A 576,716-nucleotide genomic window follows, 5' to 3' on the forward strand; every position below is an offset into this window, starting at 1 on the left:
GGCGTCGTTACGTTGCGTACTGCTAGCGTTGGCGCTCTGTTGATAACACATCAGCGTCATAGCGCAGCGTCAAGTTAGCGCTCTGACGCGCGCTAGACGCGTTCTGTTTGACGAAGCCCTAGGCTAGGTTAGGACCATTTAAGACGTGACATAAGTTTTGCATCGCGCTTACTCACATCGCACAGCCTCAAGAGCGACGGAGAACTTTTGTTACGTCTTTAATGCGCCCCGTACTACCCCTTCTATAGCTAGTTCACTCACACAATGTGACTTGTGCGGGCGGGCGCGCGCAGCCCAGGTCGGGCACGCCGATGTCGGCCAGCGTCACGTAGCCGGGCGCGCGCTGCAGCCGCAGCCGCCGCGACAGCCGCCGCAGCCCGCCGTGACGCGACCAGAGGGCTAGCGATTCTGGAAACGAACATAACAGATACATAGGTATGTTGACAGCGCCACAGTTATTTTACGTGTCAAAACTTTGGTGTGTACCTACATTGTTACCTACATTGTTGTTAGCACATGTCTAAGTTTTGATTTACCCCATCTAGGACAATATTATAACTAGATGATTAGGCTCTTACTTAGATTTCAACAAGTTTTTTTAAATAGCTCAAAAAAAAATAATCAAAAATCAAAACAGTTAACACCTAGTTTTTTAGCAATCTTTAGAAAAACAAAAAAAAAACAAACACTCACACCTTGTACTAATGTACTCCCTTGCGGGGTAGGCAGAGAGAAAAACATCTACACAAATCACACATCTTACCAGGATCAGTATCAGCATCAGGCGGAAACATGACATGCTTCAAGCTCGCCGCACTCCTAACCCCTATAGCCTGTATCATGACGGGCCCGCGCTGCAGCGCTGCGTTGGCAGCGGAAAGCGCTGCGGCGGCGGGCAAAGCGCTAGATGTGCCTGTAGCGGTCTCCAGGGCCACTTCCGCCCCCCACCAGATGACTAGGAGGCGGGAGAAGCCGAGTAGGATGCGCGGGACGCCTCGGAGTTGGGTGCCTGAGGAAATGTTATAGGTTAGTATAGATTTATTTGGCTTTTCTTAAAAGAAAAGAGGCGTTTCTAGGAAAAAACGTAGCATTATAGTAGACTATGAGGCTCCTCCAAGACTGCATGGTAGGTATTGCCGTACCTAACCTGAGCTATTTACTGATGATCGCAAAATACAAGCACTTAACAATAACTAAATATTCAATCTTGATTCAGTAATTTCATCATTCGTTCCTTGATCGTTGATAGCTTCCGGTAACCAACACGCAAACATGAACCCTAAATCTTCAAATCTCACCTTTACACAACAGCAGTGTGGGCGGTCCATACCCGGCCACATGGTAAAAGTAGAGCCGCATCCATGGCGAGGCGGCCTCGGCGGGCGCGGGGCCTAGATGCGGCTTGGTTTGTTAGCGAAGCTACACGGAAACATCGGCCTAAAACCTTTATCTCTTAAGCTCAACTTTACACAACAGCAGCGTGGGCGGTCCATACCCGGCCACGTGGTACAAGTAGAGCCGCATCCACGGCGAGGCGGCCTCGGCGGGCGCGGGCCCTATATGCGGCTTGGCTTATAAGCGAGGAAAAACGCAAATATCACCACTAACCCCTGCCCTAAATCTCACCTTTACACAACAGCAGCGTAGGCGGTCCATACCCAGCCACATGGTACAAGTAGAGCCGCATCCACGGCGAGGCGGCCTCGGCGGGGGCAGGCCCGAGATGCGGGAGCGAGCCGGCCGCCGAGCCCGCGCGCGCGCCGCGGCACAGTGGCGCCACTGATATCGCTAGCCTGTTGGTGGGAAAGTAGTATGGTTAGAAATCAAATTACAACAAACATTATTATAAATAGCCGACATTCTGAAAAAAATGCACTAGCTTTTTGGCTTATACATACACATCGGTGAGGCTACGTGTGCTCATTATCTGATATAACACTGTCAAATTATAACACCATATTATTCGCATGTAGGTCTGGTGTATAGTAACCGTTACGCTATCCATTAGTAAGAGGATTCCGCATTTGCAAAGTGGCCGTGGCAATAGCGTTATTCTGCGAATCCTCCCATTTCAACTCCTGAAACACCTTTCGCTCGTATCTTGCTATTATGAGTGTGTACAAATTCAGATAATAAACTGATTTTTGACAAACTAAACGGCCTACTACAACACACCTATACTTAGTAGTCAACAGCCGGGCCCTGGCGGCGGCGCCCAGCGCGTGCAGCGCCTCGCAGCGCAGCAGGTCCAGCGGGCGCAGCCGCGGCCGCAGCGCGCGCAGCGCCGAGCGGAGACACAGAGCCGCCGCCAGGGAGACACGGATAGATCTAGTTGTGACGTTGCGACTGCCATTTTGGTATCTTAAGTCAGAGTATTCTGCATTTTCCATACTAATACGCTATTTCTCGAATCGTTACGTTTCAATGGACTAGTAAGAACACCTTCGCTCCTCCATAAGTAGAATCATGAGTTTGTACCTTTTAGTCGCTCCATTTTCCATACACCTACGTTATTTCGTGATTCACTTATTTTATTGAAAGAGTAAGAATACCTTCAGTCATCCATAAGAAGAATCATGCGTGTGTATAGATTCAGCTAAATTACTACGGATTTAAAGCAAAATTTTGTGAATCCTCCCATTTTAATGGAGGAGCAGAAACAATTTCGCTCCTCCATAAGAATCATGAGTGTGTTGCACCTACAGATTCACATACAATATAGCAACAGAAACACACCTATACTTAGTAGTCAACAGCCGGGCCCTGGCGGCGGCGCCCAGCGCGTGCAGCGCCTCGCAGCGCAGCAGGTCCAGCGGGCGCAGCCGCGGCCGCAGCGCGCGCAGCGCCGAGCGGAGACACAGGGCCGCTGCTAGGTAGCGGCGCGCCTCGCCCTCGATCTCTGGGTCTTGCGCTACCTGGGAATTTAATTACATTTTATTAACCCATATATGCCCAGAGAGTCGTTAACGACCCACTTATGTTTTATGCATATTTGCACTTAGAATCTGAATCTTAAACATAACCCAAAGTAAAAAAACATGATGTTAAAACTCGTTCCGGGCATATATTATTATGGGTTAAAAGTGGTGATAGAAAAAAGCGGTTTTAAATATTTGCTCTCTTTATGATGACGATTAAATTTAAATGTGGTAATTTAGTAAAGTTATTTAAAAAAATCATCTATTAATTATAAGAGTTCATAAGGGATGCTAAATTAATTCTATGGCTATTTTATGTCTTGGAAGTCAACCTAAGAGGTATTCGCAGGAAGCTAGTCACCAATATATTATGTATAAAGGTTGAAATATACTTACTTTATCCAATTCTATAAGAAGACTGTCCAGACTTTCATCACACAATTTTCCAACTTCAAACAGAGTCACCGCGTGAATTTTGAGATCCTGAAAAGAGCAACAAACACTTTATATTATTTTAACCTAACCCCCCACCCAATATAAATTAATTTGTTTAATCAAAACACATTTTTTTTATATTTTAATACTATTTTGGGCTTGGCATCTAGAGTACCCAGAAACAAGCCATACATCATAGATTCGCAATCTCACCGGAGACAGGTTGCCCATCATCAAGTAAGCAGCCAGTGTGGAGTCGAACAGCAGTGCGACGCGCTTGGTGCCGGCAGCGCCGCCGGAACTCTCACCCAGGTCGCTTATAGTCTGTGGAGAGTACATGTTGGAAGTTAGATTTACGGCTGGGTAAAATATGATGTGTAGAACGCAAAAAAATTGATCGCACTTGTCCCTTTACGTAGTTGCTGGCCACAGTAGAGATAGATGGAAGCGCCAGTTATCAGACTCTAAATTATTGGAGAAGTAACGAGGAAGCCAAAAAATGCTACTGTAAACCATTTTTACGAAAGATGCTTCATTCGTTTCGTAGCCAAGCTCAGCAGTCGTAATACGTATATTGCAGTTAGCACACAAAATACCAACCATCATTTTCCATTTCCCAAAACCTACGCGTATAATTATGTTCGTTATAATAATTGCGATGATATAAATAAGATAATTACGGGTAAAGTACGGTAATTACGGTACTTTGTACACTTATGTTATATTTGTGCAATAAAGTATTAAATAAATAAATAAATAAATAAAGATAAAGGTAGTTAGTATAGTCATATAGCACCTGTTTAGAAGAGCTGGGCTGGTTCTGCTTGATGAGCACGGGCTCCATCTGCAGCGCGTCCTCCTCCGCGCTCGGGTCAAACGTCAGCGGGGTTATTTGACGGTAGCTGGAACAAATGAATTACTGAAATTACATACAGATACTGAAAAAACACAAAAAATACATTTAACTGCATACAGTAGGTATTCAGTCACGTCATTTTACATTGTGCAATATTTTATTCTATAATAAATAGAAAAAAATGCGTGAGCATTGCGTGGAGGAAGACTAGTCAAAATCTCATATCAAGTTGATGCACTGTAGTCTGTATGACCATTCCACGCAGGGGAGTCTCACGGTTGGTGCAGTACAGCGAGACCGCTCGCTGGAGCAACTAGCTAAAGATAGATACATAGACAGTCTCACGGTTGGTGCGTGTGCGAGGTGACGGCGTGGGTCCAGGAGGGGTGCGGCGGCGCGACGGGCGGCGGCGCCAGCGAGCGCGCGAACCCCAGCCGGCAGTACAGCGAGACCGCTCGCTGGAGCAACTAGCTATAGATAGATACATAGACAGTCTATCGGTTGGTGCGTGTGCGAGGTGACGGCGTGGGTCCAGGAGGGGTGCGGCGGCGCGACGGGCGGCGGCGCCAGCGAGCGCGCGAACCCCAGCCGGCAGTACAGCGAGACCGCTCGCTGGAGCAACTAGCTATAGATAGATACATAGACAGTCTCACGGTTGGTGCGTGTGCGAGGTGACGGCGTGGGTCCAGGAGGGGTGCGGCGGCGCGACGGGCGGCGGCGCCAGCGAGCGCGCGAACCCCAGCCGGCAGTACAGCGAGACCGCTCGCTGGAGCAACTAGCTATAGATAGATACATAGACAGTCTCACGGTTGGTGCGTGTGCGAGGTGACGGCGTGGGTCCAGGAGGGGTGCGGCGGCGCGACGGGCGGCGGCGCCAGCGAGCGCGCGAACCCCAGCCGGCAGTACAGCGAGACCGCCTGCTGGACTAGCTCGCTGTCCACCTGGGGATTGAGGATTAGAATGGGTGGTCAGGAGGACTTGATGGCAAAGATGTGGAAAGAATAGAAAAAAAATGTTACAAATGTTCTTAAAATGATAAAACTTATGCCAGGTGGCCAAGGGTGTTATGACTACTAGTGACGCTCATATAATAGCCAGCCGCTCCAGCAGTAAACTAGACGATTATTGGATGAGGATGTTGCAACTAGTGCATCTCTGGATTGTGATTTTCAAAAACATGGTTACATTTTATAGCCTGCATCCATATTGCAATCCACTTCCCCTTTCAATGGAGGAGTACCCTAACCTCCTCCACCCAACCATTACCTGCAACACAGCAGCCAGTTCAGCAACCGTCGTATGCTCGTCTATAGACACGAAGACCTTGTACAGAAGCGTCTCGAAGTAGTCGCCGGCGACGCGGTTCATCACGAACCCCTTCAGAGGTGGAACTGCTACTTTGTCCGCCGTCGTGATGGGGACGTCCAGGTAGATTAGGCCTCGTCTGGAGGATGGAGGTTAGATGTTATGAAAAGAGTACTCAGGAGGGTAACATTTAAATACAGCTGCAAGGATCTGAAATTTGGCTTTCCATAGAAACTTTGTTGTTCACCTGAATTTTTACCATAAAGAACCAAAAAATGCTAGGTAATTGTCAAAAGTCGTACAGCAAAAGACGTTTAAAATTATATTGGCTTAGTATGTTTTGCAACAAATAAAATAAAAATAAAATTAACAAAAGTTGTTGATACTTAAATATTCCGGTGTAGATATTATTTATATTCATAGCTTGCTATTTTATTCAGCTGGTGACAAAGCGGGTTAGAGTGGACCGATGCTATCATATTATATTGTATATTTTTCAAATCACCCTTATTCCCTTACCTGTAGAGGTTCTTAACGACGTTGTAGTCGACGGTGCCGGCGGTCTGCGAGCCGCGGTCGATTAGCAAGTCTATTAGCGCCTTCTCGCTCTCATACAGAGGCTGTGCGGACAAGCACACGCTTATTAGTCGGATATTTAGTATAAAACACAACACACACAGTAATTATAGTTACAGAAATGCGGGGAAGAAATCGGCACTAGTAGATAGTCATTCTACGTGATTACGCCGTATTTAGTGGAATAGTAGTGGAGAATGGTTATAGTTATAAAACTAGCAAATAAAGAAACTAAATGAAAATGGTTGCGTTACACAAAGTGGGTGTAGGCCGGCCATGGTTCTACCTTTTTTGGCATAAGATTTTTTTGCCTAATCTCGTATTGCATAGTAACGTTTGGTAAAAGTCTCGTTACGCCGAAAATCGTATGGCATAAATCTCGTTTAGTAAAAAGTTATTTCGCATAACATTGTTTAGCCTAATAATGGTATGGCCAAATCTTGAATAGCCTAATAATGCTATGGCATAGGTTTATACAAAGTAATAATATTCGTTTGGCTTTAACTTTGACGGAGCGTCTCCCTACATAGCGCAAACTGGTGCCTTGTATTGTTTCCGCTGTTTGGAAAACGCTCCGCTTTGGTTTTGAAGACATGTGCACCTAACACGCTCCTCCTCGCTTTGCTCGTCGTCGCATCTATTTTTAGGTTTCGATCTCATGGGGTTTTTAATAATTATATTGGTCGTTAACTTTCGATTTTTTGATCATACAATATCGTGATTTTCGGGATGTAGGAGAAAAATACCACAATTACAATTTTACTACATACTTAATATATTATTTATTAAGATAACATTAGGAGAAACAAGATTATACATAGGTATAGGCGAACATAAATTTGAGCAAACGAAACTTAGGTGTTTAAAGATTGTGCCTAAAGAGTTTTAGACGAAACGAGCCTTATGCCACATAAGTCTTGGCAAAGTGATGGTTCGGCCAAAAAAGTTTAGACCATACGAGTTATGCGAAATGAGTTTTGGTCAATAAAGATTATGCCAGATGAGCGGAACCCGCCGGCCATTCATAGTGTTTCTTTATATCTGCGCTTGTTATATATGGTTATGGTACATGCTGCGGGGATTTGTTATTTTTATGAGTTTTGTAGCATTTTTAGTTCTTTTGCATTGGGAGCGATGATATTTAAATTAAATCAATTGATTTATTCATCAAAGTTCTTAATTAATGTACCTACACCGTAATCCTTCTGTGATTTATTTACAGATAAGTAATTAAGTAGGTCGTTAATGTTAAAAAACGAGGCGCATAGTTATTCCAAAGATAAAATGATAAGATGCATTTATCAGAGAAAGCCATGTGTACGATAGATAAAAATAGTAGAACCTTATTGTATATCCATACGTTATCTACAAAGTAATCATTCTCACAGTATAATTTATTGTATTATCTAAGTTAATTGCACCATGTGTATGTAAATGTATTGATTTACATACTTATGTTGTAGTACCGGTTTCGCATTCACATAATCGACCATGCGTGTATGTTATTGCAAAACAAACATAATTATGAAGCATGCTTTGAAAATCAGTGAAGCAGTATAAACTCATATATGACAAAAATTTACCAGTCTTGGATGAGGCCCATGTCCTACACCTACAGTGGATTATTGTTAAGGTGTGTTTTTGGTGAAATAAAACACCTACTTTATGCAAATTGTTTCAATGCTATGCATCCAGTTGTAGATATGAATATAGTTTTATAGGATGAAATAATTCAAGTACTTTTTATTGAAATGCTATAGGTTGCCTGGAAGAGCTTTTGGCGATAAGGCCGCCTATTGTGCTTACTGTTTCTTTATTACATATTTATGTTGTGTGTTTTTCAATGTAATATTGTATTGTATTGTATGAATAAAACACATCCATAAAACCCTTACCTTTACATCTTCCTCCAGCACAAACCCCAGTTCGATCCGCCACCACGGCTGTATCGGCACATTGCAGGGCACGCGAGGCAGCAAGGACCGGATGGCCTTGGCGCGGGAGCGGCGGCCGAGAGACCTGGACTTGGCTACTAGCTCCAGGTACTCGTTGCGACCTATGCCCAAGAGTCTTAGGCCTGTAAGGAGGGATTTATAAACATGTTTATGGCAACTGAGAGTGGAGACAAGGAAAAAATACTTCTAAGAAAATGCTGTTGTAGATTTGTTTAAAACTGTAGGTTTTTTTCAATGATAATTAATAATAATAGTACCTTGATCTAGCTAGAACTAGGATGCTCTTATGATAGATTAAGGCAGGAACAACAGCATTTTTTTCTTCAGTACAGTTTTTTTAAAAGCTTTTTGTCATTGTGTATCATTGTTGTAGTATTAAGTATAAACCACATAATGTATCAAGCCATGACTGATACATAGAGGTAAAGATAAACCTTGAGAAGGAAGAACTTATTTATAAGTACATGTAATATGACACAGTAAGGAATAATGGCCTGCATTGTGTACTCAATACTACAAAATTATAATCATTAATATTCATTATGAAATATGATGAGATGTATTATAAAACAGTGAATAGTCTATAAAATCAATCAAGAATAATTATAATCCAAAGACATAGGATCTATAAAATTGCAAGCTAAATAATATTTTAATACAACTGCATAGGGTATATTTTTATAGGTACTTACAATCTGCAGCAGTGAAGTTGGGCATGGTGTCGTAGCTCTTCTCCTGTTCAATGAGCAGGGCCACCACTTCCGTGTAGTAAATAAAGGGGGTTATTCTTAGACCTGAAATTTAAAAAAATATTTAGTGAGAATAGGCATTAGGGTTGTATCAATGCGAGTATTAATGTGTTTCATTGGGCTAGAATGTTGATTGCATACTACTCAATCTGATGACATAATTTATGCTCTCAGTCACTTTATGCTCATTTTCTTTTACATGTGATTTCCATTCTCTATCTTGTTTCTTATCATCTGGTAACATTGAATCAGATTCTCTACGTTTACAGGGTATGATAGGTAGGAGATTGATTCTTTAGATTTCAATAAATTATAACAAATCCAATACCTTTTACAATCATATCGGCTAAGTGATATGGAAACAACATGAGCCTCTGTATGCTGTTGTGTATGAGGACCTCATAATACTTCTTCTCATCTTTCCGGACAGTGCGGACTGTAAAAAAGTATTTATTTAACATTGTTTTAATTTTTTTAAGAAATGTAAATAAGATAGATTGTAGAGGTATCTTTATTGGTACACAAAAATGACTCAGTTATATAAATTAAACTTTATAAAGAAAACTTCACAAACAGTAGTTATCAGTCATAGTGATCCCTTCCAGGTAACCTATGGATGGATTTAATAAAAGTTTATATTAGATTAGAGGATTACACTCACCAAGGCTTCCCCTAAACCTCAGCTGATTGCTTATACTAAACTCAACAATGTACTTCTCATATTCTTTTGGAGAATCACCTAGTAGCTGTAAGAAAATACGAGTATCATTTAGTTTGGGTTGGGTATGGTTTCAGTGGAATACGACATGGTCCAAGTATTGAAACATTCTAATACCAACCCTTTTTACTGATGCAGGGAGCTGAGGCCACTGTATCTTCTTCCTGATACAGTCTTCTACTTCGTCTTCCATTGCGAAGGTTTATCGTCGGGTTACAGTAAATAAACCATCACCTTTTACACAAATGTACAATCTTCAGTTTCCTAATATTTTGATTCTGATAAGAAAAAATGGTAAATTGACTGGAGTTGACAAAAAAAATTACAAACATTCATAATCCATTTTATGATTTTATTCCATTTTATGATTTAATCCATTTTATGATTTTATTTTTTTACCAAACTATTTTATAAATTTCAAAATATTTCAATAATTAGTTATGAAAAATTCATTGTAAAATGTGATAATGTCTTTAGTATATTTTTATGATTTATTACGGTAGCAAATAGTAACTCTGCTTTTAGTAAGGAGTTTTCGAACAGCCCCATTTATGTCAAAGAAATAGACATGTTGCCATAAAAAATAATGTTTTCCCCTACTCAACATGGGTTTCTATGTAGGATGCCATTGGTAGATTCCCCGTCTGTTAAGTAAGTTAGCCAATAGAAAGATGTATGGGCCCATTTATCCAATCAAATCGTAGCAAACAAGAAAAACGTCAACATTTTATGATCTGTCAGTGTCATAATGTCAATAACCATAAAAACCGAAGGTCGCGTAACATGATAACAAATCTGAATTAAATCCGCGCATTTAATTCATAAAATACCGTAGAAATGGCTGAACCGTACGAAACAGTGAAATTGAATTATACCATTCACAAGTTTTCAAGTTACTCGGCTGATTATATCCCAGAGTAAGTACTATATTTATAATAGCACCCTCTCCTACCCTGGCACTCCTGGGGAGGGCCGGTGTTAGTATTTGCGGTGTATGATGTTATTTTCCTTTCAAATGAGGCTTTAATCATATTTTACGCATATTCCCATCAGAAATCTAAGCTTACAGGTAGTGCAGTTAGTTAAATTGCTAAAACAAATCTATCTAAGTATTCCTATAAATGCCTGCTCCATCTGGTTGCTTAGAATTTTCAGTTGTAATTTTAATACACGATGAAGTACCTAGAGATAGACTCACTATAATATTACCTATAAAATGAAACCAAAATGAAGATCTTATGAGAAGCACACTTGGCTACATTAGAGTCAATACAAAATTTGTACTGATATCAGCATTGGACTTATTGTCCCATTGGATTCATATTTTGTTAGCATTGGTCACACACTGTAAGTCATAGAGAGCCGAGCAGAGCCGACGACCGCTGGAGTACAAAGGTTCTGGAGTGGAGACCCCGTGTCAAACGGCGTGTCGGTCGCCCCCCAACCCGTTGGTCTGATGATCTGCGGAAGGTAGCGGGAAGCCACTGGATGCAGATGGCGGGTGACCGTTTGGGGTGGCGATCATTAGGAGAGGGCTATGTCCAACAGTGGACTACAGAAGGCTGAGAGAGAGAGTCACACACAGTTGACACAGTTACATAGCATTTAAAACAATTATTAAACTATCATCCAAATTTTACAGAAATATATCAGTGAATAACCCGACGGACCAGCTGTCACGATGGTTCACAGACAGCAACACCCCCTCCCAGTACATCATGCTGAAGCTCACAAGCCCAGCCGTCGTGGAGACCATCATGTTCGGAAAGTACATGAAGGCCCATGTCAGCGACCTGAAGAGATTCAAGGTGCTTGGAGGCACTGATGACAGAAACATGTCAGAATTACTATCAGCGTGAGTAATTGTGATTCATTATGTTGCTATTGTTAGTTTAAAATGTTTGAAGTCATTACTTATTCTTATGACAAAGAATCTATAAGAAGATATAAATACAAAAGTGTGTTTGATTGGTTGTCCTTTCTTCATATCACACAAAAATACCTTGAAAGTGACTATAATCTAAGAAATTCTTAAGGGAAAACCTTTTTAAGTGTATGCTAACACACCTTTATGACTTAATTATTTAATACCTTGGCTGTAAAGTAATTAATTACCTGCAATTAAAACCAAAAGCATACACTTTGTCACATAAGTTACACAAATTACTATGTAGTATAAGTTATTTCAAATTTAATCTTTTTATAAACATATTTTTTTTAAATCAAATACTTCATCTGTACTTTTTTTGTAGTGGTTTGAAGAATGACAGTGCTCCAGAGACATTCCACCTCAGACACAGGACTCGAGAGGGTCTGTACTTGCCAGTAACATACATAAAGATACTGCCGCTGCAGTCTTGGGGACCTGCTTACAATTTCACCATATGGTATGTGGAACTGCATGGGAAGAACCATCCGGAACTGATCAAATATGCAATGGATACTATTAGTTTGGTAAGTAGAAAACAAGTCTATGAAATAACATAAAAATATTGAACTATCGTTGCCATCGACACGACAAGAAGAAGAAGAATTGAACTATGTACCTATGTACTAGAAATAATAAATATGTAAAGCACCTCAGTACTTGCTCTTCAGTATTATGTTGACTAAACACAGATTTTAAAAATACATATTTTACACTTACACAATGCAAATGCACTTTTATGTGCAATAGTGATACCTAAGATTAATATTTTGAATGCTATATAGGTTTGGGTAACCAAACCTTTATTTAAGAGTACACACTTCACATTTTTATACAATATAAATGCACATTTATGTGCTTTTTCCACAAAATTAATATTTTAAATTTATTTTAACACACACCACATAATGAGGCCTTTGTCCATCAGTGAAAAACACAAGTCCCTAGCTACCTACTTTTAAACACACATAACACAATTTCAAATTACAAAACAATATAAAACTTTCCAGCGCAAAGAAGAAGAAGCAGTAAGAATACTCCTCAAGCACCTGCGCCGGCGCCGCTACAAGGACGCGTTCGAGGCGCTGTCGCGCGAGAGCGGAGTCCGGCTCGAAGGACCAACTCAGGCCAAACTGTGGAACGCACTCGTAGAGAATGGAGACTATGAACTCACTGAGAAGATACTTGATGATGCTATAGCTGGTAAGCAATGGGCCATTGAAATGGTTACATACAGTTAATATATATATTTATAATAATTCACACTATGGCTGAAACGATTGACACTCTGTGTTTGGCATACAGTGTACCTAATTTATTCCTCCTTGCTTTGCTCGTTGTAGCACTTCTTTTAAAGGTTTTGATACAACATGTTTAAGAATTATTTATACATAAAAAAATAAAATAAAAAACGGCAACTTTCGACAAGATTATACATTATTAAATAGCCCCTTGCGGCCGAGTATAGACACTTTCTATATAAATGAATTGAGATATACTTGTAAATCCGCAGCCGGGGAGCTAGACTGGTATGTCTCCTGGCAGCCATACTCTCCTCGCTGGAAGCTTCTCTCCCCCTGTAGTGCCGCCGTGGAGGAGCGCCTGTGCTGGTCGCCGCCGCCGCAGCCGGCGAGACGAGCGCTCATGAATACTACGAATACGGACCCACGGCCGGATTGTAACGTGAGTTGTTGTTCTGAGGTTTAATGTTAGGACCATAGAGAATTTCATTAGTCGCCAGTCGAGTTGGCGAGAGGCGTGCTCATGTACACTACAAACACGGACCCACGGCCGGATTGTAACGTGAGTGCTTGTTCTGAGGTCCCTGTAGTGAGGCCGTGGAGGAGCGCCTGTGTTGGTCGCCGCCGCCGCAGCCGGCCCGCCGCGCGCTCATGAACACTACGAATACGGACCCGAGGCCGGATTGTAACGTGAGTTGTTGTTCTGAGGTCCCTGTAGTGTGGCTGTGGAGGAGCGCCTGTGCTGGTCGCCGCCGCCGCAGCCGGCCCGGCGCGCGCTCATGAACACTACGAATACGGACCCACGACCGGATTGTAATGTGAGTTATACTTATTTATTTATTTATTTATTTATTGTTCCACCAACAGAATAACACACATGCAATTTATTAAAAACTAAGACACAAAAAGGTTCTCGTGTGCATCCCTATTACAGGCGGAAGCAACATTCATTGAACTGCTAAATACTTAATAGTTGGCATGCAATATTATACAGAATTAATATTAAAAGAATTTAAAAACATTCATACATCATAAATTACATTAGCTTATAATTTTATATAAATTTCATTAAAAAATGTATTTATACTATATACTAGGCTATAGCATAAAATAAAAACAAATAATTAATTAAAACTAAAATCAATATTATTAATTCATTTTTACCAAATGGTTCAGTGCTGTACTTTTGAAAATTGCTAGAGAGTAAATGTCAATAGTTTCAGCGTTGGCATGTATCTCTTCATTCATTTGGTTATACGCGGATAGCATCCTAAATAAGGGAGAGTTATTTCCGGTGTTTGTCCTGAAGGTTGGAATATGGAAGGTGCGGGTATGAGGCAGTCTACGATTAGATCTGGGCACCGCTAGGGATATTCTGTTCAATGCTTCCGGACAAAATGAAACCCCGTGGACGAGCTTCCATAGGAAAATTAATTCCATACTTCTGAGGTTCAGTGGAAGGGCCATAGATAAATTAATTCTTGTTCTCTGCTGGCCGCCAGTCGAGTCGGAGAGAGGCGCGCCCGTGAACACTACGAACACGGACCCACGGCCGGATTGTAACGTGAGTGGTTGTTCTGAGGTCCCAGTAGTGGGGCCGTGGAGGAGCGGCTGTGCTGGTCGCCGCCGCCGCAGCCGGCCCGGCGCGCGCTCATGAACACTACGAATACGGACCCACGGCCGGATTGTAACGTGAGTTGTTGTTCTGAGGTTTAATGTTAGGACCATAGAGAATTTCATTAGTCGCCAGTCGAGTTAGCGAGAGGCGTGCTAATGAAGACTACCAACACGGACCCGAGGCCGGATTGTAATGTGAGTGCTTGTTATGAGGTTTAATGTTAGAACCATAGAGATTTTCTCTGCTGGCCGCCGGTCGAGTCGGCGAGAGACGCGTTAATGGTGTTCAATATAAACCCACGGCCGGATTGTAATGTGAGCCACATTCAAAAGGCCTAGTGGCGGCTGCAACATTCATTTGTACACTGAAAAATAAACGCAAATTTGTATAGCGCCACCTAGCGGTACATAAACGCTGTAACATTCACAAGACCCTTTGAGTTTTAGTGTAGTCGTCAATTGTTAATGACTTAAGTTGTGTCGCCGTACGCCAAAAGTTGTCTAAAAATAAAAAATCGCTTACTTATTTATTATGATTTGGTAAAAAAAGTTATTGTATTCCATTTTATTTTAGTGTATAAATAAATAAAGAAAAAATAATTTTATCTGAATACAAACATCTGTTTAACAGGGCGAGGTGACGCCATCATCCGTGGTGGATGCCTACGACGAGAGTGACCCGCTGAAGCCCGGCAGCGGCGGCGACCGGCCCGGCCCGCGCGGCGGGCACCAGCTCGTCGTCGACCCGGACACTGGTGAGATATACTCAATATGTAACTCAGTAGAACATTTCCTAGCTTCTTCTTAAGGTATCGACGCCAAACCGGCACTAACGATAGTGTACCGTTGCTAAAGATTATGAGCTTCTCCCGCATAAACGCGATCACGATGTGAGGTGCTCCATCGTTTGTGGAGTAACTCCCATTTTGTGAATCCGAGAATCCTTGCTCTTAATCTCCGTAAACGGCCCGAGGCCGCTAGAGCGGTCGATAGTTAATTATAGTGCATGGAGTGACGGATGCCTGACTCAATACACATCTTCATCATCCGTGGTGGATGTCTATGAAGAGAGTGACCCGCTGAAGCCCGGCAGCGGCGGCGACCGGCCCGGCCCGCGCGGCGGCCACCAGCTCGTCGTGGACCCGGACACTGGTGAGATATACCTATACCTGCTCAATATTAGGTAACTCCATGGAACATCTCCTATTTTTTTCTTAGGGTATCGACGACAAACCGACACTAACGATAGTGTACCGTTGCTAAAGATTATGAGCTTCTCCCGCATAAACGCGGGCACGATGTGAGGTGCTCCATCGTTTTTGGAGAACAACGCAAAAAACGCACATTTTGTTACCAAGAATCCATGCGCTGAATTTCCGTAGACGGCCAGAGGCCGCTATGGCGGTCGGTAATTAATCATATTGCATGGAGTGACGGAGGCCTGACTCAATGCATACCGGAATCGTCCGTGGTGGATGCGTATGACGAGAGCGACCCGCTGAAGCCCGGCAGCGGCGGCGACCGGCCCGGCCCGCGCGGCGGCCACCAGCTCGTCGTGGACCCGGACACTGGTGAGATATACCTATACCTACTCAATATTATATAACTCCATGGAACATTTCCTATTTTTTTCTTAGGGTATCGACGACAAACCGACACTAACGATACTGTGTCGTCGCTAAGGGTTATGAGCTCCTCCCGCATAAACGCGGGCACGATGTGAAGTGCCCCATCGTTTTTGGAGAACAACGCAGAAAACGCACATTTTGTGATTCCGAGAATCCGTGCTCTTAATTTTCGTAAACAGCCCGAGGCCGCTCGTCGTGGACCCGGACACTGGTGAGATATGACCACATAGTATCATGACGATGGCATTTTTGAAATGGACTTTCTATATCCAAATATAATCTTGAATCATGAAAATTATAAAATAATCTGAAAATATTGGTAATGTTGCTGCAAAAGACCGGCAGCGGCTGAGCGGCATAGCACCAATGATTTTGGCACATTTTAGCCACATTTAGTGTTTAGCCTTTAAAGAGACTTCAAAACTGTTTACTGCTTCTTGACCCTTTACTGTTTTCCCATATTATGACTGACACAATGACGTAGTCTCCGCTTCGTCTCCCTCAACGGAGCCTTACTTTACTAACCTTACTTTTATATTTTTCCCAGGCAACCTATACCTATTCGGCGGGTGGAACGGCACATCAGACCTGGACGACCTGTGGTGCTACGAGCCTGAGCGCGCGCAGTGGTCCCTGCGTTGTGCGCACAGCGGCGCGGTGGGCGGGCCGGCGCCTCGGTCGTGCCACAAGATGGCGCTGCACCCCAGTCGCGGGGTTTTGTACACGCTGGGGCGGTATCTGGATAATGCGATGAGGGTTCCGGAGAATATGAAGGTAAGCTATGGCAATTTATCCGTAATTTAACAAATAATTACGATAGGAGCAAGATAATTTACTAGCTAGACGATTTATGGTCATACAATTTATGCCGTCACGCTTTTTACAAACTCAATACCAAAAAGAAGATACATGCGTGTATAGATGCACAATAGCACAGCGGCGCGGTGGGCGGGCCGGCGCCGCGGTCGTGCCACAAGATGGCGCTGCATCCGAGTCGCGGGTTTTGTACACGCTAGGGCGGTATCTGGATAATGCCATGAGGGTGCCAGAGAATATGAAGGTTCGTTATCCGTAATGTAAAAACACCGATCTTCTTGTTTCTGACTCCCGTTCCCGCAAACTTCTCTCAATAGTCGATTCTGTCAATTTAAAAGTCTTGCCGTTAATAGCTACCCATCACTCTAACACCTCAGACACGTTAATCGACTTAATCCTCTCTTCCGACGACTCTCTTATTGCCACTCATGGCCAGCATCTCGCCCCCGGATTTTCTAGGCATGACCTCATTTTTTGTTCATACAAAATACGTATCCCAAAAGCGAAACCAGTGGTCTTACTCCAAAGGAGTTTTGCGAAGATGGATGTGGAGAAGCTTAGGCTCGATGCGTCGCTGGTACAATGGAGTGACATGCAAGACCTACCCAGCGTCGACGACAAGGTTGCATTCTTATGCTCTAACATACTCCATATTTTCGACAAGCACGCCCCGGTCCGACCTGTAAAATTGAAACACCGACCTACGCCTTGGCTCACCGACACTGTCCGCAAGGCTATGGCTCATCGAGACCGTCTTTTTCGTCGATTCAAAAGACATCGGACCGATGAAAATTGGTCCGTCTGTAAAGCTGCAAGGAATCGGTGTAACAAGCTATGTAGGAACGCTAAACGCCGATATATTCTTGAACAAATTGAACTTTCTTCTCCTGCAGGGATTTGGAAATTCCTCAGGACTCTTGGCGTGGGAAAACCTCCTAGTCAAGATGTTCAAATACCGTTTGATATTAATGACCTCAACCTCCACTTTACCTCAGTTCCTTCACTGGATCCTCTTACCAAGGGAGTGTCATTAAATATTATCAGGAATACTATAATTCCCACGCCAGACATCGATGCCTTTGAATTTTCACCAGCTTCGCGGGACGAGATCAAAAAGATTATTCTGTCACTGAAATCCAAAGCCGTCGGTCATGATAATATAGGGCGTATTATGGTCACAACACTTCTTGACATCCTTCTCCCTGCAATAACCCACATAGTCAACCATTCCCTTTCCACAGGACAATTTCCTAACCTTTGGCTTAAAGCTTACGTCCTTCCTCTCCCTAAAGTTCCAGCCCCCTCCGCTCCCAACGAGTATCGTCCTATTTCCATATTACCCTTCCTGTCCAAAATACTTGAATCTGTCGTACATCGCCAAATGACCACATTTCTGACCAAAAGCCGTCTCCTCAATCGTTTCCAGTCTGGGTTTCGTTCGGGACACAGTACGACCACGGCTTTGCTTAAAGTGACAGAAGATATCAGATGTGCCATGGAGGATCGGCGGGTGACAGTTCTGGTGTTGGTCGACTTCAGTAATGCGTTTAACGCAGTCGACCACGACCTGTTACTTGCCGTACTCGAATGCCACAAGATCTCCGTACCTGCTGTTAGCTGGTTCTCCTCTTATCTTCGAGGCCGCCAGCAGGCAATTCGTAACGGTCCTTCTGTTGTATCAGACTGGGCTGACTTGACTGCTGGTGTACCTCAAGGCGGCATTCTCTCCCCCTTACTTTTTTCAACTTTTATAAATTTCGTTACCTCTAACCTTCATTGCTCCTACCACTTGTATGCTGATGACTTGCAGATTTACAGCCATGTTAAAATTGACGATCTGGATGCTGGCATTGCGGCGGTGAACGGTGATCTCGCTGAGATACTAAGGTGGTCGCAGTATTTTGGCATTTCCGTCAACCCCAAAAAGTGCCAGTCAATAATTGTAGGAAGTTCAAGACTACTATCCTGTCTGAACTACACCACTGTTCCACCAGTTCAATTTGACGGTCGTGTGATACCATTTTCTCCAACTGTCAATGATCTTGGTCTGATCATTGATGAACACCTAAGTTGGGGGCCACAGCTGGACAAAGTGTCGCGCAAAGTCTACGCTTCTCTCCACTCTTTGCTTCGCCTCAAAAATTTCCTACCACAACACACCAAACTAGCCTTAGTAAACTCTCTGCTTCTACCTATCTTAGACTATGCGGATGTGTGTTACTTGGATCTGACCGAAGTGCTACTCAATAAGCTTGAACGCTTATTGAATACCTGTATCCGTTTCGTTTTTGGGCTACGTAAATATTGATCACGTTTCTCAGTACCGTTCACAGCTAAAATGGCTCCCCATTCGTGATCGTAGGAATCTTCGTATCCTATGTCTCCTTTTCTCCGTTCTCCACGAGCCAAATACTCCTCCCTACCTTAAATCCATGTTCAATTTTCTTTCTGACACTCACACACGTCATCTCCGTTCCTCCCATAATAATCTTTTAGCACTCCCCTCTTTCCATTCTGGTTTTATGTCTAACTCCTTCGCTGTCACCGCCGTTCGCCTATGGAATAATCTTCCCGAGAACATTAGAAAAGCCCCTTCTCGCAATATCTTCAAGCGATTAACCCGCGCCCATTATCTGAGCAACTTAAATAGATAGCATTTTTCGTGTACCTGTCTAGATATTATATTATTATTATGTATTAATATATATTATATTATTTTCATTCTATACCTATTATAGTTATGTATCCTTTATATAAATTTATATAAGTATTGTAATGTATTTTTATTATATATATTTAGATAATTATTAAGTGACGTTTTTAGTTCTTTCATTTTTATTTTTTTTTTTGCACATCTTTGTACCAGTTTTCCTGTACCTTCTGTAGGTTGGCTGGTAGAAAATGCTCTTAGCATTAAGCCCACCTTTTGTGCATTTATTATATATTTGTGCAATAAAGAATTAAATAAATAAATAAATAAAAAGTCACGAGAAACGCGACTATTTTTTATTGGCAGTTTGCGCAAGATGCTTGCAGAGCGGTAAAGAAGCGGTAGAAAAAAAAATGCTTTATTATTGACGCATAATGGCCCACCTAAGAGGCTAAATGCGGAAAATCAGCTGGCCATTATAGATAGATAGGTGGTTTCTAAAAATTATTGCGGTGAGATCACTCTGGGTGAGTTTAAGACACCCTGTGGTGCTACGAGCCTGACCGCGCGCAGTGGTCCCTGCGTTGTGCGCACAGCGGCGCGGTGGGCGGGCCGGCGCCTCGGGCGTGCCACAAGATGGCGCTGCATCCGAGTCGCGGGGTTCTGTACACGCTGGGGCGGTATCTGGATAATGCCATGAGAGTTCCGGAGAATATGAAGGTAAGCTAACGCAATTTATTCGTAATTTAACAAAAATTTGAGGCCATCCGAAGCGGGACTAACAAGCTATACAGTTCAAAAAGCCTGAAGGCCCGATTGACGGGAACTAATTTACATTTAAATTGAGAATAAATAGGTCGAACAATACCATCACGCTTTTAAAAGCAAACCTACAAGAAAATAGGTACATGCGTGAATAGATTCACAATATCATAGCGGCGCGGTGGGCGGGCCGGGGCGCCGCGGTCGTGCCACAAGATGGCGCTGCACCCCAGTCGGGGCACGCTGTATACCCTAGGGCGGTATCTGGATAATGCTATGAGGGTTCCGGAGAATATGAAGGTAAGCTAAGGCAATTTATCCGTAATGTAACAAAAACTTAAAACCACTCGAAGCGGGACTAACAAACTATACAGCTCAAACAGCCATTTTAGCTTGAAGGCCCGTTAGAATGGAGCTAATTTACATTTAAATCGTCAATAAATAGATCCAACAACACTAATAAAGTCACGCTTACTAAAGTCACGGCGCTGCACCCCAGTCGCGGGACTCTGTATACTCTAGGGCGGTATCTGGATAGTGCGATGAGGGTTCCAGAGAATATGAAGGTTCGTTATCGGCAATTTAACAAAAATTAAAATTCGCGTTTCTATTGTTTATTGGCAGTTTGCGCATATATGCTTGCAGAGCGCCAAAAAAGTTGTAGAAAAAAATGATCGCTTTAGCGCGAGATTTAGCAGTAGCCATTTTTAAAAACCTGGGGCGTTGATAGAAGCATAAGTCCAACAACTAATATCGTGACGCATTTTTTCAGTTTCGAAGCTAGCGCAATTAAAAAATTGCGTCTAACTCAAGCGTAGAAGTACGTTGACTAAAAATGATTTTTTTTTCTTTAATTCAATAACAACAACCTTCTCCTTACCATTGCAGAGTGACCTCTACTCGTACAGCATAGAGTCCAACACTTGGCAGCTGGTGTGTGAAGACACGGCGGCAGTAGGCGGCCCGCGCCTCGTGTTCGACCATCAGATGTGTATTGATGCGGATTCTAACACCATCTATGTGTTTGGAGGGAGAGTGCTGCCTTCTAACACGTGAGTTTATTACTAGCTTTTGACCGTGAGCTTCATCTGTCATTTAAATGTTCCCCTGGGAATTTAGCGATAAAATATATCATATTTCCTTCTCCGACATTTTGGTGAGACCTTAAGATGCTTCCAGAGGCGTTAATGGGAAGTTTTACACCGTTCCAGAATTCAAAACTAAGCCCGAATTTTTACGAGGAAAAGTGTTCATCGCTGGCCGTCTGTATTGCGTGTTTGACGCAATAGACAGGCATATATATCAGATTTGACACATATTGTAAGCCTATTTTCCACTGTGTAGTGGGTGGTGAAATTACAATGAGGTGGAAAATAAAAATATCAGAATGTTGTACAATTATTAATATTTATTATATAGAAATTATATAAGAGTGGAGAAACCAAAGTTCCACCACTGCGTTTCACGCCACAGGGGTAGAAGGATGGTATTAACCACAGAGAAACTCTTATACTACTTAAATGAGACCAGGGATTAAGTCCTTATAATTGTCTGGTTGAAGTACACAAGGTATTGCAAGGAAATTATATAAGAGTGGAGAAACCAAGGTTCCACCGCTGCGTTTCACGCCACAGGGGTAGAAGGATGGTATTAACCACAGAGGAACTTCTATATTACTTCAATGGGATAGCAGTTTAACGTTAAGGCCCCGTAACCGAAGGACGTTGATAGCCTAGCGCCTACAAAAGGTTCAAAGTGCAATTTAGATACTACTGCCCGTTCTAACGGGGCTCCCTATGAAGAAAAAATAATAAAATAAAGGTTTTAACCCGCTAGAGTCCACCCGGGTTCTGCCTTTGCAATCCTACATTCAGCAGCGGCGTTAGAAGGCTGATGCCGCTGAAGATTAATAGAAATCCTAAGGAAATTCCTCAGTATCCGCTCAACGAACATACAACGGCCAACCTGGACTGTCGGACGGGGCCAGGACAGGAGCTCCGGACGGCTTGTGGCTCGCTGACGGCTCTGGTCACCAACGACACCTTCTGGAATCGCGAGAAACAGCCTTGGGTCAAGGATGGGTCGGTAAGGACAGCGAAGGCCTAGCTAACATGTCTCAAGTGACGTGTCTTGAATGGCCCCTGGGTATTTCTAACCTAAAACCTACGGTCAATCACTAATCAAACGATTATGGGAAGGTTAGATCTCGTCTCAAAGGCGGTAGCTTTGCTGTTTAAACGTGACACTTGCAAAATAACCTAATCGACACGTGGAAGGTCATGGCGCTTACCTTGGGGTTGGGTCAGGTGACACGCGTCTGGCAATCGCACGCTTCACCGGGCAGGATTGAAATTGCTGTAAAATAAATACGCGGGGTTAGACGTTGCTACGTGTAGAAATAAAGATAAGGCAGATGGCTTTCGAAATCCAAAGTCATCGGAAATCGAATAACAACGAAATGCTAGTTTACTCACTCGGCAATTCAGGTTAGGTACACATGGTGTGATGCTGCGTGGGTGTCTGTGGCACGTATCTGGTAACTGCAAAGAAACAACTTAGTCAGAATCTATCTCGTAGACCAATCAGATAACCTGAACCCACGATCGAAATACTCACCAGGAAATATGAAGCAAGGAACTTGGTACCAATACGGCCTGCGCCACGCGGGCGGGAAGAAAAATCTAACCACACATTCACTCGAGACCTTCTGACAGAGAATGGTTTGCCTCCTTGCCAGTTCCGAAAAAAGCCGTCACCGGGGATGTCAGCTCATCGTCACAAAACTACTCTGTGGCTAGTCAGCACGATCATTGTTCTGAGCGTCATGTCGCCACTGACCACTGTCCGATGACGATCTGGCACGAGTTTTCTCAAAGGACCACAGACAACAACCGAAAATCTATCCTGTGTGTCGAATTTGACAGCTGATACTTGACAAGACTAACAAAGTAAACAAACAAAATGTAAACAATAAACGAAATGTTAAGTTACAAAAATAATGGTGTTACAGTACCCCCGTCCCCACCAGAATTTTTCGAGGGTACGAGAAAAATTCAAAGATGGCCCTCCATCTTTAAATCCTAAACACCTAAAACAATCGGAATATGTGGGTCACTCATTTAAGAGAAACCTAAATCAAAGATAATAGCTGGAAAACCCAGTGAATATCAATAAGGTTAAGATCACTCACCGACTCAGTAGAGTCCCTAAGCAATGAGATAAACCCTGAAATAAATTAAATGGAAAATCCCACAAAAAAAAACTCCACGACGCAAAGTGAATGAGTCCTTAGCATTGTTGGCCTACTCAATAGAGTAAGTCAACACACACAAAGGTGGCCTACGAAACTATTCACTGACTTTGCAACACGACGACGCATAGTAAATGAGCCCTTGGCATTGCTGGCTTACTCAATAGAGTAAGTCAACACACACAAAGGTGGCCTACGGAACATCAATTCTACAGAGAATATCCCTGGCGTGACACTCTGTCTGGTTCCCATTGCTATCTTCAAGAATGTAGACAAATCCAGACACTTGTTGAACTACTGTATACCTCTCGTAATTCGGAGTCAAACTAGCAGTCAAGTACGACTTTGAATCCATGCTTCGACGAACCCTACTGAGTTGGCAATCCTGTGAGCGACGACCACGAACTACCAAACTGGCAGTAGCGTTATCAGCCGGTACACACTTCGAAGCACTCATCTCGTTGCATGAGTTCAAATGTCTAACCTCACTTGCATACGGTTCCCTGCTTTTAGAGACTCCTCTTTTATTGAGTAGGTTCAGAACATCAGGTGCGATATTAAAAGCACGCCAGAAATCTATACCTAACAGCAATTCTGAAGAAATATCAGGAACGACATAAAATTTCACGAAAGCCGTAACATCCTCTACAGTCACCGGTAAAATCTTAAAACCAGAAACCGGAGAATGTGATCCATTAGCCGTGATAATGGATTTCTCCTCAGCTGGATACAACGTACCACAACTGGAGAGGGATTGGGCCGCCTTTCCGCCAATGACCGAAACTGTAGAACCCGAATCCAACAACCCTCTGCAACGATGGTGGTAAATCGCGACATCTAAATAAGGTCGCAAGCCACTGTCCGCGTCTCCATCACCTGCCTCTTCACAGCGGCGGCGACGGCGGTGGCGGCGACGGCGACGACGACGACTACCACTGCCGGTGGATTTGGTTCCAGGCTGCTCGTTGTTCACGCTTACCCCAGCAACGGTTGGTCCAGCAGGATCTGGCTTTTGTTGTAGTTTCGGTGGCTCAGCGACTGACGGACCACACCGTGGACACGTGTGCAAGGTGGCACCCTTTAAACCACAAGAGTAACACAATTGGGTGGGTGGTGCACTACATTGCCAAAGGCCATGTCCAAGAACCCTGCAACGAACGCAAAATAAGTCCACCTCGGTGTTTACGGCGTTAACCGAAAGTCGGTTCCTAGCCTGATAGGCTAAGTCCGGCGCTACCGAATTCGCAGAAACTCGGGGCGGCTCCGCAAAAGAGTCTGCTCTGTATTTGGCGTACTCCAGCTGCCTACAGCGTTCCTTCAGCTCGTTCCAGTTCCCGACGTTTGTGAGAGCAAGCTGACTCGTGTAAAACGGTCTAAGGTTACCTTGTACTACCTCCAGCTGCTCTGACTCCGGTAACGGCACGCTGAGCCTAGAAAAATAATTCCGCATTGTGCTTAAGTACTTTATGATGGATTCATCAGCACCTTGTGTCCGCGACCGCACCTCCTGTAATAAACGTCGATTATAATCGAATGGCAGGAACTCTTCATACAAACGAGCCTTAACCTCTTTCCAACTCGAGACTTCCTCCTTGACACCCCGAAACCAAAACAAGGCATCACCGCTAAAAATTTCTGCGACGGAATTAAATAACGTCTCCTCAGAGATACCTCGAGAATTGCAAAGCTCCTCCAGTCGCTGCACGAATGCCTGTACACTATCACTGCCGTTAAAGACAAGGTTCAGTTTTTGGATCTGTGTGTGGTCCACCTTAGGACATGGCTCTATACACCCTACGACAGGGATATCCTGTTTCTTTTCCTGCTCCTGATAAGCTTTAGAAATGTACCTCAGTTCTCTGTCCCTAGATTCGAGTTGTAAGAGCAAGTCCCCGAGCATACAAGTCTCCTCCTTACTGACGGCATTTATACGACCTAAGCGGTGATATAAATGGTTAGCCAATGATTCGCAACGCTTGATGTGTTTTAACTGCAAATTTGGTTTTGAAAGTGAGCTCTGCAAGTCTTTAATTTTGTTTTTAACTTTTTCTAACTCTGAGGTAACATCTCCCTCAAAGTAAATAACCTCGTCCGAAGGCATCCGCGCAGCTAATTCTGTTAATTGTAATCTTAATTGGTCCGCAGTGGCCTCAGGTTTGACACCTCGGACTGTGGCCTCGTATGTCAATTCATCTTTTAATAAAAGGTTGAAACATATCGGACGTTCCCCCATGATGTTACAACAATATGGATCTAATCCCTAAGGTAGCACACGTTCAAATCAATTTGTGACCCCAGGCTGTATCAACGTTCAATGTAAAGGTCGAACAATAAACACCAATATAAAAATAAATGCTTTCCCATTAAAGTGTGTTTCAGTAAGTCTAAGTACAATATTAAACTTAAGTAAAGTTAAGTTATAATTGACAGTTAAATGGTTATGTAAAACACGCAACGTTCAATGTAAAAGCAGAACAATAGATAACAATATCTTCAAAATAAATGCTTCCTCCTTAAAGTATGTTTCAGTAAGTCCAGGTACAATATTAAACTTAAGTAAAGTTAAGTTATAACTGACAGTTAAATGATGTGTAACACAATATATTAACTCATAAAAGGTTGACCTTGTAAAAAATTTGGTTATTTTTATAAAAAATTGATAAAACAAAACTGTAATTATTAAAAGTTGAGTGTTTAAGTTAAACAGACAATAACAATGTCTCAGCAAAATTGCTTAAAAACAATCACCAACTGTTCAATATTTAATTGTTCAATAATTAACTAAATAAAATTCCAGCAGAAGGTTTTCCTTTGAATAACGTTTGGAATAAGAAATTATACAAATTTAACGCAATCTCAACAAAAAATAAGGCATGTTAAGTCAATAAAATAAAATGTCTGAAATAAGAGGTTAAAAATTTTAACACAATATCCACACAAAAAAATATAGCCTTATTAAGTTAATAAATTAAAAAAAGGAAACCTTCTGCAGTGATTCTCTGTCAGCAAGTCACGATGACACACGCAAAACACACACAAGAAATTATAATACTAATTAATTTCTAATTACCCCCCCGGGTGGACTCAGGCCTGTCTAAGCGATAGATTAGACTATAAGCTAACGGATTAAACTCTGCTCGGGCGCCAAATGTAAGCCTATTTTCCACTGTGTAGTGGGTGGTGAAATTACAATGAGGTGGAAAATAAAAATATCAGAATGTTGTACAATTATTAATATTTATTATATAGAAATTATATAAGAGTGGAGAAACCAAAGTTCCACCACTGCGTTTCACGCCACAGGGGTAGAAGGATGGTATTAACCACAGAGAAACTCTTATACTACTTAAATGAGACCAGGGATTAAGTCCTTATAATTGTCTGGTTGAAGTACACAAGGTATTGCAAGGAAATTATATAAGAGTGGAGAAACCAAGGTTCCACCGCTGCGTTTCACGCCACAGGGGTAGAAGGATGGTATTAACCACAGAGGAACTTCTATATTACTTCAATGGGATAGCAGTTTAACGTTAAGGCCCCGTAACCGAAGGACGTTGATAGCCTAGCGCCTACAAAAGGTTCAAAGTGCAATTTAGATACTACTGCCCGTTCTAACGGGGCTCCCTATGAAGAAAAAATAATAAAATAAAGGTTTTAACCCGCTAGAGTCCACCCGGGTTCTGCCTTTGCAATCCTACATTCAGCAGCGGCGTTAGAAGGCTGATGCCGCTGAAGATTAATAGAAATCCTAAGGAAATTCCTCAGTATCCGCTCAACGAACATACAACGGCCAACCTGGACTGTCGGACGGGGCCAGGACAGGAGCTCCGGACGGCTTGTGGCTCGCTGACGGCTCTGGTCACCAACGACACCTTCTGGAATCGCGAGAAACAGCCTTGGGTCAAGGATGGGTCGGTAAGGACAGCGAAGGCCTAGCTAACATGTCTCAAGTGACGTGTCTTGAATGGCCCCTGGGTATTTCTAACCTAAAACCTACGGTCAATCACTAATCAAACGATTATGGGAAGGTTAGATCTCGTCTCAAAGGCGGTAGCTTTGCTGTTTAAACGTGACACTTGCAAAATAACCTAATCGACACGTGGAAGGTCATGGCGCTTACCTTGGGGTTGGGTCAGGTGACACGCGTCTGGCAATCGCACGCTTCACCGGGCAGGATTGAAATTGCTGTAAAATAAATACGCGGGGTTAGACGTTGCTACGTGTAGAAATAAAGATAAGGCAGATGGCTTTCGAAATCCAAAGTCATCGGAAATCGAATAACAACGAAATGCTAGTTTACTCACTCGGCAATTCAGGTTAGGTACACATGGTGTGATGCTGCGTGGGTGTCTGTGGCACGTATCTGGTAACTGCAAAGAAACAACTTAGTCAGAATCTATCTCGTAGACCAATCAGATAACCTGAACCCACGATCGAAATACTCACCAGGAAATATGAAGCAAGGAACTTGGTACCAATACGGCCTGCGCCACGCGGGCGGGAAGAAAAATCTAACCACACATTCACTCGAGACCTTCTGACAGAGAATGGTTTGCCTCCTTGCCAGTTCCGAAAAAAGCCGTCACCGGGGATGTCAGCTCATCGTCACAAAACTACTCTGTGGCTAGTCAGCACGATCATTGTTCTGAGCGTCATGTCGCCACTGACCACTGTCCGATGACGATCTGGCACGAGTTTTCTCAAAGGACCACAGACAACAACCGAAAATCTATCCTGTGTGTCGAATTTGACAGCTGATACTTGACAAGACTAACAAAGTAAACAAACAAAATGTAAACAATAAACGAAATGTTAAGTTACAAAAATAATGGTGTTACAATATCACCCGCGCTTCATACCTAACGTGACCATTTATTTTTTTTGTCAGAGCGGGACACTTGCGGTTGGACAACATTTAATTTTTTTTCACCCTATATTTTTTTAGCTATACGGAAAGTTTATTTATAAAAAATTAGAGGACCCGTTTTTTTATATAATTATAGTTTTATTTTTGCAGATTATTTTTAACTTTAAAATTAATTTTGTAACCGGAACAGACGTCACATATTTTTTTTATTTTTATTTTGGTACTTTGCCTTAGTTACGAAAAAAATTGTAAATGACACTGACAAGTGGCATAAACTTTGTTCATTTATCGTAAACAATGAAATCAGGCCTAGTTTGACCTGTTCAGATCATTAACACCAACACCCCTGTTACATTATAACAAGGAATTAGTACACATCTGTCAAGAATTCAATAGGTATGGAAATTTTATTTTAAACAATGTAACAGGGATGTTAATGATCTAACAGTTTATTGTGAAACTTGCCCTTAGCCAACCAACAAACAAAAACAACACTTCACGATAAAAATGAAAAAGTCAACGTCAATAAAAAAATAGAGTGAAAAATTTTAGTATTTTTTTAAACCTATAGATAGGTTTTGATCATCAAAACAAAATACATTGCATCTGATTCATGAAGTCATCAGCACTTTTTTACTATTTTATGAATTTCTCGAAAATAATACATAGGTAATTAAAACATATGTTATTGTGGCCTTTAGAGTTAAATCTCGAATTGGTTTTCGATTTATAGCAGCTTGAGTTTTTTGAAATGTTGTCCAAAACTGATTGGTATCGGCCGCATCCCGCGCACGTCTAGGTAGGAATAGCTAGATTAGCTAGCTACACTCGAAACCAAATAGTGCGATTGCCGCGCTCCTGGAAGATCCATTCCACTCTCTCTTCTGTACGCCGCGCCGTCATCGTCATCGTCACTACGCGTTGCGAGACTTGCAACTCGAGTGCAAAATGTAGGTAATTTAAATTCTCGTTTGGTCAAAGCGGGACATTTTTGCCCTCGCTGGGGACAGCGGGACGGACAGCTTGAAAGCGGGACTGTCCCGCCCAAAGCGGGACGTATGGTCACCTTATTCATACCGGCACCTACTCCTTTTGTGATTTCTGCGCATTCATCCTGTGTCATGAGATCTTCGTATAAATACAATCTTATTGTTTCCAGTGACGAAGCAGCCTGCCCCCAATACTCGGGTCTCTACGCGTACTACATAGACACAGACACGTGGGAGCTGTTGCTAGACGAGCAGGACTCGCGGGGGTCGCTGCGGCCGCGCGTGGGCCACTCCATGCTGTTCCATCCGGTGAGGGTTCCATACTGTCCTCAGTACTGGGGTCTGTACAAGTAGTACATAGACACAGACACGTGGGAGCTGTTGCTAGACGAGCAGGACTCGCGGGGGTCGCTGCGGCCGCGCGTGGGCCACTCCATGCTGTTCCATCCGGTGAGGGTTCCATACTGTCCTCAGTACTGGGGTCTGTACAAGTAGTACATAGACACAGACACGTGGGAGCTGTTGCTAGACGAGCAGGACTCGCGGGGGTCGCTGCGGCCGCGCGTGGGCCACTCCATGCTGTTCCATCCGGTGAGGGTTCCATACTGTCCTCAGTACTGGGGTCTGTACAAGTAGTACATAGACACAGACACGTGGGAGCTGTTGCTAATTTATAGTTGTATGTAAAGTCTTTGTTTGATGACGACTTTGTTGAGAGAAAAGAATAAATGGTAATGTCTAATGTCTGCTCTTATCTAGTCTGAGTTTGTTACAATTTACATCTGCCCGGGACGAAAAGGAAACTTCTGTACAATCCCACCCGTTTGCCATCACTTTAACCCGCCAGTGCTCGCGTCAAATTTTGTAACACAAACAGTCGCATGTGGGTCTTTTAGACCCGAAAGTAAATTGCTCTATTTTCTCGAAACAAAAGAAAATTTAGATATTATTGTACATTAAACGTAAGGTTAGTAATAAAACCATAATAATATCAACATTATTTATGAATTTATGCATAAAAATATATGTTTTGACAGTCTCAAAAGTAGTATGCTTCATGTTCTTATTTATCTACATAAGAACATAAATTACAGCTTATTTTTATTAATTATATATTTATCAATAAAAAAACCTTATTTTTATATAAACGAATAACCATTCTTCTAATTAACAAAAAATAAATTAACTTTTTATATAAAAAAATATTTAACAATCAGCCTACAAAGTTAACATAAATTCACATATAAAATTACTTCTTCGTTGTATTGATTAAGTATATAATTAGGTATTTTCTTCGGTATTTTCACATATTCGGATTACAATTAATGCATAAAAATGCAGTGTGATCTCTACAACGATCGTCTAAACGGTTACGTGACATTTCCGAAAAGAAAAAATAATAAATTAAAAAAAATATCAAAAAAATAATACTGACACAAACCGTCGCTCTTGGGTCGAAAAGACCCATACTCACTTTGAATGTCCGTCCTGTCCAAGTGCCGCGGGCAATCTGGCCGGGGCGGGGAGTGCGGCTAGCCTATATGGTAACTTAAAGGTACTAAGCACGCCAGTTAGTTATATCGATTATTTTAGAAGTTATCGAGGTATAAATAGAGTGCTGGGTCTTTTCGACCCACGCGCGACTATCCGCGGGTTAACCGTAACTACTCCACAGATACAAAGGCGTCTCTACATCTTCGCGGGACAACGGAACAAGGAACATCTGGTCGAGCTGTGGTGGTACGACGTCAACACAGGCATGTACAAAATATTAAACCTTTTTTCAGACCTTATCTAAAGCGGGGTTCACACTGACAGTTGAAAATTCAGAAATAAACTTCAGAAAAGTATTCTTGTCTCTTGGACTTCTACCAGTTTTATGCCCACTGAAATGTTATCGAAAACTTTCTGATTTTTTAAATTTTTGTTTGGCATATGATCTAGAACCCCTAAATGTAATTCCCCGGAACTGTATATAAAAACTACGCATCATAATAAAATTATCATTAATGTTCTACAGGTCAGACCGGCAAGCTGGGCTCGAGTGAGGCCCCCTGCCCCCCGCCCGCCGCCGGGTTCACGCAGCGAGCCACGCTCGACCCGCACTGCGACGACATGTTCGTACTCTCTGTGAGTACGTATAGTGCACGCGCATACAGAAACAGTGTCAATATGGCGACAGTGCCGCCCGCCGCCGGGTTCACGCAGCGAGCCACGCTCGACCCGCACTGCGACGACATGTTCGTACTCTCTGTGAGTACGTATAGTGCACGCGCATACAGAAACAGTGTCAATATGGCGACAGTGCCGCCCGCCGCCGGGTTCACGCAGCGAGCCACGCTCGACCCGCACTGCGACGACATGTTCGTACTCTCTGTGAGTACGTATAGTGCACGCGCATACAGAAACAGTGTCAATATGGCGACAGTGCCGCCCGCCGCCGGGTTCACGCAGCGAGCCACGCTCGACCCGCACTGCGACGACATGTTCGTACTCTCTGTGAGTACGTATAGTGCACACGCATACAGAAACAGTGTCAATATGGCGACAGTGCCGCCCGCCGCCGGGTTCACGCAGCGAGCCACGCTCGACCCGCACTGCGACGACATGTTCGTACTCTCTGTGAGTACGTATAGTGCACGCGCATACAGAAACAGTGTCAATATGGCGACAGTGCCGCCCGCCGCCGGGTTCACGCAGCGAGCCACGCTCGACCCGCACTGCGACATGTTCGTACTCTCTGTGAGTACGTATAGTGCACACGCATACAGAAACAGTGTCAATATGGCGACAGTGCCGCCCGCCGCCGGGTTCACGCAGCGAGCCACGCTCGACCCGCACTGCGACGACATGTTCGTACTCTCTGTGAGTACGTATAGTGCACGCGCATACAGAAACAGTGTCAATATGGCGACAGTGCCGCCCGCCGCCGGGTTCACGCAGCGAGCCACGCTCGACCCGCACTGCGACGACATGTTCGTACTCTCTGTGAGTACGTATAGTGCACGCGCATACAGAAACAGTGTCAATATGGCGACAGTGCCGCCCGCCGCCGGGTTCACGCAGCGAGCCACGCTCGACCCGCACTGCGACGACATGTTCGTACTCTCTGTGAGTACGTATAGTGCACGCGCATACAGAAACAGTGTCAATATGGCGACAGTGCCGCCCGCCGCCGGGTTCACGCAGCGAGCCACGCTCGACCCGCACTGTGACGACATGTTCGTACTCTCTGTGAGTACGTATAATAGCCAGCCAATAATCATCCACGGCTGGACGTAGGCCTCTTCCAAGGAGTGCCACAACACTCGGTCCTTGGCCTTCCTCATCCAGCCACTACCGGCTATCCGCCTGAGGTCGTTGATCCGGTGGATATTGTACACGCGGATAAAGAATCAGTGTAAATATGATGGCTTTTGAATGTTTGATTGTTATTGTAGATTTTGTTCTTTTTCTGTTTCTTAGCGGACTTAGCGTATACAAATAAATTGGCACGTTACTCGACTCTATTATACTCCTACTACCTACGTACTCTCAGTTAGGTGTTAGCCGCCAGTTTCATAGTTTATCCTCCCGGGTAAATTGGCTATTCTACAACATTCTACCTACACCAGCCTACTTGAAACATAAGATAAACGTACGTGATAAACCATACAGCGCGGCTTTTCAAGCCGGATTCTGCACCCTTACAGAGTAACCCACAATTATCGTTTCTATGATGATGACCACTAACTAACATTACCTCTCCCCACAGGGCATGAGCAAAGAGAAGGACAAGCGAGTACACAACGCACTATGGGTGTTCTCGCTGCGGCGGCTGACGTGGTCGTGCCTGTACCGGAGCGAGCGCGCGCGCGCCCGCGAGCCGCGGCCCCGCTTCGCGCACCAACTGGTGCTGGATGTTAACAGGAAGGTACGAGATAGTTCTTATATTTGTCGCTAGGTGGCACTACTAGTAAGAAGGTACGAGCTAGTGTACAGCCGGTTAGATAGATGGCGCCACTTGAGATTTAATTAATGCACAACGTTGGTTGCATCAGTTGCGTGCTATAAGGTAGTTAAGTGTGTTGCTACTGTATATTTAGGTCTATGCTCTCGGCGCAGTAATTTGTGCTAGACGTCAATTAGAAGATACGTGATAGCTAGATAGTTAGATAGATGGCGCCAAAAAGTAACCTAGTATCAAATACATGCAAGATGTATGCAATTTGACTAATAACACAGAGACACTACAATCCAGAAGCGTTAGTAAAGTACAAGCGCGTACACAACGCACAATGGGTGTTCTCCCTGCGGCGGCTGACGTGGTCGTGCCTGTACCGGAGCGAGCGCGCGCGCGCCCGCGAGCCGCGGCCCCGCTTCGCGCACCAACTGGTGCTGGATGTCAACAGGAAGGTACGAGATAGTTCTTATATTTGTCGCTAGGTGGCACTACTAGTAGTGCTCAGCGTCGCCATGAAGATACTAGCTAGTGCGCGGGTGGTTAGATAGATGACGCCACTGCTTCAAGCACCAACTAGTGCTCGGCGTCGACAGGAAGGCACGAGCTACTGTGCGGGTTAGATAGATGGCGCCACTGGAAGTGGCAAAGCTTGTTTGCACGCTATAAGGACAAGAAGTTTTGAAATTGCCACTACGCGTTAGCTTTTAAAAACGAATAATACATGAGTATTGAAGAATAAAATTTATTGAAAATTTACGTTTTTATTTTGTTATTTCAGGTGCATTATTTGTTTGGAGGAAATCCTGGGAACGAGGGGGCGCCGCGCTTGCGACTGGATGACCTTTGGGCATTAGGTAAGTACGTAAAATATGAATGTGACTTAATTTCTAAAAAAAAAATGTCCTAATCATCAATATTATAAAAGCTAAAGTATCTGTGTCTGTCTGTTACTCTTTCACGCCAAAGCTACTAAACGAATTTGAATGAAATTTGGTATGCAGATGGTCTAGACCCTGAGAAAGAACATAGGCTACTTTTTTATCCCGAAATTCTCACGGGAAAACTTTTTAAGGCGAAGCGAAGCTGGCTGAACAGCTAGTAATCCCAAATTCTTTCTCCACAGAGCTAGTCCGTCCCTCCCTCGCATCAATAGCGGTCGCGATGCGTGTGTCGGTGCGCGAGGCGTGCTACCGCTCGCTGTGCGCCAGCCGCGACCCGCGCCGCGCCGCCCGCGCGCTGCCCTACCTGCGCCGCCGGCTGCACAGCGTGCTCGACCATAGCGATGAGAAACAGGTGTGTTACACTAGCTAGTCCCTCCCTGCCATCAATAGCGCGCGCGATAACGCGACCACGCGCGATAGAAGTACCTACTATAAGTACTAGACTAAATTAGGTACTAGAAAAAATAAGAGAGTTACTAATAACATTTCACGACGCCCGCCACCGGCGGGTCACCGGCGAAAGTAGTCGCTTGGCGATTATTAGATTTATTAGCAATATCTGTCCCAGCTGCACGGGTCGATCTATCGACGTAGATAAATGTTACTTTAACGTGATTTGGCATCAATTTTGAGTGAGTTGAATATCAATATCTTATCCTTATGACTTGTTTATCAATATCTAATAATATCGATGCCGATAGCGGACTCGTGCTCCTGCACCTGGGCAAAATCTCACCAATCACCAAAACACCAATAACCTAACCTTATCTTCCCACAGGTGCAGCACTTCCAGAAGCTGCCAACCCTTCTATTCGCGGGCCCACAGACGTCGGAGTTCAGTGCTCGTGCACTGTCCCCGGCGGCGGCGCGGCGCCTGGCGAGGCGCAAGGCAAGGACTGCCGGGGATAATGGGCTGGAGCTGTCCAGGTCTCTTGCTGCTGTGAGTTGTGTTTTACACCGATTTTTTATTAGATTCCTTGGTGATTTGGTAGCTAAAGGTATATATATAAGCAATCCACGTGAGTTAACTTAATGTTCAGAAGGCATTTTAAGGTGCCATTAGAGGTGGGATGTTTCAAAACAGCGCGATGCTATTGGTGCGTGGTATGCCGCTATTCATTCACTGCGGTAATGATACCCTTCTCTGAATCCTTTCATCATTCCTATCATACATGCTCAGGTAGCTGCCAGTTTGCACGCTACTCACAAAAAAACCTAAATATTTTTTCTTGGCACAATAACTTAATTTAATACTTTAATATCTATGTATTTCCCAGGTGCTAGGCGCAGACGACACGGTCCCTGAGCTGCCGGAGCCGTTTGAAGAGCTAGAAGAGCCCACCCCGGACACGTGGGACGTCGGCGACACGGGCAGCGACGACAGCGACGACGACACGGCCAGCTGCGCGCGCGCCGCCCGCGTCCAACTGTATGACAAGCTCTGCCAGTACTTCCGCCCGAGCGTGGTGCCGCCACAGGCTGATATTACTGACCTGGTCACGCTGTAAGCAGTTCTTTGTTGTTGTAAATGACTTGGTAAATAGGTGGCTAGGTGAGGAAGGCAGGGGATTTATGTGGTACGATGTTTTTGTGTTTATAGAAGGGGGCAATTACGGGCTGATGATGATGAAATTATAAGATTTGGAAGGATCTGAATAGGCATAAATGAAATGTCGGTACATACTGAATAGCTTCCATTACATCTCCTTTTTTGCTGCTACTACTACTTGCTAATACAATGGTGGTAATGTTGTTTCAATAATTCCTACCAAGCACGCATGGAATCGAGGCTCAATTTTGATATTTTTAACTTTGGTGAGGTAAGGAATTTGGTTAAATTCATGTAAGACATATTACAAATAATATTCTAAAGAAATTCTCAGATGACTCGAAAGCTAGTTTAAATGCTCAGTACTCACGAATGCTACGGCTACATGTTATGTAAGTTTTGTTTATACTTAAGACAAACAGTTGAACGATATGACAGCTTCTGTTTTATGACATGTTATTGATTTTAACTCAGGATGACAGTTGTGATTATATTTATTTATTCAGTGCACCTGTATTAGATTAATTTCTTATTAAAATTATTGTTTCGATTGATCTATACCTACGGGTCGCCTGTATACCGGATGCATAGTTTATTGATCGGCATTCAAGGATTACAATGTTCAGACTATGTGCCAACGGATCTTTGTACCTACATACATATATTTTTATTTGCATTGTTGACATTTAAATCAGAGGCTTGAATTGTACGAGTTTAGATTAAGTTTCTTCTGAAGATTTATTATGTTCGATCAATAATCTTCGCACTTTAAGGCCGTTTGTTCTCTTGCACTGAAATATTTAGGTAACTATGTCCCAACCCTGATTTCAATATCGTAATGGCCACTGCTGAATAGAAAGAGGCATTGACATGTGATCACAAAAGTCGTGAAAAAAATAAATTTTCTATGATTATCATTGGGTAGGGGACAAACGCCTTTACTATTTGACACAGTCTGTGATACATGACGTAAAGTCTATAGTGTTAGAAGTGAAGCCATGGTCGGCGTCATGCAGCGATAGGGGCTGTAGGAGATTCTTATATTGATTTATTGATAATGTGCGCAACATATAAGTTTACGTAGGTACCTATCTATGCCCTGTGCAAACACTTTGATCTTATGGTAATTATATAATTTTGTTTACGATTGTAGTTAACAGAACAGGTACGCAGATTATGTTGTTATTGTTAACGATATGTATAATTTTTTTGTGGCTATTAGTATCAAAGGGTATGCGCTAGAAGTGGGAATTTTACTCTTTATTTAGTCTCTACATCATGCTTATGCTAGAAATGAAGTCGGTTAAATTTAAATACTCTTTCTCGCATTTAAAGTAAAATTGTATTTAAAATTGGTTGTTATACTCATCACAATATAAGAAGTCCGTTTGGACAGCTGTCATTGTGACGCCATTAGGGATGTGACAAAACGAATCGTTAACCTGAAAATCCGATTCTCGAATCGAAAATCTGCTATATTTTGTAATGTGCTATATTTTGCTTTAAGAGGAAAGTTTAATGAAGGTAATGAGTCTGTTACTGTTTATGTAGTAAGAGAAATGTTGATATTTATAATTATGTATTGTATACTATATACTCCATATAACATTAATTTGAGTAATTTTTGCATTTTATCATCAATTGTGATGAATTGCATTTTATTACACGTAAGTTAGGAACTATAAATTGTTATGGTCGTATGCACCGATGATGTAAGTACCATTTTTTCTGAGAAACAAACCATTTTTTACTTAATATAAGAGATATATGACATTCTAAATAAGTTATTTATTTGCTTCTTTCACTCTATACTGTAAATACGTATATTTTTCTTTTAAGTTAAATTAAGTACTGTTTTTGTTTTATCTTTGTATTATGCATAAATAAATAAATACATGTTATTCATAAAGTATGTTTTATGTTTTATTGCTGTTGTTTTTTTAGATACGGTCAGCTACATAAGTAGCTATAGAGATAACGTTTTAATGATGAAAATGCGGTTTGTAAGTTTGACAAGATCCAAAAGTGTACAGCTTCGTATAAAGTTGACTGTACCATTCACACAGTTAGGTACTGAAACTTGACCGTCCACGTGTCAATTCCCCCGAGGTTTTAGTCAATGAAAAACGCATTTTAAATATATCAATTTATTATTTTCATTCATGATTCATTTCAGTCATTCGACAACACGAGCTGCCTCACAAAATAAATCCGCTCTCACGATATGTTCCCGCCGGTTCATTACGTCTGTCGCTGAATGTAGTAGCCGCAACACTTCACTATAGCTTATACTGAGAACGAACAATTGAGAGTTGTCACGCAATATGTACGTTTAATGCAACGAGGGAGAGTCGTGGTTAACACAGAAACGATCCTAAACATCATTTTCCCAAGCTTCGGAGCGCTCGCTGCACTAACCCACGACTCTATCTAGTCGTATTAAGCGTACCGAATTGCACAACAGCTCTGTGTTCATTCGTTTTTCGCAAGCTATAGTGACTTCCCTGGCAGGTTTCCATAATTATCAAAAGACATGTAACCTGATGAGATTACAATAAATAAACAAAATAGTGGCCACATCCTTCGAATGATACCTGTAATTTTACTAGTTGAACCATCAAACTGTGCATTTTGATGTCAAACAAAAAACTACTAATTCAGCTACAGATTAAAATGAAACCGTTACAATGGGAACATTCATGCTTCGAGTTGTCCAACAATTCAATCATGATGCAAATATAATAATAATAAGTAGCTGGTATTTAAAAATAGATTAAATTAATCTGTGATAAAAAAAACTCATAATACCTCTTTAAATAGTAAATATATAATCATAAAGGAGGGAACGTATTATCTGATACACCCGTCGAAACAGAGTTCTCTAGAGCCTTGTAGACTTGTCGCATGCGATCATCATTTCGTATATAACTGACGCATCCGATAATACGTCCCCACCTTTACTATATGCCTAGGCAAAATAATATGTGATTTAAAACTGTATAAATAAAGAACATATTTGGTTAATCGCTCATAACACCACCACCAGCAGTGCCAGCAGACATCCAGCGATCGCACAAATTAAACCTAATATTTTATATTCAACGTGCTGTAAAATCGATACAAAACTAGCGTTCAGCACTTTACGTCAAAATAAAGTCTGTTGAATACTGCAAAATACAACAATAATTTAACAACTTTGTAAAGTCCAAAGCAAAATTGATATAAGTAATACTAAAATGTAAAAAAATAAAGTCAAAAATATTCGTTGATTGCACGATTTTATGATATAGAAAAAATCAATTCGTGTCAACTACCGTCAGTAGTATTACCGACACCGCTGTGTAAAGGACAACCATAATGAAATAACTTGTAAGAATATAATTATTGAGTGTTATTACAACAATACCGTCGACCCCGCGGCCTCAGTGACTAGACAATACAAATACATAAACGATGTCTGCTGCTCGGCTACAAATGAAAATAATAATACTTAGTAAACAATAATACTAACGCTAATATTGGTAAGTTCATCGTTTAAGTACAGAAAGAGTGCTCTACGATAGAAGCTAGTCAATACATTACAATGTAAAACAATAAATGCAAGGATATGGTCCTTGAGCGGCGCGCCGGTTCACACCCGGACGCGACCGCCATTTTGAGCTACGCAAATAAATTATGCTAGTTTAATAAATATTGCAAATCAATTTCACTACTAGTGTCGATAGAATTCTCAATAGATAGTTAACCTACGAAGTATACTTGAAGGTTAATGTAAATCTAACATCTAAATCTATTAGTAAAAATACCTACTCGGGACGAATGCCCCACTACATGGAACGGTCGAGCCGCGCCTCCGCGCCTACCGCATGGAAGCTGCCTTATCACATCCAACAAATCAAACAGTAACATATTTAACTTTTTAAACGTTTAATTTTGTCTTACAATAGAGCGCCGATCGACCTCGTGAGCAAAACTGATTTTGAGCAACTGTAAACTGTTTATATGAGAAGGTAAATTGAGTGTTTGTTTGAGGAGGGAGGCCGGGTGAGTGGTCGGCGGTCGATCGGCGCGGACAGTGGACAGGCGACGCGAGCGCCGCGGGACGGCAATGTGCGCTGCGCGACGATGGCTCGGAACTACTGATCGCTACGTGTTGAGCCTGCGAGTGAGCGAGACAGCACCACCCACGCGCTGTGCGAGTGAGCGGGACAACTAACTGACTCCCGCCTCAGCTTTGTAAACAAACAACACCGGAGCAGTCCGTCTAAGACAAGTCTAACGAAGAAAACACTACGAGTACAACTAGAACAAGATGGACGAAAGTATTTGGCAGAGACAGAGGGCCACAACGTAACAAACATGTCAACAGATTACATAGTCTTTATGCGCAATGGATGGACGTCAATTAATCATTTAGACATTTTTCAATTGGACGTAAACATTCGTATCGAATAAGGGGCTTCTATAATAATGTATATGGGAATCGTACGATTGTAATATAAATATATTATATATAAAATAACATTGCACGGGTCACTTATTATTCTCTTCGCGTTTGATTTTTAAACAGTAAATTCCGCCATTCTCAAAGAGATATAATGTCAAATAGCCAACTTGATAACAATATGATTGATAAATTCATTTGCGTAATAAAATACCTGTTGCTATTACAAAAATACAGTTGAACGTTCGTTTCAAGGTGTGCAATAGTTCATTGAGGAAATGCTTTATGAAAATACTTCATTACAATAAGTGTGTGGTACATAAAAATAGTTAAATGCAACGTTCAAATTTCGCACACAGATAGAACGGCAAGACGTGCCAAGACTTAAGTTTTAATAATGATTTAAAATAGGTATAGTATATAATAATATGGGCCGAGGCCCGGGATGCAATGATATCTACGCAATCAACAGTAATATAACAACGTCCCCGCCGCCCGCATTCCATTCACACACATAGTAAAATCAGTCAACTTTAAATTTAACACCAACCATTAATTTATAGAGGAGCTTCGTTGATACAAATCCTCTAATCATTTTTTACTTACTTTATTTAATAACTGGGCGTTGTCGGCCGCTGGTGCACAGTCATGCACAGTTTGATGGTTCAAGAAACAATGGTCAATGAAGAGTAAATAAACAACAAATAAGGCTGTACCACCGCGGCCGACAACACATAACACGTTTACATCAACGAAGCGCCTCCTACTTACTTTATTGGTACATTTAATTAATTTAATTAGATTAAAATTTATAAAATGTATAAATAATTTTGTTTCCTAAGAGCGACAATTAGAAAAAATGTTTAATCATTGCATCTCATAGTGGAGTGTCGACGCGGTGACGTCACTCCGCGGCCCTCGGGGCTCGCTGGACGAATTCGGACCATCCGAGATATATTTAGGCTATAAATTCGTGTCGATACGCACTACCGCCTCTAGCCAGCACACGACAGCACTGAACTGTGACAAATTGTCTTTACGAAGAACATGTTTCATACTCTACATTTTGCGTACTACTTTACTTTACTCGCTACAATTCACGCCGCACAACCGGTCCGGACGACGCTTTCAACGTAGACAACGCATCCTCACGTTCACGCGCATAATAACAACAAATGCACATCGAAACTATCGAAATTTAACACACCAAAGAGTCTGTCAGCCGGCAAGAGTTTGCCAAATACGCGCGCGATTTCACGCGTTCGAAAGTTTAAATTTAGAACAGCATTCTGCGTTTCACCAAGGAGTTTGTAGGTTCACTGTTCAATGCGAGGAGTGTCGGGCCAGCAAGGAGGCGGGTGTGCGCGGCGAGGCGGCCAGCAGCGTGCGTAGAGCGGCGGCGGCGGCCTTCAGCGCGCGCACCAGCCGCTAGAAGTCGCGCGGCCGCGAGCGCGGCGCCCCGCCTGCTTTGGGCACGCGCCGTGTACGCATCTCGCGGTCCACCTGGGGGGAGGTGGAACGTTAGTTTAACTGCATTATTTGCACTTAGATAATCATTGATCAATGAAGAAAGAAAACAATAATGCACATTTAATTTGCGTCCTTGGCGCCCACCTGCGATTACTTCAGCTCATCCTCCTACTTCTACTACCCGCCTCTAGATTCGAGTAGCTTCCAGCTCCTCGAGTCTCTGCTTCTTCTTAGCGCATCGGTGACAAAAACAATAACGTCAGGCGATGACTATCCAGGTTGAGCCAGCCGCCGCTTTAATACATCCTCACGAGTTCTCTATCCACCTCCTTCTAGAGTCTGCGTTTACCAGTTCAGTGCCCAGTGCGTTCGTCTCTACTAGTTCTCACACTTCCTCTAACCTCCATTACCCCCCACTAACCTCCAGCTCCTCGAGCCGCTGCGTCAGCGCCAGCTTCTGCTGCACGGCGAGACGCAGCAGCTGGTTGAGGGTCTTCATCTCCTCCCTCCCCCCCCACTCACCTCCCTCCCTCCACTCACCTCCAGCTCCTCGAGCCGCTGCGTCAGCGCCAGCTTCTGCTGCACGGCGAGACGCAGCAGCTGGTTGAGGGTCTTCATCTCCTCCCTCCCCCCCCACTCACCTCCCTCCCTCCACTCACCTCCAGCTCCTCGAGCCGCTGCGTCAGCGCCAGCTTCTGCTGCACGGCGAGACGCAGCAGCTGGTTGAGGGTCTTCATCTCCTCCCTCCCCCCCCCCCACTCACCTCCCTCCCTCCACTCACCTCCAGCTCCTCGAGCCGCTGCGTCAGCGCCAGCTTCTGCTGCACGGCGAGACGCAGCAGCTGGTTGAGGGTCTTCATCTCCTCCCTCCCCCCCACTCACCTCCCTCCCTCCACTCACCTCCAGCTCCTCGAGCCGCTGCGTCAGCGCCAGCTTCTGCTGCACGGCGAGACGCAGCAGCTGGTTGAGGGTCTTCTTCTCCTCCTCGGCGCCGGCGAGCGCCTGCGTGAGCTCGTCCACTTGGGTCACGTACTCCTCGCAGCGCGCCGCGAACATCGCGCGGAGACCTGGGGGGACGCGTTAGGGGTTAAGAACAGGTGATTTGGAGAGATAAATTAGATTGTAGGCGTGGCTAAATGTCATCATCATCACGACCCATAAAGATAAAGATAAAGAAACATTTATTCGACACATAGACAGCAACAACAACAAAAAGAAAAATACACACTTAAAGAAAAGAAATACATATACAAGATAACAAGGCCATCACATCTCCACTGCTGGGGCACGGGTCTCTTTCCAATGAAGGAAGGGATTTAAGGCCTAAATGTCATGTTATTTAATTTCGCGCTATTTTATTTATACAGGCGTGTTATAATAATAACGTCACGGGCACGTATCAATTTTAATTACAATATAAATGTCATAATCCAAATTATAAAAAAACACATTGTTCATAGTTTATCCTTTTTGGTCCTTCGACCCTACATTGAACGAGTGATTTGTAGAAAGAACACCAAATAACTTACTTGAGAATGTGGCAGCATCTTCCTTGAGCAGCCGCAGCTCGTTCCTCAGCTTCAACATAGTCTCTGTGACTATCGTCTTCTCGGTCTCGTACTTGGACTTGAGGTTAGCCAGAGCGACCTCTGCGGTGTTCTTGTTTGACTTGAGAACCGTGCGAAGAGTGGCTATCTGTTCGCGCTTGGTGGATAACAGAGATTTTAGCTTGATGACTTGCTCTTGTAGTTCGGCCATTTCGGCGCCGCGCTCCTCCGTTTCCATGACTGTGGGCGAGAAGTTTTGAGGTTAGAGGTTAGATTATGGACTAATAAAATACTTCACACTGTATACTGTAGTTACTTCTTTAGATATAAGGATAGACAACATTCTCACTTTGCAGTGCCCAATATGGGTAATCAAGTATTAAGCACATCCCTATATTTAAGATAATGTACACTTGATTGCAATAAATATTTTGATTTTGATTTAGTAAAAAAACATATTTTTGTCTACGAAAACGTATCTACTCTACTGTACAGCTCTAAACCAAACTACAAGTACGTTACTTACCGTAGATACTATCTAATTAACAAAAAAACGTTATAATTTCCCTTACGTAATTAATAGAAAACTTCTTAAATCATAGTATATACTGCAACATTAAAACACAAGTCATAAGCCTGGCTTTGATCGATTCTTTCAAGCTGTTAAATTTAGTCGTATTCTTGCTCTGATGTACGAGTAATCTTCGACTTGTCAGGAGTTGTCGGACCATAGCGTCCTTCCATAGTGCATGTACGTTTACATCTTGCCTGGGAGAATATTCGCCGGTTAAACTTACACTAGCTTTCCTATTCAAGGGACTATTACTTCTAAGGCTTGTGAACGTAGGGTTCAATCTTCTGCGGTCTAGACTATGCCTGGTCCATGTCAAATTGCAGTCTTCTACTGGCGTTGTAGCGGTAGATTTTTGCTCAAAGTAATGAGCTATTTCTTTAACTGATCGTCCGCTACACACTAACTCTGTCTGTTTGTCACATTTATTACCCATCTCTTGTGCATAAAGCTGCAACATTAAGTTTTGTAATTTCCTCTTAGTGTCGGCTACTCTTAACTTATTGTTGGTCAGTTCCTTTAGTTTCTTTATAGAGTATGGACCTTTCGACTTGACGGAGTAGTGGGCGTCTGAGGAAGGATGAGGACACGAGTTAAAGGGAACTGGGAAGATGGTAGGTTAGGGAGAGTGAAGGTTGGTAGGAGATTTAAGACGGAAAAATGTACGTTAAAATAGCGAATATGTTTTGAGGATTTCGAGGAAGAATATCTCTGTGTCTCTGGGTACGTACCGGGCTGGTGTCTCTGGGTACGTACCGGGCTGGTGTCTCTGGGTACGTACCGGGCTGGTGTCTCTGGGTACGTACCGGGCTGGTGTCTCTGGGTACGTACCGGGCTGGTGTCGGTGTCTCTGGGTACGTACCGGGCTGGTGTCGGTGTCGTGAGTCGAGCGCGGTGTCGAGCTGGGCGCGCAGGTGCGTGAGCTGGTCCAGCAGCGTGTCGGCGGAGCGCGCCACGGCGCCGGCGCAGCGCAGGCCCGACAGCTCGCCGGCGGCTAGGGATAGGGCCTCGTCTTCCGCTGTTCGGTCTTCTGTGCCGGATACTGGGGAAGAGGAAATCAATGTAAAGATTAAGAAGAAGTTTTGGTTGTGATAGTTAGTGACACGTGTGAAATGTTTGACAAAAACAAACGTCAGTAGAGAGATACTAATTGAAACACTGTAATCGAGCGTGCCATTGCCAATGATAGCTCAGACAAGAGTCGTCCGTCCTTATACAAACACGCACAGAAGCGGCATCACTCATCACTCACCGTCGCTCTGTCCGGCGTGTTCCAGCAACAGTCTCTGCGGCTACGTGTAATTTATAGCGCACATCTGGTGGTATATCTGAGCGAGAGTCTCCAACGTCAGCGCCGGTGGAATATAGTCCAAGAACAAGGGTAGGTATACCTTGTTTCACGGAGAAAGTCATTTGATACAAACAAAAACTACCCTTATTCGAATGTAATAAGGATTCTGTCAGATGTCTTTCCCCGTGAAACAAGGTATAGATATCTTACCGTCGCTCTGTCCGGCGTGTTCCAGCAGCAGTCTCTGCGGTTGAGTGCCGTTGATGGCGCACACGTGGTGGTAGATCTGAGCGAGGGTCTCTAACGAAAGCGTCGGTGGATTATAGTCCAAGAACAAGATAGATAGATAGATATCCATCTTCCCGTCTCCACTGTAATCCCTTTTACCATAATAACTTACAGTGTTCTGACAACATACGCATAGACGCTATAAAACTCACCATCTGTCTGTCCGGCGTGCTCCAGCAACAGTCTCTGCGGCTGGGTGCCGTTGATAGCACACACGTGGTGGTAGATCTGAGCGAGGGTCTCCGCGGCTGAAGACAGGGCGGGCGCGGCCGTGGCCAGCGCGCGACCCGCTCCTGGGAAGGTAATGAAAAGGAAATTAATTGTAGAAAGTTAGTTACAGAATTTAGGTATGCTGTAGTATCGATAGACATGGTGGCCTTGCACTTAAGTTAGAAAGTAATTTAACCATAATTGTGAGGGACAGTGTTGGTTGCTACTTTTCATCATTATTCCACTGCCTTGGAGAGAAGCGCCGCAATCCGAATAAATTGTAATATTATAAAGGCTAGCACGGGGCGCAATTAAGACGTGACAAAAGTTTTGCATCGCGCTCACTTACATCGCGCAGCCTCAATAGGGAATATGCAAGCGATTCAAATAATGGTCAAATATAATTTTTAAAAAACTTTCTTATTTCAGAATTATACCTCAATCAATATTTTTGATTATAATTATTTTTGAGCGAGTAAATAATTGTTGAAAAGTACAAAAAACTTCGGTAACTTTAAATCTTTGAAACGCTGGATTTTCTGAAAGCGGATGTGACGACATGTCGCCGCAGTCTGAATAATTTGAAAGATCAAATATAATGTAAAAGTTTTAAATCTAGCCTGCCACAGTGCCTGAAGACCAAGGTTTTCAACCAGTGTGTGCTGCCTACCCTCACTTACGGTGCCGAAACATGGACGCTCACAAAGACATGCATGCACAAAATTAAAGTAGCACAACGAGCCATGGAGCGCACCATGCTAGGCATCTCGCTCGTGGACCGTATCCCGAACGTAGAAATTAGACGCAGGACAAAGGTTGAAGACGTTGGGAGACGGATCACGAAGCTGAAGTGGAGATGGGCAGGGCATCTGGCAAGGCGGGAAGACGGCAGATGGACCAAGGCAGTGTCGGAGTGGTGGCCAAGGGAGGGACGGCGATCAGTCGGTAGACCGCCGACCCGTTGGTCCGATGACATTAGGAGAGTGACTGGACCAAACTGGATGAGTGTAGCACAGGACCGTGGGACTTGGCATAACATGGAGGAGGCCTATACCCTGCAGTGGGTTGACATAGGCTGATGATGATGATGATGATGATGATGAATGTAAAAGAACTTATCCGAAAGATATAGAACATAAACATACCTCCAGCCAGAGTAGTCAACAGCTGGTTGTCAGCCGTAAACGCGGCGCACTTCACCTCCGCCTCGGCCAGCCTATCACTGAGCTGCGCCAACTCCGCTCGAGCAATGGACGCGGCCGTGGCGTCGGGCGGCGGCATGGCGGCTTGGACCTCAGCCAATAGGGCGGCGAGTTTGCTGAGCTCCGTGCCGGACACCTGCCACCAGGTCAGCCAGCGGGCGGCTTTGGATGAGATTGTGCCGTCTTTCTGTTGCTCTTCCTGTTGGGAGGGAAATTTGGTTAGTATTTTAACGTGGCCCGTAGTCGTTGGATCGAAGGATTTCAGAAATAGATGTGAGATGTCCCCACATATTTATTTATTTATATTTAATTACTTTTTTTCTACAAGTGTTGTGGTACGAAAAAAAACCTTATTCTTGTGTACAAATAAAGAATATTCTATCTATCTATCTATCTATCTTTACAATATAAACTTTGTTGGTCACGTGACTTTTTTACTATGGAGTGAAAATATTTTTTTTGCTAATTTCAAAAACTCGTAGAACAAAAGTACTTCAGAATGACCACCTGAGTCTCCCGCTTTCGGCTTAGTATAAGGTATAGTATATAATAATCCCTTTTTGCAACGCCCAGTATAGGTTACCTCGTTCTTGGTGCTGGTCTGTATCAGCAGCAGCGCGGCGCAGCGGCTGGCGGCGCGCTGCAGGCCGGCGACTTTTGTTCTACGAGTTTTGAAAATACACGGAAAAAAACTCGGTCACGTGACTTTTTTACTACAGAGAGAAAAACTTTTTTTTAGCGAATTTCAGAAACTTGTAGAACAAACGTCGTTCAGAATGACTAGGTACCTGAGTCATCCCATTTTCGCTTAGTATACCTACCCTTTTTGCAACACCCAGTAGACACATTGGTACAAGACGGTTCACTTGACCGAATGAGTCATGCGTGCTTGATGCGCGGTTCACCAAATGAGTCGTGTGGGTGAATGTGCAACACCCTGTATAAGTTACCTCGTTCTTGGTGGCTGTCTGTATCTGCAGCAGCGCGCTGCAGCGGCTGGCGGCGCGCTGCAGGCCGGCGCGCAGCGTGGCCGCCGCCGCGCCCGCCGCCTCCGCCGCCGCCTGGCTGCCGCGCATGCTCGCTGACAGTTGTTGCTGGGGGGGTAATGGTGTTGGGGTTAGATTTTGAATAGAAAGAAAGAAAGAAAAACCATTTATTTAGAGCAACACGATTCCATGTTACTATATCAAAATACACCAGCTATTTTGATATAGTAACAAGGAATCGATCATCATCATAGATGAAGGCAATGGCTAGTGAAAGCAGGTTGCAATGGTGGGTAGGTACTGGAAGCGCATAAGAGACGAAGAAAAATCTATTTATAGCCAAAGATCTTCAACCAGTGCTTCCTGCCTTCAAGACGCTCAACTCCCTACAAAGGGTCAATATCTCGAAGGCGCGTCATTAGTTAGTGTGTGCTGTTAATTTAGTAACTGGTTTCGCGGTAATCGAACGATTGTTGACAGACGAATAGCATACGAAATGACGAGATACCTAAATTTCATCCGTCAATTTCGGTACCTTGCACAATACACATTGAATTCAAAACCCATAACGAAACTCACGTTCTCAGTATGCGCCTGCTCCAGCTGCTTCTCGAGACGCGTGATCTCGTGCAGATGCACCTCGGAGAACAGGTCCGCGTGGTGGTCCATGGCCAGCTCCGCCGAGCCGCCCGCCGAGCCCTCCTCGTCGCCGCCCTCCTCGCCCATACCTAAGGGGTATAGGGGTGGTTATTGTGTGTTGTGATGAGTGCATCAGATGAGCTAGCACTTTAAGACGTGACAAAAGTTTTGCATCGCACTCACTCACATCGCACAGCCTCAAGAGCGAGCGCGACGGACCATGCTCGCCCTTCAGGGTTATTTTGGTGTGGACGCTTGGTCTGTTTACGCCCATAGCTGGCAACTTGTTAATGTGTATGTTACGATGAGTGGAGGGTCGCTAATGGTCAATTTCGTTAACACGAGAAATATGATGGTATGGTCGTATGAGTCCGGTTGATGCCTGGATGGAATACTTCTTGGACAACTGCCGACTATTGCCTATTGAACAAGTAAAGGGATTTTATTCGTAGAGAAAGCAAAATTATGTTAGTAAAATATCATTCTGTTTCATGTAAGTGCTAAGTTCATAAGGTCACTAAATTGTTTTTTTATTAAACAATAGAGCAAGTACTAATTCAATTCAATATGAGAATGCGGGTGGCCAATCACACCCACACTATCACCGGAAGCATTTAATTCACCCCCCACTTACCTCGTATACTGTAGGCCAAGTTGGTGATATTATACGCGGCCTCTCTGCTGAGGTGTGCATCGAGCTCTTTCTTGGCTGCGAATTTAGCTTCTCTCTCCGCTTGCAGCGCTTCGAGCGCTTCAGCCAGCTGTCGTTCAGCGATTCGGCGCAGCGCTGCGGTTTCATCCGCGGCGGCTCGGGCATTCTCCGCCTCTTCACGGTATTGACGGACTTCATGCTTCAAACCCTCGAACTCGACCTGTAAAACGAACAAATCCATTTTGAATTCAGAACGTTGGCAGAAAAAGAAGTAAAACTGTTTGCGGAGCAAGCAGGCCGGCGGTTAATTTGATTTATTGTGTCCACGCTTTGGCAACAGTTGCGTGCGATCTGGTGATTAAGATAGCTAAGTTATTAGATAATTACTGGGATATTTGGACAGATGCACAAATAAATAATGAAGAAGCGTATACAGTTGAGATTTTTATCAGTCCGACGTCATAAATAAAATCATGCCCGCGTGTTTGAGCTTGTGACTCACTGAGACTATCTGCAAATTCAATAAACGCCAAATCAGATTTTTATTTTATTATATTTATATTAATATTTACGTACTAGTCTCTACTTATTCGTCCATAACTTGCGCCTTGATATAGGACAGTACATATGAAATACTAACCTAAAAAGACCTCCACGCTTCACTAGTAATCGCTGCTTCTCCACTGTCCCTAGATACCGCTAAACACCATAGACACTAACCTGCGAAGACCTCAGCGCCGACACTTGTTTCTGCAGCGATATATTCTCATCCTCCAGATCAGCAATATCCACCAGCAGCCGCTGCTCCCGCTGCCGGGCCTCCCTCAGCTCTCCTCGTAGTGCTGCTCTCTCGCTCTCTCTCGTGGCCTTGTCGGCTCCCAGTTCTGAGCTCTCGTTGAGCAGGCGGTCTCGCTCGCTCACCACGCGCTCCAGCTCGTGACGTAGCTGAAAGGGAGGATGGGTGTTAGAGAGTGGACATGGAGGGGTTGTTGTTTGAACACAAGGGTGACTTTGTGTCAGTGAGGGGAGATAAACCTATACCATATCCATTTTAAGATATCGACGAGAGATTCTTAATCAATATTAGTACAATGTTTTCATTCAAATATGATTAATAAACCCTGTCCTACCTACTAGTGTTTTTTTTATTGATTCCCTTTCATTTATCTTGCTCGTTAAAATTATATCCAAACTACTCTGAAATGTTCATTCATTCATTAGGCAGAAATAAGACCACATTGGAGTTATTCTAGACTTCCCTCAAAATAAACTTATTTTGGTAAAGATTTTCCAGTGCAAAAGTAGGTACAACTAACGTCACGTCTTCTCACCGCGTCTGATAAACTTAACGTGCACCGAATGCAGCGTCACGCACCGGCTCACGGCTATGCAAATATGATAAACCCACGAGGGTTACTCCATACTGACGAAAAATTGACGAATATAACGTGAACGTGATAGAGTCGTGGCTCACTGCAGCACTACGAAACTTAGTTTTTTGTCATAAAGAATGACCCCCAGCCACCAGCCGCTCTGCACTCTGATTATGTCACTATAATTATTATACATACTATTTACATACATTTGGGTATATAAAATCACGGTAGAAGACTTCGAGGATATAGTTAAGGAACTGTGACAGTCAAACTTATATAAATGAATTGATGAAATAATTTATGGCTGTGACATCACTAAATTAGGATTTGTGCCTTTAGAATCGACATCTAAAAAGTTAACGTACAATGTGAAAACGCCTAACTAATTATCGGAAAAGACCAATTTTACTGCACGTGTCATATATACGGTGTCTTCCACGAGTAGACCGTTTAATCATATTATTATATCACTATCATCTGCACTATAATTAGATTAGCGAGGCTGTGAAAAGAGCTGAAGGTTAATTAAACATTTATTTAACTTTCTAGGTGCTAATGTTATGCAGTCTAAGAGCATGTATGTATATAAATGATTTCTCCGGTGACTTGATCGTCTCTCCATAACTGAGAGAAGCGTGCATAGTTACGAAATCTCACAATTTAGTCCCCTAGTGGCTATATGTATAGTTACCCTGTAGAGGTTAGACTATCTAGGTAGTAATATAGTAATATATTTATTGCAACTATGTAAGTTTTACATTGGTCTTAATATTATGTACACATGGTCCTTAACATAGTGCCCTGTATCCTATTTTATGTTCACTGTTCCGCATCATTTGATAATACTCGTAAACAAACTAAGCTATTGTTAATCTTTTGTAAAGAGTATTTTAAAAAGATCCGCTTACTAGTGCCTAATCTCATTAGTAAGTATTAATCTACAGGAGGTACCTACTGGGTCCGGTTGGCGGGGCATTATTAACTACTCAGTGTTGTGGAAAGTTCAAACTAACAAGTTTCAAAGCTTCGTAATGGAAATGTTATTTATTTAACGAAATGTCTTTAGTTGTACAGTCATACTACGAGCAAACGAGTCATTATTATGAGATGGTTATACCCTAGTTTGTGATAATTCCATTGGGAGCGCGGGTTGGATAAATAAATTACTGAGAAAGACACCTGACACTTTAGAATGAAAACTGTAAAGCAATTTTCCTTTCAAATATATTTTATAACTACCCTCATAGACTACTGATATAAAATTAATTATATTTGAGCTTACAAACACCAACCGCTATCGGTTCTTCGGCATATAAATGGTCGGCCCACCGCGCACCGTCAGCTTGCAGGTCTAAGAAGATCGCTTATTCAGATAAACTAACTTCAAGCAAAATACCTACAGAAAACCCTTTAATGTCTTATCTTCAAACAATTCGATCTTTCTCAGTGCATACCCAACTCACTAATCTGGCGTGGTGTGCTTGCACAATGACTCACAGTCCAGATAATTGAGCGAGATGTCTGCACATGCGGTAAAAGATATGACCTAGCATGTACGGACGGAAGTCTTGGTCATTACCTCGCATGTTTACGTAGCCAGTTGCCAAAAAATATTCAAGCTTTTTGGAAGAAAAATATCAGTAAAGGGTTTATGGAATTTGTTATTCTGTAAAAACCATTTCAGAAAGCAATTGTTTCAATTAATCAACACATAATTTTGACCAATGGCTATGTAAATATATCAAACGACAAAAACGCATGGTCCACCTCAGCTAAGGCTATTGAAAAAATGAAATGGATATAGGTACTTAAGTAAAATTGTACTAACTAGATATAAGTAAAAATTGTAATAGATATAAGCAAAAATTTGAAAAGATGCTCGAGAAGTTTCTTTTGCCATTTCTTTCCTCCTCAATGACGGGGCCTTTGTGAAATGGTGGTAGATGACTATCGACAAATAATTGTAAAATTTTACGTCAATTAAACCATTTGACTTTGACTTTAACTTTATCTTAATTTGCAGTCCTCCCACACCCATGTCTATTCCATAAAGGTGTATTTTGGTAAATGGGAGGCATGACAGTCATGAGGTAACCGATTGTAACCAGATTATTGCATGTGTAAATCTATACATCATATCATCATTTCGGAGGTAACCTCGGCGAAAAACGGCGTTTTATGGAAACACTATACGAAGACCAAACTAGCGTAGCCGAAAGTAAACCTGTAAATGGTAGTTGGATATGTTTGTGTCGCTGGCAGCCTGCCAGACCCCGCGATAGTGTCAACACTGGCCCATTATCAATGTAAACACGCCTGGCCTGCCCAGTCTGCACTGTGCAGTACACACTATGTACAGTTTTACACAACATACACACATTACCTCCCCGTTCGCGTCGGTCATCGTACACTATCACTGTAGCATTCCACTAGCACCCGAATCGAATAATTCACACGATCACACGCCGAAAAACACAATTACTTTCAGTACTTCTAACAAAAATGTAAGAGATTTTGTAAGCGCGTGAATATATGAATCAAGGCCGCGCAAATAAAAATGTATTTCTGGATCGGTGTTGTGGGTTCCCGGCGCGGTCAGCTCTCGACATTATGTCATAGTCGGATTAGGACCACAATCGATCGCACAACTAGTCTTTATAATTTGTTATAAATCAGGATTGCTCAATGGACTCTGTTGGTTCAGTTTTCGGTGAATACTGAAGGGAAGTGCGGGACGACGGCGCGGGCGCAGCGGCCGCGGTGAATCACTCAATTGCTCCATTTCATTAAGGAGCGTAGGCATTTGTTAGTTGTCTGGGGAAGCCGACCGACGGTTCAAGCTATAAAACTGTGCTTCATGAATGGGAATTGGGACAAATTTGAGTGTGTCGTTGTGTGCTGTGACTGTAGATACATTGAAAAATTTGTAGTGTTTTATTTTCAAGCATTACTTATTTAAACTTGGTTTGTGTTCCGCTAAAACTAGTGATAACATTGGAAATGTGCTGATTTACGAATATCTGAATAGTTATGCATATTATGAAAGTAAATAAAAACATAGTTATAAAACAAATAGAAACGTTATTTAACTCGAAAGTGTAATTTGGCGCCCGACGCGGCGATTATGACCCTAATTAATTGTGCTTGAAAGTGTAAAAATTAGAAGGCTTCTTCGCAGGTGTCGGGTTTAACCCCTTTTAGGTGTCGGCTTTTTCGGCAGACATAAATTAATGTTGAATTTTGTCTTTGCACTTTGTCTTTTGAAGTTTTCGCACACCCCAGGCTCAGCAGGGTCCCTATTATCATTTATAAATTGAAATACATATGACTGATGGATAATCATACATGTATGAAATTGTAAAGAGTTTATTGGTTTGTACTTGTATAAGTGTTAGACAGTGGAATAGTCATGGTACTTATATGAAGCATGATAATAATAATGACCCACACATACCTATTAAAATACTTACTCTGAATTTAATTTAACTAATGATAATTGGGTATTAATGTAAGTGGCAACAGTTGTTAGAAACCACTTCCATAGATTGAATGCCTACAATGCCTAGAATGATGTCATCCAAATAAAAATCAATAATCACCCAACTGTCCAACTGCCAGAAACACTTTGTATAGGTATAGGTAGTGTCTTGGCATGGGTACATTTAGGTATAAGTTTAATTCCTCCTCTACATTTATAGGCAATATTTTGTGTTAATTTTTATTAGCAAAAATTTACTGGTGGACAAAATCTGTAATATTCTTAATAATTGATAAATTTAAGATTAAATTCATTTGTCTTATTTATTTATTGGTTTAGTGTGAAATTAAAAAAGTCTTTTTACCCAAAATAAATTTAAACCTGAAATTAAACAAAATTTTGAAATTTTGAAACAAATATTTAAGTGGGCCAGGGTGCTCATAGAATATAATTCTTAATAATTTAAAAAGTGCCACTAACCTGTTTGGTCTCTCCCTCAAGTTCTATGATCTGTAGTGTGAGCGAGCTTTCCATAGCAGCACTCTCGTTGAGGAGAGCATTTTCTTGGTCTATACCGCTCTGTGTCGTCACTTTCTGGTTTGAGTCTAGTTTCATAAGGGCCTGGTGGAAAAAAATATGTATTAACATTTGATGTCTCATCGCAATATTGTATGAGGCACAATCTATAGATTGTTGACTGTGTCTAATTTCAGTTGAGATACTGTTCTCTAGGTATTACTAAGTGGGTAAGGTAAAATTTAAATCAGGGAAATAATTATACCAAACTCATTAGAAATAGTAGAATATAAAATAAGAATTTGAAAGAAAATAAGCTAATAAGAACATCCATCTGCTACAATGAAGCAGGATATACACAACAAGGATGTGTTATTATTTAAACATTCAGAAGGAAACGCAGCCAACTAGTGCTAAATGATAATTAGACACTCAAAGCTGGCGTCTTAGCACGATTAAGAGGCAATTAATGCATGAAAAGTGAAAATAATACGACAGAATGTAGGCCACTAACCTCTTGTGTGATCTCGAGATCGTGTCTCGTATTCTCGTAGAGCGCCTCGAGCTCCTCGCAGCGGCGCTGCAGCTCGCCCTTCTCCTGCAGCAGCACCAGCCCCAGCTGCGCCGACTGCACCTTCTCGCTGCTGGCTTGGTCGAGCTCTCGGCTGAGCCTCTCGATCTCCACCTTTAGCTCCGCCACCGCGAGCTCGGTCTGAGCCGTGGCCGCCATCGTGCGACAGTTAAACGGCCTCCTCTTTTGTCCTCATAAACAAAGTAAATAATATTTGAAAAACAACTATAAAAACGTGTAAAATCAACTAAAATTATTTCTACATTCTCCCAAAAAGTAAAACGTCTTGACAGTTCAATGCACTACTGACATGTCTGGCTCTTGCCAACCTAATGGAGGAATGACAGGAGGAAATAATGTGTCATACGTCATCACAGAGTAAATTTTAATGTAGTCTATGGTTTATTTCAAGCTCGATTTACATGAAATTCATTGATTACAGCAAAGTATCAAACTCAGAATAATAACAGCCTCGCTAGTATACCATTATTATTCTGAATTACGTCATAACCGTGCATGTGACCGTTTTACCCTGAAGCTGCGTACGGACAATGCGTACATTGGTACGGGTAGTCGGTAACGCGTGTCCTGGAACGCCATGTCCGTACTAGAAGAGTGTGAGTTCTCCCTCTGAGTGTACACGTAGCTTCTAGTACGGACATGGCGATCCAGGACACGCGTAACCAGCTTGCAGCGTACACAGCTTGAGAGCTGCTCTTATACGGGGGTGATATGATGCTATTATTCGTGTGGCCCTTAGAACGTTTGATGAGGCGTTTACTCACGAGTCCACTCACGCGTAAAACGCGGTGTCTGACACTGCTCTATCAGTGCTACACCGAAAGTGTATACGATGTACCCGAGCTAGCTATGCAAGTCTACGACCAACGGCATACCGTTGTTGTTGCAGTCATATGGCACCCCAGAGGTGCAGAGGGTCTCCAGCGGAAGTGGCGACCGTTAGTGGAGTCTCTTCATTAACGTCCGCCACTTAGCATATCTTCGACTGTACTTTTTATCTAGTCAAGTCCAGCGACTCGTAGGTCGCTTTCAACGCTTCGGCGCCACGTTAGGAGCGGCAGCGGCACCTAGTGCGTGCGTATTATTTACTCTATGCCTTAGGGAAGGTAGTTGAAATAAATACACTCAAATTCGTTAGTACGAGAAGTTTATTTCTTGAAGGTATCAAAAGCACAAGTTCTTGAATATAAAAAATAACTTAGGTACATATTTTGTTATAAATGAAATTGACTGAGTGATTAATTCGAAATAAAATTGTCCAACCTATTTAATTTTCAGTATGTATAGTTTAAGATTATGTAGGAACAGATTAGTCAATTACACGGATAGATTAGTAAGTAAGTACAATATGAAAATTTGCATTAAATTATACTCGATCAATATTTTTTTGTACTGAACTAGAATTTAACTATATCTCAACTAATATAAAATATCATCAACGGCAACGTGTTGAAAATTGCAGGTTTTTTTATTATCCTTTCACAAGTGCAAAGATATAAAAACTGCTATTTTATAATTTATCAATACCTACTATTAATTATACTGCTAAAACGAACCTAACTTTTATATTTAGATAAATTGTTAGTTAGGTAGGTTTTTGTCAAAACTGTTATAACGGTTAGCGGTTGAGTTTCATCATAAATATCTCTTGTTTTCACACGATACCCATTTTCTTTCTTTCTTTTTCCTATCAATTTGGTTGTCTGGAAGAGATTACTTTTAGTAACAAGGCCGCCGATTGTGCTATTTATTTTCTTTTCTTTTTTGTAACTCTGTTTCTGTTTGTGTGCAATAAAGAGTATTTTATCTTTATCTTTTATCTTTATAATTTTATTATAACAGGAAAATGTAATTTAGTTTTTTTTGGAATGTCAAAATTATATCATTGAATAGAATATTAAAATTAATAAATACTTCCTTACAGGCTATAATAAAACTGAATATAATTAAAAAAACATTGATATAAATTAAATAAATATGTTTGTACTAAACAGTTAACTTCTAAAACCAATAACTTTAATATGAGAATTGGCACCGTGATGGTGGGAGAGTCTCTCTCTCTCTTCCTATCCGGAGAACTCATTATCAGAAATTGATTGAATTTATAAATTGATAGAAGTATTGTAAAAACATTCATAAGTACAGAAGATCAACCTGCTTGGTAATGCCCAAAAAATACAATATAAATTAATCTACCTACCTATTTCCTATACATATCGTTAAAAGTTCTCGAATTTTATATTGCTTTAACTTTAACCTTATTAATCCAATCATGTTTCATATTTTATACCTCGTTTCAGCTAAGATGATTCCTCTGACAGTTCACAATTTTCCGAATTACGCAGACATCGAAATCTTGCATTTCATTGGACTCTTACAATAAGTCGATCTAGACAAAATCGATAGAAACTAATTATGAATATTTCTAAAATCGTAAAACTCAAAACGACTCCTCGTCACAACGTCACAGGAATCATCAGCTGGAATATAATTTGACATGCAGGACTAGAAGAATAATGACCATAGTGAAATAGTAGCCTAATCACAAGTACAGTAAAATTTATTAAATCTATCTGGCCTGTAGAACGGAACGCAAAACGCGCACGACAAGACATAAAAAAGATTTAACTCACGATCACTCTAAGGGACGTGCAATGTAAGTGAGTGTAAAAATATCACGTCTTGCGTCCCGTGCAACGGGGAATGAATCATTTATGCCCATAACAGCACCAAATCATTACCTAACGAATATCTAACAGTAAATAATTGAATAAATTACTCTACTACTCGAGAACTAACTTACATACTACAGTCGCAGAAAACTGCCAATTTATTTACGTTCCTTATCACGTGGAAACATTTACAAATTCGTTTTTAATTGTGTTAATATCTTTAGGGGAGGATAAAACATCCTTTACATTAGCCCTTTTACATGAGTGCGCATCCCGTGGCGGTCTCGTCGTGCCGCGGCGGCGGCGGCAGCTGCGTGACTTGAACTTTATTCTCGACCGGCGCCGGCGCAGCTTTCGGCGAGTCTTTCCTAACCGACTGTTTCGATACCTCTTGAGCTTTCTGTGGGGGTGGGAGCTTCGGTTCTTGAGGAGCTTGCGGCTTGGGCTCGGGCGCAGTGAGCGAGGAGGTGCTGGAGGTTCGAACCCGGGGCTTCGCCATGGACAGGCGGCGCTCGCGCGTGTTGATGATGGAGGTGAGGAACGGGATCTGGTTGCTGATCGCCAGCATGAACGATTTGTAGCCGAGACTGGAAAGAAACGTTATGATTATTTTACAAACATAATATAACACAGAAAAACACTTACTTATAACAGTACAGTTTGTACAAATTAATTTGTGCGATAGATAATTTAACCTTCTCACCACACCCACGCAAAATTCACCCTCCTTCAGACCATTTCGCTAAAGAAAAATAACCTAATCATGACAGTAACCCCGTTAAGTCGAGTAAAAATGCGGCACGGCCGTAGCATCATCGCCTTTTCTCGAAGCAGTTCAGGCAAATTTCGGCCTCTCTATAACTTTGTTGTGGATAGAATAATACTCACCATTCGCAATCAGTCCAAGCACACACGTCCTGCAAAGCCTTGCGCAGGCGACGCACCGCCTCGGCCGTCACGTCGGCGGAGCGCGCCGCGTTGGTCGTGCGCAGCACCGCCATGGCGTCGCGTAATATGATGGCCAGGACTAGAGCCCACTCGAGGCAGGACGCTTCGGTCATCAGTTGGAGGAAGTATCTGGAGGAGAGAAGGGGGTTTTTATTGTCAGAATAAGAGAGAACGACTGTAAGAACTGCAATCTCAAATACACACACGAGTGTAAGAAGTGCAGTCACAAATCTGAGCTGCACATGTGGCTGCCGCCGTCCGTCTGGTGAGGGTGCAGTGTCTCCATGAAGTCATAGTGGTATAATAATGTAATCACAAATACACATTCACATAAGTTGAAAAATTTCCCTGTGCAAGCTGAACATTTTTATTATGTGTACACACGAGTGTAACAAGTGCGGGCGCGTACCTGAGCTGCACGTGGTGCGTGTGCGAGCCGCGGTCCGCCTGGTGCTGGTGTAGTCGCTCCATCAGGGCGGCGTATCGTCGCTCGTCGGCCTCCGCCTCGCCGGAGAGGCACCACGCCAGCCCGCCCTCCGCCACGCTGCCCTCGCTGCGGGAGAGAAACCGTTATAAGTGGTGATTTTAAGGGGATCCCTAAAGCTAAAATGCTAAAGTCGGCTTGATATACTTGATTAGATTGGAAAAACGGTGGCTTCTATCACATTGATAAAAATATATTTTGTAGCAGAGGGTATACTGAACATGTTAGTTGCTTATAAATTGGTGCAGGATTATAATAAGTATGTTAAAAAAAATTGCAAACACACCATGTCTTTTGCCATTTTTTGACTTATTATGAAAAAACCCTCGAAATCAGAGGGCCCATTTTCATGGAATCTTATATGTATGTGTAGGTAATTAAATTCTTAACAAAGTTACCTTAAAGAGTTGGATTTAATGGACCAGAAGTCAACTTTTTTTGCAAAAAACTAATAAATTCCGGTTTAAAAATGATGACACCGTGACAGATTTCAGATTTGAAAGAAAGAAAGAAAGAAGAAAGAAAAAGGCATTTATTTCGTCCAAGACACAAAACATATAAATAAAACAAAAAAAAAATAATATACTAGGTTACAAAGTGTCTCAAACAAAATGGTCACCGTCTCAACATAATGTCACAGAAGCCTGTGACGCTGATTTTCATCAGGTGGCCGCGAGTCGTGCTCGGTGCAGTGTAAAAAAATATTATAATACTTAATTTATACTTTAGAATAAACAGGATGGCTTAACACAACTAGGTAAACACACACAGTTAAGTAACATACCAAAAGAATAGTAATGCATAACAACAATATAAAAATAAATAGACATACAGTTTACAAATTATTAAACGACAGTTTTAGACGGGGTACAAGCAAATTCAAAATAATAAATATGACTTGGCATATGTTGCGGAATGTGACGTATTACAAAGTTTTTGAAGGGATAGAAGGTATTTTTTAAGAAGATATTTAAAAGAACTTTTGGTTTTAGCTCGTCTAATTGGTGGAGGTAAATTATTCCAGCATTTAGATGATAAATATCGAAAACTTCCGCGGAATGCCTGAGTTTTATGCTTGGGTACTTTTATCATATAAAGGGATCCTCGGGTAAAGTGAAGGGGTGGCTCACGAGAGCGCCCCAGTTTGTCAAAAAGGTATTTAGGGGTTTCTTGTTTAATTACTCCGAATAAAAGAACGGCAAAATGAAGCTGTCTGCGAGCCTCCATCCTAAGCATACTGGCAGCGTTCAGGAACGGAGTAATATGTTTTCTAGGTGGAATGCTGAAACAGAATCTAGCACAGGCATTCTGTACTCGTTGTAATATGCGTTTGGAACTCTCAAGCAAACAGGGTCTGAATAGTGTATCACAATAATTTAATTTCGATAAGACCAGAGACTCACACAGTTTTACGCGCCATTCTTTACTTAAGCAATCTCGTATCCCGTATAAAAGCTTTAGTTTGTATAAAGAAACCTTAGCCAGTTCGCTAACATGATGTTCAAATTTTAAACCAGCATCCATAATCACCCCGAGATTGCGTGCTTCCCAGACGCGTTCAAGCGGTTGCTGTTGTATTTCTACAATAAAGTCGTAAGATTCAACGGCGGAGATTTGTTTTCGCGATCCTAAGATTAGAAATTTTGACTTAGCAGGATTTAAGACAAGTGTATTTTTATTTGCCCAAACGTTAATATTATCCAAATCTTTGTTTAGTTTTTGAATGGCAGAGTTTGTATCTTTAGGGTCAACTTCTTCAGTCGTCGCCCTGGTGGCGGCCTGTTAGGAGCGATACCCACGCCATTTTATTTTTTATCAAATATTTCACAAAAACTGATTAAATCAACAAATTATGACTACAAGTATTATAATACATATGCATTTGCTATGGAAAGTTAATTTTCTAATCATTTTAGATGCAGAAAAGCCGAAAATTCTTAGAAAACATTTCGCCTTTTCGATTTGTTTACATTTTTTACTATAGAGTTACAGATGCATAGATAAAGTTAAACATTGCACATAATGACACTTATTAGATTCTCCGAATAAGAACTATACGGTCAATGCAGTATGCCAAAGCGCGAGCCTGTTTATATTCTGAGGGGTAATTTATTTTATTTTAACGGTTGTGTATGGTAGGTAAGCTACACAATATACAGGGTGTTGAAAAGTAAGTTCATAATTTGTTTTATTTGAAACCAAAAACCGTAGTTAATTAAAAATATATATATTTTAAGATGTGGTAGTCTGTAGTCTGTACACTACAGGTTGTTAAAAATAAGTAAGTATTTTTAAAAATTGAAGATCTAAAATTTACATAATTTTTTAAATCTATTTAACAAAAAAAAAAAAAACACGCACTCACGCCTTGTACTAATGTACTCCCTTGCGGGGTAGGCAGAGGTGCATTGCTGCACCCACTTTTCGCCAGAGTGTAATGTTAGTCCCAATGTAAAAGGGGGCGGGCCTATTGCCATTTTACGGGCACATCCAAGACCCGAGAACAAATATCTGTGTTTAAACAAATATCTGCCCCAGCCGGGAATCGAACCCGGGACCATCGGCTCAGTAGTCAGGTCACTAACCACTACGCCATTCGGTCGTCTCATCTATTTAACAAGCTTTGCAAAAAAGCGGTTAAGTGCGACTGTATCTCGCCATGAAAAAAATGAAATGTTTACTGTAGCTATGAATTTAATGCGTTACAAGTGGAATAAAATACCGCATAATATTATGTACAACTATGTAAGAGCCTAGTTTTAAAAAAAAACTCATAAGAAAATATTAAATACACAGGTTTTTTAACCCCTGAAGGAAATAGAGGGGTGTTATAAGTTTAAAGTAAGGGCTGAATTTTTTTTTTAAATTAGGGTGATAGGTAATGTATATTTTTAATGATTTTTTCTAATAGATAAATGTTATACCATTTTTAAATTGCCATAAAATTACCTATAGTTATAGTTATAGTAAAGGGCAGGGCTACCAGTGCCCATTCGCCACTGCAACCTAAAAGATCTATAAATTATGAATTATGACTCCCCATGCCGAGTCTCACTCTACAGGCCCAGGTCTTTTATAAACCTGATATTACCTATACAGGATGTTGCAAAAAGGGTATACTGTGCCGAAAGGGTTTGACTCAGGGGTTATTCTGAACAACTTTTGTTCTCCAAGTTTTGGAAATTCTCGAAAAATAAATTCGGTCTCTATAGTAAAAAGTCACGTGATCGAATAAGTTTCTATGTAAAAGGTTTTGCTACGTGAATTTTCAAAATTGTAGAAGAAAAGTGGATCAGAATGGCACCTAAATCCACTTTTGGCTAAGTTTTATACCCTTTTTTCAATACCTTGTATAAAATATCGTCAGCGTCACCTTAGATCGTAATCATCGTAACTCCTCGTGACCAAATTTTAGAGGAGACAAAAATACTGTTTTATTTGTAGTTCTAGTTGGCATACTACCCACCTAAAGTTTTTTTTAACTAGCCTAAAAATGATTTGTTTAGACAGTCTATCTTCCTGTTCAACCGCAGCCTGAGTGCCAGTGACTCAATGACTGAAAGGAGGCCATTAGTGCTCCTAAATAAATAAAGCAGGCCTGTAGATTATCTTTCAGTGTACAGACTAGTGATGGAACGAATATTCGCATTCGCATTCGCGAATATTCGCACATTTTTGGATATTCGCATTCGCATTCGCAAAATTTTGTGCGAATGTTTTGCGAATATCAGTACTTATTAAAAAAAAGTATTTTAAAATAATGGTAGGTTAACATAATCTTATCCAGTCTTACTTTATCATTTGGTATTTATTTATTTATTTTTTTGGGCAATGAAACTTTAGAAATAGTTAATAGAAGGTGGGCCAAAAGTAATCACCCTATTGGATGTTGATCTCATTTGTACAAATGGCCGACAATTTCAAATTTGTTTTGATATTGGTAAACTAGACAAATGCAGAATACAAATTCAGAAGCCATGGAGTGATATACTCCCCAACATGGCGAAATAATTGTGTATACTTATTCAGTTTTCGGGACGCCTTTTTTTCGTTTTATCTGTCATTTTTCCAAAATCGCCTTATTTTGCCGTTTGAGACGGTTTTTGAGGGGTTTTTTGAAGACCCGTGTTTATGTGAATAAGCCAGTGTCTCTGGAAGCCCTTAAGGCGAGTGCGAGAATCTCTCGCCCGAAGTTCTCGCTGGAGTGATGAGAAATGTCATAAAAGGAGCCCGTATGGCTATCAATTGTGACGGCGCCCATTTTGCCGATATCATCTTCTAGACTTTATCAATAAAATTGTAAAGGTTCAAATGAACATAATCAAAAAACAGAATCCAAGTTTTTCATTTAGAAAAAAAAATTAGAGACAAACAACATCGGATGACTTCTATTGTAGTCCACCTTGTAGTTTCATAACACCTAAACATACACTTACGTGCAAAGAAATAGTTCCACTTAAAAATACAGACACGAAATAGCCCCTATTTTGTGTTTTTCTTAATGGATCTTTTTCATTGCCCGAGAGTGTAAATAAACAAATAAAAAACGTATTTTGACACTATCATGTCAGAGCAAGACAGCCATACATTTAAATGTTTCGTGTAAATCGTCCTCAGAAACTGCACACAGTCACAATGTGTCGTAAGAGTTACGGAACTAAATAAAGTGTTTAAAAAAATGCGTCAAGTATTGTTTACTCTGATTCGGAATGCGCCTAGAACGGAACGCACCTCGTTCAGTACGAGTCTGCTACCAAACCATACAAATAACGCCAAATTTGAACACAAACTGAATATTCGCATTCGCGAATGTCGATTTCAGATATTCGCATTCGCATTCGCATTCGCGAATGTCCAAAAACACACATTCGTTACATCACTAGTACCGACACATCTGATTGCTGTAAGAGCCTGATAAGCTCTTCGAACGAGTCATACCTCTGTGGTGGTACGGTTTCGACCTTTCGGACAGTCAGTTTGGCATCCGAAATGCGGATTCGAATAGTGGGTACAATACTTTGCGTTCGTTCACTGTCGGAGCAGGATAAGGAGCAGGATAAGAAGGAGCAGAACCACGGGCGAGTTGTTGCGCTGGCTGTTTGCTTAAAAATAGTAACCGCGTTCAACTCTATCCCCTAGAGGGCGAACCTTTAGGGCGGCTCTTGTATACCATCACTTGTCTTCTCTATCTCGTCATCTGCAGAAAATTGACAGAGGTCATACGTGTCTAACAGGGGAGAGGGTTTGTTTTCACTGAAGAAGTTTAGTTGCGGAGTTCCACAGCGGTAGGTCTTGGACCCCTCTGCTGTGGAACTTGGCATACAACGCGGTCCTGCAAATCAAGCTCGCAAACGGCGTTAGCACAGTGCATTTTTCTAATGTCACACAGGTCGTGAGGTAGGCTGAGAGCATCCTTCGGGGATGACATCCCAATGATTCATTACGAAAATGTTGCTGCAGCTGTGCTCGCCATGCAGTGCATGGGCTACTTCCGAATCTGGGGGGCTGTTGCAAAGGAGTCCGTTGCCTCTATACGGTACGGGTTCCGTGCGATCTATGATCCTTCCGGGAGCACCTGTCTTGTCAAGTCGAAGAGAATGGCTCGTATTCGACGCAACCTGCAGTACTGGTGGGATTGGTTGGAGGACAGGACAGCAGGAAGCTGCAGCAGCCGTCATGCTGTGATTCGACGCATAGATGCAAAAAAAAGTTGAAAGTAACTTCATGTTAATAAAATATTAGATCTTAATTTAACAACATAACATTGCAAAAAAAAATTAACATTGTTGAGTATGTTATTGTAATTTACTAAAGTAGTAATAAAAACAAAGGCTTATTGCATAGTTTTCGTTCACGTTCGCCTACATCGCACGTTGTATATGAGAAAAAAGGGTATAATTACTAAGTTTTCTTGTTTAAAAATCACGGTTTGGGGTTTAGAGGAAAACAAATGGTAAAATGCGGAATACAGTTTTTTTTTTCGAATAAAGAGGAAAACATGTGAATTCAAAAAACGTTTCTATTGACACCAAAGAGTACTTTTCGCCGAGAAAAGTGGAGTTACAATGTTTGCGATCTAAAGTGATGATAGAACTAGAACTTATTTTTTCAGTTCACCTGCTGTTGAGTGAAATCGTAATTTAATTAGGTAAATGACTCCTTGACATGAAAATAACTTTTTTTTTATAATCGTTATAACAAAACCGTTTTTTTTAATACAGCAATATTTGTAGGTGTACTTACAGTGAGCAAAAGAGCGCAGCAAGGTGTAAATTTTTTGGTTTTTAAGAAACAAAAATAATATTTCTATCATATCCCAAATACACATAAGTTCTTAAAAAAAAATACACACTCTCGCCTTGTACTAATGTACTCCCTTGCGGGGGTATTCTATTCTATTCTATTCTCTGTAGGGGTGTAAGTACCTGCACCTGGCTCTCTCGAGTGGAACCTTTGTGCATATCCCCAAGGTCTAAACTGCCTTCCTAAGCTTGGACCATTTCCCACCACGCTGGTCCACTGCGGGTTGGTGGGTTGACATATCTAGATGTGCTAGATCTAGATATGCAGGTTTCCTCACGATGTTTTCCTTCACCGTAAGAGCGATGGTATACATTGTACTTAAGTTAAAATAACTCATTGGTACATGTCAGCGCCGGGATTCGAACCCGCATCTCTTGATTGAGAAGCGGGCGCTCACCCGACTGAGCTACCACCGCTCCTTGCGGGGGTACTTACATGTTATTATTTTTCTGGTGACCTCCCCATATCCCTTTGCCAGCTACGTAACCTTTTGTGACACCCTGTATATGCAGAGTTCTGCAAACTACTGTTCTGCTTTTGAAACACCAAAAAAAAACAGGTCGTCTAACTAAAAGGTCACGTGACCAAAAAAATTATATGAAGAAGCGTTTTTTTCATGAATATAAAAAATTACGTAGGATAAAAGTTTTTCAGAGTGACGCCTGAGTAACGCCCTTTCGGCTAACTATACTTTTTTTATTACACGGGGGCAGAGTTTAATACAACACCCTGAACTATTAAACTCTGATAATATTTTCGCGATTTTTTTACATTCTGATTTCATTTCCTGGCTTAGAAATAACATCAATAACATGCTGCACACGTAGGTTTCGGCATAGTATTAAACCCTTTTTGCAACAACCTGTATAAATATCGGCACGGGTACGACTTTATATATAATTAATTATTAAATATTAAAAATACTTTCAAATAAAAATAAATATTTTCGTATCACAAAACAATATTACTTACTTAACCTGTATAAATATCGGCACGGGTACGACTTTATATATAATTAATTATTAAATATTAAAAATACTTTCAAATAAAAATAAATATTTTCGTATCACAAAACAATATTACTTACTTAGTATATTTTTAACAAAGTGGCATGTCTTCACTTTTATGTTTTCGAGTACTATGTTAAAATTTCATGTCATTGTCCGTAGAACGCCCCGCATACCTCAACCCCCCCTCACTAGATTTGACAGATTCTGATTTTCTTCCAGCTTTAGTGACAGCCTTAAAATAAGTGCGCATTTTTTCTCGCACGCTAGGTTTCCGCAGACGGCGGGGAATGTACGCCACGTCTACGGAGTGAAAATAATAGTAGTACGAAAATTTAGATAGTCAGAGTGACATTCGTTATTTTCAACCTTTCTGACATCACATCCTGTCGTAATGGCGGATAGCGTTTTCAGCATTCATTTTTGTTTATGTATTTTTTTGGTTTTGTAATTCAATTTATGCATCCATCTTAGACATTTATTTCGTGAAATCGATATGTTTCGGTTTTGTAAGGTAAATACTACAGCAAATACTTAGTTATGGCGCCAAATTTGATGTAAGTCAAGTAGACTATTTTACAACGAAATAAAAAAGCAGAACAAGATTTTTTGAAAATGTTTGAATGCAATCAACCCTTACTAACCACAACATAAAACTAACCTGACAGGTCCGGGCGTGAGCGGCGCGCCGGCGGCGGGCGCGGCGGCTCGGAACGACAGGCTCATGTAGCCGCTGTCTCCGCATAAGCTATCCGGTTCTGACGGCGCGTAGGAGCCTGGAATATGGCAATGATGTAGAGCATTTCGAAGAAAAAGAGCTTACTTTTAGAGTTGTTAAAAATATAAATTATTTACGAGTTATGAACTAATACTTTTGAATTTCCAGTTCGAATTTTAGAAAAGCAGAGCATTAAATGTGGCTTGGAGATAACACACGAGAATACACGATATTCATCATTCATCATACATTTTTAGTAATTGACCCCCTGTACAAAAGAAAAGGGGTGTTATTTATTGCTATTAATTTAGACTACAACTTACTTACAATTACAATCTCTTTTATTTGCACCAAAAAACAGAAACGATACAAAATAAAACTTAAAAATAAGAACAGTACAAAAAGGCGGCCATATTGCTTATAGCAATTTCTACCAGACAAGCAAAAATTAACATAAGCACAGAAATAACAAGGTTTCATAAATCCCATACAGCCCAGCTAATAAAATATAAAAACCACTCACTCGCAGCAAAACTCGGGCGATGCGCCAGTTCACTCGGCCCCGTGTTCACCGGATACGGCCACGCGAAGTCTTCATGCAGCCTCTTCAGACAAAGGACGGCGCTATCCACTCTAGCAGCTCTCTCCCTCTCTCCCGCGAGCCACGCCACTAAATGAACGTCTAGAGCCGCCGCCATCTTGCCTAGTGAATGTAGTCTGGCTGTTGATAGGAGATGCCTCGCGTGACGCTGGATCATGAGATCTATGAAGCACTCTTCAGCTATTCCGCTGAAGCTGTCTCGGTTGGATAGTTGGTTCGGTTGCACGTAGTCTAGGTAGCTGGAACTGAATGAATTTTTTGTGGTTAGTTTATAGTGTGAGTCATTTCATATCATATCGTTTAAATATTCAACATCTAGATAGAATAAATGCGACGTGTGCAATAAAGAATTAAATAATAATAATATATAATGTAGATACGCTTAACAACGGGACAAGAGTTCCCGAGTTGTAACCTACTCTTGCACTGCATGCAGAATAGAATCTGCCTCAAAAATAGGACTTCACAGCCATCAAAATATAAGTGTATCAGATAATTGTACTTTACTGTACTTTACTTTAGCCTTATATGAACTGAACTTAGCCACATAAAAAGTCCTTGGAACAAAGTGATCCCATAACCCTTCCTTTTTTTACCTTTTGCGTTATAGAACCCCTAAAATAACCGCCGTTTACACAGAACCTCTTCAAAACCTTCAAAATCAACTAACTTGTCAGTCCGGGCAGGTACACTCTTCTTCCTCTTGACGGCGGCGGTGGCGCGCGCGGGGGGCGGCGCGGGCGCGGGGGGGTCCGCCTCCACGCGCGGCGACACTGTTGTGCTGAACGAGCGCCCGCGACCTCCGGCTAGCTGTTGGGATGGCGTGTATGTTAGCAGATAGAGATTTACCTACCTACATAGATAACAGCTATTGTTAGGTAAATGACTTTAACGATTCTATGCTCTCTTCTTTATGGAAGAGAGCATAGAATTCTTCACAAGCTTCGGTCCTCGATAGGTTATTAGAGTGCGTACCTTTCGTTAGCGATGCTTTGACTTAGGGTATCAGCACATAATAAGCGTTGTGATGCAAACAGGCGTTCGCGAGCTCGCGTTCTACTGGTTGACAGGTGAAAAAGAGGCGATCCCTTTACGTTACGCTTATAATTATGTGCGGTGACCTTTAAGGGAGAGTGGTTTATGTCGCTCTACTTAATAAATATGAACATACATGCAGTGAAGTTATAGTCGGTGATAAGAGGCATTAATTCATAGTGAAATACAAACATTTAATGAACATTTGAATCAGATTCGGTCCTCCACAAAACAGACAGTTTTAGTGTTAATGGTGACCTTATTCTGTAGGTACTGACCTGCATGTTGCCCAGTATGACGGACAGGTCCTCGGCGTTGGGGCTGACGGTGGGCTGCGACATCTGTCCGTACTTCGTGTGCACGTTCATAGAGTTGCGCAGGGAGTCCTGTATGCTCCCCAGTATGTACTGACCTGCATGTTCCCCAGTATGTACTGACCTGCATGTTCCCCAGTATGTACTGACCTGCATGTTGCCCAGTATGACGGACAGGTCCTCCGCGTTGGGGCTGACTGTGGGCTGCGACATCTGCCCGTACTTCGTGTGCACGTTCATTGAGTTGCGCGGGGAGTCCACGTCGTTGGGGTCTGTGGATGAATGGAGAGTAGGATAATACTTATGCACTGTTGCATAATACAGGGTAGTTCCACCGTGGTGTCACGTGGAGGGGGAGTAGTTTTAATACGGAAACTAAGGTAATATACTAAAACCTAGCATCTTGGACAAAAGGATGGCGATGAAATTTAGGCCCGTTGTTTGTCTGTTTATTATAAACATGTGTGTGTGTGTGTGTATGTATACTCACCAATTGCACTGAGAAACCTGACGAGGTCCCTTGCCAGGTCCCAGCGCTCGTGCTGAAGGGCCGTGTCCAGTAGTTGGATGGCCAGCTGACGGCTCACCGCTGACGACTCCAGGTTCTATAATGGTCAGTAGAAAACCGATATTTGTTAGGTACAGTTTGGAATTGATTGGAGTAAGATATGAAAGATCTGAAAATTGGCGCGAAGAAGTCGCATTTATAAGAGATATTATAGTAATTGAACAATTGCACTATTCAAAGTATTACCTTAAAATTCTGCAAAAATAAAGTAAAAATTATTCATTATGCAGTAAATAAGCGCGCAAAATATAATTTAAATGGATGGAATGCAATCATTCTTATGCAATAACTGGTTATAAGTACAAATAACCCTGGCTAAAAACCCTTCCCTCTCTTAATACCTTTCACAGTAACACATTTTTATAACTCCTTCAATAGTCGTCATTTGTTCAAAAATCCTTACAAACCTGCAAAATAATCAGGTAGGACGCGGCAGTGTCCAACATTTTCCTCTGAAGACATTCCTGGAACAACTCCTTGGGCTTGCCGGCCGCAGAGAACAGATACGCCCATAGCGCTATCTCTGTCTTCCTCGCGCATTGCACTACCGTCTGAAAAGAGATGGATAGTGTGAGGGCGTGGCCAATTCTGTCATGAGGAAATTTTAGGCTTTTTGATTGGACGCACAGAACATCACCGTGTAACTTTTTTTTTAGCTCTAGTCTCTCTCTTTAGAATTAAAACATCTATTATAATGGCAACAACCTGTATTAAATCTTACCTGTAAATAGACGGGGATATTAAATCTTACCTGTAAATAGACGGGGAATTCGTGCACAAACTCGATGACGCTTGGCAGCTGAGCGTCGGGGATCGGCTCCTTGCTCGTCGCTTCCTCTTCCAACACCTGCGGATTAAATGGAATTTTAAATCTTATTAATTATACATCGCAATAAACTACACAAAAAAGAGTCGTTGTGGCGCATAAGGTCCCAGCTCACATTCGTGAGGCCGTGAGTTCGAATATCGAATCCTGCTATTTACCAATGAATTCTTTATAAATAAAGAATTTAAGTACAATCATACTAAATACTTTTACGGTGAAGTAAAACATCGTGAGGAAACCTGCATATCTAGATTCTAGATGTGTACCTTAAGTGCATTTTACTAATAAAAACGGCTCGCGACCTATCACGTGAGTACAAATGTGCGTGGATACTGCAGCAGCTGCGGGCTATCTCCCACGCGTGCATACAGCCTAGGTAGCGGAGTTAGGCCGGGTGCTATGTCCCAGTGGTTACCTCGTGCAGCAGCAGCTCCAGCGAGTGCGGGAAGTAGGCCAGGCCGGCGCAGCTGCGGGCTATCTCCCACGCGTGGTAGCCGAGGTTGCGGCGTAGTAGCTGCCGTAGTATCTGTTGCAGGTACACTTGGCTCTGTGGGTGAGAGAATTGGGATTTTTAGTAGTCTTCTTCTAAGGCTAGGTATCGGTGAATAACTAAGGCTGGACTAGGGTTTGTCATCGATCGTAGTGAAATGATTTTCTAGATAGCGTCAATCGCTGAGGGCGACTGGTGAGCTTATATAGGTATAATAATGGAAATAGAGTAATGCTTTTTTCGTCCATCCTAACATTATTAGTTAGGAAAGAAAGTACTATAGTATGAAACACTCTATGGTAAAAACAAAAAATCTAGAGCGATTATTCTGCAACGGCCTTAAAGTCAATTAAATAACTTACGCAATACGCATTATAAACGCATGCAGTTTTTAAGGTACGCACTGAATAATTGTATTGTTTTATGCATTTTAATGGACGTATAATATTGATTTAAGCAGCTCATGAATAATTTAATTTATCCGCAACGCATTCCGATTACGTATGAACAGGTAATAGTTAACACATAATAAAGGATGTAGGCAAATTTTAAATTACGTTGATAGAGTAGCCAGTTTCAGAGTTCTAAATAACCGAGAAGTATAAATAACCGATAAGATAAGAATTAAGGTCATTTCTATAAAAATACTCCCTATCAAATGTCTATGTCTCAGCTGTCTCAATAACTACATTCTGCCATATACGAATAAGACAAAAGTTGAAAGTACATCAAATAATCAATAGGTACAAACATTAAATTAAAAACACAACTGTACGGACCACATAATACTTACCTATAGCAAAAGATTTATATTTGTGCTTAGTCGATATTTCCAATAGTTTCCATACTACATACCACTACACTGGAAAAGATTTTAATCGCTTTTCAGCCTCATTAGTATAATCGTTGTTTAATCATAGACGCTGCTATCATACCACTATTAGATTTAAGTATGTAGGTATTATTACTTTTTAACCGTGCGCCTTGAAATCTAATTACTGTAGAAATAGCCAAGCTTGGCCCTTAATTAAACCTAAATAATACATTATACTGATGGATTTTAATTGGTAATTGTATGCTTCTAGATTCAATGTATTGTGAAATGTGTTTCCGATTTACCTTCCGGACACAACTGAAGTCGAGGGGATGTATAAATAACATTTCAGATAAAGAAACAATCTGTATGTCGCATCTTCTTTGAGTGTCCAAAGGATTGGCCAGTCAGATTAGAGTCAGTCGCTGCCAACCTCAGGAGCACCGTAGGTATATAATATAAGGAACCGCTGATATATATCTAAAGGTAGAACTACTCCCGAAGAAGTGGAAATGGCCGCCATTTTCCTATTGTTTCTTTATCCGCAAGGTTGCAAATGTGGTAAGTATAGTAAGCCGAAAAGGAGGGTAGAGTGGACTCTGGAGGTCATTCTAAACAACCTTTGTTCCAGGAGCTTCTCCATAGAATTTCTGTTGATCACGTGACTTTTTTACTATGGGGAGCAGTTTTTTTTAAGTCACCGTCTCATACTACTTTTGCAATACTCTGTATATGTATATAGTTAGTGTACATACGGTTCTGTTGACGACACAGAAGGGCAGCGAGAACACGGAGTGCGAGTCGCTGGTGTACAGCGTCGTGTCGTTCTCCGCGCCGAGCAGGATCGCGTCGTCGAACAGGATCGCTGGTGGGGATTATATTTATTGACATATTATATCTGATATTATAGTATGATATGCCTGGGAATAGATCACGGTAAAAAGCTTGGCGAGATTTGAACGTAGAGGGGAAACATCTGACTGGGCATCATAAGCATTTCTGTCTCTGAGTACATCACTCGTAGCTCTCTCCCATGCCCATACCTTATGCCAGAGACCTTAAATTGGTTTATGTGCACATCATACTGCATACTTTGCTTGTCACGTTGATGTGTCTCGGCTGATGATGTTTCGAAAAAGTCGATATCACGATTGATATCGACTTTTTCAAGAAGGGGACATACCTCTAAAACAACAAGTTAGTTAAAACCGTTCTACTTACTGAGCGGATAGATCTCCAAATGGAACGGCAACATGATCCGTTTAGCCATGAACGTGTGCCTGGTATCTGGCTGTCGACTAGCGTCGCGTGGTAGGAGGGGCAGCCACACCCGCGCGCCCAGGGCCCCGCACCACAGCCAGAGTGCCCGCGACAGTTGCGTCGCTGTCGGGCCGCTGCCGCTGGCTGCCCAGACACTCTCCACGCAAGATGCGAGGACTGTTGCTGGTAGACAGTTGTAGGCCTGGAGGGAATGGGGTTGGTTAGATTCGGATATTTTGCAAAATGGCTTGGTCATTACTTTGGGACTAAGTTACACACGGCGAAAATTCGATGTAATCACAAATATACAGAGTTTTGCAAAAAGAGCAACAACTTTTGCTCTACGAGTTTTGAAACTCGAAATTCGTAGAACAAAAGTTCAAAATGACCGCCTGAGTCACGCCCTTTCGGCTTAGTATAAGCCTTTTGCAACACCACGTATAATATAAATAAACAAACAAAATTTTAATACCTAACTAAAATAGTAGCTACGTACAATGTAGCATTTACAAACATTCTTTATCCTTATTAGTAACCAACTCGACTTAATTGAACGGTAACATCCATAATCCTCAAAACATTTTCACAATCAATAAAAAAAGATGTAGGTACCTATTTCGAGGAAAACATGCTGAACATGGCACAATTTTTCATCGACCTTTGGTGTCTATCTAGAATAGGACATTAATTATAGGTTCTCTACCTGAGTTCCGAATTAAATGGTGAAATATAAAACTACAATACTTGCTAATCGGATAAGGATATTACAATTTTACAAGACAAACTTAACCATCCATTAAACAAAGAAAAATACGTTTAGCAAAACATTTTTGCGCACGCATAGCATAATTGCTAGGCATTTGTTAATTATGCGCACTGTATGTGTTTAACATTATTAAAATTACGAAAAGGGCATGGTAAATGAGAAGAATCAGTGTAATATAATTACACACATAATGTTAACTAAGAGAGGCTTTTAAATATTTATGTGCATAAACATTAATGTATGCTTGAGATGTTTATGGTGAAGAAAACACCCATCTAGATACACCTAGTTATCATGATTACAAGATAGTGGGCCTTGTCCCCCCGACACAGTAACCGAATGTATGTATGTTTGTAAGTTTGTGTGTCCCGCGGCAAGTGGTGCGTGTCGACACAAGTGTATTATAGTAATTATTTAGTGCGCATTGCAACGCCTGCACGCTTGAAGGGGCAAGCTCTTGTCGCGAGAGGAATAGATTGTTCTGGTGCCAGATTACCACTGGCCTTATGATATTGTATATCAAGGACTTTCTTATTCAATGGTAGTAAAAATTAAGGATCGATTTTAATATGACAATTTGGAAGACAGAGTATTGCCATGGTCATGTCTATGGAATATGTTCTTTAAAGTTTAGAATGATTTCTTTATCAAAGATAACCAGCATATCTCTGAGGTAAAGGTAGATCTAGAACAAACGTACTCGAAGCAGTACATCTCATGCTAAACGGCGGCAAACGCAACAGTTTTCACCTTGCGAAGGTTGTATGAAAACGGGGAAGCCTGATGCAACTTCAACGTCAAATTATAGCTACTTTAGAACGCGCGAAACACACCACGTCCGGTCCACGGCAGGATGTTGAGGACCAAAGAGGCTATATATTTGCAGATTATACTTTTTGCTAACTAGTTCGGTTTCGGCTCCAGTCTGACACGTCTCCGTTGAAAATGAAGTGCTTCGTTGCGGTCAGTGTGATATGATAATGCGGCTAAGTTGAGTTGATGGATTAGTGCTTGAGATGGTGTGTTAAAGTGATGATTTCTGAATATTTCAGATTTGCGTGCTGGCGTTGGCCGCGTCAGCTCAATCAAATGGTCTGGGTGATCTAGTGTACGCGCCAGGCCATGCCTCCCCTGATTACTATGTAAGTTTACTGTGAATTAGAAGAATATAATAATATAGAGTCGTTACGCTTGAGAATTTTCTCTTAACCATTACCAGTGGACGTCATAATTATCTACATCTGTACCAATTCATTTTTCTTTGTGACAGTGTCACTGTTTCCTCTGTACCTTTTGTAATCACAAACTAACCAGCCACAAATTAAATCTAAAACCTTTCACGGTGGCCAATAAAGAAACTATTGAGCTATACTTAGGTATTTAAGTTCTAAAGGATATTAGTATAATACCAAATGTTGTGTATTCGCAGACGTATCCTAAGTATGCGTTCGACTACGCAGTCAAGGACCCCCACACTGGAGACAACAAGGCGCAATGGGAGAAGAGGGACGGAGACATGGTTAAAGGTAGACTAAACTATATGACTCTTTAATCATCATTAAATATAAAAAACAAGAACTCTACATTACGTCTAGATCAGGGTCGGGATAGATATCCAAGAAGCGAAAAATTTTGATCGATTAAATGTGTACTGATATGCCTTGACATCCCTGAAGACTCATCTCCATTTTGTATTTCCAGGAGCATACTCCCTAGTGGAGCCGGACGGCAGCCTGCGCGTGGTGGAGTACTGGGCCGACGACAAGCACGGCTTCAACGCCAACGTCAAGCGCATCGGGCCCAGCATCCACCCTGAGGGCCCCAAGATAGTCCCCATATACAAGGCTCCCATCCCCACCCTGGCACACGAGTCCTACGGCCATGCCCCCTACTCCATCGGTCCCATCGCCGGTATTGAGAAGCTGGAACACGCCCCCTACATCCACGGACCCTACCACGGCGCCGTCTCCACCGCCTCCCTCGTCAAGGAAGAGATCCCCATCATCAAGCACGTCCCCATCATCAAACCCATCTACCGGGAACCCATCATCAAACCGATCTACACTGAGCCCCTCCTCAAACCGTACTACAGGGAACCCCTTATCAAGGCACCCATCTACAGAGAACCCCTTATCAAGGCACCTATCTATGAGCAATACCCCATTTACAAGGCACCCCTCCTGATCAAGCCCTGGGAGAACCTCATCAAGGCCCCCTACCAGAACATCGGCATCGCGCGCCTGCCGCTCGACATCGGCGAGCACGGCCTCAAGTACCCCTACGAAGGAGACCACGGGTACTACAACAAGTATCACTAGAGCAGTACTGCTGACCTAATAAATGATCTGTGGTATTTAGACGATAAGGCTTGTAAATAAGTGAAAAAAGTCTGCGCCCCTGAAAACGAAATTTTAACCCTCGACAGTAAATAAAAACGATGAGTACCTTAAATATGCTAATCCTGTAAGATATTTAATATTTATAACGATAAACATTAAGTTAGACACGCATTATACGAGCAAACTAATAAAGCAGAGCCACTGTGTGGTAATGAACACGTGTTTTATTCATTTATCTGTTACCCAAAAGGAATTTCTTTCATAAAAAGTCACTTGGATTTTCTGATAATCGAACGAGTCTATTAGCGTTTGGCAGGTTGCCGTACCGGTATGATTAAGGGAAAAACGTTCGTAGGAAAGTTTAATTGAATTAACCAGAACATCGGTAGGCCTGGGGGTCAGCGCGCCACGGTCCGGTGGGCGGTCAGATATGAGCAATAAGGAACTGGTTCCAACATTTTGGGCTGAGCGGTGGGAAATTCACTTTTATATAAAAGCATTGCGTACTTTTGTTGTGGCATACACATTTGAGCTGCTTACAGGACTCAGCAGTCAGGAAAATGAACCGAGTTTTCATGGTGAGTTTTCCAATTATCATGTTTTATTATTTCTACAGTTATTATTCATATTATCAATGTGACAACTTTGAACACCCTACTCTAGGATGGTTAAATATGTCCCTAATCATTTATTATATTTAATATTAATGAATTGCATCTCATATATTAATTAAACATATAAAAATGCAGATCAAACAGAGATTTCCGCAAGCCTTGTAAGATCTTTAAACTGTAGCGGTGTTTGTGTCGAATATATTAATTTCTTAACTTACATCCCATCATAAAAATACATTGATTTTGTCTCTCTGCTAATGTGTATGGTCAATGGTATTAAATTACAGATCTCGTGCCTAGTGGCCGCGGCGGCGGTGGCGGTGGCGGGTAACGCGATACCCATCGCACCCATTATCGAGCATGTGGTGAGTTACATTACAGACATTTATAGGTTATTTTAATACTTGGAAAATTTATGTCTTGGTCAAAATCAAATCTGATAAATTTGCTTCAGCAAAATACTACAAATATGCCGAATTATCTATAAAATTTCTAAGTAAATTTTTACACTATTATGATTTACTATGTCATTTTCCATCGCAGAGCCACCCCCGCTACGCGTTCAACTACGCGGTGAACGACCCTCACACGGGCGACAACAAGGCGCAGTGGGAGTCCCGCGACGGAGACCACGTCAAGGGACAGTACTCGCTGGTCGAGCCCGACGGCTCGCTGCGAGTCGTCGACTACCACGCCGACGACCTCACCGGCTTCAACGCAGTCGTCAAGAAAGTGGGCCCGTCTTTACACCCGGCACCAATCCACGGCGTGCACCACGGCATCATCCCCGTTGGACCAATCAAAGTGCCGGCGCTCAAGCCGCTATTGGCTCCGATTCATTACGGATTCGGCGCCGCGCCGCTCGCTATTGGTCTACCTAAAGCCATCCTTGGGCAGTGGAGCCTGCCGTGGGACAGTCTGACTGGCTCGTACGGAGGCTGGGTGCCGCTGCCGGGTGACCTCTACGCTCATGGCCCTCACGCTACCATCATCAGCAAGAAGTGGAAGGATGGGAAGCTACACAAGGTCGTCACCGGACCTATCTCGTTGGCCGGAAGAAAACTCGTCATCAAGACCAAAGGCTAAATTGACAATGCCTCAGTCACTATCTTGATATATCCTTAATTTTGTAAGGTTACGATAGTGATGTTAGCTATTTTTAAGATTGTACATAAGCTGTAGTATATTGTATATATGTGTACATGTGTATGATCATATTGTGTACCTGACTGAGCTGATTTACTAGTCCTGTAAACTATTGTCTAATTTACTGCCAAAGAATAAACGAAATTTCGTTGATCCTTAATGACTGTTATTATTTATTCCTTGAAAAAGTGATGATGATGTCCTCTTCGTCGTATCCGACAACAGCGACTATTGCTACACTCTGTTATGTGCTCTTATGTGGCTGGCAAGTCCGAACCGAAAAAGTAGTAAGTAGATACATAATTAAAAATATTAATCCATATTTAAAACTTCACTTAGATAAATAAATATGGCCCAAAAATTTGTTTAAGCAAAATAAAAACAGGAGAGACACAGAGAAGTACTTCCTAATAATGAGCAAAAAAAGGACCGAAATTAACTGCCTGCATTCCATACGAATACCTCCTCAATATTTATAATGTATTCGGAGCAGTAACGCTATGCTTTTCACAATGCGAGCTAGATTATAAATACTAGTACAATGCGATTGCTAATTGCCCCATAAAATTACTAGTAAGCAATTTGTAAGTTGGATATTTATTTGTAAATTAATATCATTTTATTATTTTACTAATAATAAAGTAAGCAATTGGATATTTTTGCGTACACAGGGTGGATGGAATTTTCTCAGTGGAAAGTCAGGTCATGGTATAGAACAGTATTATAACTGTAAAATTAGACAGTGGTATTTCAATGTCCGCAGCATGAAATTAATCAATAACCGTATTCTTTATAAGTCAGCTATCTAAATAGTGCGGAATTTAATACGAGTACGTGAACAATTCTAAAGCAAATAATAATTATGTGTAGTTCTAGCAAAATATTTTAATTTCATTCATTAGTGTTATATTACAAGTAATGTTTTTTTTATTGATATAGTTCATCATCATCATTATCAGCCAATAATCACCACTGCTGGACATAGGCCTTTCCCAAGGAGCGCCACAACACTCGGTCCTCGGCCTTCCTCAGCCAGTCACTACCGGCTACCCGCCTAAGGTCCTCGGTCCAGCGGGCAGGTGGCCGTAGTTACTTAAGATGACAAGCTTCGCGAAATAGGTATTAAGGAAAACATTTGCTACCGCTTGTGCTCCCATGCCCCGGACACGGGTGTGATAGAGATGCACTGCATCTCGCGACTGGCAATAGGTCAATGATTTCAAAAGGAAGGATAGGCCCTTCAGAACATTTTACTCAAACCTTCTTCATACAAGCAAAATAACTGTCATCTGTCATAATTTGTTTGAACTATGTCAGTGCCTAGCAACTATCTTGACGACGTAACCTTGTACGTGCGTTAATAATTTACCATCCCGGACATTGTTTTATTATTTGCAGGCGCCATATCAATAATTTAAGACAAATCTAACTACTACAATTAAAACTGTTTTGGGCTATAGACCTGTAGAGCGTCCCGTACAAATGGACTAAAGATCACGCACCAAAACGTAAGTGTGTGCAACAAGAAAATGTTCTCGGAGGATAGTCAACAAAAAATGACGTCCGCACAAGGTTACAGCGCGCGGCCATTGTAGACTTTGGTAGTAAAATAATTATCACTTTATAATGTGATTATTACTTAATTTAATGGTAATTACCGATGATACGATATTCGATGTTTCTTTTTGACCTTCGTATAATGGTTTTTGCAGCCTTTCACAATACAACTACATATTTATCACAAGATTCACAAGACCATCTCTCGCCCACAGACAACTGTCGACTGAGGAGCGTTGGCCCTAAAATTACGATTTAGGGCCAACGCGCGGGTGCCATTTTTTTGAGTGGGAGGCCCTGTCCTTACGCTAGTAATATATATGTCAATGCAATAGGTACTTTTCTTGATGAAATTATTATTGAGGGAGGAAGGTTTCGCTTTTAAAAAAAATACATTGTTTTTGTTCAACAACGGCTTGACTCGACACAATTTTTATCACATGATGATATGATTATGGACATGATCAAATTAAATGACCTGTAAAAGTATTGACCGTTTATTTATTTCATACTCTTTCACCCATGTTTAAAATTATGCCATGGTGGTGACTCAGGGGATTATACTGAGCAACTTTTGTTCTACGAGTTTTGGAAATTTTCGAAAAAAATATCCATCACTATGTAAAGAGTCACGTGAAGGTATTCAAAAGGTTTTTTTTTTTTGAATTTTCAAAACTCTTACCACATAATTTTGTTCATAATGACCCCCCGAGTCACCCCCTTTCGGCTTTTACCCTGCTGAAAGATTATAGCTCCGGTACAAGCCTTTCTTATAATTCTGTGGCACTAACATCTCGTTGTACAGGTACATTCACACACAGTAAAATTTGATAATAATGAAGACTCTAGTCTAGGTCTTAGGACTTATATGAACAAAGATAAAGAACAAAGAACTCTTTGGTACGCAGTCAACTCGAATATGCGTCTACTGCTTGGAGCCCCTTTTATAGTAATCAATCCCAAAGGATTGAAGGTATTCAAAGGGCGTTCACCCGGTCATTAGCGTTCTCTGCCCCAAATATATCACATAGGAGTCCGTACAATGTTCGCTTGCAGTTTTTTAAAATGTGTACCTTGCGGGATCGAAGAATAATTCAGGATGTCTGCCTATTGCACAAAATTCTTAACCATAACATAGACTCGGTCTCAAATCTTACACCCATATCGTTAAATGTACCCTCGCGTTACCCTAGGTATCCTATAAATAAAATATTGGACCTTCCTTTTTGTAAAACGAATACGGGTATGACCTCTCCTGTTTGTAGAATGTGTAGAGAGTACAACAGCTTGAATACACAAGTGAATGGTCTCGACATCTTTCACGACAGCCTTAACTGTTTCAAAACCAAACTACTACAATTCTTTTCAAAATAAAAATAAAAATAAAAGTTAAATCTTATTTATTGGGTTCATACCTACATCTCTGTTCTACGTTTTTGCTCACATTGTTATGTTAGATTAATGTATTAATGTTTTACTGTTACCTTTCACATTTTTAGGTTAATCTTTAGTTTAGGTTAGTCTTTAGTTTAGATTAAGTACTTAACTTATCGTGTTGTAGTATCGTTTAAGAATGATGTGGATACCTATAATGAGGCATACATATCAGTATTTTATAATAAGAAATACCTTTGTATTGTTCTATATGTATGCTGTTGGTGTTCCTTAATAAATAAATAAATAAAATAAATAAGATAGAATCAATTTCTAATGGATTCTGGACGGTGGTCTGTGATGGAGAGCAAATCGTCTCAGCTTACACTGACAATAGTTTTAGCAATAGACTATACTGAATGCAAACACGGAATCCGCAATCTCTTCTAATAGAAAATTTATACATAGCAGTGTGAAAAAAACGCGCTAGTACACTACAGTTACCTCAAGGATGCTTCCATTTATTTATTTATTATAATAACAATAATGCTTAACAGATACGGCCAACACGCGATTATTGCTAGGTAGTACAAAAATATATGAGTACTTACGAAAATTATATACAAAATAGAATTTAGCATTCACAACATTATGGCTGCGTATCCAGTAGGCAAACTGTTATCGCCGGCTGAGCTAGCTGCGAATGAGTTTATTATGATTTTATATGATTATATTCATAGTTTACTAGCTTCGGTCTCACTATACTCCATCAGCAGGTTTAATGGCCTACTCAACGCAGTCTAACCAACTCTCTGAATTCTAACATACAATTTAAATAGCTATGAACGGTGGCAATTGCGTCCAATACGATTGTTAAGTACCATTTTTACGATCACTTTACACAGATGACATGATAATTGTACGGCCATACGGACAGTTGCGTTATCAAACACGTAATTACGCCTAATAGCAGAGTTAGTGTTATGTATTGATTGGTAAAATTTTGCGAATAATTAAGGAAATCATCCGTGAAAATAAGAGTTTTGACAGAACCGGAGCGTCGCCGGGTCGTACGTCGTATAATTTAATACATTAAACTAGTATATAAAAGGGGGACGAAGATTTTCAATTTACAGTGCACCTCAGTTGCTCAGTGGAATACCAACTCATCAAAATGAACAAATACTTTGTGGTAAAGATATTTTTCCAATCCAGTGTTTAAATCAATAGAGTGTCATCAAATTTGATACGCAAAATCCAATGGGACTATCTATACCTACGCATTTTAAACCATTTCTTTTCACATTGGCGATAAGTTCCCTATTCCTGTAGTTTAACAATAAAACAGGCTTATAACTAGGACTAATATTCCAGGTTTCCTGCCTGTTGGCCGTAGCTGCCCACGTGACGGCTAACCCTATTGGACACTACCCCATCGCCTACGCACCTGTGGCCGCCGCCGTAGGCAGCATTGTAAGTACTTATTATACATATTTATTATATCCGAACCGCAGAATAATAACTATTACCAAAATATGTCTTGTATAAGGATCAATCTGCTACCAAATTTAAAGTTAAATCGATCTAAAAGTTATATTATAAGAAAGTGAACCAAGCGTTCCTAAAAACACAGCCCGAAATTATATTGTCTCTTTAACAATCCGATAAGTAGGTAATATTTGTATCAATGTCATAAAAATCCATTTATATTCTCATTCCAGTCGAACCCAAGCTACGGTTACAACTACGAAGTGAACGACCCTTCAACGGGAGACAACAAGGCTCAGTGGGAGACGCGCGACGGAGACGTGGTGAAGGGAGCCTACTCACTAGTCGAACCTGACGGCAGCATCCGCCTTGTGGAATACACCGCCGACCCGCTCAGAGGATTCAACGCCGTCGTCAAACGCATTGGAGCCAACATTCACTCGGTTGGGCCAGCCGTCGTCGAACATGTGGCGCCAATAGTCCAAGCTCCTATCGTCGAGCATATCGCTCCTATCCACGCCCCTATCGTCGAACATATCGCCCCTATCCACTACCCAGCCCCGATTGTCGCTGAGCCAATCATTGCGCCAGCACCGATCTTGACCCACGCTATTGAACCTCTGTGGCTGCCGTCCCCGTCTCCGTATGTCAACATCCAAGGGTCCACGTATGGAAAGCACGGAAACCTGCTGCGTCACTGGAACGCTGGCCCCATCTCCCTTGACGGCAAAACCCTCACAATCAGAACTAAACATCATTAAGGTTTAGAAATGTATAATTAGATTTATGTAGTAACTTCTATATGATATAGTAACTCTTAGTTACCCAAGACGCTGGCGTGTTCTCGCATTTTCCGTGTGAAGATGCAAAAATACGCTTAGGTCTTGATAGAAGTTAAGGTATTCCCGAGTAACGGAGTGTGCTGATCGAATATGTGAAACTGTATAGTTTTATAGCCGAATGTAAAATGTAAATAAATAATTTTACGTAAAATTCCTTTCTTTCTTATCAACCGAACCTGACGTTCCGAAATCACAATTGGCAAAAAGCGCTAGTCTGATGATGCATGAAGGTGCATAATGTATTCAGCTTACAAAATAATGGAATTATTAATTAGTAGTTATCTGTGTCACAGTATCAAGTCACGCGATGTCTATACGCAATTTTTCCAGTTCACGAAGACAAAAAGTGCGTTCTTCAGGATTTTGTAAATGCTTTTTTTATGTTACATTACAAAAATATCGGGTATATTAATGCGGGAATTTGATTGATATTGGCATTTGGCAGATACCTGGCGGGTACCAACATAGGTTGAAGAGTGCTCTGGATACAGAGGCCTATGTCCATCAGCGGACATATTGATGACGTTAGGCATTATAGTGAAGTGGTAGATAACTTACCGGATTGTTATCTTCATCGACATCATACTCTTCCCGTTGCACCATCATCAGCCTTCCGCTAGCGTTGATGACCTGATAAAAAAATTAAACATTAATAGCATTTAGCGCGTTATGATGAAGCAAAAAATCACTAAAGTTGAAATCGGATCTCAATAGACTTATTAGAGCCATAGGTTCGACCACTGATGTATAGGTACAATATGCAAAGGATAACGCAGTCAATTTCCTTCGTAGGTTAAACACAAAATGACGTGGTCTTCCTTGGATGAAGCCCTGTGTTGCAGTAGACGATGGTTATAGCTGATTTTGACTTGCAAATGTCTGTCAACTGGTGTAGTACGTATTACCTCTGTGGTCTATTGTTAGAAGCTCTGCTTCAAAATCCAGAGGACTCGATCCACGTCTGGGACCATTATCAATTTGTGCTCCTAAATTATCCAGTTGTCAGATAGGCTCCTAAGGTCTGTAAGTAAGTAAGGTATGTAGATTTGGCAGTTAGGACTCATGTTATATTTTATAAGGTATAGCGTTTTCCAGTCGTGTCTTTCATCTGTCCCATTGGAGTTATGAGCCGGCACTAGTGAGTCACTAACGCGTGTCTGTAGCGGGTGAGTTACCAGAGAGTCGGGCTGTCTCTGCGCGGGCGCGGGGGCGGGGGCGCGCGGCGCGGGCCGGCCGGGCGCGCCGTCCTGCAGGCGGCACAGTGCGCACGACACCACGCACGCCGGGTGAGATAGGGCGGAGACGTCGACCGCTTGCACGCAGCGCATCTCGATGTTGCCCGCTGAGGAGGGTAATTTTTTGTAAGTATGTGAAACGCCAGGCAAATTGGAACACCATCCAGCTAGCTGATGACGTAATGTCGGAATATTTAACACTTCGCAACTATGCTTATGACGTCACGTGGATATGATTTGGCAAGGTTCCTGCGTATAAGTGATTTACAGGGCTTATACATAGACGCTTGTAGCTAATGGGAAATGAGTATGAATGACTAAATACTCTCCAAACTCACCATTATCAATACAATTCAGCTCATAAATCGTCACCAGTGCATCCGCCCCGAACACCACAAGCTGGTCATCCAGCAGGTCTATCACGAACACCTGCGCCTGCACTCTCACTATCTTGGCGAACTTCTTAGCCTAGCTATTTATAGCTAGTTATATTGATTTGACAAGGTTCCTGCGCATTAGCAGGGCTTATAGCCGGTAGCAGCTAAATGGGAAATAAGAATGAAAGAAAGAATACACAGCTAAATTTTTCCAAACTCACCATTATCAACACAATTGAGCTCATATATCGTAACCAGTGCATCCGCCCCGAACACCACGAGCTGGTCATCCAGCAGGTCTATCACGAACACCTGCGCCTGCACTCTCACTATCTTGGCGTGCTTGTTGTCGAGCTTCGCGTCGCGCGGGTAGAAGCGGATCTCGTCGTGCCCGTCGAGGATGCTGTAGCAACCTGCGCGGAAATATATATAGATAGAAGATGTGGATTATAACGCAGAATATTATGAAAAACAACACTAGTAATAATATGGATACTACTTAGATTAAATGTTATTTGATTTTGCCATTTTCGATTAATGAAGTGTTTCAACCATAGCGTGTATTCTTTTATGTGTTTAATTTGTAAGTAGTTTTTAGTCATTTGTTAACTTTTAAAAAAAAACTTATCATGCTGTAAACACACCATTAGGGTGCATTACTAGTTTAAAGCTTGAATATATTTTTATGCATGTTGTGTTATGTACCTGTTGTGTGATGCCATTAAATAAATAAATATAAAGAGCAAGGTTTCTCTTGGGTATAAGTTCTGTACCACAGATACGGCGATAGATACATAAAACAATAGTAAATAGATTATTTACTCTACACTACAGATTACCGTTTTCATTTCCCCTTGCCCAAATTCTTATTACAAAAGTTTCGTTTTCACGCAAATGACGTGGCGCTTCTTGCGGAAACTATGTATCATATAAAACATACGACCGAAAAATAATGGAGATGACATATTTTACTTACTACATGATACATCTATAACCATACGTGACCATACTATGTAACAACAATACATACCTATAACAATATAGTCCCTCCACCACAGCATGCCTCCAGTGACTACAAAGTCCTTCTCCTGGGTCTCGTTGCCGAACAGTTTCCACTTGCGAGTCACGCAGCTGTAGTGGGCGAGTCCCGTGCGACCCGCCACGCATAGGTGGACCCCGGTGCGGTCTATGGCCGAGTACTGTTGGATTATGGAGCTTAGGTTAGTAGTAGTATGGGTTTTTCACATTATTCGATGTATTATCTTATGGAACTTTGTAATAAGGGAGAGTTTATGATATATATCTCTGATAATATTAGGTCGCCAGCTGTAGTGAGCGAGACCCGTGCGGCCCGCCACGCATAGGTGGACCCCAGTGCGGTCAATGGCTGAGTACTGTGGGATTGTGGATTTTAGGTTACATTGTAATAAGGATTAGTTTAAATGATATATTTTCTCTTTTGCATTAGCTTGTATTTTCAAGTATGGGGTTCTAATTCTGCAAGCGCAAATTTGTATAATGTAGAGCAGCGTTTGCACGTCTAGGTGGCGACACTTTCGCCCAATGCCTACTAGTTTTCCTTTACCTTTTTCTGTTCGAACTGTGTGAAATTCATGTACTAATAATGCATAACCATAACTAAAATTATGTACTAGCGTAGGTATGAAGGCGATTATCGAATACCAAAATTTATCCAATGCTGTAAAATATTGTTGCTCGAAAATCATCGAAAATGTCTTACCCTCAACGGCCAATTAGTAGCAATATACGTAGCCGGCAGCGGCAGAACGATCCACTGCTTCCTGCACTCATTGTCGTCCACAAACTCCGTGTACTTATTCGTGTTATCAAACTCGTCAGAGCCGGCGTTGTGATCGCTCAACCCGTTGTCTGACTGGTAGTCTGTAGACGAGTCTATGATGGACAGTTTGGTGCGTTTGGTCAGATTGTCTTCTAGGTTGATGTACAGTTTATCGTCCGCTTGCAGGTAGAGGTGGCTTTGGTTGCTCTGGAATAAGAGAGTTAATTACAATAATTATAGACACACACTTCGTTGGCGCAGTACTTAACCCAAAATTGGACTTATCAAGACAAAATTAATTGACAGAATAATAAATCGTATTTTTTAAGTCTGCAGAATATACGCGAAAATATCTGTAAATATGTAGCTCTTTGCGTCGTCGACGTTATGCATACGGTTCATATACCGATTCAGATAATTAATAAACGCATTCCATTGCTAGCTATCCAATCGCCATTCTATGTACTAAATATTAAATACTTACTACAGTTCAGTTTACATGTATCAATTTCAATTATCTGTCAAAACCCTCATTACATTCGAATAAGGGTAGTTTCTGTTTGTGTCAGATATCTTTCCCCGTCGTATCATAAAAAGCTATATTTGCAAAGGTACTCACCATACAAGGGTTGACACTGAGCGGGCTCTTCACAAAGTCCAGCTGTATGAGATTAGAGCTGGTATCACCCTCCACTCGTACCATCCAGAGTTGGTAGCCTTCAGTCGCCCACTCCTGAAACAATGTATGACAATGTTTATCAAATATATATTATACACACATAGGTGGATAAAAATAACGGGTGATTTTTTAAGAGCTTGAGAACATTTTTAAAAAAAAAACGCATAAAATTTGCAAAAACTCATCGGTTCTTTATTTGAAACGTTAGATTGGTCCATGACATTTACTTTGTGAAGATAATTTCATTTAAATGTTGACCGCGGCTGCGTCTTAGGTGGTCCATTCGAAAAGTCCAATTTTTGGCAACTTTTTCGAGCATTTCGGCCGGAATAGCCCGAATTTCTTCGGAAATGTTGTCTTCCAAAGCTGGAATAGTTGCTGGCTTATTTCTGTAGACTTTGCCCGCGGTTGTCCTATTTATATTATAAATTACCCATTATTTTATTTTGGGTACAATTTGGCATACCTTTACAGATATTTTTTTCAAAAATAAACTTATTATATATTAACCGTTAAAGTTTGATTTATGTTAATTAGTATTTATATTTTTCTTTACATACATTTGCAGCGATGTTTTCTTGCTGTTTCTTAAAGATATTGGCGTTTAATCGAGAAACGATGTGAAAAAAATACTACTGCGTTACTTTCATACAAAATATTTTTTTTATTGTTAAGAACATGTATTTTGTTTCGTAAACATATATCAGATAAAAAGAAAGAAAAATAAATTAATCAAAAAGTTTAAATTACAAAATATTCTCAGTCTTGTTATTCATTTTATAATAAAGTTTCCCACTGCATTACCAATCAATACATTTAAATGCAATTCTTTTCGAAAAAAGAACTAAATAATCATTATTTTTTGCTTAAATTTTTTATAATAGCTCCAAATAAGGTTAATTATTAAAATTATATTTAGTTTAAGTTTCTTTTTAATATAGAATAGCTAATATTTTTGTGAATACTCTCAGGAAACGAGGGACAAATAGAGAACGCAGTGGTTAATTGGTAACACAGCGGTATCTCAATCACAGTCTTTATATTTCTTCATTTAAAACTAATCACAATGTGAAATAAACAATCAAACAAAAATAAACAGAACTCTTAGTTAAATAACAAATATTAAAATCGCTGAAAATATAACTACTTAATACTTATAAATATTTATCTTTTTTTGCGTATAAAGCCGTTGTTTTTCAGTCGCTGTTAACGCCATTGAGTCCGAAATGTTATACTGTAACAATATAATGTGCTCAAATGTTATATTCGTACCATAAATTGAGTAACAGATATCTGAAAACTATAAGAAAAACCCCTGAGTTACTATAGCTACAACTGCGTTACTTAAAAAGTAACGAAGTGTAGCAGTAACGCAGTTGTAAAACAATAACCTATTTGAAGTTAGTACTTAAATGAATACACATTAGGGCATGCAATACCGGAACAATTTTCAATACCGGTATTGAGTTCCGGTATTACAACTCAATACCGGGATCCCGGTATTAATACCGGTATTAGACTTCCTTGTAATAAATGGCATATACTGTGTTTAAAGGTCGTATACATCAAAATAAAACAAGAAAATGCAATCATATTCTGTATTTTGTTGTAGATTTTTACGAGAAATCAGTTTTAGAGTTTAAATTTTAGAATAAACTATTTTTTTACATCCGGTGCCGGTTTACGCATGGTCAACAGTAGATTTCTAGCAGCCGAAAACTGCATTAAACGGTTGGGAACAAGTGCGCTTTCACAGTATATACACACACAAGGCTAACTAAATCTTAATCGCTTTATTTATAGCCTAAAAAAGTCCGATTCCGGTATTACTTCAATACCGGTATTAACTTTCAATACCGGTATTGAAAAAAGCGGGAATTTTGTACGGGATCCCGGTATTACGAATACCGGTATTGCGGTATTGCATGCCCTAATACACATACATAGGATATCAAAATGCCCTCATAATTGTTACTAATTATTACATATGTTGCATGAAACAAAATAATAAATATCTAGAAAACTCACCGTATGTCGCCGGTAACTCAGTGGCGTCACAATAAATACACGCGCTACTCTCCAGGACTCTCATCCGAAAGACTTGGTCATTTTATCCATCCCGCTCTCCTTCCTGCACTCTGATACAAATACACAGCCATTCAAACGATCTTAGGTGTAAGAAAGTGAAAAAAAGTTTATTTATGATTGAATTTCCTATGGTAACCTAGTGTAGGTGTATTTTTGCTTAGGCTTGGGGACTCGGCCAAGAATATTAATTGAACCATAATATGTTGTTGTAAAATCATTCTTATTACCGTGAAGTGAAGTTTAACTAATGACATATTCGTTATAATATTCAAAAACATTGCTTTCATTATAATTTTTTACACACGTTGTGCTTGTTTTAAATGACTCGCTTCGAGGGACAGACAATTTTTATATGAAAAACAATTGCGTTACCAAAAACAACAACAGAGTTACCGTAATTTGTAAATAAATAAAGTATTTTTCTTAAATTTATAATATTTTATGTGACCGGTGTCTTATTTGATTGCTACAGACGGTAGCTTTATTCCTGAACTTCATTATTTAATTTTAAAATACTTTCTTTGTAGGGGACCGATAATTGTACCCAAAATAAAATAATGGCCCAAATGCGAAAGTTTGTGAGTATGTGTGTATGTTTGTTACCTCTTCACGTCAAAACGGCTGAACCGATTTTAACGAATTCTGGTATGGAGTTAGCTGAAGCTGACACCCTGTATTAACACATAGGCTACTTTTTATCCCGGAATTCCCACGGGTAAATCTTTTTCAAGGCGAAGCGAAGCTCGCCGGTACAGCTAGTATAAAATAAAATTCACTAAAACACTCACCATGCTAGTAACAACGAGCGGGTTGTGCTTGAGCAGGTCCTGGTTGAGTCCGTAGTCCCAGGCGAGGGAGCACATGAGCAGCGCCCCGAACGTGGACCACACGGACACTCCGCCGCGCTCCCACGACACCGCCACCGCGCGCCCGTCGCCCGACCATCACTAAGGAGATCTAGTAATACTCGTCCACTATTGGACTATAGGCCTCTTTCGACGAGCGCTACGAAAATACCCTGATCCAACCAACTGTCCTACTGCCAGTTCTAATAACCTATCTATCGATAGCTGACAGTTAATGTTATACGATTTTTACACATAAAAAGTAGCATTCTGTCAAAATCAAAAGAGATTACTTTTAGTAATAAGGCCGCCGATTGAACTATTTATTTTCTTTTTTTATATTTGTGAAACTGTTTCTGTTTGTGTGCAATAAAGAGTATTTTATCTTTATCTTTAAATCGTATGAAAGTAACTGTCCAATATCAACAGATAGAATTATTGAAAATGGCAGTAAGTCAGTCTAGCGAGCAGGAGTACTAGAATTATCTGACGAATTACCCCATTTTATCCAGATGCGTTTCTCCAATATCTAGACACCCAGCGATCAATTGTGGTGTTCTGTGTCTATTTGTGTGTATGAATTAAATTATCAAAAACACTCACCATACTAGTAACAACGAGCGGGTTGTGCTTGAGCAGGTCCTGGTTGAGTCCGTAGTCCCAGGCGAGGGAGCACATGAGCAGCGCCCCGAACGTGGACCACACGGACACTCCGCCGCGCTCCCACGACACCGCCACCGCGCGCCCGTCGCCCGACCATCTGGGGAAGATAATTAGCAGATTAGTTTTTACCATATATTATGCCTTGTTTCACCGTGTTTCACGGGGAAAGAGATCTGACAGAACCCTCATTACATTCGCAAAAGGGTAGTTTGTGTTTGTATCAGATGTCTTTCCCCGTGAAATGGCATAGGTATAAATAGCGCATTTACATAGATAGCGCAAGCATCATGATTTGTTTATAGCAAATGTTTAAAATTAGGAGCGGTTTCAGTCTAGCGTATTTAGCATTTGGGAATCACACATATAATTATGTTACATCACAAGTTGTTATGTTACATCACAAGTTGTGATGTAACATAATTATATGTGTGGCCGGGAAAAGGCACGTGAAGCACATGCACTTGCGGCATCTATGTAGTTTTTACAAAATCTGTTCAAGACACCACTGATCGTTTTAAATTTTTAACTCCTTGTCTGAGTCAGGCTACAGTCCACCATGCTACACCAACTTGCTTGATAGTTTACACGAGAGTTTTTTTTTTAATAAAACACAAATATCACTCCCCCAGTCAAGGTATTTCATAATCCTGAATAGCACACTCACCTCATACACTTGACGGGTCCGGGGTCGCCGGGGAAGTCCCTGGAGCTCAGCACCATGGTGTGCGACAACTCCAGCCCACCCGTCGCCTCGTCTATCGTGAACACGTCCACTTGAGAACTGCAATTAGGGAGGAAAGATTAGATCTCCGCCATAGAGTAAATAGTAGTAGTCGGTGCCGCCGCTCCGCCCGCTGGCGTCGTGGACGCGGCCTTGTACAAGGTGTTGCAAAAGCGGTATTGTAAGCCAAAAGGGGGTGACTCAAGGGGTCAACCTGAATCACTTTTCTATAAAATATTCTGTTCCTCATAGGTAGTAGAAAGAAAATAAAATCATCAATATCATAAAATATTGCTGTGGAACCTGGAGTCACTTACTTTTTTCTCCCAATAGCGATAAGTCTATACTTGTGATTAACTCTAGCACAGGTGGCATCGTCAATGCCCTGAGCCCAAATGCCTTGGACGGCCTGAAACAGATTGAAATTGTTATTCGAAAAAAAACACAACAAATATACTGTTACATAAAAAGAATAGCCTACCCCTCCAGGCGTTGGTATTTATGTAAATACCGTAGCAATACTTGTTGTGAATAACAAGGGCATATTTATATAGGATTGGGACGGGAAGTGTTAAACTGTGATACTTATAAACATTTCAGGTGAATAGTGCTTGGGGAAAATCGAAAAACAACACGAAATATTATCATCTCTTCTTGTTTCTTACCCTCAAATCGGTATCCAAATAAATCTGACCATAACGGGGATAAAACGAAAGTATTAAAATAAAAATGGAATTGTCTATAAAATGTAAAAACAATTGTTTAAAAAATAGGACATAGGACAGTAGAAAGACAAACATATTTTATTCCTACTATATTCATTATTACACTCTATTGTCTACTTACATTAGGATCAAATTTGAGATTAGGTGCAGTGAGGTAAGCGGCTCTCCCATCGTTTAATGTGATGCCAAAGCCACACACTAGTGGAGAGTATTCTATATCGTTTACATGTGTGTTATCTTCTATTATAGGCTCAGCTGAAAGTAAAATAGTTATACATACATAATATATTAATAAGACAACATACTTATCCACAATAATCTAGTCAGGCTAAGCCTGTATTCTACATAAATAAAGCATAAATAGTTAGCTCTAAATATGAATAATTAATACATTTACATCATTTTAGTTACAAAATCTTCTATTGCATTAGTGCAGTGATGATTACTTTGTAATTCAGCTCATTGTGTTTCAGCTATCATTTTCTACTTAATGCTTGATTAATAACTGATGTACTTATATATCTAAATAATATGTACCTACACTCAACCTTGTGACTATGTAAATTTATTTTAATATTCAATTTGTATCATAAAGCTTACATCATGCAGTGCAGTAATGACAGACAAACCAATAAGCTAAAACAACTTACCTTTTGAAACTTGTTGATTGATAGAGAAGGGTATACGTCCCAGGTCAAGACAGTAATCCCGGTTCTGTGTACCGTCCCAGCGGTACCGCAAGAGGTGGGCCCGTGTTGTACACACCAGGATCTCCGTGCCTGATATACAGCACATGCGGGTGATCTGTCCGTCCCACACCAACACCTCTTTGAACTGAAATGGTAAGATTACTTAAAGGATGATTTTCTAGAGCTCTGTTGATAAGAGAAAACAGATGCTTTTAGATTTTATAGAGGAGTTTTGCTATACAGTAATAAATTAAATAAATTTATTTCTAGACCAAATGTCCAATATGCCCTTCCTCAGTGAGATTTTGATAAACAGTAGTATGATGTCACTCTGTATAGTCATAAAAAATGAACAAAGTTAGTCTAGCCATTTAGAACAGATAGGGAGCCATTTTTTGATTACAGTTGCATGTATATTTTTTCTTTTTAGCATGGCAGTAGCTGGAGCTGATATCTCACCAGGCTTATCTTCAGTGACGGGATCACTTCCTTTACAAACAATTCAGCAGAATCTCTCCGCAAGCTCGCGGCCGGCGGGTCGTACTGCTGATAAGCAGTCTGCTCGCTCAATCCCTCCACATTGTAGAGTATTAGATGCCCTTCTGATGTCTAAAACAAAGAATTTTATGGCTTACATGGTGTTTAGTAAGTTTTCATTATAATTGATAATTACATGAATCAGTTTGATATGGATCTTCAATGTGAAGGGTTAAATAATTATACAAGCTTTAACTGAGTATGATATTTAATGCAATAAAAATAATGGTGTATGTAATAATATATATTGAAAGATAGGATATGGAGTATAAGGCACTCAGTCCTTACACTCCTTATCCTATCTTTGTGCTAGTAATATTTTGAAATGTTCATACCGCAATACATATCATTGATGAATCTGGTTTCCATTCTACTCCAATATTCACACCTAAACGCTTCAGAGATTCATCACTCCTCTTGTGAAAGACTATTGGCACAGTTGGCTGAAAAATATAAAAATATGTAGTAAATAAACACATTAAGTACCAAGTTGTGTTACTATTTAATGTAGCCAAACTAAGCTGATATCTTACCTTGCAAAACCACACAGTGAGGCAGTCATCGCTCAATGATGCAAACAATATTTTGTCTCTGTTAGAAACTATTTGTTTGTTAATTTGATTATCAGAACCTAGATTTTTCAGAACTTTTGGCCACCCGATTGGAAAGTACATTCTGGATCAGCATTTGATCAAAACTTTTTAATGATTACAAGAAACATAAGATATCATAATTAGCAATTTTAAACATGCTTTTCTATTGAATTTAATTGAATAATAAATTAAAATTATCAATTTTGTGGGAATTTATAACAACAACCAATTTCGTGGATAAAAATGACAAGACAAGCAAGACAATTGTCAAAAAAAAACTTTTACTAATAGTCTGTGTTGAATTTTGAACTCTTATTCTGAGGTATACGTTAAGTCCGATTTACACTCATAAAACTGGAGAAATACCCTATAGCATGGAACATATGTACTTTTCTAATGAAGCCCCATAGCTTCTCCTTATAGAAGTATCTAAGTATGTTCCATGCAAAGAACTCAATGCATCGTGGTGTAGTGTATGTAACCAACGAAAGATATTTGGACCTGTGTTTACTAATAGACAAAAAAAATTATTAGCGTTTCCAAAGCGTTTCCAACTTTCCCAACACTATTTAAAAAACTATATTAATTTTGAATTGTCTATGGTACTACAAATGTCCGACTCTTGCGGTCCCTGTTTCTAAACAATAATACATGATAGTGATAGTAATTTTACGCATTCGTTGTTACAGTTAACATAAATAAACCTATAAACACAGCATGCCGTCGTACTGTAATAGCTTTCAGTTGAATTGTTCGAAATAGTGCATTTGTCTTGCAATGGCAGACGACAACAACAAGAACGAAGCTTCGGCAAGCAACCTCAGCGCAGAAGACGAGGCTTTTGAACAGGTTACAGCCACTAATGACGAGAATGATTTCGTTTTACTCTCCGACATCTTACCAGCTGAAGACACCCAGCATTCAGCCGACTTTCCTGATACGATAGAAGAAATACCGCTAGGAGCAGAAGAGGTAACATCTACTGAATCTTTCTTACCTGCCACAATAAATGGCAATGCTAATTCGATCTATGAGAGCTTAGGAGACTCACTCACCCCAGAATACACTAGCACTAACCAAGCATCCACTTCACACCTACAAGATACTTCGAAAACTTCGATCAATGAACCAGTTAAGAAAAGAAGAGGCCGAAAGCCTAAAAACTGGAAAAATAATCAAGATGCAACTCCTAAGAATATTGATAAAATTCCCTCAAACTCAGTCAAGAAACTTTCTGAAGAACCCAATTCATCCAGTACTCCAGTTGTACCTACTCGTGCCAGGAGGGGCAGAAAGCCAATCAATTATAAAGAATTAGATGCAGGTCAGGACTTGGATATCACCTCCACATCAGCTAGTGGTTTAGTTGAAGATGGAAATTCTCTTAGTCACACAACTATAACTGACACAGAGAATGACCTAGATAAATTGCCTAAAAAGCGAGGAAGAAAGAAGAAAACCATAAATGACAGTGAACAACCACAAAATGATTCACTAAATAATGTAGAAGATCTTCATGTAAAATCCAACAATGACATCCATATGTCTGAGACAAGTAACACCGCTGTGTTAGATACTGATCCTGAAAAAAGCAAATCACCTAAAAAGCGAGGTAGAAAGAAAAAGAAAATAGATGACAGTAATTTGTATGATGTTCAGTTATCTAAAAACCATGACCTAGATATGGATGATGATGAAGGTGACATGGTTTTGAGTAAACTGAAAACTACTTTACATGAAGATGACAATAAAGAACTTTCAAACGATCACCTAGTTGTGGATACTTTCAACAGTTTAAATGAATCAGTTGTGGATGACAGGCCAACTAAAAAGCCAATTCTTTCTGATTTTGAGTATGATGTGAATAGTGTGATTGCTGAAACACCTAATGTGGTGGTTGAAACTGTTGGGGACCTTGATCCCAATATTGTGCCAGCGACAATAATAAATAAAGTTACAAACAACACTGAAATTATTACTGAAGATCAAACATCTGCCGCAGAACAAAAAAAAGATAATACAGTTGATGACACTTTACTGGTAGAGAGTAGCAGCAAGAGACCTCAACGTAGAAAAGCCAAACGCATGAAATATGAAGTAGATTCTGATGAAGATCCATTTGCGAATGTAGAACTTTCTGATGAAGATACAGGACGAAACAGAAAGAAAAGGCCATATGGTTACTATTCAGATGATGAGTATGTCCCCAGTAAACATGAAAAGAAGGGTACACAAGAATCTTCTGATGATGATTTGAATTCATGGGAGGATATAGAATCTGAATTTGAAGACAGACGTCGTCGTAGAGGTCGCAAAAAGTCTGACTTAGGATCCCTTAATAAAAGTCCAGGAAAAAGGGGTAGGAAGAAGATAGGTGATGATCAAGGCTCATGTATTTCAGATGCAACGACAGTGAAATTAGATAACATAAGTGATAATGCTCTTGATGATAGTATGGACGCCAAAGACAAACCAAGGGCCAATTTTGCTTCTGGGAATAAAGAATTTGAAAACTTCCTTGCTCGTAGAATGCAAGAAAATACTTCATTAAAAATTAAAAAAGTTGACAAAAAAACTACTTCTGACAATGTTGTGGTGCCATTAGAAATCCCAGTTATGGAAGCTAAAGATATGAAACCTGTGGACACTAGTACACAAACGAACATTGTAGCAACTACATCTACATCAGTTCAAACAACATCTGCATATGCAATAAAACTTGCAAAGAATATTGATCTATCCTCTGAACAGTCCCAAAATGCCTGCGAATTTTTGCAATCTATTCTGAAGACCACTACAGAATTAGGAACTTTAATGACTGAGAAATCTTCTGAGTTTATTGATAAGAAAATTAATACAACATATGTAAAAGATACTACTCGAATTGATTACTGTGTTAAAAAAGCTTTCCTTTTGTTTAAATTAGCAAAAGATAACTTGACAACTATGGAAGACAATTTAGAAAAACAATATGAAGAATTTTTAAAGAGCAACCAACTGTCTGATGCTATTGAAGTAGAAAAGAAAATTATTCCAAAAGCAAAAGAACAAAATAGTGATAGTGACTGCGAAATAGTTGATGTGGTGCCTGTTCAAGATAAAGGTAAAAAAAAACCTGAAAAACCGAAATTCAATCCTAAGACAGTATTCTTAAATAAAGAACTGTCTATTAAAATTGCAAAAAAAACCCCTGAGAAAAACATATTTAATTCCTCTAAAAAGAATATAGATATCACAGGAAAAAATTCAGTGTGGCTCAATGAATCTGTAATGGTAAAAAAAGTAAAGTCGCAGTCTTTTTTAGCCCAGGACAGCCGAAATAAAAAACCACCTGATTTCGGCATTACAGAAGAGATGGTGAAGTTGTTCTTTGACAACTATTACTCTACAGAGGCATCAGTACTATGTGCTCCATACACCTCTACTGAGTGGCTACACATAAATAGACCCGTTGATGTGATATGCAATTATTTCATACTGAACAAAGATGAGCAGTCTGCTTCTACTATAAATGAAACTGTTACTAATGCTGGAAACACTGACACTGATGACAGAGAGGCAAGAGAGAAGTTACCCATTGTAGCCCAAGACCCAACTAATATGAGTCATAGCTCTCCTAAATCACTGTTCAGTCTGTGCTCTCAAGTTCTGCTGAAACACGTGCAAGGCTCCAGCAGCCACAATGTTGACACTTTATCCAATTTGTGTGTCAAAAAGGTTTGCAGTAATTTAAACACAACAGGACCAACCACAACCAATGTGTTTATTGAAAAAACCATTTCTGACACAGATGTTGAGCCATTGGAATGTGTTGGAGAACATTTAGATATAGTTTATGATGCCGTGTCGTACGTGCCGCCTTTAAAGCAGCTATCATGCGAAAAAGTTATAGAACTCTGCAATATACATGAAGAAAGCACGTCAGAAGAGAGTGAGAAAACAGAAGAGTCTTGTGATACCAATATTGAGCTGGAGGAACTGGCACGTCGCAATAATTATTTCAACAGTATTTACATGAAGACTTTGTCCAAACTTTGTGTGGAGTCAGTTCAAAAAGAGATTTTTGTAAAGAAATCGAGTAAAGACATCAATGGCGTGTGTGTTAAAGACGTTTGGTACTCACCTGATACATTACAAAAAATAGCTTTTGACTTTCTTAAGTTATTATTGTATCAGGACTCTCAATTGGACCCAGAGACTTGCCATGACATGAATGAAAATATATTGAATTCAAATGAGATTGTTTCTTGTAAAGCCAATGTGGTCAAAAGCCTGTTCAAACTAAGCTTTCAGAAGATTGCTAATTTATTCAATGCACACGATAACACCGGTGAGCTCACGGGAGACGGAACCTTCAATGAAATGACAATAGGTAATATAAACACTATTGCTGAAGAAACATTTTTCAACATGGACGAGACATCAAACGATGTATACCACGAGACAAATTTCAGTGAAGAAGATGAAACCTATTGTGACAACGATAATGAATATGAAGATGAAATAAATGAAGCTAATCATGAAGATGACCAAAAAGTTAACTGGGTTGCACAGTTAAAACTAAAAGAACTCAATGGGTATGTATCAAACATCACAAATCCACTAGAAAATGGAGATGAACAAACAAATCCTGTTGAAGATTTTTCTGCTGTGCGTATCAAACAAGAGATACCAGAAGAAATTCCAGATTATAGTCACTTAAATATAAAAAAAGAGCCAGATTTTCATCCAACTGAAATGGTTCATATACCGAATAACGTAAGAACTGAAATAGAAAATATGGCAACTAAGAGAGAACTAATTGATAATCTAGAAAATGTGCGCCACTGTTCACCTATTCAGGTTGAACGAGTAGGTAACTACGACTGTGATAGTTTCGAGACTTTTGTCAGAACAAACAAAATGATGATGAATGTTTCTGACAATGAAGATGATTCAATATTCAGTCAAAGTGGCCTGCGAGTCCGACGACAACATCAACCAGACTCGGACAATGAAAATGAACATGATATGGGACTCTTAGTTCCTACTATATCAGAACCACTTTCAATTTCTACAGTAAAAGGTTCTCTTCTACAGGAAAGTAGTGATGATGATGCTACTAAAGAAAAGACTGACAAAAAACAAGACAAACGGAAAAAGGGCAAATCCAAAGGAAAGAAACAGGTTCCTGCTAAAAATATTGCAGAGAAAGATAAACCTGGGAAAGTACAACCAATTGTTGAACAGCCAGAAAACAAAGAAAAAGCCAAGCAGACCGTTGATGAACCAGATCTGACTGATGTTTCCATTTTGACCAGAAGAATGAGGGAAAAGATTAGAAATAAAGAGAAAAAAATTGAGTCATCCGATTCTGAAACTGAAGACTCAATGTCGTTATTAGATAGAAAACGAAAAGTTACCAAAAAAGTAACTGACAAGAAAGAAATTAATAAGCTCAGCAAAGTTGACAATACCTCAATGAGTAGCACAGTTGATGATGAGATTCAATGCAATAATGTAGATTCCACTGAGCAAATTGGTGAAAATTATGATACAAGTAAAGTGGATGCTAATGAAAAAGAGGTTGACTCTTTTTCGGGCTTTAGTGCTGCTGACCAAAATGAAATCACTGAATATCAAAAGTATCTCAGTGATGTATATGACAAAATTCTTCCTGGAAATGGAGAAAGCAGTAGTAGCAAGCCCTCACAAGATGATGATACTACGCCTCGTGACGAATCTCCTGACAGGTCTAACTCTCCATTTATGAACAATGACGAGCCTGTAGAGCTGTTAGAGTGTGCACCCACAATGCCTATATTTGAGGAAACTGCTAAGAGAAAACCCAAACCTAAAAGCAAAAAACTTACCGAAGAAAAAGTAGTTGGTTACAATGAAACACCAAAAGAAGTCACTGAAAAAAAAGCTGATTCTGACGCAACTGTAGAAGTGAATGAAGAAGTAGCCTACACTGAACGCAATGGGTGGAAATGCTATCCTCTAAATGGGACAGACGCCAAACTATACCAAGTTCCTTACGTCGGCCTGGAGAAACTACCAGAAGAATTTGTCGAGACATACTTTAGATATCAAGAGATTAGCAAAATTAGCGAAGAAGACGCCGAAATTGACAGGTATTAATGATTTCAATGATAATTTATATACATTCCCTTCACAAATTAAGATGTTACTTTTGATATATATTTATATACTATTTACATACTTATACATTATATTATCTATCAATACTATCGATATACACACCTCTCAAACAAAAACTAAATAGTAAAATAGTAATAATGTAGGTACCTAATCAAACTGTAAATATCTATGTACACAATACAATCTAAATAACTTATTCTAGACTTAAGAAAAATTATGACTAAAGGTACCTAGCCTAACTATAAACAAAAAAAAGAAGAAAAAGATGTTACTTAATTTTTTATTAATTTTACAGGCTAAGCAATTTACAAAACATTAATCGCTCCGGTCTGAATGAAGGCAAAAGGCTTGGCAAAGAAAGGCATCGTGAGAAGGGTGATCGCCGGAGTTCTGATGCTGACGTCACTGGTTTAGCCAGCCCGGACGCGTCTGGGGGAGAATTCGCACCCTCCGACGACGAAGATGTCAATGTAGAAGACGAACTACCACCACCTGTAAGTACTGCCTGCACATTTAATGAATCAGTTATCTGTACAGAATAGACTTAGATGCATCGTAGGCCTGTGGGGTAAATGAGTAAAGATGAGCAAGCACATGGCTTACTTGCGAGGCCCTTCGGCTCGCTGGACCCACGATCACAAAGTGTTGTGGTTGTGACGCTCCTTAGGAGAGGTGTATTTTTAATGTATTTTTTTTATTTGCTTCATTTTAATGAGCTGATGAACGTTTTAAGTGTAATGACTATGTTTTCTGGTAGTTTATTTGGTCTATTGGAAGCTGTTATGTCCAGTAACTCTAAAAACCCTGTCTTTCTAGGCTCCAAAGCAATCGACAGACAACTCTCTAGCAAAGAACCTGCTAATGGGCGATGACAATGACAGCGACACGGAAGCCTCCAATATCAAGAAAGAACCGAACACTGACCTACTCAAAGAGAGAAAGACTAAGGAGAAAAAAGTGACAGTGTTCAAGAACCCTAAGGACTTGGTGCTGACAGCTGACAAGATGATGAAGAAAGAGCTGGAGACACTCCACGCGCCAGTGGTGCTAGATGGCGAGGCACCGGAAGTGGAAGCGAAGGAAAAGAAGTATTCGCCACCTAAAGAGGCTAAGCACAAGGAGGTAATGTTTTGTGATAGTATTTTTTGCCATGTCTTTTAAGGTTTACGTGTGTCTGTCTGTTGCATTATCCATTTCAATTGAATTCCCCCCTATTATCACATCTAAATAGTATTATGAGTCTATTTGTTCCAGAAAACATTATAAACATTATCAATAACATATTAGGATTATAATATGTTCCATAGATTCTGACGAAAGTAGCTAGTAGTCAGAGGGGTTTTACAAGTAAATTACATACCTATCAATCACAATGTAGTCCCTGAATCATAAAATTATTTCAGAAACATTCAACAAGAGTTCATACACGGCGCAGTAAATCCGACGATTCATCTTCCGAAGAAGAGAAGCACTGGATGTCGACTAAGGAGAAACTACTCAAGAGGATGGAAAAGAGAACCATAGATGGCCCTGGGTAAGTGAAGAGAAACAGAAGTCGTAGTATAAAGCTATAATGTATCCACCAAATCTGTAATCAAGGCCACTCTGTTGTGGATTCTGTCTTGTTCAGCCCCTAACCACCGAAGACCAGCACTTTTATTATTTTAGCATCATGCTAAGCTTGCAAATCATTTTGGCTACGGGAGACAGTGTATTTTCTCAAATGTACATTCTACAGTCAAGAAAGAACAACGAATTCTATACATATATTTTTCGTTCATTACATTGGTTGTGCAATTATTGATTATGTGCTAAATAAATATTTTATTTAGGTATCTCCTTCGATAAAATACATATTTCAACAATATCTCCCTCCCTCCCCAGTCCGGACGACGCGAAGCGCGCGAAGCTGGTGTCGGAGTACATGCGGCGCGTGGAGAGCGTGGCGCCGGGCCGCAAGGCGGGCGGCCGCCGCGCCCGGAACAATAGGAAGTTTCTGGAGAAACAGAAGCAGATGAGGTCAGTAGCTACTTGCAGATATCTCCCAGTACATGCGGCGCGTGGAGAGCGTGGCGCCGGGACGCAAGGCGGGCGGCCGCCGCGCCAGGAACAATAGGAAGTTTCTGGAGAAACAGAAGCAGATGAGGTCAGTAGCTACATACAGATAACTCCCAGTACATGCGGCAGATGAGGTCAGTAGCTACATGCAGATATCTGCCAGTACTTGCGGCAGATGAGGTCAGTAGCTACATACAGATATCTCCCAGTAGCTACATACAGATATCTCCCAGTACATGCGGCAGATGAGGTCAGTAGCTACATGCAGATATCTCCCAGTACATGTGGCAGATGAGGTCAGTAGCTACATACAGATATCTCCCAGTAGCTACACACAGATATCTCCCAGTAGCTACATACAGATATCTCCCAGTACATGCGGCAGATGAGGTCAGTAGCTACATACAGATATGTCCCTTACGAGTTAAATGGAAACCTGCATATCTAGCAGGGGCGGCAAGTGGCGCAAAACAAGAATTGACAAAAATCAAACGACCCGCTCGTTTTCGTGGCCGCGCGATGTGTGATGCATTGCCTTGCGACTTGCGCTATGTGATAGGTATGCTAGCTAGACCAATATAGCTTGATGCATTTTCAGTGGATTCTCGAGTTAATTCGCACAAGCTGTTTTTTATACACCAAGATCAACAACAGTTCATCATCATCAACATGATCAGTGACTACGCATTCTGCATAGACCTCTGCCATAGACCACCAAAACACTCCGCCTTTGGCCATCTTCATGTAACCACTACCATACCAACCACCTTACTGATCATTGTTTCAGAGGGGTCTAGGGCTTCCCAGGTGTTTGCCTATTTGAAGTCTCCACGTCTATAACTACTTCTACTCCTTCCTGAGGATCATGGTTCTTTAGCCCATCCACACTACTGTGTTGTAAAATAGGAAAGCTCAATTTATGTTTTTTTTCAGGGTATTGAATAATGAGCTCTTCGGTGAGCCACTGACAACGGGTAAAAGGTTCCACTCAAGCTATGCCAAAGGAAGAAGGAACATCAGAAAAGTAAGTATACTCGTAACATATTAGGGTGCAATATCGATTTGGCAAATACATCTATGTATTTACTTTTACCTTAGTTATTTCAAATAATCATTACAGAAATTTTCACAATGTTTGAATATACACACCTTATTTTCCAAATTCTATCCAACCCATGTGACAACTATACGGCGTACGCAAATATAACGAAATTAATGTCTCGATTTCTGTTTACTTAAATAAGCTAAATGTTTTATTTAGGTCCTCGATAAGAAATCCCTGCAGAGAAGCACTGTGGTTGCTAACATGGAGGAGTTTGAGAGAAAAAAACGGCTGCACATGAAGCAAAATAGACTGGTAAGGGCATACACATTATTTATTGTATATTTTCTTCCATGTTTGCAGGTTTCATGTCCATATTAATAACAACAAGTGCAACATTTAAATTTATTTATGTATTCTTCTTTTCCGATGCTATAAACCACCCGTATGGAATGATTTTGGATGTAAATACCTCATATCATCATCATCAGCCAAATAAATAAAATAAATAAAAAAGAACTACTCGCTAAATACGAATAACTATCAACTTTAGACCTCTTCCGACTCTCTCATCATCGCATTCGTCTAGACCGGTTTTTTTACTGAATGGCACAATTCATAATATCTCCTCCAATAACAAAGCATCAAACACATAATTTCACCATCTCCCCCACAGAGGGAGCTACTCGGCTACGAGGAGGGCGTGAACGTGCTGGTCATCAACGACGAGGTGTGTCTGGAGTACGACTTCGAGGAGCTGCAGCCGGTGGTCACTGTCCACCCGTTCTTCACCAAGGTCATGAAGGCGCATCAGGTAAGAGTCATTGGATGATCAGAAGGGCTAGTATGGGGCGCAATTAAGACGTGACAAAAGTTCTCTGACACGCTCGCTCTTGAGGCTGCGCGATATGAGTGAGTGCGTTGCAAAACTTTAGTCACGTCTTGAATGCGCACCGTGCTAGCACTTGTGGAGCGTTACTTTAGCTTGACAAAAATTATTAATCGATCAAACAACGAGATCGAGAGACGAGTCTTTAGCGCAGTAGCGCTACGAAATATAGTTCATTGTTAACTAGAGTGACCCAATAGACGCGTACGACATGATATTGACAAAAGGTTTACGAGCGCGACGTAACTTTATGTGTCGTGTACAGTTTGTGCCCCGTGCTGGAAGCGCTTTTACATACATTATATGACCTGATTTTCGCACTGACGTCATAACTTTCCTTTAGTTCACTAAATTTTCGTTCAAATGTATGTAATTTGCCCATCTATTATCCCAACAGTACGAAGGCGTGAAATTCATGTGGGACGCGTGCTTCGAGAGCCTGGAAGTGCTAGAAGAGGGGCAGAAGGGCGGCGGCTGCATCCTGGCGCATTGCATGGGGCTCGGCAAAACGCTGCAAGTGTTAGCTCTCTTGCACACCGTGCTAACCCACCCACGCGTCGGCATGTCGAGGGTGCTGGTGTGCTGCCCGCTGTCCACTGTGCTGAACTGGGTGGATGAGATACATAAGTGGCTTGGGCCGGTGACTAATCAGATTAAGGTGAGTTTAGTAAGTTCGGTAGATCTGAACGGCTGGTGCAGAGAGTTCAGAATGCGTGTGCGCGCTTCTGCTTCCGTATCCCCCCCAGGACGCACGTGACGCCATATCTGAACAACGCTAATCTGCTCAAAATGGCGGCACGAAGACGATTGCACCTTGCATCGTTGTTGTTTGGAGTGGTCAAGCGTGAGACCCCAAAATACTTGTATGAAAAACTGCAATGGTCGTTCAATTCATACAAGTATAAGGTTCGTGCCACGGCATCGATCAGCCGCCTTTCGAGGCAGTTTCAGATATGCGGCGTCCAAGTGCTGGAATGACCTCCCCCCTCCTTTAAAAAGGCTACATGGTAGGTACATAAATACCTTTAAGTGCCAACTTAAAGGTTACCTGCTGGATATGCAAAATTCTTTTTAAAATTTCAGCACTTGAATATGACCTATATTGCAGGGTGTCCACTATCTGGAAAGTCAGGGAAAGTCAGGGAAAAGTCAGGGAAGCTCTAGGTGGTCAGGGAAAGTCAGTGAAATTGATTGGCCACCTGGAAAGTCAGGGAAAAATGACCTTTTTCTAGCATATTTTTTTGTACTTTCTTTACTAGTAATACTTGTTTTTTACGTGAAATACATAAGTCATAAAATAAAATGTCGTTTAGTTAATATTTTTGACTGATCCTTACTATTACATAATAATGATACGATTAAGTTTTTTAACTCTACGGACAAAAAAATATAGTAGGATCTAAAAGATTAGCTGAATCCCAGACTCAGCTGGTAAAATTATGTCCCGTATATACAGGATGATGCAAAAAAGGGTGACTCATCTGACCATTCATAACAAATTTATTTTCGTGATAAAAAATTACGTGTTTTTGTTGGTGCGGGTTGTGGCTTTGAAAAAAGGAGGAGGTTCTCAATTTGCTAATTATTTTATACGTCAGCGAGACCGCGTACGCTGCCTTCGCGCTGCATCTATTAATCAATAACTTATTTTTTACTAATTTAGCAGAGCAAAACAAACTTTATTCTATTTTGTACTGCATGTTTAATCAATTTTCAAAAAAAAATACACAACTAACAACTTTGGCTGGTAGGAGAGTAGTGCCATACAAAAAAAAATGGTTCTGTTTCACTTTCTATTTCGGTTTCACTTTCTAATTAGATGGTTATCAGCCTTATTTTGGTCCGACTATTTAAACTAGAGGGAACTAGGCTTAAGAGGGAATCTCGAGAAATAGGTATTTAGGAAAACATTTGTTATCGCTTGTGCACTCATGCCCCGGGCTCGGGTGCTATAGAGATAAATGCAGCTCATGACTGACATAGGTACTTTTCTTGATTAAATTTCGGGAGAAATCGTTATTCACCAAGTTTGATATTTATCAACAAATATTTTTGATTTTGATGTCAATCACTTCAGCATAGAGAAAATACAAACTGCTGCTGGCCAGATGGGCTTGCGAATCAACCGACAAAAAACTGTGGACATGCGCGTAAACCCGACCGAGACCGATCCACTTGTACTGGATAACGAGAGCCTGCAGTCTGTTCCTCGCTTTGTGTACCTTGACAGCACGATCACAAGCCAGGGTGGGGCAGACGAAGATGTCGCAGCTAGAATAAATAAGGCAAAAGCTGCCTTCGCACAATTAAGATCGGTGTGGGACTCCAACGTACTCAAGCGTCGCGTGAAAATCTCCCTCTTCAACTCCGTGGTGAAGTCGGTTCTGCTGTTCGGTTGTGAAACGTGGAGAGTGACTAAGGGATTGATGAACCAAATACAAGTGTTCGTCAACAAATCCCTGAGGTCGATCCTCCGCATCTTCTGGCCGAACACAATCCGGAACGCTGACCTGTGGAAAGTGTGCAAACAGTCGCCCATAGAGCAAGAAATCGCATTGCGAAAATGGAGATGGATCGGTCACACTATAAGAAGGGGAGCCGATAACATGGCAAGCATCGCTTTCGAGTGGAAACCGCTAGGAGGCCATCGGAGACGCGGTCGCCCTGTGCACACATGGCGGCGCACAGTGGACGGCGAGCTGCGAGCGCAAGGCCTGAGCTGGACGGAGGCCAGAGCGGTTGCTGCGGACAGGACGGCGTGGTGCACTCTCGTGAAGGCCCTCTGTACCACTGGGGTACCTTAGGACGACAACAACAACTTCAGCATGTACTCTAGGATTGTAGGTTTCGCTTGAAAAAAAAATACATGGTTTTGAAAAAATACATGTACGCAGGTAGCCGGTAGTTGTTGGATAAGGAAGGCCGAGGACCGAGTGTGGTGACACTCCTTGGAAGAGGCCTATGTCCAGTAGTGGATGATTATTGGCTGACGATGATGATGACATTGTTTTTGTTCAACAACGGCGTGATTCGGCACAGTATTTATCACGAAAATTGCGTTACTTGAGGTGCCTATATAAGTTTGAATCTATAGCAAATTTAGAGAAAAGAAAAAAAAACTATAAAAATAGTAATTTATTGTGTTGTTAATATCCTAAAATATCATGGAGATTGGATGGTTGGACCTATACCATTATTGCGAACCCTCTATAAATATTTTACGCAGTCAAGTTTTAATAAGTGTCAAACAAATGAACGCAAAACTATGAAAGCTAAAACTAGCTTTTGTCTTCAAATTACTAAAATTGGGTTTATATTGTAATCTTTGGTCAGGGAAATTTTCTGACGCGGTCAGGGAAAGTCAGGGAATTTTTTGGAGCATTCTGAGTGGACACCCTGTATTGTATTTATTGTATTATGTATTATTATACTTGTATTGTATTATGTTATTTGTCTATGTAGGTATGTATAGTATTCGTTACTTAATGACTGTTTCTTATTTATTTATTTATTTATTACATGTATTATATATTAGGTTAAAGTCTCGATTGTAGTTTCCGTGAGCCACATATAAGGGTCCCTGCTGAAAATCAGCGCTTCGGGTACATTTTGTACTTGCAGCAATTGCTGAGCTCGGGGCCTTTTTGGCGCTGCGCTGATGCACCATCTACACAGGCTGGCCAATATTTAAGTTATGTTTTATTTTTATTTTTTAGGAATTTAGTTTAGTTTTTATTTTTATGTCATTTTTTTTTGTGTTATTAATTTTATATTTAAACTAACTGTTCCCGCGAGCTTCGCTTCGCCTTAAAAAGGTTTCCCGTGGGAATTCCGGGATAAAAAGTAGCCTATGTTCTTTCTCAGGGTCTAGACCATATGTATACCAAATTTCATTCAAATCCGTTCTGTAGTTTTGGCGTGAAAGAGTAACAGACAGACAGACAGACACAGTTACTTTCACATTTATAATATTAGTAAGGATTGTATTGTTTTTTTGTATTTCGGTGTATTTGTGCAGCACTAAATAAAATCCTTTTCTTTCTTTCTTTCTTTTTCTAAGTTTGTTTTGGTGTTGATTGGTGGGTTGGGTTGTGATTGTGGAGTGGTGTAAGTTTTTAATGAATGTATGTTGTGTTTCAAGTCTCGCAAACTGAAAAGGAAACTCCAGGTAATCTTGCAGTAAATTATTTTATTTATAAACAAATAGACATATGGATATACCTACGAGGGCGATACCGAAATGATCGGCAATAGAAAAAAGTACAAAGATATCATAATATTATTTACTTTTATTGTTTTTCAAAGTAGTCTCCGTGACATTCAATGCACTTTTTCATTCGATTTAACCAATAATTGAAACAGTAATTCCAGTCTGAAGTGGATACTGTCAAAACAGCTGATTTGTAAGCTTCGACCGCCTCTTCTGGGCCGCTAAACCGTTGACCACGTAGCATATCTTTAATTCTTGGGAATGTAAAATAATCATTGGGGCTCAGATCAGGGCTATACGGAGGATGGTCCATCAACTCCACGTTTTCCATATTTAAAAACGTTCTTGTTTTGCGAGCGGTATGAGAGCTTGCATTATCGTGGTGAAGGATTATACGACGATTCGGGTTAGTTTTACGAAGTTCTCTTACGACTTCCGGCAAACAAACTGTTGTGTACCAATCAGCAGTAACCGTCCTTTGTTCTTGTAATGGAATCGTAGCCACATGGCCAGTTTTCGATACAAACGAAGCGACCATTTTTTTCGACACGCTGCGTGAGCGAATAACTTTTGTTGGCTTGACCTCACCTTCGAAGACCCAAACTGCCGATTGATGTTTTCTTTCGGGCTCATATGAATAAATCCACGATTCATCACCAGAGACGATATTGTAGACAGCATCTGAACTGCCTCCATTGAACCGTTGCAGAGCAGATCGACACCAATTAACACGAGCCGACTTTTGTTCCTCGGTCAAACGGTGGGGCACCCAGCGCGAAACTAACTTCTTGACACCCAGTTCTTCATGTAAAATGGTTTGAATGGCTGTCATACCAATGCTGAGAGAAGCCCGAATCTGCTCGTATGTCACATGTCTATCTTCTTTTATTAACTGGCGTACAGCATCGATGTTATCTTGTGTTACCGCTGTTTTTGGCCGACCAGTAGAAGGGACTGTGGTAAGAGAGGAACGTCCACGGCGAAACTCAGAATACCAACGATATATAGTCGTTTTACTTGGTGCTTCAAGTTTATAAATAGAAACAAGCTCGGCGAGACATTGTTCTTGAGATAAACCTCAACGAAAGTTGTGAAAAATTATTGCACGGAAATGTTCCCGCGTAAGCTCCATTTTTTATACCGACTTGTCAAATTCAAATGGTCAATACTCTTTTATTTTTTACTTTTTTTAAAATTCGAAAATGGAATTATGTTTGAAAAAACACTACATTTGATACACCAAAAAGGTTTCACTCTAATTTATTCCTAAGTATTCTATTCCCGATCTTTTCGGTGTAGCCCTCGTACTTATTACCGATTGGGGAAAAGATATGCGAATTCTAGTTTTTGCTAATCAACTTAATTGAAATAATCACTATTTCTCTAGGTATTCGAGCTATCGAAACTGAAGAAGACCTACGAACGCGCCTACCAGCTCGAAGACTGGTACACCAACGGAGGAATCTTCATAATCGGCTACGAACTATTCCGAAGTCTCTCCACCATCGACGCAGAGTTAGACGAAGTCAGGCCCACGATTGTGAACAAGATACGAACAGCATTACTAGACCCCGGACCAGATATCATAGTCTGCGATGAAGGACATCTGCTGAAGAATGATAGCTCTGTGCTGGCCATAGCCATGAGTCGGGTGGTCACCAAGAGAAGGATAGTGCTGACTGGGACGCCTATGCAGAATAATCTGAGGGAGTACTACTGTATGGTCAACTTTGTCAAGCCGAACTTGCTAGGGACGTATTCGGAGTATTCTAACAGGTTAGTGATGTTTAGATTGATAATATTATGTAAGAGACTCCTGTTTTATTACAACCTTTTAGCGCCAATGTGAGCAAAATTTGCGTCTTGCTTCCGAAAGCATTAGGTGTTTTATGTATATTGATTTGAAACTTTGTACCTAAATAGGTACATAAATACATAAACATAACTTATTTTACTCGTAACTTAAGGTACTTCAGACATTTTCCAACCAAGTATCGTTTTTACCAATATACCTACCTTTTATTCCAGATTCGAAAACCCCATAATGAACGGCCAGCACCGCGACTCGCAAGAAGACGATATCAAATTAATGAAGGCACGAACCCACATTTTGCACAAAGTGCTCGAGGGCTGCCTCCAACGACAGGAAGCCTCCGTCTTGTACCCATACTTGCCAAAGAAACACGAGTACACGGTGTTCATAACCCTGACTAAATGCCAGTCGGATATGTACAAGCATTACCTGGCGCAGTGCTCGGAAAATACAAACAAACAGAGTATACTGAGGGACTACAATGTGCTGCAGAAAGTGTGGTCGCATCCGCGAGTGCTGCACAACTTTCAAATGAAGAAGAGGGATGAAAATCTTTTGAAAAGTAAGTGCTTTTGATTTGGTTACATTGTATCCGACTTTAGGTCCTGAAATAAGTTTCATAGGCCCCGAAGAGTAGATCTGCCTCTTATTGTTCCTTAGTTGTTAGTTGACGCAGAAATACTGCATTTGACTGTAAATCTTAGAATTGAGGATGTCAAGCACTGAATAAATGTGTAAAATTTTCCACTACATTCAGTGGTGTCCCAATTGAAATTACATTTCCTAATCGATTTTATTAATCTTCTACTTTCTGGCAGCCAAGATCGTTATAATTATGGCGCTATAACATAACTGAAAAACCAGTCATCTCCAAAACTGTAACAATACTTACCCCAATTTGTTCCCCCATCTCTAAAACTGTAACACCTGTTAACCCCCCTGTTATTTGCTCCCCCCAGTGGAGCGTCTAGAAGACGACCTAGCCCGCGAGGACCTGACCGCCACGGAGGACCTCAAGCCCGGCGAGACAGACGTGTGGTGGCTGGAACACCTGGACGGGGGCAACATGCTCGATGTACTAGAGTCGTCCAACAAGTTTGTGACCGTGTTCAACATACTGCAGGAGTGCGTCGCATTGGATGATAAGCTGTGAGTGTTTATGGATTTGTTTGGTAGTTGTGAGTTGTAGGTACTCGTTTGTTGCGTAAATTATCTGTTACTGATCAAATTGAACAACTTTTCGTAAGAAACATATTGTCATAAAGGTTTTTGATGCCTTGACTGATGCCCTGTTTATACTTTTACAGTAGGTAGGTGTAAAATTTTGTATAGCAAGAAAAATACAAGATTATGTGTTCAGTTTAATGTGAGCAGAATACGTCGTTTCACTTGTCGGGAGGATAACTTTTACATCATGTAAAATACATCAGATTTCTAACTTGTCGGGTTGAACTTTGATGCTACTTACCTAAATGTGAATACCGGGGGTCAAAAGGTAATCTAACCACGCAATCCCCCCACCAACAGGCTAATATTCTCCACATCGCTCTTCACCATGGATGCTCTGGAATACTTCCTGAAGAAGATCACTAGATGGAGCCTCGGGCAGGAGTACTACCGGCTGGACGGGTCCGTGCCGCCCGAGGTGCGCCAGAAGTGGTGCCGCGAGTTTAACGCGGAGCACAACCATAAGACCAAGTTAGTAGCTTTCAACGGCTTTTTGTCTTCAAAATCTGATGTTAGTTACGATCGTTGTACATAGTGGTTTCACTACTCAAACACAGCCTCTCATGAGCAATGAACAAATTGAGATATATGCCTTGTTATTTTTCTTGACCTCTTTCTTTCCTTCTATTTTGTTTGTGTGAAAGTTATTTGAATTTGTATCCTGTGCGACATTTTAAGATAACACAAATACAGGTACAAGTTACATTCAATTTGATTTAAATAACCAGTAAATAATAAATTATAAGATTACATTCAATGGTGCTGCCGTCTCCAAACAGCTTTCACCACCACCCCTTACCCCCGTCCATTCCCCCGCAGACTGTTCCTGATCTCCACGCGTGCTGGTTCCCTTGGGCTCAACATGACGGCGGCGAACCGCGTCATCATCCTGGACACGTCGTGGAACCCGGCGCACGACATACAGAGCATCTTCCGAGTGTACCGCTTCGGGCAGAAGAAGGACTGCTATATTTATAGGCTGGTCGCTTTGGTACGTTTGTTAATGAGCTTTTCACTCTTAGCACTCAGTGGAATTAATGAAATGGCACAGATTTTGATATTCCATAACATACGTTAGGTTAGGTTAGATTACTGAGTTCTCGAAAGGCGACCATGATACAGGCAGTAGGTGCGCCGATAGTGGGTGGATGAGAAAAGCCAATGGCCGAGTGTTATGGTGCTCTTCAGGATAATATGTCCAGTAGTGGACGTTCAAAAGCGTGAACAATGAAGCGAGCCGCTATCCCTATGATGTATCCATTCACTTGTCCATGAGGCTGCCTGACCACCAGAGCGGATAAGGCTAATAAAGCGGTGTGCAAGGTAAAAATCGACCAATGAAAAATTTCATAAAAACTCCGCTCGTGCTATTTCATTGTTCGATTTTTACCTCGCACACCGTTCTACTAGCATTCTCCGCTCTGGTGGACAGGCAGCCCTACCTGCAAAAGTACTTAATACAGTTCTAATAACTCCCTTCTCCTACAGGGCACGATGGAACAGAAGATCTACGAGCGCGCGGTGACGAAGCAGGCCGTGTCGTGCCGCGTGGTCGACGAGCAGCAGATCGACCGCCACTACAACATGGCCGAGCTCACTGAGTTATACAGGTAATAAATACATACAAAAGAATATGAAAAATATTTCAGAACTTTATGTCCCATAGTTTGTATTTTTTATACAACCGTCTACAGACGTGTGTTGGACCGTCCAGGGCCCATACACTAAGGTGAATCAGTGGGTTAATTACCTACCCTACTTACCTACATTTTGTAATGAAACGTTTTGAAGCAGCAAGATGCCTGCGCCGCGCTTTCGCCTTATGCCTTTTCTGTGTTATTCGTGGCTAAGCTGGCAACAGGTGTAACTTCACTCTCTCGGCTATGGAACACCTGCGTGTAGGAGAGTAGAGTTTTCCCGATACCTTGTCGTATCGCAGTTTTAGAATCCAACAACTTGCATCCACTGTAACTAACAGCCCCCCTCCCCCTCAGCTTCGACGAGCGCGGCTCGGGCGTGGCGTCGGGCGTGGCGTGCGGCGTGCGCGACGTGGCCCTGCTCCGAGTAGCACGGGGCGCCCAAATACACGCCGTCCACGAGCACGACTCGCTACTGCGGGACACTCGCGAGCAGGAGCTGACCGAGACCGAGCGCCTCGCCGCCTGGACGCAGTTCCAGGAGGAGCACACGCACAAACGTAAGGACTATAGTGCGTTTCATCGATTATTATATATGCCGTTATGTTGGCAGCAATGGTTTTTAGTGTTGCCACAAAATAAAAAATAAGCCTCCCTAAAAATTTTGTGATTTTACGTTTATTAAATTTATTTATGTAAAGAAAAATATATTTCTTTACTCAAGCCTTTTCTACCGACTGTCTGAATATTATGAGCAGGATAGTTGGATATTTGATATATTCCTTTAAATAAAAAAATGTAGTTGCCTGACATTGAAAAATAGTTAGATTTAACTATAAAGTAGTTAAGTTGGCAACATTACCGGCTAGACACACAAGAGAGCCATATACAACGGCATAAATAATAGTCTATGAAACACATTACACACTCTACTAGGAACTACTGTGACGTCACCAGCACGTGAAATATTTCTCATTACCAGGCCTGTGTCACTCCGCGCGTGGGCGGCGCAGGCGCCGGCCTGGCGCCTGCCGCCTCAGGGGGGCGAATCTAGTCGGCTGCCGCAAGCGAAAGACGACACACGCGCGCGCGCTATTTAATTTTATTCGACTACGTTTAACTTTATAAAAAAAAGAATTAAATTTACAGACACAAGACTTCCCTCAAAATGTATTAATGAATCGATTATAAAATGTGAGCTGAGTGGGATTCGTGCTCAACTAAACTAAAACAAAAAATCATGATCAATTTCATCTCAATATTATCACACATTATGAAGAAAAAAATCATTTTTTGACTGAAGTAAATGTTTTAGGTAGATATAGGTACCTATCTACCTCTTTCTTTTACTTTTACTTCAAATAATAGATCTATGAATAGGTCTTTAACTATGAAATTGTCGTAGCTTCAACTAATCATTTCCAATAGAAAATAAGTTTGGAATAGCTTTGTATTCTAAATTCAAATTATTTTGTTTTAATATCATGACATTCTTTTTACAAACTCAGTCCGTTGCTTAGTAAACGTTGTAGTCTGTGGTGCTGAGGCAACCCTAAGGTGGCTTCTTTTTCAATGCGTATAACCACGTATAACTTATTATGCACCGTAGTCCAGTGAAATAAGGCGCATATTCCCTCAAAAATAAATTGGTAGGTAAGTAAATAAAAACGTGTGCGGCTGGAGCGCGATCTAAATTAGATCTTATTGCTTATGGGATGGAGTCATATTTCTTTGATAGCCATTGCGAAGATGGACTTCTGTACCTGGTACTAGTTATTATTCTGTGTCATTACTAAGGGCTGATTTTTCAATAACCAGATAAAAGTTATCTGGGGAATAATTCTGATACTGTCGCGTCTGAATGTTTGTATTAGACAGTGACAGCAACAATTTTATTCGACATATAACATTTATCTGACTATTGAAAAATCAGCACTAAACAATGAGAATTAATTAATTCAATGAGAATTAAACAAACATACGTTTTGTTCACAGAAATGCAAAACCAACTGTTGCCAAAAAGTATAATCCGTAAGAAGCTGGAAGGCGATCAATACTCCACGCTGGCCATCCATGCGGAGCTGACCGCGCCCCCCGCGCCCACCGCCCCCGCCGTCAAGATAGAGGCCCCCGACCAACCACCCGTCCCTACATACGGCAAAGTGCTCGCAGGACCCAAGTCCAAGAAGGGACGCAAGTCATCCACCGTCACCTGCGACATTCCCATACAGAAACCAGACATGACGCCCGAACCGACCCCCGCCAGCCAACCAGTCACCATCGTGCCCGACCAGAACATGATGGACCCGCAAGCCAACGACATGGTCAACAAAATCAGGGAAGCTCTCAGCAAACATACGTTCAACGGAGCAGTCAACCCCACAGATCTTGCTAAGCTGGTGTCGAATATCATTTCCAATGTGTCAATAACCGCGCCGTCGACCGGTAATAATCCGAATTTCTCAGGCGAAGGGCAAAGCGCAGAGCCGGAACCGGAACAAATAATACCGGATCAGGACTATGAGCTTCAACCGCAGCAGCGAGCGGCCCGGCCCCCGCCCGAGCCAGCCCTGCCGCCGGTCGAGGCCGAGCAGAGGAAACGGGGACGACCCAAGAAATACATAGAACCAGAAAAAGAAAAACAAACGACAGGCAACGCTCCAACAGAAAACACGCCGGAAAAAGAAGACCCTTTCAATTTGCTGACTGAGAGACCGACCAATTACGAACGATTACCAAAACGAGGGCGGCCGCGGAAATATCCTATCAGCGAGACGGATATCACTACTGCGATTAAAATAGACAACAGTCTAGCGCAGCCCACGCCGCGGCAGCGCGGGCGACCGAGGAAGTCTCTAGAGACTACCCCCACCAAGCCCGACCCGCCTCCCGTCGTTCTAGAAGATTCCCCGGACAGCGGCGGCAAACGACGCGCAGCGCTTGCCGCCAACAAAAACCTACAGAACGAAGACTCTATCATAGACATCGACGACGACGATGACGTCAGAGACTACGACGACGCAGACTACGTACCCGATGATGACGACAACTCACAAGACGACTACCAGCCCGCCAGCACAGAACCGGCAAAGGGGACTAAGCCACCGGCCGTCAAAACTAAAACTGAACCAGTAGCTACGCCTTCGGGAACTAACGACAGTATACTATTGAGCGACGACGAAGGCGACGCTACAGCGAGCGCTATTCCTCTCCATCCGTCGTTGCTGAGTAACAAGAACTTTATCAAGATAGTGGCTCACACGTACTTGAAAGGGAACCCGATGATGGACGAGGACGCGGCGACGCTGGCCGCCGAGTATAGCACGAGCAAGGCGCTTAAGGAGTACAATGAGACGAAGAAGAGTATCACCAGCGGGCCCATTTATGACATAGCTATGCAGGTACTTATACTGTTTTCTGCAAAAAAGTTTCAGATATAATAATTTATTGTTGAGTGTAGCGTTTATGTAAGCTTGGCGTCTAAGGCAAATTATATAAACTTGTAATATAATTAGAACCTTATATATCGTCAAAATTTCACAGGTCTTAGGCGTAGACGTGCTGAAGAAACTCCAAGGCGCAGAACCGGCAAAAAAGCCGACTTATCCGAAACCAAAGCAAGATATCAAACAAGAACCAGTTTCGAAACCTGGGCCAAAAACTTTCAAAGAGAAGGCCAAACTAGCTGCGACGAAAGCGCCTACGATCAGTGTTAAGTCTGAGGCGTCCTTGCGCCAACCAGTAAATGTTAAAAGCGAGCCCGAAAAGGTTACAAAACAGAATATAATAAAATTATCTGCTATATCAAGGAAAAGAAAGCAGGATTTGCGACTGGATCCTGATATCTTGAATGCTGCGTTTACTTCCGCCAGCGGGCCTGGCGTCGTGCCGGTGGGACTGTGAGTATTCACCATTATATTTTGTGAGAATATCATCTCCAAGCGTGCAGTGCATGCTTATGTTGGATATACCGTCTCCCATCTTTGCATTGTAATTTTTTTCTAAAATATCTAGAAATGAAAAGTGTCTGTTTTTGTTCATTACAGCATAAACAGATCCCAGAACATGGCATATGAGCCGTTGCCGTCGGCGCCGTTCCCGGAGCAGTCCGGGGACGAGTGCATCCTGCCCGACGACGACGACGTGCCCCCCGCGCCCCCCGCCGCCCCCGCCCCCGTCTACCGCACCCCCGGCGGACAGACCGCCATCATCCTCAACTCCCAGGCGCCGGGGAGGAAAGACGAAATACCAATGACTGTAACCTCGGGACCATCCAAAAGGCAGCCCGTCGTCAAAAAATTGGACCGCACCTTGACAGAGATGCTCATCAACTCTCAAAACCGCAAAAACGAAGGCGAGCCTTCCCCTCTTATACCGATATCACTGTCGGACCTGCCCAAGAACGCCAGGATAGTGCGGGTGCAGAAGATCAGCCGGCTGACCCCGTCGCAGCCGCTGCTGCAGGCGCTGCCCCCGCCCCCGCCGCCCCCGCCCGCGCCCGCGCCCGCCCCGCCGCCGGACAGCATCTGTCTGGACAGCGACGACGACGACATACAGATGAGCGAGCCCATGCCGGCGTACGTGGGCGACACGGTGAGCGTGACGACCGCGCCCGTGCCCGTGTCGCTGCACCGCGCGGGCGCCGCGCCGCCGCCGCCGCCGCCGCAGATCATCGTGCCCAACGTCGTGCGCCAGACCAGGACCGTCGTCCGGAGGCCGCCGTCCATGCAGCCCGTCCCCCCCGCGCCCCCCGCCGGCGTGCAGGGGCTGGAGGTGCAGCCGGGCGGCGTCATCGCCGTCGACGGCATGTACCTGTCCACCGTGGCGCCCTCCAGCGTGGTGGTGATCCCCGCCCCCGCCCCCGCCGCCGCAGCCGCCGCGCAGCCCTACCTCGTGCCCACCATACAGCACACGCCCACCGGGACTAGGATAGTCATGACCCAGCCAACCACTAACGTCATCGATCTGGAAAATGTTACGCGCCAAGAGACGGTCGACGGGCGCCAGGAGCCGAGCCAGCCGGCCGCTAATACCTCCGGTCGCGCGAAAGCTGGCGATAAGGTTTTGATACCTGGAGCACCGCCCGCTCAACAAACGAGGACTCCGGCCGTGCTTAAGAAAGCTAAAGCTTTGGCTCAAAAAGTTCAGGCAGAGACCAAACAAGATCAGCCGGTGGCTAAGCCAGCTCAGCCTGTAGCTAAGCCGGCTCAGCCTGTAGCTAACCCAGCTGAGGCTGTAGCTAAACCAGCTCTGCCTGCGGTGACGCCGCTGGCCGCCAAGCCCGGCCCCGCCAGCAGGAAGCCGCCCCCCCCGCGCGGCCGCCGCGTGTCCCTGTCCAGCTCCAGCAGCAGCTCGCGCTCGCCCTCCCCGTCGCCCTCGCCCGCCCCGCATGACCCTCTCTCTATATTCAAGAACGTCGTCCACATACAAGCACCCGGCGACGAGCCGCCCTTGAAGACCATCACGCCCACAGTAGACAAGAAGAAAGCCCCCGCCAAAAACCCGCCAGCTCAGACGACAACCAAGCAGAAAACCCCTACCCAACTTCGACTGCTGGGCACATACGACCTGACCGACGCGCCGGCCTCTACTTCGCAGAAAACTGTCCCCACTAAACTCGGCAACACGACTATAAAGCCGACTACTAGCAAACCCGCTGCGGCCAAAGTTGCTGCATCCAAGCCTGCGCCCACGGCCGTCTCCAAATCACCTTTGACGCCGAAACACGCTTTGAAGAGCCTGTTCAGTAAAAACATATCCATGATACCGTCATCGTCAAGCGATTTCTTTAAGAAGGGTAAAAAGTCCGTAGACCTGCCAAAGACGCCACCGTCGACGAGTAAAGACACGGCGAAGACTTCAGGTTCTAAAAAGCAGGAGCAGATGAGTAAATTGCGTGGTAAAGCGGAGGTGACGGCCAAGCCCAGCGCGACCGTGAGCGGCACCTCCAAGAGCATCATCATCGGCGGCGCCAACAAGACGCTTGCCAAGACCTCCGCCACCGCCGACGGAAGCTCACCGTGAGTATATATTTATTCTAAATGGACCTATTTCAGTCATCAGGTAGAGGACAACAGTTTTTTGCCTTATGTTGATCTTTATCTACCTAAATGTGTAATTTTTCCTGAAGATACACTGGTGCTTTTTCCTTCTGTAGATTATTTGCACAAAAATTACTCGCCATCTTTAGAATACTTACATAAACTTAATTTTCATAGTCCATCAGTCCATACTGCAACAAACATAGGTGGTGCTCTTACTTGACAAAATACAAAGTATTGGGGATCTGACATCAATATAAACAGGGATGTAGAGATAGCATCATAGTTAGAGCCTTCCATATTTGTATACAAATGAACAGCAAATATTCCCGTTTCCAGTTCGTCGTCGGGCCGCGTCGTGCACATCACCAACATGCAGACGATCCCGGCCAAGAGCGACGCGAAGCGGAAGGCGCCGCCCACGCCCGCCCCCGAGCCTAAGAAGAAGAAGCCACGTAAGTGTCGCACTAATTACCTCAACCCAACCTGTAGGTACCTACATAACTATGTATGAAGAACCAACTATCACTGAACCACTTGGTGAAGCCAAACGAGCGTAATTTTGTGAGTCGCATATTTTTCGGTCGTAGGTCGTAATTTCCTCGCTCCTCTCGTCCCCGCGCACAGACACACTCATACGTGCTCACATTCGGCGGCTTACAGTCAGTTTGGTTTGAACACGGCCTAAGAGGCTTACAATGCGTCATCGTGTTCCACGAATTTTAACTGTCTGACACGAATAATCGAACCTCGTGTTTTACTTTGTAAGATGAACCAAACTGTATTTTTAACATACATGCCCGACCGATTTATTTGCCTGTTTGAAAATTAGGTATATAGAGTTATCGCTCTATTTATAAATATAACACTTTATTACTCACTACAGAAAGTTTTGATTAGCAGTCGCCGTCGTTGTGGCCGAAATACGTTTATAACGTTTTGTTTCCCTTTTGCAGAACCCACGAGACTAGAAGATTTCTCCCTGGATGACATTGAAGATATAATTGAACTAGAATAGATGGTATAAATGTTTAATAACTTTCACTTGAATTAAGACATATTTTAAATTACTAAAGTAGGTATGGTTTCAATAAGGTTATTTTATTGCCTCTAGAGCAATGGTAGCAAATTATGTAATAAGTATAGCCATCATATTATATGATTTCAAAATATGTGTCCTATCCATTGTACATAATCTAAGATTATTTAGTCATACGATTAAGGCTTTCAGAATGTGATTCCTAATTTTATTTGTCGACTAGCCTCGTCCTCGTTACTTTTATTTTACTAGTTGATAAGTTTTTATGGTATTTCATGGTATTCTTGGATAGAGCATACATTAATAAGATGTTGATTTTGCGTGTAATCAATGATAAGATGAAGCAGATTGAAATATCAAAGAAAGGAATATTCAAAGTTTTTTTTATTTCTCACATTACTATAAAAGATATTTACGTTGATAAGATACATATAATAGATGTAAGTTGAATTCTTGAATAAATATTTAGTAAAGTAATTTTAATTTTATTGCGTTTTCATTCAACGTGCAATCAGTCGTAAGTTTAACCAATAAGCAGTTATGTTCTGTGTGATGTGTTGGTTGGCGTTACAGGCACCCCATACCATGGTTGGGTTGCCTGCGTATTCTAGTGGTTCTAAACGGTCCTGTAAGATGTGTTGTCGATTCAGCATCACATAATGATTGGAATATTATATTACTGGTAAGTTCAGTAACCAGTTTATCTATGTAGGTTCCTGAAAAATGTTTCCATCAAAAACATGAGTATAAATGATAATATATTTATCTTTTTTACAACAGAAATATATTAACCCTTAATCAAATGGATGATTTTTTTTGATAAAAATGTAAACCATGTATGGTTTTTAGGTAAGTTGGGTCCGTAGATTACGAAAAAAATGTTTTAAATTTTTTTCAGTGGGGGGAAAGGGGGGTTTTGCTATGGGAAATAATTTCCCACTATTCGTGATTGCTAAGCAAAATAATATCAAGTGGGAAACTATTTCCCACTATCCGGTACAGATCACAAATTTTAATTAATATTTACTACAATTTCTATACAAGCTAGTTGCCGCTACTTTGCTTGTTTTTTTATAAATATTTTATGTTTTAGAAAAAAATATATAAAATGATACAATAGTATTAAGAACAATATTTTAATAAGGAAATATGCAGTCGTTAAGTTGTTTGAGGTAACTATCGGAAGGAGAATTAATACTGTTGACATAGCATGAGTCGTCTTCCGAATCTGTGTCTGATAAATCAGAAATTTCAGCTATGTTTTCGACAGTCTCTTCTAAATTCTTCTTTGCAATATTACGTTTCTTTTTAATAATTGTTTCAAAATGCTGCAAATAAATAAGAAGAATCTGGAGTAATAAACCGCTTATACTTATCAAAAACCATACATATTAGTTCGTCCAATAAAGTAACATTATATTTTATGTATAGATAAATCTTCGACCATTTACAACCCTAGACGGACTCATCTCATACATCGCCTACATTGTAAACAGGCCAATATTTTATTACTTTTTTGCGTGACTGTACTGTCATTCCCTCCTGTCATGTCATCGAGTGCATGAAAAAATGTGGCAACGTAAGTAAATTGTTACTAAGTTGGTAGAAAATGGAAACACTATAATAATGTGGTACTTATTTGTTGTACTTATGTGTTATGTTTATGTGGAACAAATAAATGATTTATCTATCTATCTAATGTGGTGATATTTTTTAAGGAAATTTCAATTAGTTAAAATACGTTTCCAGTAGTCCTCTCCGCAACTTTTTGTAATTATTTCTATCCATTTGCTTCGTATAATAGGATCATTCGGTATCCTGATAATACATGTATATTAGAATTTAAGCTGTTAGTGATAAAATTACCTTTTGTACCTATAATAAATTATGTTAGATTTAGTTGTGTAAATGTTTACGTTTTCTCGAATACAATTTCGCCTCATCGGAAACTATCACGAATATTTTAACAGATGATCTAGGTACTTATACAGTTGACGAAAGAATACCGAAACTTTTTCGTTTTCGTAAATTGCAAAACCAACCACTATAGAAACGCAGAAAAAAGAATATTTTAATAAATGCGTAGGATTTGCAAATTCCATTCATTATTGAAGGCGATATAGAATAGAATAAATAATTAAATATGTGGGGACATCTCACACACGGCCATCCGACCCCAAGCTAGGCAGAACCTGTGTTATGGGTGTCGAACAGCTGATATATCTTACACAAATACATAGATAGATACATACTAAATATAAATATCAACACCCAAGACCCGAGCACAAATATATTTTGCCATTAATAAATATCTGCCCCAGCCGGGAATCCAACCCGGGACCTTGGCCATAGCAGTCAGGGTCACTAACCACTACACTACACCAGTCGCCGAATAGAATAGAATACTATTTATTTTGCACCATTAAAGAAAATTTATATAAAATGAATTCAAGGTAAGTACCTAATTCCAATTTTAAGAATCCAATCACGAAACAATTTATGGTACACTTTTCATGTCGACCGGGTGTCGAGTTGTCGACAGGACATTCAAGCGGTTCATATAAATTATCATCACTTTTTGGTATTTATTGTCAAGAAAAAACTGGCAACACCGACGAAAATTATATCAATATTTACTTTATTAAATTATTTATATTAATACATTATTTACAGATGGTAGGTGATCTTGTATGGCGTTTTTAGTCGACCTTTGTAGTTTCTGCATACTTTTAAAGCACATACAAGCATTTTAAAAGGACAAAACTGAAATTAATGCTAACTGTCAAATATGTGTAGCACCGGCGATGACACAATAGACACTGCTAGAGCGAAATTTGTACCGGGGCAGTAGTGCCCCAGTTTATGTATGGCAGCAATTGCTTCTTCTATGGGGAATCTAGGGTTGTATATAATCAAAGTTCGCAACCTATCACGTGAGTACAAATGTGCTGCGAAAAGTGGGTGGCTCGTTTGTGAGCCACCTCTGATTACCTCTTCGGGGATTACAGTCGTGAGTGCATATGTGTAATGTATGTATGTACTCATACTATCTAACTTCCAGAAAATAGACGACCTTTGATGGTCGTAAAATACGGTAAGTAGTATCTAAATTATTCCCCTTTCTACTTTTAAAAAGTTCTTTATAATTATTAGAAAATATGCATCTGTCGCTATACAATAGAGAGACTAACACCCATATTCTTAGTCACTTCCTTTCCTTATAATTTCCTTGACTTAAGGTTTCTTCCTTAATTCGGTAGCTATAGTCGTAAAAAGTCTCCTTCGCTTAAGCATTTTCTTACTGAAGGTTTTGGAATGAACTGTCAAAGTGAAGGTACCTCTTGAGCTTCGACCATTTACAACCCTAGACGGGCTCATCTCATACATCGCCTACATTGTAAACAGGCCAATATTTTATTACTTTTTTGCGTGACTGTACTGTCATTCCCTCCTGTCATGTCATCGAGTGCATGAAAAAATGTGGCAACGTAAGTAAATTGTTACTAAGTTGGTAGAAAATGGAAACACTATAATAATGTGGTACTTATTTGTTGTACTTATGTGTTATGTTTATGTGGAACAAATAAATGATTTATCTATCTATCTAATGTGGTGATATTTTTTAAGGAAATTTCAATTAGTTAAAATACGTTTCCAGTAGTCCTCTCCGCAACTTTTTGTAATTATTTCTATCCATTTGCTTCGTATAATAGGATCATTCGGTATCCTGATAATACATGTATATTAGAATTTAAGCTGTTAGTGATAAAATTACCTTTTGTACCTATAATAAATTATGTTAGATTTAGTTGTGTAAATGTTTACGTTTTCTCGAATACAATTTCGCCTCATCGGAAACTATCACGAATATTTTAACAGATGATCTAGGTACTTATACAGTTGACGAAAGAATACCGAAACTTTTTCGTTTTCGTAAATTGCAAAACCAACCACTATAGAAACGCAGAAAAAAGAATATTTTAATAAATGCGTAGGATTTGCAAATTCCATTCATTATTGAAGGCGATATAGAATAGAATAAATAATTAAATATGTGGGGACATCTCACACACGGCCATCCGACCCCAAGCTAGGCAGAACCTGTGTTATGGGTGTCGAACAGCTGATATATCTTACACAAATACATAGATAGATACATACTAAATATAAATATCAACACCCAAGACCCGAGCACAAATATATTTTGCCATTAATAAATATCTGCCCCAGCCGGGAATCCAACCCGGGACCTTGGCCATAGCAGTCAGGGTCACTAACCACTACACTACACCAGTCGCCGAATAGAATAGAATACTATTTATTTTGCACCATTAAAGAAAATTTATATAAAATGAATTCAAGGTAAGTACCTAATTCCAATTTTAAGAATCCAATCACGAAACAATTTATGGTACACTTTTCATGTCGACCGGGTGTCGAGTTGTCGACAGGACATTCAAGCGGTTCATATAAATTATCATCACTTTTTGGTATTTATTGTCAAGAAAAAACTGGCAACACCGACGAAAATTATATCAATATTTACTTTATTAAATTATTTATATTAATACATTATTTACAGATGGTAGGTGATCTTGTATGGCGTTTTTAGTCGACCTTTGTAGTTTCTGCATACTTTTAAAGCACATACAAGCATTTTAAAAGGACAAAACTGAAATTAATGCTAACTGTCAAATATGTGTAGCACCGGCGATGACACAATAGACACTGCTAGAGCGAAATTTGTACCGGGGCAGTAGTGCCCCAGTTTATGTATGGCAGCAATTGCTTCTTCTATGGGGAATCTAGGGTTGTATATAATCAAAGAGATAAATTTAGTATATTTTTACTGCAGGAACAAACAGTGGGAAATAATTTCCCACTTATTTGAACCTACGAAAAAGCAAGAAACACCAGTTTTACCGTGCCAATCAACATAAAATCCATTTGTAAAACAAGTTAAGTTTACAATAGTATTGTGGTTAGGTACTTAGCAGATTTTTTTCTCCAAAAATTTTGAAATATCGTCACGAGAACCGGTTTTTGACACAGAAAAATTGAAATCGTGATTTTGACATTGACGTACGATGACAGCTTGCGGTTTTTTTTAAAGTTTTGGCATTAATAAAATTTAAAACTTAATCAAGATTATTTTGTTTCTAATGTTGATATGAGGCGTTTGTTAAAAAAAAAAAAAAGTTCATTTTTGGAGAAATAGATGGCGTTGTCTGGGGTTGTACCAACTTTCAAACCCTCAGAACACACTCAGATCACAATATGTTATTATGTGAGGCTAACGAAATGTGAAAGTGACGTAGGTAGGTAGAATTGTAGTATTATTTTCTCTATGATGTCGATGTCACTGTTGCTTCAGCGTTCAGTGCGATTGTGCGTACAGCCGTTCTTTTCAAGTTTTCTCAGTTTCCTTGTGTTTCTCCTGTATTAATTGAGTTGTAGTTGAGCTATCTGCTCCTCCTCCCTTGATACTGTAGAGTTAGTGCACTTGAGATAGTGACTCTTTTGAGATAGTGATAGCGCGGGTAGAACTATTCACAGAATACTTAGCACTATCCCAAGCCACATGCAGTCTGAGCCTCGGAAGGATGGCTCGCGCTACCACCCGACATTTAATCACAACTAGTGAGTTCTTATTCTGAGTTTAGTACTCTTTGCTCTCTATGTAATTTTTGACAGTTGGTACACTGCGTTTTCACGCCATCTATCGGCTTACCCAAAAGCTCAACTGACAGCTGTCAAGGAAAACGGCTCATTGATCAGAGTAACCAGTAAAAAAATAAAAATATTTTTTTCGATTCAGACCAAGTGGGAAATAATTTCCCTATATTTGATTAAGGGTTAAATATTCTTTACACTGGCTAGGTAGGATCCTAGCTACTTTAAAGCTTACAAAATTTTAAAATACTTCATTATAGAGCTAATAGTAAAACCATAGCAGTAAGAATCTAATTATAATTACTGACCAGCCTTAAAACGTAAATTAAAATGTTACCAATAAAATTTTAATTTGGATAATCACTTACGTAATTATGAAGGTTAAACTTAAATATTATTCAAAATAAATGTTACTGTTACATATCTATTACACTATCTGCGCCTACGCCATACAGCAATACTAGCACTTCACTGTACAATAGTAGTGATAAATAATATACAAAATGAATCCTGAGCTTTACCACTGATACTAGTATGTTACCTGTACCTATATTTACATGATTTCAGTGTTATGATTTATCACCTCAAATATCCCCGATAGGAATCATATAAACACTTCTACACCTTGTCGAAAATTATCTGAATGTATGCTTTGAAAAGGGTCAGAATTATGTCCGTATTTATGGCGATGACTGTACGGGGTGGAATTCTTTCAGTTATAGTGCCACAATCTTATCTGTTCCGGTGGCGACATCGCTGTGATCGAATCCAGTGTTGCTTTCGAATAAATTTTGCCTATTTCTGGTTTAAACGACAATGCATTTCTGCTATTACCTATTGTAATAATTAGGTACATTCATAAGTATAGTACTATAGATAAATCAAAATATAGGGTCGATAGTAAATGAAAGTGGATATAATATATCAAACGACATTTGATTCAGTGTAGTTCTGATTATGTTCTGCTTCTGATATAGGAGATTAAATCTAGATTACAATGGTATAGGTAATATATGTGGGTCGAGATAGATAGACTTAAAAAAAACAATTAATTAAGTATTATTATTATTTTTGAACACTTTATTTTACATTTTCTAAAGTAACAAGAAACAATAGCATACAATTAAAACAAATTCAGACAGTGTGCAAAGGCTAATACATCATCATCATCATCATCATCTTGACCCATCACGTCCCCACTGCTGGGGCACGGGTCTCCTTCCAAAGGCTAATTGCCAAAAAGCAATTTCTTTCAGCCAACTCTTGATTGGTTGGGAAAACAATGACATGTCATAAATCATCATTATTTCGTCTAAAATCGCTGTAGGTGCGCGAAATTCTTCTTGGTATACTGCCTAAGATTTAAAGTGTCATGTCATGTCCTCACACCTGTAATCAAAGAAAAATAAAGATTATATACTTTTCATCACGAGTATCATCACGACTCATCCCGTCCCCACTGCTGGGGCACGGGCCTCTCTGGAAAATATTACTTACATAAAATTACATGGAGTATATGGGTAAAATTATTCGTCATATTTGGCAACACTAACCTGTAGCCGCTGCAACTCGTTCTTCCAATTTTTCAAACGGAATTAAAGGCGCCTGAATACGTTATTCGTCCTGCATAAAAGCCAATATATATAGTACTACTTTTCTTGCCTTACATTACAGCGCTTTTGGCAGTATTTCACCCAGAAAATCACAAAACAAATTAAATAACAACAATTGAAATTGACAACTCAAATAACGCACAGAGTATGAAATGACGTTTGACAATGACTTTTCGTTAGTTGCACATTTTGACCACCGGAACAGATAAGATTGTGGCACTATAACTTCCCCTAAATAAAATGCTAAGCAACTTATAAAACACGGATGACAGCGTGTGACAATCTCAAGGTGTTATTTAGAATCTCAGATATTTAATTTCTTCTATTTGTGATGTCCTGTATATACAATGTGTTTGTCTGTTTGTTCCAGGTATTAACCCTGTAAATATATCTGAATTACCGTAAAGACAGTTATAATATACATGTGTGTTCCTTATTACAATTGAATTTGGCGGAATTTGCTGTGTCAGTCACACACGGCATAGTGCCACAACCAAAGATTGATTGATTGATATTTAATTTCTTACCCATAAAACTCATTAACTGTTACCTATCGAGAAAATTCTTTGAAAAACGGAATATACGTATTGCATAATACGTTTTATATTATACTACTCTATAGCTTTTTACACTAATCATAGGAAACATAATATTCATGTTTAGTACAGATCAAAATAAAGTATTTATTACTACCCAATTTATTACTTACACTGAATAAATGGCTGTTTAAATAAAAGCAAATACGATGCCAGTCATTATACAACCTATAGCTATTTATAATACATGTATATTTGATGTGACCCATAATATCTGAAGAATATTTGTTCGATAGTACTAATTCCCTTCGTAATTTATCACAAATAACTGGATTACATAATTGCAAAGCTATTCCATGTCTTTATTTCCACCTTAATCCGTTGTTTCTCCTACGCCGTTTCAAGTGTTAATGTTGCTTTTGCAAAAAACATGGAATAGCTACAACAACCTTCAACCATTTTTAATTTTAATTATAAATATGGTTTTATTGTAAATTATCCCGAGTTAATCCTCGACAACCGCGTCTTGTCGAAACTACAGATGGCACTGAGCAGGGCGGAGCGGCCGTTGGTCGCTGGAGCCTCATTGGTCACTTTGGTCTGTTGGGTCCCGCCAGCGGCCACGGGACTGGCCAGAGGAGCTGACGACGCGGACGTCGATGAGCTGCCATTGGTGCACGCAGGCGCATCAGAAGCTGTAAACAGTTTTTTTTTCTTAGCGTGTCGCTAACTACAGCTACTTGTTACAGTTGGAATAATATAATAAGCGGCCTTATCTTCCAGGCAACGCAAAAAAGCGGAGAAAACCATACTATAGTGTTATCGGAGGGGCATTCTCAAATAAGTTAGGCTATAATAACCACCAGAGAACGCAGGAAAGAAGCTCGCAGTTACATTGACCGAACTAGGTCAGCAGAGAACATATATGTTCATCACTTACGATGATGCGGCGGTGTGGGCGAGGAGGCGGTGCTCACACTCTGCGAGCGCACCGTCTCCGCTAGTGACGATGTCGACTTCCAGACGCTCTCGCGCTTCTTCTGCAATGTACCATACACACGTATTATCATCATCATCATCATCACAAACCATCACGTCCCCACTGAACGAAGACTTGGTAGCCCGTAATGGCTGGATGAGGAAGGCCGAGTACATAGTGTAGTACATAGAGCCCTATACTTAGAAATAATATGTAAAGGTACAGCCGATAATTTTAACCGCACCGCAAAAGCCTACATTTCTAGGTGGGATAAAAATTATAGCGTACCGTGGGACACTTCCTGCCACTGATATTAGTAGGTATATTTCTAATGAAAACAATGTAGGTACTTTTCTATTTAAGACAAATGTAATGATTTAATTACCGCTCTCCGTTTCTGCTTTCTCATTTCTTCTTCGGATCCCAGTATTTCTTGTATTCTAACTTCTCTTTTAGCACCGCGTACCTGTAAAAACAAAACACGAGCATTATTTGCCAATCATCCTTACAGAAAAGATACAACCTTACCAAACTAAATCATTCCGAGGTCACATTATACAGAATATTCTACGGCATCGCCTCATGAAGGGGAATAGAGGCCTTGAAATTTTCACTTCAAGCGGTATCGCAGTGCGACACCTTTTGTTCGCAACTGCACGCAGCATACACGATGCTCACATATACTCTGAGATGCTCACCAATTTCTGCTCAGCCTTTAGTCTAGTCTCCATCACAGCGACGGCCATCTTGATTTCCTCCTTCAGTTGCGACGGCACACGGAGGCTGGTCGCGCCGTCGGAGTGCACCCCGTTGCCCATCACCAGCGGGCGCGAGAACAACGGATGTCGGAGTAGGGACTCTATGGTGGGCATCCCGTGCTTGCACGACGAACTGGACAGGCAGAGCCGGAGCACCGACACTGAAGAAGAAAGGAGACTAAGTGCGTTTAAGACCAGAAAACGGTAAGGAAATTTTTCCAGCGCCCTAGATAGACCGTGCTAGAGACTGTATGTGATTGGATGAGGAAGGTCAAACTATTACTTTATTTTAAACTATTATTATTAAATTCTATGGGTCAAACATAAACAATGTGACACACTTTTTAAGAGGACTCCATGGAAGATTATTGGCTGACGATGAAATTGATAATTGCAAACATAACATTCATAAGGACAAAAACTTCTTAGTTACCCAAATCATTAGACATGTTGCACGGAAAGATATCACAGTAGGGCTCGTCCAAGGTCTCGGCAAGTGCCATCTCGTACAGAGTTCTGCCGAAGCTGTACACGTCGATGGCCTCCGCCGAGCTGGTCTTGCGATGCTCACGGATGTACGGGCGGTGCACATTGGCTACCCCAAGGAGGGTGTTCTCTATGTCCAGGAGTAAAACTTTCTGGTTCTCTATCGCTATGTTACCGGGGTGGATGTGCCCTAGAGTGAAAGTAAAATAAATGAATTAAACAGTAATTAAAACATGATAAGTAAGCTGGTGAAAACATAATTCAAATCATCATCAATCATAAGCAGTATACTAAGTATGTGGTAACTACATAATATTATGTGATTTAGCAATATTATTGGCAATGAAAAATGATACAGTAGCACTATAAATAAAACAGGAAACTGATAAGTAGGGTACAGATATAATAATTACACATACCGTGCGGTAATCCCTTATCATGTAAAAACTTTAAAGCTTGTAGTAACTGTAGCCCGTAGTGCGCTATTTGTCCATCAGTCAATGGTTTCCTTGTCTTAGGGTTTCCATATTTACTTAAATAGCTCTTGCTGTATTCAGTCCCATATATCATATCTCTTAATGTTCCCGTCTCGTGGACCTTCCTAACTACATATGCACCTGTTTCTAAATTATGAATTGCTAAAATTTGGTCTATGTGTGGATGCTAGAAAGGATAGAAAAATAAAATTGATAGGTACATTTCTATTAGTAAAGACTTCAAAATATTTCATGAAGGGGGACAAAGGTCGCTCTGCGCGGTATTTAAATGGGCAGTAATAGACCTTGGGTTATTATTAAGAATTATTTCCTCAGAGAATTTTAAATATGCAAGAACAGTAGCTAAGTACTTACAGATAAATTTTGTAGGCATTTGAAAGCAGTCTGCAAGTCTTTATCACACAAATGCCGGTCAGGTCCATAGCTCTGCCAGCAGAGCAGGCAGTTGGCGTGACTCTCCGTGTCAGTCACCTGAAATTACCGTTATCTTTGTGACGCATGCCGTGTCTGATACAAGTAAATAATGTAACAAAGAAATCTGGGTTACTTTTGATAGGGGGAGTTTATCAATAGCAAATTTTGCAAAGTAAGTAATCTTTTTTTTTTCACTTAGATTGTGCCTGTTGATGATGAATTGATGAGTATTAAGAGGTATGGAGAAAATAAAATAAGTACCTGTTACTATATTAAATATGTACTTTGTAAAGTACTGAAATAAACTGTGTGAATATGTTATCATTCCCTTATTTACTTTGGTTATTCTATTTCTAGGGGATTTACCTTGCATGTATTACTATAATGTATGTATGAAGTGATTCAGTAAAGATAAGATAATGTATTAGTTTTTTATGTCCCACTTAGTAAATACTTGTAACTAACATTACATCAATGAAGTTGTACCTACCATAAAGTAATGTTTCCTGATCCTCCATCCAATGTCTGGCAGGGGGCCCTTCAGCTCATACCTGCCCTCGCCTCTCAGGGCTATTGACACTGTCTGTAAAGCTTGTTCTGTAAAATATGATTATTACATTATTCATTTTGACATTTATTACACTCATGGAAGTAAGTAAATATTTAAATTGCATAGTGAAAATGTATAATAATGAAAGTACCTGCTAAATTGTCTGGGTAATTACTGGGGTCCAGAAAACATCTTACATTGAGACTGAGTGCCAAAATTGTATGCTTCAGCACTTCATTTATGTAATTCTGAAACAAAGATAATTTAAAATTATCATATTGCTCATGTTTTCAGAAAATTTAAATGTTTATACTAATAATCTCATGAAAAATGCAACAAAATATGCAAGCCTTTGCAAGTTTGCATGCAGATAGTGAGATCTTTCCAATGCTATTTGTCTTTCTGACATCATAACAAAGGTAAGTAAAATATGTATATGTAGCTCCAAATGTAATTGACAATGAATAGCTAGGGTATTTCCCTAAATGTTTTTTTTTCCTCAAATATAAATACAATGACTTCATTGGATACATGATATGAAGTTACCTGTAAAGCGATTTGTCTCTCCGCAATGAAGGAGGGGTGCATGTTGCCGAGCAGCTTCTTGGGCGGCAGCGGCAGGTCGCGCCGCGCCGCCTGCAGCGCGCCGTGCAGCGCCGCGAAGTCGCGGTACCTGTGCGACACATTCCACTTGTCCTCCTTGCTCACCCCCCGGTGCACCCTCAAAATGTACTCCTGGAAATTACAAACTCCTAGGTGATCTACAAATATCAATCACCCCGGCTTACCACGACCTACATAACCACTAGACCAACAAGTTTACAAGAAAACAGACTTACAGTGTGTTTGTTAATGTTTTGTGCATTTGCTATGGTGCAAACAAGCTTCTCGGTGTCATCTAGAATGGCTTTGGTTTGTGGAGTCTTCTCAAATATGGCCATTACAGCTATGAAAATGTGAATTCATTGGATCTGATTTCTGTACACAGCAAACTCAAAATTTATTACAAAAATAAACGAGAATTATCACTTGACTCGTAACAACAACGAACTGTCAAATGTCAAACAGCAGCTGACTGACTGACTTAGTGACATGACATTACTTATGGCATTTATAAAGTCTTATGCCATGCCAGCCACTGACAAAAGTTCTAAATGAATAATGTTATTCATTGTAAACGTGTTAGCCTGTATGAGTCTATTAAGATAGTTAATAATGTTTTAATTATTATGTTATGAATGATTTACACCAAAGTTAAGTATAGAAAATATTTCCATTTCTTTAGCCACCTTTCTAAAAATATATTTGTCTATTGTTTATATCCGCTAGCATTCGAAACACACCATAATGTTTAGATTTAAGGTCATTTATTATTTTCAATAATCAATTTGTTAACTTTAACTATACTTTATGCATATTTTACAGTATATTTATAATATTTTTTTATATAAAAATGGACTTTCGATCATTTTTTATAGACAAACATCATAACAAAATGAGATATAACTATTTTCAGAACGTACCGCAGCCATCAGCCAACCATAGACAACGATCGATCTTATGTCATTTCCGGTTCTACCGCAACGAAGAACGAGCGGAGAACCACACGATCTTTCCGACGGCCACTTTGATAAAATTTGTGAAAAATGTCGCTGATCTCCGCTCGTTTGGCCTCTTCGGTGGCCAGGCGTATCCCTAATGCTGCTACCCAGGTACGCAGTTCTACCAGCTTATTTAAAAGTGTTTGTGCTACTAGAATTTGTAATTTGCTCACCGGTGGGCATGCCCTACCTGTGACTTTTGACAAATCAATTTTTCCGCTAAAATAACCTTAGAAATCAGTGAAAACCCATAAACCTATCTGAAATCGTCAATAAAAGTGATCCTAAATGTAATTCCCATAACAAAGTTATGAAATATCGGCATTCCAAAGTGCGTTATGTAATAGAGGGCGATAATTCGGGACGTCAGTTTTCCGTACTTTACTAAAGTGTCAGCTATAGTAAAGTGGTTATGTCTTCACTGAAGAGTCTACTTGGTGGTATCCAATTAAGATGTGCAGGTAAGTATGTAAACAGTGTAAATGAAGTGCTACGTGATGTCTAATGTTGGTTATGTGGTGGTCAGGTGTCCAAGGTGGCCGTGCCGGCGGTGTCGGTGGCGGCGCGCAAGCTGCACGTCGCTTCCACGCAGCGAGCCGCCGAGATCTCCACCATCCTCGAGGAGAGGATCCTGGGCGCCGCACCCAAGGTAAACACACTGACAGGTTACATAAACCCCCTCTCAGATTGTATGCAGCTTCCTATAAGTGGCACAGATGTAGTTCAGTGCAATGATTACTTTGATTATGAATGCATTTTTGTTAATCCTTATGAATTTCCAGCTAGTTTGTTTTTCCAGAAAGTTATGACCTTCACTTAAATTTTAAAGTTATTTTAAGTAGCAGCCTAAATTCAAAGCATACTTATGATTATCGCAGTCAATGTTCCTGATATATTGAAAATTTATGCAGACCTGAATTGACAGTCAATGTACCCAGCATTTTGAACAACTTTTACTATGGAGACCAGGCTGAAATCTTGTAAAGAATTGCTGCTGTTTTTAACATGTCTACATACACTTATAAAGCAAGAAACAAAAGTTACTAAATTAAATTAACCTATTTTTCCATACAGTCTGACTTGGAAGAGACTGGTCGCGTATTGAGCATCGGAGACGGTATTGCTCGTGTGTACGGTCTGAAGAACATCCAGGCTGAGGAGATGGTGGAATTCTCCTCCGGTCTTAAGGTTTGTAATCACACCATTCAAAATTATAATTAAGTACTTACATTATAAACTTTCATGCAACTAAATTGTTGAAGCCTCATATCACAAAATCTGGAGTTACAACTCATTATCAAAATACTAGCTTTTTTAATTTACCATCTACTACTAGCTACAACTAAAAAGCTGAATTCGTATATGTAAAGTTATTCTAACCAAAATAAAATAAAATTTTGTCTTCCTGGTGACTCACTTAAACTTAACCATCCAATTTCATGAAGACAAAAAATATAATTGAAATGATCAAGAAACTCATCACCATTCCAATTCCTAAACACAACAGGGAATGGCCCTTAACTTGGAGCCCGACAACGTTGGTGTGGTGGTGTTCGGTAACGACAAGCTGATCAAGGAGGGAGACATTGTCAAGCGTACCGGAGCCATCGTGGACGTGCCCGTCGGTGAACAGCTGCTGGGTCGCGTGGTGGACGCCCTGGGTAACGCCATCGACGGCAAGGGCCCCCTTGGAACCGACACCCGCATGCGAGTGGGTATCAAGGCCCCCGGTATCATCCCCCGTGTGTCTGTGCGCGAGCCCATGCAGACTGGTTAGTATTGTGTTTTGTTTTGTGTTTCTTTTATTAGATTAATGTAGTTGTGTGGATGTAGGTCATTGGCAGTTCACACTCTGCTCTAGTGCTACAAGTATTTCATTCACTATTGATTTAAATTCTGGATGTAGTTTACAGCAACTCAGCTTTTTTTAACTGAAAATTATATGGCACATCACTGCAGAGAACCTTAAACCACTTTTATCAGTTGATGATAAGATAATAAGATCAAATCACAGTCAACTCTATCATTATTTTGTGGAACATTAATATTCACAATGAGTTTAACTATGTGATTAAATGTTTATGCAAACTACCTACCTATTCCTTTTTATGGTCCATATAAATATCTCTTGTATCTATCTACCTTCCTATCTATCTATCTACCTTCTTATTATCGCTCTCTCGTTGCAGGTATCAAGGCCGTGGACTCCCTGGTGCCCATCGGCCGTGGCCAGCGAGAGCTGATCATCGGCGACCGTCAGACCGGCAAGACCGCCCTGGCCATCGACACCATCATCAACCAGCAGCGCTTCAACAAGGGAGACGACGAGAAGAAGAAGCTCTACTGCATCTATGTCGCCATCGGACAGAAGCGTTCCACCGTCGCGCAGATCCTCAAGAGGCTGACTGACGCTGGTGAGTCGAGATTGCTTTGCTAAAAGACGGTTTTATTAGTGACTCTTGCACTCGATCAACAACTTAATTAGCTCATTGAACATAAACAACACATAGGCCCAATTTATTACTTCAGCTAACATACCTAAACATGAACTTAAGCTCTAACTAATCAACAAATATTTAGCACTACTAGCAAATTCTAACTTAACTTGACATATCTGATGGTGTAAACCCAACAGTAAATCCACTAACTTTTCAATCTACATAACTTCTGCAAATGCTATAAAAACATACACAACTAAACCAACCAACCCCCCCCCAGGCGCCATCAACTACACAATCATCGTGTCGGCCACGGCCTCCGACGCCGCTCCTCTGCAGTACCTGGCGCCCTACTCCGGCTGCGCCATGGGAGAGTTCTTCCGCGACAACGGCAAGCACGCGCTGATCATCTACGACGATCTGTCCAAGCAGGCCGTCGCCTACCGACAGGTAACACGTTGTTTAGTTCGAACATTTCTTCTAACAAACCGAATAGCAAATAAGAACCAAAAGCGGTCAGAGGACAGAGATTGAACAGACATTACCCATTATGAATTCTTATTTCCATGCTAAAATTCCGTGTCTAAATGTGGCGTCGAAACGTTGAAAGCTATGTGCCGCTGGACTTAGTTGGGGCGAGGCCAAAAGAACAGCACCTTTGGGTTGCCATAGAACTACAACAACATACTAAAATTCAGGTTCAGGCAATGGATTAGATAGAATTGGGAAAATTTTGAAGACACACTCACTTGACTTTTTATCGTCTCCATTTTCTTAACTAATGCTTGGTTCTCCTCACAGATGTCTCTGCTGCTGCGTCGTCCCCCGGGTCGTGAGGCCTACCCCGGAGACGTGTTCTACCTCCACTCGCGTCTGCTCGAGCGTGCGGCCAAGATGTAAGTACCTACATACTACCTGAGATACCTTCATCTGTTATTCAACGAGTTCCATTAGAGCATATCGAAACACCACTTAAATCGTTGTCAATCATCCATCACCATAAAACGATTGTTTGCTGCTGTATATAAGCCTAAATATACAGTCTTCTTGGCAGAATTAATTACAAGAAAGATAATATAAGACAGAATACTAATTACGTAACACCATAATCATTACGTAAGAAGTGCCATTTTATTTCTTGATAATAAACACCCACCATTCTCTCTTTTTCAACACCTTATCTACTAGCAAACAAACAAACTAACCCTACCCCCTACCCTCAGGTCCGACAAGATGGGCGGTGGCTCCCTGACCGCTCTGCCCGTGATCGAGACCCAGGCCGGAGACGTGTCCGCCTACATCCCCACCAACGTGATCTCCATCACTGACGGACAGATCTTCTTGGAGACTGAGCTGTTCTACAAGGGTATCCGGCCCGCCATCAACGTCGGTCTGTCCGTGTCCCGTGTGGGTTCCGCTGCCCAGACCAAGGCCATGAAGCAGGTAAATGTGGCGGCGATATGCTTTTAATTTTGCATAAATTACATAACAGCATAACAACTAATAAAAGACTATGGCACAGTTGTTAAATTATTTTCAAAATATATTTAGAATTTATACAAAAAAAAGATTTAATTCATTTGATGTAAGCGCATTTTCATTGCAGTATTCAGTATTGTATTAAACTTGTTTGCATAATAGACAGAGGAACATTTCCACACCTACCCTACACCTAAACCTCTAACTTCAACCTCTCCCTCTCAGGTGGCCGGTTCCATGAAGCTGGAGTTGGCCCAGTACCGTGAGGTGGCCGCCTTCGCGCAGTTCGGTTCCGACCTGGACGCCGCCACGCAGCAGCTGCTGAACCGTGGCATGCGGCTCACCGAGCTGCTCAAGCAGGGCCAGTACGTGCCCATGGCTATTGAGGAGCAGGTCAGTACTGGGTTCTGCTACTAGTGTTAATAGCACCGGGAAAATTTACACAGTGACACGAAAAATGCACTTTATGATTTTGGCTATCAATAAAAACTAAATGTTTATCTCTAGGTTGCCATCATCTACTGCGGTGTCCGCGGTCACCTGGACAAGCTGGACCCGGCGAAGATCACCGCCTTCGAGAAGGAGTTCTCGCAGCACATCAAGACCTCGCACTCTGGCCTGCTGTCCACCATCGCCAAGGACGGACAGATCACCAAGGAGTCCGACGAACAACTCAAGAAGATCGTCACCGACTTCATCGCCACCTTCACCCAGGCGTAAATAGAATAATCAACGGTTGACATAACATTGCACCTCACACCATCAGGAAAAATCGTCAAAAACGAAGGTCCAATGTTATGCCGACACAACTGGTACTAAGTAAAATGGCGGCGAGCGGCGGAAGTGCTTCCGTTGAACGGAGCCACTTCGGCCGCTAGTCTGTATGTAGCTGTTAACATTCGTATGTCTGTATTGATTGCGGATACAATCATGGAATGTATTTATCTCTGCGTCAGGAGTTACGGTTATATGTATTGTAATAATTGAATATACATCTTAAAAAATTACGTATTTTTTATTATTTCCTAACAATCAAATAAATATTCCACCAACCCGCACTAGGCCAGCGTGGTGGACTAGGCTTAAACCCTTCATTGGAAGGAGACCCGTTCCCCAGCAGTGGGGATGTGATGGGTCATGCTGATGTAGAAATAAATATTCTTGAATACAGCAGCTGGATACAAATAGGGGGCGGCGCAACGGAGTCATTGTAAAAAAAACACGCTCACTGCCTGCTTGAGTCGTTGAAAGGACGTGCGAAATCGTATCGGGTAAGTGTTACCACACTACATCGTAGGCGCAGCCTAAAGCATATCGAGGACAAACTACGAAGTTCGCTAAATAACACGGTTTCGACTTTGATTATTGTAAATGGTCGAAGGGTCTCGAATGCCGATCTTCTTACTCGCCTACAACTTTCTACAACACCTGTTTTACATATCAGGTATGTACTACTGTAATATCCCTAATTTGAATTTAGAATAGATTTAGAGTCTCTAAAGACAAGTTACTAACAGTCTAAAATATATGGAGAATAGGTGGCCTTATTGCTCAAAGTGATGTAGAGTTATCGTAGCGTATTTTGAACTGGACACATCACTGACCATAAATTTTGTTCCGAGATCTTGCCTCGATTGTAAAATAATCTGTGAACGTGTTTGACATTATAAATGTCATTCTCATGTCGATCGATCGATGTTATTTATGAGAGGTTATGTTCAACTAAAGTTTAAATATTAATTAATTGTTAAGTTTAAATTATCCTGAATTAATAGAATAGGTTAAGTTATACAAAGCTTCAAATATAACTTAGCCATGGAGACATTTGAAAAGGCGCATGTTTTAAAAAAAGATAAGAAGAGCGAAGAAAGCATGAAAAAGCAACTCCGGCAAATGCTGTACGGCTACAAACACAACGACAACCAGGCGATCAAGGACGCTGCTGCTAAGCGCGAATACTTCGAGGACACACTGTCAGTAAGTGGGTTCTCTGAGTTGGACCTCAGCAGTCGTGATGATGCCAAAGAGGACATATCGGACCCTGACGATGTCAGTATCTCAAATGCTGATGAACTGGATACAAGCATGGATTCGGAATTAAGTAAAGAATTAGATATTAATCAAAGTAATTCAAACACTGTGGATTCTATGTCTGACGATGAAGACAAAAGCCATGAACTATTAGATGATATTATTCAAGACAGTGACAGCAGTTTTTGTTTTGACCAAACAACTTCCACAGAAATAGCATCAGAAAACGAAGTATTTGATGCCGATGGAGCTCTAGCATCCAAAATATTAAAAAACCTAGAAAGTAAAAATAAAGGTGTTCTGTCAGAGTCTGTAGAGAGTTCAGATTCAATGGACAGCTCTGATATCCAAGAAATTGAGAACCTAAATAAAACTGAAAAGGTTTATAAAAAAATGCCTGAGGCAACTGTAACAAAAAGTGAAAAACAAAAGAAAAATAACAATAAGCGTAAACTTACTTCTGCAGACCAGCCCTTTGCTAGTTTGACAATGGACAGAGATGATGTGGACAGTGTTTCTGAACAACAGAATAGACCACAGAAAAACAAATCCAAGAAAGCTAATGCAGACAAAAATAATAAGAAAGATAACTTGGACAATATTTCTGAACAACCGAATAGAACTCAGAAAAACAAAACCAAGAAAGCTAATGCAGACAAAATTCATAAGAGTGCAGATATAGTAGCTGCATCAGATTCAGAGTCATGCCAGTCCGTGGCTGCCTCCTCGGACCAAGCCTCGTTGCCCAGCAGCCTCCACAGCCCCTCCCCACCCTTTGTCCTGTGTGATGCTGAAAACACCATATATTATAAGGAATTCAATGATTTGCTCAGTGCCTACAGGAATCCCACTATGAAAAATCTACCATCAGAAGTACCAGTGTTTAGTTCCAAGAGTTCAGCAATGTTCAGTTCCACCTACAACATTCCTCCCACAGAAGACAGATCAGCAGATGAGGATGTCAGTTCACTCGGGGACCTTGAGTCAGTTTCATCAGAAATGGTCAATGAAATAGAATTAAGCCCAGAATTTAACAGTACAGCTGAACTGCCGGAGCTACCTGTACAGGACTTGTCACTGCAATCAGAAGATGTATCTGAAGCAGAAAGCTCAGTAGATTTTACAGAAGAACCTGTAAATACAAATCAAGTTGAGGCATATTGTAGTAAGAATTGCTGTATATTTGTTCTAAGACATCCCGCTGAGCTGTACATGCATGGGAAAGTAGTGGCTACCGCTTTGGCCGGGACCACTGAGGCAGTGGGACACATACTGAAGGACAGTTGTAAGATCTATGCACCATACATCAACTATGCCCAATGTTTGAAGACTGTAGAGTGTGAGAATTCATATTATGGTTTGTTTAGTAAACTAACAGCAGCCGGCTTGTCAGTGGCTGAGGCAGAAGACATTGTGACTTCACTTGGAGAGTATGACTCAGTTATACAGTTGAAGCCCTTAAACAGCCGCAAGCTGGACTTTGTTGAGAACAACTTCAATGTGACAGACTTGTTCAACAAGCCCATCAGAACTGTGGAGAGCAGTCTGAGGCAAGCCTCCGAGAAACTGGGATGCTCCTTCTATCTGCAAAGGCCATGGAAATACTTTGACGAAAAAGATGTCTGGCGTAAAGTTATACAAACAGGATTCAGTAAGTTAAGCTTTAATTTTTTTAATATTTAGTTTGCCAACACATGGATGGAAAGAAAGAAAGAAAGAAAGAAAGAAACATTTATTTGACACACTGAACAATAAAAAACAGAAACAAAAAGAAAAAGAATACTACAAATAATTTATATGAAGAGAAAAAAACAGAAAATAATACAAACAAAGACGGTTGCTGTCCAGAGCGTCAAAAAGGCACCAGCTCAGCGTGTGCTGTGCCCAGGAGGCCACAGCGCTGGTTTTCAGCTGGCCCTTAGAGTTGTGTCCTCAGTCATGATGGTCTATCTATTTTAACCATAAGCAGTTCTCTTAAGTGTGCCTATGTTATCCACCAAGTTATACCTTTAACTTTAAAGCATTTGATTGCAATATTTGCAATCATTGATTTTTACTGTACCAATGCTGTTATATGTAGAAAGAAAATTGAAACCTTAATTCTTGCAGAACCCCACAGCCGAGGCCTCGTGTGCGGCGGCAAGGGCACGGGCAAGTCGACGTTCCTGCGGTACTACGTGAACCGGCTGGCGGCGCGCGGGCCCGTGCTGGTGCTGGACCTGGACCCCGGCCAGTGCGAGTTCACCGTGGCTGGCTGCGTGTCCGCTACAGTCGTCACGGAGCCGCTGCTCGGACCCAACTTCACGCATCTGAAGACACCGGAAAGGTCAGTCAGCAGCATGCTGCACCAGCTCTATCACTCTCACAGCAATTACTACTTACTTATAGTCCTGATACTCCCCTGTGGAGATTAGGGCTACACATTCTTCGCCACGCTTCCCTATCTTGAGCCGCCTCCTTCACTCTCACAGCAATAATTGAGGTTAATTATAAGATTGAGATTGGCTGATATATACCTACCTAAAGTAATGGGCAAGTAGGTACTTTGCAGCTAGTACACTATGTTGATGGTTTTATCAGATTGAACTCTGTTGAATCTATGATTCGATACACTACATAGTTGTAGTGTAGAGGTAGACACAGGATGGGTGAGGATGACTACCACGAATAGGCAAGCTAGTGTGGACTGACGACTTTACTTACACAGGTCGCCGATAGTGGCTGGATGAGGAAGGCCGAGGACATAGTGTTGTGGCGCTGCTTGGAAGAGGCCTATGTCCAGCAGTGGGAGACTACGGGTTGATGATGATGACAATAACAAAACCAAAACATTTTCGTTCCACGTCTCCATTATGTATGACAATTTATGTGATGTGCTATGCAACACCCTGTACCATATTATGTACCTAACCTAGGTATCCTACGACACGACCTTTAGTTTTGCAACTGAATGTATGTAAAAACAAGTTTCTATAGGACCGTTACTGCTTTACCTGTTTATGAATCACTGCAACATAGAGATAATGATGACTCATGTTTCATTATTTATTTGTCGTTTGTGGACTATTACTTACCGTTCAACTCATGACGATACTTACGTTGATGAAGTCACCTCCATGTGAGGTAACACTCTTCAAACTATGTTTTTTCTTTCAGGATGTTGAATATCGGAATGATAAACGTAATGGACAACTTGAGACGGTACACAAACGCTGTCGCGTCTCTGATCAGCTACTGCAGCAGCCGGGAGCAGTACCGGCGCATGCCGTGGATCGTCAACACAATGGGGATGTGCACTCCGGTCGGCCTCAAGTTGTTAACGCTCATATTACTGCACCTGAAACCTACTTTTGTTGTGCAAATGGACTCCACTAATGCGAAGAAGCGATTTGAATGCAACTTGGACGCGCAGACCGTTATGGCGAAGTGTTCCAATGAATTCCGCTATGAAAGGCTGCTAAAGGACGTGAGATGTCCAGGGAACCTAGACTATGAGTATTTCCTGTCTGAGCAGTACACAGAGGGCGTTGGTCGTGGGAACAACTACTGCCTGGCGCCTCGGGACGAACGCTACTTGAACTATTTAGCCTATTTCGGAGAACTGATGGACTTGCACAAAGATACAGAGTTTCTAGGAATTGTCCCTTACGAGTGAGTGTTTTAATTATTTATGTACTCTCAATGAAAGTACCTATCAAGGTTCAGCTGAGTGCTGACCACTTGTATTCCGTGGTGCTGACCTAGTGGTTTCAAATTTCCACAAGACGGCGTAATATGAGAAACTTTATAATAAAATCAATCATTTTCTACCGTAATCGAAATTTAACGAATGAAGGGTACAGTGCAACTAACTAGCTCAGCCGTTTGACTAATTGACCATGGTAACGCAAGATAACATTAATTATTTTATGAATATCTTCCAGAGTCCCTCTCGCGGCTCTGAGGGTAGGAGCGAACGTGAGGCTGGAGGCGGCGGCGGCGGGCCGCGTCATCAACGGCAAGGTGGTCGCGCTGTGTCAACACGGGCCGGCTGATAGCACTAGCAAAATATTTACACTCGATGATAAACCTATCTTGTGCCATGGATATGGTAAGCATTTTTATATAAAAATATTTTTTTTTAAGCTAATAAGGTACTTCAGTTTCTTTAGAGGGCTTTAAAATGTTAGTTACCTACTTAAACGTATAATGACATAGGAGTAATGAAAATTTGTATCAACGTGCCTCCTCACATTTCAAGTCTTTGTTTACTCACTTAGAGACAGCAGTTATGAGTCTTTCAATTAATGAATTACAGACAATTTAACCCTGAGTGCCAGATAGCAATTACACTCATACAGTGAGAAGTTTACATGTATAAGCAATAGACTTCTGTTATCAATAATATTGCTGTAATAAAAGATGATTACAACTGATAAGGTTTAAATTCTGAGGCACTAGATGTAATGAGCAATAATTTAATGTTTTCAGGTTTGGTCCGCGGGGTGGACTACGAGTCGGGGCTGGTGTACGTGGTGACGCCGGCGGCGCGGCTCGGCGCGGTGGACACGCTGGTGTACGCGGACTGGGCGCCCGAGCTGCGCGGGCCGGAGCGCCGCCTGCCCGCCGGCGCGCCCGTGCCCTACCGCACCGCCACGCTCCACAACCAGAAACAACTCCTCTTCACACCCAAGAGAAGATTCAACCCTCTACAGTTCCTAAAAATGTCAAGGAGCGCCTAAATTGAAATCTCCAGTTTATACTTAAAAATTGTAATTGGAATAGAAATCCAAAATCTTAAAAATTATAAAAGGAAATCTATTTTATGTTAATTCATGTATATTTGAAAGATAATTTTGTACTTACAATACTAATAAAACATAACATAGATGATGATTTTAACTTAAATATTCCCATCCTAAACACCTTGAATCATAAATGCGGTATTAATTTTTTTATTAAAGTCAAAAAGTCTAGAAAAGTAATTGTTAAAACATGGGGTTTTATTACTAATAAATTATATTAGCATGCAATGTATTTCATATGGAAGTTAAAATTTCACACAAATAAAAGATTATAATATAACTGCCCTACACATGGACGTCTCACAGACGCGTCTGGCTGAGCTGACGGCACTTGGCTGAGTCAGAGAGGTCAAATAAACATCCTACACAATTATACATCACTATTTAATTGAAAAAATATTAAAATACGAAACTAAACAATCGAGTCGCGGTGAGGGTACACCGGTCGAGGAATATTCTATATGTTGAAGAAATGCTACTTGATTATATAACATGATAGTATAGCACGAAAAATCTCAGTGGACCCGCGGAGACGGGAGTCCACACTCGCCCCAGACTACATTTGATAAGGCATTTACGCTTATTCTTTATAGATAATCTATAAAATATACAAGTACCAATTGTGAAAGTGTAGCCACACGAATACTGAGTGGGTGTGCGTGCAGCGCCGCGACAGTCAGCTGTCAGTATCGGAAGGAAGCACTGTGTGGCGGACGTCGCGACTCATGCAGAGCCCGAGTCGTTTCAAACGTAAGTGTTCAGGCAGTATGCGAACCATTCATAAATCAGAGTCCTCCCGAAAACAGCACAATTACAGCAGAGAACACCTAGTCTTCTTCTTCTTCTTAACCTGTAACGCAGCACGGGTCGCCGTCTCAAACACCTCACGCACACCCTCCTTGCTCTTGGCGGAGCACTCCAAGTATGCAAATGCGTTGATCTTCTCCGCCATGGCGCGGCCCTCCTGCGGCTTCACGGGCTCCTGCTTCATCTTGCGCAGCTCGTTGATGGTGGCGGGGTCGTTGCGCAGGTCCTTCTTGTTGCCCACCAGGATGATGGGCACGCTGGGACAGAAGTGCTTCACCTCGGGCGTCCACTTCTCCGGGATGTTCTCGAGCGAATCGGGCGAGTCCACGGAGAAGCACATGAGGATGACGTCCGTGTCGGGGTAGGACAGCGGCCGAAGCCGGTCGTAGTCCTCCTGCCCCGCCGTGTCCCACAGCGCCAGCTCCACCTGCTTGCCGTCCACTTCGATGTCGGCGACGTAATTCTCAAAGACTGTCGGCACGTACACTTCCGGGAACTGGTCCTTGCTGAACACGATTAGGAGACATGTCTTTCCGCACGCTCCGTCACCGACGATCACTAACTTTTTGCGTATCGCAGCCATCGGTTCTGGAAAAGAAATTAACGCAAATTGTTACATTACAGGTGAGCGTCAACGCCTTTCATGACTTATAAATATGGCCGCCGTATAGGATTTTAGGTAGGGGAGTAGTCTAGACAAGCCCTCAATTGTGAATAAGCACCTGAACTAGCGGAAGAAGAACAGCACCACCACATTATACCCTCACATGCGAGGGTGGTTATTTATTATATTTGTAGATACCTGAAGATTCTGGCTAATTTCTGTAGATTTTAGTTTTATCGACACTATTCAATAGTCTTTGCTCATCACAAGCACTTTTTTTTTAATAAATAGGGTTGCAATATCAAATAAATATGTTCTATCACAGATTAATAATCAAAGGTTCTCTATGGTTTTTTTTCATTTCCTACATCGGAATATTCTCTATAAAAAGTCCTCGCGGAATGTGATTGTGAAGTTAAACGTTTTCTTGTGAAAGAGTAACCGACACCCATCCACATCCACAATCAATCCATCTATATTACCGTTATTTAAGCGTAAGCCCCAGTTTCATCTTACTCGGTTAGATCATAACAAGGGATTAGTTCATCAATAATACCGTATAATTTATAGGTCATCTTCATATTAAATTCTGGTCCTGGCGGCCCGGATGTGTCAAAAGTTAACCACTAATCCCTGGTTATGATCTACCCGAGTATGATGAAACTAAATTTAATTTTGAACATGTAGTTATTTAGCTTAAAATAATGAACATAGTTATCTAACGAGACCGAGGCTGTTAATATTCTGAGATTTTACCAATTCTCATCTGTGAACATTTGAACTTGACCATAGACTTGACATAGTTTAAAATGTCAAATTTGACATCAAACGTCCACCAAGGTTTAGAGGTTAGGTTTTTTTCCGAAAACCAAAACACTTTCCTAGTTCGTGGAAATTATGAATACTTTCATTACTTATGCGATGGGTTTGATGATAGAGTAAGTTTCTTTACATATGGTAATTCTAATAGCGTGCATGTCTTTTCCTTACACTACATTACATTGTTACTTTACTTACTTTCAGGGTTGGGGTTGCGGTTACAGAACGTTACAAACAATTTGCTCCTGGATAAAGAATAACAACGACCGCTATGAGAATGTTCCTTCTATCCGAGATATTCAAGAGACACTTGTTCTCATGGAAGATAAACCAACGTCCTTTACTGGTTCCAAGCAATGGATCGGGAGTTTTGAAGTAAGTCAATCACCAACACCTAAGATACATCAATATTTAACACATATGGAAATTTTAGTGTAGATACGTCGTTAGTCAGTCAAGAAGATACCATTAACTGTATAGGTAGTTATACCAATATTTAAGACACCTGTTACACAGAAACCTCAACAAGTGTTTTTCTATACAGTTAAATCGAAAATGACACTGCAATGTTTAATAAATAAATAAATGTGCACATTACAGGTGTGCCTCATTCTTGACCAGCTGTATGGGATCCCCAGCAAGATCTGCCACGTGAACAGAGGCAGTGAGCTAACAACCATTGTGGACACATTGAAGAACCACTTCCTCAAGTTTGGCAGTCCCATCATGATGGGAGGGGATGTGGATTGCTCCTCTAAGGGCATCATGGGCGTCCACATTGGAGACAGTGATGCATATCTGTTGATTGTTGTAAGTTTAAAACTCCTACATTTATTTCAAATCAAAAATTACATAATGGTATAAAATTTACTCAGAAACTATGAGTAAACTTGGGATCAAAATAAGAATACCTGTTTAAAAAATATACTAGTAGGTAGTTGTTGATGAATAATCTAATTAATTTGAAGAAATATCCTATTTCCATGTGTTATAATTTATTTCAGGATCCACATTATGTGGGAAAGGAGCAAACAAAGGAGTTTTTACAAAACAAAGGCTGGGTGAAGTGGCAGCCACTGAAGGAATTCCTAGACAGTTCCTTTTACAATCTATGTCTTCCCCAAGTTAAGTGTAAGGATTTGTAAGTAAAAATTATAAATTAATACAAATCTAATCAGTCTTTTATTAAGTAATTGAGAGTATATCAATCTTAACATTTAAAGCTATCTGTTGCAATGACTAGCAGTACATAATTATGTTATAAACTTAATTAAATTAAAATCTAAATTAAATATCACACTATCTCTTTGTGTTACTGTAACTTAACAACAAATTAAAATCATGGCAAATGAAATAACAACTATTCTACATAAACATAACATTAAGCTGTTTCACATTAGCACATATTACTCCACAATGTATTCTACATCTCAGGCCACAAGTGTATAGTTAGTCATCGGTGTTCATGATGAGGCAGACGGCCTGCAGCACCCAGTGGCTGTAGTGCTCGGTGGTGGCGAGGTCCGCCTCGAACACCAGCCCCTGCCCCATGGCGTTGCGCCGTGAGGATGTCACATACACCGGTGTGTGGAGGGTGTTCTGAAAGGGGTGGACAGAAAATCTTAAAATAGTACAAGGAAAGGGGTGGACAGAAAATCTTAAAATAGTACAAGGAAAGGGGTGGACAGAAAATCTTAAAAATAGTACAAGAGGAGTAAAGTCAGTCAGCGGTTGGACTTTGTTTCAAGATCTCTGAAAAATCTGAACCTAAATTCGGAAATTTTTCTATGTGAATGCAATGAGTTAAATGTTATTATTACAAATGATTTTTATCATGTTTTCACCAAAACCTAATAAAGTAGGTATATGTAAAGGATGTATCATACGGTTGATTAAATTCTAATGTAATGTGATCTAATTGCTAGGGTAAACTAACCGTAATTATTGCCATACACTACATAGATTTATCATAAAAGACTGGTCTTAAAGCCAGATTGCATACATACATACCCTATCTAGCGTCTTTAAAAACAATGCAAATAGATTGCCCTACCACTTCGTCAAAGATATTTATTCATTGTATAAATATAAAATTTTCTGATGAATGTAAATTTTTACAAACTACTCTCCATTCGGATAAGGGGACCTTTCTGTCAGAAGAAGAATTGAGGCATGAAACTGCTGAGCCATCTTTAAAAAAAAACTCCTCACCTGCAACTTGAGCTTGTGCGCCTCGACGGGCAGCACATGCATGATGGGCAGCTCGGTGACCAGCACCTTGGGGTGCGAGGGGCGCAGGCAGCGCGCCGCCGCGTCCCAGCGCGCGCCCTCGAGGTGCAGCCCGCGTACGTAGCAACCCTGCCGAGGGGGGAAGAGGTTATTATAACTGTGGCAACCCTACCGAGAGGTGGGAGTGAGGGTGAAAAGCCGTAGCAACCCTGCCGAGAGGTGGGTGTGGTGTGGGGGTTATTATAAACTAGCTGTTCCCGCGAGCTTCCCTGCGCCTTAAAAGTTTTCCCGTGGGAATTCCGCGATAAAAAGTAGCCTATGTATTCACCAGGGTGTCAGCTAACTCCATACCTAATTTCATTAAAATCGGTTCAGCCGTTTTGACGTGAAGAGGTAACAAACATACACACACACAAATACTCAACAAGCTATCGCCTTTTTAATATTAGTAGGATAACCGTGAGAGGTATTGTATGAAGGGACCTATACTAATTTAGTTGAAGGTTTTTTTCTGTAGTGCGGCTACATCTGCGATATTATGTGTGCTGACAGAGTCAGACGATTGAGGCAGAGGACTAAGCCCCTTCTCCCACTACGTGACTCTCAAGCGGCGCGACTGGAACGCGTAGTGGGGGAAGGGACTAATGTGCGGGGCCCTTAAACTCACAGTAGCGACCCTCTCCTCAATATCATCGGCGTGCCTCGCGTCAGTAATGGAGGTGCTGTGCGCGGCGCGGTCCAGCGGCCAGGCGTGCGCGCGGCTCGCGGCCTGGGCTCGTGCGGAGAGGTACGAGCCCGGCACGTGCAGCCCGGCCAGCCACATCACCATGGGCTCTTCCATTTCTGACTGGAATTGAATTAGGGGGTGATTGAATGTTATGATAGGATAATACCAAGGATTGATAAAGGCTCCCCGTCTACACGTCTGCAGATGCATCCGAAGGTTGAAAAGAAAGCACATGTGGGACGGTCTAGTCTTGCACGTTACAGTGACTACAAAAAAAAAAATATTTCGGACAAAAATATCCAAAAGTAATATCCCATCATGTACTTATGATATTTAATCAACCTGTCTTTGCTACAATCATAGGCATTGGATAAAGTAAACGTTCTAATACTCGTAGGAAGCAGGTAGAGTTTCAGATAAACAATACTTTTATAACAACTTGCAATACAAACCCAGTCAGTATACTGCTTGGTCCGCTCACTGAAGTGGTCCATCCACGAGCCCAGTCCCTTGCATGTCTCGGGGGCGAGCGCGCGCCAACTCGCCGGCAGCTGTCCGTTGTACAGACTGCTCGCCACGTCGTCTAGAGCAGAGTCCATGCCGATCTCTCCCGCCAAGGCTTTGCGTAGCAGGGTCAGGGTTGAGTGCATCTTGGCGATTAGGCGGTTGAATCTGTGGGGGGTGGTGGTTGTTAGTGGCAACGGAATGATGAAACTAAATGGGTTTTGTGAAGATGACACACTGAATTTCCAATTATGGTTCTTTACAAACCATTCTATTAAAACAGTATTGTAGGTACTAGTCACTAGACACCTATTGCAGCCGCCATCTCTAAGACGTCTCTTCAGTCGCTGCCTACAGATGGCAGCACAAGTCCGGAAGTTTTCTATGAATGATATATGATTATAAGAGTATGAACTTTGGCGACATAGTACCTACTCTCCTGCGCAACAGATTTCAATACGATTGATGAAATTCCGACCACAAAGCCACCATCTTCGTATATATACCTCTCAAGCTCCTGCAGTAGCACGACTAGCGTGGGCGTGACGTGCATCTCGTGGGTCCTGCGCACGCGCCGCACGTCCGTGGGCGGCGGCAGGCGGTCCAGGATGTCGCCGGCTATGGCGTCGATCATTGACTCGCGCGATATCGCGCCGGGGGCTTCGCCTGCGGGGTTAACGGGTGTTTGTCAATGGTTAAATATCAAATAGGCACGAATAAATATTTTTTCATGTCTCATTTTAAGCCTCACGGCAGTTTTAACGTTGGCAGAATGAAGATGGTAAGGTAGATCAATAAGTGATGACGATACTAAGTAAATTTATGTAAGTACTCACTGTTGTAGATGTCAGATACACGAACTAGATAGGTACGCAGCGTGAAAAACAATAGGTACATAATGATTATAAAATATCAAAGGAGTTAGGTAAGTACCTACTCAAGGTGTGATGTGACTTGAAGTCACAATAATGAATCATGTATAAATATCTACTCAGTAGTCTGTGCTCTATGTACTCACTAGTCTGCGCGCGCGCGGCGCCGCTGGAGTAGCCCACCTCTCTGTACTCACTAGTCTCTGTACTCACTAGTCTCTGTACTCACTAGTGACGGGCTGCAGCAGCACGAGGCGCGCCCACAGCGCGCGCGCGGCGCCGCTGGAGTAGCCCACCTCTCTGTACTCATTAGTCTCTGTACTCACTAGTCTCTGTACTCACTAGTCTCTGTACTCACTAGTCTCTGTACTCACTAGTGACGGGCTGCAGCAGCACGAGGCGCGCCCACAGCGCGCGCGCGGCGCCGCTGGAGTAGCCCACCTCTCTGTACTCACTAGTCTCTGTACTCACTAGTCTCTGTACTCACTAGTGACGGGCTGCAGCAGCACGAGGCGCGCCCACAGCGCCCGCGCGGCGCCGCTGGAGTAGCCCACCTCTCTGTACTCACTAGTCTCTGTACTCACTAGTCTCTGTACTCACTAGTGACGGGCTGCAGCAGCACGAGGCGCGCCCACAGCGCGCGCGCGGCGCCGCTGGAGTAGCCCACCTCCGCGTTGGCGTGCAGCCCGAACACGCGCGGGCTGTTCGCCAGCGGCAGCTGCTCTATGTACTCTGGAATGGAAGGTCAAGAAGGTTAGTAGGTTTGCTAAAAAAAAAGATAAAAGTGTGAAATATGTCAAGGAAAGAATCCTCTAATAAGATTATCTACATATTATGTCATAGGTATCCGCTTTCTCCAGTAAGTACGAGCCCCTGTCTAAGGTCGCTTCGCTAGGTTTTCTCTTTCGCGTTCGCTATTTAATTTTTATAAGTCGCCTTACAGTTATGGTCCCTTCAAGAGATAAAACAAGCCATTATGTTTCACTGTTATATTATCCTATAAGGAAATTCAAGTATTAATTTGATTTATGACTTATTGGTATTGGTATCGGCGCGGCGTCCAATAAGAATCATAGGCCACAGTCCAATAAGAAGTCATTTTAGGAAGGAATCCGTCTAGTAGGAAATCTACGACATACTCCTCCATGTAGGTGCGAGTGAGACAGCTATACAGTACCGATATATTCGTCCCTCTCCGCGTCGGGCGGTATGACGTAGCGTGTCGCCTGGTCGTGGTAGAAGCTGAACGGCTGGAAGCGGTCCAGTAGGAAGTCTCCGAGATACTCTTCCATGTAGGTGCGGACCACACGCCGGTCGAAGTCGTCGATCACCCGCCCGCCGTACATCACCTGCGGTCGTTTCAATGTTTAGTTTATCATCATCACGACCCATCACGTCCCCACTGCTGTGGCACCGTTTAGTTCGTTCACTTGAAAGTGTGTTTGTTTATTGTTCGCCCACTTTGCAATGCTTTGCAGAATTTTTGTTAGCTGAGCAATGAAATAGTCTAATTTTATCCGACAATGCATACGAGAAACCATTTACTGAAAAGACGCTATCTGAGAAAAGGTAGTAGAAATTCAAGGCGATAAGTATGTTTGTTGCAAAATAATACCGCTAGAGGCGCCACTGTCCTAATAATTGTCCAACTAAACTGAGGACGAGCCCAAAATAAATATGTATTACCTCTCCAAAGAGGAACCGGAGCGTGGCCCACGGTATGGGCCCGCGCGCCTCGTGGCAGCGGTCCAGGTACGTCTGCAGGATCTGCAGGCACACCGTGAAGTCAGACTCGCTGAAGTCGTACGAAATGTTCCAGCCAATCTTGCCGTACTTGCGGCGCTCCTGAAAAACAAAAGAAAGTTTTTAAAAAATAGTCTATTTAGTTTTCTACGGTTGGCAATATAAAAAACGAAAAAATTAAGAGCCAACGACACGTGGTGTTCCCAGGCGGTCACCCATCCAAGTACTGACCACGCCCGATGTTGCTTAACTTCGGTGATCGGACGAGAACCGGTGTATTCAACATGGTATGGACGTTGGCGATAGCTAATGCCAAACTAAGCTTGATAAATAGTGAGTTTTCTTAAATAGTGAGTTTTCTTCAATATTTACCTGAACAACAGCATGGAAGAATGCCAGTACATAGACGAGTTTCTTGTACATGGGGTGCGCGCACTGGTCCAGCGCGCGAGCCGGCAGCTTGAAGTACGTGTTGCGCAAGTTCAGCTTCAGCCCGTTAGGTGGCTCTGTTACCACTTTTGGACAAAATTGTAAAGCTTTATACTTTCGTATAAAAATCATAATAAATGATAGAACGTCTGTTGTGTTTATGAGAAGATAAATTTCAAAGGTTAAAAATTAGATTGTAGCTAATTATGGTTCTGATAAAATACCTACTGATATTACAGTCAGACAAAGCTTAGAAAGCCATGAAGCTTAGATAGCTAATGCACGAATGCTGAACAGTGAGCAATTATTGGATCAATGATCAAATGGTGTATTAGATTTAATTATCCGTCATTTGGGGTCAATTTTACCAAACGCTTATTTTAAATTATATGTAAGTCATATTTTAAATACATTTTGTACCAACTGACAAACACTTGACAGGCAACTAAATACGTTTAGCTTAGCGTTTGGTGAAATTCCACCTTGGCAACATAATGCAATAAATAAAGCCTCGTATTCACTAGGCGACAAATTGTCGCAGAAGCTGTCTAGGCACATGTCGTCTACGTGTCGCCGCGACGTCGCGCTCTGTTCTGCGACGTCGCACGCGACTATACAGCGACATCTACGTGTCGCAGAACAGGCTCCGTGTTTTGGCTCGCGAGACAGAATTTCCTGCGACATCAGTCTAGCGCATAGAGTATATTTTTTTACTAGGTCTAGCGACCGCTGTTGCAGAGTGTGGACGCGTGCGCGACTTCTAGCACGCAGCACTCTGCCACGACTTCCTCGGGCGACATCTCGGCGGGGACTACTGGTGTGGACAATCAAAATGTATCACGACATGTTACCAAAATGTTTTGAGAACACGCACCGTAGATGTTCTGTAACAGTCTCAGAACTTGTGCCCTAGTGAATTCGAGGCTTAATCCTCACCTTTAAGCGACCTCTGCAACACGCCAATCGGGAAGGTGGGCGTAGGGTCAGTGGTCAACCACAGCCGGTACTCGGGGTGCGGCTTCTCCATCAGCTCCAGTTGCTTCTCCACCTCGGCCATGAACTCCACCAGCAGGTGACAGTTCTGCAGGATCAGCCACTGCCCGTGGGTTATTGCGCTTTCGAGCAGGTTTAGCGCTATCTGTGGGCGCAGGTGTTATAGGTTAGTTAGGTCATAGACAGAGATATTATGGTTTACTTGTCTAAGGTCATAGACTAATATTAGTATATTAGTTTATGGTTAGGTGTTCATAAGTAGTGGTACAAGGCAAATGTTACTGTTAAAAACAAGTAGGATACAAGAAATCTTTCTAACTAGAAATCGATTCTAATAGGTATAAAAATGTCAAGCGTATGTATTTTTTAGTTCCAAAAGCTAACGCTAGAGGCGCGTAAAGCGTTATTTTATCAATTAAATTTGAATGAATTTTATTAAAATTTGCGTGCGACGCTGAGGTATGGTTTTCAAAATTACAATCAACAAAAAAAGATTCCTTAAATTTTTTACCACTTGCATTGGTATATTTCATTAAAGTTTCATAATAGTTTCCGCTAGAGGCGCCACTTTGTATACAAGCTTAATCTCTTTTCGTTTTCTCTTATATCTATTATAACACCGAACATTGGCATTTAAAAATCCTGCAGCGCCGCTCGCTTGTCAAATCTGACGTAACTTGTATGGATCTGGCATGTATTTGACAGATGCACTATACAGGAACATACCTTCTCCTGCCCCTGCCCCAGCGACAGGTACTGCAGCGCGCCGCCGCCGACGCCGCAGCGCGCCGCCAGCGCCATCACCTCGGCCGTGGGGTCCGAGCCCGCGCTCAGGATCAACACCACCGGGGTGAAAGGGGTCGACTGCTCGAATATCATGTCGAAACTGGCGGAGTAAGGCAGGAGATGAGGTGGATATTCATGGATTTACAGTTGGAGTTTTAATTATAACAACTTATAAATAAAATGACACAGAAATTCGCCCTTATTGCTTAAAGCAACCTCTACCAACTTTGGATGGAAGAAACTATTTTAACATAATTTGTGGGAGTTGTGGCGCAAGGGACTGCAAGGTATACTGCTCAAACAGTATATACTAAAGACTAAATACTATAAAGCAAAAGTATCCATTATCCCCCATAATGGATACTTTTGTTTTAATAGGAATGCTTTAGTTACCTGACAACAGGCGGAGTGATGTACTCCTCTCCCATAGTGACGGTGATGTAGTGCGTGAGCGCGCGGTATATTCTGTCCACGCGGAAACAGCGGAGCAACATCAATAACTCGAATGGATCCATGCGGTCTAAATACTCATCCGGTATTGTACTCGATTCTGGGGTATCACTGTCTGCCCACTGCGGAAAAAAAAACAAAAGTAGGTACCTATTAAATAAAATTTAAAAAATAATATTTGGAAGAGTTGGAGCAAAAAGCCAACGACACGTGGTGTTCCCAGGCGGTCACCCATCCAAGTACTGACCACGCCCGATGTTGCTTAACTTCGGTGATCGGACGAGAACCGGTGTATTCAACATGGTATGGACGTTGGCGATGTAGATGCCGAAATCTGTCGTCCAAAGGTGAGACTCCTTTCCCTCCACCAATCAAGACGCAAAATCTCGATAGTTCTATTTGAGGGCTGCCTGGAACAATAATTACTACCGCGCGTGCCGTGCGTACCGCCGGCGCGCCGGCAGGCAAGAAGAGATCGCAAGGCTCGCTGCCTTCGCCGTAGATTACTGTTATAACTATAGTAGAAAAAAACGTTCAACCTTTATAACAGCCAGTTACTTGTTTAGTGAGAAAAAAAAAAGCCAACGACACGTGGTGTTCCCAGGCGGTCACCCATCCAAGTACTGACCACGCCCGATGTTGCTTAACTTCGGTGATCGGACGAGAACCGGTGTATTCAACATGGTATGGACGTTGGCGATAATGCAGTTGAAATTTTAAAACATGCCATAGACAGAAGAAAGATATGTTTATTTACTTATTTACCTTTTGCCAAGCATCCATGTTGCGTGAGATGTGGTCGGGCAGAGCGGCAAAGGTCTCTTGGAAATCGGTGCTCAGTTTCATTATATCATGCCATCCCTGAAAAATAATGGCAATACAGTAAACCACTTGCAGCCGCAGCAATGTCCAATAAAGTAAAGTCAGGTCATCGGTTACATGGTGTGCTTATTCGGGTCTATTTCTCGCAAAAAACATAAGGGCAAAACTAAACTAAAACTAATTTAGATGAATATTCACAGTAAACTTACAGACAAAAGATAATAAATACACCAGTCACCACAAAGGCTACCCTTTTTACCCAAATTTCTAAAGTTCGCGAAAAAAGCATGTTATAAAGAGCATACCCGTGGCGCCATCTAGTAGACATTTAACTGAAGTAAGTAAATTAATCCCTACTTGAGTAGATATCCAAGTGGAGGGGTTGGCCTGTGTCGGCTTCTCCAGAGACACGTTGCCCTTGATGAAGAAGTCTAGCTGCGCCTGCGACACCCGGTCCTCACTCTGCTCCAGTTTGATCGCCATTTGGAATGAGAATAGCAGCTTGTGGCGCTCGAATATACCTGCGAATTTATTAGTCAACTTTATTATTACGTCCTCAACCGATAGACGTTGTATGTGGGTGGGAGTTCTTAGGCCAGAGTAGTCTGACTCCCTGTCTGCCGTTTGCCAAAGTACTTAGACTCCCTATGTCCTTATATGTATAGATACTAAATAAATGTGTTTTCTTTCTTTCTGATAGGTAGACTAGACGGGGTCCGAGACTTAAGTTCGACAGTAACTTGCTCGACACACGATTTTTCGAAAAATTTATTTGTCGATCATTTTTGTTTCGAATGAACGATTTTTCGAAAAACTATTATACGAGGAGATTATATGACGACCGAATGGCGTAGTGGTTAGTGACCCTGACTACTGAGCCGATGGTCCCGGGTTCGATTCCCGGCTGGGGCAGATATTTGTTTAAACACATATATTATTTTGTTCTCGGGTCTTGGATGTGCCCGTAAAATGGCAATAGGCCCGCCCCCTATTACATTGGGACTAACATAACACTCTGGCGACCGTCTAGACGCGTGTTAGTGGTTGGAAGAGTGCAGAATCTTGTAAGAGGCGTATTTACAGCAGTGAACGGCTGGTGCTACATAAGTGATAAAGGCTTACCAGTGCATCCGTAGTCATAAACATTCTTGGTGAGCATATCTATGATATTTCTCAGTCGCCTCATCAAAATAACGTTCGGCATCGCTTTACGTAGGGCATAGGTGAACACCTGAAATATAATTTTAAACAGGCCGTTAAAGAATATTTATTCAGAAAATACTTAATGCTAAATGTGATTTACAATAATAGGTCAACTCTTAATGCTAAAGGTAGTTTAAAATGCTGATCTGAACTAGGAAATAACAGAGTTTTTCCTGTATTTCAGACGGAAAAGCTCTAAATTAAATGATTTTAGAATCTAAATTAAATATTCTTAGAACAGAAAATATTAAGTAATCTTAATTTCTAAATGTTTTATGTTACATTTATTATAAACAAGGCATGATTAAGGATATTGACGGAAAACTGCGAGTACTAAGGTAGATGAAATTCAGGATATTGGTAGGTATGATGGCATACCTAATTTAATTACATAGGCTCTTCGTGTTGTTGCGGCAACGTTGTAAAAAATCGTTACAGTAAAGCCTAAAGTGTCTGCAGCAGTCATGGGCATGCCAGTCATCCGTTCTATTCAGTCATAAAACAGACAATACTACATCAACCATAACACCTATACAATACTCACATCAAGATACGAAGTGAGCGAGTACTGGTACATAGAGTTAACCCCCGCCATGTCGGACAGTACGAAGAACAGGATGGCGCCGCGGCGCGCCACCGGCCGGTAGCCGTCGCGGAGGCCCTCCAACTCGCGCGTGGTGGCCGCCGCTATTGCCAGCTTCTCTATTACCTGGGGGTAGAGGTGGTTATTGATTGGTACGTGTTGGCAACACAATTAAGTAATGCTAGGATTATTTATATCCGGCAACATTCTCTTCTACCACCAACCCATGAAACGTGTGCATCGTGCAATAAACAATAGTTAAAATTATAAAAGTGCAGTTTACTTCATATTTTAATCTATAAAATACAATCCACTAAGAAGATGCCAACAGTACGTAAAGATGATTAGGGATCTTCGGTGAAATTGGTGGTCGACTGAGGTAGGATAGAATCAGTGCTCCTCTTGGAAAAGTCGATCGATCAGTGGATGTTTTGGAAGGATGTAATTATCGATAGCCAGGACGCAATTAATGTTGGTTGCCCAATTCAGAGCCCGCTGCACCTTTATCTTCGTAGATAAACGTCACACGATTTTCAAGATTACCTAACTACGTACATAAAGGATGCCATGCAGCGCTCTTTTGCCTTCGACACGCTAAAAAGAAAAGTGTAGCTAGTTATAAATTTCTGATGTCGATGAAGACTAACCTCAGCAGCTTTAGTCTTAGTATTCTCCAAAGTATCAACCAAGTCGACATTATCCAGCATGTTGCCCGTGCAAGCCGCCAGCTCGCGCAGTAGAGACTCCTCGAGGGCTCTCAGCAGCGCCGTGTTCGCGGATGTCTCAACGATGAGCGACTCGCGCTGCTCCTCGAGGTCGGACCGCTCGTGCCGGACCACCACGCTGAGCAGCTGGTCTTCTAGACCCTGGGGAGGGAAATGTGTGTTTCAATAGGTTGGTGTAACGTTCTTTATATCGTTTATGACGTCACATTTTATGAAGACAACGGAATGGACCTTTCAATCGTTAGGTACTCGTAAATCCAAATTTAATATAGGGTGGGGTTAAACGAAAGGTCCTCCAAAAATCGATATAAAAATCGTATAAGTCCGGCACACCCGGTGGCTGACGCAAATCTGACTGGCTAATCCTACCATCACGATGACAAATATTGTGATGATTTGTTTAAAACCTAATGTCTAGGTCAGTATAGATTTGTCTTGATTGTTCTTCGGTCTTATAATATAGGTATCATTTATACCTACTTACTGATTTAAATAATAGTTAGCTACTTACCTGCACAGTAACGGTATAATTGATCACGAGAGCCTTGGCATACGTGGCGGGGTTGAGCTGCGGGTTGGCGAGCTTGGTGGTGAGGTACATGCGGAAGTTGGGGTCGTAGTCCACTTCCAAGCTGCCCAGCATCACGAATGTACGCCCGGCCTCCGCTGGGGAGGGGAAATGTTAGGAGATAAGGCTGATAAGGTCGCTATAGGTTAAGCTAGGTCAAGGTGTCAAGTGGCTGGAGTTTATTAAAAAAAATGAATGAAAAATCAAAGGTAAATATTTTTTTTTTAAATATAGTAATCAAAAAATGAATAAAAAGTAAAAAGTCAACGACACGTGGTGTTCCCAGGCGGTCACCCATCCAAGTACTGACCACGCCCGATGTTGCTTAACTTCGGTGATCGGACGAGAACCGGTGTTTTCAACATGGTATGGACGTTGACGATAATGAATGCCAAGTGAGTGATCTATTTCGGTTACCGGAATTTTTATTACCCCGACGGTTATCAGAGTTATCAGTTCTAGTATCTATATAAATATATCTCACATTTTCTGCCACATGTTTCATAAAAGTATCCGCCAGAGGCGCCACTGTCTATGCGCGAATACATTTATTAGCACTTAACCTGTTGCCCTACAGATTTTCATTGTTTTTTACGGCTAAACTAACAAAAACACAAACTTTTAACGTTCTTTTCCAGCACATTATCGATGACGGGGTCGATGTACTCGCCCACATCCTGGAACAGCACGGGCAGCCCGTACTTCAGCGCCATCTCCAGCTGCCGCACGAACGACGGCTCGTTGAATGAGAGAACCTGGGAGTGGAGGGAGTGTGCTGAGTGAGACACCTTTTACGTTCAGCTATTTTTGGGCTTAGGTTGGATAAACAACACAAGAATAAAATAGCGTAGAGGTAACAGCACGGGCAGCCCGTACTTCAGCGCCATCTCCAGCTGACGCACGAACGACGGTTCGTTGAATGAGAGCACCTTAGGAGGCAGCAGTTTAGGAGGGGGTTGGATGTATATCACGCAAAAGAAAAAAGGCTTAGAGAGATAATTATAGTATCCTTTCCTTCTTTTGATGGTGCCGGTGAGGTCGAGTCAAGACCGGGCCACGTCATTATGGCGCCAGTTACGCGCTATGTACCTATTCACTTTTATCATAATTAGTTCACGTGTATGTGCGTAATTATACCTACGGTGCGTTGCAATACGATTTCGCAAAATCGCATTTTGCATCTCAAAATTGGCGTAATTTTTGTGGCCGCCATTTTGCTAACTCTCATAAATAGCTCTCTACCTTGAGGTTGTTCTTGGCCTCCCGGCGCTTGATCCAGGCGAGCGCCTGCGTCTGCGGGTCCACGCACAGCGGGCACCGCGCCGCGCGCGCCGTCAGCACCCCGTTCTGCACCGACAGCTCGTCCGGAGGCAGGCCTTGCGAGTTCCAACTGGAGGTAGGTGTACATGTATTGTGTTATTTATTTATTTAATCCTTTATTGCACAAATATATAAATAAGTGTACAAAGGGTGGACTTAATGCTAAAAGCATTTTCTACCAGTCAACCCACAGGAAGTACAGGAGAAACTATGTTAAAGGTGTGCAAAAAATATTAATAAAGTAATTGTTAGTAAGTGGTGGGAGGGAATAGGGAAGAAAGAAAGGGATGAGGAAAGTTACGTGGTCCTAAGGACCGTTCTGCACCGACAGCTCGTCGGGCGGCAGGCCTTGCGAGTTCCAGCTGGAAGTGTGTTACAGGTGTTAGTAGGTGGTGGAGGTAATTGGGAAGAAAGAAAGGGATTAGGGAAGTCACTTGGTCCTAAGGACCGTCTGGACAACGAGCTGTCGGGAGGCAGGGCAGGCCTTGCAAGTTCCAACTGGAAGGGTGTTACAGGTGTTAGTAGGCGGTGGGAGGGAATCCGGAAACAAAATAAGTGTATCAGCTGGTCCTAATGGATCGATTACTCCAAACGAGTACAGTGGCGAGTCAGTGTCCTCGGCCGCGCACTCGGTCACTTGCTAGCCGTTCATTGGTCGAGGATTGGTCGAGGATACTGTCTCACCACTGTACTCGTTAGGTGTAATCGACCCATTAGATACGTCCTGGGTAGGCAGCGACAGATGCTAATCTGACTGGCCAATGTATGGTGACTATTGGTGACTAACCCTACTCTACGTATAGTTCAAGTGTTTAACGCCTACACACTAAAAAGAAGCTGAAAGAAGCTTTCTCTAGTATAAGAGTTGTTGGATACGCTTTTACTATGTTCAGGCATGCCTGGTGAATTGCAAGTATTATTCTATGCAAGTAGTAACCATATATGAATCAGTAAAAAAACACTCACTTGCTAATCTCAACCTCATTGGTGAGATTCTTCTCTAACGTATACGGCTCCGTCAGCGGTATCCCTCTCTCCAGTATATCCCCTAACCAGTCCTCGTAGATCATCGTCTGTCGGAAGGAGAAGGAGAATGGCCCCGCGTAGCTGAGGAAGGAAGCCGCTAGCAGACAGTTGCCGATCAGGCGGGATTGCTCCACGTAGAATGCTGTGGGGAGAGGGGAGCGGTTAGGAAATGGGGAGGAATTTGTTTGGTTAGAAGATATTGATAATCATTGTACATATTTAATTCTGTGCCTTCAAAATCTACATCATTATAGCAAAGTCCTTAGTTAGTAGTGTTGTTTTTGTTGGAATTGATAGTTATTTGATCTAAAACTTACTTCACTCTGTTTGATAGAATAGCCACAAAACGGGATTATACCTTCCAACTCCTCAGTCCATCGCTTCTGCTCGCTAGCCAGCCCGCTCATGAGTTTATCCGCCGCAATCAAACGCCGCATCATTATATCCGTTTCCTCCTGCAACTCCTGCCTCCGTAACATGGCCGTGTTATACTTCTCGTTCAGTTTGTCAAGAGTTTTCTGCAGTCTAGCGATCTCTCGGTTCAACGTGTTGAGGTAGTTGACAGCCTCTTGGTATTCCTTTTCTAGTTGTTCTACTCTTTCTTTCTTCGGCTTCACTTCGCGGTATACGGCGCAGTAGCCTAGCACGGCTTGCACGAACTTTAGGAGGCCGTAACTGAAAAATATCAATAATTTTTATTCACGTCAAGGTACCTACGCAGGTACATTACAGAAACAAATGAAAAGTGACGACGTTACTGCTAAACCAGAGGTAGGTAACACCCGTGAATATAGTAACAGTATGAAAATTATGGACCGACTCATGTTCCACCCTATCCATATGTCAATCAATACCCTCTTTTGTAGCAGCACTTAGATAGAGGTCGCCATGTTCCATTGTTTCTTTATCTGCTGGGGTACTATATAGCTTTGCAGCAAGTTTTAAAATCTAAAACCACCATCAACAACGGTAACGAATATCGTTGCTGCCAAAAGCACCTACGCTACTTTTAGGTACAGGTTCTCTCACAATTCCCACTGAAAGAAGCTAAGTCAATTAAAAAATATAGCATGAAAATGCGGAAACCCACCCAGCCTTACTAATCTGCTGCATAGTGTCCAACTTCTTGCTCTTCTTCATGTGGGCCTTCACATCCTTCACTTGTTTCTGCGTGATGAGGTCGCAGTTCATCTCCTGCAGGGTGCGCAGGAAGTTGGGGTCCGCCATGATGCCCTTGGCGCCCTTCCAGCTGATGTCCTTCACGCCGCGGAGGATGGCCACGCACTCGCACACCACCTGGTGGCAGGAATTGACAGTCGCGATATGTGTCGATACACTGAAGAGCAATGAAAAAGTTCCACAGTTAATGACAGGTGGAACTTTTTCTTTGCTTGTGAGTGTAAATTTCCATTGTATGTATATGTACAGGGATAGCCAGCAAAATATAATGTCGTTTGCAATAGAATCCAACAATCATGTAAACAAATATGGCGGGCTGACATTGACAGCGTATTGTTTATGATGGGCATAAACAATACGCTGTCTGGCTAGTGATGTCATAGTGTTCTAATTAGATTAAATATACAAGCCATAGACTATAAAATAAAACTGATTATATATAAAAAAGTGTTTATTAAAACAAATTTAAATCTTCGTCTTCGTCATCATCACTATCAGAAGTGAGGCGGGGACCGTAATTATAAATGGAACCACTGTGTCATCGCTTGCCGTGTCTAAAATGCCGTCGAGCTTTTTCATTTCTTCCTCTTCCTTTTTTCGTTTTGGTTAAATATATTAAGCTCTTGATTTTTTTTTAATTGTATTCAAATAACATTAAATTAAAATAATTTATTAAAATTAAAAATAAAAGATAACTTCAGATTACGAACAACACTAACTTTTCAATGACTTATAGAGTTCGATGAGTAAAAAACTAAGATGACAGCATGTCAAATACTTCGAAATTTTTACGTTGAAAATGTTTTAACAAATTTAACTTATAAATACAAGTTAAATCGTGTTGAAGATAATGTGAAAACAATGGTGCGTTCGTTGAAATCAGACTATGTTCATAATTGATCGTCAAATGTATGTGATTACGGAGTAATCGTGACAATTTGGTTTGTTTACATGATTGTTGGATTCTATTGCAAACGACTATAGTTACTAATATATAGATGCTAATACGTATCCACACCATGGAAGTAATAATACAACAGGAATGCGCACTGCACCAAAAAAACGAGCCGACAGAGATAGTCAGCACGGAGCCCTCCATCTCTTTTTATTTTTGGTGACCATAATTTTAGGTAATTCATGAGACATCACTTCTAATCTATCATGTCGCGAATAGGTGTCGATGGTCTCAAAGTCCCCTATTATTCGAATAATTCGATTGCAATGTAGGTACGAATGTGGGTGAAGGTAAAATTTGTATAGATGTGTTGTTGCAGCGCAAACTGCAATGTAATATTGATATGTTTTTTTTTTCATATCAATTAAGATATTCCCAAGGTTTGAACTAGCAACAAAAATCTGTCTTTTTACCAAATTTTACTAAGATGGACTGGTTTTAATAAGAGACAAGGATTGACGTAAATAATAAGATGAGCGAAATCAAACAACACACATTTTTATAATAAGTATAATACAATGTATTTATTAGATCTTCTTTATTTACACGTTACTATTCTATTCTATTTTTTGTGGGGTAAGTAGGTACCTTATTAAATTAAATTAAATTAAATCTGTCCTTCAATACGCTCCGCAAGGTTAAAGTTTCAACCAAAGAGAATAAAAATGTTCAATATCACTTCTGTCAATCTAAAGTGTAAATATTCACTGAGTCACGATTTTGATGACGTCAACGGCTGCACGGAAGCCAATGACGTCATTAATTCGTCGAAGAGCCAATCTCTACATTTTTTATTAAATTAACGAGAGCAGTAAAATAAAAAATATTCAATTTAGTGTCTCAGTATACATCGTACTTAAATTCAAAGAACTCATTGGTAAGTACATGTCAGCGCCGGGATTCGATACCCGCATCTCTGGCGTGAGAAGCGGGCGCTTAAAACCGACTGAGCTACCATCACTCCTCACACATTACTAAATATAATGGTTTTATGTAGCTTTTGGTGCATGCCAACCCGGTTTCCTAATGCAGACATAGATTTTAATTTTGAGGAAGGAAAGCTGAAATTTGGGAAAGTATAATTTTAAGTAAATAAAATTAAGTTGGGTGTAGTGTTGACAAGAAAGTGTCAAAACAGGTTAACATTAAACGCTACTATGTACCTAAAACGTGTTTACTCTGTGGGTGTTCCGTTTACATAGTCTAGTTGATGAAAATCATAAGATTTAAAAAAAAATATCTCAACCTATGTGCTTCCGCTTTAAGCTTGATAATTAATTATCTTATAAAACTCATATCTATCACCAAAAAAATCAACAGCTCATAACTCTTTACCAGCCTTATAAGATAACAGCCACAATAATACCTAATGATACTTAGGTATAAAATATAACAAAAAGTTGAATGAAACAGGTCCTAATTAATGGAAAGTGATTCAAAAGTACGAATGAATGGTCACCCTAACCATAACGTCTCTCACAACAGTATAAACGTCATCCGTCATCTTGACAACTTCGGTCTTGTCGTAAAGTATTTAGAAAAACTACCAATATTTTCTATGAAATTATTATTCAAACAAATACCAAATATTTCATTAAAATTACATGTTTATAATGATTTATTATAAATTTGTTTTTGAAAATGATATGATATACAGTAGTCTATGAGTTAATTTAATATTTTTTTTGCATAGCTCTCTTCGTACAAAATCTACTAAAGTTTACACAACTAAATCCTGGCAATTGTTAGAAAGAGAGGAAGGGCTCTGTGGTAACCCTCTCTTTCGGCTCGCGGCCTCTTTCACTTCAAATATAAATCTTAAGGTGAATTCGTTAGGTCTATTTTTGTTTGCATCATTTTGGTGAGTGCGCATTCCTGTTGTATTGTTACTTCCATGATCCACACCCAGGGGCAAAAAAAACTATATCGACGAATAACAAATGTATCAAAGATGTATCAGAGATGTGTTGTTGAATCAAATAAATATTCTTCTATCGATTTATGATTCAGATTCGTAATTTTATTAAATGTAAAAACATAATTACTAAAACAAAAAGCCAACGACACGTGGTGTTCCCAGGCGGTCACCCATCCAAGTACTGACCACGCCCGATGTTGCTTAACTTCGGTGATCGGACGAGAACCGGTGTATTCAACATGGTATGGACGTTGGCGGTAGTTCTATCAAAATATGAGAATATATGTTGTAGAAAATTGAATATGTTTACCTTACCTTACCCCTACATCCTTACCTCCTTACCTTAGGAGGTTTAATTTATCACTGGTAGAAACAAATTGATAGTAGCATCGTAGTATCGTCAAAATCCGCCGTCTCTACACTACACTAAAATCTGTAATAAGTTTTACTTCCACAGCTTCTAGCTACTAACGCCATTATACACCAAACAACACAATACCTGGACAGCCTCTGGCGGGCTCGCAAAGGACCGTATCTCGGTAATATCGGCCTTCTCTAGGTCAGCCAGGGCCAGTCGTGCCGCCTCCAGCGCGGGCATGGCCGCCGCCAGCGTCTCCTCGGCTGATGCCTTCTCCACGCCGATCTCCGCGCTCTGAGCCGTGATCTCCACCTGCTTCACTGCCGCTACTTGCTGCTTGCTCACTGCCGCGTCCGTCGCTATGGGGATGGGTTACAGACAAAATATTAAGAGTGCCTACGCAGCCTACGTCTTTTTTACGTCCACTACATAACAGAAACGTCGAATGGGGTAAATGATAATTATTATATTCGTCCCATTCAATTAAATAATTATCATTTCATAAACCGATACCATTCAATTCGAAATGATTCAATGAGATACTCAACAATAGTCAGATAAAAGTTATCTCAGGAATAATTCTGATCATGTCGTATGTGAATGTTTGTATTGGGGAGTGACAGCAACAATTTTATTCCTCAGATTACGTTAATCTGAAAACAGACAAATCAACAGGTAAGGTAAGAGATGCAGATGTTCATATATAGATTTTAAGAAGGGGACGGCGCGTACGCAGTCCCCACTACCAAAAATTACGCGTCCGAGATATCCACATTAGGGATATTCGCAAAGGTCAACCCAACCGCAGTGCAATGGAAGGGCCTCGCTCTGGGGGAACCGCCTTCTTGATCACGGTATCCCCTACGCCAGGTAAGTATGATTTCACAATGTTGCACTGGGGTAGAGACTAAACAGGAAAAAATCTTAATACCGCGATGTAGTCGAGGGGATAGTGTCATCTGGCGCACGGATCGAAAACAAGATGGTCGCGGAGTTGGGAGCTCCCTCGACTTCAGCGCTCGCGGGCCTCTCGTTTCGTTTCTTTAGTTACTTAATAGTTCCAACTATCACCACGAGTCTCAGTGGCGCTTCAAGAGTTGGAATAGACTACTAATAAAGTACTATCTCTATCTATGCAGGCTCCGGAAAAGCGTTTTCAAACCTGTGGATATTTCTTTTAGAAGCAGTTCGCACTCTTTTGTTTGTTCTTCTACTATTACTTTTTGCTCGGCCAATTTTGCGTTCAAATCTTCCAACTGGATATTGGCCTCCGCAATCTTCGATAAACCGCCTTTCAAACGTTCACACTGTAAGAAGAACATTATTACTTACAAACTTTATTGCACAAAATCTCAAAGGGGGTAGCTAGATCTAGTCAATAAGGCAGGCAGTAAGGTTATTCCGTTAACAGTCTACTCCATAAGTGTATTATTGCATATGGACCCTAATAAATAAGAAAGCTTTGCTCCGTTGCATCCAAAACTAGTAATGAAAATAATGAGACATTATTAGACAGTAATAATAAGACATTTCAAATGTTTTGTGTTTGCTTAAAAAAAATAAGGTAAATTGTGTACTAACACGTTGGATGATTTCCCAAATAAACAGTTTATTATTATCGTCGATTCGTATGTTAGTCAGTCCAGTCTTGAAAATCAGTCCAGGCTTACTATTCATTGATAATAATAATTATAGGAAGAATTTTGTAAAATGCAGTAGACATAAATTATTAGAGCTCAAAAGATTTCGGAGCTTATAAGTATTTTTCTAAGTATTTAGTAGTATTTAGTAAGTTATTATTCTGTGGCTGAAGGAAAGATTACCTTGATTTCTATTGTTCAATATTCAATGTATAGTGCCACAATCTTATCTGTTCCGGTGGTCAAAATGTGCAACTAACGTGACGTCATTGTCAAACGTCATTTCATACTCTGTGCGTTATTTGAGTTGTCAATTTTGCGAAGAGGCTGACGCTACGTTATTTAATTTGTTTTGTGATTTTCTGCCTGAAAATAATCCCAAAAGCGCTGAAAAGTGATGCAAGAAAAGTAATACTAGATATATTGGCTTTTATGCAGGAAGAATAACGTATTCAGGCGCCTTTAATTCCGTTTGAAAAATTGGAAGAACGAGTTGCAGCGGCTACAGGTTAGTGTTGCCAAATATGACGAATAATTTTACCCATATACTCACATGTAATTTTATTAATATTTTCACCCCATCCCGTGCCCCAGCAGTGGGGACGGGATGGGTCATAATGAAAAGTATAAAATCTTTATTTTTCTTTGATTACAGGTGACATGTCACTTTAAATCATAGGCCATATATATGATATATACCAAGAAGAATTTCGCGCACCTGCAGCGATTTTAGACGAAATAATTATCATTTATGACATCTTCTACCAACCTATCAAGGGTTGGCTGGAAGAAATTGCTTTTTGGCAATTAGCCTTTGTACATTGTCTGAATTTCTTTTAATTTTATGCTCTTATTTCTTGTTAACTACTTTAGAAAATGTAAAATAAAGTGTTCATAAATAAATAAATAATAATTACCTAATAGTTTTTTTAAGTCTGTCTATCTCGGTATTTCCACGACCCACAGATCTGATATAACCTAAGTATACCATTGTAATCTAGATTTAATCTCCTATATCAGAACATAATTAGAGCTTATTTTATTTATGTTCGCCGTGTACAAATTTTCCATAGGTACAACAAATGTCATTTGATATAGGTATAATATCCTGTTTCATTTACTATCAACCCAATATTTTGATTTATCTATACTTATGAATGTACCTAATTATAAAATAGGCAATAGCAGAAATGCATTGTCGTTTAAACCACAAATAGGCAAAATTTAATCGATGGCATCACTGGATTCGAACTCAGCGAAGCCGTCACCGGAACAGATAAGATTGTGGCACTATAGTAGTAAGTACTAAGATTAGACTTTGGTTCAATTATGTCTCAGTCCTGTGTCGGTCACGAGCGATCGTATCACTTTAATCCAATCATCAACAACGCGAGCGTGATCCCATCGCTAAAATTTCAAAGACTCGATCGCCAGAGACCAGCGCCCTCATAAACAGAATCTCCGTGCTCACGCGACGACCGGTGACCGGCGAGTGTGTGTGCGGGCGGGTGCCGGGTGCCGCGGTGACAGAACACCCACCCGGCGACCCGCGATCGAGTAACCCTCGTAAACATATTATCAAAATAGGGTTTTAATCTATTAAAAATAAGAACTAATTTTAATTGACAATTGACGTATGTTACGAGTATTTTTAAAAATGGGTTATCTGGGCTATGGACATTTTCTATGTTCCAACGGTCTAAACAAAAAAAATCAGTGTTTTCCAAAATACAACAATGATTTAAACCTGACAACAAAAAAAAAGTGAAGAATAATAATGATGTCTGTGGTCGCAAAACGCATTTAGCATAAGTCGCGAAACCTAATTAGGTTTTATTTCCATAGAAATAGAAGTTACTTTGCGGGATTTTTGTTTTTTCTATCCGAATGTGGTCTATTATGTCTAGCTCAGTGTTTTTCAACCTTTTTCATGACGCGACCCCCCTGGTATTCAAAAATTTTTCGCGACCCCCTTGACCCTGCGGTTTTTTTAACATAGTAGGTATGTAAAAAGGGGCCAATTTTTTTGGGTTTTGTTTTATTGGCTACCATTTAAAAGGTCCTAAATATAGTCAAACTTTCTTATTAGTTATGTTAAATACGGGGTGTAGCAAAAACGGTATACTAAGCCGAAACCTACATGTGCATCATGGTTTATCTAAGCCCGAAAATGAAATCAGAATTTCAAATCTCATGAAAATAAATACCCTTTTTACAACACTCTGTATAATTCAATTCTGTTATTATTAACTCTTCACTTGGAAAAATCTGAAAAGAGTTGTTAATTTAGATGTTATTTTGAAAACCTTTATACATATTTTAATAAAGTACTTAAATATTATTTATTGTTATTTTCTGCACTCATTGGAAGCAAACATGACCTGAAATCAATCAAAAAACCTTTTCCAATTTAATAATTTACGGTGGGAGGCAAGATGAAGTAAGAATAGACTCAAGCTAATTGTACCCTTCTTCTGTATGTAGGTATCAACAAAAGATTTCTCATGAAAACTACAGATTAAGGCCAGATTTAGTAGTAGTTTGTTTATAAAAATCCATGCTCGCATGGATGGAGTAAAATGCTTATGATCATTGATCTATCTAATAAAGAAATATTAATTATCTTTATGTTTTTTTTCACTAAAGTACCCAGTTTTTTCGGCCTCTGGCGACCCCCCTACAGAAGCTTCGCGACCCCCCAGGGGGTCGCGACCCACAGGTTGAAAAACACTGGTCTAGCTCATCTAGTCATAATTCCATACTACGTGATTTACACTTAGTAGTTACATTCCATGTTGGTGTAAATTAGCAGTTTTAAATGTATTCATTATGATTCATTGACCAAAAGTTAATTCTTCTGGTCAATGAACTGACCTAACACTTTCGGTTTTTCGATTCAAAAGACGTTTAGCTCATAATTTGGGCCGATCTCGGCGGCACTGCAATGCCGGGCCGACCCGTGACGGGAGTGGAGCGAGCCCCGAACATCCCATCGATTTACAAAAATCAGATTAATATACTGGTCCCTCAGTGAGGGAACTTTCAGATATTAAGCTGAAAAGAACAGATACTACACTTTGATCTTAGCCAAAAGGCCGAGAAGCGATACCTACAAGATGGTGTGCGAGGGAGGTCCATAAACGCGAAAAAATCTTAATACCGCGATGCAGACGAAGGCACAGTGACATCTATAGTACAACGTAGGTACTAGGCTGTCCATAAGCGTGCGTGTGATGTGCGATTGTGCTACCGAACCGTTACCATTCATGATGACGTCACGGACGTCACGGTAGTCCAAGTCATAGTTGTTTGTCATTATCATGCACCAGGCTCTAATATAATGCCAACATTGCCAATATATCCCTTCGCTTACAACTAGCGCCATAAAAAAGGTCTTACGTGACAACTATTATTCGTTTTTCAATTTCTATAAGTAGTGACTCCCAAAGAACAGAGGGCCTAATGATAATGAGGGATCACGGGTTAACCTGGCAATTCGATACTATTTTCGATACTACACAAACATATGGGAAAAAACAGCGCCAACGTGGTCACTTTTGGAACTAACAAATTTTACCTTATATTTTTAACAGTGACAGTAGCCCTACTCTTGGAACGCAATGTATTGGTTTCATCTTTCCTTCTCGCCATTTGGCACTCTCGAGATCGACGGTGGTGCCATCTTGTCTTAACTATTGAGCGGTTTTCGACAGAACTCGTCAAAATCTAGTCCAAATTGTGAATTGGCACTCTTGACAACCTTTTTGACAGATGTTATTGTGTTCAATCAATTGACGATACGCAACGTTAACGGAGGTTCGAAAATCTTGCAATGTAATCGCTGCACAGCTCCGTGTGCCAACTCAAAAATATTTATTTAAACACCTTAGAAGAATTTAAGTAAGTACAATATTATGAAATTAAATTGGAAGTGTGTGAGTTAGTAAATTTACGAGTTTTGGTGGCTTCCACAGTAGGCTCAGCCTGTGTCGTGGATGCCGGTGTGCCGGTTACAAAAGGTATAATATTAACAATGAAGGTACGTAGCACTTACAGTAAAAACAAATGTAAACAATGTTTAAATTACTAGACTAATCATAGGAACATTTTTGGTTGACTTATATTCATTAATTACATGATGCAATTAAAAAACACACCCTTACCATAGCGACAATATACGCGTCCTTCTCATTCAGCAGCGCCACGTAGTTCGTCAAATAATCCATGTAGTGCGTGGGCGTGACGTAGTTGCGCCGGCGCAGACGCAGCAGGAACTGCTCCGTGTATTGTGACACAGAGAGGTGCACGTGGACCACGTGTTCGACGATTATTGGACGGAACTCGTCCGGGATCTTGTCCACCTGTGGACGGGAAGGTTTAATTAAACATTTGTGGTTTAGCAGCATTAGCGTTCATGCGTAAGGTACATGTGGTATTTGAGATAAACTGGAGTTTTGATTTCCTCGCATACAAAGTGGCGCCCCTAGCGGAAACCACTATGAAACTTTTATTTTATTTTTCGTCATAATGATTTCAAACAACCTACTGCTATGGCTGTCTATAAGGTTAAATTAAAGATTTGTATTTTAACTGTAGCATTAGCGTTCATGCTTTACGTGTGATTTTTTACATAAACTAGAGATTTGATTTTTTCGCATATAAAGTAGCGCCCCTAGCGGAAACAATAATCATGAAACTTTTGAAAATTTGTTATTGGCACATGATTTCAAACAAGCTTTGATCATCCTTGGCTGCCTTATGATAAGACTGAGGTTGATAAGGGTTATTTTATGTGAGTGAATCATTACTTACATTAGCTAGAAAAACGTTGGCCACAGCTAAAAGAGCTTGCTTGGGCCACGGGAACATCCAGTCAATGGTGGTATTGTTCACGAGACCGGGGAAACTGCGACACCTGACAAACAAAAATCATCTTTATCGCCTTGTCTTTAGAGACACTCTAATGTTGGCTGGCTTAGCAACAATTACCAAAGGGTGAGATACGTAGAATAGAGGGTGATAGAACTTGTTTCAATATTTTAGTAGCATTTTCGCCAACGTCCATACCATGTTGTATACACCGGTTCTCGTCCGATCACCGAAGTTAAGCAACATCGGGCGTGGTCAGTACTTGGATGGGTGACCGCCTGGGAACACCACGTGTCGTTGGCTTTTTGCTTTTTTGCATACTTTTTTTACATTTTACTACCTGTTTCGTAGAACATCGCCGCTTGGAGACATCGTCAAGACAACGTGGAGGTTGTCGCAGCATTTGTTCACGAAATACTGCCACACTGCATCCCTGAAAAGTATAACATTAGTTAGGAACAGAATATATTCGAATTTTAAAGCCCGTAATGGTTGAATGAGGAAGTTTAGTATACAATGTATATGTAGATACTTAGGTCCAGCAGTGGACGATTATTATTGGCAGCTCTTATGTCTATTGTTAACTAGTTGCACCCTCACTTGCTCTGCCCCAGGCCCGCCTGCACGCACTGCGCGCGCGCGCCGCCCACCACCGCGTCGCGCTCCTCGTCGCTGAACAGGGCGGGCGGGATGCCCACCAGCAGGATGCTGTTGATGTACTCCAGGAAGCTTTCTTCTAAGATCTGCCGGGGGAGTAACGGTAAATCTGAATAATGTTTAGTAATTTCAAAGCAGCGCCTGCTGCGAAAGTTATCATTAAGTTTCCGAAAGGAGTAGACGAGTTATCGAGTCGTCATCATCATCATCATCATCATTAGCCAATAATCATCCACTGCTGGTCATATGCCTCTCCCAAGGCGCGTCACCACAATACTCGGTTGTGTTGTGGCTTGATGTGGAAGCAGTGGCGGATTTACCTATAGGCCAAAAAAGCCAGTGCCTAGGGCGGCAGATTTAGAGGGGCGGCAAATTTGGCAAAAAAATACAGATTTTTTAATAATACATTTACGTGTACACAATCTATACAACATGTTTTTTCGAACCCGACAAACTTTAAGAGGGGATTCCACGAGTAATTTCATCGAGATAAAACCCCCATATGTGGGGTCAAATCTCAATATTCTAGAAATGGCGGCCATTTTATTTTATTTTTATTTTATTTTATTGAACAATATGGTACACAAAACAGCAATTAATCGTAACATGAGAAGAGGTATTCATATATAAAATTAAGAACTAGATTAACTACCTAGGTATGTATACACATCATGAAAATCTTAAGCTAACACAAGTTTATAAGTATACAGCAGCAATGCTTATACAAAATTAAATAATAGTAAATCTATATTATACAAGTAATTATTCAAGTTTTAAGCTTCGAACTAGCGTTTTAAATTTATATACTCTTGGATCGAAGACATCAACATCACAATCTTTAGAGCAGGCAAAGTCATTATACAGACGGCACATTCTTACAATTGGATTGAAAAAAGATATATTATTGTTACAACTTTGGATATGGAATGGTTTAGCTTTAGTTAGTATTAAAGTTAGTTAATTTTAAAGCTTAGATACTAAAAATTTTCTTCTTCTTCATAGAAAATCATATCTCGAGAATTAGACGCCTTACGGACATGAAATAAAATGCTTTTCTCCGCAAAAAGTCATCTCTATCAAATAAAAATATCCACAACTGCTAAATTGTTACATAAAATAGGTTAAAAGCACCTAATCTAACAGTTTTGACAAAAAAAAAACAGAAAAAATTTACATTTACTTGAATAACTTTGAAAATCGCCCCCCTTTGATGGTATTTTTATGTATTTATTAAAAAGTATTTGAAATAAGCTAAACAATGATACCAAAACCGTATCTGTATTTCGAGGCAGTCAAGAATTGTTGAAGTTCAAAACACACCCGTTAGGTCATGTAAGTTGATTTCATTTACAATCAGAACTCTTTCACTCAATTGATTGCTACCTGAGCTGCGGCGCTCCGTGAGGTGTTTTTTGAACTTTCTATAATTTTTGACTGCTTCGACGTATGCATGTCATACACGTATGGAAGGTACACCTAAATATATTTTTTTTCAATTTTTATTTTACCACTTTGTCGAGGCCGTAATAAATGATGATGGGCACAAATCTATGGAAGCTGGGACCTGCACCAATAGAAATACGAGTAATATGTTATTGTTTTTTTTTTTTTAATTTAAATGTTTTTGTTATTTTTTCACATTCATTTTTAATTTTTGAGAACATTATACGGATTTGTCGTCATAATATTTTTTTGCTCACTTGAAAAGAGCTATCCAACTATGTATGACCCATCTGTATTGGACATAGGTCCCAAAACGCCCATCCTCTTTTGTATATCTTTGCGAAATGTCAGTTTGATATCTTTGCCCGTTTCTGAGAAAAAGGGTGGCGACAGACAGACAGACAGACACCGTCAAACAAAGTGACCCTATAAGGGTTCCTTTTTTTCTTTTGAGGTACAGAAGCTTAAAAAATATTTGATGAAGCATCTGAAGAAGTTGGTGTCAGACAGACAGATAGAAATATCATTAAGTTCACAATCATACTAATAACGGGATTAAACTAATGAATTATTTATTTATTTATTATTTATTTATTTAATTGAATTTCAGAAGTCAGTAGGGGCGGCAAAAATTGAATGGCCTACAGGCGGCAAATTTGTAAATCCGCCACTGTGTGGAAGGCCGAGGACCGAGTGTTGTGGCGCAGCTTGGGAGAGGTTCAGCCGTGGATAATTATTAGCCGATGATGATTACCTAATGTTTTAAGTACGACTTTTAAAAATTTGCGAAAAAATATCTTAATAGAAATTTTATTGGCTTACGATGTTGAGATACATTTATAATAAGTACCTACCTGTGAGGCGGTGAAGAGGAAACAGGTCTTCTTGTCCTCGAGCCCGAGCTGGTAGTACAGCCGCTTCAGGTCCTCCCTGAACGAGTTCTCGCTGTAGTTGCGGGTCACCACTATCTCGAACATCTCGCAACCTGGAAATAAGGGCTTAGTTTGTAGCTTATTTTTACTATTAGCTACCAATCATAACGCATAGGTAGACGAAAAATACTAAGCATATTTACATTAGCTTTTGGCGATAGTTGAGCTAAAAATCCTAAAACTATACCAACAACTGTATATGCCGTTACAGCTGATACACATTTTTATACAGGATTTTTAGTTCAGCTATCGCCAACGTCCATACCATGGTGAATACACCGGTTCTCGTCCGATCACCGAAGTTAAGCAACATCGGGCGTGGTCAGTACTTGGATGGGTGACCGCCTGGGAACACCACGTGTCGTTGGCTTTTTGTTTTTTTTTCTCTTCACACTTATCAACCCGGTTAGTATGTAAATGTAAGTACTTATGACATATTTTTTCCTATATTTATTATTATTACCTGCAGCGAAGGCAGCCAGCCTGGCTATGCTCTTCTTGCCGCCACCGCCGACGCCGACGAGCATGGCGTGCGCGCGGCGCATGCGCAGCAGCCGCGTGGCGCGCGTCAGGTGCTCCAGGCAGTCCTCGAACAGCACTAGCGAGATCTCGTTCCTTGACGTTGATTAGTGCAGAGCAAGAAGTCCTTTCACACCGTCTTTTTTCGAAATCAGCATCCCAACCAAATGGACTGTTTCAGAAAGCTACATCGCCAACGTCCATACCATGTTGAATACACCGGTTCTCGTCCGATCACCGAAGTTAAGCAACATCGGGCGTGGTCAGTACTTGGATGGGTGACCGCCTGGGAACACCACGTGTCGTTGGCTTTTTGTTTTTTTTTCTCATCATACAAACCAAGAAGTGGCTGTTATAAGGATGTAAGTTTTTTTTATTTATTTTTAATTATATTATTAGTAACCTGCGGCGAAGGCAGCGAGTCGGGCTATGCTCTTCTTGCCGCCGCCGCCGACGCCGACGAGCATGGCGTGCGCGCGGCGCATGCGCAGCAGCCGCGTGGCGCGCGTCAGGTGCTCCAGGCAGTCCTCGAATAGCACTATGGAGATCTATTCTTGCGCCTTAACATTGATTGGTGGAGGGAAAGAAGACTCACAGTGACTCACACATTTCTATACCGTCTTATTTCGAAATCAACCTCTCCAACCAACGTCGTCAGAGTCGCGAGCACAAGTTTCGAACCTCCGTTAACGTTGCGTATCGTCAACTTGTCAAAATGTAAGGCAAAGTTAGTTCCAAAAGTGACATTTGTTTTTTCCATATGTTAGGTGGAATTTCACCAAACGCTAAACGTATTTAGTAGCCTGTCATACGTATGTCAGTTAGTACAAAATGTATTTAAAATTTGATTTAAATACGTTTAGCGTTTGGTAAAAGTGACCCTTCGTGTAGATTCGAAAATAGTATCGAATCCTGTGCTGGCTGCACTGAACTTTGATGGTGAGGACCATCAAAGTTTCTATACAGAAGCAATTAAACAGCAAATAAACATTCTCCAATTTAACACTTTGTACATTTTTAAACAGGATTTTTTGCCTGGTTATCGCCAACGTCCATACCATGTTGAAAACACCGGTTCTCGTCCGATCACCGAAGTTAAGCAACATCGGGCGTGGTCAGTACTTGGATGGGTGACCGCCTGGGAACACCACGTGTCGTTGGCTATTTGTTTTATTTTCTCTTCACACTTATCAACCCGGTTAGTATGTAAATGTAAGTACTTATGACATTTTTTTTCTATATTATTATTATTACCTGCAGCGAAGGCAGCGAGCCTGGCTATGCTCTTCTTGCCGCCGCCGCCGACGCCGACGAGCATGGCGTGCGCGCGGCGCATGCGCAGCAGCCGCGTGGCGCGCGTCAGGTGCTCCAGGCAGTCCTCGAACAGCACTATAGAGATCTTCTTGCCAAGGCGCTCGATGTACTCGTCCAGTATCTGCGGAGGGTGGGTGTGAAATGTGAAGCTTTGCTTTTACAGTTCTGACGAACTAGCATAGGGCTCGAGGCATCAAGACGTGACAAAAATCTCTCGATATGAGACTTACACCCCGTGCTAGCCGTTCTGGAGGGCTACTACCTACTAGGTATGTAAATAATTTTGTTGGAGGAGGCCTATGTGGACGATTGCTGGCTGATGATGAGTAGTGGCAGCACTGTGTCAGGCTCGGCCGTGGATTGTAAAAAACGGCGGAGCTGAATATGAGAATTACCTAACAAAATAACTACTCATTCTCGTGGATATGCAAACCCATTAGTTACCCAGTTACTGCAACTCCACATAAAAACTAACCTCTTGAAACAGGAAGTACACGGCTTCATAGTCGAGCAAGTCCTCATAGTACCGCGTCTCTTCCTCGTCGAGAGCGTTCCGGTAGTCGCCGAACAACAGAGGATCTCGGAATACGTACTCCTCTAGCTGTGGGGAAATACAGGGTGTTTATACAGTACATAATGTAGCAGAAGAAAGGTTGCAGGTGTTGCAGGCCATAAAACTCCATGAATTTATAAAGCATAGAACAACGCGGTCTCCGGTGTGCCACCCTCGTAAAATAAGGGTGAATTAAATATCTAAGGCGCAGGAAAGCACTGATTATTAGTTTATGACTTGGTAAGCATTAGTCCATAAGCACATGATTTTATATTGCGCTTGGAACAAATTATGCGGCTTGCTCAGTGGCGGATTAAGAGCATCGGAGGCCCTAAGCACAATGCCTGTGTAGGCCCCTAATTTAGAACAATTTGTTCCTTGACAAAGAGTGACAAAACAGTTCAATAGCTAAAACGTCCTATAACTTTAGAAAAGTTATAGGATGGAAGAAAAAATAATGTAAAACATTTTAAAAAAAATTGCTCGCCTTAAAGGCCTACGACACGCGCAAGTATCACCACCGTTACAACTGCGCAGGTACGCCGAGCTATCACACGGCACATTTAAGTACGCGCATAAGCCTCATTTTTGTCAAAATCGTCGGCGTGGAAACTGGAAACAATGTTTCCCAATGAGGAACTCTTTCTTCTACTGGTATATTTTCAATGTTTGCAAACAACTAGAATTTTTTCACTAGAAAAAAGTCTAGTTGCCTGCTATTGCCAAAAATCAAACCGTACACGATCGAAGTGGACAAAAAAGTTGCTGTAAAATTGAAAAAATCATTCACACTCAAGGATTTAGAGAATACTCTAATGAAAAAATTATTAAAATTTCAAACATGTTGGCGCGGTTTACAGTTTTACCACCCATTCGCACAGTATTCCATGTACAGTACAAGCCGGCCTGCGCAGGCAAAACTGTGGTAATACTTACGCGTGTGGTAGGCCCTTTACCAACCACACGTACGGTATTCCGTGTTAAAGCCGGCCTGCCCCCCTACTCTTGAAAGGCAATATATTGCGTTAACATTAAAAAAATCATAACTTCTCTTCAAAATCGATTTTACAAAAAGTTAAAATACGTACAGTTCTCCCATATTAATAATGCGCATGCAAATCTTCGCAAACTGTCGTATTCCCGTAAACACCCGAATCATTGAATCGTAAGAGCACTTGCATTTTGATCCTTGTTCGAAAGAAATAGTAGTCAATATCATGTGACACATAATCGAATCGGTCGGTGGCTGTCACCGATCAGTCAAGGGTCTCAAGGTCAAGATCAATATTACTTTTGTGGAATTATAAAGAGCTGCAATTACACATCGTTCTTGTTATTTTTTTCAAATGTGAATTTAATTTCAACTTTAATTATTTTTGACGATGCCATATTATGAGGCACATTTAAGAATAAAATATACGTCACATTGATAGACTTCACTTTGCCAATAAAGCCACACCCAAAATACCAACCCCCTTATTCATAGAAAAGTTGCAATACGTTTTAACTGATAAACTGTTTTGTCCCTCTCTGTGTAACGTTATTTATTTCTTCCAAATAAATAACTTACATCATAATAATTAACTTCATAATTTAATTGTAAATTCCCTTTTTAAAGGTATCGACTTTATCGATAACTTAATCTTCGCGTCGATAATTCTTCAAATTATCGACGCGTTCTCATCCCTAGCCAGCGAAGCGGTCTTTTGTTCTTGTCCCCACTATCGCGGCAGCCCCACTCGGTGACCACTGGCTCTCGAGCATTCGTCCACGGGCTACGGCATCGACTGCGCGTGACCCTACCTCACGGCAGTCCTCTAGGTGCCTAGCCCGCTCTAAAGTGTCGAATGACCTAGACATTACCAGTGGTATCGTGTGTGTGTCTTCCCCAATATCGGGGTCCAAGGTCCACGCTACTACTCCAAGGTCCACGCTACTACTCCAAGGTCCACGCTACTACTCCAAGATCCACGCTCACGTCCACGGTACGGTATACCTACTGCACGGAACTTCTACCTACTTCTACGGCTCGCCCTCTACGTGATGGTTCGGCAACCCCCTGCCTTCGTGTTGCTGACCACGCCGCGCAGCCGAGCTACACGCCACGCGCACGCAACGGCCACGTGACCTGCCTGCCTACCTACCTGGGCACTGGAGAAGAGGACTTCCACGCCGGTCGCGTTATCGGGATTCCACGCCGATACTCTTCGACTCAGGGGAGTCCCTATCCGTGCCAACAGAAAACTGACTGATCGTGTAGTGTAGGCCTAACCCACACTTGACCTCTAAATAAATTTGTGTCAAGCTAAACCCTGGCTTCTCATTTCTACCTCTCCGTTAGCTAGCCATTTTCATAAGCGCGACACTGTGGCCCCACGTTGGGCGCCAGATTAAGTTAAGTCTCGATAAAGTCGATACCTTTAAAAAGGGAATTTACAATTAAATTATGAAGTTAATTATTATGATGTAAGTTATTTATTTGGAAGAAATAAATAACGTTAAGAAATAAATAACAAATTGTTCTTTGTCGGAGAGGGACAAAACAGTTTATTAGTTAAAACCTTTTGTAATTTCTCTATGAATAAGGGGGCAAGTTTGTAATTGTAATATTATTGTGAATGATCAGCGCTGTAAATACTTTTGAACTGAGATTTTAATGTAAACCTTTTTATTTATGTGAAATAATCAGTGCTGTAAATACTTTTGAACTGAGATTTAAATTTTTTAATATAAACCTGTGTTTGAAATCCATTTCTCCTTATAATATAAACCTTGTGTTATTCAAACCTTCTTTCATCCATCTTTACATCAGTTTCAGTAAGACACTTGAAAAGTACCTACTGTAACATTTTCGAAGTAAATTTTAATATAATGGAATATTATGAATTATCGAATCAAATTTCAGTACTGATAAATCAATTATCTCTTTTAGCACCAATTACATAATTCTACTAAAATTTCATGAAGAAAATGCACTTAACCACTCTAAATACATAATAGTTTTCTAACGCTCGGGAATACGACCGTTGCCGAACAATGACGAAGATTTCTATGTGCATTATCAATTTTGGGGAACTGTCTTGCTAGTGACAGTGCAAATAGCGTTGGCTTTACGCTGCTCGATCGGTTAGAAAAATTCACACTAGGCTCTCAGCATAATGTAGTGAGCTAGCATAAGCTTGTAAAACATATTATACTGAAGATATTTACAGGTTGGAAATGAAGTGTTATGTTATAGGTGGAAAGAAAGAAAGAAAGAAGGGCTAGTTTTTTTTATAAACTAGTTTGGCATAGGGCCAGGACAGCTTGCTCCCGGCGGGTGCCTAACATATATAATAAGCAGGCAGCTCTTTATCCCGGTAATTTGACGTAAAAAATACTGAGCGAAGCTATTTGTCAAGTCGCCTACTTTTTAATTTACCTACAAGCGCCAAAGCGTTTGCATTGAGCTAGATCACTTTTTAAAACCTTTAAAAGTCGTGTCGGCTCGAAGTGATCAATTTCCTAGAAAACATAATTTCATTTAAATTAGGTAAAAAAAAATTAAACCATATTGTAATAACGTTCTGTCCCAGAGGTGTCCAGGAGGATTTAGGATTAAATATACGGGGTGGAATTGGATGCCACTATTATTTTATATCACAGAATAGAGGCATCATTGTTAGGGACTGATTCTGCGTTCCTGATCCAAGAGATGTTTTTGAATTTAGCAACCTGTATATTAAAAGATAGGCTCTAGGCCTAAAACCCTTCCTTCATTGGAAGGAGACCCATGCCAGCCCAGCCACAGCAGTGGGGACGTGATGGTCGTGATTATGTATGGTATGATGTATAACAAAAGGCAGTAACTCGCATACCGTGACTATCCTCTCCTCCTCCCCCTCCTCCTCGCCGCCCACGTCCAGGTCCTCCAGCAGCTCTGGCTCGGAACCCTTCACCGTCTCGCCCTCTGCGCCCTCTGTGATAAGGGATTATTGCGTCAATTACATACTAAACTACAACAATAAAATTATTATTTACTGCTGCGTGCCTACTGCTCGGCATGATATGCATGCATCTTTGAAAGTGCGACCCATCTAAAGATTATAACGGTTGGGTGGATGTGTGGTGGTTGGAACTTCATCGACGACATTAAGACTTCATAAGCAAACAATCGACAGTTGCTCCAAGGCCTCCAACCAATGCCTCTTTCAAAAATAGCTAGAACACTGTGACCTCGGCTTTTCTCGTCCAACTGTTAACATAACCAACGATAACGTGGATATAAATAAATTAAGTAGGTACCTTCATCCGGTCTTTTTTGGCTACTTTAGTATGGCTTTTCGGGAGTTCAGTTGAAAATTATAGTGCATAGTGCAAATGAAAGGTACTAAAAATAGATAAAGGCTTATTTTTTATCCCATGAAAAATGCAAAAGTCAACGACACGTGGTGTTCCCAGGCGGTCACCCATCCAAGTACTGACCACGCCCGATGTTGCTTAACTTCGGTGATCGGACGAGAACCGGTGTTTTCAACATGGTATGGACGTTGACGATATATGTGTTTAATTTTGCAGTTTTAACTTTAGCATTATCATTTTTATATTGTTTATCATTGCTTGTCCTATTATTTATCTATCTGCTAGTGTCTACGCAACTGTATAAATACGCTACGTCATGATTATGCTGGTATCGTATCGTGCAAATGAAACACACAAACTAATGTATTTGTTTCTCTAATAGATGGCAGCACCAGCGCGGTCGTATCTTAACTCCCAGTAAGTAATTAATTCTCCCACGTATGGTTTCTGAATTTATAATTACTTGTACAAGGTATATACAGATACACGTGTTTACAACGCAGACTGTATGCACATGTTGTAGGTTCTTATACCTACAATACTCACGAGCAGTGACAAAATTAGACCACGGTGGTGCTGCCATCTATTAGACATACAAACAAACCGTGTGTTTTGTTCGTACCTTCCTCTCCGTCCAAGTAATCCTCGGGCAGCACAGTCTCGGCCAGCACGACGGGCTCCTGCTCCGGGAAGTATTGCGTCACGAGCGTGTACACGTGTGCGGACATCAGCTCATGGTCCTGCCAAGTTTAGAATAAGTAAAGTAGGGTTCATGCAACTATCGTAGGTGTTCCGGGCTTTTGGGACGAGTGAGCCAGATATAACAAGCAAGCAAGTTCATTCGATTATTACAGAGCATAAAGTACTTAATAACAGAGTCATTTAATCTCACACCCATACACACATGCACACCGCGCACCGTTTAGACTTTCTAAAACCAGCTAGAGATAATAAAAGAGAGATAGTGAATAATTTAGTAAATACTATCACCATGATCATAAGCCCGTAATCCACTGCTGATCAGAATCCTATCTCATATAGCGCCACAATGGCCTTCCTCATCCGCCTAAGTTTATCGTTCCAGCGGGCCCTGTTTCTAATAACCATAATTAGTCAAGAAGTCATGACCCATGACCCCGCACGACCCGGGTGAACACTGAACAGGTCGATACGAGTGACAGACAATGCAAGTATTCATTCAATTACAGCCGAGTCATGTGATCCTTCAGGTCCATAATGTCCCCTGGTTTCTGATTGACCCTTTCCCAAAATGTCCTTTCCTCAAAATGTCCCTTGCATAAAATGTCCATATATCCCAAAATATCCCTTCCTTAAAATGTCCCTTTCCCTAAATGTCCCTTTCTCAAAATGTCCCTTCCTTAAAATATCCCCCTGATTCCGAAAGATTCATCTCACCGCATCACTAATGAGCCGATCACACACGACCCGCGTGAACTCGTTCCGCCAGCAGCGCACGACGGCGCGCACCTCCGTGAACAAGTCATTTAGTGAGTCATTCAATTACTATCACCATCATCATCAGCGCGCAATCATTCCCATCTAGATATAAGCTATTCCCATGACGCGCTACAACACTCAGACCTCCGTCTTCTTGATTCAGCCACTACCGGCCATCTGTCATTCCCAAGGGCGTCGATTGAGAGGGCTGGAGGACGTCCCAAAGCGAGCTCAAATTACCTACTACCCCTAATGATTCATAAGCAAAACCCTCACCGCATCACTAATGAGCCGATCACACACGACCCGCGTGAACTCGTTCCGCCAGCAGCGCACCACGGCGCGGACCTCCGTGAACAGGCTGGGACAGGTCAGGGTCAGTCCGTGAGCGATGCGGGATAAGTCGCGCAGGTTGAAGATGTAGTGGAACTTGGCCGGGGTCGGGGGCAGTTCCGCTATTAGGATCTGCGAATTGGGAGGGTGGTTTAGGTTTTAGGGTAGTGGACGGTGTTCCAAGACTACTAGTGACACGTGATGGAGTACACTAGTCAGCTTCATAAGTGGCCATTGAATAGGCGAATTGTCAGTTTGACAAGGTATACTAAAGTATCGAGTTCTATTGCGATAAACTATACGAGGATAGATCTATCATCATAATCTGCAACAATTCGTCCACTGGTGCTCATAAACATCTTCCAAGGACTCCCAAGGAGTACCAAAATATCCTTTCATCGGTCTTCCTCATCCGACCAAGTAATACCAGCAACATTTTACCCCAGCCAACCTCTTAGTATAACCTCACCTTATACAAGTCCAGTGTCATCTGCACCAGCTTATCAACGATCTCCTGGACCTCCTCAGTGAAGATGGAGAAGTGTCCGCGCAGGATGCACGTGTAAATGTGGCTGAGTGTACTCTCGCTCGGGAACTGCAGGTTGAACGTCGAGAACATCGAGATGAAACGCGGGTCCACCTGTGGATGGGGTTTGGGATTTCGAAAGGGTGAATGCCAAGTTGTTTTGTGAAGTCATAAATAAATAAAAAGTTTATGGATGGATATAGGTAGTCCCAAATTCTAATAATTTTTTTAAAAAAATATGCAAAAAGTCAACAACACGTGGTGTTCCCAGGCGGTCACCCATCCAAGTACTGACCACGCCCGATGTTGCTTAACTTCGGTGATCGGACGAGAACCGGTGTTTTCAACATGGTATGGACGTTGACGATGTAAAGATTTAAAATAGCGTTCAGATCAGACTGCTACTAGGTAGGTATCTACAATATTACGCCATCCAAGGTACCGGCATTATTCTGTGGTAGCGGTTACCAAGCAAGATAATTTTAATGAAGTGGTTTACTATTCATAATAACAACACTCAGTAAATACGCTTACGTCATTCCTTCCGCCACCAGCCTTGCCCATGGCGGCCAGGAAGCCCATATCTTTGATGTTCTTCCAGTTGAGGTCTTTCCCTCTGTCGTAGAAGCCTTTCCGCTCAAACAGAAGCTTCAGCAAGGCTATGGGCTGCTGAGTGCCGTATGTGTCCACCTGTTGACATTCATCATTTAAATGTTATTTTTCAACTTACAGATCCGCTGACAACGGCTATGCAGAGTTAGCGTGTTAGGTTCGACTTTTATTAAAATGGAATATGATTATGAATTATGAGTGATCGAATAGGTAGATACTATATATAAATAAACTTATTAAGTACTTACTTACTAGATAAAACAGTATTCAAGTAAAAGTACCTACACAAAAGTATCTATTCGATAACTCATAATCATATTCCATTTTGTAGAACGTTTGGTAGAAGGTACATTACCCAATAAATACCTACATACGTTAATTTATGTACAGCCTAAGTAAGTACAATACAAGTCATATACATAACAATATAAACTCACAATAGGCATATTCATATCATCAATGAACACCATCATCTTCTTCCCTACTGGCGGTCCGTACACGTCTTTAGTTCGCTTCTCCACCACCGACTCCAGGGTGCGCTGCACGTCCAGCGAGGACGTCCGGGACGAGAAGTTCATCTGCTGCACTAGCTGGGGAGGGGATATGGGGTGGTATTATTGGTGCGTTTTATTCCATAAAGCAAATATTTATCCATCGAAAGAAAATGTTCCATTGTTTGTATGGAATGGATCCGAAACTGCTGTACCTATTTCAAAGATTCAATGGAGCATATTATGCGCGTATCATGCGTACGCGCAGCATATATCAGATATGAATTATAATAAATATTAAGTAAATAAATATTTAGTATTTTTTTTAATGCATGTTCTTTTAGTATGCATTTGGTAAAACAAAAGAGAGGTATTGGAGGCGCCGGGTATCGATCCCGGTACCTCTCACATGCTAAGCGAGCGCTCTACCATCTGAGCTACGCCCCCGGTGACAATCAATGCGAATTTTTGCGTGTCAACGATATGAAAAAAAATGTGCGTAGACTTATTTATAAATATGTATATAGGTGTACACTTTTAGCTGATATGACATCACGGCTAATAAACTCGTTCACAAGGTCAGCTGACACATTTCGGTAACAGCGAATGGTTTACAACGTGTGTATTTGGAACGTTGCCGTGCCAATAAATTAGGTTTTTGTAAAATTATAAAGAAACGGCCGATTGGGTTGGGGTTGGGACAGTAATCGGCGTCTCGGACGTCTTACACTTACTTGATGGTAAACGTATACTGACACACATTTACCAACCTAGTCCTAAGACCACTACTAAGGTGTAACGTCTGCCCAATCTGTTTGCAGGATTTTGAATATAAGGGACTTGTTGAAAAAAATATTGCATATCGGACTTGCGGTCGTCCCGTGTCAACTACGAGAAAGGACTGAGTTGTACAGAAGCCAGGGCAGTTGTTGAAAACAGGACAGCGTGGGACACTCTTTGTAGCACCGCGGAACGGGGTATTAACCATAGGACCAGCAACAGCATGACTGCGGAAAATGGGTGAAAAAGGAGCCAGGTAAAGGTCGTATCGTACCAAGAAATGAAAGAAATGGCTTGTGACCTTGTGACAGACTGCGGTGGCAGGAGCTATATCGACAAGGAGAATAAAGTTGCACTTACATCGTTTTGTTGGTAGTGCCACTATCGTAGTGGGCCTAGGTATTAAAAAACAATAAACTATATAAAGTTTATCTATCTAATAGGTAGTACCTATATATTGTATTTTATGTAGGTAGGTATAACAAAAAGTCAACGACACGTGGTGTTCCCAGGCGGTCACCCATCCAAGTACTGACCACGCCCGATGTTGCTTAACTTCGGTGATCGGACGAGAACCGGTGTTTTCAACATGGTATGGACGTTGACGATATCTGCATTGTAAATTATCATCGTTACTCACATATAAGTAGGATAACAATCGACAACAACTTACGTATCGATCGGCGGGTAATCCACGCAGATAGTTCGTAATGATGGCGGTCTTCGAACTGCCCGTATCACCCACTAGGAGCACGGGCCTTTCCACCTGAAATTAAATAAGATCATAACTTAGTACCCTTTTACTAGTTAGTACCATTTTACTAGTTATTATTGTGTGGTAAAAGGAAGAAAATACATTCACATTTACAATTGAATTACGGTAGAATTTTTATTAGTGTCAAATGTTACCGAAACAAATTGTCATACAAATTGCGGTGAACCTAGCCTATCCAATTTCCTATCGACAAGTGTCAAACTGTCTAAGTTTTTCGTGATGAGGCACAAATATTATTATTTCTTATTGCAATATTACGTAGGTAAATATGTTGTAAATTTTACTGTAAATGAATAAAGCATACAAATACGCAGCTGCAGGTTGGTAAACCAAACCATACCGCGATGTAGAATGACCGCCGACAGCGCCATCTAGTGGCCACCCTAGTGAAACTATGCTTTTTTAAACAGTAGTGGTGGTATTGTGAACTCAATTGTTTTTTAAGGGATTTGGTCTTGTATATGATAATAAACATAAATTATATTCTTTTCTACCGTCTCCATGATGGCTAGCAGCCAGGTCTCCCGTAGCATGTCGACGGTGGGCACCAGGGTGGCAGGGAACGGCAGGTCTCGGTTGTGCAAGTATACACTACACAGGCACCAGCCACTGCCTACCTACTGTTCAACTCCAGGCATCGTATGTTGTAAAAATGTAAATTGTAAATGAAGCAGTACCTACGCAGTCGCGGGTTGGTGAACCAAACTATACCGCGATGTAGAATGACCGCCGACAGCGCCATCTAGTGGTCACCCTAGTGAAACTATGCTATTTTAAACAGTAGTGGTGGTATTGTGAACTCAAGTGTTTTGTAAGGTTTTTTGATATGATAATAAAATATATTTTTTTACTTACCGTCTCCATGATGGCCAACAGCCAGGTGACCCGCAGGGTGTCGACGGTGGGCACCAGGGTGGCAGGGAACGGCAGGTCGCGGTCGTGCACGTACTCAGGCACCAGCCAATCCCAGGCCGCCCAGGTTTTATCCTCTAACTCCAGACAGTAGTCGTAGAGCGTCGGGAATGTCATCGGGAAGTGGCCTGCGGAAAGTGGTATGTTTTTAGGTTTTACAGGGGGAAGTAATAGGGTGCCATGGCAGGGTCGTTGGAAGGGGTGCTGTTGCTTTGGGTCTACAATGTCTTATGTTTTTGGTAATTGGTAAGTACTTTTCATTCTTTATTCAAGGTAACTTGAAATATGTACTTACCAATAGGTGCGCAATGCGCAATGTAAATAAGCTATGAATAAAGATGCTAAAATTAAAACTGCGACATTGGGGACTGTCATCGTCAACGTCCATACCATGTTGAAAACACCGGTTCTCGTCCGATCACCGAAGTTAAGCAACATCGGGCGTGGTCAGTACTTGGATGGGTGACCGCCTGGGAACACCACGTGTCGTTGACTTTTTGTTTCGTTCCATATCTTTGTAAACCGACATAACCGACACATACTCTTTTTTGTGTCCTTTAATTGTATACCAACTTTGCAAGAAACGACCATAGTTCCTCTAACAATAGATTTGAGTCATTTGAGAGCTATAAAACCTAATATACCTGTAGTTGATTAATTTAAGTCATCGTACCCAAATATGCTTATACGGGCGCTGACCAACAACAAGCGCCTTTATTCTCTAGCTATAAGCCTCAACTTACGTGTAGTAGCTTTCTTTTCAGGACTATCATCTACGAGCAGCATCGGGCACGCCTTCTTGATGTACTGGTCGAAGTCGAGGCGGCCGTCGTCCACTATTGCAGCGCCCAGGCTGTTGTACATTGACTGTAAATAGAAGATACATAAATTAAATATTAAAGACAATAATACAGTTGTGTAAGTACTTGGATGGATGGAGGAATTAGGAGGGTGTTAGAAGTTCATACGAAGATCTAATCTATAGAGCACAATAAAAATTATATGCCTTCATTGGATGAAAATAAAAACCATAATTTACAGTTGATGATCTTTTAGTACGCATAATTTCGGGTTGTCATCGTCAACGTCCATACCATGTTGAAAACACCGGTTCTCGTCCGATCACCGAAGTTAAGCAACATCGGGCGTGGTCAGTACTTGGATGGGTGACCGCCTGGGAACACCACGTGTCGTTGACTTTTTGCTGTTGCCTCTTGAGATAGTGAATGGGAAGACTGGGAACTGGGAGTTTTATTTATGCTGCTTTGGGAGTTTTATTGCTAAGCAACTTACTATTGTAATAAGTACCCATTTATACATTAATATTTTTTCAGATTTAATTATTATTAAATACTTAATAATTATAATTAATTAAAAAAAAAACTGACTTCTAAATTCTAAATAACAGTACAAAGTAAGATGCAATAAGTCCTTCTAGTCAATACCAATCATTGAAGCCTAAACACGAGGTAGTTGCTATATACCGTTGAGTAGTTCCCTTGACTGCCTTTCGTTTCCATCATCAGATCAGCTCAAGCTCACCATCATATTTTTTTGTCATAAGAACTATATTTACGTACTAAATTTCATTACGATTGGTTAATAGGTGTCCAAAATGGAAATTCATACCCTGTTTTTACCCCTTTACCCACCCTTGGGGGTAGAATAAAATTCTCAAAAAAAATATGGGACCACCCCTGAGTAATAAAAAAAAGAATTTTCAAAATCGATCCATAAATGGCGGAGTAATCGGTGAACGTAAATAAAAAAAAATACCGACGTATTGAGAACCTCCTCCTTTTTCGAAGTCGGTTAAAAATGCAAATAAAATGTAAATTGACCATGGTAAGGTAGGTTGCCATGATATTTTTCTGTAACCGAGTCACCTAAAATTAAAATACAACCAAAAAATGTCTGATTGAGCCTACATTTAGATTAAGTATGTTTAGTTCATGATCTATCCGTGCCGCGCACAGCGCTGCTACCCTGACTTAGTAGTTCATGATCTAGCCGCGCATAGCGCTGCTATCAGTCTTAGCATCTGCGCGTAGTAGTATGCAGTGGACACGGTAGATGCCACTATGCCCAGCTCTGCATCGCGGTATTGAGTTTTTTTCCGCTTTGATGGCTTGGTCGGGCTTGCCTTCATTCGACAAGACCTTACTTCATAGGATCATTTCTATAGTAGGCTCTTCCCGAGATCTTCACAATATGTGAGACCGGACAAGTCACGTTGATGAGGCGTGGCGCGGTTCCCTGAGCGTGAGGCCGGCAGAGATCAGTGATCTTCAGCCATCGATGATCGTTCACCTCTCTTCGCAAGGGGAGGGGCGTGGGGCACCGTCGCTGTCTGAGTGGCTTTGGTTATAAAAATCTAATAAACATTAATTAACAATTCAAAATGATGCCAATTCAAGACAAATACTTGAAAGAATTATGGCATGAATTGAGATGAACCTTGCATGCGTAAACGTTTGGATCAACGTCCTACGGCCTACCTACGGCGTCTACGCGCCAACGTCGGCGTGTGAGGGAGACCGCATCAGTACATTTCTATAGTGAGCATCGTGACGCGGCCTACGGCGTGACGCTGGACGCGACCTGCGGCGTAAATAGGAGACCCAGGCCTTACTTACCACCATAAAGACGCACTCAACAACCGACGGGTCTATTTCCTCATTAGTGTCGTCTCTGTTCGGTAGCAGGCCACTGATCATGTAGCATAGTTGCACCACCTGCGAATATATTATAACAAGCTGAATAATCATTACATGTATTTAAATTTATGCAATTATTCAATTTGGTGAGCCAACCCAAAAAAAACATTTCAATGTAGTCACACAGCACATACACAGATTATGTCAGCAATAATAGGCAATAAAATTAGGCTAATTAAGATGAAGGCATATTTATGATAAAAATTTTGACAATTATCAAAACTATTGCTAAAATTGCCAATACCATGAGTTATATAAGTAAAACTTTCGGTCCGCAAAATAACTACTTGGTCAGCAAAATTTTATGATATTGTTAGCGCAATATAAAGTATGAAATAAAAATAAAACTTAATAAAAACTTGAGAACCACACTATGCCTATCCTATGCCTCCACATAACATCTAAATAATCATCAGCCTTCTATCGCCCACTGTTGGGTATAAGCCTCCTTATTTGTGCGCCAATTCTTCCGGTCCTGTGCCGCTCTGGTCCACTGCTTCCCCGCAACCTTGCAGATGTCATCGGACCATCTAGCAGGTGGTCTGCATCCCCTTCTACAATGCCCTTATGCAACATCAAAATCCCCTTACCAAATTAAGTGGGGTCTGTGGAACGATAGTCTTCAGCGGGGTCTGCTGCTGGAGACCAAACAGTCCCAACAGGATGTAGTTGATGGCTCCCGGGACGTAATGCTCGAACAGTCTTTGAAGCTGCTCCCGTTCTTCTTCATTTGTGCGACCACGCAGCCATCTGTAAAATTAACCAAATGTACTTAACTAAATTTAATAGATAGGAAGGTACAGGGCGGTTAAATTTTATGAGAAGTTGTAATGCCGATAATGAGCTGAAATAAAGGTTGCAAAAATGTATTTGTCGGAATCTAAAATTAATCTTGTTACCAATAACAAAAAGTCAACGACACGTGGTGTTCCCAGGCGGTCACCCATCCAAGTACTGACCACGCCCGATGTTGCTTAACTTCGGTGATCGGACGAGAACCGGTGTTTTCAACATGGTATGGACGTTGACGAGTGTAGATGCTAATTGAGCATTGTGTAGCTACATATCTCATAGATAAGACTCGGGATGTAGAGATCAAAAATAAAATTATGAATTTGCCAAGCATAGTCGTCAACGTCCATACCATGTTGAAAACACCGGTTCTCGTCCGATCACCGAAGTTAAGCAACATCGGGCGTGGTCAGTACTTGGATGGGTGACCGCCTGGGAACACCACGTGTCGTTGACTTTTTGCCATTACTGGATACATAAACAAACGATGCCTTACTTTATTACCATGACGGTATATTTTTGGTTGTCCTATAAACCTTTTTTTTGGTAAGTACACATTTATAGTTGAAAAGCGCCCTCTACATAGCTATTTTAATTTTTTACCAATGATAATCTAATCTGTAATTCAGAAACACACTCACCGCTCCCAATACGGCATATAACCCAAATCCTTAGGGTCCACATACACCATCCCCGCCCGGGAAACCGTGGCCGGAGACGCGTAGTCCAAGTCTCCCACTTCGAACAGCAGCGCGCAATATGACGCTAGGCGTATTCTCTCGCCATTGGCTAGCGTGAGGAGCTTGTTGTCGTCCATTACTGAGTTCATGTTTTCAATCCAGAGGGCGTCCACGTCACCGTCGAATAGGTGGTAGCGACGCTCGTTTGGTTCTGCTGGTCTGTGGTTGAAGTTGGAGAAATTATTAACCTCACCCATCTTAACCTCCTTTTACGGTAGAGTCCCAGAAGTGGGGGTCCCATGGAATTGCAAACATGAAAGTTTAGTTTTGACTTTGACAGAGGGCACAACCACAAAAACTTAGACAGTATCTAACAGATGTTTAGCGCTGTCAAACGCCTACAAAATTTGACGTAGTACAGATAATGTTTAGGTTTACTAAGTAACGGAATAAGTAAAAGCGCTTGCCTGTTCATTTCTCTGAATATCTTAGAATATAATCCATCCGTCCAGTCACGAGTGACAGGGTCCAAAACACCGTAGAGTTCTATCACAGAACATGCCTGAAAACAGATTTTTACCAATCAATATTCTGTAAACAAGTTATTGCGCACACCAGCGCCATTGTGACGCTTTTTGACAACTTTCCGGTGTAACGGTGTAAGTGGTATTTACTGGTGGGCTATTATGTTATAAATGTTATTGTTGACGCCCAACTGCTATAAGGACAAACTTTCTACTTCAGCTACAAAACGCCATCTACTTGAGGTTTTTTTTTATAAATCCTTTGGTTTGACTGGTAGAAACTGCTTATACCATTAAGCTCACCCTTTGTACACTTATATTAAATGTATATTTGTGCAACTAAAGATTAAATTAATAAATAAACGACAACGTACTTTAGGGTTAACAACGGTGAGTTTGGTCGGCAGTCCCAGGTTCGACTGTGCCTTCACCAGCGTGGTAAGCACCAGGGTCTTGCCGCCGCCCGTCGGGCCCACCAGCATGGTGCAGTGCCGGCTCATCATCGTCTCGTATAGCTGGACCACCTTGTCTATCTGGGGAAATGATAAAAAAGTAGGTAAGTATATAGTATAATAAGACAGAAAAAAACATATTTTTAACATAGGTACTTACTCAATTATTTACAATGTAAAAATTATAAAAATAAACATGTGTGATGATTACCTCCATACATTATATTTTGTTGAGCGCAAAAAGTCAACGACACGTGGTGTTCCCAGGCGGTCACCCATCCAAGTACTGACCACGCCCGATGTTGCTTAACTTCGGTGATCGGACGAGAACCGGTGTTTTCAACATGGTATGGACGTTGACGAATGTTGTTTCTAATTGAGCATTCTGTAGCTACATATCTCATAGATAAGACTCGGATAAACAGAACAATAATAAAATTATATTTTTGCCAAGGTTTGTCGTCAACGTCCATACCATGTTGAAAACACCGGTTCTCGTCCGATCACCGAAGTTAAGCAACATCGGGCGTGGTCAGTACTTGGATGGGTGACCGCCTGGGAACACCACGTGTCGTTGACTTTTTGGTAAGTACCAAAAATATGTTTGATGGATACATTTTTTTGCACGTGTAATATTCAACGTAGGTACGTTTCAATTCCGCATAGTTCTGTTTTTTTTTTATCTCGATACCTTCCATGGACTCCACTCTGGTAGGCTAAATAAAAAATATAATCTCCCCCACAACCAGTATCAATAAGCTTCTGCGCTATGGCTAACCGTTGCAAAACAAAAATAAAACAATTGACCATTCCTATCATAAAACATCCCCTCACCTGATGATCCAACAAGATATACCCATCGTTAGTGAGCACATCTGCGACGGCCGCGTTGAAGTCGGGGTACCCCACGCGAGGGCACTCCAGGCCGGGGAATAAGTCCTTGAGCAGACCCAGGAATAGCGGGACGTCTTCGTACACGAACTTCGGGTGGTTCATGTCCCTGGGAAAGAATGTTCAAGAAGTTAGATGGAAGAGATTATGTTTGGTGTAAAGTACTTAATATAATTATCATCATCAGCCGGTAATTGCCTACTGCTGGCCATAGCCTCTATCATGGAGCGCCACATCACTCTGTCCTTATCTTCTGTCTAACCCGTATAATGCCACGGGTTTATCGAAGACAGGCGGTAGCGGTGTGGTATAGCATTAAAGTACCGCCACTGACAGTTACTTTCCATATATCGGCGATAAATAGCGCTCTCCATCCTTTATTGCCATGAGTGAAGGCCCCGCTGAGCAAGTTTTGTCCTACCTTCATAGTAGTTGAGGGTTTCCACTAATTTCAAGAGTTAAAAAAAACTTAAAATATTGCCATACGATACTGAGCTGAAACATCCGCTAAGAAGAACATCTCCAAAGTAAGCAACAATGAATATACATACTTAAATGACAATGGGCAGATTGGGACCACCCTCCAATAGCAGTAAGACTAACGTCGTTGGATAGGTCTTGTCAATAGGAATGAATTTTGCTTTGACAGCTTTGTTGCCACAGTCGTCCGTTTAGAGATATATGACATGTGGCGGACTCATAGCCACTAGTTCAGAGGAAGATCAACAGATGGCGCTCGGAACTCAATACAGAGAAGATGTATGGGAACTACGCAAATTATGATGAAAATCCTACATCGCGCATTCGAAGTTTCTCACCTACGCTGCAATATATAGAAATCCCCAACGCTAACCGTTGGGCAGCTGCCCGCCAGGCCACACCACCCGGCCTGGTCGGAGGATCCTCCCTTTGCATGGGGATGCTCCAACACCTCCAGCATCTCCATAGACATATAAGTTCCGATAGGGGGTTAATTAAATATTATGTGTTCCGTAGCGACATCTGAAATCCATGTTATGAGATAGCATCTCCCTTATCATCGTAGCAGCTTGCAGTTTTCAAATTTTCGCGCCAAAATCCCACGCTTTCTACGATTGGTCAAGCCTCGGGCGCGGGCGGCGTCGCTTTCTAGCTGTCAGATTAGTGACTTTTCCACCATTATTGCGTCAAACTTAAAGTCGTACGCATTGCAGTTTTTTCGAAATCTTGTTTTATCTGAAATATTAGCAAATTTCCAACAAGATTTTGTTCGCGTCTCGCGTGTTGTGTGAAAATACCAATATTAAGATGGATGCAGTGTCAGATGGGTGCAATTCGACCGGGGAAGTGTTTTCCGCATGTCAAAATGGCGGGCCCGACGCGTGCCTTTCCGAAGAAAATTAGTGTTTGGTGTACATGCTGCGGTCCCCCGTAGCAGGTGCGCCAGAGGAACACAACACGCAAGTGCAGGAGGCGGGCGGCCCGGCGCCGCGCCCGGCCGGCGCGGCCGCCGCCCCCGCCACGCCCACGCCGCTACTGCCGCCGACCTCCCGCTCTCGTAAGAGACGTCGGGAGACGTCGAGTTTGGCTCTCGGAGTAGCATTAGCAGGGCCAGCTGCTCATTAGAGTGCGCGCGCCGCAGCCGCAAAGATCGCCGCGGCACGCGCCGCGCGTCCCGCCGCCGTCACGCGCGCTCGCGCCCGCGCCACCGCCGCCGCCGCCGCGGCCGCCCGGGTCCGCTCATCGAGTTTTTCGGAGCTTGATACACAAGGTTTGAAGTTCTGTCGCAGCAGCCGGTAAGTCAATTACCTATCTGACTTAGTGAGTGCTAATAAGGAAAACCAACTAAGGCCACAAGACTTTTTACTTACACCACAATCAAATGACGAGGTGTGTAATTTATCAATTTCCATAAAAGAACCGTTAGTTCCGGCGGCACCATCTTTTACAGTGGCTAAAATTGAGGAACACCAACACTTTAACAAAAGTGTCTGGAAGTCTTAGGGATATGCGGACACCCATAAGAAATTCTTAGCATGTGACATGTCCCGCGTTCGTAGACTTTAAAGTTAATGAAGAGTTGGCCAACGAGTCGAATTCCTTTATTAACTGGCCTCGTATGCAGCGTAGTGTTGCAGAATTATCTAATGCATTTTTAACTCAAAATAAAATAGTTAATTCTTCACTGCAAAATGTTATTGACTGGGGGTCAAAGGTCAATGAACCGATCACAGCTACTACCTTGTATTCGAAAATAAAAGAAATTTTTGATAAGGATTCTAAGCATGAACTAGTCTCAGGATATATTACAGATTATTTGCAGAAAGCGAAAATACTTGGGGGCACTTTTGAAACTTCTTGGCGATAAATACATCAGACAGGGCGTAGGCAATATTCCTCTGTCATCTGAATATTTATTTAATCCACTAATGCTGGCAGAGTACATCAATAAGATACAAATATGTTTATTATAGAAAGTAAATTACAAGTGACACAAAATAATTACTTAGCATGTACAAAATGGTTACTTAAACAAACTAACAATAACATTAGTTTTTGATGGTACTTTTGTAAATTTATCGTCACTCCCATGTTGTCGTTAACTCTGCACTAGGCGGTATTGACAAGTTATAACGTGCTACCGTAATATATAACACTGAACCACAACCTTCGACGTCTAGGTCAAGGTTATCGGTCTTTACACAGCCGACAAGACAACCCGAGCGCAGTGCTATGCCGTTACAGTCGGTAGGTAGGTACAGTTGCCCCAGCATACCTACTCTGCTGAACTGTCTAATAAGCCAATGTCCTTTCCTGGTTTTCAAGCAGGGGGAGGAGACAAAAAGATCAATAACAAATACAAGCCCCTTACAATAAGTTCAAAGAATCTTATAAAAAATTACTAATTGCCATTTGTAGGCTGCCTTCAATACTACCTTTACTACGTTTGGGTATCACTCATAGCACCACCTGTAGTACCTACCTACTTAAAAGTAATAAAATCAGCTTCCCATTTTACAAAACCACCACTGATTTTACCTTCAGCAGAAAACATAATAAGATTCCATACTGGTGTCGCAAAGAATGCTCGCTCAGATAAACCAAATGTTCACAACAATCACCAATTGGATAGCAGAAACCCTCAGGACTCGAGGAATTCGCATGATTGAGTATCTCAACGATTATTGCCTTGTCAGTCAGTCCAAAGAGAACCTCATAAACACACAAGAGCAACGATAGACCATTGATCTTCTACAAAGCTTATGATGGATCATCAAAAGTCCATAACGACTCCATCAAAAAGAGCCTGGAATTCTTGGGTGTGGGTTGGGACACACATGCAAACCGCAAGTTCCTCCCACCGTCAAAGACAGACAGTATTCAACAGTCAATTATTGGTATGCTGACATGTGGCAGTTGGAACCTGAAGCAGGCACAACGCCTCTTAGGGAAATTCAACTTTGTAGCCTTCATCACCCACCGGGGAAGGCTACATTGCCGTTTTATGCAAAGACACTGTCAAAAAATCGACTATGCCCCCAGACAGAGTTATTGATTCCAGAAGAGATTACATCAGAGCTAAAGTGGTGGTATTCAACAGTCAATTACTGGTATGCTGACATGTGGCAGTTGGAACCTGAAGCAGGCACAACGCCTCTTAGGGAAATTCAACTTTGTAGCCTTCATCACCCACCGGGGAAGGCTGCATTGCCGTTTTATGCAAAGACACTGTCAAAAATCTTGTCTATGCCGCCAGACAGAGTTATTGATTCCAGAAGAGGTTTCAACAGAGCTAAAGTGGTGGCTACAGAATCTGCACATCCCGTACTTGATCCACGAACCACAACGAGTGATGAATTACCTGACCACAGATGCCTCAGACCAGGCATGGGTTGCCCAAATAAACGATTCAAAGGTTTCGGCCAGTGGGAGAGTTTACAGATGTCATGACGTTGTAATTTGAAGGAAATGTTCACTGTTATAGGTGACATAAGCATGAAATACAAGACACTCAGACAGACAACAGTATTACTACTACAGAGGGACAACAGGACAGTTATGGCCTACATCAAACAAGAAGGAGGGACCAGGTCGTTGACCCTACATTGCCTAGCCAAGACACTACTGGACCTCATCGACGAGCTCGACAGTATGCTGACACCACAGTATGCTGACACCACAGTACCTTCCAGGCGTTACAATGCAAACTGCTTGTCACGCGGACCAACTCCAGAGTGACACTTACTCATCCCAGCAGTAGAACGGATCGTCAACTTTTGGGGCATACATACCTCAAATGTCAACAAGGAAATACCTACACACCTATTTGGAATAAATGGTCGGTTTGGTGCTCTAAGCTCATTGACATATATATTACTGCGTAAGGACAGGCCCAACCACTCAAGAAAATGGCACCCGCACGTTGGTCCTAAAATAGACATTTTAGGGCCAACGGTCCTCAGTCGACAGTTGTCTGTGACGGAGAGATGAGTCTTTGTTTCTTGTGATAAATATGCCTATTTTTGTTGTGAAAGGCTAAAAAAAAAAAAAAAAAAAAAAAAACTATGATACGAAGGTCAAAAAGGAATATGGAATATCGTATCATCCTTAATTAATAAATAAACACATTTTAAAGCGATAATTATTTTACTACCAAAGTCTACAATGGCCGCACGATGTAACCTTGTACGGACGTCCGCATGCAACTCACTCACATTATTATGTACCTACTGTCCGGTGACGGTAAAATATGAACGCACGTACAAGGTTGCGTCGTCAGGATAAGTAGCTCGGCTCTGACATAGTTCCAACAAATTATGACAGATGGCAGTTATTTTGCTTGTATGAAGAAGGTTTGAGTAAAATGTTCTGAAGGGCGTATCCTTCCTTTTGAAATCATTGTCTAAGCTACATATAAACAAGTTTATTCCTTCGTCAGTAATGGTCGCAAAATATTGAGCTTCTATATTTCTTAATGATGGTGTAGCGAGTCCGCGTTGTTCTATGGTGTAGCTTATCGATCTGTTCTTGTTCATAAATCTGTAATTTCTATAAAAATATCACAGAATCTGGTCGTAAAACACGTTTTAAAGGCTATTTCAGTAGCGAAACCTGTGCCCATGAAGCCACCCATGTGGAATGCACGTGTGCTCATAGAATATCTACAGCATTCTTCTCCGCTGGTAGATAAATTTTTTGGAGTAACTAAGAGAACAGCTACTTTACTCCTATAATACTCGGGGCGCAGGGTACATGATTTAACTTTGCTGCATTGTGACAATGATCATTTAATTGACGATGGTAAGAGTATAGTCATAGTTCCTGTGTTTGGTTCAAAACCAGATACGAACTCATATCCACAGTCAGGTTTGAAGATGCTATCGGGGGCAGATCATAATATAGATGTAATTAAAAAAAAAAAAAAAAATATTTTGCTAAATGAATTATTGTGTGATATACATGCCTAAATAGGTATATAATTATTCTAAGTTTGTTGTGATTAGGTCTATTAGGTTCATGGCCAATTTATTTTTTAATAAATTAGTATAAGGTATTTTAATATGGTCACCTCCATTTCATTGGTATTTCCATAGTTATACCTATATTTCTCATCACGGATTTATATCTGATGATCAAAGTAAGTTACCTACTTCACATTATTGCGTCATCTCTAGCTGCCAGGTGATAACAGACATTTCTCATAACATGGATTTCAGATGTCGCTACGGAACACATAATATTGGAGTTTTACCTACCATTAAAACTCTTATTATGTTTCCAGCGACATCTGAAATCCAGCAAGCGCTACCTGGCGCTGCTATTATTATTCGGGAATATAATGGTGGAAAAGTCACTAATCTGACAGCTAGAAAGCGACGCCGCCCGCGCCCGAGGCTTGACCAATCGTAGAAAGCGTGGGATTTTGGCGCGAAAATTTGAAAACTGCAAGCTGCTACGATGATAAGGGAGATGCTATCTCATAACATGGATTTCAGATGTCGCTGGAAACATAATAAGAGTTTTAATGGTAGGTAAAACTCCAATATTTTCTTGGGAAGAAAAATAATAGCACTGGTGATTCTTTAATTATTTATTATTATAATTACACTATCTACACTATCAGACGAGATCTGGGCATATTGGATAACAATAACTGACGATAAATAACAAAAAGGGCAGCGGTGGAGGTGTATTCTGCCTCCAATAGCAGTAAGAATAGTAAGATGAACTGACGAGTATCGGAACTTATAAGTCATATATCTCTGAACGGACCACTGTGACAACAAAGCTGTCAAAGCAAAAGTTATTCATATTGACAAGACCTATCCAACGACGTTAGTCGTACTGCTATTGGAGGGTGGTCCAGCCTCCAATAGCAGTAAGATGAACTGACGAGTATCGGAACTTATAAGTCATATATCTCTGAACGGACAACTGTGACAATAAAGCTGTCAAAGCAAAAGTTATTTCTATTGACAAGACCTATCCAACGACGTTAGTCTTACTGCTATTGGAGGGTGGTCCCAGCCCCCATATATTGTTGCCCATCCTCTTTTGTTGGCAAAAAAAGTCACCGACACGTGGTGTTCCCAGGCGGTCACCCATCCAAGTACTGACCACGCCCGATGTTGCTGAACTTCGGTGATCGGACGAGAACCGGTGTTTTCAACATGGTATGGACGTTGACGATTTCCAATGGCAAATTCATACTTTTATTTTAATGATCTCTTTTCGAGTCCTATCTATCAGATATGAACCTACCGAATGCTCAATTAGCACGATCATTCGTCAACGTCCATACCATGTTGAAAACACCGGTTCTCGTCCGATCACCGAAGTTAAGCAACATCGGGCGTGGTCAGTACTTGGATGGGTGACCGCCTGGGAACACCACGTGTCGTTGACTTTTTTATTGTTTCATCCTCATTTTCATTTTATTTTAGTTTATTTAGCATTGTGAGTGTTAAGTAGGCACCTAAGAGCCCTCATGAGCAGCTCGGCCTCCTCGCCGCTGCCCTCGCGCCGCAGCCGGCCGGCCGCGCGCAGCACGGCGGTGAGCGCGCGCAGCCCCCAGTCGTAGTGCGACTGCTGCGACAGCTGTTGCCGAGCGGACGAGTAGAGCACTGCCATCGAGGTTAAGCAACATCGGCCGTGGTCAGCAGTTGGATGGGTCACCGTTATACACACCACATGTATTTCACTTTTTTTGTTTTTTTCGACCTTCTTTTTATTTTATTTTACTTTCCATGTCCGACTGATTTTTTTATATTTTTTTGTTAGTCATAAAAGTACCTCTAAGTGCCAATAAGAATCCTATAGTGCCATTTAGAATCTATCTATCAATGGTGGTGTCACCTAAGAGCCCTCATGAGCAGCTCGGCCTCCTCGCCGCTGCCCTCGCGCCGCAGCCGGCCGGCCGCGCGCAGCACGGCGGTGAGCGCGCGCAGCCCCCAGTCGTAGTGCGACTGCTGCGACAGCTGTTGTTTCGCGAAGGAGTAGAGAACTGTCATCTTTTTGGCTAGGACCTGTTGGAGGTTGGAAGGTTTCATGATGATTTCCGCTAGGGGCGCCACTTTGTAAGCAAGAAAAAAAACTTTTTTTGTTTATTAAACGAAAAATTTCCTATATTTGAGGTACATTTGGACTTATCCCTTACAGGGTAGGCAGATGTAAGTATTATGCTACTACGTTTTGCATGATAGCCGCAATTTCAATAATTAAAGTTGTAAGTATGCCAATTTGCCAAATCTAGCTGGCTCACAATTACTCAGTATATTCTAGAATCTAGATGTAGGTTAGGTACCTTGGCGGTGAGGAAGCCGTCGGAGAACAGGCTGATGACGCAGATCTGCCGCAGGTCGGGCATGATGCACACCGCGGGCCGGAACAGCGCCTTCACCTAATGTTTAATATTAATTAATGGTTATAAAATTAATTGTGTCTGTATGTAATATTAATTATAAGTAAGTGTTCATAAGTAATATTTAGTTATTAAGAAAATGCTGTTGGTTCTCCACGAAAATGTAAAAATAAAATAAATAAAATAATAGTTTTATAAAATTTAGGACCTTACAACTGTATACATAATTATAGTGCATCTAGATACAAAAAGTCAATTTGTTCTTTACGCGAATTTTCCAAGTGAAAAAGTTGACGTGTATTCTTTCGGATGATGCACCCTATATTTGACTCAATTTTAAGTTTCAGGTTTCAGTGTTAGGTATTACAATTGGCAATTACCGACTCTGGCAGCTCGGTGCGGCCCGCGTAGCCCGGGTTCATGGTGATGAAGATGCCCACCTTGTTGTCCAGCACTATCTCTTGACCTTCGAACTGGAATCAAATATATGTATAAATCAGCAAGGATGCGGGGAAACTTTGGACAAGAGCACGCAACAGTGGGCGATAGATGGCTGATGATGATGATGATGAATAATACGCACACACTACGCAAGTATAAACGCATAAAATGTACGTTTGTGGTGCGTAGAATGAACCGATGAGTTCTTTAGGCAGACAATCTAATCTCAAACTTTGGTCTGCCAAATGTAAATAATGGGTTGGAGCTTTTCAATTTTATGATAATCTCAAATCTGGGATATAATGTATAGGGGTCGAAGCACAGACGTCTAGTGGCTCGAAGTGTACTTACCTAGATTAACATCGCAATCAATCCAGTCGCAACACCTTCTACTCTACGTCGACTTATGCCGAATCAAGAACCTTCTCTTTATGCGTAAAATATGTAGAACACACCCACAGTGTGACGGACAGCGCGAACACGTGGATGCGGTTGAACTCACAGTGAACACAGTGCGCTTGGCCAGCAGCGCGTGGCGGATGCACTGCAGCTGCGCGGACACGACGGACAGCGCGAACACGTGGATGCGGTTGAACTCACAGTGAACACAGTGCGCTTGGCCAGCAGCGCGTGGCGGATGCACTGCAGCTGCGCGGACACGACGGACAGCGCGGACACGTGGATGCGGTTGAACTCGTCGAAGCAGCCCCACGCGCCGCACTGGCACAGCCCGCCCAGGTTGCGCCCCACCGCCACCTGGTCTATGCCCTCCCCGCAGTTGGTCACTATGCAGAGCAGGCCTAAGGCTTTGGCCAGGTCTTTCACGGTCTCGGTTTTTCCCGTGCCGGCTGGGCCTGGGGAGCAGAATGGGAATAGAGTAAAGTAAACATGTAGGTACATAAACACTTCCAAAAAGAAGCGGCCTATGGAAGTTTAATAAGTTACTCTATACCATAGAATAACAAGTATAGATAGGTAGTACTCGTTATTCTATGTCTATACTATGAACTATAGAGAGTTGGGTATCTGTGGAACTATGGAGAGGCCAAGGGCTATTAGAGCATTAAAAAGATGCAAAAAGTCAACGACACGTGGTGTTCCCAGGCGGTCACCCATCCAAGTACTGACCACGCCCGATGTTGCTTAACTTCGGTGATCGGACGAGAACCGGTGTTTTCAACATGGTATGGACGTTGACGATAGTAATGACCAATGTTGTAAAATGTATCTTGGAAATATGCTTGCCATTATAAAATAAGTAAATAGACAGCCGCTATCAGAGAATCCATTAATTTATCTTAATTCTTAATGTTTATCCGATTACACATACCATATCATATTTTACTCATTGAAATTAGTAAATGACCCGATTTAATTGATACTCTACAATAGAAATAGACGAACCTGCCGGTGCCCCTCCAAGTTGCATGGTCAGAGCTTGCGTCAGCGTGAGGTAGATGCGGTCCGTCAGTGGAGTTATGACCAGCCGCCCGTTCAGACCCATGTACTCGTAGCCATATTCGAATATACCTGCAAACAATATAAATATAATAGGTATTGCCTTTTAATATATTCTACGCATACACGTTGTTAGGTAGGTATTTAGTAAAGCCTAAAAAAAAACAGGAGGGCCTAATGTAGATTTTTCTTGACCGATCGGGCTGTTAAAAGCAACTGAATTTTGTATGGCGCAGAGCTAGTGCACCGCGAGTACCGCTAGGTGGCGACTCTCCCGCGCTATACAAATTCATGTTTACTCGTACTTACTTAGTATACTTACCTACTTACTAGATCGTACTCCGCATAAAGTGCATCTGTTTATTCATTTCTTCTTTTTTAATTTGCTAAGCGACCGGGTGCATTTTTGAAATATTTTTAGTATCATCCCCGTTATTTCTTGTTATAACTACGATAATTTGCCACCTCACCAGTGCACTGCTTAACCCACAGTCCGTCTCTGCTCTTGAGCCAGTAGAACCGCAGCTGGCTCTCCCACGGGAACTGCGCCGCGTCCGTCACGTTGTCGCGCACGAACTCCTCGATGATGTCGCGCGCGTGCACGTCGATGGTGGTTATTGTGCGGAACTTGAGCCGGTCGTTTGCTGATAGCTCTGTAAGGAAGGTTGCGGTTTAGAAAAGGATTCATTTATAGGTGTGTATCCTATACATGAGATTACACGTATGGTACATAGAATGCCGAAACTTTTCCAAACTTAACTCTACTCCGCATAGTAAAAAGTCACGTGAACAGTTAACGAGCAAACTCTAGAGCAAACGTCAAGTTTCGTACCAAATTTCTCCGAAATGCTTGCGCGTTGGTACGCACCTTGTGAACGCAATGGTCGCGCGTAATCGAAGCGAATCCACTCTTTCTGGACAAGGTCAAACTAGAGTCCTGAGTGACCCCTTATACTAGCTGCGGTTCGCCTTAAAATTATAGGACGACAGTACATGTCTGACTTTGACCACCAGTGCGTCTAGCTGCTCGTTGAGGTTGTGCAGGTGTGTCTTGAAGGCGCGCGCGTCCCCGGCGCGGCTGCTCCGCCGTCCACCACACGCCGTTGGCCGCTCCTCTACCACCCTGCTAGCCTGGTACTCCGCGTTCCCCCAGACGCCGCGGCGGCGACTTGCGAGGCACACCATGCCTGCTCCTCTACAACCCTGCTAGCCTGGTACTCCGCGGTCTCCCAGACGCCGCGGCGGTGACTTGCGAGGCTCACCATGCCTGCTCCTCTACAACCCTGCTAGCCTGGTACTGAGCTACGGTAAATGGTGATATTTTAGGGTCTTATAGTGAAAGTTACTTAACAGACACTCACCAGGCCACGGCACCGTCAATGATAAAATTGCACCCTTTTCGAAAGCTCACTGATAAAATTCCACCCCGTATCACTGATAAAACCCTACCCACCTTGTCTAACTTTGACCACCAGTGCGTCTAACTGCTCATTAAGGTTATGCAGGTGTGTCTTGACGGCGCGCGCGTCGCCGGCGCTGCTTCGCGAGAGCGCCTCCTCCGTCTCCGCCGTCCACCACACGCCGCGCCAGCTCCTCTACAACCCTGCTAGCCTGGTACTCCGCGTGCCCCAGACACCGCGGCTGCGACCTGCGAGGCACACCATGCCTGCTCCTCTACAACCCTGCTAGCCTGGTACTTCACTACGGTTAATGGTGCCATTTTAGGGTCTTATAGTGAAAGTTGGATAATAGGACAAACACTCACCTGACCACGGGACCGTCGACTGATAAAATATCTCCCTTTTCGAAAGCTCATTGATAAAATTCCACCCTTTACCACTGGTAAAACCCCACCCACCTTGTCTCACTTTAACCACCAGTGCGTCTAACTGCTCATTAAGGTTCTGCAGGTGTGTCTTGACGGCGCGCGCGTCCCCGGCGCTGCTTCGCGAGAGAGCCTCCTCCGTCTCCGCCGTCCACCGCACGCTGTTCCGCTCCTCTACAACCCTGCTAGCCTGGTACTCCGCGGTCCCCCAGACACAACCCTGCTAGCCTGGTACTTCACTACGGTTAATGGTGATATTTTAGGGTCCTATAGTGAAAGTTGCATAGGACAGACACTGACCTGGCCACGAGAGCGTTACTGATAAAATTTCACCCTTTTCGAAAGCTCAATGATAAAATTTTACCCCGTATCACTGATAAAATCCCACCCACCTTGTCTAACTTTAACCACCAGTGCGTCTAATTGCTCATGAAGGTTCTGCAGGTGCGTCTTGACGGCGCGCGCGTCGCCGGCGCTGCTTCGCGAGAGCGCCTCCTCCGTCTCCGCCGTCCACCACACGCCGCGCCCGCTCCTCTACAACCCTGCTAGCCTGGTACTCACAACCTCAACTAAGCTATAGTGAAAGTTGCTTAATATGCCCTGTATCACTGATAAAACTTCAAATCCTATGAAAGTTTACAGATACAATTCCACTATGTATGTATCACTGATAAAACCACACCTTGTATGGCAGCTCGCAAAAAAAATGTTACTGCATTTAGAAACATACCTACTGAAAACAAACACTTTGTATGAAACAATGATAAAATGTCACCCTTTATGGAAAAACACTGATAAAATCCCACCCACCTTGTCTGACTTTGACGACCAGCGCATCTAACTGCTCATTAAGGTTTTGCAGATGTGTCTTGACGGCGCGCGCGTCCCCGGCGCTGCTTCGCGAGAGCGCCTCCTCCGTCTCGGCTGTCCACCACACGCCGTTGGCCGCAAGGCACACCATGCCTTGGTATTCCAGGATCCACTCCGTTCTGGGGGTTATAGAGCATGTAAGAAGTCGTCAGGAATGTATTAATTTGACGACGAATAAACATATTTTCGGAAAGCTAAAGATCGCATCCAGTGGCGTGCTTTGGGAGAGGCCTACGTCCAGCAGTGGACTGCTATAGGCTGATGATGATGATGATATTTTTTTCCGGTTCTGAATCATCATCAATTCATCATCATTATGCCGCTGCCAAACTTATCCAGCCACTACCGGGTGCCAGCCTGCCACCCATGGTTTAAAGCAATACAATGTCTACCATACAGTTTCATGACGGTTTTTTAATCTCGTCCATCGGTCATCGATTTACAGTATGTAATCTAGTCTAGCTTTATGTTGTGTGTCTACATAATGGACAATAATAAAACAAATAATGTTGTAATACAATCTCACCTTGGAACCTTCCAATTCCTGCCGTAATAAAATATGGCTTTCTTTGTTATAAACCTGTTGGTGTTCCTCATCTCTATGAGCACCAGATTCATCCAGTCCTCCACTCGGCCCTCCGTGTATACTACGTTACGGAATTCCATCACCTGATAATGGAATAATATATAGGTATTATTTGATTTAATACCTACATATAGGAATAAGGGTTATAGTTCACATAATTCATATGGCACTTGGGACCAGTGCATGGCTTACAGTCAAATCTAGTGCATAAAACATAGCCTAGAACTGTCCAGAACACGGCGATAAGTCACTATTAATTTGATGGTTACCTCTCCTTCAGCTGATATCATCTTGGCTGCAACTGGACGATTATTGTGATCCACGTAGAGGTCCAAAGCTTTGATGTTGTCAAACATCTGCAACAGGTAAAGAATAATAAAAAAAATGTAGAACCATATGGGAAATCAGCGGCAAAATACACTTTAAAAAAAACTAAAGAATCGACTTTCATGAAACATGTGTGTAGAAAGCTTTGTCAAATCCATATCAAAATCCGCATTCCTTATGCATCTACGTTACCCACAAAAAGACACACACAAACGTATAACACCTCTCACCTTGATCATGTGGTCCTGCACGCAGCTACACTCGCTGCTGCCCAGGATGGACAGACAGACAGACACACACAACGTACAACAGCTCTCACCTTGATCATGTGGTCCTGCACGCAGCTACACTCGCTACTCCCGAGGATGGACAGCAGCTCGTCCGTCGAGATGAAGAAGAAGCGCGGGAACACGCGGCGCTTCGTGTCCAGGTAGTCGTTCAGGGACTTCTGGCATCTGACAGGGATAGAATGAGGTTTATTTTAGATAAAATGTAATACTAATGGTCATAAATTAGCGTGATGCGACGCTGTATGACGACGTGAATTGGATGTATCAAAACCCCGGGTGGCACGCTGTCATTATATATGGGGTCGATGTCCCATGGGCAATATATCTGGCTAAAAAAACCAAAAGTAATCAAAATACCATCTCAGTGATTGATTTGCTACTTTGCTAGGAATGAAGTGCGCAATATCTCGATAAAAGTAACAGATAGCTATTTTTGCTAACTGACTATATCAAACATTCAAAAACGACGACGGCTCGCGACCTATCGCGTGAGTACAAAATATGTATACTTAGCGAAATAGGGAATATGCAAGTGGTTCAAATAAAGGTCAAATATTATTTATAATAAACTTTCTTGTTTCTTAACTACGACTCCATCATAATTTTTTATTTTAATTTATTTTTGAGCAAGTAAATGAAGTTGAAAAGTACAAAAAAACTTCGGTAAATTCTAACTTCCGAGAAACGTCACCCATTTTCTTAGGGCGGATGTGACGTCATAATTCTTTATATATCAATCTCAGAATAATAACTTCTTTGCGTTTGCGTATAGTTAAATAAATGTCAAGTGTAAACAAAGAAATGTTAATGTCACCGAGTATTTGTGATGCTCGTTGTGATCAGATACGATGGATCACATAAAAATTCTTCCAATACGAGTAGATCCTAGCCTCCTATAACCTCTCCACTTCTTGTTTGATATGCTTGTTTGTTTGCAAAGCTTAGGACTTTTTATAATTTTTTTTGGTAGTGTATGGGCTGCCACTAGTTGTTCTATTGTAATGAGGCGTAAACAGCCATTCGCTAGTCAACGAGCCACTCAAATATGCTCCATATTGCAACACAATAAAATTAAATTTGTATTGTAAGTATTATGACATGAACATGACACAAGTTGCTCTTTCTACTTTTAGGTTATAATGGCAGTCGTTAGTATATTTCAAAAGTTGTTATTTTTTTCTAAATTAAGTTATGGAAGAATTCTCGTAATCAGAAGAACTGGACACATTAAATTTATTACGCAGTATGAACGAGTAAACTGTGGCCAGCTGCGGAAAAGGACAGCAAAGATTATTGAAAAGTCGAGAGCCGTGTGCCCAAATATTAGGGAATATGCATATATTTTTATACTCTTATTCGATAGTTTAGATAAGGAGGTTTAGACCTTTGAGATATGCACAATGGTTCCATTCAAGAGAGCCAGGTGCAGGTTCTTAAATCCCCACAGATAATAGAATAGAATGACCCACTAACCCTAGTCTCTCTTACTGAGAACCAAAGTTACAGTAAGTACTTACATACAATACAAATATTACTTTATATTCATATTGCCATAATAGCGTAATATTGTGTACAAAGGTCCTCTGGTTTGCGCGCTCCCATTTCAAAAGAGCTACTAGCAGCTATTTACGAGCTCCCATTACAAAACAGCCACTGGTCACACTTTATTACCATTACAAAACAGCCACTGATCACACTTTATACACTTCCTTTTTCGTTTGTTACCATGACAACATTGGTTTGTTGAAAATACAAAAGAACTCTGTGATTACTTGATAAGGTAAAAAATCTATGCCGACTGACGGGACTCATTATTCTGAGCCGTGAAATTAAACGATTATGACGTCACGACAGCCCGCCATCCTGACGGGAATTTCAAAATGGTCGTGATGGTTGTAATTTTTTAACTTTCTTTAAAATACCTTAAATTACTTATTTTGGCGTTGAATTTTTTTTTACTATAATAAAGTGATGTAAAACTATCCAATAAAAGTATAAAAAAAAATTACGCATATTCCCTATTCGGGTGACTCGCTTGCGAGCCACCTCTAACTACCCCTTCGGGGATTACAGTCGTGAGCATAATTATTTGTATGTATCAAACAGTTCGGCAAGGATCTTACTTTTGAAGTCCAATCCCTAAATGTATGAATTCATCCAGTCTGCCAGGTATCGTGCAACAGTCAACCACGTTCAGCCGTTTGGCCGTGTCCGCCATTATCTGAAACAAAATAAATAAAACGAATATAATAGGTGTGTTTATTTTCCCGTTTTATACTATTATAGAGCGTACCTCTCGTTGTCCTTAGGAGATTCCGGTGAAATGCAACATAAGTACTTAAAAGAAGTATAGCTCAAAACACCATACCTTTCTAAACGAGCGATCGATATCGTCAAACTTCTTAGCCGCGTCAGGCAGTTGCGTCCTAATATCGCTTCCCACGAATATCCCCTCCAGATACAGCCACTTGCGCTGCGTAGACAACCACTCCTCGATCACTTCAGATATGAGCGAGAGGGTCTGTTCCCACTTCTGTACGACTGGGAAGAACGGGCCTATGAATCTGGAAAAGGGAAGATATTGTAACCAGTTTGTCATATTATGTACTTATGTATCCTCCCTTTAGATACATGGTGCATCTTATGGTGGAGTAGTGTTTCTCGCTTTTAGCAGGAGTATGAAATATCTCTTTGATCGAGGTTCATCTACAGGGGCTCTTCTGTAGCCTTAGTCTAGGGACAGAACATTTTCAGCTGGTGTTACAAAATTATGGAGAAGCGTAGGCTATATGCCACCGAAAGATCGGAGTAGATGAAGGCCCAGCTAGACTGTATGGTGTTACAAAGGCTAGTCCGTAAACCGGAGCTAGATCCTATGCCCTCACAAAACCTGCCAAATCGTCCCGACAACTCACTGCGAAGCAGCCATGCTCTGCAGCGACATGCAGTCGTCGTCGAGCTTGGTCATGATGTCGTCACAGGGCGCCAGCGTGAACCCGCGGTCGCTGCCCTTGCGGCTGTGCACGGCGACCGTGAAGTTAATAGCCGCCCACGTGTCTTGGATGTCCTTCACCCCGCGCTCTATGGCTAGCTCCTGGATAACAAAAAACGTATCGATGTGAATAAGTCAGGGAAATACGGCTGCCGAAACAGCTCTTAAAATCAGCAAGCTGAAATGGCAGTGGGCCGGCCAGCTGAAAAACTGATAACCATTGAGGTAGACGAGTTTATGAGTAGAAACACAGAGTGTGGTGTGGCGACTTTAGACAGGTGAAAGGTAGTGGTTGACTGAGGAAGGCAGTCGTCGAACATAATACAATATATTGAAAAAGTTTACCTTGATGGCGTGGTTGACGATTTCTTCAGCTACATCCTGGTACTTGTGTAGTTCCATAGAGAACATGTTCTCCAACGTGAAGCGCTCGGCTGACATGTCGAATTCCTTACCTGATAGAAAACAAAACAGTTAATTGTAGCTTGGGTTATACTTATACAATACGAGAGTGAGTTGGTGGCGTGACAACGTCCTTTACAAGACGAACAGAGACCTATATACCTTCGGAGTAATCTCTACCTGCAGCTTCTACTTCTCTCTCTGTCGTCCTGAATTACAATAGCTAGAAAAGAAAATCTATATCTTTAAAACAGTAAGACATTTCGGTACCAGTTTTTTCCATCAATATCTTCCAATGCCTCTCCCTCATGGCCTCGTTCTTCAGAGAGACCATCAGCGGCACCACGCTCTTGAACTGCTTCAGTTTCATGTCCAGCATCACGCCGGTTGGCGTCTGGCGAATCACCTTCGGTAGCTTCCTGTTTGTAAACATAGATGGCGCTGTAAGCTGTGTGCAGTTGCGTAAATGGGAATGAAAAAGTGCGAGGATTTTCTGACTCTATTTCATGACCAATAGGTAAACTGATGGATGAAAATGACTTCTGCATCGAAAAAGCGCACGATATTGACTAGAAATTCATGGATTACTTTCTTACCTGAACTCTTTGAAGAACTGTTCGATGCCGTCGACCAGCGCTTGCGGGTTGAGGTTCACCCAGAGTGTCCTGGCCCACACCTCCCTAGCGTTTCTTTGGGCCTTGTAGATCTTGTAAACCTGGTCCATGGCTAGGAAGTCACTCTTGGCTCGGTTGAACGTGGAGAAGTCTGCTAGAGGGTTGTCGAACAGCTGTTCCGCCGCCTGAAGGACTTTCTTACGGGCTTCGATCTCGTCGAATTGTTTCAGGTATTCCTATTGACATATTATTAAGAATATTTTTTTACATAGTTTTAAGTTAGTAAGTTAGTTGATGCTATGTAAGTGTTCACGAAATCTAGCGGTGATTGGATATACTAATAATGCTGTAGATGTGATGTCACACTCACTGTCTATGTTTAAGCCGCGCAATTTGTGCGAGAGAGACACTGCATTCGATCAAGACTTACATTGTTGACTATAGTCGACATGCTACGTCTACAGTTGGTAATCGATAGGTAAAGGTATACATTTTTCTTGTTGTTTATATAAAACGACCATAATTATTTGCCTAAGTATACATATTGTTGTCCAATGTAGGTATACCTACCATTAAGTTGCAAAGGAAGAGCTTGTAATCTATAGCACAGATGAAGAGCGTATTTTAGGTATTTAACAACGTAAATTCTTTATTTGCCTATGCAACTGATGTATACTATATTTACATATTTTTCTTTAATAAAGTTTATTCATTCATTAATTCAATGTTCACCTCCATAAGCAGCAAGCCGCGGTCCATATCCTCGCCGACGGTGCCCGGGCCGGCCGAGTCGAAGCGCTCCACAAACTCGTCGATCTCCCGCAAGAAATCCGCTATCTCTATCACGTTCAGTTTGGAGAACTTATCCTTCGTTTGTTCCAGTGTCCTGCCTCGGAATAGGGACGTCTGGTAGATTTTGCCCCAAGCCGCTTCTAGGCTGTTCGCGAACTCGATGTCTTCGTCTGATACCTGGTAAAGATATAAGTATGGTAAAATTATCATGAATTGCCCCATTTGATTAGGGCGTGGAGGTTTTATAAGTGGCACGGGATTGCCCATTTAGTCGCTCCTATCGCGCTTGCTAAGAAGTTTGTTGAAGCTAAATAAACAATACAGTGAGCGGATGCTCTACTTTAAAGGTAAAACGCTGTCCTCTATATTATTCATATTATTATATTCATATTCATTTATTCAGTTCAATACATCGTCATAAATATAATTATTATTAATAATAATATAATGAAGTACATTACTTAAATTAGGCATGTCACAAATCATATAAAAATAATGTCATATAAAGCATATAAATTAAGTAAACAAGAATATATCTGGTAAATTGAGCTGCCTCACTTTAAAAATCCCACCATGTACCGACAGGACAAAGAAACCTTTCCCTCGTCAGAGTGCCAATACCACCCATGCGTATACACAACAGATAACACATCAATCTCACCTCTATCCCATGGTGCCGCAGCATGTTGAACACCTCCTGCATGTGGCGGTAGCGCACCTCGGCCGCCACCGTGGCCCGCTGCACCAGCGCGATGGTGGCCATCACCAGCTTGAAGTCCTCCAGCCCCTTGATGTTGATGTTCATGTCGTGACGGAGACTCTGGAAGTGGACAAAATTTGTCATGTAAAATTAATCTTGATCTTGACCAAAGAATGGTGGAATGTGTCGAAACCACGAGACGCTATTGGTGCGCGCTATGCTGCTCGGGCGCTATTCGTTTATGGGCTGGCTCCGATATTGGTTAAAACCTGCGGTGGGTCATACGGAATAGTTGCTATGCCATAATCACGCCGAGTCGATGTGGAAACAGACCCTTGCTTGCGAATAGAATATATTTAACAACACACCTACATATTCTGTTATAACACTTACATCAATCTCATTCCTCAGTTCCTGCATGCTAGCTCTAGTCTTGTTCACGATGCACTCTCCCAAGATGGTCTTCCATTCCATGGCATGCCCCTGAATCTGCTTGATAATTTCCCGCAAATTCACTCTCACGGCGCCAATATCCACAAACTTAACGTGTTCGTTCAAATCCTCAATAATATCCTCGAAGAAGAAGAATTTCTCGTCATATTTGGTGATCTGGTCGTATTTCTGAACGTACTTCTCGCATGAGAGATTCTTGTCGTAGGCCCAGAGGTGTTGGTACTTTTGCCATCTGTAAAGAATTTGGATTATCAGGTGATATAGGTAGTTATAAGGAATTTAATATATTCCACGTAGACCATTACAAATAAAATCTAGCGATGTAGGTATACCTAGTGGATGGACATTAGGTACATAAGTGGGAGTAGGAAGGAGTAATGACGAGCTAACGATTATACTAAGATAGAGCGGGACAGCATGACTAATATATGCAATTTTTCCCTATTGTTTCTTCATAATTATGTAAAAGTTATAGAAAAAATACTTTATGAACATTTTCCACTTACTTCTGCACATAAGTATTGATGTCTTGCGTCAAGCGGTATATCGTGTCTTGGATGAGCACGGTGATGTCGTTGATGGCCATGACCCGGAGTACGTCCTCGAAGTATGAGAACGTGAAGTATTCGTTGCCGGTGGCCTCGGAGATGCGCTGCGGCGGGCAGGCCAGGCACGTGCCCTTCATCCAGCGAGGGAACACTGTTAGTCTGGAAGCAGAAGAATTTTAAAAGCTTTACTTTTATTCTAAATCTCTATTCCCTCAGATTTATCACGGTGAGAAAGTTTTGGTGATTGATAACTTTGATGACTTTGGTACTGCACACTAATGCCTACTACACACATGTCGGCGGAAATGCCGCCGGGTACATGCGAACAATGAAGCGCGGCGGCACTGTGTGTAGGAGCCTTAACGACATCCACTGCGTCAAGCGGATGCTTTATTATTTATGTTCATCAATATCCTTTCGATCCTTTTCTAGTTCGTACTTGAAGCCTGCCTACGTTGCACCGCGCAGAAAACGTTAAATACTCACTTTCCGTTTGCGGACGACGTGTAAGTAGGTACACACTTACCTATTGAGGAAGTGCTTGACATCATGCGTCACAATATTGCACAGCTCGCGCGCGGCGGGGCGCGCGGCCACGTCGGGCGGCGCGAGGGTCGCGTCCACCTGGAACAGAGCGGCGGCCCCGCCCAGCTGAGCCTGGAACTGCTGCAGGTTCTCTAGCGTGAATCTGCGGAGGGTATGGGTGTGTTAGATGGTTAGAGAATGTAATTATGTCTGGGAAATCTGCTAAAGATTCGGGTACATAGAAGGCTGGGCGGGAGGGCGAGGTGACGTCAAAGGGGCGCTAGCGTGCCGCCCAGTGGTAATACGTAGATTTCATATGAGAAGACACACAGCGTGTTGATTGTGATTGTGACGTGTCGCGTCGCATATAGGATGACACTGAGTATATAATATGTAGACTTAAACGGTTTCTGAGCCCGTAATAACAATACGTAGTCCACAACGTTACCTTTTATCACTCCAACTTTAAAAACCCACCTCGCGATAATTAAAACTTCACCTAATGAGTGACTCCAGCAGCTTCAGCTGTAGTATGTAGCTAGTCACCTAATGAGTGCGTGGAATAGCGTGGTCTCCTCGTGCGAGTAGTAGGCGGCCATGCCGGGCGCGCGGCCGCTGCTGCCGCCCAGCATCAGGTGCTCCAGCTTCAGCAGGGTCGCCAGGATGCTGGAGTACATGCGCGCGAGCAGGGCGGAGCGGGAGAGACGCTCGGCGGCCAGCTCCGCGAAGTATGTCTGCGGATAATGATGCAGATTACCGCAAAATTCGGCAAAAAATAAAACGATTATAGTGAAAAATATTTGCTTCTCCATAGTAGAAGTCACGTGACCAACAAAGTTTCTATGAAGTTATTTTTTTTGCGAATTTCCAAAAGTCTTAGAACAGATGTTGTTTGGAATGACCCCCTGAATCACACACCCTTTCGGCTTAGTAATCTTAATCTACCACCTTTGCAACACTCTGTAGGATTAGGTATCTTTACGGCACAACTTATTAGAAAAAATTAAAGCTCGACATGTCAGCAATATCTACGGGTCTTCTCTTTCACAGTTACCTCACCGTAAAAGTGTTTTTTTTTCTCTCTCACACACCTTACAAGGATACAGCCACGTATCATCAGGCTCCCCTGTGTCAGGGTCCACATAGTCTTGAGGTTTCACCACCGGGTACAGGTCGAACCGCTCGATCTGGTCCACGAGGAACCGGATGTCTTTCTCCACCATCTTGAGCTGCTGGTAAACTGCTTCTAGAGAGTTCACGCCTGCAAGTTGTTGTTAGTTGTGTATAGGTAGGTGTTGGAAATTATGGTTTTAGGGTGCACAAACGAGCAATCTTTAACATGATTCGAATATTACGATTTGTGTTTGTTTTGGTTTTCTATAAATTCAAACCTTTAGCTCCCAAGCCCAGTGTGCTAGGGCTCAAATTTTAGCCCTATTTAATAATATTATGTATTTTAAAAGTATTATCAGCTAAAAGTTTTCCAAGAAAATTTTATGAAAAGAGTATGGTGTACCTTCCTATGTAAGACTAAATTTACAAAGCGTTCTTCTTTACTACGCACAGTTCTCACCTTTATTAATGTCCTTAATATAGTCCTTAATACCCAAAGCCGTCCACGGTATCCTGGTCAGCCCCGGCAGTATATGTCTCTCCATCTCCAACAGATGTTTCTTCATCAGAGTCGTCTCTGATTGGCTCAGCGACGAGGCTATCTTGTTGTACCGAGCGATAACTTCAGTCAGAGACTCCAACTCGTAGTAGATTCGGTCTTTCTGCATTGCCACGTTGCGTATGTTTGATGGGAGGTCGAAACCTGTGGGTATAGAGTTCTTGAGTCATGAGTTATTCAATGAGCATTTCACGATAATGTACTGAGTGAATATTAGAAGTAGGTAGAACAATCAGACATAGCAGCAGTAGAAGGATTTTAGCACAAAATTTATTTTAGAATAATATTTTTTTAATTTTGTGATGCTCAATTCAATAGATAGATAAATGTGCCCCAGAGAAAATAATTTTATTCTGGCATAAATAATGCAAAAAGTCAACGACACGTGGTGTTCCCAGGCGGTCACCCATCCAAGTACTGACCACGCCCGATGTTGCTTAACTTCGGTGATCGGACGAGAACCGGTGTTTTCAACATGGTATGGACGTTGACAACAGATAAAACCAATATTTCTAATTTACTTCAGCATCAGCAGAGCATCCACATAACAAAGCACGGATGAATTGGCGCTACGATATTGAAAAATAATTAAAAGTTAGTAAGTAGCATTGGGGAGTGCGAGTTTATACACCGTACAAGAAGCGGCGAGTAAACGTGGTAATCGCGATGGAGTCGCCACCTAGCGGTACACGCGCTGCAGCTGTACTAACTCCGCGCCACACAAATTTTAGTTGATTTTCCTCTATACTCTCGCACAGGAACTATCTCATAAAATATTTATAAGCTATTTTAGTTTAAAAAATGGGCGTTGTTCTATGGTTTTAGACGACTGTGGTGAGGACGGCCAAGAATAACTTTTGAAATGTTGTAGTTATCTATGTAGGTAATCACTAATCAGCTGCTGTGAGTATGATGTATGTAACGTATGTAGCTAGAGTGACGAAAAGAGAATGAGCACCAGCAGACAGATTATTTTGGTTGCGAAAAAGCAAAAAGTCAACGACACGTGGTGTTCCCAGGCGGTCACCCATCCAAGTACTGACCACGCCCGATGTTGCTTAACTTCGGTGATCGGACGAGAACCGGTGTTTTCAACATGGTATGGACGTTGACGAGAAGAACCACCAATATTGTTAATTTAATCTAGAAATAAATAAGAGAATCCTCATAAAATTGCCGCCAGATCAGAGATAGACTGGCGTTACGTCAATAAAAAATAATAAAAAGTTATGTAAAGTCTCAGTGTAAAGTAGTGTGCTGAACTGTGCTGCATGAAGCGGCGAGTAAGCGTGAATTAGGATGTCGCGGGAGAGTCGCCACCTAGCGGTACACGCGCTGCACTAGCCCCGTGCCATACAAAGAGTAAATTTTCACTGCTGACACTTGGCCCCCAGCTCTCGGACAGGAATCTCAATTAATATACAAGTTGACTATTTTAGTTTAAACTAAGAGCGTTGGTCTACGATTTTAGAAGACTGTCCAAGAATAACTTTTTTTACTGTACCTATCTAATCGACTGTGTATGGTCTATGTAACGTAGTACGTAGTGCAATAATAATAGGCAAATGCACCAGAGTGACGAAAAAAGGAATGAATAAGACTGATAATTTGTTGCCAAAAAGCAAAAAGTCAACGACACGTGGTGTTCCCAGGCGGTCACCCATCCAAGTACTGACCACGCCCGATGTTGCTTAACTTCGGTGATCGGACGAGAACCGGTGTTTTCAACATAGTATGGACGTTGACGATAGAGACTACCAATATAGTGAAGCCGATCCTGATAGGCCCCAAGGAGGAATAATTTTTGTTTAGCTGGCCATGCAACCGCTCAAGGTGACGCATTATTAGTAGGTACCTATGTACCTACAACATGTATTGTTACAAATAGCTTATTGGAAATTTAGAACCCAAGAGCGGATCATCACACAACTCGTTATTCTAAACAGTAGATAATTATTGCTATACCTATACTAAATAAATAATATTTCCATTGAATCTTTACCAAGTTGCTCCAGTAGTTCAGCTTCATAGATGACCTGAAAGATGAGTTTCTCGTAGTTCGGCTGAAACTCGAGCTCGTACTCCTGCACCAGCTTGTTCACCGTCAGGTCGCGCCAGGTCACGTCCAGCTGGAGACAAATAAACACCCGAATAATCACATGATCTTACTAACTAGATATACTTAGTAAAATATACCATAAGCCGTATGGCAGCTGTCAAAACCATACATTTAATTTGTCATTTGTTTTGCTGCTCCGGAAAACCAACGTTATTTACCAGGCATAAGGATCTGTCAATCAAACCTCTTTCAAACTTTTGTGGTGCGGGGTGAGTACACCCACGTGGAATGTGTCAAAACTGCGCTACGACGCGACTCCGACGCCGACATTTGTCTACTAACAGTACTAACTTACCAGTCCCTCTTTAGCAAGTAAAGAAACGGAGCTTGGTGACCGCACGTTCTCATAGTGTTGGCCGGGGATGCGCATCATCATTACTGCAACAAGAAAAACACTTGTCTCATGTACGATTCTAAGTAAAAGATATTTCGCCTCAAACGTACAACACCCAACAAAATACAGTGTTGAATAATACTCGAAACCAACGAAATAAAAAAAGGCAAAAGGCCAACGACACGTGGTGTTCCCAGGCGGTCACCCATCCAAGTACTGACCACGCCCGATGTTGCTTAACTTCGGTGATCGGACGAGAACCGGTGTATTCAACATGGTATGGACGTTGGCGATAATCACCATGAAATTTTCAAGTCGTATCTACTTACAAGCTTTATCCCTCTTCCGTTTGTCAGCAATCTCTCTCTGCACGATGTCAGCGGGGTGTAGTGACGTCTGCGACAGTCTCTTCTTGACGAGAGCTGCGCCCGCGCCGGTCAGCTGCATGCCGGGCCGGCCGGCCGGCGACGGCTCTGGAAGATATGAAATTCATACAGTGGTTACTAAACTATAATACCTACTGAGAGCGATTTGAAAGCAGTAACATGTCACTGTGATATTACCTTCTTCATCCACTTATTTCGCATGAAAAATAAATATAAGTACATTAGGTATTTATGAAATTTGAATTAATAGTATTATTTGATATAAATTCCGAAAAAAATTATCTCTTTTCCTACTTCGTTTTTCATTCACTGATCCTGTGACCCCACTTACCCGGCGGTGTAGTGAACTGCACATGCAAGACGTTCTTCTTCATCATGCTGTCCACTAGCAGCGAGGCGCCGTCCACCCACACCTTGTACTTGGAGTCCTCGTACTCCTTCATCACTTTAGAGATCCTCTTGTACTGAAGGAACGCCTCTTTCTTCTGCTCGCAATCGTTCAGCTCCGGCACCTGGAAGTTAAATAATACGTTGCATCCGTGGGGTCACTCTATATGACGAAAAACTAAGTTTCGGAGACTCTATCTGCGTGCCGACTGCGTTTTGTCGATTTAGAGTGACCCTATGCTAGTGCTGCCAACTAAGTATAGATGTCACTGTACTTATCTGTTTAGATTAATACATAACTTCCCTAAAAAAATATTTGTAAAACCTTAGGTTTTGTACTGCTTTTATCACCAAGCTCTCATTTTTTAAGCTAAACAGCTCCACAAGAAGGCTGTTAAAAAGATATGTGATGTGCGCGAGTATCAAAAGATGTCACTAGTGTGCGCCAGCTACATCGCGGTATGGTTTGGTTTTAACTAAATTTTATAAAGTTTTAGTAGAATACTTACAAGTCAACATAAATAATTGAAATTATTACGAAACGATTTTTGGGAAGGTTATATTTACTTTAATATCAACCTTTTACTGAAAAGCTAAATCAGATATCTAAATGACGACATCATAACTACGTAACAGTCATTAATTATAATATAAAGAATCAAGAAGGCGGGATCAGACGGTTCATTTTACGTTTATTTCTGTCTTTCATTCGAAATGACACGTGTGAACACAAAATGACACAAGAGTGCCCAATGAATTCATTAATGAACCGATCCAACAATGATTGATTTTGGTATTCGCATCTTCATTCCCACTCCGAATGAAAGAAAAGTGAACAGTCTGCACACAGAATGAACGTACATTCGCATTCGGCCATTTTGTCTCGAGCCCTGTAGTTCCGAGACGCACAAACGACCTCACTCGACGAGATATTATTGAAAATAATAAGTGAACGTTAATTTTTTGTCATTTTCACTAAGTCGTGTCAACATGAAAGGAAAAAATGTCTGATCTCGCCTTAACTATCAATAATCACGAAATTTTCAAAAAGAACAGCGCCAACGTACCTAGTCAGTTTTGGAACTAACAAATTTGCCTTACATTTCGACAGTTGACGATACTCAACGTAAAAGGGGGAGGTTCGAACATCTAAATCTTCCATCCAATGAAGGAAGGGTTTTAGGGCGTCGCATTGCAAAAACCTGCGACAGCAATCAAACATTTGCCCTGAATCGCGCCATTGAATAGTTTACTAATCAATGGCACGATTCAGGGCAAATGTTTGATACTGCGTAGTGTGCGTAGTGATGCCGCCGAAGTTTCGTTTCGTAGTTAATAAGTAAATTAAATCTTTAAATTAATGGAAACCTAGGTAAATTCTAAATAAAAAACTAATTTAACTGTAACGATAGTTCATACCGCGAGTTGATTATGTATATTAGTAATTTAAAATAAAAGCCACTCAGACAGCGACGGTGCCCCACGCCCCTCCCCTTGCGAAGAGAGGTGAACGATCATCGATGGCTGAAGATCACTGATCTCCGCCGGCCTCACGCTCAGGGAACCGCGCCACACCTCATCAACGTGACTTGTCCGGTCTCACATATTGTGAAGATCTCGGGAAGAGCTTACTATAGAAATGATCCTATGAAGTAAGGTCTTGTCGAATATGGGCACGCCCGACGAAGCCATCAAAGCTGAAAAAAACTTAATACCGCGATGTAGAGCTGGGTATAGTGACATCTGCCGTCTCGACTGCAGACTGCTAAGCAAAGGATTTTTTAATATTGTGTAGATAGCCGCGCTGTGCGTGATACGGATAGATCATGAACTAAAAATGCATGTTAGTTTACAATAATATTTATCTCCGCAATTATTTAAGAGTTTAAGAATAGAATTTCATGGGTTGTTTACATGTTATGCTCGTTGTGGTTGAGAATTTTTTCATCTACCTAGAATCTAGGTAGATGAAAAAATTCTTTCTTTATCTAGGTCCTAGATAAATAATATATTAAATAAAAAAAATACAATCCCTATAATATGTATATAATAATAATAAAATGATTATTTGGGAAATTATCCAACGTGTTAGTATACAATTTACCTTATTTCTAATGTTAGTCCTTATCTAATAAGTATACCACATATCTGTATATTATGCAAAGGTAGGTACTAAAAAAAAGGGAAAAGGCTTATTTTTATCCCATGAAAAATACAAAAAGTCAACGACACGTGGTGTTCCCAGGCGGTCACCCATCCAAGTACTGACCACGCCCGATGTTGCTTAACTTCGGTGATCGGACGAGAACCGGTGTTTTCAACATGGTATGGACGTTGACGATAGTCAGGACCAAATTTGTGAAATGTATTTTGAAAATGAGCTTATTGTTTATCGATAATGACAATTATGACTAAAACACCACATGTGGATGCCGTAGAGACAAAATCATTCAGTGCTCAGATTCGAAGACTTGTGAGCTGAAGCAAAGGTTACCTTGATTTTATTTATGTAACGGGACGTATTTAGATTCGAGTTTGGCTTTCATGTCTAGTTCTAGTTAGTGGCATAATAAGGCTTTTGCGGAGGCTTCACGCATGGTGAATGGTGATAAAGGATTGATAGCGCTATTTATCGCAACTTCGGGAATGAACTGTCAGTACGTTCTGTGTGCTACGACTGCTAAATCATCGCTTTACGTACACCTGAGTCCACGTTGGTCTATTGCCTCATTTACATTCAGCCCCTGCCGCTGCGCCTCTCGTTGCCGGCAATAATACCCTAAATACTCCTGCAGCAGGATTGAGAGGAGTGTGTGTGTTACAAATTACAAACTGCCCTACTTTACTCACTTCGCTTCGCTTCAATTAGTGTCGGCAATGACAGACGTCGAAATAATAACAGCGGCCGCGCTGTCTCTTTTTGCAATACATAATTATGTTCGATATTTAAAAAGATATCGAATACAAAAAAAGAATTTTGGATGATATCAGTCTATCCACTGTTTTTTTTTTACACGCGTCGTGAACCTTATGTTTCTGTTTATCCTTAACATCCCAAATGACTTTTTCAGTTTCCAGTAGTTCTAGGAATTGAATTGTAATGTTATTGCTCCATCTGACGGCATTTTCGATTATCTAAACGAACGTCTTTCTCCTCCAGGCGCTCGGCGAGTACTGTACTGAGTAGGTACTGAGCGTCGGAGCTGAATGTAAACACGCACTGCCGCTCCTTTGACTTCCACACAAAAATCCCGCCATTTTGGGGAGCACCGGGCAGCGCGAGTGGCAATCTCAGCGTCATGATAATTGCAAAAAAATCAATTATTATTATTACGTAATAATCGATATAATGGAAAGTATTGGCTTGATTCCGGTATCGATTTAATAGATAGTATTGTCGAGATTATACAAATTATAATCTAATAATTATTAATAATCGATTATATCGACCTAAAATCAATATCGACATTATCGATACTAGAATACATTTTTAGATTTTGGGGAGACAATCGAGTATTCGCCGGCAACTTTGAGAACGATTATGAAGTATTTCATAATGTCATTCTACTTCATAATCATAATGTCTACGCACATTAACTAAATGCATTCACAACAACAAGCACTGAACCAGGAACAATTAGAATATCACAACATGACATAATTAACACAAAAGTTATTTATATAACACGCTAATAACCGCAATATCGTTGCATAGTAAGGTCGAAAATAATTAGTGATTAAGAAGGGGACGGCGCGTACGCAGTCCCCACTATCAAAAATTACGCATCCGAGATATCCACATTAGGGATATTCGCAAAGGTCAACCCAACCGCAGTGCAATGGAAGGGCCTCGCTCTGGGGGAACCGCCTTCTTGATCACGGTGTCCCCTATGCCAGGTAAGTATGCTTTCACAAGGTTAGGGTAGGGTAGTCATTGTTAGAGGAAAAAACTTAATACCGCGATCTAGACTGGGGCACAGTGACATCTATAAAAAAAACTTGGTACTAAAATTTTTCGACTGTGCTGCCCCTTCCGAAATAAGTACTCAGCTTGTGGTACTAAAATATTAATATTTTTTTTTGCTTTCTATTGGCAATTTGGCATCATAGACACAAACCACAGTCCGTCACATTGTAAATAAATATTCAAAAAATTATATTTACAAAAAATGGTTCAGTTTGGGATAACGAAGAGTTCTCGATACGTATTTAAAGTAGAGCCTCAAAAAAATACCATGGTAGCGATAAAATATTTCAGTAGAGCGATCCGGAAAAAACGCAGCACATTCTATTCGATAGTCTATTCGAAAGTGCTGTCAACCTGTCAACAACAAAATGGCGGTGTATAGATTTGCGAAAGTTTGACAGCTATCATTCCATAGGTCATTGTCAAAATAATATTATGTACTCTGTGGTCATTCTTTTCGAAACTCATTCGAAAGGTAAAAAGTGTTCGAAAGTGCTGTCAAGTTGACAATAGTCGCACTCGCATTCGATTCTATTCGTTAGCTCGAATTTTCGTGATACGGGTACAGTTACAAAACGTTGGATCTATAAAAACTTAGGGTTCTACCTTTTTTGGCATAAGATTTATTTGCCTAATCTCGTATTGCATAGTAACGTTTGGTCAAAGTCTCGTTACGCCGAAAATCGTATGGCATAAATCTCGTTTAGTAAAAAGTTATTTCGCATAACATTGTTTAGTCTAATAATGGTATGGCCAAATCTTGAATAGCCTAATAATGCTATGGCATAGGTTTATACAAAGTAATAATATTCGTTTGGCTTTAATTTTGACGGAGCGTCTCCCTACATAGAGCAAACTGGTGCCTTATATTGTTTCCGCTGTTTGGAAAACGCTTCGCTCCGCTTCGCTTTGGTTTTGATGAACATGTGCACCTAACACGCTCCTCCTCGCTTTGCTCGTCGTCGCACCTATTTTTAGGTTTCGATCTCATGGGGTTTGTAATAATTATATTGGTCGTTAACTTTAGATTTTTTGATCATACAATATCGTGATTTTCGGGATGTAGGAGAAAAATACCACAATTTGTACATTTACTACATACTTAATATATTATTTATTAAGATAACATTAGGAGAAACAAGATTATACATAGGTATAGACGAACATAAATTTGAGCAAACGAAACTTAGGTGTTTAAAGATTGTGCCTAAAGAGTTTTAGACGAAACGAGCCTTATGCCACATAAGTCTTGGCAAAGTGATGGTTCGGCCAAAAAAGTTTAGACCATACGAGTTATGCGAAATGAGTTTTGGTCAATAAAGATTATGCGAGATGAGCGGAACCCAAACTTAGACATGCAGAATCTCTAGGCACTGGGCTATGTAGTGAAGAGGTAAATTAGCTATAAAAAAAGTCAACGACACGTGGTGTTCCCAGGCGGTCACCCATCCAAGTACTGACCACGCCCGATGTTGCTTAACTTCGGTGATCGGACGAGAACAGGTGTTTTCAACATGGTATGGACGTTGACGATGATAGAGACCAAATTTGTGAAAATATTTATGAAAATTGGCTTTTATTGATAGAATTATTATCAAGGAACAACAAATTAACACACTCACGGGCAATGAAAAAGTTCCACTTACAAAATGCCGACACCAAACAAACCCAATTATTTCAAAAATTATAACAAAAATATTTCCTGATGCTCTGTTAAATGTTGCAGAAGGCGTCGTTAAGCTAGCCATTTCCGTTTAGAAGTAATTTGGTGTTTTTCTTAGTGGATCCTTTTCATTGCTCGTGAGTGTAATAACAATAGTAACAAATTAGGAAGATGCAGGTGACAGAAAATATTTTAGTGCTCAGATCCGAATATTTCTGAGCTAAAGGAAAGGTAAATGGCATAATAAATAAATACTTTTCACTAGAGACTAGAGATGCGGGTTTGAGTCCCGGCGCTGACATGAGTTATTTGGAATTATTAAAGAACTTGCGTTTAACCGGGGATTTAATTGTGTTGTGACCCAGCCAACATTAAGCCAAGTAAACGTTCAGGTCCTTAATGTCCCCTGATTCCGAAACTGTGGGGCCCACAATTTTCTAACAGTCTTTATGATTCATGGACCAAAATGCAGTTTTTTTGGTCCATGAACGAGATAGTGTTATTAGATTATGATTTGGGCCGATCCCGGCGGCACTGCAATGCCGGACCGACCCGTGACGGGAGTGGAGCGAGCCCCGAACATCCCATCGGTTTACAAAAATCAGATTAATATACTGGTCCCTCAGTGAGGGAACTTTCAGATATTAAGCTGAAAAGAACAGATACTACACTTTGATCTTAGCCAAAAGGCCGAGAAGCGATACCTACGAAACTGTGACCGAGGGAAGTCGATAAACGCGAAAAAATCTTAATACCGCGATGTAGAAATGGGCACAGTGACATCTGTACTTAGGTGGCAGTACTACTTGGCTATGATAAGAACCAACATTCTCTTTACGAGGGATTATAAACACGTGGACTCTGCCAGAAACGACCGTTATTATCATTGACAGTATATTTATTATAACTGGCATAAGGACAGGCCCTACCGCTCTAGAAAATAACACCCTCGCGTTGGCCCTAAAATCTCATAAATCTGTAATTAGGGCCAGCGCGCTGGTGCCATTTTATTTTGACATAACGTACTGACGGGCGTATCCTTCCTTTTGAAATTCAATGACATTGGTTATTATAATAATTATTATGTTTACAGTTTCGCGACGTTTTTTTAGTTCCAAGAATGAACGCTAGGGGAGCGCGTAACATTTTCTAATGGAGTTATAGAATGTGAGTCCAACGTCCGAATTTCAGTGACTGCGGTAGGTCTATTTAGTGATTTGTTGTATTTAATTGTTGGTTTTATTATAAATTATAATAGCGCAGGGAAATATGACGATGTGCTTATAATATAAATGTGTGCTGATGTTACTTGAAATAAAATATTTTTGAAAATATTACCTTTTGGAACTTCATGATAGGCATCTTCATTCTATTGAAGAGTGCCCTCGCCCAATAGATAGTGCCAGCCACAGGAGGGTGGTTGCGGAGCAATGGCGGGTTCTTGCGAAAGCGCTGTCATCAGGGCAAAAGGTCTTAATTAGCCATTTTATATACTATAATCGTTATTTATAAGAGTGTTTGATAAATTAAGAGAAGCTGTGATGTAAGCATGGCAAGCAAGATTAAATTAAAGCAAGTAAATTGCGAGTATCATGGTAAGCGCAAAGTAAAGATATAAATAAGGTACGGTAAACGTAAACAAGAATTTGCTGTAGCTAAAAGCATCTCGCAGAAACAAGAAAATTCCAACTTCTACCAAGAGCACTCTTTCAACTGTGTCGAACTAAAATAATTATTTTGAAAGTTTCACGTAGCAAGCTTAAAAATATAATTAATAATAGTAAAAAAATAAAGCAATGAGACCTAAACAACCATTTCTTTTACCTGTAAGTCATAGTGGAACCATAGACAAAAAAAGAGATACAAAGGTTTGTGTCGACTTTGTTTTTACAGTGAAATCTGTATTTAAAACTGTGATTGAACAGGTAGCGTCATCTGGTGTCAGGACTACAGAACTATGGGCATTGGCAGTCTTCTCTTTTTTGTCTATGGTAGAACTCACAGTGAACTGGTCCTCTATAGCGTTGATCTCCTTGATGAACTGCCTCATGACGAGGTCGAACTTGGTGGACAGCTGCTCGTGGATGGACGCGCGCAGGCGCATGTCCAGGAACTTGAGCAGCACGTCCAGAGCCTCTTCCGAAGATCTGGAGAGGAAGGCGATAGTTGATTTCAAAGAAAGATAGCAAGGTACATTACAAACAAAGGGTAAAAATTTGGAGCTGCTTGTGTGGCGCGAAGTCAAAAAGGATAAATAATTGGCAATAAGCAGATTATCTATAACAAGCATACGAAGAAACCATTGTTATGGTTAGTAAGCAGACATTGAGCGTAAGAGAACAAGATTTTTAGATATCTAAAGTCCGCAAGCATGGCAACTCTACAGTGTAACGAAATCAAAGTTTGTTTTAGAAATGTTGAGTTTTTTTTTATTGGAATGCTTCATGTCATTGCAGAGGGAGAGAAAATAAGAAGTGAAAGCTCACCTTAAATTTCCGAAACTCTGATTGATGTAGTTCTTCGCTTCGTCCTCCAGATACCTCACCTCCGTCCAGAAATCATTCATAATGACATCCCAATTCTCCTTATTATCGTATACAAAGACGCTAAAGTCGATGGTCCGTATCGGGTAGACGAGGTTCTTCACACGTTTGCGAACGTCGTCTATTTGAGTCGGGTCGCTAATTATTGACTTCAGCTCTAGACCGAATACACGCTCGAAATCTATAAGGACCTGAAATTGATACATTTATATAAAAGATATACATACATTGCAACATAAGCTATTACAAGGAATATTATGTTACACAAATAAATCCGATAGGGGGCGCTATGTAGTTTCTTTAAGAATCCGGCAGGGGCGCTGCTGTTCCATTACGAAAATATTTTTCTTGTACACAAGACCCAAAAGCCAAATGCAGCAGTAAAGTGCCACTCCTCCTAATCACAATCTTTATATTCATATTATGCAAAGGCACTAAAAATAGATAAACGCTTATTTTTATCCCATGAAAAATGCAAAAAGTCAACGACACGTGGTGTTCCCAGGCGGTCACCCATCCAAGTACTGACCACGCCCGATGTTGCTTAACTTCGGTGATCGGACGAGAACCGGTGTTTTCAACATGGTATGGACGTTGACGATGTTAGATACCAAATTTGTGAAATTATTATTGAAAATGGGCTTTTATTATTATTGAAACAATAAATTGATAATAACGATAGGAAGAAATTAAAAAGATGCAACAGAAATTATTTTAGTGCTTAGATACGACGATTTCTGAGTCTTTATTACACATACCTGCACGACTTTCTCCAAGTCCCTCGCAACAGTCCCAATATAGTCCGTCCTGGTGAACAGCAGTGGCTGGTCGAACTCCCAGCGCGCGCCCTTGCCGCACACCTCGATCTCGTGTCGTGTCTCGCGGTATAGGGCGTGCCACTTCTCCATGATCTCGGCTCCGTCGCGCGATAGGGCTAGCACTTCTTCGTTGGGTTTGCTGGAATTACATATGTTGATATTGTGAGGGTGATAGAGAATAAATTTTAGTGAAATTACGCAAAGTCAAATCTAAGGGGTTTTTGATACCTTGCGGACCCACATGTCGTGTCATAATATACCAGTTATTTCATACTAAGTAAAGCGTACCCAGTATGTAGGATAATAGTACCAATCTCGCTTGCTTAATAAAATCCACACGATACCAAAAATCAACTAAAAAAATGTACAAAAATGACAGAAACATATTTTCCGATCTCATTATTATTATTAAACTGCTAATAGCATATTCTTTGTACATAGGCGAACTTAACAGCATTTTCTTCCAGTCAAGCTTTGGCGTTATGGAGACAGTTATAGGTAGTACGATAAGTTGGGCCACTAAACTAAACCATACTCACTCAAACAACGTATGCGGGTCGAGAAACCGCTCGAGCTTGTCGGCCAGCGCCCAGGCCGCGCGCGCCAGCAGCGGCGCCATGGCCTCGTCCGAGCGGTACCCGCGCGACAGCACCCACACCATGCGCACGCTCTCCATCAGCTCCGGCAGCATCTCGAGCACTTGCGAGAGCGGCGAGTCGTCTTCGATCACCTGGGGTGTGAGGATACTGTGAGTTTTTTGTGTGGAAGTATTCAAGTGTTACAAAAGGGGTACCTTTGTTATATCATTTTTGGGCTGTTGCACATGTAGGTTTCGGCATAGTATACCCTTTTTGCAACACCCTGTAGATCAGAATCACACATGAACTAAGCGCTATTGAGGGGAAAATCTTTTATAAAGCTTATTAACCTGGCTGCTGGTCTGTATTTTGATACCCCTCAGATAAGCTTAATAAACTCTAAGTACCTACACCTATACCATCGTAGATACTTAGTTCCTTACCGTAAAGAATCGCATGAGTGTAGACAGGAACTTGAGGTTGTCTCTCGCTAAATTGTAGTGCTCCAACAGTCGTTCCCGGTAGTGTTCAAAACCCTGCAATATTGAAAGGGTAAATCGGTAAAAGGTGTATCGTTTAATCTAGACAGCAGATATTATTTTTTTCTAAAGAAAAACAGGACACTATTATCACTTTAAAATATCTATCTACCCCTCTGATCACGGACTAGATACGTGAAAAATAATATGGCAATGAATAAAATAAAATAATATGGCTTGGCTATCAAAGGGTTATAGGACTTATTCTAACAGAAAGGTACACAAGGCTGTCTTATTATAACTAAAAGCGATTTCTTCCAGACAACCTATGCACTCGATTAACTACGAGATCGAGTGCATGTTTGCTTGCAATTTACCGCAGGTTTTCAAAAATCAAAGTTTCTTACCTGTAGCCAAGTAGACTGCACCTTTTCCAGCAGAGTCAATATCTGCACCACCATTGGCTGCTTTAGTTGTTCGACCAGTAGCGATATTTCAGCGTTTCTTTCGCGCCAGTACTTGTATTCAGCCACCGGGCCCAGCCCGTCGCGAGTCTAGCGAAATTAAAAAATCGTTTAGAAATAGATATTGCAAAGGTTCTTCCTTACTTTGTTCTTGTAAAGACGGCAACGTATAAAGTTACGCGAATTCAAAGTTCAAATAAATCGGCAACAATGTATTATTTCGGAAATGTAAGTGGAATCAAAAGGATGTGTAAAAAGTCAACGACACGTGGTGTTCCCAGGCGGTCACCCATCCAAGTACTGACCACGCCCGATGTTGCTTAACTTCGGTGATCGGACGAGAACCGGTGTTTTCAACATGGTATGGACGTTGACAATGGTGGAGACCAAATTTGTAAAAAGTATCTTGAAAATAATTAATATGATTTTATGGCTATAAAGTTAAGACTTAAGAGTTAAGATGCCTAGCGCCCACAACCATACAATATTATAATGATTATAAAACTTCAATATTGTTTGTCCATCAAAGGCATTTAGAGAACGGTTAGATAGGTAATGTAACGCAAGCCGATAGCTAGGGGCCAGGCCAGGGTGTGGGTGTGAGGTGTGACTCAGACTTTTGAAATCTACGAATTTCGTCATTTTTTAAAACAAATCCTTCTGAATCATTATGACAAGGCCACATGACTTTTTTGTATAGGGGGTTGAAAGTAATCAAGATAATGTACATAAATTGACTTTTACAATACATGCATATAAATTGAATTCCTTATCTGCAATATCAAAAAAAAACACGTAAGGGCTTTTTTGTCCCATGAAGAATGCAAAAAGTCAACGACACGTGGTGTTCCCAGGCGGTCACCCATCCAAGTACTGACCACGCCCGATGTTGCTTAACTTCGGTGATCGGACGAGAACCGGTGTTTTCAACATGGTATGGACGTTGACGATATCTGGATCCAATATTTTGATTAAATAGTATGAGAATCTATATGTATAAGTAGCTGATTATTTGCTGTTAGTAGTGGAAATGGGCACAGAGTACCTACATTAGAAATGGGTGTAGATTGTCCTACACTTCACACGATTTATCTACTAAAATAAAAATAAAATGTGCGATGTATTTTCAAGGACTTCAAAGTCAAAGGTACAAAGTCCTTTAGTATTTAGACTCGCATGTTAGATGAGTGAGGTGGAGGACTGGAGGTAGATAGGTAGAATATCTGTGAATAGCTATTTATTTCATTGTAGCCAGTAAGGAATTAACGCAGTGCAGTGGGCCTATTGTAGGTTTTTATAAACGATTAGTTTCGAAAAACCTACACTAGACCCTGCACAGCGCAGTGAAAATCGACGCTAATTTGCGTGGCGCGGAGCTAGTGCAGCGCGAGTACCACTAGGTGGCGACTGTACCGCGCCATACAAATTCCCTTTTACTTGCCAGTCTTGCCACTACCCGAAAGGTATAAAAACTCCCACTCATAACATGCAAATATGCTTAGAACGGAAATAAAAAATACAGATAGAATAGATCCTTTTTGTAGCTTGAATAATACAAAAAGTCAACGACACGTGGTGTTCCCAGGCGGTCACCCATCCAAGTACTGACCACGCCCGATGTTGCTTAACTTCGGTGATCGGACGAGAACCGGTGTTTTCAACATGGTATGGACGTTGACGATAATAGTTCCCATTATTGTTTATATATACCTAGCTTATTAACATTACGTATGCGGATCATTAATCGTAATATACCTATTGGTAAGTACCTATTTCAATTAATCGAACTAATTGGCAAAGTATTTACCAATTAAAATAAACGCTAGACATATTAGTAAGACTCAAAGCAACAGCACCCCTTCCAACGACCATGCCATGGCACCATATTACTTCCCCCTCTGCAAAACCTAAAAACATATAATTTCTTCTAGGCCACTTCCCGATGACATTTCCGACGTTCTACGACTACTGTCTGGAATTAGACGATAAAACCTGGGCGGCCTGGGATTGGCTGGTGCCTGAGTACGTGCACGACCGCGACCTGCCGTTCCCTGCCACCCTGGTACCGACTGTGGACACGCTGCGGGTCACCTGGCTGTTGGCCATCACGGAGACGGTAGAAAATAATATAATTATGTTTTTTATTATCATATACACAGACAAAAAACCTTATAAAACACGTAAGTTCACAATACAACCACACTGTTCACAAGTAGTAGTATGGTTTCACTGGGGTGGCAACTAGATGGCGCTGGCGGTGGCCTTTCTACATCGCGGTATGGTTTGGTTTACAGACCTGCGGCTGCGTAGTATGCTTCATTTACAATTTACTAAAGAGTACTATTTAACAACGTAGACGACTAGACGACAGTCCTGAAAAGAAAGCTACTACACGTAAGTTGAGTTAGTTGAGTGTTATAGCTAGAGAATAAAAGCGTTGTTGGTCAGCACCCGTATAGGCATACAGGTAGGTTCGATCGAATATGTGTGACACAAAGTAAGTAAGTAGAAGAGGAACTAGTAGAGGAACTATGGTCGTTTCTTGCAAAGTAGGCATACATTTAAGTGACAAAAAATATGGGTGTATGTCTCGGTTATGAAATATCTATGATTTGGAACGAAAAAAGTCAACGACACGTGGTGTTCCCAGGCGGTCACCCATCCAAGTACTGACCACGCCCGATGTTGCTTAACTTCGGTGATCGGACGAGAACCGGTGTTTTCAACATGGTATGGACGTTGACGACAGTGAGGACCAAATTTGTTAAATGTATCTTCAAAATACTGTTTACCGATAATGATTATTATGACTAAATACCACATGACGATGCCGTAGACACAAAATCTTTCAGTGCTCAGATTCGAAGACTTGTGAGCTGAAGGAAAGGTTACATTGAGTTTATGTGTATGTAACGGGAGGTACTTAGATTAGTGTGGCATTCATGACTAGTTCTAGTTAGTGGCATAATAAGGTTTCACGCATGGCGATAAAGGATTGATAGCGCTATTTATCACATCTCCGGGAATCTCGTGACTGCTACGTCATCGCTAATCGCTTTACCCGCACAGCCCACACCTGAGTCAACGTTGTTCTATCTATGACCGTGCATGAACGCTTACAGCCACCTTTTAGATTGATAATATCACAACATGACATAATCTACATCTACACATATGTTATTTAAATAACCCGCTAATAACCGCAATATCTTCGCATAGTAAGGTCGAAAATATTTGGTGACTTAGAAGGGGACGGCGCGTACGCAGTCCCCACTATCGAAAATTACGCATCCGAGATATCCACATTAGGGATATTCGCAAAGGTCAACCCAACCGCAGTGCAATGGAAGGGCCTCGCTCTGGGGGAACCGCCTTCTTGATCACGGTGTCCCCTATGCCAGGTAAGTATGCTTTCACAAGATTAGGGTAGGGTAGTCGTTGTTAGAGGAAAAAACTTAATACTGCGATCTAGACTGGGGCACAGTGACATCTATAAAAAAACTTGGTACTAAAATTTGCCGACTGTGCTGCCCCTACAGAAATACTCAGCATGTGGTACTAAAATGTTAATATTTTTTTTCTTCTTTCTATTGGCAATTTGGCATCGTAGACCACCGTCCGTCACATTGTAAATTTCAGATGTTTATAATTTAGGATAACGAAGAGCTCTCGTATTGTCATAGGTACGTATTCAAAGTGGCGCCTCTAGCGGAAGTCATCATGAACTTGACAGAAAACGGCATACAATACAAATAGAGTCAAACTATAAAGTCGTGAAAACGGAAGTGGATTCTAACTATTTGTTTAAGATCGTATTTAATCGATCTGTTATATTTATTAAAGGACAAATCTATATCAAATCGAAAGGGTCTCTGGTTAGACATCACATGTATTTTTTTTCAAAAAGCGCTAGGTATTTCTGAACCGAAATTTTGAACGGCGCAAAAATTTTAATGATTTGTAATATGACCTTGATTGACTCGGATAGGATTTATAGAATTAAAATAATAAATTTAATTGCAAATACACGTACATGTTTTTCAATTCAAAACGCAATTTTCGTTAAGTATATTTTTTCTAGTCAAAAATAGCCTTAACATAAGAAAAATTATAAATAACTACGTCGAATCGAATAATAATCCTTCGAAGATCAAGATTACACAGGATTTCCCTCTAACTATACCTATAATATCTGAGATCGCCTGTAAACATTGTTGTTTTTCTTTGTATTAAACTTCTTTTACTTCTTGTTTTTCTTTAAACTTGCTTATCATTAAACACCCAACTTTATGTAAAACTAATTGTTTAATGTTCATTGTTATCAGTTAAGACGCATTGTATCCATTGTCCACATGGTTCAGAGTAGGAGAGGCTGGTAATCCGTCATACAGGTCTCCTAGTACGGACACCAGTCTCTCACATAGATCAAAACTAATGTACAATCTAATCTTGGCATAACAACCTATACATTTTCTGTAAACATCTGTGTGAGAGAAAAAAATAAAGATTTTTTTTTATAATATGTAGCAGCTTTCGAAAGTTACTTCTTGTTCTTATATCCATATTTTACGGTCTTAATAAACTATTATTGTTGAAGAATTTATTTGTTTACAAAATAATAACATTGGCTATCACAGACTATGACAGCTAATTAGTCTATGATAATGTGGCCATAAAAAATTTAAAACAAAACGCATAAGTCGGAGAAATCCTGGTTCTAGTCTATCATGGTAGCGATAAAATATTTTGACCACTTGACTTGAGTTACAAAACGTTAGATCTATAAAAACTTAATAATGCAAAACCCCTAGGCACCGGGCTATGTAGTGAAGAGGTAAATTAGCTATAAAAAAAAGTCAAGGACACGTGGTTAAATAAAACTCCAACTCATTTGAATTATACTGGATCACCCGTCGGTATTCGGCTGAGAGCACTGGCCGAATATTCGGTATTCGGCCAAATCACTATTCGTGGCATCTCTAATACCTACCTGTATATTTTTTTGTTTTATTCCTGCAGCCTGTGTTGATGGCTATATGTATATGTAGTATGTACATTGTATTTAAATGATTTAAGATTGATACCTTTATAATAAAGTTAATTCATCCTATCCACTATTATTATTTCTAATAAAAGGGTAGACATTATAGGAAAATTGAAATATAAAGATTTAAATAAATGAAAAATATATATATTTATGCAGAAAAATGTAGAATCTAGCAAAGGTATTAAGCATTAACATTCATAAACTTAAAACATTGTTTCATCATCAGCCAACAAGCGTCTACCGCTGGACATCATCATCACTGAAATCCTCCATTATTTTGCGTTTTATCCCTTTATCCTAATAGAAGGTAAATATTGGGATATCAACAAACAACAACAAACTTTGACAGCTGGTAATTTCAACCGAAAGAAACCGGCACTAAATGGTATAATAAAAACTTTTCACTTGCAAGGGCTACTCAACGCACTCTTTATTGTAGAAATGAGGGTTTGAGTCCCGGCGCTGACATGAGTTATTTGGAATTATTAAAGAACTTGCGTTTATCAGGAATATTTAATTGTGTTGTGACCCCATGTGACCCAGCCACCCAAGAGTAAGCCACGAATACGTTCAGGTCCTCAATATACACTGATTCCGAAACTGTGGGGCCCACAATTTACTAACACTCTTTATGATTCATAGACCAAAATGCAGTTTTTTTGGTCTATGAATGAAATAATTTTTATTAAATTATGATTTGGGCCGATCCCGGCGGCACTGCAATGCCGGGCCGACCCGTGACGGGAGTGGAGCGAGCCCCGAACATCCCATCGGTTTACAAAAATCAGATTAATATACTGGTCCCTCAGTGAGGGAACTTTCAGATATTAAGCTGAAAAGAACAGATACTACACTTTGATCTTAGCCAAAAGGCCGAGAAGCGATACCCAACAAACGTTGGACGAGGGACGTCGATAAACGCGAAAAAATCTTAATACCGCGATGCAGCAGAAGGCACAGTGACATCTGTACTACAGCGGGTGAACTACTTCCATATCACAGAGGCCACCGAAGCACTACACCATTATCACAGAATTCGACCGAAGGGGTCATTATAATAAGTACGGGTACAAAATATATTTAATACAAAACTATACACACCTTTCCAAGACAAGCCGTGATCGTGGCATCGATGTGTTGCTCCCACATCCTGACGGCCTCCTCCAGTTGTTTGATGAACTCTTCACTCATCAGTACTTCCTCACTGATCGTCTCATCGGCCAGTTGAGGAATGTTCGGCATCGGGAGGTGGATCTCTCCTTCTATGTGCTCTATGGTCCTGAGGAGGGAGATATTAAAGATAAATGAATAAAAGGGAGTTCAAAGTTGGTAGTGAAAGGTTTGCAGGTGGCAGCACTGGCGAGTTTATGAAAGAGAGTTACCTCAAAATCTATCGCTTTATATCCCATTCCACGGGGAATTACATCTGATACAAACAAAAAACTAACCATATTCGATGGTAATAAGGGTTCTGTCAGATTTTTTTCACCGTGGAATGAGATATAATTGTTGTTTTTATGATTGTTATATTACTACCATACCACGTGATTGTACACAGATTGTTATAATGTGCTTTGTATTTTATGCAAATGTTATGCGTATAGGTTTCCTATTAGATTCATATACATCTCACTCGAATAATTTTCTAATATAAAATTCCAGCTGGAGGAGGAATGCTGAATATCATGCATAGCATGAATTTTCATCGTGAACGTGACGTGAAATTACTCGATGTATTTTGTAGGGAAATTTTAGTTCTGCTCCCGACCGGCAGGGGCGCTGTTCATATTTTGATACAAAATTACTCAATGAATTCTAATTCACGTTCACGATGAAAATTCATGCTAAGGGGTCTGATGTTCATTTCTTATTGTAGGTAATATTGCACTATTCTCTACCATTGCCCATGTGGGGCATAATGTTCCGTTATTCTCATTGATATCGTTGTAGAGGGCGCTACTGACGGAAAGCGACTGCAACGCCTCTAGCGGATATTACAGCTAACTAAAGCGTATGATCTCACCAGCTGCAGCCTGCACGTTAGAAAAAGTTAAATATTAGAATAAAAGATTGTCACTTACCATGACACAGAAGCGATTAAGTTTTTAATGTCCTGTGTTATTTCCTCGGCGGTTGTCGTCGGTTTTTCAGCTATAACCGCTTCCTCCTGAAGAACACAGGAACTCTTTATAGAATAGAGCCCAGAGAACACTAACTGACTAACAACACTCATGATCGTAATGATACTTCTGTAGTGCTTTGAGATTATAATAATTAAGTAAGTATATTAGTGTTGGTAAATGTTGATGAGAAGAAAACGGTTTGATTTCGACCGCTACTAATATAATGCATTCTGATTCAATATACTGTAAGAGCAAATATTAAATTAGAACAATTTGACTTTCAATGGAGCAGGACAAACTCTTTAGCATAAATATACGTACAAAATATATACAAGGTATAGGAATAGAAAAGAATGGTTAACTAAACTTAAACTAACTAACTTAGTATACATACTATAGAGGACGAGATTTTCGGTGTCGCTCGTACTTCAATGTCGGTTGACGAATCGGACTGCATGTTTTTTATTCTGAAAGAAATGTGTGTCATGTTACTTTCACAACCACATGCAAAATTTATACAATGTTTTAGCGCATTTCTGGTATAAGATTAGAATTAAGTCCCATGGATCGAGGTGATTAATTGAGTCTTGGTCTGACTGTCTTTATAGAGAAGACTCCATTACTTTTTCGTGTCATCTAAAATTTGTAATGCCCGCAAATAATTATAAAGGTACTGGATTTTGATGGAAATTAGAAAAAAAATGGTTAAATACCTTCTTTCAGCATTTTCCCCTCGCGCTATATTGGACATTCGGCGGTAATCCGACGGCCTCAGATAGTTCACCTAGAAGAAACAAACCAGTGTCAGTGAAAAACACAAGATTTGTCGGGGTAAAAGGATTGGCCAGTTAGATTAGTGGACAGTCACTAAGGCCCGGGTCTCCTATTTACGCCGTAGATCGCGTCCAGCGTCACGCCGTAGGCCGCGTCACGATGCTCACTATAGAAATGTACTGATGCGGTCTCCCTCACACGCCGACGTTGGCGCGTAGACATAATGAGCATTGTGACGCGGCCTACGGCGTGACGCTGGACGCGATCTACGGCGTAAATAGGAGACCCAGGCCTAACTACCCAGGATGCTCCGGAGGTATATGTATATAAGGAACAGGTAATACAATCAACGAGGCTCCTTCCATTCCGACCCCTTAGCATGAATTTTCATCGTGATGAAACACGATGAATTTTGTAGGGAAATGTTAGTTTTGCTACCGACCGCTAGGGACGCTGTCGCTGTCCATATTTTCATACAAAATTACTCAATGAATTCTACTTCACGTTCACGATGAAAATTCATGCTAAGGGGTCTGGTAATATTATTATAAATGAGAAAGTTTGTGAGAATGTCTGTTAGGTACTATTTCAAAGGAAAGCGGACAAGCCAACGTTCATGAAATCTGGCACGTAGTAAGCTGACATTATTATAGCCTGACGGTATTTAATCCCATAATCCCCACGGCGACGGGAATACCTTCTCAAACGAAGCTCGCAAAAGCTTGAAATCATCATAATTATAACCGAAGCGAATTGAGCTCGCGGGAAAAGAATTATCGTCACAATGGGTCACGACAAATGCAGTGCTGTTGAGTATGAAGTCATCTATAATCTATGGTTGTTTGTCTATGGTTGAAAACCTCCCATTATGCCTCTGTCTGACCTGCGACGCCACGTCGTCGGAGTGGTGGCGCTGTATGGCGGCGTAGGACGTCTTGTCGGCGGGCCGGTCGCCGTCGCCGCCCGCGCTCACCTCTCGGAACTGACGCGCGAACAGCGGGATGTACGCCTGGAAATGTAAAATTAAGTCATTTTAAACTAAGCTAGGGTCACTGGAACCAAATATTTAAACATCGCTCTCCATAAGCTCGCTTGCTTTGACAGTACAATGTCAGAGCAAGAGATCAATAGATTTAATTTTGATTAACTTTTTGCTGCAAGCCACTCTGTATATTGAAACAAGTGTGCAACAGTGTATGAATGCCACCTGAACCTGAACTAAGGTCCACTTAACCGGCTACAGCTTAGAACAAAATAAAGCCTAATCAAGGAGCACCTCAATACACCATCCTCATCAAACTAGCAGCTACATGTCGTCAGTCTAACTAAAGGTCCTCCCACGCCTACCTCCCTCAGCTCAACCTCATCTATTCATCTATGCTTCGATTCGCTCATGTCATTATTATATATACTTACCTACAACTCTTACGAATTAACTGTGCACCTGGCCAACAAGAACCAGGGGTCACGCCAGGTACGCCATAGCTATAGTTCATATGACATCAGGTTTTCGTCAGTCAGGTGCACAGTTAATGTTATATAGGTAATATATGTATTTCCAACGTACCTCTCTCAGCATCCTCTCAAGGCTGACCAGCGCGCTCCCAGTGATGGACGCGACTACGAAGTGATCGGGCATCTGCAGCATGGTGGCCCTGCCCCCCTCGCCCCCTGCCCCTGCCTCACCCCCCGGCGCGCCCCGCGACAGGCGACACACCACGATGTAGCGCCGCCCGCGCTGGATGAGGTCAGGGGTTAGAGCTCCAAATAAGGGTATAAGTTTCGGGTACTGGATTATCTTGGGCACGGCTTTCTGGAAATGGTTTGAATATAAGTGTTAGTTGCAGAAGTTTATGTGTAAGTGAAAGAAGGGTAATGATTGATAGTGTGTTCAAAGGGCACTTACAATGACGGTGTAAAACTCCAAGGTTCCGTCCACATCAGGATCGAGGTCTTCGGGAGCTGAAATGTATGTAGAGACGTAGAAATATTAATATTGATCAATTTAATTCGCATCAATACGACTCTTTAAAGCTTTATCACATCAGCCGCAGTGCTTAGCCTAAAGATAAGTTTCAAGAGTTTTTCCGCTAGAGGCGCCACATTGTATGCACAAACACACTCTAAGCACTATAGTTTCTCCATACTCTGTTAGATCATTACATCCTTGTTACTTTATAACAAGGGATTACTTGTTGACTTTCGACACATCTGTCAAGAATTAAATATGGATTTTTTATTCAAAGATTACACTTACAATGTAACAGATGTGTTAATGATCTAACAGACTGTGGTGAAACTAGGCATAAGTCTATGTATAACACTAACGTGGCGGGAAGTAGTAGGGGTCCGCCAGCTGCTCGCCGCGGTCCCCCCCCGCCGCCTCGTCCAGCCGCAGCTCGAGCCGCCGCGCCTCCGCCGAGTCCACCACCTCCGCCGCCGTCTCTATGTCACCAGTCTCTGATGGAGAGAGAAAAAACTAGGGGTGAGGATTATCATCACCAGGTCCAGTGATCCCTAACTCACATATGATGGATAGCTCACGAAAAACAAAAGGCAGAGAACTGTTAATAAGTACCAGTTTCTGAAGGAGAGAGAGAAAGTGGGGATGAGGATAGCTCACGAAAAACAAAAGAAGGAGAGTTGTCATGCAATCAGTATGATTAATACAAGGAGGTGGAGTTGTAGTTAGCACAGCACTCTAAAGCTAAGCTTGGAAAAAAACTAAGTTTTGGAGCACTGATGCTCTATTATTTTTTTGAAAACTATAGTGACCTTCCTGTACCTGCTTAACTACTAAAGTACCTTGTAGATATAATAGGGTATTAGGATTGAAAACTTGAAAAGGATAAAATCTACAGGAGCGCCACCTGGTGTGGATATTGTGAAGAGTGAAGTGACTTTAGCTCATAAGTAAACTACCCATTATTGAACAACTATGGGAATTGGGGACTACTTGTGTAAATTGGACAAATTGACAAAAATATCTATACCTACATCAACCTTTCTGTGCCACCCTCTGTACACTTTGTACAGTAGGCAACATAATTACACCAGTATCTATGTATATTTGGTTGCTAAGAAATTAATAGCAAGGGTTTAAGGAAAGCATCTTCATAGCAACTGTATGTCACCATGAAAGAATAACTTTGTAACTACAAGGCAAACAAAATTGTAACATGCAAAATCCAAGCTGTATACAATAGATATAAAGTTTTTTCAGCAGGTATCCTGTGAAGCCTTTTCAAATCCTTATTTAGGACCATTGGTGCCTTCTGCACAGCTTTGTAGGTAGAGCCTCTAATATGTAACTAGTAAAATTATTACAGAAACAAAAATACTGAATATATGTATAGCTATCATTCCATTTGGCTTTTAATCATGACATACTTTACTGCAATGTAAATGTAAAATGCACATAATAAGAAGTCACTCACGGTCAACAACAGCAGTTGCATCGGCTGCTTCTTCAATTTCTGCAACAAATTTTACAAAATGTAGATTACTTTTTCAGTCTTTCAGGTACAACACTTTTTGTACCTTATTATAGTCACAAACCACTTATTAATTTTAAGTCCAATGGTTTAGGTGTAGAGTAGTGCAGCTAAACATACTACTTTATAAAATACTATAAATAAGGTAGTGAATAGAACATATAATTATGTAGACATTCAACCACTGGCTTGAAAGAAAGATCTCAGGCAGGACGAGCCCAGTAGTGGTAAGGACAGATGGTATTGTTAGTGTATGGTATTGTGCTGCCTTCTTAATGAGAGAGGCTTATGTCCAAAAGTGGATGTTTATTGGCTAATGATGATGAAGTACAAAAATACACAATAGGTAAGTTCAAAGCGCTTCTGAACAAAGGTCTGATAGAACTTATTTGTTGTTTCATTACTTACCTTTCTTCTTTCCTTTACCACTCTTTATCTTTTTGTCGATGGCCGCTGGGTCAGCTTCCTTTTCTTTCTTTCCTTTCTTCTTCTTGCTGGCTGGAGCCGGCGGCGGTGGAGGAGGCTCAATGATTCCTACACAAATAATGATACAATTATTTATATTGATTAAGTAGGTATACTTAAATTTTATTTTTTTAATTTTAATTTAAAAAATATCCTTTAGATATTATACATTAAGTAAAATTATTTCATTAAAATGCATATTTGGTTTATCACAATTTATTACTTACTTATACAAAAGTTATACTCACTCCATTCAACAAATTCTTTCTCTACATGAACTAGTTTGTCTACAATTATCTTGGAGACGTAAAACACTCTGTTTTCTGGAGACAGTTGAGTGGGCGGTATGTCAGCTGTGAGGAAACCCGTCAGCTTCCTCTTGGTGTCATGTTGCTCAAGCATGCTGTAGAAGAGATCTTCGTCTTCCATCCCGATGTAGTTGAGGATGGACTTCTTGATCCATTGGACTCGAGGGTCTTTGCGAAAGTCGAGTTCGACCGAGTCGCTCTCGTAAGTTTCGTTTTCATTGAATGACGACATTACGTACGTTTAGAAAAGGAAAGTATAGACTAGAGTTCTAAAGTCAATGGCATAGTGTGTAAATAAACTACGTTTCAATAGTTCACTACTTTGAAAGTTTATCAAAAGAAAAATCCACTTCACTTTTTGCTTGGAAAAGCAGAAAAAACTTCACTTTCCACTACGGCACACAAAATGTTCACTGGGTAAAACTTATCGTATAGAAGAAGAATAAAGGCGTATTGCGGGCTACCCCGTATTGATCTAATCATCAAGTCCTATTAGAAGTTAACAACAACAAAGCACGGCGTTTTTCCCTTCTTCAAGTAGGTATTTCGTTTCACAGCAACATCAACAATCTGTTTGACAGGTCTACGTAGGTATTTGGCGCACTTTTTCGTCAGGTGCGTACTTTTTTTTCTTATTTCATAGGTCAGAAACATTAGTATTGTAGAAGTCTATAAATAAATCATAATTTCTATTTACTATTTATATGAATTAAACTATATTTTAAAGTGTCTTATTAATATTATAGTTATAGTACAAAGCGGAAGTATTAATCCGGAAACGGAAAACGGTAGAGTCTATACTCCGTTTTGGGGTTGCCATACGATTCGGAGTCAAAATGGCTCTATTTCCAAGTTTGCTAGGTATTCGGTATTGGTTGCAGTGATAGGTTTCATTTTCATTGTTTCAATGACCAATGGAAGTTTATTTATTTTAATTTCCTATAACGATTAAATATGAAGAAATGCATTGCATTATTGTGATATTTTATCGAATGTAAAACGTTATGTACTCGTCCCTAGCGCTAGGTACAAAGTAGTTGTACGTAGTTGTAGTTAAGATCTTCTGCTATAAAAAATGCTACGAAGGAAGAATAAATAGTATACTTACACTGATGTACCTAGCTAATAATAATGCGTAGGAATGTAGGTAATTCAGACTAAGCGACCATTCATACCATCTCCATCTTCTCCGTCAGTGGTTGCATCTGTAGCCGCAGCGTCAGTCTCATCTCCAGTGGTTGCATCAGTTTCCGTTTCTGAAACTTATTTTAATAGTTTTGTAGTAGATATCTTAAGTTAAAATGTATTGTTACCAAAGGGAAAATGCCCACCACCAACAAAATCGTAAATCACCCCTTATTAAAAAAAAAATATCACGCTTATTACCGTAATAACGACTAAGGGAGGATTGAATGACCATGATCCACCCTAAAAGTCTCGATGGTAACTTTTTTATATTGATACCTACTCAATACCTACTATTTTATTATTATTACCTATAATTTCCAGCTGAATCTAAACACTATGAACTGGAAAAACCTATAAATTCGTAGTATAAATTGAGTCCTATTTGCTTACCAGGTTTCCCTTTGCCTTTTTTCTTTCCTTTCCCTCCCACAGCCCCTTTCTTTGACGTTTTCTTGGGTGAGTCTTTATTGGGCGAGCCCTTCCTACCTTTGCCTTTACCTTTCTTCTTCTTCTTCTTCTTCTTCTTCGGAGGTGGAGGTGGAGGTATTATTCCTAGAGATGAGTATTTATTTTATCAATATTTTTCTGATGGTATCAATAATGGACTTGGCTAAGCAATATAAGAAACACTTACTCCACTCTACTACTTCTTCTTCAACCTCAATGTGCTCTTCTATCGTGATTTTAGAGACATACATGACTCTATTTTTTGCTGAAGTTTCTGTAGGGGGAATGGTGGCTGTTAGTAGATCTTCAAGATTCTGTTTTGCGCCTTTTTCTTCCAACATACTATAGAAAAGTTCTTCATCTTCGAGTCCCATATAATTTAGTATTGATTTCTTGATCCACTGAACCCGAGGATCTGTATCGAAATCTATTGAAGGTACATAAGTAGAATCGGTTTCTGATTCAGACCCTTCTTGTCGATCCATGCTTGTGTGTCGATTATCTTTTTCGATATCAAGTGCTGAAGTTCGAAATTCCAAAGTTGGCTTTGATCTCTCATCTCCCTCTTTTTCATACTCGCCCGATTTCAATCTATTTATTTCTGATATCTTCATTGAAGAGCGCTTTATATCACCCACAGAAGATTTACTTTTCTCCATATCTGCAAGTTTCGGCTTATCTTCAACATCTAAGTCTGGGTCTGGGTATGTTTTGAGAGTTTCAGTAACAGAGATTTTCTTTTCTTTAACTGCAGTAGATATTCGTTTGTCAGTGCCAGTGTCGGATGCATGCTTCTCAATTCCAACTGATTTGCGTTTTTCTTTGACAACAGCTGCAGATTTTGTTTGTTCTATAGACGTATTAGACTTTTGTTTTGGTAACTGTTCAGCTGATATTTTTTCCTTCACAACCGAACCACTTTTTCTTTCTTTTCTATCGTCTGTACCGGACTTTCGTTTGCCTGTACTAGTAGTAGAAACCTTTACCTCTAAAACTTCTTTAGATGTTCGTTTTTCTTCAGGTGACTCAGTTGTTTGCTTTTCCTCAACTTTCGCGGATTGCCGATCCTCATCCATTTCTGGATTATTACCATCATTCATGGTGGCTACGCTATAAAACAGATGGTTATAATAAAAATATACTGTATAGATATACCTACCTACATCATATTATGTTATCTACTACAGTAGAGGTATCGATTTGTATTGTAGTGAAACTTCGAGGATACTATGCATCAAAAAATCCAAGTCAATATTGGCATATAATCTGCATCCGGTATTAGGTACGGTACCGCGATTTCAAAAATGGGATAAATGAAACCAAACCCTACTGAAGAACGAAATGGCAGGGAGGCGTTGGAGAGAATAAGCCATTCACGGAAGGAAGCGTGAAGAAGCACATTTATGTCAGGTTATATTTCATTTCACACCAATCAGAACTTTTTAGAAAGTGGGATAGGCATATGACTTTGTTAATATACCTATGGTTTTTAGAAAGGTACTTGGTGAAATAATAAACTGAAACAGTATCCACGCCTATGTAGATAGATGAGTTACTCGTAGATAATATAGGCAATGTAGGTAGGTATTATGAAGATACTTACTCCATATATTCCGTCGCTATTAATACAAAGTAGTTACAGGGGAGGGGCAGGTTAACTTACTTCTTTAAAGCTCCTTATTAAAAATCCAGTCATTACAGTTTACAATAATGAAAATTAAAGGAAAATTCATGTGATGCTGTGTGATCCTAAAATTGACTTTTTAACCATAGATAATAACATGTTACGTTCCTTGCATCCTTGCATCATCTGACTGACACCAAATACAAATCAAGGTAGCAAGCGGACTTTACATATTGTATTGGATAATAAACCTACTCTCTGATTTTTAATTGGAAAGAATTCTGACATTTTATAAGTGATGCTACTAAAAAAGTTCTTTACCGAAAAAATGAAAAATTGCGATCCATTTCTGGGCAATAATTTTTTCTTAATATTTTTATACAAAAAAATAAATCTAAATATTTACTTGCTCAAGTAAACTAATACAAAAATAACAAATATTTCAATATAATAGCTGTTCCCGCGAGCTTCGCTTCGCCTTAATAAGTTTTCCCGTGGGAATTCCGCGATAAAAAGTAACATATGTGTTAATCCAGGGTGTCAGCTAACTTCATTCCAAATTTCATTAAAATCGGTTCAGCCGTTTTGACGTGAAGAAATAACAAACATACACACATACATACATACATTCATACACATATACACTTACAAACTTTCGCATTTATAATATGAAGTAGGATCACGACTCACGACCCATGTATCGAATTAATTTTAATTGCTTTATTTTATTCTTTAGCATGGCATCACTTCCTACTAAATTCAGGGATAATAAACCTTTTTAATCAATTTCAAAAAAAGATTGTCTATTCGGTAAGTACATATAATATGTTCGGTATGTATGTAAGATTATTGGAACTGCACCATATTGACATATGACAATATACGAGTATTAGGGCTAATAAACAAATATTCAAAATTTTATAAATGTTTATGTACCTATGTACGTTTATATGCTTGTTGGTATGTATGTTTGTCCACGCATATCTCCGAAACGATTGATCCGATTGTCACTATTATTTTTAAAGTAAAGTCACTAAAGTAACTAAAGTCACCGACATAGCTCACCGAGTTAGTAAGCTTAAGTGGCAATGGGCTGGTCACATCTGTCGAAGAACCGATGACCGATGGGGTAAACGTGTTCTGCTGTCTTACTCCCAGCGATGAGTCGCTGACACAATTTCACCTGTATCGCTAATTTGGTACCTCCACCGCACATTTTAGACGCACAGTTTGCTGTGACGACACGCAAGCCAGTCAGTGCACACAATACAATTTTATAGAGCGACATCTCTTTTTTTTACCTCTATATTCGAATACGAACGCAACATCGCCCTGACATCGGCGCGGCTACCGTTTCAAAAATAATTACTAGTTGTTTTTAGATATATTTTCTACGACAGCGATAATTATATAAGATAATTGAGATTATCTTTAATTGTATTTTTCACTGTTTGTAATATATTTAGGTAGGTACGGTAATTATTTCTCACCGTAGGTAAATCCCCTTTTAATTTGAAGCGCTGCACTTAATAAAATGGATACAGGGACTAAAAAAAATATATTATAGTCTCAGATGTCCAGACTCGTATTGAAAAAGCCAGCCCAAAAAGGTTTGTGATCTCTGATTTGTCTAAAATTGATAACTGTCAGAATTCCGTAAGATTACTAATAACAGTGTAGGATATCTCTGAAATGTTTTTTTTATTGCAATAAGTACCTACTGATGAATATTTAGTTAGATTGGCCAAACCCTGCAAAAAATAACTATAAATAATTAATGTACACCTAGCTCCTAGCTGTAGGCCGCGATTTTTAATATCACTTCATGTTAGATTTTATTCAAATAGGTAGGTATGATACTTATAAATACTGCGTATTATTGCTGTAAGTACAGCTGAACACAAAAGAGTAGAGATTAATGTTTTTGGAACTAAACAGATTTAAACCTGGCAATAAAAAAAAACTTGTGATTTGTGGTCTGTTTCTATGGTTTGAATGTCAAACTCGCCCTGTTCCTGTATAAACAAATCGAATTTTGCTTAATTTTGGAGTTTTGTGGATTGTTGAGTTTGTTCACGAAGTGAAAATGAATAAAACCATTCGCAGCGAAGCTAGACAGATGATTTACAGCGTTTACCTACGATGTTTGGCGGAGAATGAGGCTGGAGAAGTATTAGTCAATATATACGATGTTTATGAAAGAGCAGCGTTCTATACTGGTGAGTAGGTACTTAATTTCTAACCATTAACATACATTGCTTATATTTCTTGTAAAAAAGTACTATTTTGATGTAATAGAATGCCTTTCAATGTGTATTTGTTATTCTTATAGAGGTTAGAAAATACTAGTGTCAAACGTTACATGACATCAGGGTCTGGATGCTAATGTTGTCAAAACATCAGGTCTAGATACTTTTTTACTAACCCCCGACTCAAAAAGGGTATCGATAAGTTTTACAGCTGTAGGTGTCTATGTGTGTCGGTCTCTCCGTGTAGAGTACCTATTGTAAAAATATGTGTAAGAATATGTAATGCCGAGTTGCAGCAAGGGACTTTAAGCTAATGTGGACATTAAATCTATGTCTGTCTCTTTCTGTCCGTATACTGTCAAAGCAAGGCAACAATACATTTAATGCCGACATTAACTTAAAGATCCTTTCTGCAACTCAGTGTAAGAGTCGGTATAAATTCTCCAGACATAATAATTTGCAAGTCACTGCTTTTCTGACCAATTAAATAATTTGTTGCAGGAAAATCGGTAAACACAGTTTTAGAAGAATTGCCGGGGCACATTTGAACTTTTTCCTGAGCAAGAAAAAACTGTAATAAAATATCGATGTGTGATACTATCACTTTTCTCCTATAGTAATTACATAATGGGATAACCAACACATGTTTCAGTGCAAAAAAACATTATGAAATACACAATGAAATAAAAGTTACAGTTGATTTGATTTAATGAAATTCATTCAAGACTGCCCCCCTCTCCCCTACTAATTTCTTCTCTTAACATAAACCTCCCCAAAAAGTCGCATTTTATAATTAGTAAATATTTGAAACATTTCTCGTTTTGATTTTTTCTGCTAAAGTATCGTGATACTTTTGTCCGTTTTCTATACTATAATAGTGTGGCCACTTTCTTAGATTGCAACGCCCTCAATTATTCTCTACTCTTTTATGTTCCATTGTAACAAAAAGATTTTGCAGTGTGACCGGTTTAGAACATGGTGTGCTCACTCCCGTTGTAAAATAGTACTCTTTGGTTTAGAACTTGTGCACAAATAACAAGGTTCATTAATAAGATTATTATTTGACAGCTCATGAAGAAAAGGAACTAAATCATAGATGGCGCTAGTATACTCGTTATTTTTAATAAGCTGACAGATAATCTTCTATTGCCACTCGCTTTAGTTATTATTTTGCAATTATTATAGAAGTTTCAGAAAGTTCCATGGAATTACTTCCATGGAAACTTCAGACACTTATCTTTTATTTTACGTTTTTATAATACAAAATGTATAACAGCGCCATCTATTGTTCGGTAGCAGAAGTTTCACCTTGTCCATTACCACTTCATTATTGCGTTAAACCGCCATCTATCTTAAAATTGACGTACTTTGTGGTTTACTGCATTACTTAAAATACGGTTTCATCGTGTAAAATGAATTATGTTTTTGATTAATTTAATTATTGAGATTTTCAGTAGATGGCGCTAAAATAAGAAAAATATCATACGAACAAAGTGGCGCCTCTAGCTGAAACTATCATGAAATAAGGTAATTATGTATAGACGTAGTTTTAGTTTTTGCATTCCTTTGCATTTTTTTTTGATTTTATAATTTTCAGTTCATGCTAGGTACCTAACATTAGTTTGTTGGATACATACACTCACTTGGGGTATTCTGTATCTACCTAGTACAATAATTTATTGAACCACCTTGAGTACTATGGTATGTGGTATGGTACCTACTACTACCTACGAAAGGAGCCAGAAGTCTAGTAAGGTAGTTAGTATTAAAGTATCTATGCTAAAGCTCCACCCCCTCGAGTGACCAACTGTGAGTACCACTAATGTACCTAATATTTCTAATACTTAGATCCGGCGCACTCTGGATAGACTCCCTTCTCAGTGCATACGTTCAACAACTCCACACCCCCTAAATGTTCCATATTCGATTCGTGCAATGTAGGATGTAGGTGAGGTAGTGGCGATGATAAACCTGTCATCAATCATCATACGATTCATTTTATTTTTATTTAATTATTCGTATAGTTACTTACATACAATACATTGTCAGTACATTAGTTAAATGCTACGATAAATTATTTACAAATTAGAATCTCAGTAAAACATAAAAAATATACTAAGTTCTTACATCTACTGGCATTAACATAGTTTTAAATTAAGTTTCCTAATTAGATAATTTAATTATTGATTACGATTTTATTTTCTAAATGTGAAAGATCTACTAGGGGTGCCGTTCGAGTAGCCACTATTGCTGTTAGTGTTGTCCTCGAGCTGCTCAATCTTGGCGGGGGCGGCGGCGGGGGCGCGCTGCTCCAGCCGCCCCACCGAGGCCTGGGGCGCGGAGTAGGACGACGGCCCCGCGTACAGGGTGCTCGGCCGGTTGTACTGCCCCTGCGACACAGGATGCTCTACCGAATACTCCACGTTGCTCGTCAGTATGTTCCCGTTCTGACCCTGCACTTCTTGATTCTGCACTCGCGGGCTGCCCGTGAACTCGTCGATGTTGAACGCGTTCAGCAGTCTCTGCTGTTCGCGCTCGTCCTCCAGCTGGTAGCCCACCGACGGGATCAGCTGGAACGACACCACGTTGTCAGCGTTACTGCTCTGTGTAAGCTTCGCACTTTGCCCGCCATTGTTCCCCTGAATGACGCCATTATTCGCCTGAGTATTGCGGCCGAGCCCGTTATTGTGGAAATCGTCTAGCTTTGTGTAGACGTAGTATGACTGGTCCTTTTTGTATGTGACGAGTTTATTTTCTTCTGAAGGGTGCGGTATTGTCCCGACTATCTTGTCGCTCAACTGCGCGGATATTCCGTTGCCGCTTGCGAAGTTTCCAAGTATCGACTGAGTGTCCTCTTGGCTGTTGAATGTCTGCGGGGCGGCTTGGAGTTTGGCCGGTGCTTGGTAGGGCACAGATTGTGATTGGACAATTTCGACTTCGCCGCTGGATTGCAATTGTTTCACGATGTCGTTGCCCCCCCCGCCTTGGTGCAAGTCTGCAGCCTCGGTGTGTTGCTGACGGTTATTGTTCTGCGCGATAAGTTTCCCTGAGCCTAGCCCGTTATACAGACTAGATACGTCTGGTACCGGCACTTGGTAAAGTTGCCCGCTATACAACTGATTATTACCGTTATTAATTTGTAGATTAGCGCTCAGTGAGTCCTGCTGGCCGCCTTGAAAGCGTGTTGTTTGGAACTGACCTGATTGGAGGTTTTGTTGTGAGACTGAATTTGATTGTAAATTAGTTTGCTGTTGAACTTGGTGTTGAGGAATGTTGTTTGTGTATTTCGCTGAAACCCCTAATTGGTTGTTCGAGTTTATGTTCTGGGCGGTAGAGGCGATGTTGGCTTGTTGCTGGTAGTTGAAGTTGTTGTTGTTGTTGGCAGTAAATTGTGCAGAAGTGAGTTGTGCCACTTCATTTGTGATTTTGGCCAATTCTTCATTGTTGATGTTTTGGAAGGGCGTATGTGATTGTAGTAGGTTCTGTTCTGCAATGTTTTTGTATTCTCTGGCTTGATTGATGGAGTCAGTGAGGAATGAAAATACCAATGCCTGTGAATTAGAAAAGTTGTTGTTTTTATCAAATATTAGTTTGCCTATGGGTATAAAGTTCGGTGCGGGACTATTAGCTACTTTGTTTGTTAGTACGAGATAATTACTACTTCCAGTATTTAAAATTTCTAGTTTATCATAGTCGCTTTCGTTTGTATTTTTAAAAAGATAAGCGGCTGTTTTTTCTGGGATTGATATTTTCAATGATACGGTCCTTTCTATTGTGTTAGGGGCAATGGGTGGTTCTTTGAAGAATGGTAAATTGGCTAGTCTATTTGTGTTTTGGTTGGTCTGCTCCACGGTCACTACGGGAGGTTCTAAGTCTGCTGCTGGTGGAACAATTAGACGAGAACTTTTAACGTTAGTTTGGACAGTTGGAGTCGCGGGACTGAGGTTTTCACCGCTTTCAGTGAAAGAGTCGACTGACGTTATATAGTTTTCCTCACGATAATCGTCCTCTGTAGTGTCACCAGATTCTTCATTTCGAAGTTGACCAAATTGTTGAGGCTGAGCCGTCCCGAGAATATTACGAGTGTCTTTAACTATATCGTTAACAGTGATATCAAGTTTTTCTTTCGTTAAAATATCAGTAAATGTTAAGTTATTACGAATAGCATTAAATCTTGAGTGTTTTATAAGCGAGAATGAAGGTTTGTCGTCAGTGGGGGACACAACTACAGGAGTGGGTGAAGTAGGAGAGGCTTGAAGCTTAGCACTTTGGAAGTTGGCGGTGGTTTCGGCATTAGGGTTCAAGTATTGCCTGGAAGGCTCAGACGGCGCGGCCGCCGGGAGATAGAACCTTGCTATAGGTTTAAACGTGGTCGGTGCTAAGTACAGACGTGACGCTACAGTGGGGGGTGGAGACGGGGAGGGAGTCAAGTATTGTCTAGAAGGCTGCGTCGGAGGGATTACAGTAATTTGTTTAGCGGCAACGGTAGGTTTGTTATACACGTAGCCGTCGACCTGGCTGACTTGCTTGGCCGCCTGAGTGGGTCTCTGATACGAATAACCTTCCGGCTGAGTCACTAGTTTGGCTGGTTGGGTCGGTTTGCTATACGTATAACCGGGTTGCGACACTATTTTTTCTGAGGGCGTTGTGACCTTTGGAGGGTTATAATAGTAGGGTTCGGGAGTAGATACAATTTTTTGAGCCTGAGTTGTAGGCCTGCTGTAGTAATAGCCAGTTGGCTGCACTATAAGTTTTTCAGCAGGTGGGGGGTTCGTAGGCTTATCGTAAGTGTAAGGAGTAGTGCCAGCCGTCAGCTTAGCAGATTTGGATGGCTTTACTATCCAAGATTTAATGGTTATCCGCGACTTAGGGCTACCTGGCTTAGGTTCTTGTATTATTCTGTTAAAAGTGAGAGTTTTCGCTATGACGGTAGCGGGTGCGAATGTACTTACCAAGTTTTGTTTGGCCTCATCAGACACCTTTCCATTTATTTGATTAGAGTACGGTGATGCGTTGAATGTGTTTTGTTTATCTTGATTCACGGTGTATTGTTGTTTGGTGTATTCAACATCGTATTGAGTCTTCTGTTTCTCGTTGTTGGAGTGTGAGTTGTCGGTGTACTGTGCGGTCTGTTTCACTTGTCCTCTTTGGTTTTCTAATTCATTTTGTTGAATGTTTGCCTGAGCTTGATTGTATCTTAGATTTCCTTGATTATAATTAAGGTTTTGTTGAATCAACCGTTGCTGTTGCTGCTGCAATTGTTGTTGCTGTTGTTGTAACTGTTGAAGTTGTTGTTGTTGCTGTTGCTGTATGAGCTGTTGTTGCTGTTGAAGTATTTGTTGTTGTTGTTCTTGTTGTTGTCTTAGAGCATTATTTGTGAAATGAGCGTTCTGTTGTTGTGTAAGTCTACTGGACTGTGAATTTTTATGAAGGTTTCCAGATGGCTGATCATAATTATGATTTTGGTACTGATTGTTTTGCGCATACGTCTGCTGGTTGTATTTTTGGCTATTTTCTTGATGATTAGCTTCAACATATTTACCGCTTTGTGCTAAACTAGGTTGAACGTATTTCCCGCTTTGAATGCTGTTTGGTTGAACGTAGTGACCATTATTGTGTCGATGGCTTTGTACATATTGCTGTTGTTTCTGGAACAATTCATTTCCTCTCGGAGCTTGGAGTCTATTTGCAGGAGCACTGTAAAGGGGGCTCACAGTTGATGCTGATATGGCGTTGTCAAAACTTTGTTGTACTAATTTGGCACTAGGAACGTAGACATTTTCCGGACGATTCTTCGAGCCAAAAGTGAGCGATGACATTGGGAAGAGCTGTCCTGCCGGCGGCCGGTACTCTTGCATCACGATCAAGTTGCCTTTCATCAGGTTTTGGTCGTATGGGTTCCTCATAGGATGAGTCAGCATCTTCTGAATGTCGTGCATGAACTGGGTGCCAACTCTCAGATTGCTGAACTTCTGGTTGCTGTCGTCGATATGCTGTTGAGTGTTCTCACACTTGACGTTCATCCACCAATCACAGACCACTACGGCTTGGTTGAACAAGGTTCCGTTTGGACAGAGGAAGGATTGAAACCCAAATGTAGCTCCGGCGGTGCAGACCCTGAACGCCTGGCAGTCCGTCTCAATGTCTGCGTAATAACCTGTAACGAACATGTAAAAAGTTTGATTTATTACTTCATACAATCAGATAACCTGCCTAATTACTGGCCTTTATATCGCCTCTATTGAGAAAAGTCCTTTGTTGCGGACCCGATTGTACCGCGCCGAGATATGGAATTCTATTCTTATTGCGTACAATAGATAATTGTTCGTTATAAAAATATGTACGAATTCACGTTATTATTTGCATAGATAGGGAGAATACATACTCAATGGATGGAGCAACTTGTAACTTCAGGACAAAGATTATGAACATTAACCCTTAATTGGGCATAATGATTGTGGATCCACATTGTTTTGAACTTTACCAATTAGTTAATTGTTTTAAGCCTTACCTGGAGATTTCCCGGCACACGTGAAGGAGGTCTTGGGAATGCCCCCGTGCGTGGGGTAGTCCCCGCCGGGCTGCCCCGGCACCGCGAGGCGGATGTCCCAGTCGCCACGCGCCGCCCGCCCGCCTTGGCGCCCGCCCGCCCAGCCGCCCTGCCGGCTGCCGCGCTGCGCCGCGCATGAAGCCGCCACTAGGAGCACTGAGGAGAGCATATTGCAATCAGTTATAGATAGGAGCATAAGTAGCCGAATGATACAATAAAAATATAACACACGCAATAAAATAAAACACAACCAAGCTAGAATATGGTTTTGGTAATAACTTATCGTTGGATGAAGAAGAGGAAGGATATGCAACACATCCCAATTAGTGATCCTGGGATGAATAAAATACAAGTACGTGGATCATCAGTTAGCAGACGTAGAGAAAGAAGTAAAAGATACTATGTGAAATGATGTGAAAGTAAAATAAACCTTTGTATTTAATCATTTCGGTGATAATTAAATCATTGTAATTTTTTTGGGAATCTTATGATTTCTATCTATAAGTACTTACTTAATTACAGATTATTTGTTGGTAAATGGTAACTCCGTAATGGAACAATATCAAATTCATACATACCTACTAAACCAAATATGTATAAGTAATTCACCATAAATTTCATACTAAACAAAACAAAACCTGTACCTATATGACCTTATCACTTACATAATATTTATATCAATTATCAGTTTTCTAGGCCTATTCTTGCCTCAACACATCGCCCCGGCGTTCCCATACGTCGGTTTCACTGACGCATTTTTGTTCAATATCAATGTTGCAAGCCGCATACAGTATTCAGTACTTGACAGTTCCCACTGCGTTTTTCTGATGATGACGGCAATCGGGGGACAAAACATCACGAATATCTCTCACGGTGGAACGTTATCAACCGAATGAAAGCGACAGTGATTTTCATCAATACTATCAAAATAACCCACCATAATAGATTTTAATGCAGAGCCATTAAGATAATAAATCCATATAAGTACAGGATGTTGCAAAAGTGGCCTCTAGTAGCCGAAAAGGGGTGACACAAAAAGGGGTCACTCAGAAAAACTTTTGCAAATTAATTTTCCACTTTACCCTGTATGTCACAACCAAATTTACAAACAACAATTTAGAATGTTGCTGGAAAAAGGTAGTAAGTATCAAAAGTAATAAAGCATCTAAAGCAAATAAATAACCCAAAACCAGAAATTAATGTATTCGCAGTCGAGAGATTTTGGGGAAAATCGGAGCGATCAATCAAACTTTCTGATTCCAAATACAATTTCGAAGTTTCGCAACTTAACACATTGTTTTAAGTGGGTAAGTTTTTTCATGTAGACCACCCACGACTAGCCAACGCTGCTCCACTGTTCAGGCGATCCAACTAAACAAACCGATACGCGATCTATCACTGCTTCAGCACATGTGAATAAGTGGGAACTACTTTGTTACAGCCAAATTGACAGTTTTTCAGGAGAGAGAGAGAGTTTTTCAGGTTTGGACTAACTGAGTGTGTGTTCGCAATGATCAGCAGTACTCGTAGCTTACTTACTTTAATTTAGTGGTGAGTTACTAAGTTTAATTTTTTTTTTATAGGACTTGCAATAATTTGCATATATAAGATGATACCTCACATAAGACACTTGTAAGTACTATACTTAGTACTCTATTTGTAGCCGTTGGAGGTCTGTACGTTGAAGTGGATGTAAAGAATGACTAATTCACATCTCCCTATGCAGTATCCTGTACTATATGATAGTTCGTCGTTCGATCCGATCCATCAGTAACTGTCCGAGAGCCAATAAAACTTGTCCACCAGCCACTAGTTTTTACCTCATGTTTCATTAAAAAGCAAGAAAAACCCTACCACAAATAGTTAGTTATATAAGTTTTTTTTTTACTACGGGCTAGCTTGGATTTAGTCTCCATTTTATTACCTAAAATTATTTCTCTCCGATGCACCGTTTCCGAGATATAAGTAAAAAACCAAAAATTCGTACCTTTACCCCCCTCTCCTCCCCCCCGCTCTATCACCTAGGAGTCAGGACTTTTGGTATGTTATCAACCTAAGCCCCCTGAACAAGTTTCTGAAGGAATCGCTAAGTTACCTGCTCATGCACTCTAAACTTCATTCCTTGACTCGACTAAGCATGCTATGCATATCTTGAAGGATTCTTCCATAAGTGACTACTAAAGAAAGTATTTTACAATACATATCTATCACCAATCCCACATATCTGCATAAACTGCTTATAGATGTGTCAAATGAAATAAATACTGAAGGTTACTTCATGCTTCAGTAAAATATGTAAGAAACTTTTACTTTTAAATTATTGTAAAACTTTGGCCTTTGTGAAACAAGCCGTACGTAATAAGATCAATCAATATAATATTTTAAATGTAGCATAAGATGTGCGGACAGCGGACATAATGAAGTAAAGGTCAAAGGGCTCAACCGGAAATAAGTCAAATAAGATGTAGAAATGGATCGTAAACGATTGATCAGCTTCTTCCGGTTGTAGGTCGAATAAAGTAACATCGTGCATAAATTACCAATGCAAATTTTGTAGTAAAAAAAGCTGTTTAAATGACGTAACAAAAAAATCTGGTGCACCTTTTCACTCTATATTAAGCGTTATTATTAATAGTTCTGAGAAGAATCAGTTATAACTTGTAACTCAAAAACTTTCCGACAGATTTAAAAAAAACTTGTACGAAATTTTTACTTATAAAATTCCATCCGATATTTTGTACACCCTGTATAGCTCTGTCCTGGTTGTGTTTGATACTTTGAGAGTGAATCTTCAGTTATTTATTATTTATATTAAAAAGCTATTTTGGCGGCATAAAAAAATCACGTTCGTCATATTAATTGCGAGTGTAAAGTAATTAAATAGATAGTTAAAGCTATTTGCCTCGCATGAGTGGCATGTCCAATGGTCAGAGATTACGGTAGTTTATTGTTGGCTTTGTATTGAAAAGTTCATAATATTTTGCCAATCCACGTAACATCACTTTTGGTGATAAATGATTATAGTGGTTGTGTAACACGATGTAATGTAATTAGTAATAAATTATTTACTTAACAAGTATTATCAAAGGATTGATCTAAAATACCCTTTATCTATAGGTATATTTTTTTCAGAACCATGTTTTAAAAATCTGATTTGATTGATGCTAAGTTTTTATTTATTAATTTTATTCTAGCCCACTTCGAAAATAGGAGGAGGTTCCCTATTCGTCTGATGTATGTTTTAATTAAGATATGAAAATCTTCATAAATATTTTTATGCATAACCTAGCTGCCAGCGATAAAAACGATATTTGGAAATGTGTTCCTTTCGGCTATCGTAAATAAGACCATTATGTATACAATGTGTTTGACATTTCTATCCAATTTTAAATTGGTTTAGCCGCAGGGAGTAGTCGGAAATATTTGTGTATGGGCGAGGCGTGTATTGTTACGAAAGGAGAGCAAAACTGTTAAGGCTCGTTGACATAGTGCGAGCTGCTGCCTGGCCAGTAGACAGCTACTCGGTTTGTGTACTCCGCCAGTAGCTCGGCACGCATTTGCTGTCTACACGACACCCAGTCCCAGACCGAGTCGAGTCGCGATGTCGGTGAACTTGTTTTAATTAAAAAACTTACAACTGTCCGGCTGGCACTGGCGAGCAACTGCCGAACGCGTCCAAACCTCAGGTCCAAACGATGCGAGCGACGGCCGAGCCGCTGTCATGGGCGAGTTGCTGCCGGGCGAGCAGGCGAGTGAAAACAAAAAATGGTGAAGTATGCGAGCTACTGACCGAAATACTATCGAATCCAAACAACATCGGATGACTTCTTTTGGTCCACCTTGTATGTTCTAGTGACGTTGCGATACGTTGTAAGCTGTGCAGCCTCATGTTCGCTGCCAAATGGCAGCTTTATAGTTTACACGAAATTACTATAAATGACTTAAATTCCTTCCTTCTCCTAATAGGAAATTGCTGTGCCCTCTCGGGTCCATAATGATCGCTTGTTTATTATTTTAACACCTTATGTAAGTAACACTAATTATGGAATGCAATAAAGATTTGAATTTGAATTAAATTCATGTCATATTAGGTATACTGTGAATGATCGTAACTTAAAGCCTTATTTTTTTACTACTTTTGATCGGATCGGTCTGTCAAAAACAGTCTGACCAAGGCATTCCTCATTTAACATTTTATTAATGAACCCTCTGGAGTGATGCTTGAAATTTTAGAAGAAACAGCATTGCTTAGTAAAAAAATTGGTTGTTTTTTACTGCCCCTGGTCCAGTAAATATGTACGTACATAATAAGATTCTGATTCCACTTATTGTGGCCATAGAAGAGTAAATAATACCTAAGTGGCTTGGACTTGAACGAAATAGTTGTACATTAGCCTCTGACAAGAGTTCCTGACAACATCTATGAAACTTGCTGAAGTCTTCAATTAAATAAAGCACTCTCAGTTACTATGCCCGTACTCCTACCTCAAGATCACTTTTCCTGGTTCCTGTCCGTGCTAATTACGACTCTATTGGGGTGGAATATAGCATATTATGGCTTCGATGTGCCGTCTGCGTGAATACAGGGTGATTCCTCCGGTGTCAGACGCACGAGTTGCCCAAGTTTTGCCATTATTCGGGTCCCCCTGCACATGCACATTACAAATTGTCTGGGTGCAATTCTGGACAGCGAAGAAGTTTGAACTTACGTCCATAAACCCGCACTAGGCCAGTGTGGTGGACTAGGCCTAAACCCTTCCTTCATTGGATCACGTCCCCACTGCTGGGGCACGGGCAGGGCCGGATTTAGAGGTCGGGAGGCCCCGGGGCAACAAAGAAGTGGAGGCCCCCTGGCCCCAAATAATTTTCAGTTAATCAGTAAAAAGAAAGTATTACTCTGAAATTAAATTTTAGGGTTAATGAACGGAATCTTCAGAGCTTTGGAAATCCAGTTTCCGGAGTAGAATAGGTACTTTCAATACTCAGGAGAGAAAGCTTTGATAGAAGATTTTGTCCTATCGTGGTTCGAAGCCTATTTTGTATAATTTTAATTTTTGAAAATAAGCGATCTACTGTGCAATTTGATACCATCAAAATTAAATACATTCTCAATGCAATTTCAAAGTCTGGGAATGTAGCGCTGAAATTTAGATCTTCTAGAATTCAGTAGTAAAAAGTCAAAATAGAGTAAAACCATCTGACAGTCTTAAATATGGGCATATGTAATCGGAAAACGTAGCTTCTCAGAATAGGGTAGTTTTGATATCGTCTCATGCATGCTTTCGCTTTAGTTGGCAAACTACGCGTATGTTCTAGCTATTTGCGATTAATTTTATGTGACTTGAAAGTTTCACATATTTCATAGCGACAGTGTTGGTTGAGTTGCACAAATACGTATACATATATCTGTGTATACTATTGTATGTTCACAAAATGTCCAAAGTTTCAAGTAACATGAAATAAATGGCTTTTAATTGAATAGATATAACGGAGAGTTTAGGAGCAGTTTGTGAGCTTTATTAAATATCTCTCCCAATTTTATTCAAATGCAATATTTGTAATTGTCTAGGTATGCGTTTTCCTCATTTATTTCAGTCTTTTAATTACCCAAAGGCTGCCTGAAAGAGATCGCTTTTAGTACTACTGCCTATTGAACTTACTCTTACTTTATAATGTTATGCCTTTTTCAATAGTCGTATGTGTTATATGAATTGTATTATAATTCTGGTATTATTCACCGATTCATTAACAAAAAATACCAACTCACCGGAAATCACCAAACTCCACATTGTATAAAGTCCACAATAACACTACACACTACAGTATCAGCATTTAGCTTTGGCACTATAAAGTCTTTCTAGTCCGCTAACTTAAAAACAAAAAATATGCTACGATCGCTTGTCTATGGCACTGCGCAGGCGCACGCTATGGGGTGTCATGGCGGTGGTGGTATGTACTCTTGTTGTTGACAGTGGCGGTAAGGCTGTCACGGAGGCTGCCGGCCAAATGAGCTGAACTGCAGAACGCATGGAGTATAACTTTTCCCTCCCATAGCCAAGTCATTCATAGGGTCAAAGCGCATACGCGACTATTATGAAATCGTGATGTGACTCGTGACACTTTTTAACGCAAATTTAAGATTGCCGTGACGTTTATTGATTTAATTTTCAACGATTTTAGTGTCTGTATGGGAATGTGTTAGTAGTTATCTAATAGACGCATCGGTGACAGTACGCTGGCCATATCTACTGATGAATGAAATGAAAAATATGAAACTGATGATTTTATGACTAGAGAGATTTTTGAGTGGAGACCATGACCAGGAAAACTTAGGGTAGATGTGGCTGTGATTAGTGTGTGTCGTTGAAAAGGAGGGGTCTCATTTTTTTGTCTAAATTCAAAATATTTATTGCAATTTAGGTGCAAGCCACCCTTAGAGTGTACATGTACAAATGTTGGTAAGTAAAGTAAGTAGGTAAGTAAGTTTCGTTTCTATTGTATTTAATGTGACCCCTGATCGAGTTTTATAAGGTTACACTTATAGAAATAGTAAGAATACAAATAGTTATGGCTTATTATGGGTTTTTTATCCTGTAATTTCCATGGGAATCCTAGCGAAGGATAACGCGCCCTGGAAATCTAGAAGGCACCAAATCAAGTATTCAAACCAATTGCAAAATCTGTAAGTCATTTACTTACGATTACTACGATATAACTATGACATACAGACAAGGCGTGAGACATTGAAATAATAACTTTCATAAGTAGATTACTAAGTACTCGCAGGGTGTGCAGAAACTAATGGTGCAAGTGCAAAAGATAGCTGAGCCTTATTACAAATATGATTGTCATAAGAATGGGGATGAAAAAATTACTGGTAAAGTAACTGTGAGCCAAGTGTAGGTCGGTGACTGCTCACTGCAATGCACTCGCCATTGTAGCAAATGCGTTTAACGAAGGTGTGAACAGTGAACACATGTAAATAGTCATCAATATTATCAAAATGGCAAAAGTGCCTCACCGCTGGACATGCATGGTAGCTAGTGTGAATCTGCGAATATGCCATCAATAAAACTTTTGGTTCATATGAAACAAGATTAGGTATTAGTATTACTGTCAAAAGAAAATGTATCAGCTCTTATAGATCTATCAGTGATTAGTTGATTACCAACGTTAACTTAGCGAATATACCTAAAAAAAGGGCGAGCATAAGTATGTACTTATTATTAACGGAGAGTTATTGGTATGATCTTTTTAAAACGCTAAGACTATATTTTCTTTTTACGTTAATTGAGACGTAATAAGATCGTGTTTGCGTAAACTGATTAGCTTACCTTAAGTAGGTAGTGCTTAATTAGAAGTTTTTGTTAAATTCAAACTACAGATAAGGATTTAAAGAGTGCTTAGACAGTTAAGTAGATGAGGAAGGTTGAGGACAGAGTTTCGAGGTTGTGACGATTGCTCCTTGGAACAGGCCCATGTCATAATTAATGATATTTATTGTGCACCTTGTGGTAGATATTCCGACTTCGATTATTCACAATTAAGGGGCTTTAAATACATACATAGATTTTTACTATACATTTACCTGCTAACTACAAAATCGGGGAAGCAAACATTCCTGAATATTTGCTTTATATTTCAAAAAAACGTTACATAGATGACCACACTTAAATTTTATTTGCTTTATCCCTAATTTACCTCGGTAACCTATTTGAATGATATTGTCCTTAATAAGAAAGGAAAGGAAAGTGAACTTCTTCAGAATGAGGGACTGAGTACTATCGGTTCCTTTATACATCAAACAAAATCACATAAATTCTTATACAATTCTTATATTATGTATCGCAGAATATACCTAAATCGGGAGTCGTTACAGGCAACCCTGTTAATTATGTAAATGTATGTACCTCCAAATTAATTAGGTACCAATTAACATTCACTAACAAGTATCGTAAAAAATTACAATTCCTTTCAATTTTTATTTAAGATTAAGCTGAAAGTCTGAGCTGATAATTCATCAATGCTAGTAAAAAGTTCCAGTGACGTGTGTTGAACAATAATGCTGCGTGTTAATTGCTGCCGGCCCAGATATCTCAATCAACTTGATCAATAGCTCCAGGCTAGCGCGGACTGATGCTGTGGCTGGAGGGCAATTGTAATACGGTTCTGATACTGCTTATATTCTACTTTGTGCGAGCCACGCTGTACATTTGTGTCCGCGTAAGCAGTTTAACCTCACTTCTGTGTATTTGAGTCAGTATGCCTTTAGCAGTCAACCCGCGTACTCATTATCAACCTCATATCATTTTAGCAATAATTACTTAGTTTACAATAAATCGCTAATTAGTTAAATAGCAGTTATTATTTGATGTTACGTCCCTGGACTGTACATCAATTTGGTCCTTCGAGCCGGATCTGAACCAGCGTCCTATGGATTGAAAAGAATATTTTGTTTCCCTGGACGTTAGCAAACATTGAATAAAACAGTCCTGTTATATTATTCTGTCCATATTCTGCCCGAAATCCGAATGTTTTCATTTGACGAAAAAACATAAATACTTATTTTATCTAGCAAGATAACATAATTATTTATGTACTTAAGTTAAGCTTAAGCCCAGAATATGTATGTAGGTTTTTGGTCCCAGAATATTTTAACTATCGCTATATTGTCCGAATACTACGTTACGTACGTACTATTTTTTATATACATATATAGGCTTGTAGAGCAATAAAAATCAGAGACAGCTTTTAGTTTAAGCATACATTTGATATCATTTATACACCTATTTCAGTTTTATATTCTTCATATTTATTTCTAGCCAATGATCGTTGAGCTTTAGTGGCGCATAAATGGACGTCGAGAGGGTCTAAATTCATTACGGTCACTACAAGTCGTGAACTCTACCCATAGAGCAGTCAGGGGCCACTTTAGTTTACGATAAAAACTAAGTTTTAGAACACTGCTGCGCTAACCACTATTTTATATTATCTTGCTATACATATCTGATGAAGTTGACCTATTCTGTACAAGCATAGAGGCTATTAGGATAGTTTTTGTGCGAAATTTCGTTGCATCGTTGGCATAACGGCGAAGGTGGCGGGTGGTTTCACTTGCCATGATATTTGGGCATTAGTCAATAATTTATGTCTTTATTTACAATTGTATGTGTTAAGTTAAAATGTAAACTATTATAACCAGTTTAACTAGTAGGTATAGCCAGTGTACGTGTGTTTTAGTGTTTAGTGTTTAATGTTACAGACTTTTGTTATGTATCCTTTTGTGTATCTGTGGAAACTATTAATTGGCTTTTTGTTGTCTTTTATTTTTGTCTAATTGTACTGATTTAGCTGTAAGTTTTCCTAATAAAGTAAAATAAAAAAATAAAAAAATTTTGCACTCATGTGATAGGTCGCGAGCCGTATCGCCGTAGCTTTTAAAATAGATTAGTATTTTATATGTAATTATTAAAAATCATGTATTTTTGAAAGTACATTATTATAATTAGATAAACAAACATTTACCTACGTAAATATATTTTATCTACAATATGCTTCGTTTATTTAAAAACAAAAAACTTAGCACCTCTGCTTCGTCAAATTAATTATTTATGTTTACTTACATTATCATTCATACAGTACATTATTATATGTATTACCTATACAAATCCTGTGGAAGTAATTGATACATAAGTAGGTAAAGGTAAGTGCATATATTATATTAAACGAATCCTACAGCATGACAGCTATAATAATAATTATTAAATTCTTTATTGCACAATAATAAATATATGTACATAAATAAAATAAAATAATAAAATAAAAAAGCCTTTATTTCTACCATAAAATATTAACATTAAATTAACAAGTTAGAGTATTATGGCCCTCATGTTACAAGTAAATCACACTTAATATCATGCTGTAATCAATTCGCACTTATAAATTTATTTCACAATTAAAAATTAAATTCAGACAATACAATACAATTTCATTATACATATAGGTATTACAATTATTTACAATTATTACAACATTTTTTTTTTTTATACAATTCTTACTTAATATAAATTCATTTATTTCATTAAGTACATATCATTTAATCACAATTTAGTTATTAAATTAAATTAGATAAACATTCATTCAATTAACTATAGGCCATACTAATTATTTTGTAATTATGGAAGTCGCCTCTTCGGCGTAGGCCTCCCCTAACCTCCTCCACGTGACCCTGTCCCTGGCTTGTCGTCTCCAAGTCTGCCCGCATCTCTCTCTAAAGGTATCTTCCCATCTTTTCCTTGGTCTGCCTCTCTTTCTCACTCCATCTCTTGGTAGCCATTCGGTTAGTCTCTTTGTCCATCTATTATTTTCCATTCTACATACGTGCCCTGCCCAGTTCCATTTTAGTGTTCTTATTCTTTCGCATATATCCATTACTTTTGTTTTTTCTCTAATTGATTCATTTGATATCCTATCAGATAATCGTATTCCCAGCATACTTCGTTCCATTTTCCTTTGATGTATTGCAAGTTTAGTCTCATCTTTTTTACGAAGGGCCCAGGTTTGACATCCGTATATGAGGCAAGGTATAGTATGGCTATTTCGTATAGTTTCCGTTTTAAATTCATTTGTATGTTTTGGTTCTTCATAATTTCTTTATAGCTCCAGTATTTCTTCCAGGACAAAGCAATCCGAAACAGAAAAAGAAATCAACCGAAGAAATATATGTACATAGGCGAACTTAATGCTAACAGCATTCTCTTCCAGCTAACCTTGCACCGCTATCATTTGTTTGTTCTTTTGTCAAGCTAGAGTAACCTTCCCGTGCCGAAATCACGTGAACTTTTCAATCGAATGGCCACATTAAAGCTTCCTTAAGTGGCTGCAGAGAACTCCCGATAAAGCGATATACGATTATCGGGAAAACGGCTCTGTCGATTGAGTTTTTCCAATGAAATCTACAATTGGGGATAAAACGTACAATAATTTGATAGTCTTTTAGGGCGGATTCGACCAACGTCGAGTAACTTTTTACTCACGAGTAAAGTACCAGTTACTCGCGAGTAAGCAGATTTTGCATTCTACCAAACCTAAAACCAAGATAACTAGCTTATCCCAAGAATAAAATGTTATACCGCCAAAATTGACCGTGTAACGAGCTTATCCGAGAGTAATTTTGTAATGGCGGCAGCACATCAGCTGATTAGAAAACCGTCATAATGACATATAAACACATCTGTCAAAACATAAACAAAAGTACGTTAAAAGGCAAAGTCTCAGAATAACAACAGCGAATAAAATATTAAAACATAAACAATTTCATACTTTTATAATCCATTCAAACTAAGTTGGCTATGTCATTTCTATTGCATGCTTTGAAACGCAGCTATTTTTATTTTAGTTGCATTACAGTTTCGTTCCTCGTTCATTCAATTTAATCATGGTATAACTTGGTAGAATGCAAATGTACTTATCCTAGATATTTACTCGCGTATAATTTTAATCCCGGTATAGTTATTCTCGTGTAACGTGATGTTTGGACGAATTCACCCTTAGTCTTTCATCTTTACCTACTTATTCTTCTTCTTGTCGTGTCGATGGCAACTGTCACCTACTTATGTATCAATTACTTCCACAGGATTTGTATAGGTAATATAATAATGTACTGTATGAATGATAATGTAAGTAAACATAAATAATTAATTTGAAGAAGCAGAGGTGCTAAGTTTTTTGTTTTTAAATAAACGAAGCATATTGTAGATAAAATATATTTACGTAGGTAAATGTTTGTTTATCTAATTATAATAATGTACTTTTAAAAATTCTTGATTTGTTGATTTTTAATAATTACATATAAAATACTAATCTATTTTAAAAGCTACGGCGATACGGCTCGCGACTTATCACATTGCAAGAGTGCAAAATATGTATATCAGTATACAGCGAAAATAGGGTGGCTCGCTTGCGTGTCACCTCTGACTAGCCCTTTGGGATTTACAGTCGTGAGCATAATATAATGTACTTAATGTATTTTATAGACTCCATTTCTGAACATCAATTTTATAATTTAACCGCTAAGCTCTAAATATGTTTATTAGGTAGGTACTATTAATTCCCGTGAGAAGTTATGTCTCCACGCACTAAGTAACATATGATTAGATCGAGATCTAGGTAAGTACGATTAACTTGCACTAAAAACTGTAAAAACCCCGGTAAACACATGTGTATAAACTTGGCCATATTACGTGATATATGGTAATAAACTGCAGGTGTCAGACGTATTAAGTTTTTGCTAAGATTTTAATATGTAGTTACAGTAAATCTTATATGTGTTGTACTTAGTACAATACCGTGTGATCCTTTTCTAAGATCTAGCTAAATAATTCTTTGTATTTGTCTACTACTACCATGTAGACTATCCATACTGTAGACACTTACATGTAGTATAATGTTATGAAATTCCACAAAGCTATTCCTATTGATTACTTAGTTAAAATTTAAAGTTACAATAAGTAGGTAGGTATTAAATGTTTTGTTCACGATATACTATAGTATGTTAAGTACTAGCTATTTAGGTCTACTGTAACATTATACAAGTATACTTCAATACATAATTTAGTCTGTGTAAATAGATCCTGAAACCTTCAATATAAATTTCACGATGCATCAATATTAAATTCCCTACCTAATTTGCTGTTCGATTAATATGGCAGGTTGATGTATATTTCGATATTGAATCAAAAAGCAAATAATAACTCGTCGATCGTGCGAAAACAGATAGCATTCAGGACTAACTCATAATTAACTGAACAATATTACCTATTGGTCTGTCTAATTGTGTTTTTTTGATGTAAAAAGATATGTGAATCTGATGTGACTGTAACGCAAAAATATAATACAGTATTGTGTTAGGTTTTTCCAAAGTACAACATTGTTCTTGAAACAAACCATTCATACGTTTAAAGTTAGTAGATAACTTAGGAACTGCCTGGGCTTCATAATTGTGTTTAATTAAAAAAAAACGGTCAATTTATTTTTTAATACATTACTGTGGTTACGCTTGCTTGCGGGGCACACTACCTTTAATTGAAGCAAGTTCGTTTTTTGTGTGGAATGGAGATAGTCAGAATATCCCTATAACATCTATGGGAGATAGTTGGTAGGTTGAAGAGTCCATTTTTATCCCGACGTTTCCATCGGAAAACCTTTGCTTACAGGAAAACCATAGTAAGTATGCTGAGTACTATCATAACATTGTACAATGCAGTTAAACGGGTGTCGTTAACATTTGCAGATAGCCGGCGGCTAATGTCCTAAGTGGTTCATGTTTTATCTTAATTTAACAAATATGTACCAAGTTTCAAGGAATGCTAAAATTCTAGTAAAGTTACCTAATAATTTGAAACGTAACTGTGTACGAGTAACTGGCAAATTAGCCATACGAGTAGAGTAATAACAACACTGTCAGAATTTGAAACGTTTAGTAAGTGAGTACATTTATTCCGTTTCCACATGATCGAAACAATATTGTTTCTTTGGAAAAAATGTTCAGTTTGAACAGAATAGATCAAGTGGTAAAATTTTTCGTTCTACATCCTGTATTAAGTACTATAGTGGTTTGCAATGGAAACCAGCAATCATGTAAACAAACCAAATTGTCACGATTACTCCGTAATCACATACATTTTCGATCAATTTATGAACATAGTCTGATTTCAACGAACACACCATTGTTTTCACATTATCTTCAACACGATTTAACTTGTATTTATAAGTTAAATTTGTTAAAACATTTGCAACGTAAAAATTTCGAAGTATTTGACAAGCTGTCATCTTAGTTTTTTACTCATCGAACTCTATAAGTCATTGAAAAGTTAGTGTTGTTCGTAATCTGAAGTTATCTTTTATTTTTAATTTAATAAATTATTTTAATTTAATATTATTTGAATACAATTTAAAAAAAATTCAAGAGCTTAATATAATTAACCAAAACGAAAAAAGGAAGAGGAAGAAATGAAAAAGCTCGACGGCATTTTAGACATGGCAAGCGATGACATAGTGGTTCCATTTATAATTACGGTCACCGGCGACACTTCTGATAGTGATGATGACGAAGACGAAGATTTAAATTTGTTTTAATAAACACTTTTTTTTATATATAATCAGTTTTATTTTATAGTCTATGACTTATATATTTAATCTAATTAGAACACTATGACATCACTATGGGCATAAACAATACGCTGTCAATGTCAGTCCGCCATATTTGTTTACATGATTGTTGGTTTCTATTGCAAACGACTGTATATTGCTTAACTTACTGAAATTTTAAGTATTTCATTGATTAACCAGGATCTGATTGAAAATAAAATATCTGACCACGAGACGGATAAGTAACGGATTCAACGGATCAGTTGTTTATAGACCTAGTTACATTTACCTTTGGACAAAATGATGTAGGTTCATAGTACAAGGATCACAATATACTAGGTATTCGTAGCTATCTATCTCACTCAAAACAAAGTTGTGCCGTGTTTCACATATAAGAGGTCCTGCCTTACTATACTGCATTTACAATACAAAATCGCTTGTCATATGGGACATAATTATGGATCAAGGTTATCATGAGAGTGTGCATCAGTGTGCATTGAACCCGCCTCGCTGCCACAGAGTATCTTCACACCTATACGAACTAACGTGTGTTGTATAGGTAACTTGTATATTCTGTGAACAGTGAGTGTGTTTTTAAAAACAAACGAGTGCTATTCCGTGTTGTGGTGGGAGTCAAGTGTATTTTTTCCTCAGTGGTGGGAGTGTTAGTGGTATTGTAGCCTCTAAACAAGTAAGTAAATTGTAGTTAATAAACTTTTTACATGATTACTAACTAGGTCCTAGGAGATACATAGTTAGTTAGTGTATAAGTACCCATATAAACAAAATAATAAGTAAGTACTTAGGTACTTGAAAAGATATCCTTGCGAGGTAACGAAATAAAGAATACACAATTACACATATACCAAACAACTAAGCAAACAACTATAGCTTAGAAACTATTATGTCACGTTATTTTAGAAGTCATAGTAATGTATACTTGTAGAAGTAGGTAGCTAATATTTTTATCAACGAGTTTAACTAGGTAGGTGAACATAAAACTATTTAAACTTGCATGTCCAAGACTAACCCGCCGTTACCTGTCCAGGATGGATCCTCTGGTGGAGATGTCCTCGAAGCGCTGGCCGGAGATCCGGGACAGCTTCGACACCCGGGACCCCCGGGACATCACCGGGTACTACATGATGGACATACCTTTACGACACCCGGAGTTGGTGGACGCCTTCAGTATAAAGGTGTTCTGCCCCTACGGGCTGATTGAAAACGGTGCCGTGCTATTTATTGATAAGGTAAATAACGTAAACGATAAAAAACTCCCGAGGTTCAACACTAAAAGTCACGCGTGTAACTTGTGAACGGCTAGGCCGATTTTGATAAAATATGGGCTAAGAACACTTTGGGGTAACACTACATGATATGACCAGAAAAGACCAGTTTGGAGCTACACATACTCGTTATACTTATAACACCCCTCTTTTTGGTCGGGTGATATAAACGTAGGATGAGAAACGTAGGCTACCAGGTTGATGTGACAGACCATGGAATTTGTTCGCGCATGGCATACACGTGTAAAATTGTATTGACAAACACTTGTGTTAATTGTCACCGGTCAGAACATAAGTTGCTTAGAAACAGCCTCTCAGTCAATAAGCTATAAGGTTTACGATACGATCCTATAACCACCAATAGTACATACCGTAAAAAGTACTTAGAATGATAAATATTTACATATCAAAATATACTTAGTAATGGTGATGTAAAGTTTTTTGACATTAAGGCCCTGTTCCACAATGTCTGGTTAGTGGCTACTTGTGAGATAAAATACATGCTGTCACTGTCAAAAATATAATAACAGAGAGTGACAGCTTGTATTTTATCTCACAAGTAGCCACTAACCAGACATTGTGGAACAGGGCCTAAACATAATATCTAGTACCTATCTAGTTTATCTCATCATACTACTAGTTAGCCATAAAGTTTTATTATGGTCATATCATAGATATTTGTGCTAGTTTCACTCAACTAGTTAAGATTGATAAGATATGACGAACGTAACGTAACTAAGTACTTTTAGTTATATAACTATTAAATACTTATTGTTATTATTATATCACTATACGCTTAGGTAAAGGTTACACTAATAATTAAAAGTAATCGCCACAATACATGACATCGATTAAACACCATTATTTAAATTACCTTCACCTTTCAGGGAGCTCTAAAGGAGGTCGTAATTTTGGCAAAAAACAATAACACAGAGCAATTAGAGAAGGCGATTGTTAACACAAAGAGAATAGACTGGTCTGAGGTCCTATGTGTCCCGTGGGCAGACGCCCCGGTCACCAGACTCATGAAGAGAGTCTGCCCCAAGATAGGAGTGAAGATGATCAAGTCTACTGCCACTATAAGGCACGTCCGGAGCAAGGATTCAGAACCGTTTGAGGATTTGGAGTGAGTATTTTCTCAGATATACTCGAACCCTCAAATTCATAGAGTTTTTTGTAACTTTAAAAAAGTTTACTAATCGATCGATCTATGATTTTGGCGAAAATGTTTTTTGCTATAAAATTATATCTACTTACTGTATTCTTTGTCGGGTGTAAGGACCTGAACTTGGATCTCTCAAATTGAACCCGTGCTTATCCCCAAGGGCTACTCCCTTCCTAAGCTTACCATTTCGGTTGGCCATTGGTTAAACGAGCTAACGACTTTAGCGCAATCTATTCTAAAAAAAAACTCTCTTATTTTAACAAAATCTACATAACCCAAATCTTTCTGTACCCCAGAGCCCCACCAGGCACCTACGCGGCCCCCCTGGAAGTAAAGCACGTGGACCAAGTAGACCGCGCCTGGGTGTTCCGCTACCCCACCTCCCCGCGCTTCTACCGCACCCTCATCACCAACCAGCTCACATACGGACTGTTCTCCACCCACGACCACGCTCTTCTCTGCTGGGTGACCATCTGCGAGGCAGGCTATCTCACTCACTTGTTCTGCGAAGAGCAGCACAGAAAGAAGGGTTACGCGGAGTTCCTTGGGAAATATGTGACCAATGACCAGTTGAGGTTGGGCCGGGATGTGTTCTGCTACGTGGTGGAGGATAACCTGGCGTCGATGAAGCTGTTCAGAAAGCTGGACTATGACGTCATTGGAAGGGGTGTCTGGATGTATTTCACTAGAGAGGATAAAGTGGAAGAGAATGCTGGTCTTGTGTAGTGTTTATTTAGCTAATTTTAAATAATTATTAATGGTAATTATGAAAATTTTGTACCTACTAAGTATACTTTATTTATGCTATTTAGAATTACTTACATATTATTAAAAAGTTCTATAGATTACGAATTTCCTTGGTTTATTTAAAATAAGAACATTTAGCCACGATGTGCAAAAGTCGACATCTGTGAACTTAGATAAAATAAGTTCTTAAAAGATACAGTACATGTTGTTAATCAACTGCTATACATGCACTATGCATCTTCGATAACAGAATCGCATTACCAATACCAACTCGATCAAAACAATCTCACTTTAACTATAAGCCCCTACACAGACTCAATGAAGCCCTAAATGGTCGATATGGTGACTAATTCAGTACAAGCTGTATATCAGCTGGGTCCGGTCGTATCGTGTTCAACTGTTCATTACTCGGACACAGTATCCAGTCCTCACTCGGTCATTGCCGTCTATTGAAGCTATATAAATACCCTGGAGTGTTGCTCGACTATCTCTGGGGCGAGTAAGTATGCCAACGTGATATCAAATTACATAACTATAAGGTTTCTGTTCCTTTGACAGATTTGTTTGTTTGTGATTATCTGTCTGTTTGGTTTTTGATACTCGGTAGAACATTAATACCATAGACTAATAGTTATTTTGTAATTTTGTAAGTACTGTTAGAGTGCGCACAACTTCAACTACTTTAGATGTTAAAGGACTCTGTAACAATATTTTATTTTATGTATATTCTCCTAGGCCGACATACCTAGGTATCAGATTAGGCAATTTTAAATTCGGGCCTTATGAGGGCTGCTAGAAGTTGCTAATTCAATTAAATAATTCTTATTTTACATAAAGGTACGATTTTACTTTTGACAGACAAAGATACACAGGGACAGGGATTATTTACTACATATATTATAGTTTAGCCATACACTAGTCTGAATAACAAGTTAAATCTATTGAAACTTTATTCAGGTTCCCTGAAATCTCGTATTAGTAGCAACAATGGATCCCCTAGTAGAGCTAGCCCCTGCCCTGTGGGCCGCAGCGAGGGACACGTTTAAAAGCTCACCCCACTGCCTGCCAGCTTACTACGCTATGGACATGTTGATTCGGTTTCCTGACATATGCACGACTCTCGGAGCTAAAGTCTACAATGTGGGTGGGGACAGCACTGACGGAGTGGTCATCACTATGGATAAGGTAAGTATAGGTAGCATCGGGGTTTTTAGGGTTCCGTAGCCAAAATGGCAAAAACGGAACCCTTATAGTTTCGTCATGTCCGTCTGTCCGTCTGTCCGTCTGTCCGTCTGTCACAGCCGATTTACTCGGAAACTATAAGTACTACAGTGATGAAATTTGATGGGAATATGTGTTGTATGAACCGCTACAAAAATATGACACTAAATAGTAAAAAAAAGAATTGGGGGTGGGGCCCCCCATACATGTAACTGAGGGATGAAATTTTTTTTTTCGATGTACATACCCGTGTGGGGTATCAATGGAAAGGTCTTTTAAAATGATATAAAGTTTTCTAAAAAACATTTTTCTTAAAGTGAACGGTTTTTGAGATATCAGCTCTCAAAGTCGTAAAAAGTATGTCCCCCCCCCTCTATTTTTATAACTACGGGGTATAAAATTCAAAAAAAAATAGAGGTGATGCATGCTAATTAACTCTTTCAACGATTTTTGGTTTGATCAAAGTATCTCTTATAGTTTTTGAGATAGGTTGATTTAACTGTAATATTATATTTGCTGCTACGGAACCCTTTGTGCGCGAGCCCGACTCGCACTTGGCCGGTTTTTTTTTCCTGGATTCCTATTTCCACAGCAAAGTTAATTTTGGAACCAAAACGTACAGAATGTTGCAAACTTGGTTGCACCCTACAAATCATTTATTTATCATGAATTATATTTCAAATACCTATTTCATAATACACATTCTTACAGGGCACAAGAATCGAGTTAATAATATTAATAAAAGACAATACTTCTAATAAAATCGAGCAAGCACTGGTAGAAAGTAAAAGAATTTGCAAAGATAAAACCATATGCGTTCCTTGGGCTATGCCAAATGTTATGGGGATGATGGGCAGAATCAGTCACAGTATGGGGTTGTTCAAGTTTGTGGAGGGACCGTCGAGTTTACACTACATTGACAAGGAATCGAAGCCTTATGCCGACGTGAGGTATGTTAGTATCTTTAGTAAGTCTATTTATTAAGCGGCTATATACTAAATTCAAATTAACTAATTTATTTTCAGATGTCCGGCAAACACATACACATCAGCGTTGCAGTTAGCCCACGTCGACCAAATCGACGAAGTCTGGCCGCATAGATATGCAACCTCAAAGTCATATTTCGAACTCCTCATTCGAAACAATCTCAGTTACGGCCTCTTTGCAGACGACCATAGACTATTAGCCTGGACATTAATAAGTGAGGTTGGATTCCTTAACCACCTCTTTTGCTTAGAAGAATTTAGAAATAAAGGCTACGCAGAGTTTTTGATAAAGTTTGTTGTAAATGATCAGTTGAAACAGGGGAGGGATGTATTTTGTTATATTGTTGATGGCAATGATAAATCTTTGAATTTGTTTAAAAAGCTTCATTTTAAACATGTTACTAATGTTTCATGGCTGTTTTTTAAAAGTCTGTAATGTTAACTTTTAAATGAACTTTAAATTATCATAAGACAGGTCACTGTTCATTTGTCCGGTATAAAAGAGAAAGTTGTATATCGGTATCTCATTTACACCCATTTTAAGCTCCCCCACCACGAACAAAACTTTCCTTCCCATTTGTTAAAGTATTTTATATCATTCACAATTTCACACTGAACGTTCGTGAATAGCACACATTATGGATCCTTTTGTCGAAGTTCCTGAAGAAAAATGGCCGAAACTTTTGGAAAAATTAAAAGAAGTATGGCCGATGAACGCCCCTGGGTATTATGCGCTAAATTTACATCTGAAATATCCAGCACTTAGAGCTGCATTCAAGTTTACAGTGTATTGTCCTTTCAATGACATAGAAGCGGGATTCATCGCTACGACACAAAAGGTACCAATTTGTCATAGTTAAATTTGGTTTGTAGATGGTGGTATATTGGCTTGAAAGGCATAAATCTCTGATTTGCAGAAAATCTCCGTTTGTAAATTATATTGGTGGACTTCTACAAAAAATGAAATTAATGAATAATAATTATGTACTTACCTACTTTCAGGAGAATGTTATTGAGTGTATCATATGGCCATTCTCAGGCGACACAACTAAGTTAGTAGAAGCTCTGATAAACACAACAGTTGTGAACTGGACCAAGGTGACCTGTATAGACACTGTGACGTCACAAGTACTAGATATGCTGGAGAGGATTAAATCCGACATAGGATTCTCTTACTTTCACGTGGGTAGAGTAGACACTTATTTCTTGGACCAAAGTGTTGCAACATTGAACAATGTCGGGTGGGTATTTTATTGTCTAAGTTTTTTTGCTAAAAAATATGTTGTTTTAAATACTTCCATAATCACCATTTATTTTACAGTTGCCCTTCTGGGACATATCTGGCGCCAATAAAGAAGGACCTCATTCCATATGTGGACGAGAAATGGCCATACAGACACGAAACCTCCACACATTACTTCTCAACATTAGCAGAAAACGGACTGTCATACGGTCTTTATTCCTCTCGAGACCACCGGTTGCTGGCTTGGCTCTTCATTAATGAGTATTCGTTTCTATGCCACCTATACTGTGAGGGGGATCAGAGGAGGCGTGGCTATGCCGAGTTCCTGATGAGGCACGTGGTGAATAAACAGCTCAGTTCTGGAAATGGCGTCTACAGTTACGTAGAGAAGGGGAATGAAAGGTCAGGAGCACTGTTCAGAAAGTTGGGCTTCGCAGTTATTGACGAAGGAGCGTATGTGTACGTCCAGAAATTATGAAACCATGCAAATGACTTGTATTTCACATAAAGATACCCCATTTCACCAATGAAGAATAAGGCTTATCCGAAAATAAAGTAGGTATCTTTTTGGTATGTTGATGACAGTTGCTTACTGTTCTCTCGTGTAAATAATAATAATATAGTAGGTATATGAATAGACTAATTCTAGGATATGGCTTATTCTTCAATAGTGAAATCGGGCCGTAAAAGTCTAAGATATAATGTGGTGAAAGGATAACTCATTAATCAATGTTTAAATGTTTTGTTTTTGCATAAATCATAAATATTCTTTGTTCTAGTAGTATCATATTTATTGTATTTTTTTACTGTACCTACAGTTATCGGTTAAGGCTAAGGTATGGTGGGGTTATGGTAAATTAAACATGATTGTATACAACAAATAAATATATTTTCCATTAAGTTCCATGTATAAATTTTAAAATTACTTTTCAAATAACATTTAGGTATGACAACAATGTTTCAATAAATTATTTTACAATATTTTGGAAGTTAAAAACTTTTAATCACATTTTCTATTTATATTTTATAATTGTTATATATTTATGTATACCTACTTTAGGTAATATCCTTCATCTATAATGTATATAATGTGGTATACGATAATTTGTTAAATAAATTTTTGGTAGGTATAATAGTTAATTACTTTAGTTCTTTGCTAATTTATAATAATATGTAGCTATGTTAAATATAAAATGGTTGGTGCAGCAAGAATTTCGAATTTTCTCTTTTATTTAGGTAATATTCATATTATGCAATACACGTAAATATATTGCAGTAAAATTGCACCAAAAATTAATCTTATAGAAATTGGCAAAGGTAAAACAACAGGTGTTGTTGTATGCAGTAAAAAATTATATTATACCTAGGATGGATTTTTATATGACATTGCATAAATAGTGAACGAATTAAATTTAAAGTTTATTTAGTTAATGAATGCAAAGCTACATAAGTACCTTTGTATAAAAAATTCTTTAAGGTCGTCGAAGCATGGGTACCCCTCTGAACATTTTATACAAATATCTTTAAAAGTAAGTACTTAGTTGTTGTCCATTTTCAATTTCTTTTGAGCAGACTGTTCAATATTTATTGTGTTCAGGCTTGTCCGTGAAAAAATTTATCTAGATTTATCATAAATTTCAGTTGTTTTCTATAATCTCTAGTAGGCAGGTACCTCTATCATGCATTATCTGGTCTTGTTCACTTTTTATCTAATAAACACAATACATACAACACAGCATTTTGTTTGCCTTACCTAGACTAAATTCAGCGAAATTTGATTGATTCCCATAAAATATTAGGTACTTTAGGGAACCTTATTAACCATCGAAAGTTAACCCTATAAGTATAATATAATATTCTATAATCTAAGAAAACATCGAACAATGGTCCACATGGAAATTTAACTTACTTGAAACTTAAATATTATAATAAGTTACGCTTAGGTACATGTATATTAAAGTATTAATCTAGTCACAAAAAGCAAGAAAAGAACATTTTAACAAAAAATATGTACAACTAGAAAGGAATAATTTACTTGTTTTATTAGTATTTTAATCCTACACATAATAATTATTATGTAATGGTAAAGTAGAAAAATAATAGACACTAAAATTCCGTAAAAAATATACATTGTGCGTTCCATTTAAATATAGGTAGGTACATAGGTAAGTACAATACAGAAAGGTACTTTTAGGCAAATGGTAAAAAAACACTTACGTACAAATCTTTATAAAGCTTAGTAAATTTGGGCGACAGTACTGAGCTTCGGCCGGAATTAGCTATACTTATACTTGATCTTTATGTATGTGAAAGCTTGTCAGCGCTTTGAAGCAAAAGCTCTGTACGACTATATTTAACTCGGGAGGACTCATCTGTAAATTATATTTAAACACCAACACTGAAATTGTTAAATAAAAAATATACAAAATTTGTCTAACTATTACAGCTAAATAATATGATTACTTCCTACCCAAAAATAATTAGACTAATTTATTAAAATGGTTCATCAACAAATTTGCTTAAACTAATAAACTTTGGAATCTGAAACTAGGCTCATCATTTATAAAGTTTTCTACATCAACAAAATATTATAATTACAAATTTAAAAATCTAAAGCGCCTGCGCTTTTAAATATTTGCATTTTTGCAAGTAAATCCACAATAAAAATCATTATAAATTCTATATAACAATTAAAGTTAAAAAAACTATGGGTATATTACAAAAATCTCCATACTAAAATACGAATGTATATATACTTACAAAGCAAACATGTTTGCTATAGATGTTCTTTATAAATAATATCAAAATCCTACACGTTACAATATATAGCATCTAGCAGCGAGCACAGGGGCGCTGGTTCTACACATACACACGTCATTTATCCATATAAATAATATGTAATATATTATATTAAAATTTAGTTTTCTAAAGAATTGGCACGATTGAATAATTTGAAAAATATATCCTATAATTTTAGCGTAACATAGCTAAGTAGGTACATAATACAATTAATGTCATTTTTATCTAACTTTCAGTAAAATATGTACGCTATATATATATTCTCATTTACAACGACAAAATAGGTACATAATATAATGAATAACTATATTTATTGGAATATAAAATGGCACAAACATTGACATAAACACTGACACGTACTAACATCAAAATATGAAAATAACTCAATATTTCTATTTATATTTTACTTCTTTTGGCTACGTTTTTTTACCTACATTGAAACTCATATAAAATTTACTTATGGTGTTTCGGTAGGGTTTATAATTCTCAGATTTACCCGTATCGTGTCCTCTTTATATTTTTGAAAGTTGCTGGAATATTAATTCATATCAAATGTGGTATACATTAAACAAAAAAAGTTACCGACAAACATTTATGAATAATATTAGAGCGTCGCGCGCGACTCGAAGACGGTCCATGTTTATTCATACCTTTCTATCTAATGCACCGCAGCTAAGTTGCTTCATTATAATGTTGATCAAAGTCACAAAGCGAACTGATTTGCACCAGATAAGCTTTATTGAAATAATTAGTTAGTGACTAGCTAGTCCTAGTTGACCCTGTGTAGCGGCGCGGCGGCGGCGGCGGCGCGCGCGTCCCTAGATCAATTGCTATCTACGAGATTTAGAATCTACTTACGCTTTCATCCACCTTATATAGGTTTTCAGGCACTGCCTAGCTACCTAGTGCTAGTGTGGCCGACCTTGCGGTGTCCTATATACAAAATATTTTAATATTCAATATACATATACTAAGAAATACAACTTTTTAAAAATTTGGCAGTTACAGTATTTAAACGATGCGACCAGACTAAACATTAAGTTACGATTATAATTACGAGATTAATAATACGGATACCGAGATTTAGGAGACACAGGAGCCCGCTAACACTATAGCTACATCGGGTTCCTGTCGAGCTTGGTACGAGCTAGTTCATCGAGCAGGGCGTGGAGGTGGGGCGCGGGGGGCGCGGGGCACGCGGGGAGGAAGGCACGGCGTGGGGCGGGGGAGCGGCGCGGGCGCGGCGCCGCCGCCCGCCATCAGAGCGGGAAGCAGCGGGACGAGCGGCGCGGCTCCGAGCTGCCGCGCCGCGCCCCGGCCGCGCGCGCCGGCAGCGGCTGCAGGCGGTGCATGGAAGGCCTTGACGACAGCCGCGCCTCGCCCGCCGCCGGCTCCTCGTGGTCGGCGCCGGGCGGCGGTGCGGGCGGCGCGGGGGCGGGGGGCGGCGAGGGCGCGGGGTCGGGGGGCGACGAGGCCGCGCGCGCGGCGGGCGGCACGTAGCGGCGCGTGCCGGCGGACGAGGGCGAGGTGTCGCGCGCGCGCTCGGGGCTCGTGAACACGGAGTCGGAGGCCCAGCTGCGGCCCTCGGAGTCCTGGCGCAGCGTGTCGCCGGCGGAGCGCGTGGAGCCGCGCCGGCTGGCCGCGGGCGAGTCGTCGTCGTCGATGGCGCGGAAGTCCAGGTTGCTGAGGTCGATGGCGGCGCGGTGCGCGGGGCGGCGCAGCGAGGGCCGCTGCGACATGAAGGCGGCGTCGTAGTCGCACATGCTGGTGCGGTCGGAGCGCGGCTCCTCGTACAGCGTGAGCTCGCTGGTGGCGGACGGCGTCTCCTCGCGCAGCGACGGCGCCTCGCTGTGCTCCGAGATGTCGAACGTGAAGCGCGCCTCGAAGCGCTCGGGGCTGAGCGGCGGCGCCGAGCGCGAGCAGTCGTCGCGCGGGTCGTCGTCCTCGTCCCGGGCGGGGTGCGCGCGGCGGGACGGCGACGCCTGCTCCTCCGAGTCGGTGGAGCGGTCGGAGCGCGCGGGGCGGCGCGCCAGCGCGGGCTGCGAGCCGCAGGGGCCGTGGCGGCAGCACGGGCGCACGTCCGAGCCGCTGCTGCCGGTGGACTTGGACAGCGGTGCTCGCCGCCGCCGCGCCGCCTTGCTCTTCACGCGGCCGTACAGCGACGTGAAGTCCTCGGAGCAGAACTTCTCGAACAGCTCCTGCGAGCTGAGCCGCGTGGAGCCGGTCGCGTTGTAGAAGGCCTCCGTGGGCGAGCGCTCCGTGCGCTCGTACAGCGCGCTGGAGCTGGCGCGCTTCGACTTGTCCATGAGGCCGAACTTGTATATCTTGGGCAGGCGACGCTCGAAGATGCCCTGCGAGAGCGCGCGGGCGGGCGCGCGGCCGGCGGGCGAGCGGTCGCTGATGACGCGGTCGGACGACACGCCGCGCAGCGCGGGCCGCGGCGGCGTGGGCGGGCGCGCGTGCGGCGGCTCCGCCTCGTCCGTGCTCTCGGAAGAGTCGTCCGTGTCGATGGAGTCGGTGCGGTCGAGCGAGCGCTGGCGGCACTCGCAGGGCGGCTCCGGCTCGCCCTCGTCTGTGGCGTCGCCCTCGTCGAACGAGATCTGATGCGGGCCGAGGCCGAACGCGCGGCGGCGCTCGTCGGCGGCGGCGGCGTCGTCCTCCAGGCGGATGGAGCGGCGCAGCGGCGGGCGGTCGCGGCGCGGGGGGCGCGGGGGCGCCTCCAGCGTGGCGGCGTGCGCCAGCGGCGGCCGCGCGGGCGCCACCAGGCGGTCCAGCGACAGCCCTCGCCGCGGCCGGCGCCGCGCGCCCGCCCCCGCGCCCCCGGCCCCGCCCCCACCGCGGGACGCCGAGGGGCTGGTCTCCTCCGGCGTCGTCGGCAGCGCCGCTCCTCGCCCGAATTCGATGAACCAGAGCTCGTCCTTAAGTTCGCACTCTCACTTTTTTTCGTTCATATCTTTATTCAAGTAGTGCAACACGTAGTGAAGCACCAGGTCGTAACAGTATTTGTATTCAGTCTGAAACAAGCAGAGTTTAGTCAGCAAGGTGATCAGGGTGAATGCAGTAACCTGCGTTGCGTGGTCCAGTGGCCTCACCATGTTCTCGACGAGCTGCGGGCGGTGGCGGCGCACGGTCTTCACGGCCTGGAACACGTCCACCTCGCCGTGCTGGATCACCTGCTCGATGCACGCGTTGGCGGCGCAGTACACGCCCGCGCGGCTGCGCCCGTCCCTGCACATACCACAATGCATTAGAACCTACAACACTTAATAAGACATGACTACATAAATCACCCACTTCCTAAAGGCCAGGGTTTTGTAGAGATTTTCAATACCGATCGAGCAGTGAAACCTAACGGTAAACTGTATGACGCGGAGGTACAGTTACTTACCGCTAGGTGGCGTCTTTCCCGCGCCATACAAATTCACCGCTTCTCGAATGGTCTCTAAACTCGCACTCTGGGCCCAGTTAATAAATAAACTCACGGCGACACGACGCAGACGGGCCCGTAGTCGGTCCGCTGCCGCCAGCGCTCCACCATGTTCATCAGCTCGACGAGTGAGTTAGTGGACGTGGGCACCTTGTGGCCCATCGGCCAGCAGGTCAGCTGGAACAGTTGCACTGTCTTCGGAGGCGCCTTCACTCCGGCCATCAGCTCGGTGAGGGAGACTATCTGTTGGGAGGGGAAGGGTTTGTTGAAGCTGTCGGTTTAGTGTAGATGTTTATGGAGTTGATGTCGTCACTCGTTCATAAGTATTTGTTAGGTCATGGACCTTCTTATCATGTCGGTGACAAACACAAAGACTAGATTAAGGTTTGTCACGGTGGTGGAAAAATTGCCACTTGGAACATCAGAATCATCAGATTACCGTGAGTCGCAGATTGCCAAGGGTGAAATCTACCAATAATACAGAAGACCCTCAGTATATCTGACACCGAATGCAATTATAATGCCATCGTATTTTTTGTTTTCTTGAGTAAGTGAGTAATAAAATTTCTTACCTTCTTATTAATCCTGAAGATCCATGTCTTAATATTAGTATAGTGACTATGCGATACGTGGTCAATAGTGAAAACTGGTCCGTACTTTTTTGGATGCCGACCTTCCGGCCAGAATGGAGGGAATTGTTGCTGAAACAAACAATACAAAAATTACGCACGATAATTTTGATGACAATAATGATACCTACTAGGTTTTATAGGTCTAGGTTTTTATTGACAAAAAATATGAAAATCTATTCTCTTACAACAAAGATAATTAACGTGGAAATAGTAGGTAAGTATATCACAAAAATGTCTAACTTAACGTTCCCGTAACTAGACCTAGACTTATCTTTATATCTTTTTTTCTTTTTTAAGTCGGATCTTTTTCTACTCACTGGAGCACTCTGTACATTTCCCTAAAACATTTTTATATAAAACAATTACTTCTTCTGGGAGAACAATCATGTTATTCAGTCAGTGAGTGGTAATCCAGCTATATATATTATTAGATAAAATATTATAAACTTACGGAATTTTTGGGTGGAACGCACAAGACCACCACGGCCGCACACTCGTAGTCGTACACCAGCGACCAGAACTCGCCCTGGGTCTTCACTAGTGGCCATTCTGTCACTATGTACTCTCTAGGTTTTGTGTATCCCTGAAAACACAAGTGATACATCATCATGATTATCAGTCTCAGCTATAGTAAATCTTCTGCTAAGGGTATTATAATTCATTCATCACATTTCATATTTGGTAGAAGTGTACTTACATCTACGAAAACGGCGTTGATGTAGTCTGTAAAACTGTTCCCTTGGAAGGATGTCAAATATGGACGAAAATTATCAGCTGCAACAAAAAACATTATTTTTATATGGGTTTCAAAAAGTTTTTGTTGTAAACGTACCTAATGATTACACTTTATGCATTGCATTAACATCTGAAAAATGTATATTTTATAAAACAATTGAAGATCGAAGCTGTTCGTGAATCGTGATGCTTTCAGACCCTTTTCCACTAATTCTAATTTAGTTTCCTTACAGTATACTTTTACACAATACACACATTGTAAAAAAGTAGTAATCAAACTCACGCGGCACCACCAACACGTCTCTGTTCTTCTCCCTGTTATCCCCGCGGTGCCCGCCCGCACAGTCACCAATCGTGAACCTGGGCGTCTGCTTGCAGATCTGCTGGTACTCGCGCTGGTACTCATTGAGCTTGGTCACGGGGTCCCTCTGGGACTTCTGCTTGAGCCGCTGGGACAGCTCGGAGACGGGGAACCACGAGACGCCACAGACCACGTGCTCTTCGAGGGTGTCGTAGACGAACTTGTATTGTTCCTGTAGGGTGGGGAATTGATGATCAGATAAAAACCGTGGTTCTAATCGTGACGAGGTAATTACAGACGTCTAGACTGTAGATGGCACAGTGTGAAAGTGGAGATAATAATATGCATAGAACAACGCGAGATCTGGTGAAGTCCGCGTTGTTCTATGACCATGGGCATAGCTTAGGCCTTGCTTTGACACGCGGAATGTTTGGACTTTTTCACTATCCTACCTTCAGTATAAGCATGTGTAAGCTAGGGCAAGGGTGAAGAATTGTTCAATTACTAGTTTATAATCTTGAAAAAAAGCGGGTTCTCACATAGGTAAGTAGATATATTATGTGTAATTGATAACTATGATTTTCTAAAATATAATAAGGATGATAATAACTTACTTCATTCTCTATAAGGCCTTTCCGTGACTGTCGTAGTTTCTTAAGGTAGCCGAACACATCGAACCCGTCTTCTTCTTCAGCTAGCTCCAGGTTGGCGTCGATGGCGAGGTACACCCCCGACCGGCCGCCTCCGTCACTGAAACAATATTCATCGTAAGATTTATTGTAAGATCAGCTCCCTTACTTGAACTTCTTTGGTGACAATCGTGTAATCAGGCAATAAGATATACTTAATTAATCAGTCATGACCAAATAAAAAGGTCCATATAAAACTGTCTCATCGAGACGAATCACTCTCTGCATTATTTTCCGTTTTGCCTGACTTCTGCAACAAAACTCCTTCCAAGAAACACTATCACACTCTGCTCTCGGCCTTCCTCCAACCTCTACCATACCGGCTACATTCGTGTTCTGCATCACATTCAACTGTCCGCCTTCCGCCAACTCATATAGGCCATCATCTATATCACACTCACTTGCCGGGGCTGGTGACCAGGCGGCTGCCCACCACGGCTGAGCTGCAACAGTGGGATATGCTAGGGGGTGATGCTGACACTCACTTGCAGTGGACCAGCATGGGCCCGGCGCCGGGGCTGGTGGCGAGCCGGCTGCCCGCCACGGCTGAGCTGCAGCAGTGGAACATGGGGGGTGATGCTGACTGAGCTACAGCAGGGGGACATGGGGGGTGATCCTGACACTCACTTGCAGTGCACCAGCATGGGCCCGGCGCCGGGGCTGGTGGCGAGCCGGCTGCCCACCACGGCGCGCACTCGACGCCGGAACTCCAGCAGAGCGTTGCTGAATGGACACGTGTGCGAGTGCCACTGCGTGTAGTGGAACTGCAGGATGAAGCGCTCTTCCACCACCATCTAGAAGGAGGAACAATTATAGGTTGAATTTCGTGAAGTCAGACACAGAAAAGCTATTTACATTTACGAAATATCGCGACTACGTGACGCAAAAGGTTATTATAATACTTATTGAGGTTGGAAATAAATCGCAAGTGCATTCAGCATTATTATCCTGCCCCGATATACCACCGTGTTGTTCTATGTGACACTGGATAGGTTGGCCCATCTACATCATAGTAAGCCGATGATTGCACAATAATAAATAAATTTTATAAATGTAGGTAGGTTCATTCATCGGTTGTTACTTGTCGGTGTAAGACGCATCAATCCTAACACCCACCTACCCTCTAAATAAATAATTATGGCGAAGTGTGATATTTGTAATAAAATTGTAACTAAAAAGACCCCTGGCCTAGAGTGTAACAAATGTGAAAAACTAGTGCACTTTAACCCACAATGTAGTGGTCTAACCAACAAGCAAATAACTGCCCTTCGTGCCGCTGAGAACCTGGAGTGGACCTGTCAAGAATGCTGCAACTCATCAACAAAACGCAGGTCAATCGTTGTGCCGGATGATGAGGAAGAAGAAGAAAATGAGGCCCTGCAGAACTCATCCATTGATGTCAAGCAACTCCTAAAGGACATCTCCAAAGAAGTCGAACGAGCTATAAAGAAGGAGCTCCGGGAGGTAAATACTGCAATTCAATACTGTTCTGATAAAATAGACGAGTTTACAGAATGTATGGAATCGTTCAAAACTCGTGTGAAAGAGCTAGAAAAAACTACTACAACAATGAAAAATACAAATGCAAACCTGCAACTCAAAGTTGGAGCTATGGAACAGCGCATACAAGAATTAGAACAGATTCAGCTATCGAGTTGTATTGAAATTGCTAACATACCCAGCACCCTAAAAAAAGAAAATACGCAAAATATTATACTTAATATTGCCAAGAAGCTAGACAAAAACCCCCAAGATGTCAAAATAATCAGAAACGTCTCCATTCACGAAACCCGTGGCGGTTACATCCAACTAGAAATGAAGGAAGAAGACACAAAGGAAGGATGGATAGCAGCCGCGAGGGAGAAGAAACCTTCTGCTTCGGACCTGTCCACTGTGGTTACTGGAGAAGACGGCCGAAACAAGATCTACATCCGTGAAGCTCTGACGCACTACAATAAAACGTTACTCTGGACTGCTAAACAGGAGCTGCAGGCTACACACCAATTCGTATGGTATAAGAAAGGCAAAATACTAGCTCGGGACAACATCAGTAATAAAGTATCCAATATTAGATCTATGGAAGATATAAAAAAAACTAACAAATAGCTCTTCTTAAATCAAAATACTCTTATTATACTATACCTATTATATGTACTAATTTAACATAGATATCCAATGGCGGTTGTTAATAACTCAATCACAGAAGTATTTAATTGTCCTAACACCAATACTTTTCTTCACCATAATCTATCAAAAAACAAAGATAATTTAACTTGTATGCACATAAACATACGATCATTAATAAAAAACTTCGCAAAGCTAGAACAATGTTTGTCTAACTGTAAACACCTAATCGATATAATTGTACTAACTGAAGTCGGAATATCAAATTGTATTAGCTCGTTTTATTCACTAGAAGGTTATACGATGCAAACTAACCTGCGTGCAAATAGAAAGGGAGGTGGTATAATCGTCTATGTAAAAAATAAACACAAATTCAACTTAATTACCATCACTTTGTTACACGCAGAAAGCATGTTTCTAAAAATAACCACTTCATCCAACTATTGTTTGTACCTTATAGACCACCTAAACTAAGTAAACACTTATTTATACAGGAAATTAAAAAAACTTTCCAGCACCTAGCTAACTCGTCTGATATATGTTTTTTAGGGGACATAAACATTGATCTGAAAACTAATAACTCAATAAGGGACCAGTATCTAAACATGATGTCGGCGAGTGGGCTCGAGTGCGGGATAACTGATTACACTAGGATCAAAATGAGGAAGAACAAAGTTACAAAAAGTTGTATAGACCATATTTTTATCAGATCACGCACACGAGTTACCACCACGGCGGCATTAGGAACCGTACTGGCTGATCATCGCATAACGATGTTTACTTGCTCCGGGCAATCGACTGTACAGGATGTTCCAATATACAAAACCATTATCGATAGCAAAAAAATGATCCAGTATCTTCATAAAATCGAATGGGATACAACAAATAGTATGAACTGTCCAAATGAAATATATAATTACATAACAGATAATTTTACCAACTGCTATAATTCATCTAAAAAAACAATCAAAGTACCAAACTCAAAGAGAGGACATGAACCATGGGTCACATTAAAGATAGTTAATTCTTGTAAAAAAAGGGACGAAACCTTTATAAAATGGAAAAAAGATTGCAATAATTTATGTCTTAGACTAGAATATAATAAAATAAGAATTAATGTGAATAAAATCATAGAAAAAGCTAAAAATGAATATTATAAAAATGAAATTAAAACTAATAATAACAATTCAAAAAAAATGTGGGAAATATTAAACAGGATATCCGGTAAAATCATGACATCCATTGATGAAACAATACAAAAAGCATTTCATGACCAATCTGAGCAAGTAATAGCAGATAGTTTTGCTAAATTTTTGGATGAGAATGTAAAAACAATTGTGGCAAACTGCAACGTACCCCTTATCAATAAAGATAAATATGTAAGACCAGCAAATGTATCAATATACTTTAAAAAGGCATTTAAATCTGACATCCAGAAAATCATAAGAACCCTCAGCACAAAGAAAGCACCAGGAGTTGATGGCATTCGATCAATAGATATAAAAAAAAATTGTGATAAAATATCCTCGGCTATAGCAAGATTAATAAACTGTAGTGTAAAAGAGGGCATTTACCCAAAAATGCTTAAATCGGGTGTAGTGAGGCCTATACATAAAAAAGGTTCCCTCAAACAGCTCGATAAATATAGACCACTTACTATTTTACCAATAATCGATAAAATAGTCGAAAAATTTATATGTCGCCAAATACACGAGTTCTTCCGGAAAAATCAGATACTTACAACTAACCAGTATGGATTCCAAGAAAATAAAAGCACTACTTTGCTTCTATCAAAATTCACCGATAAGATAAATACATTGTTGAACGAAAAGAAACACATATTTGTTGTATTCATTGACTACAGTAAAGCATTCGACACCCTGCAACATGACATCCTAATAGAAAAGCTACATGATAATGGCATAAGGGGTAACTTGCTAGACTGGTGTAGAAACTACCTACAAGAAAGGAGCTTTTCTGTCAAAATAGGCAGACAATTTAGTGACAAGATACCAGCTACGGTTGGCACTGCACAGGGTTCTGTGTTAGGCCCGTTGCACTATCTCACTTACGTTAATGATATGACTACCTAACATGGTAGATGATTGCGAAGTGTATTTGTTTGCGGATGACACTTGCCTTGTATCGTCCGACGTAAATGCTGACGCTGCTATGCATAAACTTCAAAACGATTTCACAAAAATATGCAAATGGTCACATGATGCGGGGCTCGTACTCAATGCCGATAAAACTAACCTTTTACATATCCACTCTTGTCACAATAACTCGGGAAAGGCACATACTGGACTACTAGCTCACACCCACCACTGTCTACACAGCGCCCACGTAACTTGCGATTGTCCAACAATCAAAGAAACTGATAAGCAAGTCTATCTGGGTCTTACTATAGACAATCGTTTTAATTGGGATCCCCATATTGAAAACATATGCACAAAGTTACGCGCATTACTGGCAAAACTATACTTAATTAAGAATAAGGTACACTTTCCGGTCCTCTTACAAGTATATAAATCATTAGCAGAATCGATTATAACATACGGATTAAGCAGCTATGGCCGAACATTTGTAACTTACTTAGATAAAATACATGCATTACAGTTGCGTATGCTCAAATTAATAGTGCCTATAAACATCAAAGAAAAATATAGTAATAACCCCAGTTCATTATTCAAATACTGCAAAACCTTACCAATCCACCTTCAAGTGAAATACATGGTCCTTAAGGAACAATTCTTCCGTACTGACATTCAATCACAAACAGACCACAAAATTAAAACAAGAAAGATTACCAATAAAAAACTAAATATTCCAAAAGAAAAAAATTTATACGGCCGGAGAACGTCGGAATACTTAATCCCAAAATTTATCAATAACCTTTCTATAGACCTCCGGGACTCATTAAATATAAAAAATATAAAATACAAGCTGAAATCATATCTTCTAAGCACACTATAGTTCTATTATTCCCTAGATACGAATCAACTATCAAAATTTACATAACATACGAGTATATACTACTTATATAGGTATATATATATTTTTTACAGAATAGATAATTAGGTTTTTATTTTTAACAAGTTATACTACACTACCACTAAAATATGTTCACATTCACACCCTATGCTATCGCTATACCTACACCCAGTGTACCGTAAATAATACCTGTTTTATACAAGAAGCGGTGAAATTGTTGTGAAGCATAATTTTATTTGTTTGTTCATGTTGAAATTTTATTACATTATCAACTCAAGAATGTTTTCTAATAATACCCTACTATGTTTTTTAATAACATAGTAGGGTATTATTAGGTATAACGTAATTTATAAGTAACACCAATGTAATCTGATGTGCAGATAAACTTTTACTAGGTTTAAGTCACATTATTTAGTAGAACAATAATGTAAACTATTAAATGAATAAAAAAAAATAAAAAAATAAAATAAAGGTATCTTGGCGAACTTTATGCTAGTCAGATTCTCTCCCAGATAACCTTGGACGTTTAGAGAAAGCAATAGGTAGTGCGATAGGATAAGAGAAAATGAATTAAGTTTGTTTAAATATCCATGGGGGGGACCCATCGCGATGCGACAACTGGCGCGGCATCACGCTACTGCCCGCTGCCGCCAAAGTCTTAGCTAAGATCCTGCTAAACCGCATCGCGCCGAAAGTAGCAGTGACCCTCAGAGATGAGCAGGCTGGCTTTCGCCCTGGACGCTCCTGCACTGACCACACCAACACCCTACGGGTCCTTATTGAGCAATGTGTCGAATGGCAGTCGGAGCTATTTCTGGCCTTTGTAGACTTCGAAAAAGCCTTCGACACCGTGAAGTGGACCGCGTTGTGGTCAAGTCTACAACGCAGAGGCATACCAGCCTGCATCATCCAAGTGATACGCTCGCTATACGAGGGCAGTACATGTAGGGTCGTACACGAAAAAGAGCTTGGGGCCCCAATACGCATTTCAGCTGGCGTCAAGCAGGGATGTCTCCTGTCACCGCTCCTATTTGTTATTCTCCTTGACGATGTGATGAGGAACGTGGTTACTATCCCGAGAGGTATAAGCTGGGCTTCAGGTGTCCTAGAGGACCTAGACTACGCGGACGACATCGTACTTATTTCGCCAACTCTCGACATATTACAAGAGAAACTCGCACACCTGCAGGAGGAAGCCAGAGTAATGGGTCTGCGAATAAACCGACGCAAAACAGTCGATATGCGTATCAAGGCTAAAACCTCGGACGCCTTAACACTCGATGACCAACGCCTGGACTCGGTCGATGCATTTACTTACCTCGGAAGCACGGTCACCTGTCAGGGAGGAGCAGATGAGAATATAGAGAGCAGGATCAAGAAGGCGAAGGCTGCGTTTGCCCAGCTCAAACCTGTTTGGGACTCGAATGTGCTCACAAGGCGGATAAAAATCTCCCTCTTCGACTCCATCGTGAAGTCCGTATTGCTCTTTGGTTGCGAAACGTGGAGAGTGACGAAAGGGCTGACGAACAAACTGCAAGTGTTCGTCAATAAGTCCCTCAGGTCGATCCTACGCGTTTTCTGGCCGAAGACAATACGTAACGAAGATCTGTGGAAGCTGTGCCGACAATCTCCCATCGGCAAGGAAATTGCGAAGCGAAAGTGGAGATGGATTGGGCACACTGTACGGAGAGGAGCTACGAATGCCGCAACTATAGCCTTTGACTGGAGGCCACCAAATGGCAAGCGCTCCCGGGGACGCCCTGTCCAAACATGGCGCCGAAGCGTCGAAAACGAGCTGCGAGCCGCTGGACTAAGCTGGAGTGAGGCCAAAAGTACAGCCGAAGATAGGCGGAAGTGGCGGACGTTAGTGGAGACCCTCTGCACCTCTGGGGTGCCATAGGACTGCAACAACAACAACAAATATCCATAAACACTGATGACGATGTTTAATAATCGTTTATACATCTTACATAACATACAAAAGTCAAAGTAATAAAGTCAATTTTTTTCAGTGTTCGATAAAATGGATTACCGATTCATTTGAATTTGAATAGATTACTAATCTATAGGAATCGCAAGCTCTTGCATGTATAGCCAGCAAATAGCGAGTTATTCAAACAAGCTCAATGGCATTCAAAAGTGCTAACAATGTGGAGAAGTAAATGATCCGCATGATGAGGTAGAAGATGAAGCGGTTTCAAATTAGGATTTTCTCAATGGATATGAGAGAATATTCGCTTCGTTGACTCGAAATCCAATTTTACAATACGCTTTCAGTCTGAATACTTACTTAGGTTCTAGTTTTTCCCGCGTCGCCTAAAAAGCGCCTTACCGTCTTAACTTAGCGTCTCATCATTTACAAGAACTTTGCTTTTAAGAAATAGCATTTTCCGAGCTGCATCAACCCGAGCCTAATAGTGATAAACACCTGTAGGTTGACTGGTAGAAACTGTTGTTAGCATTAAGTCCACACTGTATTAATAATTATTCGTGCAATAAATAGTAAATTAAATAATGGTAGCCGCTCCAACGCGGAATCGGCTTATCTGCGAAAACAATTAATGGTCCTTTAATTTTTTAAGGATATTTAGCAAGATGAGGAAAACTCACATCTTTCTCCTTCTTATACAGGCGGAAGGTCCGTATGTGGAAGTTGGCGAGCTCCTCCTCCTGCACCACGCCCACGCTGATGTCGCCGTACGTCTCGTCCTTGTCCTTGCTGGGGGGCCAGTACTGCACGCACATCACCTGTAGAGGTGGAACAACAGATAGTATATAGTTTTATACAGGGACTTTGATCAATAGCAGGTCTATACAGGGTGATGCAACATAAAGAAACCTAACAATATGGAATTTTGTACCGGCGACATGCAAAAAACTGAGCTGAGCTCCTAAGCTGGCTGTATACATACACTCACGAGCACGAGCAATGAAAAGAAAAATCTTGTGATTTATTATGGACTTCTTAACTTAACGTATCTTGACTTATTAATGCATGTGGAACTTTTTCATTGCACGTGAGTATTATATGCTCAGGAGTACTCAGGACTAATCCCCGAAGGGGTAGTCAGAGCTGACTAGCTAGTGAGTCAATTATGTATTAACAATTATTATTAATATATTATATTGCTACAGTTTATACTACTTTTTATTTCACCTATCTATAATACAAAGACTAAACATTTATAAATTTGTCCAGCAAATGCCTGTTCTATTTTCTTAATTGCATATTTTAGTTGTATATTTAACGCATGGCTAGAGTCTCTAGCTCGAGCACGAGAACGCTTTGTTTGTAAAAAAATATTAAAAGTGCAAATAAGTAACCACTTGTTTTAAGTTAGTACAAATGAAAAAGGTGCTTGAAATTTTTCTTGTGTGCGTCCGCAATTTCCGAGACTTGCGCGGCCCTATTCCGGACAATGCAGCGTTTCAATAGTTCAATCTATTCCCACAATTTGGTCTTTGAGTTGTGTCCTTTCGGTTACGTACTTTAGATTAAAGCCGCTTCCAATTTGACGTGCCGTCAACAAAAGAGATACTTAAGTACTAGGGATGTCCGATTCACGGAGTTACGATCCAAAAGATCGATTCAATCCAGAAAATCGGGCTTATGTAAATTATTTATACTATTACTATTCTTCTGGCTGTACAAATATTCACAATCGATTTGGAATCGTCCAGTTGTCGTGAATCCGCAGCTGGAATGCAGTGCAGTGCAGCGAGGGGTGTCAACAATTTCTCGCTCTTATTAAATTGTGCTGAGCTTACACGTGGCAGTTTAAAGCTTTTAGTAGCGTGTAGCTAACATTTATTTGCTTTAAATATGTGCTTATTTTTTATGTACAAAATACTGTTTTTTCCTTTGAGACTTCACATTGCCGTGATATTTTCCACGTGGGAATTTCAGGATAAAACAAAACTATTGTCACTCGCCCAACTAAATTATTCGCACACTATTATGCCATATCGTATTGTGCTCTTAGGTCTTAACACCAATAATATACATATAAATCACACATTGTAGGTACTAGGCTCGCATGAATTTCAGCAGTAATAAATTCCGTTGAAACCATTATCTCTGAAGGGTGTTAAATATAAATGTCCCCGCGCCAAGCGCCTGAAGTGGCGTCCGTGTGAGGACAGTGATTTGCATAATTTGCACCGTGTAATTTAATATGGACACGATTGGTTTTATCGCTTCATTGCTTACCTACTTAATTGCTTTTACATAAGCTTGTAAATTCTCCTTTTTATGCTTTCTTATGCAAATCTGTATGTTAAGCTATAATACCGTAAATCCTTTTCCAGAAAAATATATCCAGGGTTTGTACTGTATAAAAGTCAGACTCACATGGAATCAAGATCTCAAGCTTTCAAGCTCTAGTCCTAGTCTATAAGCTCTGACTTCGCAAACTCTACGCTCGTTACTATAAAAAGCTTAACCGTCTCCCACACAAATAGGACACAAGTATTTCCATTTTGCCATATTTTAACAGGTCAATAATAGATAAAGATTATAATATATTAATTTTTTCATATCACAAAAATATAAAAAAATATATGACTCGATACTTTATTTCTTCCAATTTTATTATTAAATGAACTGGTTCGGATTGGGTACACCTCCAATACTAAATCATCCCTTATCAATACAAATAAATGAATCATTGTCAGAGATTGACCGCAATAAACCTGCGCATATCTAAATCGGTAAACCAATAAATCTAAATCCCAACAAATTAAGCCACAATTACCAGGATAACATGAGGGACTGAGCGCGCCACGCCATCGCCAGAGCGAACGTCACAAAACTCATATCCACACTTGGCTATTCGTATTTGCGTATTTGCCAATACTTCCTGTGTGGTCAGCAAGTATATTCGCCAAACTTATTATAATGCCTAATGTAGCCAATGGAAGTTTTGGCAAATACGCAAATACGAACAGCCAAGTGGGGTGCCAGCACAACATGAATATGCGGATTACCGCAGACATCAGACATGGACAATTGATCGACTAGAGCCGCGAGCCGCGATCCACTGACACGAGTGATTGATTGAATCGTTGAGTCATTTGCTGGCGTCGATTGAGCATTTATGAAAAATCGTTTTATATACGCGGATAGCACCTGATGTAATGCGAAGCTTTTAGCTCGCTACTCTGAATATCCTGGAAAATTATTGACATGGATAAAATGGATGATTTATAATGCGCGTGTTGATTGATTCATTGCATTTTTGGTTGTTGCGCTATCTTTTACACTTTATGTAAAAGTCATTTCAGTATTAAAAACAGCCTAAGCTAGGGGCTAGGTAGCACACTGTTGGCAGGAGACCCGTGCCCCAGGCGTGGAGACGTGATGGCTTGTGATGATGATGATGATGAGGACTCACCTTGATAAAGTCGAAGGTCTTGGTGAGCATGACGATGGCGGCGGCGCGCTCCTGCCAGATCATCTTCCAGAACTGGCCCACCGTGTCCTCCGTGGGCCCCTGCGTCACTATGTACGCGTTCGGCTTTAATATACTCTGTAGACAAAAATGTGTGAAGGTTAAGGGTTCTGTATGGCAACAATCAAAATACTGGGGCAGTGTCTCGAAGTCAAAACGAAGTAACATTTATGAAGCTGTTCCTGCGAGCTTCGCTTCATCTTAAAAGTTTTCCCGTGGGTCCACGGTTTCCACTAACTCCATACCAAATTTCGTCAAAATTGGTTCAGCCGTTTTGACGTGATGAAGTAACTAACTTACACACATACATACATACACACATACTTACAAACTTTCGCATTTATAATATTAGTAGGATTAGTGTCAAAATCAATACAATTTGAATCCTAGGCCAAGAATAGGGGCCAGTATACAGTTTGGGGCAACGAAACCTTTGTATTGTCACTCTGAGAGAAATTACTGTACAACAACAAAAATATATTGGAAATGATTTTAATACATATTCCAAATATAATAAGCCAGTCATAATTACCCAGTAAGAGATGTAAAAAAAGTTATTTGTGATTCTGTGGGTAAGAAATATAGCTAGGTAGTAAAATATATATATTTTAAACCCCAGTATCTGCAATTTGTACTTTTAATTATAAAATACGTTTAACATTTTCACAGAAATCTACAAAAAAAACATTTTTTTTTTAATTTCAACGAGTATTTAATTGGGTATCTCTAGTAGGTAGTACATTTTTCATCACGCATACTCTGAAAGTAGGTGAGATTTTCCTGAAAAGAGGCAATGCAAAACAATGCTTGTGTATGAACATCGTTTCATCCGTTCAAACGTGCGCTCTCTGACGGATGTTTTTAACTTCGGTTAGAATCCGATGTAACCCAGGTCTAAGCTAACGTTAAACACAATAGCACAGCAAGGGCTCTTCCAAACGAGTGCCCACATTGAACACGAAAATTAAAAGGTATTGAGGAAACCAATATCGACACTTGATGTTCAAGTAGCCCTTAAGAAGCTCAATACCAGAAGCGATTGAGAAAAAGAACGCGATTTTTCCAGAAGGGTCTCCTATAGAAAGAGTTTTACGTCCTCCAGGGTTAATCATCTAGTTTGAAGGGACGTAACCTTTCTCAAGGATGATCGGAAAATAATAACAATATAGAACTAAGATATTACTTATGGTAGCGAAATGAAGTATAAGTATTTTTTTGTGTAGAAATATGCGTTTCTTGAAATGAATCAATTTTACTTTGGTAATTTTAACGACGAGTTCTCGAGTGGAAACCACGAACAGGCAAACGCAGCGTGGGACGCCCTCCTGCCCGCTGGACTGACGACCTTAGGCAGGTAGCCGGTAGTGGTTGGATTAGGAAGGCCGAGGACCGAGTGTTGTGGCACTCCATGGGAGAGGCCTATGTCCAGCAGTGGATGATTATTGGCTGATCATGATGATGATGAAATTTAATTGCTCTACTGACCTTATGAAAGACCCGCTATGCTACTTGTTACCAATATATTGCGACCGGTGCCACTTCTTATTTACTGAGAGAAAGTACTTACCTAAACGAAGTAAGGGTACCTACCTACCTGTATCACCCTGTATGCTAGTTAATTTATTTCATTCACGCATTCACACATTTCTGACCCGCCAACAACGGTACGGAGGAAAAGGCTTACGTTTATAGATGTTATAACATTTTACGAGCTGTAGTATAACCTTGCCGTGTTCGTCTACATTGTAAAGGCCGGTGTACACTTGGCGCCATCCAACGATACCGTTACTACAACCTCAGATCTTCATAGTCTTCACTTTCTGACAACTGATTCCTGGAAAACCTGTCACGTGGCGATACCTTGGCTCATATAACAAATAACGCGGACTCGGGTGACCATTCATACTCAGAACATTGGCTTTTCAAAGCCCCTAGGCAGCCGCCAATTTATCATTAACTGTAAAACAAACTTATTTCGTTCGTACTTCGACATTCATCCGAGACTTGTTTTGATCTTTTTGCCCCTCCTAAAGTATTTACAAAGTAATGTATGGAACTCTGTATCCTACCTGTCTCACATAACGGATATAAATTCAAAGTTTTTGCAAAGTTTCACCCCTCCTCCAGTTTACCTACCCTCTATGTGTGACCCTCACAAACGCCTACCCGTTCTGATATGACTGATACGATCCCCTTCTTTATGAGCCTTGCAACATGATGGATCATGTCTTGTCATGACCTTAATGAGTTTGTTATTTGTTTCTACATTATTTGCGTGCTTAAACTGGGAAAATTTAAAGTCTATGATAAACAGCACGTTATTTGTGCTTGCTTAAACGACTGGTAGGTTGTTGCCTTAATCTCCACGCTTGGCAGGCGTGTTGGAGATAAACTAAATAAAAGCTTGTTAATTAGATATAACTTACATCTATGTAGGAAGCGTTTATATAATCGGAGTCTGGTTCTCTGTCTACAGTGTTTAGCACCACTCTGTTGTAGTCATCTGAAAAAATAACAAATTATTACCAATTTATATGAGATTGTTTTTACAAAGGTACGTACTTGGAACTATAGAATTTATTATAATAATGATATACTATACAGTGTTTATAAACTTAGGAATGTACGTATGATTTTTTTGTACATAAAGTGCTTAACTTTATGTTTAATTTTTTATAAACATTATTTTTGTTCCCATAAAATAATGTTACTTAGGTATTTGTATTTTTTTAATAAAATAAATGAAAATTATATCTTATGTAATCTAATGATGTAAATCCCGTAAAAAAATACCAATTCTGATTAAGATAAGTAATTAATTATACTTACCTTAATTCTTAACAGTCATAAATAACTTGAGCAAAATATTTTGAAATGGGCATTAAATGAAAAAGTTTTATCGGAAAGTTTTTCTTTGCTAATCTTATTATAACCAAGTAGCTCCAGAATACGGGCCCAAAAAACATAAGGCTATATACAGGATGCGATATTATACAGAAAAGGTGACAGGAATGAACAAAAACAGACTAACGAAGAGGAAATTCTTGTCGGGGAATATGTTAATACGCTTAAAAGGCAGAGAACTGTTTAAATACTTACAAGGTATAACTTTTTGGTTCTGGTTTTTATGTAAATTAGTTTTCTTCGTCGCATGCCGGCACGAGTGCGTCTCTACTTTTACTGCTGTCTGCAACAAACGACGCTTTGTTATACAGGGTGTTGGAAAACTAGTATAGTAAGGCGAAAGCGAATTTTTACACGAATTTAAAAAAGTTGTTTAGTTTGGAGTTTCCCACTTTAGGTATCTTTTTTTGACACCCTGTATATTACAAATTTGGAATTTTATATTTGAGTTTTCCATTGATTGGACATTTCCCATGGCGTACTGAAATAGTTTCAAGTACCTACCTACCCAGACTATGCGCTGATCTCTTTAAAGTTTAAATGATAATTGACATCGTACCTACCAACTTGTTTTCGGACATGGCATAGGTACTCAATTTCTGAACAGCCTTTCTATCCAGCAAGAGTGAAATACATTATATAATAGTTCGCATAAATCTGGAGCTAATGGCGACCATTTTACTGAAATAAAGGGTCCTGTTGGTGGGTTTTGTTGAGAAAACATAATGGAAGGAGGTCAACCGTAAAATAAAAAGGTCTAGCTGGCAACACTATGAATAGCTTCGGGAAACAGAAGATAAACGGGATTAATGCGTGTTGGAATTGAGTCTGCGGTGTACGAGTTGGGTAGAGCATTCCGCTTTTTTTGTAATATATGTTTAGACTAGTGTTTCTATTTTACTATGCCAACAGGTGAGCCATGCGACTTTAATTTGATATTGAAGCTGTCTGATGATATCGATTTACGTGTTTATTTTATTAGTGAAATATTTAACTTAAGTTGTAACTATTCCAGCGATTCTTTCATCTAGACATATTTTATTTAGTAATTTTACTCGAACCTGAAATCTCCCTATTATGGTGATGCTTTAAAACCAGTCTTTTTACTTATTTCAAACAATACCAACCGGATTTTTGTGTATTTAGCCAGTAGGTAAATTCAAATTTGGAATATTAAACTAAAAACGAATGCGAACCCGAGAATGGCTGTATGTAACCGTTGCGTGATTGACTGCATATTTTATACCGAAAGGCTGGAGATAACATATTTGAATGTGCGCCCAAATTCGAAGTTATGAGAGTTTGTTTGCTGTCCGAATACATACAATTTATTTTAGTACTTATATAATGTACGGCCAGTAGCCACGGCCTCACAGCTGGGCAGCCAGAATTTTAAAATACTTTTTCGTATGTTTTCAAAGCTCAAGCTTTATGCCTGAAGTTCAATCATAATATGAGCTTTTTGCGTAAGTAATTAGTACGCAACCATAAAGTCAGTTCGCAATCCAACATCCGTATTTACCGGATAAAAATATTGTTCATATAAATAAATTTTACAACTATTTCACCCAGGCGGCTTTATAGGTCCGCAACCATCATTTAACCAACCGATGCTTTACCTTGTAATAAAAATAAAACACTCAGATATTAATTATGTTTGAAAGAGTTTGTTTGTGACGTTTGCAAAATTCGTAAAACAAAATTTTAAAGTTGTTCAAAAAGACCCCTCCGTATAGTCTGAAGGGGTCTTTCGGCTTAGTATACCACTTTGAAACACCTTATTTATTCTGCAGCCGCGGGTAGGTACTTACTAAGTTTCATTTCAAGATTTACAAGGGATCAAAGGCGAGAAAAAGTCAAGAAAAAAATTATAAACAGTCGGTACACAAAGTGGAAACAAAATTGCGATTATTAAAAGAGTCCTAGAGGTACTTTTTTCTTATTTAGGTCACAAGCCAGAATTTTATAAAAGTACATATAAAAAATATGAGCTATATAATTTTTCTTCCTCTACACAAACTAACACCTCTCTTGTCGGAGAAACAGCGCACAACATCCATTTCCATCAACAATCAACATCAACCTTCCTACAACTACAATAGTAGTTAATGTAAGTATGTGGGGACATCACACACATGACCCACTGCCATCCGACCCCCAACTAGGCATAGCCTGAAATACACTCACGGGCATTGAAATAGTTCCACTCACAAAAAGCCGACACCAAACGACCCCATTTTTTTCTAACATTTAATTTAAAATTTGAACAAATTTTGATTGTGTTTAGTTGGTAATATCATGATGCTCCGTTAAATGTACTTCAATGTTGCAGAAGGCGTCATAAATCTAGCTTTTTCTATTTAGGAGTGAATGTGTGTTTTTCTCAGTGGAAACTTTTCATTGCCCGTGAGTGTATATATGAGTATCGGACAGCTTATTAAGGTTTGTTAAGTAGAGGTAGTTTGAGAAAGTACAAAAGTGTATAGCTATACTTATGCAGCTGACTGTAGTGCAAAATCACTGTCGTTTTGATAACGCTGACATGACCTTAGCATGAATTTTCATCGACGTGAAATTACTCGATGAATTTTGTAGGGAAATTTTAGTTCTGCTACCAACCGCCAGCGGCGCTGTTCATATTTTCATACAAAATTACTCAATGAATTCTACTACACGTTCACGATGAAAATTCATGCTAAGGGGTCTGAATACGTCACCTGGAACTCCAGTTTATACAGCACGGGGAACTTTCTCCGCTGCTCGCAGAGTTTGGGGAAGCTCTTGAGGTCCACGGGCCTGTCCGGGATGGTCTCCTGTATGGAACCGTTCTCGTCCGCTGCGGACAAACCCGGGGTGTTATACGTTAAGAAACAACACTGACATGCCGTGCTGGAAGCTTGGTTACGAGTGCTGCGCTGTTTCAGTGTGATTGCAATTTCTCTACTGAATTTTGATTTATGAGACAAAACAAAAAGAGAGACAAATAGGATTTGAGCGTGTTTGGTGAGAGCGAAACGAGAAGGTCCCATAGGATTCTCTAATACATTTTTGACATTGCTCTTTGATGTTCAACATTCCAATAACACGACAGCGCAGCACACATATTGCCAAACTTCCAGAGATGGTTAGTCGTAATGTGTGAAAGTGAGTGAACTAAAGCGTAGTATGGCACATTCAAACCGCTGAACGCAGGAAGTTTCGTATTCGTTCATGAATGAATGAACATAATTTATGTGGAGTTCGATAAATCCTTGAACGAGTGCGTCACTTCAAAATCTCACCTTTTGCGTAATTCCGATTATTTATGTATGATTTTCGTGTCACAAGCAATAAGTGGTGTGTTCAGCGGTTTTACAAAATTGTATTATCCTAAAGCGGGATTAAGACTAGCAATAAAAACCGTAAAAGTCGATATGCGTAAGAGTGTACAACTGTTCCTACATAGTTATGGCAAGCGTGCTTCTGCAAGATTTTCATAACATAATATTGACATGCAAAGGTTGACTTCTGCAATTTTTATATCCAGTCTAAACCCCGCCTAAGTACACCGATAAATACACTGTTAGTCAATCGTAGCGTGCGTGCTCCAATTTAGTAGATATGTGAGTAAGCCGATATTCGGTCACGTCGGGACCCGCCGCTGTAAATCGCTTAGGGCCCAATGTAATGTGATATTTTATGATCTTCATATTTTTTCTACTATTACGACCCACATTTCCGTGTTTTCAAGCCGTACAGTATGTAGACATATATCTATAACTACAGACTTACAAAAAAACTAAATGTTTTATTGTTAACTTCTGATCACTAACAGCTAACAACTAATATTAGGAATATACAGCATCCAATCTACTGCGCTACTTACTAGCATAAAAATACTCTCATTAACTACATAATTATATGATACAAATCTAACCTTCAAAACCATACCAGATACAGAGTAACTAACGAACTTAACTTTATTACTTAACATTGTTAACTCAACAACAGTTAAGTATTTTGAACAAAAGGCAAGTAAGTATATAAAAAGTGAAATGAGTTGTTCAAAGCTCGTACAGCTTCGAGCATACTTCCCAGAATTGGAGAGACACCTCCAAGGAAACCCTATGAGGCTTAGGTCAATGGCCTCAGAAACCAGGTCACTGATGTAAAGTTACTGAAAGCGTAGTAGTGAAGTAGTTTCGAGTGCCTGTACGTAGGCAATGCTTATAGAATACCTTTACCTTTCAGGAAGAAATTTTATCGCACAGTATAAAGTTGAAATAATTTAATCGTAAAAATTCCCTACTGCATGATTAAAAATAACCGAACTTTTAATCCCCATATAGGAAAAATATTCACATAAGCGCGTATATATAAATAACTCGCAAAGAAATCGATATACTTATCCATTTTAAAAACATACGGTGTAACATTCAGTAATAAGTAGTTAATCATATTAAAATCAGATACACATACGTCACACCTATACATATGCATTTTAACTACAACCTCTCTGTTCCGATCCGATTACAGAGGTGGCTGTTTCCAACGAAAGAAACATAAAGCAAGGAATATTATTGGAAAAATACCTATTAATTTAATTTATACGTACTTACCTACAGACACGGCGCTGATAAATTACACACTTTCAGTAATATCAGAATAATTACAAGGTTTTCTGAGAATGTTTTCATAAGGTGTCTCGTTGGAAATTCTGAAATTAATATTTCCTCTTTTATATTACCAGTCATTTTAATATTGCGAGGAAGTAATAGAAAAATATATACTTAATTCTTATTTCTGTTTCTTTTTTGGTTTTGAGAGTTATTTCTCATTGTCGTCTTCTATAGGTTACACCGTTACAGGAATACCTATATATTTATTAATTTAAACTGGAACACCAGCAGCTTAAACAACTTTCATTATTAGAACAGTTATTAAAATTATGCGTAAGTATAATAAATTATATAATTACAGGCGGAGGTGACAATCAATTAAATCGTAACTTATTTAATTATTCTGGCAAGTACCTACCCGGTTGAACCCAGCCTAGCCAGCCTCCCGGGCCATTGACGCATAAGCATGGCTAAAGTCGCACTAAACTGGTACTTTTCCATTTGATATCTTTTATTTGTCAGCCGCGAGCCAAATTATAGTTACTTACTCCGTAGTTCCGAATTGGAATACGGCCAGTTGCCACGCAGCGGTATTGCCCCACAGATCCAGTTCATGAGAAATTTTTGGGTTCCGTACATTTAACTCTTATACTTAATAACTTTGTTCTTTTATCTATTTAGTCTAGTTGTCACAGTGCTATCTGCTTAGACCTAAAGTATTTTAGGCGAAATAAGTAGGCAAGGCAGTGTCTAATAAAAAAAAGTTATCCGGCCAATATATCAATATAATATGTAGTAGGCGTATGTACTTGTGTGTATTTTTTATTTATTTTTTGCTTATATTTAGTGTGTAGTTAGATAATAATAACTTAAATTATACTATATTCCTTGAGTAAGTACACTGTACCCCTTTTATATCTCTAGTCCATCCATCCAAAGGTTGTCTGGAAGAGATCGCTATAAGCGATAAGACCGCCTTTTGTATCCTAGTTAAGTGTCTATGTAAAATTGTTAATCATTTCTTGTTGTACAAATAAAGAGTACTATATCTATTCTTACTAAATTCATAATTATAATTCAAAGTTAAGTACTTTATTCATTTACTAGATAGTGTGATATAATTTAGGTAAGCAAAGATAACTTCATTGCTAAGTCAAAACAGCGTTCCTTAGGGTAGGTGTGCCCTGTCTGTCTCCTTGAATTAGCATAATACACACAGCATCAAGCTTAGTTGCTCAGCCAATACAAGACACCTCGTCCACACGGACATGACGTCACCATACTGATGAGGCCCGCTATCCGCCATTTTGTGAGCTTCGACCCACTTCAGAGACTCCACTAATTGGGCAAACAAACTTCATGCTGCCAAGATATGGGAGGCATCCACTTCAACTTAGAAACCTTTCAACGGAAACGCTGATAGACAACTCAGACAAGTATTAGATAACAAGAATCTTAAGCTACTTTGTTATGTGTAGCTGTGTTTTGTTCGGATCGGGGAGTCCATTAAAATGTAATAAAGACTGGACGCTATCGGATCGAGAAACAAAAGAGGATCTAGATTGAGTTACTCGGCGTTCGAGAAATCCAGCGTTTGTTTCATCGTTCCCGGCGGCTCTTTCATCTATCGGCGCAGACTTGTAGAGGCGCAGAGCGCGTATCAGCAGCATCTCATGATGCAAATTCCAGGAAATCTGAACCTAATATAATGGAAAACAGTCTCGTAGGACGTGACCGATGTATCACATTTGAATCAAATACATTTTCCCAATGCTGCGCTTGACAATTTTGAATTTGAAAATGGAATCCTAACTTGATGGCAGTCGCGTCGCGCCGGGGGACAGATGTCGCTGGCTGCAACTAGGACAAAACGGCGAAGCCATCATGGTGGAATGGCGGGAACTTCCGACACGTTGCAGCTTTGATTTGACAGTTTTCCGGTAATAATATTGAGAACATGGGTTCCTACGTGGTTCGCCTCATCAAGAGCAAGCAAGGGATAAAACAATATACTTGTTAACTAGTCCATAGTCAAATACATAATAACTAGACAAAATTAAAAGACTAAACTAAGTTACGAGTAAGTATATTATTAGGCAAATAAGCTCGCAGGGGACAAGTGGTAATTAAGTGATGACAATGTTACCTGGTGCCTCGCATAGTTTGACACGGGGTTGGCTGCGAGCCAACACCGGCGAACTTCAACGGATCTTCGTGAAGCCAGTGACATGCGGGCGAATTCCCGCCACCTTAGCGGCACTGATGCGATCGATTGTGAGTTTGATAAACAGTGCAGCGCCCTATATTGCCATCAAAAGTCTAAGTTTTGATTTGAGGCCCTGAATTAATTCAGTTTTTTGTAGACTTCGAAAAAAAAGGATCCCCTTGGATACATATATGGCTTGCCGCTGCCGGTTCACTGTTAAATTTCCACCACGTATGGCTTACCCTGTAATTGCTGCTCAGTGTCAGAATCAGTAACACTTCACAACCCGAGTTACCCTCGCGTTGGCGTCGCCCAGTGGCCCGGCATCCGGCGCGGTGTAGTGCTCGGGCAAACACGAGACAAGTGATTCGGCGTGCGGGAAAATTGCTTGTTTTGTGAACGTAGAGTGTGTTCAAAGTTTGAACACACTCTACGTGCAACCTTTCAGCACAGTATGTTTGAACTTCAAACATACTGTGCTGAAAGGTTCTGTATGCTTTATTGTTATTTAATCAGCGATGGAAGAAGCGCGAGGTACTCGTAACAAGCCATGAAGGCAACGGAAGTACGTGCGGTCGCCTTCGCCTAAAATTATACAGGCGGTGTGCAAACAGGGGAAGATGCCTGATGATGAAGGGACCAGCTACATCTGTTATAAATCCGGGGACGTGTTGTGTGTGATGTGTGTAGCAGTGGTGTTTATGTGGATGTGCAGCATGTGAGCTTGAGATCGCTATTTTAAAAGTTCCGCCTGTATACTTTTAGGCACAGGCGACCGTACATTAGTTGTGTCTTAAGTTATCGAAAAATTTATATAATTAGGATGATTTTTTTTGGAAAGTTTTTGGATTTTGGAACATGTAGAATTGTAGATATTAGAGTTGAGTTCCAATGTCATCACGGTGCACTAGTAGACAAGGGAGTAGCACAGACCGACTCGGGAACTCGTCGAACCGTCGAAAATGGCACTTGTCGGAAATTCACAGGTTCTGCCTAGCTTGGCGTCGGATGGCCGTGTGTGAGATGTCCCCACATATTTATTATTTATTTATTATTATTTATTATTCTCCAATAATATAACCTTGTACTAATGTACGTACTCTCTTGCAGGGTAGGCAGAGGTGCATTGCTGCACCCACTTTTCGCCAGTGTTATGTTAGTCCCAATGTAATAGGGGGCGGGCCTATTGCCTATTTACGGGCACATACAAGACCCGAGAACAAATATCTGTATTTAAACAAATATCTGCCCCAGCCGGGAATCGAACCCGGGACCATCGGCTCAGTAGTCAGGGTCACTAACCACTACGCCATTCGGTCGTCCATTCTCCAATTTGTAGCTCAAAATTTGTTCAGGCTTGCAGACTTTTCTGTGTAATTTCATTGTACCTATACATGATTTTGACTGTTTATAGTACCCATACTTTAGGTAGTTATCAAGTTACACGAGTTTAACTTGTGCTTGATACTGGAAGTACGAATCAAAGCGAAAGCTCCGAAGGGAAGTACAGGAAAGTAGAATTAAACTTGTCAATCCCCATAAAGTTTCCGACGGAAATCATTGAATTATATTCGTTTGTTATCTTTGGCTCGTTCCAGTAAAGATTTGCGTTTAAAGAAACTCTTTGATATTGTACGAATTCTTTACACTTCCAAAGTTTACGCTGTTTATTTGTTATTATTTGGCCAAAATCCATTAAAGTTTATTCAGGCTTAGTGCTGTGTAGATTAATCCCTCATCCAAATAATTAAAGTACTTAAAAGTAGCTTTGATATCGTAAATGACTCTATTCAACGTAAAATCTTATTTGAATTTAAAGTTGAGATTGTGAACTTAAACATTGCAATAAAATAACTTAAAGCAGACAGATATTTGAATACTTCGCAGCTTGAATGCATAATTAATTACTTAGTAAAGATTATTTGTTTACTTAGCAAGCTTATAGATTTTATTTATTTAAAAATCAAGCTTTTTTATTTGATACATAAACATACGTTATTAGGTTGGTTGTTATCTTATTATCTTCTAGTTATATTAATATTTTGGTTAGGTACTCAATTTAGACCATCTTCTATCGTAAGCACTACCAATCACTTTTTCAACATCACCAAAGGTTAAATGGTAGAAAATGCTGCTAGCATTAAGTTCGCCTTTGTACCAATTTATTTAGTGCAATAAAGAATTTAATAATAATAATCTTATATTAAAGATTATTTGTTTACTTAGCAAGCTTATGGATTTTATTTATTTAAAAATCATGCTTTTTATGTGATACATAAACATACGTTATTAGGTTGGTTGTTGTTATCTACTTCGATTACCTACATAATCATTAAACCTACTTGTGATTTGATGAATATGTCGCAGGCATTTTGTAAGATCTCGCCGTTTACATACGGCTTCGGCAGTTTACAAACGCTCGCTGTTTTGTAATATGCCGAAGATAAATGTAAATTGCCGTGTCATTTTATAATATGCCAAAACATTTCATTGACAATCCATACGCCGTTTACATAATGCCGCGGCAAATTGAAGAATTTAGTTCTGGTTCTTATCACGCGCGGCGCTGTTGATCACGACAACAAAAATGGCGTCAAGTAGTGGTTCTGTGACTCAATAAATACTCAAAACAGTGCTAATATTACGAGTGTAGAAGCATATTCACCAAATATTTTTACTTTAAAGTCATTTACAAGACATAGACAAACGACAAAGTTTTTGAGGTTATCCCGCACCTAAAACTACTAGGTTATCCATAGATCCCGGTGTACGGAGGACACATGCAGGATATTAATTTAGAGCTTCATAAATTGTTTGATAAGGGTTTAGCGCTTTCCTAAGTTTAATGCATTCGAGCACCAGTGTTTGTATTTATCTGGAAATGCTTAGTTTTATTGTTCTGTGTAAATGACTATACGTTTTTTATTAAAATGTATCTTTTAATAAAATATTTAAACTTATGTAGTAGGTACCTACTCTAGAAAACAAAAGTAAAAAGTCTTGAAATCCTGAAATTAAAGTCAGATTTTCCATTTGTTCAAAGTTCAAACAGTGTTTTATCATGGTCACCCTAAAACTTCAATTAACATCGAAATCGAACGATTGAGCGAGTTATCAATATGCCTTCGGCAAATTATAAAACAGCGAGCGTTTGTAAACTGACGACGCCGTATGTAAACGGCGAGATTTTACAAATTGCCTGCGACAAATACAACCTTTTTCAATATTATGTTTACGTAGGTATCTGGTATGGTTTTGCTATATTTAATAAAAAATGGCCGCCGCCGTCGTTGGTTTAAACATAATATTATTAATTTTTTTTCAGTTATTGTAAATTTCTATAGTCTTAATATATCCGCTTACAATTACATACTATCACAATAATACATATACTTACATAATTTACTACTTAAACTTTATTCGACTTAAAGTATAAAACTAGTTAACGAAAAAAATTATTGCTTAGTAATTTTTGCCTTTTTCCCGTCGATTTGATTCTAAAATACATACTATAATCAGTTACTACTAAATTTGATATCAAAGGTATATTAATGAAAGTATAATAATCATGATGATTACATTTTATGAATAATAATTCTAATTACTAAGTTATGAACTGGGAATCAAAAAAAGTACCATTCGTAAAACACTCATGCAGCAATACTGGTATACTCTAATGCAAATTTTCTCTACAAAAATGTGCCTAATTGGAATTTTGCCAATATAACTATATTAATAGCAGCTACATAAAACCTAAAAACATATTTAAATCACAATACCTAGTCTAACAAAGCCCAAAGCGGTTAACACTTTTAAACGACTATAATAATGTCAACGGGAATCTTATGATCATGACGAAAAACATAATATTATTATCAAAAACATAATATTATACTTACAATCCGTAATAATAAAGTTTCATGTAAGTAATCCAATTTTCATAACAATTGTACTCATAAGATTCAGGCCGACATTCACTACGCAAATTTTGAAAACATGAAGACTCGAGTTCTTTGTTAATTATCACATCAAGTATATAAATTAGCAGCTAGCTAAATTAATTGTGCTCTAAATAATCCACCGCCAATAGTTACATAATATGTATGTATTATATATTATAATTATGTACAGTAAAAAATAAATTACGACTAGTAGTGCGACCCATTTAAATGTTTTTCTACCTATTTAAACCCCACGCAACATGGTATGGTATGGTGTAAAGTACATGTGACTATGACGAGTACAAATATATACTTAACTTAACGTACAAATATATAATCCTATATGCTATCTATCTATATGTTTATTTTTAATATATAACTATAAGAAAATCAGATGTCGCTTAGAATATAAGTATAAAAATCTAGTAGGTCTTCCCTATTTTTTATCATTGGCGGTGGCGATTGCTGCGGCAATGTTAAAATTAAAAGCTGTTCAGCCGTAACGCTTGTTGCCTTCGTAGTACTCTTATATCTTAAGGCTAAGTGCTAATTTCGCCATAGTGGGTTAGAGCATAACCAGGGAGTAGTGGTTGACTTTTGACACATCTGTCAAGAATTTAATATGGAGATGACATATAATTGATCAACCTTTCCCTGGTTACGATCTAACCGACTACGGAGAAATTTGAGCTAATGTTACTGGATCAGCCATATTTTACGGCGTGGCGTAGACATTAGCTCTTATAAATTTAACCCCTCAATTACGACCCCTGATTTATATTTCTGCAGTGAACCCGAGTCCGCGTTGTTCTATGGCCGTGAATATCATTTCCTAAAGGCTCTTTTGCATTGTTCATTGACGTTTCGTCGGCGACGTCGCGTCGCGACGGAGGAACATAAAGGCTGGTACACATCGGCGCGCAGTTCCAGAAATCCAGCAATATACATAGCCTGTAGGCTGTAGGCTGTTCCTCTCGTACGGCTTTTCACGTACCTGTTTAAGTATGCAAAATCTCTTTTGGTAAATAGAGCCATTCATTGCTGAGGGCCGTAAACTAGAGGTGTCATTGAGATTCGAGCCGGTTGCGGCGCTTTTACAGTCTGCTATGGGCTATGGGATCAAATCTCCGAATTTGTAAATATTTGTTAGCTGCTCTGTTTTTTTTTCAAATCGTTCAAAATGATTTATATACACGTTTTGAACGATATTTAATATTTAATGGGTCTGCCAAGCGCGGATTTATGTAGATTTCAGAAACTCGGCAAGACTATTTTTTTTAAAGAAGATTTTGTTAACTACTACAATTTACTTAAGTTTATTTTTAAATTCACGAAGGTATGTAGTGGTAACCCTAAAAAACTTTTCAATTTAAGAGCGAATAAACAACAACACAGTGGTTTTGTAACATTGTAAAACTGTGCACAAAACTACATTTATTTAGCAGTTGCACGTAACGGCGTGAGATGTAACTTGCTCCCCGGAGGTTACAGTTCGGGCTGACCTGTGACCGCGCTGTAAACTAACGCCGCTCAAACTAACTTCAACCGTATAGCTTCGCCATACGTTACATTGTAGCAAAGCAGTGAGGATGAGTCCGGTTCAGCAGTTAGTAACTAGGTGCCTATAGTAAGTTTAAATTGGTAACGAATTAACGATCAACATCATCATTTAGCCAATTGCAAACTGAAGTGTCAGTAGTTCGTGCATGTATGCCGAAGAACCTACGATGTGTAGGTAAAAAAATTCTCAAGTGGAGACCGCAAGTAGGGAAGCGTAGCTTGGGACGCCTTTGTTCTTGCTGAACCGATCAGCTTAGCCAGGTAGACGGTAGCATCTCAGGAAAGCCGAAAGCCGAGGACAGTGTATTGCTCCTTCGGACAGGCTCAGGTCCAGCAGTAGACTACTACTAGTAAAATTAGTAAACAACTATCCACTACTAGCCATTGCATAGTATCTCCCAATAGCCAAAACAACACTCCATTGTCTTTCTCATCTAGCGGGTTTCTATCGAAAATCGTAGGATAGATATTGATACATAGATTGGACGGTAATGTTCTATCTATGTCGCTATCGAGCCCGTGCCTCCACTACTGCATTTCTCCATTATCCGCTCTATGTATACGGAAATTGATACTACGAAGGCAACGCAAAGCATTAGTCTGTTCTAGCGTTTGAAAGCTATTTCTCGAAACGTTCCTACATCGCAGCCAGTGAACAACCAGCTAGAGTGTAAAGATCTGATTTTACGGAAATTGATCAAAATACCAACTTTACACCTAATACTTAGTTCGTAATATTAAATGTCGTATTATGAAGAAAAAGTACAGGCTGTTGCAAAATCAAAAAGAGGTCCTCAACTGGGTGTAAAACAACTTTTTGAAAATTCGGTGAAAAACGTTCTATAGTGAAAAGTCTCGTTTTCAAGTTTCAAAGGAAAGCACATTTTTCAAGGTTATTTAAAGTTGTACAACATATTATGTAAGTTGGTATAGCCCCTTATTTAACAGCGTGTATAAATAGTTATAAGTACTTACTTAAACTGAAAGGTCACTGACTGCGAAATTTGCTAAAGAAAGCTGCTCTAAATTGTCTAAACACGTAATGAAATCGGTTGCACAACACCTCGTAAACTTACTCTCTGGTCTAAACGTCACTTTATCTGAAATATAAATAATTATGAGCAATTACTTTATGAAAAGCTTTTGAAATGAACGGGCCCTTTAAAATGCTATTCTTAAATTTAAAAATGAAATGAATACTCCCTTTACATAATTATACGTATTGTACGTGTATATTTCTATTTTGATGATATGCTGTGATCTAGTTTGATAGAGTTTGTAGGGGTGTTATGATGGGATTGGGCAGATGCGGGGATAATCAAAGTCAAACAGTAAGTACCTACCTACATACATCCAAAAGATTTTTAAAATGACTGCAAGGCTATATCATAAACTGATATCTATAATATAGGAGAGGCTATATTATTTTCCAGTCCTTCCCAACCCAGTCTTTTATATGTAAGTAGGTACTACAATTGAATAAACTTTTTTACTAACTTCATGTAAGAAAATGCGACTGCAATTAATATTTTGAATATAGCAGGACAAAAATGTTATTTGGGACCATTCATCACATAAACGATCTGTCTTATCTGCTAATACTTACTAATTCATCTAAGTCTAAACCTTTAACATGTTGAATTTAGATTTAGTGCTCACAATCATATAGACTTACTCTCTTCCATCCAAAGGTTGTCTGGTAGAGATTGCTATAAGCAATAAGGCCGCCTTTTTGTACTGTTTTATTTTTAAGTTTTGTTTTTTTGTAATTTTTGTTCTTGGTGCAAATAAAGTGTTTTGTATTGTATTGTGTATTGTAAATCTCAATTTATGCCATAAATTTATATGGACTTCTTAAATCGACATTAGACACTAAATCTAGATTTAACACTTTGGTGCATGTCACCCTTAGTTTAATAAAACGAAACTATCACGAACGACATGAAAATAGGACACTTATCATCGTCATTACGAGTATGAAGTGTTGTCAAATTATTGTCTTGGTATTTGATGTCACCGTTTGATAAATCTCGGTAAATTCAGCGATAATTTTGTTTTATCAAATCAGAACTTATGATTCCTAAATTACAGCGCTATTTCTAAAGTTCAGAAAACAGTTTTCTAAGAAGTAAAAAGAGACAAACAGAAATTAAGTAATTATAGAAGAAGAGATTATAGTAAGTAGAAAGTAGACATAGAACAGAGATTTATAAGACTGCTACCGCAGGTCACTTGAAAACAGACTCTAAGAAATTCGTCATGCAATTTCATTTAGGGAAGATATCTACATTACTTTTGAGTCCATTTTCGGTTGACGACAGAAGAGCTTGTAGAGTTAAAATTGTGAAACTACATTTTCTTTGAGACAGCAAAAATACCCAACTCCATTAAGATGTCTTCTCGTTTTATATCAACTAAACAACTTACCTTTTTGTCGAATCAGCACCAATTACATGGAACAAGGAGAAAAAACAGTCAGTTGCAATACAATTTCAGTCTAATTGGAGCATATTCAATTAGAGAATGCGGACGAAATTCTCGTAACATAATAAAAAACAAGGCCTGCAATTATTGTTAAATGTACTTTATGTTACTGTTGTATTTTGAAAGGGTACAGTAAAATATGTCTCTTTGGTAATGCTAAAATGGAGTAGTATTGTATTGATAAATATTATTATATTAGGTATTATAAACCTTAACTTTCAGAAGGTAATTTATTTCTAAAGTACGGAAATTGGGTCTAAAATCTGTGTTGCCAACTCAGCCGCTCTCCAAGGAGGTTGTCATTAATATTTAGTCCTTGAAAGTTTTTCCTCAATGTCGGGTGTCGCGCCTCCTTGGCGCCTCTCTACTTCCTGTGCGTTTTCCTGTCACGAGTGAGAAACGAGGTCGTATATTGTAAACAAAGAGGTTTGACGTGCTCAGGGAGTTATTGCGATAGTTTATACAGAAAAAAATAAGCTTTTCCGGTGGTAAGAGATAGGTTTATTTACTTCTGTAATAGATATCTCTATAAGTTGAACCGTTCATGGCTGTGAAATTAGGTTCAGTTCGGAAGAAATATACTGTAGCTGTCTTTAAACCATATAACTACTAAGTATAAAGCTTTTAAAGCGTTCAAACCGCTTTTAATCATAATCATAGTAATTAAGTAGTTCTATCAAACTTGATGATTAAAAAAGGGACTTCTTGGCAAAAAAACTGCCCTTTTGGTTTCCAAATGTAGGCCAGGAATACCTAACGATTATTCCTCCTGGAATAGCCTGTAGACACAAACTTATACTGTATAAGTTTGTGTTTACAGGCACGGGTGCAATCCCGATCGGCATGCGAAGAAGGTCGCTAATATACGACGAAAACAACGCAACTACGTACCAGCTACACTTGACCTCCACCCGCCCGCGAGACGCTAATGAAAACAGACGGACGAGGGTAAATCAGAAGGGATGCGAGGGATCTCATTAAAATTGACCACGTAGTCTGTCTTTACGCGTGCGCCGACCGACCTACCGTTGCGTAGCAACAAGTGGTTGGGCACAACTGCACACATCGCATTGGATGATTTACACTGCTTGTTATGTTTAGCCAGCAAAACGAGTTTGCGTGTGCACTGTGTAATGTAATGCGTGGTTGTAGAAATCACATGGGTGGCTTAGTAAAGGGTGGGTAGATCGCTAAATATTGCGTAGCGTAATAGACGGTAAAATTATGTTTTATCGTTGAGTAAGATTGGATGAGTCAGAGATCAGGGACCCACCATTTTAATAAAATCGCCTTCAAATGTGAATAATCACGCATGCTGCCTAAATACAACCGTGTGTTTCTAGTCAGTCTTTTCCAGCGAACAAAGGTGCTTGGATTTGTTTCAGCAAGACTGAAATATTCATGGCTTCCTACAAAAGAGACTTCGTCTGTGAAATACCGCGACGGAGAACAGACCTAACGCAATCGTTTGCAAGTTCTACGTACTGTGAACGTGCCAGCTTTAGTTGACTGGCTATCTATCTATTGTCAGCGTCAGAAATTACAGAGAATAAATTGTTGTTTCTCTTATTAACTGTTTTCGGTGTTGGCACTTGAATCACTTGATTCGGTTGTAAAATAGCGATGTCGGACTGTAATGATTTTTATGTTGTATCTCCCTCCCACACTTCTTCTTACTGAAGTCAGGCAAAGCACACAATACACCCTTTTGTAAGCAAATTATAAGCAAGTGCCTTGAATTGTTGGGGAAATTGCTCTTTAGAAAGTTTAACTGTGCTGCTTTATATTTTTAACGAGTGATGGCATTATCTCTGTTTATTTGATACTTAAAATTCGGGTGAAAGTATATTAGCTTTGTTTTTTCAATTGTTGCTGTTCTATGTACATCTGTGTTAAGATTTTATTGTTATGTTTTATGTTGATTAATTTTCGTATGTTACGTAGGTACTTATGTATCAGTTTTTTTTAGGAAACTTAAAAACTAAACATAAAGGGAAGGGGGACAATAGGTCTGTGGCAATGCAAATAGTGTTATTACTTAAGCCATCAGCTATTGTCATATAATCATCATCACCACCATATAGAAGTAATTATGTTCCTTACATAAAAGTAAGCAGGTATGTTGAGATTGTTGCAGATTTCAAATTTATTACTCTGTAAGCCGAAGAAGAACAAGAAAACCCTCGGAACCCCTAGATTAGTTTATGCATATAAGAACGCTTCAAAACATACTCGTTAAACTTTGCATTCACCTCGTATGGCTCTCAGAATAAGTACGCAACACAGAATAGCTTTGTAGTTAGTGGCTGAAGTTTGCGATGCAAATGCGAGGAGCTGCGGATAGCGGATAGAGTTTTGCTGGAGTTCTGATGGAGAATCGTTGCTTAATTTGCTTCTAACACTAGCTCCCTTGATTAGGGGAGAACTAGCCTTACCGCAAAAACTTAGACCAGTCACAAAGATATTTAGCACTGTCAAATGCCGTATTTATAAATCTTTCAAATATCATAAAACTTTTTATGTGGTTGCCCTTGTACAATGTTTTCCGCGGGAGCTTTGAGTCGCTTTTAAAAGTAGACTACTACTACTAATAATAAATGAATGTGTAGATTTCATAAATAGTTGTTACAAATCAATATTTTGATGCTATAAATTATTGTCTATAAGTGGCTTCACTGAAGTAGTTAAAAAGGCCTCATCTACTACATGATTTACCAGTTACAAAGGCTTATTTTAGAAAACAAAGTTTGACCCTTTTGCATACAATTTGTGTAATATCTACTCAGCAAAATGTTAAATGATTAAAAACAAAACATACCGTCCGTTAGCCGCATACCATTAAAATAATTACGTGCGAGTGGCAACTTAATTAAAAACACGAGGCAAATAAAATTACATCAGTAAAAGACAGCGCGAAGAATTTCAATTAGGCATTCTCGTATTCTCACATAATAAAGGACCTTTGCCCGCGAAAGAATATAAAGTGGGGAATTTGACCACGAAACATTTTAATGAAATGAGCCCACTTCTAAGGGTTGTTGGGGCTATGTCTGTATTAGACGGTCAGACCGGGCTGACTCTGTACCTGCTTGTACAGCAGTCTTTGATGTGTTGTTTCTTTTTTATTATTATCATAAGTATCTTCGTCTAGAGTCTAGACAATAATAAGTAAGTACTTTCTCTTCACATTTTTTTATTTTCTTGTGTATAATATTAAGGAGTTTTTTTAAAATCTTCTACTCAGTAAAGTTTTCGTGTTTAAACTGGAAAATACCTTATATATTTTATCCACTAGTTTTCCAAACATCAAAGTCACAAATAAATTTACTATGACAGGTTTACATTCGGAATCTGGTGAGGATGTCAGCTTTAGTACCGACATAAGTAAAAAATACGGCTATTTGGAAACAGAGATTACTGAGCTTGCTGCACCCACTTTTGCCCAGTGTTATATTAGTCCCAATGTAATAGGGGGCGGGCCTATTTCCATTTTACGGGCACATCCAAGACTCGAGAACAAATATCTGTGCTTAAACAAATATCTGCCCCAGTCGGGAATCGAACCAGGGACCTTCGGCTCAGTTTTCAGGGTCACTAACCACTACGACATCCGGTCGTCTTAATGTGTATGTCATTGTTATTACACAGTCAAGCTGCCACACAAGGCCGGTCTTAAGACTTAATTAGACCCTTGCGATGGAAACATACTCTCTCTATTTACGATTATGCGCCTCTTGCCACTAGACGTACAACCCTAGCAACTCTACTGTCGTAAGAATAGGTGTTAATTTTCTAAGACATTATGTGGGCTCGTCACACCACAAGGGTCATAGAAGTTACTATAGCGGTCTAATGATGGAATGGGGTAGTAAGCTGGGGAAGTCTTGTTGTGTGGATGTCTCAAATGGACATAAAAATATAAAAATGGACAAAAATAATAGACATAATATTAAAGTATAAAAGGTATGACAAAATTTTAAGAGCTTTTCGGTGAGAGACAAAAATATACATACCATTTCATTATTTAAATGCGATACATAAATATAAACGTATAAATGATTATTTTGTATATAAAGCCTCGTATTCACTAGGCGACAAATAGTCGCAGAACCTGTCTAAAGTCTAATTAGTAATCCCGCGGAATTCTGACAGTTATACATTTTTGACATGTCAGAGATCACAAACCTTTTTTGGCTGGGTACTTTTTTCAATATGAGTCTAAGCATCAGTTGTATCCGGTCAATTTTCTATATTATATTTTTAAATATTTAGAATGAGGGTCTTTACGTTAGGCGCAAAAGAACCACGAGGACGATTCTTTCTGGGAGAGAGAAAGTCTGACTCTTGTGCACTTTCAGATGGGGCTGCTTCCCGGGAAGGGCCAGGTTGTGGCTCCATAACGTTTATAAAAATCAACAAACGATCACAACGCGAAAGGTCAAGAATAAGAAACCGGCCAAGTGCCAGTTGGACTCGCGCACTGAGGGTTCCGTACAAGTCTACTTACCTGAGATATTTTTCCTGTTAATTTCATTATTATGTACATCTATACGAAATATTAGCTTGATAGCTTTAACCGTTTCTGAGAAATAGGGTGGTGACAGACAGACGGACAACAATAAGGGTTCCTTTTTTCCTTTTGAGGTACGGAACCCTAAAAAAGAATTGTAACAATCGGATCAATCGTTTCCGAGATATTCGTGGACAAACATACATACCAACAAACATATATTATAAACATACTTATTATACAATAAAAAAAAACATATTTGTTTATTAGGCTTGGATTGACATATGTGAATATGGTGCAGTTCCAATAATCTTACATACATACCGAACATATTATTATGTACTTACCGAATTGAGAATCTTTTATTTGAAATCTATTAAAAAGGTTTGTTATCCCTGAATTTAGTAGCAAGTGATGCCATGCTAAAGAATAAAATAAAGTAATTAAAATTAATTCGATACAATGGTCGTGATTTTACTTAATATTATAAACGCGAAAGTTTGTGCGTATGTGTGTATGTATGTATGTATGTGTGTATCTTTGTTACTTCTTCACGTCAAAACGACTGAACCGATTTTAATGAAATTTGGAATGGAGTTAGCTGACACCCTGGATTAACACTTTAAGCTTTTTATCGCGGAATTCCCACGGGAAAACTAATGAAGGTGAAGCGAAGCTCGTGGTAACAGCTAGTATTGAAATATTTGTTATTTTTGTATTACCTACTTCACTTGAGCAAGTAAATATTTAGATTTATCTTTTTGTATGAAAACATTTAAAAAAATATTGCCCTGAAATCGATCCATTTTTTTTCTTTTTTCGGTGAAGAGCTTTTTTAATGGTATCACTAATGAAACGTCAGAATTCCGTGGAATTAAAAATTAGAGTATAGGCACATGTCGTCTACGTGTCGCCGCGACGTCGCGCTCTGTTCTGCGACGTCGCACGCGACTATACAGCGACATCTACGTGTCGCAGAACAGGTTCCGTGTTTTGGCTCGCGAGACAGAACTTCCTGCGACATCAGTCTAGCGCATAGAGTATATTTTTTTTACTAGGTCTAGCGACCGCTGTTGCAGAGTGTGGACGCGTGCGCGACTTCTGTATCACGACATGTTACCAAAATGTTCTGAGAACACGCACCGTAGATGTTCTGTAACAGTCTCAGAACTTGTGCCCTAGTGAATTCGAGGCTTAAGTTGTATAATATCGTGCGGACACTGACGTAACCGTAAGCCCTTAACGTAGGCGGTCAAACTTTTCCAATAAAATCTCAGTATTCTAGTGACCTTTTTGTTTGTTTACATACATAATTGTTAATAAGAGGTTATGTGAAGCTATTAAGCAAATACATAGGACAACACGGACTGTAAATATCATTTCAAAATGGGTAGGTATTTTTTTAATTCACGAATTTCATGAGCTCTTTTTATCATTAGCGGTCCAATTTCCACGTTACAGCTTAAATTATAATAGTTCAGCATATAGATAGATTTTTTTTGACCATAATAATAATAGTATCCTCTTAACCTAATCAAACTAATATTATAAAGGAGAAGAAAGTTAGTTAGTTAGTGTGTTTGTCAATGTTTATTACTCTTTAATGGGAGCGGCATCCAGGATCAACACATAGAAAACTACAATTTACTAAAAACTATACAGGGTGTTGCAAAATTGGTATACTAAGCCGAAACCTACATGTGCAGCATGTTATATCTAAGCCCGAAACTGAAATCTGAAATTGGAAATTCGCGAAAAAAAAAAAAAAATTTCCATAGTAAAAGTCACGTGACCAACAAAGTTTCTATGGAAAATGAATTTTTTTTTTCGCGAATTTTCAAATTCTGATTTCAGTTTTGGGCTTAGATATAACATGCTGCACATGTAGGTTTCGGCTTAGTATACCCTTTTTGCAACACCCTGTATAAGCCGAAGTAAAGCTCGCCGCACAAGCTAGTAACGTATAATTTATGCACTATTGATATTTAATCAGATTTGATTAATTTACCCGTGCTTTAAGGTATGAATTTACATCCCAGTAATGACCAATTACTCGGTAGTTTAATACGCCACTATACGTGATTAATGTTGCCAGGTCCGTGACCGCATTTCAATTATCAAGGGATTTGATCATTTAACCGACATAATTATTGTTCATTGAATATAGTTATTGAATAGTGTTTTTGTACTTTAGCAAAAACATACTCGTACCTCCTTTTTAGGGTTCCGTAGCCAAAATGGCAAAAACGGAACCCTTATAGTTTCGTCATGTCCGTCTGTCCGTCTGTCCGTCTGTCACAGCCGATTTACTCGGAAACTATAAGTACTACAGTGATGAAATTTGATGGGAATATGTGTTGTATAAACCGCTACAAAAATATGACACTAAATAGTAAAAAAAAGAATTGGGGGTGGGGCCCCCCATACATGTAACTGAGGGATGAAATTTTTTTTTTCGATTTACATACCCGTGTGGGGTATCAATGGAAAGGTCTTTTAAAATGATATAAAGTTTTCTAAAAAACATTTTTCTTAAAGTGAACGGTTTTTGAGATATCAGCTCTCAAAGTCGTAAAAAGTATGTCCCCCCCCCTCTATTTTTATAACTACGGGGTATAAAATTCTAAAAAAAATAGAGGTGATGCATGCTAATTAACTCTTTCAACGATTTTTGGTTTGATCAAAGTATCTCTTATAGTTTTTGAGATAGGTGACATAATAAGTTTATTATATTTGCTGCTACGGAACCCTTTGTGCGCGAGCCCGACTCGCACTTGGCCGGTTTTTTTCTTCCTCGTAAGGTGTCAGTGAGAAACACTTTAGTTTGCATAGTAATCTTATAGCTTTCCTCCTTAATTAAGTTAAATTTAAGATATGTTTCATGGCGTGTAAATAAAGATTATTATTATGTAGGTCGTAGCTATAGTATGTATGGTTTATTTAGCTATATTATAAGTAGTTAGGTAGTAGGTACACCGCCCTCAAATTTTCTTTACTTTTATTTCTTTATGTTTAAGGTTACCTGTAAGAGATCGCTCTAAGCGATAAGGTCGCCTATTGTTCATTGTTCCTAGTTTATAAGTTCTCTTTGTATGTTTTAATTTGTGGTGTTCAATAAAGATATATTCTATTCTATTCTATTCTAGGTATATTTCTATCTATCTAATATTAGTAATATGGTATCGTTTTACCCTATGTATTATGCAGATACTGTCGCATAAATAACAATAATAACACACGTGTAGCACTGTTATCGTAGCAAATGCTACGCTGCACCGTAGCGTCGTAGCACGTTCGTAGCACCGTAGCATTTAAAAGTATTAGGTCTGATGTTGTTTTTTTATGTTAAAATTACTTATTTTTTATTTAGAAAGCTTACTTATTGTGTTTACAATGTAAGTGTATGAATATGCTAAATTAACGAAAACGAAATCCACTTCTATTACGTAATTAATTAATATATAATTAAATCCGAGTCACAGGGTAAATCACTCTTCTTGGTGGCTCATTTATTATATGGAGTTCATCATTTATTACGTGGTCTCCACCGCTGACCGAAGGGTTTCACTAATTAATTATGACTCGTGTAAGATGCTGTATCATTATCAGCCCTTTCATAAATAATAGCTTGTAGGTATACTTAGAGAGGTTCGTGGTTGTACACTGTATCAATGGTTACAATAAGTATTTATTAACAAAAAAAGTCCCCTGATCATAAATTTTCTACAGATATTAAAAAAAGCAGAGTTTTTTTTAAATCGCGGAACAAACGTTGTTTACAATTATTACCCCCTCGAGTCACCCCTTATAGACTTACTGTACCTGTACTTTTTTTAGATCCTGTTTATTTTTTACCTACATATTTTTTAAACACACAAATCTTAACTCTATAGTATTCTGACGTTGAAGACTCATTATTATTTCCAACATTTATGTCGGTGCTTAACAAAACCGTCTACGTAAAAACATATGTTACAGCCTCAGAGTAATAGGACAAAAGTGGCAAGTGCTATGCCACGGTTATATTTAAAAGCCAGTGGTTCGGCAAATGTGGATAAAGGCATCCCAGTCGCTGCTCCTGAAAAGGTTTCCAAACGAATACATCTCTGTTTGGAAATTTTCTACATAAGGTTTTAATTTAACACATATTTAGATGTTTTTCTTAGCATGCCAGCAACAAACACTAGGTGTAGGCTAGCGTTTGCCACTGTGCTAAAAGAACTGCTCAGTCGGAATAGAACCACTATAAAAAATAATATATCACGTATTAAATAATATTGAAAAATTCTTGAAAAAAAAAATTGGTCATCCCATCCAATCACATGAATTATTTTAATTTCGAGGGTATACAAGGGCGAGGACAGTCACTAACAAGAGAGGCCAGGAGAGAAGCGGCAAGCGGGAACAAGTTACAATTAACTGCGCAGTTCGAACCTGAGGCGTTAAATGAGGACACCGGCAGGGAATATACATTGAAAGTGGAGCCATAAAACGAGCGATTTTAGTAACTATTTTTATTTATTTATTTATTAACAAACACATTTAGGTTCATATTTAACAATATACAACACCACATAAGCCTTCAAAGGTTTGTGTGTGATGCGATTTTAATCTACCATACAAGTTATTTTTAGGTAATAATTAACGTAGTCATACAATATAACTGTGCTACCGACTTAAGTAATCCGTAGACGTCTACGTTTTCATGAGCCATTCTGAGGCCTAGTATTGTTTGAATTGAGTGAATGTACCTGTACCTAAGTAGATAGCGTCAATTTAGGGAGTGGCCCCATTGCTGCGGTGTGTTGCGGTGCTGTGTTGGTTTCCATAATAAAAAAAAATCTAATATTGCATTCCATACTTTTATGTTATGCTCTGACATGCTTAAAAGGGAAAATTTGGTCACAGGACTCTATTATAGACTCGTTATAGTACCTTATTACAGTTGGGGTTGTGACTTAAATTAAATTAAATTGCTTGTTCCGTGGCCCCACAAAATGTGCAAAGGCGTACATAGTGTTGCCAGTTCTGTAAATTACTTTGTATTTTCTTTGAAGCTTAAAGTAGAGTGGAAAGGCGACATGTTTTAAAAAAGAAAAAGACGAGATCGTTGGTCCTTTGTACCGAAAAGGTACGACCTAAAGTAGTTTGTCGTTGTTTTTTTCGCGGGGATGTGCAATTTTGTGGTGGTACTTAGTTTAATGTTTCATCATATTGCGTTAAGTAATATTATTTAAATCTATTTATAGTAATCATCAGAAACGTACTGAATGTAATCAGTTGGGTTATTGTTATTATTCCCGTGTAATGAAACCAGTCTCATCGTTTTTTTTTTTTATATAGTAGGAACTTTATCATGAACGTCTCAGTTTACCATCACAGAAACGGTACGTCGTAGCGTTTTAAATAACCACTACTTTCTCTGGTTCTCCTAAAATTACGAATGGTATGACAGCTGTCTGGAATTTCGTATTTCTCTTACTCTTCTCCCAGAATGTGTAGTGACGGCTGCGGTCGAGCGCCCGGTGCTGTCAAACTTCTGCCTGGTTTTGTTTCACCACAACCCCTATTTGCCTTTAGTGCGCCGCAATGGACACCAAATTTTAAATATTTTGTACATGAGTTATGTTTAAAACACACCTTTATTAGGTTGAAAAGGATGGGAAGTTAATATTGCAATAACTTGTAATAGGGTGGTATTGGATATGATTCCCAAATAATACCTAATAATCAACCAATTGATCAAAAACAAGAAAAAAACAAAAATATGACATCTAACTGGGGATTGGAAAAACCAGCTTTCACAATTAATACCTACTAAATGCAATCGGCAAAATGAATTTCGGAATTATGACTATGAAACAAGCTATCCTAATCCTAACTAATATTATAAATGCGAAAGTAACTGTGTCTGTCTGTTACTCTTTCACGCCAAAACTACTAAACGGATTTGAATGAAATTTGGTATACATATGGTCAAGACCCTGAGAAAGAATATAGGCTACTTTTTATCCCGGAATTCCCACGGAAATACTTTTAAGGCGAAGCGAAACTCACGGGAACAGCTAGTAACTGAATAAAAAAAAAAACGTTTTGGTTCAGAGACAGACACACAAACTTATAAATAACCTTCCTCTGTTCGTGGTGAGTTAGTGAAACCACACGGAGGAGGGTGCCGTGATTGCGAATAGACAGTGTGATTGCGCCGCGGTTCCTTAATTGGAGACGTAAATAGGATGCTCGGTGGAAATGGAAATACCAATGAGATTGATGAAGAAGTGATCATCAGCCTATAGCAGTCCATTGCTGGATGTAGAGAAGAAGTGAGTTCAAAAAACTAAATTTTAGATCTATGGTAATATTTTGTGTAATGGTAACTTTATGGGTAAGAAACCAATTTTGGTTGGTTGAAGAAAGGTTATAAAGAAAAGCATTCATAATTACTGTTTTGAGACGTTGGAGAAGATACCTGGTACTGGTACTGGTACCTAATAGTTAGTAATTATAATACATATTATTCTCAGTTTCCAGCAGGCAGACAGAGAACATTGAAATCTTAGAGATTTAGAGATAGATTTTGAGACTTCAATATCGGTAAACCTATAAAAAATATTAGGTACAATCTGAACGTGACAATATTTAGCCAGATGCAGTCGGCATCGGCATAACAAGTCCATTATGTTTTATGAATCCCGTGTTTTCGTCCAATTGCATAAAAAACATTTCAATCTAATATTTTTATTTGAATTGTATAAGTATCTTTGTTTTTTATAAGTATTAACATGATGCTTAGGTCATTCGCTATAAATCCTGTAACTGATGCCTACTTAATCTATGAATCACTAATGTTGATGAAATTGTAATAATATTCTCTTTCAAAAACTGATTAGTAAACCATAATATTTAGATTGTAGGTATTATTTGGTATCAGATCGAATAATTCTTCATAATTTTATAATTAAAATTATAATTATGTACACTGTAGGCACACATTATACATAATTATAATTTTCTTATTTAAAATACCAACTTTTCAGATGAAAAATCCATAATATACTTTACAGAAAAGGTACTAACATTATAAAAGGCGCCATTTTGTTCGTCAAGTGGCGGAAACGGATGCGAAATACGTTATCGCGAGCGTCGCCCGAGGATTGACTTTCTTCCCGCCACTTCGTAGCGGGACGTGGTGACCCCGACTCCCTACTATACAGGGTTGCGTCACCTTTTGGCTTATTTTGCAAAATTTTATACAAAAAAATAATTTACTATTGAAATGTCGGGTTTAATAAAATATAAATATATTATGTTTTTAGTTTATTTAGTCTGGATGCAAATAGGAGCTGGTGCTAGTCTATACAAAATATTAAAGCCTGATAAGGTAAAACTAATACATCCAAAAAAAATCCTCAAAATCTGTCCATAACTGGCAAAGATATCGGTGGACATACAGTTAGAAAAAAAAAAATACCTACAGACGAATTGACCTCCTCCCTTTTTCGAAGTCGGTTACAAATAGCTCAGTATTTTTATATTGTACCTAACTGGCAAAGTTCCTCTCTGTATATGTTATAAAAATCAATTTACATCTACGTATTACCAATATTCACTGCGGTCTAAATGTCCCACGTATCGGGGAATCGTAAAAATAAAAGCAGCAACAATTCAGCGAGAGCCGTCGTTCCTCGAACCGATAACGAGAGAGACGAGTATTCGCCACGACATCGACAACGTGATTCTATAATGCAATTGCGTTAAAAATGTACTGTAAAAATATTTTTATCAGCCTGTATAAACCTATATGAATCAAAATTAAGTAAGTACCTACTTAAAAAAATTCAAGATAAAGGAAAAGTATGGAAATATTATTATTATTGTAAAAATGATAGTTCCAACTAGCAGTTCAGATTTTAAATCAACAAAATATCAATTTACAAAGTTGTGCATGGTTTCTTCCAAGTATTGCTATTTGCAAGCATATTTTCCTCTTACTTTGAATCGACGTTCAATAAAATATATACCTACTTGCTTTACCTTTACTAACATATTTTAATATTAAAAACGGTAAAAACCACTTTTCCTTTAAGAAGGCTTCGCTTTGAATAAGGACAGGACCCCCGTCTCTTACCTCAAGGATGCTAAAAGCTAAAAGCGAAAATCATCTTCATTCTCGCAATTTAAAATGTTTTGCCGCGATACCGCGATACTTGCGTGGTATCTTCCAGTCTCTTGCCAGTATTTATTAATACTTATTACCATTTCACGATGAATACGTAACCTTTTATTAAATACCACGGTAAATAATTTACGACCCATTAAGGCTGCGTCTCCAGTAGGCAAACTTTTTGCCGCCGATTGAGTTAGCGGCGCGGCGTTTAGTATATCCGAGTACTCAACGTAATCTGAAGCGCCACCCGCGCCAATAGTAACTATTGAACAGTTTGTCTTACGCAGCCCTATGGGAACGCTATGGGAACACAGCCCTAAATTTCACAACCGCCAAAAACATTAAGAAAAGTAACAAAGCATAATAAAATTCCAACATAAATCTGCTTGAAGAGCTGAAGCATAACTAGCGCATTACATAACACACTGCGCGCGGGCGGCAACCATTTGTCTTTTCAACAAAGAACAATTCTTTCCTGCATATTTCCACTTCTTATGTTTGTCACCGCAGTGTCGCGTATCTCGCGAGATCGTTTTGGAAGGAAAGTCAGATAAATGTCCGCCATTTGTAATGTCCACGACGTTACTCTAGCATTGTCTTTGGGCGAATCCACGAAAAGGAATCGAATCGGTTTTTCGATTAGAGTAAGCCGATTCGATCCGCTCTTGTTTCAGCCAAAAGCCTATTGCGTTTTCGTGGACCCAAAATTGATGATGGCTTGTCAGTTCTGTCAGTAGATACCTACTTATAAATACATAATGTTAAATGCTATTTAGTACCTATCTACGAGCTTCTTACAGCAACTCCTAGAGACGTGGGTTAGTAATAATAAAATTCAGATATCATACTCGTAATATCAGATATTATATCATACAGCGATAACCGTTATTGTTACTTAAAATACCTGTTAACCTGATACTACCCGGAAATATCATTTTTAGCTCAGTAAAGTTGTTCAGTACCACACTACGGTAACAAAATAAAATTCATTCAGAGATCATCCGTAAGACCCCGTAATCCTCCTGTATAAGGTATAACTAAAGGACTCATTAGGTGGTTTGTTTATTTTACATGCTCACTGGTTCCAGATAGTAGCCCAAGTAAAGCTAAATCCTCTTTGAAGTTCCTGATTGTGTCTACATCAAAGTCAAAAGAATGTTCCGTGTACATAAGGCATTTTCCTGAAGACTTGCCCTATTCAAGACAGATTTATTTGTTAAATATATGTAGAATATGTACCTACTTACTGCGATGATGTGTGTGAAAAAAATTCTGTTGTATTCGTTCTATATTTTTCCAACTTTTTCAAAAGCTAGCGTGGTCGGACTCCTAACCTACTGCCTAAATTGTCTTTTTTAGATTTTTATAAAAAATAAACACATACTTGGATATAAACATAAACTCGACGGAAGACAGGCATTTCTACGGAAAAACCTTTTAAAGCGTTGCGAAGGTTTATGATAATATGACGATCATAAACAAATATGAATAGCTGTGATAATTCCAGCTACATACATACATAACCTGAATACGTAACTCGCGCGTGTATGTGATATTCAGTAGTGAACTTGTGAATAATGCAGCAAAGATACATTTCATACACGTGGATATCACAATGATTATTATATCTTTCTTTGAAGTTAAGCTATAAAGGTTCCTACTCTTACAATATGATATAATTCTATAGTACTTACGGTCCCCGATTAGTGTTCCACAGAACTCAAGGGTCCCGTGAGGGGCCCTCAGGGGTTCCGCATTCGAACCACAATTACCTAAACACATTTAGGTCAAATAAAATGTAGGTATAGTAATAACAGCTGTAATTAGTTCAAGTCCTAAACTAGGGATCCACAACAAATGGAGAACTGAGAAGGGTACCGTAGTAGATATTTGGCACCGCTGTTCTATAGTAAGTATACATCTACTATTCGGACATAATATGGAGTACAGTTTAGAAAGTACTAGGATTACAGAGAAAGTTATCAGCTTACCTCGCTGTGAGAACTGTGCCGCGCCTAGCAACTTATGAGATGAATGGGGCAAGTTCCGCAGCAAAAGTGTTAATGTGCTGGATGACTGATCGTATTTCCATTGCAATGCCTCATTTAGGGTGCCCGCACACGACCGACAATCAGTGCCTGACTTTTTTTACGAGGAAAATAGACACAAAAAGCCGGTCAGAAATAGGTAGGTAATAGATATATTATGTAAATCGAAATCGCCTACACACGCTACGGTAAAGCCCCAGTCAAAATCTGTAACGTGTAGGGTTTAAGAAGTAATATGCTGTATAAAGTACCTAAGTTGAAAGTACCACATAAACACATAATGCAAGAATCTCAAGCTTCAATAATAATATTATCATTTCTCCACACACAGGGCTTCGTAACAAAACATAGAGATGACAGAATTATTTGCCCACAGGGGAAGGGGGCGCGGGGAGGGGGAGATTCAATTAAGGCAGTGGACGGTAGATCGATCCGTCTGTCCAATGCTCGACCATCCATGACTACTATTGAGGTTTTAATACCACCTAGTACTAGGTGACAGTACAGGGAAATGCAGATACAGGGTGTTTGATGATCGAGAGGTGAGCCACTGAACATGACGGCTGTGGAGCCAAAGCTTTAATTAAATCGTGTGAACGTCATGTAAGTTCTACCTTCTGGGGTAGACATCAGAGGTGCATTTTTGCATCTAATTGGCTTTGGTGATAAATTAAATTAAACCCTCGATTTGGGTAGAAATGGGTGAATTAATGCCTATCACCAGGTTGTCCCAAACCCTGAACTAACAGCTCTTGTGTTTGTTACATACAAACGATAAGAAGAAGAATGGCTTACTCTATTTGTCGTATGGCATTTTGCTTTGGGGTAGAGCCGCTGATATTGAAACTATATTTGTATTACAGAAAAGAGCCATCCGCTCTATATATAAACTTGGTTCCAGGGATTCATTGAGAGAACTATTTAAAGAAATTAACATCCTTACAGTTCCATGTCAGTTCATTTTTGCCAATTTAATGTATGTACGAAAGAATATTTCAACTTTTGATACAATTGGCAGTAATCATGACATTAATACTAGGAACAAGCATAAGCTGGCTTTTCCAGCGGTGCGTCTGGCGAAAGTTAATAAATCGTTTTTAGGGTACTGTATTAGATTTTATAATAAGCTTCCAACAGAAGTTGCTCAAATGCCAGAGAATAAGTTTAAGTGTTACATTAAAGAGAAACTCAGTAAAAAAGCTTATTATAAAATTGATGATTACTTAGAGGACGTTAATGCATGGCTGTGATAAGTAGTTAGCTCTGCTCATATTATTATAATAATTATTATTAAGCTTATATGTATTGTATACCAACTAGTTTTAAGTCTTTTTTTGAAAAGATGGCTCAGGAGTTTCTTGCCTCCGTTCTTCTCCTTAGACAGAAAGAGCCCCCCCTTATCCGAACGGAGAGTAATTTGTAAAAATTGACGTTCATCAGAAAATTTTATATTTGTACGATGAATAAAAAATTTTGACTTTGACTTTGACTTTGATCCGAGTGTGAAATCCGACAATATTTTGATCAATTTACAATTCTTCTTCGGTCATTTGCATCCGTCCCTGTATTTGTATACAGTTTGTACATACAGGATGTTGGTATGTGTACGAAGTGTACATATTGTGGATGTCAGGGATTGGGCGTGGGCAATAGTAGCGGTGACGTGGCTGCTATAATCACCTCTACTGCGTTGGCATAAAGGCTGTTAGAGATACCCGTTCGCTTTTAACTCTAAACTATTCATGCAGCGAAAAAATATGATTTTTTGTGCCTGGATTGTTATTATTTTTAGTAGTATGTGAAAGTACGCTTGCATCTTTGGTTTTTCAGAGTAACACGAAATCCGATGCAACAATTATTGTGTCAACAGTTATTACGTTTTAAAGCAATGTGCACAGCCCACAGCCATCTGTTTTTAATGTTATTACCTTGCTGTAATAATATATATACAATTATACCACGTGCTCTGACGGTGAAGGATGACGTACATCGAGAGAAAACCTGCACATCTAAATTATAGATGTGTTGTGTACCCTAACTGCATTGTATTTATTCAAAAACGGCGATACGGCTCGCGATCTATCACGTGAGTAAAATGTACAGCGAAAACCGGGTGACTCGCTTCCGAGTCATCTCTGACTACCCCTTCGTAGATTACAGTCGTGAGTATAAATATATATGTAGTTATATTATACATTAGCGAACCGCTGGTGACGTCACGAGCTCTTGACCCTTCCCTCGCGGAGGCAACGGCCCAGTCTAACTCGGGAGAGCAGACACTCGTATAGAATAATATCATTTATTTAAATGTATTAAAACGTTTTCATGAATATGAAACATTGGGATTGGTCAAGTTTAAAGTTAGAATACATGTAGACAAAAGATAATCTGCAAGCCAGGCTTGGGAGGCAAGTCGCCCACAAAATATTTAGTCCGCGGGCGAGTTTACACTTTGTACGTAATTTAAGTTGTAGGTAACTGGCCCTAAGGTTTTCATGAAAGCGGGCCAGTTTTCTCGGAATAAAATATTAGGAGTAAATTAGCCTTCAAATTAAATGTTTAAATCATTCAATGAAATCAATAATATGTATTTGTATATTAATAATAACTTTTATTTTAACCAATGTAAAACTTAAGTACCTACTAACAAATTAAAAATATCTAATCATTTATAAACTTTTAATTCCTTGATTTAAGTAACCATGTGTAGGTATAATATATAATATGTTTTAAATATGTAATATACTTAATATTAATAATATTTTTAGTTTCACTTGAATGTGAACCGTCCTAGTCACCCACATTTAGTTTATATTTTAGATGGTGGGTAATAAAACTCGATATGGTACTGTATGGTATATCATTTCAACTAGCATAATACACTCACGTGCAAAGAAACAGTTCCACTTACAAAATGCAGACAAGAAATGGCCCATTTAAAAAAAAACAATAGGATTTTTTTACATCATATTTTTGTTTTTAGTAGTTAATACTCTGATGCGTCGTAAAATGTGCTTAAACATTGCAGAAGGCGTCATTAAGTAAGCTTTTTCCGTTTAGAAGTAACTCGGTGATTTTGTCAATGGAACTTTTTGCCCGTGAGTGTATGAAAACACAAAGGGAATCGATGTGATATTTTTTCCACGTGTCAGTCCCATCGGTACGTCCCCGCGTTCACACTGGGTTCACACAGATATCACGAGAATAATGGGAAAATAACATTTTCATGACGAGTGTCGCTCGTAACAATAAAAATAAGGGTCTTTCACTCAAGCACCGTGAATAGAAGACGCCCATCGCATCGTCGGGCCACTCGCGCAAGGGGGGCGGGGGAGGGGATATGTGCACATTATCATCTTTGGTACAAGTTTATATATTATTTTTACTTAATATGAAAAATATATCTTAGATATAATATACATATATATCTATAGATACGTATCACGTGAGTACAAATGTGCTGCGAAAAGTGGGTGGCTCGCTGTGTGAGCCGCCTCTGACTACCCCTTCGGGGATTACAGTCGTGAGTGCATTTATGTATATATATATGAAAAATATATCTACTATATATTATACTTCATATCATAAGAGGAAAGATGTTGGTGAACATAATATGTAAGTTGATTTGATTGATTAAAAATTAAACTATGCATACAATGCGAGGCTAGTCAGGTGATAAAATTAGAACCTAATAAAATGAAATTAATTATTAAACGGTTTAATTTTGAATTTAATTTTTAGGTAAGAGTTAGTGAAGTCAAATAGTTTTTTTTAATTCCTTTTATAATGAAAAAGAACTGATAAATATAAAAAAAAGTATTTTTGGTACTTACTCGACTGTACCAATCACGAAAAACAATGCAGAAACAAAAGCCTTTCCACGCACCTTTTAACAACACAGATAAAAGCCGTATAAGGCTTTTAAATAGAGTACAATTCGTAAAAGGAAACGAATACATTCTTCCATTAACGGGGTTCCTAACGAACGTTAACTTAAAAAACAAATTGGTTCGAAAAAGGATTGGAAACAAACGGTATTTTTCTGTGAATAACAGATCTAAAATAACTTCAGCAGTCTCCATATGCAGCGATAATTGAAGTTCGTATTTTAGAACCAATCTCAGCTCAAAATAAAACAAAAATCGATTACTTCTGATAACATGTAAAAAAACTAGTACCAATATTCACTCTTCCAATCTATATTTGGTTAAAAGACATGCCTATTGAATACGAGTTCTATAAAACCCTTTAATATGATACATATTTCACTTTCGCATACCATGAGAACATTAAGAACTAACATCTAACTTAATAGCCACTAAGTGAGCTACTAGAATATCCTTAAAACAACTCTTTGTCATCAAAAATGGAACAGTTTTTTATAGCTACTTTTAAAACTTTCTACTCTATTTTTGTGTCGGGGTTAAAAGAGCCTTAATCGACACAAGATTTATATTGAAAAACTTGGGAATCTTCCGAGTACCTCGTCGCTTGTAATTTATCGACTTTCACCTTTTTAATTTATCACCCGAATTTGCTTTGTGTTTTACACAGAATGCTTTTAAGAGGCATTTATAAGTCGTAATTTATTACCCTGTAAGGCATCATTAGTTTCAAACTGAAAAGGCTCCATCGAAAACTTGGATGGTTACAAATTATAACATTATTTATTAACAGACACACACACTTTCTATTTTTTAACATCAAATATTTACCAGAGTCAGAGAATCAAAATTACACTCACGGGCAATGAAAAAGTTCCACTCACAAAATGCAGACACCGAACGACCCCAATTTATTCAAACATTTAACTTAAATATTGAACAAGATATTACCATTTTTAGTTGCTAAGTGTCAATTCCTACACTTTCGGCACGCGTGATTTTCATAGAAATTTGTGGTATCTAGTATAATAGACGTTTGTGGTGGTTTTACTATATTTTATTATTATTATTTATTTATTGGAACACAATACAGAGAGTTAACAATTTAGCAATAACACAACATTAAAAAAAAAACTGGTACAGTTAACACTCCAAAAGATATGTGTTCCCAGCATGCAAGTAATACATAAAAAGAACACATAATTAAAATTCATTAAACATGCAACCATAAAAAAAATATATAAATTAAAAAACACTTATACTTAGTGACTTACAGACAGACTTACACTTATAAACACTTATATAATTAAATAGGCTTAAAGTCCATTAGAACAAAACACGAACATTAACATATTTCATGAGAAACCGTGTGGTTTTCTATAAAATTTCAACACTAACCTAAAAGCAATGTATTATAATATTTTGCGAAATTCGTTAAAATAAGCGGTACGGATATTCCTGAAACTGAATTTACCCTCCCAAATTACGATGAAACATTTTTGAGAGATATGACATTTTTTACAGTAGCCTATTTTCTGAAAGCAAGAGTTTTAAATTAAGCACAGTTAACGCGTTAAATTCTATGTTCGAAACTCGACTTTATTATTAGAACTGGAAGAACTCATTTTGTAGACATATTTTTTAAACATGAAAATTGTATTTGGTTCTTTTACTTGAATCGCTTCCAATGTTTTATAAATACCTACCTACCTATTCACAGTTTTCGGAAACTTTTTTTTTACTAGTTTATATTCCATTAATTTTTTTTTTGCAAAAGGAGGCTTCGCAATGCACAACTGGTCAGTTTGAACTGAATTTTTATCACTGTTGGAATATCAGATTATATTTTGGGGAAAATGTTCTAAAAATATCTAACATGGAATTCCATTTTCGCTGGGACTCCATCATCGTTGCATGTGTATTTACTTATTTGCTTTGTGGTACTTATGTATAAATGCATAGTGATAAGACAAAGCTCCCGGGAAAAACAAAGTTTCTGACATAATGTTTAATTTCGCAATACCCTTTCACTTCTCAGCCAAAAAGTTCTAAATATATAAAACCAAAATCTGATCTGAAAGTTGAAATCTCAGACGCATCATTCTGGGATGATGGCTTTGTTGGCGAAGAAGAAGTAGCAGGATTGTGCAAGAGCCACATTGGAAAACTCTGATGTTAGGTATATTTATACGTTATACCTATCGCTTTGAATCTGACACCGGATGTCCATTGTTAAAAGCTTACTCTTATCGTTTCTGTGACAAACAAAAAGCTAAACTAGGACATAATTATATAACACTTATACTTTAACACAAATATTTATGTTTCACCTTAATCATCACGATGAGAATAGAAAGGGAAAGATCTAAAGCGATAATGCCGCCTATTGTGTCATTTCTACTGTTCCAACTTGTTATTTTCGTGTTTTGTTTAATCAAAAAAGTAGTATTTTCGTCCAAAGCGATAATGATAAGAGGAGAGTGATACAATAAGCCCCCAGACTACATAGTATACGGGGCACGTGCAGCCACCGGCGCTTCACTTGAAAACGGGATTAAAGAGAAATACGAGTATAACACAAAACTCACATACTTTCCCGTTTCCGTGATTCTTCGCACGAGTTATCATTAAACCGGGGAACGAAAGAAGCCTCTTTAAGTGCCAATTTCTCTATTTTCGGTTATCTAACCAACCGAGATTGGTTAATCAATTATACGTCATCTCCATATAAAATTCTTGACAGATGTGTCATTTATACCTACGACTGGCTAAAACTTTGACTGCTTAGACAAAGCCTAAACCAACTCTAGTGTTTCTGAGAATAAGTAAACCTAGAGGTTTATATGTTGTTGGATGAGGAAGGAAGAGGACAGAGTGTTTTGCTTCTCCTTTGGTGAGGCTTATGTGCAGCAGTGGACTATAAAATTAATTATGAATATTCTATCCTATTCTATTCTATTCTCTGTGGGGGTGTAAGTACCTGCACCTGGCTCTCTCGAGTGGAACCTTTGTGCATATCCCCAAGGTCTAAACTGCCTTCCTAAGCTTGGACCATTTCCCACCACGCTGGTCCACTGCGGGTTGGTGGGTTCACATATCTAGATGTGCTAAATCTAGATATGCAGCTTTCCTCACGATGTTTTCCTTCACCGTAAGAGCGATGGTAAACATTGTACTTAAGTTAAAAGAACTCATTGGTACATGTCAGCGCTGGGATCGAACCCGCATCTCTTGCGTGAGAAGCGGGCGCTTACCCGACTGAGCTACCACCGCTCTTAATTATGAATAAAAAACTTATGCATTTTTTATCTTGCTTTTCTTGGATAGGAATAATAAGGCAAGGTAAATACATAGTATAGTATACCTTGAAGCAAACATAATCCGATTCACCCTGATATTGATGAGGCACACAAGGCTTTGGCTAAAAGCGTCCTTGATGTAATCAAGCCATCAACGTGCTCATGTTCTTAAACGCTGTACGAATTGGATTTGAGCTTAATACCGCTGCATAAACAGTTTTATGATTAGCGCCATAACGTCATTCATTTTTAACCGACTTTAAAAAAAGGAGGAGGTTCTCAATTCGTCGGGATCTTTTTTTTATATTTTTTTTATGTATGTTCACCGATTACTCCGCCGTTTATGGACCGATTTTGAAAATTCTTTTTTTGTTGTATTGCATTGAGCTCCCAGGTGGTCCCATTTTTTTTTCAGAATTTTAGTTCACCGCCAAGGGTGGGTAAAGGGGTAAAAACAGGGTATGAATTTCCATTTTGGGCATCTAGTAACCGATTCTAATGAAATTTAGAACGTAAATATAGTTCTTATAACAAAAAAATATGATGGTGACCTTGAGCTGATCTGATGATGGAAACGGAAGGCAGTCAGGGGAACTCCTCAACGGTATATAGTATATAGCAACTACTTCGTGTTTAGGCTTGAATGATTCGTATTGATTAGTAGGACTTTTTGGTATCATTTGCACCTTACTTTTGATTGAAAATTATTGCAAATAAACTAAAAACTATAAAATAATATAATAATTAAAAAAAATTTAAAACCGACTTCAAAAAACCACTAAAATGTAAGAAATAATTTATGGTTTAGATTATTTAGGCAAGTAGGAAAAAATACACTCACGTGCAAAGAAACAGTTCCACTTACAAAATGCAGACACCAAACGGCCCCAATTTTTTTAAACATTTAAGTAATTGTAAATTTTAACAAAATATTTACGTTTTTAGTTGGCAATATTGTGATGCGCCGTTAAATGTACTTAAATATTGCAGAAGGCGTCATTAAGTTAGTTTTTTCCGTTTATGAGTAATTTGATGATTTTCTGACGACCGAATGGCGTAGTGGTTAGTGACCCTGACTACTGAGCCGATGGTCCCGGGTTCGATTCCCGGCTGGGGCAGATATTTGTTTAAACACAGATATTTGTTCCCGGGTCTTGGATGTGTCCGTAAAATGGCGATAGGCCCGCCCCCTATTACATTGGGACTAACATAACACTCTGGCGAAAAGTGGGTGCAGCAATGCACCTCTGCCTACCCCGCAAGGGAGTACATTAGTACAAGGCGTGAGTGCGTGTGTATTGATGATTTTCTCAATGGAACTTTTTTGTGTAATTTTACATAATGTATTGAATAGGATAGTAGGTATAGTATACTACACTCGGGAGCAATGAAAAGGTGACATACCACATGGCAATTGCAGGTGGAACATCATTGCTCGTGAGAATATAATATTATTTAACGTTTATGGTTCTTACGGTGAAGGAAAACATCGTAAGGAAACCTGCACTTGTAGATTAGCATAAGTGTATTATAGTCATTTAAAACGCGGCGATACGGCTCGCGTCATATTAAGTGAATGCAAATTTACAACGAAAAGCGGGTGAACTTCGTAAGAATCGCTTGCGAGTCACCTCTGTCTACTCCTTACGAGATTATAGTCTTGAGCATTATGTAGACATGATTCTAAAGTAAATAAAACAAAAGTATTTGAGCCTGGATACGACAAGGACATCTTATATTTTGTTAGCACGAGGTCGTTATTATTCTGAGCTCACGATTCCTAACCCCAAGGCGATTAAATTTCGTTATCCCCGAGTGATACACACGAGTCTGCCATGTTCTGTGTCCCCCAAGGGTTAGTCAAATTAACTTGGGAGCATCATGCATTCCGTATTTATTAGATAGAACTCACACAGAACAGTGTATAAAGTAGATGTTGCTAAAGTGGGTAGGTACGACTTTAGCATCATCCATCTACAGTAAGGCGAAAGGGAATGCAATGGGTACGATATGCTAAGCGACTATTGACTTACGACGTCCATTGGAGATTCATGATAGCTATGTTTACTTCTTTATAGAAATTAACAGTTTCAAATGACGAGCATAATAAGTTTCTGTGTCTTTGTTTTTTCAATTTAAGTTACAATTAAATAAACGAAGAATAAATACCGGCATAATTTCCACGCCCGTGACTTTGACTAGGGTACCAACTCTACAAATATACCTAATAAATATGTAAAAAGACTTAAGTTTTTAAATCATTGCGAACTTCAAAAGAACTACACCAACAAAAGGTCAACCAAATCGACCCGAAGCCATCCTTTGACCCGGATCTGTAGGAGACAGGATAAACCGCTTACATAGGGTCCCGCGGTAAAATAACCGTTGTAGCGAAAAGACAACGCTTATTTTTATTACGATGTGCGGCGCTCACCAAAGTAAACAGCGATGAATAAATCATTTTGCATTATAATTCGGTGAAATGTTTTGTTACTTCGGTATTCTTCTTTTGCAAAATAGAAATGGTTTCGTGACGTGTTTACTTAGTTGTTAATATTAAAATTTATAAGAAGTACACCATATTGAAATTAATCATTTTAAACTTGCTTGCTTGCTTTATATTCCGACGGGGTAAATTAATTTATGTTAATCATAATATTTTCGGTTCTGAATAATTGATTGTTTTAAGGTACCGTAGGACGGAGACCAGTAGGCACCTTTGTAGTCCCTAATGTATCGGTCAAAAAGCAATATTATTTCTTAAGAATTTAACATGTGCACTTGTGCAGCTCTGTATTCCAAAAAATAATTAATATAACAAAAACTTATAAGTAAGTGTTTATAGAAAAATTGTGCCTATATATATTTACAGGTTGCGCTCTTCTGTTGCACTCCACCCAAATGTACATTAATAATAAAATTATTAATAATTATTTTTAACTTATAATTATTATTATAAAAAATATAAATGAACTTTTATTGTGTTTGGAAGTCAAAGTGAAACTCAAAGTCAAATATTTTTATTCATCGTAAAAATACAAAAAATTCTGAGTAAATTTTTACAAACTACTCTCCGGATAAGGGGGGGCTCTTTCTGTCTAGTCTAGTGTCTAGAAGAGTTTTTGTAGCACCTAATTAGCAACATAATGTTCCTACAATACAGTAATTTTTATTATGTTGAGTGAATTGACCAAAGTTAAATACCATAGCTATTATGATAAGATGGACTGTTGAACTTTTCCATAGCACGGAACCTTTAGCAAGAGAGTTCTGCTTTCACTTGTTTTTTTATAAGTTCGAAAAAGGTCCCTTCTTAAATAAATAACAGAAGCATCTAATCAAGAAAGCAAAACATTTTCCAATTTGTAAAATAAAGCTTTGTGTCCCAGAACAATCAGAAAAACCTCGAGGCAAATACGACATCATCTGTTCGAGGTTTAAAAGATTAAGAAAGAATTCAAATTTTGCTGCGAAACTTTCCAGACTTTGCACAAGGCCTTAGGAAAAACAATTCCAAAAATTATATACAGGGTGATGAAAAGGTGGTAAGTAAGGACTCAGACCGTCACGTCACGTCATTCTGTTTTTAGAACTTTTGTTTTCCGAAGTTTAGAAAATCATGAAAAAGAATTCCATTCCCCACATTAACTGCCAGTTTCTATACCTCTATCTATCCATAACTGGTAGTTACTTTCATACGATTTTGACAGATTGTTACTTTTGATTATGTCAAAATCGTATGAAAGTAACTACCAGTTATGGATAGATAGAGATATAGAAACTGGCAGTAAGAGTCACGAGACCATCGTTTCGTGAGTCACCTGCATTTAGCCAAACATATCACTTTTGCAACGTCCCGTAAGCTGATGGTTTTGAATACGTTGCTAATAACTAAATGTGGAACTTACCGAATGATATAAGGCCGCTGTTCAGCATACTCAATTTGATGGTGTTGGGGATGGACACGAGGCTGGTGGTGCCCGACGCCCGCATCTCCTTCTTCTTGGGCTTCTTCTCCAGGTCATACCTGGTGGTGGACCTGGACCGGTGCTTCCTCTGGCTGGTGGCCACGGAAGACCCCCGCTGACCCGTCCGCGACGACATCTTAGCGGCCCACGATGCACCGAAAGCGCTTGCACACGCCTCGCGGACACTAAAATGACGCTTTCAATACACCATGATGGAAATTTATTTTTAAAATTTATTGCAACGATTTTTATTGAGCATCCGCTGTTTTGTTTAACACTCTGCGTGGGCTTACCGCGTAATTGGAAAGGCTAGCTACAGGTTTATTTTATACGGTTATTTATAAAGTTCTTTTTGTTGTATTTTTTACATCTATCTAAACACCTATTTACACTTGTTAGTATTAAAATTTAAATTCCACGGTTGTGACTGGTGATCATAGGGGTGCTGTTGTTTTTGCCGTCGGGAGCTCAGCACCTGTAACAAGACAGATAAACATAATTTAATTAGTGTCAACATCAGCGACGTACGTTGTTTTGTCATGTGCCTATAGATATATGGGTACAGTTGGTTGTCTACCTGCCTATATACCTACGGTAACCAATAATTAAAGTATATACAGGTAAGTTAAGTCAGTCAGAAGTGCCCAGTGTGTGTAAAATATATGAAATTGAGTTTATTTTTGTTTTACATAGTTAGAATATTTAAGTATCTTCAGACACGTTCAACCTAAAAACCCCTCTTTTTCCATAGGGCGTTAAAACATAGTTTCAAAATAATAACATTGAAGCTAATTCTGAAAATAATAATATTGTAAAGCAATTTCTTTTGGAAATAACACTGTTTTCTGTAAACAAACATTTTCTTTTGCCATTTAGTTCATTAACCAGGACAACACAAATTTGCATTCCAATATTGGAGGATCAAAGGGAACTTAAAGTGACGGGCGTGCCTTATTAAGAAAGTTTGCACAAAGCTCACTCAGGACTAGTTGTTGTAAATAACTACAGGAAACAATGAAACAACTTATGTTAAAAACAACAAACATTTGAATTTTGACTACAGCTGACATCGCGTTCGGTTGAGTCTAATTTCTGATCGAGTTATTTATAAAACAACAAATTACACTCCGTCCATTTAAAATATGACGTATTTCAGTCCATTAATACCTTGTACTCGCATAAATGAATTAATATTACCTGAGCCACGAACGCTATCGGTATAAATAGATCTCACAGAAGTAATTAAAAAATAATAACTCTCGCACATACATAGTGGTAAACGCGCAGAAATCCACCGTTCGTTCGCGCCAAAAAGCGCCACAGTACTAGCAACAGCGCGTACACTTCACGGTTTCATTCATAAACAAACATGTAGGCGATATTGGAGAGATTCCATTGCGTCATTGCCACTTCCTTCCCGCTTCCACGGTAAATATAGCAGCCAGGGGTTACGCTGGCGGACATTCCGAAGCAATCATTACTCTATAAATAATAACTAATAACGTACGAGTAAATATTCACACATACCACTGTTTCATTCCTGAAACTCATGATTTGTAATAGGCAGAGGTCATCGCTGCCGAGATGCAGTTGCCTACACAACTTATGATCACGATATGGTATGAAATTGGTACATTTTTAGTTTGATCGCAATGCGAAATTAATCTATTGCACTCACGACCAATATCAAAGTTCCAGTGACACGTGGAACTTTTTCATTGCACGTGACTGTATACTTAATGCTTCTTATATATTCGCGTCTGTTCCTAAAAAATATTATAGTTATTTCTAGTCGATGTCGGCATTGGGTATACGAATAAATTGCCTAAAATTTATTCGCTACAAGTCTAATAAACTTTGCGGGCAGTCCGGCTTTCCAAAAGTATCGGTCACGTCCCGACTGTTTAAAATGAGTCTGGAAAACAATATATTCTTCTCACAGGATAAGCTTGAAATATATCTCAGAGTCACACCAAACCCGGTGGTAGGCCGTATCGACGTTCATAGATAAACGTCACTATATCGCAATACTCATTAAATACGGTGAAGTGGGAGGGACGTCCAATAAACTAGTTTATCTAAACTAAAGAAGCCATGTAACGGAAACGGAGTCATTTGCATGCACTCTATAACTCAATCTTCTAATGAGTGACAATTACTTTCATACTTTTAGTACTACTAATGTTCCTTGCTTTCATATGATTTTGTTGTATCTTAAATACATTCTGATGCGCGAAGGCGCCTTGGTTTTCGTTGCAGCGCTCCTCTGTAGTATCCGAACATTCTGTATAGTCCGTAGAGTGCAGTTTGACTAATAGGAACGCAGCCTAAAGATGGAATGACCCGTCTGGCTACAGTCCGGGCTAAGGACTAGTAATTTATGGGCTGTGTCTTGCGCATATTATTTACGACCACCGTGTGGGAACAACACACATGCAACATAAATAAGCAAGCACATAAAAATGCCTTCTCTCCGCGATCGCCCGTCCGAAAGTCCGAAACAATCTGAAAACAATACCCAACGCAAAGAAATATTCCATAAGTTGCCGGCGATATGTTGAGCGCTATTCTAAATACAGCACTATAGCAGGTGGAATTTACTGCGCAGAAATTAGGAGTAGCATAATATGCTACTTATTGTTTTTTTCGCATATATCGGGTCCCCTTCAGTTCTTTATTTAATAATTGTATAAAGATTACTGTTCGGCTTTTCAAAAGGCACCAGCTCAGCATGTGCTGTAGAAAATAAGGCCACAGCGCTGATTTTCAGCTAGCACAGCTGGCGCAGCTTATAGGATGACATTAAAACATTAGGACATAGATTCACAGAGTGCAAAAAGAAACGTAAGGTTAGCTAACTCAGGGTTATTTTCCATTAGCGCAATCAAAAGTCCGGGTTAAAATTTTACAAAGTTAACCCTGAGTTAGTTACCTCTGAGTTTATATTTTTAACCCTGTGATCCACGCAAGTGGACCTTAGTAACACATATTTAGTAAAGTTTGATATAAGCAAGGATGATGCAAAAAATAAACAAATAATAAAATTGAAAAGGGTCAATGCTTTGAGAGCAAACAGACTTCAGTTGTTCTCAACAGAAAGGCGAGTTAGCCTCAGGGATATTGTTGAAATCTTCGCTCTAGATAACAAAGTCGTCTAAAGTACAAAGTAAATAGCGATGCAATTATACTCTGAAATGTACTTTCTTACTGGTATAATAATAATCGCTAGGATCGCCATGGACGGTTTATGTGGAGAAAAAATCAATTATGAAACTACTCAAGTATTTATGTAAGTTATGCAAGTAGGTATGTCCATAAGTGAACGACATGTAGGTACATTTTTAAGTAAAATAAATAGAGACACAAATTACTGAACGATTTGAAATATCTGTTGGCTATAATTATTATAATATTTATATTTTCCTCGGGATCCTACCTATTAGTATTTTTCCTGCAAAAATATCAATGTAGATGTACCTACTGCCGTTACACGGGTTCGTTATTGACGTCGGTAAACTCTTTCAATGCGCGTACCACCAATCATGGTGCCGTATTTGTGGCGAATCGCGATATAGTGACGTTTATCTACATCGACAATAAACCCGTGTATCGGCAGCTGAAACTTTTTAGATCGATTCGTTCCCAGTAGACAAACTGTTCGCTCGTTACTTAGTGTACATCACGTTGCAACTCGGGTAGAGTGTGATCAAAACTAGCAAACTGTGAACACTCGCCATAATAAACCGATACGCCGCAGGGGTGACTATAACCTATTCTATTAGTATTCCTATGAATAATATTCTCATATTTCAATGCAATACTGAATAACGAACTTATTAAGCTAAATTTAGATATTCACAGAGTAGCACGTGTAACGATTTCTAGCGAATATTCAGTTCTTCTGAAAGCTCGTTGCAGGGATGGTAAATATTATGTGGCATGAACGATTGTCTGTTTGAAATAATGGTTCGAAAATCACCCTAATGTTATTAAGGTATACATCTGTATGTTGCAGTTTCTCAAAAAACACACTGAATGGATTTTGATGAAAATTGTTATGAAGGAAGCTGACAACTCAGATTTTACAAAAACCAAGTTTTTTACTTGTGTTTGTAGTGGTCGACTTGAAGAGGTTTTTTGACTTGATCTGCCCCTTTTTTGTCCGTCGAATGGAATGTGTTATGCGATAAGTATAATTACTTTTCATACGTTCGTCGGGGTCATTGACATACCGTACGAGAGATACAAATAAAATTTCAAAAATAACGGGTTTTTAGCACGTATTTCACCTATAAATACTTCAGGAAACATCTATCGTACTGAAGTAAGATATGCATATCTACTTCAATTCGGTAAGTACACATTTGGACCGATGAATCAATACACAATCATTATTTCCGATGTCTCCGAACCATATACGGTAAGTACTTACAGAATGGGTAGTGTAGCTGCCAAGAGTCTATGGACGATGCTAGCAGAGACGCGACGTTGCCAAATATCTTGGCTCTCACAGTACAATTGTTTCTTGTAGCGAGAGAGTTGTCTAAAAAACACAGTGTCAATTCTGCTAACTACACTCGCGACCAATGACTAAGTTTCACTCACAAAATACCGACACCAAACGACCCCATTTTTTTAAATATTTAATTTAGTATTTGATTTTTGATCAAATTATTTTTATTAAAGTTTTTGAATGGGTATATTAGAATGCATTTTGTACTTGTCTGCTTCAGTAAGGGCTGATTTTCAATACAAACATTCAGATGTGAACCCTAAATAATATTAGAACCTAGGTATAACTAGATAGTATTATATTTTTTATAGTTTACATATAGTTTATTTGAAAATATTAAACTAAAAGTCAGAAATTCAAAAGCTCCATTGACATGAGGTAATTTTTCATTGCTCGCGAGTATATTAAATTTAACATCAGTTAGAAGTTATTTACATACAGAAAGAAGTAAAAGTAGTTCCGTTCGTCACTTCAACTCTACAGCTGCGCGCCGCTATAAATACTCCGACCAGATGCGCCCGCGCAGCTCTACAACAATGCTCGACTATTTAGCGCTATTTACACCGGTTTTTCGAGGACTTCGGGTAGCTTGAAAACATCTGACAGTCGGGTTGCCCACTTACCCGACAACTCTCTCAGCACAAGCTTGCTTGTGTTGGGGTCCACCAACCCGCACTAGGCCAGCGTGGTGGACTAGGCCTAAACCCTTCCTTAATTGGAAGGTGACCCGTGCCCCAGCACTGGGGACGTGATGGGTCCTGATGATGACACCAGTAAGTATGTTTTCTCAGATATCATAATCGTAGGACAATTGACTGTTGATGAACCGTTCAGAATGTCTCAATTTCATATCTGATATAAAAAACAGACTTTAGGTGAAATATATGTTTAATCTGATGCACATGACCATTATTACATACGTTAAACCAATGATATCATACTATATGTATATATATGAACAGCGTACATTTACTCATGACGATAACTTTAGAGATTATGTAAAGAAATACAAAGATATTCAAAGCCGTTTGCCACCAAGCTAAATCAGATTATATAAATAGAAAGATTAAAAACTCTAATAACAAGATTAAAACCGTATGGAATATCATTAATACTGAAACCGGGAAGAATAAACCACGTGATTTAAATTTTGAACTTAAAATTAATGATAAAATTGTTTCATCTAGTGAAGAAGTGGCTTCCGTCTTTGAAGATTTTTTCCGTAGTATACCGATAGCTACAACTGAGAACCTTGATTCATCTTGCGCTGAAGCTGAACGTTTGCTAAGAGGGAATGCACCGCCTTGCGATCTCGACTTTCAATTTCATGGTATAAATACACAGACTATAATTAGCACTTATAAAGAATTAAATTTAAAAATGACCGAAGATTTATGGGGCATGTCCGTTAAAGTTATTAGTCATGTTATTGATATCCTAGCACCCCACTTGGCTAATCTTTTTAACAGATGCATTGAGGTCGGTGTATTCCCCGATTTGATGAAACTTAGTAAACTAATACCGCTTTTTAAATCTGGTGAGAAAAATGATCCCAATAATTTTAGGCCTGTATCAGTTTTGCCAGTACTGAGTAAAATATTTGAAAAAATTATGCTGCATCAAATGCTTTCGCACTTTAGTATTCACGGCCTTCTCCATAACCAACAGTTCGGTTTCACCAAAGGTCGATCTACAACTGACGCTGGTGTCGCGTTGGTCAAACACATATTTAGTGCTTGGGAGGAGCGTCTTGATGCTGTGGGTGTATTTTGCGATCTATCGAAAGCATTTGATTGTGTGGATCATGCCACTCTACTTATGAAACTTAAATATTATGGGCTAACTGGCAAAGCTCTTGCATTATTGGAATCATACTTGAGCAACAGAACTCAACTAGTTGACATAAATGGAGTGCGTTCGGCTGGCTGTCCTGTCAGTATGGGTGTTCCCCAAGGCTCGATTTTAGGACCATTCTTGTTTCTTGTATATGTTAACGATTTACCGTTTTTGGTAGATAAATTATGTGAGATAGTACTGTTTGCTGATGATACTTCACTTATATTTAAGTTGAAGCGACAAGAAGTCAATTTTGACAATGCAAACAGTGCTCTTTCCATAGTTGCTAATTGGTTCACTGTAAATAATTTAGCTCTTAACTCCAAGAAAACAAAATGTATTAAATTCACTTTGCCTAATGTAAGACAAGTAGAGACATATTTGACATTGAATAACGATAAGCTAGAGTTAGTAAATGAAACGGTATTCCTGGGTATTACAATTGACCCAAAGTTGCAATGGGGACCCCATATTGAGAGGATAGCCGGTAGATTGAGTTCTGCAGCTTATGCGGTTAGAACCATTAGACAGTTAACAGATGTAGATACAGCCAGGCTTGTGTATTTTAGTTATTTTCATAGTGTTATGTCTTACGGAATTCTATTGTGGGGACGAGCGGCTGACATTAATCAAATCTTTGTTCTGCAAAAACGAGCAATTCGAGCCATATATGTATTAGGGTCTAGAATTTCATTAAGAGATACGTTTAAGGAAATAGGTATACTAACTGTTCCATGCCAATATATCTATGAAAATATTATGTATGTTCGTAAAAACTTAAATTCATTTAGTAAAGTAGGAGCCACTCACGGTATTGAGACCAGAAACAAAAATAAGTTGCTTTTCCCCACACTCAGACTTTCGAAAACAAACACATCATTCATGGGGAACTGTATACGTTTTTATAATAAATTATCAAATGAAGCAATAAATCTTACTGAGCAAAAATTTAAGAATTATGTTAAAGCTACATTATGTAGTAAAGCTTACTATAGTATAAATGATTATTTAAACGACAAAAACGCGTGGTCTTGTCCACCTCAGCTAAGGCTATTGAAAAAATGAAATGGATATAGGTACTTAAGTAAAATTGTAGGTACTAGATATAAGTAAAAATTGTAATAGATATAAGGAAAAAGTTGAAAAGATGCTCGAGGAGTTTCTTTCGCCATTTCTTTCCTTCTCAATGACGGGGCCTTTGTGAAATGGTGGTAGATGACTATCGACAAATAATTGTAAAATTTTACGTCGATTAAACCATTTGAATTTGAATTTGAATTTATGTTATTCAGAGTACTGCAATTAAAAGTGGTAGGTATAGTAAGCGGAAAGGGTAAACCAGCTTACTACTCGATTTCTGTCTATCAATTATCATACTTACACCTTTTGTCTCTACTTTCATGATATACACCAAGGGTATGCTAAGCCGAAAGGGGGTGACTCGGGGGATCATCCTGAACAACTTTTGCTCTACGAGTTTTGAAAATTCACGAAAAAAATATTTCCATTTCCATAGACGACACGTTACTTTTTTATTATGGTGAAGGAATATTTTTTTTCGCAATTTTCCAAAACTCTTGGAACAAAAGTTGTTCAGAATGACCCCCTCAGTCACCCCCTTTCGGCTTAGTACATCCTTTTTGCAGCACCCTGTAGAGTGTATATATGCTGTATGTGTTGGTACCAGTGAACTCAGGCTTCGAGTTATCTGTTCGCGCTAAAACCAGCTAAAACTATATTCCGGCCGGGAACTACAGAACTGCAGTCGCGCGAACAATTTTTCAAACGAACGTGCAGGTATTGTTAGCACTTATTGATCGACACGTTGTTGTCCTGTTCCACTCGGTATAGGCGACAACATATATGTATATATGTATACATAGTAAACTACATTCACGAGCAAAAAAATGCACTCATAAAATCAGACAACGCGCTTTTTCAAAAAAATTATTAAAAAAATTATTAAAATGTTAAGTTTTTACTTGGTCATATTCTGACGCCCTGTTCCTGTTAAACGGCCTCATTAAGCTATTACTATTCTTTATTTTTATTTATTTATTTATTACACAATGAAATTACAATTTTGTGGGATCATAAGATCGCAGTAAGTTGTCTGCACACTTCACTAGGCAGGCCCGTGCTGAAGTGTGAAGGTTCTGTTCCGTTCCTCATTATGCTTTAAATTTTATTAATGGAATGTTTTGAACATATTATTATTTAAAAAAAAAAAATATTCCGTTTAGGAGTAAGTAATTTGGTTATTTTCTCACAGGAACTTTTTCATTTCTCGGGATTGTAAGTATATTTAGTAAAAGAATACCGCGTAGCTTGCACCTTCCATCAGTGGATGTCAGGTGGATTCAAACTTGGGCTTTCGGAGCTTGGGGTCACGTATTGGAATCCCGGGCAAACTTCTGTGCGTACTTGTATCTTGCATCTGGTCAATATGCCTTGTGTCTGATTTCTGTATCTAAGAAGTATACGATAAAAATATGTCCGACACCTATATCTGCTCCGATTTACCTATTTTGGGGTCCGATAGCAGTGTGTCTACACAATATTTCTATTCGTTTATTTTTATTTCGACCACAGACATGTTCCTTATGAGGTTTTAGTTACAGAAGTGTGTTCTTTTTATTTATTTAGTAACTCGTGTAAGCAGTGACCGTGTAAGTTTTGGCAAGCCTTTGTTTTGTTCAAGTATATAGGTTGCAAGGCCACCCATATTTCTTACAACGTTGTTGTATCTAAAAAGTTTATGATTTATTGTACCTAGATGGTTTTAAAATAATGATGTCATAACTTTGACTAGAATATACTAATATGAAGAGGTTTAAAAATTATGGTATGCTTTTAGAAACAATAACTAATAAACGAATGAGGTAGAGTATAACATACACAAGCAAAGCTATAATACTGTCCGCGTGAATAATAAATACGTAATTATACAGCTACAAAGCTACATTATTTGTTTATTGTCAAACCCAGATAAACGTTGTACAAATTAATAAAGTCATAAACCTTAGCACTGTAACACAGATATATTTATAAAAAACACACACTAAATAAATAGTCAGATCACTGGTCCAGTTTCACAAACATCTCTTTCACGAGTTCATTAAAAGCGAGATTCACTCTCAAAAAACTAACTTTGATATGCAAACGAAACTCCACTGCCACTATCGGCTCCGGCGATTGTTTGAAATGATTTGTAACTTTGCATAGGTTTTACATACCAAAGAAACTATGTACGCAAATAAATATAATTCAGATAATATTTCAATATAAGAAGATTATTGCGCGCCCACGCGGTAAACTATGCGTGGGCTACGTTTTATTGTTCTTGTAATATCCACTCAGGGTGCTTCTGAGCAGACACATACTGAGGGGAATAAAAAACCACTAAAGTTTTAAATGTATCGTCGAGAGCAATGTAACTATTTCTATGATATTGGAAGGTAATAAACAAAACTTAACCAGCATGATAGTTTTTTTTTATACCTATCCCTTCGGCCAAGTAGCCCTCCGAAGAGAAGTAAAGTTGCCAGTACCCAGTTTTCTGATTTTTGTTACGAGATAAAACAATTCCAATAATGTTATTTTATTCTCGCGAAAATGAAACCAATTTAGTCAGTTGGCTGGAATCATTGGTTCAATTAGAAATATCAAATAAATATTGCTAAATCAAAGTAAGTTGAAGTATTTACTTATATAGGTTTAAACAGTGTACGTTTATAATATAGACTATCCTAACTATAATATTATAAATGCGAAAGTAACTGTGTCTGTCTGTCTGTCGGTCTGTCTGTCTGTCTGTCTGTTACTCTTTCACGCCAAAACTACTGAACGGATTTGAATGAAATTTGGTATACATATGGTCTAGACCTTGGGAAAGAACATAGGCTACTTTTTATCCCAAAATTCCCACGGGAAAACTTTTTAAGGCGAAGCGAAGCGCGCGGGAACAGCTAGTAGTATATAAATTATTGTGCACAAAAATATTTTAGTTAATTGATTAACTACGATTTTTATGTATTATTAGCTATAATATCAATATAAATTCACTGTTAGCTAGGATAATGTTGGAAATTGTTATAACTCGCTACAATATATAATATATATGTAGTGAGTTATAACTATATATATATTAGATACGTTTTGGTAGATAGTTGTTTCTCCTTCCTTTCATCCTTAGTGTTTTTTTACAAATTAGGAATATCTATCTAATTACACCTAGTATTTTCTCGTATATTCGATTTATCAAATAACCTTACGAAATGTACCTACCTACCTACCTGTTGATGCATATTACTGTACATGTACTATTAACAACTACAAAGTGCCACAGAGCTGCAACAATAACCCCGCGTACCACGACTTTTTCTCGTTTCAAAAAACGTGCCGATTGCACGACAGCTCTCCGAAACTTACCCAGAAAACGCATACAGTTCCATATTTGCATCGCTTAAAGTAACTACAGGTTGTCACTTATTACATGTTTTATTGTACATTTCATTCAATGTATCTGATTCATAGTGGCAGTTAGAGTCCACATTGCAGAGCCCGAAATCAGTTAAATTGAGATTTCCTCCTACTATGCTATTTACGACTATAAAATTTAGCAAACTTCCTGCGCCAGGCCGAAAAAAAATTATTCAAATGTTAACATTCATTTGTAATTTTACCTTTTCTTGCGATTAAAGATTGAATTTCACAGGCCTGATTCGTAATGCCGGCACGTGTCTGAATATAAATGGGGATTTAAACATTTTTAATGAACACCGAGCCGAAAATTGGTATTTGTGCGGATCACTTCGACCGTTTCATGAACTATTACTATACGGTGCGAAGGAAGTGGCGGTTGCACCTGTTTGGTTCTTCAGGAAGATGAGGAAATGCCACTGACGTAGAGGTAGCTATTAGCCTATTGAGTCTTCGAAATAAAACACTGGTATTATTGTTCACAATTCACTGGAGATGTTTACTGTTTCACTCTCTCTATTAAACTGACTTGCTGTGAGGTGTTGGCGTCTGCCTTTTATACTAATCTCTACCGAAGATAGAGAATTCCAGGAAGCTCTAGAAAAGACTCATAAGAAGTAGAATGTTCTAGATGGGGCTGCCATCTGTTGTCGAGTAGGTGAACTACATGGTCTATTTAGTGCACTATTGATCTACTTCGTTATGCTATTTCCTACTAGATGGCGCTGGCCTCCTCACTTCCTGTCACTATTTATTTATTATTATTACTAAAGTAGGTAGGTGCTCGAACAACTAGTAGGTAGGTACATACTTAAACTATATCTATATCTATACACACACATAAGTAAGTATTTATCTTAGCGCTCAGAACCTTCGCGAGCGTAATTGAGTTAACTACTTGATCTAGTTATTTCTATGAACTATTTACAAATAAAACAAAACTTCTTTTAGTCGTTCCGTACATCTCTCCCGCCGGTCATCGCCTGCAGGGCGTTGAATTCTTTGATCGGAACGTCTGGAGCTGTAGGCAGGATCACCAGCTTCTTGGTCGGTCTTCTAAGGGTTCCTCCTTTGGTTTGGACGTCGACTGTTCTTACGATGCCGTCTTGTCCGGGGTAGACAGCCGTGACAACGCCCTTTGGCCACGTGTTGCGCGGTAGGTTGCCGTCTGCCACCATGACAATGTCGCCAATCTTGACTGCTTCGCCGCGTCCGTGAGGCTCCCGCCGGTGCTGAAGTTCAGGCAGGTACTCTCGTAGCCATCTTGCCCAGAAGAGGTCGGCCAGGCGCTGAGAGGCGCGCCAGTGACTGCGGCTGATGAGGTCCTTGTCGTCGAAGCTGCCAGGCGCGTGTACGCGTCCTGATCCGCCGAGCAGGAAATGGTTCGGTGTCAAGGCCTCGGGGTCGTCGGGCTCGAGTGACACATGCGTGAGCGGGCGGCTGTTTACTGCGTATTCTGCCTCGGCTAGCAGTGTGCGCAGCACCTCTTCGGCTGGGTGCTGCTCGTTCAGGACGGCGTAAAGGGCGGTCTTCACTGACCGCACCAGTCTCTCCCAGGCCCCACCCATGAAAGGAGCCCCAGGAGGTATGTAGCGCCAGTTGATCTTCTGTTGGGCCGCTTCATCAGCTGTAGCGGCGTCGATTGATTGCCGCAGCTCTCTATCAGCCCCGCGCAGGTTCGTGCCGTTGTCGGACCATAGCTCAGTAGGTGTTCCGTAGAGTGCCATGTGCCTACGCAGCGCCATCACTGCCGAGCTAGTGGTGAGAGAGTCCACCAGTTCTAAGTGTACGGCGCGCGTCGTGAGACACGTGAAGAGCGCCACATATCGCTTCTGTCGAGTGCGGCCCACGGTGACTGTCAGAGGCCCGAAGTAGTCCAGGCCGGTGTAGGTATAGGGCCTGCAGTGGTGTGCAAGGCGGCTCGATGGGTGGTCTCCTGTAGGTGGCTGCGGGGGTGAATCTTTCCTGATGCGGCATGGTCGACATCGATGAATCATCATCTTCACCACTGTGCGAAGGCGGAGTATCCAGTAGTGCTGTCTGCACTCATTAACTGTAGTTTCGGCTCCTGCGTGCATCAAATGGCGGTGTGTGTAGTCGATCCACAGTTTCGTGATTTGATGATTGCCGTCGAGTATTGCAGGGCTGATGACTCCTTGTTCTATATTGAGTGTACGGCCGATTCGCGATTTCAATAGTAGTATTCCATTTTCAGCGACGACCGCAAGGTGGCGCAGCCTGCTTCTCGCGTTCAGGGTTCTGTTTTTCTGTAAGTCTTCTATTTCTGAGTCGAAGGCTTGCTGTTGACTTAGGCGTACGAGTAGTATTTCCGCCTCACGTAGTAGCTGCCCGGTGAGCGGGAGGTATTTTCTGTCTTCTGTAGTTTTCACTGTCGCACGCTTGTTCGGTTTCGTAGCTGTTTTCTTGCGCCAGTCAGGGTCTTTTTCGCTATTTTTCGCAGTTCTTTTGTAGTTGACTCGCTGATCACGTGGCCGGCACAGCTGTATGAAGTGTAAAACTCTTGCTGTAGCTCGTAGCAGTTTTTCCCACTTAGAGAAACGGTTGTAGTCTGGCAGCGCTTCTTTTAGTTGTGCAGACTTTTCGGTAACTGAGGTCGTTTTCTCTTCGCCTGTTTTCTTCGTTAGAAGTGGTTTTTCCGCCGGCCAGGCAGTAGGGTCCTCGAGTAAGAAGGATGGGCCCTTGTACCATCGGTGGTCAGCGTCGAAGTCGCGTGGCACATCCCTTGTAGCGTCGTCGGCCACGTTGAGTTTCGTAGGTATCCAGCGCCATTCATTTGTAGAGCTGTTTTCCTCGATGTCAGCTATGCGGTGCGCGACGAACGGGCGGTACGATCTTGAGCCGTTCTTCAGCCATGTCAGCACCGTCTTACTGTCGGTCCAGAAGGTCTTCGATTCGGGCTTAACTTGGTGTTCTTCAATGACGGCTGCGGCCATACGGCAGCCCATAACGGCGGCTTGTAGCTCGAGGCGCGGGATCGAAGTGAGCTTGAGCGGTGCCACTCGCGCCTTTGCTATGACGAGCGATAGGTATGTCTTACCCTCTGCTGTTACCGCCCGCCAATAAAGAGCGGCAGCGTATGCGGACTCGCTCGCATCGACAAATATATGTAGCTGTAGACTCGTAGCGTCGCTGTAGCGGGCGTAGCACCTCGGTATTGAGACACGGCGTAGCCCTTCCAGGTGCATCATCCATTGTTGCCATTGTTCTGAGAGGTCTTCATCTATTGGCTGGTCCCAGGTAGTGCCGCGCCGCCACGCCTCTTGAAGTAGCTGTTTTGCTCGCACGGTGACAGGCGCGGCAAATCCGAGCGGATCATACAGCGACATGACGATCTTGAGTGCTTCTCTCTTCGTGGGTATCTTCTTTTCTATGACTGCAGGCGGCAGACGCGCCAAGTCTAGGTTGAAACCGAGCGCATCGGACTTTGGCCGCCAGATGAGACCTAGGACTCGTTCGCTTGATCCATCATCGATCTTAATGTTCATGGGCTCGTTGCCTGTTTCGCCGAGTGCTTTGAGTACTGCCTCGGAGTTTGATGCCCATTGCCGCGGCACGAAGTGGCCTCGCCGGTGTATGTCGCGGACGTCCTGCGCCACCTTGATCGCTTGCTCTTCGGTCTTGTGGCTGTCGAGGTAGTCGTCAACGTAGTGTTTGTTGATAATTGCGTCTACTGCCTCGGGGTGAGTGGCTTCGTACTTGAGTGCGTTAATATTCTTCACGTAGATTGCTGTTGATGGTGAACTTGTAGCGCCGAATATGAGTGACGTCATTCTGTATTCTGTTGGCGGCCCATCACGCTTGTTGCCCCTCCACAGGTAGCGAAGGGCATCTCGATCCTCAGCGCGTATCTTCACCTGCATGAACATCTCGGCGATATCAGCTGTCACGGCGACTGCATGCTGTCTGAAGCGCATTAGTACTCCCGGCAACGACTGTAGTAGGTCTGGCCCGGTGAGTAAGTGGTCATTTAGTGAGACGCCTTTATATGTGGCTGCTGCGTCCAGGACAATGCGAATCTTGCCCTTGTTCGGATTGACGACTGCGAAATGCGGTAGATACCACACTTTGTTTGATGTGGTCGGTGGCGCGACTTCAGCGTAGCCCTTTGTAATAAGGCTCTCCATCTGTTTCTCGTACTTTTCTTTGAGGTCAGCGTCGCGATCAATCTTCTTCTCGATGCTGTGAAGTCTCTTCAGCGTGTTCTCGTAGTTGTTTGGCATGCTGAAGTCATCCTTCTTCCACAGTAGAGACGTTTCATATCGGCCGTCGTCTCGTGCTATGGTGTTCTTGGTGAGCAGGTCGAGTGCTCGCTGTTCTGGGTCAGACTTTGGTGTCTTCGGTGTGATCATTAATGAGTCGAGCGCGAAGTGTCTCTTCAGCTGCTCGTCCATGCTGTCTTCGAGGTTGATGATGTTGTTCACGTAGTGCACGCGCTGTCCCAGTGCGCGCGTGTGTGCACCGTGTAGAACCCAGCCCAGTGGTGTGCGTGAAGCCACTGGTTGGTGTCGCTGTCCCGCTCGCACTTCCGACGCCATGAGCAGGTGCCAATTGTCTTGCCCGATGAGCAGGCCTGGCTTCATGTCTGCGTGCTTCAGCTCGTGCTGGATGTCTTCTAGATGAGGGCAGCCGGCAAGGTCTTGCTCGGTGACACGCTGTGCGGCGAGGTGCAGCTTTCTTACTGTGCGTGCGTTGACTATGTGCGTCCCGCTTGCCCCCTCGAGAGTGAGTGTGACGCGACGTGATGCGGACTCTTCGACGCTTGTGTCAGCGATCACTTCTATGAAGAGAGGATCAATAGGCCCCCTGGCTCCGATCCTCTGTGCAATGTCACTGTCGATGAGCGTAACAGTAGATCCGTCGTCTAGGAGCGCGCATGTGTCGACCGCTCCCGCTGGTCCGGAGACTTGCACCTTTACTATCTTGAGATACGCTTGCGTCTTCGGTGTCCACGAAGAGGCGACTGCTTCCGTTTTCTTTAATTCGGGCTCGTCTTTGCGCACGAAGTGAAGCAGTCGGTGATGTGACCTCTCGCAGCCGTCAACTTCGCATTTCTTAATTCTGCATCGGTGCGTCTTGCTGCGGTAGCGTAGACAACGAAAGCAGAGTCTGCTTTCCTTAGCTAGCTGCCAACGTGAGTCGATGTTGCTCTCTACAAACTTGCGGCATTCTGCTATGTTGTGGCCGGCGTTGGAGCATACTGGGCACGAAACTTTCTGTTCCGCAGTTGCGTGTGCCCTTTGTGCGCGGCGTGGCTGCTGCTGCTGTTGCTGCTGCTTCGGTTCGTAGGCGATGCTCGACGTCTTCTCATGTGCGTGCGGCCCGCATATCGAGGCTTCCCGAGTGAGGAAGCGGCTGAGCTTCAGCAGGTCGGGTTCCTCGGGCGACTGTGCGGCGGAGAAGTCGAACCAGCGAAGCTTGTGGGCGGCGGTGAGCTTCTCGACTGTGAGCTGCGTGATCTCGGGATTGTTGAGGTAGCGGTCGCGGTGCAGCTCTTGAAGTGTCGTTACGATGTTGCTTACTTCGTTTGCAAAGAAGCAGAACTCTGTAGCGATATCCGTAGGCCGGCGTAGTGCGCGCAGACGTTCCAACTCGGCGAGCGCGATGCTGTCCGGGCGCCCGAAGCACAATTCGAGTGACTTCATCACGTTCTCGGGCGTCGTGCTGGTGATGAGCAGGCGGCTGACAGCTTCCTTCGCTCTTCCTTTCAGGCATCGACGTAGGCGCCCCATGTTGTCGCAGGGCGCGAGTGATGCGGCGGACTCGTAGTAGGCGGTCTTGAACTGTAGCCACTCGTGCGGCGCGCCACTAAAGTACGGTAGCTCACTAATGTGACGCGGAGCCGGTGGCGGTGGTGGTGGCGGCGGCGCCCCGGCTCTTGCAGCTAGAGCAATAGCTTCGGCGAGGGCAGTGAGGCTCACAGAGTCGCTTGTCCGCGGCTGAGCGACAGGGACGGCGGCAGTGGAGGCAGGGTCGACGGCGGTGGCGACTGGCGGCGGTAGAACGTAGTCCTCATCATGCTGTCTGGACTCCTCAGCAGCTTCTGTTGGCGGTGGTGGTGCTGCTGACGCGGAGTGAGGCTCGTTCTTGATGGCCAGTACATTCTGCTGTGTCTTGAGCCACGAGTCGACCTTGAGCGTACTCTCCATCTCGGTACTGATGCTGCCGTCGTCGTCATCGGTGTCGGATTCAGCTTCAATAACTGCGAGACGGGCGGCGGCGAGTTCAGCTTTACGACGTGCTATTTCTTCTTTACTACGTGCTATTTCTTCTTTTGCTTCGGCGATTTCAACTTGACGACACGCTAATTCTTCTTTCGCTTCGGCGATGCGGCGTGCCTTTAATGACTTGGCCTTCGATCTTGCTGTAGACGCTGGCGGAGTAGCCCGGATGCATGACGGTGGGCAGGGCGTTCCGGCAGCAGCTGTAACCACCCTCGCGGCAGTGGAGGGCGGTGGCGGTACTCCCCCGAACACAGGGAGCGGTGCCCCCCCTGTTACGGGGGGCGAGACGCTATTCACCCTGGCGGCAGACGAGGGCGGCGTCGATACTCCGGTGGACACACCCGTCGATGTTGATGCTTTCACGGCGGTTGACGGCGTGTGCGTGTCGGAGTCTGTAGCGGTGGCGGTGGAGGCGGTGGCGCCGGCGGCCGACGATTCTTCAGTAGGCCTCTGTTCTAGGCCGCCGCGCTGTAGCCTCCCTGTCGTGGACCTCGTTACAGGCATTCCAAAGTCTTCAATCCGGCTCCGATGGACCAAATGTGCGGATCACTTCGACCGTTTCATGAACTATTACTATACGGTGCGAAGGAAGTGGCGGTTGCACCTGTTTGGTTCTTCAGGAAGATGAGGAAATGCCACTGACGTAGAGGTAGCTATTAGCCTATTGAGTCTTCGAAATAAAACACTGGTATTATTGTTCACAATTCACTGGAGATGTTTACTGTTTCACTCTCTCTATTAAACTGACTTGCTGTGAGGTGTTGGCGTCTGCCTTTTATACTAATCTCTACCGAAGATAGAGAATTCCAGGAAGCTCTAGAAAAGACTCATAAGAAGTAGAATGTTCTAGATGGGGCTGCCATCTGTTGTCGAGTAGGTGAACTACATGGTCTATTTAGTGCACTATTGATCTACTTCGTTATGCTATTTCCTACTAGATGGCGCTGGCCTCCTCACTTCCTGTCACTATTTATTTATTATTATTACTAAAGTAGGTAGGTGCTCGAACAACTAGTAGGTAGGTACATACTTAAACTATATCTATATCTATACACACACATAAGTAAGTATTTATCTTAGCGCTCAGAACCTTCGCGAGCGTAATTGAGTTAACTACTTGATCTAGTTATTTCTATGAACTATTTACAAATAAAACAAAACTTCTTTTAGTCGTTCCGTACAGTATTGCTAATTAAAATAACTTTCCAGCCATTATTTACGCTACCGAGTTAAATATTATGACAGGCCAGATAAATGGCTGTATTATTAAGTGATTGTCTGAAATACATTTTGTCTGTATAATACGAGTAAATATCGATGGTTTTCTATATTTTGCTATGCAATTACATTGTAACATACATAATAAACTCCCTTATATATTCTTTGATTTTTGAAATAAAACTGACTGGAAAACTTTCATACTTCTGTAAGAAAGCATGTGCTAGATATTAAAGATATTGTGCACGACACATCTAGACATACTAGTTAAAGGTATAACTAAACTGGGCTAGCACCGGCGGGAACACCGAAACTTGCAAAGCCGTCGGCCATCGCTGAAGTTTGCTGCTTTGATTGTTTATTAATTTGATATCTATTGCCTTTGATCTTGTTTAGGTCTTGTAATAATTAATTAAATTGGATGGTTCGGTGTATTTAGTTTCAGATTATGAAGATTGATTGATGTGATTAGGACTACCAAGTAGTGCATAAGTTAGTTTACTGAGCAAGCGGCGATTACTGAACTGATGTTTAACTGGGTTTTATTTTAGTGTTTTTATCCTACTTAAGGTGTGCATGGTACATTTTATGTGTTAGTTATACTCTTCAAACCTACCAGCCTAAGATTGTTATTAATTTAATCTACAAATTTAATAAGTATAGTTCCGAGTTTGTTGACGTCCTAGACCATCTAATGAGCATTTATTAATTTTTATACAATTCTCTACGATGTCTCTAGGAAATATGAAAGAGCAACAATGCCGGGATCTCGGGATATACATTACGAAAGACACGTACGTACACTCTCATTACATTGCAAATTGGAGCTTAAATTTGTTAGCTTAGAGTTGGAAACGCCGACCGCACACCCATTCGAGTTATAATCACGAAGTGAAGTGGAGCGAGAACGATTAAAATTTCACGCTTAGGAACAAATTCCATTAAAGACTTAGTTCGTTATCACGTAATTTGTCGCAACATTGGATTCGTGTTGTCTCTGTCTGCCGTTGAAGTTTAGGATTGTTTTGTGGTGTGTTCCGTGATACAATGCCATGTATCTTCATTACACTAATACTAACTAAAGAGGTAGAGTATAGTTGTAGATTGCCTGTGCAATACATCGTATTACTGAATGAAGAATCTTAAATACGCTTTCCGTATTCCTTTATGCTCATTAAAGATCTTTGGCCAAGTATTTCGTACACACCTTCAATTGCTACGCTTCTCGTAGGCCCCTGCTACGCATGTCGTAGCCTTTTGCTACGCTTTTTCGTAGGCTTTTGTTAAGAGTTTCGTAGACTGTTGAAAGATTGTTAGAACTTTGTTGCAGTTTAAATCTAAATAGTTAAATTAGCTGCAATAGTACCTATTAAGTGTTTTTTTATTTAAAAAAAGTTAATCTTACAGAGTTAAAATTCTGGTGATAGCGTAATAATTTTGTACGTATTCATAATAATATATAGTTTCCCTGTATAATCCCTGATCTTGGATCATCCACAGATGTTGTGTATGATGTCTAATGAGCCAAGATATACTTAAGTGGTAAGTATATATGCTCTCATATACTGTAACGGTACATGTTTGATCAAATTATTATAGTAAACATGACAGCCAATCCAAACTAACAAAACCAAATTAAAATTGATACCAACATGTCATCCTAACTAATATTATAAATGCGAAAGTAACTGTGTCTGTCTGTCTGTTACTCTTTCACGCCAAAACTACTGAACGGATTTGAATGAAATTTGGTATACATACGGTGTAGACCCTGGGAAAGAACATAGGCTACTTTTTATCCCGGAATTCCCACGGGAAATCTCTTTAAGGCGAAGCGAAGCGCGCGGGAACAGCTAGTTTGTGATATATTGCCAATCTAAATAATAATCCGGCTCTAGCAACAACAACGGTCCCCAATAACCTTTAACGATCGGTAATTAAACGTCAACACCAAAAACTAGGACTGAAACACATTTTGACCATGATTATAAAGGATAACACAGTTGACAGTTCGGTATAATGAAATAGTAGTATCATTTATCTTCTACAGGGTGTTGCAAAACTAGTATAATAAGCTGAAAAAGGGTGATCTGGGGGATTATTCGGTACAAGTTTTGCTCTACGACTTTTGGAAACTCGTATAAGAAAAATGCTTTTCATAGTAAAAAACTCACGTGACCAACTATAGAGAGTTAAATATTAATTTGTTCCGCGAAGTTCCAAAAGTCGTAGAACAAAAGTTGTTCGCATTGACCGCTCACCACCATTTCATATTTGTATAACGTCCCAAAAAAAACATTGATGCATTTACATACACGGGAAAATCTATATAAACGAAATCAAAAGTTGGTAGTTAATTAATTTAAGTAAAAACTGATAATGTATCCGTGATGAAAGCAAAACAATGAATTTGTATAATGAAACAACTTGAGACATAATCACATGACTCAACTCAAGTGAATGTCTCACTTATTACAATGAAGAGGTCGCTGACCTCACATCCCGTCGAATCGAGTTACAACCCAAATTGAGGTTCTTTGAGCCCGTAAAATGTATATTGTTGTCCCACCAAACGGTTATTAGGGACGTCAATATCAAGTCGATTGGTCTCAGGCTGTGTCCCCAGTAGGCGAACTGTTCGCCACCGACTGAGTTAGCAGAGTATTTTTTTTTCAATATTACAAACGTTAAGTTTGCCTTTTCTGTTTAGACTAATTTGGTCCATGTCACTGAAACGTTTTCATTGCTAGCAAGTGTAAAAATATAACAACCTCATCGCATAAATACACAGCATCACACATCGACATCGCACAATTTATGTCAGGAAAGCAGAAATAAGGCCAACGCACACTTAGCAAGGAAAACGCCGAGAAAACGCCTGTCTAGCACGCGACAACCGTTTCCGGTAAAATGAGTATGTGGGGGAGGTTTTATGTAGCTTGTGTTTCTCACTGAACGACAATGACGACACGACGTCGACGCTTTCCAATGGTATAGTTGTTTTGTATGGTCACACATGGTGATAAAATTACAAATGATCATGCAACATAATAATTATAATAACTACAATACTAACTAACTCTAGCGGTGGTGGCGTAATGGATAAGGCCTCGTCCTCTCAGCCGAGAGGTTCGAGGGTTCGTATCCTGGCCTGTACCAATGAATTCGTTCAATTGTGTTTTCAATTAGGGAGTTTAAATAATACCACGTCCTCTTACGGTGATGGAAAACATCGTGAGGAAACCTGCGAATCTATATTCTATAATTATACATGTGTATCCTAAGTGCATTGTACTTATTCCAAAAAACGGCGATATGGTTCGCAACCTATCACGTGAGTACAAATGTGCTGCGAAAAGTGGGTGGCTCACTTCTAAGCCACCTCTGACTACCCCTTCGGGGATTAAAGTCGTGAGTGCATATATAACTAACTCTACCGTAATGTAATCACCAAAGGTCGACTGCATTAATTGCAATATCCATCCCTTTTCAAAAAACCGCTTACACACTAAATGTCTAAACTGTCACTAAAATGTCTAAAACTGTCACTAAAATGTCTAAAACGGTCGCTGTCTAAGCAGAATAAAGGCGTGTTTACACAATTATTATAATTTATAAATTTTTGGACGTTGAGGAACCATGAAAAATTACTCAGGTAGAACTACTTTAGGATTAGGACTACTACTAACTTTAGAATAAAATCAAAATTTTATTCTTTGCGATTAGATTTAAGACGTATAGTATTGTAATTTTTAGTACTGCCCTAATGTATACCAGCCCTGGATGAGCTGGAGAATCGATGAGTGCCTGTTTTTGTACGTTCTTGCAGGAGAACTATAAATGTGTTTACAGTATGAGAGCGTGCACTCGTATATTGCCGGTTCAGGGAAGGAAAGTTTTTATTGCGACCGACGTACGTGCACGCTCAAATACACATACGACGACAGATTGTGGAGGTGCCGGGAGTTGTGATGATGAGAATTTTAGGTAACGTTGAGTTTGTTTATTTCTTTATAGCTTAAAATGTTTTCATGCATTTCAGCCTAAAAAAGACATAATTTATCATTGGAAATTTATTGGTGGAATTTCGGGAGTGGTATAATGTATTTGATTCAAGCGTTGTACACATTTCAAGCATTTTTCTTTCACACAAACTTTTTTTCGACAAAGTATGCTTAAAATATGGGTCAGTGAATAATGAAAAATAATGAAGTTCGATTCCTCAATTCAGAATTCCTCCACTCCAGCCGAGTTTCAGGGGCTCTTTTAAGCAATAGAAATACTCGAGAAAGCGGAAACTTTCCGGTAACTTTCACGGGAATATTCAGAATAGTGCGCAATATTCTGTCGCGCTACTCCCCCGGGTCGGCAGACAACACTTCGGTGAAATATAAGGCAATAGCGATGATTCGTTTAGTGAATAAATATTGCCAAGGTAAGTTGGAAATAATCTTTGCAAAAAAAGTACGGTAGAATAGATACCTATATCGTATTATTTTGTTCTTGTGCATGTGATATCGACAATCTTATATCTTTCGACGACTTTGGTATTCCGAAGTTTGATAATAAAATTGAGTATTAACCGTTTATATTGAATTGGCTTTTTACTGATTTGTATGTGAAGTGCAAGTTTTTACTCCGTTCGGGTAGTGGCGAGTAAACGCGAATTTCTATGGCGTGGGAAAGCCACTTAGCGGTATACGCGCTGCACTAGCTCCGCACCATACAAGTTTATTTAAGTCTGTTTTCACGGCTCGATCGGTTAAGAAACACATACACTTGGCCCTGGGGAGTCAGATGGCCACGGTGTATGCTCTAGGAACTGGGTTGAGTGCGGAGCTCAACTTTTAATCCCGCAAGTGTTGGGACAGGGGTCACTCTCTAAATCGACGAACGATCGAAGAAGAATTGTCACACCATCGGCACGCTTAATACAACGAGATAGGGCTGTGGTTGGCGCAGCGGTCTGAAGCTTTGGAAAAACAAAACTGCAGCGCTAACCACGACTCTATCTCGTTGTATTAAGCGTGCCGATTGTGTGACAAGTTTTGTTCGTTCGTTCCTCAATTTAGAGAGTAACCCTCTTGTAACCATGAATTCTATTCTCTTTGAACTTTCTATCTACCTCCGGACATGTAACTGTTCGCTTCGGGTGGCTATTATTTATTTATTTATTTCGCTCTCTGTCTCGACTAGAGTGGATAGTTTGTTGTATGTCTGTCTGCTGTTGGCTGAAAGGAACGAGGTGTTGCGGGGATACAAAGTATGTAGGTCGAAAAAAACACAATATATGATTTTATCTGTTTTGTGTTTAGATGTCTTCTGTTTTTCTTGGGTTTTCTACTAGTATTTTTTTAAAAACTACATGTCTTCAATAAACTTTCTATACAGAAGCAATAAAATTGTTGTTACATAAATCACCGATTAAATTCCATTCTGTATAGGTACCTACAATCTTTTCAAATGTTACTTTAATCAGCTACGCTTGCGACGGGCAGAATACGATGGAGTCCATAAATCTTCATTCTTCTATTTCTTCATCATAAATCACGCCGACATTCCTATATGCATGTCCCGACAAACCGGGTACGTCTGCACTACGCATGACTTGCAAAATGTCACCGGATGAATCACGGCTCTATAAATATTAGATGTTACTCGTACTCGTTATTTACGTATGAAAACCAGCGCTATGGTGTGGTTTAGTATACCTGCCATAGCATCCAGCTGAGCTAGAGCCCATTTCGGCACCGAGAAGCACAATTCATGATATTTTTTTTACTTATTTTTTATTACTTTTTCCTGTAAATGTATGTGTTGTTTCTGTGTGTCTTAGAAATAAATGAATTTTCTTTCTTTCTTTCTTTATACACTTAAAGGTGTTAATTGGTATGATAGGGCGAAAGTGCGTGTCTTGGGGGGTCAATGTGAACTACTTTTTAACCGACTTCGAAAAAAGGAGGATATTCTCAATTCGTCTGTATGTATTTTTTTTATGTATGTTCATGGATTACTCAGCCATTTATGGACCGATTTTGAAAATTCTTTTTTTGATGTATTGGGTTGAGCTCAGGGGTGGTCCCATTTTTTTTTCAGAATTTTATTCCACCCCCAAGGGTGGGTAAAGGGGTAAAAACTGGGGTATAAATTTCCATTTTGGGCACTTATCAACCGATTCTTATGAAATTTAGAACGTAAATATTGTTATTATAACAAAAATATATAATGGTGACCTTGAGCTGATCTGATGATGGAAACGGAAGGCAGTCAAGGGAACTCCTCAACGGTATATAGCAACTACCTCGTGATTGGGCTTGAATGATTCATATTAACGAGTAGGACATATTGGTATCATTTGCATCTTACTTTTGATCTTATTTTTGAAAAATAATAATTTAAATAATTAAACACCGACTTCAAAAAACCACTAAAAAGTAAGAAATAATTTAAGGTTTAGACCAATCCTAGGTCACAGTACAAATATACCTAAGCTGTTCATTTTCAAAGTTGGTGCCATATTTCTTCAGATTAACTACCTACTTTGTCACCGCACCAACATCAAAAAAGAACAGTACCTGCTTAGGTATATTTATACTGTGACCTAGGATTGGTCTAAACCTTAAATTATTTCTTACTTTTTAGTGGTTTTTGAAGTCGGTTTTTATGTTCTACCACTTTTAGAAATTCGTAAACAAAAGTTTCGCAGAATGATCCAAAAACTATACAGGGTGGCCCAAAGAGTGACGTCCAAAGGAAAATGTTTGATTCCTTAGGTCAAGGGGTAGCCAAATCACCCCCATGTATGTTCAGCAATTTTTTGTAGTTTAGGAGTTATGATTTTTTTAACTAATTTTCTACGAAAATCGACCTCAGTAGATCAATTATGTTTTATTATTTTTTTGGATAACTTTTTTAAATATTTTTTTATTTTTGTGTCATCCTCTTAAGTTGTTCTTTTAACCATAACAGTTTCAGCTTCCTAGCTGTAATGTAAGTTAGTTATTTTTATATCGAAAGTTCAAATTATATCATCGAGCTAGACTGCTCTGAATTTTCAACTTGAAATTAAAAACTGAAATAGATATTCTCATGGTCCCTTATTAATTTTAAAAACTCTGCAAGGTTCCAAAATAACATAAAAATAAAAAAAAAATATTGCTTAATGGGGCATTATTTGCAGAAAACAGCCTTCAAAGGTAATTGGGTGGAAATTACCTCATTAGTCAATTGTTTCAGTAAGTTGAAAGATTCCTGTTATGTCATTACTAAGGACTAATTCAGTTAGAAAATGTATCAAATTAAAGGGAAAATAAAATTATTTACTATTTTTTTAATTTAAGTTACATTTTTGAATGGAAATTCTTAGTAAAATGTTTATGACTGAGTTGTAAGATTTATGAGATAATTGTATTATTAATAATAAATAAATAAACTCAAATAATTATTTTACACATTTACTCACAATAAATTTTCAAAATGGCGACCTCCCACAGCAATACACAACCTACATCTACCCAAGAAATTTTCTTTAAGTCGCCTATACGCTTCTCTGTTTCATTCAGATGTCACTTTTTGACAGATGTCACATTTTTGAGAAAAGTTACTTTTTTGACATGTTTAACTTTTTGACAGATGTCATATTTTTTACATTTGTCACTTTTTTGACTTATAGAAAATTTGATGTAGATAGTGTATTGCTCAATAAGTGTATGCATCAATCAATAACCTAAACTACTAAAAATTGCTGAACATACATGGGGTGATTTGGCTACCCCTTGACCTAAGGAATCAAACATTTTCCTTTGGACGTCACTCTTTGGGCCACCCTGTATATAAGAAAAAGGATGCTAACGAAAAAAAGGCTAGTACCTAGATAATTTGTTCACATTGATGACTATCCAGTCAAGTACATAATATATTATGAAGGCATAATAAAAGTGTCCGATGCATTAAATTAGTTTTTTCCAAGTTTTTGATCTAATCGAGGGGTTATAAACGCAAAGAAGTTTTCTTTTAATAAAGTTATAAAAAGCAGCCACAACCATTAAGTCCGTTGTTAAAACTCCAGCGAATAGATTTCTTTATAATAATCTAACTTTCCCTGAGAACGGGAGCAACGTAATTAAAACCTCAACAAACAACGTAATGATTAAAAAAACCTTATTACACTGTATCGTGTTAAATTTGCCTTGTATATTATGCAAGCTTACAGTAAACCAACAATGTTGTATAATAACTGCAAAGTTATTTCAAAAAGGCATATTTTTAGATTTAATAAAAGTTGTTTATCAATTTTATTTTGCCCGGTGTTAAATCCCAATATGTTTCTGAACGAAAAGATTTAATGTTATTCTAATCAGAGTGCTTCCAAATGTACAGCCGATAAAATAAAATAAAACACTGCTCGACCTAAGCTTGGGTCAGAAAAGGGCTCTTTTATTTATTGTGTAATTTTATTACGATTGGTTGTTTGTTTCCGACTTCATTTGTTTTAAATTTAAGTAGGTATATTATTGTGACCACAGAGATTACTCATTTGCATGGTATATAATGATACTCCGCCTCATGGTATAATATTTTGTATGATGATCCTCTCAAACAAGAGTAGTAGTATACTATAAGAGTAGTGACTAGATTTTGACAACCTGTTTTGCTAGGTATGGATTTAATTATTTATTTAATATTATCTGCACTAGCTCCACGCCATACAAATTTAAGTCGATTTCCACTGCTAAGAATTGGCTAAGAAAAACCTACACTTGTCCCTCTGTTTTCTTAACTGAGGACCACATCAATTAATTACCTACATTATGATAACATATTTATCATTCATGTAAATGGCGCAATCTACAAACCTAGAAAGCCACGTCAGTGTTAAACGAGATTGAGAGCAGAGAGGCACCCGTCACAAGCAACCCATATCAGCTTAACACCTCTCTTCTTCTATGTGTGTTCAAAATCAACCCGTCAGTTTCAGACCCTGTAAAAAAGTCTGTCTGAAAAAAGCCACCAGCATTCTAAAAGTTTTTCAATTTTTCCACAGCATTTCGCCTCTCTGATAGCCCCAGCACCCTCGCATATTTAAAATTCTAAACAAAATACAAAGTAAATCTTGAAAAGCCTCTTAGTGGCGACGAGCGGGTAAATTCTATAAAATATTTAAATTCATATTTAAAATGCTTCTCAGGGAAGGGTACAAGGAAAATTGATATTTTAGGTGATATTTTTCAGGTGAGTGTCAAAGGCAATTTGAAATGGGTGAGTTTTCCCGACTACGTCCACTCGGCGAATTAAAATAACATTCCCGCCTATTCGAAAGCGGAAGTGTCATACTTTTCTTATAAGTATGTTGTCTATACTTTGTAAAATTTTATTGGATGAGTCCTATAAAAGCCAACTTTATTTATAAGGAATAAGGATCTGTCAATCAAAAATTATAGGAGTCATGCTATATTACAAATAATTAAACACGGACCAAACAAATAAAGTAAAAAAGTAAATTTTTACGACGAAAAACAGTATGTTAAGAATATATACCAACCTACCATATTATAGCTCTTATCAAATACGGAATTTGTTCAATACCATCACAAGCGAACAGAGTCTTTATATGCCTATCCATGTTCATTCATAGATATATGCTATGAAAGGGTTGGAAGCTCCCGTGTAACCTACAAAACACAAGCCCGTCGGTGCCCTAATTGCCTAAGCGTTTGTTCCACGTGAGTGGCCCCAGACTCATGTCGGAGTAAGGGTTCCCACACACATAAACACGATACGACGTCGTGCCACTCTCTCTCTCCTATTGAACTCCTGCGAGTTGGAAGGAGACGTTTTTACGAAGCGCTGTCATATCGTGTTTATGTGGGAAGAGAAGTGAATGTTTATGTAGTAAACGCATGGATCTAGGTATACAGTTTGACCCTGGAGGTCAACGGGTCACTTTAGCGTGCCGAATATAATGATTCACAGCTCTGCCGCTGCCGCTTATACCTAGCTATCCGAGTAGGTACATTTGATTGGTGCCCATATTCTCATCATCAGCCTATGTCAAGCCACTGCAGGGTATAGGCGTCCTCGATGTGACGCCACGGTCCTCCTGTGCCAAACTCATCCAGTTTTGTCCAGTTATTTTCCCAATGTCATCGGACCAACAAGTCGGTGGTCTACCGTCTGATCGCCACCCTTCCCTTGGCCACCACTTCGATAATGCTTTGGTCCATCTGTCACCTATTCACCTTGCCAGATGCCCTGCCCAGTTATACAGTCTGTAGGTATATAGAAAAAACATTGTAAGCCAATATTTTATGTTAGAAAAATGACGTCGCACGAATCACGCTCAGACCACATTTAGGTATAGAAAATAAGACTATTTTGTATAAGCAACTCAGTTAAATGTATTATGTAAGTTATTTTCAAACAAACAAGACAAATTGCTCTAACATTCCAATTTAAGTTGCGAGAAGACTTGTGAATAGAGTTTGAATATTAGACCGTATGTCTTCGCTGTTCTTGGAGTACGGATGACTGCGCTTTTGTTTACGATTTGAAAACTTTAGCGTTCAAATGTTATTTTGCGACGTAATAATAAAATATTATGATTGCAGTTTTTCTTAGTTATTGAATCCTTGTATTTTATATAATAATAATAACACGCACTCACGCCTTGTACTAATGTACTCCCTTGCGGGGTAGGCAGAGGTGCATTGCTGCACCCACTTTTCGCCAGAGTGTTATGTTAGTCCCAATGTAATAGGGGGCGGGCCTATTGCCATTTTACGGGCACATCCAAGACCCGAGAACAAATATCTGTGTTTAAACAAATATCTGCCCCAGCCGGGAATCGAACCCGGGACCATCGGCTCAGTAGTCAGGTCACTAACCACTACGCCATTCGGTCGTCTTGTATTTTACTTGTCGGTAAAATCTTTCAACTATTGTCATGAACGTGATTGTCATGAACTACTATGATTTCTCTGATCCAAACTCTTCATAAGTATGCCATGTAATAAAAAGTGCATATAAAAAAAAAACACGCACTCACGCCTTGTACTAATGTACTCCCTTGCGGGGTAGGCAGAGGTGCATTGCTGCACCCACTTTTCGCCAGAGTGTAATGTTAGTCCCAACCAATGTAATAGGGGGCGGGCCTATTGCCATTTCACGGGCACATCCAAGACCTGAGAACAAATATCTGTGTTTAAACAAATATCTGCCCCAGCCGGGAATCGAACCCGGGACCATCGGCTCAGTAGTCAGGGTCACTAACCACTACGCCATTCGGTCGTCATGTCAGTGCATATAGATACTACACTGCCGGGCAATGAAAAAGTTCCACTCATAAAATTCCGACAACAAACGATCCCAATTTTTTCCAAGATTTAATTTAATATTCGAACAAAATATTACCGATTTTAGTTGGTACTATCCTGGTACTCCGTTAAATGTACTTCAATATTGCAGAAGACGGCATAAAGCTAGCCTTTTCCGTTTAGAAGTAATTTGGTGCTTTTCTCAGTGGAACCTTTTCATTGCCCGTGAGTGTATAATATAGATATGCAATACCGTGCCTATTCGTATTAAGTTGGTAGCCAAGGAATTCAATTATTATATTTATTAGTTTTCGTGATATTAGTTTACACAGTAATAGTGAATATAAGTACCTAGTGTCCTGGTGGTGTTTATTCAGTCATCATTCAATACCAGCCTGCACTAAACTTATGCTATATACAGGATGTTGCAAAATTGGTATACTAAGCCAAAACCTACATGTGCAGCATGTTATATCTAAGCCCAAAACTGAAATCAGAATTTGGAAATTCGCGAAAAAAAAAATTCATTTTCCATAGAAACTTTGTTGGTCACGTGACTTGGAAAAAAAATTGACTTTACTATGGTTTTTTTTTTTTTTTCGCGAATTTCCAATTTCTGATTTCAGTTTCATGCTTAGACATACCATGCTGCACATGTAGGTTTCGGCTTAATATACCCTTTTTGCAACACCCTGTATACTGCCATAGCTGCACAGTGTTCAACAAAAGATGTGGTTAGACCTCTGATATTCCTAGTGCACAATGCTACGGTTCCAATTATAGCATACAATGTTTGAAACTACATTGGGAAACAGAAATCGATGTACAACAACTGGTCATTGTGCAAGGTGTTTTCTAATATACAACTTGATAGTTGATTTATGTAAAACAGTGTAAATAATTCTAACACATATAAAAAGGAGAGTGTATGAGTATTTTTGTTAATCTCTACCGATGAATTTGACTTTAATCTAAAAGAAGCTTGACATCACAATTACTAATACATAATCTAGATCTAGATAGTGTGCATTTAAGTGTCAACAAATATAATTTTGTTAAATTAAAGAAGGTCACTCTAGCTATACTTACGTATCAAAAAGAATGAATCGGAGAACGTTGCAATCCAATAACGCGATGCAACAGGATAGAGTTATGCTGGTTAGCACAGAAGCGCTTCACAACTTTGTTTTTCATAAGCTATGGTGCCCCTCTAGCCAATAAAGTATTATCACAATAAACTCATCTACTGCAGGACAATCTCTCTAGATATTATCCATTAATGATAATGATATCACTCTCACCATTTTAAATATTCAAGAGAATCCGGCCCTTATTTGAATGTGAAAATTCTTTTTTCGTGTCACTTTGGGCAGATTTTTCATTTGCAGCCATCCGCGTCGTTAGGCAAATGGCAAATGTCTGCTCAATATGCCCATCGCCATTTTGACGGCGCGCTGACTTATTTCACTTTGATTGTTGACCGACAACAAAGATAATAATATTATTATGCCGTTAAAAAGGTCATATTTTACCTTTGTTTGGAAATACCTTTTCCTTTCACAGTTATTAATAATACCAGGTAGTCTAGTACAGGTTTGATAGTTTGTCGAAAACTGTAAAAGTTAGGCCGAGTTTTTTGATCCGTGGTCAACTTTAACCATGAGTCAAGTCACTTGTCAAGCATGACAGCTGCATACGAATTTTGTTGGTTTTTAACTAATGGTAGCCATTTTTGACCAATGGTTGAGTTAACAAGGGATCAAAAAACTGGCCCTTAATGTACCTATGCAGATGACAGGAGAAAACTTGAACTTTTTTCGTTTTCATATATCGGAAAACCCGTAGTTACTAGAGGCCCGGGCAGCCTAATTATGGCGTGAAATACCTAACTATAACTGCAGTATTATTTTGGGATCTTCAATTTACCTTAGAATGTAAAGAATAATATATGCTTGCGAATCCTACATAATTATTATCACTTTTGACTACAAATTAGTGTTACCGGATGAAGCCTACCTACATATAATTATTAATTGTACATAGTTCAGGCGAGACATACTTAACCTAAGATAGATGGGTAATAGAGGTATATAGTATACTTACATGTTAGCACAAATGTCATTTACTCGTATTTCCTTCCTGAATATTCCAATCTGTAACAAAAAAACAGAAAAAAAAAATGTATCGGTTTTATGCTCAGTGCCATAAATCTGAATACTTAAGGTATGACAAAGCCTAGAACTTTATAAGCATATAAAAATTATAGTTGTTAGGAATCAATACATCTATTTTTTACCTAATACCTGAAGTTGCAACAAGAAACGTTTAAAACCGACTAGACATTTCTCAAACTCCAGATAAGCTTCATTTATATTCTTTTCACAGCTTTAGAAGCTATTTGAATGTAAAACCTGTAGGCAACCGAGATCTCTGTGGCACATCGAATTAAATATTAAGCCTCGGTCAAACCTACCGATTTATCCAAGTCTTATCGGTATTAGAGCCCTGATTCTCATATGTACAAAATTAATACAATTGAGTCGCAGTTTCACCATGATACTTAATGATAATCATGTTTTATTATGTCCAAGTCCCAAATTATATAATTTTAAAGATGACGACGACTTTGACATTTAGACTCCGATCCCACAGGCAAATTGTATACAAACAGTTTTGTGGGACTCATTGTAAAACTACAACTAATATGTAAGCTTAATAAATAAATAAATAAATAAATAAATAAATAAAAAAAAAAAAAAAAAATGTGACACTTGACAGCAGTAGCGAAGCACCCATACAAAACGAATCCCATCAGCTTCTTTTTGGATTGAGTGGTTTGAATTTTTGTAAGTGCATAGTAAAAATTATAAATAAATTACTTATATAAATATTTTTTACCACCTTCTTCTACAATGAAATTAATTTATCGTACTGCTACACAATCTCAGTAGATTTAAAAAGTGAGAAATTGTTATTTTATAAACAAAATGTATATTAATACCTAATGCTAAATTTAACCAAGAAAGATCATTAAACCTCAGTAGAAGGGTTAATACATCTACATTTATAAACAGTAAAGAGAAATACAAACGGTCCCAAACTCCAAACCTTAAACTGACATACTGATTAGAAGTTTAGGGTGCTTGCCTGCTCGTGTACGGGTTAGGGCGCCTTCAAATTAGTCGCTAATTGTCGCGCGGAAGCAGCGCGACTGCAGCGCTGCAGTCGCGCGTTAATAATTTATATGGAATTTAGACAGCAGCGCGGCTGCAGCGCTGCAGTCGCGCTGCTTCCGCGCGACAATTAGCGACTAATTTGAAGGCGCCCTTAATTATGAAAAAACAAATGTCACTTTTGGAACTTACAAATTTTCCTTACATTTTGACAGTGACATTTGACGAGACTGTTCTTTTTCCATATGTTTGTGTAGTTTCAAAAATATTATCGAATCCTGTGATAGACGTAGATCGATCCGGCTCGAGAAATACCGTATACAAATTGGATTGGAGAACTGATTATATCAGGATCATGAAGAGTAACAAATCTTTACAATACTACTTAAACTGCAATAAAATATATTAATAGTTTCGCTACGGAACCCCAAAACGTTAGGATTGTACAAATCCTCGGATTACATAGTTTTCAAATGCGGCGTGCCGGCATACCGTATTGCTTTTTATTTTATTTTTACTCTCTTCTTCGTACGTACGTATGTACCTACTGTGATATAACATTTCATTTAATAGAAAAGGAAATTGGAATTTTACGATATCAATAGGAATATATGCATTTCATTGCATGAGGAAGGACAGAATGTTCAATGACTCTTTGGGAAAGGCCTCTGTGTCCAGCACTGGATGATTATGAGGAAACGAAAAGGAGAATTAATTAGTACGGTGGCCTGCGCCTAAAAGTATACAGGCAGAGTTTTTAAAATAGCGATTCCTGATGATGAAGGGACCAGCTACATCTGTTATAAATCCGGGGACGTGTTGTGTGTGATGTGTGTAGCAGTGGTGTTTATGTGGATGTGCTTGAGCAGCATGTGAGCTTGAGATCGCTATTTTAAAAACTCCGCCTGTATACTTTTAGGCGCAGGCCACCGTACATTCCATATCGTCAACGACCACTGGAATGAGATGCAAAGAGGCTTTCTGAGACTACCACCACAGCTCGTTTTCATTAACATACTTAATACTTAATATAATGAATATACTTCATATATATATATATATATATTATATATATATATATGTCGCAGGCAACTGGTTTAATCTCCTGTTTGATTGAACCACTAGCCCGTTCATTGGATGGCGCTGTTCAGTTGTATGACTAGGCCGAACGTTGATTGTACAAGCGTCACAAAACGTCCAACTAGTTAGCTGACTTAAAATCAGTCAGGTGGTGAATAAAACAAATATGGCGTCTAACAGCTAACAGCTGACACAAAAAGCACCTATATTGTTAGTTTTTTGCAAATAAATTAACTTTAAAGTGCCTTATTTGTGTTAAAATAGTGTGACAACATGGATTTACCTATTATTACGCCGCGGGCGGATAGTTTCAAAGAAAAAAAGTGGCGAAACAGGATAATTATGAAGAACAATATGAAGGTACGTTTATTGTTATTGTTTAGTTAATTTGTGAGATAAGAGCTTTGTAACATAGTCTTTTTGTTGACTCTTGTCTGGGGATGTTCACCCTAACCAGACATTACAAAGTTGCTATACTATATATCCCATTCAACGACTTCGCTGAATGACGCTCAGTCAAGACGTCGAACGTTACAATCAACGACTTGACGAGTTGTCCTTTAGTCATACAACTGAATAGCGCTATCCAATGAACGGGCTAGTGGTTCAATCAAACAGGAGATTAAACCAGTTGCCTGCGACATATATATATATATAATATTATAAATGCGAAAGTAACTGTGTCTGTCTGTCTGTTACTCTTTAACGCCAAAACTACTGAACGGATTTGCATTAAATTTGGTATACCTACATATAGTCTAGACCCCAAGAAAGAACATAGGCTACTTTTAATCTCGGAGTTCCCAAGGGAAAACTTTTTAAGGCGAAGCGAAGCTAGTAACACATAAAAGTGCAATGTACTTTAAATGTGTCATGCGTTTTGGTGAAATTATACTGCTTATAAAGACTAAGTAAGTTTTATTTTATTATACGTTGATTTATGCCACGGCTATTCCACCAAACCTAAACAAAAGTTTGAGCAGAATCTGTCTGCCACCACTCATCCCGCCATGTAAAGCAGTTTTTTGGAAAAAATCATATTCCTTTAGTAAGATAATCAACGCTTTAAAAGCATTTTTATGCGGAAAAAGCATCATTGGTAGCCACCAGGGCTTGCATTTTATTCCTATAACAATAACTGGTAGCGTTGTTATGTAAATTTTTCTTTGCAATTCGCTTCGGTTCTATTTTTACATCTGAATAATATTGAACGTGAAGTGGCAAGTGAATTTTTGCAAGCTCATTATTATTATACAAGTTCGGATCGTAGGGTGTGGAAGGAAAAAGGGGAGGCCTTTGCCCAGCAGTGGGAAACCAAATAGGCTATGTAAAAAAAAAAAAAAAAAAAGTTCGAGTTTGTTTGCTTACATAGTATAAACATTTAAGTGCAGAATGTTCAAAAAATATCAAAGGACTTGTAGCTGCAGTAGCAAATCTACATCTATATAAGTACAGGGACCTACACTCATCGTCTTAAATTAATACTTAAGCTATACCTACTTAACTTATAAAATACGTAGGTACTTAAGTAATAATTTAAGATGAGGTTTTGTTTTTTCACTTATCAATAACAATAATAACACAACAAGCAAACGCAATTTAGTGTAGCGCCCTCACGACCCGTATATTGAATTACGCAACAAAATTTAAATTTACCTGCAAAATAATTAAAACTGTGGGCTCAATGATTGAGTTATAAACTCCGTCATTATTACATTAAATAACGCGCACGCTCCTACAGGCTCCCGGTTTCTACTGATGAGTTGTGCTTGTATCTCTTTAATAAAGCATAACCAGGTAACCCACTTTTCTGATTGGCTGCAACTTTGAAATATGCGTTGCGGCTACAGTAAATTTTGTTCGAGAGCATTATTCACTCACGGGCAATGAAAAGGTTCCACTGAGAAAAGCAACAAATTACTCCTTAACGGAAAATGCTAGCTTAATGACGCCTTATGCAAAATTATAGTATATTTAACAGAGCAGGATATAACCAACTAAAAACGGTAATATTTTGTTCAAATTTAAAATTAAATGGTTGTAAAAATTGGGGTCGTTTGGTGTCGGTATTTTGTGAGTGCAACTTTTTCATTGCCCGTGAGTGTATCTTTCGCTTCATACTTTTAAACATGGCACTGTATCGTCTCGTCATTATATAAATATAATTATAATGTTATAATTTATGTACCCACTCGTATAAAATCCGCCAGTGAAAACGATGTTACGGAGCCGATACTGTTCTTTCAGTGGAACACTAGTTTTATCGAATACCTAAAAACTCTATGGCAACCGAAGAGATCGATTGAAAACTTAACGTTTATGAATTGACGTCGCTATTTCGTAGTAATAGGTAAATAAGTGTTATTTTATCGTCTGATCAGTGACCCTAATCCGGCAGTTTTTTGATGATGATGATGATGATTAGGCCATCTACTAGTATGTTATTACGATCATCACAGTGTCAATTACATTGACTTACATAATAGACACAGATATCAAGTTAATACATTCTTCTACAGTGTTAAATTCCAGAGCATCCTATAATTTCTGTCATAAAAAGGGTGCGCGGCAACATCCTCGGTTTCGACTCAAATTGGTTAAACAAAGTTGCGGGTCTTCAAATTGAACCATAACATAACGTTAAACATAAAACCTTGTAAAATTGCTTGTACACTGCCGGGCAATGAAAAGGTTCCACTCAGAAAAGCACTAAATTACTTCTAAACGGAAAAGGCTAGCTAAATGCCGTCTTCTGCAACATTGAAGTACATTTATCAGAGCATTAGGATATTACCAACTAAAATCGGTAATATTTTGTTCCAATTTAAAATTGAATCTTTGAAAAATAAGGGGTCGTTTGTTGTCGGAATTTTGTGAGTGGAACTTTTTCATTGCCCGGCAGTGTATTAATATGTCTAGGAGCGGGAAGAAAGTTTCATGCAGGGCGGTTTACGAGCGCTTTCAACATGCATTCTGAATGTGCACACGGGGCCGTGGTTTCATCTACTGAGCCAATATCGCCCAGGGGGTTCACTCTAGATGATTACACCTACCGAGTAGAGTGGCGAGACAGTATCCTCGGCCAAGCACTCGGTCATGACGGTCGAATGGCATAGTGGCTAGTGGCCCTGACTGCTATGCCGAAGGTCCCGGGTTCGTTTCCCGGCTGGGGCAGATATTTGTTTAAAGACAGATATTTGTACTCGGGTCGTGGGTGTTGATATTTATATTTAATATTTATCTATCTATTTGTGTATCTATGTAGCTGACCGATACCCATAAGGCTCTGCCTAGCTTTGGGTCGGATGGCCGTGTATGAGATGTCCGCACATATTTATTTATTTATTTATAATTGCTAGCCGTCCATTGGCTGAGGATCTGCCGAGAATACTGTCTCACTCTACTCGGTATATGTGTAATCAGGGTATTAGGGCCTGCGCGCATAGCAATTATTTGTGATGCGACTTTTTCGCGCCATTCATGTAATTATCTGCTTTTTTAATCGCAATGCTGTCGACTGACCCTAACTCATAATATATAAAATAATAATTAAAAAAATTAAAAAACCGACTTCAAAAAACCACTAAAATGTAAGAAATAATTTAAGGTTTACACAAATTCTACTCGTATGAGACAGTACAAATATACCTAAGCAGGAACTGTTCTTTTTTGATGTTGGTGCGGTGACAAAGTAATCTGAAGAAATATGGCACCAACTTCAAAAAAGAACAGTTCCTGCTTAGGTACATTTGTACTGTCTCATACGAGTAGAATTTGTGTAAACCTTAAATTATTTCTTACATTTTAGTGGTTTTTTGAAGTCGGTTTTTTAATTTTTTTAATTATTATTTTATTTAATAGTTTTTACTTTATTTGTAATAATTTTCAATCAAAAGTAAGGTGCAAATGATACCAAAATGTCCTACTAATCAATACGAATCATTCAAGCCTAAACACGAAGTAGTTGCTATATACCGTTGAGGAGTTCCCCTGACTGCCTTCCGTTTCCATCATCAGATCAGCTCAAGGTCACCATCATATTTTTTTGTTATAAGAACTATATTTACGTTCTTAATTTCATTAGAATCGGTTAATATGTGCCCAAAATTGAAATTCATACCCTGTTTTTACCCCTTTACCCACCCTTGGGGGTGAGATAAAATTCTGAAAAAAAAATGGGACCACCTGGAAGCTCAACCCAATACAACAAAAAAAGAATTTTCAAAATCGGTTCATAAACGGCGGAGTAATCGGTGAACATACATAAAAAAAATATAAAAAAAAAAAAAAAGATCCCGACGAATTGAGAACCTCCTCCTTTTTTTGAAGTCGGTTAAAAATATTGCGCTACAAAAAAATCTGACCAAAAGAATTGGTCTCAAAAAGGTTTCAAAATAAAATTATTTCGTAGTTTTTAGTTTTTGAAGTCGTTTCATATATTTATGATGTTTTTGAAAAACAAGAGTAACCCTCCCGTGTGGAAAGAATTAAATATTAACCTGAAATTATGCATTTAAAAATCCACCTTCGTAGAGTGGTCTTTACATCTCTCCCGCTTGTAGATCGGAAGTTGATATCGACCGTTAATGGATTATTTATCGGAGAATGCACGTTTTATAGATAAAGTGAAGTACTCAACTACTTTAGAGACTCGCCCCCGCTTTGCACCGGTGCAATTTCTCTAGAAGAATCCATGGAAGGTGTTCAGATGTAAAATGGGTATCAATAGATGTCACTTTGCCGGAATCTGTATTAAGATTTCTTCCATGTTAATAACCATTCCTTCATATACAAATAAACATTGCATCTACTACCAGCGATCCGATCCGGCTACCAAGCCTTTTCAGAAGGAATAAAATTTAAATCCGATGCGTAGCTCAATTTTTTATGGTTCCGTACATCAACAGGTACGGACCCTTATGAGGTCACTTTGTTGTCCGATTGTCAATACCCTTTATTTCATTAACGGTACCGAAGTTACGGAACCCTGGACGCGGACAGTTTTTTTGCTTTGTTTTCGTATGTGACCATCTCGTTCGTATATTTTTAATCTAAACTATTCAATCACTGACTAACGGGCCGTTACTACTGAACCAAAAGTATGTAAAATAAGTGAGTGAATGCAGGTTATAGATACATTAGTGCCTGTGATTGTTAAATTTAATAAAATTATATTTCAGCAATATCAGGAACATGATGTTATTATAATTACATTATTAATGTTTTCTGTTTAAATCAAAACCAATTTTCCACACAACAACACCCCAGGGCCACTGTTGGCAAATTTAATAATGCCAAAATTTTTACCGTAAAATTTATACGCTCATAAGCATAAAGCATCAAAAAATATTCTCTGGAGGTTTTACAATATTGGATAAGCTTTACTTCTATTTATATTGGAAAAAGTTGCAAAAGTGCTATAAAAACCAAAAGAGGATGATGCAAGGGGTATTTTTCAAAAGTGTTAGAATTAGATCATATTATTAGAAGCAATACAATTTATTTATATGAAATAACATAAATTTACGAAGCAATTAGTGTCAAATCATGGTCAAACCCAATGCACTTTGAAAACGAAAATCATTGTCAATACAAATTAGCGATCGGTATACTTAAAAACTGTATACTGCATTCATTCTTATTTGGCGAAAAAGGTAAAAAAATCTTTGTGTGTCTTTTTAATTAAAATACTATAATACAATACTATTAAACAATTAAACTACGGCCAAAATAAATGGTTTAATTATGAAATCAAACATTTTTGCTTGTATTTCATTTGTCATTATGTTTTATTTTATAACTTAGTTTTTAAATTAATTCATATAAAAAGACACTCCAAGGTTGCTCAAAATCTACGACAAGTAAGAAAAAATTTTTTTTTTTTTTTTTTTTTTTTTATTTTTTTTTTTTGGTGGGTGGGTGCAAAAAAGTATACACATCACTTATAATTGTTTATTATTAATTAATGTAGAAATTAACAGTAATTGAAAATAATAGTGTGTTTTCAAAACATAATATAGACAAATTCAGTGGATAATTGTTAGTGGGCAATTTACTCTATGTTATAATAATATAGCACTCGTACCTGCTGGTTGACCTTTGTTTGACCTTACAACTGACACAAAACAATAACATCAAGTTAAAAATGACCTCCTCTCAAGCACTTCAAGAGACACAAATGAGTCTGGAGAGAACTGTAATCGCCAGAATGGATGAATTTGAAAGAAGGCTTGGGAGTTTCAGTTCATCCACTAAGAAGGCGGACCTTGAGGAACTCACACAGGAGTACTGCAGCTTCAAGGAGACAGTACTGCCCATGCTGCGACTGCTTCAAGATCAGATTCTCCGTATCGCTGCACAGGTTGATGAGATGGACAGCCAGACCCGCCGGAATGCCCTACTCGTCTCTGGCATTAAAGAGGATGATGGTGAAAGTCCTGCGGCATTGATTTGCAATATGGCAGTTTCTGTGATGGGGATCTCCAACTTCGACAAAGCATCAATTGTACACTGCGTCAGGCTTGGTGTTCGACGGCCTGATTCCAATCGACCGATTCTGGTTAAGTTTGGCAATTTGAAGTCCAAATCTGATATATGGATGAGCAAAACGAAGCTGAAGTCAAGTCAGGTCGTCATTAGCGAGTTCCTGACCAAGCCTCGTCAGCGCATCTTTCTTCGCGCCCGCCGACACTTCGGGATCAGCAGCTGCTGGACGAGGAGCGGCACCGTCATGGTGAGGTTGCCCGACGACAGCCGGGTCAAGGTGCTGACCGAGGCGGCGCTAGATGAGCTGTGCAAGAAGCACCCCGCCGTCACTCCAGTAGCCAAGGAGGCAGTCAAGGCTCCCATTGCCAAGCCGGCGTCCTCCCAGCACAAGGGCTCTTCTCCTAAGGGTCGTACTGCGCCGTCGGCGCCCGCGACCAGGAGCAAGACTGCTGGCTCGGCGGCTTCGAGGGACAAGCGGTGATTGCACGTCATTGATCGTTTGCGTTTTCTTTTCTCTTTTCTAGCTTCATTTAATTATTATCTTGCAAGTTGAAGGTATTTTTTCTTATTAATTTTTCTAGTTACCTCTTTAACCTCTTTTCTAATTGTAAGTTATTACTGTCAATGTCAACTGTCATCTGTCAGTGTCTGTGAACACAACCATGTTGAGCCTCAGAACATTAATCTCATTTAATAATTTTCTTGTATACAATGTAGCTAATGTAGTTAATATTGTTTTTGTTTTGTTTATTGGTCTTTGTCTCTTTTATCTTTTTTTTTGTTTTACTTTCAGCCAGCAGGAGAGTGCAGGCTAATTTTATTCCTTAATATAAAAGTGATTCGATTTTTTTTTTTTGGCTTAATTTTTTTTTTTTTAACGTCACTTGATAGTATTTACTGTTTATTATTTATTATATTTTATTATTTATTGATATTTTATTTTATAATATATCTATTTATTTATGTCTGATACCGATAATGAATCTTTTATTTCAGCTAATTCATCGCTATCTTACTTAAGTGCTGACGATGACCTCACTCTGAGCGCTGTTCTGACTAAGGAGTTTGCACCGTTACATAAAAACTTCAACGCCTGTCACATAAATGCTCAGAGTATTCCCGCACACTTCAGTGAGCTCCTTGACACCTTCTCCTCTGGTTGCTCTGATGCTATCCTGGTGTCAGAAAGTTGGCTTAAACCCACCTTACCCTCCACCTCATACTCTTTGCCCGGATACATATTAATTCGTAACGATCGCGTGGGTGGTAGAGGGGGTGGGGTTGCCATTTACCTAAAAAGCAGCATTCCATACAAGGTTATTGCATCTTCACCCGCTAGGAATGCTCCTGCTGAATACTTGTTCGTAGAGCTTAACTTCGGTTGCAAACTCCTCCTTGGTGTGGTCTACTGCCCACCTACTAATGATTACTTCTCCTCCTTGGAATCCGTCCTAGAACATCATATGGGTCAAAATCAGAGAGGTGAGCATTATGGTTCCGACAAAGTTTTTCCTCATTTTATTACATGATATTACTAAAATACTTATTTCAAAATAAAGGTTGTTTGCATATAATTACAGCGCACTCAGCATATTTATTTCGCTATGGTAAGTTTTATTTGATTTTAAACAAAAAAGGTCTAAATCGTCATTCCGGGAATGCGTCCTTATACCATGTTTCATAGTTCAGACAAGTAATTTTTTTTTAAATTACCACTTAAAACTGTCATATTTTAATATTGGCTTTTAGTGTAATTAAATTAAGAATACACGTATAAATTACATTATTACAAGTAAAACTTCTTCATATTTTGGCTATTCAAATGCTGTCCGTCGTTTATCAAATCATTCCGTGAACGTGGTGGATATCTGTCGATGTAAATAAAACAACACACGCCAGGTGGCGTTAGCGAGCAGCAGTGTAAAGTTCACAATTCAAAGCAAAAGGCGTGTGTTGTGTTTTCGTTTTTTTTTATTAGATTTTGTTGGTAAGTACCTTTTAATTTCATATGTGTGAAGCGTACTTTAATTCCCTGTCACTACGGGAACGCTCTTTAGTAAGTAGTTTTTCGAAAATTTGCGTACTTTTAGCAAAATTCTTATAAATATTGTTGCTCACTTGTTCATAATCTCTAAAACCAATATTTAACATGGCGGCGTCAAGCGAGACATGAAAATATTTAACGAATAATCATTTCGGGAACGGTCATTTCGGGAACGTTCTGGTATATGACAGATGTTCACGAAATGACGCCTACGTTCCTGAAATGCCATTTTTTTGGGCAAAATGATGCTTTAATGCTTACAAAACCATAAACATGCAAAATCTTGGTTTTAGGTATCCATTTAGTACGAGTAAGATGGAGAACGATGAAAATGAAGAGAAAAGGAAGTCAAAAAAGGCGTCCGAAAAAACCTTAGCGTTGGTAGCTCAGTCGGGTAAGCGCCCGCTTCTCACGCAAGAGATGCGGGTTCAAATCTCGGCGCTGACATGTACCAATGAGTTATTTTAACTTAAGTACAATTACAAAGGGGGGCTTGTCGCTCACGTCCGTAGGTACAAACCCTAGTTACCCTACACGTGCCCCCTGGGTGGTGCTAACGAGTGACAACGCCGAATGTCGGGCGGCGGTAAATCGACCCGACCTCCTCTCCTAGCAGAGGCGGCGATCTCCCGCCGTAAAAAAGGAGAATCACCAACACGCCTGCCAAGCGCGGTGATTATGGCAAATACACCTCCTAATGATGGAAAAAACAAAGCCCCGGCCCCCAGTCCCCGGCAGCCCCGCTATCCCGGACTCCGGTAGCGGTCACGGTAACGGCGGGGCAGGGGGTGCGAAGAATCTCCGGCAGAGAGTCGGCTACCAGCCCAACCGACCCTTGCACCTGGCAACATATAACGCACGGACACTGAGGGAAGACGTGAAGATAGAGGAGCTGGAAGAGGAAATCAGCAAGTTAAAATGGGACATTATAGGGTTATCCGAAGTCCGACGAGAGGGAGAGGATACGGAAATTCTCCAGTCCGGAAACTTGCTGTACCACCGGGAGGGCGACCAACTGTCCCAAGGGGGTGTCGGGTTCATCGTCAACAAGTCCCTCGTCAACAACATCGTTGAAATCGGAAGTGTGTCGACACGGGGTTGCGTACCTCATCCTGAGAATATCTAAACGATACTCAATGAAGGTCATACAGGTTTACGCACCCACATCTAAGCACACCGATGATGAGGTCGAACTTGCGTATGAAGACGTATCGTCTGCCCTGCGTAAGTTCACTACTCATTTCACGGTGGTGATGGGAGACTTTAACGCGAAACTCGGAAAACAAGAAGGCGGCGAGACGAAAGTGGGGTCACATGGATTTGGAGTCAGGAACCATCGTGGGCAAATGCTGGCTGACTTCTTGGAGAAGGAGGGCCTCTATATGATGAACTCCTTCTACAAGAAGAAGCCACAAAGGAAGTGGACGTGGATTAGCCCCGATGGGAAGACTAAAAACGAGATCGACTTCATATTGACGGATAAGAAGCACATATTCAATGATGTCTCAGTGATCAGTAGGGTTAAGACCGGCAGCGATCACCGACTCGTAAGAGGCACTTTGAATATAAACTGCAAAATAGAACGCTCCCGTCTAATGAAGTCCATGCTCCGTCCTACTCCTGCTCAAATCCAGGATCCCGAAAGCTTTCAGTCTGAGCTTTGCGACCGCCTGATATGTTTAGAGAATTGCGTTACAGTTGACGATTTAAACAATAGGTTTGTGGAAACTGTCCGAGAGGTAGGATCGAAATATTTTTCGTCCCGAACCAACCGAGGACCTCAAAAACTCTCAGATGGGACTCTGAGTCTCATAAGAGAACGGAGAGAAATGAGGTTGCAGTCTTCAGTTGATATGGTCGAATACAGACGTCTAAACAGACAGATCGCCAAAGCAAGACGTTGCGATATGAGACGCTACAATTGCAAGCGCATTCAAGACGCAATAGAGCAAAACAAGGGCTCCAAAGTCTTTGCTAGAGATCGATCTGTTCGGCAGACTCTGTTGACCCAACTGAAGACCGACACTGGCAACACCGTTTCATCAGTGCCCGAAATTCTGGGAGAAATTGAGAGATTCTACGGACAGTTATACACCACAACACAAAACCCTATTACCAGCGGTGCTCACGACAGCCGAGCGCCACTCACCCGACACTATACCGAAGATATTCCGGACGTCAGTCTAGACGAGATTAGTATAGCTCTCAAACAGCTAAAAAACAACAAAGCTCCGGGAGATGATGGAATAACGACAGAACTTCTGAAAGCCGGCGGTAGACCGATTTTAATAGCACTTCGGAGGCTGTTTAATTCCGTCATACTCGAAGGCACAAGCCCGGAGGCATGGAGCAGAAGTGTAGTGACTTTGTTCTTCAAGAAAGGCAACAAAGCCCTATTGAAGAATTATAGACCCATTGCACTTCTGAGCCATGTGTACAAGCTGTTTTCGAGAGTTATTACGAATCGTCTCGAGCAAAGACTCGACGACTTCCAGCCACCCGAACAAGCCGGGTTCCGAAAAGGCTATAGTACCATAGATCACATACACACGCTTCGGCAGGTTATACAGAAGACCGAGGAGTATAATCTACCTTTATGTCTAGCGTTTGTGGACTATGAGAAAGCCTTTGATTCTATTGAGCTCTGGGCGATGCTTCAATCCCTTCAGCGGTGCCATATAGACTATCGCTATATCGAGGTGTTGAGATGTATGTACAATGCTGCCACAATGTCAGTTCGATTACACGAACATAGCACAAAACCGATCCAGTTGCAAAGGGGCGTGAGACAGGGAGATGTTATTTCTCCGAAACTGTTCACCTGTGCACTGGAAGATGTTTTTAAGCTTGTAGAGTGGAAAAGACTGGGCATTAACGTCAATGGCGAATATATCTCTCATCTACGATTTGCTGATGACATAGTTATTATGGCGGAAACGCTGGAGGAGTTGGGCGAAATGCTCACAGACCTCAATGATGCCTCTAAACAAGTTGGGCTGAAAATGAACATGGACAAGACAAAGGTCATGTCGAACGAACATGTTTCATCATCGCCCGTAACTGTAGGAGGTGTCACCATCGAAGTTGTTGATCAGTATCCCTACCTAGGACAAGTGATCCGATTAGGTAAATCCAACTTCGATAAAGAGGTAGCTCGTAGAATCCAACTCGGATGGGCAGCGTTCGGGAAATTACGACACATCTTCACTGAAAACATACCTCAGTGTCTGAAAACAAAAGTTTTCAATCAGTGCGTGTTGCCAGTGATGACTTACGGAGCCGAGACGTGGTGCTTCACCAAAGGGCTTATCCACAAGCTCAGAGTTGCTCAGCGTGCTATGGAAAGGGCTATGTTAGGCGTGTCCCTGCGAGATAGGATTCGTAATGAAGAAATCCGCAGGAGAACTAAAGTTACCGACATAGCCAAAAGGATTAGCACGCTGAAATGGCAATGGGCTGGCCACGTAGCCCGCAGAGCCGACGACCGCTGGAGTAGAAAGGTTCTGGAGTGGAGACCCCGTGTCGGCAAACGGCGTGTCGGTCGCCCCCCAACCCGTTGGTCTGATGATCTGCGGAAGGTAGCGGGAAGCCGCTGGATGCAGATGGCGGGTGACCGTTTGGGGTGGCGATCGTTAGGAGAGGCCTATGTCCAACAGTGGACTACGGAAGGCTGAGAGAGAGAGAGACAATGTATACCATCGCTCTTACGGTGAAGGAAAACATCGTGAGGAAACCTGCATATCTATATTTAGCACATCTAGATATGTGAACCCACCAACCCGCAGTGGACCAGCGTGGTGGGAAATGGTCCAAGCTTAGGAAGGCAGTTTAGACCTTGGGGATATGCGCAAAGGTTCCACTCGAGAGAGCCAGGTGCAGGTACTTGCAACCCCACAGAGAATAGAATAGAACCTTAGCGTTTGTGGTCTATCGCCTTACAACGGTGTCACATTGACTACGGGTATATCGAAGTGTTGAAGTGATTGTATAGAAACGCCACCATGTCAGTTTGAGTACAGGACCAGACTACGGAAGCAATTCCATTGCAGAGAGGTGTAAGACAAGGAGATCTTATAAGTATCTCTGAAGCTCACTAATGCGATGGAAGATGTCTTCAAGCTCCTAGACTGAAAAGAAATCGGCAATCAACGGCGAATACATCTCTCACCTTCGGTTTGCCGACGATATCGTGGTTATGGCAGAATCGTTGGAAGACCTCAGCAAAATGCTGACCTCAATCGCGTTTCCCAACAGGTAGGCCTCAAGATGAATATGGACAAGTTGAAAGTCATGGCCAATTCTCAGGTAGCGCCCACCTCAATATCTATAGGGAACTCGATTCTTGAAGTGGTGGAAAATTACGTCTACCTTGGACAAACAGTCCAACTAGGAAGATACAACTTCGAGAAAGAGGTCACTCGGCGAATCCAACTTGGCTGGGCAGCGTTTGGGAAGTTACGAAGCGTCTTCACGTCCGAAATTCGCCAGTGCCTCAAGACGAAAGTCTTCGAACAGTGCGTGTTGCCAGTGATGACCTACGGTGCCGAGACGTGGTCTCTAACTTTAGGCCTCTTGAATAGGCTCGGAGTCACGCATCGAGCTATGGAAAGGGCTATGCTCGGCGTGTCTCTACGTGATCGAATCAGAAATGAAGAGATCCGTAGAAGAACCAAAGTAACAGACATAGCTTATCGAGTCAGTAAGCTGAAATGGCAGTGGGCCGGACACATTGCTCGAAGGACTGATGATCGGTGGAGCAGAAGAGTCCTCGAGTGGAGACCACGTACTGGCAACAGTTGGGCGGCCCCTCGCGATATGAACGGTCGATATAGTCAAGTCCGCGGGGAAGCACTGGATGCGGGCCGCCTCCGATCGGACAAGGTGGAAATCATTGGGGGAGGCCTATGTTCAGCAGTTCACGTCCTATGGCTGAGATGATGATGATGATGATTATATTATTTTCATACACCAAATGTACCAAAAACCTAGCTTTGCGTTCATTTAGGGAAGGTCAACGTCATTTAGGGAACATCGTTGTCATTTTGGGAACACTCCCATCATTTTCGGGAACATCACAAAAACGGCAAATAAGTCACTATTATGTAATGCTATAATTAAATCTTGCATATACAGCATTAAATTACCTTGAAACCTTTGTATTAATATTATTAATATATAACGTAGTGCAAAAATGTATACAATAAATTGAAATTATGGAATGAAATTTGCACAAATTGGAAATTTATGGAGAGTAATTTGAAAAATAAGTGGTTTCATTATGAAAAAAATCAAAATAATAATATTTTCTGATTTAGGAAAAGGTTAATTACTATTTCTTGAAGGGGATTCTTAAACGTGTTCGTTATATTATTATTTAAAAAAATAATTAAAAGTGTTCCCGAAATGACTCTTGACCCTGTCATTATTCTTATTAACAGGTATAATTTCTAAAATATATAATTTTGTGCGTGCCTCATCACAGGCTATGTTCATGACAAATGTCACAACAGACTCCACTTGTTAGTTTTCTTCAAAATAAAACTTAATTTCTGAGATATTTGAAAACCTAAAATGCTCACCTCTCTGATTTTGACCCATATAGCCAACTACACACACCACTTAGTTTTGGGTGATTTTAACACTGACCTCCTTGTTACTGACTCTCGTTCATGTAAATTCCTCTCCATAGTCGATTCTGTCAATCTACAAGTCATGCCGTTAATGGCCACTCATCACTCCAACACTACTGACACTCTTCTCGACTTGATCCTTACTTCCGATAGCTCCCTCGTCGTTAATCATGGCCAACATCTAGCCCCCGGTTTCTCTCGGCATGATCTCATCTTCTGTTCATATTTAATACGCACCCCAAAAACGAAACCAGTGGTATTGTTACAAAGAAATTTTGCGAAGATGGATGTGGAGAAGCTTAGACAAGATGCTTCGTCTATCCAATGGAGTGATATGCAGGACCTACCTAGCATTGATGATAAGGTCGCTTTCTTATGCTCCAATGTGATAAGCATCTTTGATAAGCATGCCCCAGTCCGACCGGTTAGATTAAAACACCGTCCCTCGCCATGGATCACTGACACTGTCCGCAAGGCTATGGCACATCGCGACCGTTTATTTCGTCGTTTTAAAAAAGACCGTACCGATGAAAATTGGTCCGCTTGTAGAGCTGCAAGGAATCGGTGCAACAAGCTGTGTAGGAACGCCAAACGCCGATTCATATTTGAACAAATTGAACTCTCTTCGCCTGCAGGTACCTGGAAATTCCTCAGGACTCTTGGCGTGGGCAAACCTCCTAACCAGGATACACGTATTCCCTTTGATATCAACGATCTCAACCTCCACTTCACTTCAGTTTCATTACTTGATCCTGATATCAAAAGGTTATCTTTAGATAATATTAAGAATTTTACAATTCCCACGCCGGACATTGACTCCTTTAATTTCGCACCAGCAACTCGGGACGAGGTCAAAAAGATCATTCTTTCGCTGAAATCCAAGGCTGTGGGACATGATAACATAGGACGTTTTATGATCACAACCCTTCTTGACATCCTACTCCCCGCTATAACCCATATTGTTAACTTTTCCCTTTCCTCAGGCCAATTTCCTAACCTTTGGCTCAAAGCCTACGTCCTTCCTCTGCCAAAAGTCCCAGCACCCACCGCTCCCAACGAGTACCGTCCTATCTCCATACTACCCTTCTTATCTAAAATCCTAGAGTCTATTGTGCATCGTCAGCTGACTATGTTTCTCTCAAATGGTGGTCTCCTGAACCCATTCCAATCTGGATTTCGTTCTGGACACAGTACCACCACAGCCTTGCTTAAGGTGACTGAAGACATCAGATGTGCCATGGAGGATCGGCGGGTAACAGTACTGGTCCTGGTGGACTTTAGCAATGCGTTCAATGCCGTAGACCACGACCTGTTGCTTGCCGTTCTTCGATGTCACAAGATCTCCGATCCCGCTGTTAGCTGGTTTTCTTCATATCTTCGTGGTCGCCAACAGGCAATACGTTGCGGTCCTTCTGATATATCAGACTGGGCTGACTTGTCTGCTGGTGTTCCTCAAGGCGGCATCCTCTCTCCTCTACTTTTTTCAACCTTTATTAATTTAGTCACCTCAAATCTTCTATGTTCCTACCACTTGTATGCCGATGACCTGCAGATCTACAACCAGGTCAAATTAGACGATTTAGATGCTGGCATTGCTAGGGTCAATAGTGATCTCGAGGAGATATTAAGATGGTCTCGTAGCTTTGGCATCTCCGTTAACCCTAGTAAGTGTCAAGCCATCATTGTGGGTGGTTCAAGGCTGTTATCGGGTCTCGACTATGCTGCGGTGCCACCAGTCAAATTTGATGGTCGTGTTGTACCTTTTTCTGCAACTGTGAATGATCTTGGCCTGATCATTGATCAAAACCTAAGTTGGGATCAGCAACTTGATAAGGTATCCCGTAAAATTTACGCATCACTCCACTCCTTGCTTCGCTTAAAAAATTTCCTTCCCCAGCACACTAAACTTGCCCTTGTTAATTCTCTTCTTCTTCCCATTTTAGACTATGCGGATGTGTGCTATCTGGACCTAACTGAAGCTTTGCTCAATAAGCTTGAACGCTTATTGAACACGTGCATTCGTTTCGTTTTTGGGCTGCGTAAATATGATCACGTTTCACAGTACCGCGCTCAATTGAAATGGCTCCCCATCCGTGACCGTAGGAACCTGCGTATCCTTTGTCTTCTCTTCTCTATCCTCCACGAGCCCAATACCCCACCTTATCTAAAGTCTATGTTCCAATTTCTATCTGACACTCATACCAGAGACTTACGTTCTTCTCATAATTCAATTTTAGCCCTACCCTCCTTCCACTCTGGTTTTATGTCTGACTCTTTCGCGGTCACGGCTGTGCGTCTATGGAACGATCTCCCTGATTCCATTAGGAAAGCTCCGTCTCGCAACGTTTTTAAGCGTCTTACTCGAACTCACTACCTTAGTAAGATAGTTAGTTGATAGCTCTTTCCTGAACCTCTTAATTAATTATTGTTATATAATATTAATATTTATATAATAATATATATTATAGTTTATATATATATATATATATAGGTATTATATATTATATATATATAGGTATATATTATTTATATTATGTTTATTTATATATTCATAACTTATATATAGTTACGTATTTTATATTATATTTGGTAATTATTATTAAGTGACTTGTTTTAATTTTGTAGTAATAGTGTTGTTTTCTTTTTGCACACCTTATAATAAAATTTTCTTGCACCTCCTGTGGGTTGACTGGTAGAAAATGCTTGTAGCATTAAGTCCACCCTTTGTACACTTATTTTTATATTTGTGCAATAAAGGATTAAATAAATAAATAAAAAATACATTATACATAGACACAGAAGATGTTGGTCAATTGACTTTTGGAGTATGTAGGTATTAAGCGTATTTATAATTTAAAAGCAATATTTTTGTTGGTTCAGAATAGAATAGAATACTCTTTATTTTGGACCATTGAAGAAAACATTACAATTTCACAACTTATATATAAAATAGTACAAAAAAGGCGGTCTTGTTGCTTAAAGCAATCTCTACCAGACAACCTTTAGAATATCCTATCCTAACTGGCTACCAGCTATTTCTTATGCTCGCTGTAGCCAGAGCGGCCAACAGCCTCTATAGAATCAGCCGAGCGATCACATCTAAAGCTATTTTATTATATTCTATTGTGGTTAGCGCTTGAACCCAGTCAGACAGTGGAATCCTTTGTGCAATTTCCACACATCTGAAGATCTAAGCTTCGTAATCCTATGAATTTCTTCTGTAAAATATTATTCAAAGTTCTAGTCTCATAATCTATTATATATTAAAGAAGAGGCAAGTAAATTTAACTCTGGATCTACTGCAATTATTTGGAGAATTAACTTAGTATAAAAGCCACGGTATGTGTGAATTTAACAGGCAATTTTTAACCACCTGCAAATTTTTCTACGAATCTCACAAACCTACCAAAAGGATAATTATTATTTTTATCTTAGAATTCGTACCTTGCTACTAGTATGTAGGTATGCAAAGCGAAGTCCAAAGCAAAAGCTTAATAATGACACAAAATAGATACAATACATACATACTACCATATAGTTCTCTATATAGTAATACGGCTATTATGTTATAAGTTAAACGGTAGCGGTATTTGTGCTTCCAAATATATAAGCCGACAGCAAAAATATGACCTCCGCATTATTTTCACTAATTCAGTATATTTCCCGGAGGTATTCTCTTCCCCAGTTATTCTCATTCGAAATTGGCCTTTTTTTTTCGTAATGTTTCGTCGGAATGGTTTTCTAATTAAGTTATTAGAACTTATTAGGGTTCCGTATAGGATCAATTTGTTATCTGTCTTTATTTTTAGTCATACAATCACTATGAAAACCCTATTTGTATTTGCTGATATTTTGAGTATTTTGACACAACTACGTTTATTAATTATGTTGGTAGTTGGTACCAAGAAAAGTCAGGCATTTTCTGAAATATTTAGATCGAAAAGTTCAGTAGTGCGAAGGGTTTTAATTAATAAAAGCTATCGTAAGATCAAAGACTAGATATTGATTAATGTAAACCGTCAATCTGCTAGTATTAAAGTCGATAAAAAATTCGCCTGAGGGAACTACTAAACACTTATTGATGTTTTTACCCGACTGCTGAAGGAGGAGAGTAATGTTTTTCGATTGTATGTTTGTATGTATGTCTGTATCTTTGTTCCCTCATGTAGCCTAAACGGCTTGATAGATTTTGATGTTTGATGTATCGTTAGAAGCGTATTGATTGCGCGATGGTTACATGCTATGTAACGTTACATTGAAATGTATACAGCGCCCTCTAGAGGACATAAAGTGATGATGGAAAAAAATATATTTTGCCAACTATGCCGTGTGGGGTATCAAATGAAAGGGCTTGATTAGCTCATTACAAAAATATGCATATTGTAGGTATTTAAATCACAAAACCAAAATTATTGAAAAAAAAATGTTTTTAAACTGAAGCCAGACTACTGGCATAAAATAAAAACAACTAAAAAGTTACAAATAAAAATATATAATTATAAACAAACAAAAAACCCGACTGCATGCTAAAAAGATGAAAACAAGTCTCAATGTTAGTGGAAAGTATCGCAGGCGGGGAACATCTTGACCGCCACACAAGGTATGTATCTACTATCTACCTAATGGTCGAAGCTACCTAACTATCTAAGTAACATTCAGCTAAATGGTGAACCCTCTGCTGGTCCCCGCCTGCGATACTTTCCATTAACATTGAGACTTGTTTTCATCTTTTTAGCATGCAGTCGGGTTTTTTGTTTGTTTATAATTATATTTTTTATGTAAACAAAACAAATTTTATTTTTTACTTATAAAGTAATGAAGATCACACCGCTAAAAATAACTTTTTTTTATTAAAACCGGTTTTGTCCAGCGTTCAGTAAGGTCTAAAACCGTTTCTAAACCGGAATTATATTTAGTCTAGGTACGTTTTTCATTTTGTTCGTAAGAGTTGCAGCAGTACAATACTAACCTATAGTCTTTGCTCTTAGGTCGGTGAGGAATAGTGAGGATCAGGGTGGCAGGAAATTGCAAATGTATTGTTCGAGAGACTCCACCAATCAGGCTTCGGGCGGATCTCCAGTCTCCCTCAATATAAATGGCATTCTATCCTGAGTTTGGATTTGTGTCCGAAATACGGCAAAAGAGCCCATCCATTATCTTATTACCTTGGGGATGAAATAAAAAGTAGGGTTTTGGAACGGGCAGATGGATAGGTTTCTGTCTATGTGTTTACGTATAATATTTTTTTTTATAATCATCATAGTTCCCCGTCTCAGACGACCGAATGGCGTAGTGGTTAGTGACCCTGACTACTGAGCCGATGGTCCCGGGTTCGATTCCCGGCTGGGGCAGATATTTGTTTAAACACAGATAGTTGTTCTCAGGTCTTGGATGTGCCCGTAAAATGGCAATAGGCCCGCTATTACATTGCTACTAACATAACACTCTGGCGAAAAGTGGGTGCAGCAATGCACCTCTGCCTACCCCGCAAGGGAGTACATTAGTACAAGGCGTGAGTACGTGTTTTTTTTTTTTTAGCCCCTTTTCTCGTCAGTTCTCATCCCAAATAATTCCACCCTGTATATCTAAGTTACTTTATATGTACATATAGGGTACATACCTACATGTATATTAAAGTATACATAAGTATATAACATAGTACATCAGCGTCTCCAAAGCCGCCGCCTGCATGACCAGCCACGCGCCGCACGTAGCCGCCAAGTCGACTATAATTAAGACATGTAATAAGTCGGGAATGGCCCATTTAGACACCACCGAGAGAACGTGATACAATGAATATTGCCAGCGGGACCTTTTTATAGGGTTCCGTAACCGCAGGGTGCTAGCGGAACCCTGCGGAACCCTATTATTCATCGGACGAATGGTTTGTTAGTCTGTCACTCAGGATGAGTATGATAGGGCATAATTGCATTTCGTAAAATAAGTACATCCTAACTAATATTATAAATGCGAAAGTAACTTGTGTCTGTCTGTCTGTTACGCTTTCACGCCAAAACTACCGAACCGGATTTGAATCAAATTTGGTATACAGATGGTCTAGACGTCTAGACCCTGGGAGAGAACATAGGCTATTTTTATCCCGGAATTCCCACGGGAAAACTTTTTAAGGCGAAGCGTAGCTCGCGGGAATAGCTAGTTCATAATAATTATGTAATTGTGTCTTAGATGGTTTTAGTAAGGCCTCTTTTTTGGTAATGCCCCTACTCTGTACCGGCATCTCTTTGTTTTTAGACTTATAATGTGTGCGTGTGGCGATCCATCTATTAGCACGTAGTTATAGATCACTCATGGCGGCTACAGACGCCCATTTCGACCACTCTGACCACTAATACGGTTCACTTTAATTGGGTCACACTGACGGGACGCGCGAATCCCGACTTTATCATCATTGCGTCCCACAGTTTTATTTTTGTGCCTTTCTTGCGACGTGTTATTGTTTAATTATATACGAGACTACTTAGTGGGGCTACGGCAATAAGATCTGATTTCGACTGGATTATTTACACGAGTTTCGCATATAATATGCTAACTCTACTCGCTCAAAATGCAGAAAAGGCATAAACTCTACCGAGTCGTTAATCAGTTGCACAAGGCACTTAAATATACTTACGTTGTACTATGTATAAACATCATCAACATAGCTAATGTTGGCGTGCTCAGTGCTCACACCAAGCGCCACTATACTCTTTTGTACTTTACTATACTCGCTGTAAAAAAAACAATTGCAATCGTTATTTTTCATGAATCGAATCTTCTTATTTGTTTTTGTACGTACTTATCTTATACTACGTCTCATACACAGCATACTCTTCGAATAGCCTGTATATTCCGTGAAGCGTGAGTTCTCTATATATATATTTATATCTCTCTTCTATTCTCTGTTGATATTCTCTGTTGTCGATATCTGAATCGGCTTAAGTTTACCTGAGTTAAAATATACACATGTACTACTAAGGTAAGTGTGCCGTGGGAAGATAAGATAAGATATTCTTTATTTGTATACAAAATATGAACAAAATTACAAAACTTAATCTAACACATTTATGTACAAATGGCGGTCTTATCGCTTAAAGACAACCTTTGGGTTGAAGGATATTTAGATGTAAAGGGAAGCTTATTTTTTATTTAAGTTATTCTACTTCCTGAGGTGTTATTATCAATTTAACCTGGACGTATTATTGAAATGTTATGAGTTTGAACAGTTTTAGGTGTGTCTGTAGGTAGACCTATGTACCTTTCTGGTTCGTAGCAATTTTTGATCACATCTATTTAATCAATAAAAAGGGAGACTATCTTTTAGTGTTTTTCTTACAAAGTTAGTTTTAAGTAGGATGTGGAATATGCTATGCAATACATACATGTATATGTAAACGCTGACAGTTTGTTGAATGTTTATTGCTGTCTAAGATAGTCTTATTTCTAGGAAGACAGGATCCGGCCAATCCTCTGAGACGACACTTCTTGTTATAAGTTAGTTAGTTATCAACTATGTGACCAGACGTCGACTATGGCGGTCTTACCACGAAACCTAGACATTAGCACAATCAAATAACATTATGCATCAGTCAAATCTGGTAAATCAAACTTGGTTTACACCTTCTTGTGGTACTTAATATAGTTGGTGTGTTAACTGCTCTTTAACTGTCTATCACCAAAATTTCCCAATATGCTTTGTTTTTCAAAAATATGAAAAAATATATCATAAAATCATACCTTAATCTTTATGGTTTAATAACGTTGTTACCATTTAATTATTTCATAGTGTTTATATATATTCGAAATAGTGTTAGCTTAGATAAATAGGTACTTACTTAGAGCTAGTAGATAGAATTAATTGCACTTTCACCTCATAAGCACGCGCCTCTTAGTTAATTAAGACTGAAAACGGAACGGAAATTAAAACCCACAGAGACGGTAGCATTAAGTAGCATAGTGGTGGTATAGTAGGGCACAGGGGGTCACTCTCTAATTCGACGAACGAAGGAACGAAAATTGTCACTTAATCGGCACGCTTATTGCAACGATATAGAGTTGAGGTTAGCGCTGCAGATTTGCTTTTCCGAAATTTCGGAGCGCTGGGCTAACTACGGATCTTTCTCGTTATATTAATCTCAAATTTCGCCATAGTCGGTGAGATCGTAACCAGGGATTGGTTCATCAATTATATGTCATGCCGCGTGACAATTCTCGTTCGTTCTTTCATTGGTTTATTTAGAGAGAGACCCCCAGAAGCGCTTTTGTGCACGTGCACACTATTGCACTATAGTACGAATAAAGTAGCGATTCTGAAAGCAACTATTTCATTTAGCAATGTCTAAACATTAAAATTGGCTCCCTGTGTACCTGGGTACTTACAGCAAAATAAACATTGTAAAAAATCAGAGGCACAATGAATGATTCAATTAAGTATACTTCTAGGACTAGGACTTTCTAGGTATACCTAATACCTGTATAAGTAAGTAGGTAATTTAGAAAAAAAAATATTTCGACATTGGCATATCATTACCTCTTTGTTGTCTACTATTTCCTATAAAAAACTTATTATATTTTAAATACCATTGCGAAAAAGATACTTTTTTCAACACCCTGTATAGTTCATCAGAGCTGCTGCTGAAAAACACTTTGTTTCATCCTCGTGTTCGCCTGCAAAGTTACAGAATATCGCAGCTGGGGGCGCTGGGAGCCGCACTGTAACCCTGTTATGAAGCAAACAGCATTACAGTTTGATATTGACTTTGCTCCTCGAGCCAGCCAGTTTCATAGACACACGACTAGTGATGTAGGGCTAGTGTAAGTTTGACTATATTGCTTTAATATGATTATTACACTCACAAGCAATGAAAATGTTACACTAAGAAAATGCCGAAACCGAATGGCCCCATCGTTGTATCCCACAAAAGCAATAGTAAACTTGATGTTTTATGTCGATTTAAACCGTAGTTAGTATAAATAAAATAAAATATTTCGTCTTCTGACTTCGGATCGAATAGATTTTGCAGTAGGCATAGTAATATAGGTTTGACAAAGCGACGTGTTGAAAAAATTCACGTCACATTAATTTGATAGTCGCTGACTGCCCAGGGGTGACAATCTTAACAGTTAACTAACACGTAGATCCAACAACCCAACCCAAAAAAATACTTTGACATTCCATGTTATCGTAAGTTGGTAGTGTTGGTACCTAATTATATAACCAAACGTGTTATAGACACATCACTAAAATGATAGTAATATAGAAGTAACCTACCTCAGCACACAGTAGCTTCATATCGTGATTTGGTATACCACAAATATGCAATCCTGATTCGGGAAAACGAAAACGTTTTAACAATGAAAGTTTATAATTTATTTCATGATATCGAGTTTTTTTGTAAATTAAAACGTGCGTTTTTTTGTCATTAATATAATAATAATAATATAATATATAATAATATAATATAATAATAATAATAATAGCAATAATAATAATAATATAATATAATAATAATATATAATATAATAATAATAAAGCAGGTAAAATAGAACATAACGAAATAAGACAACAAACTGAAAAAGAGTATTTTAAAAGAGTAAAGAAGTTATTAAATTCACACCTAAATTCTCGAAACCTTATTAAAGCCATTAACATATATGCTGTTCCAGTTTTGCTTTACACCTTCGGAATAATTAATTACAAGCAGAGTGATTTAAAGAAAATAGACACGAAAACCAGGAAACTGTTAGCCATGAATAAAGCCCATCAACAAAAAGCAGAAGTAGAGAGACTGTATCTCCCCCTAGAAGAAGGTGGACGAGGACTCACTAATGTTGAGATGCTGCACAAGACGCAAATAATTAAATACAAGGAATATTTGGACCAAGAAACCGACTACATCATCAAAGCTACAGTAGAACATGACAAAACCAAAGATAAATACTCCATTTACAAAGATTCACAAGAAAACCTACAAGAATTACAATTAGATAGCCAGAATAGATACACAGATAAAGAAATAAAAAGCGCAGTAATTAAAAAGAGAGTGAACACCTGGAAGGAAAAACCACTTCATGGTCAATTTTGTAAGGCAGTTCTTCAAAAAGATAATATAGACAGAGAGTTATCATTCAGATGGCTCAAGAAACAGCCAGTGTCATCAACATTAGAAGCTTCGATTTTCGCCATTCAAGATCAAGCAGTTATTACAAGACAGCACGAGAGAGACATTCTAAGAAAGGAAATAGACGGTAGGTGTCGGCTATGCGCGACTAAGGATGAGACCATACAACACATTACCTCTGGATGCGATAAGCTGGCAGGCACCTACTATACAAAACGACACAACAACGTAGTACAATATGTTCACTGGTCATTGCTCAAAAAACATAACCTACATAGTACAGATTTATGGTGGAAGGAGGATTTAACACAGCCACAATTTAAAGAAAATGAAGAAGCAAAAGTAATGTGGGAGATGCCGGTACAGACAGATGTTACCGTTACACACAACCGACCAGACATAATATATACAGATAAAGCAGAAAACAAAACATACTTAATAGACATAACAATACCATCAGACTACAACATCGGAGCAAAAGAAATAGAAAAACTAAGCAAATATCACCTTCTGAAAAAAGAAATAGCAAGATTATGGAACACGGATACACACATAATACCAATAGTAATAGGAGCCACTGGAATTGTTGCAAAAAGTCTACATAGATACTGTAATAAGTTAGAAGCAAAAATAAACATACATATCATGCAGAAGCAGGCAGCCATCCACACATCCACTATAGTTAGTAAGGTTTTAGGAGATTCAGTTTTTGTACACGGGGACACTGATGCTCCTCTTCTCTGAAGGTTTCAGAGCGGGAGTATTAGTTTAAAAACACCGACCTCAAAAGTCGAGATAAATAAACACAGTAATATAATATATAATAATAATATAATATGTGGGGACATCTCACACACGGCCATCCGACCCCAAGCTAGGCAGAGCCTGTGTTATGGGTATCGGACAGCTGATATATTTACACAAATACATAGATAGATAGATATTAAATATAAATATCAACACCCAAGACCCGAGTACAAATATCTGTCTTTAAACAAATATCTGCCCCAGCCGGGAATCGAACCCGGGACCTTCGGCATAGCAGTCAGGGCCACTAACCACTACGCCATTCGACCGTCATTGTGAGATGTTTAGGTAGGTAATTACTTAAAGTTAGGTAAATACATTATAATAGCTGAATAATACCATCAGATTAATAATGTCTATTGAACGGATTTGTGCATAAATATACATGTAAAATAAGACCAGAAACCAGCTTAAAAAAGTTAGTACTTATCCATTTTCGTTGTCTTGATTCTACAACTACAATTATGTAGAAAACTGTATATATATGAGAAAACGAACTGTTTAATACAAGTGAGAAAAACTAGATTAAATACTCTACACACAGCGTTTTCGGTATCCCATTAATCCCGAAAAATCTTATCGCGCGCGGAAAGATGTACCAGAGCGTGAAGCTATTGGGTAATGCAATGTTCAGCGGACCGGCTAGGGTTGCCACTACACGGGCTAGGGTTGCCACGGACCGGGCTAGGGTTGCCACGGACCGGGCTAGGGTTGCCACTACACGGGCTAGGGTTGCCACGGACCGGGCTAGGGTTGCCACTACACGGGCTAGGGTTGCCACTACACGGGCTAGGGTTGCCACGGACCGGGCTAGGGTTGCCACTACACGGGCTAGGGTTGCCACGGACCGGGCTAGGGTTGCCACTACACGGGCTAGGGTTGCCACGGACCGGGCTAGGGTTGCCACTACACGGGCTAGGGTTGCCACGGAAATATTGCTAACCAAATATTACGAACATATTATAGATAAACTCGGGATCCAATAGGGATGTTTGGCGATATTATTTGAGAGAGGATAACTGTTATGAAATGTTGTATGGGTGTTGGAGGTTTTTTATAGTACGCTGTGTGTGATTAGGTATATATATTTACCTAAGTATTTATAAGTAAAACAGAAAGATGTATTAAATCATTTGCTTGCGAGTCACCTCTGACTACCCCTTCGGGGATAACAGTCGTGAGCATATTATTATGATGTACCTATGTATATTCAATTAGCATCAAATATGTCACCGCTCTGAAAAATGAACCCCTATAAAACACCCCTTGAATAAAAAGCATGTAAAGTTTTGCTGGAGCCATAGCGTTGCCTTTAGCGATAAATAATGTCGAGTATTATAACGGGCGTTACGGTCACCCGTGCATTAAATAAATGCATGTTCGCAGTTCTTGCACTATTCTCTCTATCATCCATGACTCATGCCTTATGTTGCTATCCTAAATCATTTTGTAACTAAACTTGTCGAAGCCTTATTCATGAGGCGGTCCACTGCGCTGTGTAAACGTTAGAAACTAATAAAACACATACAAATGTTTAATACCGGTTAACTTAACTAATAATCAATCGACGAGTGGTAAAATTATTCAGGATCGCAGTAAGGTAGTGTAAGTGTGATTGCTGCTACATTCTGACGGCCGACTGGTGTAGTGGTTAGTGACCCTGACTCCTATGCCGAAGGTCCCGGGTTCGATTCCCGGCTGGGGCAGATATTTGTTTAAACACAGATATTTGTACTCGGATTTTGGGTGTAGATATTTATAGTTAATATGTATCTATCTATGCGGGTTCGAATCCCGGCGCTGACATGTACCAACGAGTTCTTTTAACTTAAGTACAATGTATACCATCGCTCTTACGGTGAAGGAAAACATCGTGAGGAAATCTGCATATCTAGATTTAGCACATCTAAATATGTGAACCCACCAACCCGCAGTGGAGCAGCGTGGTGGGAAATGGTCCAAGCTTAGGAAGGCAGTTTAGACCTTGGGGATATGCACAAAGGTTCCACTCGAGAGAACCAGGTGCAGGTACTTACACCCCCACAGAGAATAGAATAGAATAGAGAATAGAATAGACTCGACATAAGTGAAGGATATACATATAGGGTGTACTTACATGGAGGAATCTTATGAACACCCCAATTCCTATTAACTTGACACAGGTAGCACTGAGCAACTTTCACTATGGAACCAATCGAAAATAAACGGCATTTTACTAAATTTTATTTAAGATGGTAATTAATTAACTCTTACATGTGTTCCATGTTAAAAAACGGCTCTCTTTTTCAACTTTCTATAACCTCTAGGTACCTAGTAACAAATTAAGTTTGTACCAATAGTTTTAGTTTTTTTTTATACATACAATATTAAACAATTTCCTCCATAAATCTTCTAACAAATCTTCAACCTTGGCCTTTGCAAAGTAAATAATCTGGAGCGACGTCCCTTGAAGGGCCACTCCAGTCCTTCAGAGGTTCTTTTCAGTAAGTAACCGTAATACACCTTTATATATCTTATATCGAGAGAGGCGTGACGAGATTTCTTTATAAGATGTGTTATTGCGAACTAGCAGGGTAAAGGTACCACTTGGCGGGCGACGACTGGAGTGTGCAGCAAAAGAACGTGTCGCGACATCATCGTCACTCACTTGGCCGCAAGTTTGCTATTTTATAGATTGGCTTTAAACACAAGGAAATGACAAATTTGCCTTCCAAATAACTAGCAAAATATGAAATTTACATGACGCTCGATTACACGTGTATAGAAATACATAGAACTCAGCCGGGTCTGAACCATTTCGTTAGCACTGTGCACGACATGGAGATTGGCAATCATGGACTTATATTATTATTTATTGTATAAGCATTGTACCTAAATTGTGTTGTTATGTATTTTTTCTTGTGTATTTTGAAGGCGGAGAAATTATTTCTTTCTTTAAGTAATGACGATGCGTCATGTCTTGTGCTACAACCACAAGTCGTTGGCACAGCCAATTGGCACCTTTACTGGGAACTAGGTGGGTAAAGCTGCCTTGGGAAAACCATTTTAGTTCGGGATATAGGACCCTTATCGGCTGTAAGGATTTTAACTTCGGCACGTGTTGAGTAAGCGATTTCAAACGATTTTCTATTCTTTTCTACTAGTAGAAGATCCAGTTTTCGTGACGATATCGTATTTTGGCGGTTTTGTACAAAAATAAACATATCAATTTGATATATTTTCATACATATGTTTTCTCCTTACTTTTGTGTCGAATGTATTTTTGCTATTTCTTGGTCTAGTGAATTTAAACTTCGAAGGCAGATTTATTATACTCGCATGCACTAATTTCCGCATGTTGGCATGCCAGTAGAAAGTGGTGTTGCAATTTTCCCCTAAAAGCTGTTCAAAGTATATTGGGTGGTGCAAAAGAATATAAAGGTCACATGGCGGTGATGAACGTAGCTCAAAATTCAAGGCAACTTTTGGAAAATCACGAAATCAAGTTTGACTCCCCATAGGTATAGATGAAGTCACAGGGAACCAACAACTAAATAGAAGCAACATTTTATTTCGCGAAGTTTTAAGTCGTAGAGCTAAAGTTGATATAAGAAATACACTTCAAATCCCCATTTTCAGCCTAACTATACATTATAACGGCCTGTATACTTACACACATTTAAAAAATCTACGAATAAAACCATCGACCGGTGGTAGCTCAGTCGGTTAAGCGCCCGCTTCTCAATCAAGAGATGCGGGTTCGAATCCCGGCGCTGACATGTACCAATGAGTTCTTTTAACTTAAGTACAATGTATACCATCGCTCTTAGGGTGAAGGAAAACATCGTGAGGAATCCTGCATATCTAGATTTAGCACATCTAGATATGTGAACCCACCAACCCGCAGTGGACCAGCGTGGTGGGAAATGGTCCAAGCTTAGGAAGGCAGTTTAGACCTTGGGGATATGCACAAAGGTTCCACTCGAGAGAGCCAGGTGCAGGTACTTACACCCCCACAGAGAATAGAATAGAACCATCGACTAAGGCAAGTCACCATGACACGCCACTGAAGACGAGAGCACTTCCAGAGGAAATGGCTTTTTGTGGAGTAATAAAGTTGAGCACATTCTTTCAGCAAACAACGATAAATCAGAGAGAGACTTAATTGCGACAACACGGCAGCGACAAACAATCTTAACTATCTCAACTCCGAGTGAACTTCAGGTGCTGACACTACTGGCGGCTTCGGGAATTAAAACGAGGTACAGACAGCTACGCAGATAACTGACCCCACCTGATTTAGAATAGAATACTCTTTATTTTGCACCATTAAAATATTACAAACTTACAACTTATAAATAAAATAGTACAATATTAGATTTAGTATTTTAATAGCTCGACACAATGAGATCCAGTTACATACAAAGGATCTACGCCTCGACTCTAGCATAGCAGTACCTAAGCGAAGCGCCTTACATTACCCAGCCCTGCATCCTGCATCTATCCAACATAATAAAAATAAAATTTCTATGTGATTAATAATTTATAAACATTTTGATGTTCCTTAGAAAATCTTAAGTACTTAACTATGTTTGAATGAATCATACATATTCCATGAAATATAGCTATATTTGAATATCAATAATTGACTACAGAATTCATGCTACTGTTTACAATTGTCTGTTTATCCAGCTCAGAACTTTTCTCATAAGCACCTACAGCGGATTCCAAGCTGAATGCAACATCAAAATTGTCAGCTCGAATTTGATCCTTAAGATAGATGGGAAAGGGTGCAGAGTTAAGGCTCAGATTCTCTACAGTGCAGTGCAAAACAAGCTTAGGCAGCGTTCCCACTACGCCGGACCGGCAGATCTGCCGCGCCGGTAAATCTGCCGGAAGAGCTAGTGGCTGTACAATTTATATGAAGCTATTCACATTATCCCGGGTCCGGCATTTTTGCCGAGCCCGGCATTTCTACCGAACGTTTTGTCACTACGAATTGCCGGTAGAACGACCGGGCCCGGAGTAATGTGAACGAGTTTGTGCCGGTATCTGTCCCCCGCTCGCCCCGCTCGTGCTCCCCTCGCCCCTGGATGTAAAATGAAAAGCATGGAAAATCTTTCCCGTAAAATAGGGTGTACCCAATGTTTTCTTTTATTTTGCCTTCTATTAAGATACCACCACAACACAACAATTTCGTCGTCCATTGTGCGCGCAGGTCCAAATTCAACTGAGGACTGTCTGAATTTCTTCCGGGATCCGATGTAATGTGAACACTCTGTCCGGTGTCCGGTTTTCGGCAGATCTGCCGGTCCGGCGTAGTGGGAACGCTGCCTTATTCGTATAGAAGGGTTACTCTATACTGACGAAAGACGAACGAACGAGAGCTGACGTGCAATCGGCACGTTAAATACAACGAGATAGAGTCGTGGCTCGCGCAGCAGCCCTCCGCAACTTAGTTTTTCGTTATATAGAGTGACCTTTCAGTGGCGTGTAAATTGCCAAACAACGAGAGGCAGGACGGCGGCTGGACGTGCGGTGTCTCACTTTTTGCATAATTCAACGGCATCCCCACTGTGGGACCTAATTTACTAGACGAAGCTGTTGGCCTAGATTCTAGATTGGTATAGATCGGTAATTACACTACACGTAATAATGATTGTGTATCGGCAAAAGAGATATGAATGCGACCCAAAAAAATAAATGTTTTAAGACTCAGGGGTGGATGACAGATGAATCATAATATTTTATTGATACATACATGCAAACAATCTGTATAAGTATTTAAGCGTTTTACATATTATCAGAGGATCATATTAATTATTTTAATCAAATTACAGATTCAATTTTAAACTCTTCTTCCTGGCACTCATCCCTACTGCTTTTAATTGAAAATGGATTATCCAAATCATATTAACTTCAAGCGTGGAAAGGTCACGATATAACGATCTTACTAATTGTTGCAAGAATTTAATAAAACTATTAGGTTCCTTAGAAATTAAAGTACTGTTATTTAGATACGGTTGAGGAAGTTTACTAAAAATATTAAATCGAAACTATAACGCTAAACAAAAACTTTATGAGAACGATAATTCTCCTTCTACGTAGTGCAACGAGGCTTCCACTTAAAGTATTGTTGTTCTTGCTGTAACATTACAAAAGTATATACTAAACTATTCAATCTCTTTTAATCACAACTACAGTACCTGAGTCCTCCCTCATTATTTTGTTATTACCTAGAGCGTAGCTTGATTAACCTAGTTTAAACCTAATTTCAGTTAAAGCACCAATCTGTGGAAGCTCATAATTAGCTTATATGGAACAGTAGATAGCTAGTACCAGTCGAATATACGACGATTTATGGAAAACTAGCTGTTCCCGCGAGCTTCGCTTCGCCTTAAAAAGTTTTCCCGTTGGAATTCCGGGATAAAAAGTAGCCAATGTTCTTTCTCAGGATCTAGACCATATGTATACCAAATTTCATTCAAATCCGTTCAGTAGTTTTGGCGTGAAAGAGTAACAGACAGACAGACACAGTTTCTTTCGCATTTATAATATTAGTTAATATTAATATTAATATTAGTTAGATATTATATATAGATAGGAGGATGATTAAATGATTAGTATACCTATTTACCTATTCTGGTGATTGTATCTACCTATATTTAACAGTTAAATTGTATTGCTTAACTTTACGTGTTGATAACTTTATGTAAGTAAGTACCTAATTAAGTTAGTTATTTAGATACTGCTTTCCTTACCTATGATAAAATAAATACCTACTTTCTAAGTGTGTGCTTAAGATGTCCGTAGGGTGGCGTCGAAAGGGTTTACCTAGTTTGGTTTTCGATGTGTATTGTGCTAGGTTAACATTTATGCTCACACTATTATAGTTGTACCTACTTTAAAATTGACGTTGTATACCTACTACCGATGTTTGTAAATGAATAAAGATATTTCTATTCTTTCTATTCTATTCTATTATACTTACGTTTTTGTACATTGTTAAACATCACCAGTCTGTTTCGGAATTTTAATAAGGTACAAAAATGTACAAATATTTCTGGAGGTGACTGTACGAGTACTTATAAAATGCTCGTTAGTGAAGTAGTGCTGGACTGACTGCTTGGTTTACAAAGTTATTGTTTTTTAGGAGAAGTTATAGGTATTACCACAGAATAATAACTAGATTACAAAAACGAGGCTACAGACTACTGTAATAGTTTAAAATTGAACTGTTAAATACTGTATAACTTATTCTGTATAGTCGATTATATGATGAATCTGGATCTGTCCGTACTCTATCTTGATATTCTTGATGTTATAGAAGAAACGAGTTTTATTTAGTACACCAAGCATACATCAAGAAATCAGCGTTTTTTTTACGACGCACCGTTGCAAAGGCTCTCAAAGAAGAAAGCTCTTTCATTTAATGTGTCTGTAAAATCAAAAATCGAGATACGTTTCAAGGCGAGCCCGACTCACAGATAAATTTCATGTTTACTGAGATTACAGCCGGCTGTTCCATTTTATAGTTCATTTCGAGTTATAAAGACGATAGTATACTGTTGTTAGCTTGGGGCACAAGTTCATTTATTTCATCATCTGTAAGGTTTAGTGGTTACGAAGCCAAACAAGGTTTCATTTTCATATTTAAAAGTTTTCCTGTGGAAAACCGGTGTATGAAAATTAATATGTTACTCAGGGTAAACGTAGCTTGGTGATGGTGATATCCGCACTGTAGTTTTTGAGTTTATTCATTATAAACAAACTTACACACAAAAATACAAATCTGATCTCTCTATAATATTAAGTGTTAACTGTACCTATATATTTGGGACTAGTTTTAAACGTATTATCATTATAAAAGACGCTCATATCTTGCATGTAGAGTTTGTAGAGCATATTGGTATAAGAACATTTGAAAAAAAGTATACTATACCCTTATTATTAAAATTATTACATTAAAATCTGTTAAACTTACCCATTTTGGTAAGCTTACAGATTCTATTAACAGGATAACTCTACAAGGCCTATTACAGTTTGAGTTTCACAGCTATGTAATGTACTGATTTATCATTACCGTATAATATAATCATACACAGATACTTGTATACATTATAGCTTAATCCTATCCTAAGGCAAATAGATACATGAAACACTTTAGCAGGTTACCACTATAAGTAATCTAGGTACGGTCAGCTGCATAAGTGGCTATTCACTTTTGTTTCTTGTCAAACTATAGCTACATAACAAACTGACAATGGCTCCAAGACCTTGACACCAAACGCCAGCATCGGAAAGCTCGCCCAAAGCCCACCTACGACTACACATACAACTCAAGTGGCCAGCTCTTCTGCTTCACCTGCCGAAGAGTATTCAAAACAAAATTCGGGTTCGCCAGCCACTGCCGAGCACACGCCCGGAACTAGCTCGGTGTCGCCGTCGACGGATACGTCGTGGAGGACATCATCATCATCACATTACAAACTCACAATATTATTTGCAGTTTGTGAGTTTGACAAGGTACAAAAGTGTACAGCTACTTATGCAGCTGACTGTACGTCTAGTTATGTCACCTTAGATTTAACAATGTACGAACAAGATGGAGTTTTAGTGCAAAAAACACTATCATTTAGTTCTTATTTTGAATTACTTTACGTTAAACATAAAACGGTTTAACAGTAAACAAAATGCGGACAGCTCTTTGATTGGTTTTTGTTTAATAAAAAAGCTCAACTGACTATTTTGACATTTACCATAATTCACTTGACCGATTCAACAAGACCGCGACTGCCTGTGTCGTGGTCGAATGTGGTCGAAACATAGAACAACGCGGACTCGGTCAAAATCACAAGAGCGACAAGAGTCAATTATATTTTTTCACTATATAACAACGCAGCCTCTGCGTGTTTTTCACTATTCATAGAAACAATATACTTATATTTTTGAGGAAAAGAGGTTCATAGCTCGTAAAATCATCGCTCTTTCATCATCATAAGGGCTACGATGTTCAAAAACTCCAAATCACACGCAGAAAATCGTATCAAATTATGTTTTAGTTCCTTTACAAATAGCAAGATCGTAAACCCGTTTAAAAGCCGGAACGGAAGCGCCTGGGCGGCGGCGTGCGGCAATATCCGGACGTGCCCCGGCGCCCGGCCCGGTGCAGGGGGGTCACTCTATACTATAATAATAATAAATATGTAGGGACATCTCAAACACGGCCATCCGACCCCAAGCTAGGCAGAGCCTGTGTTATGGGTATCGGACAGCTGATATATCTACACAAATACATAGATAGATACATATTAAATATAAATATCAACACTCAAGACCCGAGTACATATATTTGTCTTTAAACAAATCTGCCCCAGCCGGGAATCGAACCCAGGACCTTCGGCTTAGCAGTCAGGGTCACTAACCACTACACCAGTGGGCCGTCTAACTGACGAAAAAGGAACGAACGAGAGCTGACCAGCAATCGACACGTTTAATACAACTAGAATCGTGAATCGCGCAGCAGCGCCCCGAAACTTCGTTTTTCGGCATGTAGAGTGACCCCCTTTGGCCCGGATTGCCCGGGATGCCCACGTGCCCAGTGTGGGTGATGTCCACACGCGAGCAATGAAAAAGTTCCACTTAGGTTCTAAATTTTTACACCAAATGATCCCATTTTTTAAAACATGAAATTTAGAATTTAGCCAAAATAACATTGTATTTTCGTTTTAGTTGGTTATATTCTGATGCGCTATTATAGCACGCTAGATTGTACTGAGGCGTAATGTAACAAACTGTAAGCTATATTGCAGGTGCTTCCGAGTGAGAAGTGATATTTTAATATTTCGATATTTGTAATATCGCATACCAAACACCGACACACGATGCATATTCTCGTAGTATCGCTCTTTACCTTTTCCATGGCATCATAAAACATTTTAAAACGGAGCGAATCTCGTTGAAAAGTGTCGAAATGGTGAATAATAAATATATTTTTAATGGAATTTTGACCGAACTGTCAAGCAGCGAATCACTTGACCGATCAACCAGACCGCAACCGTCTGTGATGTGGTCGAAAATATTTTTGTGGCGTCGTACTAATGAACAAACAATAATGAGAATGAATATAAAATTCATAAGAGATTAACGTTTGCATTGAAAATGTTCAACAAATAAACATAATTATGAATTGAATACAAAGAAACAATAATTAGAGTTAAGTTTTTGGTTTTGAAAATCATGGTAAGTAATGGAAATAAGTCCCTATAAATTAACTCAACAAAAAAATTCAAATAAACCTACTTTGGTTTTTCACATGACATCACCATAAGAATATGGGGGTTTTTTCTCGATTAAATTACTCGTAGAATCCACTCTTAAAGTTTGTCGGGTTCGAAAAACAACACATAGTATAATACTCCTAAGCATTCTCGGCGATACGGCTCGCCACCTATCTCGTGAGTACGAATGTACAGCGAAAAGTGGTTGACTCGCTCGCGAGTCACCTCTGACTACCTCTTCGGGGATTACAGTCGTGAGCAAATGTATGTATGTATGCATTCTCGAGATAAAAGGTCTTGACTTGACAGACAGACGGACAACAAAGTTAACACCCTGTATAAGGCTTTTCTAGTACGGAACCCTAAAGCCGTATGCAATCATAATATACTAATGCATACGGTAGTTTTTGCGGTCCCAACCTCTTTGCTTATCCCCTATAGAGAGCCCTTCGCTGCCTCTGACTGGTGATAAGGGATCGACTTGAGATAGGTTCGAGATCGCCCCGCAAGCAGATGCTTGAGGTTGCGTGTGTTGCTGCGGGTGGGTAGTGACGGAGAGTAATCACCGGACTTTAACAAATGTAGGGTGTGGCGGACGTATGCCGCTAGTATTATATAGGTGTCAGTATGTATAAGTTTTGTCAGTACATAGAGGTTTGAATTATAGTGACTATTCTATTACACTCACGTGCAAAAAAACAGTTCCACTTACAAAATTCCAACACTAAATGGCCTAATTTTTTTATACATTTAATAGGAAATTTAAACAACATGTTTACGTTTCTAGTTTGGTAATATTCTGGCGAGCTTTTAAATGTATTTCAATATTGCATACGGCATCGTTATGCTAGCCTTTTGCGGTTCGGAAAAACTTTGTGCTTTTCTGACTGGAACTTTTTCTTTGCCCGTGAGTGAATATACTGTAGACTTTCATTATATAAAACAACCTGACTAAATTCACATGTCGTATAGCTTAGCTAAGGCGTTCCTATTAAGGATAACATTAAATACAGATTTTACACCTTATCTTGGAAATCTGATGTCCAATACAAGACGAACTTCCTTAGATTCCCTAAACATAAAGTATAATCAAAGACTGTAGAGTATTATTGTGAAACCTCAGAATATTTACTGTAACCATTTATTCGTGGAAAAGCTATCTGATCTACACATTAGATTATTGGAAACATTATCAACAACAAGTCAACAACTGTTATCATTTATCATCAAACTATGCTTTTCTTTGGTACACCACAAATAACAGATACTTAGATATAATGTCCCTCCGGATGGCATTTACACTCCAATAATAAAAGCACAAAGAAGAAACGAATGTTTAGTTGACAGTTGTTTACAAGCAGCTATCGCCATCTTTCGACGAGAAAAGAATTTCTTCTCTTTTTTGATTTTAAAATTATTCTGTAGATCACGTACTACGAGTAGCATACTTACTCTTTATCTAATCTGAGTCATATTTGCATACATTCTGATCTAATCTGAGTCATATTATCCATATCCTCTGAGTTTATAAAGCTTTTCATCAAATTTTCATAAGTCTAGCAGTCATTTGCGGCATACGGTTTTACATTTAAAGCTATGAATAATGTCGGAAAGCGCAGGTTTGAAATTTTCCGCCCGAATGGCTAATTATCAACGGGCCCCAATCACGTCGGTGCTAAAACTAATATAGCAGTGTGTCTGAGCCTTGACACGGATCTCGGGACGCTTGTTTTCGTTCTCGGGCTGAATATTAATCATCAAGCGGGAGCACAACAGTTCACCGGGAATCGCCCCATCATGAATTCAACCGCTATTTTTAACTCGACCTTTAATTTCTGTCGCGAAAGGTCTTCAAGATCCGTCTGTCATTACTGTCGCCATGTCACAGAGATACGGCGCCAAGGTTGAGTGTTTTCTTTCTAAAATGGCCGTTAATAGTTGTGGAAAGTGGTAATGATGAGTAGAGGCGGTACTCACGGGTCGCGGGGTCCGGGGCCGGGGTTCGAACTGAGTCACAGAAACTGGGATGTACACTTCACTACGAGTAGATGTGCAGCTCGGTCGTGTGTCGTGTATAATTAGACGCGCTGGCGGGCGCGGGGCGGCGGCGGCGGCGGGGCGAGCACTGCCGGGCGGCGACTCGGCGGCGCCGCCCGCCCCGCGCCCCCGCGCCGCCGCCGCCCGCCCGCCTTATCACTACACAACTAAATTTATTTAATGGATAATCGGCCGACGATGGAAGTCGCATTGAAATCGCCAGCTTTTACGAGCCGAGTGTTAATGACTTAAGTTACTTGGGGGCATATTTTCAGCTATCTCCGCCGGTTTCCTTCCTGCCGTGTCGCGAATGGGGAAATATGGGAGATATTTCAGCGGTTTAGGTTCGAGAGCAGCGGCTGATAAAGGAGACATTTTCCGGTTGTCTGACGGCGTGACGTCACGAGCCGCTGGTCGGTATAAATAGCGCGTTGATTTATGCGCTGTCGGAATTTTTGTTTCGTTTCGGCTTTTGTTATTTATGTTGTTTTAATCAGACTGCAGCTAAATGCTACAATAATGTGCATCTGAAAATTTCGTCATCATAGTTTGTGTATTTGTAGACGAATCAGAAACACATTTACGTACCTAGTTAGTTCAAATTAACTTGTTTCAGCAAACATTTTTGATAACTTCGTGGGTATTAATCCCATTTAGAGGTTATATAACGTTTATTAATCTTTGTTTATGACACGAGAGTCACCTTTCATTTCAGGTAGAAATAATTAGTTACCGACGTCGGGTTTCCACTTCCTGAATCTTTCTTGGTTGGTTGGCTCCTTGGCTATAACATTATACTGAGCTTTAAGCTTCGTTCCGCCAACGACCACGCTAGTTTTAGAGAAATACCATTAAAACTTCACAAATTCACCCCGACCTCTTAGGAAAATATAGAGGATTAAGTAAGTGGCAAAAATAAAGGTACAGGTGACCGATTTTTCAAACTAGGTCATAATTATGTAGTGCTCACCTACATCATATTCAAGGGAGGATAGCTAGGGTTTTTCCAGCAGCCGTATCACGAAAATTCGAGCTAACGTATAGAATCGAATGCGAGTTCGACAACTGTCAATTTTATAGGTAAAAAGTGTTCGAAAGTGCTGTCAAGTTGCCACTAGTCGCACTCGCATTCGATTCTATATTGTTCGTGATTGCCCTGCTGTTCTTAGTTGTTACTTTAGAAATACCTAGGTACTATCTGTCAGAGCTGTCACTATCTTAATGATGGTGAAGGTACCTTACTATTCAAAGAAGTAAATAAACTAATACTAGCTATAAGAGATAGGAGATTCACTTCTTGCTATTTCGTTGGTCTTAATCCCATAGTGCGAGTTAACTCTACAATTAAAAATCTATTAAGTGTGTCTCGCCCACGGAGTTGACCCTGGATTCAAAACGGTTAAACAGTCAAAAATACGAAAATTTGTATGGCACTGAGGTAGTTTAGAGCACGTACCGCTAGTAGACTCTCCTATTCCTTACAGCAGGTGGAGTGCGGGTTTTTACTTCATTCGAGAAGTGGCGAGTGAACGCGAATTTGTATGGCACGGGAAAGTCGCCACTTAGCGGTATACGCGCAGCACTAGCTCCGCGCCATACAAATTTGTGTAAATTTTCACCGAATATTGACTTCATTCATAGACTAATCTTCAGGTAGGTAAGTCCTGACCCCAGTTAGAAGCATTGTTACTATGAGAGGAAGGTCAGGTTTCTCTGCACCTGACCGTACATTGATCTGACTTCTACTTGAGCATTAATAAAATTCAGCCCTGTGTTCCTAGCGCAAGATTACAATAAGAAAGGGACGGCATGGGCATATCATAAGCGATATGAAAGCAATATCGAATGCCGATGTCGGGGACCTTGTAACCTTTTCATCTCTTATTTTTTACTCAACGCACGTCCTTTTATTATTCCGCTGTAGGTATTCCAGTTATTGGGGGGTTATTGGACGTGCTTAAGTCTTATTTACATAATGTTATTGTTTTTAATTATAAAAAATAATCGCAAAATATGCTGGTGAGCGCATACTTCTGCAACGCCTCTAGATAACTTAAAAAAACCTAGGCAACCACTAAATACAGCCCTGTTTTCCATACAAACGATTTCTAAACAATATGCGAAGTCAATTTGGGGATTGGGATGGAGCTGCATTTTATTTGTATTTCTCTTATCTTACACACTGTAATGTCTCGTTTAGTTATTGCAATAATAATAGTAATATTAGTCGGAAAACTTGTTTGCTCAGTTGCAATGTTGCTTCTTTAGAGGAAAAGCATTTTTCTTGATGAAAGTCTTTGTGAGACACCATTGTAAACAAGATATTTTAATTTAGTTTTGTTGTTGCCTTTAAAAGGAGAAATGCGATTTTAGAGCGGCGTTGTTTCACATCGATTCTCTGTTTGAGGGGCCATCAAGGTTTTTGTCATACATACTTACTAATAATATCATGAATCATCTAAGCATTAACGCGAAAGTTTGTACATAGTTAGTAAAAATTATGGATGTTTGTTGCATTTCGTGACAATGGACGGAAAAATTCTGATGAAATTTGGTATGTACTAAGCCGATACGTACGATTGCTATTAGTGTCTTAAAATACTTCCCCGGTTAGTATTAGTACTTAATAGTACTTATAAAATACACATTTGCTCTTTGACTTTATCAGCAATTAGAGTATGAAAAAACCTAACAACAATTCGACATTATAACAAGGCATACCTAACATAATAATAATAGAGGTTATAAGTTGAGTAAGTTTCCGGGTCGTGTCTGAGTGCAAATAGAACCAATTTAAAGCCGCAATTACGACACGTGATCCCGTTATTAAAACTTATAATAAATAACTTTCTGGGAGAGAAAACTCATGGTTTTGCAAAAAAGGTTTTGTTATTATTGACCTGAAATTACGCACAAGTGTATTTTCACAAACATATTTTTTTACAGTACCATACAGACTCTGTACAAGTATACAAAAACGGACTATATCCGTCGAAATGTCTAGTCTACAAACTACGAATTAGAGTTTACTCAAATGGTACGAAAGCCAGCGTTTCGCCACGAATTGTACCAGGCGGCCAGAAATGAGCAAGAGTTCCATTTACTAGGAATGTTAGCTAGAGCTTACCTAAATAGTAAGAGACCCAGCTACGTCACGGATTGTACCAGGCGGTCAGCAATGAGCAAGAGTCCCATTCGTCCCGCATTAGACCGTGTCTTGTGGGAGGTTATTGTACCACACTCTGTATTCAGGACCGGTCTGCGAGGGAATAATTATCTGAGTAATAGTACATTTAAATGCAAAGGACAGCCGCCTGTCTTCCTCGCTAGAAGTGTGATTTATGCACTGTCTAATGAAGACATTTTGACGTTTTTTTGTTCAGGAAATAGGTACCTATGTGAAGACTGTTATGTTTTTACTGACCTGCACTGTAAGTATATAAAATTGTGAGTAGGTAGAATAGAATAGAATAGAAGAATAGAAATCATTTATAGGTAGGTACTTAAGAAATCAGAAAGTACCTATAAATACTAAAATAACATATACTTTTTCCTAAATTATCAGTTCGTAAAATCAATATAAGTACGTAATGATAAAAAAGTCTTTTTAAACAAAATTTCTCAAATAATTTACGCCGTGAGGTCACAATTTCCTCTTTCCTATAAAGTAACCGTCAAGTTCCAACATAAAACAAACCCAACTCCGCCGATCGACTTTTAAAACCAACGGCGGCTTCAATTCAAACCAATTTCAATTAACTTTCTTTTACGTGTAAGAGATTAAGTTTATTTGCTTCGCCACAACAATGTGTAAGGAAATGGGAAGTGCTGGTAAGCGCAGGATTTTTAATTAAAATCGTGAATGGTTCGCTCTTTGCCGCCGCCCGCCCTAAAGGGTTTCTCTAGCTTAACAAAAAACGAACCAGAGCTGTCATGCGAACAGCATGGGAACTGCGAGTTTTTACACCGAGATAGAATCGTGTTTAGCAGCAGCAATAGCAGTTTATCGTAAGCTAAAGTGACCTCCCTGATACAGTGACTGTTCTATAACTTTCAGCCCTTTTCTTTTTAGAATATTCCGTGATCTTTGCTTATGATTTAACTGCATCTGTGGTCTAGTGGTAGAAGCTTCGCTTCATGACCCAGAGGTCCCAGGTTCGATTCCCGGGTGGGACCATCAATTTGTGTTTCTAAATTGTGGTTCTAAGTTTGGTTAGGACATAGAAGGCTGATCACCTGATGTCCGAAACAGTGAATCGATCCATGCTGTCGGATGGGCATGTAAAGCAGTCGGTCCTGCGCCTAGCTCTCTCCAGTCGTGTCGGTCAATCCGTCCCATTGGGCTATGAGAGTGATGGAACAGAGAGTGCTCCTGTGTACTGCGCACACACTTGGGCACTATAATCTACTCCTGCGTAGATGGCTGATCTCAATTGAGATTGGCCGCCGTGGTCGAAATTCGGCTAGGAGGACATTATTATTATTATGATTTGCAAAGATGCAATGCTGCATCCTTGTTTCATTGGCAAGTATTTTATTTTTCATTTAACGGGACTTAGGACTTCATTATAACTAAGTAAATATGAGGGTAGCTGGAAGGTGGGTTGCTGCGAGCTCTAATAAATTTAACAAGATTACTGGCTAGTTAAAACGAAACTATGTGAGCGCCACAGCTAATAGCTAATGTAGTTAAATACGCTATGCAACGCTTACGCTTACGCTATACGCTTTCCGCCCGAGCCGAACGCATAGTCGAAAGCGAAATATGACAACAGGAGAGGTCCCAAGGCCAAAGTTATTGGTATATCCTGCAAGACATTTATTTCTGTCTGAAACCAAAGAGTTTTTTATTTGGTTTTGGTTTAAAAATTACCTAACTACCGCCTTTTTTATCTACTTATCTTTATTTAATACTACAAAAAAACATGTATACATACACACAGACGAATTGAGAACCTATCATCATAAGTCGAGCATGAGTACTTAAGTAGTCATAACGGTATATCGTTAGTGTTACAAAAAATCTATTAGAATTCGATGATTCGCTTACGACCTACGAATTGTTCGCTCTACCTTTCGACCATACAGAAAATAACACACAGAACATTTCGACTAGGGTAGAGAGAGATCCTGAATTCAGCGCAACATCAGGTGAACGCTGCATGCTTTAATGCAATGTACCGCTAATACAACCCACTTAGCTGGAACACCAAGCATTTGCTGCTTGCTTGTACGTCCACTAAGTTATGGAATACAAAATACCTAAGTACTTACCCCCGTTTTTCAGAGAACTTACCTACATAATATTCAGAAGCCCTGTACTTTGGAGGTTTGCAAATCAACATCAAAATTAAAGCGCTGGACAAATATTAATTGTTGCCAACAGTAGGACCTACAAAGATTTTTCCTCACTTTTTTTTCTATTAACCCTATCTCACCGTGTTGAACAGTATTACTGCCGAGATATTTACCACGCTGCGGTGCAAGAACGCCTGGCGGCCACATAAATCGCGGGTTATAGTGCGGCAATAACGCGCGGTCGTCGCGAACAAGTAGCAATGTACAGTGTGATAAATTAACTATAGTACATCGCTGGCTGTTGTTGGTAGAGAGGTAGGGAGTGACATTCTCAAGAACGATTCTGTCAACAAAATATAATTTATTGTACAAATACTACAGGATATGCCTAGTTTTTATCCATGTATACTATAGTGCCACAAACTTATCTGTTCCGGTGACAGCTCAAATAAATCTCTAATATTTCTTAATTCTATAAGATTTTAAGTTTGCTCGTATTGTTATTTGGCTCTTGCGGTGTTAATAAACCCATCTAATGTTTTAAAATATACAATTCATTAGTAAGTAATGAGATATGGATCAATTTAGTTCGCTGTCACCGGAACAGATAAGTTTGTGGCACTATAATACATATTATTATGGGCGTTTGTTACTCTTTGACGTAAAAACTACTGATGTGATTTTCATGAAACTCCTCCACGCTTATGTTGTACATATTTTCATGAAATGTTATGTGCAGGTAGCGTTAACCAAATCATTTATACTATTATGGTAATTTTTATCCGTTAATTCTCACGAGGAAAACTTTTTCAGGCGGTGCGACGTTTCAGGCTATTATTTTTATGTTTTTAACAAATGAGCGTTTGTTTTGTGTATTTAGTTACAATTTTTCTTTTTTTTTAAAACATAACTTTTGAAGGTTGAGTGGTGGAAATAGCTCTCACCAATAATTATACGTAACTAATTTTCTAAATTGTACAATAAAATAATAAATCTTCATTCATTCTTAGCGGGATCATTAATCAGAGATCCTTAAAGATACCTTGGAGAAAATTAAATTCAATAGAACCTTCCGAGCCTACATCAGTATTATTCTGTAAGATTGATGGACCCTGCGCTTGAAAACCGGAAGAACGATTACATTTCTTTGATAGGTATATTTAATATTACTCATAATTAGATATTGAACGAAGCAATATATATTATATACAGGGTGTTGCAAAAAGGGTATACTAAAGCAGCCGAAACCAGCATGTGCAGCTTAGATATAACATGCTGCACATGCTGGTTTCGGCTTAGTATACCGTTTTGCACCACCCTGTATACTCATATTTTCTGGTCATTGCAAAAATAATCCGATTAAAGTACCTACCCATAATTACAAATAATATTCGCATCCAAAATGTCGCATAACCAACTCGGAGGCTGTGACAGACGCGGATTAAATCATTCCGAAAGCTCAATCTGGGATTACGGCATTACTACGTAGTACGAATCACTTTGTGTAGGGAACTTACCTACACGTGAACCTATCATATTTATACGTATGCTATAATAAATAACCCAGAATCTCACTTGCTATTCAGCGTGGCAATGCAGCCAGTGTAATGGGGACCTTTGAGCCCGGTACGATCAGGGGTGGACTTTTTGACTAAGTAATTATGACGAAGCATGCTTGCTGATAAATTATCTATAAATATAATTATTTATTGTTTACTTAAGTTATTTATAAGATTTTTCATCCATAAATATCACCCAGGAATATAGGTAAGGAAATGCCAGTTTACAAGTGGCTTGTAAGCATCATCGAAAGTCAAACTTCAAGCATATGTGACGCTTGCAAGCCTCTTCTTATAAATTAACAGTTCTGTTTTATGAATAGTCTCAAAACATCTAACCGAACTAATTCAAAATAAGTGCTCAGTGCTAGAAGCGGGGTGTTATTTTGTCGAGACGTTTCTTTTGCAATGTCAATGCATCTACTTCGTTTTAGAATATCATCGGCGGACTCACGCGATGTGTATTTACAGTCAAACTATAAAGTCCTGACATCAAAGAGTGCGATTTTGCTAAGACTTTTTATGATCATCACTTATTTTACTTACTTTTATATACATTTTAAAAATAAAATACCGATTGAGTATGGATTTTTAACGGATTTGTCCTTTAATAAATATAACAGATCGAATAAATACGATCTTAAACAATTAGTTAGGATCCACTTCCGTTTTCACGACTTTATAAGTGGACTGTAGATGCCAAGCGGTTCTCATTATCTCCACATTGAATTTGAATATCTCATTTGAACCGCGCACAACTCAACAAACCCATCAATAAAATTAATAGAGTTATTTAACAAACAACTGCCATTATTGGAATGAATTATGAAATGGCATCCGTTGGAGTGTGCAATCAAGTGGACCAGGAAAAAGCAATTTAACTAATGAATCCCCACAGACTTCAACTGACTTGAAGTCGGCTCGGAGGGCAGTAAAATGGGATAAGTCACAGACATACTATGGAATTCAGAAACTTCAATTAGGTATTTAAAATACGAGTAATGGTGCAATACATAAAATAAGTGCTGTGTGAGAAACAATATTGTGTGAGAAAAAATCAAGAAAAAATCTGCATAACATTAGCAAGAAAATACTTGTTAGTAATTTGAGATGCGTAACATAATAATCATTTTGGGTAAAGTACCACCAATATTCAAGACTAAACCAATTTTCATGAAATTTAAGGAGTTTTCTTCGATACTAAACATCAAATGAATGGATCACCGTATTCTGGTTGAAGGTATGAAAGAAAAAAACCAATAAAATTCTGAAGAAAAAATGGGACCACGCCTGAGCTCAACCCACTACTTACGAGTACATCAAAAAATAATTTTCAAAATCGGTCCATAAATGGCGGAGTAATCGGTGAACATACATAAAAAAAACATAGAAAAAACATCGGTTAAAAACGGCAATTCATCAATAACTAAGTAGGTAAGTATTTTATGTTTCAGTTTATGAATGTACGTTTCAAACATGCTTTCAGTGATATTAAATGTATCTTGTTTGTTAATTACCTACAGGGGGATGTGAATTACGCCCGTTATGCAAGGATTTATGATACTTTCATGATGTTTATGATGATGAACCTAATCCTTTTATGACAATGCAAATGTAATTATACATTTTGTTGATTTAAATCATTTCACAGTTAAACAAAACAACATGAGCCTTCTCTTCATTTTCATATTTTTATTGTGAAATAATTTAAGTATTTATCTTTAATTGTTAGTTTTGTTTAATATTGACCATTTGGTATTTGGATCAAGTTATCTGAAATAAATTAACTTAATAATAATTTAGTTGTGCCATAAATAAATATAAATTTTGAGAGTAAAACAGTACAAAATAGCGGCCATATTTCTTGAAGCAATTTCAGCCATACGACCTTTAGCCGGTGAACGAAAAAAGTCAGATGTAGGTAATTAGGTATATTGGGATTGTGTATTATGTTTGTTAGAAGACGACGGAGCTTCAAATTCTGAAAAGTCTGAAATCTACATTTATCTACTCAGTTATGTAAGATTACAATTATAACAGAAAATTTATTTCGGTGTCAGATTCATGTGGTTACAGAAGGAAAAAAAGCATAGAAGGCTGACTGAAAAAATTCAAACGCTTTATTTGTATTTTAGATACTATGTTGCACGTAGTTGTATCACACAAAGCATTATTAAAGGTCCAACACCATACACCCATATTGGACGTTGTCTACTGTTATGCATGAATGAGCAAAGCGCTTATATTGCGACCAGAGTATACTGGTCTCGCCCAACTCGCCTCTATACAAGGGATAAAAGTGCAAATGAGAGTGTACCGCAGGCCACACAATGCTGGCCGCCAGCCCTGTGGCCTCTCGTATGCATTGCATAGGTATCAACACCGAGAGAAAATCTAGGAATTGGAAACTTTTTTGTTTTTATAAGTTGATTAGCTATGTAGGTGTTGATTGTGTTTAGGTAAGTCAATAACAGATTATCCAATGACAGTATTGGATTTCACATTAAGTATTAACTAAATAAATATTGGTTTTACTGTAGCTCCTGTAGGTTGGCTAGTCGAACGTGATTGTAGTATTGAGTCCACCAGTGATTTGTACACTTATATATTTTATTTGTGCAATAAAGTATATTATAAATAAATAAATGTGTATAAAATGCACTGGTTTCCAAAAAAATGCCATTTTCATGATCTGGAAAAAAAAAACGAAAATCGTTTTAGTCGTGTTGGAGCCACGCTACCACAGACAGATGCACAAACACACAGAGACGTTAAACGTATAAGCGCCCCTCTTTGTGTGTCGGGGGTTAAAAATGGAACTTAACTCTAACCCCCTTATTCATAGAGAAGTTACAAAACGTTTTAACTAATAAACTGTTTTGTCCCTCTCCAACAAAGAACAATTTGTTCTTTGACAGAGAGGGACAAAACAGTTTATTAGTTAAAACGTATTGTAACTTTTCTATGAATAAGGGGGTAAGACTGTGGACATAATGCAGGCCGGCAGCGACGCGAAAAATGCATTAGTTTGGATATATTCAAAATGGCGACGAGAGCGAACCTTTTATGATAATGTTAACTCTTCATTTTTGTCTCTTCAGCTATTTAGTGTGATGTAAAAATGTTTTAAGAACTAGCATACACTCACGAGCGATGAAAAAGTTCCAGTGACGGCACCTAATTTCTCCTAAACGGAAAAGACTAGCTTAATGACGCCGTATGCAATATTGAAGTACATTTAACAGCGCCTCAGAATGTTACCATACACTGTGACCCATTCTACCGAGATGAAGAAGCTCTGTGCAACATTCTACATTCAAAAAAAAACTTACATAATAGGAGTATCCTTGAACTAAGTACACCAAAACAAGTAAGGTGCGAATAATTAATATCTGCCATTTCGCATCCATAATAAAACAATCTTGATGAATGATGACGTCACGGATTTCAAGATGGAGGCGTATTAATTTCGGATGGAGATCATAAAATGGTCGTCAACTTCTGTGTTCGGTAATTTACTCCCTTCCGTTTGATTGCCAATATTTTACTGTCCTCTGTTGCTGTGATAAAAGCCGAAATACTTACATTTGCATTTATTATAATACACTCACGTGCAAATAAACAGTTCCACTTACAAAATACTGACACCAAATAACCCCATTTTTTTTTTACCATTTATAGGAAATTTTACCAAAATCTCTACGTTTTTAATTGGTAATATTCTGATGCGCTGTTAAATGTACTTTAAACATCGCAGACGGCGTCAATAAGTTAGTTTTTTCAGTTTAGAAGTAATTTGGTGTTTTTCTCACTGGAACTTTATCATTGCCCGTGAGTGTATTTCTATTTCATTAAGAATCCGAGTAAACATAAACCGATTAACAGAAGAGCTCCAAGAGCAGAACATTCTGCCTAACTGATCCCTATCTGTGTGATGTTGATGATGATAGTAATTTTATGTAAGCATGTATTTATGTATGTATGTAATGTATTTATTTAGGTATCATGTGTATATTTATATTGTATAGATAGGTACATATTAAGATATTAATATTTCGGTTAAGTACTCAATATAAACCATCTTCTTTCTTCAAAGCCTTAAGCACTACCAATCACTTTTTCAACATCACCAAAGGTTAACTGGTAGAAAATGCTGCTAGCATTAAGTTCGCCTTTGTACCAATTTACTTTGTGCAATAAAGAATTTAATAATAATTAACAGTTTTTAAAAGTATAAAACTGTTTTTTTTATCTCTCATGCTCTGAAACCACTATTAAACCCCGCCTCGGGGTCTAAATAAGCAGGTTTCATCCCTGGGCCAATAATGTACTATTAAGCAGTGGTGCTGTAAGTACTGATACCATAGCAGATCATCATCATCATCATCAGCCTATGTCAACCCACTGCAGGGTATAGGACTCCTCCATGTTATGCCAAGTCCCACGGTCCTGTGCTACTCTCATCCAGTTTGGTCCAGTCACTCTCCTAATGCCAGGTGCCCTGCCCATCTCCACTTTACTGCTGCTGATGCTGCTTTTTTATGTAAAAATGTAAAACCCGACACTTTTTTCCTGAATTTATTTTAGCTTCAGAGTTTCGAGTACAGAAACAAGAGAATCTACTCATACGTAATGGAAACAGAACAGGAATTAAATATTTTACATGTCAGTACTTTTAAATATTATTCAGCCCGATCTCGTGATATGTATGTGTACAAATACTTGACAAATACTTATTTTTATATATTATGAAGACTGCATCACAATCTCTAATATGTAGCATATTGAAATACTCCTGGTAAAACTTCTGAAAATCTGTCTACAGAATGCGTATTACGCTCACGGCTGTTATCCCCGAAGGGGTAGTCAGAGGTGACTCGCAAGCGAGCCGCTTTTTATTGTATTTATTTATTTAGCAATAATTTGTACCTTAGCACTTATAAATGATGTTATGAAGGAGCGGGATCACCTGGCACAGGCATTTCATGCTTAAAAGGTGATTCCATTTATTACTGACTAGCTGTTCCCGCGCGCTTCGCTTCGCCTTAAAAAGTTTTCCCGTGGGAATTCCGGGATAAAAAGTAGCCTATGTTCTTTCCCAGGGTCTAGACCGTATGTATACCAAATTTCATTCAAATCCGTTCAGTAGTTTTGTCGTGAAAGAGTAACAGACAGACAGACAGACAGACAGACAGACACAGTTACTTTCACATTTATAATATTAGTTAGGATTAGGATTAATTTGCCCAAACATTGTTAAAGAAATAAAGATTTTTTTTTTTTTTTTGTACATTTGTACTGATGATAGATCGCGAGCCCTATTGCCGCTTTTTAATGAGGAGAGTGGTCGTCAATCATCATCATCAGCCAATAATCATCCACTGCTTGACATAGGCCTCTCCAAAGGAGCGCCATAACACTCGGTCCTCGGCCTTCCTCATCCAACCACTACCTGATACCCGCCTTAGGTCGTCAGTCCAGCGGGCAGGAGGGCGTCCCACTCTGCTGTGGTCGTCAATATTTTCGTTAAATTTAAAACACTACGTACAAAAAAAATATTCAGATATTGTATAGGTACTTTAAGCTTAACTAACATTTGCCGCCAACCGTAAAAATAAACAAACAGTGGCCGTATATTACACTCCCATTATCCACATTGCTTGCTATTACACCTACTTAATGTAAGATCCAGATACTTATCGTTAGTGCGAGCCATTATTGGCGGCGCGTGATGTGGGCGGCAAAACAAACCCGCTATTGTATTTTTTTTATATATATACACTCTTATATCTGTAATGTTGTATATTATCATCATCAGCCTATAGCAGTCCACTGCTGGACGTAGGCCTCTTCTAAAGCACGCCACTGGATGCGATCTTTAGCTTTCCGCATCCAATCATAACCAGCCACCTTTCGCAAGTCGTCACCCCATCTAGCCGGAGGGCGTCCCATATTGTTGTATATTATACTCACGAGCAATGAAGAATTTCCAGTGATATAGCATCAAATTACTCATACCAATTAAATACGTAAATATTATGAGTGTTAAAGAAATATATATTAAAATAAGAAATATACTAAAAATTTTGCGTAATTTATTTGGTGTCGGGATTTTGTGAGTGAAACAGTTTCATTGCCCATGAGTGTCATACATGTAATATCCTGCTAATATATACTGCTAATATCCTGATCTGTTTGTAAGTAATTAATACTACAACAAGCTACATAATGATTCTTTTTTTCCAGAATTCCCATGAGAAGGGATTCTCTTGGGAATTCCGGGAAAAATAAACGACGAGTATCTGAAGCGGAAAAGCTGGTTAAGCCATAAAGTTTATAAACTTATTAAAGCTAGGGATATACGACTAGAAATGTTTCTAGCTAGCCGGTAGGTGCCAGGAAGGTTACTCTATATTGACGAAAAACTAACGAAAGAGAGCTGCTGTCGTGAAATCTAAGTTAAACTTAGTTTTTCTTTATTTAGAGTAACCCCCACCGACGCCATCCAACTTATACTTCAAACAGCAAACTTCAAGGATACACATCCATGTTTCACTTTACAGGTTCCGTTTCCAGGAGAAAATAATAAAGGATGAATTTTAGAAATATTTAAAGATAAATAATATAATAAATTTAAACCTATTGATAATCTATATTTAAAATAGTTCTGTTGCAATAAATGAATTAAACACTGCCTAAAGTTACCATTGAGTTTTCTTTTCTGTATAATTCTTTTCTTAATTACCAGACTGTACGAGAGACTTTGGCTGCTTTTCATGGTCTTTTGCCCGCACACACGCTAATTACACGTGACGAGTCAGGTACATGCATCGATCATGTCATGCTAAAAACTAAAAAACCATCTCTTGTTATTGTACCACAAAGTACGGTTACTGATCATAAGTGTGTATTTTTCTCTTTATCACGAAAAAGTGAACGAAGTATTTCTACATCAACGTGCACTAAAATCAATCACGAAGGATTGTCTAAGGACATTTTGGGCATTGACGTTGATTTTATTTATAAATCTACTGACCCTAACATATCTATGAAATACCTATCTGAATCTATAAATAAAGCAATTGAAAATAATACTAAAACAATAACTCTTCCAAAACGTAAACAAATTATTAAACCCTGGATTACCCCAGGTCTCTTGCGCTGTATTCGGAATAGAGATAAGCTACATAAAAGGTCAAATAAATCACCTAATAATGATACTCTTAACCTAATTTATAAGCGGTACAGAAACTATTGTAATAACATAATTAAAAAGCTAAAAAGATCGTATGATAAAGAACAAATAAATAATGCACAAAATAATAACAAAAATCTTTGGGAAGCCATAAAAAAAATTACTAACACTACTAAAATTAAAACAACAGCAAAAGAATTACTGTCTCTTTACCATTCCCCTCAAACCTCTGTGAACAGTGTTAACAATTATTTCGCAAATATAGGTAAATTACTAGCTGAAACAAATTTAAAAATACTTAAAAAACAACAAATAGAGTCACTCAAGGAATGTTATAACTGTAATTCCTTTGTTCTTCATAATACTGACGAGAAAGAGATTGAGTTACTGATAATGGGGTTAAAAAATAACTGCTCTGTTGGTTGGGATAAAATTTCGAATTTGCTACTTAAGCAGTACAGGGACTTTCTTGTTCCTCCTCTAACATTTATCTTCAACATGTGTCTTGTACTGGGTATTTTCCCTAATGTCTTGAAAATCTCTGAAGTTCGTCCTATTCATAAGGGTGGTGATAGACACCGGGTTGAAAACTATAGGCCAATATCTATTCTACCCTCTTTTTCAAAACTTCTAGAAAAGATTATTAATGTTCGGCTTATCAATTATTTGGAACAAAACAATATAATCTCTGAAAATCAGTTTGGTTTTAGAGCGAAAAGATCAACGGATGATGCAGTAGTGTTTATTTCTGAAAGAATCGATAACAGTAAGAAATGTATCACGATTTTCCTTGACTTGGCCAAGGCTTTTGACACGGTGTCTGTCCCCATCCTCATACACAAACTTGAAGCTGTGGGAATTAGAGGAGTTCAACTGAAATTGCTCTCGGATTATCTCTCCAATAGACAGCAATGTGTCCGTATAGATAATTACTCTAGCTCTTTCCTACCCATAACCTTTGGAGTACCACAAGGCAGCATAATAGGACCTACCCTTTTTCTTATCTACATCAACGATCTTTTATCTCTCAGACTTTCTCAGGGTAAGATTATCTCTTACGCGGATGACACCGCTCTCGTTTTTGCTGCTGATACCTGGAGTGAGACTTTCCATGCTGCCCAAAATGGATTTAACTTAGTTAATAAATGGCTTTCTGCTAATATCCTGAGTCTGAATATAAGCAAGACCAAGTATTTGACTTTTTCAATTACTAAAACCGGCCAACCAACTGCTGATAAAAAAATCGTCTCCCATTTATGCCAATTTAATGGCGAAGAATGCACGTGCCAGCCACTGGAAAGAGCTGACTCAATACGTTACTTGGGTGTCATAATTGATCACAACTTAAACTTTAAAAAGCATATTGATCTGTTGAGTGGAAGAATCCGCAAGCTCATTTATATTTTTAAGAATTTGCGACATGTTTTAGAGCCAATTAGAATGAAACAAATTTATTTTTCCATAAGCCAATCTCTTATCACGTACTGCATTTCTTCATGGGGCGGAGCGCACAAAACTGCAATAAAGGCGGTTGAGGTGGCACAACGTATGATTTTAAAAGTGGCCACCTTTCGGCCATATCTCTTTCCTACAACTCTGTTGTATCGGTCCTGCGAAGTGCTCACTGTTCGTCAATTATTTGTGCTTAACATACTGCTAAGACAGCACAGTAATCTGATTTTCGACCCTGATATTCTAAACAAGAGAAGAAAGCATGCTGTCAGCGTATTACCTAAACAGTCCAACACTTCCTTCATCCAAAGATTTTTTATTTTTCTCGGCCCATATTTATATAATACTCGTAAAGTTAATAAGTTAATTTCCATATACAGCTTAAATAAAATTTCATTAAAAAAGGTTGTTACTAAATGGCTTCTAACGCTTTCATACGATGAAACTGAGGATCTTTTAAAGATCCTGAAGTAATTTAGCTATGTTTGTGGTATGGTTTTTAACTGTTGAATGCACTAACCTACATTTTGATCCTTTTGTATTACAATTATTATACTTAATTAGCTGGTTGTTCTTGCACACGTACACTGATAAAAGTAATAATCAAAATATATATGATATCTTACATTAATCTTACTCTCATTTTCTGTGAATTTATAACACAACTAAGACAAGAAAGCACATTCTCAAAATTCTCTAAATTATTTTTTATTATAATTTAATAAATTCTGTAATTTCTTACTTTTTTATGTTAGTTTTAAGTAACTGTTATATACTTTTTTAAGTTACATAAACAGACTTAGCGAGTCTAGTTTTGCCTTTGTCTATGGCTATTCTTGTCATTTTTGGTGGGTGAGGCGCTACTTGCTGAAATACAGGTTTTTACCTAGTTCGGCAGTGGAGGCTAAACAATAACTTTTATGAGACATCTACTTTAGCCTTAATATAGTTTAGTTATTAGTAACTGTGTAATGTGTTTTACTTAATAAAGATATTATATTATATTATATATTATATTAATCTCTGTTCCAAACATAACAGTTGTTTTAGAGATTTGAGGCATGGACCTCCGGCAGAACGTGTAGCACCACTGTCCCGGCCACTGTCCCTGTCTCTGTTCAGGCCACTGTCCCAGTCACTATCCAGGCCACTGTCCATGTCGGGGTAGTGTCCAATTACCCGAAAAGCCGGCTCATCATTACGCAGGCTGCTGAGCTCAACATCGGGTAATTATTATGCGCTTTCGGAGGATTATTCTGAACCAAGGAACTAAAGTGGTATGGCCACGGAACATATTATGGCATAGGGATTTTTGTGTTCGCTCGACTTTTGGCTTGAAGCTAGCATATGCATAAAACATTATAAGACATTGGTTGTTTTAATTTATAATTATTGAACAAAAATTACCTACATAATACACTCTAACTTGCCATAGTTTTTAGCCTAGAACCTCCTCCATTTTTCGAAGGGGGTTAAAAAAAACTCAAAGGCGAAGAAACAGTTCCACTTTAAAAAATGCTGACATGAAATGGATACAATTTTTTAAAACATTTCATCGGAAAACTTGAACAAATTATTTACGTTTTTAGTTGGTAATATTCTGATGCGTTGTTTAATTCACTGAAATACTGCAGAAGACGTCATTAAGTTCATTTTCCGTTTATGAATAATTTGGTTCTTTCACACTGGAACCTTTTCAATTCCCGTGAGTGTAGATCAGAATTACGCGCTGAGCCCCCCTTGTTTCGTCTTAATATGCCAATTTTGGAACACCTGTATTTCAATTTCATATCAAAATATTCCATGGGGCACCCTGTAGATGCAACAGAGCTCTCAGGCCATTCCAGTTTATGTACAAATTCCGTGGTCCGAACAGACTAATTGTTATCGGAGCCATGAGTGTGACACTCGATAGATAGGGCTTGCCATAACAATTTGGGATCTAATTCAATAGGATATGGTTAGGTTAGTTAGAGCAGCCCCGTTCGTATATTGGTCTTCGTCTAGTCAGAGCTGGAACAAGTGCTTACAGAGTAGACCACGAATTCATAGAGCTTTCCGTCACTATAAAATAGGTTAATAAAATTGCGTTGTGATAGTATTTATGACTCATTTATAAGGCCCGGGTCTCCTATTTACGCCGTAGATCGCGTCCAGCGTCACGCCGTTGGCCGCGTCACGATGCTCACTATAGAAATGTACTGATGCGGTCTCCCTCACACGCCGACGTTGGCGCGTAGACGCCGTAGGTAGGCCATAGGACGTTGATCGAAACGTTTACGTCAAAGTCGGACGCCGCATATAGCATAAAATAGGAGACCCAGGCCTAAGAATGTTGAGTTTTAACTGACATAAAGAGTCAACCTCTGTGTTACGATGTTATTTGTAAACGTTCTCTTAACTGAAATTTGGGGATAAGATTCTAGTTTACTACACACATCAATCCAACACCTAATTTGCCAAACACAAGAACAATTTTATGGAAGCCGATCACCGATGGCAAGATAATGTCTTCAGAATGCTGAGGTACCTCGCCTCACCTCGTCGCAACCTTAATTTTGTCAACCGAGCAAGGTGAAATTATGGAATAAATTGGGTGCCAAGGAATATTGTAACCAGAAGAGGTAAACGTTTTTCCTTATTTATCGCCCGAATGTACTATAGAGGTAGGGCATACATTGCTAACATTGAAACAATGCGCTGACCCTCTTTGGGCAAAATAAACTTTTCCCAATAGCCTCTATATTATATTTACGCACTATAATATATGCCTATGCACCTATTTTTCTTTAAACCGAGCCGTACAGAGTCTTTTTAAATACTTTTTAGGATAAAAAGAAGAAAATAATGAAAACCCCTCTTCAAAGTTGTAAATATTGTTGACAGTTCTAATTTAATTTCTTTTTCTGTCTTAAAATTTCCTCATCAACGTGCGTAGCTGCTAAATAACAAAATAAATGCTTTAGAATAAAAGATGGTACTGATTTCTGATTGATGTCCGTCGGCTTACTACGGCAAAAACTTGTAAATTTTCAAAACTTGTTATAATTGTGTAACTGTAATAATTAGGGGTAGGTATAGTCTACAATTGAACCATAGACAATTCAATGGCGCGGTGCAGGGAAACGTATTTTGTAAACCTATCTTGTCTCCACCTTCAGAACCTTTAGCTTGGTGATTATGTAAATTCATCTTTGGCTCATCGCTGAATATCAAAGGCGTAATTTTTGAAAAATAGGTCAGGTTCACATTGAAATTATTCGATGAGAATCTAGACGAGGATATTTAACAGCACCTAGTAAGTCTGCGGGTGGGGGTCACTCTAGTGTATTATGACGAAAAACTAAGTTTCGGAGCGCTGCTGCGCGAGCCACGACTCTATCTCGTTGTATTAAAGAAGCCTATAGCACGATAGCTCTCGTTTGTTAGTTTTTCTTTAGTATAAAGTAACCCTCCTGGTCGGTAGCGCATAATCTGTTTGGAAACTTTGCTCTGTAGTTCAAAGGATAGTTGTAGGTAAAAGTTTTCCCACTTACCTACTGAGGTGCTAAACTCTTATTATAGCGGTCGACCACTATGGTTATTAGTTTTATCGATACGTGCTGCCTTTATCAAGAGATCCGTAGTATCTACAAAAGAGATCCAAGATGGTTCAGTTATGGGGATAGATGGACTAAGCTAAGCGCACCGAAAATATGACACTATTACCTCCTCACCTCCTATTGTAAAAACGTTTTATCGATGCCTATAAATGATTTTTATTTTATCATTAGGTATATTACTTTATTATTTATATACATTGACTTGCCGATGTGAAATAAACTGATAAAAAATCACCCAGTATTTTTTCTGTAATTTTAAAATAAATTTAGTGAGAAAACTCATACAAGGCCTCAAAGAAGCCGGCGGCAAGCCCCTTATTTCGAAAAGAAAAGAAAAACCGATTAAGTATTGCTTTTAACAAGAAATTGCCACCGAAACATGACCGGTTCTACCGTGAAATCGTTTCTCATTTCACCGAAGAGCAGACATCAATTATATTAGCCGAAGGTCTAGCAAACCTTTTTACATGGCCCCAATGTTGACAGAGGCAGCACTCTGTATCTCCGGTTACAAAGAAGCCCCCTTTTCTTGTCTATAGACCAACTAGACCAAGGTGATTTGACCCTTGATAAATAAAAAAATCTTATTTCGCAGTTTAACAGTTACAAGAATATTGTTAACAAAGACATTTTCACCACCTTACTAACTACCTTCATAACTTATGTCACTCTAATTATTAGAAAAAAACATAGTATTTATTAATTAATTTGCATATCTCTGAAGTCCTAAACGATACTTAAGTTTTTCACAACAACATTTTTATATCACTCTGAACAAAAGAAATATTGTTTACCTACTGCAATCGTGTTAAATAAAACTGATTCCGCAATCGAAGCAGCAAACATCACGCTGTTACTTGTGACTTCTAATTAACGGGGCCAACTTTGAAATCCCTATATGTATATCCTTCTACCCCCAGTGAGTTTGCTTTTGCTAAGTAATACTGGTTTGAAGCCACGGCAAATTAAACTCAGATTAAAATAGTCATGAAACCTGCTGTATTATGGATGAAGCCTAATTGAAAACGGATAAACGCCTAAGGAGAGATTAAACCAGAATTAGCTGAGAATAACAAAATTTCTATATTTTATGGAGTTACATTGGAAGATATCGGAGGAATTCTTCGTAGCTTGTGTATAGGTATATCCTAGAGCTAGCCTAGGCTACTTCGGTATTAGACAGTCAGATAGTTCCTCAGTCGCTTCTTCTTCTTTGTGGCTTGTCTGTGATATGCAAAAGTATAGTAATCCGAAAGCTGTGGTGACTCAGGGGCTAATTCTCATCTACGACTTTAGAAATGCGTGGAAAACAAATTATCAATTGTGTGTTCTATATAATATTTTCAAAAGACACAGATCTTAAGTTGATTATAATGACCTAAAGATGTAATTTTATTACAGCCTATCTGTAGGTATACTCAATCATTAATCATAGATATTTTTTGCGTGAAAATCGTGATCGAATTTGAGTTTCATCCCGACAATACATTTTACAACAATCAAGTCTCATTAACATTTACTGTGAATACGAGTAGAACGCACCTGCCTCCATTCATGAATTTCAGAGCCATTATCAGTACCGAATTTCACAAGATTCCTTCATTTATACCACTGTGTGAGCCACTCACACATTATTAGAGATTATGTGCTGACAGGGCTTTCATGCGCGCCCTCAATTTGGGTAATTCTTGATTTCTTGACATCATTGTAAGTATTTTCAAAGCACTGGCATCTCATTGACTACGCCATAGTACGTCACAGGGATCTATCTGCGGTGCAAATCACCCGAGTTATGAGGGGAGCAGAATGCTGGACGGACCACCGATTAGTCATTGTAAGGACAAAATTGCGTCTCCACCGGCCAAGGCGTAGCTCTAAGCCGGCCCGAGTACGCTTGAATGTGGAGAATGCAAAAAGCCAAGAGACAAGAACCGCCTTCGGCCGAGCTTTGAACAGCAGACTGGCAATCCATCTAGCTGAACAAGATTTAAATGAAGAGTGGAAGTCCCTATGCTCCAATCTTGTTGAAAGTGCGACTGAAACTTTGGGACTCAAGAAACGTGTCCACGAAGACTGGTTCGACGAAAACAATAAGATCTTGGTGGAAGCTATTGAGAAACACCGAAAACTCTTGCGAAGCCGAGATCGTAGGGACACCTCGACTACATTTCAGGAAAAAATCAAGTCTAGCTCTCACAACCTAAGGAAACTAACACGGGACACCAAAGATCGGTGGTGGCAAGAAAAGGCTCGTTACATACAAATGCTAGCAGATTCCAAGCAACTCGGCGTTTTTTACGGTGAGCTGAGGAGTCTGATTGGTACCAGGTATCACGGAAAAGTGCCTATTAAGTCCCTCGATGGCACGCAGAGGCTAACATCCAATCAAGATGTCCTGAAACGTTGGGCACAACATTTTCAGAACCTGCTTAACGTAGATCGATCTGCTGATCTCGAACACATCAGATCTCTTCCAAACTATGCAACCGTAGCTGAAATGGATGAACCACCTGCACTCAGTGAAGTAATTGATGCCATCACTCAGCAAAAGAATGACAAGGCCGTGGGCATCGATAACATTCCAGGAGAATTGCTCAAATATGGTACAGAAGAGCTTCACAACCATCTTTGGAAGCTGTTTGTAAGGATGTGGAATGAGGAACAAGTCCCAGGTGACTTCACCGTATCGCAGATCTGTGCTCTGTATAAGAACAAAGGTGACCGTTCTGACTGCAACTCTTACCGAGGAATATCCCTGCTGTCCACGCCTGGAAAGATTTTTGCACGCATCTTACTCAATCGCCTTGTACCTGTCTCTGAAAAGATCTTACCTGAGTCACAATTTGGTTTTCGCCCACAAATAGGCACATGCGAGGCCATCTTCTGCCTGCGGCAACTTCAGGAGAAGAGTAGGGAGCAATGTCAACCTCTGTTCCTCTGCTTCGTTGACCTTGAGAAGGCCTTTGACTGTGTGCCACGCGAAGCCCTCTGGATGCTGTTGGGTAAACTTGGATGCCCCGATAAGTTTGTCCGCATTCTCCGACTGCTGCACGATGACATGAGGTGCTGCGTCAGTACAGACGGTGAACAATCAGACTTCTTCTCCGTCACCTGTGGAGTAAAGCAAGGCTGTGTACTGGCACCTACCTTGTTCGCATTATACTTTGCAGCGGTAGTGAATGAATCACTAAGCGTTTCAACAGCCGGTGTCCAGATTCGATTCAGAACAGACGGGAATCTTTATAACCTTGCCAGATTAAAAGCGCGTACCAAGGTATCCTGTGACACAATTAGAGAGATCATGTACGCCGATGACCTGTGCTTTGTATCAGATTCAGTAGAGGGACTGCAAGAATGGATCACCAATTTCGACGAGTCATGTCGCAGGTATGGCCTAAAAATCAGTGTTGGCAAGACGGAAGTCATGGCGATGGACACTGAAGAAGGCACCGTCAATTCGACTCTCGACATAAAGCTCGGAGAAAACTCTCTGAAACAAGTGTACAAATTCAAGTACTTGGGTAGTACTGTGTCGGCGAAATACGATCTTGACCCTGAAGTCAACAGCAGAATCGGAGCTGCTGCTGCAGCTTTCGGGAAGTTGCAGGCCAAAGTGTTCCGCTCGCATGACATCAGGCTCTCAACCAAGATTGCTGTCTATATGGCAATTGTTCTCCCGAATCTCCTCTACTCTGCCGAAACCTGGTGCCCATATCGTAAGCACATCCGCGCGCTAGACAAATTCCATCTGAGATCCCTCCGCAACATTCTGAACGTCAAATGGTCTGACCGTGTCAGAAACACGGAAATACTGCGTCGCTGTAATGTTGGGGGAATTGAAGCTTACCTGATGAGACGTCAGCTGCGCTGGTGTGGCCACGTGCGACGGATGCCCGAGGAGAGAATGGCTAAACGCATTTTCTACTGCGAACTTCAGAAAGGGAAGCGCAAACAGGGCGGGCAGTACCTTAGGTTTAAGGACGTGCAGAAACGCCACATGAAGAGTTGCGAAATTGACCATTCGACATGGGAAGAGCAAGCTGAGGACCGAGCCGTGTGGCGGCATACTGTCAACACCAACATCTTCGAGTTTGAGGCTAAACGAAGAGCTGCTCTTGATGCCAAACGTGAAGAACTCAGAAGTAGACCACCAGCTGTCATACAATACCACTACTCCAATGGAATCCTGACATGTAGCCAGTGCAACCGCACGTTCACAGCCAAGATCGGCTACATAAGTCATATGAGGGCACACGACCGACGCCCTCCCCAGCCGTAACAGTCGCCGTGACCGAATCCGGTCGGACAGAATCATCATCATCATCATGTAAGTATTTTATACATTTAAGTTTTTTAGTGCATAAAGCCCGTCACAGACTTAGCTATAATATATATTAATATTTTTATAGCTAGGCATATTACTATATATTTTCTATACATTTCCGCAGTGACCGCACACTCAGCTATAATATATATTTCTGTGAAGTCACCAATTGTAGGGTATATTAATATATATTATAGCTAGATCTGTGACGGGCTTTATAGACCATTGAACCTATGAGTTCGTTTTTATTTGACAACCTTTTGCACTCACATCTAACACCCGAAATCGAATTAAAATATTTGATAAAATACATGCATATGTTTTTATTGCAAATTATGCTCTGTGGGACTCTACTTACGTGCATTACTAACTCAATACTGCCCTAACACTAATACAGCTCCTTTCGTACGACCCCTAATTTCAGTAGGATTGGGGCGCGATTTGCATTTGAATAGAGCAGGTTTAGTTCTCGCCAAGTGTTCACTGTAAACTTAGTCAAATTACCTGTGGAGGCTCCCAGACCTCACTCGAAAACATTTTGAACATCATTGATTAAGAGCAGACTATAATTACCATTAGGTATAAACTTGTATCGATAACTTCTCTGCTGCCGCTCCACGGGTTCGTTATCGATGTAGATTTATTAACTTACTTTAATGAAAATAAACTTAGCAAGACATTTATGTATCTGTTGTAAATAGGATATATATACTAATCACCAATATACACCCCCTTTCGGATTAGTTTAGTATACTACTTCTGTAAACACCCTGTAGTTAAACATAATAACCCTCCTTTTTGCTCTGCACCTGAAGTAAAGCAAATAGCACACTTTATAAGCCTATGTCTGTAATTAACATTTAGTATTAATTATGATAGCTCACCTAAACCCAATAAAATCAATTATCAGTAAGTAAGTATTACAAGATTAGATTAAGTATTGCACTGTAGTTTTATTTTATTTTACAAATCATGCTTACATGAAAACGATGTTATCGAGCACATATTCAGTGGTGTGCCTTTTAGTTTTAAGTTTAAGTGTGGTGTTTGCTTCCCAGCCAATAGTTAGCACCAGCCATGGGAAAGTATCCGGGAACACGTTAAGGACTTTCCCGGGCGATGTTGAGTTCTACGGATTTTCCGGGATACCATACGCAGCGCCGCCGTTAAAGGAACTGAGATTTCTGGTCAGTGCTTATATTTTATTATAACTGGGTTAAAAAAGCCTTTACCTGCAGTTTTTGCATATTTTTTGTATAAAAAGCTTATGATTTTTTATTTATCGCATATAATATAGTTTGTAACATAACCTAGTTAAACAAATATATTGTATTTAGTGCAAATATTTTTCCCGCCATCAGCTCCAAAATTTATACTTATTTAATCTAACACATGGCATGCCACATGCATATTATGTTGTTTCTTTTTCTGTGTTTATTGTTCTGTTTCAGTGTGCCAAATAAATGTTTCATTCTTTCTTTCTTTCACAAATATTGTGATCTACAGAATAATAATCACTAATTTAATTGAATGCATTTTCCAGCCACCACAACCACCGGAACCATGGACAGACGTAAAGGAAGCTACAAAGGAAAAGCCAGCATGCGTCCAGTTCAACTACAACGTGAAGAAACATCCGTACGGAATGGCCGGGGAAGAAGACTGTTTGTACTTGGACGTGTACACTCCAAGCCTTGATGGAAACCATCCAGTTGTTGTCTTCCTCTACAATGTTAACTTTATGAACACTTACAATAAAACCAAAGATTACGCCCCCGATTTCTTCATAGAAGAAGGAGTCACCATTGTCACTATTACCCATCGAGTAGCAATACTGGGATTCCTATCATTTGAAGATGACGTTTTGCCAGGGAATTCTGGATTGAGAGATGTAATTCAAGGTTTGAACTGGATAAGGGATAATATTGAATCTTTTGGAGGAGACCCGAAAAAGATTACCTTGATGGGATACGGCGGTGGGGCTGCATTGGTAGATTTTCTCATACATTCTAATACAGAACGTTTATGGCATGCTGCTATTATGCAAAGTGGGACATTACTTTCTAGTTTATATTTACAAGACAATATTAGAGAAAGAACGTTCAGATTAGCAGATGAATTGGAATGGATATCAACGGATTCGGCTAAAACACTTGCATTCTTACAAGATGTCGAAGTTGGAACTCTGATAACCAAAGAGTGGATAGCTCCTCCTCCAGATTATTTCAGAGATACACAAAAAAGCTTACGTCCGTTTGGTCCCATGCTAGAAAAAGGTCCATCAGGACTGTTAACTGATAGACCCGAAGACAAAATGAAGGAATTAGATATTCCTGTAATGATCGGGTTTACATCTCTAGAAGGAATGGAGGCGGGAATTCAGTATTTGGAAGAGCCAAGATACCTCACCTTCGTAGAAAAGAACTTTCCTCTGCAGATGCCGATACGACTTAAATTTAGTTTTGATCAATTTAAGGATTCATTCTTTGAGGCTATACAAGATATTAAAGATTTTTATTTTAAGGATGGAAAAGTCCGAGTCAAAAACGTACCAGAGTACGTCAAGTACATAGGAGATGTCATCACGGGGTACAATGTAGATAGCAATGTTCAGCTTTACGCTAATACGAGTACCAAAGACATATTTTACTACAATTTCGATTTCGTTGGGGAGCTAAACGAGAATAGAATAAATATTCTGAATCTGATAGAAAAAAATGATATTAATCAAAATATTAAAATCGAGGGTGCTGCAAGCGGAGATGATCTGTGCTATCTATTTAAGTGTCCTGATTTAATTAAAAAGTACAAGGAGCTTAGTGAAAAACCTTCTGATGAAATAGCCTTGATAAAGAAACTGGTGAGAATGTGGGCCAATTTCGCGAAGTTTGGGTAAGCATTATTATGTACTAGTTCTTGTCTGCTAAATTGTATAAAAAGGTTATTAATTTTATGTGAACACCAGAAAATTTCATATTTCACATGGTCTTGGTTCACATAGATTTGTACACTCACATTTCAATAAAATTTACAAAATGTACATATAACTTTTTATAAAAAAAATAATTACTGAATGCTTTAAAATTTCTTCACGTCTCTGTTTCAGAAATCCAACTCCAGAAAACGACACCATATTGGATGGAATCAAGTGGGAGAAGTACGATAAAGAAAATAAAGATTATTTATATATCGGAAATACAATAGAGATGCGACAGAATTTATTCAGCGACAGATTCCACTTCTGGGACTCGTTTATCCAGAAATGGGGTAAAAGAGCTGTAGACGGCATAGTGGCAGACTTACCAAGAGATGCAGTCGATAAAGATGAACTATGATATAAATTTATAATAATTTTAGTTCAAATTGCAATAATAATCACCATCATACTACTATTTATGTAAGTACCTATTAGGACAGCAATAAATAAATGAAATTATTTGTACAAGTTACATGAGACATCTCATTTCATATTTCCAATTCATCAAGTTGTATACCTACACATGAAGGCTAAAATACAAAGGCGAGTTTGAGTACCAACGGTAGCATTCATTAAAGCAGTAATATACACCATAGCCAACTACTTAGGTCAATTTCTAAAGCTGTTAAAAATACACAATTTAAATTGGCATTTCCTACCACATGGGCAGTGAGCATTTGGGTCTTTATTTATTTAATACGTGGCAGGTTACGTTTGGTACACCTAATAACATAGAATTATAATGAATCCCTGAACACGTAACACCTCTGTTAATCGTTGATAAAGTTACTGATAATGGAAAACTTATCATTAGGGTATTACCTAAAGATAACTTACAGTAGGCAAACTTCATTTATACGATTAGGATAGATTATGTGCTGGACACGTCAGGCTTAAGTTATAATTATATTTAGTTTAAAAGTAATGTTATAATTACAAATCGCTATGGCGTGTACACAGTGGTATTTTAAAGCAATAGTATTAGTTTTAAGTGTAATAAATTCTTCCAAATGTGACGATCTCATTGTGACTACATCTTTAGGTAAGGTTGAGGGCAAGCAAGTTGACTCTATATTACCAAATGAGAAATATTATGCATTTCTGGGCATTCCATATGCCAAACCACCGGTTGGTGAACTCCGGTTTATGGTGAGTTAAATGAGATTTGTTTTTTCTATCATATACCTGCCTGTACTGCCTGTACTAACTAAATTAAAGCAAGAAAGTCTGATAATTTCCCAATAAATTATACCCAGAATAAGAATTCTTATAAGAATCAAAATATTAATATCATCATTATTATCAGTAACATATTTACAGTTATTGGATACTTATGATTTTCTGTGTACATAGTAATGATCATGATCATATTTCAATTTCAGCCAACTAAACCTCACGATGGCTGGGATGAAATTCTAAGCTGTAAAAAGCCGAAGACAGCGTGTGCTCAATTTTATGTTCCACACAGAGACATAGAGTTCAAGCGACATGGATTCTTTGGAGATGAAGACTGTCTATATTTGAATGTATTTACACCTAAAGTACCAACAAATGAAGATCTTAGCTTTCCCGTTATAGTCTACTTCTTTAATGATAATCTAAAGACGTCTTCAAATTTCACAAAAGATTACGGTCCAGACTTTTTCATGAAAGAGGATGTTATTATTGTAACAATAAACCACAGACTGGGAGCGTTAGGTTTCTTATCATATGAAGATGATCTGCTACCAGGAAACAATGGGTTGAGAGATGTCATAATGGGTTTGGAGTGGGTCCGAGATAATATCAAAAACTTTGGCGGTAACCCAGCTAAGGTCACTCTTATGGGTTCTCAAGGAGGAGCTGTTATTGTTGATATACTACTACAGGTCCCTAAAGCTAAAGGACTGTTTAGCGGTGCTATCTTACAAAGTGGCACGGCTTTGAATTCGATGTATTTCGGAGGTGAAGGCAAAAAACGAGCGAAAGAACTAGCTGACTACTTGGAAACCATCTCTTCATCTAGTTCCTCGCTACTGAAAGGATTCGCTGCTCTTCATGCAATGAATATAACTGAGGGCGAAATTATGAGTGTCCATGCGGATGAAGCTAGATCAGTACAAAGAGGTATTCCTGCCTTCGTTCCGGTAGTTGAACATGACCACCCTGATGCAATAATAAGAAAACTGCCTGAAGATGAACCTATAGACATAGAAGTCCCGGTCATGATCGGCTCTACATCCAACGAAGGGATTGAGTACTGTGAACGTTACTTAAGAAAACCTCAGTTTCTAACATTTGCTGACAGAGACTTCTTGTTACTCTTTCCTATTAGAAGTAATTACCATTTCAAAATAAATGACGATGTTTATACTGATGCTGTAAAAGAATTGAAAGACTTTTATTTAGAGGAAGGTTATATTAGAGTCAGTAAGCCAGGAGAATACATAACCTATATGGGAGATATTTTTCAAAACTACCCAATTGATTACGCAGTAAGAACGTATGCCAAACATTCGAAAGCACCTGTTTACTACTACAACTTCGACTACAGTGGAGACTTGAATTACAATAAAAATTCAATTTTGAAATCATCACTCAATACAGATGGTACATGGGGAGCAACTGCAACAGACGACCTCTGTTATTTGTTTGTTTGTAAGCCAATTAAGAATTTGTATGTAAAGGCTTTGCAAGACGACGATTCTGAGGAATTGAGCGTTTTGAGGAAGATGGTCAAGCTATGGACTGATTTTGCGAAGACTGGGTACGTTATATTTTTATATTACTTGTTACAAACGTACATTTACAAATAGCACTTTACATTATATTATCATATACTTAAGATTGAGCAACAAAAATTGTAGGCTGTACTAAATTAGTATTGTTATTGTACCTGTAACTTAATAGCTCGTAAGTAACTCTTTTATCCACCAACAAAGGTTGGATGGAAGAAATTGCTTTTTGGCAATAAGCCCGCCATTGTATGCTTTTACTGTGTTTTTCAATTGTTATGTATTTATATTTCTGTGTACAATACGAGTATACCTACGTAAATGATATAATTTAAAATATCAAATAAATTTTATGCCGAGCACGACATCCCTTACAGAGGTAGTAGGTATACATAGCAGGTATTAGTCTAATAGATAATCATTAGATAATAATCAGATCAGACGTCTACAATCAGCCTATGTCAACACACTTCAGCCTGCAGTCCACCTCCATGTAACAAATTCCACACTCCTGTTACAAAAATCATAAACTTCCAGGAACCCCACTCCTCAACCAGACGAGGTGACGTGGACCCCCACGACGGCCGAGAACAGAGAGATCCTGGTCATCAGTGATGAGCTGGAGATGAAGAGCAACCTCAACGCGGACAGGTTCCAGTTCTTGGACGACTTCATCGCGAGGCACCGGGAGAGGGCGGTCGACGGCGTCATCCAAGATATCAAGGATGAACTTTAGATTAAATGTATTGATGAAAACACTAACAGCTATTTATTACATTAGCCCAATATTTCAATTATATCTTTTTTTTTTTAATCGACTTAAGAAAATCTCTAAAAAGTTATTTTAGACCAATTCTATGTGACAGTACCAAAATACCTAAGCAGGTCGTATTCTTTTTAAGATGTAGGTGGGTGAAAAACTAATGCATTATGACCACATTATGACCACATTATGACCAATTATAATAAAATGACAAAATATAAGGTGCCCAAAATGGAAATTAATACCAGATTTTGACCCTTTTTCTGTTTTACAAAGTTGTGGAAGGTATGTATATAGTATCCATTTAGGGAGAGAAGATAAAGAAAAAAACTCCCTTCTTTTATACGTTGCTAAGCTAGCGTTGTCGGACTCTAAACGATGTAATATTATTATATGCGATGCCAGCAGTAAAATTTCATCATCATCATTATCAGCCCATAGTCGTCCACTGCTGGACATAGGCCTCTCTCAAGTAGCGCCTCAACTCCCTGTCTTTGGCCTTCCTCATCCAGCCACTACCGGCCACCTATCTAAGGGAGTCGTCAGTCCAGCTTGATGGAGGGCGTCAAACGCTAGCTGTAATTTAAGTCGAAGAAAATTGATAACCTAATCCATTCCTTCATTAAACTCGTAACGGTTTTGCTTAACAGCTTGATCAGAAGATTAAAATAATGTAGATAACCATATAAATTAGTTGAACATTGACTAAGCTTACCCTACAACAGATAAATTTAGGGACACGTAATATATTGAATAGTTAAAGTACATAAATAAAGATAACTTCTTATCAATTGATATGAGACCCGGCTTACTATCATACCTGCGGTTGCTATCACAATATTACAATTAGCTGTAAAAATGGTTACTAGATTGAATCGTGCTCCATGCTTAATTTTATTAATTTTCCTATCAATAAATGCAGTTTTTTCAACAGACGACCATGTTGAAGTTAAGTTAAAACAAGGTTCTGTTTTAGGAAAAGTGGAAACAACGTTTTTGAATAAGGAGACATATTATAAGTTCCAAAGTATTCCTTATGCTCAACCTCCAGTTGGATCACTAAGGTTCCAAGTAAGTCCGCTTATTTATATTTTTATTGTGATTTTTAATTTTATTGTAAGACATTAAATTGCTTAACGAGTTAAGTACGCCTCGAACTAATCGAGTTAGGTACTTGGTCTCCAAATCATTCTGTTTTTAAAACCACATTTTTTATTTCAGCCTCCAAAGCCACTTGAAAGCTGGGAAGGTACCTACGAGGCTTTCGATAGGAAACCAACATGCATGCAAGTAAACGCACACAAACGAAATGGAGAAAAACTTGGAATCACTGGCTCTGAGGACTGTCTCTACCTCAGCGTGTTCACCCCCTCACGTCAAGACTCCCTGCCTGTCATCGTGCTTGACTACAGTGACAACTTCAAAACTGGCTTCAATGGATCTGATATTTACGGCCCCGACTTCTTTGTGGAAGAAAACGTTGTAATTGTCTACATCACCCACAGAGTTGGACTGCTCGGATACTTGAACACTCAAGACCACGTCATACCAGGCAATGCTGGCTTAAAAGACTTCATCCTAGGCCTACAATGGATCCAGGATAATATTAAAGAATTCGGAGGCGATCCAGAAAGAGTTACTATTATGGGCAACAGAGGTGGTGCTGCATTAGCGAATATTCTTCTTTATTCTGAAAAAGCCAAGGGATTGTTCAGCTCGGTTGCAATGCAAAGTGGGACAGCTTACGAGGCCGTTTATTTTCCTGAAAACACAAGGAAAAACGCATTTAATTTAGGCAAATATTTCAATATTACTACTGAAGACAGTACCACATTACTGAAAGGATTACAAGAAGTGGAAGCGACTGAATTGGTGAAGAACGCATACGCCGGTATTGGTGATGTCACCACAAAGGTTGATCAAAAGAGCGTATATCCATTTGCACCAGTTATAGAATCATTGGGAGAAGACGCCGTGCTAACAGTCTTACCAGAGGAATCAAATATTGTTAATGATGTGCCTGTCCTTATTGGTTACAACTCTAGAGATGGATTAGACATGGCTTCCCTTTACATTAAGGATCCTCGACTTGTTGAAAAAGCTGGCGAGCTACTCTTTCTATTTCCGATCAGAACTAACTACAGATTCGATGTCAACGGTACCTTATACTGGGAGGCTTTGAGTGAACTAAACCAATACTATTTCAAAAGTGGTTATTTCAACTACAACAACATATTGGAATACGCTGTCTACATCGGTGATGATCTTGAAATCTATGCTGTCGACTACGCTGTGAGGCAGCTCAGTGACAAACTGAAGTCTTCTTTATATTACTACGTTTTTGACTTCAACGGAGCTTTGAATGAGAACTACATAGCGACCGCTAAGTATGGCATGATTGCCCTAGAGCAGTGGGGGGCTACCATCACCGATGAGCTGTGCTACTTGTACTTGTGTTCGAGGATCAGAAACAACTACGAGAGTTTGCAGAAGCGGCCGAGCACACAGCCCGAGCTGAAACTCTTGAAGAAGATGGTTCGAATGTGGGCTAACTTTGCGAGGACTGGGTATGTAATTGTCAAATCATTATTAGGCTATACAAAATTAAGAATGGACAACATCTCAAAAAACTAAAGCTGCTATAAATCGAAAACCATTTCGAGATTTAGCTCTAAAGGCCACAAAAAAAATGTTTTTTTATTTTTTGGATGTATCATTTTCGAGAAAATCATAAAATAGTAAAAAAGTGCTGATGACGTCATGCATCAGGTGCGATGCATTTTGATGATCAAAGCCTATAGATTTAAAAACAAAGTAACTGTCACTTTCATTTTTGATTGACGTTGACGTTTTATCGTGACGTCGTTGTTTATTTGGGTCATTTTCATTAATTCTGTTCTGACACTTTCTGACTATTTTTTTTATTTATTATTAAGAGATGACCTCTATATAATATGTCCCAGAGCATGCCACCGCCTACACAGCTAAAAAATGATTCTGCTTATTTTTTTACAAGATAAGTACCTACTTTCCATCATCAGAAATATCAAGGTCATTTGAAAATGACCCATTTGTTGGTTGGCATGTAAACAAAGTTTAAATGTCACTTGTCAGTGTCATTTATGTTTTTTTTCGAGACTCAGGCAATAGACAAAAATAAAAATTGAGCCTAATATGTGACGTCACTTCCGGTTTTAAAATAATTAACTTTAAAGTTAAAAATAACATGCAAAAAATTATATATATACAAAATAAAAAAATACGGGTCCACTAATTTTCTATAAACTTTCCGAATAACTAATAAAAATATAGGGTAAAGAAAATGAAATATTGTCCATTGAATAAATATTATTTCATTTATATCAATGCAAGCAAAGTTTAGGCGTAGAAATTAGCATTAGTATTGTAACACCTAATAAAAATATCAAATTACTTTCTAATCACCGGTTATACGTTTTAAAAGAGAGTCGATAAGTACGTTAACTTAATGTACCTAACCAATAAAAAATAAAATATACTTATAAGAACTGCATGTCAATCCATTTTAAATAAATTGTCGGTTCCATCCTATCCAGAGTCTCCATACATTTACCTAGATGCATTACCTACGACATCTAGGTATCTGTAGGTGTATTAAATTCTAGGCCGCCAGACAAACGATATATTAATATTTTATACCTTATTTCCTACTCTAGCAATCCGACACCAACCGAAGATGAAGTGCTGAAAGGAGTCACATGGCAGCCAGTGGATAAGGAGAACAAAATTAAAAATTATCTGCACATTAAGAAGAAACTGACCATGCAAACCAACCCGATTGAAGAACGTATTCAGTTCTGGGGCAGTTTTCTCAAGAAGTACGAAGAGAAAGCCATAGATGGCGTTGTTCGCGGTGTTAAGGAAACCCATGAGGAGTTGTAAAATTAAATAAAATGGTTCATACTATTAACAAAGATTATTAATTATCTACGTCCACATTAATGGCCTAAATGCTCTTTTTTATTATTAAGCCCCATCCATACGCTTGCTGTTTGTCACAAACACGGCAAACAGCAAACAAAGTCGCAAACACCAACCACAATCACCGAACACAAACAGCCATCCACATGCTCGGCGAACGCTCATAACATTCCGAACCGGCAAACACGGCGGACGACGAGCTATTACTTTCGGGTTGACATATTTTTATTATATAAATTAAAGCAAGAGAAAGAAAAAAGGAAAATAAGAAGAAAGCAAAGACGATGGTGGGATAATAATAATAATTAAAAAAAAAAAACTGACTTCTTCTTTTTAATTATTATTTTATTTTATAGTTTTTATTTTATTTGCAATAATTTTTAATCAAAAGTAAGATGCAAATGATACCAAAAAGTCCTACTAATCAATACGAATCATTCAAGCCTAAACACGAGGTAGTTGCTATATACCGTTGAGGAGTTCCCTTGACTGCCTTCCGTTTCCATCATCAGATCAGCTCAAGGTCACCATCATATTTTTTTGTTACAAGAACTATATTTATGTTTTTAATTTCATTAGAATCGGTTAATATGTGTCCAAAATGGAAATTCATACCCTGTTTTTACCCCTTTACCCATCCTTAGGGGTGAGATAAAATCTGAAAAAAAAAATGGGACCACCTGGGAGCTCAACCCAATACAAAAAAAAAGAATTTTCAAAATCGGTTCATAAACGGCGGAGTAATCGGTGAACATACATAAAAAAAATGCGCGCCAACGAAAAAGTGTAGCAAGTTGATACGTCCGCCTCCTCCAAGCTCAGCGCGCATACTGATCGCTGCCAGACGTGTGGATACGTAGCGAACTGTTTGCCGAACATCCTTTGATCTGGCAAGAAAAACCGACACCGATGCCGAACACTGGCGAACACAAACACAAACAGGCAAACAACGACAAACACCCATCCACACGTCAGTGTTTGCTGTTTGCTGTTTGCTGTTTGCCATTGTTCGCCGAGCGTGTGGATGGGGTATTACACTCACGAATGAAACGCACGCAAGGGGTGACAAAGGGAGTCAATCTGAAAAAAAACGTTTAAAATTTTAATTGTAATTTCCTAAAGTTGTATAAGGTAAGCTTTGCAGGATGCCCCCTGAACAACCCCCTTTCGGCTTAGTGTACTACTTTTGTAACATCCTGTTATATTGACACTATTAATTTAGCTGCTTAGGCCAATAACTAACGTTGACTGGGTCAAAGGAATGTTTCAAATTAGTAGATAGATTTTTCCGTTTTTTTTTTTAACAAAGTAAGTAGGGTGAGATTGTTTTTATAGTAAAACCATAGAATAACGAGTACTAGTGAATTTGTTATTCTATGGTAAAACCTATATTTTCTCGCCCACAGCTGGATCGCTTCTAAGGAGCGTCACAACACTTTGTCCCCGGCCTTCCTCATCCAATCCCTTCCGGCTAGCCGGCCATAGCTATCTTTGGTCGTTGGTCTTGAGCTGAAGGGTGTCCCGCGCTACGATTTTGTTTCGTAGTATCAATTGCAGAACATGTCTACCCCAACAAACATCGTGCATCGGTTCTTGGATACTTCTATTCTATTCTATTCTATTCTCTGTGGGGGTGTAAGTACCTGCACCTGGCTCTCTCGAGTGGAACCTTTGTGCATATCCCCAAGGTCTAAACTGCCTTCCTAAGCTTGGACCATTTCCCACCACGCTGGTCCACTGCGGGTTGGTGGGTTCAAATATCTAGATGTGCTAAATCTAGATATGCAGGTTTCCTCACGATGTTTTCCTTCACCGTAAGAGCGATGGTATACATTGTACTTAAGTTAAAAGAACTCATTGGTACATGTCAGCGCCGGGATTCGAACCCGCATCTCTTGCGTGAGAAGCGGGCGCTTACCCGACTGAGCTACCACCGCTCCTGGATACATTGTAGGTATAAATTTTATCGGATCATATTCAAGTAATTTCATGTCACTAATAATTTTAACTTACTTTCTATTAAAAAATGCAGACACTGCCGATGCCGTACTATTATTTCGATGGCACATAATATAGGATTAAGTAGGTAATTTGAGAAAACGTAGGTGGTAATACCTGGTATCTTCTGTAATTCTACGAAACATAAAGTTCATTTTCCCAAGTCACTCTTCTATTGCAAAACTTTACTCGGCTCTAGTCTACTTAAAATCCACCTTTATTAAAAGCGGGCTAAGTTAAAAGTACAACTCTCTGGGCACTCTTTAGATTTGAATTTTTTATATCATTCGAACAGCGAATGCTACAGCCTGTCATTTGTCACACCTATTATTATAAATATTGATACCCCATGAGACCTAGTATGAAGACATTATGTAGACAAGTACTGGCCAGTCGCCAAAGAAAATATAATGGATAAAATATCGACCAAAACTAACTACATTTTGGCAGTTAAGTAGTAAAGTATACAGTATAAAGGATGAAATATAACTAGGCTAGGTACTAGCAAAGTCTGAAAACGCTAAAAATTAAAAACAAAAAACAAACGGATTTGTAGAGTTACGAGACCTTTATGATAAGTACCAAAAATCTTCTGCATATTTTTAATATGACATAGATACCAAAATAGAGTTTCCCAGATATCCTTTTAGTTAGTAATTTAGAACCACGTCGATGTAGAGAGGTAGTAAGAGTACTAATTCCCTTTTTATTATTCCTTCGGAGAGATCGGCAGTTGATGTTTTTAAAGCGACAACAAACTATACTTGATAGAATTTTCCAGATATCCTGCTAAGTATTTATTATCTTAAAAACACGTGTTTCAATAACTAACAAACAATTATGAACTAGGCAGCGATGGTAATTGCCCGGCATTCTAAACAAAATTATAGTTAACAACAAGATAAAGCCAGTCGCAAAGGTACATTATATTACCTACATTATGTCTATTTTTATTTATAATTCGCGGTAAATAACACATTCCCTGAGAATTTTGCACTTAATAAGAGTTTCATTGGGCATTGTACAGACCTTACTTCATTATTATAGTTTTTACTAGTAAGTAAAAATTAAAACATAATGCCATGATATACCTAGAGACATTTTAACTTGAGTTCGGTTACAATCATTGTTATTAATAATATATTTATTTAACGTCCAAAATTATGAAGTTAATTAAACTATCATATAGCACCATGATACATTATAATATATTGGAATAAAATTGTTGCCGTCACTGTCTAATAAAAACAATAAGACGGGACAGCATCAGAATCATTCCCCGGATAAGTTATATCTGAGTAGGTATGGAAAATCACCCCTTAGATAAATTAACTCTAGGTACTGACGTCACACCCTAGACCTAGGTATAAATGAACATGTCAGCATCAGTGGCGGCTGCACCTCAAGTGCGCCCGTGCAACGCACTACCATTTAAAAACCTTCTAAATATGTAGGTACCTTCCTTCTTCCTATACCATACTAGGTACGTGTAAAAAAAAACTTCACAAAAAATACCTATATAACAACCGTAATACCTACCCTATAACAGAAATTACATTGGTAAATCTGATTATCGTTACGAGTTAAATTAAATCGAGCTGGCATATTTTGATTTCTACTGCGAAAGAATTAGATCTTATTTTTGCTTGAACAAAAACGGCCTCGTGCGCTCGGATTGTCGCACGCAGCGAGCTCCTACATGTAGTACGAAACAGGATGGAAATCGCCCGGCGCGTGAGACGGAAGATGCTCAGTACAAACTGTATGCAGTTCTTGGATAAATTCGTGCGCCGCACGCGGCCGGAAATTGCCGAAATAATACGAATGACGCCACGGGACTCGGGAGGCGCGGGCGGTGGCCTTGACCGGTGGCGTGACCTACGAACGATGCACTTGTCATGTTATTGTCAGTTTCATCTTTCGCGCGCGAATACGTAATTAATTTGCTAATTACTTATTAACTAAGAAAGTAGTAAAGATTTCGTGAGTGTGTATGTGTGTGTGTGAGTGAAAATGAGTGCAAAATACAATATTGACTTCATAAAAAGCAATAGGACATTGCAAAATAGACTGGTCATTAAATCTGCTGGGCTCGCTTCGGCCTTTAGTGCAAAACAAAAAATGAAACTTATAAGTACCTACCTGAATTTTTGAAAGTGAAATGTTCAATAAAATTAAATGGTTATGTGGATGTGAGAGACTAAATGCTTTATTTTGCTTTCCGTGTGTTTTTTTCGTTTCGGCGGAGAAGCTATTTCGCGTCAATAAATAAGGTAAAATATACTTATATTTTTTTTACTTCTAATTGTAATAGTTAATCTATTTTTCTCCAAAAAATACTAAACCCATAAAGTGCACCACCGGGTATCTTAGGCACCAGCCGCCACTGGTCAGCATGTCAACTATTCGCAATGTGTGAATAGGAACACCACATAGTTATTGTTATCGATTGGAACTAAGTTAGGTATTATACTTCATACGGGGCGGTAGTATGAATTAGTTGGGCGGGTGGAGTGTTCTGCTTTGTTCATGTTTTATTACAATTATTTAGATGTAAAACGATGAACATAGACAAATTTTTACTTCAAGTAATTTTAAAAGCGGTTTAAAAAACGATTTTTAAATGGAACACTTTTTTATTTTTATTTATTTCAAACTCGTAAATTCTAACAAAAATGCATCCAACAATAGACAACTTTAGTGAGTCACAAAAAGAAGTGCATACCATAGACATTGATACGGAGATTCAGAATATTGATTCCATTATTGAGACTGAAGATAAAATTAAAAAAATCGACGAACTGTTCCAAGTTCAAACTGAGGTGGGCTTCGTGATTGAGATGACGGCCGATGGTAAGTTATTTTTTTTTTCAAACTAGGTACTTATACATATTTAGGTTCTTCGAGAAATTTGTAAAGAACCTCTGTAAAATACTAGCCACTATGAAAAAAAATATAGAGTTAAATAAACTAAAAAGCGTCTATGACTTTTCCGTCGGCTACTAAGTATGAAGCTCAGAGTAACGGAGTCGCCTTTACACCCTAAATATTAAGCCACTTCAGATGAGTATGGGAGTATAGGCACCTGAAGATTTTTGTGACATCTAGGGATCAGTCGCTCAGCATCCTTCATGCGATTCGAAACGCCAAAATAAAATCGTTATCTCCCTAATGTGCTTTTTCAATGCCCAAGAATGCAATATGAGTATACTGTTAAAATAAATAAAAAAAATCGTTTAACAAGTGAATACAATGGAATGGTTAAATTTTGATAGATATCCACCAACAAAAATATGCTCGGAAAAATCTTATTTATTTTAAGTTAAAATCATAGACAATCGTCATAAAAATATGTTTTTATTTCTTTTTGGCTCTATTCTTACGAGATTCTTACCAACCATATTTCATTGAAGACCATAATAATATTTATAATCCTATGGGTTGAAAGAAGCTCACACTTTGTAGCTACTCGTACTATCGGAGAATCCCCTTCCTGTCAATTTGAAACACGTGTGTCAATCAGATTTACATTAGATTTTCGGATTCAAATGGGATATCTACCAAAAAATATTTAAGTATATTTAATTTGACATTAATTAGGTACTTTGCAAATTAATGTTACTTCGTGTTGACTTCGCGATAGAGCCCCTGCAAAAGTAATTCTTTAATCATATAACTTGTGTTACGGATATGTAAGATTGACTGGTAGACTGGCCACAGTTAAACCCACTAGCCGTAACTCGGTTAACAGATAACTAACGTAATACGTTGTTACATTACCGTGTTACTTTACTGCAGTGTTCATTCTCCCTAATTACTCTTTAGGGAAGTGATAATAATTATGATAGTTTATGAAGTGTGTTCCTTTTACGAGTTTTCCGGAGCCCATACTTTATTTTGTTGCTAACATAACATAATTGAAAATAAGCGTGACCTTTTAATATACTTAGGTAGGTATTTTAACCCGTAATTGTTGTTAATATAAAAATAAAGTAGCAGAAACAATTCAATAAACAATTTCCGAAACCTTATCTAGATAGATAATCTCTAAACCCAATACCGCGTCCAGGATAATTATAATTATTTATTAATGTAACTTACATACAACATGACAGCGTAATATTATAGTAATTATAGTTATTAGCTTGATGATATAGTTTTTGCTTTTAGTAGGTAATTTACTACGTACTAGCTGTTTCCCGTGAGCTTCATCTAAACTTTTATGGTATCCAGACATTGTGAAACAGAGCTGAAACTGTTTCACAATATCCTATATCCCACAGGTAGCCTTTAATATCCAGACGTTTTGAAACAAAACCTTAATTTACTTACTTAAATACACATACTTCTTTTCAAGTTATGTTGTTGATGGCATAAATTATTAAGTTTTTAGCTCAATATGTTGCCTTACTACAGACGGTATAAAGTCGCAAGTACAAGAACCCAGTGAATCTGTACCAGTGTACCTCTACCTATTATAAACCCATATTAATAGATATTTGGTAAGCTTCCCTACATTATTTGACGCCTTGAGATTGAAGTTAAGTAAGAAGCAATTACTATGATTGCCCCGATGCTAATGTACCATTTGAAATGACCAATATGTATAAAAGCACACATAATTATAATATAGGCATATTCACACTATTGATGTTATTTAGTGCTACCAGCGATATGCCATAGTTCTAGAGTCATTTTAGGTACACAATCATAGCCACCGAAAAAGGTTTAAGACATGATTTAGGTCTCATACTTATTTATTGAGATAAACGCAGTAGGATTGACAATAAGAAAATCTGACTAGAGCAAAACCGCGCTCTATAAAGTTTGAAACCAGACTTGTTCTCATGATTATCATGTCCAAAGATTATAAACATTTTTGGTATACGCCATTCTGTATACTTACTTTGTATAATAGGTACATATACTGAGGAAAAGATAGTTAATAATATAATCAAATATCAGCCACATGTTTATAGTAGGTACTGTGGAGAGGTGCAAAACTAGTTTAAAATGAACTGTGGTTCAACGTCCAATTTGTGAGTAGCCGGCGCCGTTTCTATGGCGAATAGCGAAATAGTGACGTTTGTCTACGTCGATAATGAACCCGTTCAGCACAAACTTGACAAAAGCTTGTCTCAGTTTTGTTATATTTTCCGTTTCCTTCTTCATATATTGTCAGTGACAAACCTGAAATGAAGTCCTTGAGGAAAGGTGGATCCTTTGAAAGGGTCAACCAGATCAGATCAGTGTCTGTCGCTGGCAGCCCAGTTAAGATTATAAAAATATACATAGAATGGGGCATCCGTTTGAACCTGTTTGAGGTTTCACATTTTTATATTTAGATTTAGATGACGCCAATGACCCTTTACGAAACGTGTTTACGCGTAAGGTGAAGATCATGCGCAAAAGTTTTACAATGTTTTAGATGGAAGCATAGCTAGCTGGATTCTAGTAAATATCTCGTGTTGTTTATGAATATCTTCAGTCTTTGAAAATATGGATGTTAACTTTGAAGCTCTACACAACATGAACACAAAAAATATATTTTTGAATAAATAATTGAGTTGGTGCAAGAAGTTAAATGGTGTCAAGTAAAGTATGAGATCACTGAGTATGACCCGAGTCCGCGTTGTTCTATGTTTGAGATCAATAGATCAACGATATTAATGCTATTATCACTACAAAAGTGGGTTATATTTATATACCTACTCGTAATTTTGCTGCGATTTGCGAAAATTGTACAAGATTATTTTATTTATTTATTGTCGCATCGTACTGTTGGTCTTTTATGCATGTTTGTTATAATAAAATAAGCGATAAAACCTCGTTGATGTTTCCTTAATGCACAATTCATAACACACAATGTAAAATATAGCATCAGCCTCCGGCCTGGTAAGAAAACAAAATTGGCTATATAAACATTGTGGTAAGCAACCTTAGTACAGGAACCAGAATATTTTTTCATGCTCCTAAGAGCTACAACTGCTGGTTTTCTTCATGAAATTCAGCCAGCACATAAAATACCAAGCCAGAATTCTTGCCTACCAACAGAACCATTCTACCAGCCTATTCTTACTTCTGCATAACATAACATAACATTCCTTCATAATACCTGAAACCGTCGCAACAACGGACCGAAACGCGCGGGTTCTCTGAACGAAAACAACATAATCCAAGTTATCCAAGTTATCCAACCGCATTCTTTCACAGACGTAATACACCAGTCCAACACCGACAAGATCACTGGATCAGGGGGTCACTCTACCTTACCTAGAACCACTTTTCGGAGCGCTGCCGCCCCTGCACTGTTGCGCTAACCGTGACTCTACCTCGCTCATCGTAAACATTATATAGGTTGACATAACAGGTTCTCATTCTCAACCGATCGCCTTTCATTCTACATATTAGATTTCAATGCCAAAGGCTAACTGCGTTATGTTATGATATGATACACCTAATACACCACTCAAGGTAAGCGTCTACCTATCGGTATCGTGCGAAACGGTTTCGGCAATGCCCATGAAATGGACGCACTCGCGTAAATTTCTATACAAAGAATACTGAATGCGATATGCTTCCGTTGCGTACATGCCAAAAGGTGGACGCTTAGGTACCTTCAAAGGCAATCTTTCGTTCCTTTATTGCAAAGCTAGAATAACCTCGTGTTTACGAAGTGCGTTACAGACAGCATAACTTAATCAGTCAGTAACGATGAGTCCACCGGCCGTGAGCGACGCGGGGCACACTCCGTATTCTGAGGCCCATGTGGTGGACTTGCATGGTGTGGTGGACCTCCATGGTGCAGTGGACCTCCAGAGTGTAGTGACCGATAGTGCGCCGGCTGTTCTGGATATTGTCGTTGAGCCGAAACTTAAAATGGACAGGGACGGTACTGTATTTTGTTGTATTGTAGTTTTTTTGTTTGTTATTGTTAAATTTGGCAGGGAGGTTTAATCATTGAATCATTGGCATTATATTAGGTATAGGAGACAGAAGACAAATGAATAAGCCTGCACAGAAAAACTACCCTACTGAAGTACTGATGAAATAAAAATCTGAGTGTTACTATAACAAATTTAGTTTAGGAAATCCTCTTCTTTTACCGGCCGGCTCCTGAAGAATCAAATTATCAAAATTAAAAATCACGTAAGTGGGTCGACATTTCAATCTGCTTTAATCATAGTGTAAAAGAACTACATATTTAAAACTCACATTATTCATAATTATTAAATATAATAAGTTCATTCAAATGTGAGGTAAGTACCTACGTATTATAATTTTGCATTTGGACATTATATCATAATACTTACTATTGGTCTATCGATATTTTTAAATCAATCACGATAACAGAAATGATAAAAAATATTTCCTACATGCTTACTTACCTATCTACTTATTAATTATTAATCCATTTTAAAATCCCAGCTACACTTTCATCACGACCATAAGCGAAATATATTATATGAGTACCATCACAAATCACAACAGAAAAAGTTTAACTATACTCTGTCCATTATATTATTGGTTTTAAGACATTTAAAATCCCATACATATTTGACGACTGCAAAGGAAAACCAACTTTACTTACCAGACATAAGGAAACGTCAAAAATACAATAACATAGTGGAAGCTCTATAAATATTTATTATGATGTACCTACAACATTAAGTCATTAGCATGAAATGTAGGCTACAGAGACTGACAAAAACATTTTCGTCGCTGAATAATGGCTTTTCGAATTGAATATGCATCAAATACAATATGATATGAGTCAAGGTGACACAATGGTCAACAATGCAGTGGACATATTATGAGGATGAGACGTTTTGTTTATTCGCATATACATACACTAACGAGCAATGAAAAGTTCCACTCAACGCCGACATCAACTTTAAGTTTAATATAATTACGTTTTTAGTTGGTTATATTCTGCAGCGCGGATAAATGTAGGTTACTTATGCATACTGCAATATTGCAGAAGGCGTCATTAAGCTAGACTTTTCCGTTTTGGAATTATTTCGTGATATTGTCTCTGTCAGTCACTGGAACTTCTTTATTGCTCGCGAGACTGAAAACCGGCCGGTGTTTTTAGTGGGAAACATCTTAAAATTCCCAGTAACTTTTATTCATATTTGAAGATACTGAATTTACAAAATATTTCAATACCGATTAGGAACTATGTAAGTAGATATAACATAATTTGTAATTTTAAAATTAGTTATTTTCATTGTAGCCGTTTTTAGTTTAAGGCTCAAGTACATTAACCTGCCTCACTGATGTAGAACTCTATATAGCCAAAGGAATAAAAATGATAAATAACTTGAATACATTTATGTTAAAATTTGTGATTTCATTAAAGTACCTATAACTACTTAACTAAAATCTCTAGCTACTCGAACAACACTATGTATAAAGTCTACAGACCAACCTGCTTTTTTCTTTCTAAAATAATTTACTCTACTCTTCCAAAATACTTATTGCGCACGTTTTGTAGTTCCATTGTCCGGTTACTTTGTTTTTGTTCCTATACCATACAAAATCATTAGGCACAGTTTTCTCTGTCATTCATAAAAACAGTGCATTTCGTAGCTTAGGTACTTTAGCCACTTTCACCCTCGATAACAATCTGCTAGTTAAATTCCATTAGGAGAATGGAAAACCTAGCTGAAATAGTTTTTAACAAACTGTATAACAGAGGGCTTTATAAAAAAATCTACTGTTCGTAATATGCATAAAATATATGAACTAAGTAACAGAATATTTTCTCCGCCCTATTTGAGAAAGACCAAATGGCGAATTGCGAATACCAACAAGTCTTGTTAACTTGCATCGCGATAAAGTGACGTAGGTATATCTACGTCGATAAATACGCCATGTAGCGGTAGCTGGTATGTATGTATATTTTTATGTCAAGTTCACCGTGATCGTCATACACATATTAACAACATTCACGCCAAGGCGTATAATATTGAGTCGTTTGTAAACATCACGCGTTGTTCCTTCTAATAAAACATATCATTTACATACAACTTATACTTAAGCATATCCTTACCAAAGTTTAAATTCTATAAAAAAGTTATTATGAAAGAAGGAAAATATTTTTTACATGACATTAGATTAGAGTCGCTGATGTTCCTACTTCCTAAAAGAGAATTCACTTGATTTGTGTAGGCAAAGAACAGTTGAGGTAGACGAGTTCTCGAGTGGAGACCACGAACCGGCAAGCCGACGACCTCAGGTGGGTTGCCGGTAGTGGCTGAATGAGGAAGGCTGAGGACCGAGTGTTCTCGCGCTCCTTGGGCTCTCCCATGTCTAGCAGTTGATGATTATGGGCTGATGATGATGAGTGTAGGCAAAGAATTAGCATGAGGACGAACCCAACCCGACAGGGCGGCGCGGTCGTATATCCTGTATAGCACCTTAAGTGCATTATATCATTTATTTTGAGCGACTTTATCGATTTTATGTGATGTATGATATAATTATAAGTGACATAAAATCGTTATTTCATTTATAATCTGAGTTAACTACCTACTTCTGCAATACGGAGGTACTTTGAAAATACCTCTTGATATGACTGTATAGGAATATAATATACGTCATTGTCAATGTATAACATACTCATTACACCAATAAAAGTACTAGGCAATCGGCTGGTGGAAAATGAAAAGTATGAAATGAAAGTTTTACATTTATATGAGTAGGTAGGCACGAGTATTTAAGTACATTTTAAATGTATCCCGGCTTCATGGCTATAGGATAGCCTAAAGTCAAAGGGCTCTAACGTTCAATTAAAAAGTTCCAGTGACGTACGTATATAGCACCAAGCTACTGGCTATCAATTTAAAATGAAATGCTTAGAAACATTGGGGGCATACTTTGGGACTTTTTCATTGCTCACGAGCATAGGTATTATGTAAAAGGTTGATTAAACTCACGACAACCAGTCTGTAACGCAAGGTTAACTGGCGATTAGTTGTCGTGGCCTTAGATCTTAGCGTAACCTAGAAATTGGTATTCAATGCCCTAACCTGCTATCAACCTGTAAGTTTTAAATACTGAGGTAATAAGCTTTTCATCCCGTCAACCCACCAGGAAGGCATATTTTTTTATTTGTTACACAATGAAAGTTACAATTTTGTAGGATCAAAAGATCGCAGTAAGTTGTCTGCACACTTCACTAGGCAGGCCCGTGCTGAAGTGTGAAGGTTCTGTTCCGTTCCTCAATTTTATTAATGAAATGATTTGAACAAATTATCATTGAACAAAAACTAACAGGTAATAATAAAGTATTCTATTCTAATCTATTCTATTCAGGAAAATTATATATTTATTTTATTATAATAAATTAATAATTGATTATGAATTGATTACGACTCACTCCCATTGTTTACTCAATTTGCATCAAATCAAAAACAGAGTTAAGTATAAGTACCTACTATAAAGTTTTTGAAATCTTACAAAGTTTTACTTAACTATTTCTGTCTGTAACATTTTTTAGACCAAATGTAATAAAGTGTATAATTGTTTTCCTGTTATGGCAAAATTATACAGTTTTTTTGTACACGGTCGAATGTTTTGCACGAGTTTTTTTGTATTTGTATCTACATAAAGATGATTAATTTTGTTGGTACGACTGGTTCCCATATTCGGCGCATCGAAACAAGATTCCAAATGTATATTTTATTGCAGCTCCATAACACTCTAAGAGTTCAGAATTATATGTAACTATTAGAGGTCATTAATTTATCTCGAGTGCAGACCAGGAACGAAAACTTAGCGTGGGACGACCTTCATACCGCTGGTAAGATTGATAGGAAGCCGGGTAGTGGCTGGATGGGGAAGGCCGAGGACAGAGTACTGTGGCGCCTCCTTGGGAGAGACCTGTATCCAGATTCCAGTCTATCTAGCAGTGGACTATCACGGGCTAAGAGGGTGATGATTCTAATTTGTTCATCAGATCTGCTATAGGTACTTATAGCTAGATGCCCGAACTCTCGGCTAGTTTCAATGTTATACTTGCCATAGGCATACAGTGTGAGTCTTTCATAGGTGCACATCCGGAAGTACCTATGTCACAGAGCTTTTCATTCTGAACAATTTTTGTTATGATGACCTTGGGATATATATACTCGAAAAAAAAATTCTACGCCCCATACACAGTGTCACGTAAAAACAACCAATTTTTGTATGGGTAACATCTTTTTATTTTCGTTATATTCCAAGGTCATTATAACAAAAGTTGTTCAGAATGAAGAGCTCTGTTACATACTTCCGGATATGCACCTACGAAAGACTCATCTACGAAAATATCTACTCCCCATACACAGTGTCACATAAAAACAACCAAATTTTGTATGGGGAAGCATCTTTTTATTTTCGTTATATCCCAAGGTCATTATAACAAAAGTTGTTCAGAATGAAGAGCTCTATTACATACTTCCGGATACGCACCTACGAAAGACTCATCGGGTCCAGCCAGACTCGTCCCATTCCACACTCGACCCGGCCACACTCGACCCGAATTTCTAAAATACGGTAAGGTCTAGGTACTTTTGTTGAAATGTATGAAATGTACTGTCAGCCACAAGAGTTTTTTTACTGAAATTATAGTTAGGTGTTTTATGTGCTGATTAATTCAAACAAAAGTAATAATTTGTACTTTTAATCATTTATTTATCATTTTCTATAAACATTATTAGTAGGTAACACATGTTTTGAATTATAAACGTAATAAGTAATAATAAATATTAACAAAATAAGTAACTATTAATAATTATGTGTGCTAAAATCACAGTTACACAAAATATCTTTACAATGAAATATGTATAAAATCCTTTTTATAAAATCCGTTTGCTGTTTATAAAATTATAATTACTTCGCAGTAGCCCTTGCTTATCAAATGTATAAATTACAATGCAAGTAAGTGCGCGAAAGAGATGGATGCAGGCCATCCAAATCTTGACCATTGTTATCGATAACCCGTTTATTTCAGGCTAAAACAATGAGAAGGGTAAACTACCTCTCTCTGTTACTGAGGTCAAACTTAGGCTAGTTTACTCAACATATTTCTTAAATTTAAGTGATAATCACTTTATATGCAATCAATTAAGAAATCCATAAACATTTTCTGTCGACTGTACTTTGCGATATGAAAAAAAATACAAACAAAAATGAACCTTATCGAAATTATGAAATTCGGGTCGAGTTTGGCCGGGTCGAGTGTGGAATGGGACGAGTCTGGCTGGACCCGACTCATCCTGTATAAACGCCCTTTGGGCAACTTTTGCAACTCCCTGTTTAAGTAAGGTAGATCGACAGGTTGGTAATAGTGGTATACGAAACCGACAAGATGACTCAAGAAAAGCATATTTTTCAGCCAGCGGCTTGTATGTTTCACGGCTCACTAGTTCGACTGAAATTAATGAAATTAAATTATAAATAGAAAATTTTTAATATAGAATAATAATATTTGATTCGTTTATTTTGCTCTTTAGCAGTTAACAGGTAGTATCAGTTCATTCCAGTCCGATAAGCTCTGAAATTCAATGAACTAGTGAGCCGTGAGCATTTTGTTAGATTGAAAACACCCGCTATTATTTTGAACTACACTCGCGAGCAACCAAATCGACTCAAGCCTTGACGGCGCAAACATACATTAATACAAGTAAAATTATGAATAGAAATAATAAAAATGATATGTCATTTAAAAGCTTAAGATGTCAGCTTTAATTTGATATCATTATTATTGAAATCCATTCATCATTTTTGAAATAAATGATGTCTGAACGCAATTGTAGGAAAAACGGGAATTTAGGAAAAAAGGGTATGGGTATCGTATTATACAAATTAAACAAAAAATGTTAAGATAAAAATTTATTTATTTAAATCAATACTTTGTATTGCCCCCTCTTGCCCTAATTACAGCCTGCAGCCTGTTTCTCATAGACCTTATCAACTTTTTGACAGTTTCCTGAGGAATGCCGTCCCACTCCTCTAATAAAGCTGTCTTCAGCTCGTCCACGCTTGCAGGGACTGGATTCCTGGCCCGAACTCTTCTTTTGAGCTCGTCCCATAAGTGTTCGATGGGATTCAGGTCAGGACTGAGCGCAGGCCAGTCCATCGTGCGCAATTCCTTCTCTCTCAGAAACTGCCGACTGACTCGTGCCGTGTGGCAGCGGGCATTGTCGTGCATTAGCACGAAGTCTTCACCGACAAATTCTGCATAGGGCACAACATGACCGAGTAGAATGTCGGTGATGTACCGATCAGCTGTTAACCCGCCTCCTCGGCCGCCTCCAGGCACGAAAACAAGTGCGGTTTTTCCCTCTAGAGAAATACCAGCCCACATCATGCAGGAACCGCCGCCATATGCTACTGTTTCAGCGAAACAACATTGGGCAAATCGTTCCCCCGGACGCCGGTAGACCCGGCCTCTCCTGTCACTGCCATGCAGACACACTCTGCACTCATCAGTAAACAGGACCGACCGCCATTGCGCAATGCTCCAATCGAGATGCTCTCGAGCAAACTGAAGACGCGCTTGTCGGTGGCCTGCAGTCAATTTGGGGCCTGATGCAGGTCTTTTTGGTGTCAAGTTGGCTTCCTTCAAGCGTCTTCTCACTGTCCACTCGCTGACAGCCACTTGTCGTACACGTCTCAGTTCTTGCTGCACATCAACGCCCGTAAGGTGTCGATTGCGCAGCGAGGTTGAGACAATGAAGCGGTCGTCTCTCTCTGAAGTGCAGCGGTGGCGGCCCGTTCTTGGTCTTCGATTGAAGGCACCAGTCTCTTGGAACCGTCTGTATACTCGGGATACAGCAGACTGGCTCAAGTGGAGCTGGGCAGCGACTGCTCGCTGACTTAACCCTTGTTGCAGCAAGGCAACAACTTGAGCAGCTTCTTCTGGTGTGGTATCCATGGGTTTGCGAAAACAAGGAATACAATGCAACGAGATGTGTACCGGTCAACTTGCAACAAGCGACTGATAAGGTACACCGGATGTGGAAAGGTTTTATAGCGGGATCAGGTAGCGCAAGGCGTGGATTCCTAATGAGGTAATTAACACTGACGGGCAATTAAAATGCGTCATTAAATCTGCGCTTAGTTTTTTTTTATGGTATTGATCTTAATTGAAAGCCTAATTCTTCAGCTTTCGAATGACATATCACTTTTATATTTACCATTTATCGTTTTAGGAAAATCAATGTATATGTGCGCCGTGAAGGCTTGAGTCGATTTGGTTGCTCGCGAGTGTATAATCAGTATTGTTGGATATTCTTCTATTAATAATTTAAACAGAGTGTAATATGTTGGTCATGTAACTTTTTTACTATGGATAACTTTTTTATTCGAAAACATCTCGTGGATCAAAAGTTGTTTAGATTGACCAACATTTTGACAGAACTAAAAAAACGATAAGTACATAGGTTGATACTTACGTACTTATCCATTATTACCTACTCCAGATCCAGGTAGGATACATCAAACTATAAGGATGCCGAAGTACGATCCATTGCCACGGCACCGCAAAGATTTCGCCAAATCATCTTGTGTCGAAATCCATTGAGTGTGCTTCCGCAAATCCATACAAATAGTCAATAGATACAGTAAAGTTGTTTACATGTTCAGCATGTGATTAACACCTCATTTAACACATTCAATCAATAATTTTTTTACGATAAAAATAAAATAGGTAGGTACAGGGTACCTATATGTTAATGACAAAAATAAGTTCTTAGGTAGTTACCTACTATGTGCTTGTGACATAATGGTAAGGTCAGGGAGCCAGGGAGGGCCGAAAAACTTTAATAAGTACTTATAGCAGTTAGTTGTAATATGTATACTTATCTAATTAGGTATTTATTACTAACGCCATAAAATAAAATAAATTAAAATTAATAAGTAACTACTAACTGTTAACCTAAAGGTCAAACTCTGGCCATGAATTTTCGGCAATTCAGTAAAAAACACGGAAGTATTTTCATTGATAAGCAGGTACTTACCTACTTAGTTATGTACCTACGGATCTAGGTACATCCAACTGACTATAATCATCCGAAAGTTCCGAAACAGTAGACCTTGGTAATAACAGCATTCTTAACTTTCCTAAAAAATAAATATAAGTGTGTGGGGACATCTCATACACGGCCGTCCCACACCAACTAGGCAGAGCCTGTAATATGGGTATGGGTAGATATAGGTAGGTCTAGGTACCTAGTCTAGCTTATACTGGTTTCAGGGTGCTGTTGTATATTTAGGTAGGTACTTTATCCACATACTTACATTAACACCTACATGAAAAGTTACTTATAATATTAAGGGTGGGTTGCATCAACATCCCGGTTATCGTAATAGTTAAGGTTAAACTTAGCAATGACAGAGTCGTTACAGTTAACATTTTACTGCAACGCGTTGCACCATCACATCGTCCGTCATTGTTAATGTTATTAGGGTTGCTATTCGTTTGAGACATAATTTTCCCCAAAGTTATTGTGGGAAACGTTTTTATGTAAGGCAATACCAAATCTAGCTGTCGGACTGAAGCCGTCACAGAGTACATTGTAGCCGTCATTCTCTGTCAAAGCACTCAAAGTCAACATGTCATATGACCTAAGTCTGTTATTCCTCCAAATATTGACCAAAAGATTATCATCAATAAAACCCGCGACAAAGTAGACTCAGGCTTATTATTATTACAAATTCTTTATTGCACATAAAAACATTGTACAAAGGCGAACTTAATGCTAGTAGCATTCTCTACCAGTTAACCTTTGGTGATGTCGAGAAAGTGGTTGGTAGTGCGATAGACTGAGAGGAGAGAAGTTATCTACTTTAATCGCTTATTATTGATTATTTTATTAATTAATTCTTAACAAGTTGAAATTAAACAAAATTAAAACTATTAAAATGATTATTTATTAACATGCTCCGATTATGCTCATCATTCCTGTTAACTGCATACACAGGTTCCTCTTCATCAGATGATGAATCATCATAAAAAAACCTAGCTGGTGGTAGGTACAGGGTCTCTCATCTTTTACATAATATTTTATACAGCTTTGCCGTAGCCACTATAATGGGCTGCCTCTTCTTAGTTCTGTCCTTATTTTCATTGATAAATTGCAGTATTTGAGTGATTGCAAACTTTCTGAAAACAAGGTTATTCAATTAAAGAGTTACGTAGGTTACTTTGATATTAGATTGCTGCGCTGGACCGGCAACCGGCAGGTAGCCGGTAGTGGCTGGATATGGAAGGCCGAGGGTACAGTGTTGTTTCGCTCCTTGGGAGAGCCCATGGCTAGAAGTGGACGCTTATTTGGTGGTGAAGATGATCATTACACCTACAACATAATAATAGGTGCATTGGTACATACTTCATCGTTGGAGGCCAAGGGCGTACCCAGGATTTCAGCTAGGGGGGGGCAGCTCTTTAGATGATGGTCGGTCGGGTATATTGAAAAAAAAATCATGAAAATAGTCTTTTATTAAGGTCAACTAGGCCAATTGCGTCTACGGGCCAAATTAATCTTTTCGATCCTATTTGAAAATTATCAATATTGAAACATGCCATCTTGTTACGGTGGCTTAAACTAAATACTTTACATGAACTGCAAACAGAATAGATGGTGTTGTAGTCAACATAATATTATCCAAGTATTCAGTCATTATGTGATTTGCACATTTTTTTGAAAGTTTGGTACTGTGACAGGTGATTGAAAATGTGAATCTAAAGTTTTCTTTATCAATTGATTTTATTCAGTAGGTATTCTAAAAAAAAGTCATTGGGCTACTTATATAGACACAAATTTTCAATGAAATAGCTTTATTTGATGAATTAATGATGTTAATTTTTTTATGTTTGATAAAAGTCTTGGGGTAAATGCGTTAGGCGTAATAATACATACATAATTATGCTCACGACTGTAGTCACCCGCTTTTCGCTGTAAATTTGTATCGCCGTTTTTTATTGAGTACAATGCACTAAAGTTGTCGGGTAAGTGTAAGTGTACAACCCGACTGTCAGATTTTTTCAAGCTGCCCGAAGGCCTCTGACTAGGCTTAACAACTGCTGCCGAAGCAGCAACCGGGACTCACGGCTTAACGTGCCATCCAAAGCACGGAAGCATGCAGAAAAGAACCATTTGAAATCGGTCATCCATCCAAGGCTGACCGTGTCATGTGTTAACCTCAGTGATCAGTTACGATCACTGAAACCAGCTCGATAAGGATTTTTACTATTTATGAACACTAAACTTATTGAAGAGTATGGGTTTTGCAATGCACATATTTTAATTGATATCTAAGTTTAATACCCGTATTTGATCCAATCTTGCAATTTTTCTAAAGAATATAAATGAGAGGATTTATGGATTGTACTTTATTTTATTCACAACTGTCACTCACCACTATTAAATCTACATTCTTACTCACTTTAAAGGAGTACTTAGGTAGTTCTTTTTTCATAAAATAATTATTTGGATTTATCATGGAGTAAATGCGTCCATGAAAATTAGACGCATTTTCCTGATTTCTACTAAATCATCTGTGAATTCGTCAGTAGTTTCTTTTGGCTAAATTAACTGCCATACTATTGCAAAAAAAAATTAACTGGATAAAACTCTCTTATTTTTTTCACGGAAAGCTTACCTATTGAATAGTTACATACTAAAAACACATTTGCCTCAAACCTGGAAAATGCGTTCAAAATCACGATTTTTTTAAGACACTAAATAAGAAACTTTTATAAGATTCCAGCAAAGAAATCAATGCTTTAAATTTGTTAAGAAATAGTTGTTCAATAGTCGTTAGTTTCTTAAAGTAAATATCTCACTTTTACATTAAATTTTTCATACCTTTGCTCCCATTATTCCGAAAACTTTTAGTGATCTAAAAATACAACGTAACCCCAGTTGACCTTAATTAGTTTGATTAAGATACACAACAAAATAGGTAGGTAGGTAAGAGTAGATAACACGTTTTTAATTCCGACTTGGCAGGAAAATTTACTTTTATTTTATCTTCTAGGGGGGGGCAGCTGCCCCCCCCTGCCCCTACCTGGGTACGCCCTTGGGAGGCAGTAAGAAAGGTTCTAGTTTTAAAGCCAACACACGAGCCACATTTTTGAGACCAGGAACCTATCCAAGAACGAGTTCTCATCCCAAATTGCGAATCTATCAGTTCTCTGAAAGTACACATTTCTGCACCATTCAACTATGGTTAAAATGACGTCATAACTTTAACGATAACCATAACCACCCCATGTTGGCCGGTTACTGCTTTTGTTAAAGTCAGGTAGCTGTCAAACGCGTTGTATAACCTCAAAGTAACAGTATTACGTACAAATATTAATATTCAATAATTCTTATCATGTCGCTTCTACGTGAAATAGTGCTTGAAACAAGTTCCTCAGAAATTGAGATTGAGGTGGAGTAAGTACGGAACTTACGAAATATGAAGAGAAAGGTGTACTTTCAGAGAACCGATAGATTCGCAGGTTCCAGGTCTCAAAAATGTGGCTCGTGTGTTGGCTTTAAAACTAGAACCTTTCTTACTGCCTCCAACGACGAAGTAAGTGCACCTATTATTATGTTGTAGGTGTAATGATCATCTTCACCACCAAATAAGCGTCCACTTCTAGCCATGGGCTCTTCCAAAGAGCGAAACAACACTGTGCCCTCGGCCTTCCTTATCCAGCCACTACCGGCTACCTGCCGGTTGCCGGTCCAGCGCAGCAATCTAATATCAAAGTAACCTACGTAACTCTTTAATTGAATAACCTTGTTTTCAGAAATTTTGCAATCACTCAAATACAGAAATATATCAATGAAAATAAGGACAGAACTAAGAAGAGTGCAGCCCATTATTGTGGCTACGGCATAGCTGCATAATATATTATGTAAACAAAATAGAGACCCTGTGCTGTACCACCAGCTAGGTTTTTTATGATGATTCATCATCTGATGAAGGGGAACCTGTCTATGCAGTTAACAGGAATGATGAGCATAATCGAAGGATGTCAATAAATAATTATTTTAATAGATTACATCGTTAGTTTTTATTTCAACTTGTTAAGAATTAATTAATAAGATAATTAATAATAAAGGCTTCTATTCTATTCTATTCTCTGGGGGTGTAAGTACCTGCACCTGGCTCTCTCGAATGGAACCTTTGTGCATATCCCCAAGGTCTAAACTGCCTTCCAAAGCTTGGACCATTTCTCCACCACGTTGGTACACTGCGGGTTGGTGGGTTCACATATCTAGATGTGCTAAATCTAGATATGCAGGTTTCCTCACGATGTTTTCCTCACCGTAAGAGCGATGGTATACATTGTACTTATGTTAAAAGAACTCATTGGTACATGTCAGCGCCGGGATCGGACCCGCATCTCTGGCGTGAGAAGCGGGCGCTTACCCGACTGAGCTACCACCGCTCTTAATAAAGGCTTATTAGAGTCTACTTTGTCGCGGGTTTTATTGATGATAATCTTTTGGTCAATATTTGCAGGAACAACAGACTTAGTTCCTATGACATGTTGACTTTGAGTGCTTTGACAGAGAATGACGGCTACAATGTACTCTGTGACGGCTTCAGTCCGACAGCTAGATTTGGTATTGCCTTACATAAAAACGTTTCCCACAATAACTTTGGGGATAATTATGTCTCAAACGAATAGCAACCCTAATAACATTAACAATGACCGACGATTTGATGGTGCAACACGTTACAGTAAAATATTAACTATAACGACTCTGTCATTGCTAAGTTTAACCTTAACTATTACGATAACCGGGATGTTGATGCAACCCACCCTTAAAGTTAAATGGTGCAACGCACCCTGTCAGTAACTAGGTAGGTACTTATTGTCAACTGAAAGAACGGAACGTCGCTGTCATTCCGATTATACTATAGTAGTCTTTGGTCGCTGTCGCCCCAGCAGCAGTATACTTATCTAGTTAAAATCTAAGTTCTTGAATTTTCAGTTCATCCCTTATCTTTTTATATGATTGCTCCAGATAAAACGTCTGGGTCTTACTAGCATTATGGAAGCAATAGTAGGTAGGTACCTACTTCCATGACCACTAGTAATTTTTCCTGTTTTAAAAATATATATATATAAAGCACCATCTATAATTTATAGTACGAACTAAAACAATTTATCTAACGTAACTTCAATGTACCTAGTTAATGTTGCAATTATAATTTTGTAGATGGCGCTACGAGAGATGAACGTATAGTTTTCATTCATTCAGGTTTGACATTTCAAAGTATTTTCTTGTTCTCGTTCAAGTCGTTCATTAAATTTTCATTTCATTCAAAAAGCAGCTGTTCGGTGGAAGTGTTGTGTTTATTTTTGAAATCAAAATATTAATCATTTTGATCTCTAAAGTGAATTAACGAGGTTTTGATTATACCTACATTACTTTTCTGTTATTTGTGAGTTTCAAAATGACTGCGGGTAAGTTTCCTGTTTTTTTATTATCAAATCTTTTTAAATTAAACTTAGGGCATGTTTTGTAACTTTGTGCTTAGGTCATTGGAAATTTATGGCATTATTCGGCATTACATTACTAGAAACCCCTATCTTACAACTGCGAGCCTTAATTTGACCTTTGAACTGGTAAAAACAGCAAAATGCCGCCATCACAAGTTTGTAGTTATAAAAACATGTGTAATCATAATCATACCTACCTGGGTAGGGAAAACTACCTGTTTACCTTGGTAAAAACCAGTTCCTGTGCCAAATGTTGTCCAGTTTATAAATTTGAGAGTATTTTTAAATAAGATAGAGTTAAAAAGCAAGACCAAAAATAACTATGGATATGGACAAAAAAAAAATGGTGTGAAAAGTGTTTGAATGTCTTTACAAACTTAAGTATATTTATAGCATCATTAGTTTCATAATAAGATCATATGATAACTTAAAAAATCTATTATGACCACCAAAATAAGGCAATGACTTCTATAGTTGTACTTATAACCTTTGTACCAACATGTAAATTTACATTTACAATTATGCTATTCCAGTCTTTGTTCCACCAGTATTCATATAAGTAGTCTGTTTTGTATTTAATTCTCTCGTATCATCATAATAAGTTAGATATTATCCTGGACCCAGATCTAAGTAGATTTCGGAAGGTGATTTTTTCCTGTTAGGTACTTTTAAGGAAGGAATCACCAATCAGGAAAAAATCACCAATCAAAGGGTTAATTTTTTTAGAATAAGTGGCATTTTCTCTAGTTCTTTATTTTTGCCCATTCTCATTATTGGAGACTCATATATTTCATGCTAAAGTAATTAAAATTATCTCAAATTGATAATTTATGAAATACAATAATTGTCATGAGTCATTCATCATGCATGACGGGTGAGAAGACCAATTCCACCTCAGTATGGTTGACTGAATTCAACCAAATTACAAAATAGTCTTATACAACAATATATGTAGGTATAACTTGTGTAAGTTTACAGATTATATATAGAATGTAAACTTACACAAGTTTACCTCAAATTAAAATTATGTAACTTGGTATGTTAAAAACAATAAGGGACTGGTTTCACTCACCCTTCACCTTCACATTCTGTCAAAGTATGGGCAGGTAGGTATTTATTTATTAATGAAGCATGGAAAACCAACAGCATGGAATTATTATAAAAGATTGAGTATTGAGTATTATAAAAACTAGGTATAGTTAAGTTAATAGTAACAAACATGCCAGTTAAAGGTTTTTGCATATAGAAACCTTGTGCTGTACTTAAAATTAACGATTAGCATCACAGTGATCTAACAAATTTATTAATAAGGTGGTCCTTAATTGAGTTAAAACTACCTACTATAAAATAGATCAACACTGGTATTACTACATAGACGGTTGAATGTTTCGGCAGCTCTAATTACAAAAGTGTCTATATCTATACCTAATTGCTTTTTGAACGAGGGATGGAAATGAGGGGCCGAGAGCGGGTCCTCCTGGTTAGAATCCGCAAGCCGAGATTGCTAAGTACCTAAGTCTGGGCAGTCTACTTGGCCACGAAAGGTTTTCACCAGAAAAATGACGTCATTTATGTCTCTGCGTAGTTTGAGAGGTAAGAGATGTAACTTGATACGTCGTTTATTGTAGTCGTGTATTGTCGTTTGAATTTGAAACCTAATATCTTACAATTTTTTTTGTTACTTTCAAGCCTCCCAATGTATAAATCATACAGCGGATTCCAAATTTGTGACGCATATTCAAGGTGGCTTCGGATAGGCACAATAAAGTAGGTATTTAACAGTTTTCATGTTTCTAAAGCCAAGGGATCGTGAAGTTTATTGAGATTTTTTTTGTATGTGGAGATGTAGTATAAATTTTCCGTCATGAATTTCGCCCAAATCCGTAGTAGCAGTAAGTTTAGATATTGTCTTATCCTGCAGTGTGTAAGAACTTGGGAACACATTAACTCTCCGTGTACTTATATCTTAATAGGAAGAAATTTACTACATTAATATCGAGCTTATTTAAAACACAGTATGCTTCAAACCTACGTAGATCCTCTTGGAGAAGCCGTCGTCCGCGTTATTCACAACTCCAAAAACCTTCATATCATCAGCAAATGGTAGGTGATTGGAATGGTGAAAACACGTACCAATATCGTTAATGAAAAAATTGAATAGGAGTGGTCCTAAAAGGGATCCCTGGGGTACTCCAGATGGGATGCTTAGCCAAGAAGATGTGAATCCATTGAGTACAACTTTTACTAGACTTAGGTACATAAAATATAAATAGGGTAACATACCTGCACTCAAAATACGACCCATTGTAGTGTTCGCATAAATGTTAGGTAAGTACAACAATCTATGACTTAGTAGTTACCTATATCTAGGCAATAAAAAGTGTTGGCCTTTTCTGGCCGTTCCTTATTAATTTTAAATACATAATATTAAGTATGGTTTTTCAGTAGTTAGTTGTTATGCAACTATGCTGATGTAAGCATAGGTTTATATAGGTACTTAATTTTTATTTAAGAATCATTTCACTCACCAGTAGGATGTTTAATTTAATTGCTGAATAGATCTGCCTATAATTAAATTTGCATTAAGACGTTATTATTATTTGGTATCTACGTGGTTAGTTCGAAGTCTAAAGGTCGGCACTGACCTCCCTACCTACAGCGGACTGTGCATAACATTCTACATATAAGTAAAGTAGGCCTTAGAAAGTAAAAGCATCTGAATCCGTAATACCTGCTTAATATGTTGTGATGTAACAGCAATAATACGGGTACAAACAAATGAAATATTTAACACAAGATATTCAGGTAGCGCCTATTTTTTACCCCCTTCGTAAAAGAGTAGTGCTATAAGTTCAGATTTCCGATGTTAATCTGTTTGTGTATGTCTATAGGCTACTTTGAACCTTTTTCTTTGGTATTATTGTTGTGAAGATCGACATTGATCTAGCAAAACATATTCCATCAAAATCAGTTTGCCCGTTTATAAGATTATAAGTGTTAACTTGGATTTATTTTTGTTTTAGGCACACTATCAAATGGGAAGCAGAAGCCACTTGGTGTTGCAGAGGTAAGAATTTTATTGGATTATATCCCGAGATTACCGAGGGCAGGCTTTCTCCGCTGCCGTTGTAATAAAATAAAAATAAACGTGAATTTATACCGCTAGGTGGCGACACTCAGAAGTTAAAATATAAAAAGTCCTTGGTAAAGGTAAAGATACTGCACGTGGTTTAAAAAATATATGTTTCTTGATTGTAAGCTGTCTTTTCCAGATAAGATATTTCCGTCTTGACATAATTACAGTTCTAAAGGGTAACTTAGTGCTAGCATTTTGCTGACTTAGTTTTCCTCAAATGTCGAGGTAGGTGTGAATGTGCATGCAATGATCGTAGGACGGTCACAAGACGTATTGTAAAAGTGCCTTTAGTAATCGTCAATTATTAAAGGCACTTTAACAGTACTCACGTCTTGTGTGCGCATTATTATGTTGTGTAGGTATACTGGATTGAGCTGCATTGTATTTGATTTGAACTGCAGATTGCATTTACCGAATCAATTCAACAAAACTCGTTTTGAAGTGCTGACAGACTTGTCTTCACTTCACTTGGCATAATCAGTTGGTATAAATTATAGGTCGTTTAGTAACGTCAGCAATAATAAAAATGAAATTAACTTTACGATATAGGTATCGACCAGGTAGATAATGTAAGCTAATCTTAATAACAGAAGTTAAGTCCAAAGTTCAAGATTATGGACGATAATAAAATACTTACCTACCTAACGTAAAATTATACGAATCTAGGCAATAAGTTCGAATTTCCAATGTTTATCGACAGCCTGGCAAGAAAGAGTAGAAATTAATAGCGGCGTTACTTTTTTTTAATCAAAGACATGGCCACCCAAGTAGCTTTCCCATGGACTTGAGTAAGTACCTAGCCAAGCCAACCAGAAATAAAAGACTTCCGTTCCTATACTAAACTTGCCAGGCTGTACAAAGGCAAATAATGAGGGACTATACTTCGTATCATTAAAGCCAAAATGGCGGCTATCTGTAATTTTCCAAAACTAGATGACCAGCCAGTATTATGCCAACTTAATGGTGTCCAAATGCACGAACACGTCATTATTCCGAGTGCCAGCCACCCAACTCCTTAATTATTTCTTTCAATACGAACGACCCGATCATTCCAAACCTCCTTCATTTTTTCTTCCAATCCGTTCACATTCCATTTTCAAACCCAACTTTTTTTCCAGGCCGTTCAAAAAGCGCGCGACACTTTCAACAGCGGTCGCACTCGCCCCGTAGAATGGAGGAAGGAACAGCTACGCAACCTCTTTCGTATGTACGAAGAGAACAGAAACGCTATGATCGATGCGCTTCACAAGGACCTGCGCAGAAGCAAGATGGAGGCCACCCTGCTCGAGGTGGAATACCTGATCAACGACCTCAAGGATACGCTGCACAACTTGGACGAATGGGTTAAGCCTACTAGGGTGAGTGTATGAAAAAGAGTAGTTTACTAGATTAGACAGAGGTCTTTTTGGCAATGTTATGTTTATGATTATGATGATGGTCTGAATGTAATAGGGATGGGGCTCATTGCCATTCCTTGGCCACATCCAAGACACAGGACCAAACGGTTGGATGGATTTAAAAACCATTTCTATTTTACAGTCGGCTAAACGTTAATCATTATTAAGTCATACAAATATGCATTACATTATCAAGCTTACCTGTTTGCGTCACTCTCATATTGTATCTATTCAAGTAGGTAGGGTCATACTTTATTTACTTGAATCACTTATTTTAAGTACACCTTTTGTACACTTACTTATAGATATTTATATATTAACAAAATTATTATTTCAAAGTCAATGGTATTCTGTCTGGTAGGCAAGACATTATTCACATCCATATTATTTGTCTGTAAGAAAATCTCGATCTTTACAACGGCTCAAAGGGCAGACAGCAGACGGATACAGATGTTAACAGTAGCTATGTAAATTAATGTATTCTTTACAATTACGTTGTTTACCAGTCACTAGTCACTACACAATACATAATATAAGTAATTTAACATGTCTGTCGGGGCATTATCAACATGCATTGTGTATGGTTTATAAATAGGATTGTAAGGTTAATATGGGTCATTTAGTATGTTCAACTTTAGTTAACGTTTTTGTCTTTTTGTGGTGTCACGCTTTTATAGCTGTACCGAAATGAAAGGACGTAAGAATTCTGGGATGGATTGCTTATTACACACAGAAATATTGTCAAAATAAACTTTATACCTATTTATTAGTTATAAGAATTTTATGTTGGCCTCTCCGCTCAACTCAAATTAGCGCCTTTTTGTCTCATTAAAAACACTATATTGAAAGCAATGTGTGCATACTTGGCGGTCCGCTACACCAATGACCTTAGACAGGTAGCCGGTAGTCGCTGCATTAGGAAGGTCGAGGTGACAGTTGTGGTGATCCTCCTTGGGAATGCGATATTGACCCCTACATTTGCACTATTATTATAAAGAGGAAATATTCGTATGTTAACAAATATGTTTGTTACGAATGTTACGATTAAACTCAAAAACTACCTACCTACTGGATCTATTTCTAAAAATCTTTCTTTAAGTTTATGAGTAAACATACTTACATATAAGTGCACATAACCACACTACAAACATTCCTCATTGACATACATGACCAACCACGGCAAACCTTCCCCACAACCTTTCCCAACTCAACACCCCGCCTTCCACAGCCATACGAAGGCTTCATCAACATAATGGACGATGTGGTGATCCACAACCACCCGCTGCAGCAGCTGCTACTGCCCATGGCCGGGGCGATTTCGACTGACACTTTTGCCCCATCTTACCTTACTTTATGCAAAAAGACACACCGCACTGAAACAAATGACAACAGCACTCCTAGAGCTCTTACCAAAGCGATTCCTTCTTCACTTACGATCCGCAATCATCCCTCCCACAGCCGTCTAAAGGCTTTATCAACATAATGGACGACGTGGTGATCCACAACGACCCGTACGGCGTGGCGCTCGTCATCGGCGCGTGGAACTATCCGCTGCAGCTGCTTCTGCTGCCGATGGCCGGGGCGATCGCGGCGGGGAATGCCGTCATAGTGAAGCCGAGCGAGCTCAGCGTGGCGTGCGCCACTTTCGTGGCGGAGACGCTGCCGAAGTATTTGGATAATGTGAGTTTTGTTTTTGTATGGACTGTAAGCTCGATTTTTAGAGACTTGATTTATAGTAGGAAGTAGTTTTCCTTTATGGATAATTTTTGAACGCCTGACTGGGAAAGAGGGATATATCTGTCTGTAGCCTATAATTAATAATTCAATGAGTGAACTGATTTGGTTCTCGATTTTATCGAGACGCTCACTAACTTGGATGATGTGAAGTTCTGTATTTATAACCTTTGATCTAAATAAGGAAGTTATAAGCATCATACTGTGGGTTTTTCTTTATTTATAAACAAATTCCTATAGACTGAAGCATATTGCTAGATACCTAACGTACATTTACTATGAGTGCCCTAAGACACGTTTCTATACCGATCCAAATCTGTCGAGCCATACATTATTAGAAAACAAATTATTCTATCTACAATCTAATCCAACCTCCCTCTATTCCAGGACGCAGTGATAGTGGTAGAAGGCGGTCCGGAGGAGACCACCGAGCTGCTGAAGCAGAAGTTCGACTACATCTTCTACACGGGAGGCACTAATGTGGGCCGCATCGTGTACCAGGCCGCCACCAAGCACCTGACGCCGGTGACACTGGAGCTTGGGGGGAAGAGGTGAGGAATTATATCTATGAAATATCTATTAAATATAAGACATAATGACGTAGAAGCCAAATTACGTAGCAACGGAAGGAAAGGTTTTAGTTTTCACACGCACATATTACACCGTCACTATAGGCCACCGATTCTCGCTCTGTTGACAATCCCTTTAATCCCATAATATGTGTAATATTATAAGTGGATGAATGTATGAATGAATGTGTAAAATTATAAGATATATATCTTTTGATTTGAGATAATGTCTAGACACTGAAAATCTTCGGAATTATCCTAATGGTGATACATCTTAGGTAGTCAGCGACTGACGCTTATCTGATGTCTACTCATAGTACATAATATCACAAAGACCAAGATGACAACATTATAACTTATTTAGATAATTAGTCATTGAAGTACAATAGGTCGTTTAATAAATATTGAGTTAATGACATACAAGTACAATCTTTATCGTGGATTTATCAATAAAAAATATGGGTTATTATATATTATATCATGTTTATCTCTAGTAGGTAAATAAACCGATAACATCCCGGGTTAATGCACTTATCTTTTTAAACATTTGTTGGTATGTAAATTTAATAGATATCGTTATCGCCGTAATAATCACAAGTACAACGATTAAAGAACGATAATTGCCTACTTAGCTACTTACTGACTACACGAACAATAAAGCGGATTTTAATAGGAAAATAATAGGATGCGTCTGGTAGGTCATTCTCTGAGAAATTCATCGATGTGTTAACGATAAATGTGATTTCAAAAGGAAATATTTATGTGAATAGACTTATTATTATAAACACTCATTGTTGATTCATGGATCGGTCCAAAAACGAAGCTAATACTACAGTCATACTGATTAACTATACATTAAAATTTAAGTTTTTCAATGCATTTTCCCTTATTTTTCACTTGGTCCACAAAACTTCCTCTTTCTCTCTATATTGCCTTCCATAATGCAATAACGCACTGTAATCCAAACTAACATTCCATTCTCTCTCCATTCCAGCCCGGTCTACATCGACAACACAGTCGACATCAACATCACAGCGAAGCGCGTCCTCTGGGGCAAGTACATCAACGCCGGGCAGACCTGCATAGCTCCAGACTACGTACTCTGTAACAAGGAAACTCAAGAGAAGTTTCTCGAAGCCGCCAAGAAGGTTCTCAAGGAGTGGTATGGAGAGGACGCGCAGAAGAGCCCCGACTTCTGTCGCATCGTCAATAGCCGGCACTTCGGGTGAGTGAGCGAGATGGAACATAGCTAAAGAAAATATTGTATTTACTTATTAGCAAAGGGGGTTTACTTCTTTACTCGTATGCGTAGACGCCGACCGACGTAATGAAACTAAATGCATAAATATCGTAGTAATCGCTAGTATCACCACAACAGCAAACCGAAATAAGTGAAAGTTGCCTGTTGCCAATGACCCTACACATGGTCGGTTAACATAAGCGTGTGGTAAATATAGCAGAGAAATGTGTTGTAAGCGATTCTGAAGGATATAGGCAGAATCTTAAATGTGCTGTTAAAACCTTGTCTGTAAACAGTACTTTACTTACATTAGCTATACTCAACCAAGGAGAATGTTCCAGAATGTTCCCAGCACACCTTCTAGGGTACCGCATTGCCTTGCATAGTACCAGAGAACCAAAAAAAATTATCTGCATATAACCACGTAAATTTATCTGTCCACAGTCGTCTCCAATCCATACTGGACACAGACAAGAGCAAAGTGGCCATCGGAGGCAAATACGACCTTCAGGACAAGTACATAGAGCCCACAATCATAGCCAACGTGAAGCCGGGTGACAAGGTTATGGAAGACGAAATATTCGGGCCCATCCTACCCATAGTGCCCGTTGAAAACGCGTACGAAGCCATTAAGTTTATCAATGAAAGGTACGTTTTAATATTTAAGGAACATATTATGACGTTAATTTAATCATAAAAGCTTATTTTTTGAAATATATCTGATTTGTTCATTGTTCTCATTCCAAAACGGCGGCGTTACGGTTTGCGACTTATCAAGTGAATACAATAATAAATTGTACAAGCGGGTGACCGTGACTCCCCTTTCAGGGATTAGAGTCGTGAGCATAAAACTTTTTGTATGTAAAAGAGATTTGTGTTATACTGCTTTTTACTACAGTAATATATATTCAATCTAGATTTTGATAAATGTTGAGTAGTTGCCTTTACAAGTCCCATTATTGTGTACATGGTAGCGTTAGATACCACATAAAAATGAGATTGATTTCAAATATAAATTTAGCATTTGAGATGCAAACTGACGGTCTATCACGTGGCGCCAGACGCATATCTCTTGGCGCATGCGTCTTGCGCCCCGTGCTAAGCCCCCTGATGTGCTATGTATGTATACGCCAACCAGATGTATTAAATGTATACCGTTAAAAATTTGGTATTGTTTTTTCCGTAAAATGTTCTGGTTGGCCTATAAAAATAGCCCAATAGTACCTAGGTGTATTTTTTTCCATTTATAAGTCGTCGCTATACTTTCTGCAAAAAGGAATTTTCTCGTAATTTTACTAAAAATTACTAACAGTACCTACTAAGAATTTCGCGCTCTTTTATCAGTGTAAAAACTGAAAAACGATGAAATGATAAAATTAATTTTTGCAGTACTTATAGCGACAAAATATTGTGTGTGTGTTTTTTTGTTTTGCCGTGTGAGTGCTATCTGTACACAACTTAAATTTCTGTGTGAGTGTGTCTTAATCGTCTAAGAATCATGTTGCCATAAACTGTATACAGTATACATACACATTTTACGATAAGCATTCTATAATACATACATACTTAGTTAATAAGATCTCGAAAATCTTACAGCTGTAAGATTATTTATTACTATAGAGAAAACCACGGTTAAAATCATGGTGATGCCATAAACCATCAATTTACCAATAAATCATTACAAGCATACAACATTACAGTACGTAGATATTGTAATCATTACTTTAATACGCTCCATCGATCATTCCAACATTAATCCGACTTGACCTTGCAAAACCGACTCTGCAATGATTACCTACAAACACGCAAACCCATTGTATACTTTTTAATAATTTTGCATTGCCATTGCCATAAGAACGTAAAACGTAAAAGACAAAAAGGCCCTAAGAAATGAGATCGCATTTCATCCATACACCACACTACTGGCACACTAAAACAGAAGACTGAAGAAGCACGAAAAATAATCCTTCCATTTTTGAATTTGTTAACCCGAGGTGCGTTCCAAAAGCGACTTCGAGTAGGTAAAACATGTTGGGAACATTTCAGGGAACATCCATTAGTTCTTTACGTGTTCAGCAATCAAAAGAACATTCAGAATTTGTTCACGGAGCAAACTCGATCAGGCAGCATATGCTTCAACGATACGATCATGTTTTACGGTGGTAAGGACATTGGATTTTGCCCTTTCATTGGTTAAATTGCTGATTTAAATATGCACGAAAAGTTCAACGTAAAAATATACAAGTTTTTGGAACAATAAAGTTTTCAACTGATTGGTTTTCGTGCATAAATAACTTAAATCAGAGTTTTATACCAATTGAGGGCTACATATACGGTGACGGCAATGCATGTGGTGATGGTTTCTCATGATATTCAGGTTTTGGTCTTCAAATATTGTATAGATAGAATGGTGGTGATGGAATAGGTTGTAACCGGTTTATGAATGTTTAGAATTAAACTAGCTTTAAGGATGTAAATAAGTAATTAATTTTACTTCTTTTTATCTAATAACTTTAGCTATAGGCTTTAAGAGCATTTATGAGAAATGCTGAGAGTAAATACTATAATTCTAATGTTCTAATCATATTATATTATTAACAAAATATTATGTCCTCATTGAAATTTCTTCCTGCTTTTTGTGTCATATGCTACTGGGCAACAAACCGCCTTTTTGTTAGATTTTCGGTATGAAAACCTAATATTTTCTTAACTCTCAACGTTTCTCCCGCCAAATCTTTTCCCCTATCGGTGGAGGTTGTCACTAAACGTCGAACTTTTTTCTTTTTAACCTCGCCATAGAGAGAAGCCGCTAGTGATGTACCTTTTCACTGCGGACAAGAAGATTCAGGATAGTTTCGTGAAGAACACGAGCAGCGGCGGCATGTGTGTCAATGATACCATGATGCAGATGGGAGGTTTGGCATTTGTTTCTTTTATTGTAGACTACAGGGTGTTGCAAAAAGGGTATACTAAGCCGAAACCTACATGTGCAGCATGGTATATCTAAGCCCGAAAATGAAATCAGAATTTCAAAATTAGCGAAAAAAAAAACATTTTTCGGGCTTAGGTATACCATACTGCACATGTAGGTTTCGGCTTAGTATACCCTTTTTGCAACACCCTGTATAGCGTCCGCCATTTTTCATTACCATAAACTCATCATAATTTTCGGAGCTTTGGCTCGCCTTTGTAGGTTTTCTTGTGGGGTTCCCTTTTTGGATTCTCGATAGTGAGTCTATTGGAACTCCTATTGCTACAAATGTGCAAGATTAACTAACTATTTCTCTAAGACAATTTACAAAAATGAGCATGCTAATTTAGTGCACGAGCCAAACATAATAATGCATGCTATTACACAATGTAGGTAAAGGGTTAAATAAGGTACTTTTAATTAAAAAAAAAAAACAATGAAGTCTTTTCGACTTATTTTGGAACAAAAGCTATATTTTATTTCTGTATTTTTATTTTATTGCAACATCAATACTCATGTTTTCATTATCAACAAATAACCGTTCACTACTAGACATAACATCTCTCAAGGACCACCACAACACTCTGTCCTCGGTTTTCAACAATCCAACTACCAAAGGCTTCTCTAAGATCATCAGTCCAGCAGGCAGGAAGGCGTCCCACTCTGCCTTAGTCTGTTCGTGGTCCACTCGAGAACTTTGTAATCTTTCTACTACACAATACTTTTTGACAGATCATAAATTAAATTCCATTCATAGAATGTTATTACAAAACCCGTTTCAACATTACAGTTGACACGCTTCCCTTCGGCGGGGTAGGCAACAGCGGTATCGGCGCCTACCACGGGAAGGCAACGTTTGACACCTTCACACACAAGAAGAGCTGTCTCGTGAAGAACTTCTCACCTATTGGCGAGAAATTGGCCTCGTAAGTACTTATTGCCATTTATGTAATCTATGGCGAAAAAAGAGGCGTTTTATAAGTTTGACAGGCATGACAATATCTGTTGGCACGTTTTTGACGCAACCGTCAACTCAGAAGGAGGCTCCTTATGTGCACGCCTTTGTCTAATTAAACCATCTTTACCCATTTACCACCCGTGTACTTATATGTATAATATGCTCCACATTATGATTAGCCCCTACCTAATTGTCCAGTGCTGGACATATACCTCTCCCAAGGGGCGCCACACTACACTCTGTCCTCGGCCTTCCTCATGCAGACAATGTGGTCGTTAGCCTAGTGGGCGTCCCATCCCATACTCTAATGATCTGAACTCACGGGTCAGGGGGCAACTGGCTCGCTAAAATCTGGCACTAGTGCTAGCTTAGCTTACTTTTCATAATAACTAATGGTAAACTGGCATAATGCATCACACCAACTTACCCCCACATTCTCCCCCCCAGCGGCCGCTACCCCCCCTACTCGGACGGCAACCTGTCCTTCATCACGACGCTGATGCGCAAGCGCCACGGGCCCTCGCTCAAGTACCTGCCCTACTTGCTGGCCTTCGCTCTCGGCGCCGGCCTGTCGTACGGGGTGGTCGCTTTTAACAAGGTAAAGAAGTAATTGTGACTGTATACTCTATTTTTTTAAAACAAATGATTACTGCAATTGTTTCACTGCATTGTTATTGGTCCGCGTAATTTATTACTGAGTTGTTATTGGCCCTAACAATGACCTATCCCAATCAATATTGGAAATGTGCGAGTGACATAATCAGTAAGTACTCGTTTGTTAATAAAATAGACTATAGCAGCTTTTTATTAGCTGCAGTAAACTGACGATTCAAAATGTCTTACCGAGTAATGATGTGGACAGCCTAATCTTAATGAGGATGGAATTCAGTTCAAGGAAGGTCTAATCGTTCCACAAAGCCAAACTAATCATTATTTCATTTTTAATAACTACATTACATTACATACAATATGTATTTTTCTTCAAAATCCGGCAACAAACATAATTTAGCGTAATTTTGCTGCAGCTAATGAAAAGTTTAGCTATATATAACTCAAGGATTGTCAAAAACTTATGTTACTCTTTGGGTTTTCCAATATTAATTTTGCGTATTAACTAATAAATTATTAATAACACTTCTTTTTGAGATTATGCCTATCCAAAGTTTATCGAAAATTTTGCTTTAACTACAGCATAGATTTTTAATATGATTGATGTATTTAAGAAACCCTATGTGTTTATTATAAATATATTGAGATGTAGCCAGTTAATTGTATTGTGAAACAACTATATAGTATTAATTGCTAGCTTTAAATATTATTATGTTCACTATACCATAGACTAATACTATACTTTGCATAAATACGAAGAAAGTTATCAGTTATTATGTGAACTAAGTATTTTACCTATAATATGTATATAACGATAAATGCATTTCCAAAATAGTATTTATAACAGTAAATTTTAAATAACTACCTAGGTAATTATTTTAAAAAACAAAGTATACATTGTTTTTGTTATTATTTACCACACAAAAACTTATTCATTACCGAAGTGGTTTAATGTTTTTTTCTTTTTAGATGTACCTAATTCGTAGATTTGTAAATTTTGCAGTTATATTGTTACAATTAAACAGTGTGCAATCTAAATTTGGTTTCATTGTAGACTCCATATGACATATAGGTAGAACGCCATTCACGAAAGATGACCAATATTGGATTGCCTGCTATTGAGCAGCTCTTGTGTCATTGTCATGCATATAGAAAGAAGCTATAATTATAAAATTTAACAAGATTACCAAGGTTATCCGTTATCTATAAATATAATACCTAAAATTAAACATTGACTGATATTGTACAATGTTCATAGTATGACTTATAGAATACAATGAAAAGTATAACACTTTATTAAAATATGAAAAGAGTATATTATCAGCTATTTCATCAAGGTAGATTAGGTTGGTGTATAGGACCGTGAATAATACGCATACTTAAGTATTTTTTGTTTCCTTTTAACTAATCTAAGCTAGGATACCTAATGACAGAATTAATAAGTTGAAACACATGGCTACAGTTACGAGTACTGTAGCGCTGTTGTCAATTCATTCATACAATGTGATCATTGTGAGAACAACATGCTTCGTTGTAACAGCAGGGTGTAAATGAAGTGTTAAATGAATTTCACACGTTTTCTATTATTTGTTATTTCTTCAAGAACATGTTAAGAGATATTGCTATATTTTACAATCAGGAACCGAGAACTTTATTCTTTTATAACTTTATTTTTTTTGTCAAGCTAGAGCTATAATGAGCATTTTGTAATTAATTTTAACACTCATCTCGAAATCTAAAAAACCTTTTTGAATTGATATAGGTAGATTATGAATAAGTAAACCTTAAATTTTAACCATTTCTTTTTCAGATGTACACCGAGGAAGCCTAGTAGTTGTAATCAACTAGATAGAACCGTGATACGCAGATAACAGGAAACAATGTGATATATATTTTAAGTAAAACGTTATTTACATATTTTTTTATCACAGCACATTCTTTATTAGACCATAATATTGTAACTGGGGTGAAACGTAAGTACGGCGTTATAAGTTAAAGTCTGTATCAGAGATTTAAAAAAAACAGACTTTAGTAGCTAGAGTCCGCAAGACCACCGTCAACCTACTTATTAAAATTTATGTGACAACTATTTACTTACTAATGTATGATTGAAGCTGAATTTTAGAATAGGCTGTTAATGCATTTCAAAGTTTCTTGCTTGAGAAGTTATGATTGTTATAAATTTCTTGGATATGTGTTTTTATTATGCATTTATTTATATGATATATCTGAGTATAACTATTTTATGTACGAAAAATTAATTTTATATTTTTAATTATTCTAAAATATAGTAAGTCTCTCTCTCTCTAGGGCTGATAAAGTTTGTAATATAGAAAACTTATGGTAAAATACGGTAAATAGCATGTATAACTAAATAACCTATATTTTCTTAAATTATCAAACAATTTTTAAAGTTATGCACCATTAAATCAATTAAAACTCGAGCCATAAGTATTGCCTTTATCTGCGCTAATATCGTATCAAATTACTTTAGTTATTATTTCATATTAATTATGTTATGTTATATTGATTAAAAAACAGTGCCTTATTATATGCAGTTTTAAGCTATATTTACTTATTTACAGCTATATTTACTTATTTTACAGCAGCTTTATTATTTGGCTTTTACCTAGGTTTAGGTGTCACTAAACGCCCTATGTTTTATTATTTTGGTTTTTATACTTTTTTTATAATAATAATAAATTGTAAGTACGTTTAAGGCCTTTGGTTAATTATTTTAAATAGGGGATCAAATATTCAAATATTTTAAAATTAAAACGTATTACCAAAATACTAGTTTTATTTCTATAATCTTGCCTCGTAATCGTAGTTTTTCAGAATTGAAATGTGTGTAGAAAACTGTCAATTCCCTCCTCTCCTATATCAAAATAACATTTTATTCTCGTCGGTATTTTATTTTATACTAGTAGGTTATGTCGTGTTTTTATTTTCCGATTTACGAATGCGACCTTTGCAAAATCATGCCAGTACCCTACCTATATTTTTTCTGAATACTTACAGAAGTTTACATTTTATAAATAGGTAAGTACTTACATTACATTTAAATTCCCGATTTTTTTGGTGTATACCTACAAAAGTTTCAAGTCATCAATGATAATTTATGACTGACATTCATCTTAATTCGAAATTCTACAACGGGTTTCCAGACTCTAAAAAGCTAATAAGAACTTACTAATTAGGTAAATACATAGGTAGTATATGTTTGAACAAATGACTGGAAACGTTTTTCAATAAGTGATGATGATGATGATGATGTCCTCTTCGTCGTATCCGACAATTTTCAATAAGTAGTTAGGTAGGTACATATCTATACTACAGGTACCTACTGGTTATTATTCTGTGTCTATACCTACATTAAACACAATTTTCCAGGTGGTAATTAAAATTTATGTTCTTTGTAAAATAACACGTTAATTATCCGCTTAGGTACCTGTACCACATACCTAAAGCATGTATGTAACTACACTACATACATAACTATAACCACATGGAATAGGTATATGTATTAAATGTTGAAAAACCAATATGTAGTAAAACCTTACGCAAATATTTAAAAATGAAATATCTCTAGAAATTGCTTATATAATTACTTATTACATACATATTAATCAATTTAAGCTGATACTATTCTTTTAAAATTTATTCTTACTTTCTAAAGCTGAGTAGATATTTAACTTTACTTTAAAGTAAACAGCAGTGTTTTTTTTTTCAGAATTTCAAGTGTAGACCCATGAAATGTTGTTCACTGACAAATTATGATTCGATTCGAGGTTATATTTTCTCTCTGTAGGTTTCTAGATAAGTACTAAATACTTTAGCTATTGCTATTTACGCAGTAAGTAGGTAATCTATAGACTATACTACTATAGAAACATACTTGACATTCAAAAGGAGAATCGTTTTTTTTATTTAGGTATATGTATTTAGAAAATAATACAAAAAGTTATTTTGTTACCATAGAATTTAACTGATTCCGTAATTTGCGAATATACTGACTGTGCGTCACTAAGTATTTACATAATAATTATAAGAGGTATCTACCTACCTACAGACTACATACTTTTAGAATAGATTAAACAATATCTATTTCTACTTAAAAAACTTAGATTTACCTACTTAGATATAAAATTATATCCCAATTTAAAATGTTACAAAATTATTAGTTAGTTAGGTAAAAACCTATGGTTCATAATCATCATCATTACGACCAGGAGATATGTCAACCACACTACGACCCATCACGTCCCCACTGCTGGGGCACGGTCTCCTTCCAATGAAGGAAGGGTATAGGCCTAGAGTTATTGTTGTTGAAGACTACTTCTCGTCTCGACTCGTACTCCTATAGGTACCACGGCAAAAAAGCAGCATTTCTCTCTTGTTAGTTTGTCGGCGACACGACATTCTTAGGAAACAATGTACCTACATATACCTACTGCAATCATCGACACGCCATCCAATCCTGAAAATACTCCTGAAGCCTACAGCGATATGGATAAAGAAGGTTCAGAACAGTTACATAACGAGCTTTTAAATATAGATAGATAGATAAAGTATTTTTTTAATGTAAACAGAAAGAGCATGAGTCAGGAACTCATTCTGAATAACTTTGTTCGAAGACTTAGCAAAATAACAAAAAGATCTCTATACAACTATATAGATGCGTATAAATTTCATAAAAATCTATCTAGCCCCAATTCTATTTCTATCTAACTTTAACTTAATAAAACAAGAAGTTGAAATGAACTTAAAACCAACAACCTAATTATCCTACTGCACTAGTCTATAATTTTGTGCTAAATATTATCTCACCTTCTTCATAAGGAAAACCCAAACATTACCTTACGTGGAATTAAAATATAAGTAGGTACTTACTTAAAAAAAAACAAACGCAGTAAGAAGCATAGTAAATATTTAGTTAGGTCGAATGGGTTATCGCCTCACCCGCCAGTACGTCCGTATATATAAGAAGTGCTTTGTCCACCAAATATCACAGTGACACACAAATTCGCGTTAATAGGACATCGTATACATTTAGTGCAAATTTTTAAGTACGAAAAAAAATGAAGACAGCTGTGGTGAGTACCTAACTCAGTTTTATTTTATGGTAAAACCATTGAGGGTGTAATTTTATCAGTTTTCTTACTTGTTACCTATATATAGATAACTTCGTGATAGGAGATCACAAACGTGCATATTTTCCATGGTGCTGAAGGTCCTAACTATACGGGTAAATGAGTGTTTGTATGGAGTACAGGCAATATGCACCCTCTGGATCGGCGACTATATACAATAAATAGTGATAGTGGCTGAATGAGGAAGGCTGAGGTCAGAGTGTTGTGGCGCTCCTTGGAAGAGGCTTATGTCCACCAGTTTAAACAACAACCCGGTCTACTTAGCGACATATTAACCAAAACACAATAAATTGAATAACTATATCTTTAAAACCGGCGACCGAATGGCGTATATAGTGGTTAGTGACCCTGACAACTGAGCCGATGGTCCCGGGTTCGATTCCAGGCTGGGGCAGATATTTGTTTAAACACAGATATTTGTTCTCGCGTCTTGGATGTGCCCGTAAAATGGCAATAGGCCCGCCCCCTATTACATTGGGACTAACATAACACTCTGGCGAAAAGTGGGTGCAGCAATGCACCTCTGCCTACCCCGCAAGGGAGTACACTAGTACAAGGCGAGAGTGCGTGTTTTTTTTTATACATCTTTTAAAAAAAATATATGAAAGAAACTTCATCATCATCAGCCCATAATCGTCCACTGCTGGACATCGGCCTCTCCCAAGGATCGCCACAACAATCGGTCCTCGGCCTTCCTCATCCAGCCACTATCGGCTACCCGCCTAAGGTCCTCGTCGGTCCAGCGGGCAGGAGGGGGTTCTGCGTTTGCCTGTTCGTGGTCTCCACTCGAGAACTCGTCTACCCCAACGGTTATCTGTTCTTCGGTAGATATAGCCAACCCACTGCCGCTTCAGCTTGCATTTTCTGTCAGCTATGTCGGTAACCTTAGTCCTCGGATGGTTTACAGGGGGGTCTAGGGGCTGTCGTAGCGGTGAAAGAATTAGCTATTCGGAATAACATTAGTTGCAGACGCCATGGCACACTGGAAGTATATAATAATGTATGAAGTAAGGTTTATACGGAACCCAGGGAGTGACCCTCCCTGGTATACACCCTCAATACAAACATATTGTACTATTTTTTACCTCATGCCTACGATTCTAACACCTAAAGGAGAACCTAACCAAGTCTAGTGCCTCATAAGAAATTTTGAAAATAACCACAAATTATGTTCCATCTTATTATAATATACGCGTGATTTATTTTTAAGTACCTAGAACAGATAGGTACCTGCGTAACATTAATCAGATAAGTTAGTATAATTTAATTTTATTTATATTATCGCTACCTTACACCGGCTGATATGATTAATTTAGTCTGCTCAGTGTTTACGATTGATATGTTCGTTTGGCTAAACATATTAACAATAACTAACAATTAACTTTTATTTAAGTACTCCAAGAAACATAATTAGTTCAATTTTACTTTATCAGTTTTCACGTAATCTACAAATTTAAAAATGTAAGTAAAACGAAACGACCATTAGCGTGAAAAACGGTGAAGCATGACAACCTGAGGAAACATGTATGCATAGATTTAGCACCAACTACAACTGTACATGCGTGGTGGGAAATGGCATAAGGACCATGGGGATATCCCCAAAGGTTCCATTTGAGAGAGCCAGATCTGATGTAGGTACTCAATACTCATATCCCCACAGAGAATAGAATAGCCTGAAAACTCGAGGTGAATATTTTTTACTAGTTTTACCCACTGTACCTGCCTAGATAATAATATACATAAGTTAGGTATTCATGTGCAATTATATTGTTTACTTTTCTTCTGCTGGCAATAAGGATTATTTAGTACTATACAAATAATGTGAATGTATGTGTAAACTAAACATTCGTAGCCTTGAGTTTAATTTTCCGTGGCAGTCGAAAACATTTTTAGGCAAATGTTGACTCACACCATAATATAATATCCTACAGGGTGTTCTTCTTCTTAGTGTGTCGATGCTAAACACTAATGCTGGACTAGGCCTTATCATGGTGGTGATAGATAAAGATAATTTTACTCATTATTGCACACAAATACGAATAACAGAAGTACATAAAACAGAAAATAAATAGCACAAGCGGCGGCATTATTACTAAAAGTAATTTATTCCAGACAACGACATAGAGAGAAAAAATATTTGTTTAAAAAAAATTAAAATACTTCGGACCTTACCACAAAAACTTGGACAGTGTTTAACAGATGTTTACTGCTGTCAATCGCCTACAAAATCTGTCAAATTTCGCTTTGAGCACTTGTTAAACAGTGTTTAAAGTTTTTTGTGGTAGCACAGTTCAAGTCTATATGTGAACCCAATCTAGTAGTAGGTTGTTAGATAATTATGATCTATGCGAAAACAGCCTTCGTTTCTACAGGGTGTTGCAGTATGTATACGTGGCGAGTTCTCTATACGTATAAATTATATTAATAAAAGCAATGTAGTTTTTATAACCACTAACTACTACACTTAAGAATAGGTAAATACCTATAACCTTCATGACTAGACAAGCATAGTTATTGTGAATCAAACCAAATTACAATGGTGACTCACCGGCAAATTTCAGTTTTTGCACCAATCTTATCATTGTCTATATGTGTGTATGTAATAAGTACTTACTTGTTTCCTGTATACAGACGGAGTGGAATTTAATAACTGAGCTTTCCGTCGTCGTGTCAATGAAGGTTCTTGTGCTACTGATTAACTTTCATAATGGGACCAACAACGATATTGCTAAAAGAGCTGTTGAATTCTATTAAGCTGGGTAAATCACCTCAAACGTAGCTGGTGTAGCCAGGACATAGGCCTCCTTCAAGAATATTAAATTCTCCAAGCTTGCCAGGCGGGTATTTAGGTATCACACGACACAAACATTTACCTAACACAAAAGACTCGAAAAAATTAAATAACCTTCTTCGAACAAATTAATATCTAACATACCATTCCAATTGTGATTCTGAGCTATTTTTTTTTGTTACCATCACTGATATAATTGTACCCCATATAATCAATTCATCTATTTGTCTGACATTTCTATCACCGGAGAAACAAATTCTGAAGCTAATCTTATCGTAACGTAAGATTAAGATAACAATGGACCAATGCCTGTTTAGGATGATATAAATTGCAATGTTAATATTGATTTGGATATTGGATCAGAAGTTCAGAGGTTTTATTCGGTAACAGTGATGCTGTGCAAATAAAGTTAACATGAATTTAATATTGTTGTTACAGATATTTTTGGGCGTGATTGTAGCCATGGCTTCAGCTCGCAACGGCGGTAAGTGAAAACAAAACATATACTTACCTAAAACTTTGTACTATGTTAAGTATAGTGTTTTCATGAATTTCCTAATGTCTTACAAAAGATGTTGTTCACCCCAGAATCACTAATATGAAAGCACTGATATGATACTCAAATACTCATTTCTGAGAATGTGTGATATCCATATTTAATTTTGATTTCAGTTCAAGTCGCTGAGAACTCCGGCTACAATCAGAACGGTGGCTTCCAAGGTGAATACAATCCTAACTAATATTATAAATGCGAAAGTAACTGTGTCTGTCTTTAACTCTTTCATGCCAAAACTACTGAACGGATTTAAATGAAATTTGGTATACATGTTACTGTAAAAGCCCGAACAACGGTAAATCCTAAGATTTACGCGTAAAACCTAAGATTTACCAACTCTTAATGGTAAAAGCCCGAAAGATTTTGCGATTCGCACTTTTACCACTATTCACTTGGTAAATATTAGGATTTACATTAAGGCACGGTAAATGTTGAAAAAGCCAGGTTATAACTTATAACCTCCGTAGTCGAACAAAGCGTCCGTAGTCGAGCGGGCTTCAGTGATCGTAACTGATCACTGAGGTTTAGCAACAACCAGCATGGTCAGCCATTGGATGGATGACCGATTTCAAGTGGTTCTTTTCTGGATGCTTTCGTGCTTCGGACGGCACGTTAAGCCGTGGGTCCCGGTTGCTGCTTCGGCAGCAGTCGTTAAGCCTAGTCAGAGGCCTTCGGGCGGCTTGAAAACGTCTGACAGTCAGGTTTCCCACTTACCCGACAACTCGCTCAGCACAAGCTTGCTTGTGTTGGGACCACCAACCCGCACTAGGCCAGCGTGGTGGACTAGATCGAAACCCTTCCTTCATTGGAAGGAGACCCGTGCCCCAGCAGTGGGGACGTAATGAGTCGTGATGATGATGATAACTTATAACTAACCGAACTTAAGAAATATTTATTATTGCAATCTAATTTACTCGACGTCAACAATAATAATACGTGAAAATTATTTTACTTCCGGTTTCCGTGTTTAAATTATCGTTCAGTGAATGAGTGAAAATAAAGTTATTTTCCAATAATCCAGCATTCAATGATAATTCGCATCTATTACTATACACATAAATACCATAATACCGGTGCATTATATCGCCCAAAAGTTGATGAATGACCTTGACCTCCAATTTCTTTTCGACAAGTGGTTATTGGGTTGAAATAAATGAATAGGTAATAATTAATCTTTGTTTTATTCCCAAAACCAACTTTTACTAGGTGTCAGTGGTAAAACCTAGCATTTACCAATTTCTGATGGTAAAAGCCCGAAAAAAATGACCCATTTTCACAAATCCTTACATTTACCAACTCATGTTGGTAAATCCTAAGATTTACTGGTAAATCCTAGGATTTACCGTTGTTCGGGCTTTTACAGTAACATACATATGGTATAGACCTGAGAAAGAACATAAGCTACTTTTTATCCCGGAATTCCCTCAGGAAAACTGTTTAATGCGAAGCGAAGCTCGCGGGAACAGCTAGTATTTTAATAAATAACTTACTTTTTGGTTAAACAAAATGCAAATGGTGGTATTTAACAGTAACTTAATTAAACGGTTAAGTAGTCGTTAAATTACGAAGATTGAAAACAAATCATTCAAATCAAGTTGATGCAGACCTATAATACTTAATAAGTATTAAGTATATTTTGAACACAACTCTTTCATGGATTGGAAAACTGTACATTTACTTAAATGAACTTTAGTAGGTCAATCTACCGACAGCCAGGCACGTAGCGTAGGTTCCTATAGACGCTTGAACACCCATATTTTTCTGTATTAAAATCAAAACCGAAGTTTAACCATAATTTTGGTTTTTTACACAGTTGATCCCGGCTTTGGTAAACCATCATTTGGACAGGGGCAAGGTAAATAAAATTATTACTATTACTATCTTATATACTTATTTAATTCTATATCGACAAATACATATAAATAGGTCCAAACAGTTAACATTAATTACTATTTTCCACCGGTCAACCTACAGGTTGATCAAGAAACATTTGTGATAAGAGGTGCAAAAAATTATAACGTAGAAATAACATTGTTTTTTTTTGTTTATTAGGTTCCATAGACCCAGGATTTGGAAGGCCCACATATGGGAACGGAAACAACGGCCAAATTGGTAAGATTCAAAATTAATGTAATTTCTAATTAGAACTTTATATACCTACTTCTGCTGTCTTTTTTAATATTTTTTTTTCACTATTTTATTGCAATGCGGCTAACAATTTTTTTTAGTAGGTAGGTACTTACTTAATGATTTTAGCAACAATTCTATTATTTATACATAAACTATTTAAAATTTAAATTATGAGATTTCTTATAATCACCCGAATAAACGCTACCTAACCTCCCTACAACGAACAAACCTGCAACGCGACGTCGTATCTTGTTTATGTGTTTAAAGCCCTTAGGTAAAAAAATACAAAAAATAAATATGTAAAATACCTACTCTCATTCCAGTTGACCCTGGATTCTACCGTCCCTCGGTCGGGCAACGTGAGTACATACTCATATCAATATTGTACATATTTATAACATTACAGTGTAAATACACTCGCTAGCAATGAAAAAGTTCCACCCACAAAATGCAGACTCAGAACAGCCCCATTTTTTTTTACTTGGCGGCAGTTTTTGCTGCTAAATATAAGTACTTTAACTTTTTCATTGCTCGTAATCGTAGTAACTAGGTAAGTGAATGCATGATTGTTAAAACGTGGTTTTGTGGTTAAAACCTACCTCAGACCGTTTGACATATATTTTATCGATTCTGATCTTTCTGATTGACAATGAATGATACTATCGATTGATAACAAAAAATATATGAAACAAAGATGAAAAGTAACACATAGACATACATTCGGCTTAGGCCCAAGTAAACCACTGCAACTTGTTAATCATTTTCACAATGTGTATGTACATACCTTAGTACATACTTATGTTTACTTTTTACCTATGTTTTACGATTTAATAGATAATAATATATAATATGATGCTGATTCTTGGGAATTTTGGTGTTGGTAACCATTTAATACAAATTTGTTCAAAGTTGTGCTATAGTAAGCTGAAAGAGGATGACTCAACTCGTCCGAAGAACTTTTACCGTACGACTTTTGGAAATGTGAAATCCATCCCCTTTCGGTTTCCTAATTTTTTAACATTCTTTTTAAATCATTAAAGTTCATCAATTTAATAATTATAGTGCTTATACGCGGCGGTGGTATACACAGCTTAAAAATTCATACGTTCACTTTTGTAACTATCATAAGTATATACATATTACATAATAAGAAATTCGATAAAAAAAATTAATTATAAAATAAAAATAATAAGTAAGTTACTATTCACCAGCATGCCATGCTTTCATTCATCCATTAAAACCGTATCAACGTAAATTAATGTAGAAAATATCGTTGATATATCAAGATATGAACCACCTAGGTGACTTTGTAATCTAGCTAGCTTCTCCTGACTTCCCAATTACTTATCCTGAATTCCTATCACATCCTCCAAAAACTTCAATAGCCCTATTTTTGTGGGTTCCGCTCATCTCGCATAATCTTTATTGACCAAAACTCATTTCGCATAACTCGTATGGTCTAAACTTTTTTGGCCGAACCATCACTTTGCCAAGACTTATGTGGCATAAGGCTCGTTTCGTCTAAAACTCTTTAGGCACAATCTTTAAACACCTAAGTTTCGTTTGCTCAAATTTATGTTCGTCTATACCTATGTATAATCTTGTTTCCCGTAATGTTATCTTAATAAATAATATATTAAGTACGTATTAAATGTACAAATTCTGGTATTTTTCTCCTACATCCCGAAAATCACGATATTGTATGATCAAAAAATCGAAAGTTAACGACCAATATAATTATTACAAACCCCATGAGATCGAAACCTAAAAATAGGTGCGACGACGAGCAAAGCGAGGAGGAGCGTGTTAGGTGCACATGTTCATCAAAACCAAAGCGGAGCGCAGCGAAGCGGAGCGGAGCGTTTTCCAAACAGCGGAAACAATACAAGGCACCAGTTTGCGCTATGTAGGGAGACGCTCCGTCAAAGTTAAAGCCAAACGAATATTATTACTTTGTATAAACCTATGCCATAGCATTATTAGGCTATTCAAGATTTGACCATACCATTATTAGGCTAAACAATGTTATGCGAAATAACTTTTTACTAAACGAGATTTATGCCATACGATTTTCGGCGTAACGAGACTTTGACCAATCGTTACTATGCAATACGAGATAAGGCAAATAAATCTTATGCCAAAAAAGGTAGAACCAACTTATGTCCCTCTATTTCTACGGACATTAGACAGTAGGTACCTCAGTTTATACATTTTTACATTTCCAATCCATTGAACCTAAACATGTTTTGTCCCATTTTCACGTGCGGACATTACGTGAAAGCAAGTGCACGGACATTACCAGTAACACACTAGAGTAAAAACTATCTGAAATTTTCAGCTCAAGAGGGGGAAGATTCCCGGAAACCACCGAACGGTCCTAGTAAGTTGTTTCGTGTAAATGGTTCTGCTGTTCTTCTGTTATGTACATCTGCCATTGTCGTCAAAAGTTTTATCATTGAAATTCACATTTGTAACGCATTTACGTACCGATATATTGAAAAACGTTTACTTACTATCAATTTTGATAAATGATGATAAATGTGGAACAAAAACAGGCTCCATACTGTCCCTACAGAAGGCGTGTAGTGTAACTATGGAACTGATTTCAGCCCCTATTTGGAAACTTCTTCACTATATCTGGTACATCGAACTGTCGATGTGGAGTTCACTGATAAAACTTCGCCTTAGTTCAAATTCTTCTGTCTCCTTCTGAAATTTCAGTATATTTATTTTCAATGATTTAATATAGCAGTCGTTTGCTTGTGATTTAGAAATTGCAATAAGTGGTCGAAGTCTAGAAGCATTGTTTCTTTTTTTATTGTCTTTTGCGGAGTTTGGGCTTTTTCGTTGTTTTGTTTTGTGGACTCGGTCTCGGTGTTCTGTCTTCTAGAGAGGAAATAACATTTATTATTTGGTTTTTCAGTCGTTGATTTGGGATTTGAGCCGCCAGTAGGTGAGTTAAGTTTGTTATGAAGTTTGTGCTGTCTTTTACATACCTACTTACAACCCACCTTTAAATCTATATCCCTGCCAATTTACCAAGAGGGCAAAATTTTAATAGTGATCTGTGAAATTGTACTAGCGGACTTCCCGAATATTCATCTCCCCGAAGGCAGGTGAATATTCGGGAAGTCCGCTAGTACAATTTCAGTCTGTATATTTTAAATAAAAATAACTATACAAAATTCGGCTATATGTAGCGTAGGTCATGCAAAAATGATGGATCATTTGGTTTTTCAGTCATTGATGCAGGGTTCCAGCCTCCGAGTGGTGAGTTGTGATTTGTGAAACCGTATTTAATAATTTAACAAACAAGTAGGGATTTAGTTATTCCCTCTCACATTTCTGATATTGACAGTGTGAGATGGGTAGTATAACGCAGTAATAAATTACAAAAGCCAATAGCAACGCAGCGCAGTAAGACAATTTCAGTAGTCGTTTGTTTAAAAGAATATGTTTAGGATGGGAATAGATGGAAATAAATTATAAAATACCTTTCTTTTAAAACCTGCACAGAATATAAACTTATTATGAACTCTACTTTAAATAGGTTCAGTGATAGTGGACCAGGGATACCAGCCACCAGGTCAGTTGTTCAGAAGTCTCCTAAGTTTGGCTTTTATCTGTCTGTGTTGTCTTGGTGGGGTAGGAATAAATTGAAATAAATTATTTAAAAAAAATATTTTAAAAGCTGCGCAGAATATAAACTTATTATGAACTCTTCTTTAAATAGGTTCAGTGATAGTGGACCCGGGTTTCCAGCCACCAGGTGAGTTGTTGAGAAGTCTTATAAGTTTGGCTTTTATCTGTCTGTGTTGTCTTGCTGGGATAGGAATGAATTGATAGTTATAAATTATTTTTAAAAAATTTCTTTTAAAACCTGCACAGAATACAAACTTATTAATAACTCTACTTTGAATAGGTTCAGTGATAGTTGATCCGGGTTCACCATATCCATCAGGTTAGTCAACGTGTATCTAATTTTATTCATTTTACTTTAATGAGAATTTAAAAAAGTCTACTTAAATTCTTCGTATAAATATTTAAAAAATTCTGATGTATTTATTATTTCTATATAATTAGTAGGAATGGATGTTAAAATGATAAATTGTTGTTTTCAGTACCTCCGTGTATACATCCTCCACCATCAGGTAAAATTAATGACATTGAATTCTAATAAATTCGTTCAGTATTGTAAAAACCAGTAACAAAACTGAAATTCATAAAATTATTTCCAGTTATTCAACCTGGCATTGAGCTTCCACCAGTCGGTAAATACTTTAATATTATATATTATTAATTATTACTATTTAAAATATAGCAGGTTTAAAATATACTTCGGCTTTGCATGAAAACTAATTTAGTTAATTGTGTTTATTTGTTTAGTTAAATAAAGGTCAATAATATAATTCAATCTATAATTACTACTTTACGTATGTAAAATATCGCAAATTATATTTAAATAGTGTTGATACTGTTGATGAATGTTAAACAGTCGATAAAGTTTGTAAATTTATGATTCCGTTCGTTTTACAGTCGATGCAGGGTTTCAGCCACCCCCAGGTTAGTTGAAAATAGCTTTTAATAAATTTATTTCTCACGTAATTGAACTCATTCTGCTTTACGGTAGCTTAGTCTTCTTCTATCGTGTAAATGCACTAAGCTAGTAGGTATGTACGGTACGGCACGGTAGCTTAGTGAATGAATAAGAGCTTAAAAATAATTTCTTTTAAATTCATATTATAACTTTACTAGCGAAGAAAGACAATTTCAATTCAATTTTTTGTAAGGAAATTAAATTAATTTGTTAGTTATGACATATTGAATAGGAAACATATAACTTATTCGATTTTCAAAATTTTCAGTTATCGTTGACCCTTGGTTTCCACAACCGTCAGTACTGCTACTCTTGATACGCAAGACGGTTATTCATATTGCGTTAATATTGTGCTCGAGTCAGAACCAATTTCAATTTAGATTTGGTACTCTTGACGTCTATTTGGTTACAATTCGGTTTCACTTAAAATTTGGTTACGATTGTTTGAAACTTTTTTTACGACTTTGTGAAAGAATGAATGAAAAGGAAAAAATAACAAAAACTGTCGTGAATAGTGTCAAGTTGACACTATCGAAGCGTCTGTAGTCGAGCGGGCTTCAGTGATCGTAACTGATCACTGAGGTTAAGCAACAACTGGCACGGTCAGCCATTGGATGGGTGACCAATTTCAAGTGGTTCTTTTCTGGACGCTTCCGTGCTTCGGACGGCACGTTAAGCCGTGGGGCCCGGTTGCTGCTTCGGCAGCAGTCATTAATCCTATTCAGAGGCCTGTACTGTATTTTATTTATGTAGCCTTGATGTATGTAACAAGTGTATCATTTGTTGGTCTTCAAATAAATAAATAAACTCTTTCAGCACAAGCTTGCTTGTGTTGGGGTCCACCAACCCGCACTAGGCCAGCGTGGTGGACTAGGCCTAAACCCTTCCTTCATGAAGGGCTCTATGTCTCCACATAGTTCATCAAAAAGTTCTTTTGTGAGGCGGTAATTATCGACGAACTCCGCCTGTCCCATTTCCACTGCTTCGTCCAAATATCTCACCATTCGCCGCTGATTTTTGCGCCTCCGGATATCTCTTCGCTGCGCATTGCGCAAAATCGCTATTCGTAGTGCTAAATAAGCCATAACACAGCACCTTTAGTCTCAAATACCAGTACCACACAAAACCACACAAAATCGCCACTCACAAGTACAAATACAAGTAATAAAGTTACTTTTTTCTTCTTGCCTTAGCGATTGCGAATATCCAGTATGTTCAATATTGACAACTGTCAAAATGGCGGTCAAGAGTACCAACTTGCGTTCGTAACCGAATTTAGACTAGTTCACCCGAAAACCACCAAATACGGTAGGCAAGGTGGCGCCACCATCGTGTTCCAGAGTGCCAAATGACTCGAAGGCAAGCGTGACACAATTGATTGCGCGTCGAGAGTACCACTACTGGTCAGTCTAATAAATCTATATATTTTTACTGTCTATCTATCTAGTATCTATGTATCCAATATCCATACAGTGTAGAGTCTTACTTACTAATAAAGTCGTTACTTCAAAGTTTTTCAAATGTACGTTATTGTTTTCAGTAGTGCCACCGTGTTGGTACCCTCCTTCACCAGGTAAAGCCTAATTTACCTATAGTGCGACATACTTATCTGTTCCGGTGAGAGCGAACTAAATTGATCCATATCTCATTGTTTACTAATGAATTATATATTGATATAGATTAGATGGGTTTATTGATACCACAAGAGCGAATTACCACTACTGGCAAACTTAAAATCATATAGAATGAAGAAATATTACATATTTACGTGAGCTGTCACCGGAACAGATAAGTTTGTGGCACTGTACTTAGCTGAAATACCGTACAGTATTACTAGGAAATATTTACAAATCTAAATTTCGTACATTTTATTTGCAGGCATTGAACTTCCACCAGTCGGTAAATACAACTGTAGACATTTATAAATAAATAAGTACCTAACTTCTTGTTCTTAATTTTTTCTTCTGTCTTGTTTCTTTATTTTTAACGAAAAAAGGAGGAGGTTCTCAATTCGTCTGTATGTATGTTTTGATGTCTTTTATTCCTTTTCAGTAAGTCTGCCTATCTAATATTTTCATTCTTTTTCTATTATTTCAGTGTTTGTTCGTCGGTTTTTTCCTCCTCGGTCCTTGGTCCTGTGGTTACATGTACGTCGTTCCTTGATCTCTTGTTTTCTTATTGTTTTGTTCCTTATAATTCTTTATAATAATTTTATTTGTTTGTTATTGTACCTAAGCATGTACATGCGGCACGGTAGGTGAGGTTGTCAGAGGTCAGCGGAGAAGGCTTATTCCTAGTAGTCTTGGTAGTCACACACGTATTTCTGCAAGAAGACTTGAAAAGTGTTGGTACATATTTTATTGCACAATCAAGTCTTTAAAAATATATACATTTTTACTAGACTAAACAGACTTCACAAACCAATGAATTTATTTACATTTTCTGAATTCATATTTTGAAAAGCTACAAAAGAGTGTAGAGATATTATTATATTTACTTTTTAATTGTTTTCAGAACTTGATCCTGGATTTAATCCACCTCCAGGTCAGTTGTACAGGTTTTGTTTGAATAAACAGTGCGAAATTTTATCATTGAACTACACGGAAATGTACTCAACATACTGAACTTTTACAATTAACACTTTGAGCTGATCACAGATTAGGTACGCAACATAATATATGGCAATTACCTAATAAAAGCCTTGGCTGCCCAAGGGTAAATTATGGTACGTAACCAAAAACCAACGTGCGAAAAACTATAAGTACTCTGAAATCGCGAAAAAAGAAATGGTTACATACACATTTTGCTTGATCATTGGTATTTAATACTTTTCTTGTTCAGTTACATTGAGCTGCCTAGAGGTAGTTCATTGATACAATTTCCCTCTGTATTTATCCTGAAGCAGGATAGAGAAAATTCAGTGTCCTGCCTAAGTAAAAATTGACATAATATTTGCAGTTGGTCATTCATACGTTACGTATAGTCCAGTTACTTCGCCCATTATACGTTAGCCAGATCATCGCTATCACGAATTCATTGTTTTTATCGTTGCTCCATGTTTATGTTTTTGTCCACGCAAAAAATACACCAAGCGTAACCAGTAAATATTGTGTGATAAATTCATAATAAAATATACTTATCTGTGTGTTTGTAAATAACAAAAATGTGATCAAAATTTAATGTGTTTTATGTTTCGTGTGTTGTGTTGTGTTGTAAAAAGTTACCGTAAGTATATTAATTTGTGTTTTAGCTGCACTAAGGTTACAGTAAGTTTATACTGGCATTATTATTTACAGCTGTCGGTAGCAACAGACCTTCTCCTTCTTCCTGTAAGTTTATATATTTTATTATCCAATTCAAATGTTTTTTTTTTTTCAATTTGACCGTACAATTTATTTACACGGTTGTATCATCTTTTACAGTCTATCCGGGACAGAACCAACATCAAAGTGAGTTTTTTTATCAACCGTACTTACTAAGTACTTGACTACTACTTTTTTATTATACTAGTTTAAATATTATCTTATTCCCACACAAATCTTGAAAAAATATATAATAATATATAAATCCGATGAAAAATCAGATTTGAAAGTGTTATAGTCACGATTTCGTTTCAATAACTGCAAGTCAACTATTACTGATCCCTTTTAATAGTTTTAATATGGGTGTCTACATAAAAGATCATATTGTGATTTTGTACCCTTAGTCCATTCGAAATTTTTATAACTTTTTATTTGTACCTACATTATATTATTTACTGCTAAGCTTATTATGATTGGTTTACAGTAATCGACTCCGGGTTTTACAGACCTTCAGGTAGGTTACGTTTAGTATGATTAAATATAATGATATTTTAAAATCTTGCCAACTTTTTACATAACCTAAGTATATTTAATTATACTTCTATATTTTTCCGTGAACCCAGGACAAAATCCCCCCCAGAGTAAGTTAACTTCTATAAGTACCTAAATAATATTTATTTAATTTTAAGTATTTTGATTTATTTTATTATTGATTTATAGTAATAGTATACTCGTACATGTGTAAAAAGATACAATTGACTTAAATCGGTATTATTCCCACAGTCATTGATCCTGGATTCAATGTTCGCCCTCGTAAGTACTTTATAAATAATTATCAATAACTTAAGAAAGTTGATATGATTTAACAGAACAAACATTCGTTTTTGTTGTTTTTATAACTAGTTCAAGCGACAACGTCTTAGGCCCAGTTTTTTGATCCGTAGTCAACTTTAACCATTAGTCAAATCACGTGTCAAGCATGACATCTGCATACGAATTTCGTTGGTTTTTAACCAATGGTAGCCATTTTTGACCAATGGTTGAGTTAACTATGGATCAAAAAACTGGCCCTTATTCCACAAAAACTAGTTCATAATACTTAGATAAAGTTTTAAAAATAATGCTGAAGACAATATATGTATAACGGTAATAAGCAAGATTTCAATTGATAAAATCTAATTTTACAGAACCAGGGTATGGACACTATGCCCCATCACATCCCAACTTTGGTCAAAGTAAGCGTTTTTTTTTTCTATTTAATGCCTGACGTGTGATTTTTTTACGTCTGTAATGACATCGTTCGTTACGATCAGAAACTATTGTTTCGCGTAATTAAAAATATAATTTTTTATTGGTCTCAAAACTTGTTTTTTTTGTTTCGTAATGCAACTTTTAATTTTGTTTATTTTGTTAAGTAACTACCTATTATTTATCCGTGAAAAAATTCCCAATTAACATTTTGCTAATGCCATGACAAGACCATTACCCATGCATGACCGGTGTAATGGTGGAAAATGCATGAAGTTAGAATAACTGCATGAGTGAACTAATCGATTATGTAGACTTTTATGCATGCATAACGACCCATCACGTCTCTACCTACTGCTGGGGCACGGGTCTCCTTCCAATGAAGGAAGGGTTTAGGCCTAGTCCACCACGCAAAAAATCGCTTAGACATATTTGCCTTTCCACACGATATGAAACAACTAATTAACCTTTTTTTGTTTTTAGCTAACTCTGGATTGCCACAACCTGGTAAGGAAATTATTAATTAATATTTTATATACCTACTTACTATTTACTTATTATAAAAACATAAATTTAAGTAGTAGGTATCACTTTTTAAATAAGTATTTTATTATATTCTTTAAAAAGTCTGTTTGTTACAGGATTTGGACCTACTTTTGTCAATGAACAACCCCGTAAGTTTGTATAATTAATTATTGATCCTGAAATATGAATGTATAAGCCATACCTATACCTAATAAAAAACTTATGCAACATGCGAACGCTAAATCGTATAACGCATAATGTGTGAATTTCCAGAAGTTTTATTTTGAGATATTGAAATGCAGCTGGATGAATGTTTTTAAATTAAAATAGTTTTTTTTTTTAATCATCTTAAATGCTTTTGACATCTTAATCATAATTTGCATGCAGTCATGTATTTACGATCACCTATACCCGACGCACTAGGGCTATTTCAGTGATCTAATTTTACATTTTATATATAAAAGGTGCTCAGCAGTATGTTTGGTACATTAACTTACCATCTGCTTACCTATGATTCCGGTGGTGGCACATTATTTTGAGAAGAATGTTATTGGATGAAAGGAAATCATAATATGTCTGCTATCAGCAGTGAACCGAGATTAATCAGTGTTTAATATTTAATATTTTGCATATTTTAAAACTGAAGCTTTTAATATTTTGATTCGAAATTTTATATTTATTTACAGAAAACAACGGCGGATGGCCCCGTAAGCAATACAATAGTGAGTATACATAACAAGATACAACTATACTTACTTAATATAAAAGTAATTGTACTATACCTCTTATTCTAAGTCGGGCTCTCCATGCGCAGTCAGCGATGACCGGGGCCCTATCGCGAAGTAACATTTACGAAATAATTAGTGTCAAATTCATGTCCCTCCAGCTATAATCCTCCATAACGTATAGCTCTAACTCCGAAAGTATGATACGACTATTTTTTTAGCAAACACGACTATTTACGATTATTTTTTGGCATCATCAAAAATAGCTTCTATTGAGTTTAAATTTTGAAGGATGCTGGAGGGAAATTCAAATTCAACACAAGTCCAAAACAAGTTCGTGATAGGGAGCCTGATCTTTTCACCACGGGTACAAAGGCTCTAGTGGGCCTTAAAAAAAGATATTCACCGGCACGTATTATAATTCTTATAAGTATTATTATAATATATACTTTTATAAGTATTATTTTACCTTTCAGACCCCGCCCTCCGCGGTGGAAAGTAAATGCTTCACACTGAAGAAAGAAAACCTGTTTGAGACGAAGAATACTTCACGATTCATGTCATGATATAATTGTCAATAAACATCTATTCTGTCTTATACTTTTTTTTGTTTTTTTAGCTTAAAAATCTCTTCAATGTTATGTATTTTAGTTTAGGTTTATTAGTCGTAGATCACATTTTATTCTGTTTTATTTAATAAATCCTCCCCCATGTTATTTTAAATCACCGTGTTTCTGAGTGCGTGAACATTTTCGAGGTTCTACTGTAAATACCTAGGTATAATAATAATGTTCCACCCAAGCCAAATCTTAGTTATCATATTATCGTTCACGATGATCATATTTGCTATATGTATAATATGTAATTATATCAAAAACTAATATCTGCTGCCCTATTAAATAAGAGAAAAAAATTCAAAAGAAGAGGGAAATTTTTAAAAAGATAACACATGCTCTCACTATTGCTCAAACCAGCCAAATAAGGCAGCAGGTAGATTTAATTTGAAAAAAATATTGTCACTACAGTCATCGAAAACCATTTAGTACTTAGGTACTTATATATATATATATATATATACTCTAACCAAACTAATTCAAAATAAGAGCTCAGTGCTACCACTGAGACTTAAAACAAAATGGGGTGTTATTTTGTCATATATATACAAAATGGGGTGTTATTTTGTCATATATATATATATATATATATGACAAAATAACACCCCATTTTGTTTTAAGTCTCAGTGGTAGCACTGAGCTCTTATTTTGAATTAGTTTGGTAGGCATTATAAATTAAATATTTATAATGCCTACCTTAGCTTACTAAGATAAAAATGTTAAGTTAAGTAAGTTACACAATAAATTTCTTTAATTCTTTAACATAAGTGATTAATAATTTCCATTCAACAAGTTTTTCGCAATGGCAGTAACGCTGCAACACGCCGCGCCCAAATTATACGCATTTTTTATGTTAAATACTTAATTAAACAATTACTTAAATACCGTTCACTTAATGATCCAGTTATTTGAGTTGTTATCCATTTAACAATATGCACTTACATACATATGAAATATTTACAAATACAATTTGCATAAGAGATACCTACGTATCGTATCTAGTCCCAGTGCTTACGGTTTCAACTTCAACGTCTACTGGAAGAGCACTATAGAAGTTTTATCCACAAAGTATCGAGTCAAATAATTTCTCCTCATTCACCAGTGACTCTAAGAATCGCACTGTATATACTTATCTTTTTTGTTGACTGTACATTTACTTACTTAATTATCATGAAATTAAAAATTAAGAAACCAACATATTACATATTTTCAGATAAAACTTTTTGTTTCATATACTTACATTTGCAGAACCAGCGATGTGATAAGTTTATATCTAATGGTACAGAGCCAAAATGAGGGCTGTTATAAGTTTACCGTGTCTATGTATCTGTATGTGTGTATCTGTCTGTGGTAGCGTATAGCTCCCAAACGGCTGAACCATTTTGGGTCATTGTTCATAGCCCATTGGTTACCCCAAGTTTTCTTAGCCTATATTTTATCAAAATTGGCTTAGCCGTTCAAAAGTTATGCAAGCTTGTAGAGATGAGTTTTGAATATCGAGGGTTTTGAACGCAACAACTCACACCACTATTCCTCATCTCCAGCTATTCATCGCGCTCCTGCTGATCGCAGCGGCAGTAGTCATGGCCGACCTGCCCGGAGGCCTGAAGGTCCCTGACCTCCCGAAGACGGACAAGCTGCCTGATGCTGCGGGGAAACTCGGAGACGCCACCAAGAATATCCCTGGACTCGGGGGGCTGATATGAACCGATGACTACGAAGACATCCGACCGTGACCTGAGAGATTTTACCCTAGTTTTAAGTCAAGCATAATAAATTTGGCTGCAGCTGAATGGTTGAAGTTTTTATTGTGTACGGTGGTGGAGTTTTGTTGTATCATCATCGTCATTATCAGACTATAGACGTCCACTGCTGGACGTAGGCACTTTGTTGGACTTTTGGACTTTTCCAACAGATTCTTAAGCAAAGATTCTTGGAGTAAGAGTTAGAGTATAATATGGCCTAAGTTATATTACCTAGTTACCAGGTTCACAGTTTATTCTATGGCCGGATTCTTCGACATATATTATATAGCCGGCTAAGGGGTCACTATAATTGGTATTTGGACGACCGAATGGCGTAGTGGTTAGTGACCCTGACTACTGAGCCGAAGGTCCCGAGTTCGATTCCCGGCTGGGGCAGATATTTGTTTAAACACTGATATTTGTTCTCGAGTCTTGGGTGTTGATATTTATATTTAGTATCTATCTATCTATGTATTTGTGTAGATATATCAGCTGTCCGACACCCATAACACAGGTTCTGCCTAGCTTGGGGTCGGATGGCCGTGTGTGAGATGTCCCCACATATTTATTTATATTTATTTATATTTATAATTTAAGGAAAACGAAGTTTCGGTGCTCTGCAACGCTAACTACTATTTAATCCCATTTCATTAAAAGTACCGATTGTATGACAGCTCTTATTCGATATTTTTTTGTTAGGCTAGAACTGGCGTACTTACTGCCTTTTTTGCGTTCGGAAAGTTTACAATACAATATAATTTTATTGAAAATACACACAACATACATTAAATAACAAAAGGATTAAGCACAATAGGCGGCCTTATCGCTAAAAGCGAAATCTCTTTCAGGCAACCTTTGGGTGAATGAATGACTTTTATTTTTTTTTTTGGAATTTAATCTCTGGGGAATATTTCCTGCAAGGTACCTACTTTAAATTGTCCTAAAAGAATCTTTGCTAAGTTTTGTAAGTAAGCATGGCAGATGAAGCTAGAGTGGGTTATGACATTTTACGCATACAAAAAAGCTTGCATATTCGTAAATACAAACCAGCGCTTCCAGCAGTCATTATCATAAAACAAATGACAGAAGATGTATGCAGATAACACCCCTGTTTTCGTAAGTAAGTAAGTTATCGAAACCGATCGAGTTACCTTCAAAAATCCAGGCAATATATTAACAGATAATTATCATAAGTAACGGTAGCACTTACCGTAGCAACCAATCAGTTGCCCGAGCACAGGATTCGAAACCTCCGTTTACGTTGCGTATCGTCAAATGTCACTGTCAAAATGTAAGGCAAAGGAGAATGGCAATTTCTCTATAGCGCGATGACCCAGAGCGGCCATTGATGAAACATACACTGATGTGTAGTCCGTGACTACAGTATATACTGGTATTAATTTTATTATTATGAGGCATGGGAGAACGAAGATATAAGTGCCGAAAGATCAAGTCTTTCTACTGTACTAGATGTTACCCTTGAGCTAAAAATAGTTTTTAAAAGTGTTCCCGTGGGAATTCCTGGATAAAAAGTATTCTATGTTACTTCGTGATAACGGGAACTTGAATAGAATGAAATAATTTTTGAAATTGATCTCTTTATAAAAATAGGTTTCCGAGTGTGAAATGTGCAAAAATAATCTTGATATTATTTGCAGAAATAAAATCATGTAATACATTTTGTGATGCACTATGTATTGGGAATCTCATGATTTAGATTATAAAACTTGTTTGTGCGTGTACTATTCATCAAAAACTTATTTAACGAAAAAATATATATTAATTAATTTACTTTTGAACCCTAATATCTCAAGAACCCCATGGTTTAGATTTTTTTAAATATTTTTCCCTGATAGTAGACATTTTTATCAATAATTTAAAATAGGTTTGGTTAGTGGCTGCTAACTTACGCAAAGCGGGTCAGGTTTCGCCATTCTTCTTTGTTAGTTCCAAAAGTGGCATTTGTTTTTTCCATGTTAGGTGGAATTTCACCAAACGCTAAACGTATTTAGTAGCCTGTCAGTTAGTACAAAATGTATTTAAAATTGGATTTAAATACGATTAGCGTTTGGTAAAAGTGACCCTTCGTGTAGATTCGAAAATAGTATCGAATCCTATGCTCGCGGCTCTAATGATTTCTGTCTATTGGTTCTTGCGAATTTGGCTGTTCCTAGTGCAGGAATACTTCCACGCCAATTTACCAATGTAACCCTAGCTCTGTATACATTTACTGGCTTTCTATTTATGTTGAAATAAATAATGTTTGAGTCTGTTGAGGCCATCGTAGGTCGCACAAAGAAGAATTTTGAGAAAACCGCCTGGGAATTTTTGTGTGGCAAGTATTCGCTTATGAAACTGAGTAGTAATTTAGTGGAAGGTCCAATAACGGCATCCGTGACATGGTAAGGATCTTACCATTTCATCATCATTATCACAACCACATTCCCACTGTTGGAGCACGGGTCTCCTTCCAATGAAGGCAGGGTTTTAGGCCTAGTACGGGGCAGAGAAACCTGACCCCCCTCAGAAGCATTGTTACTATGAGAGGGGGGTCAGGTTTTTCTGCATCAAAACGTACACCACTCTGAGTGCCTAGTGAGGGTTGGTGAACCCCAACACAAGCAAGCTTGTGCAGAGAGTTTATCCATGTTTATCCATTTAGCTTTTGATTAAGTATTCTCAATCTTAAATTGTTACAATGCCTGAATTAAGGATTATATATCAATTGGGTGAAAATCATGTTTGTATAAGTAACTTACTGAAACAACGACTTTAACACTTTCGAGCGACCTTGTTAGGTAGGTGCCTAAGTACATTATGAACTTAAACTTGACCTATTTTCTGGATATCGGACTTTTAATTATTCTTTCCTTATTTATATTTATATAATCCATTGGCAATAAACTTAAGAGATAACTAAAATATGGGTCAGCAATAAATAAAATCTGATTTTTATTACATCGAATCGATTTTAATGAGTTTATCTTCTGACCTTGGTATAGGACGGAAGGGTTATCACCTTCTGTTATTCTTGTCTTGTGATCATTGGTGTATGTGTTACTGTAAAAGCCCGAACAACGGTAAATCCTAGGATTTACCAGTAAATCTTAGGATTTACCAACATGAGTTGGTAAATGTAAGGATTTGTGAAAATGGGTCATTTTTTTCGGGCTTTTACCATTAGAATTTGGTAAATGCTAGGTTTTACCACTGACGCCTAGTAAAAGTTGGTTTTGGGAATAAAACAAAGATTAATTATTACCTATTCATTTATTTCAATCTATAACTTAAATTATTTTCTTTCAGAATTTATATTATTTTTTATGAACAGTCATTTTAAAACCTCGACGACCGAATGGCGTAGTGGTTGGTGACCCTGACTACTGAGCCGATCGATGGTCCCGGGTTCGATTCCCGGCTGGGACAGATATTTGTTTAAACACAGATATTTGTTCTCGGGTCTTGGATGTGCCCGTAAAATGGCAATAGGCCCGCCCCCTATTACATTGGGACTAACACTCTGACGAAAAGTGGGTGCAGCAATTAATGCACCTCTGCCTACCCCGCAAGGGAGTACATTAGTACAAGGCGTGAGTGCGTGTTTTTTTTTGTTTTTTTTTTAAACCTTTAAATCAACCTAATTATTTTAACAATGTGTAATAATCATATATTTTTTCATTTTGTAATTATTATCCACCTCTAAATTATTTCCTAAATAGTTAAAATTAAAACTATTAAAATGTCTTCTCAAAAACATAACAGAATCGATATTATATATATTTTTTTGTTAATAATATATAATATCGATTGTTGTTAAAAGAAGATTGCAATAATAAATATTTCTTAAGTTCGGTTAGTTATAAGTTATCATCATCATCACGACTCATTACGTCCCCACTGCTGGGGCACGGGTCTCCTTCGAATGAAGGAAGGGTTTCAATCTAGTTCACCACGCTGGCCTAGTGCGGGTTGGTGGACCCCAACACAAGCAAGCTTGTGCTGAGCGAGTTGTCGGGTAAGTGGGCAACCCGACTGTCTGACGTTTTCAAGCCGCCCGAAGGCCTCTGACTAGGCTTAACGACTGCTGCCGAAGCAGCAACCGGGACCCACGGCTTAACGTGCCGTCCGAAGCACGAAAGCATCCAGAAAAGAACCACTTGAAATCGGTCACCCATCCAATGGCTGACCATGCTGGTTGTTGCTAAACCTCAGTGATCAGTTACGATCACTGAAGCCCGCTCGACTACGGACGCTTTGTTCGACTACGGAGGTTATAATCTGGCTTTTTCAACATTTACCGTACCTTAATGTAAATCCTAAGATTTACCAAGTGAATAGTGGTAAAAGTGCGAATCGCAAAATCTTTCGGGCTTTTACCATTAAGAGTTGGTAAATCTTAGGTTTTACGCGTAAATCTTAGGATTTACCGTTGTTCGGGCTTTTACAGTAACATATGTATTGTATAAGTATAGGTATTCCTACTTGTATAGATTAGTACTTACTTACTCAATTCCAACCCTGAATGAAATAGTTGACCAGGAACACCGGATTGTAGAGTAGTTAAAGCATCGAAGATCCTGATTTGGATTCCGTCTGGGACAAATACCTACCATTAATCTTGGCCGACATAAAACATATCCAAGTCCACTACTCAAAAAAAACACAACGATTTTATTCTGAAAGTACAAATAATTTATTCCACCTTCTACCCTTACTCTCTTCACCTATCGCTCTTGTCTTTAGGCGTGCCATTGTCAGCGGTAGCGTCAGCAGCATCAGCCGTGGCGTTGGCGGCCGCCGGGGTCGTGGTAGCGTCGGCAGCGACCGTGGTCGTCTCCTCGGCAGCCACGGCCAGGACGGCTAGCAGGAGAAGCGTGAAAATCAGCTGTGGACGCATATATATAGGTAAATAATAATAATATACAGAATACTTATATTAATATACATTTTCAAAGGGGTTGAGGTGACGGTAGTTACTTGAGGGCCTCCTCCTCCTAATAAATAGCAATACTCCCTGTCCTATACTTTGTAAAATATAGAAGAAACCCTATGACGTTAGGGCTCCCACACATAAACACGACACGATGTCGCATCGTGCCACGACGCGGCGTCGTTTCACGATACGACGTCGCGTCGCGGAAATTTACGACTACCATCGTAAAAAAAACACGACATCGTAACGTAAAGTTCCGCGGCACGATGCCGTCGATACAACATTCATTCCCTAAAAATGGACCGCAGTAGACGCGTACTGCTTCTGCTGTTAATAAGAAGACGAAGAAAGAAAAGACAGATACTCAGAAGATACTGGATCCACCCATTTCTTTCAACAATGAATAATGGGAGTCACTTTTTAAACAAGTACAATGCCTTGAAAATAGACCACAACAAGTTCGTGTATAGACACGTAACGACGTCGCGTCGTGAATTTACGCGACGCGACGTCGTATCGTGAAACGACGCCGCGTCGTGGCACGATGCGACATCGTATCGTGTTTATGTGTGGGAGCCCTTAGGTGCCAACCTGAGATGCTTATTCCTGAGGAATACAGTTAATTTTCCCCTGAAAAACAACAAATGACAGATAAAATCTACAGATTTGGCAGCTGTCATAGGGTACTCCCTATATTTTACAAAGTATATAAGTGGAGGAGAAAATAATAATAACCCGTAACACTCCTGATCAGGTAACCAGCTCAGAATGAGTCAAATGCAGATTTTATTATTCCAGATCTTCAAGGACCGGTCCTCAACCGGTGTGACTCCTTATTCTGAACTCGCAAGGTTAAAGGCCTCTAATATACGAGCAGAAATGTAGAAACAAACATTTGTGTTTGAAAAAAATATGTAAGAAATAATTCTAAAGCGGTAGAAGGTGATCTAACCGGTTGCTCGTGGGCCCTCCTTTAGAATACATTTGCAAATCAGGATTGTTAAGCTGAAGGTACCAAGTTTTTCAATATGATAAAATTGATATAGTTACGTAAACATTGGTAAGTATATTGATATTTTTGAGTTAGTCTGATCAGATACTACTTATCGCAATCCGCTGTAGCAACCAGCAGTACCTTTCGTAAACAATACTACCTAACTAGATGCAGTGCGGTGCAAGAGCAACGTCTCCACAAATAACACCTCACTTCCCAAGATGAGCTCTTATCTCGAATTAGTTCGATAGAAGATTCATGACTTTAGTCATTGGTACAATGGTTGAACTTAAAACAACTGCTTTATTATTTTCTTGCTACACTATTATTTCTGTACCTCGAATTAAAAGTACTGTTAAACACCAACAGAGACATGAAAATACTCACCACAGTTTTCGCCATTTTCTTTCACGAAAATCCCTCGTCTACTGACTGTGTCCAGAGTGTAGAAACAACTTCAGGATGTACCTGGCAGCCACCTTTTATATCTATGACCGGCTTTAGTTGTTAATGAGAAAATTATATTGTTATGCGTGCTGGAAATTAGATAATAATTGAGATCTGCTGGGAAATTGTCTCACCGTAATTACGCATGTCACATCAATCCGACTGTCCCAGCCGATAGTCGGAACTGTGTATATGTATGTCTACTTGATATAGGTATGTTATACCTAGTAACTGTCGAGTACTGCTAGGTTCTGTATTATATCCAGAACTAATTAGATACGTGATAAGCTGCAGCAAGATTGAAAGGGAAGTGACTTTTCAGCAGATATTACTGAATTTACGCCTGTAAACCAGCGGGTTTCTTCTGTCTTCCTTTAGTTTCATGTACACTTGCATGTAACACATCAATTAACCTATTTTTTTTTAAGCTAAACTAGATCAAACACAGAGTGTAAAATATAAAAGGTGAAAGTCGTGCAAGTACATTAACTCGTTTTCAGGATTCTCACAGATAAAATACTGTTTAGGGCTGATTTTTCAATGGTCAGATAAATGTTATGTGTCGAATAAAATTGTTGCCGTCTCTGTCTAATACAAACATTCAGTCGCAACAGTACCAGAATTATTCCCCAGATAACTTTTATCCGGCTATCGAAAAATCAGCCCTAAGTTATGTAGATTGGTATTACCTAACTTTATACTGACGCATGATGTGATTTTATTACGATACTGCATAAGCAACAAAGTGAAGTGGAGATTATACCTAGTTACCTACTTAGTTCCCAGAATCTTGTGTAAATACGGAATAATCTACAGTCATGTTTTTCCCAATGACATGAAGATTAGGATGCCTTACATCCTAATCTTCATGTCAAATGTCGACAATTTTAATAATATTTGTTTACATGACTGTACAATAATTTTATAATGAAAACAATGCTTATAAATTATAAAACATAAACACTCGTTTGTATGTTTGGTTACATAGGTTATTATACTTACTAATATACCTATAGAGATATATTATTATGTTGTACCATACGAAGGTATAAATCCATTCGTATATCTTTACTTGAAAAAAACATAAGTTTCTCAAGGATCAGTAGCAACAACAATAACATAATAATCGTAGATTAATCAAGACGTCATAGTCAAGAAAAAGAAATATTACTTCTGCCAAAGCAATCAAACAATGATTAATTATTCAACTACTTCCAGTGATTCACAAGAATTATCATCATTAAGGGCTTATACATGTCGCAGGCATCTGGTTTAATCTCCTTTTTGATCCCGTTCATTGGATGGCGCTATTCAGTTGTATGACTAAAGGACAACTCGTCAAGTCGTTGATTGTAACGTTCGACGTCTTGACTGAACGTCATTCAGCGAAGTCGTTGAATGGGATATTTTATAGAAAATTTGTAATGTCTGGTTAGGGTGAACATGAACAGACAAGAGTCAACAAAAAGACTATGTTACAAAGCTCTTATCTCACAAATTAACTAAACAATAATAATAAACGTACCTTCATATTGTTGTTCATAATTATCCAGTTTCGCCTATCCGCCCGCGGCGTTATAATAGGTAAATCCATGTTGTCACACTATTTTAACACAAATGACGCACTTTAAAGCTAATTTATTTGCAAAAAACTAACAATATAGGTGCTTTTTGTGTCAGCTGTTAGCTGTTAGACGCCATATTTGTTTTATTCACCACCTGACTGAGTTTAAGTCAGCTAACTAGTTGGCCGTTTTGTGACGCTTGTACAATCAACGTTCGGCCTAGTCATACAACTGAATAGCGCCATCCAATGAACGGGCTAGTGGTTCAATCAAAAAGGAGATTCAACCAGATGCCTGCGACATACACACTAATAGATAGGACAAGCTATTACTATTTTGACTATGTGGCTTTTATGAGATCTGTGCAAATGTATTTTAGGGCCACTTGCAGAAACATATTAAATCTAGATTTAGTGTCAAATCTCGATTTAAGAAACGTCAGTCCATATAAAATTTGACACTAAATCGAGATTTAACACTAAATCTAGATTTAATATGTTGGTGCAAGTGGGGCTAAATAGATTTGCAAAGACATCATAAATAATAGATAGTTTAATGACTAATAAAATATCCATAACTGACCTTGTTGTGCATTATTAGCAAGGATAGGATAAACTTGATAGACTCAAAAGATAGCTATAAAAAAGTTTTTTTTGTACGCACCTATGTTTTATGCATATTGTATTTAAGAGTTCTAAAATAGCTAAATAAGCATATTTGCATTTTTATTTATCAAGTGTTTGTAATAGAATAAAACCAATAAGTAAAAAATACGAATAAATAATTTAATTATAAATAGAAGTTGAGCTAACAACGACATTAGTAGCCGTGAGTTTGGTATCCACCATAATGGCCTCCACCGTAGCCTCCGTGGAATGACCCGTGGCCGTGGCCAAAGCTGCCCTCATGTCCGCTGTGGCCGAAACTGCCATCATATGAACCGTGGCCGAAACCACCCTCATGTGAGCCGTGGCCGAAACCCTGGTTGCCACCGTAGCCAAAACCGCCCTGGTTGCCGCCGTGGTCGTGGTAGACACCATGTCCGCCGTGGCCGAAACCTTTAAAATTTGAAAATACCTATTTATGATAACGATAAATTATGAAATAACGAAATTTATTACTAATAAGACAATAGATACTGTATTGTATTGTTGCATTCTATCTCTACATATGCGATTCTACTGTAGAACTGTTCTCTGTGTGTCATAAACTAGTGGTACTGTCAGCCGCTGGGCTCTAGACACTATCAGACAGTTTAGACACAGTCATGGCTGGTAATGGTTAGATTAGGAAGGCAAATATAAAATGTTAAGACGTTCCTATGGAAAGGCTGATGACCAGCAGTAAACTATTACTGGTTGATGATGATGATAGCTAATGCGGTACCGATTGTAACCGTTAATTGTTCCCAAAGCAAGCTCAAATTCTAATCCACATCTCTTTAGATTTTTTAATATTAAAAGAAAACAGAGGAAAAACTTATAAATACTTTTATTTAAATAGAACTTATGCTAGGAATTAGTAGCCGTGAGTTTGGTATCCACCGTGATGGCTGCCGCCTCCGTAGCCTCCGTCGAAGGATCCGTGGCTGCCGTGTCCGTGGCCTCCGCTGCCGCCGTGGCCGAAACTGCCCTCGTGTCCACCTTGGCCGAAGCTTCCCTCGTGAGAGCCGTGGCCGAAGCTACCCTGGCTGCCACCATGGCCGAAACCACCCTGGCTGCCACCGTGTCCGAAACTGCCCTGGCTGCCACCGTGGCCGAAACCGCCCTCGCTGCCTCCGTGGTGGATACCATGACCGCCTTGGCCGAAACCTGAAAAGATAGAGATCAATATGATTATCGCTTGATAATTCTTTGGATGAATGAAAAGAGGCTATAGATAAATGCATTAGTAGTAACGTAGCACGTCTAATACTGATACTATATAGGGCATCAGCTATATAAGTATTCATTGACCAGACTCCAAATTCCGTAACAGTCTATAGAAAAAATGGTCCTAAACAAAAAAAATATATGAAAAGACATATGACTTCAGAAGAGTCTAAAGTACCACCAACGGCAATCGTGCATTTCAAAAACAAACGCATTGCACCATAATTACCTCCTTGGTCAAAGCTGCCGTGTCCGCCGGAGCCCTGCCCGTGGCCGTGTGTCTGGATCTGGCCGTGGGAGCCGTGGCCGCCGAAACCGCCCTGCTCGTGGCCACCGAAGCCGCCCTCGTGGCCGCCGCCGCTGATGTGGCCACTGCTGCCGCCGCCGCCGTAGCCCGGGTAGGGGGAGCCTGGTGGACGGATTAAAGGGTAAATATTTGACGGCAACATAACAAGACAACAATACAAAGAGGTACTACTACTACTACTACTACCTATCTACTGGGCAAATTCAAAAGGAGAATGAGAAAAGTAATCGTAATGCTAAAACTCAGTGCTAAAATCATTTTCTATTATTTTACTTTCATAGGAGAGACACAAGGAGAAGACTCAAGATTGTTATGTTTGAGATAAGAGAATAGGTTATAGATGAAATAAAATATAACGACATGAACACTTTAATAATAATAAAAATAGTATAAACGAAACTTCATTTATGTATGGTTACATGTGTATTTTAGGTATCGTTTTAGCTATATAGTTTTTTGTATGTTACTTTCTTCTACATCTTTATAAGATGTCGCCGTAGTGAAAAGATTGGTCAAAATAATGTCAGTCGCTGACATTACTGTTGCTAATTTGGTATAGTACCTAAGTCAAAAGGGGGTTACTCAGCTTTTGTTCTACTAAGTACTCTTGGAAATTCGCAAAAATGACTTGTTGTTGCAGCCAAAAACATTCCCATCCCTCAGTCATCTTTGCCAACACACTAAAAGAGTATTTCATTATAACATTTATAAAACCCCAACCTGATAGTATATAATTATAATAGGAGTAATAGAGTAGAGATATTTACTTACCGAGGCATCCCACTACGGCCACCGCCAGAAGTAAGCAAGTGAACTAAAAGAAAAAAAAGACAAATTTAATTTAAAACATCACTTTGAAACAATTAAAAAGAGGAGTCAATTAAAACACAAAACTTTAATTAAGTACGACTAATAAAATTCGATAGCACTTTTTTAAAACTTACTTTAAATGCCATTTTGGTTATACAGTTGATCACTGAATGTGTGGCGAAGATTTCGACTCAGCTTTTATATAGATTTTGTTATCGAACCGAGCACTTCTGACCCCCAAGCCAGCTGAGGACTTGTTTTTCAACGGATCATTCCCGACCGATTACAATATCTGTGCGTCATTCAGTTTTATTACTTACTCTACTTGAGTGAAGTGAAAAAAAATTGGCATTGTTGTACAAAGTTGCAACACTCTTCCACGGCAGTGATTTTTATGTCATAACTATGATATACACACACTGGCGCATATCATATTTGTGTAAATATAGACCTATTCTATTATATTTTCTGTCGGGGTGTAAGTACCTGCACCTGGCTCTCTCGAGTGGAACCCTTGTGCATATACCCAGGGTCTAAACTGCCTTCCTGGACCATTTCCCACCACAATCATGTAAATATAGACCATCACTTTAGTTAACTGCATCCTACCACCGTCGAACATCTTTAGCAGCGCGGCCATCTGTAATTTGTATATCGATCTGACATTTGGTTAATACCTGGTCAATGAAAAACCGTCCGTGGTGGGTCCGTGGTGCACCCTGCTAAATAACAGACGAGGCTCTGGCGACCGGATGATGGCGGTATAACCATCCAAAAACAGCTACACTAAATCCCATAGGCCGGCGATGGGCAGCAGCGTCACCGGCACGAAAAGTGTAGCCCTGCGATCACCAACCCGCATTGCCAAGCGTGGTGATTATGGCAAAATCCTCCATGGAGTAACACCCAAAGCCCCGGCCCCCAGTTCCCGGCAGCCCTACTATTCCTGACTACGGCAGCGGTCTAGGTAACGGTAGGGCAGGGGGTGCGAAGAATCCCCGGGTTACGAATGGCTGCCATCAACGACTACAACTGGCGACATACAACACACGGACACTGAGAGAGGACGAGAAGATGGTAGAACTCGAGGTAGAGCTTAGCAAAATAAAATGGGACATCTTAGGGCTATCAGAAGTCCGTAGAGAGGGCGAAGACACGATGACCCTGGAGTCCGGCCATATGCTCTACCATCGCGAGGGCGACCAACTGTCCCAAGGTGGCGTAGGATTCCTCGTCAACAAGACCCTTGTCAACAACGTAGTGGAGATCAGCAGTGTGTCGAATCGGGTAGCGTACCTAGTACTAAAACTAACCGAGAGGTATTCCTTGAAGGTCGTACAGGTATATGCACCAACCTCGGCATACTCTGACACAGAAGTCAAAGCAGTATACGAAGATATCTCTAGAGCTATCAAGTGTACTGCTAAGACCCAATACACCGTTGTGATGGGGGACTTCAACGCCAAAGTGGGAGTACAAGAATGCGACGAATCGAGGGTAGGACCTCATGGCTTTGGTAGCAGAAACCAGAGAGGGCAAATGCTTGTTGACTTCCTCGAAAGGGAGGGGCTGTACTTGATGAATTCTTTCTTTGAGAAACAGCCCCAGAGGAAGTGGACATGGGCAAGCCCCGATGGTAGGACGAAAAACGAAATCGACTTCATTATGACTGACAAGCGGCACATATTCAGAGATGTCTCAGTGATCAATAGGTTTAAAACTGGGAGTGATCACCGACTTCTCCGAGGTACTCTGAATATTAACTTCAAGCTGGAGAGGAGACGTCTGGTGAAGTCGACCCTTCGTCCCACACTGCACCAAATTAGAGCTGGCAACACCAGCTTCCAGAGAGAACTACAGAGCCGTCATGTACAATGCTCACATCAAACCGGAGCCGGTCGCCGTTGGTGAGGCAACAATCAAAGTTGTGCAAGAATATGTCTACCTCGGGCAGACTATTCGGCTAGGCAGAAGCAACTTCGACAAGGAGGCTGCAAGGCGCATCCAACTGGGTTGGGCTGCATTCGGGAAACTTCGTCACATATTCTCCTCGGCCATTCCTCAGAGCCTGAAGACAAAAGTCTTCAACCAGTGCGTCCTGCCAGTGATGACGTATAGTGCAGAGACGTGGACACTGACGGTAGGACTGGTCCACCGATTTAAAGTCGCTCAGCGTGCTATGGAGAGAGCTATGCTTGGGGTTTCTCTGATGGATCGTATCAGAAATGAGGTTATCCGTCAGAGGACTAAGGTTACCGACATAGCTGTCAAAATATGCAAGCTGAAGTGGCAGTGGGCTGGTCATATCTGCCGAAGAACCGATAACCGTTGGGGTAGACGAGTTCTCGAGTGGAGACCACGAACAGGCAAACGCAGCGTGGGACGCCCTCCTGCCCGCTGGACTGACGACCTTAGGCGGGTGGCGGGTAGTGGTTGGATGAGGAAGGCCGAGGACCGAGTGTTGTGGCGCTCCTTGGGAGAGGCCTATGTCCAGCAGTGGATGATTATTGGCTGATGATGATGATGAATGAAAAACCACTTTTTCCAATATTTAATTTATAATTGGAAAAAAATAATCCGTTTTTTGTGGGTAATATCCTGATGCCCTGTTAAATGTACTTCAATGTTGCAGAAGACGGCATTAAGTTAGGCTTTTTGTTTAGAAGTAATTTGGAGCTTTTCTCAGTGGAACCTTTTCATTGCCCGTGAGTGTAGATAGTATAATGAGCTCGTCACATGGATTAACACATAGCCTACTTTTATCCCGAATTCCCACAGGAAAACCTTTTTACACAAAGCGTAGCTCGCGGGAAAAGCTGGCAACTATATACCTACACAAGTATAAAATATCATATAATGATATCTAAGTTTTTACCATGTGACTAATAGTGCTCAGATAGCGTGGTTTCAACAGGCACAACCCGTCCAGAATACTTTATTTATTAGACCTCTTAATAAAACCCAATCAACAATATACAGACTTGAGAAAAAAACTTACTTATGTTTACGGAAACACGTGTTTTCCTCTAGTTCGTTTTAACCATCGCCTTTGTTCTTAGAACCATATCTCCTATTAAAACGTGATTAAACTAATCTAAGTTCAACCTCCCGAGATTAACTATCTACAAGTATTGCTCTTTAGAATAGGTAGTCTGGCAGAAATTACTCCTAGTAACAAGGCCGCCAATTGTACCGTCTATGTTGTGATTTTACTTTTGTAATTTCTGTGTTTCAGTGCAATAAAGTATTCTCTATCTATGTTTAGAATATAGAATAGCTATACCAAAGCGGTAGCGGGTAGTGGCTGGATGAGGACGGCCAAGGACAGTGTATTTTGGCGCACCTCTGAAGACGCCTATGTCTGAACAGTAGCTTGATGATCAAAAGTAGTGCATGTAAAGGAAAGGATAAAATCATTTTACCAGAACGTTCTTAAATTTTGGTTAAATTCATGACTTGCTGTCGTAAATGAAATCAAGGCAAGATCAAAACAATAAACTCTGAAATAAGTACAAATGAAAGTCTTCCATTAAAATATTAAATTAAAAGTAAGTAATTAACAGTGTTTAATGCTGATTTTAACCTCCATTTTAATGTTTCACACTTATCTGTTTTTTGTGTATTTTGAGGAAGTACCAACTTTGTTAATTATGTAACTACCTCTATATATGCCAGTAGTAGTCAGATTTGCAAAGATGCAAGACGTACCTAATTATCTTCTTTATACATATACTTACTCTAAAAGTGGTAGAGACCTTTACCATTTTCAAATGAGCCTTTTGCTAAAACTAGATAGGCACGTAAGAACCTATCTATACCTAGGGAGATTAATTATAAATCATTTAAGTATAATACATTCAGTAAAATAACACAAATTCTTTAATAGCAAAAAGTGCCAGAAGAAAACAGCTGAAGAGATAGAAGGGAACAGAGGAGAGACAGAGGGAACTAAAGAAAACGTATATACCTCTATAGGTACCTACGTGTACACCTTCCTCTTTTACTCCATAAGTCTTTTATTCATCCACAGGTTGCCTGGAAGAGATCGCTTTTAGCGATCCTTATCGCCTATTGTGCTTACTCCTTTTTTGTTATTTAATGTATGTTGTGTGTTTTATCAATAAAGTTGTATTGTACCTACCGATAAACCAACAGTCGGTAGACGAGTTCTCGACATCACGTGAGAGGGGACAACTTTCTCTGAACACAATCATAAAGAAAAGGAAACTGCACAGGACGGAGAAAGCTCCATTTCCATATATTATGACGAGATTATCCTATTTATCCTGCTTTGTACTTGCTAACATTTTTTATTTATTTATTGTATTGCAGACGACTGAATGGCGTAGTGGTTCCTGAGTACTGAGTACTGAGCCGATGGTCCCGTGTTCAATTCCCGGCTGTATATTTGTTTAAACACAGATATTTGTTCTCGGGTCTTGGATGTGCCCGTAAAATGGCAATAGGCCCGCCCCCTATTACATTGGGACTAACATAACGCTCTGGCGAAAAGTGGGTGCAGCAATGCACCTCTGCCAACCCCGCAAGGGAGTACATTAGTACAAGGTGTGTTTTTTTTGTATTTACTACCATATTCATCAGTTACATCCTTGCGATCTAGTTTTATATTATTTTGTGGGATCATCACGTGAATCACGTTTTTATAATCATAATCAAAAACAGTTTTTCTAAACGTGTATGTTTATAATAATAATATACCGTTTTGCATGTTGACGTCATTTAACCGCTACCACTGCCGAAGCCGGTGTTTTTTCTTGTTACGTCCATATAGGTATAATATTACGATTAAAAAACGTTTCATCTCTGACGAACAGATATCTAATCAAAACAATCATCATCACGATATTCTCTCAAACCTGAATTTTGAATAATATAATATTATCCTAAAAAAATTGAATACCTAAAAGTCATATTTTATTATTATGACTAATCCTACGTCGTTTGTTTCTCTGGCAGCATGGCGGTAGGCACAGGCAGTGCTTGTGCGGGCAGCAAGGGCACGCAGGGCCGGCGGAGAGGCCGATCGTAGCAGGGGTACACGTGGGGTGGGCACGGAAGGGGCGATGCTCTGAAGGTCGCTCCCACCTGTCTGTCTGTGACCAGAGAAGTCAGAGAAACCGATTCACTAAATTTTCTGGTTTCCGGCGTATCGTCGTTATCACAGGAGTACGGTGAACAGGGTTCAGACTCCATGACGTCTTGAGTTGAGTCATATTGTGGTTTTTCATCGGATCTGTGGAGGAGAAGGCTAGTTTTGACTATGATGGTTTGAAGACAAGGCAATAAAACGTTGTTTTTTACTTTTACCAAGCGAACTCCAAGGATTGGCATGACTGCTATTTAATTAAGCTAGCGACCTAAAACCAAATATCAAAAGTTTGAGTTTTAAGTGTATTTTATTTTATGATAAACATTTTTTTAAATCCTTCGGATTTAGTCAGAATATGCCAATAAATAAAGTTTGACCCTGTCCACATCTATCGTTGCTTGCAGCTTCTGTTTTAGTAAAACATGAAACACTATCCTAATCGTGACATGTAATCTAGGTACTTTATCATCAAAATCTGCATATTTATTAAATATTAAAAATAGCAAAATTAATGAATACGTACCTTTTTCACAATAAGTAATCTCTGTATTCTCTCTTCATAGCAATAGTCTTAGTAATATTAGATATTTGAAACATTTTTCTACCCAAAATCCGAAAAGATTGAACTACCTAGTATAATTTTCGAAAACTTTGTGTTTGATTTAATTCTCCTTGTGGACGAGTTGTTTGTTCGAACGATCCAGAATTCCCACTTAATTTTCTTAGAATAAAATTATTAATGTTTATATTATTATATCTGCGTCGTAGTAGTAAAGTAAGTCAGTCGGTCAACACGTTGTTGTGTCATCGGGACTTGGGAGTATCTCTGATACTGATACTGTGGGTAAACAAAGTGTGAGTCATAGTGACTTGATAATTCACCTAGGGATGACCTAGGGCTAGAAGGGAAATTGAAACAGTTACAACAAAATAATGAGCAATAACTAGTTCTTTATTCAGAAAAAAACACACCTAATATTTTTCAAGTAACATACATATTTACAATGACCAGACAAACTCAGAGATCACATTCTGCCGTTCACCATTTCAATTACACTAACCAAAATGGATGTAGAAAGTTTCATATAGTGAGTTTAACTTGTATCAATCTGGTCGCAGTTTAGTGGTGCCCGTAGCCCTTGCCGTAGCCGTAGCCGAGGCCGCCGCCGAGACCGTAGCCCAGGCCTCCGACCAGCACCTCGCGCCCGTAGCCGCCCAGCGCCAGCTCCCGCCCGCCCAGGCCGCCGCCCAGCAGCAGCGCACCCTCGCGCGCCTGGATGGCGACGGCGTCGGCCACGGCCTGCGCCTGCGCCGCCGTGCTGGCTACCTGCGCGGCCTGCGCGCGCGCCGCCTGCGCGATGCGCCCCGCCTCCACGGCGCGCGTGTTGGCGATGGCAATGGCCTGGACACGTGCCGCGTTGGCGATGCGCTCGTTCTCCACAGCGCGCGCCAGCTCCAGGGCGGCTCCGTTGGCGGCGCGGCGGGCGGCCTCGGTGGCGCGCGCGTTCTCGATGGCGGCGGCCTGCGCGCGCTGGATGTTGGCGATCTTGGCGGCCTCGAGGGCCTGCGCGCTCTGGATGGCGTTGGCCTGCGCGACGCGGGCGGCGCCCTCGGCGTTGCGGGCTCCCTGGATGGCGGCGGCGGCGGCGTTGTTGATCTCAGCGGCGCGGACGGCCTGCGCGTTCTGGATGGCGCTGAGTTGGGCAGCGCCCACGGCGGCGGCGTTGTTCAGGGCGGCGGAGCCCCCGCCCACCAGCCCGTGCCCGCCCTCCACCAGCACCGCCTCGCCCACCACCGAGCCCAGCCCGTAGCCGGACTGCTCCGCCTTCGAGTCATTCTCCACTGCTCTCGCTACTGTGAAGGAAATAGGAATATTATGAATGATGAACGGCAAAATCTTAGCTGGGTCCAGTGATGTGGTTGGGAACAATGACACTCACCCACTCCTTGTCCGATCGCCAAAGCGATGACGAAGAGAATCTGAAACACACGTTAATAATTTGTATTAATTTTCATTTTTTTTCACTTCACTTCACACTATGATAAACTACCAAATTTCAGCTGTTAACTTTTATTGAACTCTTAAAAGGTCTTTATAAGATCATCCCTTACCGTGAGATGAGACATTGTTGGTTGTTGTTGGGGTGGGTACTACAATGCTCCAACAGAACGCTGGATGTAATAATGCATTCTACGAAAATACTTGCACTTTTATACTGCGCCTAAAATTGTATTCAAGCAATTAACAATTCTAAACTGAAGTTGCCGGCCCATTTGAATACTAATAAACGGCAAAAAATTATCGAGTTGGTACAATCGATACATTAATCATTGGCAAATAAGAGTGTTGGTCGGACGTTACATACAAACGCACAAATACTAAACGTATGTCAATTTTTACAAATTTACATCACATCCTTCGAGCACTGTTTCGTCAGGAACTAATGAATTATTCGCGGAAAATTAATTATTTATCGATCAATTAAAACGCCCTTCATTATAATGAACATTTTCATTTGCATTTTCGCGCCTAACTTGCGGTCATTTAATATTACTATGGTTATAGCCTTATACTTAGGTAAGGCTTTTTATAATTGCAATCGGGAACATTTAGTTTCTGAGTGCTATTTATGAATCTACTCATACTCGTAAGTACTTGTGAATATATTTAATGAAGAAAATGATGTAATACTACATGTGCATTACGGTGGAAAATAATTTAATTTAGTAAAGAGGGCTCACATATAATCGTAGGATCTAACTACCTATGCCGTAATATCCTGAATAACTTTAAACCAATCATTCTGTAGGGCTGCTTTACTCTTCTGTTGACCAAAACTAAGTCCTCGATTCTGGGAACAAATATAGAATAGTCAAGATACAACATTATAATAAACTATCTTCCAATTTAGCTCTCATACCGTTACTAACTCAAACACTATTAGTTTTCTCTCTCACCCAATCTAACCTATTTTATTGGGAAATTCAATAAGAATATGGCCTGTATGCAAAATGTCTGACATGTCTCGACCCATGGCTTTTTGTAAGTTTAGTAGAACACATCTGAGCAGAGTTTCCTTGGACCTGTACAAGAGTAAATGTTTTGCGCGTGATTCACATAAAGTGGAACCTATCCTTTGGACTGACATACTAATGTACTCAATATAATAAAATATAGAGTTATATAATATAGGTGCAAGACAACTTAATTATCCCTCCTGAGTGAGCGCAAGTGGAGCTAAGTACCTAGCTCTGATTATATCTGAGTACTAAGAATTACCTACTCTGACTGGCCAATCCTTTCGCCACGGTGACAGACCCTCATTGACACGATAAGATGTAAGCATAAAACCATCTTGCTCTGCATATCATTTTTTTAAATATCTAAGCTGACCCACACATATAGACCTACTTAGCAACTCGATGAAGTGGTTAGTTGGTTACCAATAGAATTGTATTTCATAGTCTATTGATTGCAATGACGCAATCATATCGATTATTGATCCGAAAACATCGTGTCAACGTGATAACACTTGCATGTGAAATGGGATGCATTTAGAACTCCAAAATAATTTCATTTTTTACGGGATTCTGTCCTAAATCATCTTCTTTTTCTGCTATCCCATATTTCCCGGGTTTGATTCCTGATATCTATGTATGTAAGTAGATATAGAATACTCTTTATTTGCACCGTTAAATAAAATATTACAAAAATACAACTTATAAATAAAATAAGTACGAAAACGCGGCTTTATTGCTTAAAGTAATCAGCTGGATATCAGCTGAAGGATATTTTAGGTACTTATATCAGAAGGGCTAGCACGGGTCAAAATAAAGACGTGACAAAAGGTCCGCATTGCGCTGACTCACATCGCGCAGCCTCATGAGCGAGCGCGACGGTGAACTTTTGTCACGTCTTAAATGCGCCCTGTGCTACTAATCCTGCTGAACGATACCTATATTGGCTTTATCTAGCTTGGAGACAGATGGCCGATGGTGAGATGTTCCCACATATTATCCTAACTAATATTATAAATGCGAAAGTAACTCTGTCTGTCTGTCTGTAACTCTTTCACGTTAAAACTAATGAACGGATTTGAATAAAATTTGGTATACATATTATGGTATAGACCCTGAGAAAGAATATAGGCTACTTTTTATCCCGGAATACCCATGGGAAAACTTTTTAAGGCGAAACGAAGCTCGCGGGTCAGCTAGTTATTTCATAAATAAACGTTTTCCCTGAATACGTCCCTGCACTTCCCCTGCGTGCACGCAATAGTGCGGCCAGTTTAGTCGGATTTAACTTGATAACGTTAATTTATTGCCTAGCAATTAGTTAATATAACACGATTCTAGTGATTTGCATATACTTAAACCCTGTAATTGTAAAAAATTATATCTGGTTTTTAATTACTGGGTGCGTAAATACAATACATTCCTAAAATGGTTGGTAAGTAATTATGATTTTTGTTATTTTTTGCTCCCTTATTGAGTAGCTATTAAAATAAAGTTTAAGTAGGTACTACTGATGACATAAATTAGTACTGGGACCTTCTACTAATGTACCTACATCCTACGTATTAGACAAAGCTTTATGTATGTTTCTAATCCTACATGATAACATGGTATCTTTGTTTACGAAGGTACGTAAAATAAATACTAAACTTCGTATAAGTTTTATATAATATTATTTATTAAATAATTTATATTGAATCACTTTTTCTGGTAGATAATGGAGTTCTCCAGCAGAGGACCGTGAACGTACCTAGGCTCGTCCAAACTGAAAAACAAAATCACATATTAAATTACAAATATATTAAAGGTTATGTAGGTATTTATATTTAGGTAAAATTAGCTTTTTTGACATGCAAATAAAATATTATAAACTCTAAACATAATCGAAACAAATCACAATCCGAAATACCTATACAAATAACTTTCGAGGCAGTCGACAGTACATATATAGGTCACAATTTCCCATACAAAAGAGTTAAACGCGGAGCATAAAAGAAAGTTCTGCTTACATGACACAAGGTTCCGTCGGCGGGAGGGCCGGGGCTGGCTGGAAGTGGTACAGTACCGGCGCGGGCGGCGCTCGCACGAAGTATGGAGCCTGGAATAAGTATTAAGTAAATACATTGATTTATACCATGGTGGTAAAGTCACATAATTAAAAAAAAAAAATTGCTCAATACTTCGTCTGGTAATCCTTATTGTCTTTCAACTAGGTGTAGTCTTATATTATTATCTTCAATAATGTATTCTAGGATAAGTAATACTTTGGTTTTTAATCATACTCGTCTCTAAGTTAGCAATTTAATAATTCAACTGAACCAAATATAAATTTCATAGTGCCTCTGCAAATCACACAAAAACCGCCACTAAAAGAAATTAAACATATCATAAAGTGCTGACACAGCAAGTGTTATGTTCTGTTTAAGTTTTTAAGTGTTAGTACTCACGTAAACGATCCTCTCTTCCACCGGCGGCGGAGGAGGCTTATGCAACAGTTCTTCCTTCTTCCTATGCACCAGCTCAGCCAAGGAGTGCACAGCATTGACCTTCGCAGCGGCCACCTTGGCGCCGGTCTCGATCAACTTGCTCCCGACCGCCGCCGCACCATGAATGAAACTCTTCTTGGCTTCCACAGCATGATGTATCGCTGCACCTTTAGCAGCTAAAATCGCTGCTCCTTTAGCGGCTAGCACTTGGCCTGCTAGTTTGGCTGCAGCGCCTTTCGCTGCGATGACGGCAGCGCCCTTGGCGATGGCGGCTGTGGCGATGCCCTTGACTGCAGCCTTGGCCAGGGCGGCTGCGCCCAGGACCGCGGCTCCCTTGATGGCGCCGGCTGCTGCCAGCTTGGCTGCTATGATCCCGCCATAGGCTGGAGGGACTAAGCACGATAGGCAGGCCAGCTGGAAAGAACGATTTAAGGTTAGATAATTATGAGATCGGAGGGGTTCAGTAGGTATGATACTTAGCCACTCCGCTCTCAGTATGCTGGTGCAGTACCTATTATTCGTAGTGGTGCAATAAAGTCGGAATATAGGTATCTACTAACCCATGCGAGTAAACTTTCTTGCGATCAATAAAACTTGATAGTTTATAAGTATGGGTGGATTGATGTTTGTTACTCTTTCACGGAAAACAGCTAAACAAGTTTTGATGTGGCATGTGGTAAGCTCACACTCTGGATCCACACTTTCACGCTACTTTTTATCACATGTTTCATACAGACAACTTTTTAAGGCGAAGCGAAGCTCGCAGTAAAAACGAGTGTGTCATGAAGAAATAATATTCCTCTGAATAAAAAAAAACACTTACCGAGAGTATGAATAGACGCAGCTCCATTTTGGTAGCTTACAGGTCACTAAGTAAACCTCTTCGAAGGTGAATGCCATTTATAAAGCTCTTTAATTACCTACTGTTACAAATTAGATTAATTTACTTATTGTAAAATGTAAACCAACTTGTACAAGTCAATTAGTTAATGTTATGACTTTCTTCAAAAAAATGTAACTAACTAGAGCTTGTCCAGATATAAATTACGGAATCTTAATTTTATTGGTGCAAGTCCCTTCCTTCCGATTGAAATGTAACTGTTACCTACGTTACCTGCCTGTTAATTCTACTGAAAACTTTATAAGTTCGAACTTACGCGTAGGTACCTACAAATTTTACTGAAAATCCAGTTATGGCAGTATTTAAGTCTGTTTAATTAGCTTCTAAATTTATCATCTTCTGAAATGATTATAACCACAAATATAGCATATCTACGTCATATTCAAAGGTATTAGTTATCTCCACGGGAACTGGATCGCTCCTCGTTAGCACATCAATAAAGATCAGTGTGTCATAAGGCCAAGTCTGGTGTAGCTCCCAGCACAGTTAGAACGTTTTGTGGTCATAGTGCTAACTTTGTACGCACACATGACCTATTGAAGCTAAAGAAAGACATGAAGTCGATTTTATGCTTGAATATTTTATAGAGTCGTGAAGATAATCAGTAGGCAGCTAGGTACTTAGATGTGTTGAATTATTTATGTGGTAGTTATTAATACAGGGATATAGAAAAAGGTTTGTAAGCTGAAACAGGTACTTAGGTGTCCCTTGGTCAGGGGACACGTTTTAAACTAACTACTACATAACTCCATAGATTTTCTGTTCTCACTGAGTGCACTGCATCATGTAGTGAGGATATAAATAAGAAATTCAAGTTCAGTCAGCTTTCACTCTTTCACCACTGTTGAGAAAGAAGACAGTTTGAACATTCTGAATATTTCATGAGCCTGTGTTTCGACTACTTTGTTTTACATGGATAATCTTCAAGTTTTACGGGTAAGTACCTACCATACCATACATACATACATATATATAAAACTAGCAGTGCCGCGAGCTTCACTTCGCCTTAAAAAGTTTTCCCGTGGGAATTCCGGAATAAAAAGTACCATATTTTCTTTCCCAGGGTCTATACCATATGTATACTAAATTTCATTCAATCCGTTCAGTAGTTTTGGCGTGAAAGAGTAACAGACAGACAGACAGACACAGTTACTTTCGCATTTATAATATTAGTTAGGATGTTATGGGTACCTACCGTTGGTGTTTCCTGAACTTATCAATCGAACAAAATGAAAGGCAATATTGCCAACCCTCTAGAACTTCATCAGTGAATTTCATCATTTCACTTAATTTTCAAATTTTTATGCTAGATATTTTTCATAATCATGTAGGTAAATCAATGTACTTACCATAGTATATTTTTTTCAGCTACTCTTGGCGGTGGCCATCGTACACAGTACAGTAGCATCATCAACAGAACCTACAGAAGAAAACCTCAGCGTCATTCCACTCAAAACATTCTTGCCAGCCGAAAAGGCACCTCCAACCCTGCTTGACAACCAAAAAAATACACCTAAATTCAGAGAAGCACACAAAAGAAAGATGAAGGAAATACACGGGGCTAAACTTGACGGATTTAAACACAAGTTGAAGAATAAAGTGAAAAGACAAGCGAATAGATCATGGTCAGGGTATAAAAACTATGGTAACCCCCCACCCTATTTAGTTTACAATAAGAAAATCGGTGCATACTATCCTTACTATAAGTTTCCTATTGAGAACAATGTACGGCGAAGTGGCGCGAGGAATACATACAGTACCATCTCTGGGAGCGCGCGAGGCAGTTCCAGTAACTATGTCGGTAGTTAGTCATTGTTATTTACCTCATAAAATATAAGCTATGTTTTTAAAAAATTGGTGTAAGCCTGCCTTGGTTCGGTAAGATAATTATAATGTGTAAATAGCTATGTTGAAAACCTCCCACTTGTGTTCATTATTATAAATTTGTATCAAAGGTACAGTCAGCTGCAAGTAGCTAACACTTTTGTACCTTGTCAAATTCACCAACTGCCTATTCATTCATCCAAACTTTGTGACGTAGGTAGTTTGACAAGGTACAAATGTAAAGCTACGTATGCAGCTGACTGTACATTTACTTATGGAAATGAAAGCAATATATTCATAAAACAATATTTATTTATTAATTTAGTACATTTTCTTCTATCTGAATAGTGTTATCTTTTTATGTAAGTAATTACAATAATATCGCAACAACGAAATGTCCATACAGCGACCAAATAATCTTAGGGCTGAAGCACAATTTGTATGAAAAAATCTACTATATTTATTTTTTTATAGAAAAATACACGTCCTCAGTGCTTTAATTTGCCTAATCTATGACTATTATTCATTTTACACTGTGCAAGTTTACATTGTTTGTATAAAACGTGAACAACTATCACTTGACATAGTTTTAAGTTACATATTTACGATTAAATCAATAAATATACATATATTTCTTGTACAGTGTGACAATATCTTTTATTTGTATTCTAAATAAACATTCAACCACCTCTTAATTTTTTCATTACGTTGTAGACATACTTTCTGACCTCTAAGTAAAAATAATTTAATACTACTTTATACAAACTCTAACAAATATATACACAGATTCAATAATTTAATTTATAACGAAAAATTAAAAGCATTAGTTATCTATATCCATACTAAGATTAAAGCATTTTCGAAGGCGAATAACCGAACACTATCATTATATAAATAGGCTTTGTTTTAATTAAAATAACAATTTTGAGATAATTTAGATTATGTGATTTCAAAGATCTAAGAAACTCAACTAATTCCAACTTTGTGATAAAAACTCTACGATTCAATATAATTATACCCTGTCTTACAAAGCAACAGATAAAATATATAACAAGTAGTAGTATAAGTAACAGGAAAATAAAGTAAGAATAAGAACTTATCATTAACATCTTTCATTCAGGTAAATAGGTTATCTAAGAACGATTCCGTAATTTTGAAACCGACCTACAGTTAGGCCAGATATTTTATAACATTTTAGATAAATCTGACATAAGGAAAGCTTATCTACATACAATACAATACGCATATTTCATATCCGAGCCTCATCTCATAACTTACAAAAAAAAGATTTAACAACAACAAAAAATGCTAGTAGATGCCATCGGTTAAAAGCGAAGCAAAAAGTCCGTCTTAAATTTGAGCGAAAATATAATTTTTTAAAAATACAAAAATAATACAAAACCGCAACGTAAACTTGTGCCGTTTAGGCCTGGGTCTCCTATTTTATGCTATATACGGCGTCCGACTTTGACGTAAACGTTTCTATCAACGTCCTACGGCCTACCTACGGCGTCTACGCGCTAACGTCGGCGTGTGAGGGAGACCGCATCAGTACATTTCTATAGTGAGCATCGTGACGCGGCCTACGGCGTGACGCTGGACGCGACCTACGGCGTAAATAGGAGACCCAGGCCTTACCCGAAACGCAAAACCTTTTGAGATGTCTTGCCAACTCAAATATAGGTCGGGCAATGATCTAGACTAGTGCCACAGGCGTCGCAAGACCTAGCATCCCTCTTGTTGACAAGAGTGCAAGCAGGGCACTCCCTACCGCCAGAAGTCAGCGGCTGAATCTCTGGCCCCCTCTTGGACTTGCCACACATTTCACACGCGACCGCCGCACCCTTGTTCAAATAGGTACAAGTACCACACTCCCACTTATCCTTCCTGTCACCAGAGTGGTTGACCTCTGGTGTGTGTCTGTGTTGACTAGAAACGCTGCGAGTGTCGAAGTCCCCGTTAGGCTGGCTGGGTTTGGGCGGCGAGCGGCGGGAGTCTACGTCGTCTAGTGACACGACTAGATGCGTCTTGAGATCGAAACTGTTGCTTTGTTGGTGGTTTGATGGACCTGGAATTGAAAACATAAAATATATTTAATTCCGTTTTGAACTTTAAACCTGACCCCTAGGGTTCCCCTGAGGTTCTGGAGTGGAGACCCCGTGTCGGCAAACGGCGTGTCGGTCGCCCCCCAACCCGTTGGTCTGATGATCTGCGGAAGGTAGCGGGAAGCCGCTGGATGCAAATGGCGGGTGACCGTTTGGGGTGGCGATCGTTAGGAGAGGCCTATGTCCAACAGTGGACTACAGAAGGCTGAGAGAGAGAGAACATGACCCCACTGCATGGCATCGATAAATTTATTTATCTAAGTAGATAAAGGCATGGCATCATGTAGCCGCGGATGTTTAGGGTAAGATCATAGACATAGATAAACTTCTGAGTTAGGTTCAGAAACCTCTGATCTATTCGGGGATTACAATCATGAGCAATGCAATGCAAGAGCAAGTATGCAATCGATATTAAGATGAAGCTAACGTATAGAGGATAGTAACGCATAGTTAATTACTTACCAGGTGAATTTCTGGAGCTATGCGCAGCACTATGGTGTCCATTTTCCAGAGACTTCTTAGCCGGCTTGTCTCCTTCAGCGCTAACAGATTTCAACGTTTTCTTCACTCGTTTCATCTCCGCCGTGGACGCCGAACCATTCTGCTGTTTCAACACCTCCTTCCTTTCTTTCACATCCTTCTTGTTAAGCAACCTTATTTTATCAGCTGCCGTCTTCTCTTTTATCAAAGCGTCAGAAACAGGGTTTCCTATTGGCTCCGGCGGTTTTTTCTTCCTTTCCTCACTCACTTGTTTTTTGACGTGTTTAACCCTTTTCGACTCCTGCTCTTGCTTTAGCCTCATCAGATTCTCGTTGACTTTTGCCGTCCTGTAGACCTCATCGTCGTACGACCGGTCAAGGGTTAGTGCTTGCAGACCATCTTCTAGGTCCAGCGTAGTCGGCTGGTATTTCGACCGCCTCTCGTCCCGGTCTAGCCTGTCTAAGGTGCGTGAATCTCTGTCGAGAGACGGGGAATACCGACTGCGGTTCTCGCATACATCCTGGTCTTTACTGGACAAGTTCCTAAACACATAGTCCCAGCTCTCATAGGTACCCATACCGTCTTCTCTGGCTTTGCTCAGCGCGGGCTGTGTATCCGAGCGAGGTAGACTAGGTAGCGAAACGTCACTAAACCCAGACTTCGACGTACTATTCCTTCTAGAACTTTCTGCTGGCGCTCTTGCTTTCTTCCTTTTATCATCATCCCTATGCCTATCATACTTCCCATTTTCGTACACAGACGGCGAATCCAGCTCTATAAGTTGGCCGGTCGGGACCGCCGGGTACCTATACTGTGGTGCAGGCGGGTACCCATTAACCGGTATATTAGTTGCGTGTTTAATCGGCGCGTATACAGGAGTCTGCATCATGTATGGCGCTTGTACTGGGTAGTAATACGGCACTGGTCCGTAAGGGGTCATCATTGGCACGGGGTTGCATTGCGGGAGGGTGACGGGGACATCTGGATGCATCTGTGGCATCTGATACATCATGTTGGGGGCGACGGTGGTGGGGACCATGTAGGGGGGGTGTATCATGGGGACTATAGGCTCCTCGTCTGGGTAGGGTCGGTGGTGGTTGAGGCTGCTCGGATGGTGCTTGATCTCGGGCAGGCGTTGTCTGTCGTCCTCGACTGTTGGGTGCACGTTCGAGTAGATCTCAGATGAGCCTGGAAGTGGATTTTGTTTGGTTTAATACACAATAGACAATTTACGAACTAACTAAGAGGGTCAAGTACAAGTATGAAAGCAATAGTTTTCTTCGGATTGACGCTTTGGCGCCGGAAACTATACTAATTTAATAACAATTAGTTCTTAGATGTTGTCTCTTCTACCCACTGGACCGACAACCTTAATCCCATATACCTAGCCATATATAGTTGGACGAGGAAGACCGAGGAGACTATTTAGTGGCATACCTTGGAAGACGCCTATATGTCCAGCGATGGAATCATAACTCCCTTCTAAAGATGCTATCATCTCTCTAATCAGCTACAACACAAATCTATCCACATACCGTCTCCATAATGTCCGTTGGTGGAGGGTCTTGCTCTCTCGCGCGCCACGTCGGCCCACGTGACGCGCGCGCCGCCGCCCCACAGCCGCTCCCACACGCGGCACATTATCTGAAACATACAGACGTTGTTAACCTCTGTGGTTTAGGTTGAGGGTTATATTACTTTGGGAGTAAATTGCATTTTAAGTAAGTCTTGAAGTGGGTACACGTTGAGTGAAGCGGGCTTTTGGAACGTGCCCTGTTAATCCGAGTACCTATTAATAGTATAAATGTCGATATCGTACGTCAACGGAAGCCGAACCTAATGATCCTGACGTTACGAGGTCTGTCTGCGCAATGTTGCCTAATATCGCCTTGTAGATATCTGGCATTATACATAATGAAGCAGTCTAAATACACTTGTAGTACCCATGCTGTGTAGCATGGGTTGACTCTCCGCAATCTCCACGTCCGCTTCTATCCACTGCATCTAGGATGTAAGTACATAAACTCACGCCCTTCCACCTGCACTCGGGAAGACTTACTCCAGCCCCCCTATTTTGTAACTCCGAGTGGGGTTGGTTGGTATAAAATGGCTGCCAACTTAGAGCATTATTAATTAATAACTTTTTACTGACTTATCTGATTTCACAAACGTTTATGTTGAATGTAAGGATATATTGTTAGGCTTCTTGCATATTTCTTTCACTAAGATTTTTGGTGTTTTCGGCTAATAAGTCTCTAAGTTGATACCAATTATCACCGGTTGCTAACTCTCAAAAAGTTACAAAATACGGGGGCAGGCCAACCAGAATGCTATAAAAGTTGCTTCTTTTTGGTCTGGACAAATTCAAAAATTCGCATGTTCACTGACACGAAAGAAGAAGAACTCACGGCACACTATATAGTAGTATATAGACTCACGGCACACTCGCAGTGCGCAATGAGGGACACGGCGGCATAAACTAATACACTAATTAGTGTATTATTAGTCTATGACGGCGGCCACCATGTCCGCTTCTATCTACTGCATCTAGTACAGTAGGATATATAGTCATGGAAGTAGAAAAAAAGGCGGAAGGAATCTCGCTTACCACTGAAGCACCACAATGGCGGCGACATGAGAGTGTGTGGGTGCGTAGGTGCGACGGGATTGGCGCGCGGTGGCAAACAGACTTACTTTCAGTGTGAATGTGTGTGTGTCGGGCTCGTCGTAACAATGAAAGTGACTTATTTAGGGTGCTTCAGTTTTTAGTTAGCCATATTCCTTCCGCCTTTTTTTCTACTTCCATGTATAAAGTAGTATATAGACTCACGGCACACTCGCAGTGCGCAATGAGCGCGTCGCGGGACACGGCGGCCACCATGTCGGGGCAGGGCGGCGCCCGCAGACTCATGCGCGCGCCGCCCGCCGCCCTGTAGCCCAGCGCCTGCAGCAGACTCTCCGCGCCCACCATGTCGCTTCTATCTACTGCATCTAGTACAGTAGGATATATAGTATATCTTACTTATTCCCAATCTCCACTGGGGAGCAACGGGCCGAAGTGAAGCGCCGCCATTCTTTACGATCTTGGGCCAGTTCAGAGACATCCGCCCAAGACATCCCCGCCTGGCCCATTTCCTTTTTCACAGAGCGCTGCCATGTCTCTCGCGGTCTGCCGAGTCTTTGTTTACCGCCCTCGGGGTGCCATGTCAGCGCTTCCTTTGGAACGTCTTCAGTACGCCTTAGAACGTGTCCTATCCATCTCCATTTGCATCTAGTACAGTAGGATATATAGTATATAGTGGTATATAGACTCACAATACACTCGCAGTGCGCAATGAGCGCGTCGCGGGACACGGCGGCCACCATGTCGGGGCAGGGCGGCGCCCGCAGACTCATGCGCGCGCCGCCCGCCGCCCTGTAGCCCAGCGCCTGCAGCAGACTCTCCGCGCCCACCATGTTCGCTTCGATCTCGTGCTTGTAGTAGCCGCTGTATAGCTGGAATGGGGTGGGGTTGGTTTAAGTATCTAAAATTGATCATTAGATATAGTCATTATTGATTCATCATTAGAATATTCTACTATTGTCTGATGATAATAAGGTCTGAAAGGCTTGAAACATAACTAAGTGCCAATAGCCTTTAAACGGCTTTGATATTGGTGCATCTATTTCTTCGCTATACGTACAGAAAATCGAATAATGCACACATCAAACTTATAAAAGTTTAATGACTACATGCATAAAATTAATACATCAACATCAATCTTATAAAAATCGATGTTATCATAGTAATTATCATTTTCAGTTCTGCTTCATGCTTTTATCACTGTACCTCGAAACGTATACCCAATGAAGATATATTATAACTGGGTCTTGGAGTCAAATTAATGCTACAAACTCCAGCGCCATCTACAAAAACATCAAACCATCCTCACCCGCAAAGTCTTATACTCCTTCCGCCACGGCTGCGCCAGCAGATTGGCCGCATACCGAGCCAGCGCGGCCCAGCCCAGCCCGGCCCTATACGCGTTGAAGTCTGGCAGCTCGTCTATAGTCCTCTGGAACACCTTGCCGGTCTCGGCCAGGCCAAACTTGCACTCGTGCGGCACTAGTGAGAGGTACTCCATTATGTAGCCTGGGGATAGGAGAGTTTGTTATTGGTTGGTAGAAAGGTAAAGTTGTTGCAGCGGCTGTCAATATTATCATTAGGGTGAGCTGATTATGATGTGCAAGTATCTGCACAGTTCACAAGAAGTTCTCCAGAATTTTCAATATCCCATTAACATGATTTATATGACGGTAAGAATTGATCACACTTCTTTTCTATGAACTGAAAAAAACTTGACAAATTACAGTTTAGAGACACACTGAGGCCCTGCCCAGGAATCGAATCCTGGGACTCTAAGAGAGGTACATAGTTACGTTATATTAGGTATTGTTACGTGTTTGCACACCGTTTCCTCACTAGGTTAATCAGCCATGACTAGTTGTTGTCGTTGAGAACAATATAATGGTTAAGCGAAAGCGTTACGAATCGATAATAGTAGATGGGATATTGATAAGGTTACCGTTTAGGTAAGGTACACTATGGACTTGCCAAAAATTACCGTAATCAAACTTTCTAGCATCTAAATTATAAAAGGTTTAAATGAAGACCCTTGCAATGCCAGAGTCTTACCAATCACTTTTAAGGATTGCTCAAAGCCACATGATAGATTTCTTTAAAAGTGAGTTACAACTCTCTTCTTCTCTTCCTATACATATAGCATGTCAGTGAAAAATTCTTCCATCCCATAGTCTTATCAACAACGCCCTAATTATTTGAACTAGGCTAGCAATGTCACCTAGTGACAAAAACTGACCTTCCAGCTTGGTCCGCTGCTGTATCTTCTCCGGGCTGTCATCAGTCTCGAGGTAGCTGTAGTGGGCATCCTCGATGGCCCGCCACAGCACCGGCAGGCGCTCCCGGAGCGCGTCGGAGGCGCCGCTCGCAGTCATCACCATCACAGGGGCTCACTGCTGGGTGAGGTCTGCTGTTGGAAAAAGTCGCCTTTGAAAAAGCACCTGCATAGTAAATTGGCTGGAGTCCACCAACCCGCACAACACAAAAAACTCTTCCTTCATTGCAAGGAGACCCATGCCCCAGCAGTGGGGCCATGATTGGTTGTGATAGTAATTTAAGCATGATGTGCTGCAATAGAGTTGCGGTGATCATCACTGCACAAGTTGACTTGATTTAGGCATTTTAGTTTTATTAAGTAGCATCTGGATAGAATGTAACAGGATCGGTATAAAGCAAGTGCCAGGGAAAAACTGTTGTAGCATGGCATACATCCATCTGCAATAAGTATTATCTGATGTTACAGGTTGCCAATAGGGGATTGATGAGGAAGGCAGACCTATAATATATCTACTTACCTAATTGACTCATAATCCTAAATTATAAATAAACAATATTTATTGTATTATTAAATTATTATTTTTTTATTATTATTTTTTTTTTAATATTTATTGTATTCATTAAAACATTGTAGTTTATTATCAAACATGCTTTGGATGAATGGAATCACACAGTACTGTGTTGCATTGATAATAATTAAATAGTAGAGATAAGCTAGAAAGTATAGCTACATATTTTTTAAACTCTTGCGAGCTGCACTGAAATATTTAGCTAATGGCCCATGCCTGCATTTATCATTGTGACTCATTCACCAATTAATTTAATGATCACACAGAGAATCATACTTACATTTAATATGCTGCTCATCTGTAATATTTTTTACAATTTATGCAAATATCTCTTGTTTTCACATGTTACCCTCATTAACTATTTTTTTTCTTATTATCTATGTGGTTGTCTGTAAGAGATTACTTTTAATAAGGCCACCAATTGTTATATTTATTTTCTGTTCTATGTTTGTGAAACTGAAAACTGTTTCTGTTTATGTGCAATACAGAGTATTTTATCTTTATTTATGTAAAGAATGTATTGAGGTATCCTGGATAATCTTCCATATATGAGTTAAAATGGAGGTGACAGACTGAATTACTTCCAACAATTGAATAAGACCTTGATCATGGTTGTTTACTACCTTTGACCTTCAAAGTATCTTCATACCACCTAGCTAAGTACCATACAGTACTTGTGAGTGTATGACTCACCTTACAAGTTTATATCATACACTTGCCTTAAGTACTTAACAGATTAAATTAGAGTCTTCATTAGCAAATCTTGAGATTAATTTGTCAAATGAGTATTTTCTATTGTTGCAGAAAATTTATAACTGTGTCTAACTTTGTGTTCTCTCTAATGTATTCACTTTTGGTTTTACTTTATTTCTTGTATGAGGTTTGTTAAAATATTTTTATATTTTATTGTTTTTATAATAAATAAATCACAAGTTAAATAGTCATTACTCGCATAAATACTTGCAGAAATAGATACCTACATAATATTTTTGTAAGAAGTATTGAGGCTGAAGACTCAGTCTTGTGTGCATGTTTCTCTTCCATAAAAACAAGTGTTGAGGGTAAATTATGTGAATGAATCCCAATTACTTCAATATTTAACAGTTCATGAAAGTTTTTGGTAATCCGAGTGACACTGATAACATAATGATAAGAAACTACTAAGTAACTTACTGATGAGTATAATGATAAGTGATAATACATAACTTTATCATGGATAGAAAAGTAAACAAAATGTTTGATTGTAATGATATGTAAGTTAACATAATTAATATAGTTGTTTAGTAAGAATTTGGAGCAATAACTCTTTGGGCATAATAACAAGGAATCCAATAAGAATTCCTAAAAACAATTCTTGGACCTGTGATAGCTGAATGTTATTAATTGAATTTCTTGGACCTAAATGCTGGTATTTTAATAGTAAAAAACCTGCATCAGAGTGCTACCTACGTAAAAACACGGCAATATGTGGCGTAAAAAGTACGACTTTGACCGAATACGGAATAGTACGACATATTTATGTGGCAAATTAGTTTCCATGTGCACAGCGGTAATTAGTAATTAATTTATAAAACATCACTTACCATCCAGGAAGCACATTCTTTTCCTGCTTGTCAAATTATATTCATGTCCCGAATGTGGAGCACAGAGCGGACAAAAATAGTACACCCAAAAATAACAACGTATTCAATATAATTAGCAATTTCGAAATGCTTCACGACAGGGTGCTTGGATTTAACAAATAAATAACTACAATCAAGATACCACGGTTACAAGAAGAAATTTTTGAGGAATCTCGGAAATAATGAAACAGGAAAACAAAAAATCGTGAATCTTGTTTTGACGTTTGTTGTTGACATGACATCTGACATTTCTTCGTCTTGTCGATGGTCTTGGTCTGTCTTGTCTATAGTATTTTTATTAGGGGTGCCACAGTGAAATAATAATAATAATAACCGTTAGATGATAACTCCACTTACAAATACTTAGGTTTCCACCAATCCAGACAAATTCACCATAAAAGTACAAAATATGAACTCACAAAAAAATTTAAACACCGATTGAACCTTATACTCAAAAGCCATCTGAACTCTAGAAATTTAATCAAAGCCATAAACACATTTGCAATCCCAATCCTTACATACTCATTTGGTGTAATCTCATGGTCTAAGACAGATTTAACAAAACTCCAACAGATCATTAATACGCACCTAACCAAACACCGAAAGCACCACCCTAAATCAGCAATACAACGACAAACTTTGCCACGAAGCGAAGGAGGAAGAGGAATCATAGATATTCAAAATCTGCACAATACACAAATATCAAACCTAAGGAAATATTTTCACCACAATGCCCAGACATCCACACTGCATGAATTTATAAACAAGATAGATGACAAATATACCCCCCTAAACCTGAAAAATCGTAATACCCAAATAAATGAAAAAGTCTCGACACTACAGAACAAAATATCTGCCTGGTCACAAAAATCTCTACATGGACGTCACAGGGCTGAACTCAACCAAGCCCACGTTGACAAGAGTGAGTCGAACAGCTGGCTCAAACGAGGAGAGTTATTCCCTGAGACTGAAGCATTCATGCTCGCTATCCAGGATCAGGTAATAGCCACAAAAAACTACCGGAAGTACCTACATAACAAAAGAACTAAATAATCAACCGGATATGTGCAGACACTGTAACAGTGCATCTGAAACTATACAGCACATTACTGGAGCCTGCAAATCATTGGTACAGACAGACTACAAACACAGACATGACCAAGTAGCTGCAATAGTACACCAAAATTTGATCCATAGATACCAGTTTATCTCCAAAAAATCTCCATACTATAAATACAAACCCTCCACAGTAAACGAAAATGATCTATGCAAAATTTACTGGGACAGAACCATTTTGACTGACAAAACTGTACACTACAATAGACCGGACATCACATTACATGATAAAAATACCAACACAGTATTCCTCATAGATATAGCCATACCAAATAGTCACAACATACAGAAGACCATATCTGAGAAACTCAGTAAATATAAAGAACTTGCAATAGAAGTCAAAACTCAATGGAAAGTACATGCAGTCCATATAGTCCCCATAGTCTTGTCTTCAACAGGAATCATACCCAAAACCCTTAAAAATAGCCTAGAAATATTGAAAATTCCACTCTACACAATCCACCTTCTACAAAAAGCCACAATCTTGAACACCTGCCGCATCACAAGGAAATTCCTGACATCATCATCCTGCATCACCGATCCGGTTACGTTTGGCTAAGGCCCGCGTGATCTGGATATTAAACGTACCCCTCAACCTCAACAGAGGGAGAACAAAAAATACATATATAATAATATATCTTTATTTCAGGTGTAAAAAGCCCGTAATTACATTTACATTTATAAAATTAAAATTAAAAGATACAAAAGTAAATATCATTAAAGTTTAAGTTTAAAGACAATATTAATATAGGTATATGTATATAATAAGATTTCACTTTGGATAAAGTTCATGTCATTTAACGTTCCCACCACGATGCACAGCTAGCAGAAATAATAGAGGTTTGTTTCGTTCGCCAGAAAATGAGGAGCTACTCGTTCTCGTTAGAGCAGAAGGTACTCTTATAAAATTATGTTCATTTCTGTGCAATAAAATAATAATAATAAATAAATAAATGGCCTCGCTTCTTTTGAAGTGGAGCTTCGTTATTCGTAGGATTTGTTCTGATCTTTGCTTTGCCATGAGTAACCTCAGAATAATAACAACCTCGCATTTTTGGAAAAGCAAACACAACATTTATTTTGTGTTTAGATTTCAATAAATTAATAAGTGATAGCTTCATCATCAGAAATGGACAACATATTATTTATAGATAATGCCAGGCAACATGAAATTGAAACATTTTATGAGGTAGGCACTAAGTACTACTATAAGACGTTGATGAACTTTCATCATCAAAATGGACGGTGGTAATGTGCTTGGGCTTGGAACATAGATAGCTAGTTAGAATCATTTGCATGATATTTATTTTTCATTTTCGTTTCTTTAGGCGTGCCAACGTCACAGGGATTATTACAGAGGCTACCCGAAAGCGTACCACCCGCTGACTTATTTCCTTGAACCGGAACTAATGTGGCAATGCCCTAAGGATATGACTACGTAAGTATCCTCCTAGGGCAAAGAATCCTGATTACCCTCAGAGTCACAATGATAAAAAAAAAACACGCACTCACGCCTTGTACTAATGTACTCCCTTGCGGGGTAGGCAGAGGTGCACTGCTGCACCCACTTTTCGCCAGAGTTATGTTAGTCCCAATGTAATAGGGGGCGGGCCTATTGCCATTTTACGGGCACATCCAAGACCCAGGAACAAATATCTGTGTTTAAACAAATATCTGCCCCAGCCGGGAATCGAACCCGGGACCATCGGCTCAGTAGTCTGGGTCACTAACCACTACGCCATTCGGTCGTCACAATGATAATATATATTTATAAGGGGTCAGGGCTTACTTTGCCCCAACTGCACCAACAACCAATATTTTTGATAAGTAATAATAATAGTTACGTCCTACCGACTCTCCCCTATATATCCCTCCCGTTCCACTGCCGTAAACATAGACACTTACTTAGTTAGGAAAGTAATATGTGCCTCATTTACCTAGGTACCTACACCTACGGTAGCCCGTTCTGTTTATCAAATTTCGAGTAGTTGAGAACTCATTAGTTATTACATTCAAGTAATTTATTTAATCTTAATCTTACATTATTTGCAGCGTGTACCTAAGCTACCCCGGGTACCACGTGAAGTACAAGCAGCCGGTGGTGTTGCCAGGTGTGACGGGGCGCACGGCGGGGATGCCAGACTTGCCTAGCCGCACGCTCGCCGGCAGATATAATAAGGCTGCTTGTTTAGCTTTCTCTAGATAACTGACGAAAAATAATTAATGAAGAATTTAAAGGGTGCAAAATTTTATCAGATTCGTGCTAAGCGCGAATGGCCATAAACATCCTGTCATCTGCATCTATGGTTCATGTGGCATTACCTATCTCCAACACTAGATGGCGACACTTTCACGCTATGAAAAAATAACTAAGTAACTCATAGAACAAGGGACATGTATCATATTAATAAAATAAAATGTATATAAATGGTAATACTAAAAAGTTTTTATTTATAATCGGAAGTAGAAAGCCGTTCTAAACTCTGGTATTTTGGTCAACATTATTTGAAACTCGTTGATGCCAATACTACTAGTGCCATCTAGTTTGATCTCCTTTAGTATCTGAAATACAACAGGCATAATCGATTAACTATAAATAATACCAAAATTATATAAAAAGTTAGTGAGTTAGAGGGTAGGTAGCTACAGCTATCAGTTGTAGGCTGGCGTAAGGGGGGGTTATAAATTAATACACTTACAACATCTGCAATCTTTTTCTTGGACTGTTTGTCGAGGACATTCTGGGGGCTGCTGGGGTCCCAGGTCAACCGGTCGATGATGTCCGAGATGTCCATGTCGGATATTTGATTGTCTTCATCCAAATCTAGAATGATGATGAGAATGATTGATTTGTGAAAGTCAACTGAGGTTTCACACAGATATACTTTAATATATCTCGCACAGATAAAGAATCAATCAGGAAATGGCGGCCAGTAACAAAGTTATAATTAATGTAGGAGATGTTATATAAGATATAAGTTAGTATAAACAATGAACTAAGTACTCCAATAGAATACAAGTTATTCCTCCATTTACCTAATACCTACATACCAAAGATTTTGAAAGCCCAGTTAGCTTTCACTTCGTGTGGACATTCTGCGCTCATGGCGGAGCAGAGGTCCACCATGTCCTCGAATGAGAAGCAGTTGTCTCGTTGTGATGAGAACACCCTGAAGAGTCGGTCATGAAAGGGATTGTTCTGAAAAAAAAGGAATACCTATATATTTTATTAGCGTGTTTTGAAACTATACAAGGCCAGAACGCACCCATAGTGTACTAGCACTGTATAGTTTCAAGTGAAAAAAAATAATATTTTACTTGAAAATATACACGATTTGTGCGTACTAATCGCGTATACTTTCAAGTTGGGATTTTCTGAATCGTTCTTGAAAATATACATTTCTATTACGCACATTGCTTGATTGGGGTACTTGTCGCATATAATTTATACCTACATGCTGATTCTGATTTACTTAACTATTAAGGTAAATGTACATGACTATAATTTACTTGTTCTGCCTATCATACCTATAGAATGTTTATAAATAAAGATGAAAAAGCTCTAATTTGATTGATAAATTGATATTTATAACAATCATAGCAACTTGCAAGCAAGAATACTAATCTCTTATTATTTATATGAATTAAGCGTAATACCTACTACACTCACGAGCAATGAAAAAGTTCCAGTGACGATAGCTCCTGAACGGAAAAGACTAGCTTAATGAAGCCATCGGCAATATTACATTACATTTAACAGCGCATCAAAATATTATAACCAACTAAAAACGTAAATTTTGATCAAATTATAATATAAATGTTTTAAAAAATTTTGTCATTTTGTATTGACTTTTTGCTACTTGGACTAATTCATTGCTCGTGAGTGTAGTAGGTATTAACCCTATAGACCTATTACAAACATATTTTTCATCAAGTTTTGAATTCACCGTAAGTAATTGTCTTTTATGAATTGTTCAACACCCTCTTCTGAGATAATTTTGATTATTAAAAACAGTTTCATTTAAATCAATTTACTTTTAAACTGTACGATGTAAACAAAAAAAAAGTTACGAAAACAATGCCAAGTGCGGAATGATGATGCAATGTTTGGAAAGCAATAGACTTATTACTATTTCGCATGAAAGAAAGAGAGAGCAACAATTCAAAAGGGCTACCTGGTAACTAATCACGTATAGTTTCAAGTGCTCGCATTGCCGCTTGGCACTTGAAAATATACACGATTAGTACGCAGTGGTAACTGCTGCAGTATACTTTCAAGCCATAATTTTGGCCCAACTTACTTGAAAATATACGCGATTAGTGCGTAATGGCCTTGTATACTTCCAAGTAAATCATGGCACCATTTTAATTTGAAAATATACGCGAGCAGTCCCAACCTCTGCGTTCTGGCCTTGTATAGTTTCAAAACACGCATTTTATTAACGTAACGTGGCGCCATCTATCTGATCCGGCAGTGCCAGATAGGTCAAAGCGTTGACTCTGGGTTCGAATCCAGGAATTCACTCTCGGATCTTGGATGATCAATGTGTGTGTTAGTGATGTAACGAATGTGTATTTTTGGACATTCGCGAATGCGAATGCGAATGCGAATATCTGATATCGACATTCGCGAATGCGAATGCGAATATTCAGTTTGTGTTAAAATTTGGAGCCATTTGTAAGGTTTTGTGGCAGTCTCGTACTGAACGAGGTACGTTACGTTCTAGGCGCATTCCGAATCAGACTAGCCAATACTAGTCGCAGTTTTTTGTAAAAGTAGTAACACTTTAGTTAGCTCCGTAACTGTTACGACACATAGCGACTGTGTGCGATTTCTGAGGACGACATTACACGAAACATTTAAAAAAAGGTATTTAAAACTATGGCTGTCTTGTTCTGACACTAGAGGGTTATTGGTAAGTGGACCTGATCCTTTCAAGAGGTGATAGAGGAAGACATTTTCAGTCTATTGAACCTATAATGCATAGTCCGAAACTTAAACCATTTCTAAAATATTTAAAATTAAAGTTTTTTTTACATTATCAGCTTATAAGCTTTTAAATAAGATGTTTCAATATCAAATCGATTTAGGTATCACTAAGATATGGCCAAAACAACTAGATAAGGCGGAGTTTCCATACTAAAGTCAACAGGACTGAAAACAATCACACTTTTTACGCCTGTGCTGGTTGTTTTGGCCATATCTTGGTGATACCTAAATCGATTTGATATTGAAATGTCTTATTTGAAAGCTTATAAGTTGATAATGTTTTTAAGTTGAAGTGCACAAAAAATTGTCATATGATATTATTTTTTAATTTAACTTGTTTCTTTTTACGTTTAGACAATTTTTTTATAAATGTTTAATTATTTTGAGGTATTGTGTCTAATTTAAGTCAAATAATGCACATTTGATTATTTTAATTACTTTATTAAAGTGTCGTGACTTATGCTAAACAACTAAAAAAATGAAATATGGCTAGTTTTTTTCGGTTTTAAGCATAACATTTTGTAAATAAAAAAATAAAAAAAACTTAAATATTAAATATCTTAGAAATGGTTAAGTTTCGGATTATGCCTTATAGGTAGGTACATTAGGGTTCAATCGACTGGAAATGTTCAGGTCACCTCCAGAAAGGATCAGGTCTACGTGAAAATAATCCTGTATACTGTCAAAATACGCTTTTTGTTTGTTTAAAGAGTTTATGTCTTATGAAACTATTAAAGTTTCATTTCCCAAAGTAAATAAATAATACCAAATGATAAAGTAAGACTGGAAATGTGATTAAGAGGATAACTTGTATTAAAAAAGTTATAGACGAATGGATTTAGATTTTGTTAACCTACCATTATTTTCAAATAGTTTTTGTACCTACTAATATTCGCAAAACATTCGCATAAAATCTTGCGAATGCGAATATCCAAAAAAATGCGAATATTCGCGAATGCGAATATTCGTTAAATCACGAGTGTGTTGTATTTGCCGTGTGACTATGAATGTTCAGGGTAATTTCATAGAAATACGTTGTCTTTGTAATTTAAATAAAGCTTCTCTGATTGGATGGTGATAGCTTAAGTAGCGGCCTCTGTGACTCACCCGTAAAACTGGAAACTTTGCAAGTATTTCGTCCTTGTGAAATCTGTGATGGAAGTCTGCATCAATTTTTTCAGGGCTCATCGAGTAGAATTTCTTCATAAGACTGTAAAAGTAAGTAAGTATTTAATGTATATCACTGTAGCCTATTTACGTCCAGTGCATCCTGGGCAGACAGCGCAGCGCAGCGACTGCATAGTTATTTGATAATACACAAAAATAACACAAGTACTTACTATAGTATTTCTCCTTTGCTCAAGTATGTCAGTGAAGCATACTCTTCCAGCAGTTCTTCCGTTAAACCGGGGTATGACTGAGCGCTGCCCATTCTAGCACTCAACTTTACCTAATTAAATATAACAATTGGCGCAGAAACGCACCTCTGCCTACCCAGTTAGGGATAACACGCGAGAGTATTCGATTTAGCGATAGTATTTTTAATAATATTGCATTGTTTCTAGCTTAAAAAAAACACTTGTGCTAACATGGAAAACACAACAATATTGTCACACGCGCTTATCTTATCTACGTTAATAGTCAACGTTAATTCGATTGGCACTGATAAAATATTGATTATCTATGTCCTGTCTTAAGTAAAGGAAATTATTAGTATATGAGTCATCTATATTTTAATAATTAACACGACTATGTTATGTTACAATTGGGCATGCATGTAGACCGTAAAATGTCTATACATAAACATAAATTACAAAAAGCGACAAACATCATAGATATCCGGACGATTGTGAGCTGGAGTAAATAAAATACGCAGGTTGGTATAGAGAAATAATTTTAAAAAAATTAAAAACCGACTTCAAAAAACCACTAAAACGTAAGAAATAATTTAAGGTTTAGACCAATCCTAGGTCACAGTATAAATATACCTAAGCAGGTACTGTTCTTTTTTGATGTTGGTGCAGTGACAAAGCAGTTAATCTGAAGAAATATGGCACCAACTTCAAAAAAGAACAGTACCTGCTTAGGTATATTTATACTGTGACCTAGGATTGGTCTAAACCTTAAATTATTTCTTACGTTTTAGTGGTTTTTTGAAGTCGGTTTTTAATTTTTTTAAAATTATTATTTTATTTTGTTATTTTTAGTTTATTTGCAATAATTATCAATCAAAAGTAAGATGCAAATGATACCAATATGTCCTACTCGTTAATACGAATCATTCGAGCCCAAACACGAGGTAGTTGCTATATACCGTTGAGGAGTTCCCTTGACTGCCTTCCGTTTCCATCATCAGATCAGCTCAAGGTCACCATCATATCTTTTTGTTATAATAACAATATTTACGTTATAAATTTCATAAGAATCGGTTGATAAGTGCCCAAAATGGAAATTTATACCCCTGTTTTTACCCCTTTACCCACCCTTGGGGGTGGAATAAAATTCTGAAAAAAAAATGGGACCACCCCTGAGCTCAACCCAATACATCAAAAAAAGAATTTTCAAAATCGGTCCATAAATGGCTGAGTAATCGATGAACATACATAAAAAAAAAAAAAAAACATACATACAGACGAATTGAGAACCTCCTCCTTTTTCGAAGTCGGTTAAAAATAATTTATTGCTTATCAATAGACCTGAGAGCGAACTCAGCAATAACAAATACATTAAATTACTCCGAAAAGAGTCTATACTACTCTCATATTTATCACACAATAGAACAAACAAACATTCAATAACCTAATTGAAACATTTGAATTGTTTCGAAAAACTGACTGAGTTATATTATATCCGATGTGTAAGCAACTTTATATCTATCCTATAAAGCTGCGTACAGACCGGCCCAACGAACGCCCAACGAATGCCCAACGATGGATATTTATCATACATAATACAGGGCAGATTGCAGCAACGAAGGCCAACGAAACCCGTTCGTTGGCGTTCATTTCTCCGGTCTGTACGCAGCTTAAGTAATATGGGGTTAGTATTTAAGACTTATCATGTCCTGTGCAAGTTCACAAATCGATACCGATCCAATGTGTAAGTCAATATGTACGTTATTTAATGATATTAGCTTAACAATGCCTTGCGCACTTATTTACAATAGTCATGTCAATAACGTTTAAAAACACTGCTAACCAACATACCTAGAAGAATCGTAGCGCATAAAGAATAGACAAAAATGGCGGCACTTCAGTCATTTACCTAATCTTCTCAGACACAATATATAGCATCCCTGTTTTGCAGAAGCTTCGAACTGTCATTCTATAGTAGGAATTGCAATTTTAGAAACTTTTCTTTATGTGCGCGGATTACACAAAGTTATTAAACTCAAATTAGCCTTCATTAACGAACCTACATTTAATTGTATCCATCAAATCTATCACACACTGAATTTCAACGCTCTACCCTAACCCTAAATAATTATGCCCTCCCACACAGCCGATTATATTTACATAGCTCTTTACAATTAGTGCACAGTTATAACAATAGGTTTGGTATGAGATAAATACATAAAAGTACTTAAACGTGATAAAAAAAGCCACTATAAGTACCTACTTAGAAAACAGAATATACACAGACCTAAGTCGTCCTCAGTCTCCGTATAAAAAAAGTCCGCAAAAGTAACAAACTTAAAAGTTATCATTGCAAGATGATTTTAACATTTATTTGAAGTCTATCAATAATGGTATATACTACAAGTAAACGGATACCCGATTTCCCTATTTTTTTGTAGCTTAAATTACTATAGGCGAAGGAAGCTCGTGATAATAATTAGGACTTACTTATAATTATGTTATTTTGTCTATATAATGATGATGTTGATAGAAGTTAGTGCTAATTAATGTCACAGGAAAAGCAATAATAGTAGTAGGTACAGTATACTACACATATACTTACTACATCATTTTATATACTTATGTATGTACTTATTACATATTTTACTCATAAGACCAAGAAAATTGCCTTTTATGCCTACTTGAAATAGTGCAAAACACTTATCACACAGTCTAACAGTCCAGTCATCTTTACAATGAAATTATTAACACACTATTAATATGAGATGCAAGTAATAACACTGTCGGGAAACTGATTTTACTATGACCAAGATTGACCCACAAAATTGTATTTATGTTAGACGAATAAAACCACTAGTAGGTATATAAAATAAATCAATATGAAAAAGAGGAGTAAATTAACAAAGATTAACCTAAAATAAAGTCAAAATAAATAATATAGATACAGAGAAATTAACAAACTGACCGAGAGATCGCGACTTGAATGTACACATTGGGTACATTACATTTTGGAGGCAAATTTTATTTAACTTTCTGTATAATTTCCAGACTCTTTTCTAGTATAATATTGACCAAGCTATGATATGAATCATAAGTAACGTTACGACTACAAGCAAAACAAGAGTAGATAACAGTGTCAATATTTCAGTCATCATCATCATCAGCCCTGACATAGGCCTCTCCTTATAAGGGGATATTTCAGTCATTACTAATTATATAACTTGTAAAACGCAAGCAACATCCTCTCAATACAATAATACACTACGCTATGGACGTTAAAGAATAAAAACTCTTTAGTCAAATCACCTCTTCGGAAAGTCAACATTGTCAAAACTAATCTGCCGTCGCGCGCGCATCTTAGCCGCTTCCTCAAACGACGGCATAGAATTAGACTTATACAAACCTGTCTTATCCAACATACTTAGTCCGCTACTACTATTGGAGTTCGAATCGACATTCAATAGTTTATCTTGGAGAATATTTTTCGAGCCACTTCTTGGCTGATCGTGTTTGATTCCATCGCACGTGTTCTCTTTAATCTGTGACTGGCTGAGCGTGCTCGTGGCTGTTTTGTTTTTAATCTGTTGGTAGGCGGAAGCGGAAATGTAGCCGGAGACTTTTTGGTTGGACTCGTTGGCCAGCCGGGTCTGCTCCTCCTGGAAACACTCGTCGACTGAGCGGCCCTGGATGATCGCGAACACGTACATGCGGGCGATTCTGTAACACAAATGATTGGGTTATTCAATCGTCATGTCTGACAATGACTATAAAATATGTAAAAGTGATATACACGACGCCGCAACGCACCTTGTGTTTTTTCTCTAAGAGATGGCATAGCCATAATAGCTTCTGGAACAATAGACGAATAGCGACGCGCACCAATGGCGTCGCGTCATGATCTTGCCGCAGTAGACTAATAGGGTCAACGCAGACGAATAGCATCGCTGGGTTTGGAAGCATTCCATCCGCACCTCATGACGCACCTAAAATAGTCCAATCAAGTCTTGCCGCAATAGACCAATAGCGGCGTTCATAGCGCTCCTTGCCGTAATATACGAATAGCGACAGCGCGGCATATTGAGCACCAATGGCGTCGCGCGGTTGTCTTGTCGCAATAGAACAATGGCGGCCGAGCGGCGTAGCGCTCATTAATAGCATCGCGCACTTACATGCATTCTTCCCATGCCTTATCACGCACCTAAAAAGCGACCTTAAATTGTCTAGAACAGCAAAAACTATTGGTATCCAGGTTGAGCATCACTCACTTGAGCATAGTCTCGGAGGTGGAGTGCGCGGGGGCGGCGAGGCGCGCGCGGTGCGGGGGCAGCGCCAGCAGCCGTCTGGTCAGTCGAGCTAGCAGGGACGCCTTCTCACGGAACCCCGGGGACTGCATGCGCCAGCCGTGCACGCGCAGGGCCTCGGAGACCGCCCAGAGGAGTTTCTGGAAGGGTTGATAGGAAGGTTGTTTTATTATATGTTCTTCTTTGAAGTGTCGGTAGGAACAATAGTGGTGATATATGGTGGTGGTATACATATATCACCGTAGTGAAAAGATGTGGTGATTCTCTGACGGATGCTCATGAAAGCCGTTTAGCATTTAGAAATAGTAGAGTACCCGTAGGATTGCTTATGTTTGTTATTTAATTTTAATGTGTAATTACCAGCTTTTTGGTGTCGTAACTAATGCTCTAGGCTATTTTACTATTTTATTGAATTCCAGATAGATTGAGATTGATTTATTCTCCAATGTGCAATTATTAGTTAGATCCAAGTAAATAAAAAAATACACACCTTCCGATGATGCTCATCCAGCTCGGCCATATTGCTCCTAGCGGCGAACATCTCCGACGCCCTTCTTGAGAAGCTCTGGCCAGCCTTCAGACTGCCAATAGTGTCTCCGCCGAACGACAGACTCTTGGCTATCTTGCTTCGACTCTCGTAGTCCACTGGACCGTCCACAGAGTCCCGTTTCCTCTTCAGAAACATGTCGCTTTCACTGCCGTCCAGACTCTTTGTTTCCGCGGGCCTAACTGGAGATCCGAAGAGATTTCGTTTGGATTTCATGGCTTGAAGAGGCACTGAGGTGCTTGGCGCTTGGGGCATGGGCTTACGATTCTCTGGGCTGATAAATAAAGCCCGTTTAGATGTTTCTCTTGTCGGTTGAGATCGGGTTAGCGTTTCAGGGTCTAGAAGTAGTCGACGCATGGCTTTCTTTCTGCTGGAGCCACCGCTTCGGGTTTTGGGAGTTTTCGCCGGGGTTTTCTTTCCGGGGGTTTTCCTGCCTGGGGTCCGTTTTCCCGGGGTGCGACGGAGGCGCGGGCTTTTTCGATCGGCCGAGTTGATTAGCTTTCTGTGCGGGAAGAAACTGTGAAGATTGATTAGTACAAGGATTTCTGGTGTAAGTTAGAGGCATTCGCAATACGGCAGGTAAGTAATAATAGCTGTTGATAATACTGGCGTAGCTTGAGTCTTATCGCTCGACCTAAATTCCTGTATACTCATTTGGAATTCTTAAATTGCTAAAATGGTATTCATGTTTTAACCGAGAGACAAACAGCTGATTATATGATTTCTATTGAATATCTGTATTCTGTGTACTTCTACTGAATACCTCAACGCTTATCTACTTCAGTTAGATAAGTGTAGACAATAAAGTTCAAAAGTTTAGAATAGATACGAAACCTATTTCTTTTCAGCTTATCTACTTAGGTACCCAAAAATAGTGAATACCTAATTTGGTAAAATACCGCTCACACAAATAAACGAAACATAACTAGTTTTCAATTAATTAACCTCTCAAACAACAAAATAACCACTCTCATCGATTCATATTTTTAGAAGCTACTTGGCCTTTACCTTAGGCAGACTTCTTCTTGGCGTGTCGGTACAAACACTGTTATTTGATTCATCTAACTTCTACCCATCCATGAGTCTCAGCATCAAACGCTTTGCGCTGGCACTCCTATCACATAATATTTTGCTGACCTTAACCTGTTTGCTCAATCAACCCAACCCCAAGTAACAAAGTAACCACTTACTTCTTATCAATGAGCACCATCTTGGAAGTAGACGTGTGCGCCTTCTCCCCGATGGTGGCGGCGCTGCAGAACGCCTGTCGCCGCCGCGCCAGGTGTGACAGGCGCCGCCCGGGGGATTTGGCTTGAGCCATCCTATAGGGCAGGAGATTCGGTTTAACAGAAGAAGGGAAGGAATGTTGGACAATTTATTTTCTTAGAAGTAGTGTATATTTGCTAATTTATAGCATACTAGCAGTTCCCGCGAGCTTCGCGTCGCCTTAAAAAGTTTTCCCGTGGGAATTCCGGGATAAAAAGTAGCCTATGTTCTTTCTCAGGGTCTAGGCCATATGTATACCAAATTTCATTCAAATCCGTTCAGTAGTTTGGGCGTGAAAGAGTAACAGACAGACACAGCTTTACTTTCGCATTTATAATATTAAAGTTAGGATAAAGGGTTTTCGTGGGACTTCATGATAAAAGGTGTAGATTTCTTGAGCCATACTGTTGGACTTGAGGATGATTCAATAAGTTTATGTTGTCCCATAATATGGAAAGCTTAATTAGTAGCAAAACACTTTTGTACCTTGTCAAACTCACATCAGAAACCGTAGACGTGACGGTTTGTGAGTTGAAAAGTGTACAATCAGTTAAATCAAGTCAATAGCCTTGAACATTATTACTACTGACAACATTTATTTATGCTGAGGATGGCTCTAACCACTAAAACCGTGCTGATGTATAAAATATTTAGTTTTGTTTACACTATCTCTTGCATTTCTACTTAGTGACCTAGTACCTTATTTAATTGTCCTTTAACCTTTAACCTACCTGCTGTTTGCAATATTTTGATTACATAAAAGTTCTAAGTATACTGTATAACTCATTGTGCTTTTTTATAAGTTTGAAAGCTGCATTTTTTCTAAATTATAAACTTACTTGAGCCTCATAGCCTTCCGTTTGTTGGCACTGCTCGGGGACTGCAGGCCTCCAGAGAACACAGTGACCGAGGTGTCCGTCTCGCCTCCCACAAACCTCTCCCCACACCGCAGAGCCAACAACTCCAAACGCTCAGAGTACTTTGTCACATTGTAGCTGGAAGAAATAAAAAGGTTTTGAAAAAATCTTGGAGGTGAATTGGCACACCAAATAACCTCAATACAAGTACAATACATAGAGGGTATAGTTTTGGTTTTACTTAGATCATAGTGCTAGCAAAAAAAATGCAAGTTGGACTGTTAGCATTAAGGTGTAGCACATTGAATTGTGTTCCTGTGTGGGTGGATTATCTAACTCTTGGAACCTTGGAATGTGCTAACCATGTGGATGCCAGAAATGTTCAGTCTGACACCTTGATTCTGAGTGATTGTTGTATTGTAAACTTTTTACAAAAGAATATTTTATGTCTCTATACATGCATGCCAAGAAAAATAAATACCTAACCTAAAATTACATCCAGACAAAGGAAAGTAAAATCATGAATGTAGTAGATGAACTTAGTTGTTATATTAATACTTACTAAACATCATGAAATCTGCACTTCAGGAGGTCTGGCCATGGTGTCTCTTTAGCCTCATTTTCAGTGCACATCTTCAAGACCACACTCTTGTCACATGCACTAGTGTTCAGCTCAGAATCATTGTGAGAACTTTCTTTTGATATTGAACTTCTAGATACAGATCTTTCAATTAAAGCACTGATTTTAGGCTTCATGTCTACAATACCAAAACTTGAACTAGGTTTTTCACTGATTACTGATTGGTTGCTACACGAATAATCAGGTTTTTCAATGGTGGATGATTCTAATGAAGAAGCACTAGGTATAGGTGTTTCTGTATCCACTTTGGTCTCAATTTTGATGCTTGACATTGAGTCAGTTGTCTGCATTATGTTGTCTGGTAGTTGAGCATCAGGTATTTTGACATAGGAAGTTCTTTTAGTAGGTGTTGTTGATATAACTTCTGGAGAGACCGGTTGGTCAGAGAATGCTGGCAGGAAACAGTAGTATTTCTTCAACATTTCTGTGACATCTGTTTTGACTATTGTCACGGATGGAGGTGGGAGCACCCCAGAGAGGGTAGCCTGTGAAAGGAAAATTATTAAGAATCTATAACAACACATGCAGTGAATAAAGCTTTGATGTGAATAGTTTAATATATATTATCATCAGCCAAAGTCAAAATATTGCAAGCCTCTTCCATTTTGTTGGATATTACTGCAGTTTTAATATTCAATAGTTATTGAGTCTTTGGTATAAGTACCTATTTACTAAAGCTTAATACATTATTTAAAAAAATCCTAATTACCTCCATCTTCTTAATTTTGTGTTTGTCATGTGCCTCAAAGTCTTTCAGGAAATCCCAGAAGTCAACTTCCTCAGGAGCAACCTCCTCGTCATCAGAAAACATATCTGGAGACCTCACACCGCTGTCAAATGAAGCTTCTAGAGATGAGTAGCTTTGTTCCAGGCCCCACTTGTTGTCACCTTCCACCTCTTTCCTTGGATACTCTTCATATTGAGAGTCACCTGTACTCTCTGTCGCATCTGACCTACTAACCTCACTCTTTTCCTCATAGTCACTCATTTTATAGATACTCTCACTCTTCTGCTCTATAAATGCACTGTTGTTGCTGTTGTCACTCATGACAGGCTCAGGAGTCTCAGTGGGAAGCTCAAACTTATCTATTTCCGAACCCATGCTTGAGGTCAACGCACTCAATGGGTCTACTATGGGCTTCAGTTTCTGCACATGTTTGAGGGTGCCGTTGAAGCTCAGTTCTGTGGTTGGCAGCTTGAAAACACTTTCATTGTGTCTCACATCTCGGAACATTGGCACACTGTCCACAGCATTATTGCTGTTCTCCATAGTGATGAGTGAGGTTATGATGACAGGTTTTGGGTGCTTACTGTGGTCTGACTTTGAATCCTCGGAAGAGGCTGGAGGATCCACAGGATCAGACTTGTCTGTTAGGTTACTTTCTTCAGTAATTGATGAGCTTAACAAAGAACCTCCATCTAACAACTCAGGAAATGGTAATTTGCTGCTGATAGATATTTTCTCTGCAGAATTAGCACCTAAATTAGCTGTGTTCAGGGAGCTAAAGGCAGTAATAGATGCCTCAGAATGGATAGAAATTACTTTACGTAAACACAAGTCAACGTTACCGGTATTGGGCGGTTCAGCGACGTCTTTTGGGATTTGATCGTGTGCAGCAGGCGAGCTGTTTACACCCAAGAACGTGTCCACAACATTAAAAGTTCTTAAATAACGCTCATACACAGAAAAACTATCGCTATTCGAGTGACAGTTTGAGTCTTCGACGGCTTCCATTACAGTAACATTTCTCCAAATTTGTCTCGTAAACTACTTAAACTTAATTAGAGCACATTTATAATAAGATAATATGAGTTCTACTAGGATTAAAATATTATTAAGCACTACAAACTATAACGAAAGCCAACAGCAAACCATCGCCGCCATAACTGGCCACAGAGTCAAAAAAATTGCAGCTGCTGCTTGTGCTCACTGGGGTTGATTTAAATAATCTGTGTGTGGAAAGTGCTTGAAAACAATCATGGTGGCGCTGCTGTGCGCTGCTGGGTAGGCCCTATGGCCGTCCGAGCTATGGCCCAAGAGAGAGGTATAGTGCCACAAACTTATCTGTTCCGGTGAGAGCGAACTAAATTGGTCCATATAATCTATGTCAATATGAAATTCATTAGTACAGTAAGTAATCAGGTATGGACCAATTTAGTTCGCTCTCACCGGAACAGATAAGTTTGTGGCACTATACGCCGAGGCCGAGGCTGGGCTAGGCTTTTTCAATGGTTTTTGTAACTTTTTCACATATACAAAGCACCTAGGTAAATTGCATAAATGCTTACGTACAATATAGTAGGAACAATATTACGTAGGCATTTATGCAATTTACCTAGGTGCTTTACTGTATACTGTAAGTATTATTATTTTATTAGAAACTAGCTGTTCCCGCGCGCTTCGCTTCGCCTTAAAAAGTTTTCCCGTGGGAATTCCGGGATAAAAAGTAGCCTATGTTCTTTCCCAGGGTCTAGACCGTATGTATACCAAATTTCATTCAAATCCGTTCAGTAGTTTTGGCGTGAAAGAGTAACAGACAGACAGACAGACAGACACAGTTACTTTCACATTTATAATATTAGTAAGGAATAGTAAGGATTAAATTGTATGTTAAAAACCAAAATGTTGTTCCTCTAGGATTAGGAGGTATAGGATAGGGTAGGGCGAGTAGGGCGTGAAATAGGGCGTATAACTTTAAATTGAACGCATTATTACGATTAACGTTCCACTCCACAATGTTCGCCGCCGTGAAATCCGCCTGAACGTCACACCGTACATCTCATTGCAAAACGGGAACGGGGTATTTTACAATACGGCTGCGAGGCTGAGACACACACATAGGGTTGCCAACATTTTTTCACCAAATTATAGTATATTTCAAAATAGGTTATAAAAAATATAGGACACTAAAGAAAAATATAGTACATTTTTTGAAAATCGAATAAAACACTAATTTGTTATGCAGTTATCTTTATTTTTGTAAAAATTGTACTTTTTCGCACTTTTTGCATCTTTTAAAAGTTTTTTTATCTAATATAAACGTATTAAATGCTTTTTCGCACTCTATGTTTAAGTTTATAAAAATAAAGAGCTCATTTTTAGGGTTCCGTAGCCAAAATGGCAAAAACGGAACCCTTATAGTTTCGTCATGTCCGTCTGTCCGTCTGTCCGTCTGTCCGTCTGTCACAGCCGATTTACTCGGAAACTATAAGTACTACAGTGATGAAATTTGATGGGAATATGTGTTGTATGAACCGCTACAAAAATATGACACTAAATAGTAAAATAAAGAATTGGGGGTGGGGCCCCCCATACATGTAACTGAGGGATGAAATTTTTTTTTTCGATGTACATACCCGTGTGGGGTATCAATGGAAAGGTCTTTTAAAATGATATAAAGTTTTCTAAAAAACATTTTTCTTAAAGTGAACGGTTTTTGAGATATCAGCTCTCAAAGTCGTAAAAAGTATGTCCCCCCCCCTCTATTTTTATAACTACGGGGTATAAAATTCTAAAAAAAATAGAGGTGATGCATGCTAATTAACTCTTTCAACGATTTTTGGTTTGATCAAAGTATCTCTTATAGTTTTTGAGATAGGTTGATTTAACTGTAATGTTTATTATATTTGCTGCTACGGAACCCTTTGTGCGCGAGCCCGACTCGCACTTGGCCGGTTTTTTATTAGTTCGAGCTTTGCTCGATTCCTTTCTTCCCGCCACTTGATGTTCATAATAGAAAAAATTCTTTCTGTAAACGCCGAAGTGGCGGGAATAGAAAGTAAGAAGGCTATTAATTTATAATTTTTTTTTAAATTATTCTCAGATTTTTTTAAAATATGTTGCCATTTTTCACAACTTTTTCACAGAAAAAAGGAAGAACTTTGACATTGTCAGTTTGACTTTGAGGTTTGACGCTTCACGTTCGGATACATGTTCATCCCGCCCGCCTGCATCTTGCGCCGCGCCACGCGCCCCGTCTCGCAGGTTTTGAGCGCGAATTTTGAATTCATAATAGTTGAATTGTTTGGAAAATGACCTCGCGCATCGTTTTATTACTGTGAAAAGTGTACCTACTGAAATATAGTATTTTTGCGTACTATATTTTAGTTCAACAGTATATAGTACGAAGAGCCAAAATATAGTATAATACTATATAATATAGTACGGTTGGCAACCCTACACACACATGAAGCAACATTAGAACAACACGGACTCGGGTGTATAGTGCCACAATCTTATCTGTTCCGGTGGCGACGTCGCTGTCATGGAATCCAGTGATACCATCGATTAAATTTTGCCTATTTCTGGTTTAAACGACAATGCAATTCTGCTATTACCTATTGTTATAATTTTAAACCAGAAATAGGCAAAATTTAATACATGCATAAGTATAGATAAATCAAAATATAGGGTCGATAGTAAATGAAAGTGGATATAATATATCAAACGACATTTGTTGTATGGAAAATTTGTCCACGGCGAACAGAAATAAAATTAGTTCTGATTATGTTCTGCTTCTGATATAGGAGATTAAATTTAGATTACAATGGTATAGGTAATATATGTGGGTCGTGAGAATAACGAGATAGATAGACTTATCATCATCATCATCTCGACCCATCACGTCCCCATTGCTGGGGCACGGGTCTCCTTCCAAAGGCTAATTGCTAAAAAGCAATTTCTTTCAGCCAACTCTTGATAAGTTGGGAAAACAATGACATGTCATAAATCATCATTATTTCGTCTAAAATCGCTGCAGGTGCGCGAAATTCTTCTTGGTATATTGCCTAAGATTTAAAGTATCATGTCACGTCCTCACACCTGTAACCAAAGAAAAATAAAGATTATATACTTTTCATCACGAGTACCACGACCCATCCCGTCCCCACTGCTGGGGCACGGGCCTCTCGGGAAAATATTTCATAAAATTACATGGAGTATACATGGGTAAAATTATTCGTCATATTTGGCAACACTTACCTGTAGCCGCTGCAACTCGTTCTTCCAATTTTTGAAACGGAATTAAAGGCGCCTGAATACGTTATTCTTCCTGCATAAAAGCCAATATATCTAGTACTACTTTTCTTGCATCACATTACAGCGCTTTTGGCAGTATTTCACCCAGAAAATCACAAAACAAATTAACTAAATAACGTAGCGTCAGCTTCTTCGCAGAAATTGACAGCTCAAATAACGCACAGAGTATGAAATGACGTTTGACAATGACGTCTCGTTGTTGCACATTTTGACCACCGGAACAGATAAGATTGTGGCACTATATCAATGTGAAGCAAGGACTGAAGTTGCGACAGATTATAAACAGTGAAACAAAATTGAAGATGTTGACATTGACAATAGTTAAGAAAAGTTGTCAATTTGACATTGACATTCATCATCATTCATTTTGTTTGGTTGTTTCGATGTAAATAGTGGTCGGTTTCTAATTTAGATTATTTTATATCTTCTTCTTTTGGTCTTCTGAAATCCGGTAAGATTTATTAATCCTTTGCTATTACTATCTAGCATTGAAATAGTGTAACTGAAATATCCTTACTGATCAAATATCAAGAAATCAAAGATGACCGGTGAACCGGTGCCGTCGTGGTGGTTTGAAAACTTCTTTATTTGAACTATAAAATAGTAGGAACAATATTAAACGATCTGCCTGGATCTAACTGGGCAAGCAACTACGACCGAGTTGGAATCCTAGGGTTCCTAATCCTAGACTGTTGGTGTATAGGGTTAATCGACATAGTTCACAGAAATAAAACAGAGGGTAGGTACGTTTATTTTATACATGGTCATAATATGTAGGTATAAAAATATAAACTTAAACTATTTGGAATACTTTCATTTAATTAAATACCTACCAATTATAAATTTCACAGGATTTCCATGTGTATCTATTTTTTTAATGTAATATTTCAATTAAGTATATTACAATGAACTGAAGTCATCAAGAAATGTATTTTTCTCTACAAATCTGTAGATCAATAAAGTGTATGTAAGCTAGATCGACTATATTATGAGGGTTCATAGTTCTTTTATGGTTACCATAATCAACAATAAAAAATAAACTAGGATTTAAACTTAAGTTATGTCAGGATTTGAACACCCTTACAAAACTTTCTAGATATTTATAAAGTTTATAATTAGATTCTCTGGGAGCTCTAGCCAAACAGTGATACAAGTAAATGTTACCGGCGCGGCCCCATCATATCTGCCTATGATTGCATTGAACTCTGCCCTCTGCCTCCTATTATCTCAAAGGTATAAAGTGAGATGTATTTATGTGCAGTGATGTGTTTGCTTACACTGGTGAAGTGGCGGGACTGAAGTTATTGATAACATGCCTGTAGTACAGTTTTTTATTTGTCACCATGTGCATGTGTCGTTTGGGTGATACCATCTGAAGTGACTGATATTTTACTGGCTGTTTGAATATATTTTGGAGTGAGCTTTAAACAAATGTATAGAGCAGGTTGGTTTCTGTATAATTTCTGTGGTTTTAATTGGTGGAACTGTTTAAAGAACAGATAATTAATTTTAAAAATTAGAATATTATGAGCTTATTTTTCTATAGTAATAATGTATTTTATAGTTAAATTTTAATTAAAACAAATATATTTTCTAGAGGATCAATTCAAATCATTTGTAAAATGATGTAATTACTTTAATTATGTTTATTAGTGTAGCATTAGAAAGAAAGTGAACTGATAACAGTGATAAGTTATAATAAGTTTAAAAACATACTGTTATCTTATTTATACACATAAATGTTAAGTGGTTAAAGTTTTTGATATTACATAATTGTACACTTTTAAACAGTACTCACCAACAGTAATAAACTGTTTTAAGTAAAGATTTAATTTATTTATTTTAATCAATGGTACTTCATTAAATTTTTAATTGCACAAATATAAAATATAAGTGTCGGTACAAAAGATGGGCTTCATTCTAAAACCATTTTGTACCACTCAACCTACACTACTGCCAATTTAAGGAATTATTCACCATTATGTTTGCAAAACCATCTTGTCTAAGCTTCTAATTAGTGTGTAATGTGTATATTATTTATGTTTAATAACAATAAAACTAGTCATAGCAACAAATATTATTGATTAAATGTGTATGTCCTCAGATTTTCTGATTACACATTTATCAAACAAAATAATACGAGTACTGTTTTAGACATAACATTTAAAAACCTATGTGTGTTGTGTCAACTTCAGATAACATTGAATTAGTTTATGGTACTTATTTTATCATTAAACCCTTAATTGCCCACAGAGGCCTCTCACAAGGAACGCCACAGCACTATGCAATACTATGCAAATTTTGCCATTAGGATCTAGGTATCTAGCTACTTATTGTACCTACTACACTACTACTTAATGTGAAATCTTCTTCTTTGGGTACCATCTCCTATCAATATGAAATACTTGAGTAAAATTGCCTGTTAAATTACTACTTACAGGTTTTTTCTAAATAACATACTACCAATACATGCAGTTGCAGACATGACCACACAAAATATATTTATTCATAATAAGTACAACTTTTTTCAACTGAACCAATCAAAATCAGCCCTGATTTTCATAAACATAAACTACATAATTAATTGCTACTGCCGATGCTGCCACTACAAAGTACAGATACATAATCGTTTAAGTATATCTCCATTTTGAAATATGGCAACCATCAATAACCACTGATAAGATAGACGCTGCGGGCGGCGTGTGCCAGAGGTTAAGCGCTCAGACCCTTAATCGGAGGTTCCGGGTTAAATTCCGTGTTGTCTGGAGTGGAGAGCTCGCCTCATTTGTTTCTTTTATCAACATCAACAGTCGTGTCAGGGATTTTACTGAGCTCTATTATAATAAGTTTATGATCTGAAAACGTTGTAATCATTTTGTACTATTACAATAGGCACCACAGCTCCTCATCTTAAATTAGACAATTTTAATGAAAAAAATAGATTAGGCTGTATATTATATTTTTTTTCGCGCGAGCGTCGCACTGCCTTTACTGGATTTCCTGTCGTTATTTCTAGCCTTTAGGACTCAAGGACGACCGAATGGCGTAGTGGTTAGTGACCCTGACTACTGAGCCGATGGTCCCGGGTTCGATTCCCGGCTGGGGCAGATATTTGTTTAAACACAGATATTTGTTCTCGGGTCTTGGATGTGCCCGGAAAATGGCAATAGGCCCGCCCCCTATTACATTGGGACTTACATAACACTCTGGCGAAAAGTGGGTGCAGCAATGCACCTCTGCCTACCCCGCAAGGGAGTACATTAGTACAAGGCGTGAGTGCGTGTGTGTGTGTGTTAGGACTCAAGGATAACGCAAATACCTAATGTTTAAACCGGTTCATCAGTTTTTGAGACTATTAAATACAAAGAAACAATTAAATCATTCCTGTTTATAATATTTGTGCACAATATTACCATTATTCATCATCATCAGCCTTCTATCACCCACTGTTGGGTATAGGCAACCTTTTTTGTACGCCAATTAAGTATTACCGTTTCGTAAATAGTATACTATGTAGAATATTTCTAAAAAAAATTCTGACATGAACTTTGTCCTGTTCCAGTGATGGAGCTGATAGGGCTCTTCCTAGAGCTGCTGCAGTCATTAGCGGAGCACCTGGTGAGCTACCGCGCGGGGCAGGCGGCGCTGCGCGGGCTGGACCGCGCGCTCTGGACCCTCGAGAAGACCGCCAAGTGGGCCGTGCCTCCGCCACGTGTGTATCTTTGTATATAGAGCTCTATGTCGTCCGCCGCGGTGTTCTTAATCTAAATCCAAGTAACTTACAGCCTCTAGCTGGCGACCGTCTAGAAACTTCCCAATATAATCTGACCCCTACCCTCCCCAGTGGAGCAAGACATGAGAGGCCATGCTGAGCTGGTTCGTCCGCTGCCGAGGGTGTTCTCTATTCAAATCCATAAACGACCGTTCCAAACGTCTAGAAAGATCTTAACTAATTTGAATCCAGTGGTTGTGGAACCGTCTAGAAACTATCCAATATAAACTGACCCCTACCCTCCCCAGTGGAGCAAGACACGCGGGCTCAGCCGGAGCTGGTGCGTCCGCTACCGAGGGTGTTCTCTATTCAAATCCATAAACGACCGTTCCAACCCTCTAGAAAGTTGGTTGGTTTAGAAGGTTGTGGAACCGTCTAGAAACTTCCCAATATAAACTGAACCCTACACTCCCCAGTGGAGCAAGACACCCGGGCTCAGCCGGAGCTGGTGCGTCCGCTACCCTGGCTGCTGTTCCTGCCGCTGCTGGTGCTGCTGCGCGGCGCGCGGGAAACCGCATCGCTGCTGCACCTCGCCATGGGGAAGCCGCCGTTGAGGTCTGCTGATGTGGTGAGTTGGATTTTTATCGTGAATTTAATATAGAGAAGGGCTAGCACGAGGCGCATTTAAGACGTGACAAAAGTTTACCGTCGCGCTCGCGCTTGCTGTGCGATGTGAGTGAGCGCGATGCAAAACTTTTGTCACGTCTTAAATGCGCCTCGTGCTAGCCGTTCGGTATAGTGTAGGGTTACAAGAGTCAAAACACTCACAACTTACTCGCTAAGGCAAAGTAGCATGACTAGCTTCGTAAACATTAGATGTATCATGTTCTATTAGTTTGTGCGGATACTACTTTTTCTGACTTTTTTAATGCCCTGCGCTGTGAATGGTCAAGTAGTCCTTCTGCTGTTAACCACTAGACAGCTATGTGTACTTTTGTGTTTTAGAAAATCACCCACGCTCAATTAGTTATGGTAACCACATCTCTTAAATTTCATCTGTATTTCTAAGTGCAATGATACGTCAACTATTAACAGCTGATTTTGTGGGTATTTAAGCGTCCTTAAAATGACAACCTACCTCCCTCAACAGGTGGCCTTCATCCAACACAAGCGGCGCTACCTGCGCACGCTCAAGTACCAGGGCAGCAGGCTGATGCGCGCGCGCACGGGCGGCGCGGCGCCGGGCGGCTGGCGTGCCTTGCTGGACTACACCATGTGCTTCAACCGGCAGCTCAACAACAACACGGATCAGCAACAGCTGCTGGTGAGTGTTATTTAGACATCAACCCTTCGTAGGCCATTTTGGGGTAGTCGCTGTCGGCCCAGGGAACGTATGTTTGTAAGGGACAGATGATACGTGACTCGGGGAGGCCACGAGTAGTGGTCACAGAATGAATATAGATGTGATTTTTAAAAAGAAAGGATGGATTGTACTATGTACAGAGTGATTAGGATACATTATCCTAAACAACAATCCTATATCCACTGTTAAATTTCATTATCCTAACTATATATAATATTATAAATGCGAAAATAACTGTGTCTGTCTGTCTGTCTGTCTGTCTGTTACTCTTTCACGCCAAACTACTGAACAGATTTGAATGAAATTTGGTATACAGATAGTCTAGACCCTGAGAAAGAACATAGGCTACTTTTTATCCTGGAATTCTCACGGGAAAACTTTTTAAGGCGAAGCGAAGCTCGCGGGAACAGCTAGTAAATAATAATAGCAGCTATAATAATGATTTTTTCCAACAATTCATTGGAATCAATTCATTAACAGCTCAGTGTCTTAACATCGCTCCGACTTTCATCTTTCGTAGATACCACAATCATTATTTACAATTAAATAACCCTCATAAAGGAGGTAATTAACTACTGTTATTATTGTGTTTGTACGCTTGTGGCACTCGAAATCAATATTTTTATTGTTTCTAGATAATGAGAGCGTCACGTCTGATATTTGAGATGAGATAGAAAGAGTTTTGACCTTTCATTCAGATGCACTTTATATTTTTAGACGTGTTATGGAACTTTTCTGGCGCCAGATGATAAAGGATAGTAAGCTTACAACCGAATAGAGATACGTGACCCCACTCAGAGTGACATTGCTACTGAGAGGGGTCAGGTACACGTCTATTGAAGACAGTAAAGCATTCTTATATGAGCACGAATGATGGCATTCTGCCTTCCGACTTTTGGGTGGCATTAACGAGACAATCCCGAGTGCTTGATGAAAAGATTCACGGGCCAATGGTATATTCGATGCTTGTGCTATTTGCGATGCCAAAGGTATTCGTCGACTTGTCCCTTAATCAAAATTCCTACATCTTCTTCGATCTTTGTCCACCGATCTCTATGGCTGACATTAATGATGGTTTATCTGTCCTACAGGTGGTAAAACGCAATAAAAACCGCGCGCGTGAGGCGGCGGCGGGCGCGGCGGCGGCGGAGAACACGATGGACCGACTCATTGAGAAGATGATGATCGATCTTAACGCGGGCGATAGCGATGACGACTCCAGCTATACGGTGAGGAGATAGTGTTGGATTTATTGGATTATTATTGGTCAATAAAGGCTTTCACAAATGAACGACGTCGCGTCGCAAAACCGTCACCTACCCATTCGCAGGTTTCTAATGGAAGAGAGTGGCACGGCGCTACTTCGCATCGTGTTTATGTGTCGTTGCTCTAGGCCCGAAAAAGCATAGGTTCATATTTTAATTACATACTCACAATAAACTTAATTGTCTTTGGATTAGGATTTTTCTTTTGTCATTCGTTAGTTTTATATTAATTGCTTTTCAAATTAATATTGACAAAAAAATGTACCCTTCTCTCCTATGCAATATCTGCCATTTATCACTAAAAGCAGTTTATTTCTAATTCCAGCTAACGAACGCGGCGAGTATCAAATCGGAGACAGACTCGGAGTCAGACAGAGAGACCGTGTTCAGCAACGACGTGTCAGTATCCACTCCCAACAAGCACGCCATGTCGACCCCAGAGAAAGGCGACAACGCTATATTCACCCCAGAGAAAGAAGTGTCGGCCCTAGAACCCGAAGACCAATCCAAGAGCACAACTGTCAACCCCAACGACATCACGCTAACAGACGAAGAGTCCAAGAAATCGCAAAACTCAATCTCTAAAGCCAACTCGTCGAATCATAACTCAAACAATTCTAAGAGTAAAAGTGAAAGCATAATAACGCCACCCAAAAATGACGTAAACCACGCTAATAACAAAAGCGACGTGTCAAAACCTAATGATGCCTGCGACCCGTTCAAAAATGAGGATGTGAAATATAATTCGGCAAAGGAGGAAACCCTATCGTTTATACAGGGCGAGAAAAACTCTACGAAACAGCAGCAAAAGAAGAAAATCGGTAGGAAAATACTTGACTTCTTCCAACCCAAACCGAAATTGCTGATCAAGTCTAAGGAGGTCTCGAATTCGCTTGTTTTGGAAAAAATTAGAGAAATAATGAAGTGAAAGTTTGATATAATTGACGATATATTTTCTAATTTACAGCCAACGACAGAGGGTCAAACAGTTCCCCGGGAAAAAAAACAGGTATTTGACAGAATTTTGCCAAAAAGAGAGATCAGATTTTATTGCATGAAACAAAAAACCAGCATGTTGGTAAAATAGAGACAGTTCCATAGAATCATTCTGCATTCGATTTCATAGAACGAAGATCATACATCATTTGAAAGTTACTTTACAAGCCATATTGTACTTTAGGACGCTACGCGGACAGGCGAGAATTGAGTGCTCCAGCGATGCGAGTGTCTTCCAACAATGGATCGCCAGTCAGAGGTTCGTAGATTATGTTTTTACCAAATAATATAGACTTAAAACCCAACTCAGTTTGCCTAAAGAAACCCGAAACCTTTCTATAAACATTGCAACTTTGTGTATTTTACATATTTGTGGCGACATCTATTCTCGTTGCGCTTAAACTTCTAAGTGAAGCTACAAATCCTGCGAAGAAAAATACTACCCAACTTCGGACGATCTTTTGCAATGGACCACATCTTTTATTGCCACATCTTACCTCCTCCATATATTATTATTAGTATGTTCATTGACAAAAATGTTATATGAAGTTTCCATTCTTTTCAGAGAACAACAGGCACCGCGAAGCAGCGTCGTTTTACGACTAATAATAAGATATCGAGTGGATTTCTGTTTGGCATACGTTAGTAGAATATTCTGTAATACATTATCGTTATATTACAAGGCATTTGATGAATTTCGGTTCCTAGTCTGAAATCAGTTTCCATTTTTAAAAGAACGGATCTTTTCGGCTACCGTATTTATTGATTGCCTTGTAATTATAGATAACTATTTGCCGTAGGTAATAGCTATTTATTGTGTTTCCATTTTGAATACAAAAAAATGTATGGTGGAGTCCGAAAATACTATCTTTGCAACATTAACAAGTGGCAACACCAAACTTTATGAGGGCAATCTTTGATATAATAAACCCACAATGATGAAGGCAGAAATTCTAATTTTAACGCTGTCAAACAAAAAAAATGCTAGTATAAAATGAGATTTCAGGGAACAGTCATAGAGTCGAGTTTTAAACTAAGAATTTAAGGTTTTGACAGCATTCAAATTAGAATTTCCGCCTTCAGAATCGACATCAATAAGTCTGTATATGTATAAGATAAACTGGTCACACTGAACAATATATTTGACACAACATCATCACTCTTTGTATTTTTTAGTGTTTCCAGTTTGTATCTTATGCAGACTTATCCTGGGTTTACTATAAACAATAATTATTACGAGTACCTATTCTCTGTAATTTCTGACATGGTATGACTATTCTATTCTATTCTCTGTGGGGGTGTAGGTAGAAACCAGCACCTGGCTCTCTCGAATGGAACCTTTGTGCATATCCCCAAGTTTTTCCTAAGCTTGGATGATCCAAGTCAGTAGACCGTAGTGGCGTGTTGGTGGTTTCACATATCTAGATGTACAGGTTTCCTCACCATGTTTTCTTCAACCAACGCCGGGATTCGAGCTCGCATCTCTGGCGTGAGAAGCGGGCGCTTTCTCGGCTACCATGAACTCGTGGTATGACTTTTAATTATTAATTGATAGAGCGAATCAAGTTAAAGAAGATCACCCTTTACCTGTTACAAAGTTAGCATTGTCTGACTCTAGAAATATAAGACAGCTATTGAGTAGTTGATATTTTTAAATACAAGACAAGAAAATAAAAGACTAGGCAGCTTCATTTAGATTACTTATGTAGCTATAAGATGTTGTGAAGCTTAATTGAGTGGATAAATATCAAACTGCCATATGTCACGTCCACGCAAAATTTGGGAAATGGAGGTGTTTGTTTTCTCTGTTATTTAATGGTCATAGAACTTGCCCCGTGATTTAATCAGTTGACTTGTGACCTTAAGAATGTATTTTAATAAAAAAATCCATTATAACACTCATAGAAACGCGTAAAAGTTAATAAACAGTTTGGACTTATAGCAGTTTGATATGCCCATACAAGACTTATGCTGTTTTGATATGAGTCATAAGGACTTATAGTTGTTTGAAAAATACTAATATCAAGGGCCGGACTCAGTAAGACTAATATAGTCTATATTCTATTAAATACAATGAAGTTAATCAACCAACATTTATCGGTAGAAAAGTACCTACCTACTGTATTATATTCTACCCGATACGGCCCTGTGTTTACTACGAAAATGCTTTGTGATTGACACGTGGGTTGGAAAAAAGGGGTTTTAAAATTTACTTCGCCATAGTTTTCTGTCGTTTTTTTGCTACACTCTTCAATCTTTTCCTTTTCCGAGCTTTATCAGGGTCCACAATCACAATTTCCTCAACATTTTCATTCATATTCGTTATAAAACACTGGGAGCACACACCACAGCCTCGAAATTCTCACCAAGACTGACGCCATGTTGAAAAAATTACGCTCTGTGATTGGCCGGAATGGACTTGTGAAAATTTGTAATGCGAAACGGTTAGACTTAAAAGGATTTGAAAAAAACTTACTTTTTTAACGGCTTTTTTCTCATGGATGCCTTGCACTTATTGGAACTTGAAGGGCATAGGCAAACTGACATTTTAACGGAGAACACGACCAAATCAAAAAGTCAATTTTTCGGGTAGGTGGACATATGGCAGTTTGATATTCATCCACTCAATTGAAATTGATGCTCCATAGAATTGTTTTTATAAATTATTGCTTTTTGAATCTCAGCAAATGTTGTTATATTTAGGGAAAAAAATGCTTTTTCAAATAATTATAAATCCGATCAATACCGTGATATGCTCGCATTTAATTGAAGCAAAAGTATCAGAAGGTAACTAACAAATGATTATTTTTTATACAAATTAACTATTCCTAAGGTTTAAGCTAACTAAGAAGTTTTTTTTTCTTGTAGATACCTACTTGCAATAGAATAATAGCCATGACATAGGTACTACTAATACTAAAATTCATTTAGCGTTTCTAGCTAAGTAGATATTAAACACCTAGTTCCTCTATTTTAATATTTAAATTATTTTAGTACCTACATTTCACCCAAAAGTAGACTTATACTGTGCAATCGATATTATGTAAGAGCAATTAATAATAATTTATATTCCTACAATGATTCCTATTAATATTGGTTATTTCTAAGAGATTATTTTACTGTGTTTTATACGAAAAAAATCCAAAGAGTAAGAGTTTGGCTGTGCTTCCAAATGATTTAGACAAGGAGAAGACTGAAAAAATATTGTCAGCTATTTTTTATAATGTGTATTTTGTACTTTTTAATATATTGTTAAATATTAAATTCTATTTTATCATGATTTTCTAGCACGTTGTTTCATTTCATTCGATCATGATCTGTGATTCTACTATTCTAAGCGTCTACTACCCAAAGATTAAATAAACAAAGTGTTATCACAACGCCCATACGATCCAATCCGAATAAGGGTGCCTTTCTTCCCACCAGAGATTTGCTATGCGTCATTATATGGATCATTAGGGTTCCGTATCCAAAATGGCAAAAACGGAACCCTTATAGTTTCGTCATGTCCGTGTGTCCGTCTGTCCGTCTGTCCGTCTGTCACAGCCGATTTACTCGGAAACTATAAGTACTACAGTGATGAAATTTGATGGGAATATGTGTTGTATGAACCGCTACAAAAATATGACACTAAATAGTAAAAAAAAGAATTGGGGGTGGGGCCCCCCATACATGTAACTGAGGGATGAAATTTTTTTTTTCGATGTACATACCCGTGTGGGGTATCAATGGAAAGGTCTTTTAAAATGATATAAAGTTTTCTAAAAATCATTTTTCTTAAAGTGAACGGTTTTTGAGATATCAGCTCTCAAAGTCGTAAAAAGTATGTCCCCCCCCCTCTATTTTTATAACTACGGGGTATAAAATTCTAAAAAAAATAGAGGTGATGCATGCTAATTAACTCTTTCAACGATTTTTGGTTTGATCAAAGTATCTCTTATAGTTTTTGAGATAGGTTGATTTAAGCTACGGAACCCTTTGTGCGCGAGCCCGACTCGCACTTGGCCGGTTTTTTTATTTTGTTTTTGATTTTATCTCGGTCGTATAAAATGCATCAAAACTGAGCTTGTCAATGAAACACTGTCTAAAGTTGCGATGCGATAGTGTTCGTGTAGGTATCTAAAAAGATACACCATGTGCTTGTAGTTGTACACTATCAGCGTTTATAAAAAACGATACATACATAAAAAAAAGGTTTACTGTTTCCGCCCGGGATCGAACCGGGGGCCTTGTGCGTGTGAAGCACACGTGATAACCGCTACACTACGGAAACTTGACATCTATAGCCAAAATAGTCATTAATATCACGACTCCTACATCTAAATCTGTCTGGCTGGAAATGAAAGTTAAATCACGGTTGATAATAGTTGACGATCGAACGCGTGGCCGCGGTCTCCTGGCAGACAGAAATACTCGGGGAAACCTGCTCAATCAACTCCATCCACATCAGTTTACTATTTTGCCTCTCAGTCTCGCGGCTGAGTCGCCCGCGATCGGACGCGTATCGTGTCCTCCACCTATTGTCGGTGTTTAGTTTTCATCTTCTGGCTTTTTAACCGCGAGCCCCACACAAACCACCGCCATGGATCCCGAGGCGTTCTTGGACCTGGCCAACCAGGTCATCAAACTGAAGATGTTCCCGTATTTTGACATCGCACACTCTTTATTATGCGCTCTGTCGGTGCGAGAGGATTTGGGAGCCGGTAAGTTTATTAAATCATTCCGTTTGAACGATTGCCCGCCAAATAGACTGTAAGTGCACCATATCCGTATCCTGTGATGATGGGTTTAATACATTTATTCCAAAATTAAACGTTGTCGGGCTACGCCGACCGAAATAAAAGATCTGAATAAGGTTAAAAATAGACCGCTTCCCTGTACCTTCATTCCGCATAGCTGAATGTCGGACTACTGTAAATTATGCGCATAAAACCATCTGAAATAACTAAATTCTCCATGATTACTTATACAAAAATTGTTTCTCATTATTTACAGAGATTAGATATCAATTAAACTGCATTTGCTATCTTGTAGATTAAATATTTGTGCCTTTAGGTATATCTTATCATAAAATAATGGGCACTAAGGATTTTTTCAGGACAAAAAACTTTTATTAACAGCTCCTTATTTATAATTGCAATCAAATTGCAGCATAAAACCTTCCTTATTTGCGGTTGCAAATTGTAGAATGCAGGCGCTCTAAAATTTGGTGAACAGGGGTTTATAATTCTTCGTCTACTAAATCATAGATGGCGCTGTAAACAAAAATATAATAGTAGTTCCTTACTACTATTTAGCGAGTTAACTATTAATTATTCCTTTACAAATAATAGTGGACAGTAGGATTGAAGTTGTTTGTAACGTTGAAACGTAAAAAATGCAAAAGAAGATTTTCACAGGGCTCGTCCGGGATTTGAACCCGGGACCTCTCGCACCCGAAGCGAGAATCATACCCCTAGACCAACGAGCCGTGCCTACTAACGCCGAAATCATCAAATCTTTACTACATTCTCTGACGTCATCGGCAATGACGCGGCTTACGTAGTACGAACGATCCGCCATCACCGCAAAAATGGAGAAGTGAATTTTATTTCGCTAGAATTTTTGTTTCTAGCGGAAATTACATTAATTTTATTTTAGATTCAATATATTATAATAAATACCTATTTTCTAAGTGTGTGCTTAAGATTTCCGTAGTCCGTAGGGTGGCGTCGAAAGCCATAATACGTCTACCTAGTTTGGTTTTCGATGTGTATTGCGTTAGGTTAACATTTATGCTCACACTATTATAGTTGTACTTACCTACTTTAAAATTGACGTTGTATACCTACTACCGATGTTTGTATACTTATGAATTAAGATATTTCTATTCTTTCTATTCTATTACTTATACTTACAGTTCAATTATGTATATACTCCTGAAAACGGAAGTGGCCGTATTTAATCGGTATACCAGCAGCAATCTGTTAAAAAGCCATTATCAAACGGTATTTAATTTTTAAAATGTCAGCAGTTAGGTAAATAACTGACAATGATAAAAAGTACAAAATTTATCAAACATTTAACATAAAATCCACCCTCGCTTCGTCAAAAATAAAAAACAAAAAAAAAATAAAACAAACAAACAAACAAAACACAACTTACTTAGCTAAATAAACCACCCCAGGACGCACCCGACCCAAAAGTCCCCATAACGCTAGCTGCGTTGCTGCCAAATGATAAAAAGTATTTGCAAAATCGACTCTTTATATTTATTGTCATGACTTTATAGTTGGACTGTACTTTACCATGTAGGTATTAGAAGATAGCTTAATTTTTTTTCATTTATAAATAAATAAATATGTGGGGCATCTCACACACTGCCATCCGACCCCAAGTTAGGCAGAACGCAGAACCTGTGTTATGGGTGTCGGCAGGTGATATATCTACAAAAATATATAGATAGATACATACTAAATATAAATATCAACACTCATGACCCGAGTACAAATATCTGTCTTTAAACAAATATCTGCCTCAGCCGGGAATCGAACCCGGGACCTTCGGCATAGCAGTCAGGGTCACTAACCATACTACACCATTCAGCCGTTATCTACCATACCCTTAATTCCTCAGGAGCCAACGGCTTCTCCCGCAAGCACCCCCTAGCCTGCTGGCTGTCGACGATGCTGGTGATCTTCGCGGGCGGCATGGTGGTGAACGGGCTGCTGGGCGAGCCCGTGCTGGCGCCGCTCAAGAACACGCCGCAACTGCTCATCGGCACCGTCACCTGGTAAATAAAGGACTAAAGATGTATATAAATTGGAGTATAGCTTTTGTTGGAACAACGCAGACTCGATCATTTATACTCAACGTCTCTAGCCCGGCGTGCTTTGTGCTACCTATGAGGCCAGAGAACGCATGGTAAGCGGAAAATAAAACAGCTGAATCGAAAATGTGATACAACTTTACAGCCGCACTGTTATTCACTTGTTAGTCTTGTGACACGTTGTGACTACTGCATCAGAAATCATTCTTCATTATGAATTTACTCGGTCTCCCAGAGGACCAACCAGGGAAGAATGTTGTCTCCTTCCCAACCTCCCTTTATCTGATATCAAAACTTATCAATAAAATCCCAATCTTCCTCTTCCAGGTACATAGTATTCTACACTCCGTTCGACGTCGGCTACAAAGTTGCCAAGTTCTTGCCAGTGAAGGTGGTGGCTTCGGCCATGAAGGAGATCTACCGGGCCAAGAAGGTCTACGACGGAGTCAGCCACGCCGGGAAACTGTACCCTAACGCTTACGTCATTATGATCATTATTGGTAAGCCAGTTTTTTTTATATTTGCGTACCAGTAAAGACCAGGAACGTAAGAAACCTTGGGTCCAAGACGAAAACAAAAGCTATAGAGCAGTGTTTTTCAACCTTTTTCATGACGCGACCCCCCTGGTATTAAAAAATATTTCGCGACCCCCTTGACCCTTCGGTTTTTTTATCATTTAGGTATGTATAAAGGGGCCAAAAAAATGGGGGTTTTGTTTTATTGGCGACCATTTAAAAGGTCCTAAATATAGTCAAAGTATCTTATTAGTTTTGTTAAATACATGGTGTTGCAAAAAGGGTATACTAAGCCGAAACCTACATGTACATCATGGTATATCTAAGTCGGAAAATGAAATCAAAATTTCAAAACTCGCGAAAAAAATACCCATTTTGCAACATCCTGTACAATTCATTTCTGTTATTATTAACAGCCTCTGTATTCACTTTGAAAAATCTGAAAAGAGTAATATAATTAATTTAGACGTAATTTTGAAAACCATTATACATTCTGTGTAAAAAGCTTTATTACTTACTTATACACAGAGTAGTATTTTATTAAAGTTAATATTATTTTCTGCATTTATTGAAAGCAAACATGACCTGAATCAATCAAAAAACCTTCTCTTGTGGAAGGCAAGATAAAGTAAGAGTAGACTCGAGCTAATTGTAGGTATCAACAAAAGATTTCTCGGGAAAACTACAGATTTATTAGTAGTTTGCTATAAAAATCTATGCTCGCAAGGATTGAGTAAAATGCCTATAAATGATCGCTGATCTATCATATTATATACAATATCAAGAAATATTAATTAAATTAATTGTCTTTATGATTTTTTTTTCACTGAAATACACAGTTATTTCGATCTCTGGCGACCCCCCTACAGAAGCTTCGCGACCCCCCAGGGGGTCGCAACCCACAGGTTGAAAAACACTGCTATAGAGTACCTACCTATACTATATAAAACAAAAGCGAACGATTTTTTGCAACACGATCTGGCGCTCTCATCTTCGCTTTCACCTAGGCCTGAAAATGTTAGTGGTTCTGGCAAATTGCATTTACCTAACTACAATCAGGCACCGGCTATTATAGAATATTTGCCTGAATGGTCGGACAAGGCACATGATCGCGAACGGTGGACAGTTTATCATGTTGCCTTTGCCCAGCAGTGGGAGACAAAACAATACACAACTCAAAAACTGAATGGTTTCACAACTCAAAAACCGAATGCTTTGGTCAAACTCCGATAAAAACGAAGAATACAGGCTTTATATCTTTTATATATTGAAACTAACCTGTGTCGTGCCCTCTGGCAGGTACCCTGAAGGGCAACGGCGCCGGGTTCACGAAGCTGGTGGAGCGGCTCATCCGCGGCGCCTGGACGCCCACCGCCATCGAGACCATGCAGCCCAGCTTGTGAGTTTCATTCATACACTTTAAGATAATAAATAGTCTTTATTAGTACACTAAAACCCCAGGCGCAGGCTGTTATACCTATAACTTCATCTTATCTTCGGTCTTATCTCTGAAAGCGATTTCTTCCAGACAACCTTTGGGTGGAATGATATTACATTCGATAAAAAGGTACATAACTAATAGGTCTAATAGTATGCCATTTGGCCGCCGATGACATGAGGTTGCCGGTTTCTATGTATGTGTTTCTATGGACGTTTAATCGAGCGATAGCCTATCCCGCTGGCTGCTAAATGAATGCCATAGAAATAAATAAAATAAATAAATTGAATTTGAATTTGAAGTCCATACACTTTTATGCCCTAGGGCCCTATACCATAAACCTATAAGGAATACCCAACTCTAACAATACTAATCTCTCCCGCAGCTACACCAAGGCGTCTCTGGTGGCGTCCATCATCTTCGTCCTGGACAAGAAGACCGACATCATCTCTGCTCCTCACGCACTTGTCTACTTTGGCATCGTCATATTCTTCGTCTACTTTAAGGTGAGCTATGGATTTAGGTTAAGTATATAACTTTTAAGCTTTTTAAGTTAAGCTTTTTTACGAGCTGATTGTACTTAGTTATTTTAAGAGGCTGAACTCGACTGGAGTATAAGTACTGAAGACGTGCGTTGTCCTTGTTGTAAGTTGTAAGCATGGAAGTAGAAAAAATATTATTATTTATCACCCTTTTGGACCGACCACCTGGTGGTTAGATAAGAAAGGCCGAGGTAAAAACGGGTCATCATCAGTCCTCGGCTTATATTATATCTGGGTACCTGTATCAGCTATGAATACATTATGTGTAATAGTAAATAAACTAACGAACTACCCTGAGCTATCTATCAAAATAACAAAAGAGAGTTTAGGTAGGTACTGTTCACGTGAAGTGGCTCTCGTTTGCGTAATTTGCTTATCACGTCGAAACTCAAGGTTGCTGCCATTGCTCTTTGTGTCATGCCGACTCATGCCGTTTCGCAAACACAAAAACCATAATAGTTAGACACTTGAAAGTTGATAGTTTGTTATCTATCCAGCTACTATGGCTGTGAGGTCATTAGCCCGTTGTTGTTTGTGTTACGGTTTGCTGAGCATTGAAGTTCGTACGGCCATAAAAATACAAAAAAATCCTCACTTTCATTTCAGATTTTATATACCTATATTACCTATGCAACTATTTATTTTCGATTAGATTACGGGCCTAATGTAAGATGATAAAGTTGCAACTAATTAGATACGTTGGTATCCTATTCAGTTATGTACTTAACTAGTTAGGTAATAATGAATAGGCGATTGGTTAGTTTGACAAAGACCAACTTCAGGAACATTCAACTTTTTTGGACCGAATTGAAACTGGCGCTGTTGAAACTACTTACTCTATCTCGTCGAGAAACATAGAACAAGAATTGTTCAAAACATACACAATACATTTTGTGACAATGGCCCCTGTAATAGGTGGTATACCCCGCCCGCCCATCCCTGCTATCTTACATTTTATTAATATCCTCCTGACAAATATTACTCCTTTTTCCAGCTCTCCTCAATCCTGCTGGGCATCCACGACCCCTTCGTGCCGTTCGAGAACCTGTTCTGTGCTCTCTTCATGGGCGGCATCTGGGACTCGCTGGCGAAGCTGCTCGGCAAGGGACAGCCTAAAGAAGAGTCTAAAGACGCTAAGAAGACCAATTAGGAGCGACTTGTAAGTGTTTTTTAATTAACCCTTATTTTGAACTCTAGAAACTTGAGATACGGGTGAAAACCAATGAAAAAATTGTAAGTATTGCCATGCTTATAGAGTTATAGAGGTTTTATGCTTGCGCGATTTGCCAAGCTACGACTTTCAGAAGGCCCAGCACAATTTTCGGCGTGAAAAACGCGTACGTACTTGCATCAAGACGTGACAAAGGTTTTCCGTCGTTGTGCTCGCTCCCGAGGTTGCACTTTGCAAGTGCACATTTATCATTCCACCTTATTAATATTAAATATAAGGTACTTTTATCTAACTTTGGCTCGTAAATATAAGTAAGTAAGTATGTACGGTGGCCTGCGCCTAAAAGTATACAGGCGGAGTTTTTAAAATAGCGATCTCAAGCGCACATGCTGCTCAAGCACATCCACATAAACACCACTGCTACACACATCACACACAACACGTCCCCGGATTTATAACAGATGTAGCTGGTCCCTTCATCATCAGGGATAGCTATTTTCAAAACTCCGCCTGTATACTTTTAGGCGCAGGCCACCACCGTACTTATATATTTGGTTGCGCTATGTCTATGTACGGTGGCCTGCGCCTAAAAGTATACAGGCGGAGTTTTTAAAATAGCGATCCCTGATAATCAAGGGACCAGCTACATCTGTTATAAATCCGGGGACGTGTTGTATGTGATATGTGTAGCAGTGGTGTTTATGTGTATGTGCTTGAGCAGCATGTGAGCTTGAGATCGCTATTTTAAAAACTTCGCCTGTATACCTACTTTTAGGCGCAGGCCACCGTACCTACTTTTATTTTTCATATATACCTTAAACTAATTTCTTAATGTTTTTTTTGCAGGTCCCAACTTCTAATCAACTGACACCGACAATGAGATCGACGGTCGCGACTATAACATGATAAGTTACCAAAAAACAAAAAACATAAAAAAATCGTAAAACCTTTAAATTCACAAAAAAATGGCACAACGACCAAAGTATTGATTTCATTAGTTTTAAGTTGAACCGTACTTACTAGTCGTATACTTATTTTATGACATAGACATATTTTAGGTACTTACTTTTATTTTGACTAGCTGTATGTGAGAATACTAATGGCCGATTTCTACGTAATTAACAGTAACTAGGTAGGTATTATTGATCATTATAATTATGCCATTATAAGTGTTTTCACATACTTAGCTTTAGAATATGTTATAAGTTAAGTTATTATTACAATTCCTGATTGCCAAAGTTAATTCATAATAAAATAATTATACCTAATATGATACAGTACATACCTAGTCTGTAATTTCAAATATACTGTACAACTAGTATTCTCCTTGTAAATTATATTTTAATTTAATTTAAAACAAAGGCCCTGTAGAATGGAATGGTGTGAAAAAATATACACAAAATATATTGAGCATTGTAGTTATTTTAAGTTTATATTCTAAGATCGAAACGAGCGAATGTAAACTTCGACTTCCTTTTGTTTTTATTTAATGAAATTTGAATTAATGTATTTAATGAAAAACCTGACTAAATTGCTAGGGTGCAACCGTGGTTTAGAGCATGTTTTTCGTATCAAAATTAATGTTCTAAAAAATATATCGTCTCATAAAACATCTAATAATTTGTCTTGTCTTTGTCTGTCTAATTCGATATTTTTTATTATTTGTAAATAATCCTCTTATACGATAGAGGATCAAAATTAGATTTAAATATAATGTACTAATTATAATTGGGACTACAGAAGGAAGCAATAAAATTGTTTTTTATTATGATTTTATCATTGAGTATTATTTTTTATACCTCTTTATAAAAACACGTGTGTAGATGACGCGCGAGTGGGTTGCGTGACAAAAGTCTTCACACCATTGTCGTCCTCTCACACTTTTATCACAGGTCGCTTGTCGTGCGCTCTGTGCTATGGATACCGGTAGGTATATACATATTAAGTACATAATTATGTATACCTACATGTTAATAATGATAATCAGCAACCTACTTACCTAAACTGTAATCAGCATTTTGTAAAAGTGTGGCATTTATTTTACAACAGGCTGTTCCCGGGAGCATCGCTTCGTCTTAAAAAGTTTTCCCGTGGGAATACCGCGATATAAAGTAGCCTGTCAGGCTGTCAGCTACCTCCATACCAAATTTCATTTAAATCGATGCAGCCGTTTTGACGTGAAGAAGAAACAAACATACCTATACACATTATATTAGTAGGATAACTGTGTATTTTTGTATGGAGACTCTCCATACTTAATGGAGAGCAGGTTTGTTGGCTGGCCATTGAGCATCATAAAATGAGCAAAAAATTCCATAATTATAAAAAAGTCAACGACATGTGGTGTTCCCAGGCGGTCACCCATCCAAGTACTGACCACGCCCGATGTTGCTTAACTTCGGTGATCGGACGAGAACCGGTGTTTTCAACATGGTATGGACGTTGACGATAACAATAATGTAAAATAAAATAATTTGGTACTGAAACGGCTTACAAGCAATGATTTATGATCACAGACCTGTATTTGAGTAGACAACGCAAGTGCATGTACTTCGCGTGTTAAGGGCCCGTACAGGGTGACGTGCCGCGCCAATTTTGGGTTTTCAATGCTCTTCACACAGCACAGGCAGTGACACGCACACATGTAAGTTTGCACAGTGGGTCGATAAACTTTTACTCGCCAACTTTATTGACAATTATGTTCAAGTACATTTTGGGTGATTTTAGGGTAAGTAAGTATAATTCTTACTTACACTGGTAGGCACCAGGAAAGAGTAGAAATTAATAGGGGTGCCACTTTACTCTATACTCGGAACCCGATTAGCTTTCTCAAACAAATGTGGTATTTACTTGTAGAAAGGTAACTAAAAGTATTAAAGTGTAGATAATAAGTTTTGGGCATCCTCCAGCCAACTGAACCCCGACGACAAAGCAAAGTAAATACATAGTGTCGCAAAAGGGCTATACTAAGCCAAAAGGGGATGACTCAAGGGGTCATTCTGAACAACTTTTGTTCTACGAGATTTGCAAATTCGCGAAAAAAAATATTCGTTTTGCATGGTAAAAAGTCACATGTCCAACAAAGTTTCTATGAAAAAGGTTTTTTTTTGTTAATTTCCAAAACTCGTAGAGCAAAAGTTCAGAATGACCCCCTGTCTTACTCCTTTTTACCCGACTGCCGAAGGAGGAGGGTAATGATTTTTGATTGTATGTATGTATATATGTATGTTTGTCTGTTTCTTTGTTCCCTCCTGTAGCCTAAACATCATAATATTTTTACTTAATTTTAGGGTTTCGAACGTCAAAAGAAAAAAAGCAACCGTTATAGGATCTCTTTGTTGTCCGTCTGTCTGACTGACTGTCTGTCACCGCCCTTTTTCTCAGAAACGGGTAAAGATATCAAGCTTATATTTCGCATAGATGGGGAGTACCCCAAAAAAAATATTATGGTACTCCCTGTCCCACACAAGTAAATTGGGGCTTATATTTTTTCCAGTTATTTTGATGTGTATCCTTTTTTTTCTTTGTTGTTTTGTATAAGTATGTGTTTCTTTTCTTTAAATCTGTATTTTTTT

At 39.4% G+C, this 576,716-nt stretch overlaps 32 protein-coding genes, 3 long non-coding RNA genes and 44 other non-coding genes across 126 annotated transcripts; 26 read left to right on the plus strand and 53 right to left on the minus strand.

The window, feature by feature from the left end:
• Positions 1 to 246: 246 nt before the first annotated feature.
• On the minus strand, positions 247 to 9,864 carry LOC105388025 (protein FAM91A1). The gene is made up of 15 exons (XM_048627638.1): positions 9,634 to 9,864; positions 9,456 to 9,540; positions 9,123 to 9,230; positions 8,738 to 8,839; positions 7,986 to 8,167; positions 6,034 to 6,134; positions 5,476 to 5,653; positions 5,017 to 5,150; positions 4,150 to 4,255; positions 3,567 to 3,677; positions 3,315 to 3,401; positions 2,737 to 2,915; positions 1,627 to 1,793; positions 764 to 1,009; positions 247 to 408 (listed from the first exon to the last, which is right to left on the minus strand). Exons 1-15 carry the CDS (start codon positions 9,703 to 9,705, stop codon positions 254 to 256), a joined length of 2,013 nt encoding a protein of 670 aa, XP_048483595.1. The 5' UTR covers positions 9,706 to 9,864; the 3' UTR covers positions 247 to 253.
• A 371-nt stretch (positions 9,865 to 10,235) lies between these two features.
• LOC105391998 (muskelin) lies at positions 10,236 to 36,563 on the plus strand. The gene is made up of 16 exons (XM_048627622.1): positions 10,236 to 10,429; positions 11,155 to 11,367; positions 11,765 to 11,966; positions 12,450 to 12,642; positions 12,953 to 13,122; positions 14,929 to 15,052; positions 16,473 to 16,699; positions 21,042 to 21,205; positions 29,430 to 29,568; positions 30,935 to 31,016; positions 31,280 to 31,389; positions 33,014 to 33,172; positions 33,981 to 34,056; positions 34,326 to 34,495; positions 34,922 to 35,083; positions 35,421 to 36,563. The coding sequence occupies exons 1-16, from the start codon at positions 10,350 to 10,352 to the stop codon at positions 35,649 to 35,651; spliced, it is 2,502 nt and encodes an 833-aa protein (XP_048483579.1). The 5' UTR covers positions 10,236 to 10,349; the 3' UTR covers positions 35,652 to 36,563.
• LOC125489945 lies at positions 21,542 to 28,139 on the minus strand. 3 transcript variants are annotated; one of them, XR_007267354.1, is made up of 6 exons: positions 27,850 to 28,139; positions 27,708 to 27,773; positions 27,524 to 27,588; positions 22,770 to 27,278; positions 22,628 to 22,693; positions 21,542 to 22,508 (listed from the first exon to the last, which is right to left on the minus strand). It is a non-coding gene; the product is annotated as an uncharacterized LOC125489945 (long non-coding RNA). The 3 variants fall into 3 exon arrangements; XR_007267353.1 differs by having other exon boundaries at positions 21,542 to 22,198; positions 22,444 to 22,508; positions 22,770 to 27,588; XR_007267352.1 differs by having other exon boundaries at positions 22,770 to 27,588.
• Positions 36,564 to 37,823: 1,260 nt separating the features above from the next.
• On the minus strand, positions 37,824 to 55,258 carry LOC105391999 (protein bicaudal D). Of its 2 annotated transcripts, XM_038105949.2 has the most exons (12): positions 54,876 to 55,258; positions 54,326 to 54,466; positions 49,712 to 49,936; positions 48,974 to 49,211; positions 48,280 to 48,428; positions 47,665 to 47,808; positions 46,658 to 46,913; positions 45,455 to 45,595; positions 44,586 to 44,765; positions 43,135 to 43,392; positions 42,506 to 42,672; positions 37,824 to 41,639 (listed from the first exon to the last, which is right to left on the minus strand). In XM_038105949.2, the coding sequence occupies exons 1-12, from the start codon at positions 55,089 to 55,091 to the stop codon at positions 41,565 to 41,567; spliced, it is 2,190 nt and encodes a 729-aa protein (XP_037961877.2). In that variant the 5' UTR covers positions 55,092 to 55,258; the 3' UTR covers positions 37,824 to 41,564. The 2 variants fall into 2 exon arrangements, with proteins under 2 accessions (XP_037961877.2, XP_037961878.2); XM_038105950.2 differs by lacking the exons at positions 54,326 to 54,466; positions 54,876 to 55,258 and adding an exon at positions 52,751 to 53,254.
• Positions 55,259 to 57,373: 2,115 nt separating this feature from the next.
• On the minus strand, positions 57,374 to 94,317 carry LOC105396304 (guanine nucleotide exchange factor subunit Rich). The gene is made up of 27 exons (XM_048627632.1): positions 94,013 to 94,317; positions 93,815 to 93,922; positions 93,402 to 93,551; positions 92,904 to 93,087; positions 92,375 to 92,508; positions 91,846 to 91,937; positions 91,472 to 91,588; positions 90,748 to 90,904; positions 87,152 to 87,265; positions 86,473 to 86,739; positions 85,762 to 85,930; positions 84,953 to 85,144; positions 84,295 to 84,461; positions 83,678 to 83,749; positions 72,955 to 73,195; positions 72,489 to 72,598; positions 70,845 to 70,976; positions 70,355 to 70,450; positions 70,011 to 70,154; positions 69,526 to 69,640; positions 69,186 to 69,307; positions 68,357 to 68,496; positions 67,609 to 67,931; positions 67,029 to 67,143; positions 58,983 to 59,126; positions 58,514 to 58,702; positions 57,374 to 58,212 (listed from the first exon to the last, which is right to left on the minus strand). Exons 1-27 carry the CDS (start codon positions 94,151 to 94,153, stop codon positions 57,882 to 57,884), a joined length of 4,266 nt encoding a protein of 1,421 aa, XP_048483589.1. The 5' UTR covers positions 94,154 to 94,317; the 3' UTR covers positions 57,374 to 57,881.
• On the plus strand, positions 74,584 to 76,314 carry LOC105391987 (cuticle protein 19.8). Its single transcript, XM_011563572.3, has 4 exons — positions 74,584 to 74,722; positions 74,812 to 74,901; positions 75,189 to 75,285; positions 75,461 to 76,314. Exons 1-4 carry the CDS (start codon positions 74,705 to 74,707, stop codon positions 76,075 to 76,077), a joined length of 822 nt encoding a protein of 273 aa, XP_011561874.2. The 5' UTR covers positions 74,584 to 74,704; the 3' UTR covers positions 76,078 to 76,314.
• Positions 94,318 to 94,661: 344 nt separating the features above from the next.
• Positions 94,662 to 120,168, plus strand: LOC105396305. 2 transcript variants are annotated; one of them, XM_048627597.1, is made up of 22 exons: positions 94,662 to 100,188; positions 100,512 to 100,710; positions 101,033 to 101,338; positions 101,620 to 101,750; positions 102,101 to 102,140; positions 102,268 to 102,362; positions 103,208 to 103,298; positions 103,536 to 103,631; positions 103,993 to 104,130; positions 104,603 to 104,863; positions 109,803 to 110,191; positions 110,444 to 110,790; positions 111,188 to 111,377; positions 111,756 to 111,926; positions 112,275 to 112,446; positions 112,944 to 113,065; positions 113,450 to 113,652; positions 115,088 to 116,493; positions 116,636 to 116,991; positions 117,139 to 119,112; positions 119,473 to 119,588; positions 120,090 to 120,168. In XM_048627597.1, exons 1-22 carry the CDS (start codon positions 94,850 to 94,852, stop codon positions 120,149 to 120,151), a joined length of 12,204 nt encoding a protein of 4,067 aa, XP_048483554.1. In that variant the 5' UTR covers positions 94,662 to 94,849; the 3' UTR covers positions 120,152 to 120,168. The 2 variants fall into 2 exon arrangements, with proteins under 2 accessions (XP_048483554.1, XP_048483553.1); XM_048627596.1 differs by lacking the exon at positions 102,268 to 102,362 and having other exon boundaries at positions 102,101 to 102,235.
• An 8,159-nt stretch (positions 120,169 to 128,327) lies between these two features.
• LOC119690614 (PX domain-containing protein kinase-like protein) lies at positions 128,328 to 132,819 on the minus strand. Its single transcript, XM_038106300.2, has 11 exons — positions 132,518 to 132,819; positions 132,225 to 132,413; positions 131,830 to 131,926; positions 131,619 to 131,725; positions 131,069 to 131,185; positions 130,637 to 130,880; positions 130,165 to 130,407; positions 129,672 to 129,892; positions 129,359 to 129,439; positions 128,935 to 129,034; positions 128,328 to 128,689 (listed from the first exon to the last, which is right to left on the minus strand). Exons 1-11 carry the CDS (start codon positions 132,617 to 132,619, stop codon positions 128,490 to 128,492), a joined length of 1,701 nt encoding a protein of 566 aa, XP_037962228.2. The 5' UTR covers positions 132,620 to 132,819; the 3' UTR covers positions 128,328 to 128,489.
• A 414-nt stretch (positions 132,820 to 133,233) lies between these two features.
• On the plus strand, positions 133,234 to 137,979 carry LOC119690615 (ATP synthase subunit alpha, mitochondrial). Its single transcript, XM_038106301.2, has 10 exons — positions 133,234 to 133,390; positions 133,806 to 133,928; positions 134,354 to 134,467; positions 134,787 to 135,051; positions 135,469 to 135,693; positions 135,998 to 136,167; positions 136,519 to 136,613; positions 136,941 to 137,160; positions 137,422 to 137,589; positions 137,704 to 137,979. Exons 1-10 carry the CDS (start codon positions 133,325 to 133,327, stop codon positions 137,914 to 137,916), a joined length of 1,659 nt encoding a protein of 552 aa, XP_037962229.1. The 5' UTR covers positions 133,234 to 133,324; the 3' UTR covers positions 137,917 to 137,979.
• A 901-nt stretch (positions 137,980 to 138,880) lies between these two features.
• LOC119690613 (polynucleotide 5'-hydroxyl-kinase NOL9) lies at positions 138,881 to 144,790 on the plus strand. Its single transcript, XM_038106299.2, has 5 exons — positions 138,881 to 140,878; positions 141,337 to 141,553; positions 142,384 to 142,878; positions 143,151 to 143,317; positions 143,698 to 144,790. Exons 1-5 carry the CDS (start codon positions 139,012 to 139,014, stop codon positions 143,946 to 143,948), a joined length of 2,997 nt encoding a protein of 998 aa, XP_037962227.2. The 5' UTR covers positions 138,881 to 139,011; the 3' UTR covers positions 143,949 to 144,790.
• LOC119690618 (ras-like GTP-binding protein Rho1) lies at positions 144,189 to 145,747 on the minus strand. 2 transcript variants are annotated; one of them, XM_038106307.2, is made up of 2 exons: positions 145,621 to 145,747; positions 144,189 to 145,406 (listed from the first exon to the last, which is right to left on the minus strand). In XM_038106307.2, the coding sequence occupies exon 2, from the start codon at positions 145,399 to 145,401 to the stop codon at positions 144,823 to 144,825; it is 579 nt and encodes a 192-aa protein (XP_037962235.1). In that variant the 5' UTR covers positions 145,402 to 145,406; positions 145,621 to 145,747; the 3' UTR covers positions 144,189 to 144,822. The 2 variants fall into 2 exon arrangements, with proteins under 2 accessions (XP_037962235.1, XP_037962234.1); XM_038106306.2 differs by having other exon boundaries at positions 145,541 to 145,699.
• A 463-nt stretch (positions 145,748 to 146,210) lies between these two features.
• On the plus strand, positions 146,211 to 147,415 carry LOC119690617 (ufm1-specific protease 1). The gene is made up of 4 exons (XM_038106303.2): positions 146,211 to 146,360; positions 146,446 to 146,616; positions 146,842 to 147,051; positions 147,246 to 147,415. Exons 1-4 carry the CDS (start codon positions 146,232 to 146,234, stop codon positions 147,384 to 147,386), a joined length of 651 nt encoding a protein of 216 aa, XP_037962231.2. The 5' UTR covers positions 146,211 to 146,231; the 3' UTR covers positions 147,387 to 147,415.
• LOC105389253 (dynein axonemal heavy chain 10) lies at positions 147,401 to 238,864 on the minus strand. The gene is made up of 87 exons (XM_048627639.1): positions 238,743 to 238,864; positions 237,799 to 237,869; positions 237,480 to 237,552; positions 237,044 to 237,129; positions 236,064 to 236,241; positions 229,859 to 230,005; positions 229,416 to 229,508; positions 228,934 to 229,124; positions 228,335 to 228,533; positions 227,520 to 227,767; positions 227,036 to 227,180; positions 226,372 to 226,485; positions 219,348 to 219,528; positions 218,960 to 219,103; positions 218,592 to 218,674; positions 218,180 to 218,306; positions 216,079 to 216,321; positions 215,597 to 215,766; positions 215,052 to 215,239; positions 214,507 to 214,668; positions 213,939 to 214,139; positions 213,373 to 213,664; positions 212,941 to 213,099; positions 212,220 to 212,456; positions 211,470 to 211,723; positions 211,144 to 211,292; positions 210,817 to 210,926; positions 210,395 to 210,573; positions 209,848 to 210,043; positions 209,603 to 209,700; positions 207,509 to 207,644; positions 207,132 to 207,218; positions 206,803 to 206,945; positions 206,217 to 206,395; positions 204,052 to 204,234; positions 203,528 to 203,653; positions 202,724 to 202,977; positions 202,063 to 202,155; positions 201,626 to 201,721; positions 201,178 to 201,347; positions 193,786 to 193,951; positions 192,874 to 193,032; positions 192,443 to 192,537; positions 191,937 to 192,194; positions 191,094 to 191,253; positions 190,423 to 190,521; positions 188,530 to 188,653; positions 187,730 to 187,914; positions 186,773 to 186,865; positions 185,266 to 185,418; positions 184,751 to 184,906; positions 184,160 to 184,330; positions 183,634 to 183,822; positions 182,522 to 182,639; positions 181,416 to 181,516; positions 177,481 to 177,606; positions 176,946 to 177,126; positions 175,095 to 175,225; positions 172,741 to 172,883; positions 172,481 to 172,573; positions 172,084 to 172,186; positions 171,435 to 171,632; positions 166,794 to 166,938; positions 165,773 to 165,990; positions 162,312 to 162,517; positions 161,580 to 161,896; positions 161,162 to 161,363; positions 160,118 to 160,265; positions 159,495 to 159,630; positions 158,819 to 158,973; positions 158,230 to 158,448; positions 157,544 to 157,708; positions 156,919 to 157,027; positions 156,154 to 156,317; positions 155,740 to 155,835; positions 154,918 to 155,096; positions 154,465 to 154,624; positions 153,682 to 153,883; positions 152,689 to 152,831; positions 152,260 to 152,418; positions 151,751 to 151,922; positions 151,174 to 151,305; positions 150,208 to 150,367; positions 149,650 to 149,869; positions 149,138 to 149,317; positions 148,453 to 148,599; positions 147,401 to 147,840 (listed from the first exon to the last, which is right to left on the minus strand). Exons 2-87 carry the CDS (start codon positions 237,834 to 237,836, stop codon positions 147,691 to 147,693), a joined length of 13,638 nt encoding a protein of 4,545 aa, XP_048483596.1. The 5' UTR covers positions 237,837 to 237,869; positions 238,743 to 238,864; the 3' UTR covers positions 147,401 to 147,690.
• Positions 152,499 to 152,617, minus strand: LOC119690683. Its single transcript, XR_005253681.2, has one exon. It is a non-coding gene; the product is annotated as a 5S ribosomal RNA (ribosomal RNA).
• LOC119690671 lies at positions 155,173 to 155,291 on the minus strand. The gene has a single exon (XR_005253670.1). It is a non-coding gene; the product is annotated as a 5S ribosomal RNA (ribosomal RNA).
• Positions 155,554 to 155,672, minus strand: LOC119690672. Its single transcript, XR_005253671.1, has one exon. It is a non-coding gene; the product is annotated as a 5S ribosomal RNA (ribosomal RNA).
• Positions 159,137 to 159,255, minus strand: LOC119690682. The gene has a single exon (XR_005253680.2). It is a non-coding gene; the product is annotated as a 5S ribosomal RNA (ribosomal RNA).
• LOC119690673 lies at positions 165,411 to 165,529 on the minus strand. Its single transcript, XR_005253672.1, has one exon. It is a non-coding gene; the product is annotated as a 5S ribosomal RNA (ribosomal RNA).
• On the minus strand, positions 166,348 to 166,509 carry LOC119690689. The gene has a single exon (XR_005253686.2). It is a non-coding gene; the product is annotated as a U1 spliceosomal RNA (small nuclear RNA).
• LOC119690698 lies at positions 170,186 to 170,378 on the minus strand. Its single transcript, XR_005253695.2, has one exon. It is a non-coding gene; the product is annotated as a U2 spliceosomal RNA (small nuclear RNA).
• Positions 172,325 to 172,443, plus strand: LOC119690675. The gene has a single exon (XR_005253674.2). It is a non-coding gene; the product is annotated as a 5S ribosomal RNA (ribosomal RNA).
• LOC119690687 lies at positions 175,424 to 175,542 on the plus strand. Its single transcript, XR_005253685.2, has one exon. It is a non-coding gene; the product is annotated as a 5S ribosomal RNA (ribosomal RNA).
• LOC125490043 lies at positions 175,884 to 176,002 on the plus strand. The gene has a single exon (XR_007267414.1). It is a non-coding gene; the product is annotated as a 5S ribosomal RNA (ribosomal RNA).
• On the plus strand, positions 176,736 to 176,854 carry LOC125490040. The gene has a single exon (XR_007267411.1). It is a non-coding gene; the product is annotated as a 5S ribosomal RNA (ribosomal RNA).
• On the minus strand, positions 181,974 to 182,092 carry LOC119690663. The gene has a single exon (XR_005253662.1). It is a non-coding gene; the product is annotated as a 5S ribosomal RNA (ribosomal RNA).
• Positions 184,463 to 184,581, minus strand: LOC119690688. The gene has a single exon (XR_007267415.1). It is a non-coding gene; the product is annotated as a 5S ribosomal RNA (ribosomal RNA).
• Positions 185,694 to 185,766, minus strand: Trnaa-agc. The gene has a single exon. It is a non-coding gene; the product is annotated as a tRNA-Ala (tRNA).
• On the minus strand, positions 186,587 to 186,705 carry LOC119690674. The gene has a single exon (XR_005253673.1). It is a non-coding gene; the product is annotated as a 5S ribosomal RNA (ribosomal RNA).
• On the plus strand, positions 188,163 to 188,281 carry LOC119690686. The gene has a single exon (XR_005253684.1). It is a non-coding gene; the product is annotated as a 5S ribosomal RNA (ribosomal RNA).
• LOC119690681 lies at positions 188,867 to 188,985 on the plus strand. Its single transcript, XR_005253679.2, has one exon. It is a non-coding gene; the product is annotated as a 5S ribosomal RNA (ribosomal RNA).
• LOC119690700 lies at positions 189,941 to 190,145 on the plus strand. The gene has a single exon (XR_005253697.2). It is a non-coding gene; the product is annotated as a small nucleolar RNA U3 (small nucleolar RNA).
• Positions 191,414 to 191,532, minus strand: LOC119690684. The gene has a single exon (XR_005253682.2). It is a non-coding gene; the product is annotated as a 5S ribosomal RNA (ribosomal RNA).
• On the plus strand, positions 191,634 to 191,752 carry LOC119690697. The gene has a single exon (XR_005253694.1). It is a non-coding gene; the product is annotated as a 5S ribosomal RNA (ribosomal RNA).
• Positions 193,194 to 193,312, minus strand: LOC119690653. Its single transcript, XR_005253652.1, has one exon. It is a non-coding gene; the product is annotated as a 5S ribosomal RNA (ribosomal RNA).
• On the plus strand, positions 193,413 to 193,531 carry LOC125490041. The gene has a single exon (XR_007267412.1). It is a non-coding gene; the product is annotated as a 5S ribosomal RNA (ribosomal RNA).
• On the minus strand, positions 200,391 to 200,509 carry LOC125490044. Its single transcript, XR_007267416.1, has one exon. It is a non-coding gene; the product is annotated as a 5S ribosomal RNA (ribosomal RNA).
• On the plus strand, positions 200,610 to 200,728 carry LOC125490042. Its single transcript, XR_007267413.1, has one exon. It is a non-coding gene; the product is annotated as a 5S ribosomal RNA (ribosomal RNA).
• LOC119690680 lies at positions 203,203 to 203,321 on the minus strand. The gene has a single exon (XR_005253678.2). It is a non-coding gene; the product is annotated as a 5S ribosomal RNA (ribosomal RNA).
• On the minus strand, positions 216,551 to 216,669 carry LOC119690656. Its single transcript, XR_005253655.1, has one exon. It is a non-coding gene; the product is annotated as a 5S ribosomal RNA (ribosomal RNA).
• On the minus strand, positions 217,172 to 217,290 carry LOC119690657. Its single transcript, XR_005253656.1, has one exon. It is a non-coding gene; the product is annotated as a 5S ribosomal RNA (ribosomal RNA).
• Positions 217,805 to 217,923, minus strand: LOC119690658. Its single transcript, XR_005253657.2, has one exon. It is a non-coding gene; the product is annotated as a 5S ribosomal RNA (ribosomal RNA).
• LOC119690677 lies at positions 218,803 to 218,921 on the minus strand. Its single transcript, XR_005253676.2, has one exon. It is a non-coding gene; the product is annotated as a 5S ribosomal RNA (ribosomal RNA).
• Positions 220,861 to 221,065, minus strand: LOC119690699. Its single transcript, XR_005253696.2, has one exon. It is a non-coding gene; the product is annotated as a small nucleolar RNA U3 (small nucleolar RNA).
• Positions 221,624 to 221,742, minus strand: LOC119690659. Its single transcript, XR_005253658.1, has one exon. It is a non-coding gene; the product is annotated as a 5S ribosomal RNA (ribosomal RNA).
• Positions 223,147 to 223,308, minus strand: LOC119690690. The gene has a single exon (XR_005253687.1). It is a non-coding gene; the product is annotated as a U1 spliceosomal RNA (small nuclear RNA).
• LOC119690660 lies at positions 224,783 to 224,901 on the minus strand. Its single transcript, XR_005253659.2, has one exon. It is a non-coding gene; the product is annotated as a 5S ribosomal RNA (ribosomal RNA).
• LOC119690694 lies at positions 225,543 to 225,735 on the minus strand. The gene has a single exon (XR_005253691.2). It is a non-coding gene; the product is annotated as a U2 spliceosomal RNA (small nuclear RNA).
• Positions 228,057 to 228,175, minus strand: LOC119690661. The gene has a single exon (XR_005253660.1). It is a non-coding gene; the product is annotated as a 5S ribosomal RNA (ribosomal RNA).
• On the minus strand, positions 230,172 to 230,290 carry LOC119690662. Its single transcript, XR_005253661.1, has one exon. It is a non-coding gene; the product is annotated as a 5S ribosomal RNA (ribosomal RNA).
• On the minus strand, positions 230,745 to 230,863 carry LOC119690664. The gene has a single exon (XR_005253663.1). It is a non-coding gene; the product is annotated as a 5S ribosomal RNA (ribosomal RNA).
• LOC119690668 lies at positions 231,476 to 231,594 on the minus strand. The gene has a single exon (XR_005253667.1). It is a non-coding gene; the product is annotated as a 5S ribosomal RNA (ribosomal RNA).
• On the minus strand, positions 232,541 to 232,659 carry LOC119690665. Its single transcript, XR_005253664.1, has one exon. It is a non-coding gene; the product is annotated as a 5S ribosomal RNA (ribosomal RNA).
• Positions 233,163 to 233,324, minus strand: LOC119690691. Its single transcript, XR_005253688.2, has one exon. It is a non-coding gene; the product is annotated as a U1 spliceosomal RNA (small nuclear RNA).
• Positions 235,655 to 235,847, minus strand: LOC119690693. The gene has a single exon (XR_005253690.2). It is a non-coding gene; the product is annotated as a U2 spliceosomal RNA (small nuclear RNA).
• A 630-nt stretch (positions 238,865 to 239,494) lies between the features above and the next one.
• On the minus strand, positions 239,495 to 241,393 carry LOC125489950. The gene is made up of 4 exons (XR_007267358.1): positions 241,297 to 241,393; positions 240,188 to 240,319; positions 239,766 to 239,821; positions 239,495 to 239,672 (listed from the first exon to the last, which is right to left on the minus strand). It is a non-coding gene; the product is annotated as an uncharacterized LOC125489950 (long non-coding RNA).
• Positions 241,394 to 241,753: 360 nt separating this feature from the next.
• Positions 241,754 to 242,647, minus strand: LOC125489997. The gene is made up of 2 exons (XM_048627907.1): positions 242,067 to 242,647; positions 241,754 to 241,887 (listed from the first exon to the last, which is right to left on the minus strand). Exons 1-2 carry the CDS (start codon positions 242,356 to 242,358, stop codon positions 241,754 to 241,756), a joined length of 426 nt encoding a protein of 141 aa, XP_048483864.1. The 5' UTR covers positions 242,359 to 242,647.
• A 7,039-nt stretch (positions 242,648 to 249,686) lies between these two features.
• LOC105389251 (putative uncharacterized protein DDB_G0286901) lies at positions 249,687 to 254,454 on the minus strand. The gene is made up of 3 exons (XM_011560342.3): positions 254,146 to 254,454; positions 252,587 to 253,791; positions 249,687 to 251,185 (listed from the first exon to the last, which is right to left on the minus strand). Exons 1-3 carry the CDS (start codon positions 254,378 to 254,380, stop codon positions 249,830 to 249,832), a joined length of 2,796 nt encoding a protein of 931 aa, XP_011558644.3. The 5' UTR covers positions 254,381 to 254,454; the 3' UTR covers positions 249,687 to 249,829.
• Positions 254,455 to 268,856: 14,402 nt separating this feature from the next.
• LOC105395288 lies at positions 268,857 to 271,602 on the plus strand. Its single transcript, XM_048627873.1, has 4 exons — positions 268,857 to 269,023; positions 269,381 to 269,582; positions 270,506 to 270,744; positions 271,080 to 271,602. Exons 2-4 carry the CDS (start codon positions 269,382 to 269,384, stop codon positions 271,507 to 271,509), a joined length of 870 nt encoding a protein of 289 aa, XP_048483830.1. The 5' UTR covers positions 268,857 to 269,023; position 269,381; the 3' UTR covers positions 271,510 to 271,602.
• An 804-nt stretch (positions 271,603 to 272,406) lies between these two features.
• On the plus strand, positions 272,407 to 274,251 carry LOC105395290. The gene is made up of 3 exons (XM_048627877.1): positions 272,407 to 272,715; positions 273,463 to 273,701; positions 273,777 to 274,251. Exons 1-3 carry the CDS (start codon positions 272,518 to 272,520, stop codon positions 274,171 to 274,173), a joined length of 834 nt encoding a protein of 277 aa, XP_048483834.1. The 5' UTR covers positions 272,407 to 272,517; the 3' UTR covers positions 274,174 to 274,251.
• An 83-nt stretch (positions 274,252 to 274,334) lies between these two features.
• On the plus strand, positions 274,335 to 275,880 carry LOC119690287. The gene is made up of 3 exons (XM_011567236.3): positions 274,335 to 274,576; positions 274,740 to 274,978; positions 275,059 to 275,880. The coding sequence occupies exons 1-3, from the start codon at positions 274,376 to 274,378 to the stop codon at positions 275,456 to 275,458; spliced, it is 840 nt and encodes a 279-aa protein (XP_011565538.3). The 5' UTR covers positions 274,335 to 274,375; the 3' UTR covers positions 275,459 to 275,880.
• Positions 275,881 to 280,578: 4,698 nt separating this feature from the next.
• On the minus strand, positions 280,579 to 409,046 carry LOC105383672 (receptor-type tyrosine-protein phosphatase kappa). 3 transcript variants are annotated; one of them, XM_048627874.1, is made up of 18 exons: positions 408,878 to 409,046; positions 369,407 to 369,456; positions 337,641 to 338,175; positions 310,417 to 310,440; positions 299,753 to 299,871; positions 297,231 to 297,318; positions 296,558 to 296,634; positions 294,075 to 294,209; positions 291,292 to 291,429; positions 284,191 to 284,357; positions 283,489 to 283,624; positions 282,857 to 283,106; positions 282,536 to 282,612; positions 282,290 to 282,421; positions 281,779 to 281,907; positions 281,262 to 281,449; positions 280,872 to 281,007; positions 280,579 to 280,793 (listed from the first exon to the last, which is right to left on the minus strand). In XM_048627874.1, exons 3-18 carry the CDS (start codon positions 337,834 to 337,836, stop codon positions 280,713 to 280,715), a joined length of 2,073 nt encoding a protein of 690 aa, XP_048483831.1. In that variant the 5' UTR covers positions 337,837 to 338,175; positions 369,407 to 369,456; positions 408,878 to 409,046; the 3' UTR covers positions 280,579 to 280,712. The 3 variants fall into 3 exon arrangements, with proteins under 3 accessions (XP_048483831.1, XP_048483833.1, XP_048483832.1); XM_048627876.1 differs by lacking the exon at positions 310,417 to 310,440; XM_048627875.1 differs by lacking the exons at positions 369,407 to 369,456; positions 408,878 to 409,046 and adding an exon at positions 338,898 to 339,043.
• On the minus strand, positions 348,850 to 355,277 carry LOC125489998. Its single transcript, XM_048627908.1, has one exon. It carries the CDS (start codon positions 355,275 to 355,277, stop codon positions 349,479 to 349,481), a length of 5,799 nt encoding a protein of 1,932 aa, XP_048483865.1. The 3' UTR covers positions 348,850 to 349,478.
• A 24,269-nt stretch (positions 409,047 to 433,315) lies between the features above and the next one.
• LOC105382842 (carboxylesterase 1C) lies at positions 433,316 to 435,816 on the plus strand. Its single transcript, XM_048627552.1, has 3 exons — positions 433,316 to 433,554; positions 433,911 to 435,259; positions 435,474 to 435,816. The coding sequence occupies exons 1-3, from the start codon at positions 433,348 to 433,350 to the stop codon at positions 435,700 to 435,702; spliced, it is 1,785 nt and encodes a 594-aa protein (XP_048483509.1). The 5' UTR covers positions 433,316 to 433,347; the 3' UTR covers positions 435,703 to 435,816.
• A 358-nt stretch (positions 435,817 to 436,174) lies between these two features.
• Positions 436,175 to 442,770, plus strand: LOC105382839. The gene is made up of 6 exons (XM_011552807.3): positions 436,175 to 436,493; positions 436,727 to 438,090; positions 438,596 to 438,791; positions 439,623 to 439,892; positions 440,043 to 441,388; positions 442,517 to 442,770. The coding sequence occupies exons 1-6, from the start codon at positions 436,290 to 436,292 to the stop codon at positions 442,740 to 442,742; spliced, it is 3,606 nt and encodes a 1,201-aa protein (XP_011551109.3). The 5' UTR covers positions 436,175 to 436,289; the 3' UTR covers positions 442,743 to 442,770.
• Positions 442,771 to 447,439: 4,669 nt separating this feature from the next.
• On the plus strand, positions 447,440 to 479,896 carry LOC105382838 (aldehyde dehydrogenase, dimeric NADP-preferring). Of its 4 annotated transcripts, none has more exons than XM_048627692.1 (11): positions 447,440 to 447,632; positions 468,303 to 468,346; positions 469,534 to 469,773; positions 471,271 to 471,492; positions 471,934 to 472,097; positions 473,110 to 473,340; positions 473,800 to 474,003; positions 476,155 to 476,270; positions 477,117 to 477,252; positions 477,732 to 477,882; positions 479,704 to 479,896. In XM_048627692.1, the coding sequence occupies exons 1-11, from the start codon at positions 447,455 to 447,457 to the stop codon at positions 479,722 to 479,724; spliced, it is 1,707 nt and encodes a 568-aa protein (XP_048483649.1). In that variant the 5' UTR covers positions 447,440 to 447,454; the 3' UTR covers positions 479,725 to 479,896. The 4 variants fall into 4 exon arrangements, with proteins under 4 accessions (XP_048483649.1, XP_048483648.1, XP_048483647.1 ...); XM_048627691.1 differs by lacking the exons at positions 447,440 to 447,632; positions 476,155 to 476,270 and adding exons at positions 451,479 to 451,671; positions 475,402 to 475,517; XM_048627690.1 differs by lacking the exon at positions 447,440 to 447,632 and adding an exon at positions 451,479 to 451,671.
• A 2,934-nt stretch (positions 479,897 to 482,830) lies between these two features.
• Positions 482,831 to 499,437, plus strand: LOC105382836 (repetitive proline-rich cell wall protein). Of its 34 annotated transcripts, none has more exons than XM_048627799.1 (29): positions 482,831 to 482,989; positions 486,276 to 486,321; positions 486,510 to 486,557; positions 488,207 to 488,248; positions 488,446 to 488,505; positions 488,847 to 488,882; positions 490,862 to 490,903; positions 491,447 to 491,476; positions 491,764 to 491,793; positions 492,074 to 492,109; positions 492,257 to 492,292; positions 492,446 to 492,484; positions 492,645 to 492,674; positions 492,762 to 492,794; positions 493,060 to 493,086; positions 493,389 to 493,419; positions 494,662 to 494,693; positions 494,999 to 495,019; positions 495,635 to 495,664; positions 496,417 to 496,449; positions 496,543 to 496,569; positions 496,907 to 496,935; positions 497,036 to 497,063; positions 497,206 to 497,235; positions 497,610 to 497,657; positions 498,154 to 498,177; positions 498,312 to 498,344; positions 498,882 to 498,917; positions 499,397 to 499,437. In XM_048627799.1, the coding sequence occupies exons 1-29, from the start codon at positions 482,975 to 482,977 to the stop codon at positions 499,420 to 499,422; spliced, it is 978 nt and encodes a 325-aa protein (XP_048483756.1). In that variant the 5' UTR covers positions 482,831 to 482,974; the 3' UTR covers positions 499,423 to 499,437. The 34 variants fall into 34 exon arrangements, with proteins under 34 accessions (XP_048483756.1, XP_048483755.1, XP_048483765.1 ...); XM_048627798.1 differs by having other exon boundaries at positions 493,389 to 493,417; positions 494,657 to 494,693; XM_048627811.1 differs by lacking the exon at positions 482,831 to 482,989 and adding an exon at positions 484,353 to 484,507 and having other exon boundaries at positions 493,389 to 493,417; positions 494,657 to 494,693.
• A 6,511-nt stretch (positions 499,438 to 505,948) lies between these two features.
• On the minus strand, positions 505,949 to 507,836 carry LOC125489977. The gene is made up of 2 exons (XR_007267378.1): positions 507,594 to 507,836; positions 505,949 to 506,164 (listed from the first exon to the last, which is right to left on the minus strand). It is a non-coding gene; the product is annotated as an uncharacterized LOC125489977 (long non-coding RNA).
• A 2,146-nt stretch (positions 507,837 to 509,982) lies between these two features.
• On the minus strand, positions 509,983 to 512,447 carry LOC105382865 (keratin, type I cytoskeletal 9). 2 transcript variants are annotated; one of them, XM_038106341.2, is made up of 5 exons: positions 512,341 to 512,447; positions 512,168 to 512,210; positions 511,322 to 511,498; positions 510,763 to 511,029; positions 509,983 to 510,276 (listed from the first exon to the last, which is right to left on the minus strand). In XM_038106341.2, exons 1-5 carry the CDS (start codon positions 512,350 to 512,352, stop codon positions 510,038 to 510,040), a joined length of 738 nt encoding a protein of 245 aa, XP_037962269.2. In that variant the 5' UTR covers positions 512,353 to 512,447; the 3' UTR covers positions 509,983 to 510,037. The 2 variants fall into 2 exon arrangements, with proteins under 2 accessions (XP_037962269.2, XP_037962268.2); XM_038106340.2 differs by having other exon boundaries at positions 511,319 to 511,498.
• A 5,803-nt stretch (positions 512,448 to 518,250) lies between these two features.
• On the minus strand, positions 518,251 to 519,529 carry LOC105382833 (predicted GPI-anchored protein 23). Its single transcript, XM_038106268.2, has 3 exons — positions 519,429 to 519,529; positions 519,257 to 519,296; positions 518,251 to 519,170 (listed from the first exon to the last, which is right to left on the minus strand). The coding sequence occupies exons 1-3, from the start codon at positions 519,441 to 519,443 to the stop codon at positions 518,437 to 518,439; spliced, it is 789 nt and encodes a 262-aa protein (XP_037962196.1). The 5' UTR covers positions 519,444 to 519,529; the 3' UTR covers positions 518,251 to 518,436.
• Positions 519,530 to 522,032: 2,503 nt separating this feature from the next.
• LOC105382832 lies at positions 522,033 to 523,709 on the minus strand. Its single transcript, XM_011552784.3, has 4 exons — positions 523,644 to 523,709; positions 522,782 to 523,234; positions 522,344 to 522,432; positions 522,033 to 522,099 (listed from the first exon to the last, which is right to left on the minus strand). Exons 1-4 carry the CDS (start codon positions 523,668 to 523,670, stop codon positions 522,033 to 522,035), a joined length of 636 nt encoding a protein of 211 aa, XP_011551086.2. The 5' UTR covers positions 523,671 to 523,709.
• A 2,130-nt stretch (positions 523,710 to 525,839) lies between these two features.
• On the minus strand, positions 525,840 to 535,471 carry LOC105382863. Of its 3 annotated transcripts, none has more exons than XM_048627784.1 (8): positions 535,180 to 535,471; positions 532,990 to 533,157; positions 532,063 to 532,262; positions 531,446 to 531,625; positions 529,666 to 529,774; positions 528,113 to 529,318; positions 527,183 to 527,613; positions 525,840 to 526,971 (listed from the first exon to the last, which is right to left on the minus strand). In XM_048627784.1, exons 2-7 carry the CDS (start codon positions 533,129 to 533,131, stop codon positions 527,219 to 527,221), a joined length of 2,232 nt encoding a protein of 743 aa, XP_048483741.1. In that variant the 5' UTR covers positions 533,132 to 533,157; positions 535,180 to 535,471; the 3' UTR covers positions 525,840 to 526,971; positions 527,183 to 527,218. The 3 variants fall into 3 exon arrangements, with proteins under 3 accessions (XP_048483741.1, XP_048483740.1, XP_048483742.1); XM_048627783.1 differs by having other exon boundaries at positions 532,990 to 533,160; XM_048627785.1 differs by lacking the exons at positions 531,446 to 531,625; positions 532,063 to 532,262; positions 532,990 to 533,157; positions 535,180 to 535,471 and adding an exon at positions 530,961 to 531,120.
• A 1,923-nt stretch (positions 535,472 to 537,394) lies between these two features.
• Positions 537,395 to 538,545, plus strand: LOC125489976. The gene is made up of 3 exons (XM_048627840.1): positions 537,395 to 537,523; positions 537,663 to 537,772; positions 538,387 to 538,545. The coding sequence occupies exons 1-3, from the start codon at positions 537,464 to 537,466 to the stop codon at positions 538,538 to 538,540; spliced, it is 324 nt and encodes a 107-aa protein (XP_048483797.1). The 5' UTR covers positions 537,395 to 537,463; the 3' UTR covers positions 538,541 to 538,545.
• Positions 538,546 to 538,762: 217 nt separating this feature from the next.
• On the minus strand, positions 538,763 to 542,955 carry LOC105382829 (calcium and integrin-binding family member 2). Its single transcript, XM_011552781.3, has 5 exons — positions 542,665 to 542,955; positions 542,432 to 542,534; positions 539,386 to 539,533; positions 539,034 to 539,158; positions 538,763 to 538,896 (listed from the first exon to the last, which is right to left on the minus strand). The coding sequence occupies exons 1-5, from the start codon at positions 542,754 to 542,756 to the stop codon at positions 538,786 to 538,788; spliced, it is 579 nt and encodes a 192-aa protein (XP_011551083.2). The 5' UTR covers positions 542,757 to 542,955; the 3' UTR covers positions 538,763 to 538,785.
• Positions 542,956 to 543,992: 1,037 nt separating this feature from the next.
• On the minus strand, positions 543,993 to 552,188 carry LOC105382828. Its single transcript, XM_038105903.2, has 7 exons — positions 551,003 to 552,188; positions 550,216 to 550,778; positions 549,636 to 549,791; positions 548,721 to 548,852; positions 547,474 to 548,047; positions 546,948 to 547,123; positions 543,993 to 546,399 (listed from the first exon to the last, which is right to left on the minus strand). The coding sequence occupies exons 1-7, from the start codon at positions 552,026 to 552,028 to the stop codon at positions 545,985 to 545,987; spliced, it is 3,042 nt and encodes a 1,013-aa protein (XP_037961831.2). The 5' UTR covers positions 552,029 to 552,188; the 3' UTR covers positions 543,993 to 545,984.
• Positions 552,189 to 555,669: 3,481 nt separating this feature from the next.
• Positions 555,670 to 564,014, plus strand: LOC105382827 (dentin sialophosphoprotein). Of its 2 annotated transcripts, none has more exons than XM_048627796.1 (9): positions 555,670 to 555,782; positions 558,894 to 559,043; positions 559,520 to 559,671; positions 560,194 to 560,367; positions 561,498 to 561,635; positions 561,997 to 562,492; positions 562,639 to 562,680; positions 562,852 to 562,926; positions 563,233 to 564,014. In XM_048627796.1, the coding sequence occupies exons 2-9, from the start codon at positions 558,896 to 558,898 to the stop codon at positions 563,271 to 563,273; spliced, it is 1,266 nt and encodes a 421-aa protein (XP_048483753.1). In that variant the 5' UTR covers positions 555,670 to 555,782; positions 558,894 to 558,895; the 3' UTR covers positions 563,274 to 564,014. The 2 variants fall into 2 exon arrangements, with proteins under 2 accessions (XP_048483753.1, XP_048483752.1); XM_048627795.1 differs by lacking the exon at positions 555,670 to 555,782 and adding an exon at positions 556,486 to 556,775.
• A 2,853-nt stretch (positions 564,015 to 566,867) lies between these two features.
• Trnav-cac lies at positions 566,868 to 566,940 on the minus strand. Its single transcript has one exon. It is a non-coding gene; the product is annotated as a tRNA-Val (tRNA).
• A 173-nt stretch (positions 566,941 to 567,113) lies between these two features.
• LOC105382826 (trimeric intracellular cation channel type 1B.1) lies at positions 567,114 to 574,917 on the plus strand. The gene is made up of 7 exons (XM_011552777.3): positions 567,114 to 567,370; positions 569,283 to 569,439; positions 569,803 to 569,975; positions 571,290 to 571,389; positions 571,814 to 571,934; positions 572,965 to 573,129; positions 573,988 to 574,917. Exons 1-6 carry the CDS (start codon positions 567,250 to 567,252, stop codon positions 573,118 to 573,120), a joined length of 828 nt encoding a protein of 275 aa, XP_011551079.1. The 5' UTR covers positions 567,114 to 567,249; the 3' UTR covers positions 573,121 to 573,129; positions 573,988 to 574,917.
• Positions 568,066 to 568,137, minus strand: Trnap-cgg. The gene has a single exon. It is a non-coding gene; the product is annotated as a tRNA-Pro (tRNA).
• A 552-nt stretch (positions 574,918 to 575,469) lies between the features above and the next one.
• Positions 575,470 to 575,588, minus strand: LOC119690678. Its single transcript, XR_005253677.2, has one exon. It is a non-coding gene; the product is annotated as a 5S ribosomal RNA (ribosomal RNA).
• Positions 575,589 to 576,716: the final 1,128 nt, after the last annotated feature.

This window comes from Plutella xylostella, chromosome 19 (genome assembly GCF_932276165.1).
Source record: "Plutella xylostella chromosome 19, ilPluXylo3.1, whole genome shotgun sequence".
Lineage (NCBI taxonomy): Eukaryota > Metazoa > Arthropoda > Insecta > Lepidoptera > Plutellidae > Plutella > Plutella xylostella.

Excerpts from the sequence above, each read along its gene's own strand:
- LOC105388025 (XM_048627638.1), bottom strand. The coding sequence starts at position 9,705 with ATGGAAGACGAAGTAGAAGACTGTATCAGGAAGAAGATACAGTGGCCT. Across the intron at positions 9,541-9,633 it reads TCCCTGCATCAGTAAAAAGG|CTACTAGGTGATTCTCCAAA; the intron begins GTTGGTATTAGA and ends ATTTTCTTACAG. Across the intron at positions 3,402-3,566 it reads TGATGGGCAACCTGTCTCCG|GATCTCAAAATTCACGCGGT; the intron begins GTGAGATTGCGA and ends TGCTCTTTTCAG.
- LOC105391998 (XM_048627622.1), top strand. The coding sequence starts at position 10,350 with ATGGCTGAACCGTACGAAACAGTGAAATTGAATTATACCATTCACAAG. Across the intron at positions 12,643-12,952 it reads ACTTGATGATGCTATAGCTG|CCGGGGAGCTAGACTGGTAT; the intron begins GTAAGCAATGGG and ends GTAAATCCGCAG. Across the intron at positions 16,700-21,041 it reads GGGTTCCGGAGAATATGAAG|AGTGACCTCTACTCGTACAG; the intron begins GTAAGCTATGGC and ends TTACCATTGCAG.
- LOC105391999 (XM_038105949.2), bottom strand. The coding sequence starts at position 55,091 with ATGGCGGCCACGGCTCAGACCGAGCTCGCGGTGGCGGAGCTAAAGGTG. Across the intron at positions 54,467-54,875 it reads ATCTCGAGATCACACAAGAG|GCCCTTATGAAACTAGACTC; the intron begins GTTAGTGGCCTA and ends TTTTTCCACCAG. Across the intron at positions 44,766-45,454 it reads GCACGCCGGACAGACAGATG|TATCCGGCACAGAAGACCGA; the intron begins GTGAGTTTTATA and ends CCTCTTCCCCAG.
- LOC105391987 (XM_011563572.3), top strand. Across the intron at positions 74,902-75,188 it reads ATGCCTCCCCTGATTACTAT|ACGTATCCTAAGTATGCGTT; the intron begins GTAAGTTTACTG and ends GTGTATTCGCAG. Across the intron at positions 75,286-75,460 it reads GGACGGAGACATGGTTAAAG|GAGCATACTCCCTAGTGGAG; the intron begins GTAGACTAAACT and ends TTGTATTTCCAG.
- LOC105396304 (XM_048627632.1), bottom strand. The coding sequence starts at position 94,153 with ATGTACTTTCCAATCGGGTGGCCAAAAGTTCTGAAAAATCTAGGTTCT. Across the intron at positions 83,750-84,294 it reads AGAGACAGCCCGACTCTCTG|GTCATCAACGCTAGCGGAAG; the intron begins GTAACTCACCCG and ends TTTTTTTATCAG. Across the intron at positions 73,196-83,677 it reads TCGATGAAGATAACAATCCG|GCCTACAACTGTCTACCAGC; the intron begins GTAAGTTATCTA and ends CATTCCCTCCAG.
- LOC105396305 (XM_048627596.1), top strand. The coding sequence starts at position 94,850 with ATGGCAGACGACAACAACAAGAACGAAGCTTCGGCAAGCAACCTCAGC. Across the intron at positions 100,711-101,032 it reads AAGACGAACTACCACCACCT|GCTCCAAAGCAATCGACAGA; the intron begins GTAAGTACTGCC and ends CTGTCTTTCTAG. Across the intron at positions 116,992-117,138 it reads GGCGTCGTGCCGGTGGGACT|CATAAACAGATCCCAGAACA; the intron begins GTGAGTATTCAC and ends TGTTCATTACAG.
- LOC119690614 (XM_038106300.2), bottom strand. The coding sequence starts at position 132,619 with ATGGCCATATTTGAGAAGACTCCACAAACCAAAGCCATTCTAGATGAC. Across the intron at positions 131,186-131,618 it reads TCAGGAAACATTACTTTATG|GTGACTGACACGGAGAGTCA; the intron begins GTAGGTACAACT and ends CGGTAATTTCAG. Across the intron at positions 129,893-130,164 it reads CAACATGTCTAATGATTTGG|TGTCGGTGCTCCGGCTCTGC; the intron begins GTAACTAAGAAG and ends TTTCTTCTTCAG.
- LOC119690615 (XM_038106301.2), top strand. The coding sequence starts at position 133,325 with ATGTCGCTGATCTCCGCTCGTTTGGCCTCTTCGGTGGCCAGGCGTATC. Across the intron at positions 136,168-136,518 it reads AGGCCGTCGCCTACCGACAG|ATGTCTCTGCTGCTGCGTCG; the intron begins GTAACACGTTGT and ends TTCTCCTCACAG. Across the intron at positions 136,614-136,940 it reads CTCGAGCGTGCGGCCAAGAT|GTCCGACAAGATGGGCGGTG; the intron begins GTAAGTACCTAC and ends CCCTACCCTCAG.
- LOC119690613 (XM_038106299.2), top strand. The coding sequence starts at position 139,012 with ATGGAGACATTTGAAAAGGCGCATGTTTTAAAAAAAGATAAGAAGAGC. Across the intron at positions 140,879-141,336 it reads AGTTATACAAACAGGATTCA|AACCCCACAGCCGAGGCCTC; the intron begins GTAAGTTAAGCT and ends TAATTCTTGCAG. Across the intron at positions 142,879-143,150 it reads CTAGGAATTGTCCCTTACGA|AGTCCCTCTCGCGGCTCTGA; the intron begins GTGAGTGTTTTA and ends AATATCTTCCAG.
- LOC119690618 (XM_038106306.2), bottom strand. The coding sequence starts at position 145,574 with ATGTGGTGGTGCTGTTCTTCTTCCGCTAGTTCAG. Across the intron at positions 145,407-145,540 it reads TTCTTCTTCCGCTAGTTCAG|AACCGATGGCTGCGATACGC; the intron begins GTGCTTATTCAC and ends TTTCTTTTCCAG.
- LOC119690617 (XM_038106303.2), top strand. The coding sequence starts at position 146,232 with ATGTCAAATTTGACATCAAACGTCCACCAAGGTTTAGAGGTTAGGTTT. Across the intron at positions 146,361-146,445 it reads GCGATGGGTTTGATGATAGA|GGTTGGGGTTGCGGTTACAG; the intron begins GTAAGTTTCTTT and ends ACTTACTTTCAG. Across the intron at positions 147,052-147,245 it reads ATGCATATCTGTTGATTGTT|GATCCACATTATGTGGGAAA; the intron begins GTAAGTTTAAAA and ends AATTTATTTCAG.
- LOC105389253 (XM_048627639.1), bottom strand. The coding sequence starts at position 237,836 with ATGTCCAATATAGCGCGAGGGGAAAATGCTGAAAGAAG. Across the intron at positions 165,991-166,793 it reads TCTAAAAGAAATATCCACAG|CGACGGACGCGGCAGTGAGC; the intron begins GTTTGAAAACGC and ends CCATCCCCATAG. Across the intron at positions 159,631-160,117 it reads AGGCCAAGAACAACCTCAAG|GTTCTCTCATTCAACGAGCC; the intron begins GTAGAGAGCTAT and ends CTCCACTCCCAG.
- LOC125489997 (XM_048627907.1), bottom strand. The coding sequence starts at position 242,358 with ATGTCGTCATTCAATGAAAACGAAACTTACGAGAGCGACTCGGTCGAA. Across the intron at positions 241,888-242,066 it reads GAAAGAATTTGTTGAATGGA|GAATCATTGAGCCTCCTCCA; the intron begins GTGAGTATAACT and ends TTATTTGTGTAG.
- LOC105389251 (XM_011560342.3), bottom strand. The coding sequence starts at position 254,380 with ATGCTCCTATCTATAACTGATTGCAATATGCTCTCCTCAGTGCTCCTA. Across the intron at positions 253,792-254,145 it reads GTGTGCCGGGAAATCTCCAG|GTTATTACGCAGACATTGAG; the intron begins GTAAGGCTTAAA and ends TGTTCGTTACAG. Across the intron at positions 251,186-252,586 it reads ATGAGGCCAAACAAAACTTG|GCATTGGTATTTTCATTCCT; the intron begins GTAAGTACATTC and ends TCTAATTCACAG.
- LOC105395288 (XM_048627873.1), top strand. The coding sequence starts at position 269,382 with ATGGATCCTCTGGTGGAGATGTCCTCGAAGCGCTGGCCGGAGATCCGG. Across the intron at positions 269,583-270,505 it reads CCGTGCTATTTATTGATAAG|GGAGCTCTAAAGGAGGTCGT; the intron begins GTAAATAACGTA and ends TTCACCTTTCAG. Across the intron at positions 270,745-271,079 it reads GAACCGTTTGAGGATTTGGA|AGCCCCACCAGGCACCTACG; the intron begins GTGAGTATTTTC and ends TCTGTACCCCAG.
- LOC105395290 (XM_048627877.1), top strand. The coding sequence starts at position 272,518 with ATGGATCCCCTAGTAGAGCTAGCCCCTGCCCTGTGGGCCGCAGCGAGG. Across the intron at positions 272,716-273,462 it reads TGGTCATCACTATGGATAAG|GGCACAAGAATCGAGTTAAT; the intron begins GTAAGTATAGGT and ends ACATTCTTACAG. Across the intron at positions 273,702-273,776 it reads AAGCCTTATGCCGACGTGAG|ATGTCCGGCAAACACATACA; the intron begins GTATGTTAGTAT and ends ATTTATTTTCAG.
- LOC119690287 (XM_011567236.3), top strand. The coding sequence starts at position 274,376 with ATGGATCCTTTTGTCGAAGTTCCTGAAGAAAAATGGCCGAAACTTTTG. Across the intron at positions 274,577-274,739 it reads TCATCGCTACGACACAAAAG|GAGAATGTTATTGAGTGTAT; the intron begins GTACCAATTTGT and ends ACCTACTTTCAG. Across the intron at positions 274,979-275,058 it reads GCAACATTGAACAATGTCGG|TTGCCCTTCTGGGACATATC; the intron begins GTGGGTATTTTA and ends TTTATTTTACAG.
- LOC105383672 (XM_048627874.1), bottom strand. The coding sequence starts at position 337,836 with ATGTCGTCGCGGACGGGTCAGCGGGGGTCTTCCGTGGCCACCAGCCAG. Across the intron at positions 283,625-284,190 it reads CCCATGCTGGTGCACTGCAA|TGACGGAGGCGGCCGGTCGG; the intron begins GTGAGTGTCAGG and ends ATATTGTTTCAG. Across the intron at positions 281,450-281,778 it reads TCTTCAGGATTAATAAGAAG|ATAGTCTCCCTCACCGAGCT; the intron begins GTAAGAAATTTT and ends CCCTCCCAACAG.
- LOC125489998 (XM_048627908.1), bottom strand. The coding sequence starts at position 355,277 with ATGCCTGTAACGAGGTCCACGACAGGGAGGCTACAGCGCGGCGGCCTA.
- LOC105382842 (XM_048627552.1), top strand. The coding sequence starts at position 433,348 with ATGAAAACGATGTTATCGAGCACATATTCAGTGGTGTGCCTTTTAGTT. Across the intron at positions 433,555-433,910 it reads TAAAGGAACTGAGATTTCTG|CCACCACAACCACCGGAACC; the intron begins GTCAGTGCTTAT and ends TGCATTTTCCAG. Across the intron at positions 435,260-435,473 it reads GCCAATTTCGCGAAGTTTGG|AAATCCAACTCCAGAAAACG; the intron begins GTAAGCATTATT and ends TCTCTGTTTCAG.
- LOC105382839 (XM_011552807.3), top strand. The coding sequence starts at position 436,290 with ATGGCGTGTACACAGTGGTATTTTAAAGCAATAGTATTAGTTTTAAGT. Across the intron at positions 438,792-439,622 it reads AAGATATCAAGGATGAACTT|ACCCGGCTTACTATCATACC; the intron begins TAGATTAAATGT and ends AATTGATATGAG. Across the intron at positions 441,389-442,516 it reads GCTAACTTTGCGAGGACTGG|CAATCCGACACCAACCGAAG; the intron begins GTATGTAATTGT and ends TTCCTACTCTAG.
- LOC105382838 (XM_048627692.1), top strand. The coding sequence starts at position 447,455 with ATGCATCCAACAATAGACAACTTTAGTGAGTCACAAAAAGAAGTGCAT. Across the intron at positions 476,271-477,116 it reads TACCATGATGCAGATGGGAG|TTGACACGCTTCCCTTCGGC; the intron begins GTTTGGCATTTG and ends TCAACATTACAG. Across the intron at positions 477,883-479,703 it reads GGGTGGTCGCTTTTAACAAG|ATGTACACCGAGGAAGCCTA; the intron begins GTAAAGAAGTAA and ends TTTCTTTTTCAG.
- LOC105382836 (XM_048627798.1), top strand. Across the intron at positions 492,675-492,761 it reads TATACATCCTCCACCATCAG|TTATTCAACCTGGCATTGAG; the intron begins GTAAAATTAATG and ends AATTATTTCCAG. Across the intron at positions 493,418-494,656 it reads ACCCTTGGTTTCCACAACCG|TCAGTAGTGCCACCGTGTTG; the intron begins TCAGTACTGCTA and ends ACGTTATTGTTT.
- LOC105382865 (XM_038106340.2), bottom strand. Across the intron at positions 511,030-511,318 it reads CGGCAGCTTTGACCAAGGAG|GTTTCGGCCAAGGCGGTCAT; the intron begins GTAATTATGGTG and ends CTATCTTTTCAG. Across the intron at positions 510,277-510,762 it reads CGGAGGCGGCAGCCATCACG|GTTTCGGCCACGGCGGACAT; the intron begins GTGGATACCAAA and ends CAAATTTTAAAG.
- LOC105382833 (XM_038106268.2), bottom strand. Across the intron at positions 519,171-519,256 it reads GGCGATCGGACAAGGAGTGG|TAGCGAGAGCAGTGGAGAAT; the intron begins GTGAGTGTCATT and ends TTTCCTTCACAG.
- LOC105382832 (XM_011552784.3), bottom strand. The coding sequence starts at position 523,670 with ATGGAGCTGCGTCTATTCATACTCTCG. Across the intron at positions 522,433-522,781 it reads TGGAAGAGAGGATCGTTTAC|GCTCCATACTTCGTGCGAGC; the intron begins GTGAGTACTAAC and ends TACTTATTCCAG. Across the intron at positions 522,100-522,343 it reads CCGACGGAACCTTGTGTCAT|TTTGGACGAGCCTAGGTACG; the intron begins GTAAGCAGAACT and ends TTTGTTTTTCAG.
- LOC105382863 (XM_048627784.1), bottom strand. The coding sequence starts at position 533,131 with ATGGTGATGACTGCGAGCGGCGCCTCCGACGCGCTCCGGGAGCGCCTG. Across the intron at positions 529,775-531,445 it reads TTGCGCACTGCGAGTGTATT|ATAATGTGCCGCGTGTGGGA; the intron begins GTGAGTCTATAT and ends TGTATGTTTCAG. Across the intron at positions 527,614-528,112 it reads TAGCTCCAGAAATTCACCTG|GTCCATCAAACCACCAACAA; the intron begins GTAAGTAATTAA and ends TTTCAATTCCAG.
- LOC125489976 (XM_048627840.1), top strand. The coding sequence starts at position 537,464 with ATGGACAACATATTATTTATAGATAATGCCAGGCAACATGAAATTGAA. Across the intron at positions 537,524-537,662 it reads AAATTGAAACATTTTATGAG|GCGTGCCAACGTCACAGGGA; the intron begins GTAGGCACTAAG and ends TCGTTTCTTTAG. Across the intron at positions 537,773-538,386 it reads TGCCCTAAGGATATGACTAC|CGTGTACCTAAGCTACCCCG; the intron begins GTAAGTATCCTC and ends CATTATTTGCAG.
- LOC105382829 (XM_011552781.3), bottom strand. The coding sequence starts at position 542,756 with ATGGGCAGCGCTCAGTCATACCCCGGTTTAACGGAAGAACTGCTGGAA. Across the intron at positions 539,534-542,431 it reads CAAAGTTTCCAGTTTTACGG|AACAATCCCTTTCATGACCG; the intron begins GTGAGTCACAGA and ends CTTTTTTTTCAG. Across the intron at positions 538,897-539,033 it reads AGAAAAAGATTGCAGATGTT|ATACTAAAGGAGATCAAACT; the intron begins GTAAGTGTATTA and ends GTTGTATTTCAG.
- LOC105382828 (XM_038105903.2), bottom strand. The coding sequence starts at position 552,028 with ATGGAAGCCGTCGAAGACTCAAACTGTCACTCGAATAGCGATAGTTTT. Across the intron at positions 550,779-551,002 it reads ACAAAATTAAGAAGATGGAG|GCTACCCTCTCTGGGGTGCT; the intron begins GTAATTAGGATT and ends TTCCTTTCACAG. Across the intron at positions 548,853-549,635 it reads CGGAAGGCTATGAGGCTCAA|GATGGCTCAAGCCAAATCCC; the intron begins GTAAGTTTATAA and ends CCTGCCCTATAG.
- LOC105382827 (XM_048627795.1), top strand. Across the intron at positions 559,044-559,519 it reads GTGGGCCGTGCCTCCGCCAC|TGGAGCAAGACACCCGGGCT; the intron begins GTGTGTATCTTT and ends TACACTCCCCAG. Across the intron at positions 561,636-561,996 it reads ATGACGACTCCAGCTATACG|CTAACGAACGCGGCGAGTAT; the intron begins GTGAGGAGATAG and ends TTCTAATTCCAG.
- LOC105382826 (XM_011552777.3), top strand. The coding sequence starts at position 567,250 with ATGGATCCCGAGGCGTTCTTGGACCTGGCCAACCAGGTCATCAAACTG. Across the intron at positions 571,390-571,813 it reads GAGACCATGCAGCCCAGCTT|CTACACCAAGGCGTCTCTGG; the intron begins GTGAGTTTCATT and ends TCTCTCCCGCAG. Across the intron at positions 571,935-572,964 it reads TATTCTTCGTCTACTTTAAG|CTCTCCTCAATCCTGCTGGG; the intron begins GTGAGCTATGGA and ends TCCTTTTTCCAG.